Source organism: Ambystoma mexicanum, chromosome 6q, assembly GCF_040938575.1.
Source record: "Ambystoma mexicanum isolate Mex_15411 chromosome 6q, UKY_AmexF1_1, whole genome shotgun sequence".
NCBI lineage: Eukaryota > Metazoa > Chordata > Amphibia > Caudata > Ambystomatidae > Ambystoma > Ambystoma mexicanum.
Genome location: NC_090937.1, coordinates 225,774,511 through 226,351,226, shown reverse-complemented (window position 1 = coordinate 226,351,226; position 576,716 = coordinate 225,774,511). Strand labels below are relative to the sequence as shown.

Sequence of the window (576,716 nt, the reverse complement as noted above, 5' to 3'; positions counted from 1 at the left end):
GCAGGAGATCCCACCCTCCTACCCCCTTTGTATTATAGACATGCGACTGTGCCTTGTCTGACACCAGCTAATGTCCATTACCGCAGCAAGTATTTGGAAGAAGATATCCGTTGAGACAACCGTATCGAATGTACCCTCGGGTTGATGACAACCTACAGGAGGAACTCCCTGAAGGAATATGAGAAAGAGCTAAGAAAATGAACTACTGACATCATAAGAAAGTGTGCATGACATCACGAGATACTGAATGAAGACGATGTATGAATCCTAGAGGACCAATGACAAAGTAAAGAATCCAGTAAACTATCAAAGTGGAGAATAAGAATATCACACTTCAACAAAGTGTGCAGAAAACAGAAGCATGAAGAATGTACAGACGCTGAAACGCAAGGTAGATCAAGTCATTGTACAGGCTAGCTATGAGTAGTGAATAGAATGCAGGCGAAGCCACCATTATATAGTAACTGGACATTGGTATCATGAAATAAACAAGGCAAAAACCATGAAGGGAGAATGAAAAGCTGTGCCGTAGCAGAATAGCAGGCTAGTGAAGCTGAGTGGGGAGGCTGTCTGGCCTGAAGTCAAGATCTTAGATATTGAGGTCAACTATCAACTGTGAAGAAGAACAAGTGTGCGGAGGATGAATCCTCTCACGTTAAGGTGCAAGAAAGAATGCAATGGATGCCAAGTTTTAATTCCTTTAAGGCATTTAAAAGCTGCAGAATGGACAAAATTGTGGTCCCCTGTCACTTGAGCCAAGGATGGAAATGGAGTTCGAACTTGGAGTTCCAGACACGATAGCGAGTGCCCTCACTCCTGTGCATTCCCAGGACAAGAATACTCTGCAAGGCCAAGTACAAAGACAATTTCATTGCAGATGGCATGGGTGATGAGAGATGTTGGGCTAATTGGGTGGTGAGGTAGCTTCATGTCCTATCTCCCTGCACCTGGTCTTGGCTTACATGCTGCTAAATGAACCAAATGTTCCAGACATGGCACAAGCGTGCCAACCAATTGTATTAGTCTGTATAACGAAGGACCTTATAGCTTAGAAGACCAATGAAACACAGTTTAACTATTCTTTCTTAAATTACATATTGGAAGGGGTAGGCATAAGTTGTCCACCTGATAATGGACAACCAATAACAACCCTAGCTCCTTTCTGATTGTATACCTAGATGTTTCCCTTAACTAATCACAACCCTTGATAGGTTTTTCACTATTGCCACGTAGTATGACATCACTCTGATGCATAATGGAGTATATGAAGTGTATTTTTTGTGGAAATCATTGAGAGACTGAGCGTACGTCCGTTGATGTTTGTTGTAACCTCCCTGTTTTAGGTAATTGTTTATATAACAGTAACTTGCCATCTCCTTGTGTTTGTCCGGTTATTTATCTGGTGTAATCCCATCCATTAATGAATACACGTTCCAAGGGCCTTAAGCTCACAAATAAATCCTCGTATGTCAGCTGCATTGAAATGCATAAGAGACCACCAATCAAAGTCCCTTTTTGAAGCTCTTATGGTAAAGCTCTTATTTTAATGATTTTGATTTGATTTGATTTTATTTTATTTATAAAGCGCAAAAAACCAGGCCCAGGGGCAACCGGGCGCATACTCTTAAACATGTTACAAAAAGCAGTAGTTACAGAAGTTACAAAAATATACAGCATATATACATGCACATACTCTTAAACATGTTACAAAAAGCAGTATTTACAGTGAGTTACAAAAATATACAGCATATATACACGTACCGAAGGGTACCATTAACAGCGTATAATACAGGGACAGAGAAGAGAGAAAATGTATATTCAGTCCTGTACCCCACATGGAGTTTGGACTGTGTCAAGGTCTCATGAGTCTTGGGAGAGCAGCCATGTTTTAGCAGTGTTCTTGAAGGAGTGGAATGATGGTTCAATTCAGATAGGTGTGGGCAAGGTGTTCCAGATTTTGGAGGCCAGGACGGGGAAGCTCACCCCACCAGCTTTTTGGAGTTTGCATCTAGGCACGATGAGGCTGTGAGTTTGGGCTGCTCTGGTAGGTCGAGTGGAGGTGTGGCGTGAGAAGCGAGTGGACAGGTAAGGTGGGGCGTTGTTGTTCAGACATTTGTGAGTCAAAGCTAGGGTTTTCAGGGCAATTCTCTGTTTTACCGGGAGCCAGCGTAAGTCCAATCTGACGGAGGAGATATGAGAGTGTCTCTGGATGTTTAAGGCAATATTTTGTACAGTTTGCAATTTATTAAGGTTAGACTGATTGGCAGTGCCTTAAGTGGCACTACAAATCGAGCCGGGGCTCATCGAGGGGGCGTGGCCTAACAGCGGGGGTCTTGATTGCCCATTAGGCCACGCCCCCTTGACAAGCCCCAGCTCAATGGGCTACTGGCGCCCATGCCAGGCAGCCTTTTGCAGAGATTAGCACCCTCTCCCCTATCGGGGAGAGGGTGCTAATCTCTGCATTTATTTTCTATAGGCTTGCCTGGCAGGGGACAGCGCCTCCCTATTCAGCCTTAATGGAGGCGCTGCCCCTCGCCAGCTTGGGAGGGACAGCGTCACCATGAAGGCTGAAAGGGTGAGGCCACTGGAAGCAGAGGCCTTTTTCCTAAAGACTGAAACTCCTGTGAATCCGCGGGAGCTTCAGTATTTAGAAAGCAAGGCCTCTGCTTCCAGCGGACACCCGTTTTCTCCATAATGGTGGCGCCGGCCCACGTGCATCCCTTGATTAAAGGGATGCCTCGCAGGTGCGGCGCCACCATTACGGCTGAAAGGCATTTTTTTCTGAAGCCTGAAGCTCTCGCACACGAGTGAGAGCTTCAGGCTGTAGAAAAAAATGCCTTTTTGTGTAGTGGCCGGGGCTGCCAGGGGAGATTAGTGGGCCCCGGCAGGGCCCCGCCTCAAAACGAAATTTCGGAGCCTGCCGGGGCCCAGCCCCGGCAGGCCCCGGCCCACTTAAAGCCCTGCTGATTGGTCCCTAGGTAGAGAGCACTACAGTAGTCGATTTTGGCCATAACAAGAGTTCTGGCGAGTGTGATACAGTTGGTGGAGTTTAGGAAGGATCTACAGGCAGTGATAAGTTTGCAGGTATAGGCCGAAGCTGACCTAACTGCATTTATTTGTCTGTTCAGAGAAAGCGAGGAGTCAAGATAGACCCCTAGCGTCTTAGTATCTTTGGAGACTTTAATGTCATTGCCGTCAATAATGAAGGACTTGTAGGTTTGGTCTAGTTTGTTGAGCCGATGATTTGATCCTAAAAGTAAGAGCTCAGTCTTATCATCGTTAAGGCAAAGGTCGTGCTGTGCCACCCAGGCCTGGATGACCGAGTAAACATCGTTAAGGGCTTTGGTGTCAGCTGTGTAGTCTCCTGTGATAGGGATGAGTATCTGGGTGTCGTCCGCGTAGTTAGTGTAGGAGACACCCAGTTAGTCAAGCACATCGAAGAGGGGCTTGGTGAATACGTTATACAACGTAGGGGATACACACGAGCCTTGAGGAACCCCACAGTGAAAAGGGGAGGGATCCGCTGATGCCAGCGGTGAGAAGACCCTTATGGATCTATTGCTCAGGAATGAGTGGATCCAGGCATTGGCAGAGTCGGAGAAGTGGGCTGCGGATTTGAGATGCTGGCAGAGTATTTGGTGGTTGACCAGATCAAAAGCCGCGGAGAGATCGAGGAGAAGGAGAAGAGCTAGCTTCCCATTGTCCTTCAGTGACTCCATCTGAGTTTTCAAGTCGATCCGAGCTGACTCCGTGCCATGTTTAGGGCAGAACCCTGATTGTCTTAAGCCCAGGAGATTGTTTAGTTTGATGTAATCCTGAATCTGCAGGTAGGCTGCGCGGTCCAGGATCTTGAGCAGGAATGGGACTGTAGTGATAGGTCTGAAGTTAGTTGGGATATTAGGGTCAAGGGAGGGTTTTTTGAGGAGTGGGATAACCCATGCATCCTTTAGGTTGTCGGGGACAATACCCGTCTTGAAAGAAGCATTTATGAATGCTGTAATGAACGGGGCTAGCTCATGAGATGCTTCCTTGATAATAGGTGCTGGGCAGGGGTCGCCTTGGCAACTGGAAGGTTTTAAATTGTTTATGATGTTTTCTACTTCGAGAGTAGTGAGTGGGGAGAAGGAGAAAGGTTTATGCGGATAGGTTAAATGTGTATTAAGTGTAGGTGTGGTTGGTGGTTGGTCAAGCTGTAGGGATTTCTGTTTGTCCCTGATTTTAGATTGGAGGGTAGCAATTTTACCCAGGAGTGCTGACTGAATATTGGTGCACCAAGTGTTGTCTTTGGAGCAAGAGTCAGGGGGGGCTGCAGGTGTCTCGAGTTCCTTAAGGATATTAAAGAGTTCCATAGTATTGGACTGGGCTGACATAATGCGGTTATTATAAGAATCTTTTTTTGCCTGGAGTACAGCTTCTTTATAGTTAAGGGTGGCTATCAGAAGACTGTCCTTGTGGGCGTCGGAGTGGTGACTTCTCCAGCGTGACTCTGCTGAGAGTTTCTTTTTGCGTAACACTCTAAGCTGGGGAGTAAACCATGAGTTAAGGTGTGCTCGTTGTTTGGGTTTCCTCAGTTTGAGCGGGGCGATAGAGTTGATGGCTGCAAGCAGTGACTGGTTATACATGTCGGCTAGGTTGGTGGGATCTGAGCAAGTGTCAGGAGCGTTATTTAGTGTGTGAAGGATAAGGAGTATTTTTTCTGTCGTAAAGTTCTTTTTATTTCTAGTGAGGGTGGCTGGGGCGACCAAAGGCCTGGGTGGTGGGGCTGCTTCGATGCTGAAAGTGATGAAATGGTGGTCAGACCACAAGCAAGGGGCGTTGGAGATTACGCTAATATTGCAATTGGTGTCACTAAGCCAGTCAAGGGATCGCCCTTTAATGTGGGTGAGTTCCTGTATGTGGTGAGTGAAACCTAAATCTGTTGAGGTATTAGCTAGGTCGAGGGCCGCAGGATCATTAGGGTCTTTGTGTCCTAGATTGAGGTCGCCAAGAATGATGGTTTGGGAGTTGGATTCAGCATTGTTGAGTACTAACGTAGAGATATCATCCACAAAGGATGTGTGTGGACCAGGGGGTCTGTATATTAGGTGTATGGTAGCCATTTGGTTAGCTGAGAGTCCGAGCTTGACAGAGAGTAACTCTGCAGTTTCCACCCTAGTGCTTGGGATGGTTCTAAGTCCTAATGAGTTTCTAGCGATGAAAGCAATTCCTCCACCTCTCGAGGTGCGATCACATCTGATGATGGAGTAATCAGTGGCGATGGCCAATGAGCGTGCCAGGCCGGAAGCCGCGCGCAGCCAGGTCTCGGTGATGGCGATGAAGTTGAGTTCCTGAGTTTTGATAAGATCAGCAATGTCCAGAGCGTGCACAGCTAGGGATCTTGCGTTAATCAGGGCAGCTTTAATTAAACCAACGTTGCTTGATGAAGCTGTGATGGTTTGAGGGTGATGGGGCGTGGGTGAGGTGGCCGTTTGTGGAGGCGGGCTGTGTGTATGAGTTTTGAGGTATGGGCTCAGGTACATGGGGTGTCCCTTCTTACCCATAAGTCTAGATCCTAATCTTAGGTTTCTAAGAGTGATAGGACATGGTTGGTTAGGTGAGGGTTTTTTGGCGAAATGGTCGAGCCATAGGGCCGGATCGTTGAGGTAGATGTTGTGGTATTGAGGTGCAGTACTTTGGTAGGTATCAGGAGATCTGTGAGAGGTGGCCATGGATGAGGTGTGCAAGGAGCTAGGTGCAGCTAAATCGGGAGGTGGTAGGTGTGACGACCTGGTAATTGACCACACTGAGAGTAGTACTTGTAATGAGGAGAGCAGTGACCTTAGGGAGGACCAGTGTGGTAGCATGTTACCGAGATTAGAGAGGAAGGGCCGCTGGGTCTGTGAGGCAGTTATAGGTAAGCGTTACAGGCACTATTTGGCTAGGCAGTGCGTGCTCTGTACGAGCAATGCAGGCTAATGAGTTTAAGACAGGTTAAGTCTACTTATTCAGAGTCAAGCAATGGGGGTGCATCAGATCAGGGTACACAGGCAAAGCAAATACCAAAGCTTGCATATACATTAGCATGTTAGCAGGGAACAATGCAGAATGCAAGAGGCGTGATCTAATTGTAACGGTGCAACAATTCAGGCAGAGAAGACATTCTAGTGTTGGCAGCACGTATTGGCAGATCAGGTAAATGTCAAGTTGAAAGGCACGGCAGAGTAAGGCAGGTACCCTGGAATTAGCTTAGATCATGTGGACATGCCTTACGCGGAGCGGTGCAACATTTGCAGGCATAGATCAAGGTGTGGTGCAGCGAAATTGGGAATACACAATGAGCGTATCAGGCAGGCAGAGTAGCACATACCATGGAGCTAACAAGTGGGTCCAAGTTGCGGTTCTGAGCAAGAGCTCAATTATTTCAAAAGCGAGCATGGGGTTGACAGCATAGTAATTTCAAGGCAAGCACAGGCGAACAGAGCCGCAAATGAAAGCGGAGCCGTGGTCATGCAATGGGAAGGTATGGGCTGGGCGGCAATGAGAACAGACATAGGCAATGCAAGCAAATAAGGCGCTGAAATGGTGCGATCACTTGGTGGTAAGCAACTGCGAATAGGTAGCGACTAGGGGCTCAAATATGTAGTCGGCTCAGTTGATTAAAGTCAGGACGCTCGTAATAGATGTGCAGACTTAGTACAGAGGTGTGCATGGAGCACGTTGCTACGTTGCTACAGCTTGTCAAGTGGCGTATGTGATTATATTAGCATAGTAAAGGCATTACCAACATCGGGATAGATGGTATGTCAGCTAGTTCAACAGGCAAGATAAATGCTTGTAGGGCAGTAGGCATAGAGTGGACAGCTTATATAGCTATACTAGGTATCAAGCTCGTGGGAATAAGCATAGCATTCGGAAGCGCTGAAATAATTGATAACGTTACCAGTCTTACTTTCAGGATGAGGAGAGCGCTAGTCCATAGATTCACGAGGAGGAGAGTCAGCTGTGTAACCACAAGCAGGGATTAGTGCGAGGTAAAAAAGGGCATAGTGTCCAGGCGAACGGCGAGTAAGGCTGAGGACAGGCTAGGACAGGAGTCAGCCTTGTTTCACTGGGCCTTGGTGAGAGTGGGCCGGCTTTGCCTGCCGGCTCCCGATAGGTAGCTGAAGAAGGGTCAACAACCAATCGGGACTCAGCAGCGTCTGCTGGGTGGATTAGGCAGTGGATGCCTCAAATGGGTGGCGGGTGGCCATCTTTGAGTGTGCTGGGCTCCACATGGTGAGCAATGGTGGAAGCATGCACACGGTCGCAATTTCGGCCGGAAACACAGCGCCAAAGCAGATTTCAGTTGCAGGGACAGCAAGGGCATCTGGGCATCGTAGCTCGGATATTGTGATGCGGAGAATCCGTTTTGCACAATTTGGAGGTGCGCTTACCGGAAAAGGTTGTAAAATTCGGGGTGTCTTCCCTTTGGTAGACCACTGCTCCTGCAGGGTCACGGGAGCTCCTGCTCCACTGAAGAGGAAGGGGGGAATGGTGTAGCGGCTGGGACAGGCTAGGACAGGAGACAGCCTTGTTTCACAAATGACAATAGTTTTGGCTTAAAGGTAGGGCTTTCAACACCACCTAATATCCAAAACTATAAAAGGTTATTCCTACATTAGTCCATATCCAACATTTGAAGTTTGGAACTGCTGACAGCAGATATGGCCCTTGCCTGGTTCAGAATGCAGGAGGATAGTCAGGGTCCTTTCTTTTTTACCATGTTCCCCCCTCCTCCTTACAATGGCATAATCTAAGAAGGAGATATGATTCTGTGCTAAACCAAGGGTGTTAAACAATAAAAACAGGCACGGGTGATTACATTTCCAGCGCAAAGCCTCCTGGGTAACTTTTGGGGTTATGCTGCTCGGCTTCCCTCTAAGGGAGGGAACTCTGCCCTATGCTATTGTGTTTAGAAAAGTTGAAAGTGTGATCTTAAAGGGTTAAGTGGGCTGCACTGACCCTTTTGTGTTGAGAGGGATTCAAAAAAGATCAACTAGAGTGGTATTTAAAGTGAGTTTCTTTATTTGTTTGGTCCGATAGAGTGCCCACACCAGGGACATCCTTTCACCAAAATGCTAGTGGTCGTGCAAGTGACATCACACGAACCTTGACCTCTGAAGTCACAGGAAGTGATGTCATTTGACCCCACCCCAAAATCACATCACAGGAAGCGATAGAACACGACATTTCACCACTTGACAAAACAGGAAGTGGCATCACATAGCATTGTTTTTAAGTACACTACGAAACATATGGTTACTGTAAAGTGATTTACATTTCATATAAGAATGGATCACTATATGTATCGTTAATATCAGCGCGTATCGGCCCATTTACCAAATTGCTGTGAATGCAAGCAGACGTCCAAGCCAAACGATAATTATGTGTTATATTGTAGCATTACCTCCACGTCCACTCTTCCTCGTCCCAGTACTTACCTCATGAGGCACCCGCCTCCGACACAGGACCTTCTTCTATTTCTTCTTATTTCTATAACTCCTCCCCCACACCCACGTCACTTAGTTTCATTTTTCCTGCCTCCGGCAGGTTGGGCTTGTTTTTTCTTCCCGGCGCGGGGCGCTGGGGAGCTCCGAATGCTGGCCCCCTGGTGGGGCTGTGTGGCGGGGCCTTCGGCTCCTTCAGGTGTGGCAAGACTCCTGGGTTCCCTGCGGGGCTTGGGACCCGGTTGAGTCAGGCTGCCTTGCCTGGTTTCTGCTGGGCTTTGGCCAGCGCAGGGCATCGTGGCCCGGGTTCTGGGAGAACGGACCCGGGTTAAGGTAAGGAGAAGGGGGGGCATGTTTTTCCTGTTGCATGGCCATGCTGCATGGGCGGCTGTGCACGGATTGGCGGCTCCTTTTTCTTGTTTGAGCCACATGCTCCGGAGGAGGGTGGGCTCCTCCTCTGATGCTGCAGGCATGTTGCCATAGGAATTAATTGATGTTGTTCCCATTGGTTGCTGTTCTTTCTGGCCTCTATTTGAATGTGGGAGAGGCACGTTAGCAATTGTTTGTATGTGGAGCCTTGGTTCAGTGTGCAGGGGTCTTTGGTGAATCAGGCTTCCTTGGTCACTGTTTTTGGGCTTACTCAACATGGGAAAACATTCTGCAAAGAGCAGGCATCTGGTCCTGTCTTCTTCTTCTTCGTCTTCCTCTTCTCCTGAGATACACAGAAAGAGAAAGAAGAAGGCTAAGCGTTTTTCCCTGACCAGAAAGGATTTGAAGAAGCTGCTTAAGCATCGTAGAGGGAGTCGCACACATGCTCATGGACACAAGCGCAGGCGTCTGTCTTCCTCATCCTCCTCTTCTTCTGGCGCTGAGTCATCGGCCTCTTCTTGTTCCTCTTTGGCTGATGCTGAAGGGAAGTATCTGGACAGAGAGGGAGTGGAGGAGGTGCTGGCTCAAGTTGGAGATTGCATGGGATTTTCAGAGCCCCTGGTGCCGGTGGAGGGGGCCGACCCTTCTATTCGCCAGTATAGGCATACACCTAGGAAGGGAATGCCATTGGTTTCCGATATCCGGGAAAAAATCCTCCGGGAATGGCATGACCCGGAGAAGATTGCAATGCCCCGCTTCATGTCCAAACTTTACCCTTTGAAGGGCGAGACTTTGCTGTCTGATCCAGTTGAGGTCGACGTTATCCTCGCCAGCCTGGTGGGTCGCTCCTCTATGTCGGCCGAGGAGGCGCTCGTCCGGGATCCAGTGGACCGCCGAGTTAATTCCGGCCTTAAGAAGGTTCATGCAGGGGCGCATCTGGCCCTTCGAGCAAATATCTATGGTTCCTACACAGCTGAAACAGTGTTGAATGGTTTCAGGGAGTTGAAAAAGGCTGTCAATGAAGGCTCTGATTGTGCCCCTTTGCTTACAGACATGCAGAGACAGGTTGAGTTTTTGGCCGATCTGGCTTTTGATGGGGTGCGTGGTTCAGCCATGGCCATGGGGGCTGGTATATCTGCCCGGAGGCATTTGCACCTAAGGGACTGGAAGACTGATGGGTCTCAGAAGGCGGCTGCCCTGAAACTTCCTTTCACTGGGTCCAGGCTTTTTGGTGATTGCCTTGAGGATAAGGTGCACAAAGTTTTTATGGCGGACAAACATGCTGACAAACTTCGACGCAAGCCTCCTTCAACGGCCAAGAAATCTTCCTCTGGGGCTGGTCCAGTGACCAGCAGGTCTTTTCCTGGCTCCTCATCACATTCTTTTCGGAGGGCTAGGGGGTGTCGGGGTCCTCCATGCTCTTCACGTCCTGGCCCGGCACCTAAGTCCTGACGGTTTGGAATTGCCGGTGGGCGGGCGGCTCCGGCAGTTTTTTCCAGTATGGGAAAGGTGGTGTTCCGACTCATGGGTTCTGGACACAGTACAATGGGGGTATCGAGTGCATTTCCTGTCTCCTCCTATCCGGCATTGCATGGTTCGGACTGTGGTTCCCAGGTCTCGGCTCAAGCGGTTGGCCATGGACGCCACGCTCTCCGAATTAGTGTTGAAGGCGGCCATCATGCCCGTTCCTCTCCCTGTGCAGGGTCAGGGGTTCTACTCACGGGAGTTCCTGGTCTCCAAACCTTCGGGGAAGTACCGTCTAATTCTGGACCTCAAAGCCCTGAACTGCTTCGTCCAAAAGGAACACTTCAAGATGGAGACTTTACAGAACATTCTTCCGATGTTAATAAAGGGGGATTGGATGACATCTCTGGATCTCCAGGACGCTTATTACCATGTGGCTCTCCGTCCCTGGCACATGCAGTTCTTCCGCTTTGCAGTGGGATCCCGACATTTTCAGTTCAGGGTGCTCCCGTTCCGACTGCGATCTGCCCCCAGAGTTTTCACCAAGCTGGTGGCTCCCCTGGTGGCGCACTTACATCTCCGGGGCATTCAGATATTTCCCTACCTGGACGATTGGTTGGTCAAAGCGTCCTGCCGGCAGACTGTCATTTCTCATCTCCGATTGGTCTGCCAGGCATTACAGGACTGGGGTTTCCTGGTGAACTGGCAGAAATCCCAACTGGAGGCTTCTCAGGATCTAGTTTTCATTGGTGCACAGGTTTGCACCAGGATGGGGAAGGTGTTCCTGTCCCTGGAGAGGGTCCGTCGCTTGCTGACTGTTCTGGGCAGGGTTCTCGGGAGGCAGTATGTCCCGGCCCGCCTATTGCTGAAATTGCAGGGGCACATGGCTTCTTGCGTGTTTCTAGTTCCCTGGGCCCGTCTTCATCTACGCCCCCTGGTGTCCTACCTTCTCTCCCACTGGCTCCCTTCATCTCAAGCTTTCGAGGCTTTGATTCCGGTGTCTCTGGCGCTGCGGGTCTCCCTGCAGTGGTGGTTGAGGGTTCCGAAACTACAGGCTGGGGTGTCCCTGATCATTCCTCCTGTGACCACACTTACTACCGACGCCAGTGGAAGGGGCTGGGGAGCTACGTTGGGAGTCCTCTCTGCTCAGGGGTTGTGGGATCCGGAAGAGAGCCATCGGACATCCAATTGGCGAGAGTTGTGTGCCATTCTCCGGGCTCTGGTGTACTTCAGGAGGTTGCTGATGGGCCAGGCAGTTTTGGTCCGGACGGACAATACGACAGCTTTGGCTTACGTCAACCGCCAAGGGGGTTCCGGCCGCTCCTTGAATGCCCTGGCAGCTCAGATAGGTGCTTGGGGGGAATCACATCTGGTGTCCCTGGTGGCTTCACATATCAGGGGGGTGGACAATGTTCGGGCGGATCTACTCAGCCGCCGGTTTCCCTCCTCGGTGGAACTGGTCCTCTCGACCCAGGTTTTTGCAGAGATCTGTGTCAGGTTCGGGACCCCTATTCTGGACCTGTTTGCGTCTCCAGCCTCAGCAAAAGTTCCCCTCTTCTGCTCTCGTTTTCAGACAGAGGGTGCGTGGGGGGTGGACGCCCTCTCTGTGCAGTGGCCTCAGGGTCTGCTTTATGCTTTTCCACCTATTCCTCTTCTGCCTCGGGTGGTTCAGCGCATCAGAATATCCAGGGTGACTGTATTGTTGTTCGCTCCGTACTGGCCCCGCCGGAGTTGGTTCCCCTCTCTGTTGGAGCTTCGGTGCCAGGAGCCTTGGCTGGTTCCGAAGTGGCCTTGTCCCCTTCTGGGGGAGGTACAGTTGGGGGTCCGCCAGATACAATGGGCAGTGTGGATATTGCACGGGCTAGGCTGATATCTCAGGGGTTTTCTGGTCCTGTGGTAGATTCCATAATGAATGCTCTTAGACCCTCCACTCTGAAGGCTTACGGCAGACATTGGAGCCATTTCCGGGACTGGTGTGGGCGGTCTGGGATTCCACCCCTGCGTTCTGGCCTCCCCGCTATCCTTCAATTCCTCCGGGATGGGTTTGACAAGGGCCTGGCGGTTTCCACGCTTCGCTCTCAGGGGGCCTCCATAAAATTCCTTTTGGGGGACTCTGATGGGCACTTGGATGGGGAGGTGTTGGTGGGGAAGTTGCTCAGGGGTTTTTCTTCTTCCCGTCCTTGTACTTATAAGGGGCTTCCTCCTTGGGATCTCCCTCTTGTCTTAAAGTTTCTTCAAGGGCCTCCTTTTGAGCCCATTTCCGAAATTGATATGAAACATCTGACGCTGAAGACTGCTTTTCTGATTGCCATAACTTCTGCCCGTAGGCTTGGGGAGATTGGGGCTCTGTTATGTCACCCCCCTTTCCTGAGGGTTCTGCCAGACTTGGTGGTGCTGAGGTGTGATCCGAAGTTTCTCCCTAAAGTTGTTTCTCGTTTTCACACCTCTCAGGATCTGGTTCTCCCTGCCTTTTTTCAAAATCCGCAAACGCCAGAGGAAGTGGCTTGGCATAGCATTGATGTGCGGCGGGCGGTGTTGGAGTACTTGGCTAGAACTGCCCCTTTCCGCCGCTCTGACAGTCTTCTGATTACTTTTGGCCCGGCTGGGGCTGGGCGTAAGGCATCTGTAGTGTCCATTAGCCGATGGATCCGTCTTGTGGTCTCCATGGCCTATGTGGCTTCGGGCCTGCCTGTGCCTGCGCACGTTCAGGGGCGGTCCACCAGAGGTTTGGCGGCCTCATGGGCCGATGCTAGGGGGGTTTCTCTACAGGAGATATGTAGAGCTGCCACTTGGGCTGATCAGAGCACCTTCATCAACCACTATAGGTTGAATGTCTCCCACTCGGGGGTTGGTTCCTTCGGGGTTGGAGTTTTGTCTGTTGGGATGTAATATTGGAGTTATTAAAGGTGTGTGTTTCTGCACTGTTTTGACTCTGTGTCTCATTGGGACCTTTTTCCCCGTTTGTTGCTTTGGTATACCTCATGAGGTAAGTACTGGGACGAGGAAGAGTGGACGTGGAGGTAATGTTCTGATTACTTACCGGTAATCTTCATTACTCCTAGTCCTACTCTTCCTCGTCACAGTACTGACGACCCTCCTCACCCTCCCTGCGGGGAAGGTCCCATGCTACGGCTTGGTAATATGAAACTAAGTGACGTGGGTGTGGGGGAGGAGTTATAGAAATAAGAAGAAATAGAAGAAGGTCCTGTGTCGGAGGCGGGTGCCTCATGAGGTAAGTACTGTGACGAGGAAGAGTAGGACTAGGAGTAATGAAGATTACTGGTAAGTAATCAGAACATTTATGTGCAAGTGATTCATATAGAACAAATATACATGCGCTTCATATAGAACAAATATACATACAATATCACCCAACCTGTGTTGCTACTCATTCATCAACCTCAGCAGAATGAAAGGCTGAGTTGACCTTGCCGGGAGCCGAACCTGCAATCTGCAGAGCACACGCACATTGCAGCAGCGAGCGCTCAACCCACTGAGCTATCTTACCAGTTATAGCTATCTGAAAAGAGCCACTGAAGAAACACAGAACCACGTGCTGCTGGCCACAGCACAGGAGCCTCAATTTAAAAAAAAAACAAAATGATATATTAAACTTACTTTTAGGGGTAGCAAGGGCGACCACAGGGGCGATCCCTGGCGACCCCTAAACGACGTCCCTGGCCGACACATGACAAGTGTTTCGTGTTTGGGTGCTTTTTCAAAGCATGGCAATATGTAACACTCTCATTTATCTGTTTGCTTCGTTGCTCATGACTTTTCTTTGTGCGTTGGTGAATTTGAGCTCTTGCATGACATTTCTACGAGACGATAGATTCTACGTTCCTTTTTGAAACATGCAATAACAGATATGGGCTGTAAGAATATATTTTACAAGCGCCAAATGTACGGTTTTGTGCATTCAAGTCCAGTGCTTTATGTGCAACCAGCTCCAGCGTGTCTTGGGTTTCCAAGGTCAGGTTGTATTTTTGCAGTAAGATGTTTTCTTTTTTTGCTGCGGATCCAGTTTGTGATTGTGTGGGCGTGTATCCCTGTTCGTGAATTTTGTGCCTCCAGCGTTAGCCTTTTGTTCTGCTAGCCTCGGTGTTTTATCTGCGTGAGTGAGACGCAGACACACCTGTGCCTGAGGACGTCAGTGGAAAAGGGGTGGAGGTGCCAGTATGCAGCAGAATGCCGAGAAGGCTTCGTGCAGGCGAGAGTCGAGGAGTTTTAGAAGAGGCCTGCTTAGGTACAAGACCGTTGCAACTCATTGATGAGGTAAATGAGAATAGGGTACTGGGACTAGAGCCAGGACACTAGGATGGGGAGATGGCAAGGATGAGCAGACTCAGACTCTAGAGACATCGGTGGCCAGTCTTCTGGTGGAAAATGTTGTCCCACCACCCAGTGCTGCCTTCATTAAGGCCTAACGTGCAAGTGCACATACAGCCTGTGACTAGGGGTGAGTGAAATGTTCACCCGCCAGCGCTGGCGATTGGGCCGGCTCTCACGGGATCCGAGATCCGGCACCAGATGTGGAGCCGGATCTCGGGACACGGCCAAAGTTAGCCGCCCCAAACCACTGCTCTGTGCTGGAGAAAAAAGAAAGTGCCTGCAAGCAAACTGTAACTTCCTCTGCTGACCCTATGCAAGGGGTCACAAGAGAAAGTTACAAAACTCAGCCACGACCCGGTTTATTTATTTATTTATTTATTTATGCAATGTCTGTCGGATAAATGGACCCGGATTATTTATTTATTTATGCAATGTTTGTCGGATACCTGTATCGACAGCACCTTTAATGAATGAATATGTTAAAATGTCTAAAATGATTGCTCAGTCAAAAGGTGTAACATGGGTTGTACCTCTTTTTAACTAGGTCACTTTCCTCGTTTGCACATTACTTTTTTTCACTAAAGTTGTTTTGTTGATTTTTCTTTTTTTAAATGATGCATTCCCCAAACCCCAAATCTTACCAGTCCCCCACAACCTCACCCTGTCACCCACCACCACCCAATCCCCAATCCCCAGATCCACATTATACATTTAAAGAAAAGAAATTCAACGAAAAACAGCTGTGAGTGAGCTTGAGTGGTTTTCATGTTGGAGGTCTGTCTACTACCTCTATTCTTTCCTGCAGTACCAGCGTTCACCTACAAAAACCTATTCCAGTCGCGGAGCGACGTGGAGTGATCTGGAGTGTTGTTCGCATTGGAGGTCTGTCTACTACCCCTATTCTTTCCTGCAGTACCAGCGTTCACCTACAAAAACCTATTCCGGTCGTGGAGCGACAGGGATTGAGCTGGGGTGTTGTTCGTGTTGCTCGGGAGGCCGGTGTGCTGGTGTGCGACTTGAGACGTCTGATGGAACCAGCACTAAGATTCTACCCGATGCCAAGGACAAGACTGCAAACGAAATCGCAGGTGAGCGCTGGCCCGACTGCATCCCCTAAATCCCACAGACCACTCAAACAACACCCACATCTGGTGTCTAGAAATGAGCTGGACGGAAACAAGGGGCCGGGACCGGGGCGCCCTTTAAAAGATGCCCGAAGATAGTTGCAGGACGTAATGGGTGGAATAGAAAGAGCATGTGGAGCATACAAACGTGCAGGACCGGCTACCTTTGAGAAATACCTGTGCTCTCGATTTGACGGATGCAGAGATTCTAAAGAGTCAAGAAGCTCCCTCTTTGAGTCCTCGAGTCTCAGTTCCCTGAGTCCTCGAGTCACGGAACGTTATGCTCGATGAAACCAGAGTCCTTCCTGTGAGGGACAAAGTCCAACATCTAACGTTAACCACTGTTGCCTTTTCAGGGGCTTCAGCCAGATGCTCAAGTGAGATGGCCAAGACAGCCAAGGTAGATTGTTTGCCTGTTTTAAGATTGTGGCCACCATCAAAAGGCGATATGGGAGATTACCCCTCCAATTTGGATGTTACCGAAAATCCTATGACTGACTCTCTGTACCAACACCTCTAGTTAGGACCCTCTGACATTAGCCCGGTTGGAGGGACCACTTCTCTTACTTTGAACTGCCACTTGCATAATACACCCGTGCACGTGCCAACTCAGTCCAGGCAAACAATTGTGGATACAAGATCTCCTGTCCTGGTGGACAATATACAGGGTGATTGGCTCCTCGCACATGACTATGGACATCTACACCCTAAGGACCAGCAAAGATTAATATCCTTCTCAATGGGTGAAGGGTTTGCCCATTAACCCTCCCAAAACTTGCATGGTCTGCCCTCATTGACCTCTCTATACAGTATTTTCGCAGAGTTTGGTGAATAACCCGAAACAAGGAGGGAACTCCATGTGTTTCAATCTTCATTGCAACATGATGGCAGCCCGCCCTATTCACCTCTCTTTCTCCATATTTGAAATTCTAAAAACACATGAACGAGACAAGCAGAGACCAGACGACCCTACTTGCTTTGATGCACTCTATAATCATATACATCAAATCTTTTATTCCATCACTGCAATCTTGAGTGGATCAAGAAATTCACTGCTCAAATAGTACCCATAAGAGAGATCCAGGGAGTCTTAGAGCTTGAAGGAGCTGACAAACAATACCTAGTGAATTCAGTTTTGGACCTTCTCCACCTAAAATCAGTGGTCCAAAACAAGATGGTTGCCTCATGCATGACGTCCGGAACAGACGATTCTTCTAACATCCAATCTAGATGTACTGACAAACTTCCACCCAAAGGCAAGGACTGTGACTTGTCAACATTGTCTGACACAAAGGCAGGGGAGGTTCTACGTGTCCCTGACTTGCCCAAGGTTTTGGCGAGCAGACGTGTGCCACAACTCAGATGCCATCGAAGCTACCCATTCCATCGACCAACTTCTTTAAGCCAACGGTTCCCAATGCTTTTTCCATCTTTGAACAAAGGAAAAAAAAGAAAACTGAACAGGGCGAAAGGCAGTGTCACGCCGCAAGAGAAGAAATGTAAGCATCGAATGATTGCAAAAACCAATCTACCCAAGGCAGCCGGTGTGACTATCCGGTCTTTCCCTATCTTGCCATCCGCCAATCTGGCGAAAAAAAGAAAGACAGTGCTGTGCTTAACAACTTCAGAGTTGAAGCCTTCATCAGTTCCTCCGGAGTTCCCGCAACTTGAGAGACTGAAGCCCACTGTCCTGCTAGATGACACTTATGAATCTTGCTGAAATTGCTCCACTTATACCTATGAAGACAAGGATTTGTTGGAGGAGGAATTGTCTGTTCGATTTCTGTCAGGCCCATGGGTAACTTCATCTAACCAAGACGCTCTACCGACTTTAGGCCGTTCAAAGGGGCTTCATCTGTTGTGGGACGAGAACAAGAATGGATCTCCCAACAGTTCAATATTCCCCCATAGGCCAGCCAGGCCTATGAGCCTGTTACAAACACTGGCAGAAAGACGGAAAAACATTATAACAAAGCATGACTTGCTGACTGACCTGGGAACAAGAGCTCAACCAATGCACAACCATATTTTTGAGCATGAAATGAGGAGTTCTCACTCGTTCCCCAAGCGTGTCACTGACCTCAAACATAGGATGGCCTATGGTGTCACTACAACTAGGGGTGTGCAGGCTCCTCAACCATGAAGCTAGAGATGCCTGATTTTGAATTGTTCAAACGTCTTACGCCTCCTCCACAATGTCCCTCTGTTAAGACTTGTTAAATCTGAGGACATTCTGATAGTTGACTTTCCTAAATGTCGGCACGGGGGTCAGGCCTCGCTCGCTGCGTGCTACACACTTAATCAGGCACGGACACGGAGTATGGCTAAACACGTCTTCTTTATTCCTTGTTCCTGCAATTCTGCCCGACCCTTCTCCCACCACCCATCACATCCGTTTACCCCAACGTCACTTCCCTTTCCCTAATCCGTCCCCCCGTAACTCCGGAGATATCAACGTGACATTTTCCACCTTTTTAAACAACTACTAGAATGTCCACAACAGACACACATCCTTAGCGGGCCTCCTAGCCCATTTCTTCAATCCAGCGGCGTGGCTTGTTCCAAGCTCGCTGTAGGTGGGGACTTACCCATTCTGGTGGTTTCACACTTGATGGGACCTTCCAGATCAGAGTCATTGGTGTCCCCTTGATCCCCTTGGTAGGCGTCATCCAATGCATAATCAATGGGGAGGACTATACGCCCACTGAACCGATGAGTTCCCAGAGTGGGAATGTTCTTGAAATGTGAAGAATTCTGTGTAATAGGGCCACCAGAGCCCTCCGCTGTAATCATGGACCCTTTCTTTTGAGTAACAAACAGTGGCTCTGCCTGAAAGACTGGGGTGTGGCTATGGGTTTGTGTCTGCTGTATGGCCACAACGTCTCCTACCTCAATCTGTGGCGACAGGGCCCTTCTCCTTCGATCAGCATAGTCATTCATCCGTTCCTTGGCGGCCTCATCTCTCTCGTGTAGTTCTTGATCCAGACCGGCTGCCTGTTCTTGTGGCAGAGCTTGAGGAATGCGGGTCTGGACGTTCCACCCAAACATGACTTCCGAGGGTGTTCGTCCAGTAGTGCTGTGCAGGGTGCTACGATTATCTCTCATGAGCTGGTTTAGCACATGTTGATAGGGCTGTCCCGTCAGCTTGGCTATCTGGAGCGCTCGTTTCAGATTGGCCATAAATCACTCTATCATCCCATTTGCTTGGGGCCACAGCGGAGTTATTTTGCGATGGTGGCAGCCTAGATAGGTCACAAACTATGTGAACTAGTGCCCATTGAACGGGGGTCCGTTACCAGTCCTGAGTACCCTTGGGACATCATAGTCAAAGAATATGCGGTCCAGGGCTGGTATGACATGGTGGCCAGCTGTCGAGGAGATGTTGGGCCTCGGGATACCGCAAGTACTCATCCATGACCGCCAGTACATATCTCCCACCTTCAATAGGCCCGAAGAAGTCGACCGCCACTGCTTCCCATACCCCTTGGGGGAGTTCGGACATCCTCAGTGGTTCTGGGTGTCGGTTTGGTGTGATGAGGCTACAGGTGGGGCAGGCCTTCAGGGCCTCGTCTACCATGGAGTCTCGATTTTGAAACCAGACTTTCTGGCGCAGCATGCGTTTGGTTGATACGATTCCCCAGTGGTTCTCATGAGCCAACTCAATGATCCTGGCTCGCAGGGCTAGTGGGATTACTAGTTTGCGGTCTTTGATCAGAAGGTGGTCATCGGATAGGGCTAGTTCATCTCGTACTTGCACCAAGCGTTCCACGTCAGCCTGTACCGTGTCCCCAGCTGCTTTTCCTTTTTATTGGACTCTTCTCCACATGCCCGACAGAAGGCGTTCACAGATTATTTGACACGCCCGGCGCTTTCGGGTTCACGAGCGACCATGCCTATGTCTATTCCCTCTGGGGTGGATTGGTGTATCAGATATCTGAGTTATCTGTCCGCCACTGATGGTTCTGGTGTGCACCCCTCCCGGGTCCTTCTCGATAAGAAGTCTGCTGAGTTGTCTCCTTTTCCTGGCCGATGCACGATTTCAAAGTCGTAGTCCTGTAGTCGCAGCCCCCAGGGTGCTATTCGAGGTGGCATTTTGGCTTGAGGGTTTCCATACAGAAATAGCAGTGCTTGATGGTCTGTGAACACTCGGAACGGTTTGCCGTACAGAAATAGATGGAAGTGTTCGCAGGCCCAGAATACGACGAGACCTTCTTTTTCTGCCTGGGAATATGCTTGCTCCGTAAGGCATAGGCTTCGATAGGCTTCGGCTGGAGTATGCGATGATGTGTGTTCATGAGGGATCACTTGGGTCCCTCTTTGTTAGTATAGCCCCTAGCCCAACCGGGCTGGTGTCCGCCGTCAGCTCTGTCTGACGATCTGGGTCATAGTATGACATGTTGTCGGCCTTGGTGACCCCTTTCCTGATGGCTTTGAATGCCTTTTGGCCTTAGGGGCTCGTTCACTGTCACAAAGTCTCTGATGTACCGGGTACAGTAGCTCACGAGCCCTAGGAATGATAGTAGTTCCGAGACATTTGCCGGGGGTGCCGTGTAATTTAGTGCTGCCACTTTCTCAGGGTCCGGGGACATGGCTGTTTCTGAAAAGATGTGGCCGAAGAATTTCAGTGTGCTCCTGCGGAACTCACATTTGTCCCTGTTGAGTGTGAAGTTGGCCGCTTCCAGGGCTTTGCACACCTTCATAAGGGCCTCATTGTGTTTGCTGATATCAGTGCAGAAGACCAGGATGTCGTCGCTATAATTAAGGCAGTTGGGTATATGTTTGATGACATGTGTACCTCGGCCTGAAATATTTCCGCAGCCGAGGATACACCAAAGCTTGGCCTTTTGTAGCGAAACAGACCTAGATGTGTCACACACGTGGTTATGTTGCGGCTTTCAGGACTCAACACCAGTTGATGATATCCTTTCTGCAGGTCCAGCTTCGAGAATACTTTGGCCCCATTCAGTAGGTGTATGATGTCGGTGATGCGTGGGGCCAAGTGTCTCTCTCTCTCTCTGTATGGCTTGGCTTGGGCACCTCATGTCCACGCAGAGCCTGATCACTTCAGACCCTTTCTTTGGGATTGGTACTATCAGTGACACCCAGGTGGTGGGGCCAGTGGCTGGCTCGATAATGTCTTGTTCGAGCAGCTTGTGTAGTTCATCCTCCACTTTCCTTTGGATTTTAATCGGAATCCCACGGTAGTGCTGGTCCACCGGACGTGTGGACTCATCTATGTGTAGTTTGATGGGTCTATTTTTCAGCTTTCCTATGCCCCGGAAGATACGGGGATATACACTAGTGATCATTTCCACAGGGTCGGTCGATGTATTTATGGACCATGGTGTTATAGAGAATATGGATGAGTCCCTTGTCAACTGCCGCTTTGAAACTTAGGACGCACCCAATGTCCGTTTCGGTTGCCAGGACATGAACGGGTATCCTTTTCTCATGTCTTTTATATCGACATGTGCCCTCGAATTGTCCTAGGCACTTGAGGGGTGCCTTGGCACCATATGCATAGATGTCTACAACGGCGGGACTCAGCTTCGGTTTGGTAGGAAGTTCCTTAAAAATTGCTTCACTGATGATGTTCACGGTGGCACCCATGTCAATTAGGAATTCCGTGGGTTGTTCATCTAGCTTGATGATCAGAGTGGGGCTGTGTGCGGTGGCAGTGGGATTTCCCAGAGCATAGATGTATGCCTTCTTTTTCTGATCGCTTCCCGAGGAGCTGGGGTCGGAGTCCGGTGGTGATTGCTCCACTAAGTAGCGTACATGCCTTCTTGACCATCGCTCCGGTCTCGCTCTCATGACACACCTTCTTCTGTCTCTTCTCTCTCTCCTTTGTTTGTCGTCTCCTGATTCTCGTTCACAGGAGTCAGGGTTGGCCTGGGTGGATGGTCCTTGAGAAGCAGTCCCCGGGTGGTACCCTGAAGAGGGTTGGGTTCTCGTCTTGTATTTGGGTGGGGTTTCTCTTGCCCGCTCTCTTCCTTTGTCTCTGAAGAGTCTGCACACAGACTTGAAATGGCCCTCTTCGCCACACATGGTGCACCGTTTACCTATGGCAGAGAACGTCCCTTCGTGGGGGTAGTCAGAACCACACTTGTAACAAAACAGCTCCTCTGACCTTCTCTCGGGTTGTAGTTTGTGGATGCTTTCTCCTGTTGCGGGAGCGTTGAAGCTCTCCACCTGTGAGTTTATGGCTCGCTCTGCGCGGGCGAGCGCAAGTATCTCGTCCAGAGTGTGTTGTTTTTGGAGCAGTTTTCATCTGAATGTCTGAGATTCACACCCCGCTATGATCTGTGACCTCAGTGCTTCAATGTTAGAATAGTTCACAAAGTGTAACGCTCACCTGATTCCCGTAGAGGCGCCGGTCTTGACTGGGCGTATACCGTATCTTCAAAGGTGATGTGTAACTCACGGCTGGCTCTTTGGGCTGGACCTCTGTGCACTGTATGTCTGGCTCGAAGGGTAAGATGTCTGCAGATAGAAAATGTGGGATTAATGAACTGGGTTATTGAATGTCTCTCTCTTCTTCCCTTTCTCTTCTCCTGTAGAACCCCAAAGGTTAACGCTCTCACCTTAGGTAAGTGAACGCCATGCTCTCCATCTGCCTCGAGGCAGGGTGCTGTAATCAGTTTCTTCACTGGATAAGGTGAGCAGGCCTCTTGACTTCAGAGGACTGCTGTCCGTCGTTTACTGCACGAACGGTAAGTTTCGAGTAATTCTAATGTCTTTAAAGTCTTTAGTAATGATGTCTCTTGTTTTGCAGGGTTCCGGCGATGGCGGATGGAGGGCTGAAGTGAGTTGAAGATGGAGCCCGTGTGATGAATAGAAGCGCCTGGAAGCACGTAAGTAAGTGCTTGTTGCCTGCTTCACGATGCGCTCTAACTGTCTTTTTATTTTGCAGGTACAAGTTCGGGGCGGCTGCAGGTTGCCTGTATACCCACTGGGTTAGATGTGGAAAGGAGTAATGGCACGTGAGTATTAAAGTTCCCCAATGTCTTTAAACGCACCTTGTTTTGTCTTTCAGATGCGGGATGCAGCGCCGAAGGCCTCCGGAGCGTGCGAAGAGTTGGTAAGCTTTTGTCTTTCAGATGCCAGAATGCAGCGCGAGGCGTTGGTGACAGCCGATGGACCAGGTAAGTGAAGAGCTGTCACTGAAGACCGTAATGCTAACCTGTTCTTTCTTGTCTTTATAGGTGTTGCTGAAGACTGGATTCAGAATGGTAAGCCTTTTTCCTTAGGCCCAGGATCAGATGCAGAAGACACGATGAGCGTTCTGCTGCTGAGGATGCAGAATAACGCAAAGCAAGATTCATCCATCGGGTGTGGTTTAAATAGCCTCCTGTAGTGCTTAGGTGTCTCCTTCCACAGCCACGCCTAGGTAAGAAAAGAGTTCCTGCTTTCCAGAAGAGTTCCAGTGTTCTGAATCTAGGGAGTGGCTCCTGCCCCACCCAACAGGAAAAGTAGTTCCAAACAGAAGAGGATCAGAGACTCAACTGGCAGGCAAGTAAGCAGCATGGTCTGCTGCAGGTAAGTCCACCCAAGCATTATGAGCCCGGCGCTTCCAGCGCTGGGACTGGGCATATTTATGAGCCTGGTGCCACTGGCGCCAGGACTGGGTCCAAAAGGTCCCAATTGGGACTGGTTGGCACTCGGAACCTGGGTTATGGATCTGCTTCCAAGGGAGTTGGGAAAACCCTGACCTTTTGGAAGCAGAGATCATGACACAAAGTCACAATGCTTCATCTTGGTGCGCAGCCTCATGATATAAGCATCCATGGTCTCACCCTTTTGCTGTTTAATAATGAGCATCCGCTCTCCCGCGGGCCTCCAGCATTCAGTGCGCGCTCTGGCACCTGCAGCTGGAGCAGTGATTTACAGCCTTAATCAGGCACGGACACAGAGTATGGCTAAACACGTCTTTTTTATTCCTCGTTCCTGCAACTCTGCCCGACCCTCCTCCCACCACCCGTCACATCTGTTTACCTAACGTCACTTCCCTTTCCCTGGACCCGCCGCCCCGTAACTACGTAGATATCAACGTGACACTAAAGAACGTACAACAGACAGTGTAATCCTGCATCTACGCTTTCAAGGAGTCCAAATTTCATTAATAAAATAAGCTTCTCTAGTATGGACTCTGATATGATAAAAGGTTTGAAATAAACCAAATGTCTAATAAAAAAAAATATATAAACAAATGAAATGGCTGTGGAGAAAATGTGTAGAGGGGTCCCAAATAAAGCCTGCACTCCCATCGCCCATTTTGAAGTACCAGAAACATTCACACCAAAATACGTGACGTATGACGAGTAAATAAACCAGCAGAGAGCCGCAGTAGGGCTCTGCCCAGTGCCTATCAGGAGAATAAAACCTTTTGAAATACCAATACCTAGAAAACCATGGACAGTAAGGTATCCATTTTTGGAAACCCTACCAGCAAATAAGACGAAAGGAAGATAGCGTAAACACTATCCCAGAAGAAACCCAAAAGGCCTTAATGGAAGACGAATGGTGACGTCACGAGGGCCCGGTCTAACGTGCTGTCATGATTCCTGCCCCTCATGTCCCCAGCCCTCCAAGATGTCAGGCTAGAGCCAGGCCACGACCACCTACATGGCCCTCAAGGGCCTCTCCATCCCTCCAAAGACCCACTTGGATTCAGACTTGGCGCTTGTGGCACCTTCAGCGCTACTCATCTCAGCAGCACTCCGCCATCCCCGGACGCCGGCCATCATCTAAGGAAGGAAAGGAACAAAGTTAGAGAACTGTTCAAAAGACTCATTATACTTACCTGTCGGACTCTTGCCAGTGAAGTAACTAGGCAGCAAAGAGCCTGCATCAATCAACACACCCCTGCGCTGAAAGCAGGACGGAGAGTACACTATCCAAGAAAACAAGGTGAGCTGTGGATCAAAGGGAAGGGTTGGACCCCGGGCAAGAAGGGGTTCAAGCACACAGAGACAAAAGGGAGTTAAACTCTACCAATCCTGTGTTTCATGCCCAGTCTCCAGTCGAATAGCCTCCAGGGAAGGGTTCAAGGTCGTAAGAGGTCAGAACAGGCTGAGTGAGGTCCCCGTGGATACCGGGTGAGCATTACACGTGCAGAACCAAAAAATGAAACACAGAGACGAAACACTATGAATAAGGATATCGTGAACCTAGAAGGAGAGGAGATGTTGAAATACAAAGAAGCTTAACCTGTAAAGCAGGATGAAGTCATTCAGCTGTCATGATTCCTGCCCCTCATGTCCCTAGCCCTCCAACATGTAAGGCTGGAGCCAGGCCACGATCACCTACATGGCCCTAAAGGGCCTCTCCATCCCTCCTAAGACCCACTTGGAGTCAGACTTGGTGCTTGTGGCACCAGACTCACTCACTCCCATAGGATAACATTGGGGATTGGACTTGTAGTGCATTGATGGGGACAAGATGGAGGCCCCCACATATTTCGGTTCCCAGAACTGCATGTGCGGTCTAGTCTTTTGGGTGTGGTTCAGCCCAGAGGCACCTGGGATACCCAGAGACTATTTAAGCCACACCCAGGCTGAGAAACATGCTTTGCGTTTTCTGCACCTGCAGCGTGACACTCACCGTGTTCGGATCGGTCTCCAATAGGCCTGCATCTTTCCTCTGTGCTCAGCTCCTGCAAGAACAAGAACACTGTTATGAACAGCCTTACCTTGCAGCGCTTCTGCCCATCAGTCATAGCTTCTTCTGTTCTGCGGGCATCTTCGGCGGTGTCATTCCCATCCCGGCACACCGCTTCCTGAGGAAAAGGGAAAAGAACAGAAAAAAGCCATTAGTAAGCATTCTGCAAATCTTCGCTTATTTTTAAATACTGTACGAGCTTCAAACGCTTACCTGAATCTCAGCCACTCTGGGGGAACTCTCTCCGGAACTTCTCATCCATCTGCAAGAGGGAAAAGACACTCCAGGTTAGTGTGGAAACATCTAGAGGCGCCGCATTTGTTCTTCATATCCGGCATCTACGCTGAAAACGTCACGGCACCTAAAAGACACAGAAAAATAACTCAGTTCAATGCAAATACGAAAGGGGTGCATCGCTCTTCGCGCTCTCACTCACCTTCAGCGCTACTCATCTCACCAGCACGCCGCCATCCCCGGACGCCGGCCATCATCTAAGGAAGGAAAGGAACGAAGTTAGAGAACTGTTCAAAAGACTCATTATACTTACCTGTCAGACTCTTGCCAGTGAAGTAACTAGGCAGCAACGAGCCCGCATCAATCAACGTGCCCCTGCGATGAAGGCAGGATAGAGAGCACACTATCCAAGAAAACAAGGTGAGCTGTGGATCAAAGGGAAGGGTTGGACCCCGGGGAAGAAGCACACAGAGACAACAGGGAGTTAAACTCTACCAATCCTGTGTTTCAGGCCCAGTCTCCAGTCGAATAGCCTCCATTGAAGGGTTCAAGGTCGTAAGAGGTCAGAACAGGCTGAGTGACGTCCCCGTGGATACCGGGTGAGCGTTACACGTGCAGAACCAAAAAATGAAACACAGAGACAAAACACCATGAATAAGGATATCGTGAACCTAGAAGGAGAGGAGATGTTGCAATACAAAGAAGCTTAACCTGTAAAGCAGGATGAAGTCATTCAGCTGTCATGATTCCTTCCCCTCATGTCCCTAGTCGTCCAAGATGTAAGGCTGGAGCCAGGCCACAATCACCTACATGGCCCTCAAGGGCCTCTCCATCCCTCCAAAGACCCACTTGGAGTCAGACTTGGCGCTTGTGCCACCAGACTCACTCACTCCCATAGGATAACATTGGGGATTGGACTTGTAGTGCATTAATGGGGACAAGATGGAGGCCCACACATATTTCGGGGGTTCAAGCACACAGAGACAAAATGGAGTTAAACTCTACCAATCCTGTGTTTCAGGCCCAGTCTCCAGTCGAATAGTTTCCAGGGAAGGGTTTGCGGTCGTAAGAGGTCGGAACAGGCTGAGTGACGTCCCCGTGGATACCAGGTGAGCGTTACACAATCAGCTAACGCCTGTACATATGCTTGAAACCACAAGAAAGCTAAGAAAACAGTGCGGCTTGCTATGCTTAGTAGAAGATAGTCCGCGCCAAGCGTCACCTATACATATCTACCTCAACGAAGCACATTATATAAGTGCGAGTCCACTTTACACAAAAGCAGAATCAACTCAGGTTACTAGAGGCCAAACAGGACAAGATTCGTATTACAGCTAAAACGAGACGAGATGGCTGAATCGAAAGTTAGCGCATGCAACTTGCGCCAGGAAAGAGCCAAGGTCAGACCAATAGAAGGAGCGAACAGTAGCTTCGCGGAATCGAAATTTAAAAACTTTATAGCCTCAGTAAGGTCGAGATAAGGAGGCGTAGGCAGGTGGCAAGCCAAATAAGAACTAAAATGCACAAATTGAGGGAAACTAGGCAGATTCACAGTGTGAGTAGCATGTGACCACCTGAGCAAGAAGAGGCACAGGTTCACACCTTTGCTCGGCAGCCACCCAGACAGAGCTATCAATACTTTTCCTGACAAGAAAATATAGTTTCGAGGGCCAACCACAGCCAACTAATTGACACATAGCCACTAAAGTAATGATTGATTGAAGGAAGGCAGGGTGAATCATGGGGCACCCTGCACCTGGCTGACCATTCTGCATGCTGCTAAGTAAAGTGGAAATGTATGCACAGGGTTGAAGCCAACCCAATCACAATGGACCAAATAATCTAGGGTCGTATAGATAGTAGATCCAATGGGACGTCGTACTCTTAGTGATGTCCACAAGAGTGATGTTAAAAGGAAGGGTTTAGACACCCACCTGATAGAGTTTATCCAATTCCCTCAATCCGTTACCATATACAGATAAAGCACCTATATTAAAGTTACCTTTTCCAAAACAATAGAATTGCATGTTAACTTTTAAGTGTTACACGTCAATTATGACGAGTTTTGAGTATACATCTTCTTGTTTGAATGAAGTTCAGTGAGTCAAACCGAGACGGACTATCGCATCACTGTCGATTCCCATGACTCCCCGTTTTTTGTACTTGTCATTAAACAGACTCCCTTTGCCAAATCATTGAGTTGTCCTTATTGATTGGTGTTGGAATAGAAAACCTGCACCCCCATCCATCTCAAAGGTGCAGTTATCTTGTCTTAAAGTACTCTGAAGCAAACCCCGACTCTATGGGCCGGCCGGTGGTCTCCCCAGTACAAATGGATGAGTTATGTGCAAATGAGGAAACTGACCTTGTTAAAAACACAGCATACGGTAACATGAAATGCCAGTGCCATGCAAGAGCGGCTGCAAGCTATTCATGCAAAACTACCGTTGACGCTAACGATTGAGGAGGCGTATGGGTGGTGGCGCAAAGTCACACAGGTGATGCTGGAAAAACACAATTCCACACTACCCTCACACAAACTCATGCTGTGCATGCGTTCATATGTCTTTCTTTCAAACAGTGCCAGGCCCTCATCTCCATTTGGCCTGGCCTGGCCTCAGAATCCTCTGAGGCCTTAGAAGCAGGGGCCGGTCTCATAACCAGATAAACACTGAGGGGGAAGCAGTCCTCATCCACAGTGTGTCATAGTGGCCATAAATACACTTTTCTTTTGTATAGTCCCATTTCCCTCCTCTCGTATTGTTATCGTCATGTCTCTTTTTACTTATTTTTCCTGTCTCTCTGCTATGACCTTTCGTCTCATGAATATCTCTATTCACTTCTCTGAGTCTAGGCGCCAGCACTCCACTCGAGTGGATTATGCTGACCCTCACTTTAATCTCATCTTTCCTTCTACTCATGACTCTCTCCCCAGGTCTTCTTCTCTTGGTCTGTGCAATGTATGTTCTATTGGTCTTAAAACTGAATTAGTTCTTGACCTATTCTTTTCACTTAAATTGGAGGTTTTCTGTATTACGGAAACATGACATTCCCATCTAGATACCGGCACTCCGGCAGCTTTAACATCTCGCAGCTCCTCTTTCTCTCACTCTCCCAGGCTGCTGCATCTTGGCAGTAGGTCTGGTCTGCTGTTTAACCCTGACTAGTCCATTGCCCAAGTTTCTTTCTTTCCTCCCTCGTTGTCTACCTTTGCATTTCACTTCCTCTCTCCCACCACTGATGCTCCTCTTTCTACTCTAGTTATTTATTGCCCTCCAGGTGCTCTTCTATGAGGACTTCAATTCTCCTCTGTTGTTAATTTCTTGATTGTATCTGTGTCTCTTCTTATCTTTATTCTACCGACTTTGTTCAAATTCTAAAGGTCCCCTCTGTTGATCACTTTCTGGTCTCATCTTCCTTCTGTCTTCCTTGCAATAGGGCTAACTTTTGTTATCCCCTATCTTCTACTATCTTTCTGCGTCGCGATCTTTGCAGTCTTGATATTCCTGCCTTTACTGCCTCTATTATCTCATAATTTCCTGACCTTGAGTCACGGTCCTTATCTAATACTGACGGTTGTTTTTCTAAATGTCATGCAGCTGTTGTTTCTGCACTTGATCTTTCTTATCCTCTTTGTCAATTTACTCCTGAGGGCAAATCTCTGCGTCCTTGGTTTTCTCCATCTTTAATAACCCTTAGGACCAAACTTCTGAAAGCTGAATGGTGCTGGCTCAAGCATTGTCCTCCTTCTAACTATCAGAATGTTTCCCCATTGCTCCATGGTTTCTCCTCTGCTTTAACGCAGGCCAAATTCACATATTTATAATCTCTTATCCACTCTCAGACTAATTCTTCCAAACTGCTTTTATCTATCTTCAATATAAAATTCTTGCTCCTCCTTCCCTGGATGCTTCCATTAATCTAAACTCTGTGGCAATAATTTTGCTTAATTTGTTCTGACAAAAATGTATACCATTCTTCTTTCTTTAAATAACAATGTTTCTCTGATTCATGAATCTTTGGATTGTCCTTGTGTCGCTTCCCCTACTCCACAAGACTGATGTGATTTCCTTGATTTCTCGTACCCATCCCACAGCTACTCCTTCTGATCTGTTACCTGCTTCTTTGGTCAAATTTACTTTCCTGCACTAGCTCTTATTTTAGCTACTCTTTATAATCTTCTATGTTCTCAAGTACTACGGTTTATCCTTTGTTAAAGAAACCAGGGGGTCATTTTGACCCTGGCGGTAAGGGATTAACGGCACCGGTAAGGATGGCGGTGCTGTTAACCCCCTACCACCGCATTCCAAGGTCCCTTAGCGGGTCCCACTAGGGCTGGCTAGTTTTACCAGCCGCCCTTAGCGGGAGCCGCTAAGGGACCAGGGAGCTCATGGGGGCTCGAATGGGAATGGGGAATGGTTTTCAGAATGGGGACCTACCGGGTCCTCCAAGGTTGGAATAACCCGGTAAGTCCCCATTCTGATTACCCAGACCCAGACCCGAGTTTGGAGGCAGCCATGGCACTAATAGCACCATGGCTTCCTCCAAACTCGGAATGATCCCCACCGACTCTAGACTCTTCTGACCTTGCTGAGGTTAGTCCGATACCTCTCCTTCACTACTTGTCTATAGTTTTAGAGAGGCTTGGCCGCTCTCCACTTTCTGTGCACCTTAATACTCATAATCTACTTCCTCCACCTAAATCAGGTTTTAGTTCTAGGTTTTTTCAACTGCAACTGATCTTGTATCTGTCCCAAACTCTATTCTCCATACCCAGCACCTCAAAATATCTTCTATTCGTATTCTGCTACATTTCCTTCGACATGGCTGATCAACCCTCTCTGCTTTCAACTCTTTCTTCTTTGGGTTTTTCTGGCACTGTTCTTAGTTGGTGTAACTCTTACTTTTCTAATCAGTATTTCACTGAATATTATAAAGACCCTTCTTCTTGTTCCTTTTCTTCCCCTTATGGTGTCCCTCAGGGTTCTGTTCTCTGGCCACTTGTCTTTACCCTCTATACCTCTTCTTTAGCTTCCTTGGTATCTGACTATGGGTTGCAAATTAATCGCTATACTGATGACTCAAAGATTGAAGTTTCATTTCCATCTTTCACCAACTCTATCCATCAGCCTCTTTGCGCTTCTCTGGCTTCTATTAAATCATGGATGTCATCTCGTTTCCTATTCCTCAATCCAAATAAAATGGAAATACTCTTTTTCCCAACTTCCCCATAAATTCGTCCCCCTCCCCCTCCTTTCAAATCTTTCCAACCCCTCCATTTTACATTTTTGAACCAGGCACGTAATCTATCTTTTATTTTTGATTCTTCCTTTTCCCTCCAGGCCGAAATAAGCATGGTAGTAAAATCTTGCTGTTTTCATCTTTATAATATCCATCCAGAACATTCTTCATCTGTTTACTTTTTCTTCTTCAAGAATTCTGCTACAATCCATGGTTCTTTCCGTCTCCGCTACTGCACTTCCTTGTATGTTGGTCTTCCAGAATACACTCTTCTTCCTTTATGCTCTATTCTACATTCTGCTGTTAGGATTCTTTTTTGCCTCCCCAATTCGGCTCTTATAACTTGTTGCTCATCCAGCAACGTTTTGAATATCAATGTCTTTGTCTTGTTTTTAAATGCGTTCGTGTCATAGCACCTCCTTGCCTTTGTTCTCTTATTTCTTTATACCATCCCTCTCGCAACCTCTGTCCTGCATCACTCTTTTTGAAGACTGTCCTACGTGCTCCATGAGCACCGTCACAGTTTCGTTCTTTTAAACTTCTTGCACCCAATCCATGGAACTCTTTACAACTCGATATTCCTTCCTATCCCCCTTTTGCTCAATTCAAAAAACGTTTAAAGTCTTATTTTCTGAAGCTCTTTTTGCTGAATCTGACATGTGCGTCGATTTTCATTGTTTTATCACCATTTCATGATTTTATGTACTGTTTATCATTTCTGCAAGTGCTTTGGAAGAAAGCTCTGCTTAAGCACCAAACAAACAAACAAACAAACAAATAAATAAATAAATAAGCTCGATGTTGAAACAAAACACATTAGAACAATATAAAAACAACAGTAAATGTACACACCTGTCCTGTAGGCTGCTGTGTGTCACGGTGGGTTGTCAGGTCGGTCCTCAAACAGCTCCCAAAGCTGAAGCTGTCAACGGCAACACTCAGGCCAGAGAAGATACAGCACAATGCTAGCTTCCCAACACACCCCCTTACGTCCCGCCAGCGCTTCTGGATTTGGCCCAGCTTGTGTGGTGTTGTTGCCACCACAATCACAATCTGCAAGATGGTCTTTCAGATGTTGTTGTAATGGCGGAATGGTAGTTTGTGTCTCTTCGGACCTAACAGATCTGCAGCCTCCTTCGCAACTCCCTCCAGCAAGACTTTCAGCTGGCCATGTGAGAAATGTGTACCATTGGACTGGGGTTTGGTCGTGGTGGGTGCCTGTTGGCATTGGGCGATGAAGTTGGCATGCTGGCCTTGCAGGGAGTGGTGATGTGGATTGGCTGGGAGGAGTGGAGAGGAGGCTGGTGCACTGAGGTCCCAGTGGGAGCGCAGAGGATGTGGGGTAATGGCAAGCGAGGGAGGGTGGGCCAGAAACTGCCATATGGTGTTGCCAGGAGCAAGGATTGTTGTGGTGTATTGGTGCATGGGTGATGCCCTGGGTGCGGCAGATGTGTTGAGGGGCAGAATGCCAATGCCAGAGGCCAACTGACGGTGAGCTTGGGGAAGAAAGCTATTGGCGAGGGACAAGAAACAGTCAGGGGCAGAAAGCCAGTAAGGGTGGGCAAGTGATGGGCAGGTGGTCAGAAAGTGAGTGAGGGGGTACACGAAACATTTGGGAAGGTCAAACAGATACGAAAGGGTGTTAGAGGGACACCGGGGCTGCTAAAGGCAAATAAAGGGGCTGCTGGAGTTTGACAGGGGCGGCTAAGGTGTGAGGGGGAGGCAGCACAACAATGAGGGGTCATGCAGGGCAATGTGGGGCCCTAAAGCACAATGAGCGGCGTTGTAGGGCAATGTGGGTCTATAGGGCAACGAGGGCCCCTGCAGTATAACGTGGTGATCAGCAGGGCAGTGTGGAGGGCTGCCCCCCCCCCCCCACAGAAAGGCACTGAAGGGGACAGCCTGTGGGGAGAGGGCCCTGTGTTGACTCTCTATGTTGCTTAGAGCCACTCTGTGGGCCTCCATTTTCGGCATGTTTAGGTCGCAGGCTCTTTGCTGAATTGCACGTTCTTTCCACGGTGGTGCACGTCTCCCTTTAATGGATGTGGACACACGGGGTTCACGAAAGGTGTATATGCTTTGCTGTAGGTCAGACACAGATTTCTAAAGTGAACCTATTGATCAGCTTTAGAATTTAGCCTCACTGTTTCATAACACAAATGCGCAAATGCGGCATATACGGCTTCCGAGAACTGAGGCAGACAGGCACAATCATTACAACCCAGGCTTAAGGGTTTAACGGCGCTGTCGGCGCCGTTAACCCTTAACGCCTGATTACCATTTTAACGCCTGCTTTTAGCAGGCGTTAAAATGCAAGGCGCTAACCCGCCTTGGTGCTAATTACGGCACCGTAATTTACGGTGCCGTAATTAGCGCCTTCCCCACTCCCATTATGCCCTATGGGGCAAAAATGGGAATGGGGAAGGGTGAATGGGGAATGGGGATTTACCGCCCCACTCACCTTGGAATGGGGCGGTAAATCCGCCATCCACCATGGTGTAAACAGAATTTACACTATGGTGATAAAGTAGGGAACTTACCGCCTGGGTTGTAATGAGGCGTGCTCCTGAGTGCTAATTACACGCTCTGGACCGTGAGTGCCGAAGTCATAGGGCCATAAGGAACCACAAAAAGGAAGGTGAAGTTGAATCATACAAAGAACATTGAATGGAACAACTTGAAGGTAAAGGCAAAAGAACATCCTGATCCAACCCCATGGGCCTCATTCCGAGTACAGGGGTGCAGTAATAAATGGCGGTAGTGTGACAGTTTCTGTTACCACCACAGGACTGCACTGCTGTACTACAGCTTTGGTGGTGAGGTGGAGGATTTTCCTCCAGCAAAAAGCTGGAGCAAAATCCACAGCATTACTGCCAAAAATTCCGCAAAATCGGCAGAATTACTGCCAGACGAATTACCGTTGGTGGTAATTGTGCTGATATCCCCATGATGCCCTATTGGGATTTATAGCACCTACCACCACCTGTAATGCCACAGATCTGCGTGACCAAGTCTTGGGAAGATAGCTCAGGGACAACGGGCTTGTCTTGTAAACAAGACTACATGGGTTCGAACCCCGTCTCCAAGTTTAGAAACCTCTGGGTATTAAGTATGTTATAAATAACCTATCATATCAAGTCGTGATAACGGTAAATCCGTTAGGTGGTATTTCAGCAGATGCACCACCAGTATACCATCAAACTGGTAATGAGGCCCTGTGTGTTCATTTTAGTAAAGATCTGTTAAACCTCGTCCATTGAGTCCTCATCCTTGTGCGTGCCTTTGATTCTGTCGCAAGTTATGCTGAAGCACCAGCATAATTTGGAAGCCTTCTGCTTCCCTTGCTTTATTGCTGAGGATAGACTTTGACCTTGAGTCCTATTTTCTCTTTTCTGTTTCAGTTTTGAGGAATTATTGCATTGGCTATGATTTGGCCAGTGTCAGTGGAATAGTCCTCTTCAGAGCATGTGTGATAAGTCAGAGTGATACATTGCTCGGTATCAGACAGCAGAACCTTTCGAGCAGAGAAATACCCACCTCATCCAATCTGCTGATAACACTAAGGCCCTTACTCACAGAGCATTTTCCATTGGGGTTTTGCCATTATAAAAAGCTTCTGTGAATTAGGCTCTTAATGTCTGAATCTCTCTGTACGATGTTCTCTCCCTTCATAGCCTAATCTTGCATGTTTCTCTTAGACCTCATCATCCCTATTCAGTGCACAGCAAGTGAACTTACCCCTTAATCCTTATGCAGGGGGGATCTTTAACGGCCCCTAAAAGGCATTCCAGTTATCTGTTCTCTCTGTATCTTGAACTGGGCCTGGATCTGTAGTGAGGATCCCTGTTCCGTTTCAAGCCGTGGTAGTCTGCTTTCTTGCCCGCCCGGCAGAGAACCGGTTTGTACAGTTGCCACTGTCTGTCCTTGGCACATTGACATTAGTAATGAGGGATTCAAGCTCAGAGGTGTGAGTTATTTTCTTTTTCAATTTACCTCTCCCCTTTTGATGTTTTCTGCTAATATCCATGCTGATGCAATCCTGAGGTAGATGTGGCAAGAGTGCCTTCAAAAGCGGCCTTCGTTTCCTCATTTGAAAATAAAAAAATAGGCAGCACGTGCACTCGTGGGTGAGTGAACTCTTACAGCTTCATCGGGAGTTGGCCGTTCTGGAAATAAGGTGGCAGTAACAACCTATACCTGCACCTTTCCGGAACGACCAACTTGCGCGGAGGAGCTCTGATCTACCGGCAGGCCTGACCTACCGGTAGATCAGGCCCCTACCGGCAGATAAATGCCTGATTCACTGGCATCGTTACCAACGTTGCCAGTGATTCGGGCAACCCCATCGCAAGATGTCCTATGGGACTCCATGGAATGGGGAGTTACTGCCACCTCTGCCACCCCATACCGGCAAACACACAAGAGCTTTAGAGTTGCTTTATCAAGTATCTCAGTCTGCGGTATCGGGTAATATTATCCCCATAAATAATGTCGCCATACATGTAGTCACCGGGAAACGGCATAGGCAACATTATTTATGGGAATACTTTTCAGTGTGGCCCCCGCTTCTTTTAAAAATATATGGGATTTGCAGGGGTGTCCTCTGTAGGTTCCATGGGGTAATATTGCCGCAATAAAATGCTGGCATTCTTGTATGGTGACATTTTTGCGGGGATATTATCACATGGAACCCAGTCTGCTACACTTGCTCCCACTCTAAAGTGTCTGTGATTTATTACAGGTTGAAATTGGATAGAATATCCATCTTTAACCTTATTTTCTGTCCTGTTATTCCTTCTGCCGTACCACAGTTGTAAAAAATGTTGATGATCTCACCAATTGTCCATGAAACTAGGATTAAGACGGTTGATGGTCTGGTGTTATAAAACTCCTCAGAAGGGGTCCCCAGCAAGCCCATTTCACAGGGACAGATCCACAGGGATCCAATCAAGTCCAGGGGCTTTTGTTACTGTCTATGTTCTGATGGCTAGATCCGCCTCCTGGATGGATCATGGTGGATGGTGAAGCCCTCAACAGACCCTGGGGGTATCCCCTGCACAAATGTGCCCTCGATGCCAGCAAGCAAAGAGAGTTTACTAACAGGTTGCCGCCACACCCTGCCACTGATACTATCCACTAAGAATAGAACACAATCCTCCACCCCTCCAATATTACTGGGGACCAAAAGATACTAGCTTTTTTTGGAATCGCAGGCTCCAGCTTCAACATTTATCTGGGTGGCCATGTTTATAACAATTTACACTTTTTTGGCAAGACACTATTTTTGAAACTTGAACTGTGAATAATATATACCAAACAAAAGATGGGCCATTTCTATCTTCAATAGAAATATTTAGTATGAATGTTATTAAACAAGAACAAAATTTGGTTTGGCACCATGCATTCAAGATTTGCGATTTATTTTCATTTAAACCATTGATTAATTGTGGTATGCGAGTGTGATCGGAAGAACGGCCAGATTGTGACCGTGACATGCGTTAGTAGCTCCGTAAGGGAGCATGGCATCACAAGTATGACACTGACACAAGAGGTACAGGTTTCAAAAGCTTTTTTAGATTCTTAGGGTTTGAAAAAACTCCTACTTTGCCCTGTAGCTATGATGGGAGAAGTCTCTACCATCAAATAATAAAGAAAACACAGTCCTAGCCAGTCACTATCAAATCAAAAATGGCCTATACTAAAAAAAACAAATGCCTGCCCTATCTCTTATACAAAAACTGTGTAAAGGGGAATGTGTATGCAAAGAAAGATCAGTGTTATAAAGGATCAAGATGGCTGAGTCAGCTCTTCTCCCCATGTTGGACAAGGCAGCCCCTTAAACAGGATGGCAGACTCTGGTTCAGGTTCTCAAGACAAAGGCAGTTCAAGACGTGGATCGAGGCCCACATGGCCTTCTACGTTAAAGTCACTTATTTCAGCTTTCCAAAAGTTCTTTCAAAATTAAACAAAAAGTTCATGTAGGTCTCCCTCCATCGGGCTCGGACCTCTCAAAGCTTTAACAGTTCAAATAGGTCTCCCTCAGCCAAGCTCGGACCTCCCAATCAACAAGATTCAATGGAGATCTCCCTCAGCTGGGCTTGGACCTCGCAATCACTTCCCCAAGCTTTATTCACATTCGTTAGGGGTTGCCTTTCCCTAACTTATTTCATGCTTCCGGTCTCCCTCAGTCGGGCTCGGACCTTTCACTGATTTCGAAGACTTTCATATGTGCAAGGCTTTTGCTATAAACCTCTGCAGGACCACTTTGACTTTCACTTGAGCTCTCCCTTTGGTTATTTGCCCCATCGTCTCTTGGTCTTGGCAGTTCCATACCATAAGCACAAAAGTTCAAAGAAATCCTTCTCTCAAAGCATTCACCTTTTAACTTCCCCTTTTGCCGGGGTTAATCTTGACCATTTTGCAATCTCACAGTTGGTTCATTTTGATGCTTTATAAAAAACATTTCACATTTCGCCGAGACTCTCGAATGGGCTACTTACTTTTGCCCGACCACTCTTCTACTCTGCATCACTGGCTTCACAGTTATCAGCCACTTAGAAGTTCATCACTGGTTAGCTTTCTTTCGCGTCTCATCAGCATGTGAGCAACCTTCGCTTGTGAGATACACTGTTGCGGCTTGACTCTTTCCTTGACACAAACCGGCCATTCATGTCTGTCATGAACCGTCGCCTGCGTCCATTCTGGGCTTCGTGGTCCCTGACCCATAGAGGACTGAATGCAGTAATCCTCCCAACATGGCCGTCTGATACGGAACGCAGCCTGCCAGTCTTTGCGCTCCACGCTTTGCACACTACTAAACAGACACGCCCCCGCAACGCTCCGTGTCTCACCGCTACCGCTCGCTGTAGTTGGACATGTGTTTCCTTAGTTCGCTCTGGGCTTTTTCCTCACTCCTGTTTTCCAGTTCCTTGAATCCCCCTCCTTCCTTCCTTCCCGCTAACTTACCTCCGAACTTCCTGGATTTTCGCCCGCGCACGAGTCACAGCGTTCCTTGCCTCCGAGCCTGGGCATTATTCCTTCCTGGTTCCGTCCTGGACTTCTGAACGTATCCTGGAGTTGAAACATCTTTCTCATGCTGGACTCCGAAGACCAGCACACAGGCTTATGTAAATCCCGGACCGTGCGAAAGAAGTCACCAAAGAAGGTCACAAGCAAACAAGAAAAACAGGTGCGAAGGGGAGAGACTTGTGACAGATTGAGACGCCTAAAGAACCATTCAGATACAGAGATGAAGCCGCGGTCCAAGATCTCATGCGAGGCATGCAGGAACTCACCACAGAAGTTCAAAATCTTAAGGCAGAGAATGCTGCTTTAAAGCAGCTGGTCCTGTCTCATGATTCCGCTACTAATAAAAGTGTCTTGTTGGGTGGAGTAGTGGACGAATATGATGGTTCTCCAAAGACCGTTCGTGCCTTCCTTGATTCATGATTGGTTTATTTCACCTTCAAGCCCTACTACTTTTCCACTACTAGAGCAAAAGTGATGTCACACCTCACTGGTAACGCCTTGACCTGGGCAATCCCCCTAGTCAATTCGGGTGACGCCCCCCTGGATGATTGCAATGGGTTCGTGGAAGCCCTAAAAGTCATGCTTGATCGCCCTGAACAGGTTTACAGCGCTCAAGAACATCTACTTGATTTTCGACAAGGATCCCAGGATATGCTTACATATGTGACTCGTTTCAAACAACTTATGAAGGAAGCTGATTGGTCCCAAGAGGCCAGCTTCACCCTCTTTCGAAGAGGCCTGAATGAAGAAATAAAGGACGAGTTAGCCAGGGTAGCTCGCCCAAATTCCTTCCAGGCCCTTTTGGACCTTTCCCTCCAAATCGACTTTCGAATCCAGGAAAGAAGGGCGGAGAAAAAGAAGTCAAAATCTTCATTCCAAAAAACTGCCATGGACCACCCTTCCAGTCCACAGCCTGCAGTCTCTCCGACCTCGGATCCAGAACCCATGCAACTGGGGGCCTTCCGTGGACCCATTACCCCACAAGAAAGGATGCACCGTATTCACACTGGTCTCTGCATGTATTGCGCCTCTGATAAACATCTTGTGAGAGAGTGCCCTATCGCTCCCCCATGGCGTTCGGGAAACACCAGCTTCCGATCCTAGATGGGGCACAGTTTTGGGAGAGTGGTGTCTGCTCCACATAAATTCCTTCCTTGAACTCTCGTGGACAAAACATCCTTGTGATTCTACAGGCATTCCTATCGCCTTCCAAGAGAGAATCCTACCCCATCATGGCATTAGTGGATTGTGGAGCCATGGGCATATTCATAGATTATGATTGGGTCACTACTCATCACATTCCATATGAAACAAGAGAGACTATGCAGCCTGTTGAAGCCATCGATGGAAGACCCTTGTCTTCAGGACCCATAACCCTTGAAACCAAGGAGCTTCTTCTTTCCATTAACCACCACCAAGAGAGGATTAAATTTTATATTATAAGATCTGCCCACTATCCTATGGTTCTAGGCATGCCCTGGTTACAGAAGCACAACCCCTACATCAATTGGACAGCAGGCTCTTTGTTTCTTAGTACGGAACATTGCATGTCCCACTGTTTGTCCCTAAACACCTTACCAAAGCCCCCCGATGACTTCCAAGAAACTCAGCAAGCACCAGTCACAGTCTCTAACGTCATCCAGATTCCCAGGGCCTATCAGGCTTACGCAGATGTGTTCTACACAGCCATTGTTCAAGCCTTACCACCCCACAGACCTGAGGATTGTGCCATCGATACTGAATCTTCGGCAGTTATTCGTTTCGGAAGAATGTTTATTTTGTCAGAACCTGAAAAAAGGGCCCTCCGGGAATACCTGGATACCAATTTGGAAAATGGAACTATTTGCCCATCCAAATCCCCGGCGGGCGCTTCTCTGTTTTTTGTTCCCAAAAAGGATTCCAAGGAGCTTAGGCCATGTCTGGATTACCGCAGCCTTAACCAATGCGATCTCAAGGACCGTTATCCATTGCCTCTCATCTCGGACATCCTGGAAGCGGTCAGAGGTGCAGTCATCTTCACAAAATTAGATCTCAGGGGCGCCTACCATCTTATTTGTATAAAGGAGGGTGACAAATGGAAAACAGCCTATAGAACACCCTTTGGCAATTTTGAATACTTGGTTATGCCCTTTGGACTTGCTAATGCCCCAGCAGTCTTCCAACATTTTATGGATCGGGTATTTTCTGACATGCTGTTCCTCTTCGTTATTGTATATCTAGACGACATACTAATCTACTCCAAGGACCATACAAAACATGAAAAGCACGCAAGGGCAGTCTTACAACGTCTATGTGAACACAAACTCCTGGCCAAACCCGAGAAGTGCCTTTTCCATGTATCTACTGTCCACTACCTCGGATTCGTTCTTAGCCAAAAGGGGATTGGAATAGACTCTTCGAAGGTTGATTCCATTCTTTCTTGGCCTGTTCCCACTACTGTAAAGCAAATTCAATCTTCCTGGGGCTTGCTAACTTCTACAGAAAATTCATTCCAACTTTTTCTGAGATCGTGCATCCTATAGTTACATTACTAAAGAAAGACACTCCTTTTCAGTGGACCTCAGCCCAAGATTCGGCGTTTCAACGGTTGAAGCCGGAGTTCACACAAGCTCCCATCCTTTCTCAACCCGACACTGACCAACCCTTCATTGTTGAAACTGATGCCTCCAACTACGCCATTTGGGCAGTCCTGAAACAGGAACTTGCTGACAAGTTAGAACACCCCATCGCCTATCTTTCCCGCACCTTGACTCCCAGTGAAACTCATTATTCCGTCCTGGAGAAGGAATTGTTAACCATCCATCAGGCCTTCACTGATTGGCGTCATCTCCTTATAGGAGCCAAACATCCAGTACAAGTCCTCACAGACCATCGGAACCTTCAATCCTACAATCCCTAGAATGCAGAAACAGTCGTCAAGCCCGTTCGGCTTTCTTTTTTGCCCAATACCAATTTCAAAACCACCATTTCCCTGGAACACATAACATTATAGCCGATGCCTTGTCCAGACGTCCTGATTATGAAACCCTTGAAGACCGGACCTTTCCTAAAATATTTCCCAACACTATATTTGTTGCTCAAGCAATTACTCTCCTGGTGGATATCCGAATCCAAACTCAGTCCTCGGAACCTTGGAAGGAGTTTAGGAGAAACAACCGATGGAAACTCAAAACAAAAGAAGGATATCTATTCAAGGATAATCGATTGGTTATCCCTAATCCTCGATTGAGACAAAAGATCAGAAGCTTATGTCATGATACCTTCCATTCAGGACACCGTGGCATCACCAACACCCTCCATCTAATACAAAGACAGTTTTGGTGGCCAAGGATGAAGGACGATATCAAGATCCACGTCCAGACTTGTGCAGTCTGTAACCAGAACAAACACGACAATAAAAGACCAGCAGGTCTCCTGCTCCAACCGGCAATACCAACAAGACCCTGGGAAATCATTGCCACATATTTCATCGTGGAACTACCGTCTTCCAGAGGCTACTCAACCATAATGGTTACCATAGATCTGTTCACATATATGGCTCATTTTACGCCTTTAAACAAGCTAACATTCTCATCTGAACGTGCTGGAATGTTCCTAGAATACATATTCCAGCTTCATGGACTACCTTCCAAGATCATTTCTGACCGAAGACCCCAGTACATATCCCAGTTCTGGAAACAGTTATGTCGTATACTGGGAATCCAACGTGCTTTGTCTTCAGGTTATTACCCACAGACCAATGGAGTTACTGAATGAGTAAACCAAACCCTGGAGCAAAATCTTTGTTGCTTCGCCACTAAGGTCCAGGATGATTGGTCACTCCTAATACCTGTGGCTGAGTTCGCATACAACAATTCGGATCATTCAGCTATCATGACTAGTCCTTTCATCCTTCAGTACTGCCGTCCATTCTTCCTCTCCCTACCCCAGTTCCTGCAGTTGATTCCTGGATTGAGACATTAATCAATGTGCACAAGGAAGCTAAAGAACACCTAGAAAAGGCCCGAAGAGACGTTAAACATTATGCCGACTCCAAAAGAAGACCAGGACCTTCCTATTCAATAGGCGATAAGGTCTGGTTATCCTCAAAACTTCTTCCACGTCACCTAAGGCCAAATAAATTGGCTCCCAGGTTTTACGGACCCTTTTCTATAAAAGAAATCATCAATCCAGTGGCCTTTCCACTCCGTCTACCAGAATCATGGAAGAGGATCCATCCAGTCTTCCACACTTCTCTGTTGAAACCATATGTTCAGCCCTCTCAAACTGCTCCAAGGTCTACCCCTCTGATTGTCAATGACCAACTGGAATACGAGGTCTCCAGAATTTGTGACTCTAGGTACCGACGGAGTGAACTACAATATTTGGTCGAATGGAAAGGGTATCCTCCTAGTGAATGCACCTGGGAACCCATGTCAAACATGAATGCCCCCAGGCTGATTCGAAGATACCATTCCATCCATCCAGGCAAACCCAGAGGAGCTGCGCTTCAGAGGAGGCATACTGTCATGAACCGTCGCCTTCGTCCATTCTGGACTTCGTGGTCCCTGACCCATAGAGGACTGAATGCAGTAATCCTCCCAACATGGCCGCCTGGTACGGAACGCAGCCTGCCAGTCTTTGCGCTCCACGCTTTGCAAACTACTAAACAAACACACCCCTGTGGCGCTCCACGTCTTAACGCTACCGCTCGCTGTAGTTTGACGTGTGTTGTCAGAGTTCGCTCAGGGCTTTTTCCTCACTCTTGTTTTCCAGTTCCTTGAATCCCCCTCCTTCCTTCCTTCCCTCTAACTTTCCTCCGAACTTCCTGGATTTTCGCCCGCGCTCGAGTCACGGCATTCTGTGCCTTCGAGCCCCGACACTATTCCTTCCTGGTTCCGTCCTGGACTTCTGAATGTATCCTGGAGTTGAAACATCTTTCTCACGCTGGAATCCAAAGACCAGCACACAGGCTTATATAAATCCCGGACCGTGCGAAAGAAGTCACCAAAGAAGGTCACAAGCAAACAAGAAAAACAGGTGCGAAGGGGAGAGACTTGTGACAATGTCTCCTACTAACCCACGAGTTGTGCATGTTCCTTTCTTGTCTCTGTGGCTTTGATTCATGAGTCAAGGTTAATTCCACAGGATTGGCCTCGCCTCCCCAACTCTGTCGCTCATCCAGGAGGGTCACTGACATACTTTAAACACAATGAAGGTTTCTTCTTGTCTGCAATTTGGCTTTCTCCATGTCTCCTCTGGGGCAACGACTTCATGCAGAGAACTTCAGGGTTTTTCTACCCTTTTTTCTAGACCCTCGATCGGTCGTCCTGCTCCATTGGGTTTGCATTCGCCCGGAAGTTCTGCTCCTTCTCATGTTCCATCTTGCTCGGAATGTGTCTCTATGTTCCACCTTTTATCCATGTGGGTAGAGCTAATGGGAATCAGATGTAGGTGATTAAAGTCAAGTGCCTGACTTTGACTGACCAGATTAGCGGGACATGTTCAATGAGATAAGTAAGTGTTAGCCTCTTTACTCTCAGTCGCCCTCTTCCTCAGCCCCGTTTTTGTGAAGACCTGGGGGGGGGGAGAGTTGGGACATTGGAGGATCCTATAAAATAGGATGAGATATGGGTACAAGAAAGGGGGGAATACCGTGTCTCACCATTGGTTGCCTCACCCCCACTCCCGAAAGACCCCTTTCCCAAGTGATCCTCCCGCACTGGTCCACCCCCAGGGTCTGGATCCAAAGGCGATGGCCGTGCCCTGGCCACCCGAGAGAGAGATCCCTGGGGACTAGTAAGTGAGACACCCTTGGGTTTCTCACAGCTCACAGAGTCCTGTTGTTTTCTTTAGCAGCTAACCTATAACCTTCTTTGAGCCTTGTTCCTTATTACCCTAAATGAACTGTCCACACCAGATCCTAAACTGACTCTTCTGCAGGAGCTTTGCACTATAGAACGACTCTTTGATAACAAATATTATCCAACCTTTCCCGTCTCTCTGCCGCTGTTTCCTCCCTTAGCCTTTATTAGTTTTAGACTCCATCTAGTGATCAATCTTTTCTCCTTCTGTATCTTCTCTTGTTGACCAGTGCCATGCTTTAATCACAGTCCATTAATTTACACCCCCAACACCTCCTGGACATGGGCTAAGTAGGTGGGCCCAGCAGGATCTTGGACTACTGTAGCATCTTCACCCCACCAAATGTACCTACATGCCATGGATGTCCTTGAGCTTCCAATAGATGGACACTGTGCTTACACATGAATTCTCTGACTAATGAGGGTCAGAAACATTGTGCTTTGGCACACCGACACAACAGCACACTGGCACGATGGGACACAAAGCAAGATGGTTCGAACAATGATGATGAATACAAAAAACCCATGGTTGTCATGGATCAGCATTAGGCTTTCTTCTGAATTCATTGCAGATTTTGTCACTGCACTCACTCCACTAGCCAGCACGTGTGCCTTCGACACAATGGCCTACCAACTGATCAGGGATCAACTGACACTGACTGTCATGATCCCAAAGTGCACAAGGTACACCAGATGCACAAAGATATGCCCTTGGAGGAGGTCATCGCGATAGCAAAGACCACTGAACACTCACTCAAATGTATGAAGAGAGTGGGATGACCGGGCAATAAAGAAGACCTATACACCATCGAAAAGCATACAATGGTAACACATACTGTAAGGACGACGCAACACCACCACCTTCAACAGCAGTAAAGCTGATAGAAATTGGCCAATGTTAAAGACCATTGCATGTGCCATACATGCACTACTCAGGGCATGAACTGCAAAAAGGTTGGACACCTAGCTAACGTGCGCTTCAAAACAGTGGCTGATGTTGGAAGGGATAACTATGACTCTGATTGTGAAGATGCCATGTATCTACTGGTGCCCTGTGTGTTATAAATCAGAACAAATGACAGAAGCCTTACTGTCTTTAGGTATTAGAATTACTGGAGGACTCTGGGTCAGACTACACCATTAAAACAAAGCAGGTCTTTGGTGATGTGCTGTCCAACCATCATAGAGTGTGCTCCCTCCCAGCAACCCACCGAGTGCCTACATGTGACAGAATAATTCATCTTGTACTTTCTAAATTCAGAACAGCCAGATATAAAGTCTATGCTGCTCATTACAGGTTTGCCGTTACCGGCACCCGATATACCGGTATTACCGGAATATTACAGGTGACGAAAATGGCGTTAAGTTCCCATTCCATGGATCCTATAGGACTCCATGGAATGGGTTTGCCACTATCACCGGTAAAACCAGTTCTGGTGACTGCGGCAAATTATTTGCCAGTAGGGGCCTGAACTACCTGCAGGTCAGGCCTGCCGGGGGATCAGAGCCGCTACCTTGAATCCGAGTGTGTCAGTCTGGTAAAAATGCCAGAGCCGGTATTACTTGCATTTTGTATCCAGCATTTATACCGTACTGGCACACGCATAATGAGCCCCTATACTTCAAAGAAAGAGCCTTCCAGAGCCTTCCATCTTAAGCTGGGGTTAACAGTCTATACTCAAAATCAAGTGTATCCCCTGCTCATTTGAGGAAATCCTTAATGTCTCTTATGACAAAATCTACTATAGAAATATACATATCTTCTTTTTTAATGATTAAAACGGGTACACTGGAAAGCTATGTGCTCAACATTGCATTTCCCTCACAGCAGTTCCCATCAACCACACACTATTGCTAGTCTCGTTAACCACCTGGAAGAAGCTCAAGGAAGTACTTCCCTTGCTGGAACGTGAAGGCATCATTGCGCAATGAAGTTCTACTCATAATGCCACTTGTTGAGGCCATAAGGAACGTCCCTGCTGCAGAGAACCAACATCAATTGTCCTACTTTATGGGCTTAACAGAGCATTACGCCAAATTTGTTCAAAGCGTCCCAACAAAAACAGAACCCCTTTGAAACCTTATGAAAAAAGCTCCACCTTCCAGTGGAATAAAGTACATACTTGAATATCAAATAAGCCCCCAAAGGATTATTCTCGGTTCAATATCAGGACCAGCATTTTGTACATGTAGAATAGCACCTTGGAGACATAGGGCCTCATTACGACCCAGGCGGTAAGTTACCGCCTGGGCCGTGACTTTACCACCATGGCGTAAACTATGTTTACGCCATGGTGGTTGGCGGATTTACCGCCCCATTCCGACCTTGGCGGGGCGGTAAATCCCCATTTTCCCATTTACCCTTCCCCATTCCCATTTTGCCCCATAGGGCATAATGGGAGTGGGGAAGGCGTTAATTACGCCACCGTAAATTACGGTGGCGTAATTAACTCCATGGTCCCTTAGCGCCATGGATTTTAACACCTGCTAAAAGCAGGTGTTAAAACCTCCATGGCGCTAAGGGACCTCGTACTCAGGCGGTAAGGGTCGGTGCTGTTTACGCCGCCGTAAAACCCTTACCGCCTGGGTCGTAATGAGGCCCATAATCTCCACTGATTTAATCTCTCACCCCCATCCACACAGATGGCTACACATTGTTTTAAGGACTAGGGGCCTCATTATGTTTTTTGACGGTAGTTTGTTGGTAAATCTGCCTAACTACTGCCAAATAAGGTTACCGTTACTGCCACTTGGCCCAACAGAATTTCCGCCAGAACTCAAGTGATGATATGGCAGTGTCAGTCCCCCTGGGGATTTTGGCAAAATTACCACCGGGGGTAATCCCGCCAGCAGTAATTCTGCCGATTTGCCTTTTTTTGGATGGAAGGTGCGGAATTATTTGTATTTGATTTGTATTTTATATAGCGTAATAAGCAAAGGCGTTGAACAGAGATTCAAGGACAGTACAATGAAAATGAGTAGCATAAAAACAAAAGCAATCTTTCTCATTAACCATGATGCAGAAGATAGGACTTCAATGATTTACGAAATAAATTATAGAGAGAAATAGAGTGAAGTGAAAGCAGAAGAGCATTCCAATGTAGGCGAACTAAGAGAGCAAAGGACCGAAAGCGAGACTAAGCACAGGAAGGACGTGAAGCCACGAGAAGAAAATGAGAAGAAAAGCTGTTAGATGTCCGCACCTTATCTAACTATGAGAAAGTAATGCTAATGAAACTAAAACGGGAGGGGCATTATTTTCAAATTTGGGGTACTTTTAATGAATTATACAGCTGATGCTCATTAACCACATGCATTATTATGTCTACTGCAGTTGGATATTTGAAACTTTAATGTGGAATAGAGGCTTGTAGTAGGCTATTAAGGTCTTAATTTTATGAATCTTAAAACTGCTATGTTTGATTGCTTAGCAAATGTATGTATTTTAGAATTTGAGTGCAAATCCCTGATGTTATGGATATGTTGATCTTACTTTTCTTTTGTATGATTGTTTTGAAATAATACATAAAGTGATAAAAAAAAGAAGAGCGAAGAGATCGGGAGGGGGTATAGAAAGAAAAAAGAGAAGATAGTCAGGTGCAAGACCATAAAGTGACTTAAAAACCAGACCGAGAAAGTTGAATTTAAGTTGAGAATGAAAAGATAGCCAATCAAGAGTAGAGAGTGAAGAAGAAATGGAGTCACGAAAAGAAAGAGGATAAAGAAGACAGATGGAAGCATTGAAAACAGATCTTAAAGTTGCCAAGCGAGTAAGTGGAAGACCAAAAAGAGCAGCAGAACAATAAAAAGCGGAGAAAAAAAATAGAGAAGATATCACAGTTTTCTAGCATGAAAGGTCAGAGAAGGACGGGCCTTACAAATATTATATAGGTGAAAGCAACAGGTGCGCGAAGACCGAGATATGTGATGAAGGAACGATAAGGCAGAATCAAAGTGAAGCCCCAGATTACGCGCAGTAAGAGAAATAGGGAGCTGGGATGGGGGAAGCAAACAAAGGAAGGAGCAGTAGGAGATGCAAGAGTGTTTGCAAGAAAGAAGAGGACCTTAGTTTTAGCAGTATTAAGCATGAGATAGTAATTCAACATTCAAGATGTAATAGCAACTAAACAAGCAGAGAGTTTGAGGTGAATGTCAGAAAAGAAGGAAGAGAAAAATGATGTGAAAGGCCAAATGAAGAAACGGCTGCAGCAAGAGAGGAAGTGTAAAGCGAGAACAGGAAAGGGTCTAGAACAGGCCCTTTAGGAACACTGTGATTAAGAGACAAGATGTCCGGGTTGTACTGGCCAGGAAACAGAAAAAGTTCTTTGGGGCAGGTATGACTGAAATCAAGAGAGGACAGAGCCAGAAAGACCAAAAGAAGATAAGGAAGCCAAAAGAAGAGAGTGTTCAACTGTGTCAAATGAGAGGAGTGTTTACGGTAGCGTTTGGTAAGTAATGAATTCAAGACACAATTACGAGCAGTTTCAATGGAATAGCAAGGACTGAAACCTGGCTGAAATCGTGGGAGAATAGAAGAATTGGAAACAAAGGTAGAGACTTGGGAATACACTAACCGTTCAAGTAGTTTAGAAAGGTAAGACAGTAAAGATATAGGATGAAAGTTAGAGAAGAGCAGAGGGTCAGCAGTGGGTTTCTTTAGACCTTATAAGTGATTTCAATCCGGCACTTCACCTAAGTCAATGCCTAGTGTCTAATGCACAACTGAAATCCTTATTTATTTTGTGTCTACAAGTTATTTTATTCTGAACGATGTACCACTCATATCACGCCCCTCTCTTGGAACCACCCCCCCCCCCCCAGTCACACTGAACCAGGTATCAGGCTGGTTTGCAAAGTTAAAATATTTATTTATGTATTCACAATATAATCACACTATGTTGAATGGGGTTACAATAATCACCAATGGGGTCAGGTAACTCTAAGCAATCTCTTTAATCACAAGGAGTAATAGTGAGCAAAACAATTCAGCATAGAAATAATACTTTTTGTATGTTCAGATCAAATAGCAGTATGGTTACTATTTCCCCCTGAACACCCCTCAACCCCCAACAAGCAATGTAACACGATAGGAGGAGAGAGAACAGGTTTCAGGAATGCAGAATTCAAACAAAATGTCAATCCCAATTTCCCCCAGCAAACACAAGAGAGAAACAGAACGGATTGGCAAACTGTCAAATTGGTTTTAAAGTTATCTGAGAATGGATTGGGTAAAACACTTAATATGGTTTAAATGACTGAAATTGTTTACATTCTAATGGGAGCCGCTTTGGATAGTTGCAGACAAACACTAGCAATGATTTGATACAAATAAGCAATGTGAAAACTTAAAATTGAGGCCTGGTGCAATCATAAGCTGTTTTACACGTGTAATGTTTTGCCAAAACGAAAATTTGTGGCAAACCTTTCTGTGCGCGGGAGAACCATATGGATTTTATACGGGTTTAGGTTCTAAGCTTAGGTTGTTAGCTACAATCAGAAGTTAAAATTTCGTTTCTAGCATAAAAATTGAGAAAGTTATGGACGTTTTAGTGGAGGTGGTTTTTCTGAGATAGGTGCAAGAAGGGGAAAACAGGGATGCACTTTCAAAAGACAAACAGGATTTCTTTACACTAGGGGATGACTATGAAGAAGCAAATACCACACGGAAGCACAGCCACTGGACCAGGGCGTCACTGGATCAGGCAGACTGCCTGCCAAGGAGCTTGCCTTCTTCAGATGAAATATATGAGCGCAAAGTTATTTAACAATACTAGTACTGATGGAGATAGTAGGGATAATATAGAGAGTTCAGTCAATTCAAAAATATTTCTAACAATGCAGTTCTGAATATGAGAGAGGGAGGTTTTAAAACAGGGATTACTATGGACAGAATATATGCTAGTGACACAGTCCTATCTATAGATACTCACCATCTGGGTTTCAAACGGAACCATCAGGGATTCTGGTCAGGGACAGACTGCTGGGCACACCGGACTGGACTGGGTCTGCAATCAGCAAGGCACAGCACGGCACAGCACGGCACAGGATTGGGTTTAATCTGCCCTGGTTCTCTGGTCACAGCACAGCACAACGGGATTGGATCTTTTGTTCGGTGGGATTCTTTCTGGTTCTGGAAACTCAAGGCCTAGTTTAAAATGGTTCAACTAATGGAATGGGCCTTTCTGCTTGCCAAATTCCTGGAATCTGGGGCAAGGAATATTGATGGATTTGCTTCAGGATGCTTCGCCAGGATCAGGATAGTGGGTGAATCTGTGTCTGTTTCTATGTCCTCAGCTTTCTCTATTTATGCATATGGTAAAGGGGTGTGTGTGCTGAATTATCCTAAGTGCGCCCCCTAGGCAGGCTATAGGTTAGAATCTCTTCTCCCCCTTGATTGGAGAAGAAAACATGGCGTCACCATGATGATGTGGGTTTATGAGTCAGAGAATCCTCCCCTTGTTCCTTTGAACATAAAATCCACTTTAGTACAATACATATTTACAAACGTGCAACCTTTCTAACAATAACATACATAGATCACATATTTTGAGGAGCAAATGCTCTTCCAAACCCCGTCGCTGTAGGATCTTGGGTCTGCTTTTGACAGAATTCCGTCCTTTTTGTCTGGAACACATGGTCCAATTTCGGAGCAAATTTCCATTGTATATGGCATAAGCGTGTGAAGTTTCATGCTTTTGACATAATTGCATTTGGAGTAAAACCAGTTTTTCCGCCATTTCCTTCTAGAACATGTCACATGGTTTTGCTGCTTCTTAAAATGTACAGTCAGAATTTAGATACACAAATATGTGATTTTTGTAATTTAGACAATTTTCAGTGGTAAGTTATATGTCTTTAACAAAATGTTTCTTTGTGAATGTCCAGCCCCAACTGGCTGTTTGTCTCCGCCTCCTTTTGGCTCTCTGCAGTTAGAAGCAATCTCCGCCCCCTTCCTTCTGGGAGAGGCCATTTATGACTCTTCACACTCTTGCATATCCTTTCAGCCAGAGGAAGTCCATTGTCCCCTTCTGGCTCCCCAGCAATTGGCACCTCCCAGTGAGTTTCAGCTGGGGGGAAGTGTCCTCTTTCTCGGAAGAAACCTGCTGGACTAGTTTAATTGTTTTTAGGCAGGCTTAAATTCAATGTCATTTTGTTACATTTTTCTTTGTGTGAAATAAACTTGCAATTTCAAAACAAGCAGGTAGAACACTTATTCCAGCTTCTAAACCATGGGATTTAAATTTGACAGGTTTCACAGGCAGGCACATTTCTGCTGTGAATGTTTTGATGACTGATTCCGCTTTTCTGGACATTGTCTGTTCATAATGATTTCTTGAATTAAGTGACTTGCAACACCCAGCAAGAATATTGGATGTTTGGTGGTGTTTTGGACTGGCATTCTGTATTTTCAGCAACCAAGAGAAGATTTAAAACAAGGTTCTGGATTTCTTTCAGCAAAGCATTGCCTTTCATGCAGTCTCCATTTTTACTTGTTGGCCAGCCCAGTGACATGTTTCAGCAGTGAGGTCTCCGTTCCACCACTGACAACATGCATGGTAGATTTGGCAGCCATCCTTTTGTGTTGCAAACCGCAATTTCCATAGGTTTTTGCGCGCCCAGGGGTTGTGCAGCCATTTTGATAATTCTGGCACCATCAGCACACACTGATGCCACGGGGCAGAGCATAAGTGGGTTAATACATCCCACAAACTGGAATAATAGACGTGTACGTGATAGGTAGAGGAAAAGTTGAAGTCGAGAGACAGATGTTGAAAAGGGAAGTGAGAAAAGACACAAGAAATGGGTACATTTTTGGAATAAGTGCTGAGGGAATAGGATCAGTAGGGGAGGCAGTTGGATGAGCGTTAGCCAATAGAACAGAGGTTTCCTCGTTAGTGATAGATTTGAAACAAGAAATAGAAACAGAAGGGACTAGGATAGGAAAGATAGGAGGTGTGAAAGAAATGGATGACTCAATATCAGAATGAAGAGAGCCCACCTTTGAAGAAAAGAATTGGGCCAAATCAGATGATGAAAGGGTGGAACAGGCCAGAATGTCAGGAATAGGAGGAGAGAGTAGACGTGAAAGAGTTTCAAAGAGGCGCAGAGGATGGGTCAATTGGGTGTGTAGGAGGTCAGAAAAGCAAGAGTGTTTAACGGAAAGTAGGCGATCATCGTAAAGAGCGTGATAGGAAAGTAGGAAGAATAATCTGCTGGACTTAGACTTAAGGCACTGTCTTTCAAGGCAATGAAGAAAGTGTTGCATAGAACAGAGATGACGAGAAAGCCAAGGTTGTGAAGGTTTAGAAGTAGGATGAAAAGGTGGCACTGGCTAGAGCATATCTAGAGAGGAAGATAATGAGGAGGAAAGGATAGAGGCAGCCTCTTCAGCAGGCAGAGCTGAAAAAGAGGAATGAGAATGCAGCATAGAGATGCAAGAGGAAACAAACAATGGGGTGTTAACTCTCATAAGTCACAGCGATAGAGAGGTGACTTGGGCGAAGAGACTAAAGGATTTGTAGAAGCTTGAGGAAAGAGGGAAACAGTGAGAAGATGATGATCAGAGAGATAGAGGGGGGATGATGAAACAGATGTTGTAGACAAAGATGAAACAAACATTAAATCAAGACAAGATCCAAAAATATGAGAAGGAATAGTAGATAGAGGAGAAAGAAAATAAGAATCAAGAATAGAGGCAAGGGAAGAATAGAGTGAGTAGAGGAAAGGTTGCAGTCCCCAAGAGTATAAGAGGAGTGGAAGACAGATGAATAATAGAAAGAAGAAGGTCGATGTCTTGGCAAAAGGAGCGACAGGCCCAGGAGACGGTAGATGAGAAGAATTGAGATTGGGTAGGGCTTAGAGAATGTACAGTAGGACTATTCAAAGGAAGAATATATAGGAAGACGCAAGGATAAGGACACGGTTAGAAAAGTAGAATGATATAAGATGCCAAACCCCCTGCCCGAGCTAAGGAGCAAGGGGTATGAAAAAAAGAGATCTGAAAGGTAGTCAGAGAGGCGACGAAAGTAGTATTATGAGAAGGAATCCAGGTTTCTGTAATAGAGAGAAAATGTACGTTGAGTATTAAAAAAAGATCAAGAACAGCAGAAGATATATTACATAAAGATCTGGCATTTCGCTGGAGGTTTTTCCTCTGCCTCACTGCCAAAGTTGTACAGCGAGTTATCACAATTTATGAATGGAACGTATCTTATGGTAATTAATATAATAACAAGTGAGGAGAAAAACATCCTTGGTTATATCGTCGCACAAATGATGAAAGGCTTGGGTGGCATAGCTACAGTACTTGTGGAATATGTGAACTCTCATAACAAATTCCATGAACCAATAGATTGGAATCCATCCGCGGAGGATGCCTATAGGTATGGCAGAAGAGGTTTGTGTAAAAAGGCAATACAATGGGACTGGTCCGCAAGCATGAATGACCTATCATCAAAAACTAATTATGAGGAATATGCAAGATCGCCATTTAAACTCACTACACCAGATTGATTATGTCACGGTCACACCATGTAAAAAACGGCCGTTTCATTAAGCAGCTAAGATTGAACTGTTTGCCATCATTAATTATAGCTGGCGCCTGGTCAGGCGTTAATAGATCTGAGAAGTACTGCAGGTTGTGTGGGAAGCAATTGGAGTTTACAAGGCATATACTGACCCAATGTTGCTGAATCCATCATGTGAATAATATTACTGGAGTTGAATCCACGATATGAGATTGATACAAACGGACGAATTTTGGTCTTACGTGGTCACGGCTAGATCAATTGTTTTTTTTCAAATGTGTTTTTTAATCTATCAAAAAGAATATGGATTGAGCTTGAAAAAATGGGACACATTGTTTTAATTACGAAAATGTAAATAGTGTAAATACATTAGAAAGGTATTTTAGTATGTTATTAATTTGCAGATCTATATTTACACATTGATATATTTTTTGATTAATGGAATTGATTCTGTAATTTTGTATTTTTTTGTTTGGTACCAAAGGTTCCATATGAACCAATTGACGCAAAATACATAAATAAGGAATACAAATAAAACACGTTACCACGGCTTTACTACTGTTTTCCCCCAAAGCCTTACTCATAATGAGGCCCTAAAGGCCTTTGGGTTAATTTGCTACCCACAATGCATTGCTCACGTTATTCTGAGCTGCAAGTGAACTTCCAGTGATGGCTACGGAGTGGCACTGCAGCATGTGTGACTTGGCTCTTATTCTACTTCCACGTTTCAGGTGGAAGTGTTGTTTCAAGAAATGTTAAACCCACTCTAACATTGCTCGTGCTTGCTGCACATTCCTCAATGCTCCACTACAAGACCGTCAGACTGAGGTTGCACTGATGATCGCTAACTCGGGTGAAATCAGCTGCAGCCTTGCTCTCTGCCTGTCTGGATGTGAAGAAGCCAAGCATAGACGAGCCCTGCGCTTTGGAGCAAGACCATTTTCTTGAGGTAAGTTTCCTACTACATAACGATAAGACCCGATACAGCCCGCCAGAGATGAGCTTAAGGCTATTAGCGCGCTGGGTTTCCAATCCGGAAACCCGGCTTGTTAAAATAAAAAGGGCCTCATTACACGGATGGCGGTAAGGATTTACCGGTACTGGTATTTTACCGGTACCGGTAAATCCTTACCGCCTTACTACGAGGTCCCTTTGCGGGTTGGGGAATTTAACGCCTGCTTTTTGAAGGCGTTAAAAACCAACCCGCAAAGGGACCCAGGGAGCTAATTACGGTACCGCAATTTGCGGTACCGTAATTAGCGCCTTCCCCATTCCCATTATGCCCTAAGGGGCAAAAATGGGAATGGGGAAGGGCAATGGTGGAAGGGGGATTACCGCCCCGCCGACCTTGGAATAGGGCGGTAATTCCCCTTTCCACCAAGGCGGTGCCGGTATTTTACCGGCATGAACCATGGCGCTAATAGCGCCATGGTTCTCCGCCATCCGTGTAATCAGGCCCAAAGTCTTTTCATTCATTGAACAGGACGTGCAAGGCTGAGATCAGAGATTTCACCCCACGATCCATGGAACCTGCGCCCCCGCCCCAGGTGCTAATAGCTGATTTGCACCCATAGAGCAATGCACAAGTGGCTCTGAAATACAGTTGAACTTGCTGTGATGTCTTCTGTGTGGTGCTGCGACCTGTGTAACTTAGCTCAAATATCTTATTCTAATTACAAATATATAAAAAGAAACAATAGAGACAAGGGAATTTCTCTTGTGGTGCCGCTTTGCACATGAAATGCTACAGATGTTAACCAATTTACAGATGCCTGGCCCTTGGTATTACTATTCAAGGCACGAAACAGACTGGGGACATTTGCACCAAAGAGCAGCTTTTGCAGCACTATGGCAAGGCACCTCCAGCACATCCTGTCAAAGGCCTTATGCGATGCACGCCCGTGAGGGGTTCATGGCAGTTCTTCAGCAAATGCATTTCCTTCATAAGCTCCCCAACATTATCGCAGCTATTGCGACCGCTCTGGAGCATTCGGGCCTCATTTTCCTCAAGTGCAATGCAAACACCTTGGCCAGAATTTCAACATCAACAGTTGGAAGTGAGATAGTCAAAAATGAACGCAACCAGTGAGAGCTTTCCCTAGTTTCAGAATCAAGCAAAGAAGTGCTGGTTGCTTTGATTCACGGAGCTCCTGCCTCAGAATAATGTCTATAAAGACTGTCTGCCTAACTGGCAGCAAGACACCACTGAATGCCCTATAGAAGCCCTGTGGCAGCCCATCTGGGGTCGGGCTCTTGTTGGGTGCATGAACCGCATTGGCTCAGAAGGTTCCTCGTTTGAAACCACTGCTTCTAAATTCCCTATGTCTATCGTCGTCAATCCTGAGAGATCTAGTCAATCTGAAAATGGATCGACAGCGGCTGCGCTCCCGCTTGCATCTCGCTTGCACAACTCCTCATAGTGGGTTGCAACTGCTTCACTGATATCCTCATCCTTTGCACGGTCCCTCCAATCGGTGGCCTCTAACGGACATAACAAGCGTATTGTCTTCATCTCCTGCATGTTCTCGAGTAACATCTCCACCGTTTCCATAATCTCTTAAAAAGCCTTGCCAGTGTAAAATAATTCCACATCTGCCTGTTGCAGGAGCAGTTGATCTGGAGAAACGTCATGCTCTTAGCTCAGTCTCTACGCTTGTATCCGTGGGGCCTGCACATGCTTGTCCTTGTCTCGGGAGCATAGCCGAGGGGCAACGTGCTCGAAGCAAGACGACTCCGAGCAACACAGGTTCGATCCCCGATTCTGCGCATAGAAACCTACGCACTTTTAAATAACCGATCATATCAAGTCGTGATAACGGTAAATCCGTTTGGTGGTATTTCATATCATATGCCCTCTCTGCTCCTTGCAGAACTCTTTCAAGTGCTAAAACTGGTATTTTTAATGCTCCACATCTTCGCCAGTATTTGTGTGAATGCCAAGGCCGACGTCTTGGGTGGGGTCATGATGTACAGAGAGAACGCATAGCTGCGTTACCGCCCGCTTGGTTGGAAATCTCAAGAATTACTCAATAATTGAGTGGGGAATACCCCCATGTAACTGGAACAGAAGCACGTCTGGATTTACATAAGAGGCAGGAAGTTTCCATTGTGCAATGACCATAAAGGACTAATTACCACACTGGTCCCTGACCACTTCAAGAAATATTCCACCATTTGGGATACCCGATAATTTTGTGTTTTAAATGGAATTAAACGAAGATGAAGTAAATTGAACTCAGTGGATAGCCCTGGACATCAGTATACTCTCTCTGGGGACACTGAGGGCCTGATTCGGAGTGCAGGGCATTGTAAAATCTTCCTGCAGAAATGGCTACTTTAAGTTTGCACTGTACTCGCTTTACATTGAGAATCTGCCAGCAGAAAGCTGTCGTAAAATCTGCCTGTGCCCTTCCCCAGGCCCGGAGCGCGAGAATGTTTACGCCAGCTTTATGCCAGCAGATTCCCTATGTAAAGCCAGTGCGTTGCAAATGTAACATAGAATCATTTCTGCTGGCAGACAACTGGCGGAATTTACAATCAGCTGCACTTTAAATCAGGCCCATCCGGTACATGAGCAGCGAAGACCGCAGCACCACTTTTCTAGTTGAATGAAAGCTTAAGAAAACGTTCTTAAATTAGAAAAGTGGCATTCAGTTAAGAAATGCTCGCAGCGCCGCTGGTGCGCCACATGTTTCTATCAACAGGAGAGATTTACGCAGCTTTCGCTGCTGGAAAGCACGACATCTCCCCTCCAATTCTTCCACCCACCTTAGAATGGTGGTGCTGGCAACTGGAAGGGAGAACGCCTGGTTTGTTCACTACTTTTAATAGGAGCTCGGAATCGGGCTCTCAGTGTTTGCCCTGCAACATAGTGTAAAGGCAGGGATTGCACATGTGCTGTGTGGGTGAACTGCTGCATCCAACCAAAATCCCCAGGTGTATCCGGTAATGTGTTCTCATTGCCGAACACTTCAGCCACCAGGGAGTAGACTGTAATCACTCGCACTGCCAGGAAGTTAATATAGCAATCTCATGACAGTGCTCGCCTGGCATATACATAGAAGGCAGGTTTGATGGGCTCGGTGCTGTCAAACCTGTCAAACCTGCTGAGTGCTCAGTGCTGTCTTGGTTTAGGTCGTTTTTACCTGATCATTCACAATCACTCTCTCTCTTCCTCCGTTTCCCTCTGCCCCAGCTCCCTTGTCCTGTGGGGTCCCCCAGCACTCTACTATCTACCCTGTCCTGTTCAATGTGTACATTTAACCACTTGCGAAACTGTTCCACTCCTACGGTTTTCTTTGTTATTCGTACACAGACGATACCCAATATCATCGGTCGTCTAGATCTGGCTCAAACTGAGAACGCTGCTAGTAGGAAATCTTGTTTAGAATCCGTGGGCAATTGGATGAGTTGCCATTGGGTGAAGTTAAACGGTGACAAGACGGAGGTGTTGGTTTAAGGTCCTCCCCTAGCTACTTCTCTTTGGACTGCATCACTTTAGCCTTCCTCACTTGGGCCGTTTCCAGCACCTGACTCTATGGTTAAGGATTTGGGTTTTAAGATCCTAGCTTCCCTATCAGCTGAAGCCAAGGTGAGTGCGGTGTGTCAATCAGGTCATTTTTGTTGCCCCATCTGCGTGCCCCAGTTGTGACCTCACTGGTTTTTGGCTCCTTGGATTATTGCAATTCTCTTTTTCTGGGACAGCCAGCATATCTTATTTGGTACCTTCAAATCCTGCAGAATATGGCTGCCAGAGTAGAGACTCAATCTCCATTTGGAGTCCACGTTTCTCCTATTCTTCATACTCTACATTAGCTCCCGGTACCTAAACGGATTGTTTTTAAGTCCTTGTGTTAAGTGCATCATGCTTTTTATGGTAAGGGTGTGGAATACCTCCAGCTGAAATTCCACACCTACACTCACTCTCAAGCCCTCCAGTCACAATACTCTTGTCTCATCCAGGCTGTGCACGTTTTAAGTACTCTTTTGTTGGGGGTCATGTCTTTTCTGTGGCTGCAGCTAGATTGTGGAATCGGCTCCCTAGTTCTCTTCGGACTACAGAGAATTACCTTCTTTTTAGATGCTCATTGAAAAGCTATCTTTTCTAGGCCATTTCTGCCTATGGTTTGTTAGTTTGTCCTGTCTAGGTTTTTCGCTTAGTTCCAAGATGCCTGATTGGTGGAGGTTGTGCTTTAGAAATGCAGGTAACATAACATAGCATACACTTACCAGATGCATAAATACACTGTCACTTCAAACTAAGCATCTCTACCAGGTGTTGAACTCCCATGAAAACTGATTTCACCTTTGACCCCTCCAAACAATATGGCATCTGCCAACTGTAAAGTAAAGTGCACACCGTAGAGCGCAGGCAGAAAAGGGGATAGACAAGGGAAAGGTTTGCTCATCAGCCAATAGCTATGATACCTAGATGGAAACAAGGCAGCGGAAAAGAAGTTACCGTCATATTTAGTATCACAGTTCATCAAAGATTACACCCGACATCAATAATTCACCACATGTCTATGACTTCATTACAACACAAATCTTATTCCTTCCCGGGGGTCATCAGTGTTCACAGACCCCTTCCCCTTTTGCACTTACTGCACAACTAATCTAACATATATTTTTATACCCCAGCACTACCTAATCCAATTTACCTGTTTTTCGTCTGCACAGGGAATTCTATTTATCAGTGTTATGTTGCCCTATGCTGTCCAAATGGCAAAGTGCACGCCTGTGTGCCCTTCCAATTCAACATCTATCATTTTAACAAACAGAATGAGCACGCTTCTACGGGGTCACCTTCACGTTCCACTATCACAAACATTCAGAATCATTTCAAGTTACTTCTTTCCACCCCCACTTCTCTTTACACACAGCACAGCGGTTCCAGTGTCAATGGACAGTTAATTCCCGACTCGACGTTTCAGTCTCTAAAGAGTGAAAAGCTGTAGGACGAATGCCTCTTCACAAGCTAAAACTGAAAGTAGGTGCTGTAATCATGCCATCACGCAATTTTATGCCATCATTGGGACTCTGTGATGGAACAAGGTTGTCAATTACGCATCTACAAAGACACTTCATAGAGGCCTGTGTAATCGATGGGACCTAGAAACTGTTCTTATACTGTGCATACCTCTCATTTCATCTGATACAAATATGCCTTTCATATTCAAAAGAAGACAGTTATCTATACGTTTAGCCTTTTTCAATGACCATTAATAAGTCACAGTAACCTACGCTCCCTTCCTGGAAGCGATCGGTTGGAATTCCGATATTTAAGAAGGGGGACAGAAATGACCCTATGAATTACCAACCGATATTCACCTTTAGGGTATGCTAGAGCATATTTTACACCGGGAATGGCTAGTAGAAGAGAAAATGCTATGAGACATAATCTCTGGTGGTAATGTAAGGTTGTTCAGACACTTCTTTATATACCGCACATAGAACATCTCCCTCGATACACATTGTGGAAGTTTGATGGGCCACCTCAAACGCTTCTTTTTCTCTAGTACACACCGTCTATAGCAGCTGCAACTTCTTGGCTAAATCTGTCATATGTCTTACAGATACATCTACTTCCTATAAATCCCTAGGTCTCTGTGGCACCAGCGTTTGCCATCTCTCCAAAAACTCAACACACACATTTACTATCTTTATCTCAATAGAAGGCCAGAAAATAGTAAACTGCTCAGTAATTGGATGGATGTTGAAATGCACATCAGATTCTAGTGAAGCTACTAATTCTGTGCATCAATCCTTTCCTTGAAACAACCTTCACCTTACCAAGCCATATCCTGCTACCACACCTTCCCAGCACACTCTATTTCCAACCAACACTATCTGACCTTCGCTTTATTTACTCAAGCATTGCAACGGTGGGGGCTGTAAAGGCCCTAACTCCCAATTTGAACCAAGAATAAATCACAGATCAGGGGTCATCGCTGGGGCAGAGATCAGGTATCTGGAGGCATTGTTGGGTAATCTGATTTTCCAAACTTGGTAGTTTGTCACCCATTCCCAGTTGCATCCTGCCCATGGTCCCGGTGTATTCTGCTGGCCAGTGCCCAAAGTCATTAGTTTGCTCTCTGTGCTGTAAATGAACACTCTTTATCTTTGCAGTGCCAACCACTTTACCTCCAGATGTTTCTCCATTGCCATAGGCATTCCTGCATCCCAGAGCCATTCTTCAAAAACCGTGGACAGCTACTGTGTTGCACATATACTCTGCTCGATATCAGTTGGGTAGTCAGATAATCTTACAACTTCACATTTGACAGCCACTAAAGACCTTCGCTGACAGGCCCTGACAAGGATAAGGGCTCTCACCATGCACGTATTCACCTATCCCTATTTACTTGCAGGCTATAGCCTGTCTCCCCAACCCGTTACTCTAACCAGTACCTGTGCACTGTACCAAGCTCAGCCCCTAACTAGGGCTGGGTGAAATTCCATCCCGCCAGCCATGCAACTGAAATCTGAAAGATTTCGATCCGTTCCTCCGTAATATGCCTTTCGGCCATCCCTGCATATAGAAAAGAGCAGGGTAAGTTTTCTCGTGCCATCCCGCGACCCAAACACATTTTCTCGAGCTGCTGCATGAAACTAGCACAAATTGAAAAGAGCAGAACAAAGTTTCTCGTGCCGCTACATGAACCTTGTACGAATCAAATAAAGCAGCATGAAGTTTCTTGTGCTGCTACAGGAACCTAGTACAAATTGAACAAAAACCTGCGTGAAATTGCTTGTGCTAATGCACGAAACCAACACGGATCATGGAAAAGCATGCAAAGTTTCTAGTATACCACTGCACGAAAACTACCAAGGATCGAAAAAGACCCCCACCGTGGGCCTGCAGTGCCTATTTATTTATTTTTTGTTTGCTTGTTAAAAACTCATACAATAAGGAAATACTATTTCAAAGTGCCCACGGGGCAGGGAGGAAGCAAGGGTGGGAATAAAACATTAAAAACACAATATTTAAGAGCAGAGGGAGGGGAGAAAAAGAAAATGGATGAACCAACTATGCCTTGTGAGTATTCAGAACGTGCAAGTGCAGCAAGGAAGAGTGCTGGGGAGTCTGAGCTCATGCGTGAGTCACAGATGAAGTGCTCCGAATGTTAAGTGCTACATGGACTGGGGCAGCGGGAGGTGTAAGTGCGAACCTCCAGGGGAGAGGGTGTCAGATGCAAGTGCTGTGGATAGACAGGAGCTAGGCAGGATTGGTGTCGGAGGTAAGGGCCCCGAGGATGTGTAAGGGCCCAGGACACTGATCGCAGCAACTGTGCGATTAGCAGAGGAGAGAAGAAGGTAAGGAGGAGGAAAGAGGAAAGTCTTAAGGAGCTTCTGGAATTTGAGAAGATCCTGCTCAAGGTGCAGAGGGAGGGGGAGGCTATTCCATAGGAGGGACCCGCTCAGAAAAGTGAATGACCACCTGCTCTCTGTTTAGCAAAACGCTTTACACACATACAGTTGGTGCTAGAGGAACGTAGTGGTCTAGAGGGAGAGTATTTAGTGAGATAAAGTTGAAGATATTGTGGTCCCTTGGCCCAGACAGCCTTGTGGATGATGCAAAGGGATTTGAATTTAATCCATGCTGCAACCGGGAGCCAGTGAAGACTTTTTAGTGCGGGAGAGATGAAGTCCCTGGGCTTAAGGCCAAGAATAAGTCTTGCTGCTGTATTCTGGCTTAGCTGGAGGGGTCACAGTATGGAATATTGTAGGTTCAGGATGAGGCTATTGGAGTAGTCAAGCATAGAGAGAACTAGGGCTTGGGTCACATTGAGCCTCTGAGGGAAATTGAGAAAAGGTAAAATTCCTTTGAGAAGGAGTAGTTGAAAGTCAGACTTCTTGGCAATGTCCTTAGTGAGAGGGAGGAAGGAGAGAGAGAAGTCGAAGATGACTCCAATGTTTCTGTCTTCAGTTGAAGGAGCAGGGGGAGAGCCCAAGGAGGAAGGCCAGACAGAGAAGAAGAAAGAAGGTGGGAGCAATAGCCCCATTGAGTGGGGATCACATTGGTCATTGCATATTGGAGAGAAATATTATCATCGATGTTACACTGGTCCTTCTGAGGATGTGGACATTCTGTGGGTGGTGAAGGTGAGTGTGGAAACCATCCCCGCTGTGGAGAAATCTCTTCCCTGCTAAAAACTGGAGGTTTATTGTGCTCTAGTGCAACATCAATCTGTCCCTTTCCTGAAACAGATAACCCGAGTCCTCCTCCTGCTTCCTCAACTCCTCCTTTCTGCTCCCGAGGGTTTCAGTTTCCTAGCCACCATCATCACATCATCAGTAAGTTTAGAACTGGGAAGGAACAGTGAGATACACATGCCTTGATGGGGCAGTTCCTCCTGCAGGTGCAGCAGTCCCTCTAGGCTGTGCAGCAGGAGTTGAGGGCATAAGAAACCTTAATGTGTCCCTCCCATTAAATCCCCCATTTATATTTTATTACTTTCTTTGTGTCTCCTTTTGATCAGGAACACTTATGTTGGATGTTCTTCACCCTGTCGTCGCACTGGAATACTGTTTTATCCCTTAATGCCCCTTGTTGCATTCTGCAATGTTTTTTGACCCACCTCCCTGCCCCTTTCAACCCCGGATGTGTTTTTTGATAATGTCTTCAGACCTTGGATCATTTTGTGGCCTTCCCTTTGGACATTAGATTATTGTTTGACACCATCTTTGGACCTTGGAACTTTTAAGTACCCTCCATTTGGACAGTGGAATTTTGGACGAACAAGCATATGGCTATGGACATTAACTAGGCAATGGATTCTGGGGCCTGCAACATATTGAGCAATACACAGATAAATCAACAGGCAGAAGAAAATACATCTATGGACTAATTGATACACATGCACATTGATATTAACAATACAAGAAAGAGACATATCAAAAGTACAAGCTCAATTGCAGAAGGAACCACATGATTAATGCATTGGACACCCCAAAGGAAACAAGAACATCCAACCTTTGAGAAGACATCTCTACATTCCAAACATCCAATCTCTACATGCCAAACATCCAATCACAGGGCAGTGCCAACACACTAGGCCAGGCACAATGGTACCTCAACTTGTGAGAAAGCATGGAGAGGCACAAGGGAACCTGAACTTGTGAGTAAGCATGGAAAGGCACAATGGAACCTCAACTTGTGAGAAAGCATGGAAAGGCACAAGGGAACCTCAACTTGTGAGTAAGCATGGAAAGACACAATGGGACCTCAACGTGTGAGAAAGAATTGAAAGGCACAGTGGAACCTCAACTTCTGAGAAAGCATCAATCAAATTCTGCATAGAGAATGACGGAAAATCAAAAACCAACTGCCTACCAGGTGTATCCTGAACACAGTGCTGTGGAGAATACAGAGCCACAGAAAATTAAACACCAATTATATACCAAAGAAAATTCTACAGAACACAAAAGAAAATGCTATTAATTTATTTTAATTTCCTACTTTACAAAAGCAATGAAATAAGCTGGATAAGATACAAGATCAGTAAAACCTTGAATTCACTAAAAGAAACTCTTGTACCGCGCATCCTTGAGTAATTTGACCACTCTCAATACCTGTAGCAGTACAGGATACACAAGATGTGGCCATAAAGATGCCAAAGTACAGGCTGGGGAGAATGAGGAGGAAGATTTTAGCGCTACCTCTTTTGCACATATCTGGTGACTGAAAGTGACGGTGGCACCATTTTTGGAGATTCTTTAAGGGTATGTATATTTCTTGTAGTGGGGATGTTCTATGAGCTTCCATATGTGTTTTTGGAGTGCCTGGAAAGAGGTGAGATTTCTAAGTTAATCAGGAGGCAGAACTTGCCATGTTGAGTTTGGGTGATAGGACTGGTGGGCTCTCTGATATCATCTGGTTATCTGTGTTAGTGTTTGCATGCTTGCTTCTGCGGAATATCCCCTCGGCTCTGTGTGCTAGACGTTTGGAAAGAGTGATAGATGCTAAAGTTGCAGGATTGGTTGGACAGTGATAGCATAAGTACTCTGCAAGTGTGGTTTCATATAACTACCCAGCAGTGATGTCCAACATAGTTGCTTCGGACAGGATCATAGAGTCATGGGAGGAGTCTGGGAATCTTGCATATACATGGGTGAAGAGCAATATTCTGTGTCACAGACAATGTGCACATTAATGCTGTACTGTATGCACCTGTGTGTGTAAGACCTACTCTCAAATCCTACGTTAGGCTTACGCATTATATGGCTCTCCAGATGTTTTGAACTTCAACTCCCATCAGCCCTAGCCTGCATAGTCAATGGAGAAGGGTCATGGGAGTTTTATTACAAAATATCTTGAGTGCCAAAGAATGTGTTGCCATGCCCTAGGTGGTACTAGGCTTACCCATGTATAGTCCACAGCACCCATCACATTTTGGAACCCACAAATTGCATAAAAACTAGCCTGGATGGCATTGATGGTAGTTGCAGGTTCAGGTTCAGCAGGGCAGTTGCTAGAAGTAAATATATCAGCCTCATATAAACAGAAAGGTGTGCTGCTCTATGCCTGGTACTGAAATTTATGCTGTCCCCAACCACTAATTTATTTATAGGTAGAAGTGTTTGGGCACTAGGGTTTGGGTCCACTTGCGCTACACTTGGATACTTTCTGATGTATGTGTTTGAAAAACTTAAATTTATCGATTGGCTGCGAGATCATGGGATGTGGCGATATTGCCCACACCTCTTTTTTGGATTAATACTTGTGTGTTCCCAGATACCGCGCGCATGGAACAAAGGGGAACGCGTATTTCTTTTTAACCTTGTTTGTAAACGATTGTAAATCCCCCTGTTAATAAAGAACACAATGGTGTACAAACAAGGATGGATATAAGGAATAAGCTTTCCCCTTTGTTTAATGCGCGAGGTATCTGGGAACACACAGGCACTAATGTATTAATGTATTCGCTTATTTAATTTGATTTATACATGTGCCCCAGGCATTGGGCCTCATTACACGGTAGGCGGTAAGGGTTTACCGGTACCGGTATTTTACCGGTACCGGTAAACCCTTACCGCCATACTACGAGGTCCCTTTGCGGGTTGGGGAATTTAACGCCTCCTTTTTGCAGGCGTTAAAAACCAACCCGCAAAGGGACCCAGGGAGCTAATTACAGTACCGCAATTTGCGGTGCCGTAATTAGCGCCTTCCCCATTCCCATTATGACCTATGGGGCAAAAATGGGAATGGGGAAGGGCAATGGTGGAAGGGGGAATTACTGCCCCGCCAACCTTGGAATGGGGCAGTAATTCGCCTTTCCACCAAGGCGGTGGCGGTATTTTACCGGCATGAACCATGGCGCTAATAGCGCCATGGTTCTCCGCCTACCGTGTAATGAGGCCCATTGATTGGTCACTTCAGGGCAATAACATAAACAGGCATCTAACACAGACAAAGAAACGCCAGCATGGATCCTCAATCAGCAGATACACGGATGTGAAAATATGACATGTCAGACACAGGATAGTAGCGGTCCATTTAGAGGCAGGATTTCCTATGCTGGCTGCCAGAAGAGCTCTAGTGGGTCTAGTACTTGAGATAAAAGAGCGGGAAACTCTTCGGGGAGGAAGGGAGGTTAAACAGGATTGCTTTAGCAGTTTCTTCTCCACTGCTTGTTTGAAACACTGGTCGTTTTGCTCTAGTCTTGAGTCTGTGTCGACTTTGCTGTTCCTTAACTTTGGACCCTAAGTCATTAGGGATTTACCATCAAAGTTTATGTTGTGTATTTTTCAGGGCAGTTGTAGGAGCTTCTGTGAGGTTGTGGTATACGGGGTTCTCGTTGGAACGTACTGCGCGGAATGACCGGAGGGTATTTCGTTAATAGGCTTCATGTGTGTACTATTATGGGGCTATTGAGGCTTGCGTGACGTAGCACCCCTCTTTGCATCGTATCTTTCCATGTGGCACATTCATGTGGCACATTCAGGAAGCGCTTCAGGTGGTAAAATGAGTGTAAATTACTATTCCGTGGGACGGATATTTTGATTTTAAAATGTGCACAAAAGCAACTCTAAGATGTGAATTCTGCGTATTCGTGCTGGGCACCGAGTTTCATATAGGCACTAGTACACACACGTCTGGAAGCGTGGTAAATAACGACTTTGGTCGCGTCCTGCCCTAGGCCTTTCTGTTCCCTGCCTGACTCAGGGCAGAACACAGCAATGCAACAACTGCCAAACACCTGCCCCGCGCCGGCAATAGGAGTGTTTGGGTGTGAAATACCCAGAGGCACCCGAGAGGCAGAGCTCAGGTGGAATACAGGATCAAAGGGACAAGCACTGGCTTGCTAGAGTCAGAGGGAAACATGGCGCAAGCACAGTGGGCGAGACTCCAGAACGCAGAGTCTTGGAGAGCAAACGGGAACGCCGCGGAAACCATATTATTAAGCAATATAAAGTGTTGAGGCCAGACAGCGGGCTATGCAAGCATATGGAAAAAATGGTTGTCAGGAAACGGTATAATGCGCATGCGCAAATCGGGGGGCGGGGCGGGGGGTGGTGGGGAGTTGGTGGGGCCACAGATACCAGAGTTACACTCTGGGAGCAGGTGCTCAAAGCCTCGCGGTTTCAGGATGTGGCTTGTCCATCCACTACACAGCACGGTGCAGTTGTGCTCATTATTTGTATCATTCCTTTGTTTTACGTTGCACCAGCTCCCCACTGTAGCGGTCTCAGGGCACGTAAAACATGTCCAGGTCAAGGTGTACAAAGTCTCACCCAGAGACCTAACTCTGCTTAGGATGCATTGATGCAAGAAGAGAGCAAAAAATGGTTTGGCACATGAGAAAGGGTGCAAGAAGGTGACAGACGGGTGGACATTGCTGTATATTAAATACATATGCAAATGACCATCATCTGAGCAAATAAAATCCTGTAAAAATTACTATATGCAAATGTTTCTCATAAGTATTCATTATGGAGACTTTGAAATCATTGATGGCTATTTTTAATATTTTTGAAGAGATCAACGTTACTCTATTCGTTTGGACAATCAGGAATAATTATCAAAGGGTTGTGCAATGGAGCTAATTGTAACAGGCCCCGCGCTAGTGCCTCATTATGAGTATGGTGGAGCAGTAAAAAGAGTTGGTAATGGAATTACCACCACTTTTACTATGCCACCATAATCCGACTTTGACCTTGGAGTGGTGGATTTACCTCCAGCATCATGCCATGGTACCATTGTAATCCGGCGGCAAATCCGGACCAAGTGGCGGTAATGGTAATTCCATTTTATGGCATGCCAGTGGATTTACCACTGGAACACTGCCAAACTCGTAATGAGGGCCATTAGGTGGTAAAATACGTCAGTAAAACAGAGGTAACTGTTGTACTACAATTTTGGCAGTGAAGTGGAGGATCTACCCCCCAGCAAAACGCTGGAGCAAAATCTGCTGCTTTACCGTCGGCAATCAGCAAAACTGGTGGAATTACTGCTAGCAGAATCCCCATGGAGTCCTATGGGCTTCAATAAATGGGGACTAACACCGCCTACCATCACTTGTAATCCAGTGGTAATTTTGCCAGACCAAGTGGAAGTAACAGTAAATCCGTTTGGTGGTCTTTCAGCAGATTTACCCCCTAAATACCATCAAACCTGTAATGAGGCCCATTATCTGTAGTACATATTCCAGCCTGCTCAGTAGCAAGTGGGTATCTAGCCTTGTCATAATGCTCACAAACATTGGGTGCTACCCTAGGCAGGGAAACGATGGATGCCTTCTGGGATTCCTTTTAAACGATTTTCAGAAAAGATAGGAGAGATTGAACTAACAGGCTCCAGTGAATGCGAGGCAAGAGAATGTAGGTGAATAAGTGATGAGGAAAAAGAGGGCCAGATTGGTCAAAGGGAACATATTGGGAAACATATAATCTTTGGCGTTCAGACACGTATGCACAGGAAGGTATATAGGACAGTGTTGGAAAGGATGGGTCCATGTGGACCAGAACATATATATGTGTTTTCAGTGGATTCTGTTACATGCAGTGTGAAGAAGTCACCTGCCTGGCTCAGAGGATGAAGGGTGTGGTGGCCAATGGGACCACTTACCACTGACTGCCAAGACAAACTATAGCCGAGAGGGGGCTATGGGGCAAACTCCCATGTTCATCCCACCACACCCCAGTCAAAAGACAGGGACTTGACACCAACTTAAAACCGATAAACCTATCTATCCCCGGAAGGGATCCCCATATTCCGAATGTGTGCTTAAAACTTGTCACTTTCCCTTGGTCTGGCATTTTCCAAATCAGGTGTTGTATTAGACGTACAGAACAAGAGAGAAATGCCTGCTTTCAGTAAACCTAGGAGATTGTTGCGGGATGTGCGCGGCACAGAGAAATCTAACAACGTGGAGGGAGAAGTAGAACCAATATGCGCCAGCCTCCACACACATGAATCCTCGGACTTACTTGGAGTTGCTCGTGAGTTGGCACTGTGAGGGAGACTCTCTGCTATAGACCACCACAGCAGCCCTTCTCGCACCCTTCCTGCACATGTGCGGAATGAAAATCCTAGATGGAATGCTGTCTCTATCAAGGATTGGAACATGGCTGATTGAAGATCAGAGTGGAGCCTGGCCTGCTCCTTACTATCAGATCAGAGAGCACAGCGAGTAGAGAGCTTGCTTTGGCATCTGTGCAGATCCTGCTGATGCAGGTTCGAATCCTGGCAGGGCCAAACTCAGCCTTTCATCCTTCTGAGGTCAATCTAAGGGCACCACGCACTGTGGGTAAACATAAGCAGCACACATATCTCTCCCCAGCTTCCATTCTCTCCGCAACCACCCCATTCCTCTCTAGCTCCGAGACCAACCTCGCCTGCCAATGTGAACTGCATCCTATTTAATGCTCGATCCGTAGCAAAAAACAGACATTGCATCTTTGACCTCCTCGCCTCTGACAAAACAGACCTGGTTTTCATCACCGAAACTTGGTTCTCTGACGACTTCGCCCCAATCGCTAACGAAGCCTTCCCCCCTGACTACTCCCTCATCCCACTGAACCGTCCCTCCAGAGGTGGGGGAGTAGCATTCGTCTTCAAGTCTCTCTTCCATGCCTCAATCATCGACAACCAACCTTCCATTCCTTCCTGCGAATCTCTCCGCGTTAAACTATCCCTCTCTGCCTCGATCTCACACAGCTTCCTAATAATCTACAGGCCACCTGGCTACGATAGACAATTCGCAAACAACCTCTGCGCCTCTATTGCCACCCTTCAACTAAACCATCCCAACCTTACCGTTCTTGGAGACTTCAATTTATGGCTCGAAAACCCCACCAACCCTATGACACACTCTCTGGTTGATGGTTTAGACGCCATTAACCTCCATTCCCACATAAATGGCCCGACTCACTATAAAGGACACACGCTTAATGCCATATTTAGCTCCAACACCCGGATTCATCTAAACCCTCCCACCCCTATCACCTGGTCCGATCATTTCATTCTCTCGTTCTCCATTCGCTCACCCGACCCCCTTCCCGTACTCGAATCTGAACCTCCGAATCTACGCAAATGCTGGAAAAAACTAAATATCGCTCCGGACCTAGCCGATGCGCTCCTCCAGTCTCCACCACCCACTTGCCAACTCAGTAAACAACTAACCCCTGACGCCTTTGACTCATGGCTCAACGCATCTCTGATTCGGCTCACACCTCCTTGCAAACCATCCACCCGCCGTGGCCTCTTCCCCAAATGGTTCACTCCTAAGTTGAAGACCACTAAACAACTATATAAATACCTAGAACACAAATGGCAGAAAGACAAAACCCAGGAGAGCAGGGCCACCTTGGTCCGACACTGTTATCAGTACAAGGCCGAAATCCGGAAAGCAAAAAAAGCCCACTACAACTCCCGAATCCTAAACTGAAAAAACCTGAGCAAAGAACTCCACAAAATCATCTCCGAATTCACCAAACCAGCTTGCACCACGACTGTCTCGACCCCCTCACAATCACTGTGCGACTCACTCTCCCTCCACTTTTACACCACAGCTCTCAAAAGAACAAATACTCTAGCCACCAAACTGGCGCTCTTACATCCACTAGGCAATACCCCCCCCATACCAATCTGGCCAATTGCTGCAACCACTAAGCAACCAACATTCGAATCCTTTGGTCCAATATCACCAGAGCAATTTCTCAAACTTCTATCTGCCCGCACACATTCTGGCTCTCCGCTAGACCCTTGCCCAGCAACAACCCTCAAAGAAATTTTCGTTTCCACCTGCGCTGGAGAACACGCAAGATCCATCATAAATGCCTCCCTTTCCTCTGGTATCTTTCCCGACGTATTCAAATCAGTCCATGTCAAATCGCTGATTAAAACACCTTCCCTCAACCCTCTCGAGCCCAAAAACTACCGCCCCATCTCAAACACCAGGTTCCTTGCCAAACTCATTGACCGAACCGCCTACTCCCAACTAAATGCCTTTGTCGAAGCCAACAACCTCCTAGACCCCGCACAATCAGGTTTCAGAGCCCGTCACGGAACTGAAACCACCCTAACCTCAATCTGGGATGACCTTAAAATGACAGCAGAATCCGCGGGATGTGCCGCACTAATCCTCCTTGACTTATCCGCTGCCTTTGACACAATCAATCACTCGATCCTCCTAGACCGCCTCCACTCCCTGGGAATTTGTGGAACCGCTCTTAAATGGATAGCTTCATTCCTCAAAGACAGGTACCAAATAACGCTACTCTCCACCTATACATCCCAAGCCCGACCGGTCGACAAGGGAGTCCCACAAGGAGCATGCCTTTCCGCCCTCCTGTTCAATCTCTACTTGATCACCCTCCCACCAATAATTCGTTCATACAACATCCTATGTTACAACTACGCCGACGACACTCAACTAATTCTAAAACTCCTGAACTCAAAACCGAACTCCCGACCTGACTTTGCCTCCTGCCTCCTTGACATAGAACTCTGGATGACCCAAAGCCACCTCTTGTTAAACCCCTCCAAAACGGAAATCATGGTTTGTGGCAACCCCTATCTTCTTCCACACCCACTACACTGGCCACCCGCCATGGGCAACTCACCGACCCCCTCCAACTCAGTAAACAATCTTGGATGCACTCTTGACTCCGACCTAACACTCTTGCGCCAAGTCAACAACGTCTCAAAGTCCTGCCACTACCACCTTAAAACCCTTAAGCGCATCTTTCCATATCTCTCCTTTCCCAACAGACTCTCCGCGGTCCAATCAATTGTTATATCAAGACTGGACTACGCAAACTCCCTATACCTCGGAATCCACGCCTATCAACTGAATAAACTTCAAAGGGCACAAAACCCGGCAGCCAAAATGCTACTTGCGCTCAGCCCAAGAGACCACATCTCCCCAGCCCTTAAGACGCTGCACTGGCTTCCTGCAGCGCGAAGGGTGACTTTCAAAACCTTATGCATTTCCCATCGGGCACTGCATAAAGCCGGACCTCAATATCTTCAAGACAAACTAAAACCCTATCACCCCCCACGCACCCTAAGATCAAGCTCAGCCGGCCTCCTAGTCATACCTAAAACAAACTCAGTCAGGATAGGCGGATCATCATTCTCAGCCTTAGCCCCCACGCTATGGAGCTCACTCCCACCCCACATCCGCCTAACTGAGGATTTAACGTTGTTCCGCAAACTGCTGAAAACCTGGCTCTTCCCCTAAAACCAACCCATACCAAATGAACCCAAACAGACTAACAGCATCTCAATGACACCAATCCAACAAACTACCTGATGCGAGTAACTGACAGCTAGTAAACCCATAATATAAACTAAAAGGACAATCAGAACTAACCAAATAAAATAGACACTGACACCAATCCAACAAACTACCTGATGCGAGAATCGACAGCTAGTAAACCCCTAATATAAACTAAAAGGTCAATCAGAATTAACAGAATAAAATAGATCAAAACAATGAAGTGGTTAATAAGAATAAATCATAAGGAAACAATAAAGAGACTTAATCTCCTGAAATGGACATAACGCATGAAGAGTGAACAATATGAATGGCGTGGATGAAATAGTTAGAATAGATGAAGCATGTGAACCAGATGAATGAGCTGAGTGGGAGAATGCACGAGTGGAAGAACATATGACTATATAATTTGAATAAATGAATAAATCAAATGAATATGTAAACGGGATATGAGTATAGAATTGATGATCAGGTTGAGCGGTTGGGTGTGTACAGCGGATAAATGCATAGAGCACCTGAGTGCATAGAACACTTGAGTGCATAGAGCACCTGAATGTACAGAGCGCCTGAGTCCATAGAGCGCCTGAGGGTATAGAGAGCCTGACTGTATAGAGCACCTGACTGTATAGAGCGGAAGAGTGTACAGAGCGGATGGGTGTACAGAGCGGATGAGAGTACAGAGCGGATGAGAGTACAGAGCGGATGAGAGTACAGAGCAGAGCAGTGTACAGAGCGGAAGGGTGTACAGGCCCTGGGGGCTGGGAGCGGATGACCGCCGGGAGCGGATGAGTGCGGGGTACAGATGAGTGTGGGGTGCAGATGAATGCGGGGTGCAGATGAGTGCGGGGAGCAGATGAGTGCGGGGAGCAGACGAGTAAGGGAAAGTGGATGAGTGCGGAGAGCAGATGAGTGCGGAGACTGGATGAGGGAGGATTAGGGCAGAGGGCGGATGCGCATGGGGAGCTGGTGAGTTCGGGGGCGGGCGAGCACGGGGAGCACGTGATTGCGTAGGGTGGACGAATCCCTAGAGCAGATGAATGTATGGTGCGTAGATGGGCTGAGTGCATAGAGGGGACGAGTGCATAGAGGGGACGAGTGCGTAGTGGAGACGAGTGCGTAGAGGAGACAAGTGCGTAGAGGAGATGACTGCGTAGAGGAGACGAGTGCGTAGAGGGGATGAGTGCGTAGAGGGGATGAGTGCGTAGAGGGGACGAGTGCATAGAGGGGACGAGCGCGTAGAGGGGATGAGTGCGTAGATGGGATGAGTGCGTAGAGGGGATGAGTGCGTAGAAGAGACAAGCGCGTAGAGGGGACGAGTGCGTAGAGGGACGAGTGCGTAGAACCAATGAGTGAGTGAAACAGGTGAATGCTCAGTGCATGTGAGGGCATAAAGAGCACGAGTGCCTTGAGCGAACGAGTGCCTAGAGTGAACGAGTGCCTAGAGTGGAACTGACGTGTCGGGTAGAGCGGACGAATTGCGTAGAGATACCGAATGCGTAGAATAGATGGAATGAGTGAAGTGAAGCGCGTGAAGCAGTCAAGAATACATGCGTGGGGCAGTCAAGAATACACGCGTGGGGCAGACATGAGTGCATGTGTGGAGTAGACAAGAGTGCATGCGTGGAGCAGACTAGAGTGCGCAAGGCCGACTGAGCGCGTGGGGCAGACTGGAGCGCGCAGGGCAGACTGGAGCGCGCAGAGCAGACTGGAGTGCATGAGTGCGTTGTGCGAACCGGACTGTGTGGAGCAGATTGGGATGCTTGGAGTGAATAGGAGTGCATGGAACGGACTGGAGCGCGTAGAATTGCGTGATGTATATAGTATGGCTTGGAATGCAGAGAACGTCTTGAAAGAGCATATAACCCATCATATCACACCACCACGCTTACTCTCCCCTCTACACCACCACTCAACTAGAACACAAAGATACTATGACACCATTCGGTATAACTGTTCTCATACCAACATCCGCCGCATACTCCACATCACCCTGCTGGTTACACACCCCAGCCAGGCGTTCTCCTCAGGCCTAATGCAGCCACACTCGGTCTGGATAAATCCTGCCAGAACGAACACATACTCCTGATCTCTCAACCACCACACCTACCGCTAAGAAGCAGCTATTACACGAATAGCACAACAGCTGCACACATACCCCGTGCTCACACGCACCTTTGACTCTCTCTACTCTCTCTGCTGATCTGAACTTCGGTTCCCAAGGGCGTTCAGCCTACCAGCGCCTTCAGACCATACCAATGGTATATAAGGCGCTATATAAATGCAAAATAACATAACATAACATAACATATACCTGAGGGTTCGTAGCGCTGTATAAATGCGAATTATTACTACTTCTCTTAGGACGATGTCCTTCATTCATTCCTTCTCTCCTCCTTAACCCCTGAAGCAACTCGGAGCCAAAGGTGGAGGTGGAGCCATTATTGCTAAAAACTCTTTAAACAAACATGGGAGAAACACCTATAACTCCTATCACAGAGCTCTGTAAAAATGTCACTGTCTGCCACTGCCACATTGAATATCCACCTCATCTACAGACCTCCAGGGCCTGTACTCACCTTTGAGAATGATGTAACTCAAATTCTATCGACCAACGCTAAACCAAAATCACAAACCATCATATTGGATGATTTCAACTTAGGTCTCAATGACCCACTAGAAGAAAATACTCTATCCCTGGCCAACAATATGTCAGCACTTGGCCAATCGCACCAGATACAGAATCCTACACACGTGAAAGGCTGTATCCTTGACTGGCTAGTGGATATTAACTGCAATTCACCATCACTTTGAACTCTCTGTGTCCATGGTCTGACCACCATCTTATAACTTTCAATATCGACACCATTATTTGCCGCACCAACTGCCTACAGCAGCTCCGGCTGCCCCGTCAAGGAATAAACAAAACATCACAGCCAATAGTCTACTTACATTAATGCAACCCTTTTTAACATTACAAAACTCGGACAACTCAGATCCGACAACAATGACTAAACAATACAATACAATAAAACGCTATTGGCAGCCATAGACAAATTAGCCCCCCTTGCCCTACGCAAAGCCAAGCAACCAGCCCACATTAATGGGCGGTTCACTTCTACCTTAAATGCATTAAGAAATGTCAAAAGAAAATCAGAATCTCATTTGAAACAATCTCCTACTGAACTAAATAAACAAGAATTCAACAGAGCTGCTTTGGAATGCAAACAACAAATCCTCCTAACAAAAAGCTTTCTGTACAATGAAACACTAGGGCTAACTCAAAAACTAAGGAACTGTTCTCAGTCCTTATAGAATTAGAATCTATGGTTCCACCAGTGGAAAGATGCAACAAGGACGCACACTGATGCCTGAACATCCAAAGCGCTCACCAAGATAAAATCACTATACTCCAGTCCAAAATTGAAGCAAAAATAACCTTAGTTAAACCTACCGGACCTTCCAGCAAACTTGTGATCATCCCAACTAACAATGAAGTATCACAATTTGAATTTACAAAGAGCAATAACTCAGAAGTCTTCCAAATCATTTCAAGTCTAAAACCCGCAAGATTCCAAGGTGACCCTTGCCGGCAATAGTCATTAAAGACTGTGCACCTCAACTCACTCCATTCATCACAAACCGATCAATGCCTCATTTAAAAATAACTGCATCCCTATGGACCTAAAGAATGCATGGGTATTATCACTACTAAAAATAAACACCCTCGACCCAAACATACCTACCAACTACAACCCAATAACAACAGTACCCTTTCTATTGAAAATTGTAAACAGGGTAGCCTATATTCAAATAGAGAAATATCTTGAAGCTAACAATATACTTGGGTTACAACAGTCTGGTTTCCGGCCGAGACATGGGACGGAAGCAGCATTCCTGGATTTAGAAATCCAAATGGATGACTTAAAAGCTAGAGGGATGTTAGCCTTACTCCTCCTCCTTGACCTCTCGGTTGCATTTGATCTTGTGAAACATAATATCTTATGCAATCACTTGGCCTCAGCAGCACATTTCTCCCCCAATGCCACGCAATGGATAACATGATTCTTATCAGATAGAACAATGAGAAGCTTCTCCCCCAAGCCTGAAGCACCACCCACTGTTGTCTCATGTGGAGTACTTCAAGGATCATGTGTATCTCCAACACTATACAACATCTTTATGAAACCCCTTTTTGACCCTCTTCATGATTTGGCTGTCACCTACACTAATTAAGCAGATGACACCCAAATCCCTATGCCTATCACTGAGAACCATGTCATAGACACTGCCACTCTCAATGCCATTTACCTAACCATCCTAACCATCCAAGCGTGGATGGCTCATCATGGGTTGTGCTTGAACAACGACAATACTGAGTTGTTACCCATAGGCTCCCAACTCAGGCTAGCCAAATTAAAAGATGCTTTCAAATCTTTCAATATCGATGGTAACACTATCAAAGTATCTGGGTTTTTAGTTGGACTCGTCACTTACACTGTCTAAACAAGTTAATGTGACTACGTCAGCTACAACTTACACCTGCAAACGTATTAATTCCTGCAGACCATTCTCGTCACCCGAAAGCTATATTACGCTGACCAGAGCAATTGTCCTGATACGACTAGACTACTGCAACGCCCTATATGCTGGTGCTAAGAGCCACAATATACAAAAACTTCAGGATCTGCAGAATAACGCCCTTAACGCGGCACTTAACATCCCCAGATCGGCACATATATCCTCAAGTAGACAGAATCTCCATTGGCTCTCGGTAAAAGAATGGATCATATTCAAAACAATCATGCTGACACACAAATATCTTCACTGGACGGCCCCTGCATACCTGGCAGACCAAATATCCAAACCTCTTTCTATTAGGCCTACAAGAGCAGCCTGTGTCCACCTCCTCGCCACGCCAAAATACAAGCTCCAGAAAGCATGGGGCAGCAGCTTTCCTGCGATAGCTAGCAAACAGTGGAATATCTTGCCTGTCCAACTTAGAGCACAAGAATCTTTTGGGATTTTCCGCAAACAATTGAAGACATACCTCTTTATACAAAGTCTGAGTAACTAACACAACTCTTTGTGAACTCTTCGATGTACTGTTATAAATAATGTAATTGTAAATTAATGTAAATTACCTCCCAACGAACTGTATCTATCACTGTTGAGAACTTTACCTTAAGAAAAGCGCACAGCTGCCTTTGGGCTTGGCGCGCTATATAAGCAACAAAATTAATTAAAAAAAATAAAAAATGTGTCGGTGGGTAAAAACATCACACACGGCCTTTAGGGTATTTAAGTGCCCCAACAGTTCTTTTCTTGGCTCTGTGTCTTAATGGGTGCAATCAATGTTGTCAATGCAATATATTAGTCCATCTGAACACTCCTTCCAGGTATCGCCACCAGGTACCCTCGGGTTGCCTGATAGGGCCAGGCATCAGGTAATGCTTAGATTGTATGGCTCAGGGAAGTTAAGTTTTGCTCTTCTTCTTTAGCCTTAGGCAACTCATGCCAAACTGGCTATGGCACTCTTAGGTCATCTGATAGGACCAAACTGGCCTTGGTTAAGGTGTTTGGCTCTTATTTTTGCCTCATTGTAGGCAGAAAGCTCCATCCCCCACCAATTTAGATGAGTCTTACTAGCCCAGGTTGTGAACGTCTGAAGTCTCTTGGCCTCCCTACCAATTTGTTTCACTTCTTCTATTTTCCTTGAGGTATTCTTCTCCTTCCTCCTGCTTCATCCCCTGCTCTTTATCTCGCACTCTCCTTCCTCATTCCTTGCCCTTTTACTCTTTTTCACCAGTCTCTTTCGGCCCGTACAGCCTATTCTGGTGTTCTTCTCCCCACCTTTGTTTCTCTCTACTCATAGAGATTTCACCTCCTCGTCCTGTCTTCTTGTGTATGATGTTTTTACTTGTACACTTTGCCCTATTCTTTAGCTTTATACTTTAGTTTTTCTCCTTCGCTCCTTTGTCTCTCTTTCTTCTGTCCATCTCCTTCTCCTCCCTACTCTTTCTTCTTCTTCTCCTCTTTGCCTCCTCCCCTCTGATCTATTTGCCTCTCCACAAAGCTCTACTCTGCACTCTTTGTCTAACCTGCACCACCAGTGCCCGACTCCTGATTCCCACACCTTCTTGCAGATACTGTTTCCTTTATGTTCTGAGGATGCAAACTGGCACATTAAGTGGGAATGGTCCGACAGCTGTGCATTGACTAGGATTAGGAAAAATGATTGGTGCAGACAAACTGCAAATTCCCAAGGTATACTTGGTTGTGTGGCAGTTTCCTACGTGGCTCAGTGCAACGAGTCTATTTCAGGGCCAGCCACCATCTTGGAATTATTTGGAGTCCTAAGTGCAGTTGAATTCTGTGATACCTGTGTAGAGCTGTGGACCTCTTATCCAATGAGACTTCCCATTGCCATTTCCATAAGCCCCGAAAACGGCTCTTTTGCTAGTCCAAGAGTAGATTGTGCATGCATAACTGGGCGGCGTACACTACTAGACAAATCGAAGATGTTTTTTTAAATTCTCCCGAGTGCCATTTAGTGAAAACCAATTAACTTACTCATGAGTGAATTACTACCGTTTCCAGGCATACATCAGATCTACTCTTGGAAAAAACTCCATGAATTGGACCAACGGAATAACACGTAGGTTTATCATTTTAAAATCGAATGTGCATTCTGGAAATCAAAAATCAGGCACATGAGTAAGGATCATGTGTTTGAAAATGAAACGTCAATAAAGTGACACCTACATCTGACACGGGATTGATAATGTTGGCATTTTGTTTATGTTTCATTTTCAAAACTATATGATGATAATGATCATTTCAGATAAATGCATTTCAAGGGGCATACACGCTCCCAATGACTACATAGGCATAGCTCTAAAATAACCCTCATATGTGATCAAAGAATGATCAGTTTCCTGTTCTTCTTCCCTTTACACCTATCCATTGCAATGAATAGAATAGAAAGTGGCTTCTCTCTTTCACACACACGCACGCGCGCGGATACCTGGTGGTGGAGACTTGCAGAATTGTGGTTGACCTGGAACTCAAGAAAGACTTTGACTGAGGAGGCATGTCTCCAGCCTCCAAAGCGCCTAAGCTGTTGCTAAATGCTTCTACATGGTTATTCATCTCTGTTCCAGGAGCAAGAGTATGCATCCTGGCCTGCTGGAATCACAACTTCTCTTCTGCTTGTGACTTAGGCATCTATCTTCACATAATATTGACGTCTGGGGTAAAGAATACACTAGACAAGAGCTGTGCAAAGTTGCTCACTTGGCCCCTTAAGGGCAATCAAAATTACGTCAAAAGCGTGACTGTGAACAGAAATCTCCAGAAAGGCTGGATCCAGGAGCTCATGCTACAACAACTATTTCCTCAATCTCGCCAGGCTTGGGCTGATCTTGGCCTCACATGAAACAAATGCTGGTGATTAAAGGTCAGAGCTTCTGGTTTAACCCAGCAACTGTCATGAACCACCGTACGTGTCCCTTCTGGACTTCGTGGTCCTTGACCCATAGGGGACTGAACTCAGCAGTACTACCAACATGGCCGCTGAACGCAGAATGCTGTTTGCCAGTCTCCACGTTGTACGATCTACGTTCTACAAAGTGGACATGCCCCGCGGCCCTGTACGTCTCAACGCTACCACGTGCAGTAGTCAGACATGTGCAGCCGGAGTTCGTACAGCGATCACTTCTAATTCCTGGTTCCCGGTTCCCTGAATCTCCTCTTCCTTCATCCTTACCCTTTTTCCTCACCTTGCATTCCCTGGATTGCCAGCGCATTCGGTTATCCGAGTGTACTCCTCACCATTTCCTGAACTTACTTCCTGGACATCTGAACGCTTCCTGGAGTCGGGTCACGGACCACACGCTGGAACCCGAGGATCCACGCACAGGGTTATACAAAACCCGAACAGTGCGAAAGAAGACTTCTTCGAAGATCACGAAAAACAACACAGACAGGTGAGAAGGGGGGAAACCTGTGACAGATTGAGACGCCAACAAACAGATACAGTTACAGAAATGGAGGCTGCAGTGCAAGACCTCATGTGCGTAATGCTGGAGTTAACAACAGAAGTTCAAAATCTTAAAGCTGAAAATGCAGCATTGAAACAATTGGACCTGTCACGTGACTCCGCAACCAAGGAAAGTATTTTGTTGGGTGGAGTGGTGGATAAATATGATGGCTCTTCAAAGACCCTTCGCTACTTGCTCGATTCATGTTTAGTGCACTTCACCTTTAAGCCCTACTACTTCTCCACCCCCAGGGCAAAGGTGGGCTTTATGATTTCACATCTGTCCGGGAATGGATTAACTTGGGCAACCCCTTTAGTGAATTCAAGTGATGCTCTCCTGGATGACTATGATGGTTTCGTGCAGGCGCTAAAGACCATGTTTGATCGTCCAGAACAGGATTATAGTGCCCAAGAATGTTTATTGGACTTCCAACAAGGATCCCAGGATATGCTTACCTATGTGACACGTTTTAAACAGCTTGCCAAGGAAGCAGACTGGTCCTCAGAAGCCTGTTTTACCCTCTTTCGAAGAGGCTTGAATGAAGAGATAAAAGATGAGCTAGCCAGGGTAGCTCGCCCAGGTTCCTTCCAGGCTCTCATGGATCTTTCCTTACAAATTGACTTTCATATCCAGGAAAGAAAAGCGGAAAAGAAGAAGACCAAAATACCCTACCAAAAGGCCTTGTCTTGATATGGGCAAAATCTTCCTCGGGGCCAGCCCTTTGAGAGCAAAAAATACCCAATTCAGCCCAAAATACAGGTTCTATTGTGCTGAGCAGTGAACTCATGCTAGTGACAAATGACACCTTCAATAAGTTTTAGTATTTATTCTAAACAGTGAATTTCATATACATTTTGGGATTCAAGTTAGAGAAGATTACAAAGCACAAAACTTAGAGAAATGCAAAATATAGAGAAACATAGAACTTAGAAAAACATAGAGAAACATAGAGAAACATAGAGAAACACAGTCTTACGCCCCTTCAATCAGCACTGGGAGACCCTGGCCCTCATAAGCTAGCTGTAACAAGCCCCGCTCAGAGGACAGCGCTGCTGGGTGCCGTCAGAGCTCCTATTCCGGGCACTTGATCTTGCTCGAACCAAGTCCACAGGACGATCTCCCACCTGAGTCATGTGAGCATGCATATTTTATAATCTCGTGCTGTCTGTCCATGACGCACAGTTCCAGAACTTTCCCTGTGCAAAATATAGGCTGGCTCATGGAAAAAACCCAACTCTGTTAATTTCCACTGTCTCCTTCTTCTGAGCCCCTCCCTGGAGCCCATCTGCGCGAAAGCTCAGGAATGTCTTATCAGTGCCTTCCCAGAGAAAGGGAGATTAGTTTACAGGGCTACCGTTAGAGAGGCAGAATATTCTAAGGGAAGCCGGGATGTATTAACCCCATCTGAGCAAGCTCTAAAAGGCATGCACTCATAGTTTAGTGTTCATAGCGCTTAAGACTGGCTATCTAAGCACTATATAGGTGCCATAATGTTCCAAACACTCCAATATTGTCTATTAGCTACAGAGCTCGGGGCCCTCGCCCTGCCTGCATAATGTGACCTATCACTCCTACTAGGCCTGCATATTCCTTGTAGCTCACTACTGCATAATGGAAGTGCTACAACAGACTACTGTCAGCATTTTTGGCACATACTTTGAATACACTATTGGCTTTCAGTGGCTAATGCTGTCATCTAAAGCCCTGATTGGCAAGGTTGCAATTTTGTGTATCACTACATTCCACCCCTATTCAAAGTGTGTGCGACAATGCTGACTAATACACATCAATATAGTATTTAGTGCAGTGATAAAGACCTTGGGGCTTTGCAAGAGGTTTAAGCAAACTATCTTCTAGCGGTCAGTTAGCATGGCATGCAAGGTTAGTAAAAACACTACCTAAACAAAAATGTACACAAAGTGAACAGTGACATATACCCTTGCCAAAACCTGGCCTACACAAAAATACCTACACAAAGTGAACATGGGCATTTACTCTAGCCAAAACCTGGCCTACACAACAATACCTAAATAATTATTGTATAACTGATTGTCAGTTAAAAAGCAGCATGCAGTTAGAATGTCAAGGCAATCCAGTGTAGTCTAATCTACAATGCACTATTGCATTTATGTATGGTTACCAATTCTAAAACCTGGCATCCTTTCACTCTAAGGGCCTACCCTCCCCCTGATCCCAGGGCATTCAAACGTGACTATGGGCTGTGTGATTAGACACTTCCCCCATATATGTGGAACCCAACCAGAAACCATCTAATTTCGTGAACAAGGTGAACCCATGGGCACCAGGTTATCTAAATAAAAGAAATTCTACTAATTTGCATCAAGCATGGCATGTGTTATTCATGCAATCAAAAGCAAGCAATTTGATTCATATGTATGCTGGTAACTGTAGCTCTGTGTGCCAGTGTGTGGAGGATGGTCGCCCCCACTCAGAGTGAAAAGCCAACACCTGCTGATTTAACAATGTTTGCCATAAAATGCATCATGTGTATTTAGCAGTCTTGTTGACCTGCCCTATGGCAGAAAAAATGTCTTCATACCTAAAATTCTGCCATCTCCAGTGGTTGCCAATACTTGTAGCAGTGTTGGGCGTATCAATGGGCCCCACTAGGCCAGAAGTTCTATAGCAGAGCTGGCATCAGAACCCATAGTGGCTAGCTTATTGTGCACAGTTTCTATGTCACAAGCATATAAAGCCCCTGTTACTCCCCGCTGCTCCTGCAATTAATGAATCTAGCTTCCTAGCTACGCGCACTCTAGTGATGGGCCATAGAAATGGACTCCATTTGTAGCAGCTTGATAGTACTAAGGAAACATTGCCTCGTGATAAATCTATGTCTAAGTGTATCACTGTAATAATGGAGGTGTGCATTACCAGCCTACAATTTAAATGTTGCCTTACTACTGGAAAATCTAACATGTTCACAGTGTCTACCTATTGTGACTTGGAGAATACCCTTCTTCAAGTGGGATATCTACCATATACAATATTAGTTTTAGCTACAAACACCATACTACCATCCGGCAGTGGCTGTTTCATCACACCATTGTGTGAAATGCATTTAGTCAAATTATAGTCCATGAAATCTTGGCGAGAGCACTCGCTGCATTTCTTGGTCAGAAAAAACATCACATTAAACAAATTAAACAAATCGTTGTATCCATTCACTGAAACATTTGGGCCTAGGATTTCATAGACACCAGTCATATGAGTCAGTGACAAAAGATGTCTGACAATGTGCCAGGCCAGTACGCTAACAATTCCATGTGGATACTCATTTGTAGCGCTTTTCCAAAGAATTATTCGAAATGTCTACAATCAAAAGGTGACTCTTTGCATTAGTGTGCTGGAGACAGCTGTCCCCACAAAAACATGAAACTGGTTGGTGTAACAAAAACCGTGTCACACACTGTGTCATAAAATCAAACATCAAGTCAGTCATGGTTTCATTTACCTGCCTTAAGCTGGCTGTAAAAGTGTCCAGTGTTTCAAAGATTACCATTTCAAATTGGAGCTCACACACTTGGCAGCATTACTTCAAATTAAGGATCTTAACCTACGCACAGGTGACTTTGATGTGCGCACTCATTTTATCTCAAAATAAATTACACTCCTGCTTGCATAATCCTGCTGCCCCAACAATTCATAAATCATTTTCCTGCCTACGTGCAACGTAGAAGTTTTTTTTTTCCAAAAAGCAAAACATCTCTGGTTAAAGCAATTCAGTTGGAAGAGCAAAACCATTTCGTTTTTTCAGATTCATCTCAAAAAGTGCATTTAAAAACCATTTTTCAATGTGTTAGCATTCAAGTGCTGTGTCACACAGCTGTTTGTGGTGCATGATGTTACAGTCCTCAACTCATTGTCCACAGTCCTTTAAACAAGAAAGGCAAGACATGTCAATTAAGTTATTTCCAGCAACTGAATCATTTGAATGTGTAGCATCAAATATTTGATAACTAGCCAAGTCTGCACCGTGCCAGTTCAGCAAAAGTTATTACTCTGTTGGACACCTTTCGCAGGTTGCAGAACAAATGTCCTCATACGTCATGCATGTTAGCAGCATTGAGTGCGGTGCAGGACACATTCAATGTTCGCATATTTCATCACGCAGTGACTCGCTTTCTCTGAGAATGCGTCTGCTTGACTGATCAGTGTCACCCGCAAATTGCACACATCTACTTCAATAATGGCACGCAACTGTCTTGCTTTTTTGCCTAGGCAAAATACAAACAGAAATGTTAGGATGTCATCAAAACTTCAATATTGGCGTTATCCACCCCTTCCCTTAACACCACCCCCACCTTCAGAAGTCTCATCAGGTAACTACACACTTTATTATTGCTACTGCAATTATTTGTCACCCTTCTGCATGTTTCTGGGGGCTTATTTACACTCAACCATACGGGGTGTAACTGCCTAATCACAAACTCATTTGTGCAATGCGATCATAGTTGGTCAATGGTACCTCAGACTGATCTGTGCTTTTACAAAAGCCATATAATAAGTACCCAGGTCGCACAATGCTTTTCTTTTTCACCAGAGCGATCACGAATGCCAGGCGCCAACTTGCTTCCAGTGTCTCATGATCTTGATTTAGGTTGCCCTGCTGGCATCACTCCATATTTCAAAGGTAAAGTCTTTCAGTCCCATATCGCCTGCAGTTGCATAAGCAGCTTTGTTTATTTTTTCTCCATACAGCTAGTGTCTTCCAAGCCTCTGGTTTTTTCACTTATCATTTTCTCAAAGGGTGTTTGCTGATTTCTTGGCCCACCCCTTTGAGCGCGATAGTCTAAGTCAGTTTCTTTTGTTGCTTCAACAAATCATTCATTCTTGCACTAAGCCGTGAGGCTTCTGGATCATGGCTAATGTGCAGTGTTCATGTTGTACTCCAAAGCCCCGCTCTGCATGTTGTCTCTTGCAAAACGGCTAAGCGCTTTTGTCAGTTTTGCTTCCATCTGGAATGCCATAATGTCTTTGTCAGTTACTCCAGCCCTGGCAATGTAGCTTGCATTTTTGCAGCTGTGTATTCTCACTTCTCAAAGTGCCTAGAGGTTTCTTCTCCAGTGCACAGCGCTTTACTTCAGTTCACATCACATGGAGCACTGGAATGCAGCTTGCACAGCAATGTCGCTTCACTTCACATCACATCACATGGTACATGGGAATGCAGCTTGCACGGCAATGTCTCTTGAAATGGGCAGCTGTCTTTTTCTTAGCCCATTCACAGATGCACAGGTTCCCCAAATGTTCAGATGTGATGTGCCCATCTGCCATTCTGCATGCAGCATTTGTTTTCCTTCCAGTGTTAATACTGGGCAAATTCTTTACTTCTGCTCAGTTCTGTTATTGCATGCTGTAAGAAAGCATGCGTACATCAGCATGTATACGGTAGATTGTGCTCTTTTTATTTTCTCACTCACAGCAATTATTGCCTTCAGTTCTGTTTCAGCATTTCTGTCTTTGCACCCCCCCCTCCTTAGTTTTTTGCTCACACTGACGGTGTCTCTCACAGGGGATGGAATGCAGGAATGTCATTGTTTATCTTTCACGCAGCAAGCTTATCTCTTTGCTCTATAACTCTTAAACTGTGGCGGCTTCAATGGAAGGCACTCGTTTCAGACAGTTCATCCAGATTAACTCTTTCTTGCATTGCTCTTCTCCAGCAACTCAGAAAAGCTCTCATATCTGCCAGCTTCTGTAAACACCATTTCACTAAACAGGAGCGCAGTATTCTGCTTTTGTCTGCCTTCCTCCAACATTTTTTTTTTTCTTCGCGCACCTCGCCCAAGACAGTGCAAGTTATCTTCAAGGCACAAGCTCTGCACACACAGCAAGACTCTTATCTTTTGAAAAGAGGCACTTTTTCTTGTCATCAGATTCTACTCCATGTAATTTTGCAAAATGTCAAAGCGTCTTTTAGCCTGTTTTGAACTGATTAATGTCCCATTTAAAAGCATACGTTTTTTTTTCTTTTTCCTTGTAACCTTGTAGTTTGGCTTCACAAGCTCACTCCAATGCAATGTGCGATCTTTCAAAAGAACCCACAACCCACTAAATCTTTGTGCTGTCTTATCACACACAGATTTTTCATTCTGTTGTACCATTGCCAGAATATAACCACTTATTTCAGTGCATTTAAAAAATGCCATGTTTAGTGCAGCTCCCTGCACGTTTTTTTTCTGTTGTCTGCAAGAGCAACCCACACTCTATATTGCTTGTGGGCTGTTAAATGTGTTAACAACATTTTTCACCATGTACCACAGTTAATAGGTCACTATTTCCAAAACATACATCATTTATAATGCAACAGTATAAATCCATGGCATATCGTGGGAACAGTCAAAAATACTCCAGGGGCAATTTAGAGGCAATTTAGAAAAATATAAATTGTTTTTTCCCCCCAAACCATTGCAAACTGATTCTGCAATTCCAAACCAATACACAAAAATCGAAAATCCAAATAACATCACTCACTTTCTTTTTTAAGTGAGTCTCTCACCCATTATAAGCATGGCACAGCTTAAAATGCAATATAACCATTTTAGTGTGTTTCCTTTAAACAGAATTCGCCACCAGCACATGGAATTTACAGTTGCCAAAAGAAAAACAAACCCTTTAGGCTCTCAGCAGAGATGTTACTCTTTCTCCTAAGCAAGGCTCATTCCCCACGGTATCTTCAGGAATGTCAACACTTCAAAAGCATACATTAAAAAGCGAACCTTCGCCTCCATACATTACAGCCCCCCACTCGCTAGCACACTGGGGCTGAGTCAATGGTTAGATTACTATTCACAATTTGCATGTCAAATCCTTGCAACTATTTTCCCTGCCCTCATGACAGAATAGAGATGAGAACTCCATCTCACTTTGCATTTCAAATTACAACTTTAAACTGGGGAAACCGCATGATAAAATTCTTTCCTAATTGAACATACATCTTTCTTGACCATTCATCGGAGCGCTTTAAACAAAGTCATTTCCCATTTCCTGCTTGTTTATCGCCTTGTACTCCCTGGCTCCATTCCCAAGCAATAAGTCAGTCACGACTGATTTACTGAAGGGAGTCTTAACCACACAAGCTATCGGCCACGGCAAGCCGACACAACGCTGCTGTCTTTTGAAGTCTCAGAGCTGCAGTGAGACCACCAAGGAAATGCGACAGCCTGCTCCTCACTCTGCACTGTGTTCTCTCACACAATTTGTCATTTCACAGCAAGACACTGCTCTGCACAAATCCCTCAAAGCTGCCACCAAATGTCTTGATATGGGCAAAATCTTCCTCGGGGCCAGCCCTTTGAGAGCAAAAAATACCCAATTCAGCCCAAAATACAGGTTCTATTGTGCTGAGCAGTGAACTCATGCTAGTGACAAATGACACCTTCAATAAGTTTTAGTATTTATTCTAAACAGTGAATTTCATATACATTTTGGGATTCAAGTTAGAGAAGATTACAAAGCACAAAACTTAGAGAAATGCAAAATATAGAGAAACATAGAACTTAGAAAAACATAGAGAAACATAGAGAAACATAGAGAAACATAGAGAAACAGAGTCTTACGCCCCTTCAATCAGCACTGGGAGACCCTGGCCCTCATAAGCTAGCTGTAACAAGCCCCGCTCAGAGGACAGCGCTGCTGGGTGCCGTCATGCATATTTTATAATCTCGTGCTGTCTGTCCATGACGCACAGTTCCAGAACTTTCCCTGTGCAAAATATAGGCTGGCTCATGGAAAAAACCCAACTCTGTTAATTTCCACTGTGCTCCTTCTTCTGAGCCCCTCCCTGGAGCCCATCTGCGCGAAAGCTCAGGAATGTCTTATCAGTGCCTTCCCAGAGAAAGGGAGATTAGTTTACAGTTAGAGAGGCAGAATATTCTAAGGGAAGCCGGGATGTATTAAACCCATCTGAGCAAGCTCTAAAAGGCATGCACTCTTAGTTTAGTGTTCATAACGCTTAAGACTGGCTATCTAAGCGCTATATAGGTGCCATAATGTTCCAAACACTCCAATATTGTCTATTAGCTACAGAGCTCGGGGCCCTCGCCCTGCCTGCATAATGTGACTTATCACTCCTACTAGGCCTGCATATTCCTTGTAGCTCACTACTGCATAATGGAAGTGCTACAACAGACTACTGTCAGCATTTTTGGCACATACTTTGAATACACTATTGGCTTTCAGCGGCTAATGCTGTCATCTAAAGCCCTGATTGGCAAGGTTGCAATTTTGTGTATCACTACAGGCCTCTACAGAACCTTCCCCTAGACCAGAGCCTGCTTCTTCCCGACCACAGACCCAGAACCCATGCAACTAGGAGCCTTCCGCGGACCCATAACTCTGCAAGAAAGGATGCAACGAATTCACACTGGTCTGTGCATGTATTGTGCCTCTGATAAACATCTTGTAAGAGAGTGCCCTAATGCCCCTCCACGGCGTTCGGGAAACGGCAGCTCCTGATCCTAGATGGAGTACAGCTTCGGGGAGAGATGTTTGCTCCACATGTATTCCATCCTTGAACTCTCCTGGACAAAACAATCGTGTGATTCTGCAGGCCTTTCTATCGCCTTCCAAGAAAGAATCATATCCCATCTGACATTAGTGGATTGTGGGGCCATGGGGATATTCATAGATCATGATTGGGTCACTACCCATAACATTCCACATGAAACAAGAGTCATCATGCAACCTGTAGAAGCTATCGATGGAAGACCTCTCTCTTCAGGATCCATTACCCACAAAAACCAAAGAAATCCTGCTTTCTATAAACCACCATCAAGAAAGGATCAAATTCGACATCATAAGATCTGCCCATTATCCAATGGTTCTGGGTATGCCTTGGTTACAGAAACACAACCCCTACATCAACTGGGCAGCAGGATCCTTGTTTCTTGGTTCAGAACATTGTATGTCCCACTGTTTGTCCCTGAATTCCTCGTCAAGATCATCCGAAGATACGCAGACTAACCAGCAAGGTCCATTCACTGTCTCGAATATCATCCAGGTTCCCAGGGCCTACCAGGATTATACGGATGTGTTTTCGACTGCCATAGTTCAAGCCCTTCCTCCTCACAGACCTGAACACTGAGCTATTGATACTGAACCCTCAGCACTGATTCCTTTTGGAAGTATGTTCATTCTATTAGAACCTGAGAAAAGAGCCCTCCGAGAATACCTGGATACCAACTTGGAAAATGGCACTATACAACCATCCAAGTCCCCAGCGGGAGCTTTGTTGTTTTTTGTTCCCAAGAAAGATACCAAAGAGCTTAGGCCTTGCCTGGATTATCGTGGTCTAAATCAATGCACCCTCAAGGACTGCTACCCATTGTCCCTAATCTCGGATATCCTGGAAGCGGTAAGAGGAGCTGTAGTGTTCACTAAATTAGATCTCCGAGGTGCCTACCATCTGATCTGTATAAAGGAAGGCGAAAAATGGAAAACAGCCTTTAGAACACCCTTTGGTCATTTTGAGTACTTGGTTATGCCCTTTGGACTTGCCAATGCCCCAGCGGTCTTCCAACATTTTATGGACCGGGTGTTCTCTGATATGCTGTTCCTCTTCATCATAGTATACCTGGACGACATACTGATATACTCCAAGGACCGTCTGAATCATGAAGAACATGTTAAAGCTGTTTTACAAAGCCTACGTGAACATAAGCTGCTGGCCAAACCTGAGAAATGCCTTTCCATGTGTCTACTGTTCACTATCTCGGATTCGTCCTAAGCCCAGAGGGAATTGGAATGGACCGTTCGAAAGTAGACTCCATTCTATCTTGGCCTGTTCCAACTACTGTGAAACAAATTCAATCCTTCCAGGGGCTGGCTAACTTCTGCCGGAAATTCGTACCTTCCTTTTTGGAGATTGTACATCCGATCATTACATTATTGAAGAAGGATACACCTTTTCACTGGACAGCAGTCCAAGATAAGGCGTTTCAACGGTTAAAGTCGGAGTTTACACAAGCCCCCATTCTGGCCCAACCTGACATTGATCGACCCTTCCAAGTGGAAACTGATGCCTCTAACTACGCCATTGGGGCAGTCCTGAAACAGGAATTTGATGACAAGCTAGAACACCCCATCGCCTACCTTTCTCGCACCCTGACCCCTAACGAGACCCATTATTCTGTTTTGGAGAAGGAACTACTAGCCATCCGTCAAGCCTTCACAGACTGGCGTCATCTTCTCCTGGGAGCGAAACATCCTGTTCAGGTCCTGCAATCCCTGGAATGTAGGAACAGTCGTCAAGCCCGTTGGGCCTTCTTCTTTGCCCAGTACCAGTTTCAAATCAATCATGTTCTTAGAACACACAATATAATAGCCGACGCCTTATCCAGACGTCCTTACTACGAAGTTCTTGAAGACCGATCCTTTCCAAAGATGTTTCCCTAGACAATATTTGTTGCCCAAGCAATCAGTCTCTTAGAAGACATTCGGATTCAAACGCAGTCCTCTGATATCTGGAAGGAGTTTAACGAAAAGAATCGATGGAACCTCAAGACGAAGGGCGGATATTTATTCAATGACAATTACCTGGTCATCCCCACTCAGAGACTACGACAAAAGATCACAAGCCTATGTCATGATACCCTTCATTCAGGACACCGTGGCATCACCAACACCCTCCGTCTAATACAGAGACAATTTTGGTGGCCAAAGATGAAGGATGAGGTCCAGCTTTACATCCAATCCTGTGCAGTCTGTACTCAAAACAAGCATGACAACCAGAAACCGGCAGGTCTCTTGCTCCAACCAGCGCTGCCAACAACACCTTGGGAATTCATTGCTATGGACTTTATTGTAGAACTACCACCTTCCAGGGGATACACAACTATCATGGTTACCATTGCTTTATTCACTCGGCTCATTTTACACCTTTATATAAACTACCAACCTCCTCTGAACTAGCCGGAATCTTCCTGGAACACATATTCCGACTTCACGGACTACCTTCCAAGATCATATCCGACAGAGGACCCCAGTACATATCTCAGTTTTGGAAACAATTATGCTGCATACTAGGAATCCAATGTGCCCTATCATCTGCAAACCAATGGAGCTACTGAACGCGTGAACCAAACTCTGGAACAATATCTTCGCTGTTTCGCCACCAAGGTCCAGGATGATTGGTCACTCTTAATACCTCTGGCTGAATTCGCTTACAACAACTCAGACCACTCGGATGTCAAGACCAGTCCCTTCTTCTGTAACCAAGGATTCCACCCTTCGGTTCTTCCATCCATTCTCCCACATCCTACCCCTGTTCCTACAGTTGACTCCTGGATTGAAACCCTCATCAATGTACACAAAGAAGCAAAAGAACACCTCGAAAAGGCCCGAAAAAAAAACACCAAGCACTATGCTGACTCCAAAAGAAGACCAGGGCCTTCATACTCAATAGGTGATCAGGTCTGGCTATCCTCGAAACTTCTGCCTCGACACTTACAACCAAATAATTTGGCTCCCCGGTACTATGGTCCCTTTTCCATAAAGGAAATCATTAACCCAGTGGCCTTCCGCCTCAGACTACCAGAATCTTGGAAGAGGATCCACCCAGTTTTTCACACTTCTCTGTTGAAACCATACGTCCAGTCCTCCCGAACTGCTCCAAGATCTACCCCTGTGATTGTCAATGATCAGTTAGAATATGAGGTCTCCAGAATATGTGACTCCAGGAACAGACGTGGACAGCTACAGTATCTGGTCGAGTGGAAAGTGTATCCACCAAGTGAACGTACCTGGGAACCAGTCTCAAACATAAATGCCCCCAGACTGCTCCGAAGGTATCACCTTATATACCCGGGCAAACCCAGAGGAACTGGGTTTCGGAGGAGGTATGCTGTCATGAACCACCGAACGCGTCCCTTCTGGACTTTGTGGTCCCTGACCCATAGGGGACTAAAATCAGCAGTACTACCAACATGGCCGCTGAACGCGGAACGCTGTTTGGCAGTCTCCGCGTTGTACGCTATATGTTCTACAAAGCGGACATGCCCCCACGCCCCTGCGCTTATCAACGCTACCGCTTGCAGTAGTCAGACGTGTGCGGCCGGCGTTCATACCATGATTACTTCTAATTCCTGGTTCCCGGTTCCCTGAATCTCCTCTTCCTTCATCCTTCCCCTTTTTCCTCACCTTGCATTCCCTGGATTGCCAGCGCATTCGGTTATACGAGTGCACTCCTCGCCATTTCCTGAACTTACTTCCCGGACATCTGAACGCTTCCTGTAGTCGGGTCACGGACCAAACGCTGGAACCCGAGGATCCACGCACAGGGTTATACAAAACCGGAACAGTGCGAAAGAAGACTTCTTCCAAGATCACGAACAAAAAACACAGACAGGTGAGAAGGGGGGAAACCTGTGACAGCAACTCTTCCCCAGAAGACCTTTCAAATGGGTAGTGGGCAAAGACTGTATGCCAAGGATCACACCCTGTGATTGGATTTTGTGATGAAGAATTGTTTTATTCTATGTTTCAATTGTTGTAATTATTACAGTCTTGTAAAGTTTTTAAATACCACTTCGGGACTTTTGTCACACTACATAAAAGAGAGCAAATAAATGAGAAAATTGGCAGATTCTAAATACTGACGTATCCCTGATATGCTTTGCCCCTTTAACGTTGACCCTTAATTTGAAATCTCACTTACTTGTTCTCTGATCCAATTCCTCCTGAGGGAATGGAAGACATAGTGAATCACAGCTGGTTCAGAGTTTAATGGTTTTGGCTGCTCCTGGCAAGGACAGCTTGTAACTCCCATACAGGCAGCTGTCATGACCTACAGAACGTGCCACTTTTGAACTTCCTGGTCCTTATCTCAACGGGGCTTCTACTCCCTGGTACTCCCAACATGGCTGTTCGGCGTGAAACACCTTCCTCGCTCTACACGTTGGACGTAGCATGTTCTATTAATAGACCACGCCCCCCGTGGCTCCGCGCGTCTCAACGCTATTGCGAAGTAGCGACCAGACATGTGCTCCGTAGTTCGCGGTATTGTTTCCTTGATTCTATCTCAACTAACTCCATTCCTAGTCCCTTTCCCTTCTTTCTTACTTCCTGGACTCGGGTGCTGTGTAGTGCACTTTCTTAATTTCCTGGATTCCTGGATCGTTGCATCCCGGAACTTTGAATGCACGCTGGAGTCGGAAGAGACTCTTGCAGCCTTATTCAAGACCCGATCCGTCCGCAAGAAGGTATCGACCAAGAAATCCAGCAAAGATCGGACTCAGGTGAGAAGGGGGGAACTCCTTCACAGTTTGAGATGCCACCCGACTGAACTCGATATGCACATGGAAGCGGCCGTCCAGGACCTGATGAGTGGCATGCAAGAGCTATCAACCGAGGTACAGAATCTAAAGGCGGAAAACGCTGCTCTCAAACAATTAGTTCTATCCCGTGATTCTGCCACATAAGAAAGTGTGTTGCTGGGCGGCGTAGTTGACAAAAACGATGGGTCTGCAAAAACCCTTCGTGGATTCCTGCATTCATGTTTGGTCCACTTTACTTTTAAGCCCTACTACTTTTCGACTCCCCGGGCTAAGGTGGGTTTCATAATTTCTCACCTTTCAGGAAATGCCTTAACCTGGGCTATGCCCCTCGTTAATTCCGGCGATGCTCTCCTAGATGACTATGATAGGCTCATACAGGCCCTTAAAACCATGTTTGACCGCCCAGAGCAGGTCTATAGTGCCCAGGATATGCTCACCTATGTAACCCGATTCAAGCAATTAGTCAAGGAAGCTGATTGGTCCCCTGGGGCGAGTTTTACCCTTTTCAGGAGAGGACTGAATGAGGAGATTAAGGATGAGTTGGCCAGAGTTGCTTGCCCAAACTCATTCCAGGCACTAATGGACCTCGCCATGTAAATAGACTTTCGTATCCAGGAAAGGAAGGCAGAGAAGAAGAAATCCAGAGGAAATCCTCCGAAATTGTCCTTTGAGAGCACCACCAAGACGGACACAAACCCAGGCCCAGTCACTGAACCAGAACCCATGCAGATAGGAGCCTTCCGTGGACCTATATCCCCGCAAGAAAGGATAAGAAGGATTCATACGGGGTTGTGCATGTATTGTGCCTCAGAAAAACACTTGGTTAGGGAGTGTCCTCTAGCCCCTCCTCGGCATTTGGGAAATGCCAGCTCCCGATCCTAGATGGAGCAGAGTTTCGGGAGAGAGATGTTTGCTGCACATCAATTCCATCCTTGAACTCTCCTGGACAAAACAATTTGGTGATACTGCAGGCCTTCCTATCGCCCTCCAAGAATAAGACCTATTCCATTTTGGCCTTGGTAGACTGCGGAGCTATGGGAATTTTCATTGAGCAAGATTGGGTTGTTAGTCATCATATTCCATACGAGACACGAAGCACCATGCAGCCGGTGGAAGCAATCGACGGAGACCCCTCACTTCGGGACCCATAAGCATGCAGACTAAAGAGATCCAGCTTTCTATAAACCATCACCAAGAGCGGATTAGATTCAACATCATTAAGTCAGCTCATTAGCCCATGGTATTGGGTATGCCCTGGTTACAGAAGCACAATCCGTATATCAATTGGACAGCAGGATCACTATTCCTAGGCTCAGAGTTTTGTATGTCTCACTGTCTTTTCCTTGATCCCTCCTTGACACCCCCTAAAAAACCACCAAGAGACCAGCAAACACCACTCATGGTTTCCAATATCATACAAGTCCCTGAGGCCTATCAGGGATATGCTGATGTATTTTCAACTGCCATAGTCCAGGCCTTACCCCCTCACAGACCTGAAGACTGCGCCATAGATACAGATCCCTCAGCAGCGATTCCCTTCGGCAGAAAGTTCATCCTTTCCGAACTGAGAAAAATGCCCTCCGAGAATATCTGGATACCAACCTTGAAAATGGCACTATAAGACCTTCAAAATCTCCAGCGGATGCTTCGTTGTTCTTTGTTCCCAAGAAAGACACCAAGGAACTCAGACTTTGCCTCGACTATCGTGGCTTAACTCAATGCACCCTCAAAGACCGGTACCCACTGCCCTTGATCTCGGATATCCTGGAAGCTGTGAGAGGCGCCGAAATATTCACAAAGTTGGATCTCCGGGATGCCTATCATTTGATCCGTGTCCGGGAAGGAGACGAATGGAAAACAGCCTTTATAACACCCTTTGGTCACTATGAATATCTAGTCATGCCCTTTGGACTAGCTAATGCCCCCGCAGTTTTTCAACGTTTCATGGATAGGGTGTTCTCTGACATGTTATTCCTCTTCGTCATTGTCTATCTGGATGACATATTGATCTTTTCCAATGACCTTCTAAAGCATGAAGAACGTGTAAAGGCAGTATTACAATGACTCAGTGAACACAAACTTTTAGGCAAACCCGAAAAATGCTTGTTTCACGTTACTTCTGTTCACTACCTAGGATTCATCCTTAGCCCAGAAGGAATTGCTATGGACCCTTCAAAGGTAAAGGCCATACTGGCATGGCCCGCTCCCACATCCGTGAAACAAGTTCAATCCTTCCTGGGGCTTGCCAACTTCTACCGGAAGTTCATATCCACCTTTTCCGAGATCGTTCAGCCGATCGTTGCTCTCTTGAAGAAAGACACCCCCTTTATCTGGTCTATACCGCAAGATAAGGCATTCCAACCTTTAAAGGCAGAGATCACGCGAGCCCTCATCTTAGCCCAACCCGACATAAATCAACCATTCCTAGTGGAAACGGATGCCTCTAACTACGCCATAGGAGCGGTCTTCAAGCAGGAATTTGAGGATAAACTGGAACACCCCATTGCTTACCTTTCACGAACCCTGACTCCCAGTGAGACACACTACTCCGTCCTGGAAAAGGAACTGTTAGCCATCCGCCAAGCCTTCACTGAATAGCGACATCTACTTCTGAGTGCTAGATATCCAGTTCAGGTCCGCACGGACCATCGGAATCTTCAAATTCTACAGTCATTGGAGTGTAGGAACAGTCGTCAGGCGCGTTGGGCCTACTTCTTTGCCCAGTACCAGTTCCACAACACTCATGTTCCCGGATCACAAAACCTGATTGCTGACGCCTTATCTTGACGTCCTGACTATGTAACTACTGAAGATAAGGCCTATCCTAAGATGTTTCACCAGACGATCTTTGTAGCTCAAGCAGTCAATCTGCTGGAAGCAATTCAAGTGCAAACCCAAACTTCTGATCTGTGGAAGGATATTTCAAGGAAGAATCAATGCAATCTAAGAGTCAAGGAAGGATATTTATTCAAGGACAATGCACTGGTCATTCCTACACAGAAATTACAACAAAGAATAATAAACCTCTGTCATGATACCCTTCACTCCGGACATCGTGGCATAACCAACACCCTCCGCCTCATACAAAGAGAGTTTTGGTGGCCTGGAATGAAGACCAACGTACAGCAGTACATCCAAGCTTGTACAATCTGTAGTCAAAATAAACATGATAACAAGAAACCGGCGGGTCTTCTACTGCAACCTACCCTGCCAACAAGGTCATGGGAATTCATTGCTACAGACTTCATTGTGGAATTGCCACCTTCCTGAGGATGCACGACCATCATGGTTACCATTGTATTGTTCACTCATATGGCTCATTTTACACCCCTGTGTAAGCTACCATCCTCGTCCGAACTTGCTGGAATCTTCCTGGAACACATATTCCGTCTGCATGGACTTCCTTCCAAGATCATATCTGATAGAGAACCACAATACGTCTCACAATTCTGGAGACATCTCTGTTGCATTTTGGGAATCCAACACGCCCTCTCATCAGGTTATCATCCCCAAACCAACGGGATGTTACGCTCACCTGGCTCCCACAGGGGCGTCGGTCGGATCCGGACGGCTGCAGTCTCCACCAACGTGATGCGTAGTGCAGAGATGACTGACTGGACTGGCCCTCCTAATCTTGTCTGCTTGACCCGTAGAAGTATTCTCCTGCAAGTGGAGAGATGGATTTAGCCACCCGTGGATTCAAGTGATGGCACCCCCCACAGTCCTCCCAACTAATCACCTCCGAAGTGCCCTCTCAGCAATCTCACTTTATATTCTTGAAAGATGAGCTCTCCATCCTGCATGGATTGCAGGGGCGCGTTGATGCCAGTTACTTCACTGGTTTGAAGGTGTGGGAGAGTTCCCGAGAGTACTGACTCTGAGGTTCCTGGCAAGGTCCAGTAAGTATCAAGTTCATAGAGTTCAATATGTCCGATGTTTCACTCTTGTCCCCCCGTCCTTCCTTGTCTTGCAGCTGAGATCGTGAGAAGATGCTCTCGTGGCAGCTGGTGGCACTCAGGTAAGAGTCTGTATTACCCGACGCTGTCTGGTAAATGTTGCACGTGTTTAATGTGTTGTTTTCTCTCTCTTTGCAGGTGTGGCACATGAAGATGTGGAGAGTTATAGAATAATGCCTCCGGTGGTAAATCAGGTAAGTCTATGGTGATAAGAGTTATATTTGTTGGTTTCCTCGGCTCACCTTGTTGTTTTCTTTTGTCCCCCAGGTGCCGGAGTTCGGTGAAGAAATGATGGAGGCAGCGCCGAATCGAAAGCTGCTGTGAGGACTGGTGAGTATGGCGCGGCGCTGCATCTGGAGATTCGACGCGTACAGAAATGATGTTCTTTCCAGGTCCGGAGGCGAGATGGATCCGGAATCAGGTGAGGAATTCGAAAATAGTTTGTTTTCTAACCTTGTCCTTTTCTTTCCTCTTTGTTTTAGGAGCTCAAGATTCGAGGCGGGCGTGGCAGAAGACTGGATGCAGACTGCAGGCACAGTGAGCGTTACGCTGCTGGATGCAGAATAACGCAAAGCGTGTGCTGTTGTTCGGGCGTTGTTTAAATAGCCTCCAAAGTAGTTCCAGGTAAGAAGTTCCCTAGAACCACGCCCGAGTAAAAAATAGTCCCTGTAATGAAATAGTCCCTTCCAGGCCTCACGTTGGCTTGGACTCACTAGCAGCATGGTCTGCATCAGGTAAGTAAAGTCTATGAGCCTGGCACCTATGGCGCCAGGACTGATTTCTATGATGAGCCTGGCACCTAAGGCGCCAGGACTGAACCCAAACAGCCCCCAGCCGGGGCTGTTGGGGTTTTAATAAGTATCTGGATGCCTGCTCCTGGAGCTGATGGGCTTGGTCCTGATGCCCGGGGGTAGGCATCATGACACAGGGCCACAAAACGTGCTAATCATACCCTGGAACAGTATCTTCGATGTTTTGCCACCAAGGTTCAGGATGACTGGTCACTCCTGATACCCATGGCTGAATTCACCTACAACAATTCCGATCATTCAGCACTTAAGACCAGTCCCTTTTATTGTAGCCAAGGTTTCCATCCATCGGTTCTACCCTCTGTTCTCCCTCATCCCACACTGGTACCTACTGTCAACTCCTGGATCGAAACCCTCATCAACGTACACCAGGAGGCCAAAGAAAACTTAGAGAAGGCCAGAACACAGACCAAGAGGTATGCAGATTCCAAAAGAAGACCAGTGCCTTCTTATGCAATTGGTGATCAAGTCTGGTTGTCCTCGAAATTACTACCCCGACATCTACGGCCAAACAAGTTGACCCCTCGGTACTATGGTCCATTTCCCATCAAGGAAATTATAAATCCAGTCTCATACCGGATCAAACTACCAGACTCCTGGAAGAAAATTCACCCAGTATTTCACACATCCTTGTTAAAACCCTACATCCAATCCTCCCGGAAATCCTGCAGACCCCCTCCTCTGCTGGTCGACAACCAACTGGAATATGAAGTATCCCAAATATGCGACTCCAGGTATAAACGGGGTCAGCTTCAATACCTGGTTGAATGGAAGGGATATCCTCCTAGTGAAAGAACCTTGGAACCACTTTCTAATCTCAAGACCCATCGACTGCTCAGAAGATTTCACCTTTTACAACCGGGCAAACCTGGAGTAATGGGTCTTCGGAGGAGGCATGCTGTCATGACCTACAGAACGCGCCCCTTTTGGACTTCCTGGTCCTTATCTCAACGGGGCTTGCACTCCCTGGTACTCCCAACATGGCCGTCCGGCGTGAAACACCTTCCTCGCTCTACACGTTGGACGTAGTGTGTTCTATTAATAGACCACGCCCCACGCAACTCCGCGCGTCTCAATGCTATTGCGAAGTAGCGACCAGACATGTGCTCCGTAGCTCACGGTATTGTTTCCTTGATTCTATCTCAACTAACTCCATTCCTAGTCCCTTTCCCTTCTTTCTTACTTCCTGGACTTGGGTGCTGTGTAGTGCACTTTCTTAATTTCCCGGATTCCTGGATCGTTGCATCCCGGAACTTTGAACGCACGCTGGAGTCGGAAGAGACATGTGCAGCCTTATTCAAGACCCGATCCGTCCACAAGAAGGCATCGACCAAGAAATCCAGCAAAGATCGGACTCAGGTGAGAAGGGGGGAACTCCTTGACAGCAGCTTGCAAATGGCACATGTCCAGCATCCCTCGAGATGTTGGTTCTCTAAAGAATGTCATTCAAAGACTCTTTGGGCACTTCTAAGAAGTCCTACCTCTTCAAGGAAGTACTCTAACACCACTTGAATTTTCAATGGCAGGTAAGCGCTAGGGTAGGTTACCACATCCAATAGGATTGCAGCGGGCTGCATCCTTCCTTGCTTGACATGGCAGCAGCAGCTAGAGGAATTGTTTGGAAGGGACAAGCCCCTCTTCCTCATATATAAACCACCCGCTGCCAAGATAAAATACCTAACGTCCGGGTTGGGAAACAGTCAGGATCAGAGCTTGTTTTCCTAGGTTCATTTTGGGAGTCTAAGCATTTCATCATCATCCGTCCTGCCTGCAGATTCTTCGCTCTCAACTTTCAAAGGAGTAGCATTTGCTGTGCTTTCAGTTTTCCATAGAAACTGTGTGAAGTTGACTTCTTGAAAGGATTTCAAATCCTTAACTATTCCGTTAACAGCAGATTCCTTAAACACAGCACATTTTGGCTCTAGGTGCTTTGGGCCATTGCATGAGAGGAAATCCATCATAAAGCAGAATCATTTCTGTTACGGATGTTTCAGCATGCGACAACGCTATGCACTGTGATTTATCAAAAAATGTTATCACATTTCTTATAGATACCCTCGGTGGTGTTGACACACATAATATCTGCACACGGGTATGGTTGTGAAGCCGATCACTCTATATGGCTACATATCTGAAGACACTGGTTCTCTCATAGTAACAGTATGTAACTTTATATTGTAGAGTTAGCCCTGAGGATGGACACTTGAGTCAGAAATGCATCAGCTTTGGGTTCTGTATCTGCAACTTGCGTGAAGGCTAAATAGATGCCAATGAAGACTGTCACCAAGAAAATGTTATGACATTTATTATTTTTATTATTCTTGCCATGACGTTCTCACTAAGTTTTGGATATAAGATGTGAGAATGCAGTAGTTGGTACTACGGGGAGTGGGCGGGTCATTGGTTCTGGTGACCCTTGGCCATCAGGATGTCTTTTTATTGTACTACTCCTGGTATTGTGCATTTCGGATTACCAGTAGACCCCACATACTGATTATATAGTATTACATTCCTTATGACTTAATATGTTGTTTTGACTGAAATGCTGCCTGCTCATATTGATCTATACTGTAAGTAAATATGTCTGTGTCGGTGGCACCAACATAATCCCACTTCGCAATCCCATGTATGAATACACATCAAGTTGGATTTGCCCCTAATGCCAGTAAATCTGCCATGCCACAGTAACAAAATGTGTCCATACTGCATGCACCAATGCAGCCCCATGCAACCTTGGGGAAGAACACTCATCATGTTGGTTTTGCCCACTGTGCCTGTAAATATGTATGGCACTGTAAGAAAACATGTCCATGCTAGCGGCCATAGAACCCATGTAGCCCCCAATAAGACACTTACTTCCCACCCTGGAATGCATGCACACATGCATTCATGAATGCACACATGCAACATACACCCTCTCTCAGTCACAAGTGCACCCATACAAAATACACCTCCTCGATTTCACACACTGACTCATTGAACAAGCACTCTATCTCAAACACATGTGTACGCCTCTCTCATTCACACATGCAGCCAAACATATGCATTTCTACTTCATTCACACACTCACCTATACAGTACAATATACACACTGTCTGCACTCATATTCACACCCACACTTACACAGATCTTCACATGCACACATGCAGATGTTTTTCTTACCTGCAGTCCAAGATTCCAGATGCCAGTTCAAATGTTGACATGATTCCCCTCTGGCTCCTACGCACCACACAACCAGGAATCAGATAGCACGGAGCGCTTCCTCATTCCCGTTAAGTGCAAAGGAGTGGTAGCACCAGCATTTCACTGCCCAAGGTCTTCTAAATGTGTGGGAAGGAACAGGAGTGCCACATACACAAAGTTGGCCTTGCAGTACACCAGCCTGTATCCTCAATGGACCATGAAAGGCTGGGGAAGCAAAACACCCAAGCGTTGCATGATCCATTGGACATGCACACTGGGGCACTATTCCCAAAGGGAAACCACACTTCCCTGTAAAGTTAAAGCCAGCCTAAAAGCGTGCCCTCGGCTGCTTGGTGCGTCAGATGGAGTGTTCAATGTTTTCAGTGGGGTGGCTTTGTTCCTGCCTAACGGAGGGCAGGTCGGCATCCAACTGCCCATTATGAATAAGCCAGCCCGGATATACTTTGTTGAATGCATGAGCACCTTTTGGGTTGATGCACCCATTAAACGTCAGTTTCCATTGGTTGCTTTCACTTAAATAAACAGCGTCATACATCTTCTGACCTGCATCTGCCTTATAGCTTCCAGTCTTTCTCAAATGAAACAAGACAGTAGTGTATTGTAATTGGGCCCTAGGACGTTGGGATCTTGTGCAGGGAACCCCCTCCCTCCTGAATGCGCTCTTACCTGCATCTTCATCTCCTCCTTGTTATGTGTGCCTGGCCTCTAGTCTAGCAAAATTATCTTTGTGAGTTCACTTCTTGTAACAGGACAAGATGCCACATTCGTGGTCTTCAAACTGTGGGGGTGCCTCCCGGGGGGGGGTGGGGGGGCGCAGAAGATGAGCAGGCGTGGGGGCGTAAGGCTGATCAAAAAGAGACCATGGTGACTGATTTCAATGGGAAATATAAGCAGATATGGCATCTGGGGGCCCCGGCAACACTATGTTTACCCAAGGGGGGCTCGACAACAATCATTTTGCTCAAGAGGGGCTCAGAATAATAATGTTTGAATAACACTGCTTTGGATTGTTGTATTTCTTCTGCAGTTGTACCTACAAAGTGTTCTGAAAGCTGTTTATAGTCACCATCTACGCACTCATTTTGAATTCTTACAGCATACAATAGGTTTTTTTCTGGCAATATTGTGAGTTTTTAACTAAAGCCTCCTTTTGCTGGTGTTATATCATAATTGCTCTTTTATAAGAAGCGCAAGAGCGGGATTCGAACCTATGATGCTATGCTTTGATTTGCTTCCAAGACAAATGCGTTGCCCCTGAGCTATCCTCCCGGTGTCTCCTATCGGCACACTAAACACAAATAAAAGAATCTATCACTCAAGCCGCTTCAGTTTGGAAAATGATGGTGGATCTATCTGCATTACACCTTCCATAACTTCAGTCAAATTGTTGTATCTGAAACAGATAATACAAATGAATAATTGAAAAATAATGAGCTGAGCAGAACACAGTAGTGCAGTAATTACATAGCTGTACTATATGGATGGGCATACAAGAAACACAATAGATTTCAGAGTAAATGTTGTTAGGGATGCTTTTTTTGTGCCGGGGCAATACCCTTTGAATGAGACCGTAGAAATTAAAATGTGCCCATAAATAACAACGATATTGAAGATTTTATGTAATTCATTGGTTGCACTCGTGATGACACTCCGTAGAATGACACCATGGAAATTATTCATCTTAATCTAAATTCTGCTGACACAAAATCAGAACAGCCTTTTTCTCACTAAAACTGCCACGGAGCATGTTTTTCTACACATCGCGCTATGCTTCTAGCGCAGGGGCCATCCGTACACCCATACTGTGGTGTGGTTATGTGACCAGTGCTGGCGATTGGGCTGGCTCTCGCCGGATCCGTGATCAGGCACCAAATGTGTAGCCGGATCCCGGAATCCGGCCAGAGTCAGCCACCCCAAACCCATTCTCTGTGCTGGGGGTTTGGGGGGTTGGGGGGAAAGAAAAAGAAAAGAAAGCGCCTGTGACGGAATGGAGTGGGGGGGGGGGGGGGCGGAGCACCACATTGCCACCATGAGCTCTCTTCTGGCTCCGCCCCCTACGTGTACACAGCAGGACACCAGGCCTTCAGTTACTTATTTTTATTGTGAATGGTCCATGTTCTGTTTGTTTTCGTTTTTTTTTGAAGAACTGTCCTTTCTGACTCGTCAGTTAATTCAAAGAAAAGCTACATCGCTTCCCCACAGCCACCAATCCTTTCCATACACAGTCCGGATGTTTATTTCATGGCAAGAAATGGCTTAGATTTCGAAGGGTGCAAGTTTCACTGTATGCGTCAAGAGGCAAGTGAGTAAATGGATAGGTTTGTCATGACACTGTGTGCCTGGATCAAACATTGTGACTTTCACCTGCTTTGAAAAGATGAAAAGCTAAAGTCACAAGTCATCACTGGGGGTATCACCTGAAAAAACAAATTGCTAAATAACAAGGCCAAAAACACTGATTTTAGCAGCATGAAAGAAATTGTGCTGCTTAAAACTATTATTTTGAACATTTCCTTTGATCGCAGGTCAACTGCCAGCTCCGCACCCTCTAAACCCTGCCCCCCCGAACTACACCCCACCCCGTCCCGTGTGGGATCCCCCACCACATTGTTTCCATTTCCACCACTGTAATGTTAATGTTAATGTTAAAGGCATTTATATAGCGCCCCATCACCAACGGAGTTGGTCCCCAGGCACTCAGGCGGATCTGTAACAAGATGGTGGGGTCGGGGGATGGTTAGTCGGGTGAAGAGGGAGACAAAGAGTGAGAAGAGTGGTCTGCTATTGGCGACTTCAGTTCGGTTTTCACTGTGCACTGAGCTTTGGTGTAAGTATCGGATCGGAGCGAGACCTCATGTGCTGTTGCTACAGTTTATGTGTTGTTTGTTGTTGTTGCGGTGTGGTGAAGTCTGTGCGGTTTGCTGGGCACGAGATGGTTGTGTGGGTATCTGTGGGTACTCTTAGTAGCTGGTTACGATTCTTGGCCATCTATCTGTTACGTTCGATGTCACGGTGTGTCGCAGTGTGTTCCTGATTGTGTCATTTCAATCTTAGGTGGAGGGCTGGCTGTGTCTGGTCTTCCCATCTGGTGTTGGTGCTTTGGTTTGGTTTGGCCGCCCCCTACATTCCTGTTGTCTATTTTGGCGGTGGTCTGCTGGGTTTGGGACTGATTGGCAAGGGTGTTGTTGATAGTCGTCTTTTGGTCTAACGTCTTGGTTTCATTGTGTATTTGGTCGTTAGTGTCATCCTGTTGTGGGTAACTCTTAGTTTGTAAATTGATACGTCATGGATTGTTTTGCTAGGGCTCTGTATGTAGTTGGTCGATTTTTGGTGTCCACGGTCTGCGTTTTCACTCACCATTTTTATCCGGTGTGTGTGTGCCCATGTGGGCGTTCATCTTATTATGCAGTGAAGAGCCATGATTTGAGCAGTTTCCTGAATAGTAGGTGGTTCCTTGTGTTGCGTATATTTTTCGGTAAGTTGTTCCAAATTTTTGGTGCAAGGCGAGAGAAAGAGGATCATCCAAGTTTTCTCTTATTTTAAGGTTTTGGCTCCAGGCGAGTGTTGTTGCTTGATCTGAGCATTCTTGCTGGGTGATATAGCTGTAGTTTGCCTCTCAGGAATTTTGCGCCTTGGTTCTGGATTGTTCTGTGCGTGATGCACATTGATTTGAATTTGATTTGTTGTTTTATTGGTAGCCAGTGTAGTGTTTTTAGCGCCAGAGTGATGTGTTCTCTTGAGGGTATTTTGAGGAGCAATCTGGCTGCCTCATTTTGTATGCGTTGTAGTTTTTTCAGGAGTCATTCCGGCATACCAAGGTATAGGCTGTTGGCGTAGTCAAGTCTTGACATGACGAGAGGGATGATGGTTGGCGATTTGTTGGCACCTGATAGGAGCGGTAGGATCCTTTTTGCTGCACGCAGTAGGAAGAAGCATTTCTTCAGTATAGTGTTCACTTGTGGATCTAGGGTCAGTTTGTTGTTCATCAGGACTCCCAGGTTTTTTACAGTCGATGATGGGGCTGAAGTTGTACCAGGTTCCCTTGGCCAGGGGGTGTAGTGGTTGTCTCCTCCATTTTTTGTGATGATCATTATTTCTGTTTTGCCTGGGTTCAGATTGATGTGGTTAGAGTTCATCCAGTTGAATATATCACGATAATCGCGAGCACTGGTCACATAACCACACCACAGTATGGGTGTACGGATGGCCCCTGCACTAGAAGCATAGTGCGATGTGTAGAAAAAACATGCTCTGTGGCAGTTTTAGTGAGAGAAAGGTTATTCTGATTTTGTGTCATCAGAATTTAGATTAAGATTAATCATTTCCATGGTGTCATTCTATGGCGTGTCATCACGAGTGCAACCAATGAATTACATAAAATCTTCAATATTGTTGTTATTTATGGGCACATTTTAATTTCTACGGTCTCATTCGAAAGGTATTGCCCGGCCTAAAAAAAGTGTCAGATCTCAAGTGTTGTGTTTTCTTCTTGAAGGTCTTGTATTTTGAATACTATTTGTGTATCATACTATCACTGTATGTGACTATGCTGTTTTTACCGGCCATCACATATCCACACCTGTGAAGACATGCTAAAATGGCAGGGCTCCTAAGCCAGAGATCTTAATGGCTCAATAGACCTTGTCTTGCAGCAACATGGCGGAGGGTGGGTTTCCAAACTCAGAACTACTTATGGCAGTACAGTGAGGAAGCTCCACCAATCCGAAGCTGCTAAACCATGGAATGAGTCCAGTTTTGAGTCCTTCAAGGAGTAGGATGGAACAGGAATCCCAGACAGCGGGCAAATGACTGATGAGCCTGCACACTTACAAGTATGTTAAGGAGTTCATATTAAACCAGCAGCCTCCATTTTAAAACCTTTTTTCAAATGTAGTGATCCATATGCACATGAAAACTTTATTTAGAAATATTGCATTTCCATAAATTACAGGGAAAAGAATGAAAGAAAATGAAAAAAGGTTTTCAAATTAAAATGCTGCTTTTATCAGAAATTCAAAGATGTTCAAATAAAAATACATTACAGAAAATCTGACGAAGCAAAACAAATAGCGATTATTTTCATATTCCTAAAGCTTAACGACCAAGCACAGCCTAAACAGTTTGCAGCATTCGATACCATGTGAGCAGTGCTAGCAGTACTATTTAGAAATTCTAAGGCCTTTGCTCTGTGGCTGAAATAGCCGATTCTTAAATTCAAAAGGATCCGTTTGGATCGCCTATGCCTGTAGAAGAACACTCCTGGATGGATACAACGCACACCTGATTCTGATGCATAGTTTCACAGCGGACAGCATTTACTGCTGCCAGTGTACCCCTTTCATGATAGAGCGGGCAAGGAAAGCACATTATGCCGAAGTTTTCAAAACAGCGATCACTTTCGTGGGTTTGTGATCACGCTAAGGTACATCTCAAACCCCCATATTGATTTAAGGATCAGGTAATCGGCCACAACATTGCCTCTAATTGTACCTGTTAAAAAGTGGTCCAGGGCCCAATGTTCGTAAGGGGATGTGACTGCCTTTATTTCATTAAGGCCAGCTTTTGCTTCGCTGTACCATAGATGCGCAGAACCAAAGTTATCCATCACAGTACAGTGTCTAGTCATTTCCAATACACTCCCTCATCAATGTTAGACACGTCCCAAATAATTGGTTTATTTATTTATTTATTTATTTATTTATTTATTTATTTATTTATTTATGGCATTTGTGTAACGCCCAAACCCAGGGGTATCACAGCGTTTGTTACAGGCATTAAGTCAATCGTTGAGTAGTCATACAGTAATAGCAACACAGAGGTCAATCGTATTTATCAAAAAGGCAGGTTTTGGCTAATTTTTATTAATTTGCTGTAGGAATGTTCAATTCTCATGGAAGAGGGTAGAGAGTTCCAGAGGGCGGGAGCAGAAACTGGTTTACAAAGTGGCCGATCTTCTTCGTTGTGTATTTCGAAGCCACACCATAATAGGGTTAAATTGGGCTTCATAAAAAGACGGGCTTAAGCCCAATTCCATGCAGGTCTGCAGACTTCTTTTTTAAACCCTCTCTCTTCTCTCTTTAATTTGCTTTTTGATAGATAGCCGCATGAGTTCCACTGAAGGCGCCTGGACCTTATACACTTCAGAACTTACTGAAATCCACTCAGCTCCAAATGTGCTGGCTAGCATCCAGATAGCACCGGATCTTTCGGTCAGATTAATTTAACAGCGGTCTCTTTGTGTTAAAAAAATCCTGATGAAACCGCAACACAACTTTTGCTAATCTACATTTTTAAACAAACCACTGCATGAGTTTTTGTAACGTTACCAACCATAGCCCGCTGGGTAAAGAACTCAAGAAAAATATCAAGTAGTCTCCTGATACCCAATGGGGTTTTTGAAACAAAAACAACGTCACCCGCGTGCCTTTTTATTTATTTATTTATTTATTTATTTATTTATTTATTTACAGGCGGAACATTGCTCTTTTGATCACAAATACATGAAAGTTCCAATTGCTTTTCCTCCTATCAATGGTGCATCACGATCCAGACGTTCAGCATGATTAGGAAGGCAGTTCATATAGAAGAGGAATAGAAATGGGGTGAGGACAGAGCCCTGTCTGAGCCCCCTCTTTACCCTTAAGGGGTCTGTGTACTAGCACCCGTGCTGTATTATCGCTCTACAGCTGCAGACTTGGATTGCTTCGGCCACAGCTACAGGGGCACCCATGCTCCAGGGACTGTCCACAGCTTACTCCTGCCCGTGCTGTCAGATAGAAGTTTGAAATCTATAAACAGCAAGTGCAGAAACATTTTCTTCTGTATCAGGTATTTCTGAAGGAGTGACGTGAGAGAGCTTGCGGGTCAGTTATTATTGAACTACTTTCTGCCCCGCCTACAAACCTGGTTAACATTATACTACCATACACTTTCACCGCACTATCAAGAAGCGAAAGCGAGCGATAATTCTCGATCATTTACTCATCTACCGTTTGCAAATTGGAGCAATGTCAGCTGGGTATCAGCTAGAAGGGGCTCAGGGCCTGATTTACACACCCCATATCTGCTGGTTTTCTACCCGGGCTCGGGGCTGTACCTGGTTGCTGTGAGAGCAAGCCACACTAGCAGTCCCTCGGTTTCTGTCAGAGAATGGGGCGATCCGCCGGAAGCATGATATCATGTCCCCGATAAGTGTAAAAGTGCCCAACATAATCTATCCACTTTTCTAGTGTTATTGCTGTTCTCAGATATGTCTAACTAGGGCATATACAGCTGAAACAAAATGGCGCTTTTCCTTTTCATAAGTAATGGCCGCTCTGCATTTACACACACCCTTGCATAGCCTGTATTTCACTAGTGCGCCGTGGACTGCATACACGTGGACCTAAGGCAGGAGTCAGGGATGTCCATTCACTGTAATACGGGGGTACCTTGAGTGACATCAGACTCCTGATGGCAACAAATGAAGTGGCATCACATGACCTTTGACCTTACCCCTCCGCCCTCCCATGCAGTGGTAGAAGTGTAGCGAAAATACGAGTGGAACTGTGGCCTTGGCGGGGAAGAGGGTAGGAGGAAGCCTGGTGCAACTTGTGACAAGGACTTGCAGCCAGGGCATTGCAATAGTCTAAGTGACTGCACAGGGACATGAATGGACAAATCCTCTATACAGAATGGGGAATATGGTCGGAAAAAATGGTCAACAGACCGTTCCCGACCGCTCCCGCTCACTTCGATCACTGCTCCCATGCCACCAGAGGAAGTGACATCACATATTAAAAACCTACAATAAGTATATAATGAATTCAAAAACATAGTACTAAAGCCCCTACAATATGGCAGGAGTGCAGACAAGATATAACAATGGCAGCACACTCGAAAGAGCCATCATAGGCCAGGAGGACCGCCTTCATAGGCTACTCTTGCTCTCTGGCTGCCTATGGCCAGTTTTGCCACTATGTGCCAGTTAAAGCTTACTTGCAGGTATAGTCATAACATGCTTCACATGGCTACATCTACCCATGTGCTACCTCCCTATGCTAGGTATAGCCTCGAATACCCAGGTAGGGGCGCTTATTACCAGGTTAAGCCTTATAAGCCATGCCTAGCCAAGACTGGGGAAACATAGCTATAATCAACCATCTTCTGCCGGGTAAAGCCTGATATGCGAAGTCAAGTCATCATATGTAAAGTACAGCCTCACATTCCTAGGTGCTGACAAGTATAGTCATGTTTGCACGGGTGCAGCCTTCTGCTAGAGAGCACGCCATGCCTCACTATCAGTGCCAGAATCAAGACAAAGACCTGTGTACGTGAGAATGCACAAGAAATGGCCCAAGACGGACATCATGTGGAGATGGAGCAGATGATGAGTTGGGTACTGGGTATGTGGATTATTGGCCGGTCTTGGGTGTTACAATAGTCTATTTATATTTATTTTGTATTTATTTGAAGAACAGTTTGGATCAGAAATGAATTACAATAAGGCATTTGCAGATGGCAGAGGCATTCCATTAAAGGAACCTGTTCAATAGCACAAGAGGAAGTGGAGAGCCAGTTTATGAGGGTGTAAAAAGGTGGACATATACCAGGGACAAAACAAAACAAACATAATATATATATATATTAACTGAAAAAACTTTGTTAAAGGGACGTTATGGTTAAGTTGGACTAATAAAAACCTATGAAATTCAAAGAAAAACTTTGGTAAAGGGATGTTATGGTTCCAAGTAAAACCGAAAAACCCCTGAACTTCTCCAGTTATGGTAAGCTAAGCAACCAAACCACCACCGTGCACTACTAAGAGTAACACCCAGGACATCAAAGATAACATCACAAATGTCATTGAAGACATCACTGATGACATCACATATCTGGGCCACTTGTTTTTGTTCTTTGACATATATAGGCCAGGTGGTTTTGTTCACTGGCAGTCGAAATAATAAAATGTGAAAAGGTGCTATATATGTAGACGTTAACCTTGTCATTTGTTATTTAAGTACTTTCCTTAGGGTTTGGTCTAAGCTCATGGTACACATACATGGGGAAATGAGCAGACCTCAAACACACAATTCATTTGCATACATGAAGATAAACTTTAATGCCATTTTCTGATGATGCAGTTTCTTTCTTCCTTACTTTACTTTCCCTGTATGTGCCTCTGATTTGTATGCATTGTGTTTCTTCATATGTACTGTTTGTACTAGCACAAGTGCTGTAAATCTTGAACTGTTAGCTAGTTATTACATGTTTAACATTACTCACAACTCTGATAAGGTAGCATTCATTATTGTACTATCCAAAATTACAATATTATAAATAGTGTACTTCTATGGTGCTTGCTGCAGTCATTGCCTATGTTTATATATGATTAGGTTTCTGTATTAACAACAACACTCCAATACAATGATATTAGATGAGTACATTCTTTAATAGATTAAATAGTTCATGATAGGTCTCCCGATCACCCCTGACATCTTCTTACCAACAATATAAACACAACTCCTATCTTTTCATCAAAATGTATTTCACGTGTGATGTCATCAGTGATATCATCAATGACATTTGTGATGTGATCTTTGATGTCCTGGGTGTTAGTCTTACCAGTGCACAGTGGTGGCGCGAGTTATGGTTGCTTAGCTTACCAAAACTGCGGAATTTCAGGGTTTTTTCGGTTTTACTTGGAACCATAAAGTCCCTTCACCTATTCCTACTCATTATCCATTAACAATCTAGTACACAGTACATACTTTTAGCAATACTGCTATTTATCTTAAAATGGCATCAGCTAATGCCACCCCTCCTCCCCAAGAGCTCCTTGATTACTGCTGTAATCAAGGAGCATGAGAAACAGTGCCCCCTAACTTAGAAATACCACACGTGCAACATTTTCCCTTGTTCACCTACCCCTCCATATTAGTGTTTGGTTCCTCTTCCCTCATTTCCCTTCCCACCTTTCGTTCTCAGCTCTCCTGCCCAAAAAAATACATCCAAAAACAACAAAAGACATATTCCTTTAGGAACCACATTTCACAGTTAAAACATAGAACTAAAAAAACATGTATAGACTCCATCTACTTTATATTTCTCAGTAAAGTACATAGACTCAATAAGATTTTCCAACATTTCCATTTTCATTTTGTGTTATGCTAATGGGAATATTGTGGCGTTCATCCTCCGTTCCAGGGACTGGAACGGTGGATACCGGCTCAGCAGCCCAAGTTATCGGCCCAAGCGAAGCGAGGGTGGATAACGAGGTCTCTGGACCATTATCCCCCCATTCCTGCCCCTGAAATGGGGGATGAAGGCCATTAGCACCCTAGGTTCCCAAAGCGGGAACCCGGGGTGCTCAAAAATAGGATTTTTCTTCCAACAGCGGGACGCCGTTCCATACAGGGCCCCTCTTCGCTTTCCATAGCAGCCTGCAGAAGGCAAAAAGAGAAACCTATGACCATATAACCACAAACACATTTTTCTTCCCTTTCAAATCTATCCTAATTTCGAATAACTTTTCCACAAAGCCAGTCCCAGGTGGACATGGCCACTTTAATCCTATGTTTTATCCCTTGTGGTCATGGCCAGTGGCCAGATTGTCCGGATCATGACCTTATTCCATGACGTAGACAATCTGGCCACTGCCCAAGTCGACAGGCTACCCCTCAGTCACTAAAGGTATGCAGCTATTTTTTGTAGCTACATTATGACACTTGTCAAATAATAAAACACTGGCATATTTGCAAAACCATGCTTGTAGGTCCTTGCCAATGCTCCTCACGCAAGTTTGCTGGAAATTCACCCATGTTTTATTTTTTCAAAAGTGTCAAATGTATGCACATACAATCGTCATATAACCTAGCCCCCACTTGACAAAATCCATTCAGACTTTACGAAAACATCTATATCTAGATCTATAATCTTTTTGCAAACCTTTGTGTAGATTTGTCAAATGGCATCACGTTTATACACTTTTACAATATTTTGGGACCCCCCTCTAATTTTGCTCCCTCTTGACAGAATCCCACCAAACTTTGCAAAAACATGTATATCTAGATCTATTATCAGTTTTCCAAATGAAGTGTAAATTCGTCAAATGGCACCTAATTTATAAGCCGTTACATTATTTTGGGACCCCCTCTAATTTTGCCCCCTCTTCACAAAATCTCACCAAACTTCGCAAAAACATTCATATCTAAATGTATTATCAGTTTCCCAAATTAAATGTAGATTCATCAAATGGCACCTCATTTATAAGCCTTTACATTATTTTGGGACCCCCCTCTAATTTTGCCCCCTCACGACAGAATCCCACCAAACATACTCAATCAGAATCAGGTCAGAAATATACATGCCAAATTTCATGCAGTTCCATTAAGTTGCACCAAAGTTATAAGACATCCAATAACTGCATTTCACCAACCCTGTAATGCTAAGGTGTTCGCAAACTTTACAGGACTGTTAGCGAACATCCGAACTGCTCGCGGACTTTCGCGGCAAAAACACACATTTTCTTTGCTTCTTGCAGCCAAATCCCATCCCATCCTCATCACCCCTCAACTCCTCAGAGATTATTTGATATGTTTGATAAGTGGAATGTTGTGTTTTTTAATATGTTTTTACCGCGATGTCCACGGACATCGGCCGCTGTCTTTGAATCCAAGATGGTGGGTGTTTCCAAAAATCTGACGCACTTCACGCTCTTCACCATCCAATCAGCGAACATGTCGCATGTCTGCGGACGTGACACAAGCCGATTAGCCAATCAATGGCCTGTCCTCGGAGCGAACAGGGAAGTGTGTCCGTGTAGCGGACATAGATATCACTAATTCTTTGTGACCTACTTTTTGGTCATTAAAAAAAAAACTACTGGACGGATTTTCACCAAATTTACAAAAGCACGCTTTCGGGACCAAGCCACTGCTCCTGTCGCAAATTTGGTGAAAATCCATCCAACGGTTTGGGCTGTAGGTCTGAGCAAAGTTTTTTCCCCATTCAGTCTATGGGAAAAAAATAAATTTTGGGACACCCCTATAACTTTGCCCCCCCTGGACCAAACCTCACCAAACTTTGCACAACAATTCAGAGTGGGCCATATACTTTTGCAAAATTATGAGCCGCCCAAAAAGTGCTCTTCCTATGGGTTTAGCAACTTAACCATAACTACATGGCCACTACCGTGGGATGTGTAATATAAGAAAGCAGGCGACGTACAAAGGTAACAATAAACTAAGAGGGCAAATGCTTCAAACTAAAGAGAAGTACTATGTAAATATACACATGTACCTTATTAAGCATCACTGGTGGTGGGGTCATGTAGGGAGAATGAGGGAGACAGCAGGGGCAGCTCCCTCTTTAGCAAGTAAGTGAAGTTTAAGCTGAGTTTTGAAGAGATCCACAGTTGGGCTGACTTTGATTGTTATGGGCAATGGGTTGCAGTGGAGCGGGGAGAGTAGGGAGAAAGAACGGAAGTGAGAGGAGGCAAAGGGAGATTGGGAGACAGTAAGGTTTAGTGCAGAAGAGTATTGGAGGGAATGAGATGGTGAGTAAACTGAGATACAATTAGACAGGCAATAAGGAGCAAGACCATTGATGGCTTTGTAGTCTAGGAGAAGGAAATTGAAAATAGAGCAGTTGTGCAAGGAGAACAATCAGCATGTTGTCGGTAGGTAGAAGTGGGGGAGGATCTGGTTAGGTTATAGAGAGCGCGTGTAGCAAAGTTGAGGACAGTAGCCAAGTTTGCTGAGCAAGAGAGTGGAGACTAGAGTTTTTGTAGGGTGGTTAGTAAGAAAAGGACACATTTTCTGAATGTTGAGGAGGTTAATATGAGCAGCAGAGGCAGCAATAGTAATTAATTGTTGCAGTCAAAGGTTGCTATTAAAGAGGATGACAAGATTGCGAGCCTTGGGTGAGGGAGCAAGAAGGTCAGGGGGGAAGTAGATGGGAGCGGAAAGGGAGGGATGGCATTGGAAGCTGAGAGAAAGATGATTGCTATTTTTGAAGAGTTCAGCACATGGGCAGCTGAAAGCCATCAAGTGACAAATTGGGAAGGAAGGAACATATTTAAGTGCCATCAGCAAAAAGGTGATAGGGAAAGCCAAAGGATGAGATAAGCCTTCCTAGGCAGAGGTATAGAGGGTGAAGAGCAGAGGTCCAAGGATTGACCATTGGGGACACCGAAAGAGAGGGAGGGCGGGGGTCAGAGGTTTGCAAGTTCCGAGTCATTTTAAAGGATCGACCTTCCAGGAATGAGTCTATCCGGCCAAAAGCAGATTTGAGAAACCCAAAGTCCCGGAGAGTGAGGAGGAGAGAGCAGTAGTCAACAGTATTGAATGCGGCAAAAGGATCCAAAAGGCTAGATATAGAAGAGATTTTGGAGTGGTGAGCATTAGAGAGAAAGTTGTAGACATGCATAAGTGCAGTCTCGGTGGAGTGTTTACGATGGAAGCAAGATTGAAGTGGATCACCAAGGCCATTATCCTCAAGGTGCTTAGTGATCCAGGCCCAGACCATCTTCTCAAAGACTTTTGAATAATGGGAAAGAAGAGAAAATAGGTGATTGTTTGCTGGAATTTTGGGTCAGCAGGGGCTTCTTCAACAGGGGTATGACAGTTGCAGATTTGAAGGAGGCAGAGAAGTGTCCAGCAGAGCACGAGAGGTTCAAGATCTCAGAAGGATATGGGCAAGTGATTGAGACTAAGTGACTGTACTGCGAATTTAGTAGTCGCTCGCCTCACAACTAGAAGTGCCACCCAAGATTGTTGAGTAATATAGTTGCCTATGATTTAGATTTTAACTCAACCCATACTCTCACCTCCCACATCACTATGCTTACTCTCTTCTATACACCATCACTCAATCAGAGTGCAGCTATACCACACGATAAATTCGGCCTAGCTGCTCACATACGAACATCAACACATAAACACCTCATCAATCTAATAAAACGCAGCTATATACCATGACAAACCGACGAGCTGCACACATAAGCACCCTAGAGGCCCAACGCAGCCGGAACCCAGTCTTGGTGACCACCCGCCAGACTACACACATTCAACTGATATCAATACCAGCACACCTAATGCTAGGATGCAGCTACCATCAGGCAATTACATCAGCTGCACACATAACTGGTGCACCCAAGCACCTGCAACACCTTATTCTCTCAAATGACCTGGACTACGGTCACAGAGGGCGTTGAACCTACCAGCGCTTTGAGGTCATACAAATGATATATAGAGCGCTATATACATGCCAAATCACATAACATAACTAAGTCTTTTGACCTTTTGGAAAGCAAAAGGGCCGATAGGAGTGCAAGATAGGTTGGCACTGCGAAGGATGGGTGCCAAATCAATAGGATGGGTAGAGTAGAAATAGTCATTATTGGAAGAGGTAGGGTTTAGAGATGGTGGACAGAAGGAGAGTTGGGGATGGAGAGAGAATAGGGCTGTGAGAGTGTCATGAATGTTAGAGATTTTAGAGGAAAAGTAGTGAGCAAAGACATTAGCAGAAAGGGAGGAGGTGATGGATATTGGCTAGGGAGGTATAAGCAAAGATTGGAGGACAGATGAAGGTTTTCAGGGGTTATTGCGAAGGGAGGAGTTTAGGTGTGTCAAGTTGGAGGATTTGGTAGAGTCCAGTATATGCCCGTTATTTGTGCCAGTGTTGCAAGTCATGGCGCATGTTTGTTTTGAGTGTCTGAATTTCAGAGGTGATCCAAGGCTGAGGACAGGGATGGGACGGTATGAATGTGATAGCAGGATAGCGTTGGTAAAATGAAGTAAAAAGTGCATATTGAAAGTCAAAGAAAGCACAGTCAATGGAAGAGGCATGCATAGGGGAAAGAGACAGGAGAGAGGTCCTCACATCATCAAGGTAAAGGGCAAGAGAGTCCTGCCTGAATTCCCTCAAAGTCATTGAAGAGGGGACATGAAGAGTAGAAGGGAGCTATGTGATTACTGCTCATTCTGTACTGCGCATCACCAAAATGTTGATTTGTTTTGGGTGTGTTTTGCCCCATATCACTGCATATTTATGCAGGGTAGATGGTCCCTGCAGACCTTTCCATACCCCCATCTTATTAACTTAACCTACCCCCGATGTATATATATATATATATATGTATATAGCGAAATGGGGTTTTAACAGTAATGGTGTGCACAATAAAGTGGTGATACCGAGTAGAAGTTGGTTGGGCCGATATGTTAAAGTGAACAATGTAGTATCAGAGTGAGACGGGTAAATGGAAAGGTCAGAGGAGAGGCAAGTAGGGAGAAAGAAAAGGTCAAGGGAGCGGTCTCCAGAAAGGGTAGCCTGGCCGTGGAGGGAGAAGTGGGAGTGTTCCGATTAGAGGGAGTTAAGTTTAAGGCAGGTGGATGTAGATGGCTTGGGAGGTTAAAGTTCCCCAGCATGGCAATGGAGATGTCGGTAGGAAGTGACTCATGGAGAAGGGTCAGATCCTGGAAGACAGAGTTGAGGAGACCACCGGATCAATAGAAAGCCAGAACTGTGAGAGGAGTGGTGGGAAGTTCAATAGTGGCATATTCAAAAGTGAAAGAGGTGATGTCAGATGCGGTGCAGGGCCGTGTTGATGGCTTTTCTGGTAAGGAACCCCACACCACCCCCTTCCTAACTGGTCGGTGAGAATGGGAGAAGGTAGAGGAGTCAATGTAGGGAGCTGCTCGTGTAGCAGAGTCACGAGGGGAGATCCAGGCTTCTATAATAGCAAGATGTGAATGTTGAAGGTGATCAGAGTCGAAGTGGTCAATGATGTTGGAGGGCTTGTAGCAGAGGGTTTTGTGAATTCCAGAGGCCACGTGAAAGTAAGATAGGAGGTGGAGGAGGCGAGCAGGTATTGTGCGGTAGGCGAGGGGGATAGTTGAGTCTGGGGATTCTGGGAGAAAGATGCTTCAGTGTTACATTATTAAGCTTAACTTTTTTATGCTGCAAACTCAACTGAATCACTTGCAGCGAATCTAATTTTAACAAGGAATATTAGGAAGCTTAAGGTAAAGTGGTTTGCTCATGATCACACAATTTGGAAGCTGGGACATAAGACCAGGTGTCCTGGCTTAAACATCTCCAATTTACCCACGTAAACAACATTTCCTCCCATCCTTAGTTGTGCATCAAAATGCAATGTTATTTGTCATCGCCTGTTAAGAGCAGAACCAGTTATCTGTGTTTAATACAGTTGGCTTGCAAAGCACCAAACCACATGCTAAATCAGCATGACAATAAAAAAATTACAAAAATGGGTTGTGTAATTAACCATGATTTAATCTCATGAATAAATGCTTACTAGCATTTGCTAGTGCTGTTAATCGCATCTCTTACTGTTATCCAACGTAATGATACTCAACTTATCAACACTGGAGGGTGAAAGTCCAAATCAGAACTGATGGCATGCCAGCTGCAGGATGGATAGTTACTAGCAGCAAGAACTTAACTCACTTAACTCACTTAACCATCTCCAACCTATTCTATACAGCGTGTCAAAATGACCAAACAATACGCATGTCTACGTGTAGCTATTTTTTGCAAACTGTGCAACATGCTTAAAGCATGAAGAACGACACGTAAAATACAATACAGAAATGCAACACAAACTGACACAGGTCCCCCCAACTCAATAATTCTGAAGTAGTGCCAGGTGGCATTCTAGAAAATGTTTAGATTCCTTTTCCCCCATTGCATACAGTTCACACGCGTGCATGTATTGTTGTGTTGGTGGGCCTTAGCTTCTTCATTTTGAAGAGAAGTAGTTGGACAGCATTCAGAGTGTGAAAACCAAAGTGACTTATTTCAGAGCAGCGTGCGTTTTGAACAAACCACGGGCTGGGCTGAATAAATCACTTTATGAAACGTTCAAATGCCTGGGCTATCGCAGGGGTCGCAGAAGCAGTGCTAGGGGTGCAATGGCATTGCCGGGGTAGCAACCGGGGTCTGCTACCTCTGGCAACCCCAATTCACGTCCAAAGCCGGAGTCTCCATAAAGTAAGTGAGCTGCATTTATTTGTTTCAGGTGCGATCGGTTGTGTGCTCCGGCAATCATGACCCTGGCATTGTGAATGTAAATTACAGATGTTGCTAGTCGCTAACAAAATGGTACTCATTTGACCGTATAATGATAAAAGGGAGACAGTACCCTGCGTAAATTGAAACATCTGTGTTCAGGTTTCCCAAAAATGTTTGGGGTTCTACGTCTATGTGAGCCTGGCCCCATGGGATGACTACTCTTAACTGACCCCGCCTTCCCCCGGCACTCCTGTTGCATTGCCTAGTAGCTAGAGTCATGTTATATTAATGCCCAACATACATGGGCACATATGTTCTCATTGTGACCCAACATTAATCTGAATGCAACACAACTGCTTAGTGTTCACATTCTACAGCTAATAATGCAAAGAAACCACTTCCCACTTTTCTCTCTACACTCCTTCATTCACATTAAGCAATTAGTCTAGGGAGGATAGCTGAGGGTCAACACGCTCGCCTTGGTAGCAACACAGGTTCGATCCCGGGTCCACGCTTAGAACTTGTGGGTATTAAGCGCGTTATAAATAACCCATTGAATTTACAATTTACATTCTTGTCTTGTGCAAATGTGTTGAGTGAGTGTGATCAAATCATGAACTGTAAGTGGTGACATGTGTCTAATGTTAGGTCCTTCTTAGGTACCGTTGCATTCCTGTACAGTTTTAGAATAAAGGCCTGCAAGTGCGAGAGTGCAATGCGAGTTGGCCCTAAAATCCATCACTAATGGACTATTTCACATCTGGCATGGGACAACTGGAGATCTGACGAATGCATTCTATTACTTTTAGGACTAAGCACACCCCGGTAGAGTCTGAGTAATAAAGTCACATGCTTCTAATCATTTTTGAAACCGGCATGCACCTGGCTATGCACAAGGTGTGTAACATTCACAGTTCCAAATAGAAGTTAAGCACGTGTGTGTGCAGCAAACCGGAAAAGAAGCACCCTCATAAACTGTTGGGAAAATCTCTGAACCTGCAGCTGTGCTGTGCCCAGAAGAGCTAGTTGGGCCCTGGTCCAATCAGGATGGGCCCCTATGCCACACCCTGTGTACGCTACATTCCTGAAAAGTTTGCATTATCCTGTATGGAACGGTGGCGGGTTCCCTGCTTGCTACCTTCTATACAAGCGATGTCAGGCTTTCTTTGTGCATTCTTTGTGCAGCTGAGGGCTGCTTAAGCTTAATGCACTCAGGAGCCAGGGTCCTATGTGCTTTTTAGACCAAGGTAGGGTGACCAGATTATCAAGACAAAAAACCGGGACAGCCAACAACATAAAAGAAGGACTCCCCTCCCCCCTAAGAGCCCCCCCCCATTCCCATAATGTATGCATAACAATGGTGGGGCTTTGAGTGTTGATAAAAGTACGTAAATACCAAGCATGACACTGATTGAATTATGTATTTAAATGTTATATTTGTACAATGAACTTGTCTGCTATTGGTATTTAGTGTCAAAACGTTGAGCATCCAGAGGTTTAGCCAGGATAGTCTAACAAGTGCGGCCTGAAGCTAATGTAGTTGGGCCCGCCGCAGTGACATTAATTGCTGTAAATGCCCACACCATGATTCTGAGTGGGCATTTACGGATTTTGGGTGGGCCTTGCTCGCTCAGGCCCTATCCTGTCTACGCCTCTGTGAGCATCTCAACTATAACACACTAAAAAAAAAATATGCAAATATTTATAACAACGGTGCTTTTGCTCTGATTGACATTACATATCTTGCTATATGTACTTTCCTCACAGACTGTCTCTGTGGTGCAAGCAGTTCATGTATGAGGCTTGTACCTCGAACGTTGGGGGTTCATCCTAAAATGACAACTTTCTTAACAATACTGTTTATATAATTGATAACTTTTTGTATTAAAAAAAAACACAATTGTCACTCTCCCCTTGCCCAAATCCGGGACAGGGTTTTAAAAATGTAAACACTCTCCGGACAGGGCGCAGAGGTGCCAACACGGGACAGTCCTGGCAAAACCCGGACATCTGGTCACCCTAGACCAAGGTCTCTGAGTGAACATAAGATGGCCGCTGGTTTCATTGAATGAACAGTTCTTAGGAATGAGCAAGCATTTAACTGTCTGGATGAATTCATTAACAACATGTTCTGTTCCGTTTCTCAGGCATTGTTAAGGTCTTGACACAAGCAGGGTGCCAGGTGGAGAGGGGACACTCGGTGCATCACGTCGACTACTCATTGTGTTTCGAATCGCTCCTCACTCACATAAAATAATTCCTTCTATGGCGCAACTCATTCCAAATGAGACCTTTGACTCGGTTTAGTATCACTTATCTGAACCTTTCTGCTATCGGCTATCTTCTCTTTTTTAAGGCCTGTGATAACATTAGGAACATGTTTTCATACGTTATAAATCAAATCTGGTGAAATATACAATTGCACTTTGAAATTTGATGAGGACCCATAAAAAAAGGTAATTCAGTTTACATGCCCTGCGTGCCAGGCGGCGAAGGACATGCCATCCCGGAAGGCAGTAAATAGAGTCCATAAACCGCAATTAAGAGGGAACTCAGATGAGGAACACGTGGCCTTAGGGTGACCGTGGACCATTGGAGTAGCCATGACACGAAGGAGTGCCTGTATGTTCTTCAACGGTCTATTACCACGTCCTGCTACAAATGAGGAAGTCCCTGGCAGCAAGGCCACCCTTAGCGGCTGCAGCACCCTGTGCGCATTGGCATCCCTGCGCGCCCCTGGTCAACAGGGGGAGAGGCGGGGGGGGGGGAAGGATGCGCCACATTTGTTTTCTACCTCCTTGCTCCCCCGCCTATGCAGGGGGCTAATGCATGAGCGCCCTATTTCAATGCAAACCGCCTCGCTCCTGAGTCGGAGCTTGGAGGTAATCATGTGAATAGGGTGCAGCACTCTATTGTTATTAAATGCGCCCCGCGCAGCGGGAGCATTTAATAAGAAAAGGGTGCCTGCCGCGCCTTGTCCCATTACGCTAGCCCGGGGGAGCCTTTGAAAGACTCCCCCGAGCTGGCCGACATGGAGCCCCAATCGTCCACCCTGCCCGCCCTGCCCTAAGGTCGGCCCTCCCTGGCAGCCATTTTTGGGAACCTGCAGGCCTAGATCATCCCTGTGCATCACAGTGAACACAATGGATGAATAACTACTGTTATTGATGTGAAGTCATGTGACCCTGATCTGGCCACAAACTGGCTAAAACCGAATCTGCAATAAAACAGACAGGTTCTAAAGGTTCAATACACTTTATTCGGAAATTCATTGATGTGCATAAATGTGCACTAGATATATATATATATATATATATATATATATATATTTCATAAAACTAAATATCAATAAAATACAATTTCAATACTATAATGCATTTACAATATTAGGGCTATTGGTCTCCATACTTTGGATAATTATATAATAGGAAAGGAAGCACCAGCGTGACTGATGAAGGAGCCTGTAACCGTATTTAACATAACACAGCTGCACCGCAGTGCCTTAAACCTAATTTCCTAAAAAGCGAAAATAAGGTTTCCCATGAGCATCTTTTGATGGACAAAAAAAAACATTGAGTGCAAACTGATGTCCAACCTATTGTGCAAACGATAGTCTCTAGTGTTGCTCAACCGTTTGAAAACTGAAGTCGGTCATTACCGTCCTATATTCACCTGGGACTACGTCTGACAAGGGTCACCCATTTTAGACACTGCGCCGAGGAATGACGGTGTGAGGGAGAAGAGCCACAGGCAGCCTGCCGGGCCTGGGACTGTGTGAGATTGGTACGACCCTGCTATTGATATGAGTCTGACGTGCTCCCGAGAGGGCGTTGGGTAAATGGCAAGCCTTGTCCCAGTGCCACTGAGGTTCACCTGCCACTCGTAGCTTGAGGACTAATGGGAGCTGGGCCCATACGGTGCTACCTCACGCACTTGAGGCACATAATGTCTGTCCCCCCGCCGCAGGAGGCTAGGCGGGGGCCTTTGTGCAGCAGGAGGAAACTGTCATACGCATCACATCGGGGTGGGTTCCTTTCTTGTATACTCTAGGAAGCTCAAATATGTGCACATAACCGATACCATGGGCTGCAGTGTGACAGGAAGCATTTCTTATTCAGAATGCCTTTTGGCTTTCTTTTGGGGGCTAATGTGCTTTATTCACAAGGGTACACCTTGAGAGTACAGAGCACAGGTAGCCTGGATGCCCCCGAAGGGTCTGTGTGTCTGAAGCTTCTTATCTAGACTCAACTTGTTGGTTTTATATTTATGTGGCCTATCACTTTTTTGAGTGCCAAAATTCTGCACATTTTGATGATACTGTAGCCTGTATTGTCCCGTATCCAGGTAGACTAGTGTATATATTACATTTTTAAGTACAGTGCTGCATGCCTTATTCCTCCCACTTCTAAGTGCTTTAACAACAGGTGTTACTACTAGCTAATATAATGGTGTTCAGTTTATCAACCAATAATGTTAGCCTTGCTGCACATGGCTCAATGAGAAAGGATCATACAAGATGGGTATCCCCTAAACCATGGAACTGGGGAGCAACAATAAGACAACAAAAACCCCAAAGGGGGAAGTTCACATGGAGGAGTACTATATTAATTTAAGTACCCAATTTATAGGAATAGAGGTGGAAAGGAATAGTGGTCCAATCATAACAGATTCATATTTTCATATTTTAATAATCACCAAAAAACATTATAAAATTACATAATACATAAACAGTATAACAACAATAAAATGGATGAATAAATGTTAGTATAAAATACTTGTCGAATCTAATACATTAAACCATTCGATCACAATTTAATTCCCACAATTCATGACCCAATATTAATCAGGGTAAAGCATCACTATCTTCACATTTTTGAATTTCATTCGAATGATAAGGATGCTATAAAACAGGAAATTACTGCCAATGGAATAAAGTGCTAGGTGCAAAAGGGTAATGAGTGCCTAATCCAGATAAAGCATCGTTGTCTCATGTTTTTTAAATTTCATTTGAATGATAAAGATGCTGTTGGAAAGGAAATTGCTGCCAATGGAATAAAGTGCTAAGTACAAAAAAAGTGCTAAGTGCCTACTGTACATACATGATATTCAAATGTCATTACAGTTTCGGCGAAATCAACCTATCTGGCTCAATTAAGTGAGCCAGTAGTCGCCTTCTTCAGGGCGCACGATATGCTGTAAATATTGGTGCTAAACTTTTAACAATGACACAGTAGTTTTCACAGGTAAAGCTTTAAACAATTCAAAAGACTTGATTGTAGATCTTGAAGTCTGTTAGAAGCCTTAGCCCTTGGTGAATCACGTTGAAAAAAAGATATAAGAAAAAAGAAATACATATGTTAGAATAAAACAGGAAATGAAAGAGCCTCCTAATACCTGCCACCTCTAGCCATTAAAAAGACCTAGGGATATATATATTCACCTAAATAAGTCCACGTATGGTGCCGAAAATTGTATAATTGTTTCGAATCCGCCACCCAAGCAGGACTGAATTTACATCTGAAGAAACAAAGATATGAAGCTTATCAGATATCACAAGATTATCTCAAACTTCCAATGCTGACACACAATGTCCCCTGTCTCCACAGGGAGTAGAACACTAAATTTCCTTCTGTCACTAACCTTTAAGTATTCAATTTTTCACAATCTGGTCATCTCGCCAGTGGACTGAAATGTAGATGGAATAGACGACTTTCCAAACATAAGCGTCTTGGACAATGTTATGTCGTGCCACGAGAAAAGTCCAAGAGGGTGCAAACCTAGGGTTGAAAACCCTAAATGAAAAAACATAAAAACACATTTTTTACATTTTGGTAGTGTGCGAAACTAAACTTACAAATAATTAGATGCACATCGTATAAGTGCATTTGCATTTGAAACCGAAAACATCAAAAGTAGAGAGATTCTATCCAGTAGGCAGCCCCGAACCTCCAAGGTTTGGGATGTTAATGGAAAAGAAGGATGGCTGCTGGGATAAAACGACAGCCACTTACATGGCCAAATCCATATTAGCCATTCACACCATTTTTAACTGTGGAAGCCCATCGGAGAGAGAGGCTAAAAGATACTGTAGACGCAACTCCCAACTTCATGTGGACGCATTTCAAACCCATCTATCAATGACAAAAGCCTCACCTCGCACAGCCTCCCCGTTCGTCTCCTGCGATAGCCGATGCAAAGGCACGCAAGCAGACGTAGAAGCCGCGGCTAGGTTTATAAATACACGCGGGAATGGAAATAAAAGTAGGACTACGTATATAAGTTTGTAAATACAAACGAGAGTGAGGATAGAAATGGGACTACATATATGGGCCCCATGTCCCGTCGACACTAAAGAAGGACAAAATTCACCTTGCAAAGGTAAAGAGAACAATTGCTTACCCGCAAGTGTCGACTGCACGAAAAAGGGCAAGAGAGTACCAAAGGGGCTACCTATGGAAGACCCTGGTCCCGTAAATGCTAAAAAATGACTACTCATGAGCCGGGATGTAAAAAAGCATAAAAAACGTACAGTGCAGCGGCGAGCCAAACAAATAAATGTTTAAAGAAAAATCTTGCTGCCACTCAGTATAGAGAGAACCGATAAACACGAATTAATTTATGTAAAATGGAATGCTCGAAGAAAAGCCTATAATTTTATTTTTATGATGTGCAATGGAGCCATTCTTCTTGGCGATTAAGTCCTGTTTCATAACTAGTGGTGTTGTACATCCACCATTGTTCTCTTTGCGCCAAGCGGGCTGCTGTATTGTTGGCGTCAGTACCGTAGACTTTTTCCAACACGCACCATTTCAAGCCGTTCGGGTCATGATTATTTTCAAGAAAATGAGAAACTAGTGGGGCAGACACGATTTTATTTCTAATTTTAGATTTGTGTTCGCCAATTCTGGTTTTGATGGGCCTAGATGTTCTGCCAATATACGTTTTAGCACAGGGGCAAAATATTACGTAAATAACATTTTTGGTGTTACACGTAGTGTGATGATTAAGATTCCAATTCTTTCCGCTAATCACTACAGAAGTTCCAGTGATAGAAGAAGCACATTGGTTACAGAAACCACATGGAAAGTGACCTTGGATGGGCTTAACGCCCCACAATCCTGTCACCGTGTTCAATTTAGGTCCAATGCTAGACCTGTCAGCTTTAATAAGCCAATTTTTAAGGTTCATACCTTTCTTGAATGCAAAAATAGGTTTTGCCAGTTCTGGGTTATTTAGTTGGAGTAGATGCCAATGCTTCATAATACTTTGTTTAATCTGGTGGTGAAAAGTGTTGAAAGTCATGGCGCACACTAGCCGCTCTTTAGTGATATCTTTCCGAGAGTGTTTCTCGAGGAGAATATCACGATGTTGATATCTAGCTCTTTTTCGAGATTGTCGAAGTATATGTTTAGGGTAACCTCGCTGATGCAATCTGTCTTCGATAATGTTTGCCTGGGTCTTATAGTCTTCAACTTTCGTACAATTGCGTCTAGCCCTAAGAAACTGACTATAAGGAATGCTCTTACGCAACGATTCAGGGTGGAAGCTATCGAATCTTAAAATAGTGTTCCGGTCAGTTTCTTTGCGATACAAGTCAACAATAATGTGACCCTCTGAATTCTTGATTAGCAAGTCCAAGAATGGCAAGGAAGTGCTATTTACTGACATAGTAAATTTTAGATTCATATCCATAGCATTAAGCCATGTGAGGAATAAAAGATGGTCTGCCTTTGTTTTGTCCCAGATTATAATTATATCATCAATGTAGCGTTTATACAGTTTGATGGCATCTCTAAAGGGATTAGTGTCTGACAAAATAACCTTACTTTCAAAGTTCCACATGAAGAGTGTGGCGTAATTGGGGGCAAAAGCTGCCCCCATCGCTGTTCCTTTCACTTGTAGATAGTAAGAAGACTTAAAACGAAAATAGTTGCATGAGAGAGCTACCTCGAGCAAATCTATTAGTATTTCAGTTGGAACTAATTGAATACCTGGCCGCAAGTCCAAAAAATCCTTCATTACTTTTAAAGATTCCATTTGTGGTATATTGGAATATAGTGACTCAACATCTAAAGTCATAAGTACGTCAATCTCAGGGTTAAAAGGAAAACCCTCTAGGTGCTTAATGGCGTCAGTGGTGTCAGCAAGATATGTTTCAGTGGAAGCCGCCAGTGGCTTCAAAAAATAATCTAGAAATTGGCCAATTGGTTCTAATATGGAGCCACACAATGAAACAATGGGGCGTCCCGGCGGATTGTGTAAGTCCTTATGTATCTTAGGAAGTACATAGATGAGAGGAGTCCTAGTTCCCTTAATAGTAAGGAAAAGGAACTCCTTATCATTAATAGCTCCACCTTCCAATGCTCGTTGAGCAATTGCTAAAATTTGGGCTCTGATGCTCTCTGTAGGGTCACCCTGAAGTTTCCTATATATCTCTGGGTTATCTAACTGACGCACAATTTCGTTGTCATATTGGACAGAATCCATGATAACCACTCCACCGCCCTTATCTGCTTGTTTTATGATTATGGAGGTATCAGTCTTAAGTTTTTGAAGGCTGGCCCAATCTTGTCTGCCAAAATTGAAACAAGAGCCTCTGCTATAGTTATTAAGTGTATTATAGCAGGAGTTAAAATCTTTGAGGACCGCCTTTTCAAATACCGCTGTCTCATCAGAGACCATTTGTAAAGTAGGGGTAAAAGTGGATTTGCATTTCAAAGTAGTATGAAGGCCATCATCATCGTTATCCTGGGCCTGATTCCCAAAAAAATCTCGCAGTCGTATTTTACGAAATAGACTACGCAGTTCTATCTCAACCTCCATTTTGGAGGGATTTCTCATAGGAACAAATGAGAGACCCTTCTCCAAAATTCGGGTCTCTTGTTCACTGAGTTGTCTCTTCGAAATATTGTATACTGCTGATGGTAGGGCTACCTGCGGTACGCCCTTCTCCTGGTTTCGAAATAATTTTGTAATGGGGGAGCCCCTTGTTCCGTAGGCGGAAAAGGGAGATTGGGAGGAGGAAAGGGGGTATGTGGCCCTTGAGGGACAAAATCCGCCTGGCGAGTATAGTTTTGGTAATGCCAATGAGGCCGTCCTCGGCCTCGGTTATATCCTCTATTCCAATTCCTACCTCTGTCCCTGTTACCTCGTGAATTTTTAGTGGGATTTGATCCACTACCATCGGATGATGTATCCGAAAAAGTAACTCTCTTATGAGAATAGATAGTACCGTGTTGAGAGTTATTTGAATCTCGCCAATGTCCTGGGCCCTGATAGTCTGAGGACAGGTAGGGATAGGCCGCCTCCTTGGAAAAGGCTAAAATGTCCTTTTTTAATTTGTCCATCTTTTTACTAGTAGTGATTTTAACGAAGTCTTTGGTATGCTTTTCTATAAGCTCCAATTTCTCCTTTATATTAATGATGGTGGTATCGAGAGCAAATGTTGTTTCTGCTTTATCTATTTCATCCCCAATGATGGAACTTTTTTTGAGGGCAGTGTTTATTGTCAGCAACATCCAGTCGCGGCTACATTTAGTCGCGACTCCTGAGAACAGTGTTTTATATTCTTCATCATCTATGAATAAACATGGCTCATTTCTAACCAAGAGACCCTGAGGGATGATATTCTTTTTTAAATATTCTGTCAACAAGTGACTATGCATCTCTGTTCGAAATTTTTTCTTTTTTAATTTGATAATACTGTCACTAGTAATCATAGAACCATCATTAAGGCCAATAGTCCCCTCAATATTGTCAAAAAATGATGGAACATTAATGACATCAGCCAACTGTTCTTCACTAAATGAAACCACATCAGCAGCTGCCATGATCAAAGAATCGCACAAGAATTATTAGTGTGAAATCTGCAGCCAAGATGAAGGAAAAAACACTGTGTCCGGCAAAGCGGGTAAATACCCTACGCCTTGTCTCAAACTTCAGATCAACCTTTCAAATAGCCCATGCCACACACAGTAGCACTAATAAAACATCATACAAGATGGGTATCCCCTAAACCATGGAACTGGGGAGCAACAATAAGACAACAAAAACCCCAAAGGGGGAAGTTCACATGGAGGAGTACTATATTAATTTAAGTACCCAATTTATAGGAATAGAGGTGGAAAGGAATAGTGGCCCAATCATAACAGATTCATATTTTCATATTTTAATAATCATCAAAAAACATTATAAAATTACATAATACATAAACAGTATAACAACAATAAAATGGATGAATAAATGTTAGTATAAAATACTTGTCGAATCTAATACATTAAACCATTCGATCACAATTTAATTCCCACAATTCATGACCCAATATTAATCAGGGTAAAGCATCACTATCTTCACATTTTTGAATTTCATTCGAATGATAAGGATGCTATAAAACAGGAAATTACTGCCAATGGAATAAAGTGCTAGGTGCAAAAGGGTAATGAGTGCCTAATCCAGATAAAGCATCGTTGTCTCATGTTTTTTAAATTTCATTTGAATGATAAAGATGCTGTTGGAAAGGAAATTGCTGCCAATGGAATAAAGTGCTAAGTACAAAAAAAGTGCTAAGTGCCTACTGTACATACATGATATTCAAATGTCATTACAGTTTCGGCGAAATCAACCTATCTGGCTCAATTAAGTGAGCCAGTAGTCGCCTTCTTCAGGGCGCACGATATGCTGTAAATATTGGTGCTAAACTTTTAACAATGACACAGTAGTTTTCACAGGTAAAGCTTTAAACAATTCAAAAGACTTGATTGTAGATCTTGAAGTCTGTTAGAAGCCTTAGCCCTTGGTGAATCACGTTGAAAAAAAGATATAAGAAAAAAGAAATACATATGTTAGAATAAAACAGGAAATGAAAGAGCCTCCTAATACCTGCCACCTCTAGCCATTAAAAAGACCTAGGGATATATATATTCACCTAAATAAGTCCACGTATGGTGCCGAAAATTGTATAATTGTTTCGAATCCGCCACCCAAGCAGGACTGAATTTACATCTGAAGAAACAAAGATATGAAGCTTATCAGATATCACAAGATTATCTCAAACTTCCAATGCTGACACACAATGTCCCCTGTCTCCACAGGGAGTAGAACACTAAATTTCCTTCTGTCACTAACCTTTAAGTATTCAATTTTTCACAATCTGGTCATCTCGCCAGTGGACTGAAATGTAGATGGAATAGACGATTTTCCAAACATAAGCGTCTTGGACGATGTTATGTCGTGCCACGAGAAAAGTCCAAGAGGGTGCAAACCTAGGGTTGAAAACCCTAAATGAAAAAACATAAAAACACATTTTTTACATTTTGGTAGTGTGCGAAACTAAACTTACAAATAATTAGATGCACATCGTATAAGTGCATTTGCATTTGAAACCGAAAACATCAAAAGTAGAGAGATTCTATCCAGTAGGCAGCCCCGAACCTCCAAGGTTTGGGATGTTAATGGAAAAGAAGGATGGCTGCTGGGATAAAACGACAGCCACTTACATGGCCAAATCCATATTAGCCATTCACACCATTTTTAACTGTGGAAGCCCATCGGAGAGAGAGGCTAAAAGATACTGTAGACGCAACTCCCAACTTCATGTGGACGCATTTCAAACCCATCTATCAATGACAAAAGCCTCACCTCGCACAGCCTCCCCGTTCGTCTCCTGCGATAGCCGATGCAAAGGCACGCAAGCAGACGTAGAAGCCGCGGCTAGGTTTATAAATACACGCGGGAATGGAAATAAAAGTAGGACTACGTATATAAGTTTGTAAATACAAACGAGAGTGAGGATAGAAATGGGACTACATATATGGGCCCCATGTCCCGTCGACACTAAAGAAGGACAAAATTCACCTTGCAAAGGTAAAGAGAACAATTGCTTACCCGCAAGTGTCGACTGCACGAAAAAGGGCAAGAGAGTACCAAAGGGGCTACCTATGGAAGACCCTGGTCCCGTAAATGCTAAAAAATGACTACTCATGAGCCGGGATGTAAAAAAGCATAAAAAACGTACAGTGCAGCGGCGAGCCAAACAAATAAATGTTTAAAGAAAAATCTTGCTGCCACTCAGTATAGAGAGAACCGATAAACACGAATTAATTTATGTAAAATGGAATGCTCGAAGAAAAGCCTATAATTTTATTTTTATGATGTGCAATGGAGCCATTCTTCTTGGCGATTAAGTCCTGTTTCATAACTAGTGGTGTTGTACATCCACCATTGTTCTCTTTGCGCCAAGCGGGCTGCTGTATTGTTGGCGTCAGTACCGTAGACTTTTTCCAACACGCACCATTTCAAGCCGTTCGGGTCATGATTATTTTCAAGAAAATGAGAAACTAGTGGGGCAGACACGATTTTATTTCTAATTTTAGATTTGTGTTCGCCAATTCTGGTTTTGATGGGCCTAGATGTTCTGCCAATATACGTTTTAGCACAGGGGCAAAATATTACGTAAATAACATTTTTGGTGTTACACGTAGTGTGATGATTAAGATTCCAATTCTTTCCGCTAATCACTACAGAAGTTCCAGTGATAGAAGAAGCACATTGGTTACAGAAACCACATGGAAAGTGACCTTGGATGGGCTTAACGCCCCACAATCCTGTCACCGTGTTCAATTTAGGTCCAATGCTAGACCTGTCAGCTTTAATAAGCCAATTTTTAAGGTTCTTACCTTTCTTGAATGCAAAAATAGGTTTTGCCAGTTCTGGGTTATTTAGTTGGAGTAGATGCCAATGCTTCATAATACTTTGTTTAATCTGGTGGTGAAAAGTGTTGAAAGTCATGGCGCACACTAGCCGCTCTTTAGTGATATCTTTCCGAGAGTGTTTCTCGAGGAGAATATCACGATGTTGATATCTAGCTCTTTTTCGAGATTGTCGAAGTATATGTTTGGAGGTTCGGGGCTGCCTACTGGATAGAATCTCTCTACTTTTGATGTTTTCGGTTTCAAATGCAAATGCACTTATACGATGTGCATCTAATTATTTGTAAGTTTAGTTTCGCACACTACCAAAATGTAAAAAATGTGTTTTTATGTTTTTTCATTTAGGGTTTTCAACCCTAGGTTTGCACCCTCTTGGACTTTTCTCGTGGCACGACATAACATCGTCCAAGACGCTTATGTTTGGAAAGTCGTCTATTCCATCTACATTTCAGTCCACTGGCGAGATGACCAGATTGTGAAAAATTGAATACTTAAAGGTTAGTGACAGAAGGAAATTTAGTGTTCTACTCCCTGTGGAGACAGGGGACATTGTGTGTCAGCATTGGAAGTTTGAGATAATCTTGTGATATCTGATAAGCTTCATATCTTTGTTTCTTCAGATGTAAATTCAGTCCTGCTTGGGTGGCGGATTCGAAACAATTATACAATTTTCGGCACCATACGTGGACTTATTTAGGTGAATATATATATCCCTAGGTCTTTTTAATGGCTAGAGGTGGCAGGTATTAGGAGGCTCTTTCATTTCCTGTTTTATTCTAACATATGTATTTCTTTTTTCTTATATCTTTTTTTCAACGTGATTCACCAAGGGCTAAGGCTTCTAACAGACTTCAAGATCTACAATCAAGTCTTTTGAATTGTTTAAAGCTTTACCTGTGAAAACTACTGTGTCATTGTTAAAAGTTTAGCACCAATATTTACAGCATATCGTGCGCCCTGAAGAAGGCGACTACTGGCTCACTTAATTGAGCCAGATAGGTTGATTTCGCCGAAACTGTAATGACATTTGAATATCATGTATGTACAGTAGGCACTTAGCACTTTTTTTGTACTTAGCACTTTATTCCATTGGCAGCAATTTCCTTTCCAACAGCATCTTTATCATTCAAATGAAATTTAAAAAACATGAGACAACGATGCTTTATCTGGATTAGGCACTCATTACCCTTTTGCACCTAGCACTTTATTCCATTGGCAGTAATTTCCTGTTTTATAGCATCCTTATCATTCGAATGAAATTCAAAAATGTGAAGATAGTGATGCTTTACCCTGATTAATATTGGGTCATGAATTGTGGGAATTAAATTGTGATCGAATGGTTTAATGTATTAGATTCGACAAGTATTTTATACTAACATTTATTCATCCATTTTATTGTTGTTATACTGTTTATGTATTATGTAATTTTATAATGTTTTTTGATGATTATTAAAATATGAAAATATGAATCTGTTATGATTGGGCCACTATTCCTTTCCACCTCTATTCCTATAAATTGGGTACTTAAATTAATATAGTACTCCTCCATGTGAACTTCCCCCTTTGGGGTTTTTGTTGTCTCAATGAGAAAGGATGGCAGGATATGCTAGTCAGACGGCGGTAAGGCAGATGCAGAAACCTTTGCTGTTGATGGATGCAGGTCAGAAGTACCTGTTACCTTTGTGTGGATATGAACATCTCTATGTTTTTTTTGTTGGTGCCAACTCGGGCAGGTTAGCCATATGGGCATCCCCCGTATTGCTGAATGCTAACATAGAAATGATGGTTGTTGTAGAAGATGGATAGGTTCTGACTCAGCTAAGTACTCTAGACCTAGGATGTCGTCAGTAGGAGTGTGGGGGGATGTAAGGATGCAAAGTAGTGAGGAGTTAGTGGAGGAATGCAGGGTGTAGAGGTGGGGCGACAGTGTTGTTGCTTCCTTGTTCTTGGTGGTAGATGTCACTGAGATTAAAGGTGTGAATCAGTGCCACGCAGGAGAGGTTCCATCGGTCAGCTTGGTTTGCTGCAGATGGTAGTGCCGAAGGTTTCCAAAAACGCTTGCTGTAAATTAGCACAAAAGTTTCTGGTGAAGGGTTTTTAGTTGGTTGCTTATTTTGCATTTCTTTCAAAGTGGTTGGTTAAAAATACAAGTGTTTAGCTGTGAAAACAAAATCAAAATATCGAGGCTGAGTACCCCAAAAGGAAATACACCGAACACGGGTTACAAAGGAACATACAAAGTACTTTATTTTATACTGAATCCAGTTTCAAAAACAGAGCTAAATCAGATAGCTGTCGGCCCTCAGTACAACACAACGAACTCCAGCGTGGTTCAATGTGTTCAGTGAGAGACGCTGTACATTAGAATGCTTTGGCTTTTCATACATTTTGTGAGCCCGATGTCCAGCCCCACTTTGGGTTAATATTCCACTTAATACATCACCAATCTAGGGTTCATGCCAAGTCTCGAACAACCGCATATAACTGGTTTGCTTTTAATACATGTATCAACAAGCCTATACAGCAACTGTGTATTCTGGGATTTTCCATGTTAGTCTTCTTAAACATGAATACAATGTGGTTAAACAAGTGTTCTATGTTCAGTATTTGAATACATTATCTTTATAGTATACTTGTGGATTAGTTTTCTTTACACGAGTAATCCCTTACACACAGGTCAACGAAGGACAAGGTCTCAGTTCACAAACTCAACAAGTGGCCTGCAGGCAAGTTACATATTAGCTATGTACAGAGGTCAAGACGGCCATGTTGTATTTTTTGGAATGACATCGTCCACCATTTTAACTCACAGGGTGACTTTTACAAAGCAAATCCTAAAATGGCGGATTGGCCTAAAATGGCGGCCTACATTGACTTTAAGGTCAGGACCTTGTAACACATATTCCTTTGCAAGCGACTTTCGAGCAGCTTGGCGTAGGCCAATATACATATATTTATTGCAATAGGAGGCACAATATAATTTTTCTTTTGACAAACCCTCCTTTTGGCCTATGCCAAGTGCTAAACTACTTTGGATCTCCTTAAAATAACTCTATGCATCATCGTCCATGCACCCTGAATCACCGTCGGAAATATCTATTGCCATTAGGTAATTTGGTAAAATTTCTTTCAACACATATTCTTTGGAAGTTTTATCTGGGGCATACACCTTATGTCCTATCAAACCTATCGCTTGTGCGCCAAATCCCCCTAGCATCGAACACATACCAGGTAGACAATGAATACAGCAACAAAGAAACAACAGGATTCCCAAGATAATCAGCAAGACAGAAAGTACCTTCCAACCCCAAGATCGCAAGAAGTCCCATAACCAAGCACTAAGATCCCAGTTTCCCTCGGGAACATGCACTTCTGAACTAAGAAAGAAAATATAGTGACCCCACAGGGTGTAAAATACAGGTGATGTGGTATACTAATTACCGATACTCACCTCACTTTTTCAAACCTCAAAAAACAAACAACTAATGTACGACACTGTAGCATACAAGAAAAATGCCACCAACTAGTCAACAGATCTAACACAAGGTTTCCCTTGGAGGATCACTCTCACTTAGGCCTACTATTTTCTGATTGCAAGGAGTGTCCTTATTAGCTCTGGCTCTATATGTTTTACCCCTGGTTAGCAAGTGGTCATATCATCATTGCTATACATTTAACACTTGAATATTAACCAGAGTCTTGGCTATAATTCTCATTATTTTAATAGAAAACATAAAACAACTTTTGGTGCAAAAACTTCAGTGACATTTTACACAAAAATTATTATTTCTCAAAAGATACATTAATTCGAATATAATCTTTCGATCAGAATGTCAACATTTGAATTAATCATGCACCATAGAGAACAATAAAAAGTTCAGTACAAGTAAAACAAAAAGACCGTACAAGTATTTTTGACAAAAAAACCCAATGAGACAAAGTTTTCATTTGGACAAAGTCTATGAATAACACAAAAAGTAAATTCTATTCCTATGGCAGGGGGATATTATAACATTACTTAGTTTTCACCCTATTTTGGTTTTACATTGCTTAGTTTTCAACCTACTTAGGTTCTGAAAATCCACATATATGTTTGCCAAAAGGCCCCAAATAGAGAAAAACAAAAACCAATTATTGTTCCTTTATGGGGTTTAGGAATAGATAACTAGTGTCAACTAAACTTATATATTCACACTAGACTACTGTTTCTTACAGTACTGCTCAGGTCTACGTATATGCAAACTGGCCTAGCTGATGCAAGTCCAGTGGTCAACAATGTCAGCCAAAGAGGGTCAGGCAGATGGAGTTGAAATACGTTTCGGCGTGGAGTTCTGGACAGAAAACGCCTTCCTCAGGACCAAAAGTCAGATGTGTAAGAATTATAGCCTCTATAATAACAAGCAAATACAAAGAGGACAAGGAAGAAGAACAAAAAATAACATTAAGGGGAGTTATAAAAAGATTAAAAATCCAACCTACAACGACTACTAAAGAACTAAAGGCATACCAGTTTCTATTCAGATAAAGAATGTAAAGGAAAAAAGCCAGACAAGAAAAGAGAAAGGATAAACACCCAAACCCAACACAGGGTAAAGAGACAAATAATAGACAATATTGTTTATGACAAGATACAATATATGTGCATGGTCCAGCACCGTGAAGGAACATTACAGTGTGTAGATAATAGATCATGCAAAAAACAAGCGTTTGCCAGAGTAAGCCGAGGTAATAAATATGAATATAAATAAACCAAATGTTCTGAGTCGAGCCAGACATAGGAACATTATTGTGACACCCGCTCGTGGAGTAACACCCCTAAATTAGAATCTTGTGCTCAGCATCAAGGGGATATCTGTACCTCAATTGAACTAAGGACATGCAGATTCTGTATTGCCTTAAAGATGGTTGGGGAGGAATCTGGAACAAAAACACAGCAAGCGAACCCCACTAATTTACACACTCCACCACGTTCAGCCAGAATGACATCTAATGCCATCCGGTTTTGAAGTGCTACTAGTCTTATCGCCTTCTGTTCTAACGTCATATTATAGAGTATGTCCGTGGTCCGGTTGATGGTTCTCTCCAGTACTCTCGCTAGTTTTCTGATATCTTCTGAATTCGCTATCTGCCCCCAAAATGGTACAACTGATTTAGCTATATCTTCCAAGATTTGTGCTGGAGTGTCACCATTCTCGTCCCTCCGGGACGAGCCTTTGAAACTTCTCTTGTACTAGCTATAAACACCCCAGGTAACGGGATCCCTAAATAACAGGTTCCTGCAACCCCTGGGCAACCATGGGAATGCTACATTACCGCAGACAAAGTAGACAGGTTCGCCTACATACAAAGGTCTGTTTTCCCCAGTCAAATTTGCAACGTTGTCACAACCTAGAAAATCTCCCCTTGACTGAGTTCCATTCCTCTGTATGCAAAAAGAAACTGAATCAGGGCTCTGATTAACAGTGTAAGAAGGAGGCATGGCATCCTTATTTCCTATTGGAGCCATCTTAAAGGAAATCAAAGATTGGAAAGGACGAGACCGTTTATCAGAAGGCCTAATAGAAGCAACGTTAGGTTTATCTTGTTTGCGAAAAGCGAGCATCCCTGGGGAGTCAACACACGTTTCTCAAAACTATTCAAATTGGTGCCATCAAAGTTCCCTGAGATGCTATCATTCCAATGGCCAAAAAACAGCGCTCCAAGAGAAGCATAGCAAGCAGTTGTCAAAGGTAAAGGATGTACATACCAACCTAGCCCCTTATCCCTGTGTTGCGGTAAATGTGAGCAGACCCAACAGTTAGACTTATTAAAAATGGCATGTGTAGCATTCATGATAAGTAGTAGAGGGTTATTGTGGTACCTTTGTCTATGCTGAGAGTCCCTAGGGGATAGAGTATGCAAATGTACAAAGGGAGTAGGAACAATAGGTTCACTTTCAGTAGGTAACAAAAGTTCTAAAGAATGAGTCTCCTCAAGGTACCACAATCCTAAGGCAGCGACTATTAAAAACCCAAATATCATTATAAAAATGCAGAAATACATTTTCGGGCCCAGGCATTTTGTCCATTGTCCCGGTTGGTCACCCCCTTATTTACAATTCCCATACGAGCGGTAGCGGTAGCAGGCATTGTAGTCTTCAAACGGATACCCCAATGTTCGTTGCTGGCGACCTCCCGGTCGAGCGACTTCTTAGTCCTTCCACAACCCTAGCCAACAGAATCCCCTTTCTCAAATGTGGGCAAAAACAAGCCCCCGATGATCCTTTTCTTCTTTTAATGCACAGCTAAACCGTGCCGTAAGTCTATTTTCTTGGACGCAGATTGTACCTTACTTTTCCCGGTACTGATTGATCCGGAAACAATATGTCATCACTTCCTGTTGGAAGCAGCGTGTCAGAAACAAGTGAAGATTGCCGAATTTGAAATAGCAGTTTCCGGATGCAAAACTTTCGGAGAGTGTGGAGACAAAATGGCAGTTTCCCCAAGCCTCACGGGCACAGAGAGATTCTCCGACACACTCTCAGTGCTACTTACTGCTTTGGGATCGTTGGTTGCAGCATTAGCGAGGGGTTCTGTCTCTTCTGTAACGTGTGGCACAGGGTGAGGAAGTTTCTTGACGTGAGACGCGTGGATCCAGTTCTTTCTCCCAGAGACCTGCACCGCTGTCTGGGTGACCAACAGGACTTGGAACGGCCCATGCCAGCGAGGCGCAAGGCAAGAAGAGCGCTCGAATGCTTTGACGAGCACCCAGCCCGGGCCCTCGTCTCGCAAAGGTAAAGCTTCTCGTACCTGGTGATAAATCAAATACAGGTTTTTAGTCAACTGGCTGCAATAATCTGAAAGTAATACATTTTCAGCATTTCTCAATGAATTGCATTTAGGAAGGTTCCAAATATTGACAGGTCTCCCCATTACCACCTCAAATGGAGAGAGCCCAGTCTTAGTTTGAGGGGTTGTACGCATGGATAACAACACGATCGGTAAGGCGTCCGGCCATTTTAGTTTGGTGCCGGCACACGTCTTAGTGAGCTTGTTCTTAATGATACCGTTGTGTCTTTCTACTAGTCTGGCGCTCTGAGCATGTATGGCCCAATGTCAATTTGTAATGCCGCGTATATCTGCAGAACTACCGCAGTGACAAAATGTGGACCATTGTCCGACCAGATAACTCTTGGCAGCCCGAGCCGCGGGAAGTATTCCCTTAACATGGTTTTTGCAGTAGCCATGGCTGTAGCATCTTTAACAGGGAAAGCCTCAACCCATTTACTAAAAGCACAGATAACCACCAGCACTTATTTTTTATTATCACATCGTTCCATTTCAATAAGGTCAAAGTGGATCACTTCGAAGGGGACAGAGGGTGGCCCAAAACTTCCCCTTGGAGTTACTGTCCCCTTTGCCACATTGTGTTGTAGGCAAATCATGCAATCCTGGACGTAGCGCTGGTCAATTTTTGAAATTTTGTCATTTACCCAAACTTTCTCTAACATTTTTGTCATCTTCTGGGCACATACATGCGTAGGACCATGGGCCATGATGACCATCATCATTACATATGCGTCAGGGAGTAGCAATTTCCCTTCCACTATATCCACCCAACACCTGTCATCGTCAAGTTTCCCCAAGCCTTCAGCCCACCTTTTGGATTCTTCTAATGTGGCATCAGCTTGGATATCCCGTGCAGGCCCAACACCCTCATCCATTGCATAAGCATTTACAGTCTCCCTTGAAACATACATCTCCGTAAGGGGATCGGTAGCAGATTGTCTAGCTATCTGATCAGCGAAAGCATTCCCTTTCCCTATATCATCTGTAACCTTTCAATGTGCTGCACATTTCATAACTGCTAACTGAGTAGGGAGCGCAAACGCTGAGAGTAGTTGTACTATTAGGGAGCCATGTTGGATTTTGGTGCCATGTGAAGTTAGGAACCCTCTCTCTGACCAAAGTCTCCCAAAGTTGTGAACCACCCCAAAGGCATACTGACTATCAGTATATATATTTACTGCAACCCCTTTGGAAATTTCACAAGCTCGGGTCAATGTTATAATCTCTGCGGCCTGCACAGAATTATGCGTGATTATCTTAGTTTCCACAACCGTGCTTAATGTAATGATTGCATAAGCAGCTGTGGATGTACCATCCAGAATTTTGAAGTAGGAGCCATCACAAAACAGTTCTCCTTGCGGATTATCCAAAGGGGTGTCTTTTAAATCAATTCTACCCTTTGTCTCTTGTTCGGTAGTATACAAACAATCATGTGACTCTTCATCGCCACAAGTAGTATCTTGCGGGAAAGGTAGGAGTTCAGCCGGATTAAGAACACAACACCTCTTAATTTGAATGTGAGGAGCAAACAAGATCAATTCATATCTTGTCAACCGTGCAGAAGTGAGTGTTGCGTTTGAGTTCGGTTCAGTAGAACATCTACAGAGTGAGGCACCATCAGGGTTAGATCATGGCCTAGGACCATTCCCTCACTCTGTTTTACAGACGCAGCAGCAGCAGCGACAGCTCACAAACATCTTGGCAAAGCGCATGCTACAGGATCAAGGGCGGAAGAAAAGTAACCGCATTGCCTATTCTTCCCTCCATGTTCCTGCGTTAATACAGCCAAAGCACATCCATCACATTCATGCACAAACAACACAAAGGCCTTTTCATAGTTTGGTGTGCCCAAAACTGGTGCAAAGCATAATGCAGTCTTGAGCAAGTAAAACGATTGCTGGTGTTCCGCGTTCCATGGCAATGGCGAAGAAATGCCCTTCTTTGTCAAAGCCAACATCGGTTTGATCACTAGTGAAAAATTTGGGATCCACAACCTACAGTAAGAAGCCATACCTATCAAGGCTCTAACTTCCTTCTGTGTATTTGGGACAGACATGTCAGAAATGTGTTTTATTCTTTCAGGTGTCAATCATCTTCCCTCGTTTGACAGGAGATAGCCTAAATAGGCGACCCCCTGGCAACAATATTGAAGTTTTTTGAGCAAAGCTTTCTGACCATGCTTAGCTAAATGGATAAGCAATAACACAGTGCCCTCCTTACAGGCGCTCTCAGAGTCATCAGCTAAAAGCAAGTCATCAACGTGCTGAAGCAATGTACAGGTAGAGGGCAATTCAAGGGTATCAAGTTGTTCTTTCAAAGCCCTACTATAAATGCTAGGACTCTCTGTGTACCCTTGAGGTGCACGAGTAAATGTGAACGAGCGTCCCCCTAAGGTGAACGCGAACAAGTATCTACTATCCTTGTGTATAGGAATACTAAAGAAAGCATTCTTTAGATCCACCACATTAAAGTAAGTAGCTGTAGCTGGAATCCTGGTTAGGATTGTCGTTACATCAGGCACAATAGGAAATTGTGGAGCCATGACTTTATTAATGGCACGTAAATCATTTATGAAACGGAATGGAATTGCATTATCGCCTTTCTTGTACACTGGTAAAATCGGACTATTACACAAACATCCTGAAATTTCTTCAATCACCCAATGATGCACAAAATCGGAAACAATGCATTTCAAAGCTCGCTCGTCCTCAACTGAAATCTTATACTGGGGAATACGTGGCAGCTCAATTCCATGTTTCAAAACTATCTTAACAGGTTCAATCTGTAAAACACCGACATCATTGTCGTCAACAGTCCACAAGCTCTCTGGTACATTCATGAATACTGGCGGCAAAGGTCTTGTCAAGAATTGCGAGACAGAAAATTGCTGTGGTGAAATCGTTAAGCGCACTCCATCAGAAGAACAATAAATCACTGCATTTAATTCTTTTAATAGATTTAACCCCAGCAAGTTCTCTCCACAATTCGAAGTCAATAGAAATGGACAGTGGTCCATAAAGGGACCCAAAGAAATAGGTCCCGGCGAAGAAACCGGACAAGCAACTGGTGTGCCAGAAAACCCTACAGAAACATTGGTTTGCCCTGACAGTGGAATGTTTGGAACCCGTGAATGATCAATGGAACACTTCTGTGCTCCAGTGTCTATCAAAAACCGATGTTTCCTATTTCCCACCATCATTTCAACATAGGGACCTTTCTGATTGACGGGAATAGGTGTAGTGCCAAACCCTGCTTCGGGCAATCCTAACGAAAGAGAATGTCATCAAAAGGAAGCTCTTCAGATAAATATGCAGCGGAAGGATGATCAAATATGTTCCTGATGTCCACACTCGAAATCTGATTATCCTGCGAGAAAGGTTGCTGAGGATCCTGTGTAAACCGACCTCTACCAGGGCCCCCTACACCCGGGCGACCTCTGGATCGTCTACCCATATTCCCGAATGTGTTATTCGACCTTTGTCGAAGGACGGGGCATTGTGCTCACCAATGACCCTCTTGACGACAATAGGCGCACTGGTTAATGTTCACAGGACCCAAGGGCACATTCCCTTGTGAGACATACTGACCTCTAATCTGAGAACTACCCCCTCTGGGGCCTCTAACAATTTGCTGCAATAGCACTTTAGTTTTCAAATCACCTTTTCGTTTTTCAACTCTATCTTTTTAATTATTGACACGGTTCTCGTAGTACTGAGCCATGTGCAGTACTTCTGATTGCGATTTCGCCTGCCAAGCGCTCTCAGAAGACATCATTTGTGACTGGATGTCAGGCAGCAATCCACGTACAAATTTGTCCACAAATAACCTTTTCCCAGACTCTGTGCCTAGGTCTTGCCCACTGAAATCTGAGAATACCTGTTCGAACCGATTAAAGAACTCGGTAGCACCCTCAGAATTTCCTTGGACACAGGCCGTAAGTTTGTCCCAAATAATTATTTTCTCTGGAATTATGGTTTTCAATTTAGCAATGATTCTATCAGGCAAAGTCAATATCACCTGAGGCGGTCGTTCACCAGCTGGCCTTTCTCCATCAAGTCTAGCTATGTTAGCCCATGTATCTCCCAACCCTGGCACGTTGTCTACAGTTCTAACTTGTTTCCACAAATCTACGGGGAGGAGTACAGGGAATAACAAATCAATATCACCTAAGGTGAACACTGAGGACTGCAAGACGGATTCTATTTCTTTATAGAATCCTGTCAGATTTTTCCTAATATCAGGAATAGATTGTCTAATAGTGTTCACTTCCTGTCTTGAGAACGGGATGTGAACGAAGTGTGATACATAATGTGCAGGAATGTTCACAGCGACTATACCCTGTGCAGCATCAGCCGCAACCTCAACCTTCGGGACAAATGTCGGAGGAACCTCTCTCATAGGCAACTGAGAAGTAGGTGACTCCTCCGAACGCTTATTAAGCAACAGAGCCAAATCGAGCGCTAAAGCAGTCGAAGAAGTGTCAAGTGAAAAAGCTCTCTTATAAATACTAAAATACTCTGTGGGACAACTAATCTTTCGTTTTACACAATCATCCTGTAGGTACTCTATCATTACCTGTATCACTTTCCTCTGCATTTCTGGCGTATACTGACTATATGTGTCATATACTTCAACTGGAGTTATCGACATATCCGAAATCCATCTAAGCGCGTCCTTCGTACAAATTCGTGCTTCCTCAGATATCGATTTACGACAAGGAAGGAACCGTTTCTGTACATCCATACTTTCCTCCTCATCATACTCATTCTGCAACTTTTCTAACTCCTTTCTATACCCAAATAACCTCTCGACATGCTCATTTACTTTCTCCACAGTGTCTCTAGAAAACGCTAAAGTATTTAGATCCCTTAACCCTTGCGGGAGATCTGTATTATTTAACGTTCCCCACATTACACATAACTGAATCCTAAACCTTCAATAAAAACATTTTTCTCAGGAAAATTATCCATATTACAAAGTGTGGCAAAAACATTAGCTTGATCATCCTTCTCCATACAATACTTAGCCCACGCAATTAACTCACGTTTCTTCTCTGTTGGTACAGTATTGGGAGTGACAACCTTTGACCCTGCACCTCGATCGATTACAAGCGGCTCAGGACCACTTGGAAGAGAGGGAGCAGGAAAATTCAATGGAGGTACTGTAACAGGTGCGATAAGAAGAGGTGGAGGAGCTGGAGGAAAGGGAACATTAGGAGTAGTAGGAACAACGGGAACAACAGCAGGTAGAGCAGGAATAACAGGAGGAAGAGGCAAAGCAGCGGGAAGAGGAACATACGGAGGTGGCGCAGAGGCACCAGGCCTTCGTTCATTTAACAATTTGTCTATAAATTCATCGGAAGCATGGAGGTCTTTGGAAGGATATATTTTTTGAATTCCAAGTGAGAAAGCCCTATCCATATTCCTAGTCGATTCAGAATGTTTATCTTGGTCACACAATAATGCTTTTTCGCCATTCGTCTTATGACGGCGCGCATGTTTTTCTCTACTTTTAAGTTGTCGCAACGCTTCTTTTTTCCAATTCTGCAAAACATCAAATGCTGTAGGTCTAGCATTTTCTTTTATAGAATTGACTCTAAATACTCAATACGAGGGATTTCAAACCTACCATTGATTGGCCACTGAAGTTCAGAGGCATGGCTGGTTTGTCTGTGCCAAATGTCATTAAATGCTATACTTCCAATGCCATGCTTACAGTACACAGTACATGCCGGCGTCCCCTCCTGTGGTGCTGGAAGGCTAAATTCCAAAGATTGTCTATCCCTGCGGAACAACACCGTGAAGCAGGTAGACAATTTCCTAGGCATATCAAATTATTGGTGTTACCTGGTCAATAATTGTGTCTGCAGATACAATGCGCCAAATTCAAATTTTCAGGGTTGAATTAAGAGTCGGGTCACGACTCAACTGAACAAACCTAAGGAGATCCAATCGGATTTCAAAGAATCTTACCTAACTAATCTTACCTCGTGTATGGTGATTTTGGCAAATCTGCCCGCCTCGATAAGTGGACCCTCGTCAAGATGCCGTCTCGGACCACAAGCTAATCGTCCAGGGATCAGGTCGTGCAGTGCTGCTGAGGTGTCGCGTCTCGTTCAGTGGGGCCCCTTTTTGTCACACCGTCCGATCCCTGTCCGATAACGTGTGTCAACCTTCAACAATCCGGCATGAATCTTGAGGGTCCCTATTCGGCCCCAGCTGTGAAAAGAAAATCAAAATATCGAGGCTGAGTACCCCAAAAGGAAATATACCGAACACGGGTTACAAAGGAACATACAAAGTACTTTATTTTATACTGAATCCAGTTTCAAAAACAGAGCAAAATCAGATAGCTATCGGCCCTCAGTACAACACAACGAACTCCAGCATGGTTCAATGTGTTCAGTGAGATATGCTGTACATTAGAATGCATTGGCTTTTTATACATTTTGTGAGCACCATGTCCAGCCCCACTTTGGGTTAATATTCCACTTAATACATCACCGATCTAGGGTTCATGCCAAGTCTCGAACAACCGCATATAACTGGTTTGCTTTTAATACATGTATCACCAAGCGTATACAGCAACTGTGTATTCTGGGATTTTCCATGTTAGTCTTCTTAAACATGATTACAATGTGGTTAAACAAGTGTTCTATATTTGAATACATTCTCTTTATAGTATACTCGTGGATTAGTTTTCTTTACACGAGAAATCCCTTACACACAGGTCAGTGAAGGATAAGGTCTCAGTTCACGACCTCAACAAGTGGCCTGCAGGCAAGCTACATATTAGCTATTTACAGAGGTCAAGACCGCCATGTTGTATTTTTTGGAATGACATCGTCCACCATTTTAACTCACAGGGTGACTTTTACATAGCGAATCCTAAAATGGCGGATTCGCCTAAAATGGCGGCTTACATTGACTTTAAGGTCAGGACCTTGCAACACGGATTCCTTTGCAAGAGACTTTCGAGCAGTTTGGCGTAGGCCAATATACATATATTTATTGCAATCGGAGGCACAATATAATTTCTCTTTTGACAGAGCTGTTTCCTGAAAGTCAGGGGGTTCTCCTCAAAGCAGAGAGGTTTGGGAAGGGTGTTCCACAGATTTGTGGCTCGAACTGAAAAAGAGGATCCTCTTTGCCGTTTCTTGTTGAAATTAGGGACTAGTACGGACATCTGTGCAGTTTAAAACATGTATTAAAATATTTACCGAACACACAGTCCTATTCCCACCCGTCGTTGGCCTCAAGCCCAGGGACCGTATCTCTCCAGGACTGAAATCTCTTCACTGGCTCCCAGTGGCTGCGAGGATTAAGTTCAAAACCCTCTGCATTGTCCACAAGGCCTTCTGGGGCCTGGGGCCACAATACCTTCAACTCTCTCTTCCTAAATATCTGCCTTCACGAGCCCTTCGCTCATCCGTCTCCAACTCCCTCATGGTCAGCCGCTTCTCGAAGCAACGAGCTGGGGGTAGATCTCTCTCCGCAGCAGGGGCCTCCCTCTGGAACAGCCTTCCTGCCTCCCTGAAACTTGAGGAGAACCATCTCCGGTTCCGGAAGCACCTCAAAACCTTCCTCTTCGCTTCTGCCTTCTCTCTCCCTCTCCCCTGCTAAACCTGCTAAACTCCCCACTGAAGTTTGCACTAAACCTGCATCTGGGCCACTCTGTGACCTCGGTCCAGGGCCCAGCCACTCTCCACTTGCACTGCCTCCCTGGCTCCCCCTGCACTGTGGGACTGTCACTTCATCCCTACAGCCCCCTTCCCAGCACTTGCTCTGCACTTACCTCGCACTTGCCACCAGCTGGCCCTTTTATTATTATTTATTATTTTATTACGCTACTTACCTTGTACTGCACTTTCCCCCCCACCTCCTCCCCCTGCACTTTCTCCTTTTCCCCTTACCTCTGCACTTGCGCGATCTGAATGACACCTGGCCTAGTAGGATCGTTTGTCTGTCTTCCCCTTGTTTCCCCCCCTCCCTGCCTCGTCGCGCCTTGAAACACTTGTGTATAGGCGCGTTACAAATACCATATCATATCATATCATATCATAATAAAACATATTGCATTATTATTATCACGATTATAAGTGTTCTAAGGCATATTTCTCCTGTTTCTAAGTACTGTAATAATAGGTGATAAATTAACAAGAAATTTTCCTTGGAGTTGAATGGTTACCAAATGCTTACCCTAAGGAAAGTACTTTAATAACATACTAAAAGGTTAATGTTTTGATATACAGCACTTTTTGAGTTTTTATAGTCTGATTGTCACTGAATAAAACCACCTGGCCTACATTTTTCACTGACCCAGAATAAGTGAGCCAGACATGTGATGTCATCAGTGATGTCATCAATGACATTTATGATGTCATATTTGCTATCCTGGGTGTTAGTCTTAGCAGTGCACAGTGGTGGTGCGAGTTATGGTTGCTTATCTGACCATAACTGGCGAATTTCAGAGGTTTTGAGGTTTTACTTGGAACCATAACGTTCCTTTAACCAAGTTTTTTTTAGTGAATTGCATAGGTTTTTAGTGGTGCAACTTAACCATAACGTCCCTTTAAAAAAGGTTTTTTTCATTGATATTTATATATATATATATATATATATATATATATATATATATATCTATATACATATTTATTCAATGAAAAAAACGTTGTTAAAGGGACGTTATGGTTAAATTGTACTATCAAAACCTATGATATTCAATGAAAAACCTTTGTTAAAGGGACGCTATGGTTACAAGTAAAACCAAAAAACCCTAGAAATTCACCAGTTATGGTAAGCTAAGCAACCATAATTCTCGCCACCTCCGTGCACTGCTAAGACTAACACCCAGGACATCAAAGATGACATCACAAAAACACCTGTTTTTTTGCTTCTTGCAGCCATATCCCATCCCATCCTCATCAACCCTCATCTCCCCAGAGATTATTTGATAAATTTGACAAGTGCAATGTTGTGTTTATTAATATGTTTTTACTGCGATGTCCCCGGTCACCGGTCGCTGTACGCGCATCCAAGATGGCGGGCGTTTCCAAACATCTGATGCACCTCACGCTTCACTCCAACCAATCAGCGAATACGTTGCGTGTCCGCGGACATGACACAAGCTGATTAGCCAATCACTGTCCTGTCCGCAGAGCAAACAGGGACGTGTGTCTGCGGAGCGGACATAGATATCACACATTTTTTAGACCTACTTTTTGGTCATTTAAAAAAAAAATACTGGACGGATTTTAACCAAATTTACAAACGCACGCTTTCGGGACCAAGCCGCTGCTCCTGCCGCAAATTTGTTGAAAATCCGTTCAGCGGTTTGGGCTATAGCCACAACAGAAACTTTTCTCCATTCAGTCTATGGGAAAAAAATAAATTTTGGGCCCCCCGCTATAACTTTGCCCCCCTGGAACAAACCTCACCAAACTTTGCAAATGCTCTTCCTTTGGGTTTATCAACTTAACCATAACTACATGGCCGCTACCGCAGGCCATGTAATATACACACACACATATATAAGTATTTATAATAGGGTGGCGGTCTCCGTCCTATAGTTACGGCAAGTCGGAGACACATAGGAACCCCTCAAAATTCAATTGTTAATAACATTTTGGCTGAAATTCCAAAGGTGATTAAAAGTCTGCGAGCCCACCCTCCCTACCCCCCACAGACTGCAAGGTTTTCCAAAAGTGTGGCTACTTCCCATTAATTTTCCCATAGACAAAACAGGTCAATTTCTACCAAAGCACACAGCCCAAACTGCTGGACGGATTTGGACCAGGCCTGAAACAACTTGGGCACGAAGTGTTGACTCGCACACCATGCATGCTTTGGGGTTATTCCATGCATTAGTTATTTAAATATTTGAAGGAGAAGGCGGTGCCCCCTTCCCCAAAAATTATAGTTATGTCTCCCATGGTGCATTGCAGGATCATGGTTTTCAGAAATGAAATGACTGCCACCTTGTTTTCCTCTCGATGCGAGAGATATTCGTTGATATAGCCGAGGTTATGGGAAAATGAATTGCAGTAGAACGCTATTTGCAGGTCGAAAAATATACACATGCCGTCAGGGTAGCAGTGGGGGGATGGCTAGAGGGCCATTAGTGAAATTTGGGAGTTGGAGGGGGGCCAGGGACCAAATTTGAAGCACAAAGCTTTCTGTTACCTCAGCTATATCTGTGAATAGCCGACATCTCATAGCAAACTGCGTCACAGAAGCAGCGTGTGTTGTGGGGGAAAGGGAGAGGGTAGGGGAGGTGAGGCGGTTATCTGGGGAGTGGGTGGAGGAGGCACAGATGAGGGGGGGCACTTGGTGAGGTGCTGGGGGGCAGGAAAGCCTTTTTTCCCAGCCGTTTTGCCGATATTCGTGGCTATATTCGAGGCTACAAAGGACTACAGATAACCAAGGGTATGTGTTGTTCAGTATCCGCAGCTATATAATTTCGGGTGTCAGTGTTTTATATTTTTTTGAAGGTACTTTGTTTAGGTATATTGAAATCTAAGGTGAAAAATCACTGGCCATGGCCAAAAGCTATGGTCAGTGATCTGGTAGGTATTAGTGAGTGGGCCTCATTACGCCCCGGGCGGTAAGGGATTACCGGTACCGGTAAGGGCACCGGTACCAGTAATCCCTTACCACCCTATTACGAGTTCCCTTTGCAGGTCCTCCCGTAATGGCTGGTAAAGCCAGCCGTTATGGACGGGACCCGCAATGGAATTTTAGAGGTAATAACGGTACTGCAATTTGCGGTACCATTATTACCACCTTCCCCATTCCCATTGAGCCCTATGGGGGCTAAAATGGGAATGGGGAAGGGCCATGGTGAATGGGGAATTACCGTCCCCGCCAACCTTGGAATGGGGCGGTAATTGCTCCATTCACCATGGCGGAACCGGTAAGGTTTTGGAGGCAACCATGGCGCTAATAGCGCCATGGTTACCTCCAGGGTCATAATGAGGCCCAGTCTTTTTTATTTCAGATGTGTGTTTTCAGACTTTTGAGCATGTGAGAGACTTTGGAGAAAAATGGAAGAAAATAGTTTAACAAAATGTATATAAAAATTAGCAATTGTAGTCCAGTTTTAGATGCGTCATAAAATGTATATTAGGTTGTGTATTCTCACTTATGGTATTATGTTGTGTGGCCGCACAATGTTTGCCTATCTAGTTTACTGTTATGTATTTTTCTATGGTTTCTTATTTTCAGTTACTTTACATAAGTACGTGAGTAGTGTTGCTCTGTATTGATCATTTAAGTTGGATTGTAGTATAAAACTTGAAGTCAGACCCCTTTCATCTGACGACTGGGTAGGCAAACCTTGTTGGTAATGGCGCTGCATTATGTTTACACCCTGGATAGCAGTACCGACACAGCATTGAGAGGGCAGGAGCCCTCTCCACCTGGATTCTACTTCCCGACGCCCACAGAGGATATACCCAGCCTGCGTCCTATTAATGGTGAACGCCCAGTTGGCGAAGCTATCACATTACTGCCGTCCAATTTTGCACACATTGACTTATCCCACTGTGAGAATAATCTGACCTGCAGCACGGCCTGCAGCGTGACGACCAACCTCGCACTTTGCGGCCAAAATCATCCTTCCTGACACTCCGAAGCTACGGCCATCTGCCGTTCTAAAATGGCCCCTGCTTTCTTGCCACCTTGCAAAGAAGCTTCCTGACTACTTTTCGGATCGTGCCCATTGGCAAGCTTCCCCTACATCAGCCAATTACGCTGACCGGTAGATGGAAGCCGGCCCCCTATTCTAAGGCCCAATTTACAAGTCCCTGTCTGGTGCCTGTCCGGGCCTATGGCGCTGTAGCACCCGTTATACTGCCAGTTTAGCAGGATTTCACAGCCTGCCTCGGTCCCTTTGTTGGCCTTGACTGAAACCTCTTTTGTCATGCCTCTCTGGGAACACGCTGCCTGTCCATGCCTCATCCAGCACGGTAAGCGGCTCGCCCCCCCAGCAGCACAACTGCGCATATATTCCCGCCACACGTGGAACATTGCCATGCACGCCGATCATGCCGCACGACAAATCCTATCTTGTCAACCATGTGTTGCCAACAAACACGCTGTACTGCTAAATGAAGTACTTTTGCCTATATGCGTTTTCCCATAAATTCGCCCGCAGTGACGCAAACACCGCCTGAGGTCCGCTTTGCCTGCCTCATTGTGTAAACCTTGTACTTCATAGCATTAACCCTGTACCCATTTGCCTCTTCTATGTATACAATGGCAATATGAATTGATCTGTTATACACTGAATTGTTTTACGCTGCCTTGGCTTGATACTTAAAGTAGCCCGCAGTCACCCGGCTTGTAGTACTGTGCTAACCGTGTGATTACCTTTGCCTTTATACCTAATTTTGCTAAATGAATTGATTTGTTATACACTGCCTTAAATTGATACTTAAGTAGCCTGCAGTCACCCTAACGCCACTGAGGCCCGCCATGATTACAGGACTGTGTTAACAGTTCGCCTGCAGTCATGCAAAAGCCGCCTGAGGTCAGTCTTGCCTGCCTCATTGTGTTAACCTTGTACTTCATAGCGTTAACCTTGAACCCATTTGCCTCTTCTATGCCTACAATGGCAATATGAATTGATCTGTTGTGCGCTAAATTGTTTTACGCTGCCTTGACTTGATACTTAAAGTAGCCTGCAGTTACCCTAACGCCTCTGAGGCCCGCCCGGCTTGTAGTACTGTGCTAACCGCGTGATTACCTTTGCCTTCATGCCTAATTCTGCAAAATGAATTGATCTATTATACGCTAGATTGTTTTACACTGCCTTGACTTGATACTTAAAGTAGCCCGCAGTCACCCTAATGCCTCTGAGGCCCGCCTGGCTTGTAGTACTGTGCTAACCACCTGATTACCTTTGCCTTTATGCTAATTCTGCAAAATGAATTGATCTGTTATACGCTGAATTGTTTTACACTGCCTTGACTAGATACTTAAAGTAGCCGGCAGTCACCATAACGCCTCTGAGGCCCACCCGGCTTGTAGTACTGTGCTAACTGTGTGATTACCTTTGCCTTTATGCCAAATTCTGCAAAATTAATTGATCTGTTATACACTGCCTCACCTTGATACTTAAGTAGTCCAAAGTCACCATAACACCACTGAGGCACGCCATGAATACGGGACTGTGATAACCATTTGCTTCCAATCTACCTCTTAGGCCTACAGTCTGCTAAGTGAATTATATTGATATACATCGTACCTGTTGCCCTGACTAGCTAACTAAGCAGCAAATGCCATCTCCCCCTCCAGTTTGTCAACCACCCGACCAACATGTCCACCACACTATACAAACACCTTATTCATGCAAGTCATGAAATGGCCCTATCCAGCCATACAGTGTCCCGATCCATACCCACGCCTCTACACCTACCTGACTCCAAATCCATCCTGCTGATCCGCTTCCTACCAGCAGCCCTCAGCCAACACCACAAGACACCCCCCGAGAGAACAATAACCTGATTATGCACATTAACAGGCTCAGTCTGGGCTCCTTGGCAACCATGCAATGCATCAATCATCCCTAGGCTCATCCCACCAGTCGCCCTTGTCCATCCACCCGTTCTGAGACAGCTGTTTGGCTCAGGAAACGTCTTGAGGAACTAGGGGCATTAATGACGACAAAGTGGCTAAAGTTAAATGGGAGTAAAACCGAGGTCTTGGTTGTAGGTACCACCTCTCCCCATCTGTTCTGGACCGGTATCTTTTGGCCTTCCTCTCTTGGCCCTCTCCCCATGCCGGTGCTGACGGTCAGGAATTTGGGGGTTAAAATCTCTGCTTCCCTTGCCATGGACGAGCAGGTGGCAGCAGTCTGTAAGAGCGGCCATTTTAAGCTCTGTGTCCTTAGGAAGGTCCTTCCCTTTATTCCTACAGCATGGCAAGCGCCGGTGGTTGCTGCTGTGGTACTCAGTGTATTGGACTACTGCAACCTCGCTATCTGATTAAGTGACTACAATTACTCCAGAATACAGCTGCAAGATCTATTTTTCACCCTCGTTCGGAGCGCACATGTCTCCACTACTGAGGCAATTGCACTGGCTCCCCGTTGCTGATCGGATCTTGTTTAAGTCCATGTGCATTGTACATCAGGCTTTCTATGGCATTGGAGTGGAGTACTTGCAAGCCACATTTGTGCACAATGTGCCCAATCGCTCACTCTTCCCAGTCTGCTCTTCTTGTAGTGGTCCCACGGTTTAGGTTATCCCGTTCAGGGGGGCAAGCCTTTTCAGTTGTGGCCCCTAAAGACGGGAACGACCTGCCTCTGGCCCTACGGAGGACCGTTGACCACTTTGCTTTCTGTCGGCTCCTGAAAACAATACTTTTTTTAGAAGGCTATCTATCTTAAAAATCTCCTTTCAGGTTATCAGCGCCTTGATGCCTTCGGGCGTACGTGCGCTCAATTTTTATTGTTAACATAACATAACATTTAGAAACGTCAACCTAGCAACCAGAAAGAAATCCACCAGAGACGCTTCCTACTCCAATGCCCCACCACCCTAAGAAGCAATTAATTCCTTACCTTAAGAACAACCCGTACCAGTACACACCTACCCAACCTCCACCTTACCAACCACACCACACCTGACAACAAAATCCTAGAAGCTCTCATCAACACCAGATCCTTACCAGCCCACACTCTAGACATCGCAGACATCTCATCACAAAAGCTAGACTTCCTAGCCATAATAGAATCATGGCTCCACGCCGCAGCTGGCCCAGCCCTCTCATTCGCCATCCCAGATAGCTACTCTATCTGCAGATGGACAGACCCACTGCCAAAGGTGGTGACGTAGCCATCATCGCAATAACCTTTCTGAACATGAGGGAGATGCCTGTCATTCCCTTCCCCTCAGGTAAACTTCTATTAGTAAAAATGTCGCTATCTACAACAGCCTCGCTAAATATCCACCTCATCTACAGACCACCAGGGCCTGTACTCGCCTTCGAGAATGAGGTTACACAAATCCTATCCTCCAATGCCAAACCCAAATCACAAACTATTATTCTGGGTGATTTTAACCTAGGTCTTAATGACCCACTTGACAAAAACGCTCTATACATGGCCAGCACTATTTCAGCACTTGACTTTTCGCACAGGAACCAGAATTCCACTGACGTGAAAGGGCGTATACTCGACTGGCTTGCGGATATCAACTGCAACTCAGCCATTTTATCAAACGCTCCCTGCCCATGGTCATATCACCATCTTTTAACATTTAATATCGATACCAAGATCAGACAAACCAAAATCCTAAATCTGGTGCCAGCTGCTCTGTCCAGCAACAAACGGAATATCACGGCCAATAACTTACTCCTGTTACTGCAACCCGTTCTGGCAACACAATTCTCGAATCATTCTGATTAAACAAAAATGATTATATAATCTAATGACACCATACTTGCAGCCATAAATAAATGAGCTCCCCTTGCCTTACGCAAAGCCAAACAACCAGCCCACCTAAATGGGTGGTACACCCCATCCTTAAAAGCTCTAAGAAAGGCTAAAAGTAAGGCTGAATCCCACTGGAAGAAATCTCCAACTGCACTAAATAAAAATGATTTTGTTAGGGCCACAAGGGAATACAAAAACAAGTGCTCCTTACAAAAACTACTTTGTATAATGACAGAGTCACCAAGGTCAACTCTAAAAGAAAGGAACTGTTATCAATCCTTAGGGAACTAGAAACCCAGATTCCCCCAGTGGAAACTTGTAACAAGGATGCAAACTGGTGTCTGAACATACAGAACACCCTCCAAAATAAAAAAAAACTCAACTCCAGTCTAAAATCGAAGCAAAAAGAAAGTCTAGTTAAACTTCCTGATACTCCTAAACAGCAGGCTAAAGCCCCCATCAACAATAAAATGCCTCAATTTGAATTCAGATAAGTCACCAATTCAGAAAGCCCTCCATATTATCTCAAGTCTAAATCCGTCAAGGTGCCAAGGTGACCCCTGCCCACCTACAGTCATTAAAGACTGCGCACCCCAACTCACTCCTTTCATCACCAATCTCATCAATGCCTCATTCAAATACAACTGCGTTCCCACAGACCTAAAGAACGAATCAAATTCAAAACACTAACCCTGACACACAAACCTCTTCACAGGGTTGCCCCCATTTATTTGTCAGACAAATTCACAATACCACATCGTGCAAGTCCTATTAGAAGAGCCCACCTGCACCTACTCACAACCTCAATATTCAAGCTCCAAAAAGCGGGTGGCAGTAGCTTCCCCACGATTGCCAGCAAGCAATGAACACCCTGCTGATCCAATTAAGAGCACAAGAATCCTTAACTTTATGCCCCCTGTTCCGGAGACACAGACCACATCCCTGCAACTAAAGTTTTTTCCTTGAATATATATATTACAGGGCCTGCGGTAGTTGCCCTGTAGTTATGCTTAAGTTGCTCAATTTATAGAAATAGCAGTTTTTGGCCAGTTTATAACTTTGCTCCCACTGGACGAATCCTTACTAAACTTTGCAACAAAAAAAATGGCCCCCTGGGAAGGACTCTGCGAAGTTTGGTGTGCTTTTGGTCTGGGGGGATGGCAAAGTTATAGGGGGTCCCAAAATCTGTAGAAATCCTCATAGACACAACGAAAAATAGTTTTTTGCTCAGGCCTTCAGCCCAAACCGCTGGATGGATTTTCACCCGTGCTTTTGTGTATTTGGTGTACATCCGTTCAGTAGTTTTAAAAATCAAATTGGTGATATCTGGGTACGGTCTGTGGACTCACTTCCTGATTAGGGGTCGGCGGATGCGTCTGGACCAAGCAGGGAGCAGCGTGCTGTTCACGGACAGCGGTGAAAAGATGGTGAAAAATGTGAGGTGCGTCATATTTCTTGAAACAATCGCTACATTGGATCCATGAAAAAGTGTGGAAAACACATTTGGGATTATTTGATGGGCGAAAGAGGAGCTGGAAAGGATGGGCGAGTGCAATAAAGATGTTAGGGAACTGTTTGTATAGGTGAAAAGGGGGTTTGCAGGTGCCTTTGTGTCGCAGTAATTCTTACTGTCCGTGGACTAATATGGAAAGCAGGGGGTTATTTGACATACTTGTTATATGGTTTAATGAAATTCTGGTGATTGTGCCAGTGGCCAGGTTCTAGGGGGCATGGCCATAGGCCATGCCCTAAGAAATCTTGCCACTTGCAACACATCATATTATAGTAATATGTGTATAGTAATAATAGGTACTGTAGGGGGATTCTACAGTATATGCAACATGGTGAAATGATATTATTAAAGTGTATGTGGTATTTATGATTGTGGTACAATTGAGGATAGTGCTCCACCTTTCAAACGATCAACCATTGTATCCTCACTAAACAGTTACATGATACGTTTATCATAACGTACCAGGCACTGAAGTGGCTAATCTGTTTTCCTCACTAACCACCCTTACCAGCTGCAAATCAGCTCAGCTTTTTGTACTCCAACACTTTACTCTGTACCTGCAAAGTACAGAGGGGTTTTATCTTATGATTCCATATCTATTTCGTTCCTCTGGCTGACTTGATGTTCTACTTCTTTTCTTATTTCCAGTGTCATGTTAATGACACACAGCTTTCCATAAATGTCCCTGAACTAATTTCTTCTCCTCGTTTGTTATCCCTGATTGTCTGACCACCATAGAGGTATTATGTGCGGCTAACAATCTCTGTCTCAATGCCATTAGGACAGACATCTTTCTTATTGTGACACCTGTGACCTGTTGTCTGCTCCTACCCCTTGGCTGATTCCTTTGGGCCCTGTACTCTCACCATTCTATGAGGCCAACAACCTTGGGGTCATTTTTAAGTCCTGTTTTACTCCTTACATTTTCGAGCGTGTAAAGAATGCCCATGCTTTTAGCTTGACCTCCTTACAGGCATTGTACTGTTTCTCATCTTCCCCCAGAAGCTAATGGTGTGTACAACCCTGGTCTTGTATAGGCTGGACTACTGAAATAGCCTCTTGCCTAACCTCCCCTTTTGTTGTTTATGCTTTCGGCTAATCTAGAATAAGTCTGCAAGACTTATCCTTGGCCTCAAGCCCAGGGATCGTACCGCTCCAACCCTAAAAGAAGTACATTGGCTTCTGCTAATTGCAAGGATGAAATTCGAGACTCATTGTATATTTCACAAGGCTTTCTGGGGCCTCGGACTACAACATGTTGAATTTTGTTTCCCTAAATACTCCCTGCTAGAGTCCCCAGCTGCTGTAACTCCAATACTCTGCTTGTCAAATGCTTTTTGAAATGGAGAGTGGGAGGCATGCCTCTCTCTTCGGTCGGTGCCTCTGTTTGGAACAGCCTTCCTGCTCCTTTTATACTTCAGCTGGACTACCTTAAGTTCCGGAAACTTCAGCAAACTCTGCTTTTGTGTTCCTGTTTTACTTAATGCCTTCTCTGCTAATTTATAACACTGCCACTAATACTGGTGGCCTGGCCCCTCATGAACCTTATAGGATCCAGGCCCTATATCTAGTCGACACCAGTACACCCCCAAAACCCCTCAGCACTGCCCTTGCTGTTCTACCACCTGGTGGCTGTGAACCACACCCTTGGGACTCTTCTGCCACAGCAGGTCACTAGTGGTGTACCACCTTGGCATGTCCTGGTACTTTCCTTCTGGGCTCCTATCAGCACTTGGTAATTCATACTCCTCTTTTCATTCTTGCAACTTTTTTTACTACATAAAGCATATGTGTTTTTATAGCACCAGTGTGTTCAATTATTTTGTATAAGCAACGAAATGCATATGCAAAGTATTTGTAGAACATAAGTGGCAGTTGGTATGTGGAAGTTTGATATGTTGATAGGGTTATATGTGGAATTTATTTTTTAACTGATTGGTGGATATATGTGTGACTGTAAGCAGGCAATGAGGGAGTGTTACAAACATAACAGTAACAAAGGTAGGAGAGCTGTCTTCTGCGATGATGTGCAATCCTTGTTTTTTAATAATGCATGGCGTGGAGAAGGGAGTGCGCAGACCGTGGATAGTCATGAAGGTTCATGGATTATGGTGCTTATTGTATCCTAGAGAAAAGTGTTTGGGTTCTAAAATTGTTTCTGTGTTTTTTTCTTTTTCTCTAGTATATCATTGTCTATTATTTTCATTGGCATAGTATAAAATGTTAATAAGAATGTTGGATAATCTTATTGACTCTAACTACTTTACTGAAAAATGTAAAGTACTTGGAGTCTATAAGCTAATTTTTTGGTTACTCCTATTTTTCAACTGTGAAAGATGGTTTTGTATTATTTTTATAAGGAGAGGTTAGGAAGTAAGGTAGGGCAGGTAAATTAGGGAAGGGACACCAACCACAGATATGGAGGGGCAGGTGAAAAGGGGAAGATTTTGGGCGTTTGTTAAATCTAAGGTAGGGGGCAGTGCTTCTCATGCTTCTTGATTATAGCCTTGAAAGTACTTTGAACCTGCTCCCTCTTGTAGAATGGTGTGTTTCAGTATATACAGAGTACTTTTGGCTTGAAAAGATATGGATCAAAAGCCTCTTTTATGGCTTGCAAGGAAGCGGTGGGATTTTTTGCCACACAGAAGTAGCCTTTGTGGTGGCAGTATTGGTTGAGGAAAATGAGATAGAGGAAGACAGCGTACTACTTCCTGAAAAAGGAACAGCCTTTCTGAGAGCATTCTGTTGGTTGGATTTGGATTGGTGCAGTATTGAGGTGGTCCCATAGGAGTATTGCCCAGGTTGTCCGAGACTGAGTTGCACGTTGCCAGTGGCGTCGCCAGGAATCAAATTTAGGAGGGACACAGAGGGGGCCAAAGACAAAAGTAGGGGGCACAGACAAAAGTAGGGGGAGAACATGGTCACTGCTCGTCTTAGGTAGGGGGGCAAAGAGGGGCACAGGGTTTCACAGGGGGGCCTCGGCCCCCCCAGTCCCCGCCTAGCAACGCCACTGCCCGTTGCACTCAGTGCATTTCACCTGTGTAGCCTTAGCCTTTGGTACAACCCCAACAGTGGTAAAGAACTCTCACAACCATGATTCTCTCTGGGTGCTGGAGGTAGGCATTTCCTCTACAACATATTCCTGGTCCTTTTGATTGTTTTCTGCATTATTGCGCTTTTTCTGCTGTGTAGGCCCTGCAGCTGGTCACGGTGGTGGTGAGCGGAGGAGAGATGATAATAGCTGATGCCATTTTTGAAGATAACTGCAAGTAGGTGCTCTGTTCTAGGATGCAGATAGATCAAAAGTAAGAATAGGGGTAGGAGCTGTGCATAGGTACATTTTTAGCTTGAAACTTCCTAGACCAGCAAACAACGCAGTTCTCAAACTGTCTGCGTAGCACGACCTGTCCACGAAGCGCAGACCCATTTGCGAACATATCATCATGCTACAAACGCGTAGTCATGTGACACTGTCCAAACATCTGAGATGATGTCAGATGCTCACAAAAGTCGGTAAACACAAAAACAGTGGGAAAAGTTGTAAAAGGTTTATAGTAGTGTTGAAAATGTTGCTAGGAGGTGGGGAATGGCACAGTTTTAACTTCAAGCGTTGTACATCGGCCGAAATGCCGATATATTAGGGAAAGTATAATATTACGAAGATGTAGCAAATTATGGTGCACTGGTCAAAACCCATACAATTCAGTTAACAACTTTGTTAAAGGGACGTTATTGTTAAGTTGCACTAATAAACACCTATAAAATTCAGTGAAAAAACTTTGCTAAATTGACACTATAGTTACAAGTGAAACCGAAAACCCCCAGAAATTTGCCAATTATGGAAAACTAAGCAACCATAACTCACGCCACCAGCGTGCACTGCTAACACTAACACCCAGGACATCAAATATGACATCACAAATGTCATTGATCCCATCACTGATGAGAGATATTATCCTACTAATGCACGCAATGAAAAACTGAAAAGAATATTTGTGTGTTTACACTGGAAAAAACAGTTATCCATGATTGTTTGAAGAAGGCATATGGGAAAACATGGATAAACACAGATTCAGAATGTTTTGAAAACACAGGAAAAACACCCACAGGAATAAAACCCCTGACCTCACTGCATCTGTTAAAATTACTAGCAACTTTTCAAAAATAACTTTGTTGCCGTAGACGTGGGTATAATTATGATAAGGGGTTTCCTGTTTTCAGTGTTTCTTTTTTTTTACTTCTGCATGTGTTTTTCATGTGTTTCCAAAAAATGTCAGAATCTGTGTTCATCACTGTTTCCCTACGTGCCCCCTTCAAACAATCACGGATACCTGTTTTTGTCATTGTAAAAACACAAACATTATTTTATTGTTTCATTGCTTGAATAAGTATGGTAATATCTGTCATGACTGGCTGCAAGAATAACATATGCCCAGGTTTTAAAGGTTGACCTCGAAATCCCCCCTAATGCAACCATCGCTCAAAGATGTTCATCAATCACATACTGATTTTGACCTGTTTTGACAGTGGTATTGTTATATATAACAGATGGCAGGCTTTGACAATTCACAATTCTTTTAGGCAATGTGCAGTGAGAGTACATTATTTGTCAAGGATCATACGCTTTGGTTAAGCAGCGTGCTACAAACCGCTTGTTTTATAGCCGGTTTCTTGGTGACTGTTGTGATACATCGTACGACCCCAACTAACCCCATTTAAGCAGCATTGAAAAGGGAAAGAAATTACTGGCTGCAAGAATAACACATGCCCAGGTACTTTTGCCCCCATGGCAGAAAATCAAAAGCTGGCACCCATGAATATACGCACAGTAAGTGTGCATATATCTTAAAATCAAATATACAAATGTAGTTCAATTGACCTTCCCCTTAGAAGAAAGTGTGTAAGACAAAATAGCATTGGACTTTTAAGGAAAGTAAGGAACAACAGAAAAATAACTTGAGAGAGGAAATGCTCAAATAAATATGTGGGAAAAGTATAAACGCTGCTCAGTTTATGGCCCTTTGGAACGTGCATATGTAATGGATGGGATTACACCAGAATAATTCTGAGTCTAAATAACAGGACAAACTCAAGAAGATGGAAAGTCACTGTTTTATTAACAATTATCTAAAACAGGGAGGTTACAACGAACATAACGGACGTACGCTCAGTCTCTCAATGATCTACACAAAAAATACAATTCTTATTGCAATTGTAATTGTTGATTTATACAGCGCTATACACAGGTGGAGTGCTTCAAAGTGCTTCAAGGCGGGAAGGGAACAAGGGAATACAGTAATCATTCTTAGACCTTGAAGTTTCGGAATGATCTAACAGAAAAACTAGCATACTAGGATTGACAGCATTTCTATAAGTGCAAGTGCATTAAGTGTTACAGTTGCGACCAAGCTAGGGAGGGGGGACAAATAAAAAGGGGGGACAGGACAGACAAACTTCCAGTCCTAGTACATTTAGGTCATGCATGCGTACAGACGGAGTTGCTGGGAAGGAACCGTGGGGGGGGGGCAAACATGTCCAGTCCAGCAGGGCCCTGGTTTAGGTGCAGAGAGGTTGCCCCGCTCATGGAGCATAAGCTGAAAGTGCAGTAATCCTGAACATAGTTCAGCGGCCCGGAGGCAAGTGCAAAAGACCGCCAGGGAAGCCTGGGACCTGTAGGTTCTGGAGGTGAACCAGTCAGAAAAAAACTGAACAGAGTTAGGGAGGAGAAGGAGGAAGTAGGGTGGAGAGAAAGAGAACAGATGTTAGCAGGGGAGAGAGAGAGAGAGAGAAGGAGGAGGAGAGGAGGAAGGTCTTGAGGAGTGTCCAGAACTTAAGGTGCTCAAGCTCAAGATGGAGGGAGAGGCATGTGGGCTGTTCCAGAGGGAGACACCTGCAGGGTATAACAATCTACCCCCAAATCTATGTTTGTGAAAGTGGCTCACCTGCAGAGAGTCGGGAGAGGACGAGCAGAGGACTCTAGATGTAGAGAATTTAGGAAGGGAAAATTGTAGATAGTGTGGGCCCCGGCCCCAGAACGCCTTGTGAATTATGCAGAGGGTCTTGAACTTGATTGTTTCAGTCACGGGGAACCAGTGGAGGGATTTCAGCACCACAGATGATGCGGTGCCTGGGCTTGAGGCCAAGAAAAAGTCTTGTGGTTCTGGTCTCTGTGCTTGAGTGCAAGGATACGTTTTGCAGTTCTGGTACTATACTCAATTATGCGTCAGAATGACAACGTACTACGTGGCAATAGTGAAAAACCTATCAAGGGTTGGGTTTGGTTATGGGAAACATCTAGACATAACAATCATTTAGGATCTAGGATTGTTATTGGCTGTCCTTTATCAGGTGGACAACCTATGCCTACCTCTTCAAACATGTCATTTCAGGAACATCAAATACACAGTTTCTCATTGGTCTTGCAAGCTATACAGTCCTTCGTTATATGTACTAATACAATTGGTTAGCACACTTGTGCTATGTCTGGAACATTCGGTTCATTTAGCAGCATGTAAACCCAATCCCAGATACAGGGAGATAAGACATGAAGCTACCTCACCTCCTAATTTAATTAGCTCAGCATCTCTCACCACCCATGCCTTCTGCCATGAAATTGTCTTTGTATTTGGTCTTGCAGAGTATTCTTGTCTTGGGAATGCGCAGGAGTGAGGACACTCGCTATCGTGTCTGGAACTCCAAACTCTATTTCTATCCTTGGCTCACCTGACAAGAGACCACAATTGTGTCTGTTTTTCAGTCTTTAAATGCTCTAACTGAATTAAATAAAACTTGGCATCCTTTGTGTTCCTTCTTGCACGTTAACATGAGAAGGTTCATCCTCTGCACACTCGTTCTTCTTCAGAGTAGATAGCTGACCTCAATTTCTACGATCTTGACTTCAGGCCAGACAGATTTTCTATTCCCCCTTCCTGGTTTCTGGCTTATTTATTTCTTGGTACCAATGTCCAGTTTCTGTACAATGGTGGCTTCGCCTGTATTCTATTCACTACTCATAGCCAGCCTATCCGATGACTTGATCTACCTTGCGTTTCAGCGTCTGTACATTTATTGAACTTCTGTTTTCTGCAGCACTTTGTTAACGTATAATCTTATCCTTTTCCACATTGATCGTTTGCCCAATTCTTTACTCATGCACACTTTCTTATGACATCATCAGTCTTAGCTCTTTCTCATATTCCTTCATGGTGTTCTTCCTGCAGGTTGTCATCACTTCGAGGGTACATTCAATAGGGTTGTCTCAATGGGTATCTCCTTCTAAATACTTGCTGTGGTATTGGTATGATAGCTGGTGTCGTCAGGCAAGGCATGGTGTCATGTGTCCAATACAGGGGAAGTGGGTGGGGGGGTGGGATCTCCTGCAGATATATACAGCTGCTCAACTACAGTGCTCACCTTTTAAATCCAGTAATCTGTAGTGAAATATTCCTAGGAAAACAAAATACCTGTATGAGACAAGTGCTCGTGGTCTTGTGGGTAAGCGTCTGCACTGGGAACATGACAACCTAAGTAAAGTCCTGGTAGCCAAATACTTGAGCAAGCTTGCCAACCTGAAAAAAACAACGCTGTCCACCCACACGTGCCCTTAACTTGTGCTCTGAAAAGCAGCACCAATCATAGCAAAATAACTGCACCAGTGTCCAGGGTTGCAACCTCTCTTGCCACATTGTGGCCAGATATTCATGACTTACTTGCCCTCTCATCATTTCCCCTCCTCACCCCCATTTCTGGCTTTCAGCAATACTAAAATCAAAAAAGTGATGGGTGGAAGGTTTCAAATTAATCATTGCTCTGTCAACCTTCCACATCAAGATGTCATTTTTGATGGCATGGATGTTAGTCTTAGCAGTGCACGGTGGTGGTGCGAGTTATGGTTGCTTATCTGACCATAACTGGCAAATTTCTGGTGTTTTTTCGGATGTACTTGTAACCATAATATAGATAGGTTGTTATTAGTGCAAAGTAACTATAATGTTCCTTTTATGCACTGAATTTGGTAGGTTTTTCTTAGGGCAACTGAACCATAACGTCCCTGGAACAAAGTTTTTTGTGAGTGATATTGATAGATTTTTAGTAGGGCACTTAACCATAACGTCCCTTTAACAATGTTTTTTGCCAGTGAATTTCGTAGGTTTTTAGTAGGGCACTGTAACCAGAACTTTGCTTTAGCATACTGTTTTCAGTAAAGGTGATAGGTTTTTAGTAGTGCAACTTAACCCTAACATCCCTTTAACATTGTTTTTTGTTAGTGAATTTCATATGTTTTTATTAGGGCACTGTAACCAGAACGTTGCTTTAGCATAGTGTTTTCTGTAAAGGTGATAGGTTTTTGGTAGTGCAACTTAACCCTAACATCCCTTTAACATTGTTTTTTGTTAGTGAATTTCATATGTTTTTAGTAGGGCACTGTAACCAGAACTTTGCTTTAGCATACTGTTTTCAGTAAAGGTGATAGGTTTTTAGTAGTGCAACTTAACCCTAACATCCCTTTAACATTGTTTTTTGTTAGTGAATTTCATATGTTTTTATTAGGGCACTGTAACCAGAACGTTGCTTTAGCATAGTGTTTTCTGTAAAGGTGATAGGTTTTTGGTAGCGCAACTGAACCATAATGTCCCATTAACAACGATTTTTCACTGAATCCTTGGCTGCCCTCATGACAAACTTGTTGAAAGCCCAAATTCCCCTGTGTATGTATCCATTTGTGCTACCCCTTCCCTTTCCTAATAGTTTCTGTATATCTTAGAAATGGTTTATAGTGAAAAGGTTGAATTTGAAAAGGTCGAATGACAAAATCTCGAACAAAAAATCTCGAGAAAAAAAAGTCGAATTTTTTTTTAATACGTTTTTTATTCGAAATGGGGGATCCCTCCCCAACCCCCCCTTTTTTTTGTTTTACCCTTTTTTTTTTACCCCCGGACCCCAAAATAAATATATAATTAAAAAAAGGAATTTGACTTTTTGTTTCGACCTTATTTTTTCGAGATTTTTGTCTTTCGACCTTTTGTATTCCAGATTTTGACTGACCACCCTTAGAAATTAAAGGTGTGCTTGTTAAGTGTTGGTGAGTGTGTGAGTGGTTTGTCTTGTTGTGTTAACATTGCATGGTGGGTCTGTGGTGCACATTACTGTCCGAGATGGCTGCAGGCAAGCAATATGGAGGTTGCCTAGGGAAACTGCACCTGTCCGGCATATGTGCAATCACAATGCAGGTATCCGTAGGACTCCAGTACTTTCCGCATGGCTGCATCTTCTAATGCCCTTTTAATTAGTTGCGGGAGTGCACGTCTGTCCATTCTACAGCTATGTGCATGCATAGCGCATCCTCTGTGTGATGGTAACACCGCCCCTGTCACTAGCTCTATGAATTCATACGCATTTCAAGCAGTCCTGGCGACTATGTGGTTTGCTGTGCAAACCTACCAATTTATTGCTGCAGCACACCTGGCTGTATGAGGCTGACTGGAAACAAAGAACAGCAACCTCCAGTGCACGCTGGGCGTGTTAAATGTTGCATTCATTTGATTGATGTGCTGCTTGCCTTTCCACCATGACCCGTGAAACAGACACACTGCCTCTGCAGTGAGCACCATGATGGAAAGTGTCAAGGGTTCGCCTGCGGGTCGTAGAGTTGTAGAAAACGTTTAACTGCAGGTGTGACAGTCTGTAGTGAGTTTGCAAAATGGCAAAGCTGGTGCGGCTTCGTCACTCACATACAAGTTATGTTATGATATGTTATTTGGCATTTATATAGAGCTCTATATATCATTGGTATGACCTCAAAGCGCTGGTAAGTTGAACACCCTTGGGAACCGTAGTTCTGGTCAGTAGAGAGAGGTAGTATTGTAGGGTGTGTGGGTGCACCAGATAAGTGTGCAGCTGGTGAAATTCCTGAGTGGTAGCTGCGTCCTAGTGTTTAGGTGTGGTGCTGGAGGTGTCAGTTGGATGTGTGCAATCTGGTGGGTAGACATCCAGAATGGGTTCTGGCTGTGTTAGGCCTGAAAGACGCATATGTGAGCCACTATGCCGGAATGTGCTTCGCTAGCTGTGTTTTATTAGGGTGATGGGGTGTTGATGAGGTCGTATTCGTATGAGGAAAACTAGGCCGAATTAATCAGCGGTATAGCCGTGTTCTAGTTGAGTGATGGTGTATAGTAGAGAGTAAGAGTAGTGATGTGGTGTGGTGGTTATCTTTAGAGCACCTGAAACTAGGCACGTGAACAGGACGGTGGGAACATAGCGACAAACTGACACTTAGAGACACTGGGGCAATATGAGTATATGGGAGGGATACAGATATGTGGCATATATAGGGGGGATAGAGGTATATAGCAACAGCATGGGGAACAGGCGGAAGGGTGCACAGTGGTATACGTGTGGTGCAAATTCCATCAAATTCTCCTCATTAAATCTGCCCCATTCATTCCATGCACCCCGTCCATTCCTTCTACTTCATCCACTCTATTTATTCCATCCACTCTCTCCATACCATCTATTCCACATATTTCATCCATTCTATCCATTCCATCCATTCCACCTATTCCATCCACTCCACCCATTCCATATATTCCATCCACTCTATCCATTCATCTATTCCATCTACTCTATCCATTACATCTATTCCATCCACTCTATCCATTCCATCGATTCCATCTGTTCTGTCCACCCTATCCAATACATCTATTCTATCCAATTCATCCATTCTATCCACTTCATCCATTCTTTCTATTCCAGTTCATCTATTCCATCCACTCCATCCACTCAATCTACTCTATACATTCCACCTATTCCACAAGTGCATGTAAAGATAAATAAGCAAACAGCAGATTCTTCAGATCTTAAAGAATATCAGTGGTGGTTTGAAACGTACTGGAGCCTCATAGGGCGCGCTGAAAAATTATCTTCCTGCTTCACGTAATGAAGCTGTGTTTCTCCTTGTTGTAAGCATTCTTGTATTTCAGAATGTATTCATCTCCACGACTGCTGGTCCTACGGCTAATGCTGTATCATGAAGTGTCCGCACTGCATGTGACAAGAACTTAAATGGAAACACAAGGCACCAGTGGGCAGGGTACTGCCCTTCCAACAATGCAGTAGGTCAAATCCATGCACAGCATTCTCCACATCTGCTCCTGCCAACAACGGGGACACCCCTGTGGGGCAGCAGATCCTTGAAACATCCTTGCAGACCATATGCTGTGCTGCAGACCCTTACCTGGCAAAACACATTGTATTGTGCATGTACTGCGATGCGCTACTGTACAGAAGGGAGCTACTTGTAAGTGCTTGGGAAAGGTCAGTCTGAGAGCATGACAATGACTGCCGTCTATTTAAGTGAGGGCCACCCAACATTTCCCTCTCTCTGCACATGCCCTGTTATCCCTGTAGGTGGTGCCCCTATCGTACCGGCCATTGCCTTCCCTTTCTTTTGTGTTGTGTGTTACAAGACAAACAGAAACAGAAACCAACTGGAAAAGGAAAAAAGTTCAATGAAAAAAGCTCCTTTCAGAGTTGAAAAACTTTTCAATGCAAATGGCATTTCTTCAATTGTATATAAATGCAACGTTTCCATTTACCCATATCACCCATTGTAATATCGAAACAGGAACGCTCTTCTTTCATTTCGACAATACTACACATTTTTCCCCCACTAACCCATCTCCTACATAAATAGTAAAATTATGCTCACTTACTCCACAGCTGTGGTTCTCTCTAGGCTGGACTATTGCAACAGCCTTGTTCTAAATCTGCCTGCTTCTGCTCTCTGCCCTCTGCAACTCATCCAGAAGAGGACTGCGCACCTTGTCCTTGGCCTGAAGCCCAGGGATCGTATCTCTCTGGGACTGAAATGTCTGTGCTGGCTGCCAGTAGCTGTGAGGAATAAAGGTCAACACCCTCTGCATTACGTAGAAGGTCTTCTGGGCCCTGGGGCTGCAATTCATGCAACTCTCACTTCCTAAATATCTCCGTTCTCCAGCTCTTCCCTCATCCGCCTCCAAGTCCCTCAGGGTCACTCGCTTCTGCAAGCAACCAGTTGGTGGTAGATCTCTTTCTTCGGCTGGGACCTCCCTCTGCAACAGCCTCCCTGCCTGCCTGAAACTTGAGGAGAGCCATTGCCGGTTCCAGAAGCACGTCAAAACCTTTCTCCGTGCCTCTGCTTTTTCTCCTCCTCTCCCCTGCTGACTTCCTGGCTGAAGCCGATTGTGCACTGGTTACCTGGCCACCCTCTGATCTGGGCCCCAGGACATCTCCCCCCCACCATTCGCTCCCCTGCACTGGCTTTCTGGCAAACCCTGCACTTGGGGACGGTTGTCTGTATCCATAACAGTTCCACCACCACCTAATGTCTGCACTTATCCTTGCACTTGCCACCATCAGAACATATTTTTATTTATTGTCATTTTTTCTTCCTCCCATGTACTGCACTTTCTCCTCTCCCTCCACATGCACTTGGGCGATCTGAGTGACACCTGCCCTAGTAGGTTCGTTGTCTCTGTCGCCCCTCTGTTCCCCCTCCCTTGCCTCATTGCGCCTTCAAAAACGTATATATATATATGCACACAATAAATGGCATATCATACAATATCACACATATCATATCATACACACATTGCATTCATAACAACTGGATGCCTGCCACTTACCTTGTACACTTCACAGATTTTTTTTCCACAGCAGCCCACTTACTACAAAATTATGAAAAATGATCGCACAAAAACAACACTAAGTGTATGTTAGCAACTTCAAACAAGTACATGCAGTGCGTGCATACAAGCAGAATGACTGCCTCTTACCTTGCATAATTCCACCATAGCCTTCTGCATTTCTCTGTACAAAGTGACCTTCTGCCACAGTTTTTCTATTATACACACCACAACCAGAAACCTTATTGAGCAAGCCCCTAGCCTGCACAGTCCCATTTCCATGGCTACCATCCTGAAAAGGGCTGGATGTAGCACGTGTAATCCTGAAACTACCACGGAATCCGCTGAGTTATCGTGCTGGGGTGGGGGGTGGGGGGGTAGTAGTTTGAAACAGGTTAGGGGATTGGGTCTTCAGTGCTCCCTCTGAAAAGATGTTTTTTTGTGTGTTTTTTGGTTTGTTTTTTCATGCTTACAAAGAACCTTTTTTGTTTTTGTTCTTTATCTGAGTTTCTCTTAGTTTGCCTCCTTACATTGTTACAGAATTGTCTTCAACACTTTTTGCACAGTGTAAAACAAAACAGCATTGCCAATGTTGGTAAAAAAAATGCCATTTGCACGGAACCAGTGTAAATTTCGCTCATAAATGATGTCATAGTCGGTGGAGAACATCCCAGCAGTGGACATAAATTGACACATGCTTCTGTTAATGAAACACCTTCCAAAATCTGGCTGGGGACAAATTACACCTCCATGGTCCCATGCTCCTCTTGGTGGTATGCTGGAGAAAACCACCTTGGCAGTGGGGCAAATCTGCTTCACTTCTTCCATCAACTTCTTTAGGTGACGGAGCAAACATCCACATGACATGTACCCCAAATGTAGAGCGCCATAATTCAGCACGACAACATCAACATTACCGACAGGCCACACATCTGCAAAGGTCACCCATACTGCCGAAACTGCCCTCATAGACAGTGCCCCAGAAAGCCACTCCTTCCAATGCAAAATTAGCAGCCATAGCTCTTTGCGTGGCATTCCTGTACAGATCTTGCACAAAGGTATTACCCATTATTAGCACTCTGCATCTCTCCATCTCTGCCTGCTACCCTCACTAGACAGACTAATGGGGAAAAAGTAGTAGCGGCCCTTCCTGTGAGGAACACCCTCGACACCAGATTGGCTAATTCCCACAGTTCCATTTCTATGGCCACCATCCTTAAAATGGCAGGATGTGGCATGTGTGCTTTCACAGCTACAGCGAGGGCCATGCCCCAGCAAAGCAGGGACAGTCCTTCTTCCCGTTCCACTCCAGCCATGCATCCAAGGCACTAGGCCCTCACCACACACAACACACCATAGTACACCCTATGTTCAAATGCTCAAGTCATGTGCAATGCACTTGCAGTTCTGCAATTGAGCCTGCCAGCTTTCACCCTGGCCACATATTTGCATGTATGGCTGCATAACGTTGCGTTGGGTGTGCTGAACGGTATGTAGGTGGCTGTGTACAGTGTACATATTTTACATGTGTGATGCTGAGCACTTCCTTTCACAATGCAATATCTTAAAGCACTTCCTAAAGCAAGGGTCTTATAAGGGCCTAACCATAGCAAACACAAAAGGTCACATGTGGCTCCCTAATATTTATGGAAACCTTTCCACGGGTCATTTTTCTGGTGTTCATTACTTTTTTTAAAAAATCCAATGCTATTTTGTCCTGCGCATTTTCTTGTAAAGTTAAGGTCAATTGAGGGCCTTGCCAATACAGGAACCTTGGAGTCATGTCAACTCCTCTCTTTCCTTCATCCCTCACATTCAGGACCTAGCCAAGACGTCCCACTTTCAACTCCACCTCCTCAAAGGAATTGTTCCTTTCCTCACTTTCCCCCAGAAGCTCACTGTCTCTGGAGCTCTGGTTCTCTCTAGGCTAGACTACTGCAATAGCCTTTTTCTTCATCTACCCTCTTCTTCTATACAACAGCTTCAGCTAATCCAGAATAGGGCTGCAAGACTTAGCCTTAGCTCCCTCCTTTGTAACAGCCTCACCCATCTTCTTCGTCTTGAGCCGGAACACCTCAAATTCTGGAAGCACCTCAAGACTTTCCTTTTCACATCATCCTTTCCTTTCTCCCTTCTCTGCTAAATCCCACAGTTGCTGAGATGGTGAACAGGACCTCATGTGTCCTCCTGGGAACTGGCCTCCCACACCCAATCACCTACAGCCATCACCTAGCATTTTGCTTTGGCAGCCACTGGCCTATGCCACCACAGGCCAGCACTTTGTTATTTATTAGCGGCTGAGCACTCCACCTAGGCATTTATAGCTGCTCACTCTCTAGCACTTCCCTCTTGATACACCTAGCACTTAACCTCCCACTTCTCACCCCTTCTCTCTCTCTGCACTTGCACATTCTGAATGCTTACAAGGCCTAGTATGTCCGCCTCTTTCTTCATTGTTATATTTGATTTTCTTTCCCATGTTGCCTCCCTGTTGCCCTGTGGGCACTTTGAAACACAATTGACTTGATGTATAAACACCTTACAAATGCACAATAAAACAAAACTACATTTGTATATTTCACTTACTGTGCATATATTCATGGGTGCCCGCTTTTGATTTTTGCTATGACAGTAAAGGCATCTGGGCATATGCTCTTCTTGCAGCTGGTTATTTTTTCAGTTCTGCTTAAATGTGGTTAGTTGGCGTTATGCAGTGCATCACAACAGTCACCAAGAGATGGTCATAAAACAAGGGGCTTGTAGCATGCTGCTTAACCAAAGTGAGAGCCTCAGGAAATAGTTTAATCTCACTTTGCATTGCCTAAAAACATTGTGACTTCTCAAAGTCTGCAATATTTTGTACATAACAATACCACTGTCAAAACAGGTCAAGATGAGTTTGTGATTGATGAACATCTTTGAGTGATGGGTGGCAAGTGTTTTAAAATATTGAGCGGCCGTGCCAACTGGAAATAGATGAAGGCCAGTCCTAGTGGTCTGGTAGAGTTTTAAAATGGACAGTGGGCATGATGGCCGAAGGCCATTGCTAGTGGTCTGGCAGTGTTTTAAAATATACAGTGGGCATGGCCGTAGTCCATGGCCATTGGCCATGTGCAGAGAAAATCTATGGAATAACAAAACCCCTGAAATTAATGGAAAAAAACGTTAGTTGCGGGGACGCTAAGGGGAGCAATACATTGTAACAAAACCTTTGAAATTCAAGGAAGAAACTTCAGTTGCAGGGACGCTAAGGTGAGAAGGTAATGCAACGAATACCTGAAATTCAGCTAAAGCCACCTTAACTTCGCACCCCTGTATCGCAGCCTATGACCACAATGATGCCATAACGGATGACATGACTGGTGACATCACTGGTGACATCACTAATCACATTATCCATGACATACACACAAGTCAATGTAATAAGAAATTGGATACTATTTAAAGATTACTTTTACTTTGTACAGTATGTGTTTTAATATCACTTACAAAAGACATAGAGAAATAAATATACATTTATGTACATGTTTTCAAGCAAATGATGAATTTAAAACTTAATTCCTTTTCTATACATATATACATTTAGAGCAATAATCACTTTTCTTTCAATACCCGTGTATGGAAATCTTAAAATATATCCTAATGCATAGTCGTTTCTTGTTTTAAAGCACTTGTCATGTCATTTAGAAAATGATACGTGCACACATTTTTCTTACAATAAAATAATTGACTATTTACATGTTTATTTTAAAATGTAAATAGCTAGGGTTCAACATGTGTCTCAATTTATTTCTACTAATTGTTTTGTAAATGTATATGAAAATTATATTGTAGTGAACATGTCTTAGAAATATTTGGCACAAAGAGGAGCAATTTAAGCAGTGTGCTATTTACAAATCAGATATTATCTTTTACCAAGGTACTACAAATCTACTACAAATCAAAGCTTCACAAGTAGTGATATGAGCATGCGTAGCTGTTTACTGTTTTAAAAAATGTACTCATTGTTATGAACTATTCCAAAATGCTAATATCCCATATGAAGGAACGCAAGGGTGGTCTAAATATGAGCAAATATCTAGAATGATCTTATAGCTGATGCTAAAACTTAAATAATCATTGATGTCATACATGGTCCTATTAGAGATGTCACCAGTGATCAAATCAGTGGTGCCATCAGTGATGCCACCAGTGATGTCACATGTGATGTCATCAGTTATGTCATCTGTGATGTCATCTGTGATGTCATCATTTTGGTCATCTTAGTCAGGCTTAGTCTAGGAGGGAGAAGGGCTGTCGGTAGGCACACAGTACCTAGAGTATATCATTAGTTCAAAGAAACACTGATACACCAAAACACTGACACACTAGAAGTTACATAAAAATACTGATTTATTTTATCTACACTAAGGCTTTAGAAGTAAATCAGGTAAGTACTTTTCACACAGCAACATCACAGTAGAATTAAAAGGTAGCACACTTAAAATCCATAAAAAGCAGCACAAAGTTAGAGAAACTGCTGACACTAAATAATGAAATGTTAGATCAGCTCTTGTAACTTCAGTTCACCCCTGCTTAACCAATCTTTAAAAGTCCATCCCTTTACTCGTGAGTCTCATAGAGTCAAGGGGACCATTGGGAGTCCAGTGACCAAGGGCTGATGAGGAAAAGAGGCAGAAAAGCTGCAGACAGAGCAGAGTCTGGGAATGCTTCTTCAGGTGTGCAGGTAAGTAACAGTTTATCAAGTTAGAGTCCAATGGGCAGTTTATCCCAATGGGACTCAAGGTGCCCTGGTGGGGAGGTGCAAGTAAGAGCTTAACTGCAGCCCTTCATGAACACAAGAACAATGCAGCGAGGCCAAGGTAAGTACCTAGGCTTGGGACAGCACCTTTTCAATGAAGAACATTGTGCAGCAGGATGGTCCCCAAGTTGAGACGACAGTTGTCCCCAATTTGGGTTTCTTGGCATGGGGGCTGAAGAAGGAATTTTGGAGGGAACAGACAGATGCACTTGAGCCATGGGATGCACAGCAGTGGTCCTTCTGGTGCGCTGGAGCCCTTCACAGGCTGTGGGTCAGTGATGGTTGTCATCCAGCAGACTTCTCTTCAATTCTCTGTCCACGGCTCAGCTGAGGGGATGTCTAGCATCTGCAAAGAGTCACTTCAGGGCCAGAAGGATGCCTGCAAGGTTCCAGACGAAACCGCACTTCACAAGATGTTGCACCGCAAAATGGCACAGGTCACAGTGTATTGGGAGTTTGCAGCCAGGGTAGTTTGCAGCTCTTTGTGGTATGGTGCACAATGTAGGTTGTCCTGAGGCTGGTTAGTCCCACCAGTCCAGGAGAGGAAGTTGCCTTCAACAGATCTCCGCTGTTGCTCATAATTCGGGGTGGGTCCTGCAGCTGTCACTCAATGGCTCTGGAGGTTGCTTGGAAATCCCTGGGATGTCCTTCTACAAATTCCTCTTCAGCTCTTCAGTGCAGTGGTCGACTCACAGGTTCAGCTCCAGGACCCTCACCTTTTATGAAAGAAACCTGGCTGAGCCCACCAATCACCAGACAAGCCTTTAATGCAAATATAGGCGGTGGGAGGCTCTCCAAGGGTACAGCCAGCCTTCCAGTTTAAACTGGTTCCAGGCAGGCACACTCCAAGACAAAGACCTGGGGAGTTTTGGTCACATCCCCCACTTCCTGTCCTTACAGGCACTCAGAGAGCCTTGGCAGGCTTTCCAAGGGAAGCCCGCCAAAGACAAAAGATCCATCAAGATCTCTCCCACCCAGACAGGTTCAAGTAAGAACAAGTCATCATGAACAGAGCTTAAAAAAATACAGCCACCATTTTTGGCAAATGGTGACCCTTGTGTCCCCTGTCACACCTCCAATGGCAGCCTGCGACAAAAGTCCACAAAATGTCATGCAAAAAGATGCACTGCCACCAGCCTGTCAGATGAACTTGCAACAGTAACTAAAAGTTACTGGAACAGACAGAAAAGGGAGGCAATGTTCTCCTCAGCACTCCACATAAGGTGGGTTGCGCTGATCTCACCAAATACAATGCAGTAGGGACAGAAGTGTGTGCCCCTGCCCTGGTAACATGTGTTATCAAAGGGCAAATAAAAGGGGAAGCTCAAGGAGCTCCAAACAATATTTCACAGAAAGTGGTGGATGCTGCAATAATAAATTGTAGATTCCAGAAAACATGGAGGAAAGCATATCTCCTGAAAAGAAGAGATAGATTAGGGTTCTCCAGGTTAGAGTAAGAGGAAGAGTGAGTGTGGAAAGAGGTTCCCACTCACTCAGGAGAAGCAATCCAAGAATCTAATAGTCCAGTAAAAATGTTGGGGACTCACAAAGTGGGAAGAATTGCACTCAAAAAGGAAATTCTACCGAACAGGATCGCTTTCAAAAGACTGTCTGAATGGTGCCAAGGTTTTGGAGGTCTCATTGGACCCTTGTAGTGCTTCCAGGAGGCAAGTGATCATGTGAGAAAAACCTTTTTGAAAAGAAGCCTTATGAGATCTTTCCTGAAATGCAGATGGTCTTCTTGTAGCCTCCCAGAGGTTGGACTTTTGCTCAAAGCTGTGGTCCCGGCAATGCTGAATCTGATTCCCCCCTGTGTTACAGGATGCATTTGGGTACACAGAGAAGACCAGTATTTTCTTCTCAGAGTTCTGCAAGTGATGTGCCATTGTAATTCCTTTGCCAGGCATCTAAGACCTTTCAACAAAACACAACTCTAATAACTGCTGACTAGAAACTATTATGTCACTATTACATCTGCCTTCAAATCACAACAAAGGCTTGCAGAGGAACAAAGATACATTTGAAGCATTGAACACAATAGGCAAGCCCTTCTTGTGTGAGGTCCTGGGGGGGGTGGAGCCGTAGGTGGAGGGAAGGCCAGTCAAGTTGTTTTGGAGGACGGCCTGCCGATGGATCTGTTCCCATAGTGCTGCCTCCTCAGCAGATTACGACATTGTGATCACAAAGCTACATTTTCATTTTGAAAGTGTTTGTATTGTGCACACTACAGTGTTGAGACAGTCTGTGTGGGTGTGAGTGTGTGCGTGCGTGAGAGAGTCTGAGTGTGTGTGGCATGGGTGTGTTTGTATCACAGGGGGACATTAGGGATTATCACTGCTGCTGTTTTAGTGTTGGCTCTGCTTCATGCAAGGAAGTTACACGGCCCATTACTGGAAGTGATTGACAGTGACCATTACTGTCATAGGTTATGGATAATGGACTTTGGGACATGATGGAGAGGATCCTCGCACTACTCTGCCTCCGTGTGGGTCAGTTGTCAGGAGCCAGCCACCCAAAAGCCACTGGACTACCCACCCAAGACAGGGAAACCAAGATCACCTCCCATGCATTTAAAACCTCTGTAGAACTGAGTGATAGAGCCCTCATGGAACTAGGGGACAATATGCTGACTTTTGCGAACCACGTGAGGTTTGCAGACCTGTTTGGGTCTGTGAACCCACTCATTAAACCACGAAACTGCAAACTCCCCAAATATGCCCAAACACTAGGGGTGACCAAACTGGGGTTGAAAACATTCCTAGATCCCCACCCCCAGTGCCTGTTGCACTTACTGACATACGGCAGCACACATAAATGGACTTTACTGCCCCTCCATAAACAAACATGAAATCAAAGATGGCCAATAGGTTTGATATAGGTTTAGGTCGGCCCCCTTAGCCTCCACTGGTGACGTTAGCAACATCAGCCAATTCAATACCGCTAGCAATTGGGATTAACAGGTGAAGACCCTTAAGCTTTGTCCCACCCACAGAAAGTCTATATGCCAAGTAGCCCTGTCTGGCAGTGTGGGTGCAAGAGGGTGATGCCCATATTTGGACATGAATGGAGAGCGATGGCGGGAGCAAAGATTGGAGAGACAGAGGAGAGTGGAAAGGTGGCAGAAGTGGTGAGCAGGTGGAGGTGGTGAGAGCTGAGAAGGTGGTAACATCTGGAGGGGAGAGTACCCAGATGGTGGTGGTAGTTAAGAAAGTCGGTAGGGAAATGAAGAAGGTTAAGAAGTGAAAAAGAGTTTATGTCAGGTCAGGGCATAGACAGCAAGACCAAGAAAGTTCTGATGGGCCAGGTTGGCCCAATGCAGGACCAGATAGCGAGAGGAGGATGAGACAGGGACAATGAGTGAACATTCAGCTCAGAGAGGTAAGAGTGTGGAAACCCAGGGTCTACTCGGCCGGGCTAAAAGGATCACTATTAAGCTCTCCCTTCTGACCATAACCATAAACCCATAGACCCAACCACAAGACTTATTGTGAGTGAAGTCCCTCCGGTACAGGGCCCTAGTGAGCCAGCAAAAAGACTGGATGAAAAGAGAGTGTTCAGAATGCTTAAAGCTTACAACACCTGAGGGGAGGCAAAGTAACCCCCAGTAAACTCTAGAGAGTCAGACATTGGCCACAGACCTTGCAGACCTGACTACCCGCAGTCCATCATCCTTATTGTTATTTTTCACTAAGAAATCTCAGTTTTCATTTTCAGTAGGCCCTCACTTGCATATAGACGCCAAATAAAAAAACTAAATTTACAATGCGTGACCTTGGTGTCCTATATGACCGTTGTCTTACAGGACAGGTCCTATATGACTAAAGTGGGGAACAACTGAAGGATCTGCATGACCCAGACCCATGCATTCACCATATGGTGAATGCATGCAGATATTAAGCAAGTTTGTATTTCCAGAGGAAATCCCTCCAAACTTGTTAAGAGACCCCAAATGGTGTATGTGTCAGTCTATCAGGTTTGAGCTGTAAGAGTCTAAGATGAAACCAGGCAAAGATACAAAAGGTCTTACAGATGAGTTGGGGGGGAAACCCCAAATCCTTCCCTAGAATACAAAACAAAAATTCAGCCGCCAAAAGCTATCAGAGTTTCACAATCATATTGGACTCTCCCCTTACCCAGCATAACAATATAATAGATAAAGGAATGCAAACCCTCCAAGCACTCTTCCCTAACAAATGGAGAAAAAACCTGTGACTTCAAGAAACGCTGAATCTAAGAGTCCCCTCCATGCTCCCTTGAGGGGGCTGTGGGGATATTCCACATTCTTCAAAAGCTTTTAGCCCTTCCCCTACTACAAGCTTTCTGTGTTCCCTTGTGTGGGATTCTTGCCTGTTCCAGGTGAACACATGTATGCACATGTATTCGTAAATGTTTTATACTATGTAACAGTCTCTCTCTTTTTTACATGAATATGTCTGATACAAAACAAGTCAAGTGACCGAAGTATATTTAATAAACCTTGAATTTGTGAAGAATTTAAAGTGATACCTGAAACATAGCTATTTACTGAGTAATCTGAAATGTTCTTCCTTCTAACACATCACACACTTACAAAAATAATATTCGGATTGCTCCGTGACTACTTTGCCCCCAAAAATGTCTCATCCAAAAATACATCAAAAGAGCTCATTAATATCTTACACAATCTCCAATCTACCATGCTCCATCATCAGAATACAACATCTTTGCAATGAGTTTACAAACTCATAATAAAGTCACTAATATTCTGACCCGAATTCAAGGCATGCAGTGGCAAAGACAATTGTTTTGGTATTTACTGCTGTTCTTTGCATTTTGCATTTTGAGTTTATAGGCACCATGGTGCAAGGAGGGGAGTGCAATGTCTTAAAGGAGGACGCAATTTGTGGTGTAGGTGTGCAAGAGAATGAGCAGGAAGGAGAATAGAGCAAGGAAGCAATAGAGCAAACCTTACATCAATAATTGAGAGAGGGTGCCATCGATGATGAGCAAGTGGAAATATGAAGGAGAAATGTTGAGAGTGAAAGGGTAAATAAAGCGAGAATGTGAGAGGAAGGATGAGGGGGAAGAGAGCAGTGGTGAGTTGGGTGGGAGAGAGGTGGGTGTGTGGGTGCAGAGAGAGAGGAGGTAGGGTGGGTGAGGTTTGAGAGAGTGGGGGTAAGGTGGGCGGCGGTTGAGAGAGTGGGGGAGGAGTGGGTGAAGAGAGAGTGGGGCTAAGGTCTGTGGGGGTAGAGAGAGTGCAGTGGAAGGGTGGATGGGGTAGAGAGTGTGGAGGTGGGGTGGGTGGTTGGGGATAGAGATTGTGGGTCTGTGGGGGTAGAGTGGGGTAGGGTAGAGTGGTGGTAGGGTTGGTGGGTGGGGATAGAGAGTGGGTGGGTTTAGGATGGGTAGTGCTAGGGTGGGTGGGGTTAGGGTGGGTGAGTGGGGGTGTAGAGACTGGGGATTGGGTGGGGTTAGAGTGACAGGGTGTAGGGTGAGAGGGTGGAGGTAGGGTGGGAGGGGTTAGAGAGATAGAGGTGGGTGGATGGGTGATGGAAGTTGGTTGGTCTTGAGGACAAAAACATGAGGAACAACGCAGCCTCCGGAGGGCTTGTCAAAAGTAGCCCAAAATAGCCCAAACAAGCCCCAACCAGCACATGTAATGGGGTGATGTGGGTGGCTGGGTGGTAGAGTGAATGGGCTGGGTGGGGGTTGAGATAGTGGGGGTGGGGGTTTCGAGAGAGTGGGCGCTTTTGTAAGAACCTGCTAGCGGACAAAACACATCTGTCAAAAGTAGCCCAATAAATAGCACAGATTAGATGTGAAAATAACCCAAAATAGCCCAATATGAAATGGCTGCGATGCTGTGAAAGCCAGGCACCCGACCTGCTTCTTACAAAGTTGCTGATGGGAGTACACTTTGTTAGGGAACTTCTCGTTGGATAGTACGATGTAGGGGTTCGGCTTCCCTTTACCTGCTGTGCCTATGCAGCCAACAAAATATGTGGAGACAACAAGAATGCTGGATGACTGACCGCATGGCTTCAGCACAGAAGCAAACCTTACATCAATAGTGAAAGACTTCAGGAGAATATTAGATGCTGGCGGTGTTGGCACATTGGTATTAGAACTTTCTACTGTTTCAACACCGTCCACCACACCATCCTCCTGGGCTGACTATTTTCTTGGATGCAGAATTTCTTACAACAAAAAAGAATAATCACAATCTACGGCTGTAGATTCTTTTGAATCCTCATCACTGAAAATGATCAATGGTGTCCCCCAAGAAGCTCCCCTCTCGCCACTCCTTTTCAGCTGCTGCCTTCAACTCTGCGCAAAACTCCTTTGCACCCACAGTATGCATTTTTACTCATAAACTGACAGCACCAAGATACTATTGCACTTCAAGTGGGGGACCTTAATCGTCAGATTCAGCTTTTGCACAGGATCTGTCAGATGTGGGGATTTGAATGAATCAAAGCCATTTCAATTTAAATGCAGCTAAGAGTGCGCCTTCTATCTGTGAGACTGGGCACTGAAACGTATGGAATCTTCCTGCAAGTGCAGAAGAAGAAACTAAACTGCCCAAGGGCACTGCCAACGTTGGTCCAATCCCCAGGTTGATCCCCGGCATCATTTTCTTAATGCCGAAACTGCAGTGCCATGGCTCCTGCTCCTGGTTGTACACTATGGTTCATGCTGCCATCAACCTCCCTTCGTTGGCTCCTGTTCCCCTCCTTCCTCCTCTTGTGTTATGCTCTGAGACCTCCAGAAACCTCCTGCAATGCTCCTTCTGCAAGATCGTGTGGCCTGTGCCTTGCAAAACAAGCCATCCTCCTTCATAACCACACACCATTGTTCACGTCCTAGCTCCATAAAAAAAAGTAATGGGAGACCAAATTCTCTGTTGATGAGCTCAGAGCCCTGGCAGTTGGCGTTGTGGGGGAGGCCCCACACCTCAGAAGGGCTGCATTCCAGTAGATCCTCAAAGGCCAGTGCCCCTAGTAGTGGCTCGTGATCCAAGCCTTTGGGAATGCCGTCGCCACAACACCCACGACGGACCAAAACGAGATCTACAAGCAATGCCATGCCTTGAGGAGATGTGTGCAGAAGCACGCTGTTGTATAGGAGGCGGCTACCCACAGCAATCTGCTGGAGTGGTTGGTAGAGCGCCCCTCAAAGTCATTGACATGGTTGGCATTGAGGAGGTTTGAGGAATGGAGCTGAAGTTGGGTATTAAACATGAGAAGCTTAATGCATGTATTTAAACAAATTAAATGTGTGTTGTCCCGAGTTAGAGTGGTCCACAGATTGAATTGTTGCATATTTGGCACAGATACTTCAAAGGTGTAACCCACAACCACATGTGCATACCTCTGTGTGATTTCCCTCTTGCTACATTGAGCATGGGGCAGACACGTTGTGTAATCTGCCCTGCGAATAAAGTTACCAAGTTCTGTGACCCTTTAACTGGTTTGATGGTCCACCAGGAGCAGTCCATTTTCACCATGGAGGAACTTGTGGGAGAGGATGGGAGTACTCTTCCACTGCCACCGCCACCACCATCTCTCTCTTCCAGACAGAGCATTGCCCTATCTAACAGAGCTGCCGTTTTACCTCAGCGACTGAAACCTGTTTGGGTTTGCTTGTGGCCTCCTGCAGAAGCATGTGACCAAGCAGTTTGGGCTGGAATGCCTATTTTGGCATGGGACCAAGCCTGATTTGCATATGGTATTTCCCCTTTCTATAATGCCATGGAAGGTGAAGAACGAGGGTCTGGAGGGCTGCTCAGAGGGATGGCAGAGGTTAAGATTAATTCTAAACCTTCCAGCCATCACCTCTTTTTTTGTGCTGTAGTCAGAATGAGTGGGGCGGGTGTGCCCAGATGTGAGTCGTTTGGCTGCTGGACCTACAGACCCAAGCGACATCTCACTGATGATGTCCAATGGGGCTGAAACATGCCTGGGGTTGCCTGTGGTCTCGTGTAGAAGGGATGTGACCAAGCAGATTGGGCTGAGCTGCCCCTTTTGAGGTGGAAACAAGCCTGATCTGCAGACGTTCTTTCCCCTTTCTGTTATGTCTTGGGAGGTGAAGAATGATGGTCTGGAGGATTTCCCTGAACAATGACAAAGCAAATAATTACTCTAAACCATACAGCCATCACCTCTCTTGCTTTCTGGTAGTCACCCAGAGTAGGAATGGTATGCTCGGTTTATGGTCATTTCATCTAAAACCATTCCATCTAATGCCATTCCATCGAAATGTTTCCATCTAAAAATTATCCATCTAATGCATTTTTTCATTATTTTTTTTGTTTCCTATTGTGGGGAGGGGCGTACCCCCCCAAACCCCTGTTTGTTTTTTACCCTTTAAAATGACCCTAAACAAAAATTAACCCTTTACCCCCAAAGCATGCATCAGATGGACATTTTTTAGATGGAAAAATGTTGATGGAATATTATTAGATGGAAGGGGTCTAGATGAATTGACTAGATACCGTATGCCCGGACATCTTTACTCCTTCTTAATGGCTTGGCAGGCAAAGAACGATGATCTTGGGGCTTGCCCAGAGCGATGGCAGTGGTTACGATTAAGTCTAAACTTTACAGTCATCGCCTCTTTTGTTGTGTTTTACCCTCAGTTAGCCAGATCCCCCATCCTCTCCCAATAGGCTTAAACTGCTGTTTGAGCCGGCTGTGTAAGGTAAAGCATATTGTTTTCCTTTTATCCCATCCTCCATCTTTTGCCATGCACCGTTCCAGCATAGAAATTGGTTTTCAATGCCCTGAATTTTCCATGGCATTGCAATTCCAGGGCATGGCATTTCTGTGGTTCACTATGGATGATGGATGGGGGTGTTTAAGAAGATGGTTTGAAAATGACCTTCATCTGTAAGTATTGTTAATTATTTTCTATCCTATTATTAGCCCATCCACATTAGTAGCATTTTTTCCATTCGGCTCCTTTTGCCTGCACTACAGGGCCATGTGCCCATGCATCAGACTCACCCTCTTCCCCATCCTTCTCGGCCTGGGCACATCTCACCTGATGGCAATGTGGTGGAGCTTGCAACAAATGTTATCAGGCAGACCTTGTCCTGTGTGTGTGTAATATTGCCTGCATTCTTTATAAGCATATTCTTGACCCCACCGCCCCACCCCCATGCCCATTCAATGATATTCCAGGGTGGGCCTCATTAAGCAGTGCTGTCTTGTGGCCGTGGGCCGGCTTAACATTGCTGTGAGCCACAGTGTGTATGGGTAGTGCTATAAAGCCGAGTAGGATCAATGTGAGGCAGCAATGGAAATAGTTTGAATAAACGTTTAATAAGCGTAGTTACCATGTTGGACCAAAATGCACAAATGGCTTCCAACCCCTTGCCAAATCCCCAGGGAACTTCCTTAATGATGGAAATCAACAGGGTGATTTCTCTTGGACGAAACCTTGTAACTATATACAGAATGCAAGTCTCGGACTTTCATAACCTTGGACAATATTCCATAAGATAAACAGGATGGCGTCTCCTTAGGTTTAAGAAATACGTGTCTGTGTGTAGTCATTCTCAATTTGTGATCCCTACTTTGGGCAATCTCAGACACACACTGTCTCAGGAATGTGAGTGTCCCTGTGCTCCTTGCTGGGCTCCCAGTCCTGTAGGTTTAATAGCTGTGCTTCTCCTCCCTGACTCCTCACTGGGTCTCGCGCCCCACCTTCACTTGGACTGTAGTCCTCGGCTATTGGCAGCAGCTAGGGATGGGTAATGGCGGGGTATGCCCCAGACCTTCCACCACGAGGCTGGCGGCTTGTGCTTACCTACTGGTTGGGTCTGGGGGTCTTCTCCATCTCCTCATCCTAGGGTCCCGGCTTTGGTCCTCAACACTGTCCTGGTCTACCTCCCTGATGAATCAGCAGTCTCTTGCCTGGTGTGAGAATGCTATGCAGCCTGTCTCACCTGTGGGCAATAGGCGAGACTTCAGTGTTCACCAGCAATGGCCATGAGACTGCTGGGTGTATTTTCCTACATAGCAGCTATTTTCAGCACCCTGCTGCCCATGGTGACCTTCATGATCCAGTGGTGTGCCAAGATTATATGAATTGATGTTGGTGGATTAGTGTTTCTATGGTTATATGCGATCGTATTGTCACACTTTGTTGTGCAGGATGTGTCCCATCGCCTGTGTGTGCCATCACTGAGACATGCGCAAGGAAAGGTATGAGGCAAGGTTACAAAATGTGTAGGTGTGACATGGCATGCATTCCAGTGAAAGTGCGGTCTAATGCCCATACCCTGCCGCCAGGTCCTCCACGATGTGTGGTAGATGCCTTTGCTGCAGGATCATCAAGTCGTGTGTTTGCCACAGGACTCGTGCACACACATTAGATCTTCATCACAATCGTTTGCACATTGATGCTAGGCTGCAGGGGCCTGTTATGCAAACCCTGCTGGTGGGTCTTGGATGGTACACAAACCAAATGTGTAGTACACGTGACCCACCACATTAGGGGGATGCAGCACTGTCATTGAACCTGAATTACTTGGCATTGATTGCATAAAAATAATTTGAATTTATATAGCTCTAGCACTGCTTCTTATTAACCACGGTGTGTGGTGCTCATTTATCGACTTCGGAAGGATGTGTTTGGCGCTGCCCGGATTTGAACCTATGTTGGCAGGCTCTAAACTGGATGTTAAAGGCAGGGCTCTTCTCGCTGTGCTCTCTGACTGGCTAAAGGCATGATGTGGTGTGTGAATGTGCTGCATCATTGCAATCAGACCTATGGAAGAATGTGTGGAAAAAGAGCCGTGTGATGCCATGCAAAAGTGCCACAGTGCCCCGGGACTAGTGCTTAATATGTGCCAGTCTATGCCGGTGGGCAACACCAGCACTCTTTTTTGGGCACTGGAACACTATTTGATTGAGGCCGTGGGCCGGGGAGTGTAATTGTTTTGTTTGTTCAGAGTTCTAATGTTTTTCGATCTGATCTCTATCTCGTGCATGCTCTGAAGGCCATGGTGGGCTGGGCCTGGGACTACAGCAATCCAACTAGCCAATGAAAAACTAATATTCTATTGTTACTATGCATGATTTGCTCAATTTTGTGTAGTAACACAGAATATACAGTTTTCATTGGCTGTTCTTCTTGACCAATGAAATGACATTGTGAGTGTGGGGTGGGTGACGTGGGTGCTGTTGTTGCAACTTGAAGGCAATGCAGCGCCACCCAGTGTTGCCAACTTAGCGACTTTGTCGCTATATTTAGCGACAAACAGCAGTCCCCTAGCGACTTTCTTCATGGAAAGCGACTAGCGACAAATCTAGCTACTTTCATTGGTTTGAAGACGTACACTTTTTTCTATTGGTTTGGAGACTTGCAAGTTTCCAAACCAATAGAAAAGGGTGTATGTCAACAAAACAATAGCAGTACCCCCAATCAATGCACCCGTCCTTGTAGCCAGGCTCCAGCACAACAAGTCACGTCATGTCACTGATGCCCCCGCCCGGCCGCGAGAGGCACGAGAATGCTGCGAGATTATGCTAATTAGGCAGTGATGTCATTTAGCTACTTTTAGCTACTTTTAGGACAGCCTCTAGCTACTTTCTGGACTGAGGAGTTGGCAACACTGGCGCCACCTTCACTTCACAAGTTGCTGTTGCTGTGTTAGGGCTTGGCAAGTCGTGTGAGAGAGGCAGCGTGCAGCCCAGCACGTGTGGTGCCGTGCCTGTGCGGCCTAGTTGTGCTTCCCCCACGGCCTCAGCAGTCAGTCAGCCCTTATTTTTCGTTCTGGCAGGGCCAGCGGCCTTGACCCGAGGAGAGACTCAGTCCCCGGCTCCCCCCCCCCCCCCCCCCCCCCTGACGCCAAAGAAAGCAGGAGCACTGGTAAGTGTAACTTAGAGGTGACCGTGTGAAGAGGTGTGAACAGTGCGGTGTGAACTGATTTTGTTCCCGGCCATCGACTCCAAAGAAAGCAGGAGGCCCGCCAGACAGGCATTTATCAGGTGATGAATGCCCAGGCGCGGCCTGGCCTCAAACTTACTGTGCGAGTCAGCCCGACCGCCTAGAAAGCCCAGCGTCTCCCCGAAGAGCCCTTTAACGAAAGCAAAGAAACGTGCACTGCAGGTTTGGCTGCCTTATAAACCCACCGATGACCAGCAGCCCAATGTCACTAGATGGCAGAGCTAAAACCTAGCGCTTCTAATTCGAAAACGCTAAGCAGTTCCTTAGAAGCCGGTTACGATGGGTGCACTGTTGCTGGTAACGTGGTGTTTGGCGTGCAATGTTCACACAAGACGTGACCTGCAGGCATTTACACAATTACATTTACAGTGAAGGGGAAAGAGTTTTCAAAATCACAAACTCGCATATGAAAATGTTCATTAATATATGTTCCAACGGCCGAGTGTATGATCGATCGATCTATCCGTTTACCCAGCCTCCCGCCTAATCACAAAATCAAACACACAATCCTCCATGCTTCTATGTATCCATCCTCAGCCAGTCTGGCGCCCACCCATCCATTGTCGCACCTGGAATACACAATGGTTGTGCTGCAGATTGTGTAGTATTGTAGTTGTGGTACTTATAAGAAAGGAGATTGATCGTGTATTACTGTGCAATGGCGGCCACCCCTTTTAACCTCGCCCGCCACCGTCGTCTCGTGTGTGCATTTGCCATGATGGCGAGAATAAGCCCACCCGAAACATTATGGGTCATGAACAGCCTAGCCGCCCTCGAGTACACACTTTCCCGCACTCCTCATCCAGCAGCCCGTACACCCCTCCACACCCTGTTGATCCGAGTGTGAACAGGGGCTATATCACACTGGCTGCGAGCTGGCAGATGTCTGTGTACAGCAGGCGACTGCCCCCAAAAGGTACAAATTGAGGGTCCGATTCATGGAATTCTTTTTGCAGTGCAAAGTCATGTTTGCAGTACAAAATGAACTTTGCACTGACTTTGCACTGCAAAAATACACTTTGCACGGTTCTATGAATGAGGGTTTGTGTCGGCATTGCAGTCACTTTTCAGCAGTGCAAAGTCACTTTCAATCGTGCAAAAAAAAACATGAATCGGGCCCTTAGCAATTTTCTTTTATTTGCTCCGCGCGGCTTTCGTTTAGTGTGGATTTTCTTTAAATCATTGTGTCTGATTTACATATGCGTTTTTCGATGCGAACATCCGATTGAAAAATGCGAAAGGTGCTATACAAATGATCGTTACATTGCATTTGTAATTCAGGCCCATACAAGTACATTGCACTCACGTGTTTTTAAACCAGAGCTCATGAGAAAAAATGTGATATTTTCTCTGGGTTCTAAGCACTTTATTAATAAGTGTGTTTATTGTCTAATTGAATAGTGTTTCATTTATAGACTAATCGAGTAATGAAGGGCGATGCAGTTGTGAAGTGCAGGGTGGAACTGCAAAAATACACTTTGCACGGTTCCATGAATCAGGGTTTGTGTCGGCACTGCAGTCACTTCAGTAATAAGCACTTTAGTAATAAGTGTGTTTATTGTCCAATTGAATGGTGTTTCATTTATAGACTAATCGAGTAATGAAGGGCGATGCAGTTGTGAAGTGCAGGGTGGAACTGCAAAAATACACTTTGCACGGTTCCATGAATCAGGGTTTGTGTCGGCACTGCAGTCACTTCAGTAATAAGCACTTTAGTAATAAGTGTGTTTATTGTCCAATTGAATGGTGTTTAATTTATAGACTAATCGAGTAATGAAGGGCGATGCAGTTGTGAAGTGCAGGGTGGAACTGCAAAAATACACTTTGCACGGTTCCATGAATCAGGGTTTGTGTCGGCACTGCAGTCACTTCAGTAATAAGCACTTTAGTAATAAGTGTGTTTATTGTCCAATTGAATGGTGTTTCATTTATAGACTAATCGAGTAATGAAGGGCGATGCAGTTGTGAAGTGCAGGGTGGAACTGCAAAAATACACTTTGCACGGATCCATGAATCAGGGTTTGTGTCGGCACTGCAGTCACTTCAGTAATAAGCACTTTAGTAATAAGTGTGTTTATTGTCCAATTGAATGGTGTTTCATTTATAGACTAATCGAGTAATGAAGGGCGATGCAGTTGTGAAGTGCAGGGTGTGAACTGCAAAAATACACTTTGCACGGATCCATGAATCAGGGTTTGTGTCAGCACTGCAGTCACTTTTCAGCAGTGCAAAGTCACTTTCAATCGTACAAATAATTCCATGAATCAGGCCCTTAGCAATTTTCTTTTATTTGCTCCGCGCGGCTTTAGTTTAGTGTGAATTTTCTTTAAATCATTGTGTCTGATTTACATATGCAGGTTGACGTGCAGGGTGGTCCGCAGCTGAAACAAGAACTGAACTCGCTAAGCTATCCATTCAGTGGGGGTGTATGTGCGCGCGCATCCTATGTTGGCACCTGGCATGGGAAGGCACCCGATCTTGGGTTTCCACAGTCAGCCACACATGCTCATATCCAGTTCCTTATGGAAAATATCCTCCAAATTTCGTGTGTGTGTCCATGTTAATGCGTTTGCAAGCATGTGCGTCTGTATGCAAATACATAGTTATACGCGGGCATATGGAATGCGCGCCTGTGAATCTATATGTGTGAGTGTGCGAAACATGGGCACAAGTCTGCGGGAATGCCTAATGGCCTTGGAGTGATGGACCCACCCAGATCCACAGTAGAGACAGAAGGCGTTCGCTTCCCAGGCTCAGACCATGTCGAGAAGAATGGTTGGCGAGTTGGCGACCCCTTCCTATGTATGCGCGTCGCAATCCCTTATTTGCTCTCCCCCCTGTGCCGCTTGTGCTAACAGTGCCAATACTGACTACTCAATGAAGCAGCAACTAAATGTGTCCTCTCCGATCTGCCAAAGTTCAATAACTAATTTTGGAAATGGATTGGTTTTGCAGCTGGGAAGTAGACACGTCGCCGAATCGCGCCAGAGGATATAATCAGCTGGTAAATGGCAGTATTAGTGCAACCGTTCGGTTCGCTGATATCATGCCCTATTGAAAAAGCTACTAAAACAATGAGCGTATTTGGGCACATTCATGTTTGAATTTCTGCCTTTTGCTCAAAGCAGGCACCTGTGGTAGTGAGTGAGTCTGGAAACAGGTGCGTTGTCCAGTGACAGTGTACCTCCTAGTAGAAGCCTGTAGTACTGTTTATGTTAAGTTCCACGGTGCAGGAAAAGGTCCACAGTGCCCTTGACCTGGCCGCTGAAAGATGAGAGGCGCGCGCTGGGAAGGCCCAGCCCTGCCTATGTGGTGACATAAGTATAATCCATGATGTGTGTTGGGTGGTGGTGTGCAGGGGTTTGTTTATCTGTTTTTTGCATTTATATAGCGCTACGAACCCTCAGCGCATTATAAAATAACAATAAATAAATAAGCACATTATAAACTCTTTTACATGTCAATGCATTTTTTTTTACATGTCTATGCATATTTTAATGAATGCCACTAGCATGACTGTTTGCATGTCTTAATCTCAAGTGAAGGTTTATCTAGTGTGACCAGATTTAAAAAGTAAAAAACCGTGACCCGGCCACTAACTTCTCTTCTTGCGTGTTCAACCATGTAAATTCCTTTGTCATCTCTTCTTGATGGGATGCTGTGGGACCTTTGATGACAAAGATGAACTCAACAAGGAGATGTGATTTTTCTTTTTGAGGATTTTGTAATAAAAGTTTGTAAAACAAAACTGTAAATTACAAATAAAAAAAAAAAAAAAACGTGACACGGCCACTAACATAAAAGTAGGACTAACTCTTGAAAGTGGCTTTTAGGGCACTACACTTCAGTAGCGTTTGGAGGAGAAGGGGGTTTAAGTGTTACTGTGCAAAGAAACACATATTATAATTAATTTATCACAAACTAACACTATCTTAAGTTATAAAATGCAGCATTTCTTCTCAGTGAGATTGCGCATTCCTGCCTGCCAGCTATGAGGACCTACTACAAAAAACCGTGACCACTGCAGTTTCCAATGGGAACATGTTCTTGAGAAAGGAGGAAAGAGCACCAAATACCGGGACAGTCCTGTTAAAACCGGGAACTCTGGTCACTCTAGTTTATCGCCAAAGGTCAGAAGAAGATACCTGCATTGTATTTGTTAGTTTACGACTGCCCTCATTTTGCAGATACAGGTTAGGGTTTCATCTGCAAACTCTAGGAAACTTCAAGTTGACAGAGTAGCTGCTCTTATGAGACAAACAAATGCCTGTATTCATAGATTTTCTGCCTCACATGGAGGGTACAGTGCCCAGAGCAATGCCAGTGGTTAAGATTAATTCTAAACCTTCCAGCCATCACCTCTTTGTTTTTGCTCTGTCACCCCGAGTGGGACTGGTATGCCCAGACGTGGGTCCTGTGCCTGCTGGGCATTGAGACCCAAGCTACTCCTCACTGATGAAGACCAACAAGGCCAAAACATGTTTGGGGATGCTTGTGGTCTCCTGCAGAAGGGATGTGACCTAGCAGTTCGGGCTGGACTGCCCCTTTCGGGGTGGGTCCAAGCCTGGTTTGCATATGGTCTTTCCCTTCTGTAACAGCTTGGCAGGCGAAGAACGATGGTCTGGAGGGTTGCCCAGAGCAATGCCAGTGGTTAAGATTAATTCTAAACCTTCCAGCCATCACCTCTTTGTATTTGGGTACATAGTCTCTACATCATTAGAAGATTATGAAGCTAAAACGTGTGGGATAGCAGGATATGCGGCGTGTGTTGGCCTCACCTTTAGAACCCCTTGCCAAAACAGAACGCACAATTGTATACATATTCTTGGGTGTTATACATACTACAGCTCGTTTTATTATGTTTAATGTTTAACCATCTGGATCATCAAAAATAATGTTTTATCCCAGGATAATGTCTATATCTGACAGTGGGTATATTGTAGACGTGGTGCAGACAGTAAGGGGGGAGGGGAACATTGACAGGCCTTTGCTGGATCGACAGCCCCTGCGGAGTGGGCAGTGCAGTAGGCCGCAGTGACCAGAAGCTGGTAAAAACAAAAGCTCTACTCTGAGACAAACCAAACAAGGTTGGTGACTTAAAAGGCAAGTTGTGCGAGAGTCTGAAGGAGGAGAGTTTGATCAACTGCGTCATAGATGGTGGACAGATCAAGGAGAATGAGCATAATTGACAGATGCCAGTGGGGAGCCATAGTGCTGGAGTTAGAGATGTGGGTGAGTGCTGTATCTGTGGAGTGAGTGCAAGAGGTGGAGTGAGTACTTGAAGGGAAGTCCTAACTTGGGTTAGTTACAGAGTCATAGTGTTAGGTCTGAATGTTTGTTTTGGAATTTTAGAGGGAGGATGAGTGGACAGAGAGAGTGAAGTGCAGAAGAGAGGGGTCACTGGACGAAGGGGTCAATGAAGTGTGCAGAAGTATTGTGTCACCAGTAAAGGAAGATGAGATTGAGTGAGAAGTCACACATTGATTATGTGTCGACAAGTTATGAAGGGCAACAGTAGGAGAGTGAACCAAATAATTGCCATTGCTTCAGTTTGAGGGCCTTGAGGGATCAAGATGATGTAACAAGGTGTTCAGAGTGCCAAGTGAAGAAAATGCATCAGAGGGAGAGTGGAAGGCTAATGGAGTTTCAGTGCAGTGTGTGGGTGGGTACATGTTTCAGAGGTAGCCATCCTAACAAGAAGTGGGTGGTAATAGGCAAGTAATCTGTAACAAAGAAAGATTTTTGACAGAGATTGGGATTCCCAGAGTCACTGGTTAAGTACAGTGGTAAAGAGAGAAAAGGTGGGAAGAGGAAGTGCTTCTTGAAGGAGCTGATCGAGGTCAATTTGGTTGGACTGAGTGTAGCGGGAGTGATCAGAGTGTCGGTGGAAGAGGATTGGGATAGAGCAAGCAGAGGAAGGAGAGAGAAGCAGTGGTGGACAAGCAGATGAGCACACAGAGTGCTCAGGGAAGGGTAAGGGTATCTGTGGAGGGCATGCTGTGAGGAATTCGACACAGTGGGTGTTCACTCGCCTGGGCTTTTTAAAAATTGAATGATGGTAGATTAACCTCTGGAAAATGTGTGGGTCTAATCTGCACATATTATCCTATGCTCATGCATGACATACACATAGACTTATGTACTCTGGGTGAAGTTTACCCTGTAATATTTATTTGGGATATGACAGCCAGGAGTACACCATGTCATCTCAGAAGGGGCAGGGCCAAACATTCCCCCTGCCATGGAAAACCTAATCAACTAACAAAGGCTCCATGGACCAGTTATGTCCTTCTGTTGAGCCCTGTAGCTGGTGGCAGCATTCACATACTAATAAGAGCTTAATTCAAACAGGCCCACATGGGGCCTGGGTGCAGAGGCTAACAAAGGAGAGTGGAAATCCCAACACCCTTTCATATGCACTGTGTCAACCTGATGCCAGCTCCCACCCTCAGTATTGATTGACAGTGAAATGTCATGTCTGGGACTGCGTGTTTACTGTAGTCATCCCCGTAGGGAGACCCCATTCAGAAGGTACGCGTATGTGTATTGATGGAGCTAGAAAGTCTGGTCTCATTGCAGCTTTAATCAGGAATCACAGAGACCTCCATTAACCAAAGAGACCCTTTGATCCACAACAGACAGGAAGACTGGTGGGACTTAGTATTACATGTTTTCACCCATTTATCTTTTCTGTTGCAAAGCACTCTGGTTCTGACCTCAGGCATACAGCAGATTGTTGGTGGGGACCCAGGATAGGTTCTTTAAGGTAGGATTAGCCTACACCAATGCCTCTGGTCCATTTGGTTTTTAAAACAGGGATTAGCCCCTCTTTTGGCATATCATCTGAAGGCTTCACCAAAACAGAAGACAGAACTCTGCATTGGACCCTAGCTGAAGGTGCAGTATGCCTTACATCTTCCACCAGTGAAGGAAGGCCAGAACCTCCAAAGAGGGAAGCAAGATCCCTCCCCTAAACATCTCCCAGGGAACAGAGGCAGATACCGAATTGAGAGCACCCTCCAGAACCGGTACCCAGCCAGCACAGTATGCTCTGCTAGGTTCTGCAGCAAGCTTCCTAGGTTGGAGGTGCCAGAGAGACTCTGAACCAAACCAAGGACAAGGCAGCTGCCTGCAACACTCTCCTCAGCTTTGGGCCGTCTGCCTTAAAGAGTGACATGAGACCAGTGAAGAAGTTAAGAAGAGTGCACCGATAAGCATCTACCAACGTCAGCCTTAAAGGGAATTTTTGAGACAGTCGAGCCCGTCGAGTTTCAACCGACTGCACTGATGACTGTTGTTATGCTGCAGTTGCTAAAGCCATCCGAGATGCCTCGACCAGTGCTTCAGAAACGCTGATAATCACTGAGGTGATTCCTAACCCTGGGTCGCTATGTAGGTCAGCCTGGAGCCATCTGTCCAGCTTCTCTCACTGAAATGCCTGCCGCCTGATACCCGCAACTGTCTCCCATCTTTAACTCTGTCGCAGAAGCTGCAAAACGTCCTGAAACCGACTCAACCCTATCAAGCACCAAGAACTCCTACAGCACAAGGTACATTGTGGTGCTGTCCCCCTGGTCCTGCCACGAAGGCCCCCTAGTCACATTTTATGACCCATTGCTCCCTTCGTTTAGAAACAAGTATCCTTGAACTATTGCGATTAATTACTGTACCGACTACCCTCCTGTCAGTATCCAGAATGCATCCCTTTTCCTTCTTTGAAACTGTCTGTCTTCTGCATTCCTTTACAGGGTGGGCTGTATTTTGTATAGTGCTAGAACTATCTGTTGTGATAATAATAAAGTAGATATTTTTATACAACCTTGACTGGACAGTCCCATTGCGTAATAATTGAATTTTTGCTGTGTTACAAATAACCAACAGTCAACAAACTTTCGGAAATAAGCCTGCCATTCCATCCCCATTACCAAAATTGGACAAGGAGGTTTATAATTTGCTTGTGTTTCCAATCTGTTTGCATCTATGCTGGTGTAGTAGAGGTGTGGGGCTGATTGATGGTTTAGAAACCGATATTCATACCTGGACCACTGGTGCCCCGTAAATTGATTTGTCACACATGCAGATGGGTGCATTGAGTGCTGAGGAGAAGGGTAGGGGAATAATTGCTAGGATTGGGAGGCTATTCAGGTGGTTGGTGGTAGAATAAGAGGAGAGGACAAGTAATGCACCTTGGTAGGAAAAAAATATGTTGGTAGGAAAGCACAAGCGGGCACAGAGGAGTTGTGCTTTCTGGTATCGGAAACTAATAGAGCAGCAAGGAGTAGGGGTTTTGGTACTTGCAGTGCCAAACAGAGGTCTGAACAGGGTACATCCCGTTCTTTACCACTCCTGTTGGTCTAGGACTATGTCCCTAAAAGTCTGAAACCTGGAATCGCACACTGGACTCGCCCGTTGCTGCTTTTGGCCCTATGCTGCAAATGTTTGGGATGGAAACCCTATCAAGACTGCATAAGGAGAGAGGAAGCATGTCACCTGGCCCTATGGTAGCTATTTAGAATGTTCAAAATGGACACCTATTTAGCATGGCCAAGATGGCTTCCACCAGGCTAAGGAAAGGACTGCAGTCAGAAGGGAGCTTTGATTTTGCTGCAGGACATCAGGTGGTGGCCAGAGTCTACCCGGACAAGCCAAGAGGAACCTAAAGTTAGATTTAAGCATTTGCTGCACTGTGAACTTGCCAGTGCCCCTGCACCGTCTCAATTCATCACCAAGCCATAATAAAACGAACATTCTGCATTTATTTTAAGCATTGAAGTAACAGCTAAGCACTTTTAGAAACATTTATTCGAAACCAAGTATGACAAAGACAACATATTTTATTAGGAAGTGTGCATTTTGCAAAGTTTGCACTAAAACGCAGTTATTTCATTAAGTCATTAGGTTTTGCAGTACACATCATACTTTAGCTTTGCTCCAAGCTTAGTTCCCACTAAACATTCGTCAAATTTTGCGTCCATTTCCCGACTTTGCGCTTCAGAGAAATAGTTTTTCCAGTCTCCAACATCACCTGAAATCAAAACAGAGAAATGAGAAATTAATAGCTGATATGAACACAAACAGTGATGCATTAAGAGCGGCACACGGCTAATGGGTGATGGGCAGCCACCCAACTAGGCCCTTCCTAGCCCTGGGTGCCATGTTCCCATGTTCTCACACCACTGGCCCGCTATGGTCACATGATGAGGATCCATTTCATAATTTTTCAGATAGTGGGCCTGATTACGACCCTGGTGGAAGACCATGGTGCTATTAGCACCATGGTCCATGCCGGTAACTTACCGACTCCGCCATGGAGAAAGGTGGAATTAGCACCCCATTACAAGGTTAGCAGGGCGGTAATTCCCCCTTCCTCCATGGCCCTTCCCCATTCCCATTTTTGCCCCATAGGGCTCAATGGGAATGGGGAAGGCGCTAAGTACGGTACGGAAAATTGCGGTACCGTAATTAGCACCAAGGTCCCTTTGCGGGTCCATACTTTAACAGCTGGTGTAGACCAGCCATTAAGGTCGGGTCCCGCAAAGGGACCTCGTAATCAGGCACTAATGGGTTAACGGCGCCGCAGCCTTTTACAGCGCCGTTAACCCATTAGTGCCAGGGTCGTAATGAGGCCCCGTGACATAATGTTCACTGGTACTCACATCATTGGGCGGTTCATTGCTAATACCTTGCCCTTGCATCAAACCGCTCAGTACTCTCACGACTTCCGGAAGGCCACTAAGACTAGATTCCAGTGGTATAACGTCCTTTCATCGTCAGTCATTTTTACGACTGCCTTTTGAACGAGTACAAAATTACCGAAAAGGTTATTGACATTTTTTTGGGGGGTGGGAAAGGGTAGATAAGGGGCTGGGGGGGTCGGGAATAGTTAAAAATAGGTGGATGGGTGGGGTAGGAGGCTTTTGTGGGGGAACCCCCCTAAAAAAAGTTTCAATTACCTTTTTTGTAATTTTGTACTCGTTTAAAAACCATTCTAGTATGCCCTGTTAGAAGCGTCTGTCCAGACTCGTGTCTGTCTAGTGAGCAGAGCAAGGGCAGTATCCATTATGCCCTGTTAGCACAGTAAGGCCAGATACCAGTGTCGCTAATTAGCACAGTGATGCCATATCCATTTCCCCAGAGAGCACATCGCGGAGGACAGATTCAGATATGCGCTTTTAACACTGTGACGTAATGCCGTTGCGACACAGGGAATCTTCTCTGTGGAAAGTCTCACAGGTGTAATGTATATGAAAGGTCTAATAGCTTAACCTCCAACTGGGCGGAAATCCTATACGAAGAAATCTTGGTGTTAGGCAGAATCCTGTGCAGTTCTCTTGGGGAACACTGCAAGAAGATTAAGACTACAGGAGTAAGCAGTAAACCCAATTGGTAGCAGTCTGCACCACCCAGATTTACCTGGTAGCTGCGGCTGAGCAGTCAGACTTCTCTCAAGATGAGTAAGGCAGTATACAGAGGATACACAATAGGGCTAAAAACACAGTAGAGAAAGCAAACACTGACCAGAGCTTGGTATCAAAAGTATATAATTATTTATTTAAAACACACTTTAGGAAATACCCTAAGCACTATAGATCAAAGCAAGTTCAAACACAATCAGAAAAAGTATGCACACCTCTCTTAATAATTATTTGACAAGTTTAGGTCAAAACATCACTACTTGTAAAAACAGATGTGAGCGCGTAACTTAGATGGCACTCCAATAATTAAGTTAAAGGGAGAGAAAAAGGCAGGTCATGAAAATAAAACAGTTCCCAACACTTTTCTAAGACCACAGCAAGTTAGTGAAGGCAGAGTCTACTGTAGAGCCAAAGTTCATAGGCCAGGCCCACTTTAAATGGAGTAAGGCGAAATGTGCCCAAGATCACACAGTTTAAAAAGCACTCAAGTCTTTGCAGAAATGTTCAAAGGGTGTTGGTTTGATGCGAAAGGTAAAGTTAGAAGGTCTGGGGGCCAACCCAGTTGGAAAGCCAAGGGTTTAAGGGTCACCTTTAGCAATCCACAGAAAGGGAGGCCAGGCGGAACATAGTACCTTAAAGAGTGAGGAATCTCCAACAGTGGCAGTTGTTCCTGGCAGCGGGTGCAGTTCGTGGTTTCGACCAGGGAAGGAGACGATCTCGTCGAGGAGGAAACTTGGAGTTGTTACACTGCCCAGGGAAGAAACCAGCAGCAGAGTTTGATTGGTTAAAAAGGAGCGTTCCTTTTATTCGCAGTCACAGTGGTGAAGCTTGGCTATCCGGCCGCCGGGGTGGTTGGCACTGGCGATTCGACCAAGGGACGTCCTGGAAGGTGAATGGCAAACTGGTTGTCCCCACCAGCTGAAAGGGAGAAGACTCTTACAGCAGAAGATCTTCTCTTGTCGTCGGGAAAGTGGTGAGGTTGTTGCAGCAGGCCTCCACCGGTGGTCTCATCATTGCAGATGACTCAGCTTCTCCCCTCTTCAGATTTCTTAGGCCCTGTGGCGACTTCTGAAGTTCCAGTCCCAAAAGCCCTGCTTTTATGCAGAAAACCCCTCATTCAACAGCCTAGCTGTCACTCATACATGCTATGTGGTGAGCCGGGGGGCTCACTACTGGCCCAATCAGAACAGAGTGCGACTGGGGTTGCTAAGGCAACGCAGTCCAGGGAGCCAATTCCCCCACCCACACATCCTGTGGAACCCAGACAGAGTGGCACCAGTTGGAGGGCTTCTGTGGAGAAGCCTGCCAAAAACTGGAACAAAGGGCCCGACCTTGGTTGGAGTTACAGGGATGGACACAAATGCCATTTTGGAAAAGAGTTCTGGCGAAAAGACCCAACCAGTGATTTTATATTAAATAAATAAACCAGCGGTATCTTTAACATTGCACCAAAAAAGTGGTGCGTTTAAAATAAATGGGAAAATCCCATAGGAAATATTCCGGTGGAATATTTTGCGTGGTAACCACTGCCACCAGCCAGAAACTCGACAAGGGGGGACTGGACAGTGCCCCCTTGGAAACAGACCCAGGGGCAGTCTAATTAACCCCTTCCAGTACTTCCACAATATGATGGTTTGTACTGGTTCTGTTCACAATTTTGGACTAATAAAGCCAATGGTGACTTTACATGCCCTGGGAGACAGTAGTCAGTCCCAAGGTATGGCGTCTATGTTTGGGGGTAACTATGACACCCCTGTGTTACTGCACTGAGGGTGCTGTGTAACACATACACTAAAACAGATGATGCCCTATGGAGTAAAAGACCCCATAGCCGATAAGCACACAATAAGTCAGACATACCTCAAAGCATGCGTAAGAGTGGGAGGAAAAGAGTCTCACTCTTAGCAGGAGAAAAAAACAAACCCCAAAAATCCAGCAAAGCGGCTGGGGGACTCACTAGGTTTGAGAAATTAGCCTTGTAAGAGAATTCTCCCTAACACCCGGAAGTAGAAGCTACTCAGAAAATATCAATGACCAGTCCGGGAAGGGATTATTTCCTGTTCAGCATGCTGGAAAATAACTCGTCATAGAGAGAAGTTTGAAAAGCGGTTACAATCGTTTTCTTTATATTTATTCATTTTGTATTCATGCGAGGTTTCGCAGAAGAACTTTACGCCACCTTTAAACTGCCTCACATGGGGATGCAATTTTGCTGCCTACCAACGCCCTGGAGCCAGGACTGACTGCAAATTAAAGGGGATATTGTTACTAAAGTCGATTATCTTGTTGGACTCAAACCTCTAACACGGAGACTGCCCATTGTTTACTGAGTTAGGTACATTGACCCACTGAGCTATCTTTCCAGCTTATGTTTCCACTGGCCATGAGCTGATTTCCCCAGTGCCTTGGGCATGGTGACCAGTGTCTATGGGATGTATGGAACACAAACCTATATAGGAAGCTGCAGAACGCTTTCCCTAACCAGCTTTGATCCAGAGGATAAATCCTAGGCGGTAGACAAGACATGCTAATCTGGCTGTGTAGTGACATTTTCTCAGGGAGCTTGTTAGTGCGAGAACACTACATCGAAAACATTGCATATCAATAATTGGTGGGTGAGCAGAATGTATTAGCAGCAGGACAGACAGTGAATACAATATAATTAGTGTACATATTGGACAGCTTGAGGGAAGTAAAGGAAACGCTGGAGACCAAATAGAGTATTCAAAAGCACAACCAGGTAAGACATTGACATTGGTATGTACCTGCGGGCTCCAGCAGGGAGCCATCATCAGACAGTTCACTGGCCCTTATGGTGTGCAGGGGTCGTGAGCAGCCAGGGCTCAGGAGCAAGGAAGAGGGCATTGGCACGTTTGGTTGCTGCTTCTGGGTTTGGCATTTCTCTGCACTTCTGAAATAGGTCCGTGCAGTGGAGCAAATTCCAAGAGGGGGATCAAGTACTTCAAATGTTGGTAGAGGGGTTAACGTCAGAGACTGTGAGGGTGCAAACTTACGTGTGTGGGGGCATCTACACCTCTTCAATATTCGCAAAGTCCGCCCCTCTATCACTTTCCATGCTACTAAATGTTTAATCTCCTCCCTTATCTTCTCTCGCCTCTTCTACTGCTCCTCCTTACTCTTTGGACTACCTACTTCTCATCTCGCCCCCCTCAAATCTATCTACCATTCTGCCGTCCGTACCCTCTGTCTCCTTAACTCCCATGACTCCATTTCTGCTCCCTGTTAAGACGGATTTCTGAACTCTGTCCTGGTGGCGCAGAAGTTCAGAAGGCTAACCTAATTACTTGGAACAGGGTAACCTCTGGACGAGCCAGACCAATCAAGGTAGCGATCGCGGCGGTCAAGACTAGGTCTCAAGAAGGGTGAGGGTGACTGAAAGCCCGCAATGAGCACACAAAGCAAGGACACTTACAAACTACTCCAAACAGGTGTTATATTAAAAATATATACACATTTATTCCAAGGCCTTTAAAACAATGACCGTAGCCAGAAATCACAATACAACTCTAGTAAACCAACACATACCATACCAATACAATATATATACAAATACAACAAGTCTCAAGCGTTAGATGCACGAAATGTGTAGTCCACCTAAAAGGGAAGGAAAACAGGCAGTGCGAAATAATGCTTAGACCCAGTCCGCCTTCAGAGGCACCTAACTAAAAGGAAGTCCGAGCCCTGCGAAGAGTGGAGCCTTGTGCTCAAAAGTACCTGCACACGCTGGTGCCAACGGGCAAAAGGGGAGTCTCTTCGAGGGAAATCAGGCAGTTCAGTTTAGTGCACAAATGAAGAAGAACAGTGTTCTGCAACTCAATCGCAGCCTCCACTGTGGGCAGAAGCAGAGCGCGAGTACGCAAAAGGGTGCTGTTTTGACACAGCGGGGAAAAGCTATGGGCTCCTGCAGGAGGGCGACCAGTTCCTAGCTATGCTACTCACCGGTCCCCGATGCAAGCAGACTCAGGCTTCTCCGCGTCAGTTTCAGTAGCTGGCAGGTTCAGAAGAGCAGGGAGCGTCTCGTCGTCGTGTTGAGTCTGCAGCAGCAGAGTTGAGTTAAAGACGTCCCAAACGAAGAAACCCCCACAGTTTGTTACCACAGCAGGGCAACGGAGCGGCCGTGTGTATCTGAGCCAAATGTACACTACTCACTTCAGACCTGGGAACGCCAAGTGTACGAAGCGTGTGAGAGTGACAACGACTCGAAATACTACACAACCTGGCGGCGGTTACAGAGCAAGACTCCTGTGTAGGCTGGTCAGTCAGCTGGATGGCCCAGAGACGCTTCCGAAGGCTTACTAGCAGGAGATGGTGAAGATGCCGAGAATAGCTGTTCCCGCTATTCCAAGGGTCGAAGTACCAGTACAGGCCTTCTGGTTCGATCAAAGGTGAAAAAGGGTTTCACAAGGCGACAGCAGTGCAGAGGAGCAGTCCTTCAGCGGGTCACCAGCGATTCCTCGGTTCAGCCTCTTGGTTGCAGGATACTTGGCTCCTGTATTCCTTCGTTCGTGAGAACTCAGGAGATCGACATGGTAGTGGTGTTTCCAGCCCCCTCTTATCCACGGTTCCCTTCGCGCCAAAACGGAAGGGACCCAATGGGAGATCCGCTCATCAACACTCACACCATTCGTGGACCAATCACGGACCACGGTGGTCCCAGGCATTCACACCACCCTAGACTCTCTGGCACCCAGGATGTGTATTGGGACCAGACATCCCAGCCCACATCCTGGAGGCACACACAAGACATGTAGAAGGCCGCGAAAGCATCCGTGTTTCGCGGGAAAGTACATGCCCAAATAAGGAAGGCCCCGGGTCGGCTCGACCTGGGGAAGGTGAAGGGAGCAAGACGGTCAGCGGACAGGACAAAGGAGCCTCGTGGTCTGGCCATTTTGGGAGCCAGGCCACCATTTTGGGTTAAGCGCGAGAAACGCGCTTAGAACGCCAAAAGGAGCTCAAAACACAAGAAACGTCCCGTCCGTGAACCACTTGCACCGATCAGTTACAATCCTAAATGAGTATCTAGGGCCCGTAGAAGGCTAGAGACCCAAGAGAGCTGTAACTTAGCTTACAGTGCCCTCTTGTGTCATGTTGCACGAAAGCCGCAACATGATAAAAGAAACTACGGAAAACAGCGTTTCCCGGTACTGACTGTCTTAAGGGTATGTCAGTTTCCCCGTAAGAAAGGAGCGAAAGCCCAGAGGAGTGCGGCAGAAGGCTGCACTTCTCTGGCAAAGTCGAGAACAAGGTGTAAAACAACAGCAAAAAGTTTAGGGGTTGCCACATGGAAGGAAAATTACCTACAATTACGAAATCTTTCCTAACACTCGCCCCTCCCAGACTATGGACAGGGGGAACTAATCCACCCCTGGATGAGTCTCTTGTTCAGGTCGGTTAAACATTCTGGACAACCCATCAGCATTGCTATGTTGGACACCTGGCCTATGCTCAATAGTGAAGTCGAAGCCTTGTAGACTTATGGACCACCTAAGCAACTTTGGATTATCCCCCTTCATGTTCATTAGCCACTTTAAGGGCTTATGGTCAGGTTGCACAGTGAAGTGGGTCCCATAGAGGTAGGGCCTCAGCTTCCTTAGGGCCCACACAACAGAGAAACATTCTTTCTCTACCGTGGACCATCTGAGCTCTCTGTCCTTAAGCTGCGGCTAATAAAACCAATAGGGTGTTCCTTACCCTTCTCATCTACTTGCGATAGTACAGCTCCTATCCCAGTGTCATAGCCGTCCGTCTGCACGATAAAAGGTCTTTGATAATCAGGGGCCCTGAGGACAGGGGCCTGGCACAAGGAGTCTTTTAAGCCATTGAAGGCCTTCTCACACTCGTCATTCCAAGTTACCTTCTTGGGTTTCTTCGGAGTTGTGAGGGCAGTCAGAGGGGCAGCTATGGTGCCATAGTCTGCCACAAAATTGCGGTAATACCCAGTGAGTCCTAAGAAGGCTCTCACTTGGGTTTGCGTAGTGGGGGTAGGCCAGTCTTGTACTGCTTGTACTTTACTGGGAAGAGGCTGTATCCTCCCTCCACCTACTTCATGTCCAAGGTAAACCACTGAGCCTTGTCCAATCTGGCATTTACTAGCCTTTATGGTGAGGTGTGCTTTCTGAAGAGCCTGGATCACAATCCCGAGGTGTTTCACATGGTCTTCCCAGGTGGCACTGAAAACTGCTATATCGTCCAGATATTCAAGACAGAATTCGCCCAACCCATTCAAAACATGATTCACAAGCCTCTGGAAAGTGGCAGGTGCATTCTTCAACCCGAACGGCATTACCCGGAATTGGTAAAGGCCGTCTGGAGTAGAAAATGCTGTCTTCTCCTTGGCATGTTCTGCTAAAGCTATTTGCCAATAGCCAGCAGTGAGGTCAAACGTGCTGAGGTACTTGGAGGCACCCAAAGTATCCACCAGCTCATCTGTTCGAGGCAAGGGGTGTGCATCTGTCTTGGTGACAGCATTCAGAGCCATGTAATCCACGCAGAACCTCAATTCAGAAGTGCCTGCCTTTGGAACCAAAACCACAGGGCTGGACCAAGGACTACTAGAGGGTTCAATCACCCCAAGATCTAACATCTTGTTGACCTCGGTCTTAATATAAGACCGTACTTTGTCTGACATCCTGTATCCCCTACTTTTGGTAGGTACACTGTCTCCTGTGTCTATGTTATGTTTGCACCAAGGTGTCAAACCAGCCGACTGTGAAAACAGGGGGGAAAACTGCCTAAGCAAACTTTTCACCTCAGCCTGCTGATCAGAAGTCAGGTGAGGGGCCACTCGGACACCCTCAAAGGAGCTATATGAAGGACCGCTTTGGAACAGGTCGGGGAGAGGTTCAGACTCCTCTTCCTCAACATCTGAAGCCAGTAGCAGTGCTGCGATTTCGACTCTTGGGACGAAAGCCTTCAGCCTATTCACATGAAACACTTTTGGAGCCTGTCCAGGCCTTCCAAGGTCCACTAAATAGTTAACCTCACCCAGGGGCTCCACCACTGTGTAAGGGCCTGACCATTTGTCCTGTAAAGCTCGAGGCCTTATGGGATTCATGATCACGACTTGCTGACCAGGTGTAAAGTTGATGAGGGAAGCTTTCTGTTCGTACCAATGTTTCACCAGCGCTTGTCCTGCCTTCAATTTATCACTAGCCAAGCCCATCAGAAGTACCATCCGTTTTCTGAGCCCTAGCACATAATCAACTACGTTGGTAGTAACAGGGGGAGTGGGCATCTCCCATCCCTCTTTGACTATGGCTAAGGGTCCCCGTACAGGATGACCGAACAGAAGTTCGAAAGGGCTGAAGCCAACACCCTTCTGTGGTACCTCTCGGTAGGCAAACAGTAAGCATGGTAAAAGAAGATCCCATTTTCTTCTCTGAGGTTCTTCCAGAGCCCCAATCATGCTTTTTAATGTTCTGTTAAAACGTTCCACCAGACCATTGGTCTGGGGGTGGTATGCAGAAGAGAACTTGTAGGTGACCCCACATTCTTTCCACATAGCCTGCATATACTTCGACATAAAGTTGCTGCCACAATCCGACACAACTTCTTTAGGGAAGCCAACCCTAGTAAACATGCCAAGAAAAGCTTTTGCAACTGACTTGGCAGTTACAGTTTTCAATGGGATGGCCTCAGGATATCTGGTTGCATGGTCGACCAGCACCAGGATAAACCTATTGCCTGAGGATGTTTGCGGGTCAAGGGGACCAACGATGTTGATCCCTACCCGTTCAAATGGTACCCCCACAACTGGGAGCGGTACCAACGGAGCTTGGATTGTCGAGACAACCTTACCAGATAACTGGCAGGGGGCACAACTCCTGCACTGACTTTCTACTTGCACCCCCATCTTGGGCCAGTAGAAGTGCATGGATAACCTTTGCTTGGTCCTCTTAATACCAAGGTGACCAGCAAGGGGCACTTCATGCGCCAACTGCAGGAGGAAGGGCCTAACAGCAAGGGGAACCACCAACCTCCTATGGTCTCCTTCTGTAGACTCTGTGGGCTCACTATACAGGAGTCCACCTTCCCAATAAATCCTATGCGTCCCAGGAGGTTCACCCTCAAGCTGGGAGCAGGCCTGTCTCCTTAGGCCTTCCAGAGATGGGCACTCACGTTGGCCTTTACTGAATTCGTCCCTATCAGGACCTCCTTCAACTAACAAGTCTGTAAGAGGATTCAATTCAACACCACAGCTAAGTCAACGCCTAGTCTATAATACTGAATGAAAACCCTTATTGATATATCTTTATGTCCAGTTCATGCGTTCTGGATGACTACCCCTATATAACACCCCTCTGTTGGAATCCCCCTGACCCCACTGAGCCAAGAAGTAGTTCTGTTTTGCAAGTTAAAAGGTTTATTTGATAATTTAAACAATAGATATATATATCAGACTTTATAATAAATTAATAATTGAATATCACACTTAATCTGGTATGATAAAAATTAACAACGGAGAATCTGGCACTAGCACACTTCTTGATAATCACTAAGGAGTTGACATGAAATGGATAAGGTAGCACACTGGTAAATAGGGACAGAAGAATAATATGGTAGAGAATGATTTATAGATTTCAGATGGATGCAATGTTGAATGAAATGCAGTACAGAAAATACTCAATATGATTTCAACAAAACAATGTAATCACTTCTCTCTGGCAATTCACCCCCCCCTTTTATGCAATGCAAGGAAATGGAAGGAAAAGCACACAGTTCTCAGAAATGCAATCAAATGTGATTCAGTTCACCCCAGCAAGCTTAGACAACAGAAGTTTAAAACACAACCCAAAATGCTTCTATATGTGCTGGCAATGGAGTGAATAATATGCTAAAATGCTTTTAATTCCCTGTAGAGGTTCAGGGTGAGTGGTATCTCGTTAATATTAGTCCAGGCTCACACTAGCAATGATTCAGGGATGATTAGCAGGTTAAACGAATTTCTGGCAAATGGAAGGCAAGCAGCATCAGATTTTTACATGTGGAGAAATTTGCAAATCGCGGCAAAATTCGCGAATGCGTGTTTCACGATTATGGCAAAACTATAGGGGGTAGGAATACGGTTCTAGGTTCGTAGGAAAGCCACGATTCTCAGCTTTCAAGGGAAAGTTCCTGCAAGTCTCTAGCATAAACGGTCGCGGAGATATGAGCGATTGAATAAAGGTCGTTTTTCAGATTTGAAATTTGAAAGTTCAAAAAGACAAGTGCAGCTTGCAACTAGAAAATGACAAGTGACAGCTTTACGAATGACAGGTGACAGTTAGGAGACAGTTCTACTTAGATTAAAATAGGATTGAATTATATTATTTTAACTAGGAGATTGGTTCTGCACAGTTTTCTAGGTACTCACACTATATTCTTGAGTGAAATGGGCCTCGCCATGGATCTGGTCAGGTTTTAGACTGGACTCCGGTTCAGCTCTTTGGTTCTGCTAACATTGGCCTGGGTCAGCTCTGCTCTCTCTCTCTGGGTACAGCACTGCTTCTGGATTCTGGAGATTTAGGGATTTGAAGTCTGGATCGCTGGATGTTGATGGAGGTAAAATATGGAATTTTGGCAGAGCTTCCAGCTGCAAATGGATTTGAAGGTCCCTATCTGTCCTGTCTGTCTGCTTTTATGTGTTTAGAATGTGGGTGTGTTCTAGCATCACTGACCCTACCTCTCTCTCAGCTTCTAATTGGTCAAACTTCCATTTCTCACTTGATTGGGGGAGCTAAGTTGTGTCAGAGTGATGTCATTTTACAGCCTGCAGAGAGGACACTCCCCAGTCAAATTGCACACATTCTATATTTGATAACAAAAGACATATTTGCACAGGTAAACATTGGTTTAAAATTACATGCACACATCACATATCACAGGAAATATCTCCTGTTCAAACTCTGCTCTTCCTGGGAGCTTGCATTCAGAAATGGCAATATTTTGCACTTTTTAACTGGTTTTGCAATTCCGGACATTGACCCAAATTTACACAAATGTGCGCAAGGAGTATGGACATTAGTTGATGAAGTGTCAGATTTTTCACATGCACACATTTTGAGTAATATCCTCTTTTCCGCTAAAACCCCCCTGAACATGCCACCGGTCCGAAAAACCTCTTAAAATGTGGGCAGAAAAATCACAAGAATTATGGTGTCATTTATACAATTTTCACATGTCCGCTCTATGAGTTATTCATCTTTTTCTAAAACCATATTCTGGCTATAGAGGTGTGTCTTTTCATGTCACATGGTACAGAAACCAGTCTTTCCAGTTTCTGGCAAGCTCAGAGACCCTGCCCCTCCCAGCTTCTGCCAAGAGGAAGCTCCATTTACGACTCCCGCCAATAAAACATTTGCCTGAGTCAGGACAGGGCTTTGTTCAATTTCCTACAGAGCCCAGGTAATTCAATCAGGGAAGTGTCATATCCCTTTTGGTGTGAGCAGCAAAAGGGCAGCTAGGCCTGGGAACACAGCTGTGACTCAAGTTTCACTCCTGATGGGGGTAGTTGCCAGGCAAATTGGAATCTCTTTAAGCTGTCATTTCTGTTCCCCAGTTTCTGCATTCAAATAAAACTAAACATTTTCACATATGCAGCTAGAAGGCTGATTCTAAGTTTAAAACTATGACATTTAAACAATTGCAACCTATGTGACACTCAGAAGTAGGTCACTCAGTCAATTTAAACATTTAGATTTTTTTAGTGTCTTTCAGTCCAAATTTACTTAAACTGCTGAAATCCACAGCTAAGCCAGTCTTGTTATAAACCTTCAAGCCACTTCAGAATATAACTTTACATTGGATCCACCTTTCAGTAAGTCTTTCTTTGGCATGTTTTGGGTTCATTTATTCAGTTTTCTACAAAATCTGGTAGTTTTAAAACGCCGGCTTTTGGATAGTGGTGAGTACTGGTACTGCACCCCTTTTTGGGATTTAAGAAAATGAATTCCCAACAGTTATGGGTTTGCTTTTGGCAATCAGCATTGCCACTCCCAATGGTTTCAGACTACTGTGTGGGTAGTCCAATGGTGGTTTAGGTAGTGCCCTTCTGTGCCCATAACATCGGCAAAAATGGGTGGCAGCCTATTCTTCATGCATTTCCCTGGGCATTTTCTGGAAAGCTCTGGCCATCATGATGTTTTCCATGTCAGAACTGGACAGTTTTGAGGTACGGCTCGGATGCATGGGTAAATACATCCCACAAGCCCCCCTCTTGCGATGGCCATTCAGTTTCACTGATGGGACTCGCAAGACCTGGGATGTTTCCTCATCTTCTGCCAATAGATGGCACAGTTCAGCATCTTTTTATCCATCCGGTGGATCGATCGGTCATCCTCCCCGGTCCTGATGGGAATATTGGGTGGTACACCGGGCCCCTTGCGTCTCTGCTCCCGGTCTCCGGATCGTCCTCCTTGGCCAGCCTGCAGGTTTTCCTTCTCCTAGGATGACAAAGGAAGAGCGGCAATACCTACTCATAGACGTTTTTCCACCACTGTTGAGATAGTGGGGCAGCATATGCATTTCATCATAACGAAACATTACATTCTTATTTTGGAAAAAAAACAGTATAACTAAGAGACAGTTTCATGCAAATCACAATATTTTAGAGACTAGATGTGGTATGTTTTATGATTGGAACTGAATTAGTCCGAGACAGTACCCGCTAGGATTCCAGAGGATTCCTCCAGTTGTTGCAGAGCGTGCCTGGGATGGCAACACTTCAACTGGTTTATGTGGACCCACTTGTCTTCCCCCGCTGCCAAAGGACCTTTGGGGATGTGGATTTTGTAGGCCACAGGGGAGATTTTGTCGATGATCTCAAAGGGTCCCTTCCATGTAGGCAAAAATTTGCGCTGCTTGGCCTGGTTCCTTTGGAAGTTGTATAGATAGACCCGGTCCCCCACCTGATATTCCTTCCTGGAAGTTTTCAGGTCATAATGGGTCTTCATGCTATCAGCCGATCTTTCTAGATTCCGCTGAGCATAAGCAAAAGCATGTTGGAGGTGTTTCCTTAAAATCTCCACATACTCATGAGTAGTGGAGGCATTTATCAGTGTCTGCTCTTGGGTCCTGTAGAGCAAATGCTGAGGAAGCACCATCTTGCGCCCAGTCATCAACTCAAATGGTGACATTTTGGTTGCAGATGAAGGGGTAGATCTGATGGCCATTAGGACCAGAGGTAATCGGATATCCCAACTTGGCCCAGAATCTGCCACAAACTTCTTTAACATGCTCACAATGGTTCGGTTATATCTCTCTACTGCCCCAGAAGAAGCTGGCCTGTAAGCAATGTGTAGCTTTCTCTTGACCCCCAGTATCTCCCACATCTTTGTCATTACTTCACTGGTGAAGTGGCTACCCCTGTCTGACTCAATCCTTTGAGGTAGACCAAAACGGGAAAAGATGTGGTTAATCATCAAGGCAGCTGCCGTTTCTGCCTTGCAATTTGGGGCTGGGAGACATTCCACCCACTTGGTAAACAAGCATGTCACAGTCAACATGTACTTATTCCCCCTAGCCGAGCGAATCACAGGGCCTACAAAGTCGATTTGTAAATCTGACCATGGCATGGTCATCCCCCTCTTTTGGAGAGGTGCACGGTGCGTGAGGGATGATGGCTGAAATTGTGCACACACAAGACAACCCTTCAAATATTGGTCAAGGTCCTGCCCCATGTGTGGCCAGTATGCAACCTCTCTTAAGATTTCCAATGTTGTGTGAAACCCCCTATGACCGGCGGTGGCCGCATCATGGGCGTGACTTAACATCAGGCTTCGGAATGAGGTAGGAACCACCCACTGGTCATGGCCAGCTTTGGATTTCCTTACCAACAAACCGTCTTGGATTCGGAACATTTTTGGACATTTCATCAACACTCTTAGGTCCTCTTTCCCAATGTAATCGGTATCCGTCAGGGGAAAGTTCTCAGGGTCCTCAAGGTGCTGGTAAAATTTACCAATTATTGGATCCCCCTTCTGAGCTGTAATCAAATCAGCATCAGGGGTCTCCTTACTCCATTGTGCAATTGAAAGGTCGTTGTGAGCATTTGTCTGGGACCTAGTGATAGCAGTGACCTGGATTTCCCCCAACAGGGACTCAATCTCAATTAGATCCCCTTGGATGGCCCCGGTTTTGGCCAGCTGATCAGCTAAGTCATTTCCAGTTTTGTCTGGTCCCTCTACTTTGGAATGACCCTTGATCTTTTTCCAATAGATGGTCATCTCATTCGAGGTGACCAGATCATCAATGTTTTGGATCAACTTCCCATGTTTCAAGGGTTTGTTGTTAGCACATAACATGCCTCTGGTTTTCCAATTAACCAGGTGCTCCACGAACCCGTTCCGTACATAATCCGAATCTGTGATTATGACCAGTTCGTGGAGTTGATGCTGGACAGCAGTGAGGATGGCCTGATGCACAGCCATCAATTCTGCCACCTGACTACTTCGGGGACCAATTTTGTATCCAGCGGAGGGTTCTGGGAACTCATTCACCCATGCATTCCCTACGCCGGCCACCAGTTCTTTCTCCCCGTTGTTGTCAACATGGTAAGAGCATCCATCCACATAGACAGTGGGCATTCCCTCACACTTGTCTTCTTCAAAGACTTTGTGTGGGGAATTAAGGTATGCCTCCATGTTGTCCTTGATTTTTAGACTTTCGTCCTCGAGACAGTTTTCTCTGGCACAATCATGCAAGTCCGCCAGACCTTGCGCGAGGGGACTCTTCTTGTTTTGGCCATATCTGACCTCCACAGGAAAGCCTTGCATTGATAGAATCCAGGAAGTAATTCGGGAATTACTCACATTTCCGGCCCGGATTTTGTCACTTTGGAGATATTGCAGAGGCTGGTGTGGAGTCTCCACTATGATGTGTTCCCCCTGGATAAACGGGCGGTAATTCTTCAATGCCCACACCGTTGCCAGGAGTGCCTTCTCACAATCGTTGAATTTTTCCTCCACAGAGGATAAAGTTTTGCTCGCATAGGAGATTACTTTATTGACCTTGTCATGCTTTTGGTTTAATACGGCCGTCAAGCACGTATCAGAGAACCCCGTCTCCAGGAAGAACTCCTTGTTTCTGACAGGGTAAGCTAGGCAAGGCGCTTGTGAGAGGCTTCTTTTGAGTTGTTTTACCGCCTCGGCTTGTTCTGGACCCCATTCCCACTTGACCCCCCCCTTCAGGAGATGAATCAGGGGTCTGGTGATCTCTGCGTAGCCCTCAATGAACTTTCTGCTGTAATTAGTCAGTCCAAGGAGGCTCCTTAGTTCCCGCAGAGTTGTGGGGTCCTTCAGTTTCTGAAGTGCTTCCACTTTCTTTTCCTGGGGACAGAGACCCTGAGGAGTAATCTCATGCCCCAAGAAATTAACACGGGTTCTACACCACTGTGCTTTCTGAAAGGAAAGTTTTGCTCCGGCGGCCCTCAACTGCGTCAGAACATAACGGATCTCCGCTATATGTTCCTCCACAGATGAACTTTTGATGAGGACATCATCTACATAAGCCAGGTTACCCCTCGCACCCAGGTCGGGCATGGCCTTATGTAGGAAAATGTTGAATTCATTGCCGGAGTTGAGGTATCCGAAGGGAGTCCGGGTCCATGTGTACTGCTGGCCCCCAAAGGTAAAAGCCAGTTTGTATTGGTCCTCCCTGCTGACAGGCACGGTCCAGTATCCATTGGTCAGGTCTATTGCAGTGAATACCTGTGACCCCTGGATCTGGGCCAGCCCTTGGTCAATGTACGGCAGAGGCCATCGGGAAGTATGGACATGTTTGTTGAGCTCCCTAAGGTCGGCACAGAGTCTCCACTGGCCGTTTGGCTTCAATATTCCCAGCACCGGATTATTGAAGGTGCTGTGGATGGGACGGATTATTCCCCTGGACTCAAGGTTCTTAATTATTTCAGTAAGGGACTCCATTGATGCGAGAGGCAAGCGATATTGCTTCACAAACACAGGAGTCATGCCAGGGTCCGTGGGGATTGTTGTTGTGTGGATGTCAGTGCGACCACAGTCATATGAGTCGACCGCAAAGAGATCTTGGAAATCCAAGAAAACTTGTTTCAACTTTTGCTTTTGTTCCAGAGTCACACAGGCATCAGCTAGGTTGACTCTCTCTTCCACCATCTGCCTGAAGCCTGGAAAGACTTCTGGTTTGGCTATTTCAGCGGCCTCCTCCAGCTGGGTGGAGAAGTCCCTGGTCAGAGTGCTGATTTGGACTGGAGGCTTCAGGTGGGAAAGGCAGCCCTCATGGACCTGGAAAATCACCTCATCCCTCCTGAAGTCACAAGTCACATCTTGATTACCATAGGGGCAGGAAGTGTACACCAGGAAGTTCCCCCCATGCCGGGTAAAAATCCTGTCTGGTGTTGTATTGTCCTCACTGTCACTGTCAAAACAGTCCTTGGGGATTGGTCCTAACAGTTCATTTAATAAGTCGATGGAAAAATGTCGGTCATCAACCGCCATTCCAATAATGGTGCCTGCGGCTAGAGTAATACTCTTTAAGTCGCTGTTATCCACCTCTATTGGAATGGTGTCATGTTCTATGTTGACTAATGGAGTTGGGTTTACCCCCAACCCTTGCTGTTGGAGAGAAGCATTTAGATGTATGTAAGCATCAGGGTTTTTCAAATGTTGTCCTCTTTTAACTTTCACTTCCAGGGAGAATTGTCGGGTCCTTTCCGGGATGGTGACTTCCTCTTTGATCTGAATTTCAACTGCATAAGGTAGTAATTGAGCTGACCTAAATGCTTTTTCTGGATCATCAAAGCCCATGGGATTATCCGCTAATCGGGACCAAGCTTTGAAGTTTATTAGGTCCAAACTAATGGCAAAGCGATTGAGAATGTCACTGCCTAAGTAAAAGGCGGCAGTGACGTCTCGCACGACCCAACAATTATGGACTATGCTCTTGTTGCCAATGGAGATTTTGAGCATACACCTGCTTGGCAGGAGATGTTTGGAATTAGGTGCTTCCAGGTCCATTTCCCATTTGTCTATCAGTTTGAATGTGGGAATGGCTGGATCTTTTGGGAGTTGGCGGAACATGGCTTCGCTGATGAAGCTCTTACCGTTGTTCACACACACTCGAGCGAGAACAGAGTCCTTCCCATCATTTAACTGAACAGGGATGAACAACTGCTCTCCAATTTGCTGAATATCAGCCAGGCTCTGAGCTGATTTCACATCTTTCTGGACTATAGGAGTGGGAGTTTCTGATTGTGGATTAGTAAAGAATTTCAGGGTGTTTCCTTCCAGTGTGGAATACCACCTTAAACTGGAAGGAAGGTTGATTTTCAGAAATAGAGAGGACCCCCCATCACCAGTCTGTTGTCCTACTGCTATTACTGTCACGTCTGGAATTTGGCTATTCTGGAAGTGAAATTCTACTTGGTCAGGTTTTTGTTCAACCATGTGGCAGGTGCCGTTTAAACTAACATGGTTGACACTCTGTTTTAATTTTATGGGTCGGCTAGTCTGGGTCCAGAGGACCTTGTTTACACAATCTATTAGGGGTGACAACCTTCTCAGGAGGTCATTCCCTAGTAAACAAGGGGTGCCCTCTGGAGTCACAATTATGACTGGGTGTTTCAACTTGTGTCGCCCGATCTTAATGTCCAAGTCTGCAGTCCCCTCAACGGGAATTTCCTTCCCGTCAAAGTTCTGCAGTTGTCCAGGAAGAGAGGTGAGAGGAATTTGGTAATTCTCTCCCCTTCCTGCATTCAGTTCGTCAAAGGCCCTTCTGGACAGAAGGGTAGCTTGAGATCCAGTGTCCACCAGTGCCAAAATTGTACCCTGCCCCTGTACTTGTACCGGGGCATAGTATCTTCCCTCCTTCTCCTCAAGGGGGCACAGATAATGCACATTTTTGGACAACTGGTGGGCTAACTTTCTGGTTTTGGACATGGCGAGAGAAGAGATTTGGGCAGAATTCTGTGGAGAGCCTTGGGAATCTGAAAGAAAAATTTGGCAACTGGAGATCAGAGCCATGGTGGGTTCCCCTGGCTCCGGTTCTGGGCCGCCCCCCCCTTTTTGGAGGCAGTCACCAGGATGGGTTTGAACCAGGGGATTTTCTTGCTGTTGGTTCTGGGATGAGATGGTGGGCGGCGGTAGCTCAGTCTCCACATCTCCCCAGTCTGGATTTGCATCCCTAGGGACCCATTTTTCTTTGGGGGGAGTTCCCCCCTCTCTGAAGGAGAAGATCCTTTTCCCAGGATCCTCTGAGGATCCCTCTCCCTCAAATTGGAGGATCTGTACCTCCTCCTCAAACTGAGTCTGTTTGGGTCTTTTGTTTCTCCTACCCCCCTCTGCTCCTTAGGAGACAGACTTTCAGGGGCAAGAGATTTTGTTTCCGGTTCCTGGGTTTCCAGGGGCTGTTTACAAGTGAGGAAGGAAGCTTCCTCCAAGGCTTTACACCCCCCTTCCCTTTGTGCCTCCTCCCTGGGAACCGGTGAGTTATCGGGGTGCTGCCCCCGTCATTGTTCTGGAGCACCAGGTCCAGAGTTGGGTGCGTTCTGCGCCGGCACGCCCATCTGAGGGTTCTGCTGAGCCCTCAGTATGTGACCCAGATCCCGCGCCATGTTTTGAACCTGGCGCTCTAACTGGGAAACCCGCTCAGGCTGATACGGGGCCCTGTTTTCTCCCCTGGGCTGATCCCGGGAAGGGTAGCTGTCCCTCCTCTGGTAATACCCCGGGTTGGGAAGATTTGGGTACCCCTCCACCCTTGGCCTCCCCTCTCCCGGATTCAGTGGTCTGGGCTCAGGGAATTGGGGAAAGAAGGATGGATGGTTTTGGGGCTGAAAGTCGGGTGGATATCTGGGGAAAAAGTTCTGCCCAGGGTTTGGTAAATTTCTGCCCTCCTGTGGGAAGTTTGGAGGGAAGTTCCCTGGGTTAGGTGCTTGGCTGGATCCCCCCCCTTGGGCTGGAGGAGTCCACACATAACCCAGGATGGGTCGATTTCCCTTGTAACGGGGACTTACATAATCAGGAGAGCGAGGGACGCCATTTGTGGGGCTGCCTCCTTGGCTCCCTGTCTGTGACTGACCCGAGGACCTCCTGGGCCTAGCATTATTAGGTGCAGGTAGGTTTTTAGGCCCCCCCATCTCCAAATCCAAAACGGGGGTGACCTTTACCTCTGCCACCTTGGCAGCAGCAGGGGTGCTGTTGGCTTTGGGGTTTTTCTGGGCATTACTTTTGCTATCTATCGGTTTCTGCACCTCATAGATCCGGGTAGCCTGTTCAGTGACCCAGTCTAAAGATCTTTTCTCGTGAAAATCCCTCACGAGCTGGGTCATGATATATTTGGGCAAGGCATGGAAAAACGTATTCATAAATTCTCTGCTATCCGTGCGCACCCTTCTTGTGGTCTGTGCAAAAGCACGCTTTAACTCCTGCACAAATTCTTGTGGGGCCTGATCCTCCCCACATTGCAAATTGTAGGCTGCCTTGCGAGCCTCTTGAGGATTTCTGTGAACAGAAAAATGTTTCAAGATGGCCGCCTTATAGGTGGACCATCTTAAATGATTTTGGTCCTCCAGCCCCGCAAAGAAACTGGAGTATTCCGGGGAGAAGGTCCACTTTACATATTGAATACAGCTTAGGCTGTCCTTCAAATGGAAAGTCTCCATCATTTGTTCAAACAACTCTAAGTGCTCCCAAACAGAATACTTAGCGTTCTTATGGTAAGGCGTGATGACGCTCCTGATCGCCTTAATCTGCTTTAAGGGGTCCTTAAGCAAGGCCCTTTTTGCCTTATTGGCCTTTTTGGTTCGGGTAACCCTTGTCCATTCGTCCTCGGACTCAGAGGCACTGCTCCCAGAGGTTCCCGTCTGTTCTTCCAGGTTTTCCCGGATTCTGCGAGCCTGGGAATGGCTGGCAGAATGTGGGGACCTGGTCTCCTGTGTCCTGCGCAGTTCAGAGGAGTCTTCAGATTCCTCCTTGCTGCCAGGATTTGATGGGTACCCCCTCCACTGACCTAACTGGGCAGAGGTTTTCAGGATGCCCTTAATGGGCCTACTCTCCTGGGGTTCCCCACTAAATTGCACTGCGTTTGGGTGCCCATACCCGGATGCCCGCCCCTCCATACCTGGGTGGTACTGGCCTATGAGCCCCATACTTTTGCCTGGATAGTAGTCTGCCATCCCGGTGGCCCGGTGCTCATGTGCGCCGGGGAACATGGGGTTGGCAGAGTCCAGGGACTGAGAGGTATGAGGGCCTCTGGTACTAGGGCTCCTGAGGTTATGCTCCGGAGTTTCCCTTTCCCAGCGAACCTCATCTCTATCCGCCCCTGCTCCCTGTCGCAATGCAAGAGCCTGCATTTGTGCCTTCAGTTCCTCAGTTAAGGCCTTACTGGACTCTATCAGTCTCTCCTGCATCGCTACCTGTTGTTGGAGCCTATCATTGTGTTGACAGAGGGCCTCATATTCCCTCTGTGCTTCCTGGTTGGTCCTGGAGAACTGGGCCAGTCTTTGCTGCAGGAGGGTTACCTCCTGATTCCCATCCCTACTGGCCTGTTCCTTTCTTGCCAGAGCATCTTCCACCCTTCTGGTGTGCTCTAACAAGTTTGCATGCTCTTTTTGGAGATCACCCAGCCCCTGGAGGGCCAAGTGATTTTCTTCCGTTTTTCTTTTTAACTGGCAGACTTCCTGGCCTAAGGTGTCCCTTTCCTGACTAAGAGCCTGCATCTGTGCCGCCAGGTCATCCCTCTGCCTTTGAAGGGCACCAGCTTTCCGGCGCTCTTCATCAAACTCTGCCTGGGTATCCTGGTCTTTCAGAATCAGTTTATTGCTTTCTGCCTTTTCCCTATCTAGGTGGCCTTGCAGGGTGACTACCTGCTCAGCACATACCATGTTGAAGTCCAGTTGTTGCTCCAGCTTTTTCTGGCTTTGCAGTAGGGAGTCCAAACCTTCTTGGTGTTCCTTCTGCAAGGCCAGAAATCTGGTATCCTGTTCTGACTTTTCCTTTTGCAGCACATCCATATCCTCCTTTATTTTAGTGATGTACTGCCTGGTCTCATTTTCTGACTCCTGGCTCCTGTGCAGCCTTTGCTCAGAAGAGTCCAGATCAGATTGGGCCTTCTCTAACGCCATCTGTTGTCTTTTTGCCAGATCATGGCCTTCAGCACATTTATTCTGTATGGCTCCCATATATAAATATAAATATGCCGCTATCCTAACAATATTGTCGTGTTCATCTTTGGCCTTAGGAGCCATATATAGTTCACTCAGGGCCACATGTAATGGACCCTGATCTCTCCATAAGTCTGACCCTGTTTCAGTGACCTGTCGCGTGATGGCCTGCAACCAGGCATCCTGGCCCTGCTCAGCCCATTCACCTCTCACAAATAGTTTATGTAAGAAGTGCTCTCTGGCTATTTTCATATCTACCAAGGTCGTCATTCTAGAGATTGGTCTCTGTCCTGACTTACAGAAGTTTGTATTTTATTTTTGCAGAACAGAACTTTTCTTGGAGTGTCCCTTTTGAGGAATGCTTCACAGCGTAATGCAGCGTGGTGATCCGACTGGATATGTGTATCTGGTCAGCTGGCACGCTGTATTAAGCTGCACAAGTGGTATTCTAACCCAAACGTCCGGCCCGAGCCCCCAAATTGTAAGAGGATTCAATTCAACACCACAGCTAAGTCAACGCCTAGTCTATAATACTGAATGAAAACCCTTATTGATATATCTTTATGTCCAGTTCATGCGTTCTGGATGACTACCCCTATATAACACCCCTCTGTTGGAATCCCCCTGACCCCACTGAGCCAAGAAGTAGTTCTGTTTTGCAAGTTAAAAGGTTTATTTGATAATTTAAACAATAGATATATATATCAGACTTTATAATAAATTAATAATTGAATATCACACTTAATCTGGTATGATAAAAATTAACAACGGAGAATCTGGCACTAGCACACTTCTTGATAATCACTAAGGAGTTGACATGAAATGGATAAGGTAGCACACTGGTAAATAGGGACAGAAGAATAATGTGGTAGAGAATGCTTTATAGATTTCAGATGGATGCAATGTTGAATGAAATGCAGTACAGAAAATACTCAATATGATTTCAACAAAACAATGTAATCACTTTTCTCTGGCAATTCACCCCCCCCCCTTTTATGCAATGCAAGGAAATGGAAGGAAAGCACACAGTTCTCAGAAATGCAATCAAATGTGATTCAGTTCACCCCAGCAAGCTTAGACAACAGAAGTTTAAAACACAACCCAAAATGCTTCTATATGTGCTGGCAATGGAGTGAAAAATATGCTAAAATGCTTTTAATTCCCTGTAGAGGTTCAGGGTGAGTGGTATCTCGTTAATATTAGTCCAGGCTCACACTAGCAATGATTCAGGGATGATTAGCAGGTTAAACGAATTTCTGGCAAATGGAAGGCAAGCAGCATCAGATTTTTACACGTGGAGAAATTTGCAAATCGCGGCAAAATTCGCGAATGCGTGTTTCACGATTACGGCAAAACTATAGGGGGTAGGAATACGGTTCTAGGTTCGTAGGAAAGCCACGATTCTCAGCTTTCAAGGGAAAGTTACTGCAAGTCTCTAGCACAAACGGTCGCGGAGATATGAGCGATTGAATAAAGGTCGTTTTTCAGATTTGAAATTTGAAAGTTCAAAAAGGCAAGTGCAGCTTGCAACTAGAAAATGACAAGTGACAGCTTTACGAATGACAGGTGACAGTTAGGAGACAGTTCTACTTAGATTAAAATAGGATTGAATTATATTATTTTAACTAGGAGATTGGTTCTGCACAGTTTTCTAGGTACTCACACTATATTCTTGAGTGAAATGGGCCTCGCCATGGATCTGGTCAGGTTTTAGACTGGACTCCGGTTCAGCTCTTTGGTTCTGCTAACATTGGCCTGGGTCAGCTCTGCTCTCTCTCTCTGGGTACAGCACTGCTTCTGGATTCTGGAGATTGAGGGATTTGAAGTCTGGATCTCTGGATGTTGATGGAGGTAAAATATGGAATTTTGGCAGAGCTTCCAGCTGCAAATGGATTTGAAGGTCCCTATCTGTCCTGTCTGTCTGCTTTTATGTGTTTAGAATGTGGGTGTGTTCTAGCATCACTGACCCTACCTCTCTCTCAGCTTCTAATTGGTCAAACTTCCATTTCTCACTTGATTGGGGGAGCTAAGTTGTGTCAGAGTGATGTCATTTTACAGCCTGCAGAGAGGACACTCCCCAGTCAAATTGCACACATTCTATATTTGATAACAAAAGACATATTTGCACAGGTAAACATTGGTTTAAAATTACATGCACACATCACATATCACAGGAGATATCTCCTGTTCAAACTCTGCTCTTCCTGGGAGCTTGCATTCAGAAATGGCAATATTTTGCACTTTTTAACTGGTTTTGCAATTCCGGACATTGACCCAAATTTACACACATGTGCGCAAGGAGTATGGACATTAGTTGATGAAGTGTCAGATTTTTCACATGCACACATTTTGAGTAATATCCTCTTTTCCGCTAAAACCCCCCTGAACATGCCACCGGTCCGAAAAACCTCTTAAAATGTGGGCAGAAAAATCACAAGAATTATGGTGTCATTTATACAATTTTCACATGTCCGCTCTATGAGTTATTCATCTTTTTCTAAAACCATATTCTGGCTATAGAGGTGTGTCTTTTCATGTCACATGGTACAGAAACCAGTCTTTCCAGTTTCTGGCAAGCTCAGAGACCCTGCCCCTCCCAGCTTCTGCCAAGAGGAAGCTCCATTTACGACTCCAGCCAATAAAACATTTGCCTGAGTCAGGACAGGGCTTTGTTCAATTTCCTGCAGAGCCCAGGTAATTCAATCAGGGAAGTGTCATATCCCTTTTGGTGTGAGCAGCAAAAGGGCAGCTAGGCCTGGGAACACAGCTGTGACTCAAGTTTCACTCCTGATGGGGGTAGTTGCCAGGCAAATTGGAATCTCTTTAAGCTGTCATTTCTGTTCCCCAGTTTCTGCATTCAAATAAAACTAAACATTTTCACATATGCAGCTAGAAGGCTGATTCTAAGTTTAAAACTATGACATTTAAACAATTGCAACCTATGTGACACTCAGAAGTAGGTCACTCAGTCAATTTAAACATTTAGATTTTTTTAGTGTCTTTCAGTCCAAATTTACTTAAACTGCTGAAATCCACAGCTAAGCCAGTCTTGTTATAAACCTTCAAGCCACTTCAGAATATAACTTTACATTGGATCCACCTTTCAGTAAGTCTTTCTTTGGCATGTTTTGGGTTCATTTATTCAGTTTTCTACAAAATCTGGTAGTTTTAAAACGCCGGCTTTTGGATAGTGGTGAGTACTGGTACTGCACCCCTTTTTGGGTTTTAAGAAAATGAATTCCCAACAGTTATGGGTTTGCTTTTGGCAATCAGCATTGCCACTCCCAATGGTTTCAGACTACTGTGTGGGTAGTCCAATGGTGGTTTAGGCAGTGCCCTTCTGTGCCCATAACATCGGCAAAAATGGGTGGCAGCCTATTCTTCATGCATTTCCCTGGGCATTTTCTGGGAAGCTCTGGCCATCATGATGTTTTCCATGTCAGAACTGGACAGTTTTGAGGTACGGCTCGGATGCATGGGTAAATACATCCCACAAGTCTTTTAGTTCAGGATGGTTGTTGGGGTCAAATACTTCAGGCATCGCCACCTCCTCGTCAGGCCCGGGCAATTGACCAACTTCCTCCACCGCAGTGGTAGGCGAGCTCGGGGGAATATTCTCTTTCCCTCGTCTTGACTTGTTGACTCCTTTCGCCTTGGGTTTCCCCTTCGGCTGGGGTGGCGTATTGGTCTTGGCCAATGCTGCCCGTGCTTGAGACCGTGTGTAGGGTCTTTCGGCAGTGTCTCCTACGAGCCCTAAAGCTCTGAGATCATTACCTAACAAGACCTTTCCCGGGACGTTTCTCTGAATGCTCACTGGAATCCTGACTGCTGTACCATTTAAAGTAAGATTTACAGGTATTACTGGGAACATACGGAGTGGGCCGTCAGCCAACTTAGTGGGCATCAGAGTAGCTCTGGCAACTTCCTCTGAGTCTACCAAGGTAGAATCCACTACAGTTCGACTGCACCCACTATCCCTAAGAGCTGGAGTATCTACTCCATTGATCAGCACACTGTCTTTAAAGTAGTGCTTGGTATTATCTGGAATCCTAGCATAAGCCTCTGCGACTTTAGGCTCCCAGGAACCCAGGGAAACTAAAACTACCTCATCCTCTATCCCGCTGGGAAATGAGTCTGAGGAGAAGGATGCTCCTGTAATCTCTTCTTCCTCGTAGGAGGAGAAGGCCAGATTAGCGGAGTGGACCCCCAAAGGTCTAACCTTACACCGGGGATCCCCCTTCACGTGGTCAGTTGCTCCACAAGCAAAACAAGATCCATTGGGTCTGTTTACATAGGGAGGCTTATTGTAACCAGAGTTCTGTTTCGGAGGCTGACCTCCACTACCCTGTGAGTTCTCTTGTGTCTTACCCTTATTTTTCTTTTTGTGGCCCTTATGAGAAGAAGATTTATCAGATTCTCCACCCTCCTTATCTTTGGACTTTTTCCCTTCCTCCTGCTTACCAGGATGAGTTTTGTCCTTATGGGACACTCGATGTGACACCCATAAGTATGCTGCAATGGCCAGCTTCTTAGGATCTATCTCCTTCGAATCGGCCAAATGCTGCTTAAGCTCCGGGGAAGAAGATGCAAAAATGTGTTCCAGCATGACAAGATTTATCATGCCTTCGAAGGTAGAAACCTTATAACCTTCGACCCAGCCAGTTAAGTTTTTCAAGGATTCAGTGACATAAGATACCCAAGTACCACCTTCCTGTTTCTTATACTCTCTGAATCGTTTCAAATATTGGGCCGGAGTCTTCCCAAACTTTAAAATGAGAGTTTGCTTTAACATTGCGAAATCCGCTCGCTCAGCCTTCGACATTTCCATAATGGCACTACAGCCAGAATGGGGCAGTCTGCTGAGTAACCAGGCAATCTTATCAGCATTGTCAACTTGTTGAACTTCGCATGCATACTCAAACGCATTCAGCCAGTCCATAATGTCATTCCTTTCCTCATACGCACTGAGCAGATCTTTCGGAAACCGTGGATGAGAGGAGGCCCCAGACCCATATCCAGGACCCTTGGACCCATTTGCAGCCTGAAGCTTGGCCAGTTCCAACTGGTGATCCCTGTCTTTCTGTTTTTCTGCCTGTTCGATTTTTAGTTTGGCTATGCTGAATTCAAGCTCCTTCTGCCTAAACCGCAGCTCTTGCTTCTTGAATTCAAGCATAGCCTCCCCATCAGCACTGACAGAGGAAACATTAGACATCTCATCCTCCCTGTCCACGTGGTCGCGATGGATCAGTGCAGCGGCAGAACCGTCGGTTCTAGCAGTGAGAGCAGCCCCACCTCCTTCCGCACTGTCCTCAGAAGTTATAGCGTCAAGCTGCGCTTCTTGCCACGCCACGATTCTTTGGATCATATCCACTTTCGTGCCTTGAGAGGAAACACCTCTCTCCGCACACATCTTTTTCAATGTTTCTGATTTGGAAGCATTTAAAGTTAACAAGGTATTTGTTTCCATACTGTTAGATAGGACTATGGCCTTTTTAAAGTTATACTATAACAATTCACTACGTGTCCTGTTAGGAATAACTTGAAATGCCTTAGTTCGTGCGCAACACTGGATACCTTCAGTCGTATCCCACCGCTGTACACCAATTTGTTAAGACGGATTTCTGAACTCTGTCCTGGTGGCGCAGAAGTTCAGAAGGCCAACCTAATTACTTGGAACAGGGTAACCTCTGGACGAGCCAGACCAATCAAGGTAGCGATCGCGGCGGTCAAGACTAGGTCTCAAGAGGGGTGAGGGTGACTGAAAGCCCGCAATGAGCACACAAAGCAAGGACACTTACAAACTTCTCCAAACAGGTGTTATATTAAAAATATATACACATTTATTCCAAGGCCCTTAAAACAATGACCGTAGCGAGAAATCACAATACAACTCTAGTAAACCAACACATACCATACCAATACAATATATATACAAATACAACAAGTCTGAAGCGTTAGATGCACGAAATGCGTAGTCCACCTAAAAGGGAAGGAAAACAGGCAGTGCGAAATAATGCTTAGACCCAGTCCGCCTTCAGAGGCACCTAACTAAAAGGAAGTCCGAGCCCTGCGAAGAGTGGAGCCTTGTGCTCAAAAGTACCTGCATACGCTGGTGCCAACGGGCAAAAGGGGAGTCTCTTCGAGGGAAATCAGGCAGTTCAGTTTAGTGCACAAATGAAGAAGAACAGTGTTCTGCAACTCAATCGCAGCCTCCACTGTGGGCAGAAGCAGAGCGCGAGTACGGAAAAGGGTGCTGTTTTGACACAGCGGGGAAAAGCTATGGGCTCCTGCAGGAGGGCGACCAGTTCCTAGCTATGCTACTCACCGGTCCCCGATGCAAGCAGACCCAGGCTTCTCTGCGTCAGTTTCAGTAGCTGGCAGGTTCAGAAGAGCAGGGAGCGTCTCGTCGTCGTGTTGAGTCTGCAGCAGCAGAGTTGAGTAAAAGATGTCCCAAACAAAGAAACCCACACAGTTTGTTACCACAGCAGGGCAACGGAGCGGCCGTGTGTATCTGAGCCAAATGTACACTACTCACTTCAGACCTGGGAACGCCAAGTGTACGAAGCGTGTGAGAGTGACAAGGACTCGAAATACTACACAACCTGGCGGCGGTTACAGAGCAAGACTCCTGTGTAGGCTGGTCAGTCAGCTGGATGGCCCAGAGACGCTTCCGAAGGCTTACTAGCAGGAGATGGTGAAGATGCCGAGAATAGCTGTTCCCGCTATTCCAAGGGTCGAAGTACCAGTACAGGCCTTCTGGTTCGATCAAAGGTGAAAAAGGGTTTCACAAGGCGACAGCAGTGCAGAGGAGCAGTCCTTCAGCGGGTCACCAGCGATTCCTCGGTTCCAGTAGTGGTGTTTCCAGCCCCCTCTTATCCACGGTTCCCTTCGCGCCAAAACGGAGGGGACCCATTGGGAGATCCGCTCATCAACACTCACACCATTCGTGGACCAATCACGGACCACGGTGGTCCCAGGCATTCACACCACCCTAGACTCTCTGGCACCCAGGATGTGTATTGGGACCAGACATCCCAGCCCACATCCTGGAGGCACACACAAGACATGTAGAAGCCCGCGAAAGCATCCGTGTTTCGCGGGAAAGTACATGCCCAAATAAGGAAGGCCCCGGGTCGGCTCGACCTGGGGAAGGTGAAGGGAGCAAGACGGTCAGCGGACAGGACAAAGGAGCCTCGTGGTCTGGCCATTTTGGGAGCCAGGCCACCATTTTGGGTTAAGCGCGAGAAACGCGCTTAGAACGCCAAAAGGAGCTCAAAACACAAGAAACGTCCCGTCCGTGAACCACTTGCACCGATCAGTTACAATCCTAAACGAGTATCTAGGGCCCGTAGAAGGCTAGAGACCCAAGAGAGCTGTAACTTAGCTTACAGTGCCCTCTTGTGTCATGTTGCACGAAAGCCGCAACATGATAAAAGAAACTACGGAAAACAGCGTTTCCTGGTACTGACTGTCTTAAGGGCATGTCAGTTTCCCCGTAAGAAAGGAGCGAAAGCCCAGAGGAGTGCAGCAGAAGGCTGCACTTCTCTGGCAAAGTCGAGAACAAGGTGTAAAACAACAGCAAAAAGTTTAGGGGTTGCCACATGGAAGGAAAATTACCTACAATTACGAAATCTTTCCTAACACTTCCCTTTCTTCCCTTGGCTGGCTTCCTTTTCACTCCCAACTTAAATTTCATTTTCTCTGCTTAGTCTTTAAATCTCTCCATGGTCTTGCTCCCCCTTATCTCTCCTCCCTCTTCTCTTTCTACACTCCCTCCCTATTCCTTCGTTCTGCTGACCACTTCCTTCTCACAATTCCTCCATGACCTTGTGCCCCCTCCCATTTCCGCTCCTTCCAGCTCCTAGCCCCCCTGCAATGGAACTCCTTACCTCTCTCTATCCACTCTATACCTACCTTCTCCTCATTCCGCACTTCCCTTAAATCTCTCCTTCTCCATTCCCCGCCTTGAAACCCTTTCCCCCTTCTTGTTTCCCCTCCTTCCTTTATCTTTTTCCCCTTGATCATTTCCCTCCCCTCCCCCACCAGCCCACTCTCACCCTTTCCCTTTCCCTTCCCTCCTCCGTCTCCTCCTCGCCCCTCCCTGCCCCTCTCAATCCTACTGCACTACTCTCCCTATTCCCTTCAGTTTAATTGCTCTTCTTAATGTTTTGTTGGACTGATTCATAATTGTTATTTGCTTCTACTGTTATTATGTTATTTGTATCAAGTTGTTAAAATGTTCAGCGTTCTGGAGTAAAGCGCTATATAAACAAAATAAACACAAATACAAATCTTTTGCACATTATAATGAGACCATTCTGGGTCACAGTAATCCTTAAGTGTCTGGTTTCAGACATGAAGGAGATAGTTAACGGTTAACTATCTCCTTCACGTCTCAAACCAGGCACTTAAGGATTACTGTGAGGATGAGCTGTACCTCTATACACTTCCAATCACCCCACCGACATGCAAGTGCTAACTCCTCTTTTTACGGTTTCAGTTGCCTAAAATTGAATGTATAGGAATGTAGGTGCTAACATTGAAATGCTTTACGTTAGCAATGCCCATAAAGCATGTTCTAATTTGCATTTTTATTTGAATTCTCGGTGCGTTTTGTTTTGGGCTGGAGCTTCTGGCATTCCGATAGTTGATTTCGTCCTTTCTTCGATCTTGCAGTAACATCCCTTAGTGGGCTTTCCAAATGGACGGCTGTGTCACCTGCAGTGCGGAAGCTTGCTCTTGCTGTAGTATTCTGCATCCTAAGAGGGCCTTCAAGGTAAGAGTAGCCATAGGAAGCAGTATTAAGATGCTCTCCTCTGTTTGCAAATGGGAGAGAACTTTTCTTCCGTAGAACACTCGACAGCTCTGATTGTGATCGCACTGGTAGAAGTAGAGGATTGTATTCGGGCAGGAAGTGTCTGGTTTCAGACGTCAAGGAGATTGAACATACCTGATGCATCTGTATATCAAACCCCCTTTCAAGTCTGCTGTGTGCGGAGGACGGTGAAGTTATTGATTGGTAGCACAGCCAGTAGAGCACTCACTTTGACATCATGCAGAACCTGTTGGGGACAGTTCGAATCCCGGCAGCGCCAAACTCAGCCTTTTATCCTTCCGGTCGATAAATGAGCACCACACACCGTGGGTAAGCAGCAGTCAGATGCCTGACGGTTCGTAGCACTATATAAACGCAAATTATTATTATTATAGTGTAAATATGTATGTTCGTGCTTTTGCTGCTCTTGCTGCAATGGCCAAGGTCATTACTCCAGCCATGAGCGAGAAGTTGAAGGAGCTTTATGGCACTGGGTACACCATTCGGCAGATCCCCTATTGGCTACTAACTCTCGGATTTTCATAACGCCGCCCACAATCTACTACCACACTAGTGGAGAAGCCCACCCAGAGAAGTGAATTATGAAGCATTTGGACACTTGAGTATTGTGGTGCAACAGGGAGAGCTGCAATCCTGTATACAGTACCGTGGGCAACTTCCCTTAACGCGTCAATGCACCCTTGTAGATCGGTTCCTTTGAGAACATGATGAGAGGAGAGCTTGGCAGCTCAAGGCAATCATATTGCAGGAGCACGGGATGAATCTACCCAGAGGAGCAACCTAACCCGCATGGCGAGCATTGGGGTGAAAATGAAAAACAGCGAGGTGAGCGTAGTAAGCATGACTGGGCCATCTCTGGTTCAGGGGACAGAGAGAGTGTAGTCCCTGCCAAATATGCACCTCAGTGAGTTTTATGCCCTCAATGCAGTGCATGCTGGGCTGTGTAGTCTCTGGCAGGTATGCTCCCACAGTGTATTTTTTTTGCTATTAGCGTAGTGTAAACTAGGATGCATAGTCTCTGTCGCCCACCTTTACGCAGTAGTTAATGGTTGTTTCTGTTTATAATGTTGTATTCATGAAAAGCTGACATGACTTGTTCTGCATCCACACGATGACCCATGACATGGACAAAGAAAGCGAGTTGCCCACATTAAGGCCTTGCTGGGCAAGACCTTGAGGACACCCTTTTTACAGATGAAACTATTTTTCCCCTTAAAAGGTTTAATCCAAATTAATTCAGGAGGAAAGAATATTAGTCCAGTGATCCTTTTACAAGGCACTCTGCAAAGATACATGTTTGGGGCGGCATCTCCAAGAAGGAACCAGGGCTCCAGTTGATGACTTTTGAGGAGAGAATGGACAATGCCTTTTTTAAAAGAATATTAGACACCATTCCCCAGGGTGCACCTGAAAATGACAGGTTATCAAGGATAACAACCATAGGCACTCCCTAGTGGCTGTGTTATTGGTGGAACAAGTACTGACTGTGCCCAACTCAAAGGGTACCTAAAACATGCCAAATAGCCCACCTATAAGGCAGAACTGATTGACGGGTCTGCTAAGTTTTGGCTCAATGTATTGACATCTCACATCAGTCTCTGGACTATAGACCACACCAAGAAGGACCGCCCCATCGTGCTTAAGCTCATCACTGATTGGCAGGATCAGTACGTTTCTGCACAAAGTACCGACACCTGACACCAGCCTCCAGCTGCAGACTATAAGCAAAGCCAAGAAAGTCTTCCATGTTGTGCTTGAGTGGAATGGTGAAGCAACAAACGTGTAAATGGAGTAGTGCATTTGGTTTATGGACCATATGGTGTAAATCTAGAGTAGCTGTAATGTTATCTCATGTCATGCCATGTTGCTGCTACCCCAAATAGAAAGTGTGTGATGTAAAATATAGACACTTGTGCTTTATTTTGCAAACTTTATTGCATCAACACATGCGATACTCATACACAGTGGCCTAAGAAGTGCAATACTACAGTATAACAACAATGTATTTAATTGTTTACTGTGGAGTGAGTCACTACTCATGGTTCACTAGAGGTGCTGGCAATTTGTGAGTCAAAATACAATTTTGTGTTCGAATGAGCTAATGATGATGGACATGTGTGGTGAATGGCTAGGTCTCAAGGCAGGGAGAACTGGGATGCAGTTAAAGAAAGTGTTAAAGAAGAAGAAGAAGACAAGCAGTGGGTGTGGTATAGAATGCATCCAGCAAGTATCAAGGTGGTGATGGCTGGGGCAGGGGCTTTGGGCGGAATGGGGGGCCAGGGATTTCAACTTACCATTAGCAAGAATGTGCTGTTCAATTCTTACTCAGCTGCAAAAGGATCACCTTCAAATCGTGCGTGAACAAAGACGAGGATGGTCCTCCTCATAAGAAGAGGCAGGCCAGGCTTGTTATCAGTGCCATCAAAGGTGACCCCTTTGTACTACTGCTGATTCTGCTCCAAGGCCACCAAACGTTTGAACAGTTTATGCACCATATCACCTGGGTAGTGGTTGCACTTACCAATCATTGCTTGCTCATCCTCAGGTAAAATGGCTTTCAGTGGGAAGTCCGGCAATGCCGAACCAATACTCTTCTTCCATTAAGTCATGCATCAGGGCCAGCGGGTACATCGGGCCCTCAGGTGAGACATGACGCATGTATAGAATACCAGGGTCCCAAAGGAGGCATAGTGGTGGGCGCCCTGCATGTGGTAATCAGAGTGGAACACGCTCGGGATACGGTGGTGGGCAAGGGTGCAATGATTTACTCCGAGGAGTTGAGTAATGAGGGGGTCTCAAAGGTGGGATCAAGGTTACAGTCAACATAACCCCATGAACCTCCTCAACTATATGAAAATGTAGGGAGGTTACAGGGCTCCCCTCCCCCATGCTCTCCACCATCATACCTTATATTTGTAATCACGTCCAAAATCAGGTGTGAAGGGTAGATCTAGCACTACTTCATTGTGCACACTTGATGGCTAAGGATTTTGAACATCCACCTGAACGCTCCCAAAACTGATACCAGTCAGCACATTTGTCGGTGCACGGCATACAGGCAGCCAAGGTGGTGAGAGTGGGGCTTCGTTCCATTTGGATGTTCTGAGAAAAACCAAACATAAGGCGAATGCTTGCCTAATCTACAATACTAGTTGACCTTTCAGAGAAATCACATACTGTAAATAGCCTTACTGTAGGTGTTATGGCTAATTTGAGTTAACATTCATCCAGTTAAAACAAAATCCCTTATTCACAAACTTGCTAACCCTTTGGCCATTGTCAATTTTGCCCATGTCATGAACCTTTCTGTATACAGTATGTTTTCCTCTGCTGTCGGTCACTCCTGAACGGTGCACACCATTTTTGCGATTGCCTTTGCTTTCATCACATTTTAGAACTCATCATGCAGTACCTCAAATTGAGATTTTCCTCATAGTTTTGCATCACTCCATGTACATCACTTTGATGCTGGAAATGCTTTGGAGGGACAGGGCCTCCTCGTCCTTGTCCCACTACTTCCCTGAATCTGTTTTCTGAGTGTTTTTCTGCCACAGGAGTCCTGTCTGGACCTCTGGTAGTGTAGCTCTTCATCTTTATTTTTTTGGTGAACTATACCGATGGGATACCCCTATGGCACCCATAGGTAGGCATACACGTTGGTACCCCTAGTGTGTGTTTTGGGGTACTTGTGTGTTGCCCACAGAGCAGGATATGGGCTGCTGGCAGCTACATGCTGACTTTGCAGTGGCACTGGGTCTCCCCCATTTTGGACACCCAGGCCCTGCCATCGGAATCAATGGATTCCTGACCAAAGGCAAGATGGCCATGGAAATGGCTTCCTGCCTTTCCCTTCCTGTTTCTCAAAGTCCTGAGAAATCCTGGCTTTGTCTCCTTCCTGCTGATTGAATGTTGAGTGGAAGGACCATATATGGCTCTGGGCTGCCCTGCTAGACTAGTAGGAGCTGTCATAGGGACTGATTATTTTGGGTACAACCTAGGGGTGGGACATGAATGAGTGGAAAGGGGAGTCAATTCAGATTCTCTGTTGTGTCTGGTTTTGGTTGTATGTCACAATGCTTGCGGTCTGCCTGTGCCAGCCCTGTCTGAAACTGGAGTGAATGCTGTGTGTGCTCTGAAAGGCTGGCAGTGGCACCCAATACACATCCAATGTTTTGGGCATCTGGTTTTACGTGAATGGCCTGAGTGCCTGTGCACCTGATTGGGTGCTGCATGATGAATGCCCTAATGTGTGATTGGTTCAGTGAGCTTAGCTCAGCCTGAGTGAATGGGGGATGTGTGTATATCTGAAGAACCCCCACGTACCTCTGTGTCAGAATCTTTGAATCCTCTGTGTTAGAAGCCTGGGGTTTCCGGGAGGCGTATCCTGACTCCAGCTGGAGGAAGACGTTCTGCTGCTGCAACTCTTCACAAGATCCAAAGGTTGCTGTGCTGATTCAAGGACTGATCAGGAGGGGACCTGGACAGGCAAACCTTTCCCGTAGTAATGAGGGGACATTGTGCAACTGCTCTTCTTAACCCGAAGTGTCCCAGAAGCCAGTACTGAGTGTCTGTCATCTTACAGAGGTATCTTTGTGGGTCCAGACGAAGAATTACCAGTGATCTTGAGCCCAATAGGTCCACCAGCATTGTCCTGTGCCCAGAGTCTGTCTGTGACCAGAAGAAAGGCAGACTGCTGTGTATTGCCCTGAAGACAGGGTACCCTGGCATAGTGGATCCAGAGCTTGCCAAGTTCCAAGTAACTTAAGAAATATTTACGTGGCATGGCAACCACAACATTTGTACACTTTTCCAGGTCTGAGGAAGTATAATGTTGCCATCTGCAGAGACATGCCACCAGCGGGGTTCTCACCATTCTGAACAAAAGAACAAGTCCTGAGGGTGCAAACTTGGTGATGACCTGCATAGAATTCCAGTGCTCGAGTTCAAGTTGCCAGAAGCCATCCTGTGCAGATTGGGCATTGGGAGGCTGGCTGCATTTTTTGAGGATGCCAAATTAATTGCATGTGAGGGCAGGGGGTGCTGGCTCAGACACATGGCCAAAGGCAGAGTTTCGTTATAAGGTCACATAACTGCAAGGTGATTTGCAATATCCTAATAACATATGTTAGGGGGCATGTTATTCCGTATAATACATGCCCATACACTTGCATCCCCTTTAATACCATGCCTCTTGATTAAAGCCAGTTGCTGACACAGCTAATCAATGTACAATTTGTTTAGATAACAAAAAAACACTATTGTGCAGCTTATAATGTGTTTCAGAAAAATTGTTTAAGCAGTATAATAAAATGCATCTAAAAATGTTTTGTGATTGGAAATAAGTAATAACATGCAGGTACATACTTGCTCACATGTGCTACCATCAAGCAGTGCACATTATAAACATGCTCCCATAAATAATTCATTATCCAATAATAGCTGTAAAGTTTCATTGAAAGCGATTTTACAGGAAAGGAATTTGAAACGCTTTTCATGGCTTTAATGAAGTGATGTAGTGGCAGCTGGAATGATGCTCAGTGGTGGCTCAAGCAGCGGGAATTCTGACGTCACAACGGAAGTGCAATAATGGATTACAGTGCAGCAGCAATGTCCTATATAAGTCAGTAGTGATGTCCTAGCTACTCTGTAATAAGAGCATTATTTATAGGTTTTTATAATGGGATTGCAGGCTGCCATTTGGAATATACAGTATCCCACCTCTTTCATGGGTATCATGCCCGCTCACCAAATCCTGGCTAAAACAGTGAAGTAATCCTGAAGACAACACATGCTGCAGTAGTGGGACACAATGACCTTATGGCCTGCTGTGTGAATTATACACGAGAGCACCTCACAATGAGATACAAAAACAAAATGGTGTGTGGTGGGGCCATCAAGTACTGTGACAAGATGATCTGAGGCACCCATTTTATGAGGCACTTGCCGAATGTACTGGGGAGCAGCAGCCTGGAATTCTTCCTCCTAATCTATTGCAGGGAGCAAGGAAGACATGCTCCCTGCTACCACGTCAAGCGCTTGAATGGCTGCGTACGTCTCACTTTCCTCCTACTCACACCCGCGTATGCTCAGCCCATGAAGGCACAGGGGTTTTGAGCAAATTCAATGGCAAGGAGCCATCCAGTGGTGAAATGAGAAACAGCATCACAAAATGTTGCGTATGCCCAGAGTCACCGACAGATTGGGGCTGGTAAAAGAGGTGACGGATGTAGCTTTACCGGCGGATAAATAAAAGCTCGATTTTTAGAACTCGTTGACACCACTGTAATCTACATGCTCCATAACTGCAGGGTGTACAAATTCTAAAGCTTGTATCTCAGACATAAACAATGTCCCTTTAGCCACTCAACTCCTTCATTCACACTCTTGTTTCATAAAAAAATAAATGCTGAAACTGAGCTCTCAATTCATGTTCTGTGAGTCTTGTCATTGTTAAAACATGTTATTTTCTATTCCTGCATAGTTTACAAGTATAGGACTGCAAGTACTATATATCGGAGCTCAGCTGTTACCAGAAGGATACGTTGGGATATGGGGCGTGGCCGGCAGGGTCACGAGCACGATGGGAGTTTTGTGTACTCCCAAACTGCCCTCTCTAATCCGCTGAGTTGTCCGCAAGTGAGCAACCACTGGGCCTGTTTTTGGTTGTCTTCATTCTGGGAAACTCCACTCCAACAGGTTAGGGTGCAGAAGATCCTCGGAAGTGAAGCCAGAGGGGTGGGGGAGCACGGCAGCAGAGGCACGATGCCTTCCTCACACACATATTGATCATCTCCAAGGTTGGGAGCAAAGCACCTTTGGGGCCTAGAGGTGAAAGAAGGTTTCGGAGGGGCATTTCACATGGCCATTGGGAAAGTGAAGAAGATTGCAATGCAGTTGCCGGATTTTGGTGCTTAGGGCTGATAGGAGAGAGGGGAAGCATGGAGGGGTGGTGAGTTGTTGGATCATAGGAGGAGGGCACATGGGACAAAGGTGGCAGAGGTCATGTAATGTTGGAGAAGCCTGCCTCTTTCTCCCCTTTGTCCATTCACCCCCACACTGACATTAAGTGTTCGCATTGAACTGGATAGCCATTACATGTGCCTGGCTGAGCCTCACCCTGCCCAGGCTGAAAGGAAATGGCGGAAAGTAGGGAGGCAAGGAAACAAGAATGAAGACTGATCCAGTGGCGTACGCCCATGGTGCGGCTAGGAAGCGGTGGCCCCTGCCCCCCAGTATGATGAAGCATAGAGAATGCCAAGTGGGGAGTGGTAGGTGGTGCTCATGCCCACCTGGTGTAGAGTCAATGTAACATTGTGCTGGAGTCGTTGGCATCCTCACAAGGAGCTACCACGGGAAAAGAGAAAACATCAAGGCCAGAGCAAAACAAAATAGATAAATATACAGTGAGACCCCAACCCGAATCTGCAATGACAGCCCTAGCCCTGAGGCAGGATTGTTGCAAAAGAAGCAACTTCTTCAGAGGGTAAGGAGTTAGAACATTGATATCTACTGCACCATGAGAAAGAGCTGCCTTAGTAGATAAAATTGGCCAGGTGGGCAGAGACTGCTTGATTGCATCCAGAGTGGGGTCGGCGAAGAAAGCACATTCAATCTGGAGACACAGTGTGAGTACTGAAGGGGCAGCTGCACCACTTGAAGGGAACCATACAGCATTAGGAGAAAATATTGGAGGATATGGAGGGGAGATCCTGAAGATGCAACACCTGGTTGGTGGGACTCCCAGAGAAGGACAAAGATCAGGCGGTAGATCCATTCTTTGGGAATGGATCCCAGAAGTGCTCTGGTCACAGGGCTATACATCATTATTTTCAACAGATAGGGCACACAGAATCCCTGCTCATCCCCCATCACCTGGGGTGTCATCTGCAGCAATCATGGCCAAACTTCAATTTCAGCCACTGAGGTGTTATACTGCTGGTGTTGAGGAAGGGCAATGTGATAATGCAGGGCAGCGCAAAGGTGTATATCCTCCCGGATTCCACTTTTGCAGGTACAATAAGTGAGGAGGTCCTGCGTAGAAGCAAAGAGGCAGCTATGCTAAGCCAGCATTTGGTACATGCTTCTCTGTATGGAGAAGTTAAACATCATGCACAATGGCAAATCGTGGATTTTTACAGAACTGCAGAATGTGTGAGACTTGAACAGCAGAGGCATGTGTAGAGACCCTCATGCTGATTGGCTTGGCGCAAAGGCTGCCTAAAACAATCGCACTGAGGGGTCCCACAGAAGTACCTTTGAACATGGAAGGCACACAGTGGGACAGAAGCAGAAAACACTAGAGTTGTAGTAAGGGATGAAGGGGCTCTGGGAGTGATTGCGCAGCAGGAGGAGCCCTTAAACATTGGGTGAAAATTGGAGGATCTTAAAGAGACCAACGATATACGAGGAGAGTAGACATGTAATGACAAAAGACAGTTTTAGGAATATTTCCGAATGAACACAAACACTGTTCGTAGCTGGCTAACACTTTGTGAAGCCTAAAAAACAGGTTTGTGAGAGTGTGCAATGAGTGCGATGCAGGGTAAAGAAAAGGAGAAGAGGCAAGGACTTCTGCTAAAGGAAGGGGAGGTAGTACAGAAAGAGACGCACCTGGCATTACAACCGATGGGGAAGGAGATGAAGGAATTGTAGAGTCTGACAGAGGAAATTTCCTTCTTGGAGTTTGACACAGCCTGTAACTAAATATGGGAGTCGTACTGTCGGGTATATCAATAATGCCAAGTGCAACAGGGTTGTTCCATGCATTTGAAAAGGGAATGGTAGCATATTAAATGAGCCAGGGCAAGTGGCAAGGAATTTGCTGGGTCCTACGAGGAACCACACAGAGCAAAAAGGGAAAGCTCTGAAGTAGATTTCAGGGAGTTGATGAAAATTATCCCAGCAAAGTGATTGACGGAGAAGCAAAGGAGGAGTATCAAATGTGACTTAACTGAGTTTTAGGTTAAGACAGCAATGGCCCAGATAAAGGTAGGGAAGACCGCAGGCCGGGCTAAATGGATTGCCAATAGATTTATGAATGTGACAGAAAGGCAAAGTGGTCAAAATAATGTGGAGTGTTCTTTGGGAAAATAGCGATAATGGCTCACTCCCAGAGACCTCATAGAAGCAAAAATCGTGGTAATTCCCCAAATTGGCCGAGTGTGAGACAGTTGTGACTCCTACAGGCTGATTTCCCTCATCAACAGTGAAGCAAGCATTTTGGCCAACGTTCTCGGTAACCGTTTGCAGGGGCACTAGGGCAGAGATATCAAAGTGGTTTTGCCCTACGCTTCTCGACCAAATCCAACCTGCGGAGGCTACGCCTTGCACTAGGGATATCTCGAAGCATAGATGGCCCACTTAGTGTGCTCTCCTGAGACTCTCATGAGGCCTTCGATCACATGGAATGGAGCTACATGTTTGTGCGAATGGAAAAGGTATTATTTGCACCTTTCTTTGTGGGATGGGTCAGGCTACTCTGTAAATGTCTGTTGGCTTGGTTGAGAGTAAAAAGGTTAATCTCAAGTCACTTTGGAACGGCCAGAGGTACCAGGCAGGGATGTCCACTGTCTCCTGCTACTTTTTCTGCGGTGGCAATGGAACCCCTGTAGACTAAATACATACAGAGCCATTGGCAAAGGGGTTTAGATAGCCATGAGGTGTAGAGGATTGAATTTTCCCTGTATGTAGGCAACCTTATATTTGTAATCACGTCCAAAATCAGGTGTGAAGGGTAGATCTAGCGCTACTTCTCCTAATTAAGTGGATGCATTTGCTTCTATTCTGCTTTAGTTGGTGCCTCACCTCTGCAGTACCTCCTTTAATTCTAATCAAATTGAAGAAATTGACCGAGTCACAGTTCGTTAATACCCTTGGATAAATTATACAATGTTTGTTTTGCTCATATATTTATAAAACTTCTTTTTAGAGTTGAATAATATTCAAATTAATGTGCCACTTTATACAAACATATACATCCAAAAACTATTCATGAACATCTGCTGATCCTCAGGCTTCATATTGTTTTGATCACTAACCAGACTATAAATGTTTCACACAAGGAGCTTCTTCAGGGCTGTGTCATATGACTGTTACAATATTAAATCACAAGAAAGTAAGACCATGTAGAATCCCAGGGTTATCGAGCACCATCACTCACCTACACACCATTACAACAGGTGCAATCCTTCAAACCTTCCTTTGAAAAACAATTGAAATATCATAGTACCTTAAGTTCCTCGATTTGGACTGAAATTTGCCCATCCTATCACAAAATATTCTTTCTGTGCTGCACCCCACGCCCTCCTTGCTGCAACATGTATTACCTGTGTTCCCTTCCACTTATTGTTCCCATTCGGTTTCATTTTGCTCCTGTAGACTAAGGTCTGGATTTCCAGGATGGGGGCATAATACGCCACTCTAAGGCAAAGCCTTGGTGCTCTGCAGCTACTGTGGTGATATGGCGCATTATAAAAGAATATTCACATTGCATGAGAAACGGGTACACAGCCCAATTAATTAACCCTCTCTCATCAGAACATAAAATACCAGACCGATTAAATGATTTAGACCCATTTACTAAAGTGATGAATACAAATCATTTGGAGTTAAAATACTGCAATCTTATGAAATTTGGCAGTTACATTTATGTTCCTGCCTTCTCTGGGTAAAAGCTGTAATTCCCCAGAAAACATTTCAGAGCACAACCCCAATACTTTCCCAATCACTAAATATAGGACACCTTTTCTTCTGCTTAAATCTGAAATATACACCGGTGGAGCGGTAGCCCCACGAGATCTCCGAGTGCTCAAGATCTCGCGAGAGCTGGAGTCGGTACAAGTGGTGCGCAAGAGAAAAAGTCACAGGAGCGGAGCAAGACAGAGCAGGCTGCTCGGCCTGCGCACTATTCACTTGTGCGCACCGAGAACTTGAGATGAGAGAGTAGAAAGTATACGTTGATTCTATGATGACCACGTGCCCGTGTAAGAGGTAAAACGCAGTTACAAATCATGCAGTGAGTCAAGTTCTTTATTGACACGTGAGGCCACTACACCGGCAACAACAAAAAATGAACCCTCACACCTTGCATTCCGCAAAGCCATCCAAAAAGGCTATGCTCTTACACTACCCACCGAAGCCAGCACTGTCCTTAGTCCATACTAGTATGTGTATACAGACAATAACAACTTTATGTGACATGCTCCGATGCGATAAACCGCACACCATGTAACCTTGTGTAGCCTTATCGCCCTTGTGTAACACACAACCATGTACCCCACTATGTACACTTATCTATAAATGTAACTGCGCCACGATGCCAGAGGGCTGCCTGCCCGCTTTATAAATGCAAAGTAAAATAAATAATGCCTAGTGAAAAGCAAACGTCACGTGTTCTCAGGCATCTGAATTAAAAGTACCAGTGTATTATTTACACCGGAACAATGGCTCAGCAAAAAATCTACTCGAACCATTGATATTTGTGAAAAATGAACTGAGGCTGGGCGAAGCATAACTGGAAAATCAGCTCGCAGGTGACGGGAAAAAAGGCAAGCCTTGCTAACCTAATAGCGTTCTTCCATCACTGTTTTTAGCGGGAAGTGTTTTAAATGTGAATTTGGCAACATGTGGGCGAACAAGAAAACGCCCAGCAGTTTACAAACAATGAAAATTGATGCAAGCTGTCTGCTCATCCTGAGAGACATGTGCAGCGTGCACGCAGCGTTGTTACAAAGGCAATACCAGCACCGCAGCATTGAACACCACAGTGTTACAAAAACCGTGCACGTGTGCAAGTAGCACAAGGGAAAGCATTGCTGTGGTGCAAAACCCATTCTGCTCTGTTGCAACAGGGCAAAGGGCCACAAAAGAAGGGCAAACATGACCTGGGTAAGAATATGCATTCAAATATTTTTTTTTTGCACGAGTGTAATTGTATTTACATTAGTGCATGGTTTCTCTAATAACGTCCAAAACATGTCAATGGTTTCGGGAGCGCACTGTTCATTGGCAACTCAGCAGGTCTAGTTTGATGACAAAGGGCAAACTGTTGCACATTTGGAAACTACCAAGAGCGCTGCAAATTGTGGGGGGACATGTTCCCACCTAAAGCAGTGGGGCGGTAAGCCAACAAAACTGTTTAGCCTCTAATTGCATAATTTGCCAAACGCACGTTGACCCGTTTGAGCATACTAGAAAGCAAGCACATTTCTGATTTCATAGCGTAACAAGCATTGGCAAAGCCAACAGTATTGCCTTTTATGTAGACATGAGATAGGCATTTGCCTGCCACTGGCATGATGGTACTACCTGGCCACAAGTCGACAACAGATGTGAAAGGATGTTAATACCTGGGCATATGATGTCAGTTCCTAGCAAATGCGCACAGATATTACGCATACAAAAACCCAAACTGTTGAATTTCTTAACAGGACTTCAGTGCAAAGAACAGATACAAGAACACACAAATTGATTATAAAACATGTAGCTGTAAGGTGTATATTGAATTATACCAGGGGCTTATGTACAGCTACAATAAAGCCATGAACTGTCAGAAGACTGCTACGAAATGACACTGGCAGGCCTATCTAGCACAAAGCAGCTGGATATTACAGCTCGCTCAAAGAGATCCCAGGCGCGTGTTTTTTAGGCGAGGAGGGTCAGTAGTGGGTGCAAATAGCATAATGGATTGGCATAGCCATGGGAGGTCAATCGATGGGTAAAAAGCTAAGCAACACCCATACGCTGTGTGTCCCTCCTCGCATCTCATCGTCCTCTTTTATGTATCCAAATGCAAAATTTGTGGCTTATAGGTGGTGCTTTAGTAGCACCAAACAGTAAAAACGTACACATGGATTCACAAAAGAAAAAAACTGAAATCGCAACAGCCATTAAATTTGACATATAAAATGACACTCCCTATACAGATAAGAAGTTGGTGTACAAAAGCAAATTCAAAACATAAAACACACAGATAATGAATTTTATTAAGAGACTGCAAAACCAGTCCCATTTGAAAAATCATTTTTGAAAGTGTTGCGCTGGGAACAGAAGTGTTGCAAGCTGTGGGCCAGGACACCAGCAACGCACAGTAAGGACAGGAGCCGTCAGATAGATTGTTGGGCGGAACTACCCGCAGGCGGGAAGACTTTATTAGCGAGGTGATGCTGCGTCACCTGACCGGGGCGACAGCTCACACCGTAACATCCACACAAACTTAGATATCACTATACGGAAATAACAACACAGTAATTGATACTTGCGGGTCCCGTTGCTCACTCCAGCAGATAGTAAGTATCTCAGAAGGCCGGCGGTCCTGCCAGTGAGGTGATCTTGCCGGATGTCGGGATTAGGTGCTCTGGGAACGCCGTGCTGGGCTCTTCTGCGGCTACGTCCTCCCCCGGTGGGCACCCACCCTCGTCCTAGCCCTGGGAGATAACAGAGCTGTCCTCCGCCCTGTTGTGGCCACTCGGGGCATCCAAAAGGCAGCAAAACCAGCTGCTGTTCCTGGTGAGCGACTCTCTTCCCTGGGTAGCAGTGACCATCGAACCGTGTTGGGCTGCCACAGTCCACGGGCCTGGATCATGCAGCAGGCACAGCTTGTATCAGGGGTTTCTCATCCTAGCGAGCACTCGATCTCTGACATCCAGCGACAGGGCGACCAGCCCGCTCCAGGCGTATTCCATTGGATATGAGTGCTTGTGCCTCTTCTGATCTGCAGTGGGATCACCTCTCGACCATCACCTCCGACTCCCGGGCCGTGTCAAAGTACGGCATCGTGGCGTCAGCTGCGAGGGCTGCCTTGGAGGCCTCAAATGCTTTCTGCTCTGCCTGGCCCCACCGCCAGTCCTGGTCCTTTTTTGTCAACAGGCGTAGTGGCTCCGTGATGGTGGCCAGGTTTTGTATGAATCTCCCGCAAAGGTTCACCATGCCGAGGTAGTTGTGCACCTCGGACTGTTTTGTGGGTGCTGACGCTGTCTTAATGTCCTCGACCTTCTTAGGGTCTGGTGAGAGCCCTCCTTCATGGAAGACAAAACCAAAGAACTCCACTCTTGGTTCCATGAATCCTGTCCTCAACCTTTTCCGTAGGTGTAACGACTGGCTGTATGGTAGGGTCTACATGCAGCCGCATCTCCTGACCTCTAAGGCAGCCCACACCTTTGGAACAGCCCTTGGAACTTCTGTAGCAGGTCCTCAATGTCGTGGTGGTAGATGTGGAATGCAGAGTGCACCAGCCCCAGCTCCTCCGCCATTGAGTAACTTAGCAATGTGTCTGTGGCCATGGAGGTGATGTAGAACTTGGCATTAGTCGTGGCCCCTTCATGGCTCACCGCCGTTTTGAATGAGCCATCCAGCAGCAGAGGGGAACCCCCCATATGTGAAGATTCGTATTCTGGGCCTTTGCAGCTCGGGGGTCGGACTGAGCTTCCTGAAGTTCGACCACTGGCATCACATTAACGGACGCCCCTGTGTCCACAAGGATCGACATTTCTGTGTTCAGAATGTAAATGGAACAGCAAGGATTCCTTTTTCTCCCTCCATTGTCCAGGCAGATAGCCGATATGAAGAATGCCTCCCCCACATTGCTGGCATCATTGGGCCTCGACAGGGCCATTCCGCTTGGCAGCTGGCCCTCATTAACCACTGTGACCTGGCAATACCTCAGCCCCGGTTGTGTTGGGGGTGGGCGGGATGACTGTGCCGTCTGCCAGGGAGCCGTGCACATCCATGCATAATGGTTGAGCTTCCCGCATCAGCCGCACACCGCTCCCACCGCTGTGCATGCCTGGTCATGCAGAGCCGGCCCACCACAGGTGTTGCCGGGCTTCTGGCGTTCCTCTGGCACCCTTGGCATGCCCTGCCTGACTGATCTGCTGTGGGATCTTGACAGCCCCTTCACCGTAACCGCTTGCACCAGCTCCGGTCTGCCTCTTTTAGACACCTCCTCCGTTTGTGTCACTCTTGACGCCAACAGTTCTTGTGTCCGGCCGAGCTCCAATATTCTGTCTGGTTCCTTCAATATTTGCCATTGCAGCACCGTGGACGAGCAGTGTTGTATAATTTTAGCTCTTATCTCATCCGTTTCATCCACCAGTCAGCAGGTCATGGCTAGTCAGCGTAGTCGTACATGAAACACGTCTAAGGACTTCAACGGCTTTTGGTGAGCCTGCCACAGGAGGAAATGCTTATAGTCACGATTGACCAGTGCGCAGAAGTATTCTTGCAGGACCTCTTTCGCTGGGTCGTATGAATCATTGCGCAGTCCCAGTGTCTTGAACATTTGGTATACCTCGCTTCCGTCGTAGAACAGCAGCATGGCTCTTATTGTCTTATCATCTGTCTCCTTGGTGGTAACAAAGAACATGTCAATGCGCTCCACCCACATGTCCCACCTTAGACCAGGTCTAGCGGGCATCCCTGTGATGTCAAATTTGGGCAATGGGTATCCTGTGAAGCTTTTGTGGGTCTCTCATTGGATACTACCGCTCCTTCGGCCCTTGCTCCTGGATGCTGATAGTGATGCTCTGGACGTAGCTTGGCCGTCCCTGTCATCTTCCTGGTCCACATCCCCCATGATGGCGTGGATCACCTAGCCCCAGGTGATATATCTGTGAGAAGACTGAGCGGATACAACTGTGGGGATGAGACAGCTTTTCCACAGCCGCACAAGCACCCCTTCAGTGTTGTGAAGGTGGGGCGCTAGCCGGAATGTGAGCCAGGTCAATCTCTTCTCCAGCCCCTGGATCATCCCTACCCACCAGCAGCATGAGCACCCTGGGGCGCTTGCTGGACAGGTGCTCATTTGCCACTCCTGGGCAATGAGGATAACTGGTGTGGCCACTTTCCTTGATGGTCATTTTTTTTTGTGCACGCACCCCCCTCGCACAGATGCGCACACTTACCATACCTCAGATGAGTGGGGAGGGCAGCGGACAGCCTCACCAAGCCCTGCCGCATACCAGAGCTTCAATCCACGGGACCGCACTCCGCTGCGCACTGCCTTGCCGCTACCAGCAGATGGTGCAACCTGTACAGAGTCTCTGCGCTATCCAGCAAGTGTGTCTGGAGGCACTGAGCAGCACGCGGGGCCTCATGGCAACTTCATCGCCAGTTGTTGCAAGCAGCAGGCCGGGGCACTGCGCAATTAAAACAGGAGCCGTCAGATACATTGCTGGGCAGGAAGACCATCCCCTTTTATTAGCGAGGGAATGCGGCCATCGCCCGAGCGATCGACAGTTCATGCCGTAACAAGAACTATATATTTTTTTTGGATGATCTATTCTCATCAATCGATGATCTGCGGGGACGTTATAGATGCATACATTTCATAATCTGTGGGGATCTAAACCTTCATCTATTTACAAAAACAGGAACCAAGATCCAAGCTCCCGCTTGAAGACCAAACATGGCTCAAAGAACTCCAGTCAAGAGATATTCTATTATTAAACGGGCAGATGAAGGAAGATACCCCCAGAAAACCGACTTGGCAGAAGGGGCATTCGCAGGCGTAATCTGACTACATCTTTTCCTCACAAACAATAATCGGACACAATGAACATTATTCCGACCATCAATAGTAACCATTATATGCTTACCTTAACCTGGAAAGAACAACAAGAAAGAACAATGGGCTTTAGCTTACCAACACTCCAAATGAATAATGGAAAAAACAGGTTACGCATCTCCTCTAAGCAATCCCAACTATAAACAGAAAACTTTGTAAATACTTTGAGAGTCGGGAGCGAGAAGATTGATTATGATTGGCTCCTGTCCCCCTACAGCAAACCTAATTCTAATCCAACAAATAGGCTAGCAAAACATGACCATGACTACAATGCAGAACTTGTAGACAGGAAAAAACAGCTGCAAAAACAACAGAACGCTCTGTGATTCCTACCACTGAAAGAGCGATTGAAGAGAGTAAAAAAACTCAAACAGACCTATAGAAACTGTCTTTCTAGCTCACGCTCCCTTTGTTGCCAATAAGACGCTGAGTCTATGCTGAATGCTGTATCTCAAGCACAACACCCGAGATCTCTGAAGCCTCTTGAATGGACACTCGCAAAATGCTGATCTCTGATGTAACAGAACTGGCAGGGGTGAATTACTTCACTACGGTTTATGGGAAAAAACCTGACTGGCAAGAACCAACAGGAAATTCAACAAATTCAAGAGGAACTCCAATGATATCCAAATGGGACTTTGAATGGGAACGAGACAAGATACTGAACTATATTAGACATCTGAACACGTATCGAGCCCCAGGCCCTGATGGGCTAACAAACATAATCCTAAAAGCAAATCCAGATGCATGGGCTGACCTTTGCCATCTGATGTTCCACTTAATTATGGAATCTAAACAGATACCCAGTTCATGGAAAACCACTGTACATATACCTATCTTTAAAAAAGGCGAGTCGACCGATAGCCCTCCTTGATCCTTTAGGAAAAGTTTTTCCTACCCTCCTCCTACGACGGCTTGTTTCTTGGTCAATCCAATCAAAGAGAAGAGGCCCATGTCAGACTGTATTCATCAAAGGAGTGGGCACAAACATCAATTTAATGATTCAGAATTTACTGAAACTAGAAGCTATAAGCTCAAAACCCAATGTACATGCTGTCTTTGTGGACCTGAAACTTGCGTTTGATAGTGCAAATCGCGTGTAATTGTGGAAGAAGTTGCATTCTTGGAACTGACCACCAGACCTGCTCGGAAGAATTCAAGCTTTGCACTCCAACACTTGGATTCACGTGAGGCTATCGTTAAGGGGAGCAACCACAAAATATATACCCACGTAAAAAGGGTTGAAACAGGGCTGCCCTTTAGCAGCTACCCTTTTCAATCTATACATATCATACATTGCAGACAGTCAAGAGGGAGTAAGAGCTTTCCCTCCACTCTTGAGTGGGACAACTGTCCCATGGATCATCTACGCAGACAATCTTGTCCTACTAGATAAAACTCAACTGGGTCTCCAACGAAGAGTAAAAGCAATAGCAACATACGTTGAAGCCAGCGATTTGATCATAAACATTGGAAAGTACCAAACTATGACTCTCGTAGGCCAGAGAGGCCAAAAGAAGAACACCTTTGTCATCTACCATGACTCAAAAAAACTGGAATATGTCGAAACAATGAAATATCTTGGAGTGTGGCTGAATCCCAGTGTGTGTGAGCATGGATAGGAGCAACATCTCTGAACAAAAGCAGAATCCCTAGCCCGACAAGGCTTGATGCTGCACAAAAAATATGGAAAGTTCTCACTCCGTCCACTTATGGCATACTACCTGTTATGAAGAGGCAGGCGCAGACAGGTAAGATATATTAAAGTTTTAATATGTATTAAACAGAGGAAGAAGACCCCCAACAAGTAGAGACTCCTCTCCTTCAGCTACTTCTCCAACTGACAACATTAGAACCCTCAGATAATCCCAACCAGGAACAATGTCATCAACACTCCATGACATCATACTTGGGATTCAGCACGCAGGAGGGAAACACTATGAAGAGCATTCTCCACTTACATCTGATGAGTCTCTACAACACATCTCCCCTTTTTTTTTTTAACTTCACTTATATGGTCCGACAACCGATCTCACAAAATAATTTAAGGTCGGCATGTAGATGACCGCAATAAGTCACATAAATTGGTCAACTCTCGACACACATATCATATATGCCCTCTCTTCACCGCAGCAATCCTGTCTTTATTCCACACTTGCCCTCCAGTTACACGTACGGCCCCTTTCATGACCGCTACAACTCTTACCGGATCAGAATAAAGAGACTCTCCTTTCTTCTTTACAATTCCCTTCTTGATCCTAACCCAATCTCCACATTCCACGCGCAACACCTTCTTACCTCTCTTCAGATTTTCACGCGCCACCCATTCAGACTTCTTCTCCACCAATGACTTTCTCACCTCATCAACAACCAGATCTGTTTCCCTACTCCTGCCCAACCACGGTGGACACGCCATGGAATATGGCTTTCTGCCTCTCATAAGCTCAAACGGGCACAGACCTGTCGTAGAATGAGGCGCCATCCTTAGTGCCCAGATCCTATTCTGTATCACAGCTAACTTATCCAATCCGCACTCTTCCCCCATGCGAATACTCTCCATCACATACCTATTCATCCTTTCAACTACACCATTGGATTCCAGATTATATAATGAAGTCCTTTTGTGACGCACTCCACATTTCCTTAAATAGCTGGTGAAGTTTCCCCCTACAAATTGGGGACTATTGTCCGTCAACAAACTCTCCGGCAGACCTTCATTGGAAAATATCTCCTGCAAAGTCTTTATCATGCTTTCTCCTGTTACATCTCTCACAATTTTAAAATTCACCCACCTGGAGAACAAATCCACCACCAGAACTATGAATTTTCCACGTCCATACCCCAATTCCACAGGACCAAGAATATCCATGGCGAGATCACTCCATATCCTGGACGGAAGTCCCACGTCCACTAACGGTTGCTTCTTAGCTACAGATCCCTTCCCACTCCTGACACAAAATTGACAATTTTCTATACAATTTTCTATTTCTCTGTCAAAACCAGGCCACCAATAGTCTTCCCTTAATACACCTTTGGTTTTGGTAACCCCTATGTGGCCACTGTGTGCTAACTCAATCACTCTCTTCCTCAATCCAACTGGAACCACAGCCCTTCCCCATCTAAATAGCACTCCACCGATGACCGACAATTCGTCCTTCACTTCCCAATACGGTTTCGCGCCTTCCGCTAATTCCACCTTCCTTGGCCATGCAGCAGAGACAACGTATGGAACTATTCTATTTAGGTTCTCATCGCTCCTCATCCCTTCCAACCACTCCTCTTTGGACACTATACCATCCATGTTGACAAACACCAATTCCATTTCTTCGTCTTCCACAACACTAGAATCATTTACTCTCACCCTCGACAGATTGTCAGCCAATACGTTGTCCTTCCCAGGAATGACCTCCACCTTGAAACAATGTGTTTGCATTCTGGTGACCCATCCTGCCACCCTGCGGGAAACCTTATCAAGGCCCTTGTTCTCAAATATGGCTTTAAGCGGTTTGTGATCAGTCCGAATTACGAACTCTACACCCCACACAAAGTTTTTGAAACGTTCCACTGCCCAGAAACATGCCAACGCCTCCTTCTCGAGAACAGAATACCTCACTTCCGCTCCCTTGAGGCCCCTTGATGCATGGGTGATCACCTCCTCAGACCCATCGTCTTTTTTCTGCGATAAAACCGCACCTAAGCCAGATTCACTAGCGTCTACTGTGATGATGGATGGCTTTCTTGTGTCAAAGCAACCTAAGGGTTGGGCTAAGTTTATCTCTTCCTTTATACCATTGAATTCCGCCTCGCACTGACTATTTCACACAAACTCAGCCCCTTTCTTCAGAATCTTCCTCAACTCATGCACTTTGTCAGCATAATTTACCACAAATTTCTGATAAAATTCCGTCATCCCTAAAAAAGAGCGTAATTCACTCTTATCAATCGGTCTCTCTATCCTCTTTATGGCATTCACCATTTCTTCCTTGGGTTTGATACCATTCCCCGACACTTCATGTCCCAAATAGTCCACTTTTGTTACAGCAAATTTGCATTTCTCTTCCTTAAGCGTGATCCCTCTTTCCTCGAATATCTTCAACACCTTACCCAAATTCCTGTCATGTTCCTCCAATGTCACTCCACTCACCAACACATCATCCTGAAAACAGAAAACACCCTTCACCCCCTTCAACAAGCGATCCATAATTTTCTGGAACACTGAGGAAGCGGATGCTAACCCAAAGGGCATCCTCCTGAATTGAAACACACCTTCATGTGTCACAAACGCCGTGACTTTCCTACATCCCTCCTCCAACTCCACCTGATGATAGGCTGACGTCATATCCAATTTAGAGAAGTACTTCCCTCCACCCACCATGGTCAACAATTCACCCATGTTGGGTAGCGGGTGCCTATCCACCAATACACACTTATTCAACTGGCGCATATCAACGCACAGCCTCAGGTCGCCTGAACTCTTCTTCACAACGACAACCGGGGAAATCCACTCGACCCCCCCCTGCTCTTTCAATCACACCTGACTTAAGCAGTTTCTCCAACTCCCTCTTTACTTTGTCCCTTAACGCAAAAGGGACGGGCCTGAGTTTCGCCACGGTGGGAACACTGCCTCTCTTCAACAATATCTGATGCTGAAATCCCTTCACTCTTCCCAATGTCTCGTCAAATACCTTCCCATGCTCTCTCACAAACTTGCTATATGTTGAACACACTTCTGCTACATGTAACACTTGGTCAGGATGGTTGGGATCTAATCTGATTCCCAAATTCTTTTGCTCTCTCCACCCTAGTAACGATTGGCCTTTCTTTGTCACATACACTTTCCCTTCACAGCATCGTCCTTTAAATTCAAACTTACTCCAGACATACCCCAGCAAATCAATCTTTTCTTGGTTGTACCCCCCTGGACTTATGTCTGGCACCGACAATGTTGTTATTGCCCCTTTCATCTCATCCTCAAATGCGCTTTTGGATATCAAAGTGATCTTTGACCCTGAATCAGCCATCATCGACACTTTACATCCATTCACCGTCACAACAGTATATGGGCGCTCACAATCATCCGGGATGTCATCCCTACCAACAACATTGACAGTGTTTACAATGACATTTTGCAAAGTCATTTCGGTGTCATCTTCGGATGATCTCCCTTCCTCTTCTTCATTCACATATAGGACCTTCTTTTGATTCACTTGGCTAAACTGATAGTTCTTGCAGCACGTCCCAAAGTGTCCTCTCCTCTTGCATTTATTGCAGATTGCTTTCCGCCCTGGACACACCACTGAAGAAGCAAAATGAGTCGCACTGGCGCACCTATAGCACAATCTCTCATCCTTTTTATCTTCTCTTTGTGTTGAATCTTGATTCCTTCTTTCTTCCACATTGCTCCTCTCCTTCTGTTTGTTTCTTCCCTTCCTCCTGTTCTTCCCTTCATTCACCTTCAATACTTCCGGCTTGGCTTCTTTGGAGTCTCCTCCTTCAGACTTCGATAACTTGGCTATACATGCCAATGAATGTTCTACACGTTTGGCCAAGTCCAATACCTCGTCCAAACTCGGCTCGTCCTTCAACCACAGTTCCTCGCGTATCTTATTCGACCGACAATGCGTCATGAATTGATCGCGGATGTGCTCGTCAAAACTTCCTTGAAATTTACAGTTCAGAGCCAGATGACGGAGGGCAGTTACATAATCTTCAACAGACTCCCCTTGAGCTTGCATGCGCATGCGGAAATTGTAACGTTCTAAGATCGTGCTTCTTTTTGGGTTGAAGTGTTTGTCAAGTCTCATCAAAGCTGACTCGAAATCATTCAGTTCATCCCCGCTTCCATCACTTGCCAAATGAGGGAGAGTCTCAAAAATTCTTTGGCCTTCATAACCCAGAAAATGAAGCAATAACGCTAATTTCCTTTCGCTGGAATATGCTGTTCCCCCAGCCGCCTTCATATAATGCATAAAGCCCTTGCGCCATTGGGGCCAAGCAATCTTTGCCGCTCCCGGCGTGGGCATAAATACGGGTGGTCCGGATATGCCAGGTAAAGCTGCCATGTCTCAAAGTCACAATTCTATTTCAGCGCTACTAACTCAAACCCTGTGCGCTTACTGTCACTGGAGTTCCTTTTCTTACTGCCTCTCTATTTCATGTAATACGGTAAATGAGCTGCCGCCTCCTGATGCACCTGTCCCTCTATTTTGAGCAATACGGTAATTTTTTTTTTTTTTGAACAGTGTTCCTTCCCGCCTGAAACACAAAACGTCGAGCACTTACTTGGCAGCGGCCGCAGGGGTATGATGGCCGCTCTACGCCAAGGAACAGCGGAGCAACCTTCTCCCCACCGCGCTGATGGTGCCTGGCCTGCACGGCTCCTACGATGGAAGACGGCCGCTCACCGTCACACAGTTTATGGCGCTGGGGCCGCTCCACGCAGGGAGGACGCGGCGTAGCTCGCAGCGACCCGCGGCACCTGCCGGCTGAGGCGGGGCAATGCCAGGGGACAGCGGAGTGACCTTCCCCCGCTTCGATGGTGCCTGGCCAGCACAACTCTCACTCCGGTAAGTGGCCGCTAGGCGGTCGCGTCGTCTATGGCGCTGGGGGGGCCGCTCAACGCACGGAGGATGCGGAGCAGCCCACAGCGACTTGCGGCTCCCGCTGGCTGGTGCGGGGCCGCCGCTTCTTCTCACACGAACTCTGGGGACGCGCTGGGGGGCCGCTCGACGCACAATGATGCGGAGCAGCCCACGGCGAACCGCGGCTCCTGCTGTCTGTGGTGGGAGCGCCGCTCCTCTTCGCCCGGGCTCGGGTGTCACGTAGGTTGGGTCACTCGGCGGCCTTCAGGAGTAGCGGGCACGGCTGGCTGGCTGCTAGGGGTCTCCTTACACCTATCCGCTGTGGCCAACTTATCCCATCCTCGTCGCCATTGTTATGAAGAGGCAGGCGCAGACAGGTAAGATATATTAAAGTTTTAATATGTATTAAACAGAGGAAGAAGACCCCCAACAAGTAGAGACTCCTCTCCTTCAGCTACTTCTCCAACTGACAACATTAGAACCCTCAGATAATCCCAACCAGGAACAATGTCATCAACACTCCATGACATCATACTTGGGATTCAGCACACAGGAGGGAAACACTATGAAGAGCATTCTCCACTTACATCTGATGAGTCTCTACAACACTACCGACAAAAAGTAGTTCCAACTTGCCTATGCAGGTGAAACAGTGCTTAACTTGACGTGGTGAAATTGGGACCTGTTGGAAACCATATTTTGGAGGAAAGTTCTATCCCTCCCAAAAACATACCCAGTGCAACGAATAAGATTTGAACTGGAATTACAATCCGTTCATTCAGTTATCTTATGGATATCATTGGATCTCTTGAGGAAAACCATATTTACAGATGCAATACCGCCAATTGACATATTGAGACCAAGACCTTTAGCGACTCAGAACGTAGTCCTGAACGAATGGAAAACAATATCTGAACAATGGATAAAAAATCATGATTGCTCACTCGAAATGTTAATCCAGTTGCCCCAGGCTCTGAAGATAAAAATACAGTGTAATGATTGGATAGAAACTCAACAACGAAAGAGCCAGTATAAACTGCCACTCATTTGTGATCAAGAAAGCAGGGCTTTGAACCAATTACCTGTATATCTACAGCTCTTCCCATGTCCGCAGACGCGAGATCATTCCTTCGCATGAGACTCAATATTTTACCAACGAGAGAGGTTTTAGCACATGCAAAACAACTGACGGTCCAACCTAGCACTTGTCGGTTTTTGTAAAGACACCACAACACAAGAATCATTACATCACTTAAAGATGGTCTGCGATGTGTTATCCCCTATTAGCAAGAAATATGCTGCCATGCTACCTGTAGAAGTTTCTGCTTTATCCCCCAGAAGATCGCTGGGCGACTGTGATCATCGGAGACCACAAAAGTCTCATTTTTAGAGTTGTTCAGTTTTGGAGAGAAATTATGTTATTGCCAAAATGATGGACACTTGATAGCGTGATTTGTGGGGCGACCTATTATTATGTTTTCTTTTTACTGAAGGGACCGATGCCGAGAATTATTTTCTTTGTTCATTTTCTAGGAATGTGTGTGGAATTAATGAAGAATTTGTAACAAACGAAATCATTTAACAAAAAAATAAAATATGTTCATAAAACAGATGGGGAGGTGTAGCCACCAAGCCAATGAGTCATGTATGTGAGCAACAACTCCTGGCAAGCAATTCCAGTCAGAAGAGCGTCCCTAAGCTAGCTTCTTAACACGCCCATGCTACAGGGGGTTCCTTGTGTGACATAGCTCTTATGCGCCCAGGTCAGGATTCCCCACCTGCAGGGATAATGGAATCATTGAAGTACTGACACATGCCATCTCAGCATGTTTCCACATCGGTGCAGGGTTACAGTGCTCCTGTACACTTTTCAAAAATTAAAAAAAACACGTATTTGCATTTTTTGTTGTTGTTCGCTGTAAGCAAGCGAAAGATGTTCAGTAATAATGGTGTATTTAAACTTCTGTTGCCAAGGGAAAACCTCACCTAGGGCATACCACCTAATGTGTTTTGTTATCCTGACATGCTTGGCGTGGTGGATGTTTCCCACTGTGCATCAAGGCCGAGCTGCCAGTAAGCTAGAAGCTGCTCTTGGAATCTTGAGCCAGGTCGATATTACATCCCCAAAGACCCTCCTTTTGAGGTGCCGGACACTGCGGTTAATTGCTGTAAACAACTTTCCTCTGACCCGGAGCAGAGTTCCCACACACATGAATTGTTCGAAAGACAATCAAGCAAGCTTTCCATTCGCAAGAACCCTTTAGAGTTACAAAGAGGTTTACAGTCTTGGCCTGGCCGCGAGACTATTCATTACAGCTGGCAAGCAAAGCGTAAACAAGCCAATTATCAGGGCTTTGCAAATGTAGACACCTGTGGCGGGAGACATTTTTATGAACAATATATATCCCCATTTATATTTAAAAAAAAACAGATATAAAGCTTGTTGCAGTGGTGGCCATGATGAATAGGCTTCTTTCTTCTTCTTGCTGACAGATTCTATCCATCAGCGGTGATTACTGGAGACCGAGGCTTGGGCCTCATTACTCCATCCTCTGGGGTTGAGTGTGTAGTCCTGGGTTGGGTTTCTTCGTGCTCTGTGTGGACTTGGCACAGTAAGAGTGATTAGGGCACATTGTAAAGGTTTATACAGTAGGTGTCCAATCCATCATGGCTGCTTTCATTACCTACACGAACAGTGGCAGACGTTGCCATTACTAATATGACCACAACGAAAATGACTAACACGAGGTAGAGCAGCGCAAAAGTGGATAACACTCTGGCGAACCAAGCAGAAAGAAAACAAAGCATGCTTTCAGATACATCAACTACAAATGATCTTAATCAACCTAAACAGCTCCTCTGGTCCCTACAAAATGCCCAGTGCTAAAAACAGAGCCTTCAGGAGGATGTACTGGTTTATGCTTGAGGGATCAGGCTACCTGCCACCAGGGACCTTCTCTTGAATGCAGCTCGCCCCCACCAGACCTAAACAGCAAGCCAATCTGCTGAATCCTTACACAAATCTGAAAGCTTACGCCACAGGAATATTTTGTCCATGTCGACTTTGCTACCTTTCATCCAAACCTACATATGACCTGGTGTGCATTATAGACTGTTGTAGACACTGGAGTAAAACGTTATTGGGCCTGATTCATGGAAGTGTTTTATAATGGTGCAATCCCATAGGAAAACTTTCCATGAATCAGGCCCATGGTGTCATTACATGTGCGTTGCTAATATGACTAATCCCACAAGGTGGCCGCAAACAGGATAGCTCAGCGACTTAAGGGTGCGCTATGAACATCTGTGTGCGGCATGCACTCACAGGCGTGAATCCTGGCAGGGCAGGCTCAGCCCTGCCTCCTTCTGAGGTGGACTTTAAAACACCTACCATTATATTGTTTAAAAGCATGAGGAATCCATCACAGCCTGCATAGAACGACAAGACTTTTTGAGGTTGGTGAGTTTTTGAGTAAAAGGCAAAGGCGCTATTTTACACACAACATACTACTCATGTTTATCATATTTATCGTGTGCAATGGCTTCTATTTTCGACTTCATTTAAGTTTTCATTCTTAAAAAGTGCTGTTAGATCATGGAAACGTTTGCAATATCTTTAGATATAATAAAAGGCCAGATGTATGTTTGTCAGATGCTGTCAGAGCTTCGCCTGTTGTCACCGCTAGAGGGAGCTGTTTTAGGATATATAGAGACGATGCCAATTTGCATAGCTTCGCCTGTTGTCCCCGCTAGAGGGAGCTGTAGGCTTAATATATATAGTGGTCCTACTGTGTTGATGAAAACACGGGCCTGTGCACTGGTTTGAAAATAAAACACATGCATGTGGCACACGTCATCCTTGTTTGTTGGCATTTTGAAAACAACTGAAAGAGTTACTAAAAAACCTTAACTTGTATTGGTCTTAATTTCTGTCATTCTCTTCCTACTGCGTAGTCAGATATTTTGAATAAGTACAATAGCTCAGTGGGCAAAGTGCCCTCCCTTTGTCCTGCTATGTCATAGGTCTGGTTCAAGGCAGGACTGGCTCAGAATTTCTTACTGCCAAGGTCAATAAACTCAATTTGGCAATAAAGCAATATGGTTCTGTGTGGAGAGCACTCAGGAAGATATTGACTTGGAGCAGGGTCAGAGACTCTAAAGAAAAACTAAGGGCCCTTTGCAGACACTGTTATGAACCACTTAACTATGGAAAGTCGAGGCGTGCCAATTATAGTTGTAATTGTGGGGGTACAGGAATTAGGGGTCTGGATAGTGGAGTAGCCCTAAATTAAGGGGTGTGTGGTCTTCATCTGCAAAGGTGTGGTCTGAGGTCATGCGGTTACTATGCCCAACTCCTCCTACCTTTCCTCGCTGTATCGACACTGTAAGAAGCACAGGGAGGAAGAGAAATCTCTCTCTCCGCATATCCGTCAGGGATTTGTACCAGGAGGCCAAGCCCTGTATGCAAATATCAAGCAAGCATTGACTGCCGTAAAACCAATCCGACTACTTCAATACTTCTGGCACAATTCATAGTACAACATGTTATTCATGTATATGGTGTGTCTTACCTTTGGAGTGCATTGCGCAGGGATGCCATGTGCATCATCACGTGCTTTTGAATAAAGGAGGCTGTTCCGCGCATGCGCTGGGCAGACAATTGATCAACAATCACTGTGACATTTGTCTTATTTAGCGCTGCGTGCAGGGAGTGGCTGTGTACTCCCCTGAGGCCGGCCACCCCCATGCAAGCCTCTGTCTGCTCTGCCTATATGGTGCCGCCTGTACATTTTGGCCCAACAAGGGATTCCACCGACCATTCTGGAAGCAGCTGGCTCAGCCTTCCACCCTGAAAAGGACAATTACATTGATTTGGCAATATGGGTTTGTGGCATAGGGCACTAAGTGAGATGCTAACTTTTGACTGGTCAAGGAATCTGAATCTGTGATGCCCTGCCTGAGTTCTTGATGAAATAGGGTCATGTCAACTTGGCCTACATGAGAGGGGTGGGGAAGCCGACACCGAATCGCAAAAACTCTCCTTCCAGGCAAATCAAAGTGAATGCAAAAATGACCATTGGACTCCAGAAAGAAGAAACGTGATACTAGAATAATATTTAGCACAACGTTTATTGAGAGGTTGGCACACAAATATTAAACGCATAACACTGGAATAGAATGCACATATTCGCATCTATATATACACAACAGGGATACCAAACAGTAAGTGGTTTTTCAGTTGTGCTTTGCAGGGTAATGTCTATTTTACAACACCAAATTAAAGCTCAAGGGTTTTTCATTTACCCACCATACGCATATAACATGTTCAACCTTGCTCTCCTTTACTGATGAACACTTCTAACATGTCTTACTTGCAAATTAACCTTCTTTACACAATCACAAAAGGGTCACAAAATGCTGAAATAAAAACCAAACCGTTCCAAACCGCAAGGAAGCTGACACCTCACATATCCATAACCGTGTTCTCAGCACAACAGAAACACAGGGCAGTGCAGTAATTCAACAGCAAATGGGAGGGGACTCTAGAGGGGGTTGGAGAGACTGCACTTACATTAGATCATACGGAAATTAATCACACAATGGGAGGTCATGGAAAAGTGAGTGCAGCGCCACCCATTAACAGCAGAGGTTACTGCACCATGGTGAAGCAAAGCACATACTTCAAAGCAAAGGCTTGTGTACGTGAAAAGGGGAAATGCAGCTTTAACAGATACAATTGTGCTGCACTGGGAAATCACAGTTGCAATGATCAACCTCAACTACAAATTACCGGAGGAGCGGGGAAAGGCAGTGGGGAAGACCAGTCTAGCCTGCTGCCGGCCCATAGGGCACTCGCAGGCATAGATTGCTGGGAGTTGAAAGCAGCTGCTACATGGAACAGGTTGCCCTCATTGAATCAGGGACCACAGCACCTCCAGAGGTCCCAGCAGCAGCAGAAAGGCAGTGCACAGGCCCCCAGCAGCGCCAGGCCTGACAGCAGATTGCAGGCTGATGTAGTCCCGCCAGAAGGTCTCCAGGGAAAAGCCACATCCAAGCCCAGGGGCTTGGGCTACAATAGCCAAAGGGAAAGACCAAGTGCTTGTGGAGGTGGGGGGTGAGGGGGTGGAGAGGGCGGCAAGCAGGACAGTACCACTGCCTGCAAAGTGGTACCCACAGCAAATCTATAGACACCACATTGCAAATAAGTGCTAACTGAATAATACCCATTAAAACAATACTCCTAATTCTGTAATAGTGTTCTGGCGGGAGTTCCTGTCAAACAGATGCACAGGCTCCAGAAAGCACAAAATGCAGCGGTTAGATTGGATGGCTTGTGTCTCCCCTCTCTGCAGATCACTGCACTGGTTGTCAGTAGAGGAGCGTATTCATTTCAAGGTGGCATCCCTGATTATTAAGTGTATGAACAGGTTAGCTCCTGAATACTTGAGTTCCAACATCTGCCGCAACACTCCCCCCTAGTCCGCACTGTTCACGTGATCAGCTGCTACTGGGTGCCCCTCGCTCGACATGTGTCTCTAGAGGAGATAGAAGATTTGCCATCTTTGGCCCCCAACTTTGGAATAATTTACCTTTGGAGATTAGGGGCTGTCAGAGACTTGCCCAGTTTCGAAAAGCGCACAAAACCTTCCTATTTAAATAGTGGCAAGGTGGTTAATCTGGTGGTTTGCTTCCCTTCTCTACAACTGCGCCTTTATACGGTTAAGTCCATCGTGAGATAGCTATATGAATACTCAAATAAAAAAAAAAATGAATATTAAAATTACACAATAAAGTGAACAATTAATGAAATTCCACAACATTTTATGTGTACATACAATTAATGAATGCATGTTCCAGAAGGTGTTTAACTGACATCCTGCAGTTAGGCACATGTGGGCTGTCTCTTCCTGACAGGGATTTGGAGAGTGGAAAACCGCAGTGTAACATTTTCCAGCTGTCACAGCTAAAACGTATGGTAAACAGAATCTGGGGAGTGGGCTGGGCAGCAAATTTGGGTCAGTGGGACATTCTTGTAGCCCATTGAAATCAATGCAGACCATTGAGCAGAATAAAGGGGCATAGAAAATAATTCCTGTCCATCGGGATCCATGTAATTTAAAAGCACATTTTTACTTTCAGTCCAAATCAGTTTTGCAGTGTACATTCTCTCAGCAATTTCTCTTCTAGGGCCCACCTGTACCTGGGGAAAACCTTATCTCTGTAAGTCACATGTTGCAAATGAGTGACTGCCCAAAAGCCCACCTCTGCCCGGTCTGGGGGCCCACAGACCGCTGCTCTAGGGACCACGCACCATGCTTAGTACCAGACTCTATCCAGGAGACATTACACACTCTTATGAACAACTTAGGAATGCAAGTCGAGGTGGGTGAATGATATGATATGATATGGCATTTGTAACGCGCCTATACACAAGTGTTTCAAGCCACGACGAGGCGGGGGGGGGGGGGGGGGACAAGGGGAGAACAGACAACGATCCTACTAGGCCAGGTGTCATTCAGATCGCGCAAGTGCAAGGGTAGGGGGACTGGGAAACGTGCAAAGGGAAGGGGAGAGGGGAAGTGCAGTACATGGTTAGTAGAATACAAGATAAGTAATAGGGCCAGCTGCTGGCAAGTGCAAGGAGAGTGCAGTACAGTAGAATACAAGATAAATAATAGGGCCAGCTGGTGACAAGTGCAAGGTAAGTGCCGGGAGAAGGGGCTGTCCCGTAGTGCAGGTAGGCAGTGCAGGGAAGAGTGGCAGGTCCAAGCACCGAGATCGGTGAGTGGCCAGTTGCAGATTCATTGCAGGTTCAGCGATTTTAGCAAGGGAGAGAGGGAGAGAAAGCGGAGGCAAAGAGGAAGGTTTTGAGGTGCTTCCGGAAAATGATAGGTATAATGCCGAGGGTGCAGGAATAAGGGGTCTGAACTAGTGGGGTATTCCTGAATTAAGGGTGTGTGTTTTTCACCTGTAATGTTGTGCATGGCCCTATCCCATGGTCTGACACCATGCTGCTACTGCACTCTGACTCCTCCCACCAATCCTATTCATACTTTTAGTAGCTTGGAAAGGAAGATCAGCCTCTTTCCACAGATAGCTTATAGGTACTTGTAAAATAATACAATGCCCGGCGTGCTCGGCTCCCAGGAACAAAATGAAAACAAAGGGGGAGAAGGAAAACAATACAACCAAAACGAAACTGACGGACTATCCTACTAATGGCTCTGTGCTTCTCTGCCTGGACAGTGGGTGGGGGAAGTTAATGACTCCAACGGGAATGCTTGTGTGCCCGCCATCCTCCCTCATCATCATCATTCAGTATTTTGCACCTATGAAATGGTGCATGGGTCCCCTCTGAGGCTCAAGTGAGGGTATGTGGTGCATGCAGCGTTTGTGGCTATGGCAGGTTGGTGCCTGCGGCAGACTGGGAAGTCTATGTGTGGCCACCATTATGAGCAATGGAGAAGATGCCCGGCCCGCTTTCTGGGCATCCTTGCCGCATGGCTGGCCAGCTCGCCCTCAAAGAGCCAACCTGCACATCCTCCAAATGGAAGAATGTGACATTAATGGTGCACGTTCACATCAAGGCCCTCTTTGGGCTTTAGTTATTTATGTATTTATTTATTTATTTACTTTTAATATACTTACAGTTGAAAACAGCTTTTTAAATACAACACATTAAAACCATGCATACATTTAAGAACATAAAAACACATAAAATGGCCTTTATGGGTTGAAAGTTTATTGAAGTACTTTGTGGCAGGTGGGAAGGGAATTGATGCAGCAAATACATCTATGCTTCTCTGCAGGGCAGGTAAATACGTACATACAATAGCCAAGGCCTCCTACACGCCCACAAAGGAAGTGTGTTCAGTGTACTTTGATTGGCTAGTGAATGCAGACTAAGAGAGATTTCAACTCAAGCAGGCTCAGCAAGCGGAGACGGAACAACAGATGTGTGACACGCATGGCTACTCAGTTGACATTTACGTGCATACTCGTAGATTAAGAGTACAAGGTCAGAATCGGCAAAGTTATTTTTTTTTTTAAAACAGATGCCTCGAGAACCTGCCATTACTCTCCAAAGTACACTGGCGCTTGGGAGGTCACATGAGCAGTGGTGTCGCCAGGAATCAAATTTAGGAGGGGCACAAAGGGGGCCAAAGACAGAAGTAGGGGGCCACAGACAAAAGTAGGGGGAGAACATGGTCACTGCTCGTCTTAGGTGGGGAGGGCACTGGGGGGGACAGGGTTTCACAGGGGGGCCCTGCCCCCCCCGGTCCCCCCCTAGCGACGCCACTGCACATGAGATGGCAGATGTGAGAGTGTCTCACATGGACAACACTCTTAAGTCCATTCATGTGGAGCAAGTGCCATAATGAACACCTCAATCTAAATACACATCGCGAGAGGCCCACCCAGCAACCCCTAAATAGACCTTTGAACATCACAACTCCCAAAGAAACTTCACCTTATCAAGGCAGGTGTCCTGGAAGAAGCCTCAACATGAAGCCAATGTGAATAAACTCAATTATTTCACATCATCATGCTGATCTCAAATGCTGGCCCCAGGCGCATGCAGGCTTGGGAAAGCTGTTCCACTGCTGAGCCCAGAGTGGCACAAGTAGAGGCTGCTCATGCAGAAGCAGAGGGGGACGACTAAGAAGAGGAAGACCAAGTATTTGTTATATTGATAGTGCTAGCAACACAGTCCAAGATGTGCAGACAACCACAATGCACTTCGGCAATAAAAGGCAGAGTTCCTTGCCCTCGTTGACATTGGCACATCGGTAAACGTAATGGCCAACACTCATTTCAAGCCTATCAACATGTAATACAAAGCTTGAGAGGCTTGAACCTGCACCCACAAAGGTGCAGATGTTTATGCTTGGAGGATCTATGCCGATTCCACTTAAAGGTGTCCTCTTGGCTGAAGGTGGCCTCTGACAGAAAGAGGGGCAGTAGAGGTTCTGTGTCAATTACATGCGTGGAGACATGCTCCTTGGATGTGACAGTGTGGAAAATGTGGGCATACTGAAATATACATTTGGTGCATATATGGAAGATGTGTTTTCTCCCCAAACACAAGGCATTGTCCCAATGAGCGGGACGGCAACAATGAGAGTGCTTCTCCATATAGAGGAGACAATCCACCGTGTGGCCGTGACTCATCCATGTGTTCCACTTCCAATTAGCTAGAGTTTGTAAACAAGAATGCATGAGAACATTATTGTAAGAGTTCCCGAAACAACCCCCCTGGCTGCCACCTATTGTGGTTGCAACTAAACCCAAGCAACCTGTGAGGATATGTGTGGACATGTGCCTCCATAATACAGTGATTAAAAGGGAGTGCCACCAGACACCAACTATAGAAGATATGGCAGTGGACCTGCAGGGGGTTAACCTGTTTGCTAAACTAGACCCCAATGCTGGGTACCACCAGATCATGCTGCACCATGATATTTACTATGCACAGGGCTCTCAGCTGCACAAGTCTTTCATTGCACCATGAGAAGTATTCTGCCCAGTCTCCCAGGATTGTTGGAAGCAAGTGATAATATTCTCCTATATGCCATGCTAGCGGTCAAACACATTGAATGTCTGGTGAAATTCTTGGCAAGATTACAGTCAAATTGCTTGACCCGGAGTGGAAGAGACACAGTGGCGCAACACCATTGTGCTGATTGGGCTCCAGCCACCCCCGAAATGTGAGTTGAGGTGCAGGGCTTCCACACTTTCCTTTTGGTAGGTAGAGAGGGGGGGAAGCATATTGAAAAACCCGCGGCTATAAGGCTTCCCTCACCTCTGTGCTTGACAAGAAGCAAGTGCACACATCAGCCCTTGGATGTGAAAGAACACATAACTATGTTTTATGTTGTCTCGCATCCGCGCGGAAGGGGCTGATGTGCGCTCCTGATTTTTGATAAGCAGAGAGGGAGGGAAGCCTTTACTGAAACTGGTGGCTTTAAAGTGCTACTATTTTTATGCAGTAAAATGTATTTGCACAAACGCAGCAAGCCTTTAAAGCTGGTAGTTTCAAGAAAGGCTTCCCTCACCTCTCTGCCCAATAAAAATCAAGTGCACATGTCTGCCCCATCCCCACAGATACTAGCCAACAAAGAACAATATATGTGCTCTTTCATATCCTAGGGGAAGGCGCTGATGAGTGTGCTTTTTGGTAAGCAGAGAGGTGAGGGAAGCATTGTTCCATGTTAGCTCATTATGTATGTATGTATGTGTGCAAGGAGTGTGTATATGTATTATGTAATGTGTGTCTGAAGGTGCGCATGATGAATGGGGGACTGGGTGCGTGTGTTGCAGAGCGAGTGTATGGGGAATGGGGGCGCAAGTGAATGGTATGTTTAAATGAGTTAGTGAATGTTGTCCAAGTATGTGTGTGTGTGTGCACACACTTAAGTGTAATGCTGGCCTGAGGAGCTAACTTTGTCAGGTAGAGAGTAGGAGTTGAGGTGCTGCAGAGGTGGGTGGTCGAGGGAAAGCGGGTGGCACACTGTCCTAACGTCTGGCTCCCTGGTTGCCACTTTTGCTTAAAGGGTGATGCCTGATTGGATACCTGGTCTTTATATATTACAATTATCAAAGCAACATGATGTGTATGTTATTTTTAAATCCAATCACTTGGTTATTCTCATTGGCATATTGCACTTCTCCAGCATGGGGTCTGGCATGGATTCACATGCTCATGAATATTCCCCGTCGTCAGGCTGGGAATCCTCGGTAAAGAAAAAACCAGTATCAGTTTCGTTTCTGATCTGTCTTTCGTAGTAATAACCAATCACTGGTCTCTGCGTCATACTGACCACAGCCAATGACTGCCCTCTACCTAAGCACCGCCTCTGGCAGCCATCTTCAGATTTTTACCGCACGTTTATGTGTTGGGATCCTCGTGCGATTGCTCTCGAGCGTTAGTGCTATTTTTTCACGTTTTTTTCTCAAAAACTTCGTTTTTTTCGGTCAAAAGAGCCTCAAGCTCCACCGACTCTCCATCCGATCAACGGGGACCCGTGTCGGATTCGTCTGCGCCCCTCAAGGGTGAAGATTTCGTCGAGCTATGCTTTTGGAGGACTCCAGAAGCTTCTCAGGCCCGGACATGGCCCAGGAGAAGGGAAGCTCGACGCCCGGAAAGCTGTTCAGGGTCTGCCCTGGATGCCAGCTGCAGAACGTCTTTAAGGAGGACGAACACTCCTTTTGTCTCTACTGCTTACATGAGGACAAGACGCACGTGGAGAAGGACTGTGCGTTTTGCGGCAATATGTCGGAGCGGACCATGAAGGACCGCCATCAACGTCTCACCAACTGGCTGGAAGGTAAGAGCCCGTCAGGCGAGAAGAAGAGGAAGAAATCCGAGCGGTCTTCTAAGACCTTTGAGGACGCCCCGGCGACGGGGGTCCAACACAAGGCCAAGCACCGTGAGTCCGCTGGCACCGGGAGCGCCGAACGGTCGGGCTCTACGGGCGCCAGGCAGGGCGCACCCCCCCCGAACCTTCAGCCACGAGCCAACACTCTGGGTCGGGTAAGAGGAAGGCGAGCACCCGGCGAAGCTCCTGGAGAGGCCCCGGTCGAGCTCGAAGGCCCCATCGGAGGGGGAGAGAGGCAGTGTCCCCCCCCTCAAGGATAAGGCGGTGAGCGCACCTAAGGTGGTGAAGGCCTTAATCCATCCGGCCAAGCCCTCTATCGATACTGTCGCGGCGGCCCTGGCTCAGCCTGTGGAGGCTACACCAGTGGTGGCGACCTCGGGGCTCAGAGTCTCCCTGCCACCTCGGAGGGAGTCCTCTTTTGTGCCCATCGATAGGACCCCCGTGAAATCCCCGGCGGGGAAGAAAAAGGGGGGGAGGGCGTCGTCGTAGATTCGGCTTCAACCTCGGAGGAAGAGCTGATCGAGGTCTTAAGCCACGGCCTTGGCGTGGAAGAAGACCGGCCCGTCGGGATGGATCCCGTCGAGGGTGCCGACGGGGCCCCTGATCGCCCGTCGGATTCCCCTCTGCCAGCGCCGCAAGACAACTCGGCGGCCATTTTGTTGGCTATACAGTCCTTATGCTCAGAGATAAGGACGAGACTACCGTTGCCGACGGAGGAACCTCTCCCGTCGGGGGATCCTGAACCGGGGCCTTCTGGGTTTCCCCCGCCCAAGAAAAGAAGGATTCACCCTCCACCTCCTTTTCAGCCGTCGCGCCCCGTCCAGCCCTCCTCCCCGTCCACCCGAGGGGATGATACGGGGACTGACACGGCAGCGACGGGTACGGACGACGAGGTATACGACGAGGATCTACCGTCGTCACCTCCCACCAGGGCTTCTCCTCCCGACGAGATTGGATCGTTCCACTCCATGATCGCCAGGGCATCCGAGCTTTTCCAACTCTGCCCTGAGGAGAAGAAAAAGGAAGGATTCCTTTATCAACGGCGCGAGGCCAAGAGGAAGACGGTCCTCGCGGTGCCTCTACTGGATGACATTTGGGATGAGGGCCTCGCCCTCCTCAAGAACCCTTCCACGACGCCAGCTAGAAGAGACCGGTACGAGAAGAAGTACCGGGTCCCGGACGCGGCCCCCCTGTGCCTCCGGGCGCAGCCTACCCCGGACTCCGTCGTCTCCGCGGCGGCCAGGAAGAAAGCGGGGGGGGGTGCGGCCTCCACATCGACTTCCCCACCGGACGGCGAGGGAAAGAAATTGGACGCTATGGGACGCAGGGTCATCTCGTCTGCAGCGACGACGATTAAAGCGGCCAACGCCTTGGCTATCGTGGCCCGCTACGACAGGGAGCTATGGTACAAACTGGCTCCCCTGCTGGACTTCCTACCGGACGACAAGAGAGCGGATGCCCTGGAGATCCTACAGGAAGGTGAGGTGGCGTCGGACCACGCCATCACTATTGCGACGGACATCGCCGACACTGGGTTTCGCCAGTTGGGCAACGGCGTGTGCCTTAGGCGGCGTGGATGGCTCAAGGCTACGGACTTCCGTCAAGACGTACAGACCAGAGTCCTGGACATGCCGTTCGATGGGAACAACCTGTTTGGGAAAACAGTGGACGATTCCCTTCAGGCCATTAAAGCGGACACTGAGACGGCCCGGGCCCTTGGGGTTCTGCAGCAACGATGGACGCCCTTTCGGAGCAGCGGAGGCAAGGGCGCCTCCAAAGGTTCCGGCGGCGGTTTCTCCACCTACCGTCAAGCGGCCCGCTTGTCGTCTCAGGAGGCCTACAGAGGACGAGGCAAGTCTGGCGGACCCCGCCGTCGTCGCCAAGGAGGTCAAGGCGGCAAAGCCTCGTCGAAACAGGATTGAACCGGCCGTGGGGTCGGGCCCCCACCGAAGCACCCCGGTGGGAGGCCGGCTGGCGAGCTTCGTCAGCGTGTGGGAGTCCATCTCCACCGACCGTTGGGTGCTGGACGCCTTAGCCCGGGGCCACGCGCTCGAGTTTCAAAGAAGGTGCCCGCGCGTCCCCCCCGTGGCCAGGAAAGAGCTTCACGTCCCTCAGCTTCTCCTGGAGGTAAAGGCGATGCTCAGGAAGGGCGCCATCGAACTCGTCCCAAAGAGGCTTCGGGGCTCCGGAGTTTACTCGAGATACTTCCTCGTGAAGAAGAAGACGGGAGGATGGCGCCCCATCCTAGACCTGCGACGTCTGAACAAGTTCATCAAGGAGCAGAAGTTCCGGATGGTCACCCTCCAGCACGTCCTGGGTCAGCTGGAGGAAGGAGACTTCCTGTCGTCGTTGGATTTGGAGGATGCCTACTTCCATATTCCCATCCTAAAGGGGCACCGAAAATTCCTCAGGTTTGTGGTCCAAGGGCGTCACTACCAGTTCAAAGCCCTCCCCTTCGGACTACGGTCGGCACCCAGGGTATTCACCAAGTGCCTTGCACCGGTGGCGGCGCAGCTGCGCCGCGAGGGGATCCACGTCTACCTCTACCTGGACGACTGGCTCATCCGAGCCAAGACGAGGGAGCTTGCCGTGGAGCACACGGCAAGGACCGTCCAACTTCTCACGGACCTGGGATTCTCCGTGAACTACGCCAAGTCCCACCTGGTACCCGCGCAAAACGCACTGTTTCTGGGAGCGAAGCTCGACACAGTGTCCCTTCTGGCCTCCCCGTCGGAGGAAAGGACCAGGTCCATCCTGGGCAAGGTACAGCGGATGTTGGTTTCCGACGCGGCCAAGGTGAGGTCCATCAAGTCCCTCCTCGGAATGATGTCTTCTTGCATCTACCTCATTCCCATGTGCAGGCTCCGGATGCGCCCGTTGCAGGAGTTCCTGGACGCGCGCTGGATCCAAACGACGGGCGGCTTCGAGGAGAGGATCACACTCGACGAGAGTTTCCGCCGAGCGGTCCGGTGGTGGGGCACCCGCGCGCATCTGACGGCGGGCATGGACTTCCAGACCCCAGACCACCAGGAGACAGTGACCACGGATGCCTCCCTGGAAGGGTGGGGAGCGCACACCGAAAATCTGCACGCGAGAGGCCTTTGGCTCCCGACGGAGAAGTCCCTCCATATCAACGTCCTGGAGCTCCGTGCAGTGTTCTGGGCCCTCAGGTCCTTCCTTCCGTCCCTCAAGGGCAAGGTGGTGAGGATCTTCACCGACAACACCACCACCATGTTTTACATCAGGAAACAGGGCGGAACCAGGTCCCCAGCACTGTCCAAGGAGGCGCAGGACCTGTGGCATTGGGCCGTCGCCCAAAGGATGTTTCTGGTGCGGTTTCATCTGGCAGGGATAAAAAACACCATCGCCGACTCACTCAGCAGGGAGCTGCGCTCGTGCCACGAGTGGGAACTACGGCAGGATCTAGCGGATCGCCTCTTCCGACGGTGGGGCACACCCCAGATCGACCTGTTCGCAACGGCGACGAACTCCAAGTGCCGGAGGTTCGCCAGCAGGTTTCCCCAGGCGAGGAGCATGGGCGATGCTTTCTCGTTCCCCTGGGAGGGCCTGTTCCTCTACGCGTTCCCTCTTTTGCCACTGCTAATCCGGCTCGTCAACCAGCTCAAGAGGTCACGGTGCAGGATGATCCTCGTCGCACCTGCGTGGCCGAGGCAGATATGGTTCCCGGACCTTCTGGACTTGTCAGCGTCCCCGCCAATCAAGCTGCCGGTGGACGCGGATCTACTCTCCAGGGAAGGAGGCGCCATCCTCCACCACGACCCGAAATCGCTGAACTTGCAGGCCTGGCTCCTGCAGCGCTAGAGTTTGGAGGATACGACATACCGGCCGACTGCAGAGAGGTTCTTGCAAAGGCCAGGGCGTCCTCGACTCTTAAATGCTACGGACACAAATGGAAGAGGTTCTCTGTCTAGTGCCACGCACAGAAGATTAACCCTCTACGGATTACGGCTCCCCAGGTACTGCCGTACCTGCTGACGCTGGCCAAAGCTGGACTGGCACATGCGTCCATCAAGATTCATCTTGCTGCGATCTCCCGATACACCAGAACCACGGGGCGGACGTCCTTGTGGTCTCATCGTCTGGTGAAAGAGTTCATGAAGGGACTGTTCAGATCGTTCCCGCCGGTGAAGGCTCCGGCCCCGGCGTGGGAGCTCAACGTGGTGCTGACCAAGCTCATGGGACCTCCGTTCGAGCCTCTGCACTCGGCCCCGTTGAAGTTTCTGTCGTGGAAAACAGCGTTTCTTGTGGCCATCACCTCCGCACGACGGGTGGGAGAGATCCAGGCCCTTTCCTGCAAGGCCCCGTACTTGACTTTTCACGACACGAGGGTAGTGCTCAGGACGCACCCCTCCTTCATGCCCAAGGTACCGTCGGACTTCCATCTCAACGAACCCTTGGTGTTGCCTGTGTTCTTCCCGTCGCCTTCGTCGCCAGCTGAGAGGACTTTGCACTCGCTGGATGTGGCTAGAGCGCTGAAGTTCTACGTGGACCGCACGAAGTGTTTTCGGAAGACGTCACAACTCTGTGAACTTTGGACCTGTCAATCAGGGGAAGGCTCTCTCGAAGGCTTCCATTTCCAGATGGCTCTCCGGCTGTATCATGTACTGTCATCGGTTGGCAAACCGACCGCTGCCTGGCCGTCCGAGAGCCCATTCCACCAGAGCGATTGCAGCTACCACGGCGTTCCTTTCTGGTGTGCCCCTGCTGGACATATGCAGGGCTGCTACGTGGAGGTCGACGCACACCTTCACGAAATTCTACTGCGTCGATCGGGATTCCAGGGAGGAGTCCAGGGTCGGCCAAGCAGTGCTGCGCAACCTGTTCGCCTGAGGTGAGCCTGGTGAGGAGGTAAGATGCTTAATGTTGAGTTTGATGTAATGCTTAATGTTGAAACTTTGCCACCTCCCGTGGTTGTGCATGTGTGTATTGCTATGTATTCTTTATTCATGAGCATGTGAATCCATGCCAGACCCCATGCTGGAGAAGGAACAAGTTACTTACCTGTAACTGTTGTTCTCCAGCATGGGTCTGGCATGGATTCACATGCGAACCCTCCCGCCTACCCCTCTGCGGCTCTTCACTTGGTCATACTGCCACTTCACGTGCTTCCAAATCTGAAGATGGCTGCCAGAGGCGGTGCTTAGGTAGAGGGCAGTCATTGGCTGTGGTCAGTATGACGCAGAGACCAGTGATTGGTTATTACTACGAAAGACAGATCAGAAACGAAACTGATACTGGTTTTTTCTTTACCGAGGATTCCCAGCCTGACGACGGGGAATATTCATGAGCATGTGAATCCATGCCAGACCCATGCTGGAGAACAACAGTTACAGGTAAGTAACTTGTTCCTTACTTGGGCTCCATGCCAGACAAACCTTGGGATTGAATAGAGGGGGTGGAGACTCCAAGGTAGCACCACCCAGTTTCTGAAATGTGAAATGGCCCCTCCCATCATTAGTTAGCCCCTCCCACCGAAATTCTGGTTTCATTGTGCCCCTGAAGAGACAGCAGATCACAGCGTAAGTCTGCTGCAGGTCCCATCAACAGAGATCTCCTGACCTCTCAGGTAAGGGACCAAGACAACCAGGGAGACTCGTCAAGTGATCCACGGTCCATGTCTTCTTGCTGCCCAAAGAGAAGAGGGTGCGTCCCGCCGCACAGGATTCAAGGCTTTATAATGTAGCAATGCGCTGTGAGACTGACACGCTGCAAAATATCAATCCAAACGTGAAATGTCATAAGATAACTTTGGTTTTAAAGTTAGGGATGTTTTCCCACTTAATTAGGTTGTAAAGGATGGTACCTTTGGAGTGCGTTTCGGGGTTACGCTGTTTGCGTCATTAGGAACATGTGAATAAGGAGAAGGGCAAGTAGTCGATGAGCAACTGTTGGCTGTGCTCTTCAACGGCAAGGGTGCTGTGCCATAACGCTGTGTAATGGGCACTCCACAACAGTGTGCTCTTAACAACTAAATTATTATTATTATTATTATTTTTATTAACTATCTATTGGAAGCACACTTTCGCAGTCCGTGTGGGGGTAGCTCAAGGCTTTTGATTTGATTTGATTTTGAAATTTGTAATGCGCATATCCCAAGGTAGCCGGCCGGAACTGTATCTGCGCGCATATTAAACAATAGTACAGGTCATGCCGATATTTATGGCTTGCTTTGACAGGGAGGTGGATTTACAAAAATAACGCTGTTTTCAGTTGTTTTCAAAAGATAGACAGACGGCCTCATTACATTATGGCGGTAAGGTAACAACGGCGCCGGTATTGCTACCGGCACCGTTGCTACCGTACCGCCATACCAGGAATTCTGCTCGCAGGTGCCCTTGCAGCCACCAGGTCTGACCTGGTGGCCGTACCGGCACCCGCGAGCAGAACATGTTGGTAGCAGCAGTACCGTTATTAACGGTACCAGTGCTACCACCCTTCCCATTCCCATTTGAGCCCTATAGGGATGTACCGGGCCCGGTACCCTCAAAAGGGCAACTGGCTGGGCTGGAATAGTCCGGTAATTACCCATTCACCGTTGCTGGACCCGGTTGCGAGTTTGGAGGTAGCCTTGCCGGTAAAACTGGCAAGGCTACCTCCATCCTCTTAATGAGGCCCAGAAGTTTCTTGTAGGTTCAGAGGGAGGGAGTTCCAGGAGCGAGGACCTATAGAGGAACATCCATCCCTCCAGGTAGTGGTCCTAGAGAAGGAAACTACCAGAAGGCCTTGTCCCATAGATCGCAGGGATCATTTTCAGTGGTGAATAACAATATTAGATGACGGATAAACTGGGGCCGGGCCGCGAATGCATTTAAAGACCATGCAGAGGTTTTTGAACAAAATCCTCTGCTGTACCAGAAGTTCTGAAATGGCAGATTTTTTGGGCAGCATAAAATCAGTCTCACCGCAGAATTCTGAGCAACCTGCAATCTCTGCAACTTATATCGCGGTATGCCTATCAGAAGGGCATTGCAATAATCCAACTTGGAATTTGTAAGTGTGCCGACTACAATGGAGCGATCCTTCCTAAGAGGAAATAGAGGCTTAAGAAGTTTAAGTTGAAGGTATACAGACTTGACAGTCTGGTTGATGTGCAAGTTGCAGCTCATACTTGCCTGCCAGAAGCAGCTGAGATTTCTCAGAGTCTGAGTGAATTTAGTGGGAATCCCCAAAACAGTTGGGGAAGGGACCGAATGTAAAACATTTGCTAGTTTATTTTTCGAGCCAAAGACAATAAAATCTGTTTTTGATGGATTCGATTGGAGCTTGTTTTCCAGCTTCTGGCTTTGTATTTTGTCTACACATGTAAAAACTCGCCCCATTGGCTCCAGTTGTTGCTTTAGGCAGTCATACATCGGGGTGTCATCAGCATATGAGTGATAGCATAAACCAAACTGGGGAAAGATCTTAAGCAATGGGCAGATGTAGACATTAAACAACAGCGCAGACGGGGAGGAACACTAGGGCACGCTACATGTAATGGGCAATGAGTTTGACAGGTAAGGACCTGCTTTAACCTGAACGGTTTGTCAAGAAAGAGGTAAACCATTTGAGTGCATCGTCGGATGCTTGTGCCAATAGAGATAATCTCATTTTAAGAATGTCGAAATCGACTGTGTCGAGGGCTGCTGACAGGTCTAGCATGACAAGCATGGTAATATCACCATCATCGGCACCCTCAAGCAGGTCCTCCCAGATGGCTGTTAGCGCCGTCTCAGTGCCGTGGACTGTTCTGAATCCTGACTGGCATAGATCCAGGATGTTGTGCTCTTCCAGAAAGATGTGTAGCTGTGTGGTCGCAATTTCTTCCAGAATTTTTGCAGGCCATAGAAGACCAGCAATAGGGCGATAGTTGGACAGAATCTTATGGTCCAGTGTTGGTTTCTTTAGAAGGGCTGTGAGATAGGATTTTTTCAATTCTGATGGCACACAGCCTTGGGTTAAGGAGGCATTTACCGGTGCCTGCGTAATCTCACTCAGAGCATGTGCGTGTTGTTTGGCTGGATAGGCAGGAATAGGGTCATAATTGAATTTGGTGGGTTTAAGATTACTTATCAGGTAGGCAAGATTTTCACGATCTACTGGTAGAAAGACAAAATTAGGACGGCTGACTTGCAGCTCCGAATGTGCTCCCTCAATAATCAATTTGCCTTGTGGTGCAGCAGATTAAGCATCAATATTGCTCCAAACCAAATACATTTTTTCCTGAAAGAAAGGGTTGCATTTGTTAACTCATTTTTGTAATGCAGGTAGGCTAGCAGTGGCGCAAATGAGATTAGTAACATATCTGGTTGCCCAGAAGAAAGTTTTTAGGTGGCTGGGCCCCGACAAAGTTTTATATACGGCTTTGAGAAAGGGCCTCGTCAGGTCCCACGACCCTGGGCAGATTTTGCCCTCGTCTACGGACATGCTGAACCAGTAGGCACTACACCATCAATTCCTCATGGTATTAAAGCACAAATTGAGACAATAGCACACAGGGTCGGACTGGGACAAGAAACAGGCCTGGTCACCCAAAAAAAAGTGGCCCACCCCTCGCCTCACGACCCTTGACCACTGATGACATCACCAGAAGTGATGTCATTTGACCCCACCGCAAAGTGACATCCCGGGAAGTGATCAAACACAACCTTTCACCCCTTGACAAAACAGGAAGTGGAGCAAATGGCATTGTTTCTAAGTACACTACGAAAAATATTGTTATGATTTCACTAATGTGATATAGATTTCATACAAGAATGGATCTCCATATGTATCATTAATATTGCGTGTCGGAGGCGGCCTCTGAGGAAGTACGTGTGTCAGAGGTGCGGCTTGACACGGTTCGACGCGTAGGACGCGTAGGACGCGTCGGCGGGTCCTTTCCTCGAACCCTCGAATCCGGCATCCAGCATCCCGTCTCGCTCGAGTGCGCGGGCAAGGCAGTGCGGACAACAACGCTGGGAGAAAGTGCAGGAGAAGGATAGGAAGAAGGAGAGGCCCGGATTGCAAGGAATCAGGTGAGAGACTAACCACGCCGCGCCGTGTTCCGGGTCTTCTCCGGAATTGTGCCAAATACCGCACACCACGGCGCGGCAGCCCACGAAGCTCCCAGTGGTGTCTGATTCTCACGGCCCCACTGGCATTGACACTAAGCCAGGGGTGGCCCTGGGCAATTGGCCCCCTTCACTAAAAGGAGCCTAAAAGGAGCCTTCCTGAAAGAGGTGGTGCGGTACCTCCAGCACCCCCCCAGAGTTCGAGGGGGGTAGACGGCAGTTCCTCTACCCTGACTGACCTCTCCCCTCGATAGGAGGGGGGCCGAATTCAGAGGAGACAGCGAGGCACCTACAAGTGGGGCAGAGGTATTGAGAATAAACATACCCTACCTTGAGCTGTACCGGGGAAGAAGGGGAACCTGCCATCATTATCTAGCGACTGAGGACCCCCGCCCAAGAGACGGGCCTTATAGCCCTCTGGTTGATTGACAAGGGGGGCCCACAGGAAAAGGCGGAAATTCAACTTTGCTTAACCGCGTGGAATGAGGGGAATCACCTCACCACGCTAATATCAGAGCTCTCTATCTTTAGTCTGGAAAGCGAAGAGAGCTACAATATAGACATGCAGCGGGGCAGAAGAGCCCCCCACTCGATATACAATCTACGCAAAAATAAGTGCCCATCCATTAAGGAATCCAAAGAGTTCCCAAAGAAAGGGGGGAAATCTAAAAAGAACGCTAAAAATGCCCTACCAGTGGTGCAGGGGGCTATAACCGAGTTTTTCCCGGTGAACCCTCCCCCTGCCATCAACTCTACAGTAAACGAGGATATGACAGCACCGACACACAACGATGGCATCTCCTTAAACACCTCTAATTTCGATGACCTAGATAACAACTCCCTTCTAGATCTATGCCTGACCATACAGAAAGGGATGCAGACACAAACTCTGACGAAGCCAAATAGTGGCATAATGCCTACTAAAGATAGTAGCATGAATAATCCCACAGGGGAACACCACGCGCCGGAAAGGAGCGGACGATTATCTGCATCCCCCAACTTAGTAATGACGTCGATGGAGGACGATCCAGACAACATAACGGTAGATAACATCGACCTATACCCTAGCTCATCAAAGATAATTGAGCTCCAATCATCGGTGGCGGCCCTGCAATTTGCCCTCAAGATACTTTTACAGATGTTGGGACGTATCCTGGCCAATACCAACTCTATTACTATGGCCTTAGGCTCCAAAGGCCTTCCTCGGGAAGAGGCTGAAATGAATCTATCAGCTGCACTATTCACAGCAGATGTGATCAATGAGCATGAAGTGGAGATGGAAGAGAACGAGGGGCCATATGTACCCAATAGAAACAGCATAATTGAGGTACCTCTAGAGGAGAGGGATGAACGGGAGCAGGAACACAGTCCCCAGTCCCCCCTCACACGCAAACAGCGCAGACTGGCAAAAAAGGCACTGAAGAATAAGCCAGTGGCTACAGGTGCCCAATCTCCTACATTGGGTCCTAAATTAGCACCAGAGACACGGTCTAAAAAGGCCAGGAAAAGAATGGTGAGAGCAGCCCAACGGGCGGCTAGGGCTAAGGGCCCACTATCAGATTGGCTGATACCTGAAGAGAAGGCAACTGAAGTGGAGGATAATGATGCATCTGTGCTGTGCGAAGAGCCTGATCAGGAAAACAGCATATATACACAGCCGGAGTATGTGCCCGAGACACAGGCGACAGGGGAACCTGGGGAGTCACCACCACTGGATCTGAAGAGAGCAGTGAATGACACAACTACTAATCGCATCTGCTTCATCAAGACCTTATACCCCAGCGGCAAAAACCCCTGGTTAGCACGCTCAGAGTTGCTCGCTAGACTATACCACATACCCCAACTGCGTGTTTTAAAATCTGAGGACTTTCTTTTCATTGAACCACTTGGCTGTTCTAATCCCATTGTTTCGGCCATACATTGTACCTTCCCGACTACGGCGCAGTTAATCAGGAGCTACAAAGAGGATTTGATGGCTGTGGACATTGAGATTGATGTGGACCCTATGGAGAAGGGCCTCTTGTCAAAACCAGAAGATATTACGCCCTCAGTGCCGGCTGATAATGTACTTAAAATGGGGGAGGGGGATAACCTTGCACTGGCTGAAATACAGCAAGCCTTGAAATCACTGCTAGAATCTATCCAGCAAATGCTAAAGAACCACTGATGTTTATCATTACTTTCTTGGAACTGCAGAGGCTTTTCCCACCTTCTGAGATCTGAGGGCTCGGCAGACCTACTGTCACAACATAGCTGTATCTGTCTCCAAGAGACATGGTCTCTCGACCCACTTTTACTTGACAGCTTTGTTATACACAAAGCGGAGGCTAAACGTGGCAGTATGGGCCATCCCTATGGGGGGCTACTAACTGGGGTAATGAATTCGATCACATCTCGTAAGATACAGTGTAAAACCGAGGAGTAGCTCCTGGCAGTAGAAGTTGAACTACACGATGAAAGAGGCCTGGGAAGATATTTAGTAATCAATCTTTACAAGCCCCCAGGAGAATTGACGCGTGATTCGTTACAGGAGGCGATTCAGGACCTATTGTCTTCCTGGTGGCTGCGAGATGGAAATGTGGCTGTGATGGTCATGGGCGATTTTAACTGCCATATGACTGATGAAACACTCATATCCTCTAATCCTGACCTTAACACCAGGTGTGAAATGACCCACGGAAAGAGAGAAGCTGAAGGGCTAGGCTGGCTGCAATTGTTTGGAGCTTGGGACATGGCCATGATTAACGGCCGTACCAGGGGAGATCGACCGGGGAAACACACTTGGTCTAACGGTGCCTCCATTAGCACGTTAGACTATATATTCATGTGCCCCGAGCTACAGACAAGAGTAACTGACATGGCCGTGAAGCACAACCAATGGAGCGACCACGCATCTTTACAGTGCACTTTATGCATCCCTATTCCCACATCTGTACCTCCTAATATAGGCAGTATCCAAACCAACTGTGCAGGATCCAGAATTGTATGGTCCGAGAGAAATATAAGCTCCACTACGGAAGCACTTAAATCTACGGCCGCCCTAGATTTCCTTGAGTTTGAACATATGTCAATAAATTAGATTGAGGATTGGATATCCAAATTCTCAGGCCAGCATGCTACGGCCAATAAGGGTCATATGCTAAAGATAGGGGGGTGCATACCTCCGTTTAACATGGAAATTAGGGATGCTAAGAGAGGCCTCAGAGCGGCTATTCGAGGTCTGAAACCGATGAACTTACCTGGAGCCTTATACCGGGAGAAACTAAAGATAATTAAAAATCGATACAGAGCAGACATCAAATATATTAAGAGCTCTGAAAAAAACATCAGGTACCATAAGCTAGTACAAACGATCTGTACTAGAAACTCTTGTGGCATTTGGTCTCTCCTTAACGAGAATAGAGAGAAGGCCAAAGGCCCCTTAGTTAACCCAATAAGTAAGGAGGCATGGGAAAAGTTCCTACTAGATCGGAACTCAGGAGGAATAGAAACCTTGAGTAGCTCTATGGTGAAGGCTCCCTCTCCGTTGCCTTTTGACATCTCAGTAGAGGCAATAATGAATAAAATAGTCCCCTCAAGTCCTCTAGATCCCCCGGACCTAACGGACTAGCCAATATAGTGATTAAGAGCCATCCTCTATTTTGGGCCGACTTGTTTGCGTTACTTTTCAATAAAATATTAGAGCAGGGGGCAATCCCCAGCTCATGGCCAACTGCCATTCTTATTCCGGTATTCAAAAAAGGTAGCCGTTTGGATCCTAATAATTACAGGCTGTTATCCATGTTAGATATCTCTGGTAAGCTATTTGCCTCGCTGCTACTCAGTGAGCTGCAGAAATGGGTAGACAATTCAAAAATACTTAGCAGATTTCAATGCGGGTTTAGGCGGGATTTTTCCACCGCACATAACCTTTTGGTTATGGATATACTGCGTACACGGGCACTTAGCAAGGGGCAGCCCCCGTTGTACGCTTTATACATCGACTTTAAGGTCGCATTTCACTCCATCCCCCGAGGGAGACTATGGGCCAAGCTAGAGAAATTGGGATGCCCGACAGGCTTGTTATATTATTTAAAATTACTCCATCACAACACTATAGCATGCCTTAGATTAAATCAGGAAGGAAACTTAACTCGAAAGGTGACTGAAGACAGTGGGGTAAAGCAGGGATGCGTTACAGCACCCCTTATTTACAACTTGTATGTGTACGACATCCCAGCAGCCCTGGCTGAGGTCGACAATTGCCCACCTAAAGTCGGGGAAGTACCGTGCGCAGTACTTGCATATGCAGACGATTTGGTTATCTTTGATAACACCATAGGTGGCTTAAGGCGATATGCTACTTCTCTCTGGGACTACGCCAGAATTAATGGCCTAGTGATCAACCTGGATAAGACAAAAGTATTAAGATTCACGAGGAAAAGAGCAACTCGCGTGAATCTGATGGTACATGGTAACCCAATACCCTACCCTCCATCCTACCGCTATTTAGGAGTTGATATTGAGCCCCTAGGCGATTACTCACTCTGTAGACAGGGGCGAATCACAAGAGCAATGCAAGTCACCTCACTTATTTCCTCCTTTACAAATAAGCAGGGTGGCTTCACCTTGTGGGGGACGCGTCATCTTTATATCCAAGTGTTTGCACCCATGATCGTTTACGGGCTTGAATCACTGCATACCATGGATCTAGGGTGGTTACAAGTGCTGGAGGGCAAGTTCTGGAGACAAATCTTGGGACTACCTCCAGGGATACCGATGGCACTGATTAGATTAGAACTGGGCCTTCCCTCCTTTAAGGCTATGGTTTTGAGGAAAAGAGCTTGCTTCCACCTTAAGATTATAAGTGACTCTACTAACCCCCTTCTATCCGTGATCCACCAGGAGGTGACCAAAAAATATTCCACCTCACCCTTCAATAAAAACATGGTTACATTTTTTATTGACATTGGTTGGATACACAGAGGGACTATGGTCACAAAGGAAACCGTACATGCATTAGGTAATAAAATAGACAGATGGGACTGGCTAGAGAATTTCGCGCATATAAGTAATCTTGAGACATATCATTTTGTCAAATACCGGCTGTATAATTTCATGAAGCCTCAAGCTTACTTATCTCTCTGCCCCTCCAGGAAACTTAGACGCTTTATTATCCTGTTTAGACCAGAGCAATTACCTACTTTGTATAGCAGAGGGGCTTGGGAGAAAATCCCTGTGGACAAGCGTATATGTCGTCTCTGCAAATCCCCGGATTGTCTTGAGACAGCTAGACACCTTCTCACGGGATGTCAGACATTGAGAGACACTATTCTTCGCCATCTGGGCGACTTTGTACATGACTGTGCAACAATACATGATATGTCTTTCTGGATTTATTGCACAAATACCAGCAATATGCACTTATTTATTGCACTCTATAACATCTGGCAACAAATGGAACTTGGCCTAAAGGGTGGGGTGGAATCATCCCAAGACTGAGGAGCATATGAAAATACTCAGAGTTCCTCTATGGAGAGGAAAATTAGCTACCCACGCAGTCTATGTAATGGTTCTTTTCAGCTATAGTTTTTAATGTCGATATTCATATATGATTTTATTTGTTTATAGGTCTATGTACATTTTATATTGAGTATAATGTTTTGTATTTTGCAATATGTAAAAAATTGTATCTGTAAAGTTTGAATTTATTTTCATACTACATCACATTAAAGAATTTGGAATTTGAATTTAATATCCGTGTGTTTAGATCCATATTGTTAAATAACTGTGAATGCAAGCAGACATCCAAGGCCAAATGATAATATGTTATTGTATAGCACTTACGCTTAAACTCTTTTTTATAGAACAAATATGCATACAATATCACCCAACCTGTTTTGGTACTCATTTATCAACCTAAGAAGGATGAAAGGCTTTTTGAAAGAACATTTAAAAAAAAAAAAAAAAAGAAATAGTTTTTTTCTATTTTTTTTCTTCTCCAAACTGGCCCAGGAGTGGCCAGAAACCGTCCCCCACTCCCCAGAGACAATTTCGGACCGGCCACGGGCCGAAAGGCCGAGGGGTCAATCTGACCCTGATAGCACACAATAACATACTGTTGTCTTTACATAGTTGCCAACATGATCCATTTTAATCTGAAGGTGCTTATCCAGTACAGGTTTTTTCTTGCCATTGTGGGACTTGTAGTTCTGCTATTTCCATTGTAAAACTCAGACGACAACTCGCAGAATTCAAAGAAAACACCCAGACTGGATAAACACCTACAGATTGGAATGGTTCATGTTGGAAACTGTCGGCCACATTACAAGTATGACCGTCTGGAAATAAGGCTGCCGGTAGCAATCTACCAGACTACGACTATGCTGGCAGGGGCACGGAACTCGAGGCAGGTCCTGGCCCCTACCAGCATGGCTATCACTGAAGCACCGGCTCGTTAGCAACAGTGCTGGTGCTTCAGTGTCCCCATTCCTATGGAGTCCCATGGGAATCCACAGGAATGGTGACTTACCCTTTCCGCCGCCTGACATCCCGTTCCGCCGCCACTCATAATATCCTGGTGACACAGGGATATCACGTGGCAGAAACCGTGTTATGGGGACTGCGGCAAGGCATAGCTCTCAACCATTAGTCTCTCAAAGGCGGGTGAAATCACCCGATTTTGTTTTTGGCGGGTGAGACGCCCATTGGAATGAATGGGCATGCAGGAGGCTTAGCGGGTGAGTCAGCCCTTTGCAAGGCGGGTGACACCCGCCAAAAGCGGGTGAGTTGAGAGCTATGGGCAAGGTTACCGCTGACCTCGCAATGAGGCTCATATCTGCACAGATGTTTGCAAATGGACTTGGCTTCTTCTGTGTTTAGTGCTTACAGGAATTGAAGCTTGAGGCTGCCCCGGAAGAAGCTGTAGCATGTGGAAAGCAGGAGGCGGGTAGGAGTGGGAGGTACTGCCCTGATTTCTCGCCCCAGCAGGGCCATGGCTCCTCCATTGGCAGCACAGGTCCCTGGCTTGGTGGGCTTAAACCCTCCCACGCTGAGACCGAAGTGCTCTGAAGAGCCTGTCACATTTCTCACCTGGGAGAGCGAATTTACACGTGATCATCCATGAAACGGGGCAGCAGAAGTAAGCACACAGAGGCAGACAACAAAATGCAGCGCATGGTAGATCAATATACCCCCTATGATGACGCCAAAGGGTCATATGCTCTGCTGAGCTGTTAGATGGCGGCGGACGGCATCAGGCGAGGCCGGTGTATTACAGAAAGAAGGCCCGCCAAGACCTGTCCTAGCAATAGGAGGCCACCGTTCTAATTAGGCTCGGAAACCCCGGTGTTGCCAGTAAGCCCGGATTTATCTCGCACACAAATGGTACATTAGGAGAGCACATTTGGTTATGAATACACAAGACGTTCATTGAGAATCCAACTATATATCTACTGCCCTCTAGTGTCAGGACAGAGACAACTAAATTGGGTTCCTTTATTAATATGTGAACTACAACCCCGATGAAGACGCAGGAGCGCTACTACAAATGGCCTCTAACCTAATACCTCCAGATTCAATTATATGGAGCCCTCCAGCAACTTTTGAAAAAAACGTTTGCATTTTGTTGGCAAGAATTGAAGCACCCCGGATGCGTCGAAACACGTGTCGTTTGAAAGTGGGACATTGCGTTCTTGGTTCATGAAATGGTACATTATATTGAAAACGTTTATATATTGTTTAGTTTCTATTGCGAATATATATATTTTTTAACAGAATGAACACCCAATGGCAATGTTACGTTTTATTACTATCAGAAATTGTGCTATTGAATCATATACCAATACACATTGTTGTGAAGATCTTGTGTTCTGATTCTAATTTGGTTTGATCTAAACTGTTAGTTTGGAACACATATGATCTCCCTCAGTGGGCGAAAAAAATGTTTTTTTCGAAATATGTGAAGAACATGTGCAATGGTGTAAATATTGCGGCAGAAGTGCCAGATACAGCGGTTCCACGCCATCGCTGTTCACAGCTTAAAGATGGCCGACACATTCAATGATTAGCATCTCTCTGTGAAAGGAAATACCTCTAAGTTGGGGTGAAAGGTGTATGTAACGGGTCGAAGGAGGGCTGGGGGTCGATAGCCCAATGGGTTAACCCCCGCACTCCCGACACAGGCAGCTTTTACAACTGTCATCCAGCTCCCCACTTCCCCAAATGTAGAGGCAGGCACCGCCCCCGGTTGGTCCAGGCAGGCACTGTCTCATTGACTTTCAACAGTCAAGTCCTTGGGTGAAACCGTTTCCGTGTTTTCTTCCTTTTTCTTGAGCAGTAAATCACAGAGTGTATGTGTACAGTTCTTATGCCTGGACTCGAGTAGTGAGAGTGAGCCCTGTGGTCCTTTGTTTTGGAGAGGAAAGTTGCAGACGGAGCCTTACCTTAACACAGTTTTCTTACTGGAATGAGAAACTATGACCTGCAGTGTACACGCATATTTGCGCAGCACACACTTTCACACTGAGCTATCGTGCAGGAATCGGAACCTGCACTGACCTACCTAGATGTGATTTCGTTTTTTATTTAATCTTTGTATTATAGTCGATTTGTTGGTAGCTACTGATTATTTATAGTACACCTGACACACCTAACACTTATGTTTTAAGTAGAATTGTTCACTTTCATGCCATTCACTTTTTTTCCCAATTGATCGACCCCCTCTGTCCAGCCACTGCAACAGCTGCACACGCCTTTTATGACGATTCCTTAGTTAATTGCAAAAAGAACAAAGCAGGTGCATTCTGAGGGGATGCAACGGTACAGCTTGTGGGGGAATTTCCTTCGTTCTTTTAGGGGTTCCTCTCACTCTTGGCTCTGAAGGTGGGCCCTGCCTCCGGTAGCTTCTGACCCAGTCCCCAATAGACCTCTTCTAATGGGACCTTGACATGGAGAGAAAAAGTGCAGCCACACACTTTCTCGCGGGACCTGCTGCATCATTCTGAGGAAGCGCGCGCCACTAAATGGAATAACATGTCTGCAGTTCTTTCCACGAACACAACACAACCTTCCGAACAAAGCTCATTTCTTGGCGGTACCAATTAAAACTGCTTGGCAAGACCGCATGTAGGCGGGCCTCTGGTGCCATCTAGCGTCTATTTATTGGAAATAAACAATGATCAGGGGGATTGATGCATTAGAGTGGCAAAAGCTTTTTAAAGGGAGGGTAAGGTCAAGTTTTTTATATTTTATTTATTTGCATGTTTAAAGCGCTCACACAGCCCACGGTCATCGAGGCCCTGTATTTTGTCTTGTATAAGCACACTTCTTCCAGTAACGCGCCCGTTACTTGTGTGCTGGTGTGGCTTCTACTGTATGTAGGTAGGGTAGGCACCCTTATTAGAAATAAGGGTGGTCCAGGATACAGGGGGTAACCATGGCGTTGAGTTCAGCGGGTATTGATCTGGAAAGGATAGGGCAAGAGTCTTCATTTAGCGTGCTTGACCTTGTGAGTCGCCTGATGGGATGGGGCGTAAAACGTTGAAAGATTCCAGCAGTGAGTAACTAGTGAGGGAGGAGTTGCTAGGGGAGACATGCGACATATGTTTAATCCCTTCTTCAGGAGCATCTGTGGCGAGCTTGCTCTGTTTCACTAGCTACTGGTCTAATGTGGAGGGTGAAATGGATCTGACCCAGGATAGAATTGAGTTTGAGTTTCCCTAGGCTGCTGGTACAGCAGCCTAGCCTCCTTTATAGAGAGCGACAATGTTTTCCCATCTAAGCACCCATATGCTTTGTAGGATGAGGTATATGGATTGCAGTTGGGTAGGGCTAGGTTTGCTTTTTTTTATATCCCATTCGCTTATTTAAATATACATGGCCTGTTTCCCGAACGTTTGGGGGGGGGGGGCGCTTCCATGTGAAAATATTCAGGTAGTGAGTCCCAAAGTTTGGTACCCAATACGGAGAAAGCGGGTCCTCCTTGGCTTTAATGTTGATGTTGAAACAAACACTAGAGCATAGTGACTTGACCCCAGTGTCCTTGAGGGTGTGTAATCCCCTGTGAAGCAGGGTGGGCCCTTTCCACGGTGGGTGCTATGGGCAATGAAGAGGGCTTTCAGGTGTATTCTTTTTTTGGTTGGCCAGTGCTGCAAGAGAAGTACAGGGGTGACCTGACCCCTTTCAACGCCAGGAGTAGTCTGGCCACCACATTGTGTGCTCTTTGCAGGTTTTCCATGAGGTATTCTGGGATTCCGAGATAGAGGCTATTTGCATAATCAAGTCTTGCTAGGACTAGTGAAATGGTGGCCATGGTCCTGTGAGTGAACAAAGGGTATGGAGAAAAGGAGCTCCCAACAATAGCTAGCTCTCACTTCTTGTTCCCAGGGTCCTTATCATGGGTGACGCCACTGGGCATGGGCCCAACGCATCGTGCCAGGGAACTGAGGATATGTTTGACGGGGCTGCCATGCAAAGCATGAGCTTTGTTTTGGAATATGTATTCTCATCCATGCATTCACATGTTTTTAGAGCTGGACAATTAGTTAAAGGGCTGTTTAGCAGTGTGTCGATAATTTGAGTGTTATCCGCTTGGGTGCTGCAGGTTAGACCGGATAGTGGTTTTCGTTCTTTTGGTGAGGAGGGAGCTGATCCAACATAAGGCCATTCCCTAATGTCTTGCAGTCCTTTTCAGAGCGTCTCGTGCCTCTCGGTAGGAAAAGCTGCTCAGATGTCCAGAAGCATGAGAGCGCTCAGACCTTTCATCTGCGCCCCTCTTTATTGAGTCCCCCATTCACCTAAACGCATGCTCTGCACCGTGAGGCAGAGTGCTTGTTTCAATGAAATCCCAGAGTTCATTGGGAATGAATGTGTTCATTATTTTCTAGATGAAAGAGGTGTTTGATACTGGGCAATAGTTTGCGGGGTCGCTTGGGTCCACTGTCTGTGTACTGAAGAGGGGCCTGGCGTAGGCTGATTTTAACAATACAGGGACACTTGCGTTGGTGACAGCTATTGAGGGACGATAGAAATGCAGGTGACAATCCGGATGCTGCATGATGGTCTTAAATACACTGGAGGGAAGGGATGTTCTGGGGAGCTTGCTGGGTTGCAGGAGTCAATGGTGGTGCAAAGGTCCTTCAGGGAGAAGGAGCAGAAGGTGGGTAGCAAGTGGTAGCTTGATTCCACGGGTGACGTCTCCTTGGTTAGGTAGGGACTTGTTGGTCCTGTCATGCTTATGGGTTTAGTACGCTTAATAAATGGAAAAATAAATAAACTCAATAAATACATTATCCAGGTATTCTTGGATGAGTTGTGTTCTAGGCTTCTGGGTTTTGGAATTCTTTAACGATCTTAAACCTTTCCTTGTGGCTGTGTTGCGCTGATTCCGTGAGTCTGGGGGGTTCGCACTTTCTTGGCTTCTGATGAGGCCTGCCTTGTATAAACGTAGCTTTTGATGGCAGGCCGATATGCTTGGTTGCGAGTTGTGGTTCCGTCAGACGGTCACCAGTGTCCGGTTCTATTTCTTTAAGCAGTGTCATTTTGGTGTGTTTCATTTAGTTAAAGGGTTCGTCTGTGAGTCCTTGAAAGGTCTTTCCAGAGCGATCTCGTCTATAATCGAATGAATCCAGTTCTGAAGGTTGTGGAGATATTCATTTGTGGTTTTTGTTGGTGGGTCTGGTGTGATGGTTTGTATGATTCCAGTATTTATAATATACCTTTGGCATGTACATCTTTCCAGGATCTGGACATGGACAGAGGACCTAAGCATGGTTCTGCACATGGAGGGTCTTCTATAAAGATTGTGAATGGAATGGGTAAGTGGTCACCCGAGGGGAAGAAACTGGAGTGCTGACAGTTACAATGTTGCCATTACAGTACATTCCATCTGGTGTGTCCCCAGCTACGTGAGCAGCACCTTTCATTAACTGTTTGAGATGTAGTGCAGTGAGGTACTCTGAGGAATTTGGCGATGGGATTGTCTTTTTTTCCAGCCAGAAGTTGAAATCGCAGAGTATTGTCAGATGTTGACCATCCATGGAAAGGTTCGTGGCTGCATCTGTGAATTTGACTGCCAAGATTGGTTTGCTGAGCGAGTTGCGGTGGAGTTGATCTCAGCCACTGCAGTGTTTAGCTGTCTGACCCGGTATCCAGTACTCTGTAATCTGCCAAACCTGCCCGGATCAGCATTTGACTGCCATGCCTGCAGTGACTTAGCGCACGCGTTTGCTGAGCGAGTGGCAGTTGAGTTGCTTGCAGTGACCACAGCCCCCGTGGGATACTCAGGATATTCGGTGAGACTTAAACTAACAGTTTTCATATTACTTGGTTGAAACACTTTTGAAAACATGGTTGTTAAGGCAAGTACGAAGGAGAAGAGAAAACTCCCCAAACCACCACTACCCCGCTCTCTTGAATTACAGAGCCCTGTAGGGAGACCCACTGCCTCACATATATCAGGCAAAACGTGAACACGGGGCACTCAAAGCACCTCCAAGGATTAGTTCATCCACGAGTATACAGGAAACATCCCCTTTCAAATCGGCTGATCCTAAAAGGAAAAAGACGGACTGTACCAAGATAACAGGTTTCTTTTTTGTCTCTCCTAAAGCAATCACAAGTAAACCCGTCCACGCTGCAAACTTAACAATGGCCGTGGGCTTGCCATCTACGTCTATGGCCATTGATAACAAGAACTCCCTTTTAAATCTCTGCTTGAACTTGTGGCGGGATACATGTGAAACACCTAGCGTCCATAACATTCAGGAGCAAATGTGATTGCTAGCACTCATTCAACAACCACACCTGATTTAAATAGAGTTGCTTCTTCTTCGCCGGAGGACTCTGATTCCTGGGAACAATCTGGGAAGCTAGTGAAAGATGTTCTAACTTTGCAGTAAAAAATACATCCATTAAACCGAGCCGAGCATAAACAGTTGATGAGATCTTTGCCTTGTGTTCGTCAACGTGTGGGAGATTGCTCTCTACCTACCAGGATCACCGGCACCACAAATCTGGGCCACAACGAAGAGTTTGATGAAACACCTCCTTTTCTTCCTCCTCCCAGTCCTGATTGCAACGAGGGCTCTGAGATTGAAGAAGTGGCGCGCTTGAACGCCTCACAATTTACATCGCTTGAGGCCCCTAAGCAACTGAACACAAATGTACTTTCTAAACACAAGCTGAAACAAAAGGCGAGTGGCAAAAAGAAACGCTGTTGCAGGCGCAAGAAAAACACCACAATGTGCAAGCAGACAGTCCATGCTCGAAGTAAAAATGAACAAGCTCTCGCCATGCCAAACAAGAAGACATAGTTTGCCCAGGAGGTGACGATTGTTATGTCTTAAAGCATCAGTCAGAGTTAAATCTTACAACTAAGCCCATCAAGCCAGCAAAACCTGCAGCCACTTTGGACACCTGATTGCAGGGGCAGAACCTGGGCCCGTCTTACTCTGCCGATTTAAAACAACTATGTGTTCCAATGACCAGGGCCGGACTGGGAACCAAAAGACGCCCTGGAAAATATTGTCAAAGTGGCCCAATATTTTGCTGAACGAGCGAGCACAGCGCGTGAACCCAACACACAGTGCATTAGACAGGCCACGAGACACCCGGTCCCGCATAAGTCCCTTGGCACGCTATGCAGCAGAGGACGGGATCATGGCACACCCTGCAAATTCTAGGCACAGAACTGCACTACCACTTGGCTTGATTTGAAAAAGGGTGTAAGGAAACCTGCTATTATTAAGGGCAGGAGGATGAAATTAACAGGAAGAAGGAACACCTGCCCTCCTCTGCTTCCAAGATGGTGCCAACTGAAGGGTATTTCTAGGGCTAGGGTCAATCCCCAGGCCATGAATGAGTCTGGTGTTGTCTTCCCCAAGACCTTCCTCTGGTTCTGTGTTAACTGACTCGTAGCTTGGGTCATTTGATGGGCCAAAACACAGGTAGGCAAATACGAGCTGAAGCTGTTAGGGAAAATGGGCCGACCACCGTGAGATCAATGCCAACTGCTTAGTGCTTCTGGGGCCCCTGACCATGGCACCGTTCTCCCCATCCCCTCTCCAAGCCTAGCCCTGTGCTCTGGCAAATGTAGGCCCCCTGGGTGTGTGGTAGTCACTAGTCACATTCTGTGAAGATTTTCATTGGATCTATTTGCTCTCTCACTCTAACTGGCTTTGTGAGGGAAGATGAAAGCTCTGTACACTTGTCCCTGCACATGCTTTCTGTGCCCCAGTCTGTGCAAACAGATAGGAACTATGTGAACATGATTCTGAGGGTCCTCTCAATGGGTTAACGTGTGCAGGGGATAGGAGCTATGTGTAAAGGCCCCTGAGAGTGCTATCCATAGCACAGTGTGTGCACATAGGTAGAGGCTGTGTGTACAGGCCCCTGAGAGCACACAGACAACAGTACCATGTGTACAGGGTGATGGGGGCTATGCGTAGGCTGTTGAGCACTCTCAATAGCCCTCGGTTAGTAGGGAGGTAAGCGCTATGTGTGCCTCCCCTGAGAACGCTCTCAATGGCCGCGTGTCTTTATAGAGGTAGGTGCTATGTTTACAGTCATGAGAGAGAGCTCTCAAGTGATCTGTATGAATGTAGGTGCTCTGTACACATGTAAGTGCTGTTGTGGATGAAGGGAGGTAGTAGACATGCATAGAGGTGTGGGACTGCTTGCATGGGGTCTGGATATGAAGGGATGTAAACAGAGTCTGGGGGTGTCCCTAGTGACCCTGTGTGTGCACGCTTGTAGGAGTCATGTGCACAGGCCACTAATAACTGTGTTGCAGGGTGTGCATGGCAGTAGGGGTTATGTACGCAGCAGGACAGTCGCGTGAACAGAGGCAGGCAGGCCATGGGCCAGTGCCACGCTTTTTTGCGCACAATCCAGAGTGCACAACGTGCAGGAAACTGGTATGAAACACACAGGACCTGATTTAGGCTTGGTGCTCCGGCCAGCTCTTGGGGGTGTTTGGGGGTCTTCTGTGCTATTAATTCCCACCAGGCTTTGTGGATGCACTGCAGAGGCAGGGCACTGGGCACGGCACGTGCATTAGACAGGTCCCTGCATTTGAAACACAGCAGGCAAAGTTTGTGTGGCAGGGCACAATGTGCAAAGAACAGGCAGACAATGTGCACAAAGGCCTGCCTCGGACACAAAGTGCAAAGTGCATAGGAGGGCAACTAAAGTGCAATTATGCAATCCTCACTGTGCAAGGATTGGTCAAATAGATCACACTGGAAAGATGTAGGGACACTGAGTAGGTCATTGGTACAGGAAACACGACCAAATGTGTAAAGTGCATCCACTGCATACTATGTTCAAGGGCCAAGAAGAATTTGGGCCTGATTTACAAAGTGATTTTCAATGGGGTGTACCCATTGAAAAACGTTTTGTGATGAATCATTCCCATTGCGTAATAAACAGACTCTGGGACACTGTGTAACGCTAATGCCCACCCATTACTTAGTTATGTGATGCCAACGCATGAATTGCAAAATATACACGCTGTAACGCTCACCTGATTCTCGCAGAGGCGCCGGTCTTGACTGGGCGACTACCGTATCTTCAAAGGTGATGTGTAGCACCCGGTTGGCTCTTTGGGCTGGACCTCTGTGCACTGTATGCCTGACGTGTAGAGTAAGATGTCTTAGGTAAGTGAATGCCGAGCTCTCCATCTGCCTCGGGGCAGGGTGCTGTAGCCAGTTTCTTCGCTGGATAGGTAGCGCAGGCCTCTTGACTTCAGAGGACTGCTGTCCGTCGTTTACTGCACGAACGGTAAGTTTCGAGTCATTCAAATGTCTTTTTAAAGTCTTTAGTAATGATGTCTCTTGTTTTGCAGGGTTCCGGCGATGGCGGATGACGGGCTGAAGTGAGTTGAAGATGGAGCCCGTGTGATGAATAGAAGCGCCTGGAAGCACGTGAGTAAGCGCTTGTTGCCTGCTTCACGATGCGCTCTAACTGTCTTTTTATTTTGCAGGTACGAGTTTGGAGCGGCTGCAGGGTGCCGGAATACCCACTGGATTAGATGTGGAAAGGAGTAATGGCACGTGAGTATTAAAGTTCCCCAATGTCTTTAAACGCCCCTTGTTTTGTCTTTCAGATGCGGATGCAGCGCCGAAGGCCTCCGGAGCGTGCGAAGAGTTGGTAAGCTTTTGTCTTTCAGATGCCGGAATGCAGTATGAAGACCTCCGGAGCGCACGAAGAGTAGGTAAGCCTTTGCCTTTCCGATGCCGGAATGCTAACCTGTTCTTTCTTGTCTTTATAGGTGTTGCTGAAGACTGGATTCAGGATGGTAAGCCTTTGCCTTTCAGATGCCGGAATGCTAACCTGTTCTTTCTTGTCTTTATAGGTGTTGCTGAAGACTGGATTCAGAATGGTAAGCCTTTTTCCTTAGGCCCAGGACTGGATGCAGAAGACACGATGAGCGTCCTGCTGCAGAGGGTGCAGAATAACGCAAAGCAAGATTCATCCACCGGGTGTGGTTTAAATAGCCTCCTGTAGTGCTTAGGTGTCTCCTTCCACAGCCACGCCTAAGTAAGAAAAGAGTTCCTGGTAAGAAAAGAGTTCCTGCCTTCCAGAAGAGTTCCAGTGTTCTAAATCTAGGGAGTGGCTCCAGCCCCACCCAACAGGAAAACTAGTTCCAAACAGAAGAGGATCAGAGGCTCAACTGGCAGGCAAGTAAGCAGCATGGTCTGCTGCAGGTAAGTCCACCCAAGCATTATGAGCCCGGCGCTTCCAGCGCTGGGACTGGGCATATTTATGAGCCTGGTGCCACTGGCGCCAGGACTGGGTCCAAAAGGTCCCAATTGGGACTGGTTGGCACTCGGAACCTGGGTTATGGATCTGCTTCCTAGGGAGTTGGGAAAACCCTGACCTTTTGGAAGCAGAGATCATGACAGTACCCCCCCTCAAGGCCCCTCCCAAACCGGGCTTCTCCGGGGGTTTTGGCTTGTCAGGAAATGTTCGGTGAAATCTTTTGATTAGGCGAGGAGCGTGGACATATTCAGCAGGTTCCCAGGATCTCTCTTGGGGGCCGTAGCCTTTCCAGTTAATTAGGTAGAATAGTTTAGATTTGGAGATCTTGGAGTCCAGAATGCTTTTGACTTCAAACTCGAGTTCTCCATCCACTAGGATAGGTTTTGGAGATTTGGTTAGTCGGGTTTGAGGTTGCACAGGTTTTAATAGAGAGACGTGGAAGACCGGATGTATCTTCATGTGCGGGGGCAAGTCCAACTTGACCGCTACTGGGTTCATTATGGTAGTGATGGAATAGGGACCAAGGTATCTTGGGTTGAATGTGCGTGGCCCTTTTAGAGATAGATATTTGGTGGATAACCAGACTTGATCCCCTACTTGATAGTGAGGGGCTTCCTTCCGATGTTGATCTGCTCCTTTCTTGTATTGTTCTTTAGCCCTTTGAAGGTGAGAAACAGCTTCCTTAAAGGCTTGGGTGATTGTAGAATGCAGGTAGTCTACTGCTGGTGTTTCAAGATCTTGGAGGGGATCCAACTCCGAGGTTCGAGGGTGACTGCCGTACAAAAGAAAAAACGGGGTTTTCCCAGTTCCCGAGTGGACAGAGTTATTGTAGGCATACTCGGCTATCCAAAGGATATCTTTCCAAGTTTTTTCAGTTTGTTGCAGCATGCAGCGTAAATACTGTTCCAGAGTTTGATTGGTCCTCTCGGTTTGTCCGTCGGTCTGAGGGTGGTGACTGGTCGATAGTCTCACATCAATTTGAGCCGACTGACAGCAACTTCGCCAAAAATGAGAAATAGATTGACTACCTCGATCCGTAATTAGACCCGAAGGAAAACCGTGCAGTCGGACGATGTTTTCGAGAAATTCTCGGGCCAGAGTTGCTGCTGTTGGCAAGCCTTTGAGCGGAATGAAATGCGCCATCTTGGAGAATAAGTCCACGATTACTAGAATTGTATTGTATCCGGAGCATGGAGGTAGATCGGTGATGAAGTCCATAGAAAGCGTATGCCAAGGGCGAGGTGGGATGTCAATAGGGCGTAAGAGGCCTGCTGGTCTTTCCTTTTGACTCTTGTTTTGGGCGCATACTCCACAGGACATTATAAAGTCTCTAATATCTTTTTTCCAAGACGGCCACCAGAAGTAGCGCTTGATCTTTTCTGAGGTCTTGGCTATACCGGGATGACCTTCCATTAAAGAGTCGTGATAACAAGAGATTACTTTTTTCTGTAAATCTGTGCTGGGTAGGTATAATCGTTCTTGGAAATACAATAAGTTGTCCTTTACTGCAAAGTCCTTTCCCTGCAGATGCCAATTCTGTATATCTGCTGGAGTTACAAGTTGCCTGGCTTTATCCTTAACTTCCTCTATGGATTCTGTGGCGATTACACCCAGAATTCTTTGTTCGGGAATGATTGGTACAGGTTTAGGGTTGATCAAGTGTTCTTCCACTCCCATCCGAGAAAGGGCATCGGCTTTACCGTTCTTTGTACCTGGTCGATAGGTAATTATGAAGTCAAACTCGGCAAAGAATAATGCCCAACGGAGTTGTCTAGAGGATTGGGCTTTTGCGGTTTTCAAATATTGCAGGTTTCGGTGATCCGTAATCACAGTAACGGTGTGTCGGGCCCCCAGCAGATAATGCCGCCAAGCCTTAAAGGCAGACCTGATAGCCAGAAGTTCCTTGTCAGTAATCGTGTAATTGACGTCAGGAGGCGAGAATTTGCGGGACCAAAATGCCACGGGATGCAACTGATTGGTTACCGGGTCCTTTTGTGATAGAACTGCCCCCATGGCAAGGCTTGAAGCATCAGTTTCCACGATGTAGGGGAGTTCGGGGTGAGGGTGTTTTAAGATTGGTGCAGAGATAAATTTAGTCTTCAAATCCTGGAAAGCTTGTTCCGCCTCGGTAGACCATTCAAAACGTTTGTTTTTCTTTAACAAGGCAGTGATGGGCTGGACTATTCGAGAGAACTCGGGGATAAACCTGCGGTAAAAGTTAGCGAAGCCTAACATGCTTTGCACACCTTTTACGGAGGATGGTGATGGCCATTTGAGAACTGCATCGACCTTCTTTGAATCCATACGCACCCCGCCAGGTGATAATATGAATCCCAAGAATTCAACTTCAGTCACGTTGAAAACACATTTTTCCAACTTAGCGAAAAGTTTGTGTTGACGCAATCTTTCGAGGACCATTTTCACGTGTTTCCGATGTTCAGATTCCGATGAAGAATAAACGAGGATGTCGTCAATGTAAACAACAACACATACATCTATGAGCTCTCTGAGGACATCGTTCATAAAATATTGAAAGGCGGCCGGGGCATTGCAAAGTCCGAAGGGCATGACCTGATATTCAAATAGCCCATACTTGGTGCGGGAGGCCGTCTTCCATTCATCGCCCTCTTTTACTCGTACCAAGTGGTAAGCTCCTCTAAGATCCAGCTTTGTATATATGCATGCTTTTCTGACTTGGTCCAGGAGTTCAGGGATCAAAGGTAACGGATATCTATTCTTAACGGTGATCTGGTTCAGGGAGCGATAATCGATACAAGTTCTAAGGTCTCCTTCCTTTTTTGGAACGAAGAACAAAGCTGAAGAAGCAGGGGACTTGGAAGGACGAATAAACCCATTTGCCAGGTATTGATCCAGGTATTGTCGAAGGTGAAGGTTCTCAGGCTCGGTGAGGGCATACATTCTACTACAAGGAGGAGTAGATCCAGGTATCAGGTCTATCTGGCAGTCATAAGACCTATGAGGAGGTAGAGAGTTAGCCTGATCCTTCCGGAAAACATCTTGGTATTCTAGGTATTCGGGAGGTAACTGGGGAGTCTCTGAAGAAATTGCGGCAAGTGCAACACCAGGTGGAGGGTGACAAGTAGAGACACATTCTGGAAACTGGACCGTTCTTGCTCGCCAATCGATCAGAGGATTGTGTTTCTCTAACCAAGGTATTCCTAGAATAATCTGAAACTGAGGGGCCTTGATCACATTGAACACGATCTTCTCATGGTGTCCATCTTGACTTACTAGCGTCACTTCTTGAGTGGTATGCGTTACTGGCCCGGAGGCTATCTCCGTACCATCCACCGTAGTAATGATGTCCTTTACAGCCTTGGGACAAAGAGTTAGATTCATCCTCAAAACCATTTCATGATCCACATAATTGCCGATGGCACCGCTGTCGACGTAAGCTTCAATTGCATGTAATCGATCCGGATTATCAGGGCTAATGAGGACCATAGGTATCACGAAAGGCGAGGTCACGGAACTGGTTTTTACGCTCGGCAAGAGGACCTCTATTCTTGTCGGGCGAGGTTGTTTCCCTGCTCAGAGTTTGTAACTTTGGTAACTGCAGCTCCTACTGCCTTCTTGGCAGGTTTCACCGGACAGTCTCGAAGAAAGTGCCCTGAGTTTCCGCAATATAGGCATAATTGCAACTGTTTCCTCCTTTCCCGCTCCCGTTGTGTTAGAGGACCTTTCAGACCCCCTATTTGCATGGATTCCCCGGAGTCTACTCCTTTGGAAGGAGTTGGCGGTTTGGAAAATACTCGAGCATCAAACTTGGAACGATCGGCCTTCCTGTTCTGCAGCCTGTGATCTATTTGAACGACTAAGTCTATGTAATCCGAACAGTCTTGTGGGGGATTCACTTCTTGGGCTAAAACGTCTTTGAGCTCTCCACGTAGACCTCTATAAAACAGCGTAATCCTTTTGTCCTCAGGCCATTGAGTTTCCACTATTAGTCTATTGAAAGATGCAATATAAGCCAAAAGGTCTTGATTACCCTGTCGCAACGAAAGAAGCTCATTGTCCAAGGCCTGTCCCTGTGAATGTCTTGTGAACAGTTTTTCCATACTAAGCTGAAAGGCTTGAAAATCATGGAGAACCGGATCATCTTGATGAACTAGAGGGATCGACCAGTCTGCCGCATTGCCACTAAGGTACGAAAGTACAAAAGCTACTTTAGCTTGATCAGTTGGAAAGGCTGCTGGCCGGCATAAGAAGTGCAACCGGCACTGATTGATAAATACTGCAAACCTCTTTGGGTCACCAGAAAATCGCTCGGGCGGAGCCAGAGGTACATTCCCAGGTCGGTTGATCTGCACTGGATTCATAGAGGATGTTGAAGGAAGATTTGCCCCTGATGCGGGTAACAGGGTCTGTCCGGCTTGTGACTGTAGCACTTGTCTAGCAAGATTGTCTGTTCTCTCCTTGGAAATAATGAGTTCCCTTCTTAGAGCATTCGTTTCCTGACGAGTTGCATGCACTTCTGCCCTTAGTTCCCCAAGTAACCGGGCTAGGGGGTCAGTATCCGAGGTTTCCATAGCGCCTGGGCGAGAGTTTTGCGGTAGGCTTTGCGTTCTGTAATGCTCACCTGATTCTCGCAGAGGCGCCGGTCTTGACTGGGCGACTACCGTATCTTCAAAGGTGATGTGTAGCACCCGGTTGGCTCTTTGGGCTGGACCTCTGTGCACAGTATGCCTGACGTGTAGAGTAAGATGTCTTAGGTAAGTGAATGCCGAGCTCTCCATCTGCCTCGGGGCAGGGTGCTGTAGCCAGTTTCTTCACTGGATAGGTAGCGCAGGCCTCTTGACTTCAGAGGACTGCTGTCCGTCGTTTACTGCACGAACGGTAAGTTTCGAGTCATTCAAATGTCTTTTTAAAGTCTTTAGTAATGATGTCTCTTGTTTTGCAGGGTTCCGGCGATGGCGGATGACGGGCTGAAGTGAGTTGAAGATGGAGCCCGTGTGATGAATAGAAGCGCCTGGAAGCACGTGAGTAAGCGCTTGTTGCCTGCTTCACGATGCGCTCTAACTGTCTTTTTATTTTGCAGGTACGAGTTCGGAGCGGCTGCAGGGTGCCGGAATACCCACTGGATTAGATGTGGAAAGGAGTAATGGCACGTGAGTATTAAAGTTCCCAAATGTCTTTAAACGCACCTTGTTTTGTCTTTCAGATGCGGATGCAGCGCCGAAGGCCTCCGGAGCGTGCGAAGAGTTGGTAAGCTTTTGTCTTTCAGATGCCGGAATGCAGTATGAAGACCTCCGGAGCGCACGAAGAGTAGGTAAGCCTTTGCCTTTCCGATGCCGGAATGCTAACCTGTTCTTTCTTGTCTTTATAGGTGTTGTTGAAGACTGGATTCAGGATGGTAAGCCTTTGCCTTTCAGATGCCGGAATGCTAACCTGTTCTTTCTTGTCTTTATAGGTGTTGCTGAAGACTGGATTCAGGATGGTAAGCCTTTTTCCTTAGGCCCAGGACTGGATGCAGAAGACACGATGAGCGTCCTGCTGCAGAGGGTGCAGAATAACGCAAAGCAAGATTCATCCACCGGGTGTGGTTTAAATAGCCTCCTGTAGTGCTTAGGTGTCTCCTTCCACAGCCACGCCTAAGTAAGAAAAGAGTTCCTGGTAGGAAAAGAGTTCCTGCCTTCCAGAAGAGTTCCAGTGTTCTAAATCTAGGGAGTGGCTCCAGCCCCACCCAACAGGAAAAGTAGTTCCAAACAGAAGAGGATCAGAGGCTCAACTGGCAGGCAAGTAAGCAGCATGGTCTGCTGCAGGTAAGTCCACCCAAGCATTATGAGCCCGGCGCTTCCAGCGCTGGGACTGGGCATATTTATGAGCCTGGTGCCACTGGCGCCAGGACTGGGTCCAAAAGGTCCCAATTGGGACTGGTTGGCACTCGGAACCTGGGTTATGGATCTGCTTCCTAGGGAGTTGGGAAAACCCTGACCTTTTGGAAGCAGAGATCATGACACACGCAGGGGGCATGCCTCCCATGATTTGCACCATGCACACAGTGGAAATACACGCCTCCCATATAATTTGCAAAATGCACATTTCGGAAACACACTTAGTAAGTGCATATGATATGACTGGTGACATGCACGGGCCGCAGGAATACACAGACACCACTCGCTCATGGCCAGTTGCACCCGCGTGCCCTAGTTTAACTGGACCCAGTTGGTACATTTTTCTGTTGGCTCTAGAAAAGAGAGTGTGGGGGTAGAGTAAGGATCCAGCAGAGAGGAGGGCAGGTAAGCCTGGAGAGGAAAGGAAAGAAGGAGGTAAAAGTACCAGAGAAGAATTAGAAGTGATGGTCACTCAGCAGTGTTACCCAAAATTCTCATCCGAGTCTATCCGTCATCCCCACTGCGACATGGCATGAACAGGCGTGTGCTCCTTCAAGTAGCTGACTTTGCCACTCCCTTCTGACGGCTGTTGCTCTCCCCTGACCCCTTCAAAATGTGCACTGCGGAACCTCTTTCATTAACTCTAACAACCCAAGGACACCACTACAACAAGTGGTTGTGTGGATTGCAAGTTAGAGCCACGAAAACTGTCTACCAAGCCTAGACTAACAATATAACATTATCTCAAAAAACGAAAGTCGGGAAAACATGGGCCACATTGTGCAGATCAGTAAAAACCACAAACAAGTAAAACGAACCTACTAGTACGTTTTAACTATTATTTTACTTTGGATAACATGGCAATGCACCCATTAATTTAACAAAGAATGTATGCAAGGATTAATCTGACCTGGTGTGATAACCCAGTCAAGCAAATGGTGGTCCGATACAGGTGGTGTATCCACAATGATGCTGAAGCAAGATAAGCAAATATATGCATATTTTAAGCTCGTTAACATGTCTGCACAAATAACAGTAGCTATACACTTATGTTTCCCATGTGCCTAGGCATAGCTCTCAACCATTTGTGTCACAAAGGTGTGTGAAAACACCCGATTTTGTTTTTGGCATGTGGGAGGCCCATTGAAATGAATGGGCGTGCTGGAGGCTTGGCGAGCGAGTCCGCCCAAGTGTGTGAGTTGAGAGCTATGGCTTAGCTTTGTGTTAAGTATAAATGTTCTGGGTATTCCATGTACTTGTGTTCGTAGGTTCTTTTGCGAAGGGTGTGATTGATTACTTTTCTCCATGTGGAGAGTAGGTCGTGTTTTAAGTGTTCTTGATGTGACACCACCCTTGTGTCAATCAGTGGCATCAGCAGGGTTTTCATTGAACTCTCAACCTTAATTACACTCGTCCAGAGTTCGAAAATGTAACATCCAGTCACTTATGTGAAGTATTGACTCGGATGAGTGTTTTTTAGACTTCAGATTTTTTATTTTTTATGCCAGTGCTTCAGTGAAACGTGCCATTCAGTACGTTACACTACAGCCATATCATAATAGGATAGACCCTGCGTTAAGCCTGCTGGCAGTGGTATTACATTGCCCCTTGTGCGCAACTACACTCAGCAGAAGATACAATGGGAGAGAGGGGCACTCGGCACGCAAAAATAATCCTTACCTTTCAGGCGTTAGCCTGGCTGCTGCCCTCAGCCCCAGCCACAAACTCCCTCGAGTCCCCTCCTGCTCCTGCTGGCTAGCCGCATCTGATCTGCCTCGCACGGCACTCGCTTCCACTTGGCAGTGTTGGCACATTCAATCAGGGGCACAATCACACGTGACCTGCAATGTGTGTGCAGGGCACGTGCGGTTCCCCGGTGCCCAGGCCCTCATGCGCAGGCACGGCCATGCAAGCCGCCAGACCAGCTTGGAAGAAAAAAGAAAGGCGCAGCCTCTGCCTCGGTCGGTGGTGGCAGGCAGCCAATTCCAAGCAAACCAACCAGGAGGATTCCCAAGACGCTTTGTATCCTTCCGCGCCAAAGAGGCCCTGCGGACAGAGGCCTACCGGGGGATGTCCCGGTGGGGCAGCCCAGCCCTGCCGATGACAAAGTCCAATTTTACCAATCCACTTGCTTCCCAAACAGATATTAGGCAGCCTGTATCCAGGCCCGAATCCCATTAGGCCCCATGCTTTAAAGACAATGTTCTTTTGGAAGGCTTCCAAGTGGAAAGGCAACCTTTGCCTATAGGTCCTTCAATGGGTGATCACACAAGGGGCTGGTATTTGAAACCGAATGGCCAAATATACACTGCTCCAGCCTATTGTCAACCCGCTCAGCTACCATCAACCAACTCCATTCACTTCAAGGAAATGCATACCTTGTGCGATAGCCCTTTCATCAACCGTGCTCATTTATTACGCTTGCTTCATCTTGTCACATAACATAAAATGATCACCTCCCAAAATGTATTATGGATGGAACTGCTAGAATGGGACAGCAGCAGCAATTGGGCTATTGCAACATGTGTATCGCCTATTTTGGTGGATCAAATCTGTGCCTTTGGCAGCCATATAAATAACCTGGGCTTCGAAATACAACATAAGTTGTCGATTCAACAAAAGAGCCTAACCTCTGAATCTCAGTACATTCCAATGGGTGTAAACAGTAATCCATCGCGGTATACCCAAAATATAGAGCAGTCTCATATACAAACTTTTAATCTAACAAAAGTCCAGTCCAAGGATCCCTCAATTGATGACACATCGTGGGTAACAAATACCAGACAGTGTTGGCAACAAAGATCACCTCGACAGACTCAGCCAGTTAATTTACTGTCTTGGGACACCGGAGGACTTCATTTGTATATTACTAATCCAGAGGGTAAACAAATAATATCTGGTGCAGATCTATTATTTTTGCAGTAGACCTGGATCCCTGGAAAACTTGACATAGATGGATATACATTACACACTCGCAAAGCCATTAAAGGAAAAGATGGCCGACCTAGGGGCGGGCACTGTCTTGGAGCTGGAACCCACTTACACATCAATAAACAAGCTCACTTGGACAGGAATCTATGTGCAACTTTAACCGATCTTCCGAGACCAAATTGTAAGACTCTAGCAATAGTCTTATATGGCCCACCTGACGGGTCCTGTAATCAAACACTGGCTGAACGGCTTCAAAAGACCATCAAATCTTGGCAAGAAACAGTGCCAGCGGGGGCTATCCTCATCGAAGGAGATTTAACGCTCATTGCGTTACAGCTGAAGACAACGCCATTGAATCGAGCCATGAGGAGTTCATAGACGGCAATTAAGGATTTTGTAGTAAGCAGCGGATGGGGCTGCTGAATAAGGGTCAATTATGGACAAACTTGCTCCTGAAGTACGATTTGCTGCCACTGGTTCAATTGCATAGTCCCTCACTGTTGAATCATAAAACCTGGCGCTTTGGCAATAGCACTTCATATATGGATACCATCTTCGCCCACACAACATATTCGCTCCTATTTACTAACATATAAAGTGAACTTTACTACAAGCAGCAACCACACCCCCCATGTTGGCCACCTTCTCTTCATGTAACAAGGTGCCCATCTGAGGGCTGACGAGGTTGGCCAGATGGTACAGGTAACATACAGGGAAACTGAATAAGGTGGACTACAACAGCTGTATTCAAAGCAAACACTGCATTGAGCCAGGTTGTGATCAAAGAGGCCATTACATCTAATGATAGTGTGTCTACTGTGAATAAGGTAATAAAGACAATTATAGAATCATCGCCTCAAGGCAAACGTCTTCACAAGACAGACCAAACTTATCACACAGTATTTGATACCAAGATACATAAGGCAAGGAAATTGTACAGTAAGACCACCTGAAACATCAAGTGAGTACTCACAGCATTTGAATTTCTCAGAGAAGAAAAAGACATTAAACAGAGAGCCCACTATAACCAGTGGCAGGGATCTCAGAAAATAAACAAGAGCTCGGCCAACTCGAAATTAGACTACAGATTGATTAAAGCTAATGATTCTAAGAAGTCTGAGAACATTTATCGGACACACATTGAAGTGTATGCCCCGAGAGAAGTTAATTCAGTCTCTATGGATAGCTGGCGTGAACACATCAGCAGACTTTTCTGGGATGATACTTGTGAAGTGAATTACAACGTAGGCTGGGACAAGGAATGGCGACATACTAACATTGCATTTGACGAAGATGACATAAGACAGATTATCATGAGACTCAAACCATCCAGAGCAACCGGCCCAACATCGATTCAAGGAAAACCCACAGGCATGGACACAAATCTTGCTTTACTGCTTCAATTAGAAAAGTGTCAGTGGATGTCGTTCAATCTTGATACCAGTCCACAAGAGAGGTGTATTTACGAAGTCCAATGTAGAGGAGCAGCTGCATGCCTCTGCAGGAAACCCTGTCCCCCTTCCTTCAATATGTTGGAGACCTGAGACTGTGCCGTGTTTGACACCTGCCGTAGTGCCAATACCGCAGCGTGTGTTTGCAAGAAGATACCTGTTCAAACAATCCTACCTATTGTATCCCCGAAGTGATGACAACCTAAGCGAGGAACTCCCTGAAGGAATATGAGAAAGAGCAGACAAAAGAAGCCAGTGATGTCATAAAAAGTATGCATGACGTCCTGAGATACTGACTTAAGAAAATGTATAGACTAAAGAAACTAATGACGAAATAAAGAATCGAGTGAACTCTGAAATGTAAAAGAAGATTACACGTGCACAATGTGCTGTAGAAAATGAACCGTTCAATAAATGTACAGATGCTGATTAGCAAGGTAGACTAAGCTATCATATGAGCTGGCTATACATAGTGAATATAACACAGGTGAAGACGCCATTGTACAGAAGCTGGACATCGGTAGCATGAATTTAGTAAGCCAGGACCCATGAAGCAGGAAGGAAAAGCTGTGTCGCAGCAAGAATAAGCAGAATCATGGAGCTGCAAGATGAGGCTGTCTGGCCTGAAGTCACGACTGAAGCAGCCAAGGTCAGTTATCTATTCTGGAAATGAGCTAATGTGCGAAAGATTAATCATTCCTTGCTAAGGTGCAAAGAAAGAACACCAAGAGTGCCAAGTTCAATTAATTTAAAGCATTTAAAACCTGCAAATCCCCAATTTCCTTGCACCTGGGTTTGGGTTTACGTGCTGGTAAGTGAACCAGACCTGGTACAAGCATGCCAACCAATTGTAATAGTCCATATAACGAAGGACCTTATAGTTTGAAAACCAATGAGAAACTGTGTATCTAATCTTTCTGAAGATTACATATTTTAGAGGTAGGCCTATGTTGTCCACCTGATTTTGGGCAACCAATCACAATTTTAATCCTTATAGAAAACTATACTTAGATGTTCCCCTTACCCAGTCCGGACCCTTGATAAGTTTTGCAGTATTGCCATATAGTATGACGTCACCTCAGATGTGTTTTTGATATAAAAGCTAAGATTTGTGTGAAGATCGCATTGAGCGTACGCTTGTTGATGTTAGTTTTAAACTCCCTGTTTTAGATAATTGTTAATAAAATGATACTTTGCCATCTTTCTGAGTTGATTCGGTTGTTTGGACTGCAAATTAATCTGTGTGATCTCTTCCATTACAAATGCTCGCTCTTAAAGGGTCCTAAGCACACGTGGTAGCAGTGCGGATGGTTTAAAGATCCAAATTAGTTCAGTTCCAGAGTTTCAGACGATCGCACATCCTCTGCCATTAGCTGAAAGATCGCAGAGTGTGCTGTGGAGAGCGGCCGAATAGAAATAAACTTGCACGACAAACCGAGACGGTGGGCAGGTCCCCCTTTGAAGAAATTCCTGTCCAGTTTCCACGGGCACTTTGCGGATGGAAAGCCAAGTGATTGGATTGGAGGAGGAGTCGATGCCGAAGGCATAAGGCCCATTAACAAATGGTAAGTAGACTAAGGGGAATGGCAAATAAGGGGATGGGATTGTGATAATTCTGAGTAATGGGAAATATTGTGAATATAAGAGAAACCCCCTAGGAGTCCTAATTCAAGGGAATTAGAAGGGGACATTTCAAGCTCCAATGGGAGTAGAAATAGAGAAAAACACACAGGTCAGGTCAGGGACGATAGATATTACATAAGATAGAAGGGAAAAGTAGCGAGTAAATAGGAAAATAGAAGATAAGGACAAACAAGAGAGGAAGTACAAGGAACGAGAGAGAAGATTAAAAGAAGATGAGCAAAAAAGGAAAAGCAGGGAGCAGCGAGAACACATTTTTGAGGAGGAATGGGAGAAAGATGGAAAACGGGCAGAGGAACAAAGAAAGTATGACAATAAACAAAGATCGATAAAAGAGGGATAGAAAGGAAAGAAAGAGAGAAGAAGAAGACGCACAAAGATTAAGGGACAAAAGGCTGCAGAGATAAAGGGAAGAAGAGAAAAGAAGGGAAGGAGTAAGGAGGAAAGTACTAAGGCAGGTGGAAGAAAGAGTTAGAAGAGACGCGAGAAGGCAAAGGGAAGTAGATGAAGAAATAAGTGCGAAAAAGGAGGCAGTGAGGTTTGAATATCAGTCTTATTTGTAAAGAACAAACGAGGCCGAGCCCAAAAATACAATAGGATAGAGTGGAAGAGATTCTTCTGATAAAGTAATGCCAGCAGCTTCTAGTATTTTAGTATTTAGTATTTTATTTATTTCTATAGCGCACCAGGCCCAGGGGCAACCGGGCGCTTAACTTAGTTACAACAAGATGAAAGCATGACAAGGCAATGTGACAGAGTATTACAGGAGTATTACAGGAAGATTTACAAAATTTACAAAATATACATTCAGGCGAATATCGATAAGGCAGTGATTTACAGGATAGTTAATAAGGGATGCAGAGTAGGTCAAAGTGCAAGTAGGGCAGTAAACTGGTGTTAGCTGTCTTGGGCGGATAGCCAAGCTTTGGTAAGGTGTTTGAATTTCAGGAAGGAAGGTTCTGCTCTAAGGTCATTGGGGAGTGAGTTCCAAAGTTTGGCTGCCAGGATGGGGAAGCTGGTTCCACCTGATCTTTGGAGATTAAAACGCGGGATGACAAGGCGGTTGGCTTGGGCCGCTCTGCGAGGTCTGGTGGAATTGTGGAAAGAGAATCTGTTTGCCAGGTAGCGAGGGGCTTGGTTGTGGAGGCATTTGTGTGTGAGAGCCAGGGACTTCAAGGAGATGCGATGTGGGATAGAGAGCCAGTGCAGGTTGCGCCTGGTGTCAGATATATGCTGGCGCCTAGGAATGTTAAGGGCCGCTCTGATCGCATTGTTTTGGACAATTTGTAGCTTGTTTAAGTTGCGGAGATTAGTACCTAGATAGAGGGCATTACAGTAGTCGACCTTGGATAGTACGAGGGTCCTGGCCAAGGTTACGCAGTTGGCAGTGGTTAGGAACGGGCGACAGGCAGTGATGAGCTTGCAAGTATACGCTGCTGCAGATGAGACTGCGTTGGACTGTCTAGTCAAGGATAGGGTTGAGTCGATGTAAATCCCTAGGGTTTTCGTGTCCTTAGGGATGGTGTTCCCATCAATGGTGAAAGACTTGAAAGCAGGGTCAAGTTTAGTGAGTTTTTGTGGTGAACCAAGAATGAGGAGCTCTGTCTTTTCATCATTTAGGCAGAGGCCGTGTTGGGCCATCCACGCTTGGATGACCTGGTAGATGGCGTTGATGGCGAGGGAGTCAGTTGTATAGTCTCCTGTGATGGGGATTAGTATCTGTGTGTCGTCAGCGTAATTGGTATACGTGACGCCCAAATGGTCCAAAATATCAAAAAGGGGTTTGGTAAACACGTTATATAACGTGGGCGAGACACAAGACCCTTGAGGCACACCACAAGAGACCGGAGCGGGTGGTGCGGCCGCAAGTGGGGAAAACACGCGCATTGATCTATTATCCAGGAAGGATCTGATCCAAGTAGAGGCATTTTCTGAGAAATGTGCGGCTGATTTGAGGTGATGGCAGAGAATTTTGTGATTGACAAGATCAAAAGCAGCAGAGAGGTCCAGGAGAAGTAATAACGCCAGTTTGCCTTTGTCTTTGAGATCTTCGATCTGCGTTTTTAAATCGATAAGGGCGGTCTCAGTGCCATGGCGAGGCCGGAACCCTGATTGCCTGAGTCCCAGAAGTTTATTTGATTCAAGGTATTCCTGAATTTGTAGGTAGGCCGCGCGGTCAAGGATTTTTAGTATAAAAGGTACAGTGGTAATTGGTCTGTAGTTTGTGGGTATGCTGGGATCCAGGGTAGGTTTTTTCAGAAGCGAGATGACCCACGCATCCTTAAGATTGTCCGGTACAATCCCAGAGCTAAAGGAGGAGTTGATGAGCGTAGTGATGAATGGTGCTAGGTCGTGAGCTGCTTCCTTAATAATAGGTGCAGGGCAAAGGTCACCCTGACAATTGGACGGTTTAAGACTAGTGATGATCTTTTCCACTTCGAGAATGGAGAGTGGAGAGAAGCTAAAAGGAGTCAGAGAGTCTGTGATAGAGAGGTTTATGGTAGGTATAGGGATCTGTAGAGGGTTGGATTGAAGGCTAGATTGTTTGTTGTTGATTTTAATTTGGAGAGTGGCAATCTTACCTAGGAGAGCTTCTTGGATTTTGGAGCACCAGGTGCTATCTTTGGTACAGGTGTCAGGTGGAGTAACAGGAGTTTCAAGTTCTTTTAGGATTTTAAACAATTCTTTGGTGTTAGATTTGGCTTGTTCGATGCGTTTGTTGTATGTGTCTTTTTTTGCCTGGAATATAGCTTCCTTGTAGTTAAGGGTGGCCAGGAGTACGCGTGATTTGTTAGCTAGAGAGTGATTGCTTCTCCAGTGGGATTCTGCAATTCGTTTTTCTTTGCGTAGAGCTCTGAGATGGGGTGTAAACCAAGAGTTTAGGTGGGCTCGAGGTTTAGATTTTCTCAGTTTCGAGGGTGCAATGGTGTCTAAGGCTATAAGCATGGCCCGGTTGAATGTGTCGACCAGGGCCGTAGGGTCAGAGCATGAGGGATCCCGGTCATTGAGAGCTGAAGGAGGAGGGGGAGGAGTCTATCGCAGGTAATGTTGCGTTTGTTACGGGTGGCCATAGCCGGGGCAATGTTGTGAGGGAGGCTGATAGGTTTGGACTCAATATTGAATGTAATTAAGTTGTGGTCTGTCCAGGCGCACTGTTGGTTAGAGGTGATGTTGATGGGACAGTTGAGGGCGGCTAGCCAGTCAAGGGTTCTGCCCTTGTTGTGGGTGGGTTGGTTTAGGAACTGAGTGAATCCAGCATTAGTGAGGATGTTGTCAATAGACGAAGCAGCAGTGTCCTTGGGGTCGTGGAGGCCTAAGTTGAAATCCCCCAGTATCATGACCTGGGAGATAGCTTTGGTGTTGTGTGTGAAGATGTTAGAGAGGTCCTCCGCGAAGGTGGATAGTGGGCCGGGTGGCCGGTAGAGTAGATGGAAGGTGATAGAATGGTTAGGTGTGACAGCTAGTTTAGCTGTCAGTGCTTCCAGAGTGGAGGAGTGATGTGTGGCTGAGAGGTGGAAGTTCAGAGCGTTTTTGTGGATGATGGCGATGCCACCTCCTTTAGATTGGATGGAATTACGGTCATGTCTGATAATGTTGTAGCCTGGAGGGATAGCGAGGGAGAGAAGAGGACCTGAAGCTGGGTGGAGCCAGGTTTCAGTGATTGCTATAAAGTCGAGGTCAAGGTTGAGGATCAAGTCAGCTACTTCTAGGGCGTGAGCCGGGAGTGATCTGGCGTTGATTAGCGCGCCTTTGATATTGTTTGAGTTAGGGGAGTTGGAAGATGGTGGTAGATTAGGTGAAAGTGTGGGTGGTGACAAAGGGAGAGGCAGTTTGATGCGGTGAGCTAAATGATGGGAAGCGTGGGTAAGACGCGAGCCAAGTCTAGCATTTCTCAAGGAGATAGAGCAGGGTAGGTTAGGTAAAGGTCTGGTGGCGAAGTGCTGGATCCAGAGGGCTGGGTTGTTAAGATAAGGGTTGGTGTGGTGAGCGTGGGATGGCATAGTTGAGGTGTGATGCAAGTAAGAGTGGTAGATAGGGGTGGTGGTATGGTATAGTGCAGTGCAGCCAGAGTGCAGTATAAGGAGGAGAAGGGTGGGCAGCAGTCTGGTAAGTAGGGTACTGAAAGAGTACAGAGGAGAGTTTGCAGTAGTTAGACTGTTGGTGGGGGGCATGTTGACCTAGTAGAGTCTAAGCGCGCGTGGTCTGGTAAGGATCGCGAGGGCGACCATATGACACTTACACAATTACAATAGTCTGTTAGTGACCAAAGGCACAACACAATTGCAGTGGTCAGTTAGCGACCAAAGGCACAACACAATTGCAGTGGTCAGATAGCGACCATAAGGCACAACACAATTGCAGTGGTCAGTTAGCGACCATAAGGCACAACACAGTTGCGGTGGTCCGTTAGCGACCATAAGGCACAACACAATTGCAGTGGTCCGTTAGCGACCATAAGGCACAACACAATTGCAGTGGTCCGTAAGCGACCAAAGGGCACAGCCAATAGCAGTCATGAGGCATAAAGCACTAGGGGCTGAAAATGACTGTACTATTAAGAGGTGGCAGCAGTAACGCATAGAGGCGGCGGAGTTGGAGGCATAAGCGTATGTAGCAAACAGTTATCGAAGGTGAAAATAACTGAGTTCAAATGTTTGTGATTGCGGAGTAGCAGAAGACATACCAGAAAGCACAATAGTGTAGACTGAGGGTATCCCCTCTACTCACAATGGATTAAAGGTCCGAGTAGACACTGGCTCCAAGGCTCCGGAGGCGAACAGGGGGCAAACAGGGGCCTTAGTGCGGGCCTTTGTTGAGAGGCCGGCGTTCCCGCCTGCCGGCGGAAGGGGATAATTATGACTGGGGAGGTCAACAGCTGATTCGTGCGGCCAGAGCCTCGCTCTGGTGCCGCGATGCGCCCGCCATTGCTGGGCCAGGCTTTAGAATCTGCCGAAGTCAGTCGATTCTCAAGAAGCGTTGCGCTTCAGAACTCGACGTGCAGCTGGAAATCAATAAATATGCACGATGGGCATACCTGACTGTGATATGATGGCAACCCTCGCCCTTGAGGGAATTCGGTGAGGCAGGGTGATCTGAAGCACGGCCGAACCGTGTGTAGCTGAAGATGCTAGAGTAGCGCTAAAAGAAGAGAGAGATGATGCGGAAAGCATCGGAGAAAGGATCGATATGGTCTATCAGCAATTAAGACAAGATAGTGAGTATGGCATTTAAGGGAATGATGATCGATCCCCAGTACATCAATCATGAAGTGAGTAAGAAAACCTGTTTAGTGATGAACGTTGAGCATTGTCTTTGAGCAGATTGAACCTAGATAAAGGGAAGGAAGATGTTAGTCATAATAGTTGAGGCCTTAACATATCAGACGAGGAAAGAAAGTTTGGTCTTAGGGCAGAAGGAGGGAGCATGTGCGCCCCTGTAGGAAGCCCGCAAATGGAAAGTAATTGAGATCGTCAGATCTGGAACATCCTAAAGAAGGAACGCCAGATCCCATAGCATATCCTGAGCGTCCCCGAGGACGATTGTGTAGTGAGAAGGGAGAGTGTCCACCATATGTACGCAGGTTAAGGTCATTACCGGCAAGAAGACAGACAAGGAAGATTATCCCTGCCATGGGTACACTAAGAGTGAGATCAGACTATGGGATGGGTTCACGCAGTTCCCCTTGTTAGAGAAGGGAGAAGCAAGACCGCAATATATTCCATGGCCACAGATGGACAAGGATACCTAAAAATGCAAGATCCCTAGTTTGACTTCGGGGGCTGGGAAATGTATACATGAATTAGAGAAAATGACAAGAGGAAATACGCTAGCCAGAGGGGACATAAAAGGTCTCCTGGCAGCCATTCCTGGAGAGAGGGCTGATGACATATGGAGGAGAGCAGGATATTCAAGTGTGACTGCACAAAACACAGCGCATGATGGAGCATCATTAAATAATTGCAGGTTAGATGTTTGAAAGGCTCTTAGGGCACAGCATCCTGACACATCGGATATGGTTGCAATTATAACACATAAAATGAAAGAAGATGAAGACCTTATTGCTTATATTCAGGACATTCAGGAGAAATGGCAGCTTGAAACTCGCAAGCCGTGGGAAAAGACAGTGGCATTGTTTTACCATATTTTATGTCAAGGGTTACAAGAAGCAGTACAAAGACAGATGAAAAAACAAGTGGGGATGGAAGCTAAGCCATGGGCTGAGATACAGTTGACAATAGTACACCATTGCCGGTTATTACAAGAAAAGAACAAAAAGAAAGATGAGAATAGAAAAATTGAGGAAGCTAAATTGGTTCAGAAAAAGTTGTCAGAATTTGCCATAGAAGGGGTGGTATTAACAAACAGAGAAGGAATGGGAATGCAGGAAATAATGGGTACATCACAGGCAAAATATTCAGCACCCAGATGGACCAAGGTGGGTATGGGTTTTCGCCGCGAGGCAGAGGTATGGGTAATAGGGGAAGAGGAGGCAGATTTCAGAATAAGCATGGTGGGTTTAACAATGGACAGAACGAGAACCAGAGTGCTCAGGGAGGATATAACCAAGGAGGGATTATCAGAAGGGTTCCCCCATTATGTTGGAATTGTGGAATGACAGGACATATTGCACACATATGCGAGAGGTGAGGGAATGTACAAAATGGCCAGTTTTCCAGAGAGGGACAGCTTATCCTGCGCCATATAGTACACAGACCAGAGAGGGCTTTGCCCAAGATCACACATCTTATCAGGCACAAGCAACACAAGTACAGCAGGTGCCACAGCAGTGACAAGCACAAATCAACCCACCACAAGGTCAGTCGCAACAAGCCACTATGAAGACACAGCAGTATGCAAATGCAGGACAAGTATTGGCGCCTAGAATAGAAGGTGTCACTGTGGTGGAAGGAAATCCTTATACAGGGATGGGGATGAGCCAGTACCCACAATAGGACAGCTCACAGGGTGATTTGATGTGTTCAGTACTATCTGTGACACCAAACCCCCAAGAGGAAACAAGGGTCGATGAAACGATAGGAGGCAAATCCTTTTCTTTTCTTGTAGACACTGGAGCAACTCGTTCGTGTATAAGAGAGGGAAAATATCCAATGTCAGGTATTTCCATGAATGCTCAAGGGTTCTCTGGAGCTACGAGTCGAGTTACTTTTACTGATAAATTACCGGTCTTCCTAGGAGAATGTGACATGTCTGTTACTTTGTTATATTCAAATAAGACACCGTTAACATTTTAGGAAGAGATTTAATGATGAAACCTAATATGACAATTTCATTTACTGATCAAGGAAAGGTGTGCTCTACTCCAGGAATTTAAATGTGGAAGAGTTCATAAAGGTGTTCACAGGGCAAGTGGCTCTGCGAGGCGTTCCAGTAGATCCAGAGATTTTTCTATATGGAGTAAGCATTTTGTTGACATGGCTAAATGGCCTGGTAGGGAAGATTGTAAGGATACCTGCTGAGTTTTTGTTTAGACCACAAATACCTATCGATGAGGAAGTTGGACAGACTATTCCTATAGAGTTGGAAGCAGCTGTAGTACGAAGAGAGATGGCAATGCTCGAAGGGATAGACAACAAGGGTAGACCATGAAGAATTGTGATAGCTCTTGAGGAAGGGTACAGACTGACTGACATAACTAATGATGATATGTTCAGGGAAGATCGAAGTGATGAAGAAGTGGTGTTCTTCATGAGCATTACATACTGGATGAAGATAGAAAAAAGGGAAGTCCCACAAAGAATGGTGACAATGCGGCAACAGCCAGAATTCTTTCACGAAGATCTGGAAATAGTGCCAAATGCCCGATGGACCACAGGCCCCTGTGATGTAGGTTTATTGAAGGAGATAGGGGAGGTTAAAATAAAGCTTAAGCCAGGAGCAATTTTACCCCGAGCAAAGCAGTAACCCATGTCTTGAAAAGCTGATGAAGGTATATTTCATACTATTTCAGCACTGATGAATCAGGGGATTCTGGTGCCATCAGAATCATTGTGTAATACCGCTGTGTGTCTGATTAAAAAATCTAAAGGAGGGTGGTGGAGATTTATCCAGGATTTGAGACATCTTTACCAGATTGTAGACAATGAGTTTCCTTAAATTCCTAATCCTGTGACAATATTGTGCAGGTTTCCTGTAGAAGCACAGTATTTCACAGTGATCGATTTGAAATATGCATTTTTCTCGATCCCGTTGCATAAGGACTCCCAAGACTTGAATTCATTCACGTTTTGCCAAAAGAGACTAAAACCTTGTTTGCCTCAAGGGTACTGTGAATCTCCATCGATCTTTAACAGGGTGCTTCAGATGTTTCTAGGCAATATTGATCTCAAAAGTGCAGTGATACAGTACATAGATTACCTATTCATTTGCAGTAAAACAGAGGATGAGCGTATGCAGGACTCTATTCAATGGATGACTATTTTAGCAGACACAGGATATAAGGTGGACAAGGAGAAATTAAAGTATTGTCAAAAAGAGGTGTTATACATATGTCAGTTAATTTTGCATGAAGGAAAGAAAATGACATCTGTGAGAGCTAAGGCAATCATGAAAACATCAAAACCGAACACAGTGAGACAGATGCAACAGTTTCTGGGTTTGTGCAATTACTTTATAGCCTGGGTTTTGATTACAGCACATACACAAGGCCACTTCTGCAAGCATTAAAGAAAGCACAAGTTGGAAAAACAAAACTAGAATGGACCAAAGAAATGGAGGAAGGATTTGAGGAGCTAAAAAGAGCTATTTGTACAGCCCCAGTTTTAAGGATCCCCAATTATGGCGAGGAATTTTATTTGTTTTCACACAGGAATGGGTCAGTAATGACAGCAGTGCTTACACAAAGAACCAGGTTGGGGTACAAACCTTTGGCATATTACATTGGGATTTTAGACCCAGTTATGAGAGGACACTTCCCTTGCGAACAATCATTAGGAGCTACCACATTTGCAATTGAGAAGTCCACTAGTATTGTCATGGGCTGCTCTATGACCCTTTACATGGAGCATGTCTAGTTCGCTATTTTAGAAAAACCCAAGGGTACATTCACATCCGAAAGAGCTTCAGTTTATGAAGTAATGATTTCTAAACCAACGATTAAAGTTGTAAGATGTAAAATTGTGAACCCTGCCACTTGCGTATCTGAGCCAGTAGAAGAAGGTGATCATGTGCATGACTGTGCCAATTATGTTGAATTTTATGATGATATAGCCCATGTGAAAGAGATGCTTTGGCGGGAGGGGAGATTCATTTTATTGATGGTTCTTCGAAAAATGATCTGACTAGTGGGGAAGGCATTCAGGCGCCGCAGTAGTCAGACATAGATTAAAAGGAGAATTTGAAGTACTGGCGAGTGCAAGACTACCGTCTCACTTTTCAACGCAAGCGGCAGAATTAGTCGCGCTTGAGAAACATGAAGGACAGGAAGTGCCGGAACACAGAAGAAATGGCTGCCAAGGCCCCCTATCATCTTCCTGCCTCATTGTTGCCACCTGCCGCCTCCTAGGTGGTTTGCCCTGTTACAGTCTGCCATATTTGCCATCTGCTGATGCCGTACCCAGTGCATAGTGTGTCGGTATGCCCTCTGACGTGATGACATTTGTCGTGGCGTACAGCACTAGCACTGCTCCGAGGTGCCTGCTTATCCTCCATTGCACGTGTTCGTGTCGGTGCCTGGGCCTTATCTGACGTTGATGGAACTTCAACCTCGGGGGCGGGGATGTTAGATCCACCAGACAGGGTATTGGTGGTGGGACTGGTGTACAGGGGGCCACGCTGGTATGTGGCCCGGAAGTCACCCTGAAGGATGACTAGTGCACAAAGAAAGAAAGCTGAGGAGGGGGCTGCAGCAGTGAAAAGCCCACAGAGACCACCAAAGAACAGGGCTGTTCCCCGCAAGGCAATGAGGTGGCACAGCTCATTGTGATGATGGACAAGCATACCTCAAGTAGCCTGTCCATCCTCACAAATGACTGTGGCCTGCCTCAAGATACCAGCCAGCAGGGGCAGCACGTGATCCCAGATGGACACATCAGCTGACATGGAGATGCTGGTCTGGGTGGAGGCATCCCGGAAGCTGTGCAATGTTGCATCCGATGGCCCAGGGACAGGATTTATTGGTGTAGTGCTGGTGCAAGGGAATACAAATTTGTGCGGCCACAGAGGTCAGGGACAAATGTAGTGCTCAACTAACACCCAAGATGTGCATTAGCAGTTTGCATTGTATGAGATGACAGTGGCTGTTACATATCAGTGTTATGCAAAGCAACAGTCAATGACTGTTGGTCACTCACTCATGGGCAGTCATCGACTGACACTACATTTGACGATGTCATGTGACTGGCACTATAATCACACACAATGTTATTTGACAAGGCATATTCATGACTTCTGCTAGGCATACAGTAGGGCACTCACGCCCAGATGGAGCCCTACACAGGGTGCTGGGAGCCCTGGTGTCGTCATTGATGTGACACAGCAGACGGTAACAGTCATATGTGTGGTCACCTTTCTGCCAAACACAGGGAGCCATTCATTGAGTGGGTTGTGATTTTGACAGCGCACACGTCTTTGCTGCACACATATCACATTGTAGATTGTACATGGACTACGCTCTGCACAATGATGCAATGGACCGTGCTGTCCTGGTCAGGGTGCATGATGGCATTCAGGGGACATGTGGCAGTGGTTGACATATTGGTTGGATGGAGTGGATGACAATGGTGACGGAATTGATGTATGCCACGTCCCAATGCAGCCACAGGAGTACTTTTCAAAGGATGTCACAGTTTGCTATCTCAGGAAAGCACCATATGTAGCAATGGTGCTAAATGGTTGAACAGTATATATGTGTTCATTGACAGGACATGGTTCTCAAGTACTCAGTATTGTGTGATATGTATTGATCATGGTGGTATCTGTGGATTAGGGTGGCTGACTGATGGCATGTGATGGCCTTCAGTATTACAATGCCCCATGTGCAGTACATGGCCCTGGGCTGTGTGCAGACATGACAGTTGCATGGCCCATCAGTCAATGTGTACACCACATTTTTACGTCAATGTGTCCACTGACAGCATGGACAGGACTGGGGGGGCGAATTTCAGCAAAGGCAATACATCTATGGCTTACAACTCATAGTGTGGCAAGTCACGAAGTCAGGTGCTTGCATGTCCTGCCATTTTGTGTCTGTCTGCACTTTGATCCACATGCCCATTTTTGTCTGGAAGCACATGACTGAACATGTCATTTTCTGTCCATGTGCAGGTGAGGATGCACCGGATACAGAGGAGGAAACATGTGGTACATCAGACCACCAGTGGAGGCCATGGTGTCGTTCCCCATGAAAACCCACTGCTGCTACAGACGATCATCAGTCAAGCTCTGACTCTTCTGACTCAGCTGATTTGGATGCAGAACCAGATGTGTATGCCTCATAGAGGGAGAAGGTGAGTACCCTAACGAGGAGATCAGATGGGGCCATTGAGTCTGTGGCTGTGCAGCTGGCTTCACAAGGCCAGTCAGTCTTTACCAAGATATTTGTCTAAATAACCATGATTGGATTTTAAAGAAGAAAATAGACACCAGAACAAATGCAACTATAAGCATTCTCTTGTCAACTAGACACTGGTCATTCATGATTATTATTTTCAGGCCTGTATCTCAAATGACTTAGAGAGATCTGTGAAATCACGCAGTAAAGAAAGTAGTCAACATATTAATGACAAAAGATTAACTGATGAGAGAGTGTCTTCAATTTCTTTTCATTTTAAGTAACTTTTATGGTTAGGCAGAGCACCCTTCGCCGAGGGTCAATAAAATATGGTAGTGCATCATTTACCAAATACTACCACGTGAACTGTTCTACCACTAATGCAGTCATGGGACTGGATCCCAGGTTGTGTTTTTAAGTGAGATGGTGTTCTTTGTGGTAATAGGGCTAGGTTACCCTTCATCCATCCTGTTAGATAGGCGGCACACCACAATAACCCAGGGTGAGTACACCTTAAAGGGATAGGGTGTTCCTCTGGCTAGGGTGAGGATTAGGGAATACAATGATAGTTTTCATGAAACTACTCAAGAATCAACAACCTTTTACCTGTCCTTGATTTTTGTGATACCTTAACGTAAATATAACAGGAAGGTCGGTATCCTCATATGAGGTGCATTTTATACACACAAAAACAAATTTCCCTGACTGATATATAAGGACTCTGAGGTACACCATGCAGCCAGTCAGCAGGCTGTGCGGAGAAGGCGGGAGATAGGGATAGAGCAGAGAGAGAGGTTAGCAGGGTAGAGAGGGAGAGAAGGAAGAGGAGAAGAGGACTGTCTTAAGAAGTTTCCAGAGCTTAAGGAGATCTGGCTCAAGACGCAGGGTGTCAGGGAGGCTATTCCAGAGGGAGGACCCTGCAGAGGATAACAACCTCCCTCCAAATCTCTGCTTGGAGAACCAGCTCACTCGCAGAAGGTTGGAGGTAGATGAGCGGAGGGCTCGGGGAGGACAGTATTTAGGTAGGTATTGTTGCAGATAGGTAGGTCCCCAGCCCCAGAAAGCCTTGTGGACAATGCAGAGGGTCTTGAACTTGATCCGGTGCACTGGGCTTTCGATTGTTTAGCGTTGGCCGTCCCTCAGCAAGATCACATTTTCTCTTGATCTTCCTCTTTTTGTATGTTCCGCCCCCTATTTGGGTCTCTGCTTAGGCCTAGCCCACACTCTGCAAGTAGTCTCACTCAAGGCACTCGACAGCTCGCAGAGACGTGCTGGGCCTGTGCAAAGTCCCAGCAAAGTCCAGAAAAGTCCTTCAAAGTCGATTCCATGAATCGACGAAGGGGTTTTTGCATGCAGAATTGCACACAAAGTCCCGATTATCCCTCCAAATAATTCCATGAATCGGGCCCTTTGGCATGCCAGCTGAATGCTCCATGTCGCGCATCCTTTTCAGGATCCAAGCTACTCGCATATGTCTGTTGCTCCGATGCTGGATAATTTTTCCAAACACCTTCACTGTTGGTTTTGGCAGAATTTGCTTGGCTAATTCAGCCAAACTCATTGACTGATGCTGATACTGTCAATCATTCCTGCTGTAAGCCTGCCATATTAGGAGCAGCAGGGAGTGCATGTTATATCCAGTGGTGAAAGTAGGGAAAATACATAGTTTTACTCTGAGTGCAGCCAAAAAGGAGGGAATGGGGCGACACGAGTAGTTGTAGGTGCAGGGCAGGACAGGCCTGACCTTTGGTCTCCAATCTTCATTGGATCTTTTTGTATTGGGGCTTGGATAGGCAATGCCTGTAATAATAATGAAATGGTGATCAATTCAAGCCCGACTGAAATAACCACGACTGAAATATTCAACCAATATATACACAAAATAGGAATCTTTTATCCAACTCTGCGTGCAAATTAAATAAGATGCTGTTTGACACGTATATCTCCCCAGAACCTATTTTTAGTGTCCGCTTTATGTCATCATTTACACTGAAACACACAATTACAAAAATAGCTTAAACATATTGTGATTGACATTAAAATAGAACTGCATGGAGCTCTAAACGATGTCAGTTCTTAAACAAGGCATTTTCCTACATGCAGAGTACAGGACGTAAATCCAGCTATACCAGTGAATTAAACAGTAACTGAGCAAAACAGAAATTCGATATTTTGGGAAAACCCATAATGCTACCTTAAACTCAATACACTTTGTTACTGCCAGTATTCAACTGGCTGCAGTCCTTTTAATTCAATTAAGGCAAAATCAAAGTCCAGGAGTGGAGTACAGTGTCTCTCATGACATGGAGTAATCTGGCAACCATATTCACTCATGAGATGCTGCTCTTGTCTTTCGCCCCTTCGTTGCTTCAATCGCTGGTGAGTCTCTACTCTGTTCTTTCACCGCTCGGGCGAGTCACTTCGCTGGACTATGGCTGCCTGGCCCGTCATCCTGCCGGTCCTTGGCTGATGTGGTGAGTCATTCTCCTCTGGCCCTTGGTTCTCTTGTGAGTTTCTCCTCTGGTCCATCACTCCTCTGCTCCTTTGCTCTCTGGTGAGCTGCCGGTGAAAAAAATCAAAACAAAACACCTCCTTTTTCTGTGGGCTGTTGCTGCACTTAAAAAGCCCCAAACTCCCATGTTTGCATGGTGTGAACATGCAATCAATTTCAGTAATAATCTGAGAAAGATATGGGAACATTAGCCCCTTCAAAATCATTCTACCTCCCACCTTAACCGAGAACACAACCTGACATGCAACTCCTCTGCGGAAAGAACACAGGTTGCACAACGGAATCTACACCATCCGAAGGTACGTGTCTCCACTAAATATCAATAAACGCCACACTAACCCATCACACATACACCAACACAGCTCTCCAGACTCTGTAAGCATCACCACAGACAGCAAAACAGTTTACATTAGTAACCTCGAGCTCACATTAACCACTGCTCCAGGCAGCCCACAAAATACCTGAAATGTACACCCGACAGAGAGAGAGGGATTATCTCTGGTGGTAAATCGCCCATTGTTTTGGAAGTAAAAGCCAGGTGCTGAAGGTTTCCCACCAAAGTTCTAACACAGAGGTATGTTACAAGAGGGGGTAAATGAGCTATTGCCACTGTTACTGTCTGCTGTAGTCGTAATGAGGCCCAAGGATTTTTGGCTAAAGTCATAATTGTTCCGCAAGTATATTGTACTTACAGTTGTTTCTTATAAACTTGCGCAAGTGATGCCTGAAAGCAAGATAATAATTCATTTGGCATATTTTACAAAACTAATCAGACTGTAGAGTTCTCTACAAAACATATCTTTAACTATTCACTTTTCAAATAGATTAACGTATGCAGTTTAAGCAGATAATCTGAACATTAAACTTTGGCCTCTCATGTTTTCAATGGCGCTTTTTAGTGCAGTGATCACATGTTTAGCTGCTCACAGGATGCTTACTAGACAACAAACAGCATGTGAAATTACCTTTTCGAAATAAGGCCTGGCCAATTTTACCATGTGTCTCATTGGCTCGTGCTTTCATCGCATCAAATGTGGCCCTGGCTGCAATGAAGCGGATCTGTTCTTCGCTTAGTGAAAACTGAAAAAAGTCTGCAATTTGCTGCACTCCTCTGACAAGGTTCTGGGAACAGAAAGACAAAATAAAATATAGGCTTTTATTGGCAAAGTCAACAAGACAGATATTGAACTTTAGTTCTCGGCGAGGGTCAATGAGCTTGTAAAAAGAAAGCTCATTGGCCATCACCCGGGCCTTACCTCGAAGAGAAGGCTCTGAGCACCGCCACTCCAGAGTTCTTTCTGTGAGTGGCCGCCATGTAAAGGGAGAAAAGACTACGTGTAGTCCCTTCACCACTTCCATGGTGGTCATTTTCTTTGTTTATTTTCTTTACATTGATTTTAATGGCCACCATGGAAAGGGAGAAGGGACGAGTCCCTTCTCACCCATCCCTGGTGGCCATTTTATATGCTTTTTTTTCTCAAAAAACAGTTGCAGCGCCATTTCTCGATTCGAGAAAAATTGCGATTAGTACAGCGGTTCAACATGCCAGGGTACTAATGGCAATATAACCCTCGGATGGGGCCATACCAGTTGGGTAATGCCCACAGAGCTCCGTTAAAGCCCTCAAATCACTCGGGCTTCTAACTACGTCCCCTGGAACATTAGCCGACCGGTAATGCTCCCCTCCTCAGGTTATATTGCCTTAATAGAAACTAAAAGAATGACAGATGCACTATTTTTCCAATAAATATTCCAATGCCCAACCATCTGCAAAGGTGATCTAAATGCTAACTTTGATCTGTGTATACAAATGTAAACTGAATGCCCTGAATTGGTATGAAAAGTTATACACAATGTAAATTCATTTAATCTGACAACGGGCTATAAAAACATATATATCTAGTAAATAAAGCTTAAGAATAACATGAATGGTAGAAGAATTTTAATATGACCAGCGATCTAACTCCTCCCAGATTTTAAAGCTGGGAATTGCAGCAGGCGCCTAAAAACACATCCTGACAACTCTGGCCTCTACAGTTTACGGGCTTCCTGAGAACATTTCGTGGCCATAACACAACCATGCTTCCACTCACTCTATGGCACGGTAGAAAGGCCCATTCCTCACCTAGTGGGGTGCAGTTTTCCGGTACAAAGTCTAGAATTTTTGCAGCAATTCCTCATTGTTTGCAGCTCAAGCTACCTACAACGATAAAATAGATATAAGCGCCATTTTGTTTTGAGGAGTAAAGTAAAGGCCAGTGACTTGCTAAGTAGAGATGCCACCTTTGTTAAAAGCAAAAACCGGACTTGAAACCCCACCCACATTGTGGAATTCCCGCCCCTTTCATGGATTTGAAAACTGTAATACAATAGCAACAGAAGAGATACAAATCACACTTGCAGCCAATCTTTTAGTGTACCCATATTCGCTTTTTTAAAATAACAATCTGCATTAATAAAACAAATAATTATGTACGGTCGAAATGACATTTCACTAAATTATGTACCATACATTTTTTGTACTAGATGAAAAGCACAGTTGGTTCAGATAAAATTGGATCGGGTGACTTTCATGTGGTTTACATTATTTTAGAAAGATGTGCATTAACTCACTTGACCATTTTGCCAGAACAATGGATGACACTGATCATATAGTTTCTGAACATGTTGTTAGTTTTAAAAGCATATGTAAAAACATTCCTAGAAGAAGTGGTTTATTCTTTGAAAGCCAATTAATCCTTGGAATAGCTTGGTGGGTTAAGAACCTGATTCCGAGTTCTAGCAGCGTGCTTCACATAAATCACTGCAGCAGGCACATTAACCCCCAAGCCAACATTTCAAGAGAATCTCATGGGGCAGAAAATGTGAGAGTGCTTCTTTAAACATTTTATAAAACACACACAAATTACAGAAGGGCCTGTTGCAATGTTTAAGAATGGTTGCCATTTTGGCCCAACCAAATTAATTTGATATGAACACAAAAGTTTGGAACCTAGTTTAGACATATTGAGAATTATGATGGCTCTTCCCAATCCCTACCAACCTTTAGAGGCAGAGGCCGGTCATAAATCCAGCCAGAAAATATTTTCCACCATAATCGTATTAGTTTTGTCAGGTGAGATAAGAGGCCGAGCCGGGTTTACTGACTTGCAACTGACTTCTCCCAGTTCCTCATAGCCTTTCACAGATACTGTCCTATTGTTGCACTTGTTAAGCATATCATACAACAATATTATAGATATCTTGCTTCCTTACACCATAATCAGACAACCCAGCTTTTAGCGATTTGACAATCTTGAAAATACTGTGAAATCTGCCATTTTGGATAACCCTCCTCCAAAAAACAGCAGGTTTTAAGATATTAGGGGAGCAGTGGGCCAGACGGGGGTGGTGAGTGAGAGAGAGAGAGAGCAGTGGGCCAGAAAGCAGAGAGGGAGCCGTGGGTCTGAGCAGTAGTGGTGGAGTCAGAGGGGGAGCCATGGACCAGAAAGCAGAGAGCAAGCAATGTTCCACCGGGGGAGCGTTGGGCCAGAAGGTAAAGCGGTGGGCTAGAGGCAGCGGTGGGCCAGAAAGCAGAGAGGTGGTCTCGGCAAGAAAGCAGAGAGGTAGGGGTGGACCAGAGGGTGAGCGGTGAGCCAGAAGGAGGGAGCAACCTGCAAATTGCGAGAAAGGATAGGGGAAGAACATGATATGCTGAAAGAAAAGTTATGAGATGGAGAAGGAATGAGAATTAATGAAGGACTTTAGAATGCAGGAGGAAATGAACTAAGGTGTGAGTTGAGAGCACGATTGGGAGTGCAGCAGGTACTAGGGAGTGTGATTTGTGGCTTAGCAGTGTCACAGAGGACGTTAGTATGCACATGACTGGCACAGTGAGAGGTTTGGGAGTGTAAATTGTGATGGGGAATTTGGGAGTGTGAGGGGTGTGTCAGTGCTTGGGGGATTAGAGAACATAGATGGAAAATATTTGCACCATTACAAATGATAATGATACATTAAGTTAATATAAAATAGGCTCATACGACCAACAATAAAAGTAGAGCAAAACAGAAACGTATTAGTCAAGTCTGGGACATCTGGGACTCTATTAACTTGATAACAGAAACTACATACAATAGATGCATATAATGACAATCTTGCTCTTTTTTAGCCTCACACAGACCTCTTCCTTGCAACCTAGATCTCTAGCACCCTCTGGTCAAGAAAATACGTGAAGCAAAAATGCTGCAACAAACATGAATTTTCCTAGAGGCCATCAATGGTGTAACTCTCATTTGAAATTGGTTCGCTACTTAGAGCTGAAAGAGGGGGCTACGTTCCAAAAAAGCATAGAGTAGTGGTCTCAGAACATGCTTGACACCTCCCATCCAGTTCTGGCCGTTTATTCAACTGTGGTTTGATTCCGGGACTTGTAGTTTAGCTTTCCCCAAATGTGTGTACCACAAAGCAAATGCAGATTGGCATTGGGTAAACAGAAAACACTGATCACTGGACAGCTTTCTTCCCACCACTGACTCCTTATTCCACATGGTATGAGATGTATTTTCCCTCATGCCACGCCAGTCAGGTGTGAGTGGTGCATCCTGTGCTGAGTGTTTCCTTGCATTCTGGTGTTCACAGTTTTGCATTTCATTCACCATTGCAGAGCTGTAAGTGACAGAATGCAAACACGCAGACAGGCCTGGATGCCCTATTCAAACATGACACTGCTACAACCTGAGGTGTCTAAAGTCAGCTGTGGGTTGGTTGTTTTATTAATAATACACATTGTTTGTGTGTTTCATTGTTAGAAAATAGGCATCCCGCATATTGTTGTGAATAGGGGTGAAAATGAGCAATTTTGCAAAAAAGTTCTTTTTTTGCATTCAAACAAGCAGGCACGTTTGTAAAAATATTTAAATAAAGAGTTTGCATTTTCTTTCACAAATTCACCAAACTGTTCATACGACCTGTTATCTGGACGCTGCTTTAAAATTGGCCCATTCTTATGATCTGTTGTGCGACGGCTAGCTGGTCGTCTGCGATCATGTGGTTGCAGGTAGGACCTGACTGCTCGGTGCCGCGGTCAGGCCGGCACTGGAGGCAGTGGATGGAGCGCAATTGCTGCACTCCACACTCTGCATGCAAGGCTTGTGGCGCTGGTGCTGGGTTTCGCCAGCAAAAAGCTGTGTGTTTATGGTACAAGAGTGGAGGACAATGCAGAAAAGTTAAGGTGGTGGTGGATGGCGAAGTATTGATAAAGTACACCCTTCGGCAGTCTGTGGTGGAAGGTGGATGGGCAACTGCAGGTGGAGTGGGCTACTAGCCCTGAGAACCACCTTCAACTAACTTGGTAAAAGACCAAATTACAAAAATGTGACCTATGCCAGGTATCGGACTGGCTGCCTCTAACACCCTCATTACAACATTGCCGGTCCGGAAACAATGGTGCCATTAAGCTTACCGGCACCGTTGTTTCCGGACCGGCAAAGTACAAGTCTGCAGGCGGGTTGTTTCCACATTAGACAGATTGGAGAGTTCTTCTCTTTGGAGGGTGATCATATTCTTTGGACTTAATGGAGGGTAATAGCGCTTTGAAACTGATCCATTGTATTGAATGATTTTAGATGTTTTTAAAATGTTGGTTAAACACATTTGAATATGAGATATTGAGAACATTTATATGAATGTGTGTAGCACAATTTACTCTTTAAGTTTTGAGGATTTGATGGTATTTTATGTTATGTTATGTTATGTTATGTTATGTTATGTTATGTTTGTTATTTATATTTTGCACCTATTAACCCAAAGGCTTGAGGGCGCAGACATGACAAAAGACAATAATACAAATATACAGCAGTAACAAAAAAAAAGCTCTAGGTAGAGGAGAATAAATCAAACGATCATACAAATGGCTAGCACTACGAGCTGAAATTAGAGAATTAAATTACAGTTCGATGATCCTTTAGGCAAGTGCTTGCAGCGCCTAAGATAGGCAGGTAGGGAGCTCATCCCACAGCCCACTAAAATACAGTCACTATTGGGCTGTGAGCACCAGTCGCTCAGATCTATCCTTTTAATGATCAATAAGTCATCGAGTCTGACTACACCTGGGCCCGTTCTCTGTCACAGCCAAGCAAGAATCCTATATCGCAACGATTCTATAGACTCCTTTTCTTTAGTTTTTTTAAATATTGGTGATAATAAAGTTTCTCTTATCCATTATAAAGTCAGAGAGGTTCGAGTTTCTTAACGATGGCATTTGTGTTTTTTTTTATTTGTAGATTGCGTGAAGATATCCTTCTCAGTTTGGCATTCATGGCTATAGGCTGAGTGGCCACTTCAGGGTCACCCCTTGGCTCCTGTGAAGATAAAGGTGGATCAATTTCCTTTGTAGAGTCTACGCTGGAGGGTTTTGCTCTTTCCTTGTCTAGCAGAGTTGGCCCAACAGATCCCAAAGTGTCAGTGGTGCATACCTCTGTTTGCATGGCTTGGTCAATCATTTTCTTTTGTGTAGATGTTTGACAAGTAGTATTTGCCCTCTCAGCCTGCGTGGGAGAGACCCCCCTAGGAGGCCACTGGGCCTGAGAGGCTGAGTTTACCTTCGAAGGTTGTAGAGCCTCTACCCAATTATTTAAGGCGTCCACCAAGAGACAAAGATCGAAAGGTTCCTTACAGAGGATAAGCTCTTTGGCAATATTGGCCATAAGCATTGGCCATTGGGAGGGTGCAATATGCTCAGGTTGAACAGGTTTTATTGTGTCCTTCCCTTGAGGAACAGGGAATGGTGGAATTAAAGGTGTCTCAGGGCTTGTAGCTACTGGTACATCTACACACAGCACAGGCCCCCTATCATCCATAGGGCTGAGAGGGCTACCCAATGGTGCATGTATTGGATGGCTTGGTTCGGAGAGAGTCTGTCCGTGACCCAGTTTGACTCCGATACGTTGCATGGAGAGATAGATATCTCAGAGGAAGACATTTTAGAGATTGCGGGTTTGTTCTGATTATGTTGCACTCTTAATCTTCTGTGCTTACTATGCGCCAGGACCTCAAGTACACGGTCTCTGTTGGCTACTGGAGAGAGGGTTGTGGAGTCTCCTAGACCTTCCGTGCCTATATGTGATAATGGCTTAATGCCCGTTTTATTTTTGAAAGCAGCCATCCTGCTGAGCAAGTGTAATAAACGTGCAGTTAAAAGACAATCAGGTATAGTGGCTGCATTCAAATCCACGAGAGAACGACTCTGGAGGGGAGGACTTGTGCCCACAGAAATAACAGCAAGTCTTAAGAGGCTAACTATCCTCAAAACTCTTACCAGCAAGTATATTCCGGGTTATTCCTGTACCTTAGGACATTAGGGCTTAGACGTACATCATGCGCGGTGCACCATTCAACCGCGGCGGGCCCTACCCGGGCTTTGCCTTGTGGTCGTAAGGTGGTCTGGGGGCACAGCCACCAGCACTGGAGGCACAGCCGCCAGCACAGCCGCGGCTGCCGACGGCGCCACAGGCGTTGCAGGAACGCTGACAAAACGCTGACCCACTGACAGCGAAGCGAGCGCAGCGTGTAGAGGAAAGGACCTTTACCTCACGTCAAGCCGCACACCAGCCTAGGGCTGACACAGCTTCCGACACCACTTCCGACATGCCGCTTCCGACACCACTTCCAACATGAATCATGAACACGATGATGAACTTTTTGATACATACATTTGTCTGTTTTTGTATACTGGAAAGGTTTTTAATTAAACCAAATCACAAATAATAAACAAAATGCACATGGGCCATCAACATTAACAACACTAACATTAGCACACTTTTGTATGAAGTGTTGATATTATGCACATGAATGTGTGACTGAAGGTGAACTTGACACTGTGATGGTAAGCTCACCGGCACCCTTGTTTCTGGACCCGCAAACTTTGTTTTTGCCTGCCAGAGCTGCTGTGCCTGACAGGTCTGACCTTGCCGGGCGCAGCGGTCATGGTAGGCAAACCCTTCATGGCGCTAATGGTTCCAGCGCTTCCGTGTCCCAACTCCCATGGATTCCTATGGCACTTTATGTGAATGGGGATTAACAAATATACCGGCGTCTGACTTCCGGGCCGCCGGACCCGTAATGAGCCAGTGGCACCGTGAAGTCAGGTGCCGGTAAATTTGTATGGGTTCGGCGGCAATCCGCCGGGAGCACCGGAAGGGTTACCGCCGGACCCGCAATGAGGCCCATTGTCTTGGCTCGATTGGGTGAGTGCTGCACATATGAATATGATGAGATGGTTTGATATTTACAAAGTGAAGTCTTGTTGAATTGTCTCACCTCCTGTTTTTTAAAAATGTTTCTAAGGCTTGTCCACCAGAGCTGTATTCAGCATTGTATTGTCAGTACAATGCTGAAGAGAATATCTTGGACCTCTTTAAGTTGTCCAAGTTGGCTGGTAAGTGGGTCTCCCACAGGGTGTCCCCTAAGAATCCCAGTAGGAAGGACAAGGACAAAGAGAAATTGTCTATGTGACCACGCCTCTGACACTCTACTTAGTCTGCCAGTACTGCCTGCCACTAGTTCTAGTTTTAGCCAGCCTAATTACTTCTGGTAGTACACACGCGAAGGTGCTAACCACAAATTGTAGCTGCCTGCTTTTCCTGCCCACAGTTCACGTAGCTGTACATGAGCACCTCTAGCTGGCGTCTATCTAACCGCCTTTTCAACTGTGCCCATTTGCTCTCGGCTACGGGTTTTCCACCGCACCAACTTCACATCTATCTCTTATCATACAACAATGCACGCCGACTAGAATAGTCATAACTTATGGTCACTTAGAGACCACTGTGATATTGTGTTGTGCCTTATGGTCGCTTAGAGACCAGTGTGCTGTGCTATTTTGTTGTGCCTTATGGTCGCTCAGAGACCACTGTGATATTGTGTTGTGCCTTATGGTCACTTAGAGACCACGGTGATATTGTGTTGTGCCTATGTGTTGTGTTGTGCCTTATGGTCGCCTAGAGACACCCTCGTACTGACACTACCTGAACTCTAGGTAGCCCTCCTACATTACCTAGCTCGTAACAGATTTCTCTGTGAGCTGCACCGTCAGGCACCTGCCTCACCTAACCCATTTAGCATCCCAGCTCTCACTGTCCTATCTCAATATGTACACTGCCCACACACTGTACATCTTCATAGGTTTAGTCTACATCTTACTTACTAGTAGTATTGCCTACCTCGCGCCCAAAGGGCAACCCAACAGCCTTATCATGGAACTAAAGCACACCACCACACACGCTACTCCCCCCAAAATGCCCGAGATCATACTTAGGCAGCACAGACTCAGAACACGCACACTCCCTTTAGCATTCATATCCACACCCTTGCAGGTAACACTTAGGAACTTACGCCTAGGTTCACGCACTCATGCTAAGACCTGCCGCCCGCCACACACTATTACCCACAAGCGCAAAAAAAGGGCTCTGACGCTTGCTCCTCCCAGACATCACATGACCAATAAGCCTACTCACAATACCAAAAAGCTCATTCCAACTACCAACCTCAAGCCACCTCAATCAAAAAAGCTCCAACACCTCAAATGTGCTCTATTAAATGTTTGCTCACTCAACGCCCACGCTTTAGAAGTCAATGATATTATTACCAGCCAAGACTTAGATATGTTAACCATAACAGAAATATGGTTGCATTCTGCCTCTGGCCCTGCTATTAGCCCAGCTGTACCCACAGGTTACTCGGTCTCACGACAGGACAGATTAGCTAAAACGGGAGGTGGGGTCGCACTAATTTTTAAAGACACCCTAGCCTTAAGACAGACTCCCATCACAGGGGAAGACACCACTGACATCCTCTCAGCCAAACCTACCCTCTCCCCTAAAGACACAGTAAACATTCATGTCATATATAGACCCCCAGGCCCTGTCAATAACTTCACAGGCATAGTCAACCATCTCCTTGGAAAAAACATCAAACAAACATCCAAAACACTGCTTCTAGGAGACCTAAACCTTGGATACAATGACAAACCTGACAAAGCAGCTACCACTCTCGCCAGAAACCTCACAGATCTAGGATTCACACAGATAGTTACTGCTCCCACCCATAATAAAGGCCGTATCTTAGATTGGGTGGCAGATCACAATTTGGCTCCACCCTCAACTCTAACACAGCCCTCCCATGGTCTGATCACAACTGCCTTCAATTCTGCATCCCCATATCCTTATACTCCAAACCACTAATACACGCACCGGCTAAGCAAGCCAGAAGTGCCAAAAAACTTACAGCAGACAATATACGTCCCTTTCTCAACAACCCCTGCCTAGCACCTCCTTTCTCCTCTGATCCCAACATTCTAGCAGAGATCTTCAAAGACACCCTCACCCATGCCATCAACGCCGCAGCTCCTCTTGAAAACAAAAAAGAAAAAAAATTGTTTCACTCTAACTCATGGTTCACGGAGGACTTATTAAATCTACACCAATGCAAGCGCCAAGCCCTCAAAACATGGCAGGCCAATCCCTGTGATGCCACCAAAGTAGACTTTCTTTGTATTTCTAAAAAATACAAAAGTGCCATATTTACGGCGAAGTCAGAAACCTACAATAAACGCATCATGGAAGCCAACTCCCACTCAAAAGAGCTTTTCACCATCTTTAAAGAGCTCACCGTCCCCCCAATCTGTACAGATGAGATTGTTAAGGATGAAGACTGGTGCAATAGCATCCAAACAGCGATGTTAAATAAAATAGACCTTCTTCAAAACAAAATAGCAGAACACTTCAAGGCTCTGCACCCCCAACAGACCCTCTCCGTCAATACCTCTAAAGATAAGCACTCCTCCAAATTTACTTTCTCTCCAATCACCAAATCAGATGCTCTCCACAAACTCAAACAGCTCAAACCATCTCAATGCGAAGGCGATATATGCCCCCCCAACATCATTAAAGAGTGTGCGGCAACCCTCACACCGATCATCACAGCATTCATTAACGCCTCATTCAAGATGGACAAAGTCCCTGACAGCCTTAAAAAGGCATGGGTACGCTCGCTCTTAAAGAAACCAACCCTGGACCCTGCCCAACCTAACAACTACTGGGCCATTACAATGGTTCCTTTTCTTCTAAAAATCTTAGATAAAGCTGCACACATGCAGATACAGACCCACCTGGAAAACAACTCTGTCTTAGGCAAAAGGCAGTCCGGATTCCGCAAAGGTCATGGCACTGAAACCGCTTTACTAGATCTGAAGAACCAAATTACCCTAATTCTAGATAAAGGCAAGCCGGCCCTTCTGCTCCTACTAGACCTCTCGGCGGCATTTGACTTAGTCGATCATGCCATCCTCACGAACCATCTCACTCAGGCCGCACATTTTTCCGAACAAGCCACAAACTGGATCACCTCCTTCCTCGAAGGAAGAGTAATGAAAGTGTTTTCAAATATAGCTAACACAGAGCCTACCACCATTAGGTATGGAGTCCCTCAGGGCTCATTTACGGCTCCTACCCTCTATAATCTTTTTACCAAACCTCTCTTCGATAAATTGGACGCACTTGGGATCACATACACCAACTAAGCTGACGATACCCAAGTGCTCCTCCCGCTCACAGGACTCTACCATCAGGACGCAGCCACCCTCCAGAATATATATGCACCCATCCAAGCATGGATGGCCACGAACGGCCTATGTCTTAACGGAGATAAGACTGAAATTCTCATCCTTGGTCAAAAATCCACTCTCACGAACCTTGACCCACTTTACACCAACTTCTGCATAGACAATTGTGTCATCCCAGTTCTACCATCTGTTAAAACACTAGGAGTCCACATTGACGCCTCACTCTCCATGGACAAGTAAGTCAACTGCATTGTTTCTGCCTCCGCCCTTAGCACTAAGTTCATTAATGACATCAAACCTTTCCTAACCAAAGATAACTGCCTTTCTATTGCCAGAGCCACCATTGGAGCCGAACTAGATTATTGTAATGCGCTACTGGCTGGCACCTCCAACTTCAATCTCAATAAACTCCAAACAACACAGAATAATGCACTAAGAGCAGCTCTCAATATACCAAAAAGGGACCACATTGCGCAAGCCAGAAAGGCAGCACACTGGCTACTCGTCAAAGAGCGCATTACATTCAAAATACTTACCACCGCACACAAATGTATCAACCTGTCTGCACCTTCATACCTGTCTGATACGCTAGCCAGATCTCACTCCACCAGACCAACTAGGCAATGCCACACCAACCAACTTAGGGTCCCATGCATCAAACGAGCAAGAGCAGGTGGAATAAGTTTCCCCTACATTGCCCCTAAGCTATGGAACGCACTACCTAGCACGCTCAGAGCAGAAACCTCTCTCACTGCCTTCTGAAAAAAACTGAAAACCACCTTGTTTAACTAATTCCTCTTCCTCTGTGTCGTTTACTCTTTTCTCCTCCACTACTGTAGCTACTACTCTTCTCTTGCAACTAAGTAATGACTTCACTGTATGTACAACAAGTCATTTTCATATCTGTAACAAGCACCACAATGCCCTCTGGGCTGCCTGTGCGCTCACCAAATGTGAATAAATAAATAAATAAATAAATAAAAGAAAGGGACCCCCTCAGAAGGCTGAGGAGTCCAAGAAGCAGCCACATTTGAATACACCTAAACATTCTCCCTCTAAGTTCAAGAAATCTAGTGGGGGAAAGACTCATGGGGGTGGGTGTAAGAGTAATGGTGCTCCTGCTGCAAAGCAGGCTCCCAGTGGATCCAGTTCAGTCCTTCGCATTCATGGCACCTGTTGGGACTGTGGGGCCTTTGACCACAGAAAGGGTGATCCCAAGTGTAAAAGTGAGGCACATGGTGTCCAGGGTGTCAGTCTGACCTACCCTTACTCTGTGCCAGAGGTGGAGGCCACGTTCCTCCCTACCTCTCCAGGAATCACCTTTTGGTGCTCCTGTAGACATTTCCTTAGTGTCCCTTGGGGCATGTGACCAATACTCAGAAGTACTGGCTACTATCCCATAGAACACTAGAATATTTTTGAGAAGTGTCCTCATAAATGGCCAGCCTTCCACTGATTTGTGAGACACTGGGGCTAGCATGATAGCGGTGGACAGGGACCTGCCCAGGCAAGAGGACTATGTAGGTGCTCCTCTGAGAACTAGGTTAGCTGGTGGGCCTCCCAAAATGCCTCTTGTAGCCTTAGTCACCATTCAGATTGATGACAAGACAGCAAAGCTTCCTGTCCTGACTCAGGACAATGTGCCTGCCAACATTTTGTTGGGGAATGACTTAGTAGAGATGTGTTTGATCTCAGATGGGTTACCCCTGACCGCTGCTGCAGTCACTAGGTCACAGGTCACACACAGTCTGACTGACCGTCAGTTACCCAAACCAAAGGGGAGACCCAAGGATAAGAGTAAGAGTAAGAAGACCACCTCTGTGAAGGGGGTTCCTTCTCTTCCAGATGCTTCTATAGCACCCACTGTGGTCCTAGCTCCTGAGGCACAAGACCTAGTGGTGACCCTTGACTCACCTACTGAGGGAGATGAGCCAGAGGAGCCTCCTCAGGGAGAGATAATCAACCCAGAGGATCACCCAGACTTTCAATGCTTGCTGGCTTAAGGTGTGCCCTCTAGGGGGGATTTCTGTAACGGTCAAAAAGAGTGCCACTCTCTAGAGGGTCTAAGGAAACAGGCCCAGGTACAGCACAAGGTGAAGTGCCTAGGCCTTTTAGGATTTGTTGGGAGGGTGAGCTCCTTTATAGTGATCCCACTCAGTCTGACCCTGGTGCAGTCAAGAGGTTGGTTGTACCCAAGGTATACAAGCCCTTTCTTTTGTAGTTGGCACATGAAGTATTCTTAGCTAGGACCAAGAAAACTAAGCAAAGGCTTTCAGACCACATTTATTGACCCAAAATGGGAGTAGAAGTGGAAGATCACTGCAAGACCTGTACCACTTGCCAGGTGTCTGGAAAGATTGGAGGTAGTGTCATTGCCACACTGCAGCCTTTGCCAGTGGTTGGCACACCATTTGAAAGGGTGGGGATCAACATTATTGGTCCCCTTGACCCTCCGACATCAGGTGGAGACAGATTCATCCTGGAACTTGGAGATCATGCCAGCAGGCACCCTGTGGCTTTATTCCATCGAACCAAGGTGGTTGCCAGGGATCTCCTGGGTATCTTTACCAGAGTTGGATTTCCTAAAGAGGTGATCTCTGACAGAGGAACCAACTTCATGTGTAGTTACATGCAAGCTTTGTGGAAGGAATGTGGTGTAACCTATACAGTCACCTCCTACCATCCTCAGACCAATGGTCTGGTTGAGAGATATACCAAGGCTCTCAAGGGCATGTTGGGTGCTTTGGAGGAGCCCCTAAGGAGGAAATGGGATCTCCTCCTACCATGCCTGCTGTTTGCCTACCCAGAGGTGCCTCAAGAGGGTGTTGTTTTCAGCCCCTTTGAGCTCCTCTTTGGACATCAAGTGAGGGGGCTGTGAGAAACCAGTCGGTGTCTCACCCACTAGTCCCCGTGGATCTCTCTCTCAGGTGGCCAGGGCACGACCATTGCCTTTGGATCGAGACCCTTGGGTTGGACCAGTGCGGGAGGGTCACTGGGCAGAGGGGCTTCAGGGAGTGGAAGTGGGGCACTGGATGGCTAGAAGCGGTATCCCTCCCCCGGAAACACCTTTACCCCATCCTATCAGGTAGGATATTTGGGAACCTCAGCCCCTTTTCCTTTCTCCAGCGCTTTCACACAGACAGCCTGCTCTGGGAGAAAACAGACTCACACCCGAGTAGTGTACCTGACATGTCCCGCTACTATGGCCAGGCGAAGTCAGGCAATTACTGACACTCACTCACACCTTACTTCCATTAAACATCCCCACACTGATAAAAGGCAGAGCATCAGAGCACACTCTGAGTGAAGCAAAGTACTCAAAGGAACAACAGTTCCGAGTCAGCAGCTTCACATGGGGAGAAAGACAGCAAACCCAGAAGGGTTTGTAAGAATGGAAATACCCTTGACCTTTTCGGCAAGACGCTGTTACTTTCAAGAAACCTTTAAGGCAGAAAACATAAGGCCAGGAAACCAGACTGAAGAATCCTGTATTGTGTGTTGAAGATAACGAGGGCCCTCCCGCGGACCTAACCTAGGAGGGGAGGAGCAGTAGCAGCCGCGTGGTATCATCCTTTGCTCTAAAAATAAAGAAGTGACAGAGAGATCAACACAGCCATTGAGTTTGGGAGACCAATTTAAGACTGGTCTGTGTTGAAGTCAAGGTTGCAAGCGGTAACACTGTATAACGAGTGCTGTAACGAACATTGTTAAATGCGTGTGATAAAAGATGCGAGTAAAGCTAAAATGCTGTTGAATGTTTGAACTTGAGAAGGCAAGATACAATACCATTGACCCGAGAGTGGTCCGGCACAGAGAATGTGCTGAATCGAAGGTCTCTGTAAGGTATCACGCCAAGAGAATTTAAAGTAGAAGATTGATGAAAACAATTGTGTCAAGTGAATCGAAGTGGTCCTGTGACGGTTTCAGCAAAACCCATTGCACATTCAAATGTCCTCGATTTTGGTACAAAGCGGATCTAAGCCTGAACGAGGGAAATCCATGGTCCGAGCCCGAACTAGGGAGACCCATTGTGATAAAAGAGGGTCTCAGCCTGAAGAGGGAGCCCATGATGAACATTGAAAGCGAGAACCTGTGCATGTAAAAATCCTGATGGGAATGGAACTTTGAGATTTTGTTACAACAGACCCTCTGCAGTAAGAGACTGTTATTGGAAAAGAGGCTTTGGCAGAAGGCCCTGATGTCTGTGCTTTGAACTGTATCCTTGTGGCCAAGAAGCCAGAGTTTGTGCGAAGCGCGAACATGCCCCCTTGCCCCATGCAGAAAACGTGGGGAAGGGAAGCCAACTGCTCAACCGTCCTGAGATATTATTTCTTGAAAACCTTTCTTTTTGCATACACCATTATCGCACACCCTTTTGTATTTAGAAGCAAGGATTGGCAATTATTTGGTGGTCGTAGCTTGTTCCCATCCTTAGATTTAGGTTTAGATAGGCGTTCAACTAACCCATGTGAAGTTCAATAAACACATTGAACTGTGATTGCTTGTATCTATCTTCACTGTTTGCTACCATGCCTTCCTTGCAGGGCCCCTGTCCTTAGTACGTGAGGGTTTGGAAGCCACCCCTCCAGGTCCTGACAAGCAAGTGGGGGACTATGTGTTAGCCCTCAGAAGGAGGATGGCACAGATGATGGGCCAGGCAACAGCAAACCTTAAGGCAAGCCAATAATTGAATAAGTACTGGCAGGACCTTAAGGCCTCACAAGTGGATTGGACTCCTGGACAGGAGATTCTTGTGATGGAGCCTACCAAGCCTCAGGCTTTGGCAGATAAGTGTATTAGAACCTTCAGGATAATCTCCAGGTGGGTTAAGTGAACTATCTGGTTGACATGGGTGTTCCTGGGTAGCCCCTCAAGTTGTCAATGTCAACAGGCTTAAGCCTTTCCACAGGAGAGAAGTCTCATGCCTCTTGCTAGCTTCAAAGCAAGACGAGGATGTTAGTGAGCTCCTTCCTCATTTGCTGCATAGCAACCCTCAGGATGGCTCAGTGGAGGGAGTGCAACTCTCTCCAGATCTGACACCAAAGCAGCAGAGGACCTGCAGGGCTTTGCTCCAGAAGTATGCTAATTTGTTCACAATGACACCAGGCCTCACCCCATGGTGTAGGCATAGTACTGACACCAGTGACAGTGTATCTGTCGAAAATAGATGCTACAGGATGTCAGACACTGTTAAGAACCACATCCAGGCAGAGGTTGCCAAGATGTTGGACATGGGTGTTATCGAACTCTCAACCAGCCCATGGTCCAGCCCAGTGGTCCTTGTCTCAAAGGCAAGTTTCCATGCAAGTAACAGGGATTGGCGGCTCTGTGTGGACTACAGATGAGCCAATATGGTCACCAGGACTGATGCACACCCATTGCCCAGGGCTGATGAGCTTATGGACAATATATGTGCTGCCAAGTTTGTGAGCACCTTTGACCTCACATCAGGCTATTTACAACTAGCTCTGACTGACAGGCCAAGGAGAAAACGGCTTTCTCAACACCAGAAGGGCTCTACCAGTTTAGGTTTATGCCTTTTGGGTTGAAGAATGCCCCTGCCACCTTCCAAAGGTTAGTCAATCATGCTCTTAGTGGGATGGAGGCATTTTGTGTGGCCTAGCTGGACGACATTGCGGTCGACAGTTCCACCTGGGAAGAGTATTTGACATACTTGAATAGGGTGTTGCAGGACATGAAAAGGGCCAACCTCACTATCAAGGCAACCAAGTGCCAGATAGAACAGGGGAAGGGTACCTACCTTGGTTCTGAGGTAGGTGGGGGACAATTCCAACCTCTACCTAGTAAAGTACAAGCTATACATGACTGGGAGTCTCCCTCTACTCAAACCGAGGTAAGAGCTTTTTTGGGCCTCACTGTGTATTGCAGAAACTTTGTGGCAGACTATGGCACCATAGCTGCCCCTCTGACAGCTCTGACATCACCCATGCAGCCCAGAAAGGAGGTTCATTGGAGTGAAGACTGTCAAAGGGCCATTGATGGTCTTGTGTGCCCCTTTCTACAGCAAATTCTTTATTGTGCAAACTGATTCCTGTGATACTGGAATTGGAGCTGTCTTGACTCATTTGGTTGACAAAGGGATAGAATACCCCATAATTTTCATAAGTAGGTAACTCAAGGGTAGGGAACATAGGTGGACATACTAAAAAGGAGTGTGTTAGTATAATTTGGGCACTTAGGCATTTTAGACCTTACCTTACAGGGTCTACCTTTAAGGTCCAAACTGACCATTAGCCTTTAAAGTGGCTTATGCAGATGAAGAGTGAAAACCCCAAACTGCTCAGGTGGTTCATTAGCCTGCAAGGGCTCGACTTCACCATTGAGCACAGGCCAGGGAAGAGTCATGACAATGCAGATGGCCTTTCCAAAAGGTATGTTAACCGTCTGGATGAGGGTAACAATCTCGTGGGAAATCAGTTGCCCTAACCTCAGTCTCAGGGTTGGGGGCATATGTGATCCTGGAAATGTCTTATGGTGAGACAGGCCTCCTAGCCCTTGTCCGACCACTTCTCTCTGTGTGTTTATCTATGTTTTCTGCCACTGAGGTCCAGCCTGGACCTCTGGCAGTACAGCTCCTAATTTTATCTTTTGGTGAACAACACCCATGGGATACCCCTATGCCACCCATGTGTGGGGGTACACCCTTGTGCCCCCTATGTGTGTTTTCGGGCACTTGTGTGTTGCCCGCAGAGCAGGGTATGGTTTGGTGGCAGTTACATACTGATTTGGCAATGGCTCTGAGTGTCTTCCATTTTGGGATTCCCAGGCCCTGCCATAGGAATCAATGAGCCCGTCTTGTCTTAGGAGCGTTTAATAACTGGTTGGATCAATCTCACCTTCGAGATGCCTTTCAAACGGGTTTTGTTCGGGGTTTGGGTACTGCCGTCAATTTGATAACTTTAAAAGCCATCATCCATTTGAACATGCAGTGCAAACAGACAATTTATATGGCTTTTGTTGATTTTAAGGCAGCTTTTGATCTAGTCCCGAGGGAATTATTATTTAAAAAATTGATGGATGCAGGATGCCCCTGGTATATACTTAAATGAATCATCCAGCTGCACTCGAATACATCGATCTCAATTCGTTTGAATAATGAGGGTCTTTTATCTGACCCCATCCAAACCACTAGGGGTTTGAAGCAAGGCTGTCTTTTGGCGTCAGCCTTGTTTAACTTCTTCCTTCTAGATTTTGGTGCATGTATTACGAGTGTAACTGTTGATTCATGCAGTTTACAAGGTGTTCCTATTCCATGGCTCTTGTATGCCGATGACATGGTGTTAGTATCTAAGACACCCTCCGGTTTATGTAATCTGTTAAGTGCATTGGACATATATGCAGAACGAAATTGCATTACCATTAACACCAAAAAAACTCAGGTAATGCAATTTGGCAATACCAAAGGGCGTTCTTCGTGTCGTTGGCAAGCACAGGGCACCAATTTGCTGGTTGTAAAGTCCTATATTTATTTGGGAATTTGTGTATCTAGTAGATTATCGGATAAAACACAAGAACATCATTTATTAATGAAGCTTCAGAATGCCCTATCTCAACTTCGAATAATTCGGGCAAAATATTCCAAATTCAGTATTAAACCTTTGATCATTTAAAGCAAAAATTTGTCCCTACGATCTTATATGGTTCTGAAGTTGAGATAGGTCTAACATATAAATATTGGGCTAACTTAGAAAGTAAATTTTGGAAGAGAGCGCTCATGCTTCCCAGCTCAGAGTCCATATCAATCATTAGATATGAATTGGGTATTACATCACTCTATGCTACATTTAAATGGAAGCTGTGTCTCTTATTCAGAAAATGTATTATGAAGGAGAGTTCTAATGGTTTACTTAATATTATGTCTAACTATTTACTGGCAGCTAGCGACCATTTCCCGAGAAAATGGCGTGTTAACATCTTGAAAATTCTGTCAGGTGCTGATATTTCAGAAACATTACTCATCAAAAATCCTAATAAAGCAAAGAGCAAACTATGGGAATCAGATTGGATCAAAACCCGTGAAGCATGCCTAAAAATAATTAAATTTGAGTTGAATCCTTTTGCCATAAAAAAACAGGGGTATTTGGAAAAGTATCTAAATCATTCACCACACCCTAAACATCGTTCTGATTTTTTGCGTTTTAGATTGAATCTCTGGCCTACCAGAGAAATCTTGTTCAGATGGAAGAAGACTTCAGCTCAAATCTGTCGATTTTGTCATCAGCAGGCTGAAACATTGAAACATCTAGTGGTTGAATATGTTACCCCTTAGAATACTGTATTTTAAGCATTTGATTAGTAAACCTATAGTGATGCATGATGACTTTTGGCTAATGATATTCCAAGGTCATTCTAAACAACTACGGTATGCACTGGTTAACTTTCTCAATGCTTTAGAAATTAAGTTACCAGAAATTGATGTTACTATAACAGCTTAGCTGTGATGACTATTTGTTTTCTTGCCTTGGAATGATTATGATTATTGATGTAGCTGAGCTAAGAACTATTATATTACGTAAATAGCGTTCTTAACAAAGGTATAGATTTACTTTCACTTGCTTTTCTAGTGACTGTAATTTGCTGTGTTTAATGTAAAAAAAAAAAAGGTTCAAATGTTTTGATAAATTGTTTTATGTTGAAAGATCAAATATTATTGATCAAAACAACAATAATAATAAAAAAAAAAAAACTGTGGCTTGTTGGTTTCTATTGCCTTTTACTTTGTTTCCCAAAGTCATGGGAAGCCCTGACTCTGTCCCTTCCTTCTGAGTGGCTGTTGGGTGGAAACACCATTTATGTCTCTGGTCCCTTTCCTCCTGACTGGCTGTTGGGTGGAAATCTCATATATGGCTCTGGGGCTGCCTCCTGTCAGATGGACTGGAGCCTTCCCAGGGGCTGTGTTATGTGGGTACACCCTAGAGGTGGGACCTGTATGAATGGAGTCTGAAGTGAACTCACATTCTCTGTTGTGGGTGTCTGGTTCCTGTGCGTGTGACACAATGAATGAGACAGCCCTGACTGAAACTGACATGAATGCAGTGTGATGTGCTGAAAGGCTGGATATCTGCCCCAATCCACATTCTTTGTTATGGGTGTCTGGGTGGAGAGAATGCCCTGAATGCCTGGGAGCCTGATTGGCTGCCTGCATGCATGAATGCCCTTCTGCGTGATAGGCTGAATGAGCCTGGTTCAGCCAGAGTGAATGGGGAACAGATGTGTATATCTGGGGACCTCTCACTTAGCAATCTGTTCAGAAGCTGAATTCAAAGCATAGCAAGAAGAAGCTCTTCCTTGAAGCCCAGCTGGTGAAGAAATCTGCTTCTGCAATTTCTTCAATGTAATCGGAAATCTGTTGTGTCTCTCAAAGACTGATCCAGAGAGAACATGCAAAGATAACTCTCCCCGAGCTACATGGGATGACCATGCAAACTGCTGCTCTTTATTGAATGATCCTGGAAGCGAGTCCTGGGTGCCTGCCACCCAGAGAAGGTGTTTGTTCTCCTGTGGCCTCTCAGGTACTTTGGGTTGGCAGACATTTTTTTTAAAAGCGGAAGGCTATTGAACATTTTTGGACTGGGCTGTAAAAGACAAGATAAGTTACTCTTTAACTTTTGCATTACAGGTTGCCCAGGTGGGGGGATCTTCATACAGAATTGTATTTCTAGTCTACAACTAAGCTGCCTTTCTTCCCGATTCTATGCTGATACATCTCACGTAAGAATTCACATGTCTATTTAAAACTGTCTGCAGTTAGTGCATCTATTACTGAATTTAAGTATTGTGTGGCACCACATAGAGTGCATATATTTTCCATTCTTTGAATAAGTATTTCCAAGTACAACATATTATTTAAATGTATATATATTACTGAATCTTATTTTATGTATGGAAGCTGTGTTATCACCTAACATAGTGGGTGAGCATTCCTTTGTGGGGGCTTTGGGGATTCACTGTACTTAAGAACCAGCATGCATCACCTCCTGAATGCTTACGCCTGGCTGCTCGTCTATTGCTACCAAATTGAGAGCCTTGGCTGGGGTGTTCTGTGCCTTTACAATACCATATAGAGGGCAGAAGTACAGATACCCCCGTCCAGTCTTAACAATTGCTTTTACATGAATCGGAAGTAACCAATGCATTGCAATTAGATGAATTTCATGGGTAGACAATGTACTGCACTTAGTCTAATTTTAGAATAGCCAATGTTTTGCACTTAGATGAATTTTGAAGGTAAGCAATGTGTTACATCTAGATGATTCTCTGAGAGTAGCCCGAGTATTGCATCTAGCAAATGTGTAGAACTTAGCCGTGCCCAGAATTCAGCCCCTCTAGATTCAGCTGCATCTATGCAATCTAAATAACAGCCAGGACATGAGGCTACATATACAAATCCATGCTTGTTGAAACTAACCCAAAGCACTGCCATCCACTCGCATTCATCTACTATCAGACACTACTCTAAGACACACTGCACAACACCTCTGTGATAGGAATGCAGCCATCCCCTGTTAGAATGGATTTCTTAACTCTGCTCTGGTGAACACATGTTTAGGAGGCCACCCTTGATTAGTGAAACAGGGAACAATTCTGGGAAGTTAGCCAGGACAATTCAAGGTCAGGAGCAGTCAAGGCTAGGTCTCAGTAGTAGTGGGGGTCATCTGAGGTCTTCGATGACCACACACTGTAGGATGACAAGAATTACCCTTGGACAGTGGTATATCAAAACTACATAATTAGGCACAGAAAGAACACAACAGAATAAAGGCAGACACAGTGAACTTTCTACTAAAACACACAGTAGGTGAAATATATATACAATCCCTTTTCGGTCAATACGTAAAGTGCAGATTCGTACCAAAACCTGTGAGGAGGGAAAGCTTATACACTTTAATACATTGCCCAACTCCAGAGATGGAAGTCCCTACCTTAAGAAGTCCAGCCCTACGAAGATTTGAGCCTTGTGCTCAATGTCAAGTTTGTGCATAAAAGCTCTCATGATGCGTAAAGCTACAAAATACAATATTCAAAGGGGAGCAAAAGTTAGGAGAGGATTTCTGGAGTGGAGATATTTGGTTCTGAAAGTCGGAGGAGGATATGCTGTGGAGAACAAAGCTGTCCCCAACTTTCAGATGGCTACGAGAAGCTGAGGCCACCCAAGCCAATGCAAGAACCACAAGGATCCTTTGTGCGTAAAAATGGGTTGGATGAACTAGGTGCCACCGGTAAGTGGTATGATTACTCAACACCCTTAGCTCGTTTTGGGTCCAAACTTGACATGTTCGGAGATGGTCACCTGGAGTACGAAATCCCACCTTTAATTAAGCTTCAAGATGCACAGGCACTGCGGGTGCAGATGTGGGTCCATCATACACCAGGAGCAGGATCTCTTGCCTGGAATGCACGACAAAGTAAACACTGATTCAGCTGGTCTCAGGACACTTGAGGAAAGGTGGGAAAGTCACCAGCAGCAACGGCCACTGTCGCACAGTGACGCAGGGGCACCCAGGCCTCGCTGTCTGACACAAGCTTCTCTCTCACGGCCCAAAGCAACTGGGACAACAAGAATTTTCAAGAAGATACTAGGTTTCCTCCAAGGGGAAACTCAATGTAGCAATGCTCCGGCAATGGTACCAAGGTTCGAGCTGGTCAGCCCCATGGATGGCCCAGGGACACTTCCGAGAAGACTTGTTTGCAGGGCACCAAGGAGGCATTGAGAGTAGTTGGTCCCACCACTCTAAGAGGTTGAAGCACCTTTGTAGGCCTTCGGTGATCGAACGCAAAGCAGAGCTCTACCGGGACAGCAGCAGGCTCTGGGTGCCAACCTTCTTCTGTGCGGTTTCCGGACGGTCCTTGGATCTGTTTCCCTCTTCTGGATACTTGACTCTGTGTGTAGGTCGATTCAGACCTAAGGGTGATCTGTGGGTCTGCACTCAGGCCCCTCCTCATTTTCCAAAGTCCAGTGAGTGCTCGCACCCATCTGGCCAATGAGGAGATCTGCCTCACTCATGCACACCAGAAGTGGTCCAATCAGGGAACACAATGGCTCTCATGCTCTCGTGCACACCATCCATCCTGGCATCAGTAATGTGGATTGGGAGCAGACAGTACCAGCTCACTTCCTGGGTACCCACACACGTGACATGCATTAACCCACGAAAAGCGCTTGCTTTTGCGGGTGGATGCATGCCCAAATAAGGATTCCCTGTGTCACTCAGACCAGGAAGAAGGCCAACTGACGAATTGGCCAAAGGAGAAGACAAAAGACCTTGTGGCACAGCATGATGGGCAGAAGCCAAAGTCAGGAACCAAACGCATTAAGTGTGGTATGGTTCTGTAAAAGTAGATTAAAATATGTAAAAATGCTACTGCTGTCACCAGTCTACTCATCGGCTCATTGTCTAGTTACCACAAAATCCTAAGTGGATGTCTAGGGCCCGAAAACACAAGGACCCCAGTGTGCGGCACAGTAATGTTCTTTGCAAACTGAAATGCAGTGGCCAAAAGTGGCAACAGAGTCATCAGACTAAGGGAAACAAAGTTTCCCTGTACCGACTTCCTAAAGGACAAGTCAGTTTCCCCATAACAATGAGCGAAAGCCTAGTGGAGTGCAGCTGAAGGCTGTGCTCCACTGGCAAAAGTCAGGACAGGAGACTGTAACAAAAGCAAAATGTTTGGGGATCCACAAATAGAGAGGTAAGATAGCAGTAGGTGAAATCTTCCCTAACACTCGCCCCTCCCAGGCTAAGGACAGGGGGACTTCATCCACCCCTGGATGAGTCTCAAGTTCAGGTCGGTTAAACATTTTGGACAACCCATCAGCATTGCTATTTTGGACACCTGGCTTATGCTCAATAGTGAAGTCAAAGCCTTGGAGTCTAATGGAGCACCTAAGCAACTTCGGATTCTCACCCTTCATGTTCATCAGCCACTGTAAGGGCCTATGGTCAGTCTGCACAGTGAAGTGGGTCCCATGGAGGTAGGGCCTCAGCTTCCTTAGGGACCGCATTATTTCTACAATAGACCACCTGAGCTCCCTGTCCTTAAGCTGGTGACTGATGTATCCAATTGGGTGTTCCCTACCTTTCTCTTCTACCTGTAATAGAATTGCACCTATCCCAGTGTCAGAGGTATCGGTCTGCAAAATAAAAGATTTCTGATAGTCAGTGGCCCTGAGAACAGGGGCCTGGCACAAGGAGTCCTTTAAGCCTTGAAAGGCCTTCTCACACTTCTCAGAACAAGAGACCTTCTTGGGTTTCTTTGGAGTGGCGAGGGCAGTCAGGGGTGCAGCTATGGTTCCATAATCTGCCATGAAATTCCTGTAATACCCAGTGAGGCCCAGGAAAGCTCTCATTTTGGTTTTGGTTGTGGGAGTAGACCAGTCTTGCACTGCATGTACCTTACTGGGAAGAGACTGAATTCTGCCTCCACCAACCTCATGCCCAAAGTAGACCACTGAACCCTGACCAATTTGACACTTGGAGGCACTTATGGTCAAATGGACCTTCTGAAGAGCCTGCAACACAATCCCTAGGTGTCTCACATGTTCTTCCCAAGTGGTGCTGAAGACTGCTATATCATCCAGATATGCAATGCAGAATTAATCCAGCCCATTCAGAACATTGTTAACCAACCTCTGGAATGTGGCAGATGCATTATTCAATCCAAATGGCATTACGCTGAACTGGTAAAGTCCTTCTGAAGTTGAAAATGCTGTCTTATCGTTTGCATTTTCTGTTAGGGATATTTGCCAATACCCTCCAGTGAGATATAATGTGCTAAGGTTCTTGGTAGCACCTAGTCTACCAAATTCGTCTGTCCTTGGTAGGGGGTGCACATCTGTATCAGTGACAGCATTCAGCGCCCTGTAATCTACACAGAACCCCAACTCAGAGGTACCTTTCCTTGGCATCAGAACCAATGGACTGGACCATGGACTACTGGATGGTTCAATCACTCCTATGCCCAACATCTTGTTGACCTCAGACTTGATGTGGGACCTTAATTTGTTTGACATCATGTAGCTCCTACTTTTGTCATGTTTACACCAAGGTGTCAAACATGGAGTGAGTGAAAACTAGGGGGAAAATTGCCTCAGCAAGGTTCTTACCTCACCCTGCTGCTGAGGAGACAGCTGAGAGGCCAAGTTGACACCCTCAATGGAGCCATCTGAAGGTCTGCCTTGGAACAGGTCAGGGAGGTGTTCAGATTACTCTTCCTCTCTGTCTGATGCCAAGAGCAGAGCAGCCATTTCAATCCTAAGGATGAATGCCTTCAGTGTATTTATGTAGAACACTTTCAGGGCTTGACCAGGCCTTCCAAGGTCCACTAAATATTTCACCTCATCATGTTGCTCCACCACTCTTAAGGGCCTGACTATCTATCATGTAGGGCCTAGGCCTTATGGGATTCATAATCAGGACTTCCTGGCCTGGGGGAAAGTGAACAAGTGGAACTTTATGGTCATATCAATGTTTGACAAAGGCCTGATCAGCCTTCAACTTTTCACTGGCATGAGCCATCAGTAACACCATCCTCTTGCTCAGTCCCAACACATAATCCACTACATTGGTAGTGACAGGAGGACTGGGAAACACCCACCCTTCCTTGAGTATAGGTAGGGGTCTGTTTACTGGGTGACCAAAGAGAAGCTCATAAGGACTATAACCAACCCCTTGTTGAGGGACCTCTATGTAGGCAAACAGTAAGCATGGCAAAGGAGATCCCACTTTCTCCTCTGGGGATCCCCAAGAGCTCCAAACATGTTTTTGAGAGTTCTGTTAAACCTCTCCCTTAAGCCATCTATCTGTGGATGACAAGCTGATGAACACCTATGCTTTTTTCTTTTTTTATTTGATTTGTTTTGGTAGCAAAAATAAATGTACACCTTTACAAATTTTACATCATATTCAAGTATACAGATGTTAAAAAGAAATTGATGCTATCTAGATTATAACAAAACAACAATATTGACACATACAAGACACATGAGAGCCTGAAGGAGACTCAACAACAGTAAAAATCACCTCCAACTATAGGGGGTAACAGAAAATACTAAATTTAAAATTTAGACAATCACATGCTCAGACCCATGAGAACCATATAGGGTCCCTTTAACCAAATGGAAAACAGACACCAAGCATCTCACAGCTTTCTTTGTTCCTACATGACATGAGAGAGCATTTTACAATTAAAACTTTATAAGAAAACTTCTTAAAAGAACACCACTTCTAAGAAGAACAAGAATATTGAGAATAACACCAGCACCTAATGCTTAAGAAACAATTGGGTGATTCATAGATGCTACACAAATACTTGGACAGAATCCAGGCGACTCCTCAGAAACCTACCCACTCCGTAAGGCCAGTTTGCGTTGTAGCAGCTGTTCTTCAATGAGCAGAAGAAGTCTTACTGTTGCTAGAATAATTGAGGTGGTATTACCGTGCATGCACAAAGCCAAACTAAATGACATTCAAAGGTGGAGTGCGAATTCAAAAAAGCACCCAAACAACGACGCCTGTGATTGTCAAAGAAGTTACAATACATAAAAAGATGTTCCAGGGTTTCGCTCTCAGCGTGCTTAAGACAGAATCTACACACTTCCCACTGTATCTGGGCCTTATAAACGGACCAATTCCTGATCCGATAGCCCGTATGGATTAGGTCTAAGCGGAAACGCATGTAGGTTCTTCTTGCCGCTTTATCATGGCAACATAATAAATATGATAGCCTAGGGGAAACAGCCTGCCTAAATGTGGCATAGGTAGAAAAAGAGGGATATCCCCCAATCAAGTCAGAATTGTGGGCCCATGAATTTTTAAAAAAACGCTTTTTGGCCTTATGCGGCGAATCTATTGGATCTTGCTGCGACATGTTCAATGAGATTAAAGTGGCCTGTATTCGATTGTTAAACTCACACATCGAAATTGGATATTTCTGAGCTAACATTGCCTGAAAAACCTCATAAAGGGAATTTGGAGGCGGTACGAGCATTTTACAAAAGGTATTTACCATACGCCACTGATATTTGTCTGCTAAGGGGTAAAGGCCCAATTCATGTAGAATGATAGCATTGGGAAGATTACCTGGCAAACCCAGGATAGTTTTCCACAACTTACCTTGGAGCAAATTTAGTAAAGGCCCCAAGTTCAAGAGACAGACATCAATTGCATAAAGCAGAATAGGTTCTACCTTCAGGGTATAGTATTGTCACAAGGGGATAAGCGAAAACCTACAATATCTTCGGAAAATAATTCTCATTTGGGCCAACAAGGGAGCCAGCTTAGAATTCAACACTGTGCGCCATGCACCGACAGACATTCCATTCGACAGGTGATAACCCAAGTAAGTTATTTCTTCTTTTTTCGTAATAGGAAGATCATTGATCACAAAGTTAAACTTAGGTATTTTTTTTTTTGGCTGTAAAAACCATTATATGAGATTTTGCTGAGTTGATGGTCATATTGTGTAATGTGCAATACTCATAGAAGATGTTTAATTTATTTTGGAGACCAAATGGGACCCTGTCAAATAGGATGACATCGTCGGCGAAAGCCAACCAGTGTAGCCGAAGTTTGCCCAAAACTACCGGAAAGGAGTTGGTGCCTAGCCATATCTGCTCGATGTCAGCAAGATAGAGATTGAATAAAACCGCGGCCAAGTTACACCCCTGTTTCACACCTATACGCGTGGGAATGATATCTGACAGAAGCCCCTCCGAGTTAATGCGGACCCTGTAAGACGTGTTTTGATGTAATGCTGCAATTATTGCTACCAATGCAGCAGGAATGCCATTTGATAGCATCTTCTGCCAGAGACGATTTCATAAAACGTTGTCGAAGGCAGCTGAGAGGTCTAATGCTGCCATATAGATGGTAGCATTAGTCTTGGAGTGAGCAGCATGGAGAAGATGGGCAAGAGTCAAGGCATTTAACTGAGTGCCCATTTCTATCTGAAAGCCGACTTGAGCTTTTGCAAGAATGGGAGAGGCACATAGACAGGCTTCCAACTCGCAAAGAACCAGCTTTGCAAATGTTTTTGCTGATGTATCGATTAAGGCGATAGGTCTGAAATTTGTCGGGTTGCTTAAGGCACCCTTTTTGTGAATGGGGATCACTGTCGCCATTAACCATGATTTCGGAATTCTGCCGGATTCATAAACCAGCTGGAAGCGTGGCAGCAAATACCTGGGCCAAAAATTTGGATCGTCCTTGAACACGCAGGGGGGTAGCCCGTCAGGCCCAGCCGCTTTCGAAAATTTCAGTTGGGCAATTGCCCATATGATATATTTAAGATCCCACGGACAGACACGTGGGAACGGCAGCTGCATTGTCAGAGATTCCGAAAATAGGTGTATTTCGGGCACTGCATATTTTTGGCGAAAGAATTGCTCCCATTCAATAACTGTAATGGAAGCATCCATTCGCATGTCCACTTTTCCCGCCGGATTTCTTAAGATAGCCCATACGTCGCAAGTTTTTTTTTTACACAGCATCTCAACCATGTTTTGGTTGGCTAGAGTGAAAGCAGCCTGTCGAAGAGATTTTAATTGCATTTTAAATCGGGCAACAATAAAGTTCTTTTCTCTGTTATAGATGGAGAAGTGAAACGGCATCCGTTTTAACTTGTGCAGCTCGCTGTGTGTTTGCTTTTTTAGTACTGCAACTGTGTCCACATTGACGTGGAAATCCCGCAAGTTGCCTTTTTCTCGCGAGTCTTTCACAAGATTGGCTAGGTGCCCATGAATCATAGAGAGATTTACCTCATTGATTTTTTTCCATGTTACCAACAGAGAGAAAATCATCATGGGACACCAACAGGTCCCTGTTTACCAGGAACACCAGTTTCCTGCACACCGACGGGTGTCAGTTTACAGAGATAGTGTGCCTATCGCCTTTGACCATACAAACAGGGGCCGAAACATCATAGGCCACACTCTCAATATGTAGGCGCGAAGTCAACATGTGGTGATCGCTCAAACCCATGTCCCGAATAAGGATAGGGTCGAGCAGCCCAGTACACACACTTGAGGCCAACATATAGTCAATGAGGGATGCAGCTTGGCAACGCCTCCAAGAAGATCTACTTGAATGATTCGCAAGTTGAATAGGATAGATCCCCCTTTCCTTAAAAAAATGTGCCAAGTATAGCCATCCAGGCAAAGTTCGCACACAGCCATTGTTTCCTGCAGAAATAAAATATCAGGTTTTTGATCGGGCCCAACCCGTCTATGCCATGTTCCCAGATTGCTTAAACCACAGCAATTCCACGAGGCGACAGAAAGACTGGTCAGTTATGATTCAGAAGTAGGACCTTTTATGGCTGCCGCCACTTTTAACAGGGGCTCCAACCATGCTAGACCACTAAGTGCTTGGGTGAGCGAGGCCAGTTGAACAGCTAGTTGGTTAGCATGAGCTTCAAAAAGGACCACGGCGGGTTCTGCAGGGCATTATTTTGGCGGCGCAGGTACCCAATCGAGAAAGTCCCAGGCACTCTCCATATCCAAAAACAGCCGCGGCACAAGCCCAATTAAATGAAAATCGTCTGAGAACTCCAAGAGCATTTTGGATATGATCTGGGATTGCACTCTGCAGAGCACTCTATGATTGTTATGGGTCGCCAGCTTAACCCAATCCAGGTCCTTGGCTGATACATTTCTTAAAGCTGGAATCTGAAAGAAAGAATTCATCAGGAAGGACCTATTAATCCGAGCAGGGCCATTAATCTCAGGGTTACTAGACCACCCAATGATTAATTTCATGTCCTTGGGCGTTTGTACAAAGGACAAAGCCTCGTTAACGGTCTCTGCTGCAGGGGCTGGGCACTGCTGCAGATTCCCAACTACGCCAGGCCGGATCGAATCAGACGAACACTGGGCAGACTTGGGATGCTGGGCCGGGTCTTCTTGCGCTTCACTATCAGTGGCAACCCCTGCCGAAATTGCAACATCCACCTCCTGACCTCCGGCTATCAGTTTCGGGGGCAAGTAGGAGCATGCTGAGCTTGCAGCAGCAGATGCTGGCAAGACAACAGAATCACTCACCTGAGCACCAGGTGGAGGTTCTGTGGGCCATAGGGCAGTGACGGGGCTTGCAACCGGAGGCTCCATGGTGCCAGCTGGCTGTCGAGTAAGGACTTTTCTCGATGCGATATTTGAAAAAAAACAGTGCAGCAGCGGTTGCGTTTTTGCCGTTGGTGTCTTGGGAGCAGCACCAGAGGCGATCTGCACATTTCCGCTTTTTAGTGCTGCAATCTGCAGGTGTTTCCTGCTTTCCTCATCAAGGTCACCCAGGTCTAAACCCAAATCGTCGTGATTGCTCACATTGTTAGCAATGGTAGGTAAGCTGGGCTCATGGGGCACCTGCACCTTCCTACCTGAGGGTGCATTGGGGGCTACTTTTCTCTGCATGGCCTTTGTCTGATTTAGGCGTTATTGGGCTCGTAAAAAAGATTTCCTTGCCTTGCGAGAGATGAAATGCCTTCCCTCATGTTCCACAGGCCCCTCTTCAACTTCCAACGTCACAACAGGTACCGCAATGGGGATCGTGACCTGGGCATCAATGAGCAACGTCAACACCGAAGGACTATCCGGAGGAACAACACTCTCCTCCACAACTTCGGGACTCTCGTTTATAAAGACGAGACAGTCCCGGAGAGGCGGGGTCCCAGCCATCTTGTACAGGAGTTGTTCCACCTGCGGTAGCCGATCATGCTGTAATTTGGCTAATTCAAAAAGGTCAATGGCCTCAGAGTCTCCATAGTCCAATGTGACTCTCTTGTCACCCTGCACTACTTGTGAATAAGATCTTTGAGGCTTGAAGGCAGGATGAATTCCAAAATCAGTTTGGGAACCTTGCGAGCAAGTCGAAATGTGGGCTGGGGAGGGTCGCAGGGTGGAATTAGCATTTGCCAGCATCTTTTCGAATTGGGCCAGATAGAAGGTGTCAAATTGGTTGTCCGCTAAGATGTAGCCTTCCAATTTTGACATCTTGTCTTTCATGGATCCTAGCGAGCCCTGCATCTCCCTTAACGAACAGTGGGTTAGCTCATGCCCCTTGTCCAACAAGTTGAGTATGCGGGAGATGACGGGAAAATTGAAAGACTCATGTTGATGGGTAATGGAAGAAGAATCTTCCGGCGTAGAAGCCGATCTAGCTTCCACTTTTGGAGCAGACAAGTCAGCATCCTCTCTCCCTAGGGAAAAAGGGTCGATTCTAGTTGGAAGAAACATCCCTGTTGGCAAACCCTCATCAACCTGAAAGTTGTCGTAGTGAGGAACAGGGATCCCTTGCAAACCTTTTGCCATCGTCATTGCTGACTCATCTCTTTGCTCGACACATTTTTTTATACTTCTTTCTGTTGGAAGATGGAAATGGACTTGTTCCTGAAAGGGGAACGAGCTCGAAGCTGGAGAAGAGGGGCCAAGAGAGAGGCGCACTCTTTTTGCTAATTCACTGATGACAGTAGGTGCCAACATTGAGGTGTCTAAATTGTAGGGGAAACCTCCTTGGGCATGGGTTGGGAAGCAGTTTGGGTCCTGTGGAAACACATCTACCTCACCCACCACCCCATTCATGTCATTAGCATCCTGAACAGTGAATGTTGGCTGAGCCAGGGGATTGGGAAGTCCAGGGGAAGGAAGAGAATTATCTAACGGAGGGACTACAACCTTACAAACAGAAACTGCATCCGGAACCACCCTGGCAGTACTCTCCACTTGAGAGTTAGACATTTTTGCGGGGGATTTTTTATTACTAGTTGGCGAAGGAAGGGAATTACTAAGGGTTCTGTTCCCCGCGTGTTTCTTGTTGGTCTTCGCAGTGGAACCTGTTTTGCAACCACTTCTAAGAATTGGGCTCATACTAGAAAGCTAGTCGCACCCCAGGTACAAATAGTAGCACCCCACCCCTTTGTTTAAACGCGGTATAAACTGAGGGGTCAACAAAACAACACCTTCCTCAGTAGTAACAGAAGATAATTAGGTTAACACCAGAAGCCAATACAACAAATACGAGCAGAAGAAGTGGCATACAACACTAGACAGAGTGTCAGACTTTTCTATGCACCATATAGCAGGAGAAATAGTCCCTAATGAGTGCTGTCGGGACAACAAAGTCACATGTGACACCAAGCGGCAACCATGCGTGTACAGGATGCACGTAACAGTACACTTGAAGAGGTGAGCACACTATACTTCAAAATGATAATGCGTTCACCCCTAACCTACAGGATCAAAGGTTTAAAGCCCACAGTCTCCTGTAGGCAGGGAGGAACCAAGAAGCGTAGGGAAAGTATAAAGTAACCCCTCAGTGCTTCCACTCTAGGCAAACACCTTCCCTGGTGACACACAGGTGAACCATTCAGGACTACTAACACAATTTCCTGGCGTACCTCAAGAAGCCCATTAGAGAGGTTCGGCCTCAGCCATACATAAAGTGCGACAAGCACATCACCTCTGCCTCAAGGCGCCCCGCGACCCGCGAACAGCCAACAGTACTTTGCAAGTACTTCGCGGTGCACGGCGCGGGTGCGCCAAAGGCTGAGTAATAAAGAGGCTCGAAGGGGAGGGGCACTTCACCGGGGGCAGGTCCGCCTCCAAGAGGAACTCCTTCAAGAAAAGAAAAAAAGGCTGATTAGGGACCTGTGGCAAGACGCTCACAGTTACCGTGGGACCGCCCACGCGAACACGACTTCCAATGGCGACACACCACCCGTTAGGCCACCCAACCCAGGAAGTGTAAGAGGGCACACAGCCCGTTAGGCCACCCCACCCAGAAAGTATAAGAGGGCACACAGCCCGTTAGGCACACCACGTGGTAAATACACAAGGTTGACGTTTTAAGTTTGTAGGCAAAACAGTCACCTTAGGTCAGGCACTCTGGTACAGCCAGAAAAGACGTCCTCTGGTCGAGGGCTCGTAGTTTAGGAAAACGGCCGTGCTCCAAGTGGTGAGTCCAGGCAAAATCAAAGTCCAAAATCCAGGCAATGTCCACACTGCAGGGCAAAGCGACGACGCAGCCGGCAGCCAACAGTACTTTGCAAGTACTTCGCGGTGCGCGGCGCGGGTGCGCCAGAGGCTGAGTAATAAAGAGGCTCGAAGGGGAGGGGCACTTCACCGGGGGCAGGCCCGCCTCCAACAGGAACTCCTCAGGTCAGGCACTCTGGTGCAGCCAGAAAAGACGTCCTCCGGTCGAGGGCTCGTTGTTTAGAAAAACGGCCGTGCTCCAAGTGGTGAGTCCTGGCAAAATCAAAGTCCAAAATCCAGGCAATGTCCACACTGCAGGGCAAAGCGACGACGCAGCCGGCAGCCAACAGTACTTTGAACACCTATAGGAGGCCCCACACCCCTTCCTCATTGGTTGCATGTACTTTGACATGAAGATGATGCCTCTGTCAGACACAACTTCTTTAGGGAAGCCAACCTTAGTGAAAATGCCAAGCAATGCTTTAGCAACTGACTTGGCAGTTATTGCCATCAGTGGAATGGCTTCAGGATATCTGGTGGCATGGTCAACTAACACTAGAAACAACCTGCTGCCAGATGATTTTGGAGGTACATGGGGACCAACAATGTCAATCCCAACCCTCTGAAATGGCACACCCACTACAGGGAGTGGTACCAATGGAGCCTGAATTGTTGTGCCAATTCTACCAGAGATTTGGCAAGTGGCCCAACTCCTGCAGTGACCTTATACCTGGACCCACATCTTGGGCCAGTGGAAGTGCAAGGATAACATCTCCTTAGTCTTCTTGATGCCAAGATGACCTGCAAGGGGGACCTCGTGTTTCAACTGCAGGAGGAAGGGTCTCACTTGAAGGGGGACCACCAACCTCTTATGGTCTACTTCAGTGGACTGTGCGGGCTCAATGTATAACAGTCCACTTTCTCAATATATTCTGAGTTTCCCAGGAAGTTCACCCTCAAGCTGGGAACAGGCCTGTCTCCTAGGGCCTTCCAAAGATGGGCACTGACATTGGGCTTTACTGACCTCGTCCCTATCAGGACCAGCTTCTTCAAGTAAACTTTGCAGTTCAGGATGGTCATGTGGGCTAAGTATTTCAGGCATCCCCTCTTCCTTGTCAGGTTCAGGGGCTTGGCCAACTGCCTCCACCGCAGTAATAGGGAATTTGGGGGGAAACTTTTCTTTCCCTTGTTTTTTGTTTTGACTCCTGTAGCCTTGGGTTTACCCTTTGGCTTTGGCCCAGCCTTGGACTTGGCCAGGGCAGCCTAGATATGAGACCTAGTGCAGGGTAGTTCTGCTGTATCTCTCACAAGACCTAAGTCTCTGAGATAATTTCCCATCAGAACTCTCCCATGGACTTGCCTCTGAACACTTAAAGGTATCCTTACTACTCCAAAATTCACAGCTAGTGTTACAGGCATAACTGGAAACTTGAGAGGGGGTCAATTAGCTAATTTAGTGTCACCAGAGACGTTCTGGCTAGCTCCTCTGGGTTTACCAAAGTGGAATCCACTACAGTTCTGCTGGCCCCAGTGTCCCTAATGGCAGAGGTGTCTACACCATCTACCATGACAGTATCCTTGAAGTAATGCTTGGTATTGTCAGGGATGGAGGCATATGCCTCAGCTACTCTAGGTTCCCAGGGTCCCAGGAAAACTAAGACTACTTCTGATCCTATCCCCCAGAGTAAGTAATCGGAAGGGATGGGTTCCCCTGTGAGTACTTCTTCCTCATCACAAGAGAAGGCCAGATTCACAGAGACGACCCCTAAAGTTTTGACCTTACATCTAGGGTCCCCCTTCACCTACCTTTCTCCTAGTGCTGTGATACCTCCAGGTTTGGGTGTTACTTACAAATTCAATAAATACATATAAATTAACATGTTCACTTGCTACACAAGCCACAGAAGATCCACTGGGTCTTGGGCAATATGGATGCTTAGAGTAATCAGAGGTGTGCTTGGGATGATTAGTACCACTACCCTGTACATGGACATGTGACTTACCCATCTTAAACTTTGTATGGCCCTGTTGGGAGGATGATTTTTCAGTTGACCCACACTATTTCTCTTTCTTCTTCTGCCCCTCTTCCTTCCTGCTTAATGGAAGCAGGCTTGTCCTTATAGGACACCCTGTGGGATATCCATACATCTGCTGCAGTGGCTAACGTCTTAGGATCTATCTCCTTAGAGTCAGCCAGATGCTGCTTAAGCTCATGGGGAACATAAGGCAACAATATGTTCCAGCATGACCAAATGGATCATGACATCTAAAGTGGTAACTTGCACCCAACCAGTCAAGTTCTTTAAATATTCAATTACATGTGTAACCCAAGTACTAAGCTTCACTTTTCTTGTACTCCCTGAATCTTTTCAAGTATTGGGCACAAGTCTTCCTAAACCTTAAGATCAGGGTTTACTTCAATTTTGCAGTCTTTTCTCTCAGTCTTGGACATTTCCACAATGGCACTGCAGCCAGAGTGGGGGTAGTCTACTGAGTAACCATGCAATCTTATCAGCATCTACTACTTCTTGTACCTCTCATGCATACTCAGACGCAGTCAGCCAGTCCATGATGTCATCACACACACTGAGCAGATCTTTAGGAAATCTAGTCCCAACCCCCATCAAGGAGATGTTGGCAGCTTGAGGCTTGTAAAGCTCCAACCGATGATCCCTAGCTTTCCGTTTCTCTAACTTCTCCATCTCTAGCTTAGCCATTTTAAACTCAAGTTCTTTTTGTCTTAGCCTAAGCTTCTCTCTCTTGAGTTCCAACACAAGCTCAGCTTCCTCTCTCTCTATGATGGCAGTAAACAGACATTTCATGACTGTTGCTGGGAGCAGCCCCAGCACCTTCTGCACTATCATGAGAGGGAAGAGGTACAATCCTGCTTTCCTGACAATCAACAATTATTTGGATTAGCTCAGATTTTGTGCCAGAGGTAGTGCTACCTCTTTCTGCACACAGCCTCCTTGTGGTTCAGGTTTAGAAGCACCCAAAGTAATAGCAGTGACATGATTCCATGTTCTACTGGCTATCAAAGGACACTGTGTTACTGTACTTCAGTTCTTATCCCACCACTGTTCACCAATTTGTTAGAATGGATTTCTAAACTCTGCTCTGGTGAACAGATATTTAAGAGGCCACCCTTGTTTAGTGAAATAGGGAACACTTCCAGGAAGTTACCCAGGACAATTGAAGGAGCTAGGAGAGCAGTCAATGCAATGTATCAGGGGTAGTAAGGGTGATCGGAGGTCTTGGATGACAACACACAGAAGGACGACAAGACCCTTTGACAGTGGTAAATCAAAAATAAACAATTTATTAGGCCCTAAACGAACACAAGTGAATAAAGACAAACACAGTAATCTTACTACTCAAACACACACTAGGTAAAATATATATACTATCACTTTTCAGTCATTGCGGTAAAGTGCGGATTTCAGCCAAAACCTTTGAGAAGGTAAAGTAGACAAACTTTAATACATTTGCTATCTCCAGAAATGGGAGTTCCTAACTTAAGAAGTCCAGCCCTAAGAAGATTGGAGCCTTGTGCTCAATGTCAAGATTGTGCGTACAAGCGCTCAGTGATGCATAAAGCTACAAAGTACAATATTCAAAGGGGAGGAAAAATTAGGAGAGGATTTCTGCAGTGGAGAAATTCGGTTCTGAGAGTGAGAGGAGGATCTGCTGCAGAGAACAAAGCTGTCCACAACATTCGGGCGGCTACAGGAAGCTGAGGCCACCCAAGCCAAGGCAAGACCCACAAGGGATCCTTTGTGCCTAAAAATGCGTTGGATGAACTAGAGGCCACCGGTGAGTGGTATGATTACTCACTGCCCTTAGCTCACTCTGGATCCAAACCTACCAGGTTTGGAGATGGTCACCTGGAGTACGAAATCCCACCCTTGGTTAAGCTTCAAGATGCACTGGCGCTGTGGGTGCAGATGCAGGTCCGATTTACACCAGGAGCTGGATCTACCATCTCAAATGCAGGACAAAGAAAGCATTGATGCAGCTGGTCTCAGGACACTTGGAGAAAGCCAGGAAGGTCACCAGCAGCAACCACCACTGTTGCACAGTGACGCATGGGCACCCAAGTCTCGTGGTCTGACGCACGCTTCTCTCTAACAGTCCAAAGCAGCTGAGATAACAAGATTTTGCAAGAAGATTCTTCATAGTGCAAACTAGGGTTCCCCCAAGGATTGAGTCGTAGCTTGATGTAGCAATACTCTGGCACCGGTACCAAGGCTCAAGCTGGTCAACCCCCTAGATGACCCAGGGACACTTCCGAGAAGGCTCAGTTGCAGGGCCCAAGGAGGCGTTGAGGTTATTGGTCCCACTACTCTAAGTGGTTGAAGCACCCTTGTAGGCCTTCGGAGATAGAGCGCAAAGCAAGGCTCTACCGGGACAGCAGTGGGCTCAGGGTGCCAACCTTCTTCTGCGCGGTTCCGGACAGTCCTTGTTTCTGCTTCGCTCTTCTGGATACTTGGCTCCATGTATAGGTCGATTCAGATTTAAGGGTGATCTGCGGGTCTGCACTCAGGCCCCCCTTCTCATATCCCAAAGTCCAGTGAGTGTTCACACCCAGCTGGCCAATGAGGAGATCTGCCCCACTCATGCTGCCAGCAGTGGTGCAATCAGGGAACACTGTAGTTCTCATGCTCTCGTGCACACCACAAATCTTCGCACCAGTAATGTGGATTGGTACCAGACAGTCCCAGCCCACTTTCTGGGTACCTAGACACATGACATGCATCGTCCCATGAAAAGCGCTGGCTTTCGCGGGTGAATGCATGCCCAAATAAGGATTCCCCGGGTCACTCAGACCAGGAGGAAGGCCAATGGACAAAATGGCCAAAGGAGAAGAGAAAAGACCTTGTGGCACAGCCATGACTGGCACTATCAACAGTGGTAAGTGCGGTATGGCTCTGTCAAAGTATATTAAAATATGTTAAAAAGCCACTGCTGCCACCAGTCTGCTCCTAGGCACGTTGTCCAGTTACCACAAAATCCTTAGTGGATGACTAGGGCCTGAAAACACAAGGAATGCAGTGCGTGGTACAGTAATGTACTTTGCAAACTGAAATACAGTGGCCAAAAGTGGCAACATAGTCATCAGACTAAGGGAAACAAAGTTTTCCTGTACTGTCTGCTTGAAGGACATGTCGTTTCTGCATAACGATGAGCGAAAGGCTAGTTGAGTGTAGCTGAAGGCTGTGCTCCACTGGCCAAAGCCATGAGAATCCCAGAAGAAATGCAAAGAAAAGACAGATAGTAGCCTTTGCAGCTTGTGTTCCCATGCTCTGGAATTCTCTGCCACGTTTATGTTTATGTTTATTTGTTTATATTGCGCTGTAGCCGCAGGTATCAGGGCACCATACCTGAGACTCACTCCTTCCCTGCTATCATTCAGCAAAACTCTGAAAACGCTTTCGTTTACACACCATTGCTGCCCTTGTTCCCACCTAATCATCCACTAGGACTAACCCTATGCTTACATCCCAATATCGAATGACTGCATTCCCCTCCAACCATTGTAACCAGATGTTATCTGTAAACAATTGAGCATGCATCTGTAACATAACCAGTCCTGGATGCTGGATGTAATACACCTTCTTCTTTGTAAACTGCTCCTCTGTGCTTTAGGACCAACTTTATTCTAAAATTAAGCCGACAAATACATAAAAATGTGAATAGTCTTCTGGCACTGAAAATAACAGGAAGTAGGATGACAAAGCTCAATGACAGTTGTTTAATTAATCATGAGCGCTGTCTAGATCAAACATTGGCTGTTGTAGTTACACACAGATCTCCACAATGATGGGCAATTTAGCCCCAGCACTTAGTTGGTGATTTTGTATTCTGTGAAACGGTTCTACATGATTAAATCATCCCAATTTTCATGGTGTAGGTTAGGTCAAATCAGTTTGAGTTACTTTTTCAGGCCCATTTCAGTTTGGGCTATTGGGTGTTGCTTATAAGAACTATTGCATTAGAGTACAGATAGTGAAGAATGGCATATGAGGATGCCTGTAGGTGTTGTTTGGTTATGTGCCCACCCATTGACTACCCATGGCCATGATAATCCCTACTCTTTGGGCCCGCTTTATTCAAGCCGTGCATCAAACGTTCACTCAAGTGCCTGCCAGTGTTTTTTTCAAAGCATTTTTCTTGCGAGCTAAAGAGTTGTAAACCTGTTACTTGTGTAATAAAAATGTCTTCCTAGGTCTGCCTTCAGCCACTCGATTTATAAGAACTCTGCGTGGCTTTCACGGAAGTCCTGTTAAAAAAAGCATTGGCAAAGCCACCTAGTTTGGCTTTTGTATAAGTATTAGGCACTTGCCAGGAGCTGCTATTAGATGCCCATGTACTCGCACCATGTTGCCCCTGCTTCCATCAATGTTCAGTTAATACCACTGCGGCTGTGCCTAGAAAGTGCCTTTGGCATGCCTACACAAAACCCCAAATGGTTGGCATGTCCAATGGTTGTTTTACTATGGGGGTCACCATGTCCCCTCTCCCCCCACCTCTGCACACCCCTATCTCCATAAACACATACACATACACATACACACAGACACAGACACACACACATACACATATGTATTTGGTTGTATCTATCAAACTGATTTGACCAAGCCTACCACATTTTAAATGATGTTGATGTGACCACTGGAGAACCTGTGAAACGAAGGTTGCACATAGATTTCTGCAGCAAGTGGATTCGCCAACCAAACTGTGCTACATTAGTTATTAAGTTTGAACTGTTATAACCACTGATCTGAAGTCATGTACCACAGTGACAAACACGTCTATCCTGCATCGGCTAGTAGGCCCATCCACATTTCATCCCAAATTCTCCTTGCATTTCAGTGTAACAATCTTCAAAGCAACAGCAAAAGATATAGGGTGCTTCCTTATTCCCCAGGAATAAGGAGTTACTAGGTAGTTGTTATCTGTGACAGAATGCCATCCGGTGGGATCAGGGTAGCCCGAACATTTTTGATTTCAGAAATATAATTATGCAGATAATTCTATTTCTGAAAGGGAGGCCTGCTAATCAGACACCCCAACCCCTTAATAATGATTTACGGCAAAATATAGTGCAGTTTTGTGCCCTTGCTGTAACCAGTCTCCTGACATGTCCAGCAACCTCCATGAAGAGGCAGAAGGGCAGGTTCAAAGGTTCACATGTGCATTCCTGCAGCTGATGAAACACATATTTCCAGCTGGCAGAAGTATCTTTTTAATGAACTGCAACTCTAATTCAAAACATATTAATTGTTTACCCAAGTCAGCCTGGTTATGACACAGTGGCTACTCGGGTCACACAATTATACAGCCACTGCATTTGGATGACATATGAGTGTCAGTTTGTCGAACAGTGCTTCAATCCTTACATGGTTGGTGTGTATTAACTGTCTGCTCTGAGTGTCTACACATGAGCCATGTGGTGACAGGCCCACAGAAAGCAGCTCTTTTGATCCCCATAAGGAAGGCAACCCCTTCCTTCCGGAGAACAGGATACCACACTGGGAGGTGCCCTGGAAACAGGTGCTTCAAAGACAGTCCTGACATGGCAAAGCCACTCTCACACCAAGGAACTGATTACTGTAGTCCCTTTGAAGTCAGCAGATGGAGGAAGTGGGTGGAGTTAGAGGGGACAGAGCTTAGTCCAAGCAAGGGGCTCCACCATCTTGGATTCTGCTAGGGCTCCGGAAACATCCCACACCTAGCCATTTCCTGCAGACAACACACTCTGGGTATGATGTCAGAAGGCAAAGGGCACTTGTTACAGCCGATTTGACCCTTGACAAATCTGATGTAGTATTTTGAAGTTATAAGGACCCTTAAATGATTCCTCTTTGGCCTCTCAGAAGAAAGATGTACTGGGACCCTTATGGGAATACAGTCTATTCCAAAGTTCCCTGTCAGAAAGGTGAAGAGAGAAAGCTTCAAGTCAGAGCCAGGCTCTATTCCCTACCTATTCCAAGGGCACATTTGGGGAGACACTGCTGTGGGCCAAGGCCTCTCTACTGCCTTGCACTGAAACCAGGATTCTCAACACTGGAGGTGAAGGACCCCCTGTAGTTTCCAGACAATCTTCCTGGAAAGGAAGTGCAGAACAGAACACTCACATTGACCCTGGAAAGTTGGATTGGGCCTCCCAGCAACTCAGAACTCTAGAAGCTGCTCAGAACCCCGTTTATCACCACAAGACCTCTTCGAGCAAGCTTGACCTCCCTCGGCTCACTTTGAGCCAATAGAGGACTCGTTGAGCTAGTTTTGGCACTCTGATCTTCAAACCACTTAGCTGCTTTTTGAAATGCCAGATGCCGATTCAAATGACTGAAAGGGGCTGCCATGATTTGGTCCAATCAGCGACTTCACTTGCTTGCCTTGAACACTGACTTGACCCAGCAGAAGCATTGTTTCGCCGTGGACACAAACCGCTAGAGTATTGTCAACTCGATCATTTAAAATACCAAATTGATCCACCAGGAGCATGTACCTCAAGCTGCCTGCACACCAAATCACCATTGAGACAGCATGATCCGCCCGTCACGGCTGCAGTAAAAACCTCAGAATCCCAGCTTGATGCTGTTTAACCCCAAAGGCAGGAAACCCAAAATATATGAAGAGGCCCTGCCCCTCTGGTCCACCCTAAATCAACCATAGTGACTTAAGCCCCCCTTCTCTGCCCCTTATAGATATATCAATGAACAATGACATTGTTGCTGAAATAATTTGCCAGAGCACCACCTTCCTATCAATCCAGAGTGCTCCTCAAAGACCACCTTCTCTGTGATTCCATTACCTGGGTGGGTATTTAGTGCTTTAATTAGTTGTATGCATTGTTAGTTTTATTAAAGTTCCTATTTTTGTTAGAACCTTGTTTGGACCTTCTTTTATTTTGGTACCACCATACTATTGTTGTTTGTTTTGCAACTGTATCAGCTCACACCACTCCTGAAGATATAGCTGCCAATGGCCTGTGCTACCAAAAGAGGCAAAGGAGTTATACATATCTAGTATGAGGCTGAGAGGGCGGTTCAGCCACTACTCATCCCTGTACTCTTGCAGAGCAGTAGTAATTTCGTCACACTGTGGAAATGTGCTACCACCAAAGGGTACTTCAATATAGGACAGCCTAACCTGTGGAAACATAGTGTGGACAGGGTTGGTTCCAGCTTGGTAACAATATTATTGAAATGGACATGGTTTTGCTATATGCATTGATTTTCTATCAATTCAAGTAATCCATGATTTCGTTAAATTCATTAAAACATCAGTATTTTACTGAAAACTACATACAGTTCCTCACATAATGTTTTCATTAAATCAGTGTTTGACAGTGTTTTATGGACTTGCATATTTATTTTCTTTCAGCGAGCAGCACAGAATTTTATAGATTCCTTTAATTAGAAAAAAACAAGCTGGCACTGAGGAATGGTAGTTGTTGTGTTGCAGCTCGAGGCTCAGCAACAACAGGAAACCATGTAAGTAAACACTCTTTATTGCGGAGAAGACATCAGCTACTTCATATTGCATCAGTCACCCGCCAATTGCCGCGTCTTGTGACGCTACCCAAGATCATGGAGCGTTCTCATTCCATGATCTCCCGGCAGCCAGGGTCGTCATTTGGGGGTCACCAGGGGATGCACCTGCGACCCCTGAGGTCTCACTTGCTGCCCCCGGTTAAATGTAAACCTAGGGGTACCAAGGGAGACTTTGGTCTGGGTTGGGTCCTGGGTTGTGGCCAGTGTCATGTTGCTCTTTGATTCTGGAGTGGCTGGAATTTTTGTTGAGGCCACTTCAAAAAAAAAAAAAAACAGAGGTTCCACAAGTGTAACACTTTGAGCAGTGACCCTAAATAAGAAAGGATAGCAATAACAAATAATTTGTCTTTCTGGAATTCTATACAATAATTGCTAGACTTTTTAAACCGGTGAAAGGTCATGTTCTATCGCTTCCCATGATGTCACTTCGGGGTAGAGTCAAATGAAATAACTTCCTGTGATGTCATCAGAGGTCAAGAGTCATGTGATGCAACTTCTGCTACCCCTGACATTTTGATGAAATGACGCCCCTGCAGGCAGCTCCACGAGACAGAGGACACAACACCTCTCCTTCCTTATATATTTTCTTTAACTGATATACACATGTGAGCGAGATGTTTTGACACAACTATACAACTGAAGAACACCAGAAGAAACAAAAGAACACTTGAAAAAACAAAATGGAAGGATGCAACAACAAACCTATGATGCAACACCACTCCGTTCTTACATTTCCTTAACTGATATAAACATATGAGCAGTGTTCATGCTAAATACAACTAAAGAATAATAGAAGAAACAAAAGCACATAAACGAACACATTAAGAAACAAGGAGCCAAGATACCAACAGGCTGTACACGTTTAGTAAGCTCCTTAACTATATGATATGAGCATCTAGGTCACCTAGCCATTATTTAGTGCATGTTCACTATAGCTTCCCTTGTCGAAAAATAAAAGGTATTGCTTGGAAGAAAATGGCGTCTAACTTGAAGGACATGGTTTATCTAAATATCATTGGAATTTTGGATATACATTCCTTTTCCTTTACTCTATGTGCAATGGCCACTTGTCCCTGTGGAAGTTGTGTTTGGAGGGTTGGTCTTTATGTTCCCTTCCCTTTGTGTGCCTGCATGGGTTTGGCTAGTGGAACACAAAGTTATTGCTGTGCACCTGGATTGTGCGTGATTCTCTAAACTTGCTCCCAATGTATTGTGAGCAACCCTTTCAGTATTCCATACTTTGTTGCCCTGTGTGGGTGTGTGTTCATTTCTATAGCTGACCACCAGTAGTTATCAGTGATGGCTCTCTTCGTGAATGTTACTAAGTGCACCCGATGAGCTGCCCTCAATGAAGGTACTTTGACGTTAACAGGTGGTATAATGTTGTCTAGCCCGTAAAGAAACGCACTACAAGAGGACAGTTCATCTTCTTTCTCTATGAACAAACTCCTTCATCCAGTTCTCTGGAGAGAGTCCACCCATTGCACACGTGATGCTTCGTAGTGTGTAGGAGCGTATCTTTATCCACAGCATTGGTCCATGCTTGCTCACTGATGGAGTCTTCTGAATGATCCAATTTGTCAATGTTACTAATGGCGTCAAATTGATCTATGGGGCTCTCCTCCTTCACTGGCAGCGCAACAAGTAAATTCTGCTACAGTTGTTTTTCCTTGTTTTTTATTCAATGGAGTAATTGTGTTCTTGAAGGAGAGCTTAACATCTTGCTAACCTAGGCGCCACTTTGGAAGTGCACATGGCTGAAAGTATTTGTAGCAATGCTTTGGGATCCGTTCTCAAAATAAAAAAAGCACCTCACAGATATTGTCGACAATGTTGCCGAAACCAAGCACAGGCTAGCGTTTCTCTTTCAATTACTAAATAGTTCTTTTCTGCAGGTTTGGGGGCCCTAGATGTGAACACGATGATGTGTTCTCCGTTTCAGATTTGGGAGAGCATGGCTCATAGTACTTTGTTATGATATGATACGATATGTCATTTATAACACGCCTGTACACAAGTGTTTCTCGGCGCGTCAAGACAAGGAAGGGAAGACAGAGGGAGGACAAGACAAACGATCTTACTAGGCCTTGTGTCATTCAGATCGTGCAAGTGCGAGAACGAGAAGTGCAAGGGGAAAGGGCGGGTGGAAGTGCAAGGGAGAGGGGAGGGGAAAAGAGGGCAGCAATGCTCTAAGTAAGTGCAGCCAGCACAGCACGGCTCTGTTACTAGCATTTACAGTTAATATAGATTTCTTCAGTGTGTTTAAAGGATGTAGGATGTGTGCTTCAGGTATCATTTGCTTGGTGTCTTCAAAGGCCATAGTGTTGTTCATAAGACCACCGATATTGCACCCCTTCCTTGACTAATTTTTGCAGCGGCTCTGCAATGGAGGCGGAATTCAGTGCAAGCTTGGTGTAGTATTCACGCAACCCCAGACAATAGACAAGTTCCTCTTTAGTGGAGGCACTTCTAAGATTGCCTTGACAAGGTTGAGTTTAGGGTGGATTCCTTGAGTGGAAGTAGTGTGTCCCAAGTAGTCTACTTCAGACTGTAGCAATCAATATTTTCTGAGTTTTAGCATGATGCCGTGCTCTTGCATTATTGGCAGGACATGGTAGACTAGCTCTATGTGTCCTTCTAATGTACTGGTATAAAGTAGAAGGTCATCTTGGAATGCCAGAAAGTCCCCTGTGTTTTAAAACAACTGATCCATGAGTCTCTGAAACACGGACGTCGCGGATGCCAAACCAAAGTGCATACACACAAATTGGTATGCCCCAAACAGCATGTTAAAAGCGGTTAGTTCCATGGAGTCTTCTGTGAACTCAGCATGATGATATGCTCAGCATAGATCCAGATAAGAGAAAGATTTGGCTATGTCAATCTTTCTCATCATCTCTGAAATGTTCGGAAATTGATTTATTTCAAATTTTATTTTCTTGTTTGGGCTATAGAGGTCAACACAGATCTTTATGTCTCAGTTAGCTTTGCATGCTAAAACTATTGGAGCCAACCATTTGGTGCCTTCGAACTGCTGTTTTATGCTGGCCTTCAGCCTATGTTTGATTTGAACCTGTAACTGATCCAGCCATCGAAAGAGAACCTTTCTCATTTTATGTTTAATAGTTGCGCTCCTGTTCTGAGAACGATTTGGGGCTTGATAAACAAGATATTGCCAATTGATTCAGTGAAAACAGTGGGAAATCTTTGTATAAGGTTCTTGAGCATGATGTCAGTAGTATATGCACTGTCAGTTTCAGCACTTTTGCTGTTAGTCTCTTGTTTCACTCGACCCTGCATGAATATATGTTGCTCTTCTTTTGGTTGTACTGCAAGTTGGATGGAAGTCATGTCTTTCCATCTCAGCAGTGGTGAGGCCTTAGTTGCTACATAAATGATTTCTGCCGATTACATTTTCTTGCATTTCATCAGTGCTTGGAAGTAGCCAACAAGCTCAATGCATGACCTGGGTATGCAGTTGGAGATATTACTATAAGTAGCAATTGACCTACTTCTTTATGCTTCCTCATTTAAGGTATGTTTGAAGAGTTCCTTGGATATCACACTGTAGAGTTACCCAGAATCTATCAATAAAGGATATTTTCTTTCCTACTACGCATATCAAACAAGCAGGTTTGGGTGGCCATGACCCCTCTTCTGGTCCATCTAGAGCCAGGACCACGTTACTCACTTTGTCAGCTAGGTCTTCATCATTCTGCGTCTGTACTAAGTAGGGAGCTTAGATGCTTGATTTGCCTTTGCTTTGTTGGTGTTATTCTGGTTTTGTTCGTCTGGACACTTTGAGAAATTGACTGCACAAATGGAGTTCAGCGCTTGTGAGACATGAACTGCCTGAGGTTTCTCTTGGCCAATGGCATTGCTTCACTTCATAAATTGTTCTATGCTTCGGCTAAGGTTATGGCCTCATCCAGGGTGTTGTATGCTGCAAGCTATAGGCGGTCGCACATATTCTGGTTGTTAGTTTGCACTAGGAGCTAGTCCTTGATCACTTCATTTCAAATGTGCAAAGCATTAACATACTGCTCAATGATATCCCCTGGCTGTTGTTTGCATGTGTAAAACAGATGTCTCCACATGGCTCTACTGACTCTTGGCAAGTAGTACCCATCACGTTTTGCCAGCCTCTTCGAAGGGGTGCCTCTGACCTTAGGCAGTTCAGTAGAATAGCCTTTTTTTTGGCTGGGGGAAAGAGATGGCCATTGGATGCCTCCAAATATGTAAGGAATACTTGCTTCCATCTCTGCCAAGGAATGGCGGGTGTATCGGGTCTATGCAGGAATTCGGGGTGGGGGAGGTTCAACATGTTGCAACATGAGAGGGTGGCCATTGGATGCCCCTGGCAGATCACTATCGCCAAATGTCTGCTGTGTGCTGACATTGGGTAACCTGTGTGGATTAGGCATTATTTGTTTTTGACATTTGAATTCTTCTCTTCTCTCCCCCTCTTTTGTTTCAAGACTAGACAAGTTCTGACACTTAAAGGTTCCCCTTGATGTACCAGTTAATGAGTACCATCAAGTTGGGTAACAATTACTATCTGTTATCTGCAAATAGCAGCAAGATGTCAATCTGGAGGTGAACATGCACTCTACAAATACACCTGTTAGGTATGTTTTTTGTCTTTGAAGGAAGCCCAATCCATGGGGACTCGTGTCAGAGCGGTGGGTGGCCAGCTACACTGATGTCCTGGCAACAGGCCAAGAATTTTATGTGGAGACTCAGTGCTCTTTAGGTGCTGTGAGCTTCAGTTGTATTGGAGGTAACAAAATGTTGCTCGTTGCTAGGGGAGATACTCGGAGGTGCTGTTGCAGCACGCCCTAGGTTCCTTTGGTCTAGTGCAGCTCGAGGTTTTTCGGGGAGTCAAGGATGTGCACACTGTGTGCCCACCTTCACGTGGCTGTGCTCATCAAGGACAGCTCACTGTGAAATTGATCCAAAATCCCTGACGATGGGTTGAGCCAGACAACCAGCATGGTGTATGGAGGCGGCGTGGTTCCTCGAGCAGAAGTGGTGGAGGTCTTGCCATGTCATGATGGAGTGACCGAGGCTACGACTCTTTGTCAATGTTGTGTGGCAGGTAAAGGTTCAGCAATGACAGTAAACCATGTAAGTAAACACTCTTTATTGCAGAGAAGACATCACACACTTCACCTTGCCTAAGTCACTCACCATCTCTTTCATCTCGTGACACTACCTGAGATCATGGAATGTTCTGATTCCATGATCTCCATGCAGCACCATGAGACAGAGGATGCAAAAGTAGTACTTGTCATTTGATCTTTGCACTATGGATAATAGAAAAAAGGCATGCTAAGAACAGTCTTGGATTGTGTATAGGTTAGGCATTTGCCAGGTACTGCTATTATACACCCATGTAATCACGCAATTGTCCATCTGTTGCCATTTTATGGCCAGTTAGTACCATTATGGCAGTACTTGGCAAAGGCTTATCCAATGCCTAAACAAAAGCAAAAATGGTTAGCTTTGTAAATGTGTGTTTTTAACATGCATACAGTCACAACCAAATACGCCCAGTTTATAGTCAGAGGAATGTCTGAAAATTACCCCTCTGATCCCTCGATCTCCCACCACATCCCCGCTGCCCACTACTGAATGTTTTGCCGTGAACATTTGGGCAGACATCAAGCGATATGCAGTAGCTCATAACAAATGAGCAGGCTAAACACATGGAAAAGTAGGGAGCATGGGCAAAGCAGAAACTGGGAACACACATACCCTCAAATGCAATAATCTTCTCTCCACACTAAATATCCTTAATATTAGAGTGCCACCTTTGAGCCAAAACCGATATATGATATTGCTCCGGAATCCAAGCATGCACCACTTGTTTTGAAAGATAACTTGCGTGCTGACAGTGGCGTTCCCAGTAGCTTCTCTGTCTCTGTCTCTTCTCTGCAGCCTGTTGCACCTGCAACGGAAATACAAAGGGGTCTCTCCTTACTGAGAAGGCGCTTTATTTCTGATTTCTCTGGCAGCCCCATGTGTGTGTTTTTTGAGATGCGGGAAATGCAATTTCTGCACATGGCAAGATTTACCACGAGCATTTGGCCATGGTTCTAATAGCCTTAACGGGTGCTCGGCAGGGTTGTACCTGCAGTTTCAGGTGCCAGAAAGCTGGCCATTAAGGATTACAAATGTGACATCAATACGTGTATGACCCAGACAAAACTTCCTGAAGATAAATCCAAAAGTCAATTAGCATGGGAAGCAGATGGTGAGTTCAACATATCTGTAGATATTTGGGAAAACGTATGGTGTGGAATCTTCACCTGTAGAGCCTGTACCCCTTAGCCCGCTGTGGAGCACGCTGTTGTTTTCTCTGTGTGGACTTTGGCAAAAATCGTTTAAGCAAAGACTTTTTCAAGTCTCTGGACATGCCCCAGGAGGGGCTGGACACTTGTGTTTGTGTTATAAACATGCTTGCTCGCGCACCCGCGCACCTGCAGAGCAAGTACCTTCTGTCAAGTACTGCTTAGCCTGCTGTGGAGAACGCTGTTGTTTTCTCTGTGTGGACTTTGGCAAAAATCATTTAAGGTACTTTTTCTATCATCTGCAAACAACTCGAGCCAGCAGGATTTCCCCTCTCTGAAGACTTATACTTGTTTGTTTTAGCAAAGACTTTTTCAAGTCTCCGGACACACCCCAGGAGGGGCTGGACATTTGTGTCTGTGTTGTAAACGTGCTCGCTCGTGCACCTGCGCGGGCGCACCTGCAGAGCAATTACCTTCAGTCAAGTACCCCTTAACCAGCTGTGGAGCATGCTGTTGTTTTCTCTGTGTGGACTTTGGCAAAAATCGTTTTAGGTATTTTTTCTATCATCTGCAAACAGCTCGAGCCAGCAGGATTTCCCCTCTCTGAAGACTAAAACTTGTTTGTTGTTTATTTTAGTAAAGACATTTTCAAGTCTCTGGACACGCCCTGGGAGGGGCTGGACACTTGTGTTTGTGTTATAAACGTGCTCGCTTGCGCACCCGCGCGCGCGCACCTGCAGAGCAAGTACCTTCAGTCAAGTACCTCTTAGCCCGCTTAGCCCGGCGTGTCCAGGTGCCGGTGGGGAATCATCTGTGTTTTTTTTTTAAACTGCTGCATTTGTTCAAGATATATTTTATTTATATTGATTCTCATGTTTAGGTAATGTATTCCTTAACAACGAGTATGCCTGCAAATTCGGTGTATAAATCCAATATGGACACTGTGATCGGCTCCCAAAATGCTTGTATATCGCACAAATCCATTACTTTCACGCCGCTCAGACAGGCCAAAACGGGGTCAGTGGTCAATATGCCACATTTTTCAACAAATCCGACCCTGAAAACATTCCAGTGGTGGGGGGGTGAAGGGGCATGTCAGATGTTTCCAAATCAGTACCTTACTCCGCTCTGAGCCCGGCACGAACAAGAGCGACAAATGTGCCTCTCAGTACAACGAGAAGCTGTTCGGCCACGGTTCTGCCAATGCCTCAACTACTCTCAGATATAACAATGCTGCATACCAAAGAAGGTGCAACAAATTCGCATGTTAATAAATCCTTGTCAGCTAGCCCAACCACATCAGTCTAGGACAGCCTAAATATTTCAAAGATCAGTTACCATCGGGAAGGTGATCTCTCGCTGTATGCGAGTCACCCATAACCATTTGTAGTGCGCTTACACATCAGGTGGACGGTTCCATTGATGACGCTCCAGCTCACAGAGACTCGTCTTTATATGTTTATCCCACTCCTCGCCAATGTCACAAAGACCCTCCTGCAAACATTAGCATGCCCCATACAGCTATTTTGGCTATAAATACCACCATAATGAGCTTATTTAAATTATTAGACAATCTTGATCAAAAGCTTACGCCTCAAGCTCAACAAGTGGAATCAATCTTTAAGTGGATACTTCTGAATCAATCCTCTGGAACCACCTCTCCCTGTTACAGCAGATTCAAACTTTAAATTTGAATCTGTTCGGTTGTTCCCAGAGATGATCCGACCTGTTGCTACCACTGATAACCCTCCTACCCAATCTTTGCCGGAGAATTCATGGGTGAGCATAAATCATGATGATGAAAGCTTGCTGCCCGTAAAACCTCTGAGTGTAGGAAACACGAATGACAAACAGCAACGAAAACAAAAAAGGGTGATTAGACACACTCTGACAAAAAAATCCAAAAACATGCAAGTCCCGAAATTTTCTAAAAACAACTTTGCTTCTTTTTTCAAAACAGTTTCTGCGGCTACTAAAACTGCAAAAGGGGATGCGCTGTTACATTCAGACCATACGTCCGCAGCTACAGCAGAAATACACTAAAGCCGCAGATACTAGTAGATCCACACAGGCCATTGGTAGTTGTGTCACTCCGACCCTGAGTCCTCGACAGAGTGCCCCTTTGAACTACCCTCCTTTAAACAAACTAGCCCCTTTGAACTACCCTCCTTTAAACAAACTAGTCCAAGCTATTGAAATTGCCAATCCAGACCTCAACACAAGGGCGCCTGTGAGCGGTCCACAATCCGAAGACACCCCAACTCTCAGTATCAATGCCACAAGTGAGACTTCTTGCTCTATTGGGGAGATGAAGAAAATGGTTGATACGTATTTGGAGACAAGATTACTTACACATACGGCCAACAAAGAGAATACTGCGAAAATGTCTATGCAAACGTGTAATCCTGACATCCCAAGACATTCATCAAAGTTCCATAATGACACCAGACACATTGATATAACGCCTTTATCAAACGCTGTTCCTGTGAGGTCACAATTAAGCAACATAGCTGATATTCATCTCTTAGGCAATGCACCCAAGGGAATTGCAAATCAGAAATCTCATGCTATAGCAACTGGTCCAAATAATCAGGACCATGTACAATTACCTGAAATGTTAAATTCATGAGCGACAAGTCAACAATCAGGGATTTGCTTCAAACAAGCGTTACCAAATACTTCCCCCCATATCGAGGTTGTCCATAACCAAAACAAAATCTCCTTACCACATTACATGCAAAGTATTAAACATAACCTTATACCAAATTGCCACTCGTTGATGATGAAATGTCGTGGGGGCCAATTTAATGCATATGACCTCAATCGAAAAAAAAAGTGTTCGCAACATCTTTAATGATGTTGTCGAGCTAGAGGACATCACCTCCGGTGACATAGATTGAATTGAGTTCATTGCAGGCAGGAATTTAACAGTGATAAGGCTATGGATCCCCTTGGGTGTTGTTCTCAATGCCATCTGGCGAGTTAAGATGCATCTTTTTAACATGGGATTTTTAATTGCACAAGACCCAGTCCGCACTCAAAATCAAATTACTTACCTAATGTACTCCTCAATAAGCTCTGTAGCCAAATCAGTGCAAGATCATGCAGCCCAACTTAATAAACTGTCATTACTGAGAGCACAACTGACAAGGCCGGAGTCGCATAAGTTACTTTCCTTGTGCTGCTGGAATACAAGAGGGCATTGCCATCTCGAGACCTCTGTATGCAATTTTGCTGTCTAGTGTTTTAGGAAACATGGTTACTCGAAATACCTGTGTGGGATAACTATGCGATTGCCCTTGTTCCAGCCTTGAGAGGTGTTAAGGGCAGACTCTCCTCGGGGTTACTAGTGGCAGTAAGAGTAACCTCAGATTTCGTGATAAAACCGTGGCTGACTTACAGTGCATTTTTACAATTAGTCAAATTGCTGAGTGCCACTGGCTCTATTGCCCTAATAAATATCTATTGAAACCCTGATAGAATTTCTGATGACACAATCTACTTAGAACTTGCAAATATGCTAGAAGTTGTAGCAATGTCCAGTGATATTACATCCATCATCATAGCAGGCGATATTAATATCGATTGTTTTAAAGAGAAAAAGGACTGTGCCAACCAGCAGGCCCGGAGATGGTCTGACTTTATGTCTGAGAGAAACTTCACAATGTTAAATGGGGCGATGAAAGGAGATGTGCCACCACAACCCACATGACACAGACAAAATTGGTCTAGCATCATTGATTATGTATTTCTGGACACTAATTTCTTTTCACAGATTGTCTCACTAAAGGTTACACCTCAATCCTTTAGTGATCACAATTTGTTAGCTATCACATTTGAGTGGAAGAAAGCTGTCTCTCAGGTAGACCGCCAATACCTCACACAATCACTTGTGGTCAACAATGCTAGATCACGCTTCTCATGGTCATCGCAAAAGCTCTGCATATTTAATAACATAATTGAATGGCATTCCATACATAATCCAACAAGGCAATGTACTCCAATTTTAGAGCAATTTAAAGATAACATCTTGATCAGAAAAAAATAATTCAGTGAAACAAACTCATACATTTGACCCTGAAGAACGAGAAAGAAGAGCTGCCTATCGCAAAGAACGCAAACTCATATTAAGATCAGCAAACTAATCACCACAAACTGCCTTGAGATCAGCAAAATATCAGTATACAAATTGGGTGCGAGCCCGTAGAGCAATGCTTTTTCAACAAGATAGCAACATTTTTCTTAAGACCAAAGCTTCTAAAAATTCGGCAGACACTTGGCTTTTACTTAACAATCGCAGCCATTACTGTCAAATCGATGCACATGCCAATGATGTACAAGGGCACTAGTGGATTTGACATTTTAAAGATCTTTATCTGGATACTCGATTTGACAATTTCAAATACTCTATCCAAACCAAAGCTGATTGGATATTGGAGTGCTCGATAGATACCTTCATAGACTTTACTAAAAAGACAAGTTACTCTAGAGCAGCCAGACCTGATGGTCTACATAACATCATGCTAAAGGATAATCCACAGCTTTGGCCAACAATCTTGCACATCATGTTTCAGCAAATTCTAAAAAATAAAATCTTACCTTGGTCGTGGCAAACATCTATAATAGTACCGATATTCAAGAAGGGCAACTATTCCTTACCAATGAACTACAGACCCATAGCCCTTCTTGACATACCTGGGAAAATCTTTGCGAAATGTGTTTTAAGAGATTTCAACACATGGACACTCTCTCACAATCTTCGTGACACACAACAGTCAGGTATGTTGCAGGGATGGGCAAAGGCATAACCTTATTGTGCCTAAATGTGATAAAATCTCAATGTCAACATGTCAAGCAACAGCTATTCTTTGCTTTTGCAGACCTACATGCTGCGTTCAACTCAGTGTCCAGAGCCTTACTGATCTGTAAGCCTATCCGAGACCAATGCCCAGTAACCCTGTGTGACATTATATATAGTTTTCATTCCAACACTTCCATCCGTATTCACCTCAGTTGGATTGGACTGCTCTCCACTTCCATACCTACATCGCGTGGACTCATGCAGGGGTGTCTGTTAGCCTCAGCTGTATTTAAAAACTTCCTTCATGATGTAAAACACACATTTGAAACAGTATGTTCTGACTCACGAAAATCAAGGGAATAGCCATACAGGCCCTAATGTATGCCGATGGCCTGGTTTTAATAGCAAAAACCCCATTTGGTCTGCAAAAGCTCCTTACAGAGTTCGAACAATACATCAATGTCAACGAACTGAAAATGAACACATCTAAAACGCAAATAGTTATTTACAGTTCTACTAAGTCTGGACATAAGTTGAGACCCTGGCTCATTAATAAAACTCGACTAGAGATTGTTCCAAACTACATCTACTTGGGTATGTCTTTTGAAGGTTAGGCTAAAGCCGTAGGTCAGTTATCATGCATTGAGCAAAAACTGACCACACCCATATCCCAAGCCAGAATCATAATGCATCGATATGATAAATTCACCCTACTTCCGGCTTTGATGTATTGGAAATCCAAAGTAAATCCTACTATCTTATATGATTGGAAACGGATACACCGCTCCCCTCTCACATATTTGATAAATGGGAAAAGAAATATTGGCAGCAAATATTAAAGCTTCCCCAATGCATCCCAATATCCTGGATTCGATATGAGCTAGGCCTAGTATCGGTCCATCCAATTTATCACTGGAAACTGTGTGCTTTATTTCGCAAATGTCTAATATCCACTCCAATGCCTGTGATGTTAAAAACCTTATCTGACTATCTTTTCTCAAGCAATCATACGTTTGTTCATCAATGGCTGTTAATGATCTACTGAGTTCTTGCTCATGCTGATATTACAATTGATCTGTTAATTTCTAATCCGGATAAGGCTAAAGATAAAATGTACCGCATGGACTGGATCGACAATCGGCAACTATGTTTACAATATAAACTTCTTTCTCCATAAATATTCCATCCTAAATCAATGGGTATTACGGAAAAATATTTGGAGAAATCCCCTTCTGTCTTCTATAGACATACCATATTGCGTTTTCGCTTTAATTTATGGCCAACCAGAGAGCGGCTCTATAAACAGAAAATTCTAACTAAAGCTCATAATGTTTGTCAATTCTGTCTGTCATCAGAGACTCCAGAAACAACTGAACACCTGATTGCACAGCAGTGATCAAAGAGTAGTTCATTAAAAAAAAACATCATAAATATCTGGGCGGTATGGATGAACAATCATGTTGGTCTTGTATTACTGGTACATCACACCCAATGATGCAAATCGCGACAGTGAATTTTCCGAGTTCTCTAAATCTTGAACCAAAATAAGCAGTAATACACAATTTATGTAATCAACTGTGCTCTGTTGTGTATATATATATATATATATGAAACCGTATAATTTGGTATCACAGTCAATATTAGGTATGTTTAATATGTTTTATATAAATGAAATTGAAAAGTTGATTAATTTCAGCTGATTCAATAAAAAAAAAACATGGCTGCTAATTTAACTCAATCCATGTCCTTTATGATGCATAGAGGCTTGTTTACTCCTCATAGAATAACCACAAATTGCTACTCACTCATCAGCACCGTCTGGTCATGTGAAAGCCCTGCAGGATTGTTTAAACTCATGATATTTGAATGCTAATTTGTTCATCATTTTGGGAACACTTAACATTTTTCCAAAAGATTTTAAAATGGCATTCCCCTCTATCTTTACAGTATATTTGTATCGATCCTTTGGGTGCATCTTACATTACACTTACCAATTTCCTAAACTTATTTCATTTATTTATTAACCTATCCATCCTTACAGATGATTACTAAATACTGGAAAAATGCTCAGGCCTTACATATGAAAGGATGGTGGAATTGACTTTGTTCTACTCACCAAATTGAGTCTTGTATTGTGAAACACAATAATCTAATACTCACATTTCTGCATAGATGGACTCCCTTTATTGAATTTCGTAATCATAAAGTTCCATCAACTGGTTTTCAACATTTTGGTTCTATTTCCAATGTCCCCAAACCACCATGAACTTTCTACAATATGTGCTGCTTATAATTGTCTCTCCTTTCCTATCAGATTTGTCCTGTCTACCGTCTTGTCACTTGTTCTATTATATTTATCAATGTTATAATGTGATTTCCATTTTAAGGCGAATTTTCGAATGAAATGCTACATTCTATTTCACTTCCTTGTTATGAAATGTTCCCTTTTCATATAATGGTATTGTAGCCATCTATATCAATGAATTGTACTTCTAAAATGTTTCAATAAACATTAAAATAAAAAAAAGGATTACAAATGTGAAATAATGGGCTCTGAGATATATTGGACTGATACCTTGTTTTAGTAGCAAACAGTATGTTTGGTGAAGGATCATCCAGGAGGTTACCCATACAATATGACTGACAGTGTAAGGGGAGCTTTACAAGTTTATTTTGGAGTTCAAGAGATTATTTTGCATGTTCAGTAGTAATTTACCTCTTTCAAGTCTTCATATGTAATTATCAAACAACCTTCTTCATCCATATGCTTGTTCCAGGCGATGGCATGATCAAAATAGGAGCCCCAGACCACTGAGAACAAGCAAAGAAAAGAATTAGATATTATATAATGGGCACAGCATTCTACAGAAGCACAGTAGGTAGCCCACTGACTTTTACATTAGCCTGTAAAAGAAGAGGTCACAGAGATGAATGCCACAACTATTCTGACCTAGAAGGAAGGAGGTAAAAATGTGGAAAACACTTGGTAATAGTTTTATTTGAAGGACTGCCCTACTGCACGTATAATTAGAACTCCATATTCGTCTTTGCTCCGGAATGAAAGCCATCAATAAGGAACCCCTTGTTGTGGCTGATAGAATGTGGAATGTGGCCGGCGTGGAACTGTGTGGGGGGAATGGAATGGGCAAAGGAGATAGGAGTCAGTTGATATGTATGAATAAAGAAGTATAGGTGCGCGACCATCTCATGTTATAATTTAATGATGACACTGTTATTAGAGTTGTATAATGGAGATATCGGCATTTGGCGATGAGGAGATAAACAAACCACGATATTAAAGTAAAGAAGACTCAGAGATACTGGCAGCTTACAGAGGAGATTGGGAACACGGACTGCGAAGATGGCTGACATGGGAACAGAAACAAAAACAGATTGAGTACAGACAAACGACCTGAGGAGTGGATCATAATTAAAGGACAAGACACTGAAAAGAAAAACGGAAAATCAACGGCGAGGACAACGTGTAAAAGCTCATGAGAAGGGGAGCAGGATTTGCGGAGACGGTAAGCAGTGCAGCGCAACTGCCGTCCATGAACAGTAAAAACCTTAAAGTTTAGGTGATGAACGTATGTTCATATATTGCAAAGATATACAGGCAAAGATGCCGCGGGAGAAAAGCATTTTTTTAAACAAGAGAAAAAGGATCTAAAGTTGTGTGACTTACGATGGCGCGAGGTGCAGGATTCCAGGACCAGTGACAATGTTGTCAGGTCAGAATGAGAAAATAATGCCCCTTCAAAAGAAGGCCAAAACAAGCTGACTCCCACATCAATAAGCTGAAAAAATAAGTACACACCAAAAATGCTGCGTGTAAGTCACAAAAGTCAGATTCGCCACACTTAATTATAAACATACAGAAAGGACATCGACATAGTGTGTTACAACAACAAAAAAATACATTATTTAATCTTGATGTTTTTGGCACGGTCTCATCTCCTCTGTCCTTGCCCATAAAATGCCAAAGTAGTGGCAGACTGCAATCAGTGTCTTAAGTTTAGTTCTTGAGATCTGCGCCTTCTAGGGCATTTTATTGTGAATTAATGTCTCAAGTTCAGTTCTGTGATCCTCGTCTCCTTTGGTAGTTGTTTGGCACATCAAATCTCTGGTCTGTCAGTCATCTGGCCCGTCACGTCTCTGTTCCGCTGCTCATCTGGTCATCTGGCCCGTCACATCTCTGGTCCTCTGCTCATCTGGCCCGTCACCTCTCTGGTCCACTGCTCATCTGGTCATCTGGCCCGTCACCTCTCTGGTCCACTGCTCATCTGGTCATCTGGCCCATCACGTCTCTGGTCGGTTGCTCATCTGGTCATCTGGCCCGTCACCTCTCTGGTCTACCGCTGATCTGGTAAATATCTCAGGGGAAGTGAAACAGACCATCATCTGCTCCCTCCTCCAAGTTGTTTTCCTCCCCAGTTGTGTAGATATGCTGATTAAAACATTTCAGCATTTCTGTGCTTGGCTCAAAGTTCAAACAGCAAATTGATAGTCTTCGCAGCCCAAAACAAATGTTCAAAATGCTGCTCAGTGTTTGCTGCCTCATTCGGTTCCGTGTTTTAGACTTGACAATGTTCATCTGTGAGAACACTCTCTCAACGTCAGCATTACTTAGCGGCATTGCTAGTAATGACAGGGCAAACAAGGCCAGTTCTTTGAAGCACCGCTCCGCACTGGCATCTGAGACATTGAAAACTTCGAACCCAGAAATCAGTTGCCTGCCTGTTTTCTTTTATTTTCCAGTCCTGGAAAGAAACCGCTCGATGCTGATTGTCCAACAACCCCACATCTCCTCTGAACAGCTTCAGCATCTGAGAGGGTGGGTTTTTGCCTGCAACAGTATCACAGATGGTGAGAATGCTGCCATGGATTTCCACACATCAACATTTTCGGGGAGTCTTTGCTGCACTTGTCTCGCAGCCTCAAAAAGAAAGTCTCTGCATCTTCTTTTCAGAGTCAGCTCCTGCTCTTTGGAAATTATTGTCTGCAAGTGCAATGTGAACGGTGTTCCAAATGAAATTGCAGATGTCGGCAAGTGATTACGGTTGTCTCCCGAATCGATTTCAATGAGGCCTGCATCAGATGGAGGGATACATTTGGGGATAAGAATTCTGGCAAAGTCTGCCCTGTAGAAGCTTTACAGACAGTCCAAGATTTTAAATGCATTGCCACAACCCAGTTGGAAGAGTTTGTTTAACCGTACAAACTCTTGCAGTATTGGTGTTAGAAAGGTCACATATAATTTGTTCACCAGGTCACAGTAAATTTGATACAGAACTTCTGCATCATGGCACTGTTCTTTGTCCTTGCACAACTGGAAATGAAGTTTTATTGCCTCCCACTGCTGTAAAACACACACACAGCAGTCATAGATAGAAAGCCAGCAGGTGGCTGACAGCTGCACAAGCGTCAATGGCTCCTCCCATTGTTAATGAGATCATATATCTTTTCATACTCCCTTTGCAGCGTAAAACCAGTTGTAGGTACTACCCACAAGAGACTCCAAGTTGCGTGGTAGATTTTCAACTACTTTGATTGCGCACAGCTGAATAGAATGACACACACACTTTATGAGGATGAGATGCTCGTTCTGTTGTCGAAGTCTTGAGTAGACTGAGTTGTGCCTCCCAACCATGACACTGCAACCATCCATTCCAATACCCAGGCAGTTGCTGAACTTCAGGGCAATGTTTCCAAGAAACTGCAGACGCGAGTTGGCAATGGCTTCTGCGGTTTCCCCTTGCAGGGTGACCAGCCCCAGAAAGGTTGAAATGATCTTGTTGAGAGACTGACTGAAGTACCGTACCACAATACACAGCTGCATCAATGTCGTTATGTCAGTGCTCTCATCAATCACCAGAGAGTATGAAGTGTTACCAATGTCCTTTATGAGTTCCTCAAGCATGCATGGTGAAATGACTCTGTTAATTAAGGCTGTACACTTTGTACGGTGCAGTTTGATGTCCTTTTTGCATAGCTTGCAACCAGCTACCCCAAATGATCTACTGAGCTGATTGCGGTGTGGTATGAAATAAAGCAGGCCATTTAAAGCTCGAACTTCAGCAGGGATGTGACACTTTGTTTGGGGGTAGCAGAAATGCCCATGCCCGTGAGTCGGGCTGTAGAAAAAGGCAAGCAATTTTTCCTGTGCTTCTCTGTATTTTTGTGCTGCATCAGGTCAGCATGGTGTGCACAAACCTCTGTCTTGTAGAATCGGCACGCTGCTTTTGTTTGGTCACCCTGGACGTGTCAGGTCCAGTCTTTTAAATCTGCGCTCTTCTCCCAGTCTTTGCAGTATCGCTTTCCGTATTTGCTCCAGCGAGACAGTCCAGCCATTCTAATTGAAGAACATGTGTTTAAAAGACGTACAGTCAAGACAATACACAGGCAAAATGTATTGAAACCTTTCCTTCACACCACCCAGAAAAACAACATGCAAGTTATCACCACCCTCCACTCCATCCATTCGAAACAGAAGTAATGGAATGGGGTTTCCTCTGACTTTCTCTACCTTAATGTCAAAGCTGGAAAAGCACCACACGCTCCACATGTTCAACAAGAGAATTAATGCTGTCTAAATCACTTAACAGATCTCTAAAAGTATGTATCATGGATGGGTCATTTGATCAGTTACTTCAGCATGTGCATAGTAGTTTTAATCAATCTTACAGAATATTTTTTAAAATGCAGAATTTGCATCACATTTTATCAGCCCTCCCTGCTTCATTGGCAATATTCAAAGAGTCTGTCACATAAGGAATGAATTGCCATTTGCATAGGTGGGCCACCAAGAGACCATGAATATGGCATACGATGCAGTATATACAACAACAAAGAACACAAGATGCTGAAGGGGGTTTGGAGGCAACCTAAGCCAAAAGGGCAATGACAAGGAGACACCTGAACCCAATAAACAATCACTATAAGGATACATGGACCCAGATTATTTATTTATTCATGCAATGTTTGTCAGATACAGGTATCCGGCAAACATTGAATAATAAATAAATAAATAAACCGGGTCGCGGCCTAAAGATTTACTCAGAAACACTGGTCAAAACTATAATCCGAAAAATAATGAAGTAACTCATCACAGGTGCCATGGAAGTGGTTTAAAGCTGAATTGATAATAGTTTGGAAAAGAAGCAGCATGAAAGAAATAGCGCAGTTTTAAACATTTCCTGGGGTTGCCTGGACACACCGTGGCACCAAATGGGTGTACGTTTGGGCCCACGGTGCGTCCCTGCAAGGCCAAGACCCTTCAGTTATCCCTCCAATCTTCGAGGATAGTAATGATAAAGGAAGGGTCATCGGCTAGCAGGGATGCACCGTGGCCCAAACAGGTGTCCGTTTGGGCCCACGGTGCGAAGGAGGGCTTTGGTGGCACATACAGAATTTGAACCTCTGACTTATAAAGAGAGAAGAGAAAGCGATTGAGAGAGAAGACAGAAGAGCAAGAGAGAAAGAGGGGAGAAGATAGAGTGGCAAAGGGTGTGTGAAGAAAAGGGGGGGAGAGCGAGAGCAAGAGAACGGGGAGAGAAAGAGAGTGGTAAAAAGTGGACCAACAAACATGATTTACCTTACCTCAGATACTGAATGGGGGGCGTGGGTGGCGACTCGCGGTCAGGCTGCAGGCCGGATCCTCTGGGGACTGACGGTGACGCCGGGCAGGAGCAAAACAAAGATGAAGCGGGCTCTGACTATGGCTCACTGGAGACGGCAGGCAAGTGGCAAGTGGCTGCTGTCGGTGCTCTGGTAGTGGCATTGGGGTGTTTTTAAGCACTTTTTACGCAGGAATACGGGTGCTTGTATGAATGAGTCACAGAGTGTTAACTGATGACAGTTGCACACCTGCAGAGTGGCAAAGCTGCCTACAATGCAGGCCCACTCCCCATGCCCCGCTGCACCTCCCCTCCCATTACAATGCCAGCACGAAACCATTCAGTGGCTAATGGCCCATCATTAGCAGTTTGGTGCTGGCATTGTGATGGGAGGGGCTGGCCTTAGTTGCAGGGGGAACTGACGTGTTCTTATTGTTGTGCCTATGAAGAAATAAGCACAACAATAAGCGACTAAATGACACGATAAGCTGACAAAACCCGCGACAAGCGACCTGTGAAAAAAACAAGTGACTTCGTTCAAAAACAAGCCCAAAGTCGCTTGTTATAAGCGGACATGGCAACACTGGTGACAAAGCCATCGCGTAGCCTGAAAATATAGAATAAAGGACCTAAAGACGTGAGAAAACGTGCAGCCATATTTGTTGTGACCAAAGGAAATTATAAAATTGCCATAGCAACACATTGAAAGCAATCAAGACGGCACACAAACAAAACTGATTTGTGATATTACATTGCGATATTAGCAGCATTAAGAGCTAAACAAAACAAGGACTGAAAGACACTGTAATGCTACAAATAGAATAACATACAAAAGATAAAAATGCAAATATGTGAATTACGCTGCCGCTGTGAAATGAAAGGAATGATAACGAAGTACAAAACAAAAGAGTTGATGGCTGGAAGGTTTAGAATAAATCTTGACCTCTGGCATTGCTCTAGGCAACCCTCCAGACCATCATTGTTCGCCTGCCAAGCCATTACAAAAGGGGAAAAAACCATATGCAAATCAGGCTTGGTCCCACCCCCAAAGGGGTAGTCCAGCCCGAACTGCTAGGTCACATCCCTTCTGCACGAGACCACAAGCATCCCCAGACATGTTTCAGCCTTGTTGGGCGTCATCAGTGAGGAGTAGCTTGGGTCTCTAGGCCCAGCAGGCAAGGGACCCACGTCTGGGCATACCCTTCCCACTCGGGGTGACAATAGCAAAACAAAAGAGTTGATGGCTGGAAGGTTTAGAATAAATCTTGACCTCTGGCATTGCTCTGGGCAACCCTCCAGACCATCGTTGTTCGCCTGCCAAGCCATTACAAAAGGGGAAAAAACCATATGCAAATCAGGCTTGGTCCCACCCCCAAAGGGGTAGTCCAGCCCGAACTGCTAGGTCACATCCCTTCTGCACGAGACCACAAGCATCCCCAGTCATGTTTCAGCCTTGTTGGGCGTCATCAGTGAGGAGTAGCTTGGGTCTCTAGGCCCAGCAGGCAAGGGACCCACGTCTGGGCATACCCTTCCCACTCGGGGTGACAATAGCAAAACAAAAGAGTTGATAGCTGGAAGGTTTAGAATAAATCTTGACCTCTGGCATTGCTCTGGGCAACCCTCCAGACCATCGTTGTTCGCCTGCCAAGCCATTACAAAAGGGGAAAAAACCATATGCAAATCAGGCTTGGTCCCACCCCCAAAGGGGTAGTCCAGCCCGAACTGCTAGGTCACATCCCTTCTGCACGAGACCACAAGCATCCCCAGACATGTTTCAGCCTTGTTGGGCGTCATCAGTGAGGAGTAGCTTGGGTCTCTAGGCCCAGCAGGCAAGGGACCCACGTCTGGGCATACCCTTCCCACTCGGGGTGACAATAGCAAAACAAAAGAGTTGATGGCTGGAAGGTTTAGAATAAATCTTGACCTCTGGCATTGCTCTGGGCAACCCTCCAGACCATCGTTGTTCGCCTGCCAAGCCATTACAAAAGGGGAAAAAACCATATGCAAATCAGGCTTGGTCCCACCCCCAAAGGGGTAGTCCAGCCCGAACTGCTAGGTCACATCCCTTCTGCACGAGACCACAAGCATCCCCAGACATGTTTCAGCCTTGTTGGGCGTCATCAGTGAGGAGTAGCTTGGGTCTCTAGGCCCAGCAGGCAAGGGACCCACGTCTGGGCATACCCTTCCCACTCGGGGTGACAATAGCAAAACAAAAGAGTTGATGGCTGGAAGGTTTAGAATAAATCTTGACCTCTGGCATTGCTCTGGGCAACCCTCCAGACCATCGTTGTTCGCCTGCCAAGCCATTACAAAAGGGGAAAAAACCATATGCAAATCAGGCTTGGTCCCACCCCCAAAGGGGTAGTCCAGCCCGAACTGCTAGGTCACATCCCTTCTGCACGAGACCACAAGCATCCCCAGTCATGTTTCAGCCTTGTTGGGCGTCATCAGTGAGGAGTAGCTTGGGTCTCTAGGCCCAGCAGGCAAGGGACCCACGTCTGGGCATACCCTTCCCACTCGGGGTGACAATAGCAAAACAAAAGAGTTGATAGCTGGAAGGTTTAGAATAAATCTTGACCTCTGGCATTGCTCTGGGCAACCCTCCAGACCATCGTTGTTCGCCTGCCAAGCCATTACAAAAGGGGAAAAAACCATATGCAAATCAGGCTTGGTCCCACCCCCAAAGGGGTAGTCCAGCCCGAACTGCTAGGTCACATCCCTTCTGCACGAGACCACAAGCATCCCCAGACATGTTTCAGCCTTGTTGGGCGTCATCAGTGAGGAGTAGCTTGGGTCTCTAGGCCCAGCAGGCAAGGGACCCACGTCTGGGCATACCCTTCCCACTCGGGGTGACAATAGCAAAACAAAAGAGTTGATGGCTGGAAGGTTTAGAATAAATCTTGACCTCTGGCATTGCTCTGGGCAACCCTCCAGACCATCGTTGTTCGCCTGCCAAGCCATTACAAAAGGGGAAAAAACCATATGCAAATCAGGCTTGGTCCCACCCCCAAAGGGGTAGTCCAGCCCGAACTGCTAGGTCACATCCCTTCTGCACGAGACCACAAGCATCCCCAGTCATGTTTCAGCCTTGTTGGGCGTCATCAGTGAGGAGTAGCTTGGGTCTCTAGGCCCAGCAGGCAAGGGACCCACGTCTGGGCATACCCTTCCCACTCGGGGTGACAATAGCAAAACAAAAGAGTTGATGGCTGGAAGGTTTAGAATAAATCTTGACCTCTGGCATTGCTCTGGGCAACCCTCCAGACCATCGTTGTTCGCCTGCCAAGCCATTACAAAAGGGGAAAAAACCATATGCAAATCAGGCTTGGTCCCACCCCCAAAGGGGTAGTCCAGCCCGAACTGCTAGGTCACATCCCTTCTGCACGAGACCACAAGCATCCCCAGTCATGTTTCAGCCTTGTTGGGCGTCATCAGTGAGGAGTAGCTTGGGTCTCTAGGCCCAGCAGGCAAGGGACCCACGTCTGGGCATACCCTTCCCACTCGGGGTGACAATAGCAAAACAAAAGAGTTGATAGCTGGAAGGTTTAGAATAAATCTTGACCTCTGGCATTGCTCTGGGCAACCCTCCAGACCATCGTTGTTCGCCTGCCAAGCCATTACAAAAGGGGAAAAAACCATATGCAAATCAGGCTTGGTCCCACCCCCAAAGGGGTAGTCCAGCCCGAACTGCTAGGTCACATCCCTTCTGCACGAGACCACAAGCATCCCCAGACATGTTTCAGCCTTGTTGGGCGTCATCAGTGAGGAGTAGCTTGGGTCTCTAGGCCCAGCAGGCAAGGGACCCACGTCTGGGGTGGGACCAAGCCTGATTTGCATATGGTCTTTCCCTTCTGTAATGGCTTGGCAGGCGAAGAACGGTGGTCTGGAGGGTTGCCCAGAGCATTGCCAGTGGTTAAGATTAATTCTAAACCTTCCAGCCATCACCTCTTTGTTTTTGCTATGTCACCCCGAGTGGGACGGGTATGCCCAGATGTGGGTCCCGTGCCTGCTGGGCCTAGAGACCCAAGCTACTCCTCACTGATGAGCCCCAACAAGGGCGAAACATGTTTGGGGATGCTTGTGGTCTCGTGCAGAAGGGATGTGGCCTAGCAGTTCGGGCTGGACTGCCCCTTTTGGGGTGGGACCAAGCCTGATTTGCATATGGTCTTTCCCTTCTGTAATGGCTTGGCAGGCGAAGAACGGTGGTCTGGAGGGTTGCCCAGAGCATTGCCAGTGGTTAAGATTAATTCTAAACCTTCCAGCCATCACCTCTTTGTTTTTGCTATGTCACCCCGAGTGGGACGGGTATGCCCAGACGTGGGTCCCGTGCCTGCTGGGCCTAGAGACCCAAGCTACTCCTCACTGATGAGCCCCAACAAGGGCGAAACATGTTTGGGGATGCTTGTGGTCTCGTGCAGAAGGGATGTGGCCTAGCAGTTCGGGCTGGACTGCCCCTTTTGGGGTGGGACCAAGCCTGATTTGCATATGGTCTTTCCTTTCTGTAATGGCTTGGCAGGCGAGGGTTGCCCAGAGCATTGCCAGTGGTTAAGATTAATTCTAAACCTTCCAGCCATCACCTCTTTGTTTTTGCTACGTCACCCCGAGTGGGACGGGTATGCCCAGACGTGGGTCCCGTGCCTGCTGGGCCTAGAGACCCAAGCTACTCCTCACTGATGAGCCCCAACAAGGGCGAAACATGTTTGGGGATGCTTGTGGTCTCGTGTAGAAGGGATGTGGCCTAGCAGTTCGGGCTGGACTTCCCCTTTTGGGGTGGGACCAAGCCTGATTTGCATATGGTCTTTCCCTTCTGTAATGGCTTGGCAGGCGAAGAACGGTGGTCTGGAGGGTTGCCCAGAGCATTGCCAGTGGTTAAGATTAATTCTAAACCTTCCAGCCATCACCTCTTTGTTTTTGCTATGTCACCCCGAGTGGGACGGGTATGCCCAGACGTGGGTCCCGTGCCTGCTGGGCCTAGAGACCCAAGCTACTCCTCACTGATGAGCCCCAACAAGGGCGAAACATGTTTGGGGATGCTTGTGGTCTCGTGCAGAAGGGATGTGGCCTAGCAGTTCGGGCTGGACTGCCCCTTTTGGGGTGGGACCAAGCCTGATTTGCATATGGTCTTTCCCTTCTGTAATGGCTTGGCAGGCGAAGAACGGTGGTCTGGAGGGTTGCCCAGAGCATTGCCAGTGGTTAAGATTAATTCTAAACCTTCCAGCCATCACCTCTTTGTTTTTGCTATGATAACGAAGTAGTACATTAAATAAATAACAAAAAGACATTGGTAACACAATGTTTCATGAAGCACATAATTTAACACAAAGTTGAAGAAGTAATAGTAGTCTATGACAATTTGATAGGGAATGGTAAAGCCACTGACTAACTGAAGGCAACATAGTAAAGCAGAGCAAATAAAAACAGAAAAGCTGAACTATTGCAGTTGCACAGCAGAATCAATAAAATACCACAACTGTGCAGCTGATCTCAATGAACACTCAAGTGGATAGTGTCATTCAGTGTGTCATCCAATATAAATAAGATGACACACATGTACGGAAACAATTTCTAATATTGCTGTGCAACGTTAAGAAAATATCCAAAACAAAAAGTGGAAAAAATCACTCGAATATCTCAAATGCAGTAGTATGGAAGATGTAGAAGTGCACATCACGCCAGCTTTGGAAAGAAGCAATGACGGAGTGCGTAACATATGGTCAACTGGAAAGTGGTCCGATAGGTTGGCATTTTTGTAACACAACAATTTCATGACTCATTCAAAGAGAAACAGAATTGAACAACTACACAAATTGAATATTTACTCGACAAGAAAGGCCCAAAGCCTATAATAAAAATAGTAAAGTTAATGCATCTGTATCTGCACAATGAAGCCAATAACGCTACGCTTGTCTGAATGCAGGGCTCTTTTTGACTCAATTTCTGAACAAGTCTTCTGAACAATAAACAGACTGTGTTCACACGGAAGGAAAAACCAGAGAGGAAAAAGATTACCAATTCAAAACCGACAATAACAGCAAGGATCAAAGTACAGAGAAATAAATAAAGAAAGAAGCAAAATACAACAGAGTAAATAAGGAAAAAGGGGCTGGGCCGATACACAGCAAGGTCAATGAGATGTCATGACAAGACAGCTAATTCTGAGCCAATACTCAAGTGGACAGTGACATCTAGCATATCACCTTCAGAATACTGAAACATTAATTGTCAAGATAAATAAGAATGTCATCTAACAACGCAAGTGGGAATATAAACTCAGCCCAGAATATGTCGAGAATGCCCATATCCACTGATATAGTCAGTTATCTATGCCGCCCAAAATCATTCAGGATTGAGCCACAAGATGACCACCCTTTCATGCAGTAGCAGGAAAGGGTGGAAGAGTTTGAGGAGTTTCTAAGAGCTGTGGCAGATGATGATGCTCCAAAGAAATTGGGACATTTTTATAAATCTGGTAGGAAAAGAGGGGAAAAGTATCACCAGGACAATACCAACTAAGGAGAAAGCAACATTCCAGCTTCTTATTGCTGCCATCCATGGACGATTAATAGTTCCTTCTAATAGAGATTATGAACATTATGCATTAAACCAGTGCGCACAGGGGCCACATGAAACTACTGCACAGTTTGTGTTACGATTGGAAGGAAAGGCCACGTACTGTGAATTCGCAAATTTTAGTGATGAAGAGGCAAATAGGTTAAGAATAATTGAGAGTTGCACATCGTCAGAGTTTCAGAAACATCTTCTAAGAGTGCCTCTTCCATTAAAAGATATCCTGGAATTGGCAAGAATGTATGAAAGGATTGATAAACAAGCAGCCAATATGGAAAACAGGAAGGAGCTTGATACAATAGCCGACATCAGGGCTTGCATACGGAGAGAGTCTCAATACTCATGCATGTTACCCTGCCAAAACGCACGAGATGGTATGGGCAGAAGTCTGCCGGGAAGATTGTGTTGTAGATGTGTATTTGAATTTCCACACAAAGGTCTATGTCCGGCCCTTGGTCGAATGTGTATACAATGTGGTCAAGGAAATAATTTTTGGCTCATATGCAGAGAGAGGGCCTCATTGTTACCAATATACAGGTCAAATGCGCAGTTAATACTGTATTATAATTTATTGTGTTTTGGAGTAACTACAGCGCCACTGAATATGATAACATTATGGCCAGCAACAATGCGGCACACATATAGCCAGCCATATATCGCTAGCGTAACATATGGATATGTAAATGGAGACAGGCTGCAGATTTAAAACATCAGAATATATTTTTTTCTTTTTCTCTTATTTGAAATGCCTCATTTACAGAAGACCACATTAGCTGTCTAATTGACTGACTTAATTAACAAATACTAACACTAGTACTAACTCAATAACATTATAATGTGCTCTCCATGTGGAAAAAGAGGCAGAAGAGAGGTGCTCTGAGAGTCATTTTTAAACGTGTATTTAGATTTTTTTTCCTTGCTCTCTCTGTTCACTGTGTTGCAGGAAGCGAAATCTGCATGCCAGGAAATGAGTTTGGATACAATTTCTTACTGTAAAAGTCAAGCTATTGTTGAAAGAAGGTGGATATGGTCTCTTGAAATTGATTGGTGACACGTAAGAATGGGGGGATGCGACAGAGGTTTGCTGAACAAGGTCTGACTGAACTGAGTTCAGAGGGATTTGGCTGAGCTGCCGGGAGGGTTTTTTTGACTGAGCTGCAGAGACGGAGCATCCGAGACTGGCTGTGAGGCAGGTCCAGTCTCACTTGGCACCGGCTTGAGAATTCCACGTTCTCGCTGTGCGCTTCAAACACAAAGAAAACCCTGGGCCCATTCATCAGAGGCGACGAGCCAAGGAAGATCGCGTGTAGGAGAGCTACAGATAGCTGGTAATTATACAAGTGGAGTGAGATTACTGTGTGCTATTGTACGAATGACCTAATATCAGGCAGGGAGAGTAGAAAAAGGGAATCCCCTATGTTTAATTAACATGCTGTAATGTTGCAAATTGAATATTGTTCTTTTGCTGTATATTTTTTTCTCTCTTTTTATTACAGATGATGCAAAGTGAATATCGTTCTGCTGCTGTACATTTTTTCTGTTTGTTTCTTTAAAACAAAAGGGTAAGATGGTGTTCTGAAATGCAACTGTTTATAATACACAACATTACATAAAAGCAGATGTGTAGTGTGTTTTTGTTTTTCTCTTTTCTTAGTACATCTGGAATAGCACTTGTGATACAGGGAAGATTTTTAGGTAGTGCATTTGTCATTTTTCCCATGTAGATAAAACAACAGAAAGAATAAGTTGTCTAAAATTAAGACTTGGCAGTAATAAATAGTTGTATGCGTGTGTTCCCCAGTGCTTGCTGTCTGGGGGGATTTAATACAATACATAGATTACTGGGGGTCTATGAACCAGTAATGGGGCCATGGACACATAATTTACTGGTGTAGATAAATCAGTGATAACAGCCACAGGTGGCAGTATATATGAAAATGTGGTGTTTCTGAATAATGTAAGTCCAAGGCTCTCTAGAGATCACACAAATAGTCTAAACAAAAATAAGGAAGGTTTTGTATGATGGGGCTATAATATAGGGAAGGAAAATCATGCTCACCACTAAGTAATTTACCACCAGAAAATACCACCAACAAAAATGTATACCACTAACCAATCCTGTGTACTGTAATAAGGAATGGTCCCTGAAAGGAAATAAGGCCAAACCCAATCTAAATGCAAGGAGTAGTTATTGCCAAATTACCATTATTTTTGGTGGTAAGAAAATACCGCCAGGCCCCAAATCTACACAAAATACCCTACATACCGAATGAAAGATATTGCATATTGAGATTCCCTGATGTAAGGTCAGGCCGGGAAAGAGGGGATCAGGGACAGAGGAAGGATATATGTGTGGAAGGGGATGATCCCACCGTCCAAATGGCTGTTCAGCTCAGAGATACTAATAGATGGCAATGCATAGTGACAGAACATATGGAGGGCGGGGAGGTGGATTTGGAGAGACTAAGAAAAACAGAAGGTGATGTGGCCACAATCGATGAAGGTCTAATGCTTAAAAGAAGAAGTTGGCTGAGTGCTCCGGAACAGCTGCAGGAAAATTCACAAATCCTAAGAAGTTATCAAAACATTCCTCGTGGGGTAACCGGGCGCGCTTCCATTGAACGGGTGATCAAATATCAGCTCAAGGACCACATTTCAAGGAATGAAGGTTATACCCTTATAAAAGGAAAAGAAGTTGGTGAAAGGGAAAGTGAGATAAGCAAGAAGGACAAACTTTGGACGACTCGTAAGAGGAGAGCTGAAGAACATCAGGTGCCGGTAGATGAGAGTGTAATGGTGGGGCAGAGGCAGCGAAGGAAGATGGGCTCTAATCATGAGTCAGAGCCCCTAAACGTGTTGGCTGTTAAAAGGCCCATGATCACTGCCATGAGGGATGGTTGGTGGTGGAGTAACTGGGGATACTTTGTTCTTTCATGAAATGTTCCAGGATGATTCAGATGGAGGAGAAATACATGAGGAAAAGGAAAGAAATGAGGAAAGGGAAACACATGAGGAAAGGGGGAATGAAGAACCTGTTGGTATCATGTCACTTAAAGACTGTGGACATTCTCCACCTTGTTTGCCTGGCGAGGAAGCTCGAGGACCACAGGTCGGCCTCAAAGAGCTATTCGTAAACACTCACACCTTATTGAGCAGATGTAGAGTTGATCCTGCTGGATAGATGGAGGGGTGAACTTATATAATACGCAAGGGGGGATGTTGTGGCTGGTAGAATGTGGAATGTGGCCAGAGTGGAACTGTGAGGGAGGAATGGAATGGGCAAAGGAGATAGGAGTCAGTTGATATGGATGAATAGAGAAGTATAGATGCGCGGACCATTTCATGTTATTATTTAATGATGACACCGTAATTAAAGTTGTATAATGGAGATGTACAACACCCCGTGATGTCTCCTCGACCACCCAGATGAGTCTGCTTGACTTGAGTTCAACAATACCCCACACAAAATCTGCCTTTTTGTTGCCAAACTATTGATCATTGGCCATTATTCAGCCTTCTGAGTGCAGTACTCAAAATTAAACCAGTTTTAAAAACCTCATTAAATCAAGGTTTAAGAATTGCTATGCCAAAAAAGCCTGGTGCAAATGGGGCCATTTTAAAGAAGCTACGGCCTACCTCATTGCTCACATAGAATCAGACTTGGGGGTTCAAATCTCCCCTAATAAATGATGCTGAAATAATTGCAGTGTATTTTGGGTAATTTTGTTCCAGAATATCATTGAAAATAATCATGAAATGCCACCCACATTGAGACATTCCTTCCAATATCTAGAATTCAGTCTTCTCCATGACTTTCAGCGTCATCAGTTTAGCACTTTTTTGATAGGTTTCACTCTCTCTCCTAGACTGTTGGTAGCACTAAGGGAACTTCTCTCCAATTCCAATGCTATATGTCCTATGTCACAGTTTCTCTCTTATAAATGTATGACACTTCTTGCGAACTTGTGGTGCCTTTGGCAACTTCACTTTAATACAGAGAATCCAGTTTCTAAAATCAATAGCTCTTTCTCACAAGTACTTGGTGACCAAAATACCTTTGAAATTCGCCAGTTATGGTACGCTATGCAACCATAAATCACGCCACCTCTGTGCACTGCTAAGACTAACACCAAGGACATCAAAGATAACATCACAAATGACATTGATGATATCACTGATGACATCACATACCTCAATCACTTCTTTTTGTTCACTGGCATATCTAGACTATGTGGTTTTGTTCACTGATAGAGGAGACAATCTTAACAATCAAAAGGTGTTACATATATACACATTAACCTAGTTGTTTGTTGTTAAGGCACTTTCCTTAGGATTTGGCCTCAGTTCATGGTACACATTCATGGGGAAATAACCAATCCTCAAATACACAAATAATTTCTGTACTTGATGATAAAGTCTAATGTAACTGTCATTTGTTGGTGGTGTTGTTGCTTTCCTCGTTACTGAAGTTTCCCTGTATGTGCCTAAGATTTGTATGCATTGTGGTTCCTCATATGTATTGTTTGTACTAACACAAGTTTGCAGTAAGTCTTCAAATATTAGCTATTAGCTATGTATTCCATGTTTATCACTACTGAAAACTTTAATAAGGTACCATTCATTATCTTATTATCCAAAATTACCAGATGAAAAATATTGCACTTCAGACAGCGTGGGAGTCTGCAGACTTCTAAAAGAATTCAAGGTGTAGGACAATTGAAATAATTTTTATTGTTTTGCGTTCAAAGAGAGTGGCGCTTAAAATAACCGGTTTTTGTGTTTTTGGCTTTTATATTTTTTTTTAATGTTTGGTTTTACAAACTGAACTAAGAAAACATTTCACTGAATTTAATTACTTCTTCTTACTTTCACAAAAACTACTGAAAAGCATTTTGAATGTTTTCCACAAAAATCTGATTACCGATGGACTCCATCTCACTGGAAAATGATGGCCCTGTCAAATGTAATGTTGTCATTATGAAACGATGTCATACCAACATCTCAAACAAAAGCACACAAACGATTATTGATGTTGCGCCTTGCTTTTTCCATTTGTGGACCAAATGAACTGGAACACATCCATATCTGTCTCTGGGCAATGCATGAAAAATAATTTTCGAATTAGGGAACATTTCCTTCAACTTTCCCAATGTATCCTTCCTTGCAAACTGCAATGAAATTCCAGTCACGTTCCCCAAACTGTTCCCTCCACAATGAACAAAAAAAACTAGATGTCGTCGATCACAATCAACCAGCACTGCTAATGCTTTTGGATCTTTCCTCCACATTTGATCTTTTGGACCACACCATCCTAGTGGAAAGGCTACAATCCATAGTAGGCTGTTTATGCTTGGCTTCTAGCTGGATTCCCTCTTTTCTTGGCCCTCAAAATGCTAGAGTATCCACAGGGGTGGCACGCTCCAGGTCAACTCCCATTACCTGCGGCGTCCCGCAGGGTTCTGTATCTCACCCTCTTTGTTTAATATCTACATCACCCTTCTCTTAAGACTGTTGGATGACCTGGGTGATTGTATAAAAATTATACTGATGACACCCGGGTCATCATGAAACTCATGGGTCTGTATGCCCAGGACCTTGCTGACCTCAATTCTATCTACGCTGCAATCCACAGCTGGATGACTACCAATTTACTGGCACTCAACACAAACAAGAGCAAACTCCTGATCGTGGCCTCTGGACCCAAATTTAAAACTCTAACACAGGAATATGACAGCTTTACGATCCTCAATGCTGTTATCCTCATAGAAAAAAAGTGAAGACCCTCTCTGTCACTTTGGACGCTGAGCTAACAATGAACCAGCATGGTACTCAGACTGTGGACGCTTGCGGCCTTGTCAACAAACTACTTAGTAACATACAGCCTTTCGTGTCACACGATAATGCAGCCATCCTCGCCTCTGCCCTTGTTAATTCCTGCCTGGATTACTGCAATAGCCTCCTGAGTGGATGCTCTAAACTTAATCTAGCCTCTCTGCAGATAACTCAGAATGACACAGTATGTGCTATCACAGGTCTTTCAAAACGTGCTCACATAACAGCCTCCACGTGGGAACTTCACTGGCTCCCTCAGATGCACAGAGTTACACACAAACTTCTTACACTGACTTATAATTGTGTGCTCAATACTGCTCCCAAATATTTCACTGACCGCCTCCTGAACTACACCCCTTCTCATACCCTCAGATCCAGAAATCAACTCAGATTTGTGCAACCCCAGTTTAGGCTGGCTAAAGCCGGGGGTCACAGTTTTGATGTCTTAGGTCCTACTGCTTGGAATGCACTTCCAACTGCTTGTAGAGCCACCTCATTGACCATTGAGTTAAAAAAAGGCTGAAGTCCTTTCTCTTCAACCTCCCACCTGATTGACTCCTATGCTTGATTCTTATTGTCTGATGCAGCTGTCTCTTGGAATTTCTGATTGGATCCTCTGGCCTTGTCTATGTTCAGTCTGTCCTGTTTTGTCTTGTGTGCACCCTGAGGCCTTCGGGAATGTGGCGCAGCATATATACAAAATTCAAATAGTTAAATAATGTCCGGATGTTTCAATTCAAACATATCTGCACAATATGGGAGCAAGTACACACACTTCATGACTCACACTCCATACCAGAACATTGCCAATTCATGGAATCCAAGATTTACAGCTATTCCACAATGCTCAGCATACACCTTCAACCAATGAACCCAAGAGTCCTCCAAAATCCAAACACTCTGCCTGCTGAAAGACATTGCCATGGCCATTTCCTATCCTCTCACAACTCCTACTAACAAAACTCCTGCTACCCTCTCTTCCTGTACACCACACCCAGGAAATCTGGCTGATTCCCCAATGTCCACAGACACCCATGGCTTTCCACAGTCTCCACAGTCCCCTTTCCATATCAGGCAACCTTAAACGACCCAGATGTGGCACGTGCCGTCCGCGGACTGCTGCAGTGATTGCAGGTGCCACAGACACTCAAAGGGGTGGGTGGGAAAATTAAACACAATTCAAGTTATTTAATATTTAGAGGTGGCTCAGAATTTTTTTTTTTTGGGGGGTTGGTTAACAAACACATTTTTTTTCCTTTATTTGCTTTTATGTACAGTAGTACTGTAAACTCTACATCTTCCTTTACAATTTTCTTAGAGGAACATTTTCAATGAATTCCTAACATATAGGAAAATTGCATTTCTGACATCTGTGAAGTGAATTCCACCTTGACAAAAAAATTCACACCATCAGAACTTATATTGTCATTCTCAAAAGATGACATTCCTGCAGCATATAAAAAAGCAGATAGAGCTTTATTGACAAGCTGCCTTGATTTTTCAATTTGTGGACTGAAAGAATTTATGGACATCTCCATGTTTGCCTCTGATTTATTTCTGAAAAAATAATCTTAGCAGCAGGAAACAGTTGCATTAGGCTTTTCAAGAAATCCTTCAGGGCAACCTGCAAAGACACTGGAGTCACAACCCCCAAATTGTCCCCTCCACAATGTCTGGACATTTAAAGTGAGCCATACTCTCACAGAATGAAAACAAGCTTGTCCAGTTTAAGCCACAAACTGCATACCATAAAACCTCCACTTCTGCCAATCCAATTTGTGTAAGGATGCCATGATTTTCAGCATACACCTCCAATGACTGAATTGAAGAGTCCCCCAGAATCCACACATTCTGCCTTGTCAAACACATAGCCATAGCCATTGTCAGTGCTCTCACAACTCCTGCAAACAAAACTTCTGTAACCCTCTCTTCCTGTACACCACACCCAGCAAACCTGATTGGCTAATCCACAAAATTCCCTTTCCATGCCAGGCATCCACAAAAGACCTGGATGTGGCACGTGCCGTCCGTGGACTAAGGCGGTGTCCACGGACCCCCTAATACAGGGGCAGCCCTTCCACCCTTTTCACTTTCATGTCCTCAACACTCCCTCATTAGCTACTTTCAAACAGTCACACATCCATCCACCAATCACATCCAAAACCTCTGCACCCGATTCCTGTCATCTCACTTAAACACTTCAGATGTACACTTGCATTCTCAGAGTACATATCTCCTGCTAATGAAAGGCGTCTGCATCAAAAACTACTTTGCAACTATCCAAGATTTCTATTTCCAGATTCAACAAGAGCTGCATCTAACAATACATAATTCAGGTATGCTTATATTTAAAAAAGCTTTCTTCAACTCTTTCATAAATGTATATATGTAAAGGCTTCCTGCTACTTACCCGGCCTCTCAATAAGCATATTCTCTTTTTTAACCACTATAGCACATGCCATGCATTACAGCATTGATCACCTACTCACATAAAGCAGCAAACAATTACAATGCTCTTCACTTCCAAATGTTTCTAATGAAAGTTAAAACATGCAGATGTGCATGTATAGCATCACTGTGTCACTGTTTCATAAAATAAAGGAAAAGCATATAAAACAGATATTTGGACCATTTTCAAGTGGCACCTAGTGTCTGCCAGTTTAATATGTTGGCAGCACATGCATACATCCCAACAAGACCCATTCCAAACTATAGGCTCTTATTAAGTCTTTATTTTTCCTTTGCATTCTGTCACCTCCAATTAAACTCACCCATTATAAAACACAAACAACAAGTCTCACAATGCAAAGAAAAAAGCATGAATTAACTTCAAGATTCAAAACTGTGACATGTATATCAAATAAACATATAAAATGCTGTGCTTTTCAAAATATTATTTTACTTTTTTTGAAGAAAGTTCAAAAATGCATGTCTGCATTTACAGCAGCACTGTGTCAATTTTTCATAAAAGAAAGTACACACAGATAAAATAGATTTGTACACCAATTATAAATGCCACTCAGTGTGTGCCAGTTTAATTTATATTGACAATACATGCATACTTCCTAACATCACCCATTCCAATCCTCAGCTGCTTATGCAGTCATACTTTTTTCTCTACATTCTGTGACTTGTACTCCAACTTTCACAATGGGAAAAGTGGAACTACAAGTCCCAGAAGGCAAACAAAAAATCTAGGACTACATAAATACCTACAAATTAGAATGCATCATGTTGGCAAGTATGCATATACTCCTAACATATTAAACTTCAACACACCAACTGCCATTTAAAAGTGTACGACAAATATTTTCCAACTACTTTTCTTCTCTTTTACAAAACGTTACAGAGCTTCTACAAATGTACATACACATTTCTGAACTTTCATGAAAATGCTACTAAAAGCAATCATTTTTAACCATCCACCAATTTTAGTAATCTAGGAGTACACCTGTGAGTGCTGTTTGGCTGGGGGACTCTGCTGCTTTTTGTCCCTGCTACTGAGCAGAGCTCTCGGTGTGGGAGGATGTCTTTGCAGGACTATAAATGCTAATATTGGACACATGTTCTGAATCAGAGGTAAGCCACGCCCCTAAATAGCTGTGCGCACGTGCACCAGTGCGCACAAACCTAAGAGTGTGCCTGTGAGTGCTGTTTGGTTGGGGGGCTACGCTGCTTTTTGTCCCTGGTACTGAGTGAAGCTCTTGGCGTGGAAGTTACTGAAGATAAGACTGCATCAGTATGCTATAATCATCTAACCAAGTCAATGCTGTACTGATACTTTGTTTCAAACAATTATAGGTTGTCTTTGAAGGACTATAAATACTAATATTGGACACATTTTCTGGATCTGGATCGGATCTAATTTACGCCACTTTCCTGTACTGAAACAGCTGTGCGTGCGCACCAGCATGCGTGCACCTATTAGTGCACCTGTGAGTGCTGTTTGGCTGGGGGACTATGCTGCTTTTTGTCCCTGGTATGAGTGAAGCTCTCGGCGTTGAAGTTACTGAAGGTAAGACTGCATCAGTATGCTATAGTTATCTGCCCAAGTCAAGGCAGTACTGATACCGTGTTTCATACAAATATAGGTTGTCTTTGAGGGACTATAAATACTAATATTGGACTAATTTTCAGGATTGGATCTAAGCCATGTTGCTTTCCAGCCAAAAAGTACTTAAACAGCCGTGCATGCATTTAGCTGTTCGGCGGTTCATGGGCTAGTAGGCCACAATATGGTATATAACTTTGTGTTTTGTCACTTTATGTTCGTTAAGTGTCTAGCTGCATTTGTGTTTGTTATTGGGAAAATACTTTGAACCCTTTTATGTCGGTGATCACAAATAAAAATCAATTGATCAGTGCCATAAAAATGGCTTGCAATAAGGGCTTTGCCTCTGTTAAGACTGATCAAATTATTAGCAAAGAAAATGTATCTGCTAAGAGTAAGAAACATTCTAAAAGCCAAACTACCGGATCTGCTGTTGAGGTGATTGAGGTTGAGTGCGACAAAAAGGGTGAGCTTCATATTTCTAAAGGTAAAATTAGCGCTTATCTCATACCTGTGGCTTCTGAACCTGCATCATCGATCCAAGAGGTATTGACTAATGGCTCACATTCTACTGAGATTCTGATCACAGATAATGAAATTAATGAAATCCCGGAAATAGACCACATTGACAATTATTCTCTACTCAATATGGTTATAAACCATGCAAAGGTCTCCTCACAAAACATTGATAAAGTGAGTGGCGACTCAGCTAATAATATAATAGGGTCGCAGCCTACTTCGACCAACTTGGAAAGATCTCCCGATCTGGGAAAAATCCATGAAAACAATTATGCCTCTGATAGCACTAACGAGGATTCGTTTTCACTTCTGAGTATTTGGAATGTGAAAATACCCCTGAACGAGAACAATTAAAGAAATTAAAAGCTCTTTTCTCACTATGTAGTACAATATACAGTGATCAAAAGATCTAAAAGAGGAAGTAAATAAATGGAAGAAATCTTCATACAAATTACAGGCATTAGGGTTAGGGTTGACCTTATCAAAAGGCACAGTTTTGCCTAATGTTACAACTGCTGGTGGAGTTAATCTTGCAGAGGTGTCGGTTAATAATCTTAACCCTGCATGATGAGGTTGGTGTGATCGAGGTTCCCACCGAGGCTGGTATAGTTGACCATAGTGACAAGTGTACAACTAAGAAATCTACTAACAAGAAACAAAACAAAGCTATTAGGAAAAAAAACATGGGGCATAAATAAAGAACTAGCCAGAAGCTCTTTATCTTTAGCTGAAGTGACTATGGAAAGGGTGACCTGTGTTGAGACTGAGGATGATTACTCTATTGTTACCAAATCTAAGCCCCAGGAGAAGGGTGCACTCCAAAGAAATTATAAAAATAACGGCAAGGGATATAAACAAGGAAACCTAAATAAGTAGTTGTCTAAAAAAATGATGAATGGTCTATAACACAAAGTACTGTACTACATGACTCTGACAATGACATTTGTGACATAGTCGATATGTCGTTTTATGATTGCACTGAAAACAGGGCCACTGATGAGATGGTATATGGAAATGATATGAGTTGCCAGATTGACTTAAAAAAGACACTTTGTGCCTCATTATAAGCTTGCTGGTCCGGAGACAAGGGTGCTGGCAAGCGCACCACCACCCTTGTTTTCGGTGCAGGCAAACTATGTGTCTTCATGCCGTGGCCGCTGTGCAAAACAGGTCTGACCCTGCCGGGCGTTGCAGCAATGGTAGGCAGACAGTTCACTTCTGAGCCTATGGGACTCTATGGGAATGGGGACTTACATTTTGCTGGCGCCTGACTTCCCAGCCCGCCGGACTTGTAATAGTCTGGTGGCACCGGGAAGTTAGACGCCAGTAAAATATTATGGCCCTCATTACAAGTCAGGTGTTAAGGGATTAACGGCGCCGTCTGCGCCGTTAACCCTTAATGCCTGATTCACACTTTAACGCTTGCTTTTTGCAGGCGTTAAAGTCCAAGGCGCTAAGCGAGCTTGGTGCTAATTACAGCACCGTCATTTACGGTGCTGTAATTAGCGTCTTCCCCATCCCCATTATGCCCTATGGGGCAAAAATGGGAATGGGGAAGGGAAATGGTGAATGCGCATTACCGCCCCACTCATCTTGGAATGGGGCGGTAATTCCGCCATCCACCATGGCGGAATCCGGCATGGACCATGGTGCTAATAGCACCATGGTCCACCGCCTGACTTGTAATGAGGGCCTATGAGTCTGGCGGCAACCCGCCAGTAGCATCAGCTGGGTTACCGCTGGACTCCTGTTGAAGCTATTTGTCTCTCTTCGGCCAAGTCCAATTGTATCCAAATTAAAGACACATTTGCAATGAGTAATAGCCCTTTTGTCAACAGGTCTAATGTATTGGAACTGATACATCAAGTTCCCAATCTTGGCATTATTACATCCAAAGGTATTAAACTGGTTGAGATTTCTATGTCTCATTCTGAGCCTAATTGGGCCACTATTCATCTTGTTTCCCCCATTATATTGGAACTTATTCTGGTTAAGGAAACATTTTTAAGGATATGGGATATGAATTTAGTAAAGATGAACCATGTCCATTGAAAACAGGAAGTGTTAAAATAGCAGAAAAAAGATAAAAGGAGTGAAACAAAATTGACATTTGATGTGGACGCTATGGTCAGGAAGCCTGTCACTGAGCTAAGGACTAAAACCTACCACAATAGTTCTGATGTTGATTGACCTAGTGTCCCTGGGGTGGTTAAATTGAAGATTATGGGCCTCATTACACGGACGGCGGTGGACCAAGGTGCTACTAGCATCTTGGTCCATGCCAGTAAAATACCGGCACCGCCTTGGTGGAAAGGGGAATTACCGCCCTATTGCAAGGTTGGTGGGGCGGTAATTCCCCCTTCCCTCATTGCCCTTCCCCATTCCCATTTTTGCCCGATAGGGCATAATGGGAATGGGGAAGGTGCTAATCACGGCACCGCAAATTGCGGTACCGTAATTAGCTCCCTGGTCCCTTTGCGGGTTGGTTTTTAACACCTGCAAAAAGCAGGCGTTAAATTCTCCAACCCGCAAAGGGACCTCGTAGTAAGGTGGTAAGGGTTTACCGGTACCGGTATTTTACCGGGGTAAACCCTTACCGCCTACCGTGTAATGAGGCCCCATATCAAGGAAAACCAGGGATACCATTCTTTCTTATCTAATAACACGGGTTGTAATATAATCTTAGGTATTGACATTTTTGCTCTCCAGTAAACCTGTATGATGGATAATTGCTGTATTGATGGATATACGATAATTCATAGGAAAGCTAAGAGAAATGAATGGGGACAGCCCTTTGGATGATTACTGATTGGGGCGAGAAACCATCTTGTGATCAAAGAATATTGCCCGTATGTGAAAAACTCATACATACTTGCTGTGATCCTAAATGTTGTTCTGGGTCTTGACACGAAGAGCATTCTCATCGTCAATGTTTATAATCAACCAATAATGTATATACACATCTATTAATTGAGGAATTGGAAAAAAATCATGGACGCTTGGTTGATGACTAATGCTGTACCCTCCATATAATTGTGGGTGATCTAAATGTTTAACGCTATAAGGGGAGAAAGATTCACAAATGGCTTGATTGGAAAACTTACATCAATCATCATGGGGCTGTTGTCATCCAACCTAGTTACGAGGAGTCTAGCATTACAGACCCATGGCTGACATTTATTCACACCAATAATTTATTGCAATTGTTCGTAGGATCCTCTTGTGGAGATGCTATCCCATATACCTGGTTTGTGGAGACGAAATGTTCATGGATTGATTAAGTATTGTTGCCACGGGTTATGATGGAGAGCATAGGGCAACTATGTCTTAGGCTGACAGATATAAGTGACCATGTTGTCCAGGAGTTTGAAATTACAGTCCATGATCAGACCAAAGACTGCATGCCAGGACTATGTAAAATTAATGCTGTGGGTAACAGAATATACTGACGAAATGATATGGAGGCATAGCCTTCATAAAATGATTGATGTGCACTGCTATGTAAATGTCATGTTAGCGTCTAAACAACATATAGAAGATGGATACAAAAATGTATTTAACAAAATATTGCATAACAGTAAGAAATTTGATGTCATAAACAGGAATGAGAAATGAAAATGGTATAAAGAGATAAGAAAGGTGGGAAAATATACACCTGAGGTTTCGGTGAGGAGAAAGCTAATAACTCATCTAAAAACAAGATATAAAAATTGTGTACGTCGACACAAGGCCTCTACACACTCAACAAATTAATTATAATGTGAAATATGCTAAAAGATTCTGATTGTGGTAAGTGATGGCACATGCATAATTCATATGATACGGGCAATGGCATTGAAAAGCACGCAATGAATGGCATAAGTGAGGCTGTGTGGGTGAAACATATATGAAAAGTATATTATAGTGATATTCAGAATGTAAAATCTGGTAATAAATATAGACACATTGATACAACTGAAGATATATTTCATGCTGATGATATTGGATGCATAAACAGGAAAACAAAAGCATCCAGAGCACCAGGACCGGATGGCATACCAAATCTGATATTCAAAAGCAACCCAGGATACTGGGCATATGTTTCTGGATATTAGAGATACTGTTTTTTACCCACAAGCTGTAAGGCAACTATTTTAATTTCTATATACAAGAAAGGTTTGAGAGATGATCCCTATAATTACCGATTATTGGCCCTTACGGATGCATGTTCTAAACCATTTGCACAAATGCTATTGAAAGAGGTGAATAAATGGATAAATACAAATAATATATTATAAAAACAACATTTGAGTTTTCAACAAGGTATGTAAACCTTGCATAATATATGGCCACTGCTCTATTTAATAAGGCCAAACCTGGGTAAAGAAGGTTCACTCTGCATTTGTTTCTTTGATTTTAAAGGTGCTTTTGATGAGGTTGACTGTGATTAATTATGGTCCAAATTACAGGATTGGAAGCTTAATCCTATTGTGCTTTACTTTATTCAGGAATGTTATACTAATACAACGACACAGCTCATATTGAATCAGGATGGACTGCTGAGCTCCGTATTCTCGACTAATGTGGCCTTCAAGTAAGGATGTTTGTTGGCCCTTAGGCTTTATAATTTAGATGTGTCAGATTTTGGAAAGAAAATTGATGCTTGCAAGAACTTCACTCCCAAGGTTGGTGGTGAATACCATGCGTGGCTCGCCTATGCCGATGACACATTATTATTGGATAAAACCCCCTTTGGTTACAGCGTAGAGGGGCTTCTGGATTATTCTACAGAAAATAACCTGATTATTAACTAACATAATACAAATTCATGCTAATTGGGAGTAAAATTAAAAAAATACCGTCATTTCCCATGGTCATTAGAATTATGCAAAATAGAGATTGTTCACTCATATGTCTATTTAGGTATGTTTATATCTGACACTCTGAATGTGAAATTGCCCTTATATGGCAAAAAAATTGAAAGATGCTTAATGGCAGTTCTTAATTTTGTGAGAACCAAAAGTGGTTAATCAATTGAAGGTCTAACTAAATTATACAAAGCGTGTCTGGTTATGCTATGGCCTTGAGGTATTTACTGTTAGAGAGACCTGCTTTTTTAAACAAATCGAAGGTAGAATATGGAAAAAAGTCCTGGGTTTGCCAGGCTGAACTCTGGTGGAAGGTTTAAACTGTGAACTGGGTTTGCTGTCTTTGGTGACTCAGTAGAAAATATCAATGGCTATAGCTAATATCTGGCTAACTAAGAGGATGATGGCCGAGCACTGTATATATTCTCATTTCATAAATATATTTCAGAAAGAAAGTATGGATAGCACACTTAAACAATGGTTGGAGGATGTCTCTTGGTTTTTTTAAAAGATTGGCTTCAATGCGGAGATCAATGACCATATTACTACAAAGGAAATTCCCAAAAAAACATTGGCCAACATATGGGACAGGAACTTAAATGTTACTTATCTGGTTTGATGCAAGACATTTGGAGACAGTCCTTCCCAGTTGAGATGCCTTGTAAATACCATGGCATTGAGATTAGACCTTTTTACCAACATACTCTAGAACTGGGGCTTGGGGAAAATGTGACATACTTGCAACAGCTCTGTAAATTGTGCAGTCTTGACATTGAGACTCTGGGACAACTACTAACGAAATGTGTGAAACTAATCGTGATTAATCAAAGAGGCTATAATAATATCAGATATAGGTTTGTGAACTATCAGGGTGATCAAATATGGAGCCTATTGTATTCTGGGAACTCCATTGTTCTGAATTTTACCATGTATCATATGTGGCTGAAAATTGTAGAATGTATAAAATTAATTAATAATATTTTTGCACAGCTATTTAGGGCTTTTATGAATTTTAGATTTTTAGTGTATTTTATAATTCTGTAATTAGTGTACAATGTACCATGAAAAATGTATTTTATATTGTTGTATTCAATGTAACCTGTATTATGTAATAATGTGAATGTGTTAAATAGTTTATTTATCCATAAAACAACACAATAAAAAAAGAAATTAACAGTTTTTCACATCACTCCTCCTTCCTTCATAAATATAAACCTTGCTTACTAAAAGTACTTCACCATTGCCACATATCCCCCACTAACTTTCTTTTGCAATTACCGAAAGTAGCACATTAGCGAAGACAACACCCGAAAAAATAATACCCTTCGCATCCAACAAAGTAAGTACATTAATGTACCATGTATATGCATGTAATAACAGCAGCACAGTTTCACTATATATTACCCTAGACTACTCATTTCAAACCAACATTTCTTTCACTCTAGCCCATTATATTCCACTGTTCACACTCTTACTATTTTTTTTTATTACTTGGATTTTAATCAAAAAGAATATTTTGATTTTTACAAGAATCGTTTGCTTCTCATGTAATCAATTTTTCTCGTTTTCATAGTTTGTCTCCCTCTGTCGTAGAGTCAAGGCTAGTTCTATTAGCTTCACCATAGTTAAAGTCCATCTCGTTGTCTCTCGTGACATTAGCCTGTTCCAGACTGTCGCTTCATCTAACGCCACTGCCCCTTTAGACATGATTGAAGATATTTATCTCTGTTTTGCTGTGTCTCAGGGCATCTTAACACTAGATGTTTCAGTGTTTCAACTTGCTCTTTCTGTTTACATAGGCGACAGCTGTTATCTGATTTCATTGCCCGGATTGCCAGGATTTCATGTGTCATCAGCAGATTTAGTCTGGCTTTCAAAAATGTTGATCGCATGTTTTTATTTGGGAATTTTGTACAGTAGTTCAAGGGTTTCTTGACTTTGTTGAAAGTCGTTGGAAGAAGGGTTGGTAGCTTATTTGCACTGGCTATGTCTATCGTCTTGATACAGTTCATGAGCTCCATTTTTCTTTTTACCCGGTCTGGGTTGGTATTCAGATCGTCTTCCGAACACGATATTTCTCGGAGAGTTTCCTGGAGGGTTAACGCCCACTTGTTGAGTGCTTTGCACGTTCCACTTTTGAGCTCTTCTGCGATTATGGAGTAAATTGGGAGGGTGTCCGCCATGATGATATTTCTATATAGTCTCATTTTACTCTGGTCTACTAAAGATGACAAAGAGACTAGACCCAGTTCTCGCCTAATCGCTGGCATGGAGGTTGAGTTTGGCAGGCCTAGGATCGATTTCCAAACAAGTCCTTCCAGCTTTTGCCATATCTCTCTCGGAGTATTCAGTGAGGTTTCCATGCCGTAGATGATTGTTGGGACGACCTTTGCTTTATAGAAATTTATCGCTGGAAGGAGGGAAAATATTCCAAATGTTTTGTCTATTAGTCTAGTTTGCGCAGTTAGTCTTTTCGCCTTTACCCATAATTGAGCTTGCATTGACTTGTCTGTGGGCGAGCTGTCAATATGCACCCCTAGATATTTGAACTGATCGATGACTTCAAGTTTGGTTCCCTCAAGAAACCATTTTGGGTGTCTTATTGTCCTCTTCGTTGCTTTCTCTAAGACCAGTATTTTCGTTTTCGCTATATTGATTTCCAAATTGTTTTCTTTGGTATATCTTGGCAGATTTGATAATTTCCTTTGCATTCAATTTGGGTTTGGTCGATAATAATGGCGTCATCTGCGTAAAGGAGTCGCAAGATCGGCACCTTCCCAATTTTAGGTGGAAATGCTCTTATTTTTTCCTCATGACGTTGGTAATCACCAAGAAAGGCGATGAAGAGAGCTGGCGCTAAAGGACAGCCTTGTTTGACTCCTCTCTTTACTGGAATATCCTCGGACAAGACTCCTTGTTTACTCAATTTCACTCTGATTTTAGTATTGGCGTGAAGAGCTTTTATGGGATCCAAAATTGACGTTGGGCATTTCCAGTTGTGTAGTTTGGACCATAGTTTCTCCCGGTCTATTTTATCAAATGCTTTCGATACGTCTACAAATGCGAGGTACGCTTTTGGTGCGCCTTCTCTGATTTTTGCCTTTAAGATGTTTAGCATCAAGATGTTTATTGCAGTGCCTCCATTTTTTTGAAACCCGGTTTGGAAGGTGTCTGTACAGGGCGCGTTTTTTGCCCAAGTTCTAAAGTGATGTAGCAATTGTATAGCGTACATTTTCCCCACAATGTCCAAGAGCGCTATGGACCTATAGCTTTCTGGATCTTCTCTTCCACCTTTTTTATACACCGGAACAATTATGGCCTTTAGCCACGTTTCAGGAATCATTTTTGTTTGACTGCAGTGGATGAATATTTTCCTGAGGATCCCTATCTACACACCACCATTGCAACACCCACTGTGTTGGACAAAACAACACAATCGCTCTGCAGACCCCATCACACCTCGAGTCCCTTACTCACTAACCCAACACCATCACACTGCTGCAGACTCTTACTCTCACAGCCTTCCCAACCACACCTAATATACCAGCTCACAATCAAACAGCACTCTATTCATCTCTATAATCACACCCACATATCCATGCACCATACAGTCATATACATTGCACAACTTTCCAATGCCAAACTTCTCTTTTCCCAACAGACACAACAAAGTGCCTATTAAAAAGCAACTCTGTAGAAAAGAAAGAAGAAATAGAGCAGATAAGAATAAAACTACACTATATAGTCATCCAATAGTCCCCCACATCTAACAATGTATAGAAAAGATTAAAACAAACAAGCTAGTAACCTCACTCAACAAAACTAAACAAGCCACAACTAAAAAAGGTAAGGCCCCTCTTGCAAAAACTAAAAGTAAAAAATGATGTACAAAGAAAAGCAGACCTACTAACAAACCTAATCCTCTATCTACCAGTGTTAACGTAGTCATGGTAAAGCAATCAAAAAAAGTATGTACATTTTATTTGCCACCGTAGAGTTCTTCACAATCTTATAAAAACAGCAGAAAAGTCACATTCTACCCTTAAAAAACAACCGCAGGACACTAACCCTGAAAGCTCTAATTGACAGCACGTTTCTACTACAGAGAACATTGTTTGTATTGATTTTAACAGAATGAAACCACTAACTAAATTAATCAATAAATTACAAAAACGACTTCTAAACATGTGCAGTGTCAATATACAAACCTTTTCAAACTTCTGTAATGGAGAATGGTTTCATACAGGCAGCACAGAACCATATTTCAATGAAGAAGCTTATAAACAAGAACAACAAAAAACAATTGCCATAGACAATAATGGTTGAGGGTATGAAATGGTGGAACACACCATTATGGCAAAAGAAACCCTTATAGAAAAAAGTCCCCAACAAACTTTGAACCAAATACTCCTTTCACCCAAACAAACCAACCAGTGTACAAATGGACATACAGATCAATGTGTAATGTATGCCAACAATCCTTTAAAACTTTACAACAATTCCTCAATCACTATGCAAAACTAAAAGACTAAAGTAAAATGAAAACCTTACAACCCATAGACTCCTGTCCAGTGCACAGCCACACTGGTCTGCAAGGACATTCATTAGCCTGAATTTTAGGAACTGCTTGCAAAAGCACTTTCCACCACATCAGAATGTTAGCAACACAGCATTCTACTATATTGATTCTTGTGCATTGACTATACTATTCAAAAAGCCCTACTCTATAACTGCATGATTGAAATATCATTCTCCTACATGGAACAGCCAAAGAACTGCTTCAATAAATAGAGCACATCCAACGTAAATACTTTGGAACTGAAGGTGACTTAGAAATTTCTGTACCTTCAGTAAACATTACCGAATACCTCATAAACACCAATGTCATAACAAAGACAAACAAAAAAGAAATAGCTACATTTCAAAACACATCTGCTGAAATACCAGACCAAATATGTGTCTGTTGTCACACAACGTTTTATAAAAAGGGCACAAAAATAGTAGATCTAGCCTACAATATAGAAGAAAATGAAAAATCCCGATGGTTCCAATTAACTTTATATCTAACAGCAGAAACTAAATACAAAATAACTGACCCTTCCACAGTTTGAACGTACTGCAACACAATGCTTGACAATAACCAAATGTCATCACGTGCTAACACTAATAACTTAGAAATATTCCCACTTCCGAAAGATCTCCAACAGCTTAACTTGTACGAGAGCATTATAATACAAACAGCGCACCCATTTCAAGCTATAATACGCCTTCAACCGAAATCAGCCAAATTACCTCCATCCGAGTTACTAAAGGGTAGGATATTTGCCATTAGATCTAAAAGAAAATGTACAAACACTAGGAGTACAACAACCAATAGATCAATCTTTGATTGTATTAGTTAATGGTGTGTCAACAAAAGACAAAATAATTTGGCAACAACTAGTCGACTTAAACAAAGTTAGACAAGCCTTACAATATCTAAAAGAAGACAATGGGCTTCATTACGAGGCTGGCGGTAAGGCAACAACGGTGTCGGTATCGCTACCGCCACCGTTGCTACCATACCACCATACTAGGAGTTCTGCTCGTACCGGCACCTGCGAGCAGAACAGGATGGTAGCACCAGTACTGTTATTAATGGTACCGGTGCTACCACCCTCCACATTCCGATTCAGCCCTATGGGGCCGAATGGGGATGGGGAGTCCCTTATTACCGGCACCCGCGAATGGGCAGTTACCGGGTCCGCTAAACTCAGCATGACCCAGTAATTGCCCATTCGAGGGTGCTGGAAAAATATGGATAGCGTGGCAGCCGTGCCTGTACTATGTCAGCCTCGTAATGAGTCCCGATGAATACTACAAAGATATAAACATAGAGGAAAACCTAAGAGAAACCACCCAAATTATTTAAGACTCACCAGCAACTGGCCAATTTTAACGTGTAGATCCTGTTACTGCAGCCAACATTTTAGGCCAGTATACAATTCTCCCACTACACTCGAAATACTCCATTGACAATGCATTAGAAACATGTCAAATATATGAAGCTAGAGGATCCCCAAAGAGCATGTGGGCAAAAAGTGTAGAAACACATTATTTTCCTCTACTCTTTCCTACAGGAAAAGGAGGAAGATATGATGAAAGGTCAGCACAAATGAGTGCATCAGAATATCACTCTTTACGAATGTATTCTGAAGACCCCACATTCAGACAAAATGTCGAATACATTTTCCACCTCCTCTTTGAAAGTGAACTAGCAACTCTATGTTATGAGTTGCACACACATCAAAAACAGGCGCTCACTTTTTAAACATATCCACTACCCAACTGCTTCAAAAAATAAAAGAGAAAGATGAAGTTTTGCAGTCAAGTATCTTGTCAAAAAAACATCGTACAAAATAATACTGGATCCAACGTCATGCTGATGTATGTTGTATGCTAAGGAACCTAGGCCCACCCACATGGTTTGTTACTGTAAGTTGTGCAGAGTACGCATGGGATGCCATGCACGATTTCTTACACACTACAAACCAAAATAAATATGGAATAGATATAAAAACACCAGGAGAACTCTGTTCTCTTGGCCCTGTCAATGTATCAAGGTACTTTCACCATTGCTTCATTGCCATTCTGCATTTTATCTGCAATAAAACTACTTCTTTTGGTGAAAAGAATATCAATCCAGAGGAGCACCACCCATCCACATGCTTTTGTGGATAAAAGATGCTCCTCAATTTGGACATGATAGTGATGCCACTGTTTTACAGTTTATTGAAAAATACATTACCTGGGACATCCCTTCAGAAACTACAGCTAGTGACCTGCATACGCTTCCAAAAACATAAGATGGCAAATACTGCCGACGTAGAAATAAAAACAAAGGCAAATACTATACCAAATGTCACTTTGGATTCCCTAGACCAGTTTGCAAAAAAGTACAAGTAAATAGCTTGATGTCTTCTGCTAGACACAGCGTAAAAGGCAAATCCCCTAAAAATACACACAACATTAAAAGGCACGAAGCATCCAAGTACATCAATGATTACAATGCAATCATTGCCCTCTTGTGGAAACATAGACATACAATACATTGCAGACAATTCCAATGCAGTTGCAAGATATGTCATAACCTACCATAGCTGATAAAACAGAGCTAAAAGACCTCTGGGCTGACATATCATCTGACAAAACACTATCACAAAAATTGTACAGCTTTGGTATAAAAAATGCTCTCACATAGAGAATGCAGCTGCTAGGAAGTTGCAGACCATTTAACAGGTACAGCCATATATGGCAAATCTAAACACATTGGCTGAACCTTGCACCAGCTTCATCCCAAAAAAAGAGTACTAAATTCCTACCAAGTGATAGAAAACATAGCCACAAATTATCCCAACAGCCAGGACATTTTAAAATACAATTTAATTGACACGTACTACCCAAACAGAAGTACTGCTTTGGAAAACATGTGTCTGTACGACATTGCCCAAAACTACACCTACAAAAACAATGGGCCTCATTACGACCCAGGCGGAGGACCATGGTGCTATTAGCACCATGGTCCATGCCGGTGTCCGCCATGGCGGAATGGGGGATTACCACCCCATTCTGAGGTTGGTGGGGCGGTAATTCCCCATGCTGCCATGGCCCTTCCCCATTCCCATTTTTGCCCCATAGGGCTCAATGGGAATGGGGAAGGCGCTAATAACGGTACCGCAAATTGAGGTACCGTTATTAGCACCAAAGTCCCTTTGCGGGTCCCTACTTTAACGGCTGGAAAAACCAGCCATTAAGGTTGGGTCCCGCAAAGGGACCTCGTAATCAGGCTTTAAGGGTTTAACGGCGCTGACACCTTTTACGGCGCCGTTAAACCCTTAACACCAGGGTCGTAATGAGTCCCAATGTCACACCAAATGACACAACTGGCAAATATTCTGTCTCAACTTGTGAAGGAAGCCCAATGAAACTCACCAAACACAGTTGAATTAACCATATAAAGTTATCATTTAAATCTCTACAACATACAGAACTGTATTACATGGTCCTACTCCAACTCGGACAAGAGAAAAATAATTATTAGGTGACTATGGCTCATTGGAAGATGATTCAAAGCAAATGAAAGCAGTATAACTAATGACCATTTTAAACAATACAAACAAATGTTGGACAATGAACGCCAACAAGAGGAAGAAATTGAAGCTCAACTAGACAAAGACACTCCTGAGGGCAGTCAACCTTCCCTTACAGGAAGCCAAGAACCATGTGGAGAACCACTTATTCTAAATGAAGCAGAAATAGCCATGACTGAGGTAGAAAATACCATGTATCAATATAAACACTCTGAGGAACACTTGGCAGTGCTGGAATCACAGGTAAATAATGAACAACTCACCATTTATCTAGAAGTCACTCAAGAAATTGAACATGGTTTCAAACATGAAACTAAAACTTGTGGCTGAAAACATTATAAACTTCTGTTCCTGTATGTAAGTGGTGAAGCTGGTTCTGGTAAGACATTCTTATTGAAAATAATCAGCACATTTCTACAAAACTTAACAAACAACAACCTTTTGGCTGTAGTAACAGCCCTACAAGTTTAGCTGCCTACAACATAAGAGATGTAACTTTACACTGACTACTGCTCCTCCCCATAGAACACCAAAACACATTAGAATACTAGAAATGATCAGCAAAAGCTGTTACTGAAGTACACAGAATTCTAAAACAATTCTAAAACAGATGAAAGTGCTCCTGATAGACGAATTAAGCATGGTTTCCAGCCTCACGTTGGCTTTAATTCATCTCAGAATGCAAGAAGTCCTAAAAACCAACTGTGAAGAACTGCTTGGAGGAAAACATGTTATTGTTTTTGGAGACCTACTACAGTTAACACCATTGAAATGTCAACCTATTTTCAAAACATTAGGACACAAACAATATTGCAATACCCTCGGTATCATTGGAAATGTAAATCTCCGGCAACATTTTCACTAGAGAGAACTAACTCAAAACATGTACCAGTCTGCAAACCTCATCTATGCTAACATTTTAAAAAGAATTAGAACTGGTCTGCTTACTAAAGATCCAAAATCTATCTTAAATAGTAGACTGATCTATGAGCTAGATGTTCTATGACATCTGATCCTGATGTCATGGAACAATTAACTCAACAAAATCTAAAATGTATGACCTTAATGCCAACCCTTGCAAGCTGTAGTCAATTCAACGAGACAATGATGAAAAAGGAAATGCAACCCATACTGAATATCTGCTCTACAGACAAACTAGAAGTGCACGGCATGACACTTCTTATGTGTCAACAAGCAACAGCCTGACTCAATAGCTTAGAAAAATTGATCTCCAACACAACTTGATTGGAGAAAATATTGACTTTTTGTCTAAACTGCAGAGTAATTCTAAAACATAACCTTGACGTGGAACAAGGTTTAATCAATGGAGCGATTGGTACAGTTGTTGGCTTCCAAACATTTCCACATGACAACAACATTCTGTTTGTCAACATTCACTTTGATAAACTTGCTGAAGTTAAAAAAAAATGGCCAGACAATAGCCGTTTCCTTCTTTACAAAGACATGCAAGTACGCAGAGAGCAATTTTCTCTATCGCTTGCATATGTTGTCACTATTCACAAATCACAAGGTCTAACCCTAGATCAAGCATTGATTGACATTGGAAGCACAGTCTTAAAGAAGGTATGATTTACGTAGCACTTTCACATCTGCGTACACTCAATGGCCTATTAGTTAACTTTAATGCAAACAAAGTCAATACTGACATTCCTTGCATTATGGAATACAACAGGCTATGGGCACAATACACCCTCATTTAGATATGTACTGTGTACCTCAAAAAAAGAAACCTTTAATACAAACAGAAACTGTAGCAGATCTCCCAAGAATACCGCTAAAAAAACAACAACCAACTCCTTCTGCATCAAACGATACAACCACAAAACTGTCTAGTACAAAGTCAACTGCACATGCATCAGAAAAGAAAGACACAAATGTCTCTTCTCCAGAAAGATCTGCAGGCCCATCAAATGATCCACAAACAGAACTCTCTTTTCCATTTTTCAGCAACACAACTGGAGTAAATTGTTACGCTAATATGACTATGATTCTTCTCTTTAATTTGCCACCAATTGTTCACAATATTTAATTAAACGGGCCGGACCAGTTGTGTTTGCAAATGCTCGTTCTTCACAGAAATGCAGCAAATAATCCAGACAACACTTACAGTGTCTCAGGTATAAGGGAAAAATTGGACTACTGTGCAGGAATGTTAGGTAAAATGTATTATAAACACACAGGAAGATCCACACAAACTCCTAATGTACTTACTACAAGTACTGCAAACCAAAAGCATCCCAATAAATGAAATCTTCCCGATTTCATACACGTGGAAACATACATGCACTCTCTGCAACCATGTTTCACAAGACCACATCCCTAATGAACGATTTGGATATGTATCCAAACCAAATTCTGAATCCATTCCATTTCATCAGCTTCTGCAGAATGCAAATCAAGGCATATTATGCCCCTTTTGCAATTCATAAATCGTTCCACCTTACAGATAGACTCACAAAGCCAATATGTCATACTAATGCTTCTAAGGTACAATGCAGATGGTACCAAAAATAACTGTAAGCTTAAAGGCTTCACATGGCCAAGTGTCTCTTGGCAAGAAATCCTTCACAACAGTAGCTATAGTATACCACACTGATGCCACAACCACTTCAGGGCACTACACTGCATATGTCAAAAAAATAAGTTGTTGGTTTGAATGTAATGATACCTCTGTTACTCCAAAGCATAGGTTACCAGCAAATTTAACAAGTGCCTACTAAATATTCCTTCATCCCAAATGTAGTCACTAAACTATAGCACAATTAACAGTTAGAATACACCAGAAGGTATCTAACTACATCCACGATACTAGTACTTTTGAAAGTCAATCTAGTTAGATTACACCAAAAGGCATCTAACTACTTGAAAAATACCCTTCATTCCAAAACACTTCAAATACACCATCTCAATTCTCATACAACAAAACATCTTCTAACCTCTAATGTAGTTAGAATATGCCAACAGGGATCCAACTACTTCAAGCATTCCCTTAATCACAACACACTTCAAACAACCATATTATCACCTTTACACTCATGTAACTGTATTCATTTTTTTTTAATCCACGATACTAGTACTTTTGAAAGTCAATCTAGTTAGATTACACCAAAAGGCATCTAACTACTTGAAAAATACCCTTCATTCCAAAACACTTCAAATACACCATCTCAATTCTCATACAACAAAACATCTTCTAACCTCTAATGTAGTTAGAATATGCCAACAGGGATCCAACTACTTCAAGCATTCCCTTAATCACAACACACTTCAAACAACCATATTATCACCTTTACACTCATGTAACTGTATTCATTTTTTTTTAATCCAGTACAGATATTTTTTCCAATGACCCAAAGATTATTAAATGTCAAACCAACAGCAGTGTGTCATACACTAATGTTGTACCAAACATAGTACTTACAATGTACTGTTTATAGGGGCCTTAAAAAAAAGTATATGTAAAATTGCATACAACTACAGCTTTTAAACTACCCTGCTTATCAAATTGTACTGCTTTTTTCCACAGAAAATAAACCTGAGTTTCCAGCTTCATAATACAGTTCAATTACATCATTCCTCCATATTACAATCACACTGTACTCCTACTACATTACCTATAATAACTATACACCCTTATAGAAAGACCTATAACAACTATACACATATTATAGTAAATGGTCGCGTTTCAGAAAATCTGACGTACCTCACACGTTTTGCCATCCAATCAGCTGGTGAGCATGTCTTAGATATATTTGGCACAAACAGGAACATTTAAAGCAGTGTACTATTTATACTTCATAAATCGTCTTTTACCAAAGTACTAGAAAGGAAAGCTTCACAATTAGTGATATGATGCATGTGTAGCCTGCAGCCATGCCCCCCAGAATCTGGCCACCGGCCTCAACCACCATAATACAATTAACTATGTAAGAAGTACATCATCAAGTATTAAAACTCACCCTGACCTCCCTGCAATTGAAATTATGTCCATGGACACTGTAATTGACCCCGCACTGTATGGCAATTCCATATCATTTTATCACCTATAAAAACAGCTCCCCATTACCTTAATTCCACTTCTCACCTATTTCTACACCCCCTTCCATCCATCAAATAACGCCAATGTATTTTGCAAGCTGCCCGTTCACGGCGCGGTCTGTGAACTAGCGCGGTGTCCGCAGACAGCCGTGACACCTACCCAACCTTTCTCGACCTACAAAAATAGCCCCATATAATCTCTTTTATCCACTCCTCAACCTTTCCCAGCCCCTCTTTCCACCAGCAAATAACCCAAAATGTGTTTTCCAGACTTTTTCCCCATTGCTCTTTCCGTGGACAGCAGTGGCTGTCCGCAAATCCAACATGGCGGGCGTTTCAGAAAATCTGACGTACCTCACACGTTTTGCCATCCAATCAGCTGGTGAGCATGTTTTAGATATATTTGGCACAAACAGGAACATTTAAAGCAGTCTACTATTTATACTTCATAAATCATCTTTTACCAAAGTACTAGAAAGGAAAGCTTCACAATTAGTGATATGATGCATGTGTAGCCGATTACTCTTTTATTCAATGTACTCATTGTTAGTAACTGAAGAGGGAAAATGGGACGATCCCTTCCCCCAATTCACATCCAGACCATGGCCTAGGATGTCACGACCCAAGCACCCACCACGAGAGGCATTCGGCCCACTCACGGCCACCCCAGACGTCAAGATCCACTGTGGCCACGCCGCACACAGCCAAGGAGGCTGCCCATCAATCAAACCATGTGCTGGAGTCTTAGGTGAAGCTGATATCGACTGCATGAACCAACTCGATTAGACAGCAACCACTACTACCGCCATCGTTAGAGATGCCATGACGACATAGCCAGTGGATAAGAACACACGTGCCAACAAGCACATTGGTCATATATACACCAATCCACACGAAGAACATACTCAGTGATATGACGTAGAGGACCACTTACACACAAACACACAAACGCATCAGTGTTATTTTTCACATAGGCCAGCTACAGCACCGCAGAAACGCAAGACGCCAGAAGAGCTTGTGTACATGCTTGCAGATGCTTCCTCGCCACTGGAACCCTGAAGACGTACGCCCTGCATATGGACTAAAGCATATGAATCTCTGTTGCGCCTCACAACCCCTATATTATGGACGAAGTACCGCCACCCATAAGCCAGGCCGCGGTAGGCCGCAAAACCAGAGCGTTCAGGCCGGAGCAGCTCAGACAAAGCTGTAAGGTGCTGATCTCGCAGAACAAGGCCCCGACAAGAGCCCCAGCCAAGGCCGCAATGTTGCTATCTACATACCGCGCTCCCCGCGCCAAGGTTACACCTGCTACTGCTAAAAGCTCTCTGAGCCGAAATACAAATCAAATGCTCATAATCCTGCTCCAGCCACGGTCCCGCAACACGTGACCAGACCGACCTGATACGATGCCAAGCTCCAGAGACCAGAGAAGCGCTGGGGTCTCACGTCTGGCACACAGACTGCAAAAATGAGGTGACAAATCGGACACCAATAGCGATGGGAAAGACATGCACACCAGATAATAGTCAGACCTGTCCATTGTCTGCCACTGATACATAGTCATACTTTGTCGCCAGCACCATGTAAACCATGACCTGGGAACAACGATGGTCCCAGGCTTGGGGGCTTGTGAGTGAACCAATCAGAATACGAGGGGCACACCACTGACACCATGATTGCTTAGCCAATCACTAATCGTCCCCATGTAACAACTCACTTGTAGCGATTATTAGGGATGATCCAAGCGTACCACCTGACACTTTCTCAACCACTAACTATCTTTCCCATATGTGTCTATACTAACCCCACCACTCGGCGAGCCAATCCAAGGTGGTGTTAGGTTTGGGGCTAGACCTCCCAGGTGACGTACGTAACAGCGTCATACATCTAGAAAAAGGGCCTGAGAGCCCACCAAGAGCGAGTGGTCTCTCGGATGCCTATGACCTGTGAGCCCGTCCCTGCCTGTTTTGGGTAATAAACAGCAGTAACTCTTGCTCTTGTGTGTGCTTCATACTCTGTTGGGACGCGGGAGGAATTGGGGCCTCCCCAAGCCCGGAGGTCTGCGGCCGGCCCTGCCGGCCCCAGGGAAAAATAGCCGACAAGTTGGAGGCACTGCTGAGATCTGTTGAGATTGGGTGAGATCACAGCGAGGCCGCTTGCGTCAAGGTAGCCTGGCAACGCAGCCCCCTCTGCCGTTGCCCCCTTTGGAGGACTACAGGACCATCGCGGAACTGCGAGATGACCGGAACGGCGCAATCCAGAGATTGGCTGTCAGGAGCCGAATTGAGAAGTATCCCGCCCGTGGTTGGCGAGTGTCCAGACATGGTCCAGACGAGGCGAGGCGGCGAGCTGATTGGGAGGGGTGCCCACAGTCGAGCGGCACCGGCAAGCGAGAACTCGATGTGAGTATGGCACACACAACCAGCAATACAATGTTGTGTGGGATGTGGGAGCAACTGTAAACAGGGTGGCGGGTGGCTCTTACAGGGTGTTAAGAAAAGATTTTGGCCATCGTGTGGCGATCAGTGTGTAAGGTGTAATGGGGACTGGCACGAGCGCCTTCCCCTCTAGTGTTACAGAGTAGGCTGGGTGGGGCTTCAAGCTCCCACGTGTGACTAGCGGATCGCGCTGATTGGTCGAGATCGCGGACACCTGTATAAGGGGGTGTGGCATTCCTATGAGTTGGCATTGTAGATCAATGAATAGATGGAGATTCCTATTGACCGAGTGTTTTAACTCTGTGAATTGATGACGTATTCCTGCAGGAGGTAGCTAGACTGTTTCTCAGTGCGGAAGATAATTGGCTGGTTAAGCTCCCCTAGAGAGGGAGCGTATCACACGCGAGGTGACGCAGCATGTGCAGTCCGATTATAATAACGAAGTAATTGACTAATACTCCACTCCAGGTGTAATGGGAAGACAGCTGTGGGGATAACGGGCAACAAGTTTGTCAAATATGGCGCTCATTCATCCCTCGTTGTAATTGTACGTACCGGGAACCCTTTGTAGTAGTTGGTGATGTCACCCATAGGGCTTGTATAGGATACTGCGGTCTTCTTCCTCCAAGAGTGGTCGGGGATCGGGGCAGAGATACGCGGTAAGGGAGGGGTGAAGGGGGAGAGGGGGCCGCGCATGGAGAATGCCAGCACGCACTCGATTACAGGGGTGGGAGGGGGATCAGAAGAGTGTACACTGTGCAGACAGTGAGGACAGAGAAAAAGGAGGAGGAGTTAGAAGTACGTTGCAGGTGCGCCAAGTAGCGGTGGCACAGTAAAGGCGGGGCAGCTCAGAAGCAAGCCGCACGGGGAACGCAGCCGCCGGGGGCTGGTGCGCCGCGGGTCAAAGGGGTTCCTAGCTCCGGAAGGAGAAGCATAAAAGAAGGTGACACTGCTGTAGGAATAATGAGGGCGGTGACGCCCAGCACAAAAGCATTGTAATAAAATTGTTTTCCTTGCAGCGGAAAATCGGAAGACCCACAGTTTACGGGGCCATGTAACGGTGGTGCTGAGAAATTAAAGTTTTAAAGATGTCTACGTATTATGGGATAGGGGCAGGTTATAGGGCCAGCACCTTAACAACACCACTCCAACATATCTGCGCAACACTAACACCGCACAGAGATAAAATCGTAAAGCACAGCATCGAATGGAAACAAGGGTCAGATAACAAAATTAGGATACCATGGCCACCCAACGGCAGTTTTGATATGACCACCCAACATTCACTACTAGCGTATTTACATAACACATACAAGGGGAAGAAGTTTGCTAGCCACCTAGAAGTTTTCGACCTCTGGATAATGTTCCAGGGGTGTGCACCAGGGTACCAGGGATGCTCACACTGCAGGGAATAAAAGAGGAAAAGGTGAGTGGAGAGGGCGGTGCCGAGAGCCCGGGAACACACCCAGTGCTGAGGAGAGTGAGGAAGAATCAGAAGGATCGTTCGCTGTCACAGAGGTGAAGAAAGAAAGTGAGGAAGTGACACCCACTAATAAAGAAATAAAGAAAGAAACAGAGGGGCTGTATCCGTTGAGAGAGTTGAGGGAAGCAACACAAGCACAACTAACAGCAGCCGAGGGATATTCCAATCCTGCATACAGCCCACCACCCTACGTGCCAGCAGACAGTTACCGAAAGGGGGTGAGTGCGTGGAGTGCAGCGGATACGAAACAAACACAGGTAAGCACCAGAGGAGAAAAAAGGGTGCAGCTAGAATTAGCAAGCATATGACCAGACAAATGGATATCAGCACAGGTGCTTCTGAAGCTTCGAGGGACATTAAATGGAGAGGAGGAAGAAGCGGTAAAGAAGGCAAGTAAAGAATGGACAGAATACACACAGAAGGGGTGCGAGGTAAGTAGAGAAGATGAAGGGAGACTGACACTGGAGGAAGAGGAAATGCTAGAGGTAAGATTAGTGGAATTGAGGGAAGCACGGAGCGCGCTGGTCGAACAGTTCAAGCGGGAAGAGCGGAAAAGGAGGGAGAAGAGGAAGGGAAGCAAGGGGGACAAGGTAGGGGTAAAAGGGCAAGAGGAAGAACAGAGGAAACAAGAAGAAGACCGTATAACGGCGATCGCAGAAAGGGTGGCATGCATGGAACAGTGGGAGGTTAGGAGAAAAGAAGAGGCGCGAGAAGAAAATGACAGAGAAATGGGGCTGTGGCGGAAGAAGATTATATCAGAAAGCACACGAAAATATGAAGAGGGGAAGGTTATAGAAAGTATACTGTCAAAGGAGGGCGGACTATGGGGCAACAAGGAGGAAGAAGAGAAGATGCTAGAGCAATAGTGACGCAATAATGAATGAGCTTTGAACTGTACGGAGGTAGGTGGTGAAGCGGGCAAGCAAAAGAATATAGCGTAAGTAGACGTGCGCAAGGAATGCAGGGCCAAGACATACACGTATAGCACTAAGGAATTAGTGACAACATCACAGGAGGGAGGAACGGAGACGGAAGGTGAGTACGCAGACATAGACTTAGGGACCGTTACAGTAGGAGGAAAGTGCCTAGGCCCAGGGTTGACATTTTCAGGTGGTTTCTGCAGTGAGGAAGAGGAGGGATTGTGTGGAGGATGAAGTGATGGAAGCGGGGAAGGGTTAAGCAAATTAAACATAACACGCACAGACTGCGGGTCATCATGGGAATGTGAGATGCGGGAAGAAGAAAACACAGGGAAGGAAAAGAAAAGGCAACTAAAAGGGAGAATGCCACGGCCACTGACACCGCCAGTGCAACACACACCACACCATATGTTAACAGACTCAGAGACCTCCCAGGACGCAGAATGGAAGAGCTAGCTAATACACACAGGGAGGGTCACGGGGGTCAGTAGAAAAAGAACAAGAGCATAGGAGGTGATAGAGTAACACAACACATTACTGATTTTATTGAACAACTTTCTGACATGGAAGAGGACATCAAATACACTCACACATCTCCACACAGACGTACGCCAGGGGAAGTAAAGGAGTACACTTTAATGCCATTACTAGAGAGAGGGGGAGCAAGGCCACAATATGTCCCATGGAAACATGCAGACAAGGAGAACATCAAATGCAGACTCCCATCGTTGAGCGGAGGGGCCGGGAAATGGATATATGAAATGGAAAAAACAAACTGCAGGGCAGAAATTAGTGGTGGGTGATGTAAAGGGGTTACTCATTTCAATACTGGGTGATGCAGCAGATGACATTTGGAAGAGGGCGGGATTCCCAGCAGTAACTATAAGTGACACATCGCATGATGGGGCGCCATTTGCAAATTGCAGACACACACTGTGGCAGGTGCTGAGGGTGCAATACCCAGACACTTCAGCCATAGGAGCAATAACGTCACGCAAAATGCGTGAGAATGAAGATCCTGTTGATTACATCCAGGAAATTCAGGAGAAGTGGTGCCTGGAAAAGCGGGAACCGTGGGACAAAACACTGGCAATTTTTTATCATATATTGATTCAGGGTCTTCCAGAGCCAGTACAGAGACAATTAAAGAAATTAGTAGGGATGGAAGCTAAGGCATGGCCCGAGATACAGCTCACAATAGTGCATCATTGTAGACTATGGCGAGAAAAGATGAAACAGAAGGAGGAAGACAGAAAGGTAGAGGAAGCAAAACTAGTCCAAAAGAAACTGTCCAAACATGCCATGGAAGGTGCACTGATCACAGGCCCCACCCCGGCAACACCGGCACAAGACACTACATGACAACAAACAGCATCACTACAGCAAGCACAAATGATGACACAGCAAATGCCACCACCCCCACCATACACAGCACAATACACAGCACAAATGGGAGGTGGTTACACTCAAATGGGAAACGGGTACACAAACAACTACCGGGGGAGGGGCAGACACATGAGAGGGAGGGGATTTGGGCCAGCAGCACCACTACAAGGGGGAGGGTTCTGAGGGCAGAACCAATATGGGCAGCAGGGATACTCAGACAGCACTGGGGGATACCCATGGCAAGCACGGGAACCACCAATGTGGTGGACATGCAGCATGATAGGACACATGTCACGCTCGTGCAGAGTAAGACTGACACAAGCAGGATGGGGAGAGCAAGGGCAACAGGCTTACAATGGGGGACAACAATTATACCAACAACAGCCACAGCAAGGGAAAGAAACACTAATACAACAGCAAGCACCACCACCACCGCCTCAGTAACCATTACAAACATACACACAACCACAGCAGCAACCACAACAACAGGCAGCAACAGCACAACAACAACACATCCATACAGTACAAGAGCTCACACAAATACAAGACAACAAATTACTACCTGCAGACACACCAATACAACAGACACAACTGGGAAGGGTGACAATATTGGGTCACAACCCATACACAGGGATCGGACAGTCATTGTATCCACAATAGGACAGCCCACAGACGTCTTTGATGTGTCCCATCCTATCTGTAACACCTAACCCTGTGGAGGAACCACGCATAAAGGTGGCGATAGGTGACAAGATGTTTTCTTTCCTTGTTGACACAGGGGCCACTAGGTCCTGTATTAGAGAGGGGAAGTTCAACTTGTCAGGTGAAGCTATGCGCACTCAAGAATTCTCTGGGGCTCGAGGACTGGTTCCTTTCACTGATGACATCTCCTTATCTGTTGGAGATCACGACATGTCTCTACCATTGCTATACTCAAAGCAGTCGCCAGTAAACATACTAGGGAGAGATATAATGAGCAGGTTGAACATGACTATATCCTTTACTGATAAGGGAATAGTGTGCTCCACACCAGGCATCAACATGCTCACAGCACAACACATATTTCAGGCTTACTGTGGCAAAACAGTAGCGAGGGCAGAGCCAGTGGATGGGGACCTCTTCCAATATGGCACGACATGGCACTAGCATGGCTACCAGGAATTGAGGGCAAGGTGTGGAGGAGACAAGCAGCTTAGCTTTTCAGATCAGAAACACTGACCGGTGAAGGTGAAGGGGCTATAATATCAGTGGACATAGAAAGCATTGTGGTAACCACAGACTACATTGCAGTTCACGCACAGTATAGGGAGGGGAAAGCATAGAGAGCAGTAATAGCACTGGCAGAAGGATGCAGGCTAACACAGGTGTCAGATGAGGAACTGTTCTCAGATGAAGCAGGAGATGGGGAAATGGTGTTCCAAATGAACGTCTACATTTGGCTAAGAGTGACATACAAGGAGGTAGCACAAAAAATAGCAATGGCACTAGAAGCACCTACCAATACCCAGGTACCCTTCTACGGGGAAGATTTAGCTGCAGTACCCGCCTCCTTATGGACCACTAGTTCATATGACGTAGGCTGCATAAAGAGCATTGGAGTAGTAAAAATAAAGCTAAAGAAAGGTGCAATGCTGCCCAGTGTGAAACAGTACCCACTATCCAAAGAAGCTGATGAAGGGATCTATGAAACAATAACTGCCCTAGTGGATAGAGGGATATTGGTACCATCAGAATCACTGTGCAACACTGCGGTGTATCCGGTGTGCAAAGGAAAAGGAGGGTCATGGCCTTTTATACAAGATTTGAGGCCCATCAACCATATTGTAGAGGCAGAATAGCCCATAGCAGCTAACCCAGCTACTATACTGTTCGGGATACCAGCAGAGGCGTCACGTTTCACTGTGATCAACCTCAAGAATGCCTTCTTCTCAATACCTCTACACCCTGATTCACAAGGCTTAACAAGCTTCACATACCGCAACACAAAGTGGAAACACACTAGACTACCACAAGGATACTGCGAGTCACTGTCCATTTTTAACAGGGTAATACAAATGGATCTGGGGAACATTGAAATGGAAAGCACGGTACTACAATATGTAGATGGCATCATCATCTGCAGCACCACCAAGGAGAAGTGCAGAAGGGACTCTATAAAGATGCTCACTGTGCTGGCTGAGAAAGGATAAAAGGTTGACAAGGGGAAGCTACAGTATTGTCAAGAACAGGTGCTCTATATTGGGCAGATTATTTCACAGAAAGGAAGGAACATTGCACCACAAAGAGCTGAAGCAATATCAAACACACAACAGCCACAGACAATAAGAGAATTACAGCAGTTTTTGGGCCTGTGCAACTACTGCAGGGCATGGGTCTTTGATTACAGCTCAAACATAGGACCACTGCTTGAGGCTCTTAGAGAAGCACATCGGGGAGAAAAGAAGCTGGGATGGACAAGGGAAATGACAGAGGCATTCAATGAGTTAAAACACGCCATCTCAACTGCACCAGTACTAGCTACCCCCAACTATAAAGAACAATTCTACATATTTTCACATTGTGATACTGCAGTAATGAAAGCAGAACTGACCCAAAAAACAAGAATGGGACATAAGCCAGTGGCATTTTACAGTGGTCATTTAGATCCTGTAATAATGGGTCATTTCCCGTGCAAACAGAGCCTAGCCAGAGCAGCATTTGCGGTAGAAAAATCCTCCTCAATAACAATGGGATGCCCCACAACACTGTACATGGAGCACGCTCTCTTTGCAATAAGCCAAAATCCACACTGACCATACAAAGAGCTGCAGGTTATGAGATAATACTATCCAGACCAGAGCTCAAAATAGTGAGATGCAGTAATGTTAACCCAGCATGATTCATAGCAGAAGTGGTGGAAGATGGAGAGTATGCACATGACTGCACACAGGCTATTGAAATTTACTGAAGCAACAGGAAGGTGGAAGAAAATACCCTAGAGGCGGGAGAGATAATGTACATAGATGGGTCATCAACACTTGACCAAAGCAATGGGATAAGAAGGACAGGAGCAGCAGTAGTACGTTTGAGGGAAGACTGGTCCTACGTTCCAGTGAAGTGTGTACAATTACCACAACACTATTCAGCGCAAGCAGCAGAACTAGTAGCACTCATTTTAGCATTAAAAGAAAGCAATGAAAAAAGAGTAACGATATATTCTGACAGTGCATATGTTACATCAAAAGTACACTCAGGACTAATAAAATGGCAAAGAAGGGGATTCAGAAGAGCAGACGGTACCCCGGTACAACATGCTCTCCTACTGGCTGAACTAATCGAAGTAATTAACTACCCGGAAGAGGTATCATTGGTAAAATGTCAGGCCCACACTAACGGAGATGACCCAATATCAAGAGGTAACGAAACAGCAGGTGCACATGCAAAACATGCTGCGTATTTTGGCGAGCCATGGGCCCTCTCAGAAAAACAAAAAGATAAGGGGGAGGTTAGACAGATGTTGATGAAGGATGAGTACACACACATCCCAGAGACACAGATCATGGAATTACAGGCAGCAGCACCAATGGCAGAAAAGGAACTATGGTTTAAAAGAGGATGCACCATGTCCCCCACGGATGCATTATGGCAAGAGAAAAATACCGGAAAGGTTGTGATGCCCCTGGCCCTATTGAAAATAGCCTTGACCCAATTACACTGTCCCACACATGCAGGTAAAGAAGTAATTGCTGCACGAATAAAAGAATCATGGTTCTGTCCCGAGCTAAACACACAACAACACGTGACCAGACCGATCTGATACGATGCCAAGCTCCAGCGACCAGAGAAGCGCTGGGGTCTCACGTCTGGGACACAGACTGCAACAATCAAGTGACAAATCGGACACCAATAGCGATGGGAAAGACATGCACACCAGCTAATAGTCAGACCTGTCCATTGTCTGCCACTGACACATAGTCATACTTTGTCGCCAGCACCAGGTACACCGCGAGCTGGGAACAACGATGGTCCCAGGCTTGGGGGCTCGCGAGTGAACCAATCAGAATACGAGGGGCACACCACTGACACCATGATAGCTTAGCCAATCATTAATCGTCCCCATGTAACAATTCACTTGTAGCGATTATTAGGGCCGACGCATGCGTACCACCTGACCCTTTCTCAACCACTAACTATCTTTCCCATATGTGTCTATACTAACCCCACCACTCAGAGAGCCAATCCAAGGTGGCGTTAGGTTTGGGGGATAGTCCTCCCAGGTGACGGACGTAACCGCGTCATACAGGTAGAAAAAGGGCCTGCAAGCCCAACAAGAGCGAGTGCTCTCTCAGATGCCTATTACCCGTGAGCCCATCCCTGCCTGTTTTGTGTAATAAACAGCAGTATCTCTTTGCTCTTGTGTGTGCCTCATACTCTGTTGAGACATGGGAGGAGTTGGGGCCTCCCAACCCCGGATGTCCGCGGCCGGCCCTGCCAGCCCCCGGGAAAAATACTCCGACAGAACTATTGTAAAATGATAGTATCACATATGTAGAAACGTAAGGGTGGTCTAAACATGGGCAAATATGTAGAGTGATCTTATGTCTGTTGCCATTAGTTAAATAATCATTGATGTCATATATGATCATATTAACGATGTCAACAGTGATGTCATCATTGATGTCATAGATTATGTATTTCTAGATGTCACCAGTGATGTTAACAGTGATGTCATTGGTGATGTCATCATTGTGGTCATAAACTGCGCAACAGGGGGTGCAAAGTTAAGGTGGCTTTAGACCAATTCAGGGGTTTTGTTGCATTAAGTTCTCACCTTAACGTCCCTTTAAGAAAAAAAATGTTCCTTGAATTTCAAGGGTTTTGTTATTCCATAAATGTGTTCGCACTAAGGCCTGGGGGCATTACCTTATGCAGTAATAGCGAGGGGCTTATTGCCATTAGTACCCCGGCCTGTTAGACCGGGGTTCTAATGGTGGGGTTTTTTCAGTTGCGAGACGCATTGCGTTTCTGTAAGACTTGAAGAAGGAGGGCAAGAACAGTTGAAAGGATTCGCTGGTGACTGGAGCAAGAAAGAAGACCTGGAGAGCAAAGGAGCATGCAGACTAGGACCAGAAGAGGAGAAGAGGCAGAGTGGAGAAAGGGATAGGTGATACAGGAGGATTGCTGGATGGAAGAGTGTAGATTAGGGAAGGAGGTGCTGCAGGAGGCATGGAGGAGAAGAGCTGAAAAAGCAGGGAGGAGTATATGATAATCGAGGGGTGTAGAGAGGGGGAGGTGGTGAAAGGAAGGATTAGGACATGAGGAAAGGAAGAAAACTCCCAAAAGGAGAGAGAAGGGCAGAGGAACTGTCCCCAAGGGGAGAAAAGGTAAGAAGATAATAATGCTTTGGCATATGAAGAAGAAGGGATTGTGGTCCACGCAACAACCACTGAAGTTAAGGGGCAGCAGCAGTCAAGCAGGAGGGTGAAACTAACAAGACAGACATTCTGCACAAAGACGAACTTAAGAGAGAACTGGCAGAAGCTCTTGCCAAGGAAAGGGCACAGAAAGGAACATCTGAAGTTACAGTGCAGGACAAAGTGCATAGTGGAAATGCCAAGAATGCGACCAAGGGCCAAGCATAACACTAGGAGGTCAAATTGGGGGATTCATTCTTGGTGGATGAAATATAAGTGGATTAGATTGGGTCTTTTTTTATTAAATCAAAGAAGGAACATTCTTTATACTCCTATTTGGGAGATAGTTATCGATTAAAGAGGGATGGCTCTCTAAATAGTTGTCTGGTGGCTACTAAAGCGTTTTTGATTGAGTTAGGGTCAGAGGAGGATTGCTCTTGGTTTAAAGTTTGGAAAAAGCTTACAGAATGGGACTATATAGAATCTCTGGATTCACTTTCCAAAGTGCAGCTGTATCGAAAACATATAGCTATTCCTTCAACAACAACCTCCCTGAAGCTATATTTAATTACGTTTCCTTCTAAAGGTATAAGTATGTGGTTCATGAAATTTAGGTGGAACTGCCTCTATGCCTTAGACCTTCACACCCTGTAAATCTAACATGCCCGAGACCTTACGACACTTGCTGATGGACTGTGCCTTATTCGTGAATTAAAGAATATTATTTTTGGGAAGCTACGTCCACTCTACATCGGCAGGTTTTCCCCCAGAGCTTATGGGAATGAGTTATGTGTGGTGAGGGGCGTTGCTAGGGGGGGCTAAGAGGGCTAAAGCCCCTGATCTTTTGGTTGTAGCCCCGGATAGAATCTCAGGAGCTACAGCCAAAAGACTAGCTAGCCCCCAGTCCCAACAGTTCTGACATCAGCTTAGCCCCGGGTCCTTTCCAGACCTAGCAACTCCCCTGTGTGTGGTTCACATTTATCAATTACATTTGCGCTTGTTGGTTTTTTTAAAGGTGATTTCTTCTAAGTTCGGTGATATACCTCGATTAACCCATTGTCTGCAAAGCTTATACGTGGAAGATTAACTGTCTCCATTTGTAGTTGTATGAAACAGTGATAAATGAATGTATATGAATGCTTGAGGTCTTATTTGGGATACATATTCCAGTAAGAATGTATGCACTGCAAGCACTTTAGGAGTACGTTGTACTCTTTTAATTCAATTTAAGCAGGGGGAATATCAGGATTTTGTATGAATTATGCAACTAATTGAGCATGACATGCATTTTGCATGCACTTTCTCTTCTTTTATTTTCTGTTTCGCACTAATATTTGTGTAAGGTTTGTATTAACCATATCACAAGAAATAAAGCAGTTATATTTACAGCACAGCTTCATTCTTGCCCTGGTGCTGGGTGAGATTGTGGCGTGCAAGACCACTGGACTGAGGTTACTCATGTCCATAAAAGGGAACTGAAATAATTAATTGCACACATCCTATTTGGGGTGGATTGTTACATTTGCCCTGAATAAAGAGTACCACACTCGAACATCAACACACATGATTATTTACATTCCGTTAGTATTACTGAGACAAACAGAAAGACAGATAACAATTTGGTAGTGTAATTGGCCAACAGACATCAATGTCATGTCATCATATGGGATAGACTATTTTTGATTTTCGATATGCTATTTTGATTTATTGATGCATTGGGGCCTACTGAACATTGTTTGAAACGGTTTCATAAATAACTACACTAGTCAATGAATATTCAAAAACAGTTTCAATGCAGGAAAATAGGATTCCAAGCCAAAAGCATGACACACATGTGTCACATAAAGATAACATTAACTGTACCTTTGCCGCACATGAAATCCTTGAAAAAATCATTCCAATCACTGTAGTTAGGAAGCGCGGGATTTTTGTTATGAAAATGATATAATGATACAGCAGAGTCCTTCGGATTACGCAATATCACCAGTTTCTGTTAAAATGGAGAAAAACTTCAATCATTCTTCAAAACATGTATAGTTGTTAAATGACACAGAAATTCAACATTTTGGAGCATCTGACCCAAATAAATGCACATGCATTTCTGACTGTTGTTTCAACAAGTACAGGTATGTACACTATGCCATGAGTTTATGTGGTGGAACGCAGGGTCCCTTGAATGGTTGATGCACTTCTAGCAGCTGCGAGGCACACAGCGATTCACCAACACGGGGGCCTGCCGCTTTGGCCCTCCTAGAATGAGGTCTCAACTCTCCCATTACTCTTAACTTCCTCATTGGGTCATCATCTCCCTATCCATCTCAGCTGGCCCTTCTGTTCCTCAATGTTGGCTGATCATTCTTCCTTCATTGACATCTGGGTTATGGCGACCAAATGCTGTTTGGATGCCAAGCAATTTTTGCTACTGGTTTAAGGGTCAATCAGGGGGCACAGATCATACAAACAGTCACCCTTTACCCTCTCACTTCAGAGGCGTAGCCAGGAGTGTCTAACAAGTGAGGCCTGAAGCTAATGTAGTTGGGCCCACCGCAGTGACATTAACATCTGTAAATACCCGCACGGCGCTACTGAGTGGGCATTTACAGATTCTGGGTGGGCCTTGCCGGCTCTGGCTCTATCCTGTTTGCACGTCTGTTTCACTTTAATCTGTAACAACACACATCAGACAAGAAAAAATGCACAGACATCAAATATTTCAACAACGACATCCAATGCGCAACCAAACTCAACATCAATCTCCATAATCTATTCATAGACTACATGCAGTTCACAATTACTACAATAAAACATCCCAGAGGTCTTCAATCTAATAATGGATACCCCTTTCATCGAAACCCAATCACAACCACATATTCTCTTTCTGGCGTTGTTCAAATTTGAACTGACAGACATTTTAGAACCTTAGGCGTATCTCGCTGAGACACATAGTTGAGGCTACAATAATTCTCAAAACGAGACAGAATACAGTGAACCTAAGGATAAGCTCTGCATAAGTTATTTCTTCCAGTATATTCCAGGAATGGTGTGCAAAATTTAATCAGCGTATATAGCTACCTCTGCGATGAAAACGTTACGCAGTTTAAATCACATGGGGACCACTTATTACGAAAATGCTGCAATTAAGAGCCTACAGGATAGTAGCAGCAGTAACGGGATTGACTGCCATTTGATTTCTGTGGATTCATTGATCCAACCAGATCCCCCAACAAAGTGACTTTGATAGAAGCAGGTCCCCCGCATTAGCCCAATCTCCTGGAGACACAACACAACACTCGAAACCACCGGATGCTGGGAATTGTTGCTCACAATTAGTGTGCGGTAAAGACTAGATCATAAGATGCAAACATGAAAAACACATTCATAACAACACTTTTAATTTGCAGTAAACTGTATTGTTACAGTGCACATGTAAATAAATAAAAAAATGCAGCACCACAACTCTGTATGAGAAGGGTCTCAGACAGGGTTATTCAAACCCTCTATCGTAACTGTGAGGGTTCCTATTAAAATGAAAAGGTTACAGGTGTCAACTGGAGTTTTGCAGAATCCTGCACTGGTGGTTCAGAGTTCCAAGAGTACAGAGTTCAATGAGTTAAGACTATAACAAGATACTCCAGAGGATCCAGCACCATGCGTACAACAACTGTGAGGTATCTAAGCAAGCGCAGCTAGTCTAGTCGAGAACTGTGGGATATCAGTTTGTCAGAGAGCTTGATACGTGCGGCCTTACAGACCCAGATATATGCATTGCCAGTGAGGAATCAAAGCCACAGTGGACCCTCTGATACTGATACTTGATATCAGAATGCCCATGAGCCATATCTGAATGTCCAGTGACTAATAGACTGGACCAGCAGAGAACTCTGAGGACTCAATTTCTCAGGTAGTGAAGTATGTGTGGCCTTGCAAACACTCTGCAATCACCAGGGTTTTCTTCCATCCACGGTGATCATGAAAAAAAGCAGTGACTACCATAATCTTCCTCCACTCCATGTGTGGCTCCATGGATTTGCAAGATCATTCTCCATTTTTCAGGCAGGAAACAGGAAGCGCGTCTGGGTAAAACCCGCTGTCTAAGCATCTTATCTGGATGCAAGCCCTGTAGCCAATACTAGGTGACAGTTCCCAAGGACTCATGCAAATTATGCAAGTTAGCACCTGTTGGAACTCAGCCGTCGACTCATTTTCACTTTGGGCATTTCAGGTCTACTTAGATATAGCTTGGGAGCATTGGGGTCCTTTGGAGCAGGCACCAGGGAACCTGGGAGCACCGGGGCATTTGCAAAGGGCACAGATATTCTGGTTCTCTGTGCCCCTTTGCAGATCGCCAGGTCAAGGGGTTGTCTCTGGGATGAAGGACCTCTCAATGGCGAAGGAGGAGGATGCGATGAAACAGCATGCCAGCTGCATCTTTACTTCTGGGTTGCTGGGAGGTCCAATCATGGTCTCCCGGACAAGGGGAGCCATTTGTGTCTGCACTTTCATTCCAGAAAGTTATCTGGTACCCTACAGGAGGTCTTTCACCTCCAGTGTACAGGGTCCTGGTCCCATTTCAGCCAGAAGAGAAGCCTTGTCCATAGCAGTTCGCCTGCACTATTCCGTGGATATGGTTAGGGGACGGAGCTCTCCTACGTCTTGTATGCCTTCGATCTTCACCTCCCTGACATTCTACTTTGGAGTAGGCAATAGTCCCAAAAGATGTTCAGTGAATCCTCCTTCTTGTCCTGAGAATCCAGGCTGTTGTATAGCAGAGCTACGGCCAAGATGCCCGCAAGCATGTAAACTCCCGGGCGGCACTTCTATATTCATATAATATCCTGTGTCACCCCGCGCTACCACAACTCTAACTGTAAACTATTTGATTGTGTTCGTCATGCTGGTGAAGTTTGGGGAACCTCCGTGAGTCTTGGGGGTCCTGTGGCAGAGATTTGTGGCAAAGTGGCGGGATGCTGAGACCTGGGCTGTGGCGCACACGCCTGTGTCTGCCAGAGTGACTACCTGCGAGCCTGATGCGAGGGGAGGACGGGAGAGCTGGCGGCGACCCCCATATATATGGAACTGATCGGCCTGGGGCTGTGAACGGCTGGTGCTGGGGAGGCGCTGCTGTGCTGGAAGCGCGATCACAAGAGGAGGCATGGGACACCACGACATGTGGCGGTGAGTCTGAGCTTCTGCGCTTGAACATAGGAGGTGAACCGACTTGGGCACTGTCATCGAGAGGACCTCACGGTAGCTCAGGGAGGGTGACTGAACTGCGAGGTGAGAAGCAGAGGGCATGGGACCTACATGGAGCTCTGGAAAGGCAGAGAAACCTCTGCTACGGTAAGCCCTTAGGCGGGAGGCCCCTTGTGGAGATTGTGCTGCTGCGCGTTCGGAGTGCCATTGGCCGTTGTGGTGCTAGGGAAAGAAGTGGCTGTGACCCGGTGGTGGAGCGGAGGAATGAGTGTCAGGGGTGGGGGGCGACCTGTACATGTGGGGGCTGACTCTGGCTGAGAGCACACCTTCAGATATTGGAGCGGCGCTGGGAAGCAAGCTCAAAGCCCCGGAACCTGATACTTGGGGCAGGTGAGGTTGGAGCGGCGGCAGCAGGAGGAGTGTGGCTGCACTGCGGTGAGTGGGGCATTTTGAGTTGGAGGTGGAGGCACTGCCCCCTGTGTGGGCCTCATGCAGGGCTGCCATAAGAGGGGTTTCAGGAAGTCCAGTCCTTCCTCAGCAAGACTCTCTGGATCCAAGACCTTTGCATTCTGGCAAACCTTGTCATGGTGTTCTAACTGACATATTGGAAACACAACTGGCCAGAATGCATTACTGCCTTCTTCACATCAGGCACTTCATTTAAGGAGCTCATCCTTACCCTGATATGCTACAATTCATTTAAAAGCAATAGAACGGAGGAATGAAATCACAAAGCACGGATCTGTGTGATCATGACGACCCCAGAATTCCGACGGCTGAAAATGCTGACTTAAAATAGAATCCCAAACCCCTTTACACCACATAGATATGCGGGGGGACACCCCCCTGGAACGCACCCATATTACTATAATATCCCATAACCCCCACATGTACACATATATATGTGGTGTAAGGGAGGGGGTAAAATAAAAGTTGGAATTACGGGAGTCGGAATTCTGAGGGCGACATTTTGGTGCATTTCCCAAAGCACAGCTTCCCTGGCTAGCTAAACTAAATCAACACGTAGTGACAGCTCACATTAATACAGAGTACTTTGAAGGGTCACCCAACAGCGCTTGGGCAATGCATTGGTGCAAGAGAGAGAAGTGGCCAGGGGAGAAAGGGGCACAGACCAAGGAAACAAGATGGTCCCTGACTGAGAAGGCCACCTGACCGGGCTCAGATGCATTGCATCGGTGCCTTTTTTTTAAAACAATTCTGTGTGTAGCTTTAACATCAGTGCACATCCCTTGCATTGTAACTGTACCTTTTTAAAAACAATCTGTTTTAAGGCTGTGTGTACCTTTCACATCTGTGCACCTCTTATCGCTTGATACGCTATTCCTTTCTGAATTGCATTTATGCCTCTTTGACTACTTCCACTAGACCACCTGGTGAGATTAGATAGAAGGAAAACACATGTTGTTGCACTTCCATGTTGTCTTTTGTTTCTTCTGTGTATGTTTGTGTAACTTCATTGGCTGTTCTATCAAAATTGCAATCTTGCTAGAAGGAAGTAGGAGAGGAGAGGGTACCCAAGATGACTGGGGAGGAGAAGTGAGTAAGGAAGGATGTCAGCCAGTCCAGTGCCGGTTCCGAAATACCAAGGGTATCGGGCAGCCTTTGAATGAGGATGGAGTGGTTGACTGTGTCAAAGGCAGAGGAGAGATCGAAAAGGATGAGGACAGCAGGGGAGTTGGAGTCCAGGGATGTGTGCAGTTCTTCATGGGTGTTAAGAAGAGTAGTTTCCATGCTCAGAATCCAGATTGATGGCCGTGGAGACCTTCAAAAAGTTTGGTGTGTGTTAGTTGAGTTGGGGCAATGCCAACTTCTTCATAAACTTCCCCAAGGAGGGGGTGATGGAACTAGGGTGGTAGTTGGCAGGGCAGCTAGGGTCTGCTGAATGTTTTTTCAAGAGTGGGCACACAAGGAAGTGCTTAAGGCAGGAGGGAAAGATCCAGTGTCAAAAGAGTGATTGCAGAAATAAGCGAGTGCGGTTGTAAGGGAGCCAATGTTATCCTTGATGGTTCTGAATGAGCAAGGGGAAACCTGTTTAGAAGAGACCTACATGGAGTGGACAACTCTAGTAACATCTTCAGGTGTGACTGAACAGAAGGAGGAAGGAGGAGGATGGGGGATGAATTGGGAGGGTGGCTGGCAAGGGTGTTCAGGATGTCCAGAGATGTGGCGAAGTGTGGGGCAGTGAGTTGCAGAGGGCCTGGGAAGGAGAAGAGGAGGAGGAGACTGCAGAAGGGTTGGCTAGTTCCCTGCAGATCTTGAAAAGTTCAGCCGTGTTGTTGCATGCACCAGAAATCTGTGCCTATATGGGGGCTCTTTTCTTGGCTCGGATGGAGAGTCTGTATTGCCTTTGGAGCAGGCGGCAGGCCAGTTTGTCAGGGGGTGAGCCTGAAGTTTTCCACATCCGTTCCGCTGGCCTGCACTTTCCTTTCAGGGTCGCAGGTTTGGAGTGATACCAGGTGTTATGCTCAGAGGCAGGTTTCAGGCGGATCCTCATGACCGGGGCAAGAAGGTCAAGAGTATTGATGATGGAAAGGTGGAGGTTGCTGGGAGCAGAGTCAGAGGTGGTTTCAGATGTAGGGGGTGACGGGGCATGAAGGTGGAAGTGAAAGTGGCATCTGACACTCGTTTCATCTGGCAAATGTTTGTGAACAAGGTTGGCAGGGCTTTTTGGGGGTCGCTCTGGTGGCCAAAGGGACCCAGGTGGGAAGAGAGGAGAGAATGGTCTGACCAGGAGAGGGCAGTAACTAGTGGAGGGGAGAGAGAGAGGTCACAGTGTATTAGGGCGTCCAGAGTGTGTCCAGTTGAGTGGGTTGGCCAGAAGGGAGAATGGAGAGGGAAAGAGAGGTGCAGAGGTCAGTGAAGAGAGTGGATGCAGAGCCAGGGGAGTCCAGTTGGATGTTAAAATCACCCAGGAGGAGGAGGTTGGAGGTGGATGAAAGTAAGGAGGAGCAGAAATCAGCCCATTCAGAGAGGAACAGGGGGGTGGTGCCTGAAGGCTGGTAAATGGTAGCAATGGTCAGGGTGGAGATCGGAGAGATGACCAACTTGCAAAAGAAGCTTTCAAAGGATGGGTAGTGCTGGGTGGGTAAGATGGAAGCAGGTTCCCACTCAGGGTAGGGTAGATTAAGGCAACCCCCCCCACCAGTGCTGTGAAATTGAGGATTGGAGATTGCTTTGTAGCCCTCAGGGAGGAGGGTGTCAAAAGCAATGACTAAGCTGGCATTGAACCATATCTCGGTAAGAGCGAGAATGTCGAGGTCAATGCCTTCAAAAAGGAGACAGATGTCAGCAGAGTGTTTGTTGGCTGAGTGGGCATTAAGAGTCGCCACATGGAGGAGGTCTCTGCCTTTGAAAATGTTCTGAGGGTGTCTACAGGGGCGTGGTACACTAGTCAGAGGAAGTAGAGGGAGAGTGGTAGGGGGAGATGAAGGAGAAGGAAGGAAGTTAATGAGAGAAGGCAGAATACTGTCATAGAGGAGGAGGAGGCTGAGTTGTGGACCCTGAACTAGGATAGTGCTTGTGTGATAGACATTAACGAAGCAACAGGAGGATGAGAAGCCGGTCAAGAGAACTTCACTTTGTGCCCCCATTAATGGTAGAGGATGTGGAAGGAGAGAGAGTGAAGATGAGGTGGGGGTCCATAAATCCTGAGAGGGGACAGAGAAGACGATATCATGAAAACCTATCTGGAGGAAGCACTGGCGTCAGTGTCTGCGATGGGAAGTCCAGGGTTTGCACTCAAGATGTCTTTTTTGTGCTTTTTTCTACCGAACATCATGAGAGAGGGAGATAGGTGATAGTGTAGCAGTTATAGAAAATAGGAGAGATGGAGCGAGCCATAGGGTGGCAGGGATATTTGAGGAATGGAAGAAGAGTGGTTGCACCGCACAGTTCTATCCTCTGCCCTTGGCTCTTTAACATCTACCTTGCTTTGCTTGCATGCCTCATCTCCTCCTTCTCCTCCAACTTCCAATGTTATGTAGTTGAGAAACAGCTCTTTTTCAAACTTCCCACTGACCCTCTTCCACCCTCCATCATCCCTGACTGCCTATCTGCCATCCAGTCCTGGTGCATTGTTCTCTGCCTCAATACCTGTAAAACTGAGATAATTCCCATTGGGACTCCTGCTCCCTCCTTCTTCCCTTCACTCTGGCCTTCCTCCTTGGGTTCTCCACCTGCTCCTTCTTCTGAAGCTAGAAACCTTGGAGTCACCTTCGACTCCTCTCTCTCTTTCTTTCCTCCCTCACACTCAGGACACTGCTAAGAAGTCCCACTTTCAGCTCTTCCTTCTCAAACAAATTCTCCCTTTTCACACTTTCCCCCAGAGGCTCAATGTTACTCGAGCCCTGGTTCTCTCTAGGCTTGACTATTGCAAGAGCCTTCTCAAGAATCTACCTTCTTCCACTCTGTGACCCCTCAAGCTAATCCAGAATAGGGCAGCAAGACTTGTACTTTGCCTTAAGCCCAGGGACCGCATCTCTGCTGCCCTAAAAAGTCTTCATTGGCTCCTGGTTGCTGCACGGATTAAATTCAAATCCCTCTGCATCATCCACAAGGCTTTCTGGGCCCGGTGTCCACACTATCTTCAACTTTATCTTACTAAATACTCACCCTCGCGGCCACTTCGTTCCTCTGGCACCAACTCTTTCTGTGTAAAGCATTCTGCTCAACAGAGGGTAGATAGTCAATTGCTTTCCTCAGCTGGATCCCTCCTATGGAACAGACTCCCCCTGCCTCTGTGCCTTGTGCAGGACTTTCTTAAATTTCTGGAAGATCCTTAAGACCTTCCTCTTCACCTCCTCCTTCCCTTCTTCTCCTCTCTGCTAATCCCAAAGTTGCTGTGATAGGTGCCCAGGGCCCTTATGCATCCTCAGGGCCCCTGACCTCCCACACCCAATCGGCCCTGCTCCTGTCTTCCCACAGCACTTGCCTTGGCACACCCTCCGCCCTGGTGTATCGCACTTACTCCTAACGTGGCCTTGACCATGTAGCACTCAACAACCCAAGAACTTCATCTGTGGCTCACCTATGAGCTAGGACTCCCCAGCAATTACTCCCTCTGCCCTTTTCCTTGCTTTACTTGCATGTTCTGAATACTCACAAGGCATATTAAGTTTGTCCGTCCTCCTTTCCCTCCACTGATCTTATTATTTATTGTGTTATGTAATGTACTTCACTCCCTTTGAAACAGTATTTTACTTGCTGTATAAGTGCCTAACAAGCAAACAATGCATTGTACCCAGAGTGTCTTGTACTTTAGGAAATGGGGGGAGACAGGAAGTGGTATTGAGTCCTACGGAAGGAAAGAGGGTGCAACTCTTCTCTCAGCCTCCCGATCTGCTCTTTCTACTTTAACTCCACCCCCTTTCAGTGTCTGCTGACTTCAAACAGACCCCAGTGGTCAACCGCTTGGTGTGAGTGTTGTTTTGTTATGTCAATACTGCCTTTGAAGCACTGACTAACAGCAAATCTCCTGAGGAGGCTTGTTGTGTCCTGCAGGAAAGAGCTACCCTGCAGGAGATTCAAACAGGCCACTTCCTGAGTATTTTCCCACATGGCAGCTGTGAAGACATGCAGGCCAGACACCTAATGCTGAGGAGCTGACAGTAGTATGATATCAAATTACTGTGTCTGCATAATTGTTTCATCCTAGCAGCTGCCATGCAACCAGATATGGCTTATTTTTACAGTTTAATGTGACACCAGGCTGGCTAGTTTACACAATTATTATCAAGTGAATCAAAGCTGCAGACAAAGCCACATCTAATTTCTGTCACTTTGTGTACTGGCAGTTGTCAGGAATGCACATGTCACCTTAGAACCTGCCCAGTGCCTCAGCAAAGGCACATGTTTGCACTTTAATTTTGGCATGTAGAATTTATGAAAGGGGGTCCGATAAGCAGACCACCCTTTCAGAAACAGAATTACCCATATCATTTTATGTAACAAAAATCCAATGAGATAGGCTACACCACCCTCACCAGATGGTATTTTGTCACACCCTGTGAAATCGTGAAAGCAGGAGGGAGTCCACCTCAACTTGGAAGGCCTGCCTGAAACTTGTTTCATCTTCCTATCACCCAGGTCTGTGCAAAGTGGCAAAATGTGTTGAAGTTGTGAAAACAAATATCTTAAGAAGTAATGAATGGAGAGATTTCCCTAGGGCCACCTGTGATCTATTTAGTTCATTTCTAGTCAAATCAAGACTTAAAACAAACTCTCCCATTCCCTCTCGTATGGCTGACAGTTTACTTGTAAAGTGAAACACACAGTGAACTCTCTGTAACTTCAATTTACCAGTGCTTTTTATCATCTTGGCTGTTTTTAATTTTTCTGGTGTGGTTCGACGTTTACAGGACTCCAGATAAGAGTTTGAATTAAGAGTATTTTATGCCCACTTTTGGGAAGTTGAGCATAAAGGGGATTTATAAGGAAGTAGAAATGTAGTTATCAAGTTTAACTGCTGTATTTTTGGCACGTTAAATTCGAAAATAAAGGCCCTTTTTCAAACCTAAACATTCTCTGTGGCTAGCGATTTCTGTACATGAGAAGACGCATTTTCTTAAACAGCCAGTCTTCACATCAGGCTGCACCACAACGGTGTCCTCTCTGTGGAAGGTTCTTGTCACGGCACTGACAGCATCAAGATTAAGATACGTGGCAACTGTAACTCCTTATTTTTCTTTGTTGGGGGATACTCACTGGTCTCAGTTTGAGCTGTAAAATAAGCAGGTTTGCCACGTATCTGGTGCACTGGCTATTACATATCTTTATTTAACTTTGCCAATATTTGATTGGGTAGTGTGTGACTGGAAATGCTATCACTCCATCTAGTGTACAGAAAATATTAGCCACAAGCCACTCATTGGGCTAACTGGAGGTTCCAAAACACTGAACTGAATTCAATCATCCTAGCCAAACACTGTCTCATACCAGTGGGCTTTGCACATAGGGGGAAGGATGAACAGACTTGCCAATGCTCTGGTAATTTATTAGACACGTCTCTGTTTAGTATGGTGTAGTTACAAAAAGAGGCCAACTCGAATATTGGGAGAGATTCCAAAAGAAAGTATTAATAATCTCATGATGGTGGACAGGGAAAGTTCCTAACCCAGGGGCTCTTCCTGTGGATATGGACAGCTGCCAGATACTGCTGGCTGTCAAGGAACAGCCTATGCTCAAAAGTCCCGGAGGAGTTGCCTCACCTCGCCATCATGCTGCAGGCACACAGGGGGTCCTGACCCCCATGGATAAACAGGCCCTTCAGGTCCTTGAACAGGCAACAGTGTTCCTCCCAGCAGGAGTAGGCTGCGCCTGAGAGGGAGAGAGAAGATTAATTCTGTACTGCTCGTCCCTGAATGTCCATAGGTCCTTCCCACCATCTCATGGAACTGTTTCTAATAATCTCCAAGACCTGTCTGAAACTTCCTCCCACCACCTGGGCCTACCTAAAGCGTGACCTAGTCCTCTTGAATCTTCCTGTTCTGCCTGACTGTTCTTCCACCATGCCTCTGACTCACCAAGCAACTCTTCTATGAGAGGTCAGTCTCTTAGTTCTAGGGCTCCTTCCTGCCTCCTCCATCTTACATTTAAGGTACCTCCTCTTCTTGACTCACTTCTACCTAATCCTCAAATTCCTTGCTACATTACTCCCCCTGTGAATTGAGCTGAAGTTTTAGCTGGTCTGTTGATGCCTACCTGATATGTGGAGTCAGAAGTGAGAAGAACAGGGCAAGACTGGTAAGGTGACTCAGCATGCCAACACCAAGATCCAGACCCCAGGACAGACCCCTACTTTCCAGCTCTGGACCATTTGTTGTTCTCTTCTTTCCAAGTCCTGCGAGGCAGAGTAACCTGGAACCTGAATACAACACATTCAGTGCTGTAGATAGTCGGCTTTCAGGGGATATAACCAGGCAAGACATGTAGAGCAAGGCAAACCATCACCAAGATAGTAAGGGCACTAATGCCAGTATTATTTTAGATTTACTTCAGATTCCGTTTACAAGGCCCCCATATCAACTAGCCACATTCTCCTAGGTCCGAACTAAACAGGAAGAGATGCACAGTGCCAATTTGATGGATGGACTTCTGCCACCAGGATGTATGCCAAAGGAAATGCTTTGGCACCAAACTAACAGGTATTTCACACTAACCTAATCTCACAAGGTTTCCTGATTCACAGCCACCTCAGGAATGTACTCGCTCAACTCCATATTTAAACCCAATACTATCTAACAAAGATCACCAGGCCCGAGGGAATTACAGTAGTTGGGCTCAGCCTGGGAAGGGATCCCAAGGTCCCAGAGAGGATTAGGACTTACTTAAAGGTAGAGACTGAGCTAGCTCTAGAACAATGGCCCAAGGGCTTGTTGCGAGTTTCAGCTCATGACCTTCAAATTGATTACAGTACCAATGTTGGTTGAGGAGCAACTGAAGACCTGGAGGTCTGAAGAAATCAGCAGTGACCTCAGACCCCATTCCCAGCAAGGAACGAGAAGAGAGCAGAGGATACCCAGCAGTGGACTGTCAGCTGGGTACTGAATTCCAGCACGGGATCCGGGTGTTATACCTGAGGGTCAACCGGGTGTCCCCCAGTGCATTACCTTAGTGGCATGGAGAGAAACTTGGAGTGTATGGCCACAGCAGGCAGTGACAGCCTGGGAACCAGAACAAGAGATTGCAAAAGAGATAGTTCCCAACTAACAGGACTGACTTCCATTCTGGGAGACATCTATCCCACATCAGTGGACCAAAAAAAAAAAAACATAGACTGTTGTTTCATGACCATCAGCAGAGAGATCACAGGAGACCTGGCCTACTGGTTACCTGGGGGAGACAAAGGATTTTGAGAGTAAACCCCATCTTGTTGGAGCAATTACCAACCAAAGAACTGTTTGTGGAGTCCATCCCCTGTCCACCGATCTGTACTATCTGTACAGATGGGATTGTTTATGATAGGTTGAAGACTGTCTAATACAACCCTGGCAGGAACCAGCACACTCAGAGCCACAAATCCCAAGGGTAATGAAGGGCACCAAGGATTTCATGACAGGTGGAGAGACAGCCACATTCAAGGGCCCAACTTCCCAAAAGGTTCTTGTGGAGAGGCGCAATGGGAAACAAGATAGATATGTGGCAGAATCCCCTACCTAGTACAGAAAACCACCAGGGCAGTGACCCAAGGGGCAGGGTCCACCCAAAGGCAGTGGATGTTGGGGGCCTGGAGGAGGTATAGGTGAGAAAGAGAGAGAGAGAGAGAGAAAGAGAGAGAGACAGAAAGAGAGAGAGAGAGAGAGAGAGAGAGAGAGAGAGAGGGGGGGGACAGGAAGAAATAACATAGGAGAAGGAGAAAGAAAAAGATGATCTTATCTGGTGAAGAGGTGACAGAGAAGAGTAGAAGAGGTGGAGTGGAGGTAGATCAGCACAGAGGAGGGAAGTGAGGAAGCAGATATGAGAGAGGGAGAAGAAGTGATAAGATGGAGGGGAAGAATGAGTGAGTGTGGTTTGTGGTGAGTAGGCAGAGAAGGGAAAGAGGAGAATGGGAGGACAACGCGAGATGGCAGTGGGGCTGCAGGGTTGCAGATAGAAGTAAAATGTAACATGAATGAAGAGCAAATGGGGATATGTGATAAATAAGAGGTTAAGGAGATGGACAATTGCTGAATCCTTGTTGGAGGACCCAATCTGAAGGTACCTATTGTGGGTACCTGGTAAGAGAGAAGGACCAATGCCAGATCCTGACACCATCAAGAATGAAAACAATGAAAGCCAAGAGAGAAGTGCAGAACAGTAACAATCCCAGAGTGAGTTCTTGTCTCCAAGAAGGAAGAAGGTGGACCTGTACAAGAGGAAGAGAAGGAAGTACCGAGAACCACAGTGCTCAAAAAAGGTTAACTCATTTGTAAAGCCCTGCCTCTGTCCCATGGGCCCAGTTAAATCCTAATACCTTTTTGGAACAAATTAAAATGACACAGTGAACCTAAATGTGCTGAATCTACTTTTGATTCTTCAACTATTACATATGACGTTAGAGGTGGGATCACAGACATTCACCAAATAGAGTGTATCCAACCCTCTCCATCCCGTAATAGGAGGCTGATCCAGTGGTTAAAAGTGCCCTTGTATGTGTTCCTCTTCTCGGGGGACAATATCCTCTTCTCCCGGGGGAAGGGAGCCCTGTGACAGATTGTTTGCAGCCCAGGGTCCATCACAGCCAGAACCAATGCGTCTGTCCTTTCTCGGACCAAAAGGCAAACCAGCTGCCTGCTTAACGGAGGAGGTGGAAAACTCTGTCATAGCCATTGACAAGGAGTCAGACAAAAGGAGTTCACCACTGACAAGCCTAAGATAAGTCTGGGAAAAAGGATCATAATTGTGCATTCTAGTTGGGAAGCCCGTAGTCTCATGGAAGACAAGCCCTCATGTACTGTCAATCTCCTTCCACAACTGGAGACCATGCCCCATGGCCCTGAGAGTACTGGAATAGACTGAAATTCAAAAGGAGCCAATTAAAACCCTCACTCTGCCCCAGGCACACCAGGCAAACCTGAAAGAGGTCAAGACCCTGTCTGCTGCTGATTTCAGGATTTCTCTTGAGAGCTTACTAAAAGAGTTATTTAATGGTCGACTGAAGTTCTTTAGATAATATAAGGAATCAGTGGTCCAAACACCCTATGAGCACCACAACTTCGACTGGCAGTCCTATAATAGTACTACAAAGGTGAAGACCCAGGTACCATTTCACCAAAGTCAATCAGTTTTCAGATAATGCCAAGTGGTAGAAAGGCCCAGGGTGGCGCGAAGGAGATTGGGTAGCCACACAAAGGAGACTATCTGTATTTGGCGCTATTGAGTTTGCAGGAATGTAGTCATCGCGTCCCTCAACCTAATGACGTCATTGCGTGCCGCAATGACGGTATGATGCCATTTTAAAATAACACACAAAACTGGAATAGGCGCAGATGGCGGATGTAACCAAGCTAAAATGAAAAGCTCCCCAGACACAAGGTGAGGATCCTGTAGTGGGATATGAGTGATGAGACAACAAATACATTCACATTGGGGATATTCACAAGGCTCCCTGGGTTCCCTTTCAGGATACCTCGATTGGCACTAGGAACTTACCAAGACATAGAGACCTAGAAGAAGTATCTGTGACCTGTGGGAGAAACTATATGGGGATACAGAGATGAGACCCAGAATTATGAAAGTAAGTAGTATAACTGTGCACTATTTATTTCAGTGGACGCCATGACCCTGCACTCTAAAGAAAATGTTGCCCTAGAGAAAATTCGGAGGAAAGGACAAGATAGTGGTGGAAGAGGTAAGATTTGGTTAAATAGGAAAAGAGTAGCATGAAGATGAATACAACTTTAGTAAGGTTGTTTTCCTTTCTTTTACAGGGAAGCAAGAGGAGAGTGGGCTATCACCTCTGTACTAAAGGAGGACAGTGAAGTACAACTCATACGATTGTTCGTTGGTGCTATAAAGGAGATTTAAGATAACCACCAAGGTATGCTATACATAGATGTACTGTGAAACCCATGGGGAAAGGGTTCATAGAAGATGTCTAATAAGAAGAGCTAGTAAAGAAAAGTGTCTAATTTAAGACATATTTGTCCTTTATTCGTATTAGGGAGCTCAACCAAAAACCAGGGAGAGAGAATTCGCCACAAGATATACCAATTATATTCTAATTGCCCCTGATGAATGTCCGGCATATTGGAGCCAATAGGACAGAAACTTGGACAAGTTGGGCTATCAGTGCAAGCGTATTACTGATGTTGAGGATAACATGCAATACAGCAGCATACGTTGAATGTGATATTATATTGAAGTGACACTAGGAATTCATATTTGTTTTTTATGTATATCTACACATGTTAACACATTACTGTTTTGTGTTGAAAGGTTTTATGAATGCATTTTAATATTTTTGTATGATCATCAAGGTGTATGAACTTTAAGAACATTGATTTGAATTAAATTTGATTATGTATAGATAGGGATATAGGGGTCTGTTATTTATGTAAGACTCTCTAGATTTCCTGTATTTTGGATGAGCTAATTTCGAACACACTTGGGTATACCTTCCTTTGATCGTATTATATATAAAAATTGAAGAGTAAAATGCATGTTACCCAGAAAGGTGAAAAGAAAAAAAACATCAACACATATTTCAGACACACAACTGCTATCTCAGTGGGGAAATCAAATAGAAGAGAGGGTGCCATCGGATCAGCAGGGAAACCTACACTCATTCCCTCACAGAGGGAGGCCTCCAGAGGAACAGCAAACCTGAACTCAATTCTACAGTGTGATCTAGGAGTCTAGGAGAGGAAATTGGTTCTCACAAACTAGATCTGTCGGCAAGCATTAGGGAGGCATCGTGACCTGGTGAAAGAGTAAACACTGTCAATATGAATGGCAATGAGATGCTACCATGTCATGATTCCCTGAGCCAAGTGACCCATGGTTTTCTCCGGATGTCTTAATAAGGCATCAATGAATGTGAGGACAATGGAAATTGAAAAATTAGAACATCTGAATTAAAGACTAGAAACAATGCATGGTGGGAAACATTGTGCAGAGAATGAACCCAAGAGTGAATTTGCGGAGCATTACTCCAGGACACAAATGATCAGTTCACGTAATCACTGCGGATTCTAAGAATAACTGTGAAATGGAAGGTAATTGAATTTAAGGATCACTTCTACTGGATGTTGAAGAACTTGTTGGTGCTAATCCTCCAGAAATAGAATATCATATGGCCAGGTGCTGAGATGCTTATTGAGGAAATTATGCAACACCAATAGGCCTTACCCTTTAAAATCGCCTTTAACTGAAAGGATGTTACTGGTATGTCAGCATATTGGATGAAGCAAGTCAAATCCTGGGCCTTGTTTTTCTGAAAACATCCCTTTCCGAGGATGAAACTGTGCTTGAGGGGAATATAGGGTAGAGATGACCAATAAGTACACACCTGGGAGAAGTGAAAGGCAACTTTCTGTGTCACACAAATGGGGAGATGAGCCAAAAGAAAAGATACATCATTGGTAAAAGAGCTTCCAGTACAAATTACAGAAGGTTGATGGAGCAAGATTGATGTGTCAATGTGTGCTGATTTACACGCTTCAGGCTGAGTGTTATTGCCGTAGTTGGTTGCCAGAAGTGAAGAACAGTTAAATGAGCTGTATGATTACACAGGGTAACTGAATTCCTTGATAAGGTGGGATCACCTGTGTTGCACCTGGTAATAGTTGCTTGACATGTTTAACTGTTGTGTAATTAATGTCCTTGCATTCTGGTTTAGCATGCATAAGATCACAAGCATTTACGTTTTTTTGTGTTTGGAAGAGGAGTTAACCCAGGCATAGTTTCCCCCAAAGGTTGGCTGCGGCTAGCTATTTTCTTTAGGAGGCATGGTACGCCCTGCCCTTCCCAGAAGTGAAAAGGGCTGAACTGTCAGGCAAAGAGCAGCTCATTTCTGGAGAGGAGGAAGTTCTGGGAAATTGACTTTTCTGGGAAATTGCTGCAAGGGTGGTAGGCAGTCTTTTCCAGACATAACTATGGTTTGCAGAATACGAGAGAAGGTAATGTGGTGAGTAACACCATACCAACATTTTTTTGACCTGTTCATACTTAATAGAATACTGCACTAATCCAGCCATATTGAGCTTCCAGATTCTATGTTCAAGATGGAGTCTTGCAGGGGCCAGTTAGTAGAATGACTCACACCTGTGGACGAGAGAATAAGTTGTATGAAGCGGGGAAGTAGTGAGTCGTACTGCGTGCTGGGAGTCAACATGAGGAGCTTTAGGAATTGTAGACCCATTGGTGTTGGAAAAGCACAGATGATCCCTGTGTACTGAGAATGTAGAAGCTAACTGGTGTGAATGAGATGTTACGAGCCTCAAGACAGTGGGAAATTGATGAGAAGCTGTGAGCTGCAAGCTGCCGGGAAGCTGACCCCAAAGCCAATGGGAAGCTGCTGAGACTTCACGCATCCCAAACCACTGGGAAGATCCCTGAGATGCTACAAACCCCAAGTGAAAGGATAAGTCTTTAGACAGGGATTAATCAAAGACACTCAGAGCACCAAGGTGTTAGAAAGCTGACACATTGCAGGAAAGGAACGAGGTAAAGTACGAGCTTGGCAAGTTATAGTTGACACAGTCACCCATTGGTAGTTGGCCATTTATTCATTTGAGGCATTCATCTTAATGTTGCAGTTTTTTTTCTTCAAGTAGAGTTTTCTCTTCTGACATGCCAATACCAACCTAGACATCTAAGTGATGATAACCCGATACAGCTGGTAGTCACTCCTTAAATCTTAGCTGACAGCTGATACTCAGCAATGAAGTGAGGAGCAATACATCTGCAGTAACCTCAGCTGCACTAAATCTAGCCTTCAGATTTCCATAGCTAAAACCTTCTGTTTTGCTTTGTCTTGTGTCACAGAGTACACCGAGTGGGGACAGAAGACAAGTCCAAGGTCGGTATCAAACAAAAGATTTTATAAGGCATTTAACAGAAGATATTGTGATTCAGGTATGGAAAGTGTTGGAGATATCTCAAAGCGAGAGGTGTAGCAATAACGAGACAAATAAACACAGCTTGCTTTGCCGGTAAACGCTTTCTGAGTCCTCTTTGGTGTCAGAGCCCCACATCCAGGACTATGAAATACCTCTGTTTGTGAAAATGGTGGGAAAGGTTCCAAAGGTGAAGAAAAGGCAAAAAGGAAACCTATACTCTTGATTTTCCAGATGCAGGCTCTCAGTGAAAGTCAAAATACATTACGGAGTAGCTTACAAAGCTCAAGAGTCTGCTCTTGATGGTGCAGCTCAAATATAAATTTTTCTTAAAACATTCAACATAATACTACTGGAGGAGACCTGCGTAGACATATCCATGCATCCATACGTTTCTTCTTGTGTTTCAATTAAAGCCAAAGTGGCTATAACATGGATATCGCTAAATGACATGTTCATGAGCTTAGATGGTGTTGTGATGTTGCATTAACAGAAATTATCTTGGCTATTAAAGTCATATTGGACTCTAATTGTAGCCTAGTTTGGCTCAATTTTTATCATTCCAATCAGAGCGTAGAAGATAAACCTCTCAAATTAAATTGCAGCTGCTTCTAAATTTCAGCCCAAATGACTTGATTGGTACCAACCGGAGGATTATAACCAACATAATTTCAATTTTACGCTGGGATCCTGGAGAGATAAAAAAAATAATTCACCACGAAGAGGGATTAGATAGTGGTTTCCCATCTTCAGTCATGATGACCAAATGCATGATAAATGAGGCCTCTGCTTTTTGACGCTTCTGCATGAGCTCAAACAAAGCGCACTTAATGGTAGGATTCTGTCTGATACACAGGGGAGATATTCATTTAATGGAGGGACCCATACACGCAGTACAATTGACTATTTTATGATCCACACTTATGGCTGGCACGGTGATGGATATGGAGGTGTTAGATCATATAGAAAGGGATCATCATCTTCTTGTTTTAAGATACTGTTGGGGAAGCAAACTTCAACTACTCTTAATGCGAGAGCAAGGTAACAACCAATAGACGAGCGCTAAAGTGGCCTGATTCATGTCTTGTGCATCAACGGCCTATTATGAGGGCAGTAGTACTGCAGAATCGATTTCCTTCCTCAAGGAATACTAATGAAAGTTCAGGATATTTTGAAAAGGTTCAACTGCAGTTAAATACAGCATGTTCTACAGGCCTGCAGTTCCCTGCCTGCCAGGAGGCAATTCGGGAACAGAAAACCGATTTGGTATGGTATTGATTGAAATCCAGCCAAGAAAGAGGTCCTCAACTATTCAAAGGCATTACTTTGCAACCCTACTGAAATTGTAGTGGCACGCCAGAAATGCAAAAAAGTTATTTGCAATGGAAAGCAACGTTAAGCAGATAAAGCCTGAAAACCCCTAAACCGAGTCACTCAATGTGAGTGGCCGCCCCGGATTTGGAGGTTGGTCTCAGCTAGAGTAAGGGATCACAATGTGGTTAATGCCCTAAACAGGAACATTCAGAAAGAGTATCAAGCATTTTCTGGCACTACATAATGGGTCAAAGGTCGGGATGATTGATTTTTGAGAAGCAAACTCAGCACACCCACATCCTGGTTTATTGATCCCTGCACTACATTTTCAGGATATGTAAATTACTTCTCCACTAAAAGAAGTTGTCGGCCATATGAGCCATGGCATTTTTGTCTAATGTAGGTGTTCAAATTTGACCCAGGTTTTTGGGCTCTGATACTCCTTAATGCATTTAATGCTGTGTGTAAAGACCTTGTGATACCTACAAGTTGAAAATGCTCCATATTAGTTACCATTTCAAAGACAAGTGATCAAGCAAACCGGTCTTATTATCAACCTCTTTCTCCACTAGAAAAAGTCTACAAGCTGTTTGTGAGACTACTACAGAAGAGACTTATAAAATCGATCTAGGGAAATGTTTCATATCTGCCACTCAGTTTGGTTTTGGCGAGGGACTGAGCAGTTCTGAAAAGGCCCTAAAACTTCTCCTGTGGAGAAGCAAAAACAAACTGGGACACAGCAGACTACAGTCTTTCTAGCCTTTATGGATCTGTCCTGTGCCAATGACTGTGTCAACAGGAGCAGGTTGTGGGGTGATCTAGCCCGTCTTCCACTATATTTTTTGGGTATCCTGAAGGAGTTGCACAACCACTTGTGCGCAACTGTCAAGTAGGGCCGAGAGGGCAGCTATCATCTTCTTTTCCATCTAGGAGACCTATCAGCAGAGGTGCGTTCTTGCTCCCCTGGTTCACCTTGATATCATGAACTCGAGCAGGACCTGAGAACTGTAACTGGTATTCCCATTAGGTCAGGTCGCTTATTTTCTGTTCTGCTATTTGCATACAATGCAGTGCTACCTGCTCATAATGCCAAAGCCTGTTAGTAGATCAATATGTCTTGTTTATGGAAAGAAGAGACATGTCAGTTAACATCTCCAAGTTTATGAGGGTTGGGACTGATAAGTCGCTGCATTAAGGTCACTACGATGGTCCACTGGACCAAGATGGTCCAAATGGACGCTTTTGGTGTCATGATATGGGGATATGGCAACCTATAACCTTTGGTAACATCAGAGAATGACTTTTACAAAGTGCATTGGACATACCTCAGCCCTAACCTCCTTCCACTTCCTGCATGGTTGGTCTCCTACTGGTACCCCTCCAGCTGCCCCACACTCTCTCTGTAGATGTCATCCTCTCTCCAGAAACCTCCTCACACCTCTTCTCCTCCTGAAGACAACTCCCCTTCTCCTTGCTACAGGCTTCTACTGGCACTGTATTTCTGTCCCAGACAGGGAAGTAACTCATACCTAAGTGGGTAACTCTGTTTTTACGCATTTGTTGCAATCTGTGTGTTTTACTGTCATGTTGAATATACCCTAATAAAGCATAGACAGGCGTAATAGGAAGTCCAAATGAAGCCAATGGATTCAATTTACAAAAGGCACCCCTACCGTCCCACTTTGGGAGGATAGCTTAGGGGCAACGCGTTTGGCTTAAAAGCAAGACAACGCAGTGCAAGGAAGGTTCAAATCCCGACCCTGCACTTAGGCTGACTTTTGGAAGTTGATCAAATGATGCACTTCCTGTATAGCATACACACCCACACCTCTGACCAAAGGAAGGGCTGGTAGTGCATCTTCTATTTCTTGCTTTGCAGTGATTTGTTATGTGTCTTTCATTTCATACAGGCGTTGTGGATTCTCATGTATCAATAGTCTGTGTGTTTTTCTCTATTTATATTGTGCCCTTAGGGCCCAAGGTTTCCTAGAAAGGCAAAACAACAAATAAATGCAGTGACAGGAACAGTGAGTTAGGAACAGTAGGGCTGTTCATTCATTCAGCAACCTACATACTTGCCAACATTCTGTGACCAAAAAGATGTAGGATTTTTAAAGTTTCAAAAATTAATCCTTCCCATAACAATGAAATCACGGGAAAATACATAACATACATTGTTGGCACCATTGAAGTATTCTAAAATACACAACCTATCAAACAGCACAATATGGAAAGATGTTCAAATGTTAAAAATGTATAATTCTGAATGGTAACTTAACACCAAATTCAATTACCTAACTTCACAGAAGGTAATTACACAGAGCTGGTGGGCAACGTTTGCCACTGCTCTGTAGAAGCAGCCCAGGCAGTACATATTTATTGCAAGTTGAACACTGAATGACGTGGTGACTGATACCCCCCTTAGTCTGATAGGCAGATGTTGTGTGAAGGTGTTACACTCTGCCACTTGCCTTCACTGATGGTTCACCCAAGGGTTGTCCCGGCCAGAGTGCAGGACAGTCACGTAGCTGTCAGGTCAGTGGATTGGTCTGAGCCGTATCAAAATAATCACCTACCAGTCCACTGTACAGACAGACTAATTAATGTATTGCATGCTTTGTACTGGAGCTTGCCTTATAGTCACATAATTTACCTGCCACTATAAAAAACAATAGGATCTGTCACTGAAATCTGTATGCGGTAGGACTGCTTAAAAAGCAGTAGCCTACTGCCTAAATCTTTAGGGTTGGCAAGTATGAACCTATAGAAAAATGCCTAGAAATTAGAATAATGGATTGAAAGCTTTTTGCTGTTAGCATAGTATACCTTCAAAAGCATGATCAGGAACTAAGTTTAGTTAGTGCTAAGGATGTGTAAAACAGATCTCTTTATAGACTCATGCTGCCAGGACAGGGTGCTGTTGGTTAGGCCACTCATGCCCCAAGACAGCTGCCACTTCTTGGAGTGTGTCATGAGCATCCCGCCTGCTCTTGGCACTTTTGCAATGGGCAGTGGGGGATCGCCCCTCTTGCATTGTGACTAAGATGGCGCTGGCCAACGTTGCAGGAGGAGGTTCAGTGGTTGTGCCAGTGTGATCCTATTCTATGCGAGCAGCATGGGTTACAGGCCTCTCATTTCGCCGCCAAAACCGGAACTAGACTGGGACCAACACACAGTTTCACATGAGCCATAATCTGGTGTCGCGACTGATTAACGTCTCTATAACCAATCAGAGTGGTGAAGCAACCAGCTCCAATGGCACTTGAACACCCACAGCATAAAGAGACCTCATCACGTACCTTCGTCCCACTCTGGAAGACAGACTTGGGGAGATTATCATAATGGAAATGTGTTGCATAAACTCTTGGCGAAGGACTGCTCTCCATTATCTAGAAAGACAAACATAGTGCAAGTTTGAAGTGTACTGATTTAAAAAGAATGTACATACACATAAAGGGATTCTCCTTACACCATAGAAAAAATACACACTGCATGTAGGATTACCAGATACACATTATGTATATTGTTCAATAGATTAAATACAAGAACATTATAAGTCCTCAATATTTGAACTCTGATAATAAAAACTATGAAAATGGTTGTGCGCCATCAGGTTACATACTAATTATCCGAGTTTTTTTTCAACACCTCACACACTCAAAACTACCAAATGATGCAGTCAGACAAATAGTACCTTCTAACACCACACCAAGTAAAATGTTGCAACGTTCACATTATAGCAATGATACCCAAGCCAGTGGGATGGACCGGCGCTAACGGCCCAGGGCCCAAGTTAGAGATGGCTCTTAGTGCAGTTACTGCCCTATCCGGTCTGGCAGTGAGGGCATTATTGCTATTAGCGCCTGGGTTTTTAATCCAGGGTGCCGATAGCAATCTATTTGTTTGAATTAACGGATAACATTCTCATGGCGCCCTGTTCATTCAAACAAATACTCACCTAAAATGGCCCCTCTTCAATTTCCATGATGGCCCGAGATGCGAGAGCAGCGGTCGTGGTGCCGCCTCCAGTAGAAGAATCGAGTTAGTGGGGTGGGGGAAGGGAAGGATTGGTGACTGGAGCAAAGGAGAGGCAGAGAGAAGAGGGCAGTGCTGTGCTCGAAGCTTCCACCTTGCTTGGAACATGGCTTGTATTGTGGGATTAAACCGACGATCCGGTCAAGCTGATTGACTGCGGCACCTGACCTGGGTGCAAATAATGGTTTAGTCATTTCTGCCAATGCAACTGTACTGAATGCTGAAATGCACCTTTGTCATATAAAGTTATAATTCACAGCCAAACATTGTTATTCTAGAGACCTGGAGCCATGCAGCAATGCCTTACCGGACAGCCAACAGTCTTTTAAAGCTTCACAATGGGAGTTTAGCGTTATGCAATTTACATGTAACCAAACTCAACATATTGTCTACCATGCCTTCAAATCATCCTAAGAACGTTGTCCTGGAATTAGGCTATTCTCCGTCTATACTAGGATTCTGTAGCGTCTAGGCCTATTAAACAAAAAGAGGAGGCCGGAACATCCCCCCAAATATATGCATTGAGAAAGACTTTCCACTCTGACCACTCTCGTATTCACTTCACAATATCTACTCCTCCCCCACTCTTCCATTCTCCTCCCACCACACATAAATTCAAGCCCAACTCCATGGTCCGCAACATTGACAAAGTCAACAGCTCACTCCAAGCTCTATCCAAGCACTCTCCTTCATTTACCCATTCCATTGAATTTGCCTTCACCAAATTCAATTCTGCACTAGCTCCCCACTTCAGTTATCACTGCCCTTCCCACTCCTTTACCCCTTACCACCTGTGTTCTCAAACATGGAATCCCCGTACTTCCAGCTACTGAAGAAAGCAATGTGTTGATGCTTATGCCGTTGGTGCAAGACTGCCTATAAGGATTCTCTATGGACCCTGACCATAGCTCTTGACACAGCCAACTGCTGCCTTTACACTAATCTTGTTTCAATTCTCTGCTGACATGCTGGCAAACTAGAACACTCCAAGCCATGCTTTCTCCCCATTAGACTGCTCCATGTCCTTCCCTCTCTCCATCAATGACTTTGCCTTCTACTTCATCAATAAAATCAATAAAATATGGGACACTTTGCCCACCCTTCCACCTCATCACTAATTTTCCCTCCTCCCGTCTTCCCCACACTGTCTTTTCTATCTCTATTCTCTCTCACCTCTCCCACTGAACCTCTACTCATCCTTCTCTCAGTGAACCCATTCTGCATGCCATTTGGTCATTTTGCTCCACACATTGTTATGTAACTTGCCCCTGTAACCTCCACTCCCATCCCCGCCTTCTTCAACCACACTCTCTCAACTGGTATCACCCCAGCTTGTTACAAAACAGCCACTGTCATTCCACTCTTAAATAAAACAATTGCTGACCCAAAAGACTCTTCATTCTCCAGACCTGTATCTCCCATTCACAACCAATGTAAAATCCTAGAGGGAGAGTTGTCTTCCACCACATAGTCAACTATCTTGAGTTACACTCACTTGCTGACCCCCACCAATTTGGATTCGTATCCAAACAGTCCACAGAGAGTAAGCTTACCAATCTTCTTACCACAGCCTACCACTCTGATATATCCTCCATTATCATTCTTCTAGACCTTTCAGCTGCCTTTGACACTCTGCATCATTCCTCCCAACTTCAAATTCTTTCCCTACTTGGTTTCAAGGAGACCATACTCGACTGAGTGTCCTCCTATGTCTCCGACCTCTCCTTCTCCATATTTATCTCATGCTATTCCAATACTTCCTCTCAAAATACCCTTCCAGTCTGTGTCCCCAAAGGATTAGTCCTGGGCCCACTTCCCTTCACCCTATGAATCGCCTCACTCTCAAATGTATTTTCCGGTTTGGCTTTACCTATCACCTTTCACTGACTACACTCAAATATTCTTTTCCTTCCCTTGTGTCACTCCTGAAATCTCAGAATGCAGAACCAACTGACTAACCACCATCCGCCAGTGGATGGCTTTATGTTGACTCATGCTTACTCTTCAAATATGGAAGTCTCTTTCTCCCTGCTTCCAAAGTCAATCCCACTCTGCCATCTCTTTGCCCCCTGACCTCATCATACCCTCAACAACGGCTCACAGCTTTGGGGTCCTCTTTGACAGTGACCACTTCATCACAGCCATACTCAACCTCCTAAACAAGAAAGTATGCGCACACCTCACACCATTCAACTAAAACCCTTATCTCTACTCTGGTGCTCAGCAAACTGAATTATTGTGCAAGTCCATTTATTGGTCTACTTCTTTATACTTTTTCTCCCCTCAAGAGAGTACTCAACCTTGTGCTCAACTACGTACCTAGATCCTCCCACATCTTTACCTAAAGTTACCATGCTGCATGATTCCCCATGTAAAATCACCCTTTAAATTCCTGCTACACATTTACGAATTCATCAAAGGTCTTGCCCCCCACTACTCTTCCTCTTGAACTCTCCAGAATCTTAATTAATTGGAGAAGTCCAGCCACCCGTCGATAATTATTCAGGATCCAGTTATGTTTTATTTCAGGAGAGGTGATATTATGACAGCCTATAGTTGTTGGTTGAATTAATTGACAATACCTAGGATGGAGTCTGTAAATATCTGAACTGAGAGAGCAGGTAAAAAAATCTTTCAAGCGACTGGTATTTTGGAGTTTTCTCAGAAGATACTTGATCTCATCTATTGCTACCTTTTGAAAATCAAATTGAATTATATTAAGTGGTTTATCCAACATTGAGTAGGTCTGAGGGGCTTCCGTAGTATTATATTTAAAAAATGTATGCCCCAGGTACCTCCGACACACAATGCAGGATTCCTCAGCATGGTCTCCTGGTCTTACACTTTTTATTCTCGAGACTTCATGAAAGTAACGGTTCCTTCTCGAAAAGGTCAAGGGAACTTCCCTCCTTGCGTTCCCCTTCTGTTTCACCGTCTTTCTCCTTGTGTTAAACTGTCATCTTGGAACTGCTGTTTCCTCATGTGCTTTGCCTCGCTCAGAGCGTGCTCTCGTGTTCTACCTTTTATCCATGTGGGGAAGTGTAATGGAAGTCATGTGTTTGTGATGGTCAGTAATTGCCTGATCTTGCCTGACCATTGTATTGGGATACGTCAGGTTTACGGCTCGGGTGTTACTCCGTTTTCTCTCATCGTGGGTTGTCTTTGAAAAAGTGTTTGCGCTGTTAAAGGTGGATGGGTTGATTTTCTAAATATCGTGCCTGGTGGGATGGGGTAAAAGTGTTACAGGGAAGGGGATACCGTGTCTTCCCATCTGGTGTTCCACTCCAACTCCTTGAAGACCCCTCACGCAGGTGATCCTCCCGCACTGGCCTACCCCCAGAAAATGGATCCAAAAGCAATGCATGTGTCCTGGTCACCTGGATGACAGATCCCCAGGCACTGCTGGGTGAGACACCTTCTGGTTTCTCACAGATCTTAGTTGAGCAATAATCATTCAGTGCCATGCAGTGCTCAAAGGAATAGCATTATGGGAGGCTACTGTGCGAAACAACGATTTGATATTCTGAAATAGCTTCCTTGGGGCGTTATCGACCTTCTTAACTTTCTTACTTAAAAACTTCTTTTTAGCTTGAAGAATTTCTCATTTGTATTTTTAAAGAATATTTTTGATCTGGTTTAACGAGTGATGTGATGTGTACGATTTTTTTCTCCAAAAACGCTGCGAATTAAGGAGAGCATGTTCAATCTCTTTTCAATCAGAGGTAAAGAAAGGGGCATTTATTCATGGCCACTTGTAGAAGGACATGCTTTTCACATGCATCATGAAAAGAACCGGACAACTGATCTGTTCATTACATGAATTCCCAAAAGGTTGAGGTCATTCTTTAATTGTAAAGAGCTCTATCTATGGTTTGTTTAAAAAGTCAATAGTCAATCTTCAAAAAAAAAATAGACACAGTGGTCCGACCAAGATACCTGTAAGGTATTGTCAGATATAACAGTAAGGTCCCTAAAAACACTTGGTTTAGAGAATAATGCAATCATATGTTGATGCCTAAAATTGTGAGAGTAAAATATTGTGTTTGAAAGTTTAGAGTCTTTGATTTTGATCTTCAAACCACAAGTTAAAATCTCCGAGAATTATTAAATTGTTACAGGCTAATGCTTCAGTATTTAGCCTTAAAGTAATGTAATCCTCCTGGGCTACGGGGGCAGTAGCACAACACGGCTCCTTTTATTATCTATGTGACATTTAAGTAAAACACATTTCGCTGAGTTATTTCAAGCATACTTGACGTAGTAACTTTGTAAGTATTTTTATAAATCCGTGCGATACCGCCACTCCAACTTAACATCCAATTCAGCCAAGTGATGGAATAATTAGAAGGGTACAAATGTATGAACGATCTATCCCGAGTGAGCCAGGATTCTGTCATAAATAAAAAGTCTAGATTACAATCAATAAGTAAATAAAATACTTCGGAAGAATGTGCTGAAATAGACTTAACGTTAATCTATAAGCATCTAAAGAGGGGTGTCAACCAGGCGAGTAATGGATTCCATTTTATCAATAGCCTTATTGGCATTAATATCGTCATTGGAAGGCCAGCCTATATCAACCTTTACTTTATTGTTGTTTAATAGTAAAACTTGTTCACTAGTAAACTTCACTTAAAGGGATACTCTAGTAAAAAATTTTATTTCAAAAATAGATAGGCCACATTAAAAAAAAAATACTAGCATCCTCCGTTTTAAAACTTCCTATGTAAAGTTTTGAGCTATTCAAGCTCAAAATTCGAAAAAGCAAGCACAGGGGCGCCCCCATATTGTGAAATGGAGGCCCTCCTGTGCTGGCTTTTGCTTTTGCGGCACTAATGAAGGAAAAGCCAGCCAGCTGTAGTAAACAAAGTCTACCGCTGGGTGGCTTTCCCTTCATTAGTGCCGGGACTCGGAGGACACGGACCGGAGACCAGAGCAGGAAAGCTGCAGCTGAATCTCGGTAAGTGCTATTTATTTTTTTTACAAAAAATAAGCACTAGCTGCGGTTTTTTCTCTAAGAAATAAAACCGCAGCTTTAAAAACATTGTATTTATGTTTGCGGTCGCTTTTGAAGTGACCGCAAACATAAATACAACGTTATTGTGTTGGAAAACGCTGTGGTTTTTCGTTCCAAGTTTCTCAGGCTCCTCCGGCTCGGAGGAGCCTGAGAAACTTGGAAAGAAAAACCGCAGCGTTTTCCAACACAACCGCGTGTGTTTCTGCCTGCTGTGGCTATCACTTTGGGTCTCCGGTGCTCCCAGGGGAGCACCGGAGACCCAAAGTGAAAGCCACAGCAGGCAGAAACACACGCAGTTGTGTTTACATGCTGCGTAGTGTTTCTACCTGCAGCTGATTTCCCATTTGGGGCTCTCGGGCTCCCCGTGGGGAGCCCGAGAGCCCCAAATGGGAAATGCTACGTTGTCTGCCTGAATCTTCTTTTCCATTTGGGGCTCTCGGGCTCCCCGTGGGGAGCCCGAGAGCCCCAAATGGAAAAGCAGATTCAGGCAGACACAACGCGGTTGTTTTCCGCAACGCCGCGTTGTGTCTGCCTGAATCTGCTCCTCCAGCCCGGAAAACTTAGAAAAAAAAACGCAGCTAGTGCTTATTTTTTGTAAAAACAAATAAATAGCACTTACCGAGATTCAGCTGCAGCTTTCCTGCTCTGGTCTCCGGTCCGCGTCCTCCGAGTCCCGGCACTAATGAAGGGAAAGCCACCCAGCGGTAGACTTTGTTTACTACAGCTGGCTGGCTTTTCCTTCATTAGTGCCGCAAAAGCCAGCACAGGAGGGCCTCCATTTCACAAAATGGCGGCGCCCTTGTGCTTGCTTTTGAGCTTAAATATCTCAAAATTTTACATAGGAAGTTTTAAAACGGAGGATGCTAGTATTTTTTTTTAATGTGGGCTATCTATTTTTGAAATAATTTTTTTTACTAGAGTATGCCTTTAAGTTAATGGTGAAGACTGGTCTTTAAAGTTAGCCGGATTATTGAAAATGTAGAATATAAGTGAAGAGCACTTATAAGGAATAATCAAAACTATTATACTTACTTTAAAAGAGGATAAATATAAGCACAAACAGACTCTGTTGTCTGCATTGACTGGGCTTCGTCTGCATTTATTGCAGAAACATGCAACATTATATATTTTTGTCAGTGTCATCAATGAGACGAATCCAGCAACAATTTGTTAATATTTGCAATTGTGTTTCTATCAATTCATATGTCTTGCCGTGGTTAGAAAGGTCAATGGAACAGAGCATTAATTGTGTGCTGTCGTCAGGGGTCTATACACAATCATAGCACAGCTACAAAGATACCGACACAAGTCAATTGCCTCATGTGGAGATCATTAGCATTTACACAAACAGAGATAACTAGGAACCCACTTTTAAAATGCTTTGGATATGCCAATTCACTGAAAATGTATGTGTAAAATTCTTGTAAATCAATGGCATTCTAGAGAATTCCTGGAACAACTAAAGAAAATCCACAGAGAAGCATGGACACACTTACAAATAATTCCAATACTCAAAGGGGTTTCATTGCGTTGGAATTCATGGAGAATTGCAAAGCTTGGACATCCATAGAGAGACAACAGCTGTGGTCATCAGTGTGCAACAATAGAAAATCTTGCTAAACTGCTTCCAGTATTCCAAACCTTTTTCAGTGAATTCGATGGGTAAACAGGCGGTTAAGTGGTCATGCTCAGAAGCCGCCTCATTACGAGTTTGGTGCTATTTTGGAAGCAAATCTGGTAAATCTGCTAAACTCGATTAGCGTTACTGCCACTTGGTCCCTCAGATTTACTGCAGGGTTAAAAGTGGCGGCACAGCCGTGTAAATCCCCATTTTTGGAGTCCATAGGACTTCATGGGGATTTTGGCAGAATTACCATGAACGATAACTCCGACAATTTTGTGTGGAAAAGTGGAATATTTACCACCAGTTTTTTGATAGAGGTAAATCCTCCACTTTACAAGCAAACTCAAAATTCAATGGTGGAGTGAAAACAGTGTTGATTCAGTTACCGCTAAAAAAAGTGGCTGCAACGGAATTAACAGAACTTTTTTACTGCACTGCCAAACTCGTAATGAAGCAGGCTATATATCAGCTGGGGCAGTGGCGCTTTCTGGCTAGGGAAAGGAGCAGGAGACATTCCCTGTATTAGAAACGAACTTGCAAATGAATTCCAATTTATAGTAAACCTAGTTAGCACATATATTTCAGTTTCCAGCAGACCCATTTGGCACATGTTTAACAGTTTACATCATGCCCAATTATCAACTTACATTATACCGACTTAGCTGACCATTGTCTGTTTCCCTTATGACCACGTTTTCATAACAAGCGTGGTGTCCTGTATAACCACTTAGAAGCCTCTTGCTCATTTAAATTATGGTTACTTTACACATAATTGCACATTTTCGTTGTGCAAGGATAGCATCTTTAGACTCATTTCTATTCTATGTCAAGACAGGAGGCAAGACAGGAGGCGAGCATTATGCTTTAACTTCTTTAATGCCACTCTTAAGCAGCCTTTTCATATCTTAAACGTTTATATATTTAAATTTTTTTACAACATTGAAAAATAACTTAGAAAACTGTCAGTTCAGCACGACACATGCCATGTGTCTCTTCTTTTTAAGTAGTTTCCCATTTCTGAAAACATGACCAATCAGGACCTTTCCCTTCCATTATGTCATGTCCTGACTAGGTTCCTTCCTCTTCCTTTTGCTGCTCTCAAGCAGATAAGTACTAATAATTGTCATCTCCGTGGTGGAGATGTATATGATTTTGATTTAAAGGTTTCATGCAATAATGTTTCAAGACATGGGCCTCATTAGGAGGCAGGCGCCCACGTAATGAACGGTGCCGGTACGGGACCGGCACTGTTCTTTACGGGCTGCCCAATTACAAGGACTGCTGCGGGACCCGCTAAGGAATGCCTGGTCGAACCAGGCGTCCTTAGCGGGTCCCGCTAGCAGTCCAGGATGCTAACAACGGGCCTGTTGTTAGCATCCTCCCCATTCCCATTGAGCCCATTGGGGCTTGAATGGGAATGGGCAATGTTTTTTTCCGGAGCCCAGAAAAGGACAATAACCGGGTTCGCCAAGGTCGGCATGACCCGGTTATTGCCCTTTTCTGGGCCCCGGAAAAAAATCAGTACCAGCGGCACCGCCAGGGTCCTAATGAGGCCCAAAGTGCTTAAAGTACATGGAGCTAGATCACTTTTCTAGTCACTGATTACCGTGGGTCGAGTGGGGTCGGCAGTGGCATTCAGCGGTATAGAGCGCAGCAGGGAGCATCTCCCGCTGCAACGAGCAAGAGCTGACAGTGATGCACGACAACACAAAGTGCAGCCGAAATCTTTTCGAACAGCATACTGCATAGAGGGAAGCAAGCCGGGTCCGTGAGCGAAAGCACCAATGCAGGGTCATTGGCTTGCATCTCTCAAAGTCGCAGACATCCAGAGATTAAATTAATTAAATAATTGTGCAACCTGATGGCCACAGAGCACGTAGTGGCCATGTGTCACATTCCAGACGTGGGAGCGTCGCAACAGCGCTCAATGCTGAGGCTCCATTAGAGGTCTTCTTCTGGGCTTATTACAGCATTTTGACAGACCGAGAACAAACATCGCATTGTAAAGCAGTGCAAGCACGAGAAACACGGCTACAACAGACATACTGCTCACATTCAGACAGCACCTTACTGAGCACAGAGCAACTTGTTTTGCACTATCAAGACTGTGATATTAAAACCAATGGAAGAGGATAACAGGTGTGATGAGAGCCAGGAGGAGATAATGGCTGCAGAGAGCCAGGATGAGATAAGGGCTGACGATGATAAAGATCTGAGACTCAGTTTTATGAGAATATTAGGGGATTCCCTCATGCAAGCTGTGTCACAAGGAGTGAAACCCCTGTAAAACAGAGTGGAGGTGCTGGAAGCATTAATAGAGTATAGAATTCTGAATAATAATAGAAAGGGCAGAGAGGAGCGAGCAACCAGTCCTGGTGAAGGATCATCTACTGCACACCCTCATGGAAGGGTTGAGGAACAGGGGAGTCAACCAACCTGGAAGATAAAATACAGGGATAAGAAAGGAGTCCCAAGAGGCAGCTGATGCATTTGAGAAGCTCAGAGATGCATTCCCGCTAAAATCAGCTAAGCCCAGCCTCTTCCCCTCTTCCCCAGGGGTGCAAAACACTGAGGACACCAACACTGAGCCTGACTATGACCAGTTCCCAGATCAAGCCAATGAGCCAAAACTGGTGTTAAGTAAAAAGCCTAAAATACAAGAGGAGGCTGAGGAGATCTCAGAAATGTGTTAGCCTGAAGAAATCAGGAATCCTTGGTCCGCTGACTGGTTGCCTTCCCCAATGTCACTGCATACATGGCTCCCCAATTACATAATCTCTTAGATAAAGAAACATGATTTTGCATGAAATCGGAATTCCTGAGACCTGAGCTACCGGGGAAAGTGGCAGATATGCAGGAATTAGACCCAAGAACGCTCAGCTTCTCTACTAAGACATACAAAGACACCCGTAAGGGCATGGACAGGATATCAGGACAAGATCCTAGGTATAGTGGTACCCATTGCAAAGATAATGGACAACTCTAAGAGAGCGAAAGAAAGAGGGGAGTCATAAGACCCTCAAAATGCTCATCAATTTAGCTCAGCGAGCAGTGTGCATGCTAGGAAATGCGAACTGTGCATTAGCCACAGAAAGAAAGAGAAGTATGCTATTAAAAATAGATAACAAATTAGGAGATTTAGCATTGAAAGAAGCAGGCGATGCTGCACAAGGCTTGTTGTTCAGCGAGGCTTTCGCTAAAGAGATGAACAAAATTGTCTGAACATGAGTTTTTTCAGAGACCCCTCGCTACAGAGGTAGTTCGACCAGTTGATTCAGCTCACAAAATGACCTCAAGGGCCAAGGGCCCAATACTGGGTGACCAAGCAACAGGACCCTTTTTTACACGCCGCGGCAGAAGCTCCTGGGGCCGCAGACGTAGAGGTTACTAACGTCATCAAGGCGCCGGATCAGGTGAAGGAGGATGCAGCAGTCCTTAGCAAACTGGCAAAAGCTATCAAGCGATGCTTGGGTGTTACAGACATTAGTGGGATTCAAGCTAGAGTTTGTAGGGGAACCACTTCAGACACATATTGCACCACCGGTAAACACAGACTACCAACTGCTAGATGCACAACTGGAACAATTGAAAGTGAAGGGAGCAATAGAGAGAGGGCATCCACAGCCGAGAGAATACTACAGAAATATACTCCTGGTGCACAGAAAAGGGAAAGTGAGGCCTGTGATCAACCTAAAAGCTCTCAACAGTTACAGATATTTCCAAACAGAGGGAATACATCTTCACTGAGACATCCTTGGAAAGGAGACTGGTTAGTCAGACTCAACCTCAAAGATGCATATCTCACCATACCAGTCACAAGCGAGCATCAACCTTATTTAAGATTTCTTTGGCAAGGACAGTCTTGGCAATTCAAAAGCCTATCTTTTGGGCTGTCTTCAGCACCCTGAGCCTTTACCAAACCAATGAGGTCGATAGCCGCAATTCGAGAGCTGGGTGTACGGCTGATAGTACAGTTATACAACAATCTTTTCCTAGCGCAAGACAGAAACAACTACTAGAGCAAGTACAGTTGGTGAGAGACTACTGATGTCTCTAGGTTTCCTAGTAAACAGGAGCAAATCGGAGCTAATTCTGAAGAAACGCATTAAGTTCCTGGGATTCATAATCAAAACCAGGAAAGTGACAATGAAGCTTCCAGCTCCCAAAATTAGAGCGATCAGGAGGATAGCTCAGTGGCAACAAGCAGGTCTTGGAAGCAGGATCACGCTGAGCAACAGTGGTTTGAATCCTAGATCCATGGTTAAAAAATAAAAAAATAAACCTTGCTTATTAAGCATGATAGAAATACCTGCACTTGCACTATCCAAATGTACAAGGCCTAGTAGGATCATTCCCCCTCCCCCACTCCATTACTTTGTTGTGCCTTGAGACACACACGTGTATAGGCGCATTACAAATGAACAATTACATTACATTACAAAGAGATAAGAGTATTTCTCAAGAAGAAGGAAGAAGGATATATTGCTTTCTAGTCTAGCCAGAGTAGTGGGGATATTGGCGCCCTCAACACAAGCAATTCTTCCAGCACCGTTATACTACAGAGAATTGCAAATGTTAAAGGTCAGACATCTTCAGAGAGGTCTGGGATATCGCCAACTAGTCCCCCTAGACGAGGAATCCAAGACAGAGTTACAATGGTGGCTGCAGAACATGGAAGTGTGGAATGGGAGAGCCATTCAACAGGGCTCTCGGTGCGGACAGCTAGAGACAGGCAGAAAATGTTCTTAGGCAGGGCTAGATTTGCACATCAATTGCTTGGAGCTGTTAGCGTGCTCTTTCGCAGTAAAGGCGTAAGTGAGGGACAAGAAAACTGCTGCATACTCCTCAGGATAGACAATATATCAGCAGTTTGATACATCAACTACCTTGGGGGGAGTGATATCTAAAATGCTAGTGGAATTCGTGAAGGACTTCTGGCTTTTTCTGCCCAGACAAAAATATATCAATTACAGCAGAGTATTTGCCAGGAGCTCAGAATGTAGTAGCACATTGGAACTCCCGCTATTTGTGGGACTCAAGCGCTATCTGTGGGACTACCGCTATCTTTGGGACTCAAGTGATTGAATGCTACACAAGACAGTGTTCTCGGGAATACAGCGCCCAGATGCCCAAATACTTCAGTTGGAGATTAGACACAGGGTCCCGGGGCATGGATGAGTTTCTACAGGAATGGGCCGGGGCAACCCATTATACATACCAGCCATTTATGATGATAGCAATGTTAGGCAGAATTGCAGGCACAACCCTCTGGGACCACCACATACAATTAGGACTACAGGTGTAAGCAAAACCAACCTTTGGTATAAGTCTGTACTACACAGTTTTGTGGTAGCAAGCTGAGCAGCCATGCTTATCTCAAGAGGGAATGTGAGCCGTAAACGAAGTCACACAGAGGTCTTACAATCACAGTGATTCAAGTAGACACTTAAAGTCAAGGTTTCTTGGTAAAACACTTATAAATATATTACATAATCATTTAGAAAACATTCACTAGAAGGAGGCAACTTAATATTATACACAAATATACTTCAGCACAAAACCAATACGTTTCTTCACAAATTAGGCTCCCCTGAAATACGAGCAAAATGGCATTTCAGTCACTTTAAATGGGAATACAAAGGCACAAGTTAATAAATCACAAATACTTTCTTAGGCAGTGCAAATAGATTCAGTTCACTAGAGGACTCGATTCAGTTTAATAGGTCTAGGCCAAAGTCAATGGGCTAGTGTCTTGGATAGGAAAGAGCAGTTCTTGAAGTAAATGGTAAAGTCTTTGCCAAAGTTCTCAGAAGTAGTTTGTACAAAAAGAATCATTTGTTGGGTCACAAGCTGATTAGGCCTGCAAGTTGGGAAAGTTCTGCGACATTTCACTGCGAGAGGTAAGTTATCTCAATCGGGTTGGCACAGTTACTTAATATGAAGAACAAGATGCAGCCGAAGACGTTGGTTCCTGACAGTTCCTGCAGATCTCACTGTTCCTGAGCATCAGTCGTGGGGACAAGAGGGAGGATGCTGGTGGACTCCGTCACTGCATGGGATCGTCAGAAATCGCTGACAAAATGGAGTCACTTCAGTTCCAGTAGCTGTAATTCAAGCACACAAGCTGGTGTCCCTCTCCCTGGTTAATCCTAACCAGCTCCGAGAATGGTATCCAGGTTGCTTACGAGTTGATTGGTCCCACCAACTCAAAGGAAGAAGTCGTCCTTGAAGTGGCTTCCCTGTCGAGATGAAGTTGGCATTTCGGACCTGCAGCAGGGCTTCACCAGGCAAACCAACGGTCCAGGAGTTGCAGCAGCCATCCTCTTCCAGCTTGTCTTCAGTTCTTTCATTCCAGTGGTCGACTCTGCCTTCCAAGTCCAGAGATTCACCTTTTGAACAGTTTTCTCCCTTTCATTCCAGCCTAGCTGCCACTCACCCAGCATGGTCGCTGTCCTTGTTGGATAGTCAGCCGCCAATTACGCCAGAGTGCATTTGGGTCTCCTAGGAGACTAAGCGCTGGGAGTTTCAGGCATCTTCCTCACTTCCTGCCCATCCCAGACACTCAGGCGCCAGAGGCGCTCTTCAGTCCTGAAGCCCACCCCAGGCATACAAACAAAGGGACCAAACCTAGTTTGTCACGCAGAGAGAAACACTAGAAAGACCTTTCCAAAAATAAATGGTGAAAAGAGAAGACCGGGACCTGTTTAAATAAAGGGGCTTAAGGCGCCATCTTGAAACCGGTGTTCGCGGTCAGGAAAAATCATGGTAGTTCATTATAAAACCACTGCCACCAGCCATTTTGAGTTTTTAGACATAGTGGATACTAGGTAACCCCTCAAGCACTCTATTGTAAGATAGTGTGTGCTTGGTCTAGGAATTTAAAAAGACTAGTAAAGTCAATGTAACCTTACATTTTCTGGGAAACAGTAGTTTGTCCCAGAGAAGGTATTTAAACCTTTGGGAAGTCTAAAAGACATCCCTGTGTCACTGCACTGAAGGTGCTGTGTAACAAACATGAAAAGATGATGCCTATGGAGTTAACTAAAACTCCATAATCAAAGAACACAAGAGTAAAGCACACATCAAAATACATGAAAGAGTGGGAAAAAAGGCTCACACTCTTCTCAGGTAAAAAAAAAATCAAGGCTTCAAAATCCAGCAAAGTTGCTGGGGGTCTCTAAGGTGAAGGGAATTAGCAGATTTATGAGAATTCTCCCTAACAAGCAAGAACTCTAACAATTTGCAGGGAGAAAGGAGAAGTTGTAGTAATAGCGCCTACCTGGAAATTTCAACCTTAGCTTCCAGTTCTGATGGAACTTTGCTTAGATTTCCTGCGGATGATTCCATCTCAGTGGGACCTGCTAACGGTTACAGCCGGTAAAACTCATCCCCTGATTCAGATGCAGAGCCTCCTACTACTAACTTGCACAGTTTCAGGCAAAGGTGGAGTATGCCAGGAATTTCAAAACAAGCTGCTCACTTCATCAAATAATCATGATCACCTTCAAAGTTCAGGAGCTATGGTGCTGCATGGCAGCGCTGGGAGGCCTGGTGCACTCAGCAGAGAGTTCATCCTATTTCTGCCCCTATAGAACAGATACTACATTTTCTGGCATCCTTGTCACAGGAGGGGAAAGCATTCCGGACGATCGGGGTGTATAGATCAGCCATTTCAGCTGGGCATGAGCACATGGACGGAGCTCCTGTTGGCGAACACCCAGCAGTAGTCTGATTGCTGATGGGTGTGAACATCAATAACCCCCCCATACCAAAGTATACTACATTATAGTATATCAACAAAGCATTGAATGTATTTACCCAGTGGCCAAGTACGACCAGCTATCAAGACACCAGCTATATGGTAAGATAGCTATTTTGCTATGTCTGGTGTCATGCAGGAGAGTGTCTGATGTCAAAGTGCTAGAAAATGACAGCAAAGTGTTTTATCCAAAAGGTGTAGCGTTTAACAACGCAAAACGCACAAAAGGTAATTCAACAGTAATTTCCTACCCATATTTTCCAGACAACGCTAAGTAATATGTAGAGCAATGTATTAAAGAGTATGAAAGATTCTGAACTGGGGTCCGACCAAAGGGGGTGTCGCATCTACTTGTAGCATGCAGGAAACCCTTTCACACAGTGACTGTAGATACGATAGCACGAAGGGTGAGAGAACTATTGTCGTTAGCGGGAATAGATATTTTAGTATTCAGCACGCATTTGGTCAGAGAGGCCATGGCGTTCAGGGCATTTGCAGTTGGCGTGTCATTGCAAGATATTCTCAAGGCAGCTGACTGGTCTAGAGGGTCCACTTTTGGACATTCTATTTCAAGTCTGTTTCTACACTAGCAGCTACAGTAGTTAGAACCCTTGAACAAGCATAATGCTTGCCTACGGTCTTGTCACAGAATGAAGATTACCCAAGCTTACAGGACAGGGAGTCTTGATTCTATGGAGGTGAGCATTATCCCTCCCAGAATAAGCAGGAATACAGGGGAAGGGTAACAACAGTTAAAAGTCTACATACTCCATGCTTGATTATGTTGGAAGCGTATTCCCCTCCCTAATTCTATTTTCTCAACATCAGGAGAGGATCAGAAGAATGAATGAATCTGATTCCTGTATGAGGAGGTCATACCCTGTATACGCCTCAAGAGACGTCATGCACTAGTACCGTGGAGAATGGGATGGATGTGCTTCAAGATGTTTCGGCATGGACTATCCTTTCAGTTCCTGCGGAATTGTTTTTACATAGAGATGTTCAGGATCTAGTTCATGAAAAAGAAGAGGAAGGAACCTAGTCAGGACATGACATCATGGTAGGGAAAGGTCCGGATAGGCCATCTTTTCAGAAATGGAAATCTACTTAAAAACAAGGGACTCCTGGGATGTGGAGTGCACCTCTAACAGTTTTCTGAGCCATTTTCCAATGAAATTGTAAAAAATACAAATAAAAATATATAAAGTTCTAAGATTTGAAAGGCTGCTTAGGAGTGGCATTAAAGAAGTTAAAGCCTAATGCTTGCCTATGTGTCTTTAATAGAATCAAGACTACTGGTGCTGTAAGCTTGGGTAATATTCATTATGTTCCAGGATTTACCCATAATTTCCCTGCCTAAATTGACTCTTCTCGCAAGTTTTACTCCTGCTACCGGTGCTGAAAAGTATGGTGGACAATACTCCCCATAGTAGTGTAGGGCCTCGACTGTCAGGAAATCTACATCCTGCTTATGGCTTGCAGGCTGCTTAAGGAAGGATGGAGTGCCAAGGACTGCCCTCACCAGCTGCTCTTCAAGCCAATAGCGCTTCCCTCAGAGAACCCCTTTTCCCCACTTGCCACGCACCGGGAAAATTACCAGTTTGTGTTGGTCGTAGTGTTGGTGGAGTGAACAACATTTCTGGAGGTAGTGGCAATGAAATAGGTACATTTGTGTTTGCCCTAAAGCTATGCCAGAATTATCACGGGTGGAAGCAGCAACACAATGACCAGAAATGCACTGGCCAGAGCAGCAGCACAATGTGACCATTGTGCGGACACTAGGTTGCCCACATTCCTATCTTCACCGCAGCACAGATGCAGCCTAAATTGGGCCGTGCACCATCTTTGCTTATTGAATGAAGCCCCAGCACAATGAACATATATATTTCAAAACAGGTAGCAGGCGCTCCTCTCCAGAAAGAACATGGCATGATAACCTGTTCTGAGATGAGAGTTCGCAGCACACGCCTTTTGCTCACTGTACCTTTCACAGATGGGAAATGACCATTTGCATATCAGTCTTTGTCCCGCCCACAAGGGCAGTCCAGCACCAAAATGCTATGGCAATTCCTCTCTGAACAAGAGTACCAACAGCAACCCCATACACATGTTTCAGCCTTGTTGGGCTTCATCAGTGAGGTGAAGCTGTGCCTCTCTGAGTACAGTGAGCAGGGAGGCCTCATCAGTGAGGTGAAGCTGTGCCTATGGTTGTCCTTACGGCATGGCAAAACCTATTTTTTTACATTTTTATTTACATTCAGATTTTAAAATATATAGATTCACGGCTCTGCTACAACAAATTGAAGCGAAATGAGCAAAACAGAAAGAGAGAGAAATAAAAAGGACCTCACATGATGTATACAACAGCATGGTCCCCAACATCAGAGTTACATTCACATTTCAATAAATTGTGACCAGACCTCCTCATACAGTTTTATTTTCTTTTGTCTATCCATAAGAATATTTTCAGTAAGGGACATTCTATGCATCTCTTGTAACCATTCCGTTTTGGTGGGAGGCTTAATCGACTTCTAGCTTCTCAGTATACATTTTTGGCAGCCATGGCAGCTCTGAAAAACGAACATTTCTGAGGGCATGTTAGGTCCTCGGTTTGTGAATCTGAACACAGGATTTACGTGTCGAAGGAGAAGTCTGTATCCATTCTTAAGACATCAATATTCATCATTGCTATCTCCTTCCAAAACGTATGAATGTCAGCACTCCCATAACATGTGTTCCAAAGATCCCCTTCTGTGACTGCAACCCCAACATGCATCTGAGTCGCTCAAAACCCTTTCATTTAGTTTCTCTGGAGTTCAAAAAACTCTATTTAGGAGCTTGATTTGCATAGCTCTATCATTCCAGTTGAATGATGTCAATTTAACATTTTCGCAGAAGCATTGCCATTTCTTTTCTGAGATTTCACTCCCTATTTCTTCTGACCATTTTGATAAAAGTGCAGGATTACTAGTTCTCATGCTCTGAGGTAAAGAATATACAGAGGAGGCCAGATTACCTCTACTCTCCATCTGCAACAAGATTTCCCGTAGTTCCTCTCCCTTCCCATCCATTTATTCCAGTCTGCTAGTTGTTCTAAGAATGTTCTTCAGGTTCCTATGTTGCCCGATTTAGCATCCTTTGATAACATGTTTCTTTTACAATATTTCAAACGAAATCCATTTCCCTTCATCAATCAGATCATTTACATAACTTAGGCAAGATAAGTTCCAATTGGGCCAATATAGTAGTTTCTTATTGTTTGTAAACTTATGGTTTAACCAGATGGACGCCTTCTCTTTGATATACGAATCAACTCCCATTATTTCCCCTAAATCTCGCAGGATTTCCTGATAAATTCAGTCAGCATGTTTTGATCTTCATTCCTCTGCATATTCTAGGTCAAAACAGCCAAAGGCTCCAGTGGTCCCGCCTTACACGTCTCAGCTTTCGTCCAGAAATCAGGAGTCTCTGACAGAAATGCCAAGAAATGATGGGCCGAAAAAGCAAGGTGATAATGTTCAAAGTTTGGAACTCCCAGTCCCCCTTTCTGCGAGGGTAATTGTAGTTTCCATAGGGCCAATCTTGGAGGCTTTCGGTCCCAAAGACATTTTTTAATTGATTGGTCTATCTCTTTGTACAACCTTTTTTCAGGAAGGAGTGGTAACACAGCAAGAATGTAATTAATCCGAGGTGCTGCAGTCATCTTGAGTGCATTCACCTTGCCCCATAGAGACGAGTTTAAGGCCGACCATCTCTCCAGATCAGTTTTAAGTTTTTGCATGTTGATCTTCATCAATTCGTCTCAATCCCTTGTAAGCTGTATTCTCAGATATTTCAAGTTATCAGGACTCCAGCAAAATCCATGTCTGATTATATCATCTTTATGGCAGTAGTTTGTGATAGGTAAAGATTCCGATTTTGACCAGGTCTATTTTACACCCAGAGATTTCACCAAATTAATTGATTAATTCCATTAATATAGGCAAGGAATCTTTCCTGTCCTGAAGTACCAATAGTAAATCGTCAGTGTAAAGCCTGATGTTCTGTTTGGCACCCCCAAAGTCCACGCATTTCAGGCTCTCCTCTCTTGTAATCAGGATTGCTAATGGTTCCATCACCAGGAAAAAAAGTAGTGGGTAAGGGGGACAGCTCTGTCTTGTCCCACACCCAAGAGTAAAAGGGGAAGACCCCATTCCATTTGTGACAAGTGTAGCAGTTAGTTGTCTGTACAGAAGGCTGATTCAGTTAAGGAAATGTACCTCGAAGTCCATTCCTTCCATGACTTTAAAAAGAGATCCCCATTCAATCTGATTAAATGCTTTCTCTGCTTCTAGAGATATCGCTGCTGTTGATGATTTTAACCTGCATCCCTCTGTAATGATGAGCAGTAACCTTCTCATGTTGATGGCTGAGTGACAACCCTTAACAAACCCTTCTTGTCTTTTCTCCATTACCTGTGCCAAGATCTTACAATCAGTATTAAGCTTATAGGCCTGTACCCGCTGGGTTCTGTCTCCTCCATTCATTTTTCAAGAACAGAGAAATCACTGCATGCCGTAAGGAAGATGGGAGTAGGCCATGTCTGATTGATGAATCGTACATCCCCTTTTGAGCATAATCGTAAAGAATTCAATTGGAAAGCCATCTGGCCCAGGTGATTTCTCTGTGTTTAGGCTATTAGCTGCCTTAATAAACTCTTCTGCAGATAAATATCTATCTAGAATCTTCTGTTCAGTTTGTGTTTGCTTGGATATATTAATTATTTCCATTAAGTGTTGTAGGTGCAGTTCATCCACATTCAGCCCTGATTTGCAAAGTCCCGAACAGAATATCTTAAACTCTGTAGTAATGATTGCATGGCTCTATGTAATCCCACCATTCTTCCCTTTTATCGCACAGATTGCCTTCTTGTTGTCCAGTATCCTTAGTCTGTCAGCCAGTAAACGGCTGAATTTCTGGCTATCTTCATAGTAGTTGCATTGTGTTCCGAATAAGGCATACACCGCTCTAATGGTTAAGATCTTATTAAATTCATGCTTCTTAGTAACCAGTTCTCTACTCTTATCATCACTTGTGCAAGCATAGTATTCTTTTTCCAGGCATTTCCCTCTTCAAGGCCTTTTATATGTTTGTCCTGCTCTGTTTTGGTCCTGCTTGATAAGCCAATCAAGAGCTCTCCTATACATCATTTGAATGCTTCACAGACAGTTGTATCATCCATGTTTCCATGCCTGTTTATTTCCATAAATGCCTCTGCCTCTCGGACTATCTTTTCTCTAATATCATCGTTCTCCAGTAACATCATATTCATTTTCCAGTAGAGCGATTCTTTGGTTGTGAAACCTAATGTGGTCCGCGTCATGATTGGTGTATGGCCTGATAGATAATTATTCCCTATTTCATTACTTATGCAATTCCGTGTCATTCCTCCTTAGGTCAGAAAGAAATGAATCCTTGTGTATGCCTCATGTGCTAGTGAATAAAAACTGTAGTCTCTATGTGTGGGATGTTCAAGTCTCCATGGATCTGAACATTTGAACTCATCAATCAGACTCCTGAGGGCCCTTCAGCCAGAGCAATTTTCACAGCGATTGCCCTTTGCCTTACTTCTGTCCAATAATGGATTGAGGACCTCATTGAAGTTGCCACCTAACACAATGTTTCTGAATGTGCTGCTGTGAAGCTGACCCATACCATAAAAGAAGGGTTCCATATCATTTCATCGCAGGATGTTTTTTTGCAGGTTTTTTACTGCAATTCTTTTAACGAAAAAACCCATTGATTTTTTTAAATATTTTATATTATTATTATGCAAACCCCCATTCTCTTTAATTTTTCATATATTCCCAAACACCCACACCGCATACATATAATTTTCTAACCTCAGCTAAAAGATTTGATGGGTTTTGTCGTAAAAAAAAATTCACAGTAAAAAACCCTGAGTCGTACCAAAAGAAGCAGTTTGCATTGACTGAAGGGGCATTTATATTGCAAATTGCTAGTATTATTCCCTAGAGTTTAAGTTGTACTATCACCATTCTCCCATCATTATCTTTCTTGCAAGAAACTGTTGTTTCAGTGATATTTTTACAAATTAAGATCACCACACCCCTGGATTGAGAGTTATATACTAAGGAAAGGACTTGGCCCACCCATGTTCTTCGTAACTTGTCTGATTCTTCCTTGGTGAAGCGCGTCTCATGAAGTAAGGCGACATCAGTCTTTAGCTTCCTCATTTCAAAACAAATACTTTAGGCATTTCTCCTCTATAATCTTTAGATTTCCCACCTCTGAGATATTATTTCATGGTAGTGGTATTTAATCCTTAGGGGACTGTATTATAACCAATAAAATGGTGATTCCATAACTATAACACCAACGTCAGTAAACTGAAAAAAAAACTCATGATAATATGAGAGTAGTTTAAGAAATAGGACAGTATTTAATACTCTTCTTCAAGTTGTGCAAACAATGGGTCTGTCAATTCAAGATGGCTGTCTTTGTAGCAAATTATATGTATATAGGACTCATACCGTTACCTTGGCAACACCATGTTTGCTTCAAACAGCTAACGCACACACGTGCAAACAGTCGGAAAGCGGATAATATTGAAGACCAGGTCAGCAACCGAACTACTATATTAAGCAATAAGATTTGTAAAGATGCAATGATTAGGGCAGCTCTGTAAAAAAAGGAATATGAAGTATCCTACTGATATATGTATTCCTTCTTAGAGCCTCGATCACGATGAGTTTAAGAGATAAGAACACCGGCAGGTTAGATTCATGATAGATCTCAGAAGGTGCCAGGCACTAAGTAAAATTATAAGCTAGTCCACACGTAATACAGCGGAGCACTATATAGCCTAAGAATCACAACATCAGTAACGGGTGACTACTTTTACGGGCACATTGACAAAAAGTTAATTGAGCCTCATGATTAACGTTATGCTATATATATTTTTTCTCTCTTTCTCTTATATGTTGTCTATATGCTGTGTATATGTTAAATGTCTTGTGGCCCAATACACATGGTACCATGATCGAATCGTCGAAATGGAACTGATGATTCATGTATCATTGAATTTGATGAATACTGTTTTTGATGTATACTGACTGATATGGACAACCCATGTTGTTATATTTGTTGGACCTAAGATGATTTATATACGCCCTGAAGAAGGTCTTAGATAGTCTGAAATGCATTGGCCAGGGATGCATCTGTCTACAATAAAAGGATTAGACACAAGTTGCCCTTGAGGACCTGTGAATTAAACTAATTTTCTTTATTCTAACTTACCTTGAATACAATCCTTTATTTGTACGAAAAAATTGATAACAATCACCAAGTGGATTTAAGGGTGTGCAGCCCACACCAAAGGATGACAAGCCTAGGTTCCTTCTCTTCTAATTATTTTTGGGCCTGACACAAAGGCACTCAACATTGGGTTTGCATCCCACTCGCCCATGTAAGAAAATTGTAATTTTACATAATCGAACAAGCAAAAATAGCAAAGATAACAGCAGTGCCCACTCACCAACAACCATACATGCATGATATCAACCTGATGTGGCTTCTTATAGTTACGTGAATTACTATTCACCATACCCTAAACTTAGATATGGCTTTATGTTTAAAGATTAAACTGCCATAATAGTAATGTGGTTTTGGAACAGGGGTGTAGACTTTAACTGCAGCCTATGTGCTGAGGTGACTTGGCTGTCACAGCAGCTGGCAAATGGGTACATGTGAATTCTGGACCAGCTCTTTGCCACTGGAGAGCAAACACTGAAGATCAGGTTACTGATACAGCAGGGCACAACTGTATATTATGCTTTTGGCGTAGAGTTTATGAAAGAGGGATATAATAAGCAGATCACCCTTTCTGAGATGGAATTACCAGCATTTTTTTTATTAATTAATACAAATAAAAAAAATCAAGGGCTTCTACACCCTTGCCAAATGCCAATCCGTCACATAATCCATTTTCCTGGCTACCCAATGAATACTCAACCAAACCTAACACCAGATTGCTGATCTAGAAATTGGAGTTTCTCAAACTCAGAAATAAAACATCCTTTAGGACCATTCCAGAACCATACATGGTTTATTTTTTTCCACTTTAAGAGCAGACATTTACAAACTGATAAACCGAAAATTGATCATTGCTCTTGACAATTGTTCAAAAATATCTCCATGGATTTTGTACATTTTTCAATTCATCACCGAAGGATCATAATTGCTGTGATTGCATTCACAATTCAATAACACTGAGCTGGCAAACAAACATGTATACTGGAAGCAGTAACCAACATTAAAATAAACAAGGTGCATTTATTTGGCCTTATGTTCATTTTTCCAGAGTTCGAGCTACTATCTCAGAACTTTATATTGGGCAATGCGGGCCTGGGCTGAAACAAATGATCTGACAGCAATTACATAACCCAATGTCCTAATACTCCTGTGCTAGTACGCTGTAGAGTTACCTCTTCAAAATGTTTTCAGAAACAGAACTTTCAGCTACATCCAGTCCTAGAGATAAGGGGTGTATCGGACATTTTACTCCCTAAAAATAGGCAAATACACTTATTTTGGTGGCAGTGTTTCCGCTCCTTCCCTTTGCCTCCCGCAGGCCGCCATGGAAAAGGATTTTCCTTCGTACAACGGGAAGCTGAGCGTGTCCCGTTGTACGAAGGAAAATCCTTTTTTTAGCACACTTGGTTACCGCTCGGGTGGATTAATTGGGCTGCCAAGCCGTTATCCCCTGTTACAGCCATATTATAACTGCTTGATCGAAAGAAGTAAACCTGTTTCTTTTAACGTGCATGAATAACTCGGTGCAAAGAAATAATACAAAAACAATTCCGTTTTCCAGTTCAAACATAATTTTACACCCATATAAAAAATACTCCCAATGGGAATTGGACTGACATTTTCACTCCCTAAAAATCATTTTACTCCCAACTTTAAAAAATAGGGACTCCCACTTCCAAATCTTATCTGTAGCACTCGGTGTATCATACATCTTCTAACCTTATATTTCTCTGAAGCTCCAAATTCAAGAATATCAAAGACTGGCTTCACGTCTTTACTGCTTGAAACTGTAGCTGCCAAATCACTTAAGATCTGCACACACCAGTTGGTTCCTGAAAAACAACAGAATCACTCGTGAGATAACACAGCAGAGACCCAGGACAACATTGCATCTATATATTTAGAGTTCAGTTAGTCCTTTTGGATTTTGAGCCCACTTCTGAAGCAAAGAATTTTGCTGCCCTAGGGGAACTGCACCGTTGAGTTTCTTCCTCCAGTAGGGAGGACATCTGTGTTGTAGGAGGAATCTGGCATAATGGGCCACTGCCTTTTCTTGGCATAGACTAGAACTGTATTCAACAAGAACAGTATGGACCAGTGGTTCTAATAGTGGCAAGGCTGTCCCCTGCCTCCATCTATTAAAATAGGAATGTGATGGTCAATTTTAACCTCGTCCCTGCCCCATCAGTTGCAACACATGTTTCAAATGACGCCCTCAGGTGAAACTCATATTGGTTCATAGTGACTTTTTTTTATCTTAACATTGACCATTCATTGTGACACATAGCAGACTTTCTCTCATATTGTATAGTCATATCTTTTTTATTGTTTTAGCTGAATTATTTCCAACTTTACAATATTTAATAAAAACAAAAATAAAATGATTTATATTTTTAAGATCAAATGAGTAAAATTATACTTCGTAATACATATTTATCCAAACAACATATAAAGCATATACAACATTTCATTACACATATTAGGTACGTCATACAATTAAAAAAAAGAAAAATTAAAGGAAAATTAATTCTGTCACTGTATAATAGACCTTTATCTTCAAAAGAATCATGACTCTTCCAATTTCAAAACATGTAGAAACCCTACTGCGTCATTCAACAGTTCAGCCACTAAGATGAGACAATGCATTTTTAATATTGCTGTTCACTTGAAAAATATCTTTCTTGGAATATTTCTCACTCAACATTAGCATTCACTAAATCGAAAGCCCTCTTATTAGACATTGAGAAAGCTGTGGGCCTTGGGGGGTGTCTCCATCCAACAAGAAACATCAACAAAAACAAAAAAAGGTACGTTATCAAACAGCACCCACAACAATTAAAATGTATGTAAAGAAGGGGATAAGAATGAACGATCATTGGCAGTGCAAAGGTTTTGGCTTCTCTAATTAATCATTGCATTTTACATTTATATGCATCAATTTGTGTTGGCCCCGTGAAGAAAGGGCCCAGCTCAAAGAACATGGAAAATAAAGGGATGGTCATCATGTAACTATTATTAAGTGACCTGTTAGCTGATTAAATAATAACATTTTAAATCAGCAGCTGAGGCATGACACCTGCAGATTTCACAGCCTGCCATACAATGCTTTTAATTCCATCCAGCATGGCATCATCAATGTTACAACACACATTTAACTCCCAATTCCCCGAGTGGTAACCAATGAAAAGCAGAACTCTGGAACCCCTAACAATCTGTGCACCCATTTACTACATGACCAAGTAGGGCTGTTCTGCTTGATAACTATTGTTTGTATGTAGATGATGTATTGTGCTGTACCAAGACCCAGGACCAACTTATCAGTCGTGCTCATGCAAAGCTTGAACATTTGTAAAGACATGCTACTTATAAATGATGTAAAGAAGATGGTACTGCAAGAAGGCCATATGTCCATTTCTGGCTGAGAAACATTTGAGCAGCATTCACGCCTCATCATTTACCTATGGGAGAACTGAAGCAGCTGCTCTACTCAGTACTTGCCTGCACATTTCACACTCTCGCAGAATATCAGAGCTTACATTCCATTCACACCTCAAACTCTCCAAACAAGGCCCACGGCCGCAGAATGTAGAAATGAAACACGCTGATCCATGTGCAGGCATGGGGTTGTGGTTCCTTCTGCATAACAAGTGATATTCTTGTACATTACATCAGATTGTACGCTTTCAGTATACAGCCCCCTTGCAAACTCTCCATTCAATCTTTAATTCTTTCATAGTCTTCTCTTGCACTAGTTCCATCCCAATCTGCACCACCCTCCACAGAGAGATGAAAGGAAGAGAGAGAAAGAGACATGTTGACATGAATGTGGCTTTGGACTCTGTACATGGGGAGTTGTAGTGGTAGCCAATTAGGAACAAAGTCCTTAGGGAAAGGCATGTGAGGATACCAGAGGCACCTCATGATAGTAATGTGGCAACAGTCGGGTACGATAGCAAAACAAAAGAGGTGATGGCTGCAAGGTTTAGAATACATTTCTGGTATTGCTCTGGGTAACCCTCCAGACCATCGTTCTTCGCCTGCCAAGCCATTACAAAAGGGGAGAGACCATATGCAAATCATGCTTGGTGCCATCCTCAAAGAGGCAGTCCAGCCCGAATTGACAGTCCAGCCTGAACTGTGACCTAGCAGTTCTGGCTGGAGGGTTGCCCAGAGCTGTGCTCGTGGTTAAGATTAATTCTAAACTTCCAGCCATCAGCTTTTGGTTTTGCTGATGTCACCCCGAGTGGGACGGGTATGCCCAGATATGGTTCCCGAGCCTACAGGGCCTAAAGACCCAAGCTACTCCTCACTGATGATGCCCAATCAGGCTGAAACATGTCTGGGGATGTTTGTGGTCGCGTGCAGAAGGGATGTGACCTAGCAGTTCGGGCTGGACTGCACCTTTTGGAATGGGACCAAGCCTGATTTGCATATGGCCTTTCCCCTTGTAGTTGCTTGACAAACTGAAAAAATGATGGTCTGGATGGTTGCCCAGAGCTGTGCCCGTGGTTAGGATTAATTCTAAACCTTCCAGTCATCGCCTTTTGGTTTTGCAACAGTCTGGTACAGCCTGAATGAAAAACAAAAGGGCCAAATTCCGATATGGAATGGTGTCAGAAAGGGGTGTAGGCTGGCTCTCTCCCTGTTATCCTGTTCTGGGTTGATTCAAAAGAGTTTTCTGGTTGACCAGCAACTGGGTGTGCTCAAGGTGGTAGGCCAAGACATTCTGCTCCTGCTATTTGCAGACAATGCCATGCTATTCACTCACAAGGAAATAACCATGCATAAACTACAAGATGCCTTTTGTACTCACTGATGAGGGGGAAACAAAGACAATGGTGATGGGCCCAGTTAAAGGCCACAGAAAGAGCGTTTGTGTAAATTGTAGCTGTTAAGAGGTAGTGGCTCACTTTGACAGCTCGGGCGTCTGCTTTGATAATAAAAAACAGTGTAGGTTCAGGTAGAAAGGTGTAGGGTTATATTGCCAATCAGCTGGTGGGATTCTGATGTTCAATAGGAAGTTTGGGAGAATCCCCTGCACAGGATCTTGATGTCTACCAACAGCAGTATGTCCCTGTGGCTATGCATGGTGCTGATGACTACGGCCATGAACCATGTGTTGCAGTGACTGTAGCTGAAAAATGTCCTTTTTTTTAAAGGTTGCTTTTCATTGTCAAACGGAATTGAGACCACACCCCGGTGTTTAGAGTCCTGGGTGTGTACTAGCTCTGATCATATTGCTCTCTTACTCAGTGTTCATTGGTCATGGTCATTTGCTAACATGTGACCCGGAGTGGTATAAACCGGAACGTTTAATTTTCAACATGAGGAGAGAGCACAAGGTGGTGTTTATGCAGCACTGGCAGGAGCATTCTGAGGGAACTGTCATGTGACAAGCTGCACGATCATCTGCGTCGACTACAGACTGCCACAAGAGAATGGATAAACCATATGGGGGTGGGAGGTGTATGAATCTGGACTATTCGTCCCTTCTCCCCCAAAGGGGAGCCACCCCCTTTGAGACTATGGAGGTGAGCCCACAATGCAAGACCCTGCCTAGTGGTGGCGGTAAGTGGGACATCAATGGGAGCGACTCCCCTCTGTGGAACTCCCTGTTCATGGTCTGTCTACATGGGAATCGGAAAGACTGTTGTTAACCCTTGGTTGTTAACCCTGTTGGGAATTCACCAAATAGTGACATTTCTTGAATCTCTTTGGATTCAGGTAATGCTGCATCCTGCCTTAACTCCACAGTAAAAGAGGAACGACACACCTCGTTTGTTTGTGATGACTTACATAAAAATATGAGGAACCTGAAATGGAGGAGAAAGAATCCTACGCAGAGGCGAGACTCTGAGGGGAGATGTCCTGGAGGGGCAGAGCCACGCTAGACTGCAGAGCTGGTGGTAGCATGAAGAAAGACACCAGAAGGCTGGCATCCTGAGTGGCAACAAAGCCGAAGTAGAGAGAGAGAGAGAGAGAGAGAGACAAAGACAGTAAAGAGACTGTCTCGTCTGGAGGGGCCGCCACGCAGAAGCTTTGGTGAATCTGGAGCTCGTTAACCGATGCTGAGACCAGACTGCAGCAGAGAGATCAGATGCCTGATCTTTGCATCAGAAGTACAACAGTTGCCAGGCAGAGTAAGCGAGGTGAACGCTCCCAAAGAGGTAACACCATTGAGAGGAGCAAACCACTATTTCTGAGGCTAGTGAAGCCGCAAGGGTTACGTGAGCCAAAAAAACCCAAACGCTGGATACGGGCAGACGCCCAACCGAGGCACCGCTAAAGTAAGCCTACCAGCCAAAGGGCTTTAGAGAGCCTGGGAAAATATGGAGACATTGATACCTGAGGCTGGGGATGCCAAAAAGGTTTCAGGAGCCAGGAAACCCTGAACTCTATATACGGACAGACGCCCAAACGAGGCCCCACGAAATTAAGCCAATCAGAGGGCCACAAGGATTTGGGGAGTCTTGGAGATACAAACCTAGCGAGCAAGTCTGAGAACCGAGAGCACCTGAAGGGTTTGAGTACTCAAATCCGAGACAAGAAGAAAATCAATCACCTAGCCCGAAATGGTGGTATCGCATTAAGAAGGACTTTTTCTTCATGTAAAGGAATATTGGATGGGTGTGAGACTTGCTACTCAGAAGCTGCACAGAGGTTGAAGGACTGCATTGTGAGGAAATGATGAACTGTTGAAAACCTATTTTGAAAAAAAAAATCAGAAACAGCAAAGAGGTTGGAAGATTGTAGGGTGAGAAATTCACAAACTTTTAAACCCTTCTTTTGAAAAGAGATCCAAGCCATTGGGTCAAGCAAAGCTCAAGGATAGACGCTATTGCTCTGGTCTATTTTTGTTCATTTTTTTCTAAGTGGTAGGGCCAGATAGCAAGTAGGTTTTGGACTAAGGACTATTTCTTTTGGACACTTGACGAACAACGTTAGTTTTAGTTAGTTAGGTAGGGAATTATCCTCAGAGCAGTAGGGCTAGATAGGCGTTTTATTATTATTTAAATAAACACCCTTGAACATGTCACATCTTAGTCCGACTCCACCTTCTGGTTCGCCACAGAGGTCACTTTCCTGCTGTGTAGGCGCAGGATTGAGGGTCCTGGAAGGTTCCTTTTAGGATTCAATGTAGGCACCTGACATTGACCTATAAACTCTGAGGTATGTAGGGCAGGTCAGGTTGTAGCGGCCTTGTTCCAGTAAAATTAACATGAAAGATGCAAGACATTAAAGCTCTCTGCTGCAGCTCAAAATTGATGTGTGAGCCACTCTTCTCCGACACTAGAGGTACATCACAATTCACATTGAAAGATATTTTAATCTTGGATGAGGCCTGTGTGAAGAAAACCTTGCATGCATTGGGATTTGGAGCCCGGTGGGAGTCTCCAACTATGATTCCTAGTGTTAACTCTAACCCTAGGGAAGCAAGGGAAAGATTTTATGTTGGGTAACAAAGACAAATGTCCCATGCTGTCCTGAAACATTGGACTATAACGGGATGGAGGCTTGTGTGGCCTCAAGTACACAAAAAGAGGCCAGTAATCTATGTATGCAGTTTAAAATGGGATCCCCTCTCTCTTCGCGATCTAATAAGTGGGGTAATGCGTTTAGGGCCAGATGCTGTGAATGTGATAATAAGCCCTGTGGAGGCTGTGGTGCACTTTTTGCTCTTTTACCTTTTTTTATCGCAGATGGAATCGGTAGGGAATCCGATTGCTTTTTAGATCAAACAATATTAAAACGTGTAAGGAGGCCGTGGAATACTGCACATCCAATTATAAGATTTGTGGTATTTCCAAACACTGACATAGGGAGAGCTTTGATAAAAGCGTTGTCGGACTGTTTTATAGAATGTGGAATTTGTATTGCACGGGACTGCAATCCATGTATGTATGAATGGCATGCATGTGCAAACACATGTATGGGATTTATACAGTGTGGACCTAGCTAGCAAGCAATGGAGTGCTGTACAAAGGGGATGCAGCCTAGAGTTACAAGTAGGGTATGGTTAAGTCTTATTTTAGGGATTGTGGCCTATCCCTTATTTTATTTAGCATTTTGCCAGGCCTCTACAATGCCTGCCTGGCACTGTGGTTGCAGAACGGAGAATCAGATACTAACTAATAGGATTTAAAGGGTTTTATTATGCAAGGGCCCACAAACAACATTAGGTAGCAGGATGGTGGTAACATATATCCAGGTGTCAGGATGATGTTAAACCTCTAGACAGTTGCAGGCATCATGGTGTTAGATGAAGGAGGGGCCTGTGGGATTCGCAATACAGTGTCCAAAGAACAATGAACGCCCATATTGCTATGAGGGGGGTTTTCGGTGAACTGCTTAGCATTTCGGTGAAGTGCTTAGCATTTCAAAGTTTACCAAATATAAAGGTCCAGTGGCAGGTGCAAATCAAAGTATCCCTGTCCTTCCGAGGGGTCCACAAAGTCCTTCCAAACCTGTACCCAAAAGAAAATCCAAAGTAAAAATGCACAAAAGCCACAGGGGATGCACATGGGGAAATCCCTGCTCTGCCGCCTTCAATGCTTATCCCGTCACATACCAGAAGTCAAGACTATCTGCGTGTCAGACTGTCGTGTCCTTGTCTTCTCTCTGTGCCAATTTCCTCCAGATGTAAAAGGGAAGTGACGTGAGCATGGGGAGGACGAAAAGGACATAACAAAAAGGGAAGAGGCCAGAAAAGAAATGAAATGTTTGCATACACATCTTGCCTTGGTTTCCTTATTGAGTTGGCCATTGCCTGGGATGCATCACGTTTTCCACACAACCACACATGTCTGTGGTGGTCGATTTTCGAAGGTAGTAGCAATGGACAAACATTGAGGCACTACCTTTGAATTTGCCGCGGGATGTAAGGAAAAGAATTTGCAGGCTCAAAGCAGCTTGTGCACCATTTAGTTTATGTCCATTCTGCCCGTTGGTGTCTGCACATGTAACTTCGGGACCAAGTTTCATTCTTCCTCTGGTGCAGACACTTGCTTGGCCTGATTGGCCTGCTTTTCCAGCCTCAATACTTGAACTGGATCATTTCTCGGGAGGATGTGCTCGCCTTGGAAGCAAGAAGACATGGAGTACCACAGGTCCGATTCCCCGGGTCCGCGCTTAGAAACCTCTGGGTATTAAGCCCGTTATAAATAACCTATCATATCATATCATATCATATCATTTGGGTCAGGGATTATCCCTTTATCTCCATGTTCATTGAACCCCAGGAAATTGTTTCCAACGCTTGACACAATGCTCTTGCCATCCTGTCCCTTCCATTAAAATGAGCCAATTATGGCTATCAGTTTTCACCACAGGCGTTGCCAAGTATGTCAGACTTGATACGTTCAAAGGAGTTAAACTCAGAGCAATCCATATTCTATAGCCTGCCCCTGAATCCAGTATTAAGAGCACCTCCAAATTATCTGTGAGGAAGTTAGAGACCAGTTTTCTTTCAGGGTGCCCATGCACTTCACTATTGGCAAGTGCCTCATTACGATGGCAAACATTGATGGCATGTTGTGTAAGATCTGTCGCCCCACAACGGGTGTGTTGACATTTCTGAAACAACTAAAACAATGCCCCTTCCTGCTGCACTCACCACGGGTGGCATCAGGGCATTTCTGAAGTTGGCAAGGTGACTGGGACTATTAGAACAATAACACCTACATGGAAATGTGAGTTTACCCCATATGATACATCGACTTTGCGTGGAGTTTTCCATGGTAACTACCACGGATTGCCTACCAAGTGCTTTGTTATTTCATTCTATTTGCAGCTAATTTTCTGCTAACCTTCATATATGCTTGCAAACAACACTCTAGTGTGTCTAACAGCTTTAATGATGAAAGGCAACAAAGCAACCAAACAGAAATTGCAATGATGTCATGCAAGAGTACACTGATTGGGTCATGCCATCTCTGCTGGAACATGTCATTTAACCAACTGTGCTCTGAATTCTGCAGGATGGAAACAATCGGGAAGGCTGCAGGAGCCATTTCAGGTAAGTGGTGTGGTCAAGGAGTGGAGAGGAGGTTTGTGGCGGCCAATCCACGCAGCAGGTGAGGGTGACCCCCACCGAAAGGGAAAGGGGAAAGGAAGAGGTGAGAAAAGACTGACTTTACAGTGGCGGCATTCGTGGCTCCCTTCTGAAAAGTCAGTATTTTGTTTATGGGTTTTAGACCACAAACCCATTTAAGATATACTCTTATTGCTGCAAACATGTAAATGCCTCAACCTACCACTACCATTCAAATGTGATCCTCCCTAGAAATGGCAGGGAATTGTCAACAGTGGACATTGGGATATGATGCATGTTGAGCCAAATCAGGATCTCACTCGCTTACATGCCCCTAAACTGCTGGTTTGGTCTTTAGTAGCAAAACAAGCATCTACAGCTGTCAGAGTTGTGTCTGACTGGCTACAAAAAGCCATTTACAATGTTCTGCCATGAATGAAATGGTTTTGCATTAGTTGTTCAGACATAAATGCAAGGACTGAACACCGAACATTGGCCTTTTACAGAACTGCACTTGATCCCGCTGCAGCAAAATATCCACTTTGTCTGTGATCTTTAGGAGCTGCTGCTTTAGCAGTACAGTTGTGAGAATGTTTAGTTTTAGATTCTCATTTAACTGTTATGATACTGCATGATGTCACTGCCTTGCTGCTCAAGACAAAAATGGAGAACCTTTAAATTTTCTATCTCTTGAAATATGAGTTGGAATTGCAGAATTCACCACACATTACATTGACTAATTGCCTTGCTTCAAACCCTGCCTCCTTGATGCGCAGTCCAATGGATAGACAACGGCATGACTGTGTTTTTGTCAAGGCCTTAAAACCTCATCCAAGACTCTCTTGGAGTCAGTCCGGGCTCCTTTGGCACCAGGCTCATAACCATCATGAAGACCAACATTAGAATGGGACTACTTACTTGGGACTATTTAACTTTGGGGTGGGGTTTAGCCAACCTGGAGGCACACACATAACTGAGCTATGCGGTCTAGTCTTTTGGGTGTGGCAGGCCTGGGACTAATGTACCTGGACTACTTTACCTGAGACTATTTAAACCACACCCAAACAGCAGAACATGCTTTTCGTTATTCTGCTGTGGGCAGCGTAACGCTCACTGTGTCCAGTTCTTTGATGCCAGCTTACCTGAAACCAAGGTCCTGAAGGGAGAGAAAGAACACTACAAAACTTACCTGGAACAGTATGCTGTCTTCAATCCATCGTCGACTTCAGTTCCACTCACCTGGAATACCATAACCTGGAAAGAGGAGAAAGAAAGACAGCATTAGTAAGCGTTTACTCACGTTTCCTCCCGAATGAAGAAAGCCACACAATTCTTACCTGGGTAGTCATCTCCTGGTCAGTATCATTGCTGGAACATTACGACGCTCGGCGAGGAACATCACAACCTGCAAGGAGAGAAAAGACACAGGTTAGCAATATAAAAGGCGAAACAGCGTTGCGCATTGCGCATTACTCACCGGACAGCATCGCGCACACCACGCTTTCACCTACCGGCTCATGCTCATCTTCAAAGTGCATGACAACACCAAAATACCTTTCCATACCTAAATGGAAAGTAGCAAGAAATTATTATTCGAACTAAGAGGAACATAAGAACTGCATATAAAGACTGTAAAGCAGCAAATCTACAGAGTCACAGCAGGCCTGGATTCCCACACGGGGGGCTTGCACCAGTGAAGTAACTTGGTCGCTGCTTGCCCCCCACATCTACGCGCCCCTGCCATGAGGAGCAGGATGGAGAAGCCACCTTTTACAATATTAAGGTGAGGAGAGGGCCCAAGGGGGAGGAAGGAGTTGAGGCCAAGGGAGGTGGGAAAACATAAAGACAATCTGGTATTGAATCCAGCTCTCCTATATTGCAGACCCATCTGTAACCAGAGGCCTTACCAAGGGACCGAGAGAGGGTTCGAGAGTGCAAATAATCCAACCAGGTCTGGGTGGCGTCCCTGTGGAAACCAGGTGAGCCTAACAAATGTAAGTGGGTATATTAAGAATAGGGCGCATAATTTTAGCCTCGAGTTTGGGAAGCCACAACACTGCCTTCAGAGGGAAGACTTCTAATAGTTGGTATAATCAATGCCTTATATGCTATTACCAGGGCTTCAATGGATCTGCCCCCATTATCGATAACAACCCTCCTGATAACCAACCACTTGGCCCAGGTTTTAGTAATTATCCCTTCCTCAAAAGGGCCAAAGACGATGAAGCTGAAACCTGCATGCCAAGATATTTGTAGTCATTTACGGCATCAAGGCGGACACTGTCCAGGACCCAAGAAAGGATCTCATTACATTTTGGTCTTTTGCTGCAGATTATAACCTTGGTCTTAGACAGGTTAATTTTCAAACTGTTGATTTTAGAATATGCGTGTAGAGCATTTAATGAATGAAGGCAATCCTGTCCATGACCACCGTTTCATCTGCGTACATAAGGCAAACTGTCTCCTCTCCTCCAAATCGAGGAGCAAAATCATGAGCCATTTTTAGAAACTGCTGCAAATCAGACACATAAAGATTGTATAATAGGGGTGCCAGGGCACACCCCTGCTTGAGGCCTATATTAGTGTGATAAGAGCCTGACAGGACGCCCTCTTGCGATAGTCAAACCCTGACCCTGGTGTCAGAGTACAGCAGTACAGCAGTTTAACAAAATATAGCAGTGTGGCGTCTATGCCCCACGCTACCAATTTGTCCCAAAGGCGAGATCGAATCACATTGTCGAAGGCAGCACTGTAATCTATAATGCATAGGCACAATGGCAAGTCACCATAATTGTGGGAATCCAATATGAGTGTCTGGAGGATCCAGATAGAGTGGGAGGTATTAAAACCCTTTCTGAAGCCAGACTGATGTGGGCCAAGTAATATTTCTCTTTCAGCCCAGTTGTTCAGCAGCTGTGGTGATAGGCCCACAAAAGTTTCGAACTACAGTCAAACATCGCTAATAAGTGAAAGCATGAAAGGTCAGTGCGCGATCCCTGTTTAAAAACGGGGACCAAGATTGAGTCTCGCCAAGATGGTGGGATCTCACCGGTCTCGCAAATGCATAAGAAAAGCTGTTTCAGCAAAACAGCCCAAAATAGAGGGGCCCTCTTCATTACTGCATTACATAGGCTGTCCGGGCCAAAAGCATGAGAGGACTTGGAGTTCATAATCAATGCCTCCAAGTCTGCTTTAGCCAAATGATTCCAGATAGTGGTTTTGATCATAGGGATGGCTGGGAGAGCACAGCGCGGTTCCTCAGAACAAAATGGAAGTCAGAGATGTATCTACCTCAGTCTGCCTCTGCAACACAACAAACTTGGTGTGCCTTAGTGTTAGCTCGAAAGGTACTCAGTATATGCCAACATTTCTTGGAATCATGGTTAGAAATCCAAGTGCATAGAAGGTGACATCTCGCAGAAGTGTAGCTGATTTTATTGCCCTTTAGCCATGCCGGTATTGATTTTTTAGGATTTTAAGTTGATTACTGCATTCCCCAGGCAATTTAGCCAGGTTCCGCTTAATGTTTCTAACCGCGGACCTGAAAGCTCTTTCCTTAGTCCCAATTAAAGCTTCAAAAGGGGCACCCTGCTTAAAAGAATGGATATGTTTAATCAGATGTTTATGGCACTGTGGCTAAAAAATAATCTTTTAGCAACCCCATGACCCAATTACATCTATCTAAGACAGATTCTATTGAATGCTCTTCCCTAGTCAGTGCTCAATGAAAACTGTCAACATTGGCCATAGACCAGAGTAATCTATTGTCTGATGAGTTAACCTGAGGATGAATCCTGAGGTATTCCATAGGTTTAACATCACCTTTTTGGCAGGCCATCCTTAATGTGGCATGATCACTCATATTAACTAGTTGGGTAAGAAGTTGAGGCGCCAGATTACTAATCGCCTTGTTTACAAATATAAAATCAATTCTACTGTGACTCACCCCATTGGACCATGTAAAATTTACTAGGGGAGATTCAACTGACAACGGTCTCAAGTCAAAAGTTGAGAGAACCTCTCGCCACTCCCTTGCTCGCTTATTTGTGGTGGACCCCATAAGACCTCGAGCAGGAGACCCAAACTCTACTGTACAATCCACATTAAAATCACCAGTGTGATGTCCCCTGCCTTCGTCTTATCCAGCCATTCACACAGTATATTGTGCACACTATCAATAAGGTTAGTGGTTATAGAGCCACCGGGAGGGTCATAAAGTGTTGCCACCAATGTACCACCCCCTTTACAGAGAAATCTGATATATGAACTGCCAGAAAGATTTTATCATCCCTTACAACATGGAAAGGTGCCAAAGAATATTCACATCTAACACCAATACAAAGACCAACTTTAGGGCGTCCCAAACAAGGAGGTTGGGAAGGGAAAAAAAATCTATTAAAAGCCATCTAGAGAAAAGGGGGATGTGAGCCATGTTTCCTGGAGGCAAAACATGTGGCATGACAGTAATTCCTTCGTACCCTTGGGGCTAATCAAGAATGAACCATGTCCACAGGTATTCCAAGAAAGTCATGAAAAAAGGTTAGATACAGGTTCCTGAGTTCAATTCACTTGGGAGGGGGGGCATGCCCCAATCATTCTCCCCTTAGATGGAACAGTCCCTTGATTGTAAATCACTCCCTGAGTTGCTGCACGAGTCACCGGTGGGACCCTCCTGTAACATATGGGCCCTAGGAAATTGATTGCAGGCAGAGTAGAGAGCATAAATACCAAAGCCAAAATCATAAAGCAAGGAAGCATTTTTGCAAACACAATCCACAATCAGGGAGGAGGCATGTCTCACCAATACCCGATTCATGTGGCTGGAATAAGGAGACAGCTCTAAGGTCACTATGTCCTCAGAGGTAAGACCAGTAAATCAGGGATAAGCTGCAGCAAGTGGAGCAACCATGTTCTATTCAAGAAGGGACTAGTCATAGCAGGCTCTCGTTCCACAAACTTGATGAACTTTGCGCCAGCTTGATTCCGGCGAATGTCTGTAGGCATCTTTTCATTTGCCCCAGGTCTGCTCCCAGGCTTCTCACATGTGTGCCATGCCAGTAGGAGCGAATTAGAAATACCCTCATGGGTCAGTTTAGTCAGCGGCAAAGAGGGAGCCTGCCTGGAAGGTCCTATATTGTGCACATTGGAATGGACCTCATTATTACAGTTTGTCAGATCACCAGTAAGATATTTAACTCTAGTGATATTGGAGGGGAGGCCCTTATCTGTCCTGAGAGCATTGGTGGCCCGCTTTCCAGCCGAGGGATCATGTAATATCGCCTGACAGGTGGCACCATTGGGTAAGGTGTTAACCGCTAAATAGTTGCCAGATGAAAGAGGTGCTAAGGTGGAATCTGGCAGATGTCGAAAGGTGAATGGCAGAGCTGCTGCCTTGACTAGTGTTTCCAATATTTTTAAGGCAGGAGGCAAGAATAACCCACCGACTGTCTTCATCCTACACCTCATTTTCTTGGGTGAAACCCCTGGGCTGGCCAGAATGGACTGTTTCACATCGATGGCGTCTAGGGCTTGCTTTCTTGAGGCCACTGTCACCCTCAACAGGGGGCCCTGCAGGGTCACAGGATGGGGAGACACTATTTTGTTGAGAAACATGACAAATACATAGAAACAATAAAGGAGCTGTTCTTAAAAAAAAAACTGGCAAGCATACTTCTCTCATGGAACCAGTTATGCAAAATTAAAAAATGTGTTTGTAAGGAAACTAATCCAGTGGGATTGATTGTGTAATTATATCCAGTTGGAAACGTTGCACGGATATACTCAAGTATCAAAAGTGGTCCACTGTTTTATGCGCCCACAATTATATCTTTTGATTTGCCCAGACCCAAAGTAAGACGATTATGACTCCTGATGAGGATTAATCAACTCCCGGAACGTTCATCAATGGGTGGTCAATGGGTGGTCACTTTGTAAAAATCCTAGTAATGTAGAAATGGTGAGGAACATCTTCACTGAATGCCTGAAATTAGTCCACCTATATATATGGGCCACCTTGGTCACTTGGTTAATAATTACGAGACTACTTTGGATGAAGACATTTGGGTCCATTGCCTGAATACAAACTCAACATCAGTGCATTTTGCTTTGTACCAAATCTGGCTAAATATTAAGACGTTTTTCTGACCAGTAGCACTAAGGCACTTGAAACTAAAGGGGGAAAAACTCTTGAAATCCATTGTGATGAAATTGTTTGTATTATTAGATTTTTAGATTTCTGATTTTTATGATGCATAAGTGTTTGATCTATTGACTGTATAAATGTATGAAAGTAAGAAGGAAAACAAAGCTTAATTGTAAAACATGTATTTAATTGTATTATATCGTATTTCATTTTATTTGTGTATTATGTGTGTATTGGAAATATGTATCCGAAAAGTTCTTTGAACTAAAACGTATAATAAAATATTATTATGTTGAGGACCATTGACGAGAGATTGCTAGACTTGGCCGATACCTACTTTTCGAGGCCAGGTCTCCTCTTAGCTTGTGCAATATCAACAATGTTTGTAGAAGGAAGAGGCACTGCTTTGACGATCTTAAGCTGGGCTTCCGTAGAATCATGGATCTGTTCCAACATATACTTAACAGAGAGGTGATCCTCTGCCAGTTTAGAGAAGAGTGAGAAGAGTGCGTTAAGTTTAGCCAAGATAGTATCAGTAGGGAAGACTGTCACATCCGAGGCACCCCACTTAGTGCACTTCGGGTTGACCTCCTGGGCAAATTAAGATTCCTCCTCTTCATTCACCGAATAGTAGGAAAATTCTGGTGTTACCTGTTGTTTCAGGTTGGGAGTCTAAAATAGATTTGAATTCCCAGTGATAATTTGGCTACATTTGTTGGGTACCAGTGAACGCCTCTTTAAGTTAAGACAATACTTCAGCAGTGATTGTTTGTTGTCAATCAAAAAAGAGCTTTGCAAAGGTTTTACAGGATGTACGTCACACTGCTGCTGTGCTGATTTGTTAGTCTACTCGCTCCCACGCTTACGCATAGTAGGCTTAGCTTGAAAATATCTGGTCATTTTCTATTGAAAAAAATGTTTAGTGTTATTGGTACCATGCTTAGTTGAGGAATGCAGCTGCTTTGTCAATTTGTTCTTATTGAGTGGAAAGGGAATGGGATGGCTGTTTAGAAGCATGTGTAGCCACCCTACCCGGAGCAGGTTTGGTGGGGGTTGAGTTTCCCCATTATATCACTCCTCTGTCCAAGGTTAATTTGCCCATTCCACACTCCCACCCAACCTCTCTTTTTACCCAGCCAAGGATAAAAAGCAAGTGAGATGTAAGAAAAAGACAGGGGTAGGGATTAGGTAAATGGCGGTTCCTTTAATTAGAATGGTCAATGTGCAGCCGTGGCCACAGAGGCAGGATCACCCTCTCCAAACCCCTAAGGAACACTGAGTTCAAGGTAAAGACACAATGGGCAGGGCACCCTAACCAAAAGACTCACACCAACCACAACAGTTCATCGCCCATAGCTCCCCAATGTAATACACTAAGCACATTCAGTACAACAATTGGTGTATGAAATGCAAAGGTGCTTGACACAAGAGCTCAAAGGAATAGCCTGAAGTCACTCTTGCACCGATGGAAGCGAAGCCAGGACCGGGAGTGCATAGGCAGCACTCAACGAGTGAGCAGAAGTTAGGAACATGCAGTGGTCTCCAAACCTCCCAGTGGCACGTACCTCGGACCCTCAGACCTTCTTGACCTGCGCGGACTGTGCAAATTGAAAAGCAACTCTGCGATCAATGCTGTGGCCGCTCCGTAGGAAAATAGGGGTTTTAAACACAGCACCTCCTCCAACACAGCGTCACAGAATGGAAGCCAGAAAGAGCAGACTCCACTCCTTGACACGCAGACTGCAGAGCAATTCTGCGATCAACTCTGCGGCCACTCCTCAGGAAAACAGTGGTTTAGAACACTGCTCCTCCTCCAACGCAGCATCACAGAATGAAAGCCAGAAAGAGCAGACCGCTCGCCTCGACACGCAGACTGCAGAGCAGCTCTGCGATCATCTCCGCAGTAATAGAAAGTCAACCACTCAACAGTGTTTCTCAGTAGATTCAGCTGAATTCATAGACCTCACCAGGACTTGCAAACAATCAAAAGGAAAATTTGTCAATGTATGTACTCAATCTTGCAATGCTTTTGGGTATCACATGATTATGGACAGCCCTGGAAAGGGAAAGGATGCCTCTGCTCAGCAGGATGCGCTGTGAAAAATGCAGCTCATGTTTCTGCTTTACTTGATGTCCTTATGCTACTTACTGAAATGATCACTGTTAAATGCGCTGCACAAACTTATCATGATGAATTTACACAAAGGAATGCCTTGGCTAACCAAGTCGCGAGCAAAGCAGCACTTACATAGTTACAAACGGGTAATTCAGAAAAGGCTGCTTTCACCTCCTTCCAGGACCCATCCAGAATACAGGATGAGGCACCTGCGACTGATAAGAGATCATGGAACATGGCAGGGTGCCTGCTACATTCAGATCATCTTGGGCTCTCCTCACTCTGATGCCTTATTTTGCCTATATGCACCATGGGATGTGAATCAGGACTGGTATGCCCTATACCTTTCAACTGTGCTTTCACATTACAAGGGACAGTTACATGATGAAAAGTTAGGTCAATTGAAAAAGGCAAAGCGTACAATTACTGTGGCCCATTTGAGTAATGTGGAAGCTAACATTGGCGAGTTGCACATAGTCTCTGATCGGAGTGCCATGACTGAAACTTTGCTGACAAACCTGGTTTTGAATATCACATCTGCAGGTGAAAGAATCCCTAAGGGATGTGGTCTGTGCAGAAGTGCAACATTTCTTGAACAAGCAATAATGGGCAATCTGTGACAACACTGAGAAAGAAGCAAGTCTGGCTGAAAATCATGAAAAGGGCTTTGCAGAACTTTATGATCTATGACCTTGGCAGACCCCGAGGACCTATAAAGAGTGGAGATGTGAATTTTACCAGTGCCTGTTTCAAGGTTACGGATCAATACAAGGGTAGTGGGACCTCACCAGGAACACAGTAATTTCATCATATGTGCCACATGGTTAACACCCAATGTCTGGAAAGAAATTGAAAAAACCTGTCAGAACCTTCACAGTGGCAGTGATTCAACACATTGCACCTGGGTCACATTCTAATAGTAGTCGATAAGGTAGGTTGGGAAGGTGTCGGCGAGACTTCTATTTGGATGGTAAGGAGATATTTAATGCAAATAATAGTTGAATGCATTTTGTTATGTTATGTTCCTTGAGATTTATATAGCACCATACTGCCATTGCAATGACGTCCAAGCACTGTGAGGTGACTGGCGCTTCAGCAGACTATAGACTAAACAGACACGTACTAAAAAGAGTGTTACATTCCATTCAAATATTATTTATAATTTCAAGCCAGTGTTCAATCATTAGCAGTGACGACTAGTACAATGACAATTTAATATCAGCGGTACGAAGGGTGTTCAAGCGCGGCAGGCTACGCCAATGCGTATTTGACAGCTCGACTGAAGTGATCATGAAACTCAGTCATATTCAATCGGGAGCAGCGCCGAAGCTAGAACAGGGGCTAGTCTAAATGATCTATCAACCCTATGGGCAACTGTTCACAGTTGAGGGATTTGCTATACTTTACATGTAGAACATATGCACAATGAACAACATGCATCCACATGCTAATTACGTGAACATTTGCCAGATATATTTGCCAAAAACATTCAATGCATGTCCACTTGTCAGGCCATATTTGAGAATGTCTCGACCTTTAAAGCATTCTAAGGCCAAATAACTGGTGATAGTCATATATGCATACAGTGTGATATATATAAAACAAAGCAGTAAAAAAATGTTTTATGTGGTGCTTCATACCAGGGGTTTTTCTTGCTTCTAATCATTGTGAAAGTGCATATTCCATGTACCATTCTTGGAAGGAATTGCCACTCGCAGTAAGAGCTGAACAAACGAGCTTAGTTTTGTGGTCATTGGAATGAATGTATAATTTCTCAGTGTTTTGACCTATAGAAAATGTAATCAAAAGAAGGAGCATGAGCTTCCCTTATTGGCAGGCAGACATTTGATGGAGGCCATATCTTGCATGGTTAGTGGCAGTTCAGGCATGCTGTGAATGCATGATGGCCTTGAGGTGTGCTAATCGGTTGAGATGTGGGGGCTACCTAACAGATAATCATATTGGATTCCCTCCTACCGATATTGGGAGGGGGTTCTGGTAAAGTCAGGCCTGCTGATGAAGATTTCATAGCCAGGAATTGGCTGTGTGCAGAATGAGTGCTTGGGCACACAAAAGGTGAGAATGACGAAAGTATCTCCCCAGTCAAAGTCAAGCGAGGCAGGCCTCGGTATAGAAGAGAGGATAAGTGTTGACCTTGCATGTAGTGAATTTGCAAAAATGCTACTGAAAAGCAGTATGAGAAAGTTAATTTAGAGGCAAAGGTGTGAGATGATACATGGCATGCTAGCTAGGACAAATGAGACATTTAACATTGGGCACAACACAATAGGGGGACAGTAGTCAACCAGCATGCAGAAGCTGTCTGGCACCAAACTCACAGGCTTTGAGGCCTGACTGTACTGCCAAAAGCAGCAGAAGAGCACACATTATGTCACTTACTTCCTAGCTCCCTAAACCCCAAAGGGCCAGGTCTACAGTCAGGAAAGCTGTGGGGAAACTACGATCACTCATAAATCAGAGTGACTTCTTGCTAGGCCCCCAAACATGCCGCCTGGAAGTTGGTGGGGTCTGCTAGGAGCTTAAAGGTGATGGTCAAAGTGGTGTGGAAAGTTTGAATTGTTTCTTGGCCTGAGTCTGGGCTCCTCTGGGAGTTATTTTGCATAATCCAGATTTGTCTACCCATCTGAATTTACCTTGGACTGTTAATAGAGGACATATGAGTAGTCTTGGGTTCAGAAGGGTTGGAGAGTCTGCTTTTGCAGGACATTTTCCTGACATGAGTGCCACTACGGTGTATTATTTCATTATTTGGTTTGGCTGTGGAGTGCTACATGTCACTTTCCTGCTAATTTGCAGCGCTGTCCAAAGCAGCATGACACTGCAAAAATGACATGACAAAACCTGACATAATATAACATAGCAACACAATGCATCATAGTGTGCTTGTATAACTAAACAACCATCATGTCAACAAATTGAACGCAAAGGGGTGGGAGGTAAGTGAATATAAATGTAGATGAAATAAAAAATGAACTAAACTTCCTTAAAAGTAACTCTTTCGGTAACAAAAATGAAATTTGGAAAGAAGGCAAAGGGTGCACATAAACAAACGTGGCTTCTCGCCCTTTCTATTAAATGGATGACTGCAAGCCGGAAAGACTGCATTAAAACCTCTCAAAACACAAACAAATTACTTCCAAATCAGGCTGTCAGACTTGGGCACCTCGCCAGCAGCATAAATGGGCAATGGGAAGTATCTATGCAAAAGCAATCCTTCACAAACCCTTTCAAAACCCAGGCGGGATTACATTAAAACCTGTGGAAGCCTATTTATTTGAGCAAACAGCGCCAGAATAATAATGTTGGAAAGTCAGTACGTGCTACAGCGGGAGCATATCTGCAGCATTGAGAGCCCTTTGTGAATCTTCAAGTAGACTTTGTGCAACTGCCAAAGTGCAACAACTTCCAATACGTGCTTGTATTGCACAGAAGACTTCCTGTGCAGATGGGCAGACAATTTCACTGCTGGAATTTTATACCCATGTTCAGAGTGCCAGTTAGCATACAAAGTGATAGCGGCACACAGTTTACTGGCTGGCTCACAAAGGGGCTCTATGTTGCCTTACACATAACACAAACTCTAATGCCCACATCATCCACAATCAGTGAGGGCAGTCGAAAGGCAGAATGGAACATTGAGGAATAAGTTGGCAATGCTTTGTGCAGAAACCAGCATCAGTGAACCGAGACCCTGCCTTTAGTGTTGTTCAACATACAAAGTACTGCAAATCAGAACACGTGACTGAGCCCACGTGAGGTGCTCTATGCAGGGACAACGTGTCAGCCTTCATCACCACATGTGAACAGTGCATATAATAATAATAATAATTTGACAGACAATGTTCTTTTATAGTACATCAAGAGATTCGTTTCTTCTGTTCAGCTTGTCCATATGCAGGTGTAAGAGGCTTTACCAAAGGAGACAGGGAAAGCCTACCACTCTCTCCAGCCCGGTAATTACATTTGTATACAATGGTTTTAGCAGAAGACAGCAATGGCAGCTAAGTGGCATGGTCCATACAAGGGCAGTTTAGTTACTGGAACTGCAGTTAAAGTGAGGTAAGCTGCCACCTTGATGCATGCCTCGCCCTGCAAGAGGAGAATCACACCCGGAAATGCAAAACACGTTGCTGCTAATTAGTGTAGCAATCAGGTTCTGTTACCTTTTGCAAAGAGTGATGTCTATTACAAGAAGAAAGACAATTGCAGAGACTATCAAGGTCATATAAGAGGATAAACCTAACTAAGATGGTAACTACATCAGAGGTACAGTCGTGGCCTTGGTACCGCTGGAGGTACCAGCTTACTTGGCGAGGTGGTACACGTGATCTGGGGGCTCCTGAGACTGTGGAGTAGACTTACTTTTATGATTTCTTCCTTTACCTGCTAACATTATGATAAAGGAGACAGCTACTGTATTGAAGTTAAAACAAACTTGAGCACCATGCGTGGCCAGTGTATGTGTATGAGATCATTTGCAGGAATATATTAACTGTGGTACACTTATAACTGTGGTACTTGAATACAACTATTTGTCCCTTGAGAAAGCCCAGATACGGGCAAAATAATTGCACGTGCCTCCAAATAGAGAATGTTGGCACTAGTTAAAATAAATCATTGATCTGGTAGTAAACCAACAATCAAAAAAGCCCAAGAGTTGATCACATTACTTTGATCTTAGAAGTTTAGGCGCATAACAAAGACCTACCAACTCATACAACATAACATTTACTAAGCAGCTGACTAGTGAATATCAGTCAATGTTAGGTTTTTAGTGCCAGGCAACACTATCCACGGACCAAACAATCTTAGACACGAGGCAGGCGCACTGAACAATATTCACTCCTTTTACCCAAAAAATAAAATGGGACTGTGGGGGCTGGCAGGCCAAGACCCGACGACTCCACAGTTGCTGCTCGGGCGGTCACCGGGCCTTGCCCTGTCACCCCCAGGCTCATTAAAAAGAAAATGCAGCTATGGGGGGCACCAGGCCAAGACCAGGTGACCCCTGGGGGTAGGGGTCACCAGGCCTTGTCCTTGCGGCCGCACACTCAGTTACAAAAAAAGGCAGCTGCGGACGACCCGCGCCATTGTTGCAGGGGGCGGGGTGGGTTCATCTGACTTTGCCCTGGTTGCCCCCTCCTCCCATTAAAAAAAAAGCAGCAGAGGGTGCCGCCAGGGCAAGACCCGCCATCCCCTCCCATTTTTGCTTTGGGGGATCACCTGGCCTTGCCCTGGCGGACCACTGCTCCCATTTTTAAAAAAGCTGCTACTGGGGCTGCCAGGGCAAGACCCGGCAACCCCAGCCAATGATGCCAAGGGAGGGGTTGCCAGGCATTGTCCTGGCAGCCCCCGACTCTTTTCTTCCAAAAGAGCAGCGCTGGTGGCCACCAGGGCAAGGCACGGTAACCCCTGCCAGAGCTGCTGGTGGGCGGTGGTGAAATATCCGGCATTGCCCTGCCGTCCTCCCAGCTAATTAAAAAAAATATGCATATGGGTAGCTGGGGCAAGGCCTTGCAACCCTGTTGCACAGAGTTTTAAAATTCAAAACAATATGGAGGTGCTGTGCTCCTCTATGCTACTATTGGGGAATGCAGTGGTCGCTGGGCATGACCCTCGCGAACCCTGTATTGTTTTGTCTTTTAACACTATACGGCTCACTATTCGGCTCCAGCCGCATACTTGGACCAACTATTTCAGTATTTGCCCGAACAGTAAATTCACTATTCAGTACAGCCCAAATTAAAACACAATGGGCCAGATTCTCAAATATAAGCACAAATAAAGAAAAAGCATAGAGGATGTGCCTTTTTTTATTTGCACTTGTTTGAGAAATGCGCAGGTCACTTTATTCTCAAAGGTCACCTGCACATTTCATTGGGGTGGGACAGCAGTGAAAAAGATGCACTGTAGGGCTCTAGACACTAATTCATGATCGGCTCCAAGCACCCAAGTGGTTGTTGAGGGCGCACTTCACAGTGACGGGCCCTTATAGTTCCTGTCACGGTGAAATGTTAACCAAAAAGAAAATATCTATCCCTGTTTGAGTCATTTGACAGAGGCGGATCAAAATGCTGCTGTCACAATTTAAAAAATCATGACAGGGTCCGAAATCAGCCGGTCATGACTTACACATTCCCCAGTCCCCCCTGTAACTCCGAAGGTCAGGGGAATTTGATCGTTTTCTGTACATTTTAAAGTGGATTCCGGTTGTGGATTCTGAATGCACATTGAAATGCCCACTTATTTGCACAAATGAACAAAGGGGTTGAAAAAGTGCATCTCACTGTTTGCATCCAAGATGAGCACATTCAGATGGCCTTTGGAGATGGGGCTGCAAGCTTTGAGAATCCGGCCCAATATATAGGTCAATTTAGAAATCTAAGGTGACAAGTCTAATGCTTGCGTTCATTGGAAATTAGTCTCAGTTGATCTCCCACACATTTGCAATACTCCCTATATAAAAGAAGCGAAGAAAGAAATCCATGTCTTAGAAATGGAATTCAATGAAGAGAAATGGGCATTTCAGATAGTAAAACACGTATGCCACCTTCTGGCTGATTATGTGTATTGACTGAAGCTTCCAGTAATAAGCCTATACTTACCCGGAACCGGATACCGTGTTCTGTTCTTTTAGTAGGTATTCAATTGTTTTGCTGCAAATCATGTAGTATTAGCATAGCTCTCAACTCACACGCTTTTGGCGGGTGTCACCCGCCTTGAAAAGGGCTGACTCACCCGCCAAGCCTCCAACACTCCCATTCATTTCAATGGGCGTCTCACCCGCCAAAAACAAAATCGGGTGATTTCACCCGCCTTTGCAAAACAAATGGTTGAGAGCTATGTATTAGTGGGAACGCTGTAACGCTTTTCACCTCCAAACACCCATAAACAGCAGAGAGAACTATATTTTATGCACGCATAACAGTGGATAATTAACTTTACGATTCAGGAAATGGATCAGATGAAGAAATGAAGGCCCTGATGAGGATAGATGGTTAGATTGCAATACAGAAGAGCAGTAAAGGTCTGTCTGCGTAGACTCGGTTGCCATAAAGCTCTATTCAGACTAACAGGGCGCAGTACTAGAAAGAAAATGAACTTTAGCCTGGCGTGAGTATTCGTTCTACCTGCACTATGTTGCACTTTACTGCAAACGGGCGAAGTGTGGGGGCAGTATTTTCTTGAACCCTTTTTCGCTAAAGCACACTTGATTCTCTCCTTTATGACGTTTATACTATTTTTTCTGACATGTTTTCATTAGAGCAGACTTCCTCTTATTTCAGATATGGTTTTTGTTCTTGGTAATGGCTGTTTTCTCCCAGACTTCATTCTTGGAAATGCACAGAGCATACATTTAAAAACTGCTGTTTGGCAGTTTTCTGTGGGCAGGTCTGGTAGGAGCATGTGACTTGAGTAAACTAGTTTTGTCCTGCTCAAACAAAGCACCACTTGAGGAATAATCGGAGATGCCTCGGTGGGAGGGGTGAGCATTACCCCCTGGCATGAACCGTGCTGAACAAACTTGTCACGTGATGCCTCAACCCTTTTCATGCATAGAAGCTTAGATGCACTTGTACCATGAGGGAAATTATTGTATTTGTGAGGGGCAGGAGTTCACTTTCACTGTAAAGCTTATTGTGGATTTCCAGAATGTTCTCTTCCTTACCCGATTAGTGGCCTATACAGGGAAGGGTCTGGAGGGCAGGTCAGACTGTTGTGGTCAGTTCCCATTAGGAGAAGAGTTTTTCTGATCTTTGTCTTGAAAGGCAAATAAATGCCTCTCTGGCTGCCACCACCTTAAATGTATGTGTGAATCAGGTTTCTACAACAGAGGCAAATCTCTGCAAGAGGCTGATATCACACTGTGGAATGCCCTCCCCCTAATTCTAAGGTCTATATCTGATCCTGGATTTCTCTTTCTGGATTTGTTTTTGTTGCACAGTACTTAATGACCTGGCAGTTTATTAGTCTTGTTTGTTGCTTGATGTTGGTTATTTTATTTGTATTCTAATATAGTGTTAAGTACCCATTCCACAGGCTATACAGAGAGCCCTGGGATGTTACTCCACCTGGTGTAGCCTGTGGAATGGGTATTTAATGCTATTAGCAACCAGGTTGCTAATCCGGTAACCCAGGGTGTTGACAGCAGTGTCTTTTTCTTTTCTTTTTTATTGCTTGGTTTATTACAAACCTTTTACAATCAGAATTCATCAAATCCCAACCTCCCTTGAATACAAAAATGAAATAAGAAAAAACATACCTCCTCCCACAATTGCCTCCCACATTCTCTTCAAAACTTGCTCCAAATTAATTTCATCCTTTACATTACAACATTAAAATGTCCATCAATGATTTTGTTACCTCTACATTCCTTTTCATTACAACTCTAAAATGTCCACAAAAAATGTCGTTACTGCCAAGATCATTGCATTATTTTCACCCAGTATAAACATATCCCACCACTTCTCAATGGTTAGGGGCTTGTCTCTTGACAGTACCTCCCTCAGATATATCGTCCTCAAATTCGTCAATTCCTCACATTCTATTAAAAGGTGCTTTATTGTTTCCACCCTGTCACCTCTCCCACAGAACCTACAAGACAAGTTGGAATCCTCCAATTGTTTCCTTGCTCCCAAAACCTCTCTCGTTGGGAGTATATTCAACTGCATCCTCATAAAAATATTCCTAAATTTATAACTAGGAAATTTCACCAAGTACCTTGGGACCTGATATATCGAACTTCTCTAAAGGGGGATGGCAAGCGCAAATTTAAAAGAGCTTCTTTTATTGATAGTCTCAATCCAGTCCATACAATGTATCTGAATTTTTACCTTGTTGGCATTACCTAGAAGCACTTCTTCTGTCAGATATATTGAAGCCAACCACTCAGTACAACTTTGCTTCCATGTCTCCAATAATCTGTCCACATGCCCTTCAACATTACATCCTTTCCATTAAGTATGTCAAATGGCGTCAGCTTGGAGTTCGAAATTTCTATACATTTCCAGAACAAACTCAGCCATTTCCATTTTACCATTGAATCCAGTGACTGTAAGCCCAACTCAAACCTCACCACAGCAATTGGGATGGACCTAGGAATGCCCAAGACCCGCTTCCAGAAGAGACCCTCCAATAGGTCCCAAAATGTTACTGGCATTTTTGGAGCCTTTTCTGCTCCATACAAAAATATTGGAATTACCTTTTGCTTGTAAAGGCTGATTATTGGGACCAGCGTGAATATATCAAATTTACTCTGCAGAGCAAGGGTCTGTGCCACAAGTCTTCCACATTTTAGTCTCAGCTCATCCATCCATAACTTCTCTTTTATATTGGAATTTAATGTGACTCCCAAGTATGTTATCGAGTCAATAATCTCTATTTTTTCAGAGCCAATTACCCAGTTGAATTTAGGGGTTTTCTTTCCATGCACTTTAGAGAGCATCAGAATTTTGGTTTTCTTTACATGAATTCTGAGCTCATTAGATTGGACATAACTAAGAAGCTGGGTTAGTCGCTTTTGGAGGCTGATGGGGGTGAGATCAATAACCACAAAGTCATCGACATACATCAACAGGAGATCGGATGGCAATTCAACTTCGGCGAAAATGCTCTTACATCTTCTTGGATCAGCCCTATATATGACAGATAGAGATTAAAGATTGCCAGTGCCAATGGGCAACCTTGCTTCAATCCTCTACAGGTGGGGATGGAACTTGTCAGCAAGCCCTTGTCAGACATTCTCACTTGGATAGATGTGCCACAGTACAGGGCTCTTATTGCCTCTAAAAGAACCAGGGGACAGACCTAATCCAACAATTTCTGCCACAGTTTCTTCCTACTAACACTGTTGAAGGCTTGCTCCAGATCTATAAAGGTCAAATGTTTTTTTTATGTGTTGCAATTGCCCTCGTCTTAAGGATGTCTAGTAAGAATACATTAAGAGATGTCCCCACCCCAGGGACAAAACCTGCTTGACTCACATTCAGGTGCCCCGTCTCTCGTACCCATTCATTCAGATGTTTTAAAAGAATAGAGGCAATGATGTTCCCTAGAGTTTGCTCAAGGCTATAGGTCTGTAATTCTTTGGCTCGTCGCGATCTCCCTTCTTATAGATGGGGATGACCAGTGCCTTTCTCTAAGACGGAGGAATTTCTCTGGTAATTAGGACTTGATTAAAGAGTGTACAACAGAATTGCGTCAAGTCCTCAGGTTTCTCTTTAACTATATTATTATTTAGGCCATCTGGACCTGCGGCTCTGGATTTATTTCATTTTATAATCAAAATTTGAATGTCTTATTTGTCAAATTATATGGCCCAAGGAGCAGAGTTATTTCCTTTATTCATTTCAAGAGCATCCTCTGAGCCGCTAAAGAGGTCTGCAAAGTATTTCATCCAGACATTTTATGGGACCGTGGGGACAATCGTAGCCAATTGAAATGAGGCATTATTATTAAGAAGCTTACATAAATCTCTTGTGTATTTATTAGACAGGATCTTCATTATCATTTCGCCATCTTCCTGGAAGCATTGGCCTCTACTTGACAATAACCAGTTTCTATATTGCTGCATTCTCTTTTTTTTCTTAGCAATTTTGTCCCCCTTAAATTCGTGGTCTGTACATCGTAGATCTACTCTCAATGTTTTTTTTTAACTTGCCTAACATCATGGCTCGGATAATGCAATCTCATGAGCTCTGGTCCCAGTCTAATCCGAGGTTTGACTCTGAAGTCAATGGACGTCAGTATAGTCTGTGCCTCTGTCGTTTTTCTCCAAAACCTCTTGATATTTGGCTGTTATATCACTAGGCATTATTCTAAGGCAGGTTCCAGCCTGATTGACATTCACATCTTCTGCCATTATTTGGGATCCTACACTGCTCCATCCCCTTAGGTTTAAGGTTAGAAGATGATGATCACTTTCTGCCATTACCACAATATCTAGGGTGGTCAAAAATTCAACTAGTCCCCCTGACACAAAGTAGTAGTCTAAATATGCTCCACAATTGCCCCAAGACCATGTCATTTTCCCGGGGATATCTTCCTTTAACTGGCCATTAACCATACCAATGTCACGTTCCTTGAGTTCAGAGACCCAGAGTGCAGCCCTCCTGGTCAGTACTCTCTTAGGCAATTTCACTCCTACTTTGTTTAGGCACCTTATATTGAGGTCCCCACATAGTACTATGTGGGGGTTGTTTGCTGTTATCCTCGCCTCATCTATTGCCTTGGTTACTACCCCCACACATTCTTCCTCCTTCATCCCTCCAGGGTTCCAATAGAAATTGATTATGATTAGTTTTAAATGTTTTTGACCCTCCCCCCTTTCTCAGGACAGGGTAACCACTTGAATAAAGGGATTAGGATGTTCCATATGCAGGATAGTAAGGGGACCACCCCTCCTTACCATTGTCAAAATGCCTGCTGCAGGCCTTCCCACCTTTCTCTGAATTGCTGGATTGAAGCAAATATCAAAACCCTCACACATAGGTTTGTTCAACAGCCAGGTCTCCTGCACACAGCATGCATCATATGTGTTTATGTCAAGGCCCCCCCTTCTTAAAAAGATGTGTAAAGCTGCGAGTTTTCCACAATGCTATACAATAAAATTAGTTTTTAGTACTAGCAATTTATTACCTGGAGGGCTGCGCAGGCGTTCCTGCCAGCCAACTCCAATCAGTAGATTTACTTGCCGGTGTCTTTTCCTGTGAGCATGTTTTTAAATTCCTTGCTTGGCCATAGTGCTTTTCACAGTCACTTTTTGTCCAGGGGATTTTCGCGATCCTGATTGAATAATTCTCAACCGCACAACGCTTGGGATCTTATTGCTTTGAATATAGTCAGATGGAAGACTTCTCTCATCCTTGGGATTCCTTTCTCGCTCTCTGAAGTGATTTTGGTATGTTTAAATATATTCTTTGGGTTTCATTTTTGCGGACCGTACTCCCTCTGAAATTTCAAACCCCGGTGGGAGGAAGTCCGCGCCCACCTCCACCAAGGCGTTCCGGACAAGCATTGAGTGAAGATGGAATATCACCCAATCGTGCTTGCTTTCTTTTGCGAATTCAACAATCTTGATGTCATCCGGGCCAATGAATCTCAGTTTGGGAGAACAGTGGATTAGCTTTAGACCGTTTTTACGATTCATAATCAATCCTTCTCTTTCAGGGATTAAAAGTTCAATTGACACCAAATTATTGTCAGTACTGTGGCAATTATAAGTCAGGGTCCTCCCTCTCCTGGCCTTAGATTCTATTTGTTCTGGAACCTCCGGCAGGTTGTTCTCCCTATGAAACTAATGTTTCTCCGACAGAATGGATCTTCGTTGTTCCAATGTAAGGATGAACGTCGGAGTGCATTGCCCTGGCTTCAACTCTGTTCGAGTGGCTATCCTAGCTTCCTCCCTTGAAGAGGCAAGAGGCAAATGTATCAATGGCTCTTCCATGTCATCCATGTCATTGGTGGTGTTGATCTACATTTCATCCACTAATATTAGTTCATAAGAGTATGTAGAGAGATTCAGAAGGATGCAAGTGTTCTCATCCAGCATCTTCTGCTAAGTTATTGTGTTATTGGTCACAGCTTTGGGGGCACTAGGTTGCAAAGTTGGTCCTGCTTAGATTTAGCAGCCATCTGCAGTAGAGGTGCGGCCACCTTTCGTATGAAAGCTCTAGATCCATTAGGGTGGCCTTTCTTTTTAGTTTGGCTGATTTTTAGGCTTTTTATGTTGTTTTAACAAAGGCTTCTTCCTCCTTGAGTCTTGCAGGCCACTCTTATCGAAGACTGGGTAGAGACTACTTTCCTTGTCTATGGTAGCAGGTTTTTGATCTTTTGTTTGCAGGGGTTCATCCCTTTTGAATTCATCGATCTCTCCCCCCGTCTACCACACAGGCCACTGTATCCTGAGCCTTTGATGGTGTCACCCTAGGATTCTTCTTTTGGGCTCTCTTTTCTTGACAGTTTCAATATCCTTTGCTATTGATATCGAGGTTGTGTTGTTGTGGTGGAAAGGTCCAGGGTCCCACAATTAGGCACAAAATCTCTCCAACCGCTATGGTGGATCGGGAAGTATGAGGAATATCGAGTGACGGGTTCCGGGTCCAAAGGTCTCCTGGCAGTTGCTTCATTCTGGTGCCTTAACCACTTCATTTGGTCTAAAATTGAGGTCATCATTATTGTTTTGTCATTTGCTTCCCCACTCGTCAGATCAAAAAAGTCCAGCTTACCATAGGGCAGTCAGCTCAGCCTCCTTATCGAGTCTAGACTGCAAAGCCCCAGTAAATGATTTCAGACGGTTCAATTTTGTATGCAATATTGCTCTTAACGTTGTGTGATCTTTGATTGTCTCGTTATGATTTTCATATAACTTCAGAAAAGGGTTCACTGCCACAGTTAGCGCTGCCATTACTAGATTCTGCAGTTGCACGTGGTCGATGCCTTCATTCGAATGTGCCCAGTAGTCCTCCGAGCCCCGTGTTGATCTATTCCGGTGTGACTCAGAGGAAGTGGATGGATCAGAAGAGACTGTGAGCGTATCTTGTGAACCACAATTGACAGAGACTTTGCTGTCTAGTGCTTCTTGCAGTCCATGAGCCATTTATATGGTCCTTTGAGCTCCTAGTCTGTCAAAGTCAGACAAGCCATCATTACTTCTCCTGGCTCTTTCCTCATTGTCAAACAGGGTGGCAGCAGGCACCTGTTAGGGTCTTGAACATGATGGTCCCTATTAACCACAGTTAATGGTGTTGATGTCTTAGACCGGGCATGGTCACTTGATCTGCGCTGGTAACATCTTGTTAAGTTTAAAGTTGCTGCATCCTGGGCCAAGCGGATCTCCAGTGCAGCATGTTGGCGCTCCAGGAACGAACGCGGTGAGGCTGGTTGCGACACGGTGGAACCTTCCTTAATAGGCTCTCTGAGAGGCACCACAGCATAGTCTGGTGAGTTAGGCCAGTTGAAAACCGCTTTGAGGTATGAATAATCATCCTCCCATGTTGATATCTAACCAGGCATCTGTCCATTTTCACCCCTGGAGGTTTCCTTTAAATTTGTCGCTTGGGGTTGATAGCTTCTCTCCTGGCCTCCAGTCCCCTGTCACGTTTACTTCCATTTGGCGAGTCAGGTCCCTGTCTTTTCCTTTAGTGGGCTTTTTTTCTGCTAAGTTCATCTTCATTGTCTTTGTTGGAGGAACCTGCTGTCGCCAAGAATGGCACATGGGTCCGCACGGAGGGACCTGGTGTTAGGAGTCAGAGATGCAGGATCTTTGGGGGAGTGATCTCGACAGGCCTGACAATGGGGGAGGGATCGGTTCTTGGTTCCCGGTCCTCTCCCTCCTTTTCTACCTTTTCCGTATAATCCTTTCTCCCCCCTCTGGGTGCGTTCCTGGTCCCGTTTAAATGTTCCGTACTCCATACTCCTCCAGCCCCCACATTTTGGATTTCTAATGGGGGTTGCTTTAGTGAGGTAACAGGGTCAGCCACCTTCATAGTCTCGGGTCCCCTTTCTTCCCATACTTGTGCCTGTTGTCTAGTGTACGGTTTGGGTAATGACATTATTACTTGTCCAAGGGGGCACACTTAGCTTTGCTCAAGTGACCTCCTTTTTCTAATCAAAGCACTACCTCAATCGATGATTTTTACACAAGGCGCCACAGCAGCAGTCAATTGGTCAGAAGGGTGTAGCGTTACTCTTTGTGTGAAAGCCTAGCCACCACCATAAGACCCACGGATTCCGCTCACCCGCTCTTTTTGCTCCGACTATGCTAACTGCATAAAACTCCTTGCTCACACAGCAAATGCAGCCGCCACAGTTCTACTCATTCAGCTGGTATGAGCCCTGGTATAATCCATTTTGGAGCTGAAGGGGCATCCTGCGGGAAATGTCCTCCTGGCTCCTGAACGCCACGAATACCAGGAACACTCCGACACACTCTGCGATACACTCTGCGTTCGTAGTGTGTCTTTGACAGCAGAGCCCGGCCTCCTCCTGAAGGCAAGTGAAGAAACACTGTCAATGCTATCAGTACTGCAGTGAAATAGAGTGTAGGCCACCAGGAACACTCTGACACACTCCGGCCATAGCGGTGTCTTTTCTATAAATGAACGGGAGGTGTCACAGCATGCCCTTCATTCATAGAAAATACTGTCTAGAGATGGCCGCCATGGAGCTGGAAGACTGGGCTCCGAGTGAAACCCTTCTTCCATTTACATGGCAGCAGGAAGAAGGAAGACGGAGCAGCAGCAGGGGGTCACAACTGCCACAGCCACCAGGTAAGTGGGGGTGGGAGGGATGGGGTAAATTAAGCTAAGTCAAGGGATGGTGGGGGGAAGATGGCAGGGCAGGGGAAGCAACCGCCAGGTTGCTCGGAACACAGGCTTAGGTTGTAGAATTTAGCCTGTGATCCAAGCAACCTGATCCCCCTACCCGGGTGCTAATAGGTATTTTATTATGTGCTCATAATGGGTCTATGGTTTTATTCCCCAAAGTGTTTTTATTGCTGATTATTGTCTGGATATGGTGCCAGCGTCTTGACACTGTGCAATCACCATTGACTGCTTAAAAAATAATAAACACCAAAAAACAAGGAGAAGGACTGTGTTAAGATTGCCTTCTTAAGTAGCCCCCGTAGTGTAGAAGAAGAATTCTACCCTACAATGTAACCCCGTGTCTGGATACAAGTAAACCAGCACCAGGGATCAATTGTTTGGAAGAATGGACCAAAACGCGTGGCAGAAGACTCCCTCGTGTGTGAGCGTATTCCAGTTGACACAAGGTAATGCTTTTTTGTGCCGAAATCACAAGGAGCAGAACGACAGCTGTTACAATACACAAGAAACAAGAATCCTTAATACTCACACACAGTGAATCGAAAAGCAGAAACAAACATAAGGACAGACACTCTTACTATCGGATTGATAGCAAGTATTCCATAGACAACCAATGCTCCAGTAAGACCGCCAGGTACAGGGGTGTAGGACTATTCCCGCCGACACGCGTACGCCTAGGAGTTGGAAGTACAATACCCGACGAAACGAGGACGCTCTGATCTCAGCCCCTGATGGCACCACGGCAGTCTCTAGTCCATACCGGGAAAGAGGAAAGGAGTAGTGTACCGGCAGTCTAGTTGAGGAGCACTGGTCACGTGGATCCCAAGAAACAGGAGGTAATCCTATGCAGTCCACGTTGATGACGAGTTATAAACAACGTTGATCAGGCGAGAGGCAATAACAATCCATAAGGCAATCCAGGTCAGTATTTGAGGAAATTCACAAAGACAAAACGTGAGGCAAAATAATTCTGGAGGAGTTCCGAGTCGGCAACGGGAAGTTTAGAGATGATCAAAACATGAGGCAATGGCAATTCATGGGTGCGGTCCAGTTTGGCAACAAAGAGTAGCGGAGCAGAACGGGGATAGTTCCGTGGGTAGGCTGGGAGAATGAAAGGAGCAGGCAGGCAGCAGGTAAGGGGGAGAGCACAGACAGGAGGAGGGAGATCAATGGGGATTCCAATTACGGGAGCCGTAATTTCGAGGAAACTCAAAGTGCAAGGCTGAAGCAGGAAAGCAGGAAGCGAGGCAGAGACAGGAAGGCAAGGGGTCAATAGCATGCAACAAGACTTGACACAGGATACGTAGCAGACTCCAATTCAAAATCAGAAGCAACAAGTTTGCTGCAGGCTAGCGTTTATCTAGTTGAAGTCACACGACCGGAACGTGCGGCTGACGTGGTGCAGGTCGACGTCCCTGTCCTAATTTCCATGGCAACCACCAGTGCAACAAAACGGAGGGATGAGGTTTTACCAACTTCTTACGGCAGTGAAGTATCCCCCTTTTACAAGGAAACCGAAGTGATCGTGTCCGCTGATGCAATGTAGACTGTCCCTGTTGTGTCTGAGACGATGGGGACGGCGCTAGCCTAGTTTGCATCCTAATGATCCCGGACTGATTCCTGACAGACTGTGACAATGAAGGAGGAGTATGATGAAGGACATGGACTGATTAAGGACTGTGATGAAGGAAGATGAATTTGTTGCTGCAACACAGGGGAAAGAATGTGACGAAGGACTGTGATAACTGTGAAACACTCTGATGAAGGAGAAGGACTGAAAATGGAGAAGGACAAGGACTGTGATAAAAGAGAAGACTGTGAAGAAACACTGGGATGACAAAGGACTGTGATGTAGGGCTGTGACGAAGGACACTGTGACAAAGATGAAGGATTGACAAGAGGCAATGATTGACTCTGAAGGAGAAGGGCTGATAAAGCAAAACTGTAATGAAGAAGGACTATAAAGGACTGGGACAAAGGAGAAGGCTGGGATAATAAAAAAGGACTAAAGGACTTGGGAGACAGAGAATTACTGTGACGAAGCTGAAGGATTGGCAAAGGACAATGACAAAGGAAAAGGACTAAGGAATACATGAAGCAGATGAACTGTGACACATGACTGTGATTAAGGAGAAGCAGTGATGAAAGACAAAGACTGTGAGAAAGGATTATGACAAAGAAGGGTTTTAATGAATGACTCTTAAGAAGAACTCAGGTGAAGGGGAAAGACGCTAATGAAGGAGAAGGAATATGATAAAAAAAACAGACTATGGCAAACCAGAAGGACTGTGATAAAGGAGAAGGACTGTTATGAAGGACTATGATGAAGGAGAAATAATATGATGATAGAGAATAGGGATGTTCCAAACGTCAGCTTCAGGTATTCATGCAACATACCTGAACAAAAGCTTTTCGGATCCGGATGATTAATTTCTTGCGATTTGGCTCCTAGTTTGTCTTCTTGTTTGGTTTGCAATATTACAACTCAAAGAGGCAAATATGGAGTGCAGATTACAAAAGGGAACACAATTAAACATTGTCTGAAAGCATTCCTGATTAGATAAGACCAAGGTGCATATTTTTGTGCATTGAAGAGAAGAAGTGGCGAGGGTAAGTAAGAAATGAGCATCGTTTGTCCTTTTGGGAAATGTCTATGGTGAAGCTTAAAAAAGTTAAAGAATAAGAGAAATGAAAAAGCCATAGAACCTTTAATCGGTCCAATGGTTTTTTTACAGAACATTTCTTGCCACTTTTATTTGTCAGTTTGTTTCCTGTAAATACTGAAGGGGACCCCCTGTTTCCCTTCTATACTCACTCCTTACCCTTTACCCATCCGATAATGCATCACCCAAATCTACCCCTTGCATTTTGCAGGAAAAATGCAATAAAAATGTGCTGTCAAAAAAGAGCTGTGACGAACATTTCTCGGTACAAACACCCCTTTCATCCTCTGGTATGGTGGGATGGAGGTGGAGTAAGTGGACATAGAATGAGATTAGGTGGAATTCAGGGGCTGCCCAAACTGAAAGTGCCTTCTTAGAGCCTGTAGGATTTGGCCAGATTCAGTGCATGCCAGGATTTGTTGCTTGTTATTACACCTATGATATGATATGATATGATATGGCATTTGTAACGCGCCTATACACAAGTGTTTCGAGGCACGACGAGGCAGGGGGGGAACACGGGGAGACAGACAACGATCCTACTAGGCCAGGTGTCATTCAGATCGCGTGAGTGCAAGGGTAGAAGGGAAGGGAAAAGTGCAGGGGGAAAAGGGAGAGGGGAAAGTGCAGTACAGGGTTAATAGCATACAGGATAAATAACAAGGGCCAGCTAGTGGCAAGTGCGAGGTAAGTGCAGACAAGTGCTGGAAACGGGGGCTTTAGGGATACAGACACAGTCAGACAGTGCTGGGGAGAGTGGCTGGGCCAAGGACCGAGAACGGTGAGTGGCCCAGTTGCAGATTCAGTGCTGTTTCAGTAACTTTAGCAGGGGAGAGGGGAGGAGAAAGCAGAGGCGAAGAGGAAGGTTTTGAGGTGCTTCCAGAACCGGAGATGGTTCTCCTCAAGTTCCAGAGGGAGGCCCCTGCAGCGGAGAGAGATCTGCCCCCAACTCGTTGTTTGGAGAAGCGGCTGACCCTGAGGGAGTTGGAGGCGGATGAGCGAAGAGCTCGAGAAGGGAGATATTTAGGAAGAGAGAGTTGAAGGTATTTTGGCCCAAGGCCCCAGAAGGCCTTGTGGACAATGCAGAGGGTTTTGAACTTGATCCTCGCAGTCACTGGGAGCCAGTGTAGTGATTTCAGTCCTGGAGAGATACGGTCCCTGGGCTTGAGGCCAAGGACAAGTCTCGCAGTCCTGTTCTGGATGAGGTGCAAAGGGCAGAGAGTAGAGGCAGGCAGATTTAGATAGAGGCTGTTACAGTAGTCAAGCTATCCCAATCCTTTCGGATATCTGGTCCTCTCCCAATTAGTAGGGAGAAGTGGTCCACTCATCTCATATGTACCCTTGATTTGTGTCCTAAATGAAAAGATAAAAACCATGTATACATTTCTATTTCAGCTGCAAAGAAGGTTTGAAATTAACTTTATCAGATCAATGTGGTGTTTTGCAATGAAACTTCCAAATTGCAGTATCCATTTTGTTCATTGCAATCTACTTTGCTTTTGTGAAGCTTGCCACTCTGAGCAGCATTTATTGTGTACATACGACCACTGATTAATCTATTAATCTGTTCTTTTCTGGATTCTATGATTTATAATAAGATATTTTGATTAAAATTAACAGGAGAACATAATACACGAGAACACATTTTTAAATGCTTTCATTGTTCTAATAAAAGTGTATTTTTCAAGTTTGTAACATGAGTTATTAAATAAAATATCTGTTTAGCATCATATCCAGCTTTTGCCAAATAACGGACTACTTATTCTGGTATTCAGTGTAGCGTGCTGGATAAAGGAGTCGGACACAGGGGCAGCATTATCACTATAAATCTTTATTTAAATAATAATGAAAAAAAATATCTTTCCCTATCACTGAAGGGTTTTCCCTACCTACGTATAACTTGGGTGCTCGTCGTCAGGGTGGTTGTCAAACTTTCTGTCATGTGTCCAAACTATCCTACTCAACCCCTACCACTAATCTAATTACAATAACATCAATAGCTCCAGGCAATTAATCCCTTCTCCTGGTGTAATGGGATCAGCCTAATTTCCAATTAGTCTTTGATAATAGTTCAACTTCTGCCCTTGCAGACAATACCAGGTGAATGACTACTTTCATCAGGTCCAAATGTTCAGCCACTACTGTCTTCGGGATGCTTCTTGTAGTAGTTCCAATTCAGCACACAAATATTAAAAGTCCAACAAATGACTATCTTTTTCTGGCCAACTTAGTCAACCTCCAGCCTGCTGTCTGGCAACCTTTTGCCTTAGTTTCTGATTCAACAATCCTGTGCAAAACCAGGAGAATGACTCCCTTCTCCTGGTTCAGCTGGCTTTTGGTAACTTCCTGCAACTGTTTTTATTAACCTTTTCAGTGATTACTTTTTCCAATACACAGTTATTCCTTGACTTTCTTTATCTTCCTCTTCCTCTTGCCTGTGACAGCAAGAGAGGCTGCTCCCATAATGTCCTTTGTTCCTTCTGACACTCTGACAAAGGAGAAGGTTCACGTGGCACTCTTAGTCTTAATGACCCTCTTGTCCCCCTTGAAAATAGTGTGCAAGGGAGACTACTCCCGATATGCTCTCCTCTTTTGGTCTCGTTGACACAACAACTGAGACAAGGGATATCACTTTTGGTGTAATCTTTACACTTGGTACTTTTTATCACATCTCTTGAGATATGAGGCAGATCACTCCCAAAGCTCCCATTCAATACTCTTGACAGCACTACTGAAATGAGGGAAACCACTCCTGATAGCTTCTTCATATTCAGTACTTCTGGCACAAATACTGAGACAAGGGTAATTACTCCTGATACCCTCAGCACATTTGTCACCATTCCCCAATCTGCTACCGTGCTCCTGTTATGTTTTCTTTGGTGGGACACATCACAGGTTCTTCCTGGATTGTAGGTTTGCTGTGTTCCCACTGAACACTCTCCATTCCTCTCTTTCTGCACCCCGCTGCTGTGCTTTGGCTACCTGGGGTCCCTAGCCAACCGGTAATGGTGCAGTTAATGGATCTCCCGGTCCTCCTCCTCGAGGTCACGCCACCGTCGGTCAGTTCGAAGCTTCCAGTCAGGCGTGCTCTCCGTCGGCCTGCAAAGAACTCCTCGGACCTGCTGTTGGTGTCCCCTTGACTAAAGGTCTGCTTCTCCTGCGTGCCTGCTTGCTTCCAGGTTTTAACTTCCTGGGTCTGCCAGACTTCACGCCTGTTTCACTTCTCATTGAATACTTTCTCAATGTTCTTGTTGTACAGCTGGGTCTTCCCCAACAGAGTGCCATATACCCTTGTTTGTGTTCCCATGAGGAGATTCTCTCCCTGTGAGGTCCCACTTTCCACCACCCCTAGGGGAATGTTGCATATCGGGCTCACTTCCCTAGCCTTACTAGGAAGGGCTCCCCTCTGGGGAGAAGTGACGAGATCCTATGACTTGTCACATCATCCGAATACTAATTATCCTAGTTGGTACACCCCTATCTGAGTGGCATTGTGACAAAGGACTGTGACCAAGGAGAAGGACCGTGATGAAGGAGAAGGCATGACAGTGAAAGAGTGCTGAAGTACTCTAACAAAGGAGAAGGACTATGATAGACTGTGATGAAGCAGAAGAACTATGATGGAGGACTGTAATGAAAGAGAAGGAAGGAATGTGAGGAAGGTCAAGCACAGGTGTGAAGGATTAATGATGGAGTGTGATAAATGACTGATAAAGGAGAAGGAATGATTTGAAACACCTGTAACAAAGGAAAAGTACTGTGATAAACATGGTCTATTACTAAGGACTACTGTGAGGAAGGAGAAGGGAGAACTGTGATGAACTGTTACGAAGGGAAGTATGGTGATGAATGAGAAGGAATGTGATGAAGGATTGTAACTAAGGAGAAGGAGTGTGACCAAGGAGAAGGACTGTGATGAAGTGTGATGAAAGAGAAGGAATATGATTAAGGAGGGCAGTGACAAAGTAGAAGGAAGGATTTCATATACTAAAGGATGGCAGTACATGACTGACAAGGGAGGAGTGTGATGAAGGACTTTGAAGACGGACTGTGGCAAAGGAGGACATTTGAGGACAGTAACAAAGAAAAAGGACTGTGATGAAGAAGGAAGGACTGTAGCAGAGGAGAAGGACAATGACCAAGGAGGACTATGATGGACTGGTAAAATTGAAGGCCTGATTCCCAACCCTCTTTCTCTTCTCTATTTTACATGTACCATGGTTTTGACCATGAGCTAGTGCTAAAGAACTACCATATGTGCCAAAACCACAGTCAGCAGGACAGCATGCATCACTATTCTTGCATGCATGCACTCCAAAAAGGAAAAAGAGATTAATTCAGATTTTTAATACTAATTTTTCAGAAAGTCATAATTCTATTAAAGACACTGAGGCGAAAGATGATGCTTTACTCTCTTCTTTACATTTCAAGCAGCAAAATGTTAAAAATTAAAAATATATCAACAAAGCAAAAAAACTACAATCCCCAACATAGTTTGAGTCTTTGGTAGTTTATATTGTTATTGGTTCTCAAAATGAAACATGTGACTCTTTCCACCAACAGTCCATAACCAGCCCCATAAACTTTGTCCACCATTTTAACTGATCGATCTTCTTTCTTTTGCTTGTCGTCTTAAACTGTATTCGTCCCAACCAGTAATGCAAACCAAATGATCTCCAACCCATTTTTCATGTCCCCGTTGGCTTTTTGTCTGTGATGGAATCTAAAACATAAAATCATTTCTCAGACATCTGATCTTTTCGGGTGTGTATCATGACACATTATTTACATTAACAGTAATACATCAATAACATTATCATTACAACATATTGTCATTCATTCACGATTGTTAGGGTGGTATAATCTTTCGCCTCCATTCCTTTAATAGAATTATGACTTTCTGAAATGTTAGTATTGAAAATCTGAATTCTATGTCAAGACACAGAGGCTCTGAATATGCTTCTTCAATGCTTACCTACCACCAACGCTGCAACTTTTAAATAAAACATCTTGAATGTCGATTATTCGACCAATCTGCTGCCTTCATAATATCCTCCAAACTGGCTCCTGTACTATAGGCCTTAGATGCCATTGCTCATATCACTGAGTGAGCACCATAGCATGCTGTATCAATGCCTGCTTGCAACATCACCGATCTCAGCCATCTTGCTAGAGTTGCCGAAGTCACTGCTTCGAAAGGTCTCAATTTCATGAACAGTTGAGACACCCCCACGGGTCAAATATCTTTAGTCATGTTCTCATATGTCAATAAACATTTCACAGGGAATAGTTTGGGATGATCGGAAAAAAATGTGGACAATATTGTTCTCAAAATTGTTTTGGTTCTCCTCTCAATATAAAAGTGAGCGACATAGTGACTTTATGTTAACTTCTAATGCTCTCACATCAGAAACTCTTTTACATGATAACAGACACAAAACATCATCACTTTGGCGGACAACGCCTTCCTGCTTGTTGTTTTGTAGCCAGGATGAGAACAGTCTCAAAACCTTGTCAACGTCCCACAACTGTGAGTAATTCTCCTTAGGAGGTCTTATCACTTTAATGCCCTTCAGCAGTATGTGTATCAAAGGGTGTTCATCGACTACTAAACCTTCTATCTGTGGATGGCCTGTGAAATCGCTGATCAAGCCATATTAACAGTCCTGTAGGCTTCCCTTGCACTGCCATCTGTGCTAAATAATTTGCTGTGTGCCACATCTGTTCCAGAGGGATGTACATCCCTCGCCACGCACCAGCTATGCCAGCTTGACCATGCTGATTTGTAAGCCCAGGATTCTTCGATAATATATTCGGCTTCACCGATAATCCTGGCCTAGCCCAGGATCCCCTGAAATTGCCCACGCAATGAGACTGAGGCTGGCCGTTCTCACCAGAGGGTGACTGTTCAATGTTGGGTCTCGCACAATCATCTCGTGCCTCAGAAGAGCTATCAAATTGACGTGCAACATCTTCAATAGATCTGGGAACCATGCCTGGCCCCTCCAATCCTGAGTTGTCAGAATCAGTGAGGCCTGTTGTCTCCACAGCTGGTCCAGTGTTCTTGCTATAATTGAAAATGGAATGAACACGTATTCCGTGTTTGGGCCCCAGGACTGGAGAAATGCCTCTGTCGCTTTCGCTTTTGGATCCGGCCTCTAACTGAAGAACTAAGGTAGTTGTTTGTTCAATATCAAATCAAAAAGGTCTGTTTGGCATGGAACCCACCTCGCCATCAGCTTCTGGAATACTCCTTCATCCAGCTTCGAATCACTGGCATCCCTGAGGAACCTGGAGTTCCAGTCTGCTATCTCATTTTGTCAGCCGGTAGATACTCAGCCATTACTGACACTTCTTTCTGAAGGCATAAGTGCCAAAACTCACTCGCCAGCTCAGCCAACATTCTGGATCTCGTGCTGCCCATTTTGTTTATGTATCTGACTGCTGACACGTTGTCCATCTTGAGGAATAAACAACATTGCACTCTCTCCTGTGTCCAACATCGGACTGCGAACGACCCTGGCATCAGCACTAGGTAGTTGATGTGAAGATCCACCTTTTTCTCTGATCACCTGCCTCCTGTCGAGAGATCTCCACATCGGGCACCCAAGCATCAGATTCTATTGTTAGCTCTGGGGATGTGCAAAATATTGCTCTCCCGTTCCAGGCGTTCATATGTTGAAGCTACCATTCTAGTTAATCTCTCACTTCTTGTGATACAGGTACCTTTTGCACATAGGACACGCCCCTCCAGAGATGTTGAATCTTTAATCTCTGAAGGGCTCTGTAGTTTAGTGGTCCTGGAAAGATCGTTTGGATTGATGATGCCAAGCGTCCATCCAGCCTGGCTTTCTCTCATAACGACATCACTTCTTTTGTCAACATATTCCTTATCTCTTTCTTGATGTCATTCAATTTGCTCAAGGGTAGACTCAGCGTTCCCCATGACGTATCTACCATGAAGCCCAAGAATTCCATGGTTTGTTCTGGTTTCAATAGGGATTTCTCCCAGTTCACCAAAAAACCTAATCATATTAGTAGCTTTTTTGTGGTTTCCACCTGCTCTTTGATCTAAACCTTGTCCTGAAACATTATGCATACGTGGTCCAGGTAAATGATCAGCCGTATCCATTGTTCTCTCGGATACGTAACCACCGGTTTCAACAGTTTTGTGAAACATGACAGCGTTGACGCTAGCCCGAAGTGTAGACATTTGAATTCTCATATCGGATCATTCCATCGTAACTTTAGACTTTTTGTTGTTCTGTTGCAATGGGCACCATCAATTAAGCATCCCTTAGATCTATCCTGACTCACAGTCCCCATGCGATAAAATGGCCCTGAGGAGATGTATACCCTCCATCTTGAAATGCCTGTAAACAACAAAGCTGTTCAGCTCTTTCAGATTTATGACTGGTCTCAGTTTGTGCTTCCCTTTTAATTAAAGCATATTGCTTATGAAGCTTCCTGAAGGGTCTGCTACCTGTACAATGGCTGCTTTCTGTTCTAGACCCTTTATTTCTGTGTCTAATAGCACTGTGTCCTCTGCGCTATGCGCTATGCACTAGCGCGTTTGGCCACTTCCTTTGTACTGGGAGAGTATAACAGTCTATGTGAAAACCATTTACTGTATCTATAACCCATGCATCTGATATGAGATACCAATTCTCTACGCACTGCGCTAATCTTCTGCCTACTGCTCAACATTCACGCAAGCTACTTCTCTCACCTGCGTTATGCTGTTGTTGACAATCTGTTTGTCTCCAGTGCCTTCCTCTTCCCCTTCCTCTCGCAGGGAAGAATGGGTTAGGCTTCCAATCATTCCTCTCTCCATTGATTCCTCTCACTGAAGGACCTGTTGTATGCATAGTGGCTGGTAGAGCGGCCCCTGCCTCTGCCAGCCCACCCAAAAATGTGCCTGTTGAATACCCTCTTTAGGGATGATTGTGGCATAGGAGCTGGCAAACTTTGTTAGTTCCTTTATAAATGAGTCACCAAACCACTTGCCCCTAGCTGCCGCTGATGTCTCCGAAGTGGCCAACTCACTGAGTTTTGGGTCTATTTTCACTAGTATTGACCTTCACCTCTCTGCGGTAATTGCGTTGTTGGCCATACCCAACAGGAAGATCGCTCTCTGCGACAGTCCTGTCAATATTGTTGGATCAATGAGCTCGCTCTTTTCTTCAGCTTCTTCGGCCATTAGAAGGTTTTGGTAAGTGACCCGACCATGTCCAGCTTTTTGTCCCGACATGATCGCCAGGATCTATCTAGCCCTTTCTTTACGTCCTCAACATATTTACTCATAAACGTTGCCATATGGTCATCGATTTCTGGGGTCTCTACAATTCCTTCTAAGAGATGTGGCACTCAGCCCTGAGCTTATTTCTAGCCTCCTTAGCTAGAGGTGTCCTGAGGCGTTTTCTTAGGTACTCTGCAATCTTCGTCGGCGGTCCCCACTCGGATGATCGTGGGTGTATGAGGGCATCAGGATCAAAATCATCTAGGCCTTCCTCTTCCATTTCTGAATTCTTTTTTTTCTTAGAAGCCTTTGATCGCCCCTTGTCACTGGAGGATATTACTTCCACCTCCTTCTCAGAAGAGTGACTCTGCCAATCAACATCCTCTTGCTCTTCCGAGCTCCTTGAGGATGTATCCTGCCACCATTTTTCCTTCTTCCCTGATCTCACTGACTTTCTCTTGCATTTTCTTGACAAACCCCAGGGGATCTTAGCTTCTCGAGCCTTACAGGCTGTTTTCCTTCCCCCTTTGTCTCTCCCTTGTTCCTGATATCTTATGGTATCCTCCATGTCTTGGGCAAACCTTTGCCAGTCTTCCATTAGGGACTAAAGTAAAAAGGTCTTTTTTAAGCAAAATATGTATCAGCTAGAAGGATCCGGCTTCACGTGGGTGCTCAATCGAAGGACTCTGACTGATGCCCCACTCCTGAACAAGGAGAATGTGTTGAACTGGGAAATCAAAGTGGTCCTGAAAGGGGTTATGTTGAATCCCGTGCACAGTCGAAAGTCTTTGGTTGTTGTAGAAACTACAAGTACCAAGAGGCCCTAGGGGAGGCCGGCGCAAGGTGTCAAAGTGATCAAACGAGGGTCAAGCCAAACCCCTTGTACAGTTGAAAGTCTTTGGCACATTGTGGAGGCAAATGTGAACCCGACTGATGAATGCCTGTGGATTATGGTGAGTAGTAATGCACCCGTGAACATTTTGATGACAAGTGTGAACCCGACTGAGGGATGTCCACAGTGAGTGGTTGGTCTGAGCCCGACTGAGGGAGGCTAACGTTGAAAGAAGGATTGGAGCACGGCTGATGGGGATCCAAGGGTGAAGAGTAATCGCAGGACATGCTGATTAGCAGTAGGAACTTTTGGTTTGTTGTTAATGGCATATCAGGCCCTCTAAAGCAAGAAACTTTGCATGAAAGATACTTGGACACAGAAGGTCCTGATATTGAGAAAATGAACTGTGACCTTGTGCCGAAGAAGCCCAGGTGTGTGCTGTGCTCAAGGGTACCTCCCTGTCCTGTTCTAAAAACATGGGGGAAGGGAGACCCCAGCCATAACATCCTGACTTATCATTTACTGAACACTTCTTTCTTTTCTTGTGAACATTATCCCATACTATTTTGTAGCATAGTGGTAAGAATTGGCAATAGGGTTTTTAGTATAGGCTCTTTTTAGTTCACTAGTCTCCACTTGGACATTATTATTATTATTTGATGGTCGTTGCTTACTCCCATCTTAGATTTAGGATTAGATTTATGGGTGTTTATCTCACCCATTTTACAGTTTAATAAACACCCTTGAACTGTGATTACTTGTGTCTATCTTACTATAATAGCATGCCTTCCTTACACTATTAGCAACCATCTTTTGGTTTCACAAAAACTTGTGGTGGATATGTTGATATTCTGCTTGAACAATGGCTTTCATTAATGCACCATTGTGCTAACATACACTCTTGAGAAGTAACCACACACTTCCACAAATGTGCACATGGACCATTGAGCAAGGATCAGGAGGGCACAAAAAGGTGTTTGGGTCTAAGCTCCCCTTCTCACACAGCACCTGAGAAGATTGTGTATGACAAAACGCTTTCAAGAGACATGAGTGGACTCATCGAATTCTGCCACACTGGAGATAATATGTGCCTAAAGTACAGGCCTAAAAGGTTCCATTTTGGCATAGATGGTATGGAGGCCAGAAGAAGACTGGATGTACTTGCACACAATGAAAACATTGGAAGGGAACAAGCAAAAATTGCAGGAATTTTCAGGATGCCTCATTACAATAAGGAGTTTACCAAAAGAAGAAAACAGTGGGTGGCAAAGTAAATCTTCCAGCAGATGGATTTTGAATTTGTGAAAGATCTGACATTAAAAGTGCTCGCCATGCAAACATAATGAATTGATCCAGATTTTGTTTCCAGGGCCCAGTCTATGCCACGGAACATTGCAAAAGAGGTGTGCCCTCCCAAGCTTAAACTTGTGGAAAGGTTGACTTCAAGATTCAAATGATGTGTGGCTCTCTTTACAATGTTTAACAAAGCCAGTTTCAAGATTTTGCATAGTGTTTGAAAACTGTTTTCATTGTACACATATAGAATATTATGTGACTTGAGATGTAATTGTTAAATATTTTTTTTTCCAATTAATTACTGTTAGTGAAGTCATGTCACTAGATAGGCTTTAACATTTCTATTTTTCGTTGGTTCTTGCATTTATTATCATTAAAATAATGGATTTATATTACAACAATAAATATCAGTCTGATTATTTGAAATATGTGACTCAAATCAAATACAAATGTAAAAGAGTCTGGTGAGCCTAAAACCAACAGTTACCAGGAGCTACATTTGGCTCCACCAGCCAACTAATGTAACGCTATAAACTAGCTCCTTGTTCCCTAGTGTTAGCTCTTGGTGACCGGTTACTGCCGAATGCCCCGGCACTGCTGGTAACTCCTGCTTATCCAATCAGAATTTAGAGCCCTGTTTGTAATGAACTCACAATATTAGAAGCATCTAAACAGAAAATTGGAGCAGCAGGCATACAGAAACTCAATGTCTCCAGAGCTCTGGTCCTCTCCCGCGGGAACTACTGAAACAGCCTCTTCCTCAATATACTTTTATCCTCCATTCATCCCCTTCAACTAATCCAGAATAGGGCTGCAAGATGTATCCTTGGTCTCAAGCACAGGGACCGCATCTCCCCAGCCCAAACATATCTCCACTGGCTCCTGGGGGCTTTGAGGATGAAGCTCAAGGCCCTCTGCATCATCCACAAGGCTTTCTGGGGCCAGAGACCCCACTACATCTGACTCTTTTCATAAATCCTTCAGTCATCTTGCTGCAATTCAATGCAGATCAGATGCCATTCCAAGCAGAGAGTGTGGTATAGATCTGTTTTCTTGACAGTTGCCTTCCTCTGTAGTATCCTCCCTGCCCCGCTCAGGCTTCTGCCAGATCTCCTTAAGTGCTGTAAGCTTCTCAAGACCCACCTTTTCGCTTCTTCATTCCTCTGCCCAGCCCTGCTAATGCCCCCCTCTGTTGCATTGACTGGCTGCCTGTTCCCTTCTGAGCTCCACAGGGCAACAGGCCCTCTTCATCTAGTATACCCGAGCATCCTGTCTTCCTGTTTGGCCACCCACAATCTGCACTTTCCCTTCCGGGTTCCTTTCCCTTGACAAGCCTGTCGAGTGTGAATACCTACCGAGCCTGGTCCACCCTTGTCCTTGCACTTAGCATGGAGTCCTCACTCCCTGCTTCCTCTGCCACTTGCCCACCTGCCCTCCCCTTAGGAGTTGCCTAGCCCCATTGGCCCTCTTCTTCCCCTCCTGCACCCTCCTGCACTTGTATACATCCTCTTATCCTACACCACCCTCCCATCATAGCACTTTGCTTTCCACCCAAACTACACCTCCCTGTACACTCCATGTCACCTGCACTTCTTGTTACTGCACTTGCACGATCCAACTGGCACAAGGCCTAGGAGGACCGTAATTGTTGTTTTCTTCCCTGCCCCCCTTTTTTCTCTTTAAATACCTTTTGAGGTATAGCCACTTTACAGAAGCTAGGAAGCCTTTCAAAACTGCACTCATTCGAGACGTGCAGGAATTTTAGTGATGTCATTTCTTTTTATTGTTGCTCATTGCATATGTTGCGCTAGATGCAACAGTCCACCAAGCCTGGTGCGAAATCGCATCCCCCCCACCTCCCTTCCCGCTCTGGGTGTGCCATCTCTATATATTAAGCTATGGCTTTTCATTCATCTATATCAATGAATCTGTATTTCATGGTGTAACCATCTCTATATATGAAGTATGATTAATTAAATTAGTTTGTGCATTTTTAATCCGCACTGTTGGGGGGTAGCGAGTAGCCACTTAGCTAACAGCAATACATGCTTAGCAGGTTTTGGGTACTAGGTGCATAGAGTACTTTGAAATAGGCTGCATAGTCCAAACAGTGAAATTATTTAACCAATTGACAAAATTTCCAAAGTCGTCGTATTTGGTTCAAGATGCAAAAGTCTGTTTTCCTGATGTTTACTCGAATTCAGAAAAGAATTTGCCCACTTTGACCATAAAAACTGCCCCACACTATTAATGTGCCTTTTTTTAGGAGTTGGGAGGGGGGGGGGGCATTGACCTATTGACGTATATGGAAATCCTAGCCTGTCGTGCGTTTGTTCTGGATGTGTGTGTTTATGTTCCTGGTTCTGCGTTAGATAATGTTATGATGTTGGTGATGACAGGGTACGTTTGGCCATGCTGCCCACTAACGGCATTACAATAGGTGGAGCTCATCGTGAGCATCCAGTGATGTCAGCTTTAGGGGCCGGTGATCTGAATTAGTGCTGCAAGGGCACTTGAACGTAGGACAATGGATCAACAGATAAGATTAGCAAAAAGATGTTTTTTCACCTATGTTAAAGTGCGAAAAACTTGGCTAAGTTGCATTGGAAATTATTTTAAGAACGAAAGATGTATTCTCGGAAATACATGCCCGATCGATTGGGTCTATACACATTCTGACTGAACTACCCCTTTAACTAAGACTACTAGATTTTCGAAAATAAAAAACAGGACAGGTCACTGACATAGAAGTAGGACTTCAGCTTCAGGGGTGAAACGGTAGTCCTACTTCTATGTGGGTGGCCTGTCCCTTATCATGTTTCAGCGCTGGGGGTCCCGGGGCTATTTTACATTTAAAAAACCTGTCCGGGATTTGAGGATCGGGTGGATACCATCCCGATTGTTGGCAAAAATCATGATATCTGACCAAAAACCGAGATAGTATCCACCAGATCCCCAAATCCCAGGACAGAGTTTTTAAACTTAAAAAAGTCTCAGGACCCGGGACAGAGGTTCAAATACCCAGACAGTCCTGGCAAAACCGTGACATCTGTCACCCTAGGCTTCACCAACTTTCAAACAAAAGTAGTAAGCATTGACAAAGTGAACATGGGATAGCAACAGCCACATTGGTACAACCTGAGCATAATATGGCAACAGCTGGAAAAAGATGCAAGTACCTGGCCCTATAAAAGAGCCCAAACTGTGGGTTTTGCTAAAGCTTGTTTTAACACTAATTCAGTGCACAGAACTGCAGCAAGGACCACATAATGCTTATAAATGAATTGGCTGAAGGCAAACTTGCTTTGGATAGTTTTATTACACCACCAGCTGATTGATCTGGTTTATAGCTTCAATTGAGCCACTGCTTTTCTGAAGGCTGCCCAGAAAGCATGGAGCTAAACTCAGAGATGGAATGTGGGTGGGGAGAGGCAGATAGTGGGTGGAAATGGCCAAAGGAACCATCATGGTCATAGGCGGTCAATGGTTGTGTAAATAACCAAAGTGCATACGCTGGCTGCGTGTCCCTTCTCTTGTATCATCTCTCTCCTGCCATGTCACATGACAATAGTGTTAGCTCATAGGCAGTGCTTTCAACGCCACCTAATATCCAAAATGAAAAAGGAGGGACAAGCGCTGCAGGCTGCAGGCTTCACTGTACTATTTCTGCTCCTTGTTCGCTTGTGACTTCCCTGCCTGGGAATGACGTTTCACTACATACCGGTGATTGGGAGAATATATATGCATCCTTTGGTCTGCTGTACGACCATCACATTTCTTTTTCATACTAAAACACAGGTAATTGGCAATAACATTTAATAGCACAAATTAGTTAATTTTTGATGATCTGTATTTACATTTTTGGGGAGGGATGGAATGTGCAAATTGGATGCAATTATAGCTATGAGTGTTTTCTTTTCCTCTAAATGCACTTTATCAATAATAAACATTGGAAAATGTGGCTATGTGTGTTTTGTTTTCCTCTAAGTGTACTTTAGCTAGTATAAGACTTTGCAAATAGGGCTACGTTTATCTGAACAACTGCATTTTTGTGGACTGTGTTACGTTGTAAGATGTAGTGCGCATGCGTGAGCCTCATTCTCGGCTGCACATGCGCATTTGCAATAAATGCGTCCCATACGGCAGTTGCCGCCGGGACCTCACGAGCAGCAGACGTGTCTCAGTATCTCTGTGTGCGAGTGTGTATGTGAGTGCGAGTGAGGCGGCCCGAGGCACGGGCCGAGCCCTAACATTGGCAACGAGGACGGCTGCCACGAGAAGGCTAATTGGTGCATGCGATCGCATCAAAGACATGCCCTTCCTCCGACGCAGCCTGGACCCGACACAATAGCGGGCGACCATGTTGGATTTTCGGCTTCTGGCGCAGTTGCGACCCGCGAGGGTGCTCGTGCGCTACCCACGGGCTGAGGATAAGAAAATTAATAATTTTTGGAACCCTCGTGGTCCTCCAGTCCAGAGGGCCGCGATTTTGGTCCGTGAGGACCCTTTTCTTCTCTGCATGGTGGAGAGCATACTGGCCAGGCCTAGGAACCCGATCACTCGAATTTGCAAAAGGTGAACCCCACTACATTTCACCGTCTACACGCCCAGGAAGGACAGGTTTGTGGCCTCTACCTTGAAAAGAGGTGCCTGTGCGACCTGACAGCATGGGCGACAGCGATGGTGAGACGGCCATGCCGGTGAGAGCGGCCCGGCGACAGCATGGATCTTTGGCGCCCATGCAGGAGTTCGATACCCCCGGCCCACCCTCCAAGTTGGGGCCAAAGTGGCTCATATGGATAAAGAAATTGGACATGTAGTTCAGAGTGACAGGGGAGGACGATGATGATGCGAAGGTTGCAACATTGTTATACTCGGCAGGTACTGAAGTATTGCGCATCTATGAGTCTCTGAACCTTCAAGTGGTGACTTATGCCGCTGTCAAGACTGCGCTCCAAAATCACTTTATCCCACTGTCAAACATGGATTTCGACAGGTTTGTGATGTTTGGGGAGAATCAACACGATGATGAGTCACTGGACCAGTTTTGCGCCAACTGTCGAGCACGTGCAGGTTGGACAATGAGGAGGTAATGATTAGGAACCTGTTGATACAGGGATGTAGCTTTAGCAAACTAAGGAGGCAGAACTTGCGGGAGCCAGGCATGACATTAACGCAAATCCTGGACAATGGCAGGGTGTATGAGCTCGCAGAGAGCAGAGGCGCGAAAATGGACGCCGCGGTACACCCGTGCAAAGGAGAAGAAGCGTTTGCTATCGGGAAGTCAACTCTGTCGAAAGCACGCTGGAGCCAAAAGCGCCAAGGAGCATCCTCTACACAGGGCTCCCCAGCAGCTTGCCAGTACCGTGGGTACGATTTCCCACACACGGAAGACTGCCCTGCGAAGACAAGGGTCTGTGGGAGATGCAATACTCCTGGTCACTACGCGAGGATGTGCCGAGTTGCAGCTCCTGTGACGATGCACAGAGGACCCGCAAGGGCAAGTGGGAGCAGTTTCAGAAGACAACAGAGCATGGCCACGCTGGAACAGGAAGCTCAGAGACTAAACATTGCAGAAGAGGAGGAAGTTGACGAAGAGATCTTCTTTATTTCAAACCTTGCCACGGGAGCCAAGAGAAGGAGGCAGCCAACCTGTATCATTGACATTCAGGGTGCCCCCATACCAGTACTGATCGACACAGGGGCCTCCGTGTGCGTGTTGGCCACTGAACACTACAAGGCCATCCCGGGCCCACCGCCGCTAGATAAATCAAAGGCGAGAATCTACACATTTGGAGGCGACACGCCTTTTCCGATACAGGGCGTATTCGTTGCACCAGTGACACATGGGCTGAATGCAATCAAGGCGCGTTTCGACGTCTCTGACGTCAGCCCACACTCGCTTCTGAGCTGCGCCACATCGGAGGCCCTTAACACCGTGCACATTACTCTGGCAGTGTACCGGGCGGATATTGAACAACTGCTGGGCAAGTTTACCAACATCTTTCAAGGGGTGGGCAAACAAAAAGCGGCCCCAGTACGCCTACAAATTGATGAGACGATACGACCCATGGCGCTTAAGCACTGGAGAATACCCTTCCACTTCAGATCGCAAGTGGAGAAGGAGCTGCAATCGCTCATCGAGATGGACATCATTGAAAAAGTAGAGCGGCCTACACCCTGGGTCTCGCTCATTGTAGTAGCGCCAAAGCTGAAGCAACCAGGTGCTGTCCGCATCTGTGTGGACATGCGACTCCCCAATGCCGCCACAAAACGAGAGTGCCACATCATGCCTACGTTGGATGACATTGTGAGCGAGTTGCAAGGGGCCAAGGTCTTTTCAAAGCTAGACCTGCGGTCCAGGTATCATCAGCTGGAGCTCCACCCGGACTCGTGATACATAACAACATTCACCACCCACGAAGGGCTCTATCAATTCAAGTGCCTCAGCTTTGGCGTGTCCTCTGCTGCTGAAGTCTTTCAAAACACGATAAGAGGAGAACTAGCGGGCCTAAGGGGAGTGCTCAACATGAGCGATGACATTCTGGTGTTTGGTCGTCGCAAGTGGAACACATGAAGCGGCAAGAACTGACACTGCAGAGGCTGAAAGAGCTGGTCCTGACGCTACATCGTGGAAAATGCGAGTTCTTCCGGAATCGCATTGGATTCTTTGGATTCATATTTCACGCAAATGGGATATCACCTGACCCAGAAAAAGTCTGCGACATCCGGGAGGACACTGCGCCTCAATCACCTACTGAGGTGCACAGTTTTCTCGGAATGGTGAACTATTGTGGACGTTTCATAAAAGGCCTTGCCTCACTATCTGAGCCGCTCCGTGCTCCGACAAAGAACGATGTACCATGGACATGGGACAAAAAGGAGCAGGAGGCGTTCCAGGACATAAAGAAAGCACTATCAGATCAGGACACTATGGCATATTTCGATCCCACAGCCGAGTCAGGGATAGTGGTGGATGACAGCCCGGTGGGGTTGGGAGCGGTACTCATGCAAGCAGACGCCCGGGGAAACATGCGCCCAATCGCCTATGCAGGTAAGGCCCTAATGGACATTGAAAGACGATATTCACAAATCGAGAGGGAGGCACTAGCGATTTTGTGGGGTTGCCGGCATTTTCGCCTCTATACCCTGGGGAAACCAGTAGTGGTGGTGACAGACCACAAACCGCTGATACCAATCTTAGCGGGTGTGTCGTCATAGCCTCCACCATGCATCGAACGTTGGATGCTCGCTCTCATGGACTATGGAGTGAAATTGGTGTACAGGCCCGGAACTAACAACCCCGATGACTACCTGTCCCGCCACCCGAACAGCAAAAGGGAACAAGATCCAGGGGAGCTGGTGGAGTGTCAGTAGTTTGTCCACAATATCGTTGAAGGTGCCATGCCGGTGGTACTGTCAAGGGAGGTTGTAGCCAGAGAGTCCAACAACGACAAAGTCTTCAGGGTCATACAGTCAGCCATACGGAACGGCGAATGGAAGGAGGAACAATAACACGAGGCGAGAGGAGATGGCGCAGAGAGATCTACAAGCCCTATGGAAGGTAAGAGATGAACTCTCTGTCTCAGATGATGGACTACTACTGCGAGGGCGACAGATTGTGGTCCCGCACACACTGGTATCCCATGTCCTGGAGCTAGCGCACACCGGTCACCAGGGTCTTGCGAAGACAAAAGCGCGGCTGAGACCAAAGGTGTGGTTTCCCTACCTAAAAAGCCAGGTGGAAGGACATGTGCGGAGGTGTCTACCGTGTCAAGCAGCAAGCCCAGCAGAAAGGGCACCGCCCATAACTTCCATGGACAGGAGTGAACTTCCGTGGGGTACAGTTCATGCAGACTTTGGCTCGATCGGGAGGGGAATGTATTTCTTGGCCATAGTCGACCAGTGGTCGAGATACCCCGAAGTAGAGCTAGTGGACTCCACTACAAGTGATCACACCATCTTAGCACTTGAAAAGATGTTCGCAACTCATGGATTCTCAACTGTTTTCTGCCCCGACAACGGACCGCCGTTCACAGGGAACCAGTTCGCACAATACATGAAGGAGAGAGGGATACAGCACAGGAAGGTAACGCCACTCTGGCCCAAGGCGAATGGGGAAGCGGAAAGATTCATGAGAACATTCAATAAAATATTCTGCATCTCGGAAAACGGAGGAGGCGAGCTGAAAAAGAACATGTTTGAATTCCTATGAGAATACAGAACGACTCCTCACCGGTCGACAGGAGTTGCTCCAGCTGAAGCCCTGTTTGGACATTGCCCGAGGGGGCTAATCCTGGAAATAGAGGGATGCGAGCAGGGTGTGATCGACGATGAAAGGGTTCGACAAGAGAGAGCACCCAAGAACGAGAAGGAGAGTGAGAGGAGAGGCCTGCTGGAAAAGGAAGTAACTATAGGGGACTCCGTGCTGGTCAAGAACCGCCGACCAGCCGCAACCCTGGACAGTCACCCACGTGAAAGGGGCGATGGTAACAGCGGCCAGCGAAAGAGGGACAGTAACTCGCAACAAGTCTTTCTTCAAGAAAGTAGAGGTGCGTCACAGGGAAGGAGCGCAGGAGGACACCTCCAGACCAGAGGCGAGTGCAGATATTCCCAAAGCAGACATGCTGGCGGACATACCACCCATCAACGTCGTACCACTGCCGACCCAAGGGAGTAGCAGCTGGTACCCGGTGAGACAGGGACGCCAACCACTGGTGCGCTTCGGGGAATAAATCATGGACTAAGGAGACTGAGCCGGTATCATGCCCTGATTATTGACTCACGTTGAGTCCGGTTAAAGTTATGTTGTTAAAGGTTGTTTCTGTTTAAAGAAAAGAAGGGATGTTACGTTGTAAGATGAAGTGCGCATACGCGAGTCTCATTCTCAGCCGCGCATGCGCATTTGCAATAAATGCGTCCCGTACGGCAGTTGCCGCCGGGACCTCACCAGCAGCAGACGTGTCTCAGTATCTCTGTGTGCGAGTGCGTATGTGAGTGGGAGTGAGGCGTCCCGAGGCACGGGCCGAGCCCTAACCGACTGCACCCACATGAACTTCACGCACATATGCGTGTGTAATGGTTTTTAGCCACAACGAGAATTGTCAGCGTAGCTGGAAAAAATATAAGAAACCTTGCAGCTATGAGTATCTGTGAAGTCTGGACCTTTGTACAATTTACTCTGGTGGGAAACATCTTTGCACACCCCTACATGGGGGACACATATATGCGTGATTCATTCTATCTGCTTAACGCTGTTGTTGTGTCTCACAAATGGAGCAAAAAACGTGCTATTTAAGTCCAGAGTGTCCACCACTGGAAACAGAAGCCCTTCCCCCAGAATCATGACCTGTTCAGGGGTGACATGCTCAAAGTCTTCGTGTGCATATGAACGATAGGATGCAGTCAGACTAATGCGATCCGGAGAGGAGGTAAAATGGCACCTGAGCTAAAGGGTAAATGGGAAGACTGACACCACAGCTTGAGAGCTCTGAAAGGGGGATTTGGGGGTTGACTCTCTCACAAAAGGCAGAAAGGCTTCACCTATCCACGCGTGTTAGTAATGCACAAAAAATCAATCCTGAGGAGCAGGAGGGTCCATGTGGGATCCGAGAAGGTGTGTGCGACAATCACTCATGTTTTACTTCAGATTTGGGCCTCATCACGAATTGGGCGGTAACGCCGGTGCTAATAGCGCTGGCGTTATTAGCCCTACCGCCAAACGCACCGGCACTATTAGCGCCGGATCACGGGTTTGGCTGAACAGGTTTTGCCCATTTCCCTTTGAGCTCATTCGGGAATTCCCCATTCCCCATTGGGCTCAATGGGGAAATTTTGCGCTTTTAAACGCGCCGGAAATCAGCAAATTCTCGGCGGATTTCCCCCCAGCTAATAGCTGGGGGGAAATCAGCTGAACTGTGATTTGGCGGACCCTTAAATGCGGCGGTAACAGCGCTACCACTGCATTTAAGGGCTACCGCCAAACTCGTGATGAGGGACTGGTATATTCTGTGATAAAGTGTATAGTATTTTGTATGACATGAGGGCAAATAGTCGGATTTGTCTAGCGAAATGGAAGACATGGTAGGACTAACTGGTGTGAATTGTTTTTAAAAACCAGGTACAGCTATGAGCTACACCATCTAAATGTTACATGGGCGCTATGTACTTAACGTTATTCTCTTAACCAACCGCAATTTTGGGGGTGGCCAGGGCTTCCATCCCCCATAGTACCCTTATGGTTCCTGGCAGTACTTTTCTAAAGGGATGCACCATGTAACTCCTGCCAAGACTCACTGATGGCCAACTTAATACTACTCTGTGACTGGGAATGTCAATGTGCTAGTGCATGTAAGCCACCACAAGACGGCATTGTGCCAAGAACACCACAACCATGTTTACTACTGCTGTTTTGGGTTAACACGTTTCAATACGAAATTAGTACACTTACTGTGACCCAACCAGATAGATACATTATGTTGCGTGGTTGCCTCCATTAAAGTTAGGGCAGTTTAACCTTTCACCCCCACGCCCACCTGACCCATCTATACTTAGGCCCTGATTCAAGGAATTATTTGCGTGTGAAACGGGGATTTGCCAATCATGATGCCTGCAAATGGGTATTTGCGTGCCATTCTGCCCGCAAATGCCTGTTTGACGAATGGGGATTTGCGGGTAGAATGCCACGCAAATCCCTGCTTTACATGCAAATAATTCCATGAATCAGGGCCTTACTCTACCGCCCCCTCCTTCACGTTGCGATTAGCGTGCCGCTCAAGGGGGGAGGATAATTATTATTATTTTCCATTCTACCCTGTGTGCATTCTAACGTTATACCGCTTAAGACACATATTTCCTATGTTTGTCATATGGCGGAAGCCAATGGATAGCCCGAGAAGACACGACCGTTCTGAAAAGTCCATTTGTCAGCGTGCCCCTAACCCTGTGCAAAGGCTGCACATTCCCTCTCTCACAGCTCTCTGGCTCGCAGCACTGTCTGGCATTAATGCTGGTGTCTCAGTCTCTCACTTCTGGGCTCTGCCTCTCCCTCCGTCTAAAATGGCGGATCAGTGGGCACCACACACCTACTCTGGTCAAAAGCATTACATCGCTGATATGAGCACACTATATCTCCCCCCACAACAAATCTTAGACCCTGTTACAAGACCCAGGCCCCACCTCTCCGAGCACCGACACAAACATCATGACACGTAGACTTTCTCTACACTCCACTCAAAGACATATTCACACCATCAGCCTTCTCCTCCCTAACGCACTACATAACAATGGCAAACTGTCCCCATATGGCCAAATCCTCGGCTAAGCGGAGGGAGGGGGGACAGAACAAAAGGCCTCTATGAACAACGAAAATACCTGGACCTGTGCCGTTCCCTGCGACTTCCCCCTCACTACCTAACCGGATCCACACAATGCGGGACAAAACCCAAACCAAAGGGAGAAATCTCGTCTCTCTTCTTCTTGCTGGCAGATTTTATCCATCAGCGGTGATTAGTGGATACCGAGGCTTGTGGCTCATTACTGCATCTTCTCTGGTTAAGTATGTAGTGTATGTTCTTCATGGTCTGTGCGGACTTGTCACAGTAAGGCTGGTTTCAAAGGGTCTTTGCGGGAAAAATCTAAGCATTGCCATGACCGACATACTAAGGGGCTATCTCCTTATGGCACCCCCTTCCCACTGTCACTTCCCTTTCCTTGCAAGCCCTTCCCCAGCATGAATGCCCTTACTCCCGTAACCCCCTCATAACACTTAATCTTGGCCACTGGGGCCGCGGTGGGCATCGCTGCTAGGGACCGCCCCCACCAAATGCCTCCTAAGGTTGGCGCAGACGGCTGGTATTTAGCTCCGCAAAGGAGGCATTAATGATGGTGTTATGGCTGTTTGTCACATTGAAAATTGCTTAAGATCACACATGCACGCACCGTTACCTACAAACCAGGTATTATCGCTTCTACATCACTTGGAGTTTACAAGTTCTGTACCCGTGCAGTAGTAGGCCTGATGACTTAATTGTTCACAATCATGACAAAAGAAAGACAGGTTGTAAAACGGATCTATGTGATCATTACGACCACATATAATTGCGACGGCCGAAAATGCAGACATTAAAAAATATATATTAATTAAACCCCCTTTACACCACATAGATATGGGGAGGGAGAGGCCCACAGCCCCCCCACCCCATATTACTATAATATCCCATACCCCCCCCACATATATATGGGTTGTAAAGGGGGTGTTTAAAAAAAAAAGAATCAGGCATTTCGGCCATCGCATTTGTGAGGGTGACATTTTGGACCATTTCCTGTAAAACAGAATACAAAGACCATCTGGACAGGCAGAGTAAAGCAATCACAAGTTTACTACTCCTTCTCCTGAGGCAGCTTCACTATTTCCATGAAATCCCCCTGCTCTATTTTTCGGCCAAATTAAATGTCCTCCAGGTAAGGAAAGAGCATACCCAAACGCAAACTATCATGAAAGCGCCTGAGACTTGCCAGGTCAGGGGCCAGTACTTCAGCTACTGAGTCCTGGTACTTGTAGGGATTGCTTACCAGCAATCTTCATTACTCCTACTCTTCCACATTACAGTACTTACTTGAGAAACCCCACCTATTCCTCCATTTGTTGGATAAAGACCACCTTCTCGCATGATGCGCCATTTAGAGAATGTCATGCCTTCTAGCAGCAGCTCTTGACGTAGGTGCTAACATGACTATGCTTTCACTCCTGGGCTTCTGATGGGCAACGTTTGTTGCTCCCTAGCTGGGAGGTAAGTTTGCTGGGCAACTAACTAGCTCCCAGGTGGTGAACGCTGCTGGCTCCGGCCCCTCCTGGACGAGGGAACACAGTTGAGGGAGGGTGAAAATAGAAATATACAATGGCATAATAGGGGCACACTGCACTTAAAAGGTAAGCAGCATCATCCAAAATAAGCCATGTGAGGACTTATGGAGCATAAAGTGCATCTGATGGTGAGCAGCACTTCCATCTTCCACAACGGAGCTGACGTGGCTCAAGGGCTGTGATGCAGGGATCCAAAAAAACATGTTCAGCTGCATGCCGGCGAGTTCTCAGGGAGCCTCCAGAGGGTCACAAAAAGAGACACAGCTCAGCCTGGTATCGGGCTGCCAGTTTCACTTGCCTGTTTGTTGCGTGCACTATTACACACCCAAAGTAAATGAAATGTGGTGCCTCACAAGGAGGTCCTGGCACAAGGAAGAGGGAAATGGAGGCAATGTTGTGTTTTCTAAGGTCAGGCAGGACTGTGCCCCACAATGTGAATCATATACGGGGTTTGCGGGGCTCTGGGGGGCAAAAGATGTGTGGGGCCCCTAATTTGCATAAATAGTGACATCAGTGATATCACAGAATGAGTCTTTAGTACACAAAGGTATCATGGGAAGTTAAATTAGAAACATTTTGCCATGTGTAAGGTAGTAGACTAATACACTGTGACGTCCAGTACATGAATTGTCAATATTAATAGTTACCTAGGTGGCAATATCAGGAGTGAGACATTTTTTTGAAGTAGCAGACCAGTGAATACCTTGTACAGAATTATAATTTAGGCAGATAAGGAATAATGTGATAAAAGGATCTGGCTTGGAGCACACACTTTGATTAAGTGGAGAAGACTGGATTTGAGGCCAGCCTACAATTCAGAAACTTGAACACCTCTCTTCCCAGATGTAATTGGTAGAAATACTGTTTGCAAAAGTTTTTTTTTGTTTTAACTTTGGTTTGCAAATGCTATCTGTGGAAGGCATTGCAATAATATGGTGATTGTATTTTGCTAACTGATACTAACTGCTGTTTTTGCAGAGGTTTCAAGATTGTTTTTATTTTTATTGTGTGCGTAGTTGGGCAATACTAGTGGCTAGATGCCTACAGGCTATGTGCGCTTTACAAATGTGTAAATAAATAAAAAATAAATAAATATTGTCCAAATTAGCAATATGCTTATATTTCAGAAGCTACAGATAAGGATTATTTTGACTGTAAAAACAAATAATAGCAAATATTAACTATGTGTATCAAGTGCTGCTCACCACAAAATGAGAAGGGAGCCTCATTAATGGAGGGGGTGAGCAGGCCAAAACTGTTTGCCGGTTTGATATGATATAATATGATATGATATGATATGGTATTTGTAACGCGCCTATACACAAGTGTTTCAAGGCGCGACGAGGCGGGGGGGGGGACAAGGGGAGACAGACAACGATCCTACTAGGCCAGGTGTCATTCAGATCGCGCAAGTGCCAGGGTAGGGGGACTGGGAAAAGTGCAGGGGAAGGGGAGAGGGGAAGTGCAGTACATGGTTGGTAGAGTACAACATAAATAATAGGGCCAACTGGTCGCAAGTGCAAGGAAAGTGTGTTACATGGTTAATAGAATACAAGATAAATAGTAGGGCCAGCTGGTGGCAAGTGCAAGGTAAGTGCCAGGAGAAGGGGCTGTAGGATACAGATACAGTCCCGTAATGCAGGTAGGCAGTGCAGGGAAGAGTGGCTGGGCCAGGACACGAGATCGGTGAGTGGCCCAATTGCAGATTCAGTGCAGGTTCAGTGATTTTAGCAGGGGAGAGAGGGAGAGAAAGCAGAGGCAAAGAGGAAGGTTTTGAGGTGCTTCCGGAACCGGAGATGGTTCTCCTCAAGTTTCAGGGAGGCGGGAAGGCTGTTCCAGAGGGAGGCCACTGCTGCGGCGAGAGATCTACCCCCAGCTCGTTGCTTGGAGAAGCGGCTGACCCTGAGGTGGTTGGAGGTGGATGAGCGAAGGGCTCGAGAAGGAAGATATTTAGGAAGAGAGAGTTGCAGGTATTTTGGCCCAAGGCCCCAGAAGGCCTTGTGGACAATGCAGAGGGTTTTGAACTTAATCCTTGCAGCCACTGGGAGCCAGTGTAGTGATTTCAGTCCTGGAGAGATACGGTCCCTGGGCTTGAGGCCAAGGACAAGTCTCGCAGTCCTGTTCTTGATGAGTTGCAAAGGGCAGAGAGTAGAGGCAGGAAGATTTAGATAGAGGCTGTTACAGTAGTCCAGCTTAGAGAGACCCAGAGCCCTGGAGACAGTGAGCTTCTGGGGGAAGGAGAGGAAAGGAAGGATACCTCTGAGGAGGTGTAGCTGGTAGTGTGACTTCTTAGAGACGTCAGAGATGTGAGGAGAGAAGGAGAGTGTGGAGTCGAAGATGATCCCGAGGTTTTTTGCCGTGCAGGTAGGAGCAGGAAGAGGGCCAAGGGAGGCCGGCCAGAGAGCTGCAGGGAAGGAGCGAGTGGGTGTGCCGAAAAGTAGAATCTGAGTCTTACTGGCATTAAGGCAGAGGTTGTTGGCGGCACACCATTCCTGGATAGCAGAAAGAATAACTGGGGATCCTATAGCAGAAAGTTGCAAAGGCAACTGAGTGAGTTAGGAGACTGTTGCTGAGATGTTAGACTTCCCTGTAAATCATATGTCTTCTTTCCCATTTCTGCAGCAACATGTGCTGTAAAATGTGGTGTTTTGACATGGCCACATTCAGATAAAAATAACTGCACCAGTCTCCAGGATTGCAACCTCTCTTTTCAGGACTCACTTGCCCTCTCATCATTTCCCCTCCTCAACCCCATTTCTGGCTTTCAACAATACTCTGATTTATGTAGATGACTTGAAAAGTAAACATACCACAGTAAGGTACCCAATCAAATATATAAATCCTGACAGAAATATTTTAAGCAAAACGTGTACAGTTGGGGCATTAATCCCCCATCTTGACTGGGAGACTACAAATACCAGATGCAATTCAGCAGTAAGTAAATAAATTGCCTTTTTATCTTCAAGATGTACAACATGTAATGTGTGAAAATGTGTTTGCATTTAAGTGTTTGACAAATGTTCATGTATGATGTGATTAAAAAATCACATTCTACCAAAAATAAACACTTTTTGGTGTGTTAAATATGAACATCTGAAACTAATGTAGCTAATTATGAACTGTTTTGTGTGCTATATTGTAATTGACATGCAGGAGAGCGTAGGTTTAGGCAGCTTATTTGTGCTTTATGTGTGCTTTCAGAATGAAAATGTCTAATTGCATTTCTTAACACAGAAACGTTACAAACATTGCTTCCAAATAAATGCTCTCTTAAATGGCTATCACTTGTAAATCGCTTCCACTTTAAATGCGCTGCTTGAAGAAAGAAAGTGATAAGTAGTCATTAAGGGGCCTTCATCATCTGATGGGCCGCTGGGGGTGGGTGTTTGTCTCTAGAGAGCCACAGGAGGCCACACAGTGGCCTCACGTGTACTGGCATAATGGGGGCCCCCGCATCCCCTGGCGGTGCGGGTGGCCCCTCCAGCACATGTCTTAGTGGGGCACTCAGACTTTTTTATTAGTCACCCTGCCTTCATAAACAAATTATTTCTGTAACAGTAACAGAAATAACTTCTTTATGAAGGCAGAGTGACTACAAAAATAAACTATTTCTTTCCAAAGTCTGAGGGCTTCCCCCACCCCATGACATGGAAGCCTCTAGGCTGGAAGCCTTCATGCCATGGGGTGGGAGACTTCAAAAAGAAATAATTTATTTTTGAAGCCACTTTGCCTTCATAAAGAAATGATTTCCATTATGGTGTGGTTCTTAATGGAAATAATTTCTTTATGAAGTCAGAGTGACTTCAAATAGAAACCATTTCTTTTTGAAGTAATAGGGCTCCCCTCAACTCCATGACGGGTGCGTGTGTGAGCGTATGGTGAAAGGGTGCACACTTAAATGTATAGGTGGCTGCCTGTGTGAGTGTACGGTGAAAGGGTGCACACTATGTATAGGAGGCTGCCTGTGTGAGTGTATGGTAAAAGGGTGCACACTTAAATGTAGAGTGACTGCCTGTGTGAGTGGTTGGGTGTGCATGTCGAGTGTATGGTGAAAGGGTGCCCACTTAAATGTATGGGTGGCTGCCTGGCTCTGTCTGAATGATGAAAGGGTGCACCCTTAAATGTATAGATGGCTGCCTGTGTGAGTACATGTTGAAAGGGTGCACACTTAAATGTATGGGTGGCTGCCTGGGTGTGTGTGCCAGTATGGTGAAAGGGTGCACCCTTAAATGAATGGGTGGCTGACTGGTGTGCCTGTATGGTGAAAGGGTGCACATGTAAATGTATGGGTGGCTGCTTGAGTGTGCCTTTATGGTGAAAGGGTACACACTTAAATGTATGGGTTGCTGGGTGTGCATGTGTGTGTATAGTGAATGGTGTGTGTGCTTGTGTTCAGTGGTGCAACAAAACTACATTGTGGGGGTTAGGTGCTAACCCTTCAAATGTTGCGAGAGGTGCTAACTTCACAGGCAGCGGGGAAGGGACATCTAACATTTTCATGCATTCTAATGAGACTATTCTAGTGCAGCTTCAATGTTACAAGCAGTTAACTCTCTCATTTAGGTCTGAAAGCACACACTTTAGGACAGCTGTGAGAATAAGCTGTCTCCTGTCGCCTCTAAACCCTTCCAATCACTTCCCTGGCATGCAAGTACTAAACCCACAACAAGATTTCAAATGCCCAAAGAATTATGCATTGAATGGAGGTGCTAACAGTGAAATGCTTTACGTTAGTAATTGCTGGGCCTTTGTTAACAGAGAAACCCAGGTGCTGTTTAACATCTGTGCCATGTTCTGTACAGCAATGGCTCTGTAGGTCAGCCAGGCCGCGTCAACACAGCCCAACATTTCTAGAGAGGGCTTGTTGGGGATGGGGGGCGGAGGATAGATGCCCAGTCAGCTCAATGGTGTTACGCCACTACTTGTGTTTAATCCATTGGTTACTTATTGGTAATCTTCATTACTCATGTGGGGGTACACTTTCACCCTCCCCACTTCCGTCAAAGGGGACCCCACTCCAAAAAAGACTCGGACGGTTGGTCAATTCATCCATTTATTCAATTTCAGCATTCGCAAATGGGCATTACTTCCTGCACATTCAAAAGACTGTGCAGGAGTGAGCTGATAAGCATTAGGTCTGCATGGTTTATATACATTTTCAAATATCATTGGTTCCAATCTCTAGCACGTGCACAGAAAAGGAGTTTACACAAGCATTGCAGTTAGTTACGTAATCTTCCTCCCCCCATCCCTCCTTCGTGCAGAAAATTTCCTCATAAACACACTCCTGGGGTGATCTGATAAGCCTAAAACTGCACAGTCATTACGCCCTTCTCTGCATCTCAGGGGCACTCTTCGGGAATTCACTTGTGCTGTTCATGACTGTTGTGTATCTGTCGTGCCAGGCCTTTACCACCCTCTGTCCTTCCCTTCTTCTTGTAATTTTACATCTGATTAACGAGAAAACAAACTTTGCAACACTACCTAGTCGCACGCAATCACCCTTTTCTACTCTGGGGCTCTACAGGATTCGTCTTGCTACAACATGCGCATGGCCTTACTAATTTTTGTATCCACAATTTGCCCCTTTTGCTCATGTTGAGCAAGATTATACGTCAATCTTATTCAAATCCTCCATTTCCTTCAACCACATTATCCGCAAATGTTCCTTTTCCTGATGAGAGGGGGTATCCTGTACCTTGCGGGCTTTCCTGCTACAGCAATCCATACAGCCTCCAATAAGCATTGGAGAACATTGTATGCATAGGCAGCAAACAAGGACTAATCCTTTCACTACCAGTATTGGGGTTAGCAACTTCCAGCCAAGATCTTTCAGTAACTTCATCCACCAACTATCTCCGACCCCCTCCTCATAGTGGATTGTCTCGGCTATCTTGTGTAACCTGGATATCCCAGACAACACTTCCTCACTTGCATCGGGAATATACATGCAACATTGGAAACCCACCATAGTACAAAACTCTGCCCCTTTCTGCTGTCAACACATCCAACACATACCTATTCTGAAATGCAACTAACCATATGGCCTTCATCTCATATGTAATATTAGTGAATATATCAGATGTTTCACTAATCATGGTCTCCGCTGCCCTACTTAGTCTGTGTACCACTTGGAAGTTTAGGAATATTCCTACAGGGAGTGTCATTGCCTTTATTATGTCAATAAATAAATCCAGATCAGTGTCTGATTGGTCAAGCCCTTTCCTCGTCTCTCTCTTACACCTGTGTTTAGCATACATTTCATTTGGGTTATAGATCATAACAGCAGGTATTATCAAATAACATGTTCCTGAAAAGTTCCTGGGAAGCCATAGATAAACCTTTTTATCACAAACATAAGCGTACCCTTCAATCTCACCTATACCCCTACTATAAGTAGAAAGATTGTATATTATACTACATCCCAAAATAGTTTCTCCTTTTATTCCCTTGAAACAAATGTTCTTCCTTGAGTACTCTCTGGTTACCATCAAGGGGGGTGGAGGTAATTTCCCTACCCTTGCCTGACCTACAAGGTCTCTCTAATAGTAGGTTACTCCCTTCTGTTTCATTTTATGAACTATACCTGCTGATATGTCTGACCATTTCATTGTAAAGCACCTGGATGTATTTGGCATATACTTGTCTAGTTAGAGAACCCTCATCCAAAGCAAAATACAACTGTCAACTTCTGGTACCGCAAAAGCATATATAGGTATTCCATCTCCTGCATGACGGGGAACATGACTACATTTCCAACAATTTGACAAATTCAACGCCTTCTGTGTGGTATTCATTAAGCGTATATATGCATTCCTACTATACTCTTCATCTACATGACCATGATGCTCTTGCCTATCTTTACTATATACATAAGTAATATTGGTATCATTTGGGGAATTTGCCACAGGAAATATATTCTTAAATTCATACATTGAAGGATGTTCCAGATACCATAAAAATACACCAAGCCCTGTCACCACAAGACACCTGCCATACATAAAACAGTCTTTTCCTTCGTTGTACACCCATATTTGTCCACCTTCATCCGTTCTCGTGGGTGGGCAGACAGAGCTAAATCCTGCAGTTCCATCTCACTTATCATTGCTTCTGCCACCTTACCTGAGTTTATGCTGACACTTGCAGGTTAAGTTCCGTGGCTTAGCTTGGTCCTAGCGCCTAGCGTTCTTCCCTAGTGAGCAGCCGCTCACTCTTACAGCTTACGTTCCCCACCCTATTTAAAGCTCCAGTGTCTTTGTACCCTAAACGCACAGAGCGCACCAGCGGCCCTTTCACCAATCTGTCACACGCCTCGTTTTGCCTTGTCCAGGAGGGACGCCGGAGGACCTTCAAGCAACTGCTTGTTGTCTTCGGCAAGGCTGTGCACTGCTCTGACCGAAAAAAGAGTTTATGTCTCTCTAACAATCAAAGTTCAATTCACAGTCCTTACTCGTTGCTTGGCACATATACTTTCCGTGATCTCAGGTTGTATCTGAGGACATCCGTTGGGAGAGGGGTCTGGGATGATTCCAACAGACTCGTTTGTACCCCGGTTGATTGAAATGGTTCTATAGCAGCAGCTTTCTTCACATGACTTGCATGGTACCAGTGTGGTTTGCCGTCAACTTTCAGTGCTGTCTGTGTTGTCAGCAACACCTGGTAGGGTCCTTTCCTGCGCGGCTGCAGGCCGCTAGTTCTGTCAAAGGCTTTAATTACAACCCAGTCCCCGGGTTTCACATCATGGCCTGGTCCAATTGGTGGTACTGGGGCTGCATCTTTCACCTGCTTATGTATAGAAAGATGCCTGTTAGTCAATGCAATACAATATTGTTGCAACGCTGGCCAGGTTTGTTCAGACAATCTTTTTGGGTAAACAGTCCATGGGTGTGTTTGGGCGCAGCTCTCATGCTCTGCAATGCCAGGGACAAGGCATCAGGCCACGTCAAACCTGTTTCTGAGCATGCCTTTAGAAATTTGTTCTTAAATATTTTATTGGTACCCTCAATAATTCCTGCTGACTGGGGTGAAACACAGCATGGAATCTTTTCCACCACCTTGCCCATGAAATGCGACCCATTATCTGACCACAGATAAGTAGGGACCGTATACAGGGGTACCCAATATTTCAATTACACTTTTCAATTGAGGTAGCACTGTTGTCCCAGAGGGGAGAGGCTTCCACCCATCCTGAATAACCACATTTCATTACCAAGCAGTAAGCAAACTTGTTTACAGGCTCCAGATGTATAAAATCCATATACACCACTTACTTCAAAGGGTTGTGTGGGCAGTTTACAGTGCCCTGCTGGGGCCGGCACACCCTTTCCAACATTGTACATTAAACAGATCTCACACTGCTTTGTCCATTGCCTGCAATAGGGACCAATTCTTTTGTTCTCCCAGACAGTTTTTAGCACACTTTCCATTGTTCTAGAGTTTACATGTGTTGGTCCATGTGCCACGCTTACTACAACAGGGAGGTATGCATCTGGTAACATCCATCTCCTTGTGTTCACATTTGCCCATGCCCCACTCTCCAGTTGTCTTACATTTTCATAAGAGTGCCAGGTTTTCCTTTCTTCCTTTGTTGCTTCTTCCTGGATTCTTACTACCTGCTCCCCCACACCCAATTCCCCTCCTTCAGTTTCACACATATATTGTCCAAGTGCCACTGCCACCGCCTGCATACATGGCGGTAATCCTCGAGCAACTGCATCCAATCGAGTCGAGAAGTAGGCACAAGGCCTTTGCCTCCCACCTTGTTCTTGGGTTAGTACAGACACAGAACACCCATTCACCTCATCCATAAATAAATAAAACATTTTCCCATAATCGGGTGTCCCCAGAGCTGGTGCGTTACACAAGGCGCTCTTCAACGCCACATACTCCTCTTCCATCTCCTTGTTCCATTCGAAGGGTACGTGGTGTTTCCCATCCTTCAATGTTTTTTTACAGGGGCTTAGCTATTACTGAGAACTGTGGTTTCCTAGTGCCTACAAAATGACAACATTCCCAACACCTTTCTCAATTCTTTATATGTTCTGGGAATCGGCATAGCCTGAATCAACGCTACTCAATCTGTTGACAATGACCGCCCTTCTTTTGACAAAACATAGCCCAAATAGTCAAGTCGTTGCTGTACATATTGCATTTTTGCTAAAGGCACTTCGTGATTATGTTTTGCCAGGTGAAACAGTACTATACCAGTTGCTTCCCATATGTCATCTATGTACTGGACCAAGCATGTCCCTGTTGGTAGCATTTACCCACGCAGCAGTTCTTCCCCACATCACCAAGCTGCACTTCAGCAGAACCAGAAAAATGGCTTTGCTGTCTCCTGTGAGCACCAGTGCCTCCCCCCAAAACTGCGTTTTGCAATGACAAAAAAAGACTGCACCACCTGGCCAAGCACATATTGGGCAGGATGGAAAAAGGGGGTACACATTGAAAAGGCTTGCCAGTGTGTCCTTACATGTACGAAAGAAGGGGAGCGAGAAAAAAAACAGCGCTGCTCCAGTGCAAGCCTAAAATTCCCATTGAAAAAGTGAATATTTCACTGTCAAAATAATGCTGCTCTGATGCCATTTGTCCCTGTCCTTCATCACACCACCTTTATAAAATCCCTGTCAAGCCCAGCCATATTCACACTGTGCTCCATCAGAATAGAGCCTTATTCCCGAAAGACAGGCTGTGCCAGCCAAACCTGAGAAGATCAACAAAGGCTTTCCTTCAGCTACATGAGAAACGCTTAAATTGTGCGACAAAAGGTCAAACATCACTGCTTGGAAAGAAAATCATAGCTTTCTGTGCACATGTCAATTTCATGAAGACTTTTGCCTTGTACAGACTGTTGTGTAAAATAAGCCCACTACAGCTACAACAAATCTGACCAGATTTCACTGCCAGGCCAAAGCATAGCTGTCTCTGCTCCAGCAAAGGCCTAGTTTAAGAAAATCCCATTAAAAAAAATCCCATTAAAAGAAAGGTGGGCAGGCTGTGGTACCTTAGCATCTTGAGACCAGACGGCTTGTCCACTACCTGTGCCCTAGACAGCAAGCATCCCACACCCCACAACACAGAGTCTACCCCATCCCGACCCGTGTGTCCCCGTTCCACTCTCAAAGCAATCCCATCCCCACCCCGGCAACCCACTGAAACTGCTAGAATTCTCTGCGCACCCTGTCTCTGAATCTCCCAGCGCCAGCGCCACTTTCCTATTTTCCTTTTGTTCTGCATAAATCATAAGTCATTAGCAACATTTTGACCAAACAAATCAATTCTCCCCAAAGAAAAAGGGACAGACCGCGCGAAGGGCCACAACTGCAGCGCACCCTGATATTCACGGGTGGTAACCCTCCCCTCACAGCCACCAAATCCAATCCAAGTAAAACCTGTCCTTCACCTTAAAACGGACCCTCTCTTCTTTACTGCTACACCCTCCCCCAAACGAACCTCGCTCCACCTTCCAAATCTCCTTCAATCCACCAGCTAGCGACCTATTTCACCTCTATACCTTCCCTCCAATATACATCCATCCCCCAGCCCAAACACTGCATTAAGAATTCAAGTATTTCACCCGTTTTCCTCAAATTCGTTTGTGTCATTTTTAAACGGGAATTAGGTAAATTGCAAGTTTTCCAACGTGTCATTTGACTGCAGCATGCTCTAAACTTTCCACTTGTTTTTAAATTGTATACCTTTTGCTGATCCATTGCCTTGTGGTTACCAGTGATACAACATACCTGCTTTTGTGATAAAACATATGTATATCATAATTTTGACTTCACATTAAGTAATTATTTGTAAAATTCGATTGCCAATTTAGACCTTTGCAAAGGTTTTTGCCTCTTATTGTATGAGGGAAGGTCGGATTTTGATTCTGTTTAGTGCCTCTTATTGCTGACTACCTGCTGCTTCTTTCTACCCAATTAGAATTTGATTACTTGTTGGTTGAGGGAACATTGCAGGGGGGATCCTTAACTTGGGTGCTATCTATCCTAATTCAAAAAGTGCTCCTATTCCGTTGTGCTTCATATATGTTCTAGGAGAAGGTCAATTAAGTGCATTGCGTCCATTTTCATTGTAAATATCACCCCATTGGTGATTGCTGCCCACATAAAAACTGCATGATTTCTTTGAATTTTTATTATTTTTTCAAACAAATAAATATTGTTTTTTCAGCAACCAGCCTGGTTCATGGTCCATTTGATCCGGGGTATTTATAAAAGGGGTGTGATACGAGTTGTGTACCATCTCAAATCGAATCCGCATAAAAATAAAGAGAAAGGCATCTCAGTTGTGTGCTACATACTAGGCTGAGACCAAGGTTTCACACATTTGAGAGAAGGTACACATTTGAGACATCCTGTCACTGTGGCTTCTTATGACTGACCCGTATTAGGACTTTACCTTGGATCCACTTGTATGTAAATGATAAACATCATTGTATCATTAGCCTACTCACATATCACTGTACCTGTACAATACCTATCATGTCTATACATAACTTTCTGTACGTTGACATTCATATGCCTGTAAACCTACCTCACTGCAATGTACTTTCATTTATGGCATGTATGTAAACTACCTTTCTATAACATGTATCTTATGACATGCGCCTAGATGCCTTTGGGCCAATCGTACTATATAAATAAACAAAATACAAATACAAAATACAAGGTGTATGTCACCTGATTGAAATCTTTAACAAACTTGACAACAAATTCCCCATGACTTTTGTTTCACTTGTAACTTCTACATCGGGACCGGTCCTTTACATCAAACATCCATCCTTCCTTTCATTCTTCACAACAGACCTCATCAATAATACTTACCATAAAACTGATACTCTTGTCGCAACAGCCTTACCAACCGTTTCTCCTACCTGCACTCACCTCTTGTGGGGTCTTCGCCTCGAAGTCTGCTGGACCCAAAGGGCGGCAGCCTGCTGTCCTGTCATCAGGCGGGGCTGGCGGAGGAAGGGTAATGCGTTTGTGCAGTCAATGGTGCTTCTTCATTCGTTGGGGCCCTGATACCATTACTCCTCCAGCCTCGCCCTGGAAGGCCTCACCCAGTGAAGGGCTGCCACACCTTTGGGTCCCTTTGCGGTCGCCAGTAAATGGGGGTACACTTTCGCTCACCCCACTTCCGTCAAAGGGGACCCCACCCCAAAAAAGACTCAGACGGTTGGTCAAGTGATCCATTTATTCAATTTCAGCATTTGCGATTGGGCATGACTTCCTGCACATTCAAAAGACTGTGCAGGAGTGAGCTGATAAGCATTAGGTCTGCATGATTTATATACATTTTCAAATATCATTGGTTCCAATCTCTAGCACGTGCACAGAAAAGGAGTTTACATAAGCATTGCAGTTAGTCACGTAATTTTCCTCCCCCATCCCTCCTTCGTGCAGAAGAGCTCTTCGTAAACACACTCCTGGGGTGAGCTCATAAGCCTAAAACTGTACAGTCATTACACCCTTTTCTGCATCTCAGGGGCACTCTTCGGGAATTCACTTGTACTGTTCATGACTATCGTGTATCTGTCGTGCCAGGCCTTTACCACCCTCTGTCCTTCCCTTCTTCTTGGAATTTGACATCTGATTAACAAGAAAACAAACTTTGCAACACTGCCTAGTCACACGCAATCACCCTTTTCTACTCTGGGGCTCTAAAGGATTCATCTTGCTACAACATGTGCATGGCCTTACTAATTTTTGTATCCACACATGGTCATATTCTTCCTTGTCCCAGTACTTGTGTATGAGGCACTTTGACACATATCCAAGTACTGGGATTAGGGAGATGAACATGGAGGTAATGCCTGGCTTAGTTAACTGTAATCATCATTACTCCTAGTCTCACTCTTCCTCGTCCCAGTGCTTACCTATGAGTCATGGAGCCTCATACGCAAGCACTGGGACAAGGAAAAGGGATGTGGAGGTAATTCTTGGCTGAAAAGATGATTTTGGGGGTTGGGGCAGGTGTTGGGAGGGAGATGGGGTGGGTCTGTTCTACAACAATATCCCCTTACAAGAGGAAGAGGACAACGAGGGGAAGGAGGGTTAGCGGGAGCCTGTCCAAACTACGACCAAAGAAACAGAGGAATGCAAACTCATTCAAAGAACACATTTCTCAACAGGAGAGTCTTGTAGTTAATCTTACAAATAAGGAACTATCACCAGAATTGTCAGCAGTCTTGAATAAAGGCCTTTCTTTTTCCCCAACTAATGTTTCAGATTATTTCACCACAAATATTGATCTTTTTAAATTTTGCCACCGGTTAAAATTGAAAAAATACTTCTCAAACATAGCTATTAGCATAAAAAAGAAACCACCTTCTGACATAGCTTCTGATCTATTGTTGGAAAATGTAGAAGATATAGTGACTCTGCTTAACATACAAGAATCTCAAAATACTCATACCATACAATCACTTGTACCTGACCTCAACATCACTATGGATCTCTCAGAAGAGACATTTTTAAGTCAAAAATACAAGTATATACCAAACCTACCTACGGATAATGTTAACGACATGTTTTTCAAAGTGGTACAACAACACAATATATGTTGGGAACCAAACCTAAAATCTTTTACAATTTGTCACTAAAACAGAAAAAAAGAACTAACAGAACTATGCAACAATCTGGCTGTCACAGTAAAATTGCGGATAAAGGAGGCAACAGTGTGTTAATGTCACTATCCCTGCCCCTAACCCCCTCAGGTATAACAGCCCCCTGGCTGCAGTGGGGCTAAAGCCCTTCACACTGGCCACAAGGGCCTTAAAACTCCATCAGAAACATACATGGAGTCAGTCCTGGTGCCTTTGGTGCCAGGCTCATTATCAGGAATAGAGCAATACCAGTTTTGGACCTTAATCCAACATGGAGGCCTACTACACAGCTCAGTTCTCTAGAACCAAGCCATGCGGTCTAGTGTTTTGGGTGTGGCTGAGCCTGGAACTACTTGGCCTGGAACTACTTTACCTGGACTATTTAAACCACACCCAAACAGCAGAACACGCTTCGCGTTATTCTGCACTGCTGCAGCGTAATGCTCACTGTGTCCAGCTCCTGCCCATCTGCTTCTCCGTTGGCCCGATCTCGAACCCCTAGATCCGTATTCCATTAATAATCTGGAAGAACAAGAACAGCATTAGGGAGCAAGAACATTTACCTGTGAAGTAACTAGTCTTGAATCCATCCTGCGCTTCGCTTACCTCGCCCATCTCCGGAGTTCGCCGCAACCTGCAAAGGTAAAGAAACAAGGACAGCATTAATAACAAGCAAAGGAAACAGTTGTGGCTTAGTGGGTATGGTTTGTCAAGGCGACAAAGAAACAGGAGCACGCGATCGAACGCCATTAAGATAGAGATTAAGAATTGAACCCATCTATTGACAAGCCTCATTTTGACATTACGAACGGGGCATGTATTCACAAATGAATAATATATATGAGAAATAGTAAATAGTGCCCTGATTTGAAAAAGGCTGGTATAAGAGCCAAAACACGTGTTATCATCAAGGGCAATTACAAATAAAACTAACTTTTGGTTTTGGAAATTAATATTTGGCGCTGTCTTAATAACAATTCTTACCTGGGCAAGCAGCGAGTCCTGGCAGCACCCTGCGCTTCTCTTACCTCACCCATCTCCAGGTTTCACCACAACCTGCAAGGGAGAAGGAACAAGGACAGCATTAACAAAGCACTTAACTGGGCAAGCAGCGCTTCGATCGCTCATCACTCCGGAACATCACTGCAATCTGTACAAAGAAGGGAAGAGAACACAGGTTAGCTATTAACACCAATAAACAGCGCAGCACTCCTCGAATCAATAACTCCCCGTGGTCTTCACCATCAGCACGGCAACTCTGAGATCACAACCATCCCTGTGAAAACAAAAAGAGACATTGTTAGGGAAAATACAGTATAACTCACCTGGAAGACAGCAAGCAGAGTCGGAGTCACAGCCGGTCTGGACCCGACATAAGGGCACATGGACCAGTGAAGCAACTAGGTCCACGGAACGCCCGACACCAACCACGCGCCCTTGTATAGAGACGCAGGACGGAGAGTTCAACACACAAAAACCTAAGGTGAACAATAACACCAAGGGAGGGGATTTGGACCAGAGGGAGGTGGGAGTCCACCCATCACAGAACCAGTATCTTAACCCTCCATTCTCCTGTTATAGGTGGTACCCAACGTCTGGCATATAATCCAAGCAGAGAGGGGCCCGGTATAGCGCTTAGACCTCCATCCAATATGGTGTGGTGCCCCGTGGATACCAGGTGAGTGTAACAGTTAATGAACACTACCGACTATATCAAAATGCCACAAGAGCATCTAAATATTGAATTTTGTTATGAGAAACTAACCACAAATCATTTGCCAAAACTCACACAGGATTGGAAAATTATGAGTAAACATTGGCAAGAAATCGGTCTAATCTCTGAAGATGAACATGATTCCTTGAATACTCCATATCCAATAGTAGCCACTATCTATTTCACTCCCAAAATTCATAAACCGTATCAAACGCTACCTTCCTACAGACCCATCATTAACAGTATAGGATCGCTTATAGAACCAATCTCAGAATACATCGATAAACGCAACCGTTAGCTACAGGTCTTTCATCATTCATACAGGATACCAAACACGTTATCCAACAGCTGGAAATGGCCACCGGGGAACCAAATTATAGGCTAGTGACTCTAGATGTTTCTGCTTTATATGCAAGCATTCTACATAAGAAGAGAGTAGATACCACATATCACTTCATCAAAACTATTATCAATATCTTTCTATCAGCACAACCTTATGTTAACAGAAATGCTCAATTTCACATTAGACAACAATATCTTCATCTTCAATAACTAACTTTACCTCCAACAGCAAGGTACAGCCATGGGGGCATAATTTGCACCAACCTACGCCAATTTTTATATGGGCCATTTTGAGATAGAATATGCCTGGCAACACCCAGCTTTTACCACAGATAACAACATTGTATATTGGGGCAGTTATATTGATGATATTCTTATAATCTGGAACGGATCCCAACAACAACTGGAAGAATTCCACCAATATCTCAATGCAAACGACTATAACTTAAAATGTACCCTTTAAGACAACATCTCTGAAATAGCCTTCTTGGATTTACAACTGTACATTGAGAATAATACCATTTTATCAACTTTATTCGTGAAACCCACAGAAGTTAATAGTTTTCTGCATGCCTCAAGTAATCACCCACAACATGTGATTTCCAATATTCCATACGGAGAACTTCTAAGAATAAAAGGAAATGTCACAAATAACATTGAATATGAGAGGCACGCTGAAATATCAATTCGCAAATTTCAAGACAGAGGATACAACGCAAACCATTTATCTAAAACTTATCAGGAGACCAAGTTGAGAAATAGAACAGATATCTTCACCAATAAACAATGACCGAATACCAGGGCGGTACAAGACAAGTAAGATTTATCATGACCTACAGTTCAAATATACAGTCCACCAAAAAAATGTTGGCTAAACACTAGAATATTTTGCAATTAGATGAGATCTACAGAAATTTCTCGATACTAGACCATGTTTGACTTTCTGAAAATCTAAAAATTTCAAGAACATGTTGAGCCCATCTCATTTTTCATCGCAAAAACATCATACTGGGCTCTCACAAATATGGATGGAGACACCACTGCAAGGAAACTTTAAATGTGTAAAATGCCACATGCACCCATTTTCAGAAAATGCTAAGAAAGACATCAAGATGCATAAAGGCGCAATTCGCAAGATACAACACTTTATTAACTGTAACACCAATCATGTGGTGTATGGAATACAATGTATATGCTCTAAAATAAACATTGGCAGTACTATTCAAACTCTCAAAATTAGAATAGGAGAACATTTAATGTTGATTAAAAATAAGGACATACGTTTTCCGTTAGCCTTTCATTTTCAGGAATACCATAATGGGGCATCTATGGACACAATTAGATTTTTTGGTTTAGAAAAAGTACATATGCCCCTAAGATGGGGGAATCATGAGAAGCTTCTTCAATGTAAAGAAGCATTGTGGATCTTTCTAATGGACAGCTGTTTCACCGGACTTAACGCAGACATGAAGATGCATCTTTTTTTTGTGATCAGTTTGCATTGATACAAATTAGTTTATATGATGTGGTTGAGGTAACATGTGGTTGGAATTTTAACTGCTTTTTCTTTTATGAGCTATTTCTAGTATTACACTTTATGGAACATGTAATGATATTCAATTTGATCATTTTTCTTTTCTATCAGCCTCTTTAAATATCAAACATCTTTTTTGTTAAGTTAATATAATTTATACAACATATAAGGTATACAATATCAGTATTAGGGAGCTATCTAGATCTTTAATCTCATAATATTCAGTATAATCAAGTTACTAAAATTATACCAATAATTTATCAGTAGAGAATGTCATTCAGATTCATAAACCTAGAAACATGAAGTGTATTATAGTCACAAGGAAATATACTACTTTCCTTTAACAATCTTAGCATATGTTCTAAATAGGGCACTATTCAGCAATTGGAAAACAGTGCCAAGAAATCAAGTTACTTCAGTCATTTTACACCACAAATCAGACTAATCATACAAAAATAGGGATCATAGAGCGACAAATCTAAATTAGATCCATAATATCATTTAAAATACTAAGGTGTTATAAATATCAACACAATTGTCTAGATTACGTAGGAGACCCTTGCATACTTGTTTTGTTTAAATTTCCCAACCCAAAATGGAGAATAGATGACAATGTGGTTTCGTAAATCTGACGTAATTACGTCAGCATGCATATTCATAAAGTGGCCATTTTCGATTTGTTTGTGGCCAAAATGCTGCGAGGACTACCTGCGAAAAGCACCCAAGAAAATCCATTTGTAATCATATTAAGGTAATAATATACAAAATAATTTTTCAGATCGCCTAGCCTTTATGATATAACAGCAAATTGCTACAGCTTATACTAAATTATAATATGATATGATATGATATGGCATTTGTAACGAGCCTATACACAAGTGTTTCAAGGCGTGACGAGGCGGGGGGGAACAAGGGGAGAACAGACAATGATCCTACTAGGCCAGGTGTAATTCAGATCGCGCAAGTGCAAGGGTAGGGGGACTGGGAAAAGTGCAAGGGGAAGGGGAGAGGGGAAGTGCAGTACATGGTTAGTAGAATACAAGATAAGTAATAGGGCCAGCTGGTGGCAAGTGCAAGGAGAGTGCCGGGAGAAGGGGCTGTAGGATACAGAGGCAGTCCCGTAGTGCAGGTAGGCAGTGCAGGGAAGAGTGGCAGGGCCAAGGACCGAGATCGGTGAGTGGCCAGTTGCATATTCAGTGCAGGTTCAGTGATTTTAGCAGGGGAGAGAGGGAGAGAAAGTGGAGGCAAAGAGGAAGGTCTTGAGGTGCTTCCGGAACCAGAGATGGTTCTCCTCAAGTTTCAGGGAGGCAGGAAGGCTGTTCCAGAGGGAGGCCCCTGCTGCGGAGAGAGATCTACCCCCAGCTCGTTGCTTGGAGAAGCGGCTGACCCTGAGGTAGTTGGAGGTGGATGAGCGAAGAGCTCGAGAAGGAAGATATTTAGGAAGAGAGAGTTGAAGGTATTTTGGCCCAAGGCCCCAGAAGGCCTTGTTGACAACGCAGAGGGTTTTGAACTTAATCCCCGCGGCCACTGGGAGCAAGTGTAGTGATTTCAGTCTTGGAGAGATACGGTCCCTGGGCTTGAGGCCAAGGACAAGTCTCGCAGTCCTGTTCTGGATGAGTTGCAAAGGGCGGAGAGTAGAGGCAGGAAGATTTAGATAGAGGCTGTTACAGTAGTCCAGCTTGAGAGAACCAGGGCTCTGGAGACAGTGAGCTTCTGGGGGAAGGAGAGGAAAGGAAGGATACCTCTCTATAATAGAGATAAGGGCTATCTCTCTACTCTCCCCGTTTGTATAGAAAGGAAGAATCTCAGTGCACAAATAATTTCGAGTGCCAAATCAACTGTATAACAAAGGACAGGGTTATCTAAAGTTTCTTCACAACATTGTGAGCGTCTCTCAGGAACAACCTCAAAGTAAGTAGGTGTATTGGGATATAATTTAAACATAACAGCAGTCATCTATCATATGAGGATTTGATAGCAACCTTACTGATACAATTATCCATTTATTGGATTTCAGGTCAAAATTCTTTAAGAAAAACAAATATCATTTGTTACCCTCCCGATGAACTGTCAAGAATCAAGAGACGGGGAAACACATGTTGAGGGACTAAGAGAGTAACTCATTTCTATCTTTAGAGGCACTAAGAGAATATCTATGATTGAATCATTGCTATAATACCCCAACAAAATCAAATTAAATAAATCAACCATGGCGCAATACAATTGGATCCAACAAATACAAGGCACTGCACAGCATCAGTACCATAGGATCCAACATTGCTGCTTTTGTATAACATTACTTAACTGGGATTCTCCAACATCTGGTTTAAGGCTGTAAAATGACCTTGTAAACGGGGCTGTGTAAGTGATTTCAACCCGGCACTCCACCTAAGTCAATGCCTAGCGTGTGATGCACGGTTGGAAACCTTAATTATATATTTTTATGTGTAAAAGTTATTTTATTTCTGAATGATGTACCCTTATATCACGCCCCTCTCTTTGAATCCCCCAAGTCCCACTGAACCAGGAAGCAGGCTGTTTTTCAAAGTTAAATGATTTATTTTTATGAATTGAACAAGATATATTTCACACTTTTATGAATTTGAACAATATATATATCACACTATTAATATTTATACAATGTTCACCATTGGGTGATGTCACAACAATCAACAATCTCTTTATTCAGTAGGAGTATGGATAAGAACATAATGCAGCCTAGAATAATACTTTATATGTATAAGAAAACAATGCAGCATAGAATAATACTTAATAGGGATTCAATGAAATGCAATGTCACTTTTTCCCCCTGCACACTACTCAATCCCCCCCCCAATATGCAGTATAAAGAGAAGAAGGGAGAGAACACAGGTTTCGGGAATGAACACTCAACAAATACACTTTCAATCCCAATTCCCCCCAGCAAGCAGAGAGAAACAGGAATGATTTCAAAACAGGTAAAAATGCTTTGGAATGTGGCTTGTAATGAATGGGAAAAATCACTGAAAATGACTTTAATTCTCTAAATTGTATTCAAAACTAGAGGGAGTCGCTTTGGATAGTTCCAGGTAAAAACTAGCAATGATGATTGGATAACTAGCAGATTGAAAATTGAATTCTGAGTTCAGATGCAAAGAATAGCTGTTTTACACGTGTTGAAATTGAGCCAAATGCAAATCCTCGGCAAACTTTTCTAGCACGTACGGTATGGAAGTTACAGAGGTTTTAGTAGAGGTCGATCTTTCTCAGAAAGAGTCAAGATTTTCAAATGAAAGATGCGCTTTTGAATTACAAACAAGAATTTTCTGTACACTAGGGAGCCTATGAAGATGCAAGATACCCAACGGACAGCCACCAGAACAGCGGCGCCTCTGCTCTGACTTTTGTCCGCCAAGACACTTGTCTTTCTTCAGCAAATATATTAGCGCCAAGATGATTTTATCACTACAATTAACAATGGACTATATGGATGAGGGAAAGATTCAGAAAAACAAGAAAGGTTCTACAATGCAGTTCTGGATATGCTAGAATGGGTTGGATAGGATTACTTAAAGATAAGAGATTGGCTACGACAATTCTGTGCTAGATACTCACAACTATGGTTTGGAATAGGCCCGTCAAAGATCTGGTCAAAGGTTTTGGACTGGAATTCTGCTAGCCCACCGGACAGGATTCAGTCACCTGGTTCTGCACTCAGCACAGCACTCTGGTCTCTGCACGGCCTCTGAACTGGATCTGACGGGTTGGTTCTGGGTTACAGCTATCAGCTAACAGCTCTGCTCTACTGGTTTGGATCACTGGGTCTGGCAAGAGTTCTTGGCAAGAAACAGAGACAGCACAGCCCGGCTGTTCTATTGGTTTTGTTGTGTTCCCCTTGGAAGTTTGGGGTTAAAATCAGGTTTCAAGATTTTAAAGGCCAAGCTGAGAAGGGTTCAGCTTTGGAATTGGGCCATCTCTTTTAGAGTTCTGGAGTCTTGGATCTGGGTTCTCCTGCAGAACGCTTCGCCAACAATCAGTTGATGGGTGAATGTGTGTGTCTCTAGGTCCTAAGCAGTCTCTATTTATGTATTTCCCAAATGGGTGGGTAGGCTAAATTATACTAAGCACACCCTGTAGGAATCCTATTGGTTAAAGTCTTTCCCCTCTCCTGATTTGAGAAGGAAATCTAGTGTCATAGTGATGCTTCATTTTACAACCCAGGGAGTACCTCCCCCTGGTTTCTGTCCAGTAAATCTATTTTCCACATAAATCATATTTACAATATCACCAACTTGCTAATAATACATATTCACATTACAGATTTAGTAGGGCATGTATCCGTCTGAATCCCCTATCAGTGAGAGCTTTAGTTCCAATTTTACAGTTTTTCATGCTTTTGGTTGGGTACCCAGTGTCAGATCTGTCCACATTTTTCTCCATACATGCGCATGTCCGGTCCCGTTCAATGGGGACTTACCGGTCTATTCCAACCTTTGCAGGACCAGTAAGTCCCCATTGAGAAAGCCATTCCCCATTCCCATTTCAGCCCCCATAGGGCCCAATGGGAAGGGGGAAGGTGCTAATAACGGTACCGCAAATTGCGGTACCGTTATTTGCTCTGAAGTGCCTTAACGGGTCCCTTCCATAACGCCTGGTAAAACCAGGCGTTAAGGAAGGGACCCACTAAGGGACCTCATAGTAGGGCGGTAAGGGATTACCGACACCGGTGCCCTTACCGGTGCCGGTAAACCCTTACCGCCCACCTCGTAATGAGGCCCCATGACAGCTTTGACACAGGCAGGCGGCGGTACTGCGCCCATATTCTGACATATTTTTCCAGGCAAGCACCCTTTTGAATGGGGATATTTGTGTGATGAAATGTGCTTCTCCTGACATTGTGCTTAATGGGATTCCTTAAATAAGGTGATGGTTAACACCCAACAAGAATGTTGGATCTTTTCTGGTGTTAGGGAACCATGACTTTGCAATTTCAACAGCCAAGGAAAAACGGATTTTAAAGCACTTCTGGGTTTTCTGGCAATGCAGCACTTGCCTTTTCAAGTAGTTTCATTTCACTCTGCAGGCAGCCCAATGACAGGTTTTGGTAGTGTGGTCTCCGGTTCTACCACTGACACAGGCAAAATGGATTGGCGGCCTATTTTCCAGGTTTCCCTGTGCACTTCTCAGAGATTTTTAGCACACATAAGGCTTTTCGGCGGCCATTCTGTTGTTTTTGAAAGAAGCACACAGTGATGTTGCAGGGTGGAGCCTAGTGGGTCAGAACATCCTACAAGCCCCCCTTGTGATTTGGCATTGATCGTCCATCAGTGGGAAGTTGCAAGACTGGGATGATCAGTCTCTTTTCTTTTGGTTCCAAAAATGGCAAAGTTCATCATCTTTTCTTCCATCAGGGGTGGATCGACCAGTTCCTCGCCTGGTCCTGATGTGGGTATGGAGCGATACCCCGGGCCCCTTGGATCTTTGCTTCCGGTCCATGGGTGGTCCTCCTTGGTTTTAGTCTCCATTGTTTCCAATTCTAGGATGACAAAGCAACAACATATTTCCCCACCACTATTGATGTAGTGGGGCGGACACATACATTTTGACAAATCAGGACACATTTTTCTATTTGTAATTTATTGACTATATATGGAATCTTTTATGGTGGGGTTTCTATGGAGCTGGAGTGACCCCCTCTGGGGTTCCAGGAGACTTCTCCAGTTGCTGCAGAGTGTGCCTACGATGGCAACACTTTAGTTGGTTGTTATGGACCCACTTATCTTCCCCCTCTGCCAAACTGCCTTTGGGGATGGGGATTTTGTAGGCGACTGGTGAGATTTTGTCTACAATTTGAAAAGGTCCCCTCCAGCTAGGCAAAGATTTGCGCTGTTTGGCCTGGTTCCTTTGGAAATTGTATAAGTAGACCCGGTCTCCCACATGGTATTCTTTTCTAGTAGTCTTTAAGTCATAGTGGGTCTTCATGCTGTCTGCAGATCTTTCTATATTTCGCTGAGCATAGGCAAAAGCATGTTGAAGGTGTTTTTTTTAGATTTTCAACATACTCATGAGTTGTGGAGACATTGATCAATGTCTGCTCTTGGGTTCTGTAGAGCAAATGCTGGGGAAGCACTATCCTCCGTCCAGTCATCAGCTCAAACGGTGACATTTTAGTTGCAGATGAAGGGGTGGATCTGATGGCCATTAGGACAAGAGGTAATTGAATATCCCAACTTGGCCCAGAATCTGCCACAAACCTTTTTAATATGCTCACAATTGTTTTGTTGTATCTCTCAACTGCACCACTAGAGGCTAGCCGGTAGGTAATGTGTAATTTCCTTTTGACCCCAAGTATCTCCCACATCTTTGTCATTACTTCGCTAGTAAAGTGGCTACCTCGGTCTGACTCAATCCTTTGGGGTAGCCCAAAATGCGAGAAGATGTGGTTGATCATCAGGGCAGCTGCTGTTTTTGCCTTGCAGTTTGGGGCCAGGAGACATTCCACCCACTTAGTAAACAAGCATGTCATGGTCAGTATGTACTTATTTCCCATAGAGGAGCGAATCACGGGCCTGATATAATTGACTTGTAAATCTGACCAAGGCAATATCATCCCCCTCTTTTGGAGAGGCGCACAGTGTGTGAGGGATGTTGGCTGAAATTGTGCACACGCAAGACACCCCTTCAAGTATTGGTCGAGGTCCTGCCCCATGTGTGGCCAGTATGCAACCTCTCTTAAGATTTCAAGGGTTGTATGAAACCCCCTATGACCGGCTGTGGCCGCATCATGGGCGTGATTTAACATCAGGCTTCGGAATGAGGTAGGGACCACCCACTGATCATGGCCAGCTAGGGATCTCCTCACCAACAAACCGTCTTGGATTCGGAACATTTTTGGACACTTCATCAACACCCTGAGGTCCTCTTTCCCTATGTAATCGGTAACCGTCAGGGGAAAGTTCTCAGGGTCCTCAATGTGTTGATAAAACTTACCAATTATTGGATCCCCCTTTTGAGCCGTAATCAAATCAGCATCTGGGGTCTCCTTACTCCATTGTGCAGTTGAGAGTTCATTGTGAGCATTTGTCTGAGACCTAGTGATAGCAGTGACCTGGATTTCCCCCAACATGGACTCGATCTCAATTAGATCCCCTTGGATGGCTCCGGTATTGGCCAGCTGATCAGCTAGGTCATTTCCAGTTTTGTCTGGTCCCTCTACTTTAGAATGACCCTTGATCTTTTTCCAGTAGATGGTCATCCCATTTGAGGTGACCAGATCATCAATATTTTTAATTAATTTCCCATGTTTAAATGGTTTGTTGTTAGCACATAGCATGCCTGTGGTTTTCCAGTTAACCAGGTGCTCCTCGAACCCATTCCTTACATAATCCGAATCAGTGATTATGACCAGTTCGTGGAGTTGGTGTGGGACAGCAGTGAGGATGGCTTGATGTGCAGCCTTCAACTCTGCCACTTGACTACTTCAGGGACCAATCTTGTACCCAGCAGAGGGTTCTGGGGTTTCATTCACCCATGCATTCCCTACGCCGGCCACAAGTTATTTTTCCCCGTTGTTGTCAACATGGTAGGAGCATCCATCCACATAGACAGTGGGCATGCCCTCACACTTGTCTTCTTCAAAGACTTTGTGTGCAGAATTGAGGTATGCCTCAATGTTGTCCTTGATTTTTAGACTCTCATCCTCGAGAGAGTTTTCTCTGGCACAATCATGCAAGTCAGCCAGACCTCGCGCGAGGGGACTCTTCTTATTTTGGCCATATCTGACCTCCACAGGAAAGCCTTGCATTGACAGGATCCAGGAAGTAATTCAGGAATTACTTACATTTCCGTCCCGGATTCTGTCACTTTGGAGATAATGCAGAGGCTGGTGTGGAGTCTCCTCTATGATGTGTTCCCCCTGGATAAACGGGCGGTAATTCTTCAATGCCCACACTGTTGCCAGGAGTGCCTTCTCACAATCGTTGAATTTTTCTTCCACAGAGGATAAAGTTTTACTCACATAGGAGATTACTTTATTGACCTTGTAATGCTTTTGGTATAATACTGCAGTCAAGCATGTATTAGAGAACCCTGTCTCCAAGAAGAACTGTTTTTGACAGGGTAAGCTAGGCAAGGCGCTTGTGAGAGGCTTCTTTTGATTTGTCTTACTGCCTCGGGTTGTTCTGGACCCCACTCCCACTTGACCCCCCATTTCAAAATAAGAATCAGGGGTCTTGTGATCTCTGCGCAGTCCTCAATGAACTTTGTACTGTAATTAGTCAGTCCAAGGAGGCTCCTTAGTTCCTGCAGAGTTGTGGGGTCTTTCAATTTCTGGAGTGCTTCCAATTTCGTTTCCTGGGGACAGAGAGCCTGAGGAGTAATCTCATGCCCCAAGAAATTGACACAGGTTCTACACCATTGTGCCTTTTGAAAGGAGAGTTTGCTCTGGCAGCCCTCAACTGGGTCAGAACTTAACAGTTCTCCACTATGTGTTCCTCCACAGTTGAGCTTTTGATGAGAACATCATCTACATAGTCCAGGTTACCCCTTTCACCCAGGTCGGGCATGGCCTTATGAAGAAAAATGTTAAATTAATTGCCGGAGTTGATGTATCCGAAGGGAGTCCGGGTCCATGTGCACTGCTGTCCCCCAAAGGTGAAGACCAGCTTGTATTGGTCCCCCCTACTGATAGGTACAGTCCAGTACCCATTGGTCAGGTCTATTGCAGTGAATACCTGTGACCCGTGGATCCAGGCCAGCCCTTGGTCAATGTAGGGAAGAGGCCATCAGGAAGTATGGACCCATTTGTTGAGCTCCCTAAGGTCAGCGCAGAGTCTCCACTGGCCGTTTGGCTTCAATATCCCCAGCACCGGATTATTGAAGGAGCTGTGGACAGGACTCAAGGTTCTTAATTATTTCAGTAAGGGACTCCATTGATGCGAGAGGCAAGCAATACTGCTTCACAAACACTGGAGTCATGCCAGGGTCCGTGGGAATAGTTGTTGTGTGGATGTCGGTGCGACCACAGTCATATGAGTCCACCACAAAGAGATCTTGAAAATCCAAGAAAACTTGTTTCAATTTTTGCTTTTGCTCCAGAGTCTCACAGGCATCAGCTAGGTTGACTCTCTCTTCAACCATCTGCATGAAGCCTGGAAAGACTTACGGTTTCGCTATCTCAGCGGCCTCCTCCAGCTGGGTGGAGGAGTCCCTGGTCAGAGTGCTGATTTGGACTGGTGGCTTCAGGTGGGTAAGGCAGTCCTCGTGGACTTGGAAAATCACCTCATCACTCCTGAAGTCACAGGTCACATCTTCCCTACCATAAGGACAGGAAGTGTACACTTGGAAGTTCCCCCCATGCCGGGTAAAGATCCTGTCTGGTTTTGTGTTGTCATCACTATCACTGTCAAAACAGTCCTTGGGGATTGGTCCTAAAAGTTAATTGCCTAAATCTATGGAGAAATGTCGGTCATCAACCGCCATTCCAATAATGGTACCTGCGGCTAGAGTGATAATCTTTAAATCCCTGTTATCCACCTCTATTGGAATGGTGTTATGTTCTATATTGATTAGTGGTGTTGGGTTTACCCCCAACCCTTGTTGTTGGAGAGAGACATTTAGATGACTATAGGCATCAGGGTTTTTCAATTTCTGTCCTCTTTTAACTTTCACTTCCAGGGAGAATTGTCAGGTCCTTTCTGGATGGCGATTTCCTCTCCAATCTGAATTTCAACTGCATAAGGCAGAAGTTGAGCTGACCTAAATGCTTTCTCTGGGTCATCACAGCCCATGGGATTATCCGCTAATCTGGACCAAGCTTTGAAGTTTATTAGGTCCAAACTAATGGCAAAGTGATTGAGAATGTCACTGCCTAAGTAAAAGCCGGCAGTGACGTCTCGCACGACCCAACAATTATGGACTATGCTCTTGCTGCCTATGGAGATTTTGAGCAAACACCTGCTTGGCAGGAGATGTTTGGAATTGGGTATTTCCAGATCCATTTCCCATTAGTCTTTCAGTTTGAATGTGGGAATGGCTGGATCTTTTGGGAGTTTGCGGAACATGGCTTCGCTGATGAAGCTCTTACCATTGTTCACACACACTCGGACGAGAACAGAGTCCTTCCCTTCATTTAACTGAACAGGGATGAACAACTGCTCTCCAATTTGCTGAATATCAGCCAGGCTCTGAGCTTATTTCTCATCTTTCTGGACTAGAGGAGTGGGAATGTCTGATTGTGGATTGGGAAAGAATTTCAGAGTGTTTCCTTCCAGTGTGGAATGCCACCTTAGACTCGAACGAAGGTTGATTGTCAGAAATAGAGAGGTCCCCCCATCACCAGTTTGTTGTCCTACTGCTATTACTGTCACGTCTGGGATTTGGTTGTTCTGGAAGTGAAATTCTACTTGGTCAGATTTTTGTTCAACCATGTGGCAGGCGCCATTTAAACTAACATGGTTGCCACTCTGTTTTAATTTTATCGATCGGCTAGTCTGGGTGCAGAGGACCTTGTTTATGCAATCTATTAGGGGTGACAACCTTCGCAAGAGGTCATTCCCTAGTAAACAAGGGGTGCCCTCTGGAGCTACAACTATGACCGGGTGCTTCACCTTGTGTTGCCCGATTTTAATGTCCAAATCCGCAGTCCCCTCACCGGGAATTTCCTTCCCGTCGTAGTTCTGAAGTTGTCCAGGAACAAGGGTGAGAGGAATTTGGTAATTCTCCCCCCTTCCCGAATTTAGTTAATCAAACGCCCTTTTTGACAGAAGGGTAGCTTGGGATCCAGTGACCACCAGTGCCAAAATTGTACCCTGCCCCTGTATTTGGACCGTTGCATAGAATCTTCCCTCCTTCTCCGCAAGGGGGCACAGATAATGTACATTTTTGGACAACTGGTGGGTTAGTTTTCTAGTTTTGGACACTGATTGAGAAGAGATTTGGGTAGGATTCTGTGGGGAGTCTTGGGAATCTGAAAAGAAAAGGTGACAACTAGATATGGGAGAGGTTTTGGGTTCTCCTGGTTCTGGTTCTGCCCCCCCCCTTTTTGGAGGCAGTCACCAGGTTGGGTTTGAACCAGGGGATTTTCATGCTGTTGTTTCTGAGGTTGGATGATGGGCGGCGCTAGCTCAGTCCCCACATCTACCCAGTCTGGATTTGAATCCTTTGGGACTAATTTTTCTTTGGGAGGAGTTCCCCCATCTCTGAAGGAGAAGATCCTTTCCCCAGGATCTTTTGAGGACCCCTCTCCTTCAAATTGGAAGATTTGTACCTCCTCCTCAAAATGGGTCTGTTTGGGTTCTTTGTTTCTCCTACCCCACTCTGGTCCTTGGGTGGCAGACTTTCAGGGGCAGGAGATTTCGGTTCTGGTTCCTGGGTTTCCAGGAGCTTTTTACAAGTGGGGAAGGAAGCTCCCTCTAAGGCTTTAAACCCCCTTTACCCCTGTGCCTCCTCCCTGGGAACCAGTGGGTTGTCTGGGTTCTTCCCCCGTCATTGCTATGGAGCACCAGGTCCGGAGTTTGAGGCATTCTGCACCGGCATGCTCATCTGAGGGTTCTGTTGAGCCCTCAGCATGCCACCCAGATCCTGTGCCATGTTTTAGACCTGGCGCTCTAGCTGTGACACCCGCTCAGAATGATACGGGGTTCTGTTGTCTCCCCTAGGCTGATCCCGGGAAGGGTAGCAATCCCTCCTTTGAAAATACCCCGGGTTTGGAAAATGTGGGTACCCCTCCACCCTTGGTCTCCCCTCTCCCGGATTGGGTTGTCTGGGCTCAGGAAAGTGGGGAAAGAAGGATGGATGGTTTTGGGGTTGAAAGTTTTGTGGTTATCTGGGGAAGAAGTTCTGTCCAGGATTTGGGGAATTTCTGCCCTCCTGGGGGAAGTGAGGAGGGAAGTTCCCTGGATTAGCTGTTGTTTGGTTGGATCCCCCCCTTGAGCTGGAGGAGTCCACACATAACCAAGGATGGGTCGTTTCCCCTCGTAGCAGGGACTTATGTAGTCAGGGGAGTGAGGGATCCCATTTGTGGGACTACCTCCTTGGCTCCCTGTCTGTGACTGGCCCGAGGGCCTTCTGGACTTGGGATTATTCTTCTGTGCAGGCAGGTTTTTAGGCCCCCCCATCTCCAAATCTAAAATGGGGGTAACCTTCACCTCTGCCACCTTAGCAGCAGCAGGGGTGTTGGTTGTTTTGGGGCTTTTTGTATCATTTTTGTTTTCTATGGGCTTTTGCACCTCATAAATTCGTGTGGCCTGTTCAATGACCCAGTCTAGTGATCTTTTCTCATGAAAATCTCTCACTAGCTGGGTCATGATGTACTTGGGGAGAGCGTGGAAAAAAGTATTCACAAATTCTTTGCTGTCGATGCGCACCCTTCTGGTGGTCTGCGCAAAGCCACGCTTTAATTCCTGCACTAATTCTTGTGGGGCCTGATCCTCCCCACATTGCAAGTTGTAGGCTGCCTTGCGAGCCTCCTGAGGGTTTCTGTGCACAGAAAAATGTTGCAAGGTGGCCGCCCTATAGGTGGACCATCTAGAATGATTCTGGTCCTCCAGCCCCACAAAGAAGCTGGAGTATTCTGGTCAGAAGGTCCATTTCACATATTGGCTGTCCTTCAAATGGAAAGTTTCCATCATCTGCTCAAAGAGCTCTAAGTGCTCCCAGACAGAATACTTAGCGTTCTTATGATGGGGTGTGATGACGCTCCTTATCGCTTTGATTTGCTTTAAGGTGTCCTTAAGCAAGGCCCTTTTTGCCTTATTGGCCTTCTTGGTTTGGGTAACCCTGGTCCACTCCTCCTCTGACGCAGAGGAACTGCTCCCAGAGGTGCCCGTCTGGTCTTCTAGGCTCTCCCGGATTCTGCGAGCCTGCGAATGGCTGCCAGAATGTGGGGACCTAGTCCCCTGTGTCCTGGGGTGCTCAAAAGAGTTTTCTGATTCCTCCTTGCTTCCAGGATTTGATGGGTACCCCCCCATTGTCCTAGCTGGGCAGAGGTGTTCAGGATGCCCTTAGTGGGCCTATTCTCATGGAGCTCCCCACTAAACTTGACAGTACTTGGGTACCCACACCCAGATGCCTGCCCATCCATTCCTGGGAGGTGCTGGTCTATGAGCCCCATATTTCTGATTGGATTGAAATCTGCCATCCCCATAGCCCTGGGCTCATGTGCGCCAGTGGATATGGGGGTGTCAGAGTCCAGGGAATGGAAGAGATGAAGGCCTCTGGTACTAGGATTCCTGAGGTTATGCTCAGGTGTTTCCCTTTCCCATCGAACCTCATCTCTGTCAGCCCCTGCTTCCTGTTGCCATGCAAGAACGTGAGCATTCTGTTCCTCTATCAAGGCCTTGCTGTTTGTCTGTGGAGCCTGTCATTGTTCTCACAGAGAGCCTCATTTTCTCTCTGTGCTTCCTGTGTTGTTTTAGAGTACTGGGCCAGTCTTTGCTGCAGGAGGGCTACCTCCTAAATCCAGTCCATACTGGCCTGAACCTTCCTTGCTAGAGCCTCCTCCACCCTCCTAGTGTGCTCTAACAATCTTTTATGCTCTTTTTGGAGGTCACCCAGTCCCTGAAGGCCCAGGTGATTTTAAAGTAATTTCTCTTTTAATTGACAGACTTCCTGGCCTAAGGTAACCCTTTCCTGAGAAAGAGTATGCCTCTGTGCAGCCTGGTTGTCCCTCTGTCTTTGAAGCGCACCAGCTTTCTGGCACTCTTCATCAAATTCTGCCTGGGTATCGAGGTCTTTCAGGATTAATTTATTACTCTCTTCCTTCTCTCTGTTTAGGTGGTTTTGCAGGGCGGCTACCTGCTCTGTGCATGCCCTGTTCAAATTTAGTTGTTGCTCTAGCTTTTTCTGGCTCTGCAGTAGAGAGTCCAAACTTTCTTGGTACTCCTTCTGTAGTGTCAGCATTCTAGTATCCTGTTCTGCCTTTTCCTGCTGCAGGATGCCCATGTCCTCTTTTATTTTGATTATGTACTGCCTACTTTCATTTTCTGACTCCTGTCTCCTCTGTAGCCTCTGTTCAGAAGAGCCCAGACCAGTTTGGGCCTTCCCTAATGCCTGCAGTTGCTGGTTTGCCAGATCTTGGCCCTCGGCACATTTGTCCTGCATGCTCAAATATATGGGTATAGATATGCTGCTATTTTGGGAATCTTGTTTTGCTCTTCCTTTGCCTTAGGGGCCATATATAGTCCACTCAGGGCCATATGTAATGGACCTTGGTCTTGCCATGTGTCTGACCCTGTTGCAGTGATCTGTTCTGTGATCGCCCGCAACCACACATTCTGATCCTGCTCTGTCCATTCACCTCTCACAAATAACTTATGCAATAGGTGTTCTCTAGCCATATTTATGTCTACCAATGTTGCCATCCTGGAAATATTAATTTCCTTCCTGATTTACAGAAGGTTTATTTTATTTTTACAAAACAGACCACTTCCTTAGAGTGTTCCTATTCAGGGGTCCTTTTCACAGTGTAACACAGCGTGGTAGCCCAGCAGTGTTTATGTACCCCACTAGTTAGCACACTGTATTAGACTGTCACAAGTGGTATATCTAATTCAGAAATCCCGGACGAGCCCGCAATCTTGTGAGTGATTTCAACCCGGCACTCCACCTAAGTCAATGCCTAGCATGTGATGCACGGCTGGAACCCTTAATTATATATTTTTATGTCTAATACTTCTTTTATTTCAGAATGATGTACCCTTATATCACGCCCCTCTCTTTGAATCCCCCCCGTCTCACTGGACCAGGAAACAGGCTGTTTTGCAAAGTTAAAATATTTATTTTTATGAATTGAACAAGATATATTTCACACTTTTATGAATTTGAACAATATATATATCACACTATTAATATTTATACAATGATCACCATTGGGTGATGTCACAACAATCAACAATCTCTTTAATCAGTAGGAGTATGGATAAGAAAATAATGTAGCCTAGAATAATACTTGATATGGATAGGAAAATAATGCAGCACAGAATAATACTTGATAGGGATTCAATCAAATGCAATGTCACTTTTCCCCCTGCACACTACTCAATCCCCCCCAATATGCAGTATAAAGAGATGAAGAGTTTCGGGAATAAACACTCAACAAATACAGTTTCAATCCCAATTCCCCCCAGCAAGCAGAGAGAAACAGGAATGATTTCAAAACAGATTAAATGCTTTTGAATGTGGCTTGTAATGAATGGAAAAAAATCACTGAAAATGACTTTAATTCTCTAAATTGGATTCAAAATTAGTGGGAGGCGCTTTGGATAGTTCCAGGTAAACACTAGAAATGATGATTGGATAACTAGCAGATTGAAAATTGAATTCTGAGTTCAGATGCAAAGAATAGCTGTTTTACACATGTTGAAATTGAGCCAAATGCAAATCCGCCGCAAACTTTTCAGCGTGCGAGAAATGCGATTGCGGCAAAACTATAAGTAGTTGGAATGCAGTTGTAGATTCATTTGAAAGCTGAGGATGGTAGATTCAATCTGACACTTAAATTCCGTTTCTAGCATGTACGGTATGGAATTTACAGAGGTTTTAGTAGAGGTTGGTTTTTCTCAGAAAGAGTCAAGAATTTCAAATGAAAGATGCAATTTTGAATTACAAACAAGAATTTTCTGTACACTAGGGAGGCTATGAAGATGCAAGATACCCAACGGACAGCTACCAGAACAGCGGCGCCTCTGCTCTGACTTTTGCCCGCCAAGACACTTCTCTTTCTTCAGCAAATATATTAGCGCCAAGATGATTTTATCACTACAATTAACAAAGGACTATATGGATGAGGGAAAGATTCAGAAAAACAAGAAAGGTTCTACAATGCAGTTCTGGATATGCTAGAATGGGTTGGATAGGATTACTTAAAGATAAGAGATCACAACCATGGTTTGGAATAGGCCCGTCAAAGATCTGGTCAAAGGTTTTGGACTGGAATTCTGCTAGCCCACCGGACAGGATTCAGCCACCCAGTTCTGCACTCAGCACGACACTCTGGTCTCTGCACAGCCTCTGAACTGGATCTGACGGGTTGGTTCTGGGTTACAGCTATCAGGTTAAAGCTCTGCTCTACTGGTTTGGATCTCTGGGTTCTGGCAAGAGTTCTTGGCAAGAAACAGAAACAGCACAGCCCGGCTTCTCTATTGGTTTTGTTGTGTTCCCGTTGGAAGTCTGGGGTTAAAATCAGGTTTCAAGATTTTAAAGGCCAAGCTGAGAAGGGTTCAGCTTTGAAATTGGGCCTTCTCTTTCAGCATTCTGGAGTCTTGGATCTGGGTTCTCGTGCAGAGCGTTTCACCGACAATCAGTTGATGAGTAAATGTGTGTGTCTCTAGGTCCTAAGCAGTCTCTATTTATGTATTTCCCAAAGGAGGGTAGGTTAAATGATACTAAGCACACACTCTAGGAATCCTATTGGTTAAAGTTTTTCCCCTCTCCTGATTTGAGAAGGAAATCTAGTGTCATAGTGATGCTGCATTTTACAACCCAGGGAGTGCCTCCCCCTGGTTTACATACAATAAATCTATTTTCCACATAAATCATATTTACAATATCACCAACTTGCTAATAATACATATTCACATTACAGATTTAGTAGGGCACGTATCCGTCCGAATCCCCACTCAGTGAGAGCTTTAGTTCCAATCTTACAGTTTTTCGCGCTTTTGGTTGGGTACCCAGTGTCAGATCTGTCCACATTTTTCTCCATACATGCACATGACATCTGGGCATAATCCTGTAAACTTTCATATTCCTAGCATTGTCACAATTACTACACCATCCAAATTTTGGTAGTCCTGTCTCTGAACATCGCACAGAGTCCAGAATAGTTTCAAATGGTGAACAGCCTTTTCATATTAACCTCTAATTTACAGATTTTTCCAAAATTTTTACATTTTTTATGAGTCTTTTTCAAAAAAGATATTTTCTTGTAATCTAAGATACACAAATCTGTCTGGTCCCGCCCCCAGAGTTTGATGGGCCCAGAGCAGTCCAGGGATCCCTTCCTGCTGGCAGTTGGTTTCTGTTGACTATCGAATTTGCATTTCCTTTCAGTCCAGGAAGCCTATTGTCTCTCTCCCAGAGAAGCACAGCAAACCCCCTCCTTCTTTCATTAGCATCTAAATGATAGTTCCTGGGCAGAGAGCAAAAGGGAGACACCCTTTGTTGGAGCAATCTGTGGAAAGTGCTTTTGAAATCCTCTGGCTGGTATCATTTTACTGTAAAACACTTTTGTTTAACCTTGTCTTTTCTAAATAAACTTTACATTTTCAACAAATATACCCACAGATCTCTTCATTCCAGTCTTTTTAAAACATAGAAATTGAATTGTAGCAACCTATATTGCTTTTGATGGCAAGTCTCTTCTTTTCCACAATTTGATTTTAAGAAACAAGTTTTAAACTGCCAGTATAAGTAAATGATAGCTTTGACACAGGCAGGCGGCGGTACTGCGCCAATATTCTGACATATTTTTCCAGGCAAGCACCCTTTTCAATGGGGATATTTTTGTGATGAAATGTGCTTCTCCTGACATTGTGCTTATGGGGATTCCTTAAATATGGTGATGGATAACACCCAACAAGGATGTTGGATCTTTTCTGGTGTTAGCGAACCATGACTTTGCAATTTCAGCAGCCAAGGAAAAATAGATATTAAAGCACTTCTGGGTTTTCCTGGCAATGCAGCACTTGCCTTTTCACGTAGTTTCATTTCACTCTGCGGGCAGCCCAATTACAGGTTTTGGTAGTGTGGTCTCCGGTTCTACCACTGACAAAGGCAAAATGGATTGGCGGCCTATTTTTCAGTTTTCCCTGCACAGAGATTTTTAGCGCACATAAGGCTTTTCCGCAGCCATTCTGTTGTTTATGATGAAAGCAGCACACAGTGATGTTGCAGTGATGTGACCCTAGTGGGTCAGAACATCCCACAGCTTGGATGGGGATTGTGTGATAAATCGTAATGGTCATCCATGTCCAGGTTAAGCAGGCATGATATGTGGTATTAGGGGCTGGAGAGGCCTTTTGGTGCAGCCAGTCTAGTAATTTCTTAGTTTGCCTTGACTTTTTTTAACTGGGCATCTCTGATAAAGCTGTCCTGCTGATTGTAATTACTTGGCCAGACAGGGTGCTGCTAATCTAGCCTTTTCTTACTGCAGCATTGTATATTTTTCTGGGTATCTGTGATAAAATAACCATGGTAAGTGTTATTGCTTTGACTGGTATTTTGGTGCAACCAGTCTTGGTATCTCTAAATGTATTCCTGGCATGCTTTACTGTAATATGTTATTACGTGTCTAGACTGGAGTACATTGTGCAGCCAGTTGGTCATAATTTCACTGCGCATTGGCACTTTTAATAGCTAAGCATTATACTAATTAAAGCATTAATGTTCTTGGGCACTGTTGGTGACTTGCATGTATTGGATTTTCGGATTGGTGTTACCCTACAAAACAATTGCAAATGCTCTGGCCTTTCAGCCAATTGTTCTCAGAAAGTGTGCAGGATAATGTATTAAATAACATATGTATATCTTTCTACTAGTGCAGTGGGCAGCATACCGCTGAATTAGCACATTTGTGCATATTGCGCAAGCGTGGTAATCTAGGCCGGGCAAGAGGGTGGCGCGACCTGTGATTTGTTGCTGAGTTGGGGGAGCCCCCACATTTTTTTTGTGTTACGCCACTGCTCATGTGAGCTTAGTACATGGAAGCCACACAGCCCCCCTTAAAGCAATATTCTAGGTATAGTTGGGGCAGGCACTGGTGCCTACAGGCCCCCTTTGACTCCTGACAGCGGGGCCCTGGGCCACAACACAGACTGACTATGCCTGGGGATCATATGATGAGAAAACTTGAGAGTTCTGCTGCTATAAACCACAACTCTCCACTCACATAACTGTCAACTCACTCACATTTGATGTGTAACTCCAGCCAGCTACAGAGCATGTTCCCTCACCCGTCAATCCCCTTTCCCATCAATACGTGTCAATGGAGAGCTCACCCTCAAACAGAAAATCGTATTGTTAAACCCGACTTTTCATATCAAAAGGTTGACAGGTGAAAAAGTTAAGTAGACCACCAAGGGGGCGCGGAGCATGACGGACCTCTGAGGCTCGCGCTCCGCCACCACCACAGGGCCTAGTATGTTGTAAGAATCCCCGGCCGGGATTTCAGAGTGGAGCCAAGAGAGATTGGCCCCTGGGCGGGCCACCCAAAACGCCACGCCGGTGCAGAGACACCTCCACACAAAATCACACAAAATCATCCGCACATCTGGGAGAACGGCGCGGGATGTGGATAGCGGCGCTACGACCCCCGTCGGAGTGCACCGCGCACCTTGGACCCGGGAGGGTCGTGAGCCCCAGGGAGGAGGCTGGAGAAAACAGGAGGTGTCTGGGCCCCCCACTGCGCACACAGAAGGAATGCGGAGGCCAGACGCCGAGCGAAGCACCCCACCTGACGTGGCCCCGTGTGAGGAGCTCCGTGTCAGGGACGTTGTTGGAGCATGGTGCCACGTAGCACGGAGGGAGAGACTGAGGCTGACCTGAGAGTCGCGGCAAAGAGCGGAGCATCGGCCCAGCGGAGGCGAAGGAGGCACACGAGACGCCCGTCGGCCTAAAGGCAGGACGAGTGAGCTCCTCTCCCTCGGAGTCCCATGTGAGGCGGGCCTGAAGCCGGAGACACGCGCCAGACACACGGCAGAGCAGGGGACACCAGCGGGAGAGGGGTGAGGAGAGGGAGGAGGGGAACCAGGCTGATGGGGCGCGGGGAAGAAGATCCCCCCCAGTCCCATCCACCTAGTGCCATAAAGCGGACCCACTCCTGTCCAGAGAAGGGGCCTGGGCGGCCTCTTCCACACGTGCCACAGTAAAAAGGGCAGGGGATAAGGCCCCGGCCCATGACACCGTTACCCGCACAGCGCCACGGAGCAGCCGGAGAGCCTCACATGGGAGTGGAGTGCCCCTAGGGCTAAGAGGTGACTCCATCACCGAGAGGACCCACGGAACCTCGCCAAGAGGGCCCCACTAGAGATACCTTCTTGGGGGGAATACAGGGAGAGCCACCCTGGAGCAAGCCTCGCCCAACAACACAATCCTCTCGCTTAAACGCTTCCGCTGAACACCCTCAGTCCAGAGTGAAAATCCCAGAGCCACCATGCCTGCAGAGGATGACCCCCCCTCTGTGGCACTCACTAGAGAAGATCTTAAAGATATCCTTCACGAGATCAAGGCTATCGGTATGGACATCCAGGCCTCCGTGGTGGACTTCAGGGGGAGAGTGGACACCCTTGAGGAAAAAATGGAGGGAATGGAAAACAATCACCTCCAGATGGATCTGCTGGACATGAAATATTAGGCGCGGCTAACAGACTTGGAAATGAGGGAGGAGGACATGGTCCTGAAGATGGATGACCTCGAAAACAGGGAACGCCGAAACAATCTCTGCATTATAGGGGTGACCCAGCAAAAAGGAGAGACAGCAGCGGAGGTGGGGCGGAAGGTTCAGGGCCTGATAAACCAGCTCTTTGCATTGGAAGGGGGAATGGAAGGCCAGCTGGAGAGAGCACACTGAGGAGGTGGCAGCGGAGGGGGAGGCCCTACATCGATTGGTGTGTGCTTTCTCTGCTACAGAGATAAAATGGAGGTTTTGGAAAAAGCTAAAAAACTGGGTAGCTTCCTCTTCGAAGGGGACACGATTAAGGTCTTCCAGGATATGTCCATACTCACGCTCACCCGCAGACGAGACTGTTGCCCGCTCACACAGTGGCTCACAAGTCAGGACATAAGATATAGATGGTCATTCCCCTTCGCACTTTCCTTCGAGAGGACCGGAGTGGACTATAGAGTGATCAACGGCAAGGAGGCCTCACGAGTGTTGCAGGTGCTAAAGGGAGACACCCAGACTGAAAATAATGAAGTGAAAACACAAGCATCAGCGGAAAACAGTAGGGAAACGGTTGGCCTCTGGTCCACGAAGAGGAAAGCGATGGGTAGAAGAAAATTCAGAAAACCAAACACCCCAACGAGGAATGATGCAGATGGCTAAGATCATGGACACACTCCAACGAAAGTGACAAAGGTAATAGTTTTACATCCCCGGCCGGGGACACAGAGTTAATCAGGAGAACTGTGGTGGATGGGCGTAATTCCACCCTGATGGCTTGCCCGTTGTCAGGCGTCATGAACATGCGTGGAATGGGGGAGGAGGGAGACAGGGGAATTGGAGTTATACACTCACAGATTCAGCGTAGATCCAATCACAAATGGAACCTGTGCAGCTCCCATGACACCGGATGGGAGAGGACAACAAGGAGAAGTCCTAATGTTAGACAATGAGAGGAGGGGCCTGGTCGAGACCCTCAGGCTGGGTTCACTTAATGTGAAGGGGCTAAACTCACCAGCAAAGTGCTCCCTGCTGGGGAGGGAAATGAAGAACGCAAGATTGGACATCCTTATGGTGCAGGAAACTAGAACGATAAAAGGGCAGGAGAGGGCCATCCCGGGAACACACGTGGGTCAGACTTTCTGGGCATCCGGCCACTCCAAAAAAGGGGGTACAGGCATTATTCTGCATAGAGACCAAAAGCTCACGGAAGTGTCACGGTGGGAAAGGGAAGATGGGAGAGCCATGGTGGTGTCAGGTAACCTATGTAATTCAAGAGTCTCCCTGGCAGCAATATAATGCCCCAATGTGGGCCAGATGGAATTCCTTTGTGAAGCGCCGGGAGAAGTGATGACTAAGGCGGAGGGACTCCTACTCATGGGGGGGGGGGATTTCAATATGTAGGCGGACCGGGAACAGGACCATAGCCGAAAAAACACCCCTCAAGACAGTGATGGGAGGAGGCCACAGGGGAGCTTCCGAGACCTGATGTGGGAGTATGGGCTGGTAGATATCTGGAGGGAACTGCATCCAACCAGGATGGGGTACACTTTCTTCTCCGCGGCCCATGGTACTAGAACCAGAATTGACTACCTATTTGCGAGACATCAGCATATGAGTAGGATAGAGGCCTGTGAGATAAGACCGGTTAGCTGGTCGGATCACAACATGGTCTGGTCGGACACCAGCATATCAGGCCTGAAGCCCAGGGACTCCTTATGGAAATGCAATGACTTGCTCCTTAGGGACGCTGTGTTCAAGGAGGAGATGACAACAGCAATCAGAGAATTCTTCGAATTCAATGATACGGGTGAAGTTAGCTGTGAGATGGTATGGGAAGCGGCGAAGGCCTGGAGGGGCAGACTGATCAGAGAAGGGGCCTCCAAGAAAGGGCTCAGGACCCTCCTGGCACATAAATTGAGGTCGGAAATAATCCAACTAGAACAGTCGGAGGGTAAGGGGGAGGACGAGAAGGAGAGGGACCTGGATAATGCAAGAGAGAAGAGACAGGAACTAAGGGACCCGGAGGGCATAGAGGACAATTTTGCAGGTTACTATGAGAACCTTTACGCAAGGGAAGGGAACATGGATCAGCAAGTGCTGGGTGCGTACCTCAACGGGATCTCTCTCCCCGCCCTCAGCCTCATGGTGGCGACCACCTTGGATGCCCTGATAATGGAGGAGGAGGTACTCAGGGCAATTTTGGGTTTGAAGCTGGGTAGGGCCCCAGGGGAGGACGGGTTCACTGCAGGCTTTTACAAGGCCTTCTCGGGCCACCTGGCGGGTTTTCTGGCAGGCCTCTTCTCCAACATAATGACAACAGGAAAAGCCCCCCCCCCCGTCTTTTGGTAAAGCCCTAATTTCAGTGATTCTGAAGGAGGGGAAGGACCCGGCAGACTGCTGCTCATATAGACCAATCTCACTTTTAAATGTGGATGACAAACTTTTCACTAGAATCATTGCCACTAGGCTCGAATACCATATGCCCGGGCTCATCCATTCGGATCAGGTGGGTTTCATAAAAGGAAGACAGGGGGCATACACCCTCAGGAAGACCCTACATCTCTCGAGGGAGGCGGCGCCAAGGGGGAATAATCCAGTCCTGGTGTCTATCGACGCCGAAAAGGCATTTGACCGGGTGAATTGGGGTTTCCTACATAGCGTGCTCCAAAAACTGGGTGTGGGGGAGGGAGTCCGCCAGGCGATTAAGGCCCTGTATGTGACCCCATCAGCTAGAGTTATGGTAAACAGGCACCTGTCTCGCATCTTCAACCTCCAGAGGGGGACCAGGCAGGGCTGCCCCCTCTCCCCGCTTCTGTTCGCCATGACTATGGAAGTACTTGCGGAATACATTAGAGGGTCCACTAGAGTGCAGGGCATTGACGTGGGTAAACGCACCATCAAGCTGGGACTTTATGCTGATGATATCTTGCTACATTTGAGAGACTCCACTAGGTCAGCCCCAGCCACCCTATGGGCGATTGAACGGTTTGGCAGTTTCTCAGGCTTTAAGATAAACATAGGTAAATCGATGATCTTCCCCTTTGCATCAGACACGGATAGGGACCTGGAGGAACTGAACCCTCTGGGCCTACAAATCTGTACTGAAGGGATACAATATCTGGGAATCAACATTGTCAGACCCAACGAAGATTTAAATCAAGCTAACTACCCACCCCTGTTTGACAAAATATTTAAAGACATGGAGAGATGGGGAAAAGGTCAAATATCCTGGATGGGACGAATAAATGTCTGAAAAATAAACCTTCTCCCCAGGGTGCTTTACGTCTTCCAGATGCTCCCACTCGAAGCCCTGGATGCATACTTCATAGAAGCTAAAAGGCGAATACTGAAATTTATATGGCAAGGCCAAAAACCCAGAGTGGGATACGAGACCCTCACGCTCCCCAAAGACAGAGGAGGACTTGCCCTCCCGGACCTTCAGACCTACCACAGCGCGGCCCAGCTTAGAGCAATGGCCCCCCATCTTAGAGAAGACCCCGATAAACAATGGATTTATCTAGAGAACTCCCTCCTGAGCCCAGTCACAATAGGAGAATGGCTATGGGTCCCTCTGAAAAAGCTCCCTAACAGAATTAAGACCCACCCAATTCTAGGCACCATGTGGAAGGCATTGGCAGGAAAGGGTAACAGCGATAAAATAACCACATGACCCTCCCCCTTGAGCCACATTTGGTCCACGCCGGTATTGGAAGAAATACCAGGGCACGAACACTACCAACCCTGGTTTGATGCTGGACTATGTAGGGTCGGCCAACTTCCATACCGTTTCTAGCATGTACGGTATGGAAGTTACAGAGGTTTTAGTAGAGGTTGGTTTTTCTCAGAAAGAATCAAGAATTTCAAATGAAAGATGCAATTTTGAATTACAAACAAGAATTTTCTGTACACTAGGGAGGCTATGAAGATGCAAGATACCCAACGGACAGCTACCAGAACAGCAGCGCCTCTGCTCTGACTTTTGCCAGCCAAGACACTTCTCTTTCTTCAGCAAATATATTAGCGCCAAGATGATTTTATCACTACAATTAACAAAGGACTATATGGATGAGGGAAAGATTCAGAAAAACAAGAAAGGTTCTAAAATGCAGTTCTGGATATGCTAGAATGGGTTGGATAGGATTACTTAAAGATAAGAGATTGGCTAGGACAATTCTATGCTAGATACTCACAACCATATTTTGGAATAGGCCCGTCAAAGATCTGGTCAAAGGTTTTGGACTGGAATTCTGCTAGCCCACCGGACAGGATTCAGTCACCCAGTTCTGCACTCAGCACGACACTCTGGTCTCTGCACAGCCTCTGAACTGGATCTGACGGGTTGGTTCTGGGTTACAGCTATCAGGTTACAGCTCTGCTCTACTGGTTTGGATCTCTGGGTTCTGACAAGAGTTCTTGGCAAGAAACAGAAACAGCACAGCCCGGCTGCTCTATTGGTTTTGTTCTGCTCCCGTTGGAAGTCTGGGGTTAAAATCAGGTTTCAGGATTTTAAAGGCCAAGCTGAGAAGGGTTCAGCTTTGGAATTGGGCCTTCTCTTTCAGCATTCTGGAGTCTTGGATCTGGGTTCTCGTGCAGAGCGTTTCACCGACAATCAGTTGATGGGTAAATGTGTGTGTCTCTAGGTCCTAAGCAGTCTCTATTTATGTATTTCCCAAAGGTGGGTAGGTTAAATGATACTAAGCACACACTCTAGGAATCCTATTGGTTAAAGTCTTTCCCCACTCCTGATTTGAGAAGGAAATCTAGTGTCATAGTGATGCTGCATTTTACAACCCAGGGAGTGCCTCCCCCTGGTTTACATACAGTAAATCTATTTTCCACATAAATCATATTTACAATATCACCAACTTGCTAATAATACATATTCACATTACAGATTTAGTAGGGCACGTACCCGTCCGAATCCCCACTCAGTGAGAGCTTTAGTTCCAATCTTACAGTTTTCGCGCTTTTGGTTGGGTACCCAGTGTCAGATCTGTCCACATTTTTCTCCTTACATGCACATGACATCTGGGCATAATCCTGTAAACTTTCATATTCCTAGCATTATCACAATTACTACAACATCCAAATTTTGGTAGTCCTGTCTCTGAACATCGCACAGAGTCCAGAATAGTTTCAAATGGTGAACAGCCTTTTCATATTAACCTCTAATTTACAGATTTTTCCACATTTTTTACAGTTTTTTATGAGTCTTTTTCAAAAAAGATATTTTCTTGTAATCTAAGATACAAAAATCTGTCTGGTCCCGCCCCCAGAGTTTGATGGGCCCAGAGCAGTCCAGGGATCCCTTCCTGCTGGCAGTTGGTTTCTTTTGACTACCAAATTTGCATTTCCTTTCAGTTCAGGAAGCCTATTGTCTCTCTCCCAGAGAAGCATAGCAAACCCCCTCCTTCTTTCATTAGCATCTAAATGATAGTTCCTGGGCAGAGAGCAAAAGGGAGACACCCTTTGTTGGAGCAATCTGTGGAAAGTGCTTTTGAAATCCTCTTGCTGGTATCATTTTACTGTAAAACACTTTTGTTTAACCTTGTCTTTTCTAAATAAACTTTACATTTTCAACAAATATACCCACAGATCTCTTCATTCCAGTCTTTTTAAAACATAGAAATTGAATTGTAGCAACCTATATTGCTTTTGATGGCAAGTCTCTTCTTTTCCACAATTTGATTTTAAGAAACAAGTTTTAAACTGCCAGTATAAGTAAATGACAGCTTTGACACAGGCAGGTGGCGGTACTGCGCCCATATTCTGACATATTTTTCCAGGCAAGCACCCTTTTCAATGGGGATATTTTTGTGATGAAATGTGCTTCTCCTGACATTGTGCGTATGGGGATTCCTTAAATATGGTGATGGTTAACACCCAACAAGGATGTTGGATCTTTTCTGGTGTTAGGGAACCATGACTTTGCAATTTCAACAGCCAAAGAAAAACAGATATTAAAGCACTTCTGGGTTTTCCTGGCAATGCAGCACTTGACTTTTCAAGTAGTTTCATTTCACTCTGCGGGCAGCCCAATTACAGGTTTTGGTAGTGTGGTCTCCGGTTCTACCACTGACACAGGCAAAATGGATTGGCGGCCTATTTTTCAGTTTTCCCTGCACAGAGATTTTTAGCGCACATAAGGCTTTTCGGCAGCCATTCTGTTGTTTATGATGAAAGCAGCACACAGTGATGTTGCAGTGATGTGACCCTAGTTGGCCAGAACATCCCACAGCTTGGATGGGGATTGTGTGATAAATCGTAATGGTCATCCATGTCCAGGTTAAGCAGGCATGATATGTGGTATTAGGGGCTGGAGAGGCTTTTTGGTGCAGCCAGTCTAGTAATTTCTTAGTTTGCCTTGACCTTTTTTAATTGGGCATCTCTGATAAAGCTGTCCTGCTGATTGTAATTACTTGGCCAGATAGGGTGCTGCCAGTCTAGCCTTTTCTTACTGCAGCATTGTATATTTTTCTGGGTATCTGTGATAAAATAACCATGGTAAGTGTTATTGCTTTGACTGGTATTTTGGTGCAACCAGTCTAGGTATGTCTAAATGTTTTCCTGGCATGCTTTACTGTAATATGTTATTACGTGTCTAGACTGGACTACATTGTGCAGCCAGTTGGTCATAATTTCACTGCGCATTGGCACTTTTAATAGCTAAGCATTATACTAATTAAAGCATTAATGTTCTTGGGCACTGTTGGTGACTTGCATGTATTGGATTTTCGGATTGGTGTTACCCTACAAAACAATTGCAAATGCTCTGGCCTTTCAGCCAATTGTTCTCAGAAAGTGTGCAGGATAATGTATTAAATAACATATTTATATCTTTCTACTAGTGCAGTGGGCGGCATACCCCTGAATTAGTACATTTGTGCATATTGCGCAAGCGTGGTAATCTAGGCTGGGCAAGAGGGTGGCCGACCTGTGATTTGTTGCTGAGTTGGGGGAGCCCCCACATTTTCTTTGTGTTACGCCACTGCTCATGTGAGCTTAGTACATGGAAGCCACACAGCCCCCCTTAAAGCAATATTCTAGGTATAGTTGGGGCAGGCACTGGTGCCAACGGGCCCCCTTTGACTCCTGACAGCGGGGCCCTGGGCCACAACACAGACTGACTATGCCTGGGGATCATATGATGAGAAAACTTGAGAGTTCTGCTGCTATAAACCACAACTCTCCACTCACATAAATGTCAACTCACTCACATTTGATGTGTAACTCCAGCCAGCTACAGAGCATGTTCCCTCACCCGTCAGTCCCCTTTCCCATCAATACGTGTCAATGGAGAGCTCACCCTCAAACAGAAAATCGTATTGTTAAACCCGACTTTTCATATCAAAAGGTTGACAGGTGAAAAAGTTAAGGAGACCACCAGGGGGCGCGGAGCATGACGGACCTCTGAGGCTCGCGCTCCGCCACCACCACAGGGCCTAGTATGTTGTAAGAATCCCCGGCCGGGATTTCAGAGTGGAGCCGAAAGTGATTGGCCCCTGGGCGGCCCACCCAAAGCGCCATGCCGGTGCAGAGACCCCTCCACACAAAATCACACAAAATCATCCGCACATCTGGGAGAACGGCGCGGGACGTGGATAGCGGCGCTACAACCCCCGTCGGAGTGCACCGTGCACCTTGGACCCGGGAGGGTCGTGAGCCCCAGGGAGGAGGCCGGAGAAAACAGGAGGTGTCTGGGTCCCCCACTGCGCACACAGAAGGAACGTGGAAGCCAGACGCCGAGCGAAGCACCCCACCTGACGTGGCCCCGTGTGAGGAGCTCCGTGTCAGGGACTTTGTTGGAGCATGGTGCCACGTAGCACGGAGGGAGAGACTGAGGCTGACCTGAGAGTCGCGGCAAAGAGCGGAGCATCGGCCCAGCAGAGGCGAAGGAGGCACACGAGACGCCCGTCGGCCTCCAGGCAGGACGAGTGAGCTCCTCTCCCTCGGAGTCCCATGTGAGGCATGCCTGAAGCCGGAGACACGCGCCAGACACATGGCAGAGCAGGGGACACCAGCGGGAGAGGGGTGAGGAGACGGGGGAGCGGAACAGGCTGATGGGGCGCGGGGTGGAAGATCCCCCCCAGTCCCATCCACCTAGTGCCATAAAGCGGACCCACTCCTGTCCAGAGAAGGGGCCTGGGCGGCCTCTTCCACACGTGCCACAGTAAAAAGGGCAGGGGATAAGGCCCCGGCCCATGACACCGTTACCCGCACAGCGCCACGGAGCAGCCGGAGAGCCTCACACGGGAGCGGAGTTCCCCTAGGGCTAAGAGGCGACTCCATCAACGAGCGGACCCACGGAACCTCGCCAGGAGGGCCCCACTAGAGATAGCTTCTTGGGGGGCATACAGGGAGAGCCACCCTGGAGCAAGCCTCGCCCAACAACACAATCCTCTCGCTTCAACGCTTCCGCTGAACACCCTCAGTCCAGAGTGAAAATCCCAGAGCCACCATGCCTGCAGAGGATGACCCCCCCTCTGTGGCACTCACTAGAGAAGACCTTAAAGATATCCTTCACGAGATCAAGGCTATCGGTATGGACATCCAGGCCTCTGTGGTGGACTTCAGGGGGAGAGTGGACACCCTTGAGGAAAAAATGGAGGGAATGGAAAACAATCACCTCCAGATGGATCTGCTGGACATGAAATATGAGGCGCGGCTAACAGACTTGGAAATGAGGGAGGAGGACATGGTCCTGAAGATGGATGACCTCGAAAACAGGGAACGCCGAAATAATGTCTGCATTATAGGGGTGACCCAGCAAAAAGGAGAGACAGCAGCGGAGGTGGGGCGGAAGGTTCAGGGCCTGATAAACCAGCTCTTTGCGTTGGAAGGGTGAATGGAAGGCCAGCTGGAGAGAGCACACCGAGGAGGTGGCAGCGGAGGGGGAGGCCCTAGATCGATTGGGGTGTGCTTTCTCTGCTACAGAGATAAAATGGAGGTTTTGGAAAAAGCTAAAAAACTGGGTAGCTTCCTCTTCGAAGCGGACACGATTAAGGTCTTCCAGGATCTGTCCATACTCACGCTCACCCACAGATGAGACTGTTGCCCGCTCACACAGTGGCTAACAAGTCAGGACATACGATATAGATGGTCATTCCCCTTTGCACTTTCCTTCGAGAGGACCGGAGTGGACTATAGAGTGATCAACGGCAAGGAGGCCTCACAAGTGTTGCAGGTGCTAAAGGGAGACACCCAGACTGAAAATAATGAAGAGGAAACACAAGCATCAGCGGAAAACAGTAGGGAACCGGTTGGCCCCTGGTTCACGAAGAGGAAAGCGATGGGTAGAAGAAAATTCAGAAAACCAAACACCCCAACGAGGAATGATGCAGATGGCTAAGATCATGGACACACTCCAACGAAAGTGACAAAGGTAATAGTTTTACATCCCCGGCCGGGGACACAGAGTTAATCAAGAGAACTGTGGTGGATGGGCGTATTTCCACCCTGATGGCTTGCCCCTTGGCAGGCGTCCTGAACATGCGTGGAATGGGGGAGGAGGGAGACAGGGGAATTGGAGTTATACACTCACAGATTCAGCGTAGATCCAATCACAAATGGAACCTGTGCAGCTACCATGACACCGGATGGGAGAGGACAACAAGAAGAAGTCCTAATGTTAGACAATGAGAGGAGGGGCCTGGTCGAGACCCTCAGGCTGGGTTCACTTAATGTCAAGGGGCTAAACTCACCAGCAAAGTGCTCCCTGCTGGGGAGGGAAATGAAGAACGCAAGATTGGACATCCTTATGGTGCAGGAAACTAGAACGATAAAAGGGCAGGAGAGGGCCATCCCAAGAACACACGTGGGTCAGACTTTCTGGCCATCCGGCCACTCCAAAAAAGGGGGTACAGGCATTATTCTGCATAGAGACCAAAAGCTCACGGAGGTGTCACGGTGGGAAAGGGAAGATGGGAGAGCCATGGTGGTGTCATGTAACCTATGTAATTCAAGAGTCTCTCTGGCAGCAATATACTGCCCCAATGTGGGCCAGATGGAATTCCTTTGTGAAGCGCCGGGAGAAGTGATGACTAAGGCGGAGGGACTCCTACTCATGGGGGGGGAGATTTCAATATGTGGGCAGACCGGGAACAGGACCATAGCTGAAAAACCACCCCTCAAGACAGTGATGGGAGGAGGCCACAGGGCACATGGTACTAGAACCAGAATTGACTACCTATTTGCGAGACATCAGCATATGAGTAGGATAGAGGCCTGTGAGATAAGACCGGTTAGCTGGTCGGATCACAACATGGTCTGGTCGGACACCAGCATATCAGGCCTGAAGCCCAGGGACTCCTTATGGAAATGCAATGACTTGCTCCTTAGGGACGCTGTGTTCAAGGAGGAGATGACAACAGCAATCAGAGAATTCTTCGAATTCAATGATACGGGTGAAGTTAGCTGTGAGATAGTATGGGAAGCGGCGAAGGCCTGGAGGGGCAGACTGATCAGAGAAGGGGCCTCCAAGAAAGGGCTCAGGACCCTCCTGGCACATAAATTGAGGTCGGAAATAATCCAACTAGAACAGTCGGAGGGTAAGGGGGAGGACGAGAAGGAGAGGGACCTGGATAATGCAAGAGGGAAGAGACAGGAACTAAGGGACACGGAGGGCATAGCAGACATTTTGCAGGTTACTATGAGATCCTTTACGCAAGGGAAGGGAACATGGATCAGCAAGTGCTGGGTGCGTACCTCAACGGGATCTCTCTCCCCGCCCTCAGCCCCATGGTGGTGACCACCTTGGATGCCCTGATAACGGAGGAGGAGGTACTTAGGGCAATTTCGGGTTTGAAGCTGGGTAGGGCCCCAGGGGAGGACGGGTTCACTGCAGGCTTTTACAAGGCCTTCTCGGGCCACCTGGCGGGTTTTCTGGCAGGCCTCTTCCCCAACATAATGACAACAGGAAAAGCCCCCCCCCGTCTTTTGGTAAAGCACTAATTTCAGTCATTCTGAAGGAGGGGAAGGACCCGGCAGACTGCTGCTCATATAGACCAATCTCACTTTTAAATGTGGATGCCAAACTATTCACTAGAATCATTGCCACTAGGCTCGAATACCATATGCCCGGGCTCATCCATTCGGATCAGGTGGGTTTCATAAAAGGAAGACAGGGGGCGGACACCCTCAGGAAGACCCTACATCTCTTCAGGGAGGAGGCCCCAAGGGGGAATAATCCAGTCCTGGTGTCTATCGACGCCGAAAAGGCGTTTGACCGGGTGGATTGGGCTTACCTACATAGCGTGCTCCAAAAACTGGGTGTGGGGTAGGGAGTCCGCCAGGCGATTAAGGCCCTGTATGTGACCCCATCAGCTAGAGTTATGGTAAACAGGCACCTGTCTCGCATCTTCAACCTCCAGAGGGGGACCAGGCAGGGCTGCCCCCTCTCCCCGCTTTGGTTCGCCATGACTATGGAAGTACTTGCGGAATACATTAGAGGGTCCACTAGAGTGCATGGCATTGACGTGGGTGAACGCACCTTCAAGCTGGGACTTTATGCTGATGATATCTTGCTACATTTGAGAGACTCCACTAGGTCAGTCCCAGCCACCCTATGGGCGATTGAACGGTTTGGCAGTTTCTCAGGCTTTAAGATAAACATAGGTAAATCGATGATATTCCCCTTTGCATCAGACACGGATAGGGACCTGGAGGAACTGAACCCTTTGGGCCTACAAATCTGCACTGAAGGGATGCAATATCTGGGAATCAACATTGTCAGACCCAACGAAGATTTAAATCAAGCTAACTAGCCACCCCTGTTTGACAAAATATTTAAAGACATGGAGAGATGGGGAAAAGGTCAAATATCCTGGATGGGACGAATAATTGCCTGAAAAATAAAACTTCTCCCCAGGGTGCTTTACGTCTTCCAGATGCTCCCACTCGAAGCCCCGGATGCATACTTCATAGAAGCTAAAAGGCGAATACTGAAATGTATATGGCAAGGCCAAAAACCCAGAGTGGGATACGAGACCCTCACGCTCCCCAAAGACAGAGGAGGACTTGCCCTCCCGGACCTTCAGACCTACCACAGCGCGGCCCAGCTTAGAGCAATGGCCCCCCATCTTAGAGAAGACCCCGATAAACAATTGATTTATCTAGAGAACTCCCTCCTGAGCCCAGTCACAATAGGAGAATGGCTATGGGTCCCTCTGAAAAAGCTCCCTAACAGAATTAAGACCCACCCAATTCTAGGCACCATGTGGAAGGCATTGGCAGGAAAGGGTAACAGCGATAAAATAACCACATGGCCCTCCCCCTTGAGCCACATTTGGTCCACGCCTGTATTGGAAGAAATACCAGGGCACGAACACTACCAACCCTGGTTTGACGCTGGACTATGTAGGGTCGGCCAACTTGTGAGAGAGGAGATGTTCATAGGTATCCAGGAACTGGAAGAAGCACTGGGAATTGGTACCCTCCCCTATACCTACGGCTTAAAGTAGTCCTAATGAAACACAAACTAAAACCATGCGTGCAGCGAAAGCTCACCCCCGTCGAAAGAATCTTGGACACCCACGTAGAAATGAAAGGACTCATATCCCTCCTTTACAGAGCCCTATTGACTACCAGAGAAGGAACGACTAAAAGTCTTAGGAGAAAATGGGAAGGGGACTTAAACATTAGACTTGGAGACAAAGGTGCCTCTGTAATAGCGCATTCAAAACCTCAATCTCCTGCCAGTATAAAACATATGTCGTTAAACTGCTTCACAGGTGGCAGTACGATCCAATCAAAATCTCCAGGATGTTCCCGGAAGTTATCCCAATGTGTTGGCATGGCTGTGGAGAAAAAGCAAACTATTGGCACATGTGGTGGACATGCAATAGGGTCCAAGCGTTCTGGACGGAGGTCCTCAGCTGGCTGAGGGAGGCAGGAGAGGGGCCTTACCCGCTAGACCCCATGTTACTAATATTTGGATTGCAAATAAATGACGAACACTGGGAAAAGCTCCCAAACTTGACACACTCTCTGTTACTGGCGGCTAGAGCCGCTCGAGCTAGAACCTGGAAGAGAGCTGCCCTTCCCGGAAGGAGGGAATGGGTAGCAGTAGCCAAGGACATCTATTACATGGAAGAATTAATGGAAGCAATGCAGAATCCGAGTGGCTACAGTTTATGGAGGCATTTGGCAACGCAGGAGACGAGACCCGATACCCGGCCCCACAACACCCACCCGAGCCCAGTACATCTGGTGCTTGACCCGAGAGAGTCGGCCTGTCACCGACTGACATGAGCCCGGGGGGAGCTGCCCCGAGATGCTTCCGAATGGACCAGCTGAATCTGTACTCTGAGATAAGGGGGGTGGGGGGACGGCAGAGATCCGGGGCCTCTTTATGTGTGTTTTTTCGGGCACGAGCCCATAGTTGTTTAAATTGGATGTGTCACTTATTCATATGAAAAACCAATAAAACTGATTTAAAAAAAAAAAAAAAGGTTGACAGGTATGAACTCACCACATTTAGGGTAGGATACCAGCATAACATCATCTCTCCTGGCCACAAAATTCTCCAGCACTTGGAATGTTTCAGGGCTACACCTCATCTTGGGGTACAGAGCCCCTCGGTAGGTGAAGAGGAGTTCACTTGACAAAGCTGCGTCCGCCATCCTTTCACGTGGGTTTTCTTCCATCTCTGACTCTCAAAGCCTGCCCAGCGTGCAGCTGACTTGGGCAAACGTCGAGGAGGGAGGGGCCTGCCGACTGGTTCTGCCGGTTACATTTGTTTTTACAGCGACTGAAAAAAGATGGTGAGTGAAGACACGATCCTTTGCTAATAGCCCCCAGCTCGGCTCTTTGTCCGCCCTGCGCGTGCAGAGTGCAAGATAAATAGCACGCATGCCACCGAGAAAGGTCAGTCAAGATCATGAATGCCGCAGGAAGTGTACAACGGATGTAAAACCTTCCCTTAAACAAAACACAGCGATAACTCCAACTGAATGTGCATTAAAAAGTGCACCAACTCGGAAGTCAAAACAACAACGTGGCAGAGTGCAAACCGTATTTCATCCAACATTGCAAGTCAAAACACTTTGATGTGCCTGCGCAGGTTTCAGTACAATACGTTGTAGTGTTTCTGCCTGCTGTGCTTTCTTGATGCGTTGTTGTTAGGAGGATACTGTCGAAAAAAATAGGTTCCGTTATCTATTCAAATATATCTATAGATGTAGCAACTCCTAAAGGGCCTGATTCATGGAACTTAGAGCGTGGAAAATAAGGACTTTGCAGGTCATATGCGTGCAAAACCCCCTATGTCGATTCATGGAATCGACTTGATAGGACTTTTCCTGGAATTTGCAGGGACTTTGCACACGTCCGACACACCTCTACGAGCAGTTGAGTGCCTTGCGCGAGACTCCACGCATGTGTGGGTCGGGCCTGCGCAGAGATATAAATAGGGGGCGGAACATGCATAATCCTCATACTGCACGCAGAATGAGGAAAAGCAATTACGTGGGCCTGTCGCGGGACGGCCTGACAAGGTAATCGCACACCCAGCAGCACGCAAAACAAGCGTATTCA

At 45.3% G+C, this 576,716-nt stretch overlaps 1 protein-coding gene across 2 annotated transcripts; it reads right to left on the bottom strand.

Moving 5' to 3' along the window:
- Positions 1–192,995: 192,995 nt before the first annotated feature.
- SULT6B1 (sulfotransferase family 6B member 1) lies at positions 192,996–575,972 on the bottom strand. 2 transcript variants are annotated; one of them, XM_069630681.1, is made up of 8 exons: positions 575,653–575,879; positions 466,810–466,922; positions 442,641–442,730; positions 420,143–420,269; positions 367,756–367,850; positions 311,773–311,929; positions 311,500–311,531; positions 310,242–310,854 (listed from the first exon to the last, which is right to left on the bottom strand). In XM_069630681.1, the coding sequence occupies exons 1-7, from the start codon at positions 575,825–575,827 to the stop codon at positions 311,509–311,511; spliced, it is 780 nt and encodes a 259-aa protein (XP_069486782.1). In that variant the 5' UTR covers positions 575,828–575,879; the 3' UTR covers positions 310,242–310,854; positions 311,500–311,508. The 2 variants fall into 2 exon arrangements, with proteins under 2 accessions (XP_069486781.1, XP_069486782.1); XM_069630680.1 differs by lacking the exons at positions 310,242–310,854; positions 311,500–311,531 and adding an exon at positions 192,996–193,236 and having other exon boundaries at positions 575,653–575,972.
- Between the last annotated feature and the right edge of the window lie 744 nt (positions 575,973–576,716).

Coding starts and splice junctions, on each gene's coding strand:
- SULT6B1 (XM_069630680.1), bottom strand. CDS start 575,827: ATGGAAGAAAACCCACGTGAAAGGATGGCGGACGCAGCTTTGTCAAGT. Junction 420,270..442,640: donor TCTTCCAGAGTGGGACGAAG/GTACGTGATGAG, acceptor CCATTTTAACAG/AAACTGGTGATATTGCGTAA. Junction 367,851..420,142: donor GGATTTCATGTGCGGCAAAG/GTACAGTTAATG, acceptor GCTTGTTCTCAG/TGGTCTGGGGCTCCTATTTT.